Source organism: Scyliorhinus torazame, chromosome 13 (assembly GCF_047496885.1).
Source record: "Scyliorhinus torazame isolate Kashiwa2021f chromosome 13, sScyTor2.1, whole genome shotgun sequence".
NCBI lineage: Eukaryota > Metazoa > Chordata > Chondrichthyes > Carcharhiniformes > Scyliorhinidae > Scyliorhinus > Scyliorhinus torazame.
The window spans coordinates 66990190-67472534 of NC_092719.1; the positions used below are offsets into that span (position 1 = coordinate 66990190).

The window sequence follows — 482345 nt, forward strand, 5'->3', positions numbered from 1 at the left end:
TATCAACTACAAACATAAATACCTCACACAGCTACAGTACTCTATATATATATAACCCTTAATGACTGCCCTTTCAACTGTTTCAATTTGATAACATCATCCACTAAACCTTTTACCCAAAACAGTAGATTTGAATTCGTTCCAGAAAACAGTTATCACTTTTAAATTATCAAGTGATCTGGACACCTTTTAACATGCAGAGAGAGAGAGACCAAAGAAACCTTCTTTGTCTGAATCCAGCTTCCAACAGTGTAAACCGAAAGTAAAACTCAGAGCCACAGCCAGCTCCCAGCTCAAAACGAAAGTAAAAACCAGAGCCACATCCCAGCTCCACCCACACAATGACATCACTACAACCATTTGAGAAGACAAAATATTTCTTAAAGGGACACTCCCATAACACTTTTCTACTCTTGCTTTTGATTGGCTGCAACAAAAAGAAACAATCTAAAGAAGTTAGTTTTCAGCAAATGGTAGCCACAGTTTACAAAAGTTGTTAACTTGCAAAATGGATTCTGGGGGCTAGGTTACGTTTTACAGTCTGATTTTCTTAAGAAACCGATTGAAAAATTGGATTGAAGGAAAAAATATCAAACTAAGACTTTAAAATGGAGCAAATGGAGACTATGTGGAAGGCAGAAAACGGGGCAAGCACAATTAAAGCCTTTGAGAATACATGAACACAAGAAATAAGAGCAGGGGCAGACCATACGGGCTGTTGAGTATGCTCCTCGATTCAATGCAATCATGGCTGACCTTCAGTTGAACTCTGCTTTCCTGCTAGCCCTCTGCCTCCCCCCCCCCCGCAATATCCTCTGATTCCCTGAGATGCCAAAATGGTAACACGGTGGTAATCACTATTGCTTCACAGCGCCAGGGTCCCAGGTTCGATACCCGTCTTGGGTCTCTGTCTGTGCGGAGTCTTCACGTTCTCCCTGTGTCTGCGTGGGTTTCCTCCGGGTGCTCCAGTTTCCTCCCACAAATCCTAAAAGACGTGTTGTTAGGTAATTTGGACATTCTGAATTCTCCCTCTGTGTACCCATGGGCGCCGGAATGTGGAAACTAGGGACTTTTCACAGTAACTTCATTGCAGTGTTAATGTAAGCCTACTTATGACAATAACGATTATTATTACAAAAATCTATCTATCCGCCTTAAATATATTCACTGGTGGAGCATCCAAAATCCCTGGGGTAGAGAAATCTAAAGACTCACAATTGTGTAAGAGAAGAATTTTCTCCTCATCTTAGACCTAAATGATCGATCTTTCATTCTGAGACTGTACCCCATATTCTATGTTCCCCAGCCAGGAAAACCAATGGCCGGGATTTTCCGTTCTGGAGCCTAAGCTCTCCCACCAGCAGAGAATCGTTACTGGTCTCCGCTGCCACTAGGAGCAGGGCCTGGTACTCAAGCCTTGCTCCTTTATCATACTAAATTATGCATGGGGGAAGAGCTCACCGGATTCCATCGGAATTCTGATATCATCAGACCATAAGACATAGGAGCAGAATTAGGCCATTTGGCCCATCGAGTCTTCTCCGCCATTTAATCATGGCTGATATGTTTCTCATCCCCATTCTCCTGCCTTCTCCCCATAACCCCTGATCCCCTTATTAATCAAGAATCTATCTTTTTATGTCTTAAAGACACTCGGTGATTTGGCCTCCACAGCCTTCTATGGCAAAGAGTTCCTCAGATTCATCACCCTCTGGCTGAAGAAATTCCTCCTCCTCTCAATTTTAAAGGATTGTCCCTTCAGTCTGTTGATGTTCCCTTGGGTTCTGGTTTTCCTATCAGTGGAAACATCCTCTCCACGTCCACTCTATCCAGGCCTCTCAGTAGCCTGTAAATTTCAATAAGATCCCCCACATTCTTCTAAACTCTACCGAGTACAGACCCCGAGACCTCAACCATTCTCAGACGACAAGCTTCTCATTCCAGGGATCATTCTTGTGAACCTCCTCTGGACCCCTTCCAAGGACCCTACAGAATGTGGGTCATATCAACCAACTCGTTGCTGAATGCTGGTGGTAAGTTGTTGGCTAAAATGTTGGCAATGCAGTTGGAGTCCTGCCTTCCAGGGGTGATTTTGGAAGAACAGATGTGTTTTGCCAAGGGTTGGCCAATATATGTGATTATTAAACATCGTACAGTCCCCCTCTCCAACGCCTGAACCAGAGGTGATTGGAGGTGGCAAATGGAGTTTAATGCAGAAAAGTGTGAGGTGATTCATTTTGGAAGGAATAACAGGAAGACAGAGCACTGGGCTAATGGTAAGATTCTTGGTAGTGTGGATGAGCAGAGATCTCGGTGCCCATGTACATAGATCCCTGAAGGTTGCCACCCAGGTTGAGAGGGTTGTTGAGAAGGCGTACGGTGTGTTAGCTTTTATTGGTAGAGGGATTGAGTTTCGGAGCCATGAGGTCATGTTGCAGCTGTACAAAACTCTGTTGCGGCTGCATTTGGAGTATTGCGTGCAATTCTGGTCACCGCATTATAGGAAGGATGTGGAAGCATTGGAAAGAGTGCAGAGGAGATTTACCAGAATGTTGCCTGGTATGGAGGGAAGATCTTGTGAGGGATGGCTGAGGGACGTGAGGCTGTTTTTGTTAGAGAGAAGGATGTTAAGAGGTGACTTAATAGAGGCATACAAGATGATCAGAGGATTAGATAGGGTGGACAGTGAGAGCCTTTTTCCTCGGATGGTGATGGCTAGCATGAGCGGATATAGCTTTAAAATGATGCGAGATAGATATAGGACAGATGTCAGAGGTAGGTTCTTTACTCAGAGAGTAGTAAAGGCGTGGAATGCCCTGCCTGCAACAGTAGTGGACTCGCCAACACTAAGGGCATTCAAATGGTCATTGGATAGACATATGGACGATAAGGGAATAGTATAGATGGGCTTTAGAGTGGTTTCACAGGTCGGCGCAACATCGAGGGCCGAAAGGCCTGGACTGCGCTGTTATGTTCTATGTTCTATGATTGTTTCAATGGATGCAGAAAAAAACGTTTGAAAGGGTCGAGGGGGGAATTTGTTCGAGATTTTAGGAAACTTAGTTTTGGGCCGAAGTTTATATCTTGGATTCGCTTGTTGTATAGGGCTCCCACTGCTAATGTTTGTACAAATGACTTGGGCTTGGATTATTTTCAGCTGGGTAGGGGGACGAAGCAGTGTTGTCCATTGTCTTCTGTTCGCCTTGATATTGAACCACTGCCCATAGCATTGAGATCTTCCACTGGGTGAAGGGGGATAGAGCAGGGAGGCAGAGAGCATAGGGTGTCCCTGTAAGCCGATGATCTGTTTCTTTACATCACAGACCCAGCTTCCACCATGGACGGGATAATGAAGCTACTTAGCTGTTCCGGCTCCTTCTCGGGGTATAAGTTAAATTTGATAAGAGTCAAATTATTTCCAGTAAACTCCATAGGGAGCTAACCTGGGGTCTTTGCCTTTATGTCTTGCCAGATCTATCATTTGTTATCTGGGAATCCGGATCGACCACGATTGGACTCCGCGTTAAAAACTAAATAATGCTAGCCTGGTGAGTGGAGTTAGAACTGATTTGCAGAGATGGGATAACCTCACCCTGTCCTTGGCGGGCAGGGTTCAGACATTAAGATGAATGTTCTTCTGAGATTTTTATTTATTTTTCAGTGTATCCCCAAGTCATTTATGCTAGAGTCAGTAAGATAATGGCTTCCTTCATTTGGGCGGGCAGGACCCCAAGGATAGGGAATTGTTTCATCAAAGTGGGAGCCGGGTGGCTTAGCCTTACCTAATTTGTCATTTTATTACTGGGCAGCTAATACTGAAAAGATACTGGGGTAGCTCAAGGATCCAAATTTCATATGGGGTCAGATAGAGGCGGGCTCTTGTCATGGTGCTAATTTAAGGGCCTTGGTAACTGCCTCGCTTCCGTTCTCTCCAACAAGGTTTACCTCAAGTCTGATAGTGGAGGTCACCTGGAGGATTTGGAGGCAGCTTAGACAGCATTTTAAACTTGGCACCATGTCATTGTGAGTCCCTATCTGTAGGAATCATCTTTTTCCACCAGCGAGCTTGGCCCCGAAGTTCAAGTCGTGGGGAGGGACAGGCTGGAGAGGTTTCAGTCCTCTTTGTGGAAGGTATGTTTGTCAGATTTGAGGAGCTAATGGATAAATCCCAACTCCCGAGGTCTAATTTAATTAGGTATTTTCAAGTGCGTGATTTCCTGCATAAGGAGATCTTTCTGTTTTCTATGGGGCCTTCGCCAGCCCTCCTGAATAGGATTTTGTCTCTAGTCGTGGGTGGGTGAGGGAAAGATTTCGGAAATTTATGGCCAGAACCTGTTGGCAGAGCAGGCTCCATTGGTTGAGGTGAAGAGGAAGTGGGAAGGAGAGCTAAGTCTGGTTTCTGAGGGAGAAGTATGGAGTGAGGCTCTTCGCAGGGTCAACTCATAATCCTCCTGTGCTAAGCTCAGCTTGACACAGTTCAACATGTTGCACAGGGCACATCTGACCAGGATGAAGATGAGCGCTTTTTTTCCCGGGGATGGGAAAGAGGTGTGAGCATTGTTCTCGGGGACCGGCAAATCATACTTACATGTTCTGGTCATGTCCTAAACTTGTAAACTTTTGGGTCTCCTTCTTTAATACCATGTCAGGGATTCTTGAAATCGAGCTGCTACCTTGTCATTTGGTGGCCATTTTCGGGGTTTGGGACTCACTGGTACTGCAGACGGTGGTGAAGGCAGATGTCCTCGCCTTTGCCTTGTTGATAGCCCGGAGACAAGTTCTGCTGGGGGCACGTTTTTCGACTCCACCCAGTGCTTCGGCTTGGTTGGGAGATCTAACGGAGTTCCTGAACCATGGCGGAGGAGGAAGTGACTCTCCCCACTGCGCATGCGCGGGAAACTGTCAGCGGCCGCTGACGCTCCCGCGCATGCGCCGCAATTCCGCGCCAGCTGGCGGGGCAACAAACACCATTTCCGCCAGCTGGTGGGGCAACAAACGCCATTTCCGCCAGCTGGCGGGGCGGAAATCCCTCCGGCGCCAGCCTAGCCCCTCAATGTTGGGGCTCGGCCCCCAAAGATGCGGAGCATTCCGCACCTTTGGGCCGGCGCGATGCCCGCCTGATTGGCACCGTTTTTGGCGCCAGTCGGCGGACATCGCGCCATTGGGGGAGAATTTCGCCCCTGGTGTGGACGGCGCAAGGGAACCCGCCATTTTGGCCTGGCTGCTCGGCCCATCCGGGCCTCAGAATAGCGGGGGTGCCGGAGAATCGCCATTTTGGGTGTCTCCGGCAATTCTCCGGCCTGCGGCCCGCGAAACCCAACCGGGCCATTCCCGCCGCTTGGGAGAATCGCGGGAGGGCGTCGGACCGGCGGCCCCGGAAATTTTGGCGGCCCAGACGATTCTCCCAACCGGCGTGGGAGTGGAGAATCGCGCCCCATATATTGCTAAATCAAACCTGACCCTTCTGCATGTTTAAAGAGTGATTGAAGTGAAAGATGGCTAGCACAAGTCACATGGCACAAAGTTGTCTACAGTTATTCGAAATTTCTAACAGCAAATACAGGTAAGAACTCATTCCTTATCCTTATGGAATCTTACACCACTCATTGTGATCACACATTACAACCAACAAAACCAGGGAGTAGCAGATGATCTGTCTCCACAACATGGTCCTATCAAAAAAGGAAGCCATCAAAACTTGTTATACCTGCAGATATGTTAAGACCAATTACTTATCTCCTAAGGTGAATAATGGATTTTGATCAGAGGCATGGAAAGCTCATGTAAGCCTGCAACTGATTAATTAATGGGCAACATTACACAATCTAAGCTTCGTGGTCTTTGGAAAATTGTCATGTTACATTTCTAGACATGCAGCTCAGGCTGCAAACACCAAAGCAGTATCCCAAACTGACTAATGGACTGCATCAAGTTTGAACCTCCTTGAACCCGGTTTCTCTGGAAGATTTCTGATATCCCCAGCAAAGCAGACCAAGGACTGGATTCTCCATTCGGGAGATGATGTTCTTCCACCAGAGCTGAATCACTTCTGTTTCACGCTGGGAGCGGTGCCCAGAAGCAATGTAATGTCCCTTGCTCTGCAAATTTATTAATGGCGGGGATTGCAAGGGTTCCATCGACCGATAGCGAATTCGAACGGCTAGCCCCAACCCCCACAATGCTAATCCTGTCTCCTAACAAGAAGGGGCATCCTCCCCCACCTCCCCCCACCACGGGAACTTCTGAGTCACCTACCCCCCACAGAGCACGTGCATGAGGGTGATCCAAGCCCCCCACCCCACCAGAGACCCCCACCAGACCCCCCCACCAGTGACCTTCATCAGACTCCCCAAACAGAGACCTCCCCCAGAGACCCCCATCAGAGACCACCATCCAAGGGTCCATCTGAGGCCACCACCAGAGACCCCCATCAGACATAGAAACATAGAAAATAGGAGCAGGAGGAGGCCAATAAGCCATTCAGCCGCTCCGCCATTCATTATGATCATGACTGATCATCCAACTCAATAGCCTATAGAAACATAGGAAAGAGGAGCAGAGACCCCACAACAGAGACCCCCCCACTCGTGATCTGCACCAGAGACCCCCATCAGACCCCCCCCCCCCCCCCAGTGACCCCCCCATGACAGGGAACCTCCCCTAGCAGAGAACCCCTTCTAACAGGGCGGCCCACAGATCAGAAAATTCCCAATAACAGGGAACTCCACCCCCCCCACCCCCCCAGTAACAGGGAACCCCTTCATAACAGAGAACCCCTATTGCGGTTAGTATCACAGAAAGTTACTTGAGATCTAATCAAGCATGAAGGGAAATTAGATAAAATAATCCAGTCATCTAGCTGTCTGGAAGCTGTGGATTACAGGCTACTAAAATCTATTTCTCCTTTGTTGCCTTTAAATTATCAACCACTTCGGCTAGTTAATTAGAAAAATATTTTACCCAGGTGCTCTTATTTGCGAGATGAACAAAGGACAAACACAGGTTCACCATTCAACCAAAATGTAATCACAAACACAATAAAACAATTATTCTCCCAAATTATCCCCAACCTTATCAGCCCAAGTTCCTTTTTTAAAATAAATTTAGAGTATCTAATTTCTTTTTTCCAATTAAGGGGCAATTTAGCGTGGCCAATTCACCTACCGTGCACATCTTTGGGTTGTGGGGGTGAGACCCACACAGATACGGGGAGAATGTACAAATTCCCCCCGTCCATGACCCGGGGCAGGCATCGAACCCGGGTCCTCGGAGCCGTGAGCCACAGTGCTAAGCAGTTCGCCACCGTGCCGCCCTATCAGCCCAAGCTTCTAATACTACCCTTGCCGATGAACTTGATCGAGCTGCAGGTCCAATCCTCTGTGCCTCAGACATCTCAGGGCCCTCATCTGCGAAGGTGGGTCCTGCACGCCTCTTTTTTCCGTCTCTGTTCCGTCGTCTAGTCTTCTCCATGGTCTCTGTGTCGAGTCTTCACTGGGATGGGGTTTCTAGGTGTCCCTTCTTATCGTCCTCTTTGCGTCCTTCCAGAATTTTCTCTCGCCCATAGCCAATGAGGTAATTGGGCGGGTGTTGCAACACCCAATGGGGTTTCCGAGTCCAACTCTGCAGGACACCAAGGACTCCCCTCAGGGGCCCATTCTCAGGTGCATTGTCCACACGTAATCTTATCCCATATAAGGTACTCGCAGGAAATCGAGGTGCCAGAAAGATTGGCTGCATGTGGGCAATCTTCAACAACTGATCGATCTGAATAGGGCTGATAATCTCCGTTCTCCTGTTTACAGGACAAGTCTTGGCTTGCCTGTCTCTGACCAGTGTATTCGAACTAGGATGTTTGAATTCCCATCAGGAAACCCTGGGCAGGATTCTCCGGTCGCCGACACCGAAATCGCGTACGACGATCGGCCGGAGAATACCCGTTCTCGTTCTCACTGGAACGTCGGAGGTTGAGGAGCGACTTGATAGAAGTCTACACAATTATGAGGGGCATGGACAGAGTGGATAGTCAGAGGCTTGTTCCCAGGGTAGAGGGGTCAATTACTAGGGGGCATAGGTTTAAGGTGCGAGGGGCAAGGTTCAGAGGAGATGTACGAGGCAGGATTTTTACACAGAGGGTAGTGGGTGCTTGGAACTCGCTGCCAGAGCAGGTGGTGGAAGCAGGGACGATAGTGACGTTTAAGGGGCGTCTTGACAAATATATGAATAGGATGGGAATAGAGGGATACGGACCCTGGAAGTGTAGAAGATTTTAGTTTAGACGGGCAGCATGGTCGGTGCAGGCTTGGAGGGCCGAAGGGCCTGTTCCTGTGCTCTACTTTTCTTTGTTCTTTGAAATCGGAGGCGGTGCCGCTTTGACGATGCTCCACCCCTTCCAAAGGGGCGTACTCGCAGAGTACGGAGGGCACTGTATCAACGGCCTCAGGACGTTGCCTGAGGCCCCGATGCTCCGCCCTCGATCGTCCGAGTTCCTGATGGCGTCGGTCGCATGTGGTCTCATCTGTTGGGAACTCGGCATGATGGCTGCGGACTTAGTCCAGCTCCGCCAGAGTCTGGGGAGGGCCAATCCCCTGACAGGGGGTCTTTGTCAGGGGCTGTGGCCACTGTTGGGGGGTGGTCCGGTGCTCACGAGCCGGCCAAAGGGGGGCACTATTTTGCAGGCCGGGTCTGCGCACAGCTGGCGCCATATTGCACGGCACAGCCACTGCAGGCCACCAGCATGCGCATGTGCGGCCACTGACCTGGCAATTCTCCAGGCCGTATCGGCAGCTAGAGCCTTGTGCTCTACACTGCCGGCATCCTACCCACCGCCAAACAGAGGATCGGTGGCTGTTTTGTGCTGGACTTCCAGTCGTAAAACGCCACAGTTCCCACACCAGCGTGAGGACATAACCTCAGGATCAGAGAATCCAGCCCCCTGTCTGTGATTCTGACTGTGGTCTAATTTAAAGTGTTGAATTCTGTGTCGGGCCTAAGATTAAGGCCATTGGCCATTTTACCACACTTTGAAGTGAATAGAAGCCTTGCAGATCAAAAGAATGGAGGAGGTTTTGGCTTTCAATTAAATTATAGCTGCTGCTTTCTGGACATCTGTCTGAGGTTGTCAGAGAAACATATGACAGGTTTAATGCACAGGTGAGTGAAAAAAACAGTGATTTTATTCACTGTTTCTGCCTAGACTGCTCTTTAGCTTTCAGGTAGGGGTGACTGAAGGGGGAGGGGCATCAGATACTCTGCCGCATCGGGAACTCCGCTACCAGTGGCAGGAGATGGAGAATCCAGCCCGAAGTCTCTGTATACAAACTTCAGGCAGAATTCACCGGTCGCCGACGCCAAAATCTTGTTCGCCGATCGGCCGGAGAATCAAAGCTCCCTACCAAATCGAGGGCAGCGGCACTTTTGCGATGCTCCACCCCCTCCAAAGCGGCATACTCTCAGAGTACGGCGCGTCATGTATTGACGGCCTCAGGACATTCATTGGCTGAGGCCCACCCCTCGATTCTCCGACCCCGATCGGCCAAGTTCCCAACGGCGGTGGTCGCATGTGGTCTCTTCCGTCAGGAACTCGGGCGTGGCGGCTGCGGACTCAGTCCAGCACCGCCACAGTCCATGGAGGGCCGATCTGCGGGCAGGGGGGAACTTCACCAGGGGCTGGGAGAAATGCGGGGGGGGGGGTGATCCGGGGCATGCAAACCAGCCAAAGGGGGGCACTATTCCGCAGGCCGGGTCTGTAAGCGGCCGCTGCCATGTAGCATGGCGCAGCCACTGCAGGCTGCCGCTGTGCTCATGCGCACCCTCGGACCCAGCCATTCTCCGGGCCGTATCGGCAGCTAGAGCCGGGTGCTCTACGCTGCCGGAATGCTAGCCCCCAGCAAAACGGGGAATCGGTGGCCGTTTTACGTCATTTCTTCTGGCATAAAACGCCACCGTTCCCATGCCGGCGTGGGGACATAGCCCCAGAATCGGATAATCCAGACCCTCATCTCACAGCATCCCCATAGGATAGCATCTTCCGTTAGCTGATTCCGAAATAGGGGCATGCGATCGGGTGGAGAATAGCACCCACCGCCTGAAAAAACAACGTTAATGCGGCGTACAGCGCGCGTAGTTGCAACGCTGTTCGCATATCATTAGCCAGCCCACCCGCAATTCTCTGCCTCCAATGGTCTGAGTTCCCAACGCCGTGGTCCATGTGTGCTCTTCCAAATGGTGAACCTATCGTGGTGGCTGCTGAAAGAGAGAGAGGGCATACAGACAGTGTTCAGCAATGCCATACTTTGCCGACAGCTGTGCCACTGGCCAGGGGGAGTAGTGGGGGAGGCCAGGAGGTGGGCTGTGTGGCTCGGGTGGACGGGCACCATTACCGAAGCTGGCAAGGTGGCCATGCAGCTGCGCATGCCGCTGACAGCCCGCTTTAAACCTGGTATCCTGGGTCATATAGGTGACCCCCCCCCCCTCCTCTGGGGTGCCCCCCAGGGTACCCTCTGGCCCCAGCTGACACATCAGCTGTACGGGCGCTCCAGCACAACCTGTCCCATCCTTTCGGCCTCAATCAGTGTGTGGGGGGTGCATTGTTTAAGCGCGACTGCAGATTGTCAGCCCTGTGAGTGCCCATCACGGACCCGCCGATTCCCACACTGTTTTCCGTGGGTTTTGTTGGTGTTCCATGTGGTGCCGATGCTAGCCCCTCACCGGTAGCAGAATCGGTGCGGGTGGGGGCAGCACGATGGCACAGTGGTTAGCACTACTGTTTCACGGTGCCGAGGTCCCAGGTTCGATCCCGGCTCTGGGTCACTGGCCGTGTGGAGTTTGCACATTCTTCCCGGGTTTGCGTGGGTTTCGCCCCCACAACACAAAGACGTCCACGCTAAATTTCCCCTTAATTGGATAAAATGAATTGGGTACTCTAAATTAATTTTTTTACAAAAAAGAATCGTGCAGGTTTGCCGCCGATTTTTCTGATGTGGAAGTCCATGGATTCACGTTGGCATCAACACTTTGTCTCAGAAACGGAGAATCCGGCCCATAATCTTTAAGGAAATCCAGCAAAATCCTGCTTCAGCTAGATAACTGTAGCTCCTCCGTGAGGAAACCCTCACTAGTCTCTGACTATCTAGACTTTGGCAATCACAGCAACTGATATCCAGATCTGTGGTACTTTTTCTGTTACGTCATTCATTGTTGTAAAAATAACTCTTTGCTATCTTTTATTGTATGCTTTGGTGTGTGCATGAAGCTGCAACTTCTTCCAGTTTGAATGTATGAATAAATTTTCCTTCTAATTGAATCATAAATAGTGTTTGCTGCAAACAGAGGGCTTGGGGAAACATGGCACGGCTTTTCTCAAAATTGAAAACACCTGTGTTTATGGGGAGATGGCAAGAAAAATAAAGGAGTTCAGTTTTGCCTCTGTCCCCCTGACCGTAACATCTAGCAGCACATAATGAATTTCTATTTGTTGAAGGAATGCCAGAAGCATTTGGATAAACTGGGCCTTTGGCCTACTAGTGGGAGGGAGTTCAAAAAGATGTGTGCACTAATGCCCTGGAACTAAGGTGTACCAGGTGGTGCTGTGGGCTCAGCAGAAAATGCGCCCCATCCACATCTTCCCTCTTATTATTTTGCATCTGGTGTCAATGTAACAACATTGTACTTCAGTTTCCACTTTCAGAAGTCGACAGCTGAACCAATGAACTGCACATCCAGCCACTCGGGTCGATTTTGTTACCATACTGTGGTGAGCAGTGGACAGTTATAAGCCTAGGTTGCTAACATATGAAAATGATTGTTAGGAAAAGAACATCTGGCCTATCCCACAGAGCCGTGGTGCATGAAGCATCATTATTAAACATCACTTACCAACTGCCACATAATCTCCTGGGAGGTTCATTAAAAATGGCAAAGACAAGGGCCGGGATTCTCCCTTCCACCAGCCCCATTTTCTCTCCCTCGCCAGCGGCTGGATTCTCCGTTCCCGCAGCCGGCCAATGGAGTTTCCCATTGTGGGCCACCCCGCGCCGTCGAGAAACGCGCGAGCGTGGGTGCACTGCCGGCGGGACAGAGGATCCCGCTGATTGGGAATTGCACAGAAGGTCAATGTGGGGGAAAACAGCTAGAGAATTCCAAATTGACCATCTGTAGACTCTTGCACTTAGCTTTATAAGATGGCTTGCTCATTTAAGTCGGAGATGAGAGACATTTTTTTCTCCCCGGAGTTTGTGAGTCTATTGAACAATTTTCCTCAAAAGGCAGTGGAAGCAGAACCTTTGAATATTTTTAAGGCAGAGCTGGATAGATTCTTGATAAGCACAGTGGTTACAATCAGATCAGATCTTATTCAATGGCGGAGCAGGCTTGAGGGACCTACTCCTACTCCTAATTTGTATGTTCATATATTCCTGTGATCTCTGCCAGACGTAGCAACTCATTCAGCTTTCTACTGACCATTTGCAGAGTCAGCATTCATTACATAAACCAGAAATACATCCAACGGTCTTTGATCCTCTGGGAAAGGAAGAACTACTTAACATTTATCAGCTTGTGTAGCTTTAATGAATGATCCCTGGTCTGCCCCAATCTGTCAAATCGAAATAATCTATCACTGGGAACACAATCTAGGTTTTAGCAATTTGAAATGTCTTTATCAAGTCTTCCATAGGTATAGCCATCTCTAAGTGAAATAGTCCAGTAAGATTGAGTAAGTACTTTTTTTGATAGACTTATTCTTACGGCCATCTTTTGAATCTTTTCAAAAGCTTCCATAACATCCATCATAGCATGGCCCAAAACCTGAGGATCAATCTATTCTAAGAAAGGGTGGATGTAATTTTCAACCCTTGCAGGGTTTCCCTGGCAGTGGGACAGGTGAGACACGCAAAACGCTGTAGGCACCGGCTGGACCGGAAGATCCTGCTGACAGGAAGTTCCGGAAAATCCCACCCAGTGTGTACAAGGACAAGATGTGGTGAATAAAAACAGAGAATGCTGGAAATACTCACGTCAGTCAGGCAGCATCTTCATAACCTCAGAAGATATAAGAGCAGAATTAGGCCATTCAACCCATGGTAGAGGGATCTGGGAGTCTGCTCCACCATTCAATCATGGCTGATCTCATCCTGGTCTCAACTCCACCATCCTGCCCGTTCTCCATAACCCTTCAACCCATTACCAATTAAAAACCTGTCTAACTCCTCCTTAAATTTACTCACTGTCCCAGCATCCACTGCACTCTGGGGTAGCGAATTCCACAGATTCACAACACTTTGGGAGAAGTAGTTTCTCCTCAACTCTGTTTTAAAGGGCTGCACAGTGGTTAGCACCTTTGCTTCACGGCACCAGGATCCCCGGTTTGATTCCTGAGTTTGGTCACTGGCTGTGTGGAGTCTGCAGTGTCTCCCTGTGTCTCCATAGGTTTCCTCCAGGTGCTCCGGTTTTCTCCCACTAGTCCAAATAAATGTGCTTGTTAGGTGAATTGGACATTCTGAATTCTCCCTTAGTGTGCCCGAACAGGCGCCGGAGTGTGGCAACTAGGGGATTTTCACAGTAACTTATACTAAGATTATGACCTTTTGTTCTAGAATGTCCACAAGAAGAAGCATCTGCTCCACGTCTACTTTATCCATATCTTTTATCATCCAGCGTGCTCAATTTGATCTTCCCTCATTCTTCTAAACTCTAGAGAGGAGAGGCCTAAATTGTTCAATCTCTTTTTATATGACAAACCCCTCATCTCTGGAATCAGCCTAGTGAACCTCCTCTGAACTGCCTCCAATGCCACTACATCTTTCCTCAAATAAGGGGACCAAAACTGTGCACAATACTCCAGGTGCAGTTTCGCCAATGCCTTGTTTAGTTGCAACAACACTTCCTTACCTTTATACTCTATTCCTTTCAATATAAATGCCAGCATTCCATTTTCTTTCTTTATTATCTGCTGTACGTGCATACTAGTTTTCTGTGACTCAAGAATGAGGACCCCCAGATCCCTCTATACTGAGCACCCTGAAGTCTCTCCCCATTTAGATAATAAATTGCCATCACATTTTTCTGATCAAAGTGCATGACCTCACACTTATCCATGTTAAACTCCATTTTGGCTCACTCTCCTAACCTATCGTGAGGCAGCACGGTAGCACAGTGGGTAGCACAGTTGCTTCACAGTTCCAGGGTCCCAGGTTCGATTCCCAGCTTGGGTCACTGTCTGTGCGGAGCCTGCACGTTCTCCCAGTGTCTGCGTGGGTTACCTCCGGGTGCTCCGGTTTCTTCCCACGGTCCAAAGATGTGCAGGTTAGGTGGATTGGCCATGCTAAATTGCCCTTAGTGTCCAAAGGGGTTGGGTGGGGTTACTGGATTACGGGTGTGGGCGTAAGTGGGGTGCTGTTTCCAGGAGCCGGTGCAGACTCGATGTGCCGAATAGCCTCCTTCTGCACTGTAAATTCTATGATATTATTGTATCTCTATCCATTTGTAAGGTTCTTATTTCCTCCTTGCAACTTACTGTCCCACCTAGTTCTGTGTTGTCTGCAAATTTGGCTATAGAACCTTCCATCCCTGTATCCAAGTTATTAATATAGATTGTAAATAGTTTGGGTTCAAGGACCAAACCCTGTGACACCCCACTAGTTACATGTTGCCATCCAGAAAAACACCCATTTATCCCGATTCTCTGTCTTCTGTCCATCAGCCAGTCTTCTATCCAAGCTAATAAATTACTCCTAATCCCACGTGACCTAACCTTGTGAATTAACCTTCCGTGCGGCACTTTATCAAATGCCTTCCTGAAGTCCAGATATACTACATCTACAGGATCCCCATTATCCACTTTCCTTGTTACATCTTCTGAGAACTCTAGAAAATTAGTCAAAGATGATTTGCCCTTCATGAAACCATGCTGACTCTGATGGATAGTGTTTTAACTTTCCAAATGTCCTGCTTTTACTTCCTTGATAATTCACTCTAACAATTTCCCAACAACATATATTAAACTAACTGGTCTGTAATTTCCCACATTCAGCCTCCCTCCCTTTTTGAATAAGGATGTTAGCATTTTCCCAACCCACTGGAACCTTTTCCATGTCCAGGGAATTTTGGATATTATAACCAATAGATCCATGATACCCACAGCCAATTCCTTTAACACCCTAGTATGTAAGCAATCAGGCCCGGGGGACATATCTGCCCTCAACCCCAACAGTTTGTTGAGTAACGTTTCACTGTTGATAATCTGTGGAGAAAGAGGTAGAATTCATGTTTTGGGATGATGACTTTTCAGATTACTAATTGAGTCAGCCACTGACCTGAAATGTTTACTCTGTTTCTCTCTCCACATATACTATCTGGCCTGCTGAGTATTTATAGCATTTGTTTGCATTTCAGATTTCTAACATCCACTGTATTTTGCATTTGAAAAAGATGGTGTGAAGTGGTTTATGTTGAACTGCCCTCTTAATGTAACCTAATATTCTATTATCTCTGGCTATATCTTCTCGATATTTGTCATGAACTCAAGAGTGAATAATGACGCAAAACCCTTTTCTCTCTCAACAGATTGCGATTCTCTTCCATATGGAGTATACTTAGAATTGCTTCTACCAAATGCATAACACTGGGCTTAGCTAGATTAAATACAATTTGGCAGTTCACCCATTCCATCAATGCATTAAAATCTGCCTGGAGAGAGTTATTGTCCACCACTGTCCTAACATGCGACCATATTATATCATCTGTGAACTTGGAAACCGTTCCCCCGATATCAATATTTACGATATTCATGAAAATGCTAAAAAGACATGAGTCAAATCCTGATCTGTACGAGCCAATAAGAGACAATTAAGGGGAATTATTCCCAGTGTCCCTGCCAATATCCATCCTTCAATAAACAGATTATCTGTTCATTATCATACTGTCATTTGTGAGAGTTTGCTGTGTGCAAATTGGTGGCTGTTTTCCCTACATTTCAATAGAGTTTTATTTCCAGTGAGAGTTGGAAAACAATTATCAAACTTTTCACTACTTCCTCCCTTGCTTCTTTTAGCGGCCTGGGTACATTTCATCCATTCCATATATCCATTTGCAAGGATGCTAATCTCGTTAATACTTCCTTTCTCCCTGTGTTTATCATGTCCACCACTTTATACTCCTCAAGTACAATGTCTGCATTGTCCCTCTCTTTTGTGAAGACAGACACAAAGTACTCATGAAGAACCATACTCACATCTTCCGCCCCACACATAGGTTACCTTTCTGGGTCTGGATTCTCCGATCCCACAGCCATGTCCGCAGGTGCCATCTGGTGTTACGACCAGAATGTTGGCGCCGCCCCCGCACCAATCCTCCGCCTGGTGGGGGTCTAGCAGCTGCGCAGCGTAAAGCCCTGGCTTTACCTTGCGGATAGGGCCGCAGAATGGTCAGGTCCGTGGCTGCTCATGCGCATGGCGGCCGTGCCGTGCAACATGGCGCTGGCCGTGCGGGGACCGGGCAACCAAAAACTGACCCCCTATAATCCCCCCTCACCAACTAGTGACCACCCCCCACCAGTCCCCCCAGCCCCTGCCGAAGACTCCCCTGCCAGCGGAATGGCTCCCCCCCAAATGGCGGCGCTGGACACAGCCCGCAGCCACTATGCGAGGTCCCCGAATGGTGTGAGCACACGGGCGCAACGCCATCGGAGACTCGGCCCATCGGGGTTGGAGCAACTGGGGAGGGCCTCAGGTGACGTCCTCAGAGTGTACGCCATTTTTGAGGGGGCGGAGCATTACAAAAACGGCACGCCCCTGATTCCGGCGTAAACGTGGATTCTCCAGCCGAATGCGATTTCGGCATCAGCAATCGGAGAATCCCGCCCCTGGTGTTTCATGGGCCCTATTCTTTCCTTGTTAGTCTCCTTCCCCTCTTCACCAAACTCCAGACTCACCAAACTCCCAAATTTGTACTCTGTGCCCAAACCGCACTCTGTCTACCTGTGATAACTAGTGTTACCCTGCTACCGTTAGAAAGCAAAAAGATCATGGCCGGGATTCTCCAATCCTGCGACCAAGTTCTGATGCCGGCATGAACGGGCCTCACCTGGCAGCTATCCACCCTTCCTAGGGGGCTAGTACGGCGCCAGAGTGGTCCCCGCAGCTCCGGTGCCCGAAAGCCGGTGCGCCATGGCCGGCACAAGTTCGCGCATGCGCGTGGGTTCCCGTTTCTGCGCCAGCCCCCGGGCAATATGGTGGAGCCCTACATGGACCCGGCGCGGAAGAACATAGGCCCCCACGGAATAGCCCGATCGCGGGCCTGCCACTGTGGATGCCCTCCCTGGGGTCGGATCCCCCGCCCTGCACCAGGATGGCCCCCGCAGACAGAACTCCGAGGTCCCGCCAGGTGGGACCATATGTAATCCATGCTGGCGGGACTCGGCCGAACACAGAGGCACTCGGCCCGTCGAGTCCCAGAGAATCGCTGGGGGCCACTTTCAATGGCCCCCGACTGGCGCGGCGACGATCCTGCAGGCTCCCGAAAATCGGCAGCATCAGGGCGGCACGGCGCGATTCTCGTGCCCCCCCCCCCCCCCTCCCGGCGATTCTCCGACCCGGCGCGGGGTCAGAGAATCCCGGACCATGTGATCAAACCTGTCGCTGAAAACTCAATTGGGATAATTTCTTGTCTCTGGGAATTATACCAATTTGTCCAGGTATCTGGGCAAGCAAAAACATTCACTGAGACGTAGAGAACCAAGAATCGCCTTTGAAAGTAGTCTGAAACATGAAAACCAAGAATAGTTGGAGCACAAGCAAAGAAACCCCACAAACATCGTAACCAACACCCGACATTAAATGACCCACTACCTAGAGTTAAATTTCAATCAAAACAGAAGGTAGGCTACTAACCCACTACATCACCAAGTTCATAATTCATCAATCTGTAACCTGGTTATATCTTCTGGGGAGCTTATATCACGGTGATAGTCTAATAGTAAGACCATAAGATATAGGAACAGAATTAGGCTATTCGGCCTATCGAGTCTGCTCCGCCATTTAATCATGGCTGATATGTTTCTCATCCCCATTTCCTTGCCTTCTCCCAAGTAATAATGGATACTGCTCACAGTAATTTCATTGCAGTGTTAATGTAAACCTAATTGTGATACTAATAAAGATTATTATCCATTTGTGTCTTTTTTGTAAAACCACAGACGTGGCCACTTGGCCCATCCTTCCTTTGACAGCCCTTTGTAAGTGCTTTCCAATCAGTTCCATTCCCTAGCACCTCCCCCATAATCCTGACATGTTTCCCCCTTCAAAGAATTCCACTGTTCCCTTTTGAAAAGGACCATTGAATCTACGTCTACCATCCTGTCAGGCAGTGCATTCCAGATCATAACAACAGCGGTGTTTTAAAAAAATGTCCCATCTAGCTTCCAGTTATCAATGAAGATCTTATCCTGACATCGACAACCTCATTCGTAGACAGTCTCGAAACAGTTTTATTGTAGGTCAGTGGTAGTTTTGGCAGTTAGCAAGTGAATTCTGTGGTATGAAACAGATTGCAGAGACTGGACTGAGATCATGTTGTAAATGTATGGCAAATGTTATCCGACACACCTACTAAAAGTTCCACTCTTCAAAATACAGCAGAGTCGGACTTCCGGGTGCGGCGATGACCAGCTGAGTCGCACGTTTCGGCAGCTCCCGGTGAAACGGACTTTTGGGCTCTTGATAGGAGCCCCGACGGCAATTTTGACGGCTAAAAACACTGTGCGGTAAACCAGAAGGGAATCCCCCCTGGATACGGATGAAAAAAGGAGGAGAAAGTGGCCGGATTGCAGTGGATCCTTTAGAACAGCGGCAAGGAAGGCAAGCAAAAACCAAGATGGCGTCGGAAGGTGGCAGTTTAACATGGGGCCCTGAACAACAAGAGTTCTTGAAATGCTGTGTGGAAGAGCTCAAAAAGGAAATGAAGAAAGAGCTGTTGGCCCCGATACTACAGGCGATCGAAGGGCTAAAGGAGGAACAAAAGACCCAGGAGCGGGAGCTTCGGGTCGTGAAGGCAAAGGCAGCCGAGAATGAGGACGACATAATGGGCCTGGTGGTGAAGACGGAGACGCATGAGGCACATCAGAAACGATGTGTGGAAAGGTTGGAGGCACTGGAGAACAACGGAAGGAGGAACAACCTGAGGATTCTTGGTCTTCCTGAAGGTGTGGAGGGAGCGGACGTCGGGGCATATGTGAGCACGATGCTGCACTCGTTAATGGGAGCGGAGGCCCCGGCGGGTCCGTTGGAGGTGGAGGGAGCATACCGAGTGATGGCGCGAGGGCCGAGAGCAGGAGAAATTCCCAGAGCCATAGTGGTGAGATTCCTCCGTTTTAAGGATAGAGAAATGGTCCTTAGATGGGCAAAGAAAACTCGGAGCAGTAAATGGGAGAACACGGTGATCCGCGTTTATCAAGACTGGAGTGCGGAGGTGGCGAGAAGGAGGGCGAGCTTTAATCGTGCCAAGGCGGTGCTTCATAAAAAGAAGATAAAATTTGGAATGCTGCAACCGGCAAGATTGTGGGTCACATATCGTGGGCGGCACCACTACTTTGAGACGGCGGATGAAGCGTGGACTTTTATTGTGGAAGAAAAACTGGAATGAGCGGGTTATTAAAAAGAACGTTTGAACAAAGTGGTGGGGCGAATGTGGGGGGCAAAGAGGGGGGTTAAAAAGGGGGGAAAGAGGAGTTTTATGTACTAATCCTGCGATGTGGTAACTTTTCTCTCTTCCACAGGTGGTGATGGGGGAGGAGGGGAGGTCGAGGAGATGGGGCGTTGGCCATTGGGGGCGGGGTCAAGGGAGAAGCGCGGGCTTGGTTCCCGTGCTATGATAATCATGGCGGGAATAGAGAAGCAGGAAGGAGGGGGCGTCGCACGGTGCGAGCCGAGGTCACGGGGGGAAGCCGAGGTCGGCCAGAGTTTGCTGACTTCTGGGAGCAACATGGGGGGAGTAATTACGCTAGCGGGGGATCTAGCGGGGGGGGGTGGGAGGGGGGAATTACTGGGTTGCTGCTGCTGGGGAGAGGGGGGAGCTGGTATGGGAGGGGATGGGCGGGGGGGCACCGCCTGGGGGAGATACAGCTGCGTGGGAACCGGGTGAGGAGCTGGAAAAAGGTGATGGCTAATCGACAAGGGGGGGGGGGGGGTAGGAAGCCCCCCAACCCGGCTGATCACGTGGAACGTGAGAGGGCTGAACGGGCCGATAAAGAGGGCACGGGTACTCGCACACCTTAAGAAACTTAAGGCAGATGTGGTTATGTTACAGGAAACGCACCTGAAACTGATAGACCAGGTTAGGCTGCGCAAAGGATGGGTGGGGCAGGTGTTCCATTCGGGTCTAGATGCGAAAAACAGGGGGGTGGCTATATTAGTGGGGAAGCGGGTAATGTTCGAGGCAAAGACTATAGTGGCGGATAACGGGGGCAGATACGTGATGGTGAGTGGCAAACTACAGGGGGAGACGGTGGTTTTGGTAAACGTATATGCCCCGAACTGGGATGATGCCAATTTTATGAGGCGGATGCTAGGACGCATTCCGGACCTAGAGATGGGAAAGCTGATAATGGGGGGAGATTTTAATGCGGTGTTGGAACCAGGGCTGGATAGGTCGAAGTCCAGGACTGGAAGGAGGCCGGCAGCAGCCAAGGTACTTAAAGATTTTATGGAGCAGATGGGAGGTGTAGACCCGTGGAGATTTAGCAGACCTAGGAGTAAGGAGTTCTCGTTTTTCTCCTATGTCCATAAAGTCTACTCGTGAATAGACTTTTTTTGTGCTGGGAAGGGCGTTGATCCCGAAGGTGAGGGGAACGGGGTATACGGCTATAGCCATTTCGGATCACGCTCCACACTGGGTAGACTTGGAGATAGGGGAGGAAACAGGAGGGCGCCCACCCTGGAGAATGGACATGGGACTAATGGCAGATGAGGGGGTGTGTCTAAGGGTGAGGGGGTGCATTGAAAAGTACTTGGAACTCAATGATAATGGGGAGGTCCAGGTGGGAGTGGTCTGGGAGGCGTTGAAGGCGGTGGTTAGAGGGGAGCTGATATCAATAAGGGTACATAAAGGGAAGGAGGAGAGTAAGGAACGGGAGCGGTTGCTGCAAGAACCTTTGAGGGTGGACAGACAATATGCGGAAGCACCGGAGGAGGGACTGTACAGGGAAAGGCAAAGGCTACATGTAGAATTTGACTTGCTGACTACGGGCACTGCAGAGGCACAATGGAGGAAGGCACAGGGTGTACAGTACGAATATGGGGAGAAGGCGAGCAGGTTGCTGGCACACCAATTGAGGAAAAGGGGAGCAGCGAGGGAAATAGGGGGAGTGAGGGATGAGGAAGGAGAGATGGGGCGGGGAGCGGAGAGAGTGAATGGAGTGTTCAAGACATTTTATAAAAAATTATATGAAGCTCAACCCCCGGATGGGAGGGAGAGAATGATGGGCTTCTTGGATCGGCTGGAATTTCCCAAGGTGGAAGAGCAGGAAAGGGTGGGACTGGGAGCACAGATCGAGGTAGAAGAAGTGGTGAAAGGAATTAGGAGCATGCAGGCAGGAAAGGCCCCGGGACCGGATGGATTCCCAGTCGAATTCTATAGAAAATATGTGGACTTGCTCGCCCCGGTATTGACGAGGACCTTTAATGAGGCAAAGGAAAGGGGACAACTGCCCCCGACTATGTCTGAAGCAACGATATCGCTTCTCTTAAAGAAGGAAAAGGACCCGCTACAATGCGGGTCCTATAGACCTATTTCCCTCCTAAATGTAGATGCCAAGATCCTGGCCAAGGTAATGGCAATGAGGAATGTGTCCCGGGGGTGGTCCACGAGGACCAAACTGGGTTTGTGAAGGGGAGACAGCTGAACACGAATATACGGAGGCTATTAGGGGTAATGATGATGGCCCCACCAGAGGGGGAAACGGAGATAGTAGTGGCGATGGATGCCGAGAAAGCATTTGATAGAGTGGAGTGGGATTATTTGTGGGAGGTGTTGAGGAGATTTGGTTTTGGAGAGGGGTATGTTAGATGGGTGCAGCTGTTATATAGGGCCCCGATGGCGAGCGTGGTCACGAATGGACGGGGATCTGCATATTTTTGGCTCCATAGAGGGACAAGGCAGGGATGCCCTCTGTCCCCATTATTGTTTGCACTGGCGATTGAGCCCCTGGCGATAGCATTGAGGGGTTCCAAGAAGTGGAGGGGAGTACTTAGAGGAGGAGAAGAACACCGGGTATCTTTGTATGCGGACGATTTGCTACTATACGTGGCAGACCCGGCGGAGGGGATGCCAGAAATAATGCGGATACTTGGGGAGTTTGGGGATTTTTCAGGGTATAAATTGAACATGGGGAAAAGTGAGTTGTTTGTGGTATATCCAGGGGAGCAGAGTAGAGAAATAGAGGACCTACCGTTGAGGAAGGTAACAGGGGACTTTCGTTACCTGGGGATCCAGATAGCCAAGAATTGGGGCACATTGCATAGGTTAAATTTAACGCGGTTGGTGGAACAAATGGAGGAGGATTTTAAGAGATGGGATATGGTATCCCTGTCACTGGCAGGGAGGGTGCAGGCGGTTAAGATGGTGGTCCTCCCGAGATTCCTCTTTGTGTTTCAGTGCCTCCCGGTGGTGATCACGAAGGTTTTTTTTTTTTAAAAAGCGTTGAAAAGAGCATCATGGGTTTTGTGTGGGCCGGGAAGACCCCGAGAGTGAGGAAGGGATTCTTATAGCGTAGCAGGGATAGGGGGGGGGGGGCTGGCACTACCGAGCCTAAGTGAGTATTATTGGGCCGGTAATATTTCAATGGTGAGTAAGTGGATGGGAGAGGAGGAGGGAGCGGCGTGGAAGAGATTAGAGAGGGCGTCCTGTAGGGGGACTAGCCTACAGGCTATGGTGACAGCCCCATTGCCGTTCTCACCGAGGAACTACACCACAAGCCCGGTGGTGGTGGCTACACTTAAGATTTGGGGACAGTGGAGACGGCATAGAGGAAAGACTGGAGTCTTGGGGGGGTCCCCGATAAGAAACAACCATAGGTTTGCCCCGGGGGGAATGGATGGGGGATATGGAATGTGGCAAAGAGCAGGAATAACGCAACTGAAAGATCTGTTTGTGGATGGGAAGTTCGCGAGTCTGGGAGCGCTGACCGAGAAATATGGGTTGCCCCAAGGGAATGCATTCAGGTATATGCAACTGAGGGCTTTTGCGAGGCAACAGGTGAGGGAATTCCCGCAGCTCCCGACACAAGAGGTGCAGGACAGAGTGATCTCAAAGACATGGGTGAGGGATGGTAAGGTGTCAGATATATATAGGGAAATGAGGGACGAAGGGGAGACTATGGTAGATGAACTAAAAGGGAAATGGGAAGAAGAGCTGGGGGAGGAGATCAAGGAGGGGCTGTGGGCAGATGCCCTAAGCAGGGTAAACTCGTCGTCCTCGTGTGCCAGGCTAAGCCTGATTCAGTTTAAGGTATTACACAGGGCGCATATGACTGGAGCACGGCTCAGTAAATTTTTTGGGGTGGAGGATAGGTGTGCGAGGTGCTCGAGAAGCCCAGCGAATCATACCCATATGTTTTGGTCATGCCCGGCACTACAGGGGTTTTGGATGGGGGTGACAAAGGTGCTTTCAAAAGTAGTGGGGGTCCGGGTCGAACCAAGCTGGGGGTTGGCTATATTTGGGGTTGCACAAGAGCCGGGAGTGCAGGAGGCGAGAGAGGCCGATGTTTTGGCCTTTGCGTCCCTAGTAGCCCGGCACAGGATATTGTTAATGTGGAAAGAAGCCAAGCCCCCGGGGGTGGAGACCTGGATAAATGACATGGCAGGGTTTATAAAGCTAGAGCGGATTAAGTTCGTTCTAAGGGGGTCGGCTCAAGGGTTCACCAGGCGGTGGCAACCGTTCGTCGAATACCTCGCAGAAAGATAGATGGAATGGAAAAAAGGCAGCAGCAGCAGCCCAGGATCGGGGGGGGTGTGGGGGGGTGGGAGGAGGAACCAGAAGTACTCTCAGGGTTGTTAATATATACTGTATAATATGTATAGGTCGTTGCGACAGATAATTATATATTGGACTGTTAAATTATATTTTTGGAGAGTTTTACTTCTGATAAGGCAGTTGCCAATTAGGGTTAGTTTTCATTTTTGTTATTTATTATTTATTCATTTTTTTTTTTGTTTATAAAATAGGTCATTGTTATTTGTGTTGTTATAATATTGTGTAAAGGATGCACAATGTACTGTGATGGTTGACCAAAAATTTTCAATAAAATATTTATTTAAAAAAAATACAGCAGAGTCTGCATTGTGCACTATCCTGAAGTCCAGCACTTCACTAAAATTTCCATTAAGTTGTATTTTGTTTTAAGAGGATATAAAACTTTACATTACAAAGTAAGTATGCACCAGATTTCCCAGTAAACTAAGTGAAAACAAAATGAGGGAGTTATTGCCAGGACCCAGGTCTATTTCTGACAAATGTGCAATCTTAAGGATGAAATACCTTTCAGCAGAAAAAAGCAATCTGCCTACAGAAATGCGAATGTTCAAATCAACACATCTGCCTTGTCTGCACATTGATGCCAAATACCTGGTGGGTTGTGGACAGAAACTAGCTTCACTGGTAGCAGGGGCGGAACTCGGCTATCAATATTTCCGACGTGATGAATCAAAAGGCTCATCCACAGCCGAAACAATTAGCATGGCTGTGATAGGTAGAGATGTGAAAAGTATAAATACATGCCCTCAGCTTGCTCTATGCATATCAACCTTGCAAAATACCGACACCTCCTCTCCTACCAGCTCCAGCACATACTTGTCAAGTTGGGGCAGATCAGGATGCAGAAATGTGTGTACACGGGTGCAGTTAATCAAATATTTCAAAGAATAACAAATATTTCAGGATTTATTTTTACATGGAAAAGCAAGTTACAACAGCAAAGTGACAGCAATTATATGAGACCTCTTTAGTATTTTTGCTCAGTTTTTCAACACTTAGCAGACTATGGAGTGATTGGGTAGTTGTACAGTTTAAGGAGTGACCTACAGGAAGATAAATCAATCTCATAACAAAATATCTCAAACATTTCAGGGTATAACACAAATATCACTAATTTATAATGTATTGATTTTGCAAATTGTAGCATCTAACAAGTGAATTATCCTACTGCTACATTAATTTAGTTGGATCTTTTTTTAAACAGCTTACAAGAGAAATTGTAAGAGCGTCTATTTTTTAAAAAAGCAACATATTTACTTCCCATGAGGAAAAAAAACAAAAATGGGAAGCTTGTACAGAATATAGAAACTGTTCTAAATTTTTGACACTTTAATAACTGATTGACAGATCTAATTAATTTCATTAATAGCTTGACAACCCACAACATCAATTAACAATTTACAGTCCCAGGAATGACAAGCTGTTGTAGATTGCACAAGATGCTGTGTAAACAACCAACAGGAGCCGGCCAACCTTGGATTTAATATTAGAAACACAGCCTAAATGAAAGGGACCTACAGCTTTTCCAAGCAAAGCATCGATTGCATTTATCGGCAATCTCTATGATAAATGGTCAGAAGTACAATGGGATCCAATTAAATTGCATAGTATTCAAATAGATCCAATTTTATTTGGATATTTTAAAACAGCATATATATATATATATATATATATATATATGTATATATATATATTTACAATTCAGAACTACATCATCACTTCAAACATATAGCGATGCTATAACTATGTATACTGACATTTTCTTTTCACTTCTTCCCCTGTTATTATGGTGTTATCTCATGCAGGGTGGGGGGCAGCACAGTGGCAAGCATTGCTGCCTCATGGCGCCGAGGTCCCAGGTTCGATCCCGGCTCTGGGTCATTGTCCGTGTGGAGTTTGCACATTCTCCCCGTGTTTGCGTGGGTTTCGCCCCATAATCCAAAGATGTGCAGGTTAGGTGGATTGGCCCCGCAAAATTGTCCCATAATTGGAAAAAATGAATTGGGTACTCTCAATTTATATTTAAAAAATATCTGTGCAAGGGGGAAGGAAGGTATTGATCCATTGGAGACAGTATTCCTCCAGTACTTTGCCCAACTGGCAATATTCATATCCAGAACATTGGAAGCCATTTTGACCATGGAGGGGGGGGGGGGGGGGGCTTCACAGGCAAACTCAAGCCAGTCCTCATCATATGCACTTCCAGAAGGGATCCTGGATAGCAATTGGGAGTGGGAATTAAAGTTTATTTTTTCTCCACCCTAACCTTAAGGGGTGCTGAGGACAACTACAGCAAGCCTACTGTCACAAGGGCTGAGATCAACTAATTCAGCATAAACCATTCTGGGATCAATGTGATCCCCGGGGTATTCACCACCTCAACCAGCTGAGCCACTCTGGTAAAACTCTGAAGATCTTAGTCTGTTGATAAGTCAGGTCATTATCTGCAGGCCAATATCTTGTGTTTTGTACCTGCTCAAACACTTCAAAATGGAACTGGTCTTTTTATTAAACATAAAAAGGAGTATACCCGTCAGAAGAGTTAAAAACCTGAAGTCATTTTATTTTTTCCTCACACTTTTAAACTATTTCAACTTCAAATTAGTTTGTATTTGGGTGTGGAAGGGAATTAAAAATAAATCCTGTTGACCTTTACGCAAGTGAGAGTTATCAGCCAGATGTGCACACAAGTGTGGTACGTAATGCTACATGTACACCATTCATATCGATCAGAAGACTGCTGGGTTTTGTCCATTTGACTGATTTGAAGCTATTTGAAGTTGGAAAGCTGTCACCCTTAGCTGCTTACTTCCTATTTTGTGTAATTGTTATAACCCCAATGGAGGTCCCGGGAAGAGGACCATAAGGTTTCCAATGGCCTCCCCAGAATATGAACATCTCATTTAAGGGGGCGGGACATCCCCTTAACAAGGAGAGCCCCAGCTGTACAAAAGACCCTGGCCTGGGTGCAGGTCAGGGAAGGAGTCCCTTGGGGGAGTGGAGGAGTATTGGAATAGCATTGTAATAAATCTTGTTCGTTAATTTCTACTATCGTCTATGCGTTCTGCTTACCGCGGATTCAACAGTAATGTAATACTACTTTTTATTTGAGTTTTGAAAAATCTTTTCCTCTCCACATGTTTAGCTACTTATTTTGGTCAACATTTTGTTGATGGCCTGCTTGACATGGGTCGTCGAGCTTCGCCGTCTTGTCTTGCCTTGGATCATCTTACGCCGCCTCACCTCCCTGCACAGTTCATAGAATGCTTCATTTATGTTGCCTTCTCCAGTGCAAGCTGAACACTCGTAAAAAGCACAGGCCATTTCAGTAGCCACCTTCTCGCCTTCTTCCGTGGTGACTTGCCTGGAGTGGTCCAGATCGGCCTTGTTACCCACAAGAATCAGGGTCACGTTTTTTGGCTTTTTGATTTCGTCCAGGAAGTTCTTCAGTGAAATCACTTCCTCGAAGCTAATCCTGTCAGTAATGTCATAAACTAAGACAAAACCCTCTGCCCAACGCATGTGACTTTCCCTCTGAATGGCATCCTCCTGAAAAACAATATTGCAAGTGAGGACATCTACAAGATTGCAAATTTACTTCCAGGAATACACAGTTAATAATCACAGCCTAAAGAACATAAAATGCATTTCGCCAGTTAATTCTTTAGCTGCCTTGCCAGCTTTTCCTGCCAAAAATGTTCAAACACGTAGAGAAAATAAATGGAAGGGGTGGGATCCACGATGTCATGCTGGTGAACTTGACCTGCAAGCAACCTCGGCCCCATGGTAGATTGAGGCATCGTTTTTAAACGTTCTGTAAAAAATGTTCAAATGCATCCCCTGCCCCCCACCCATGGATACAGGACCCGTTGTCCCAGAGAACACCCTCTCCCACCCAGAACCTTCCCAACAGAAGACCCCCACAGTCACACACACCCCACCCACTCAAGGGAAACCGCCCTCCTCACACACACCGAACCTCACCAGCTGAAAATGGGAGCGGAGAGACAGCCGCCACTGCCCTAGACCCAAGTTAAATCAGGTCGAGTAAACCTTTGTTAAACAACAGATGCAATCACCTGGGCACCTTGGCAGTGCCAGGCTGGCACCCAGGTGGCATTGTCTGGGCACCAGGCTGGCTGTGTCAAGGTATCCAGGTGGCACCAGCAGTGATAGGTTGTCACCTTGCCCAGGGCGCAAGCACCTGGGGTCCTCCAATCCAGTGGGCGACTCCAACGAGTGCCGTTCCGTTTGTGGAGAGCAGCAATGAACGTGCTTGACCGGTCTGTGATGCGAAGGGGATAGATTCCCAACCCCACGTGTAGATCGTGGGAGAGCTTATTATAGTGAGACTAGCTGTCTCACTCTAACATGCAAATTTGTAAAATTGTGATTCCATCCACAATGGGCAGGATTCAGATTACTACGTCTCACGGGATTAGGTTAGATCTCGGGAGGAATGGCGAACTGGGTAGATCCCCAAAGAGGAATCTCCCGGCCGCATTACCATTCGGGCGGAAAGTGGCCAGTAGATTGCACCCCTGATCTCTGGAACATTAATTGGTAACAACAGTATACTCTTGCTAGCCAAGTTATTACAGACTGCTTTATCGAATTATCAGAAAACTTATTTCCAGGTGTACATACAATAGCTCGGATTTCCATAAAGGCCAAACTTTGTGAATACTGCAACCTGCAAACCTCACTCAATTATAAGGGACGTGAATGAAGACTGAGAGCCATTCTACTTGATCCCATCTCAGCTCAATTTAGTTGCCTTTCTCCCATAACCCTTCCTACCGAACAAAAATTGACCAATCTCAGTCTTGGAAATTAACAACGGTGCAGTCAGGTGACATTACAGAAATGGAATTGTCAGTCTTCTGATGGCGCTGATATCTAGCCAGAAGCTTATCTCAGGGTCAGATGTAATACCGAGGTTGTGGAGCAGTGTGACCCAGCATTGTAGATGTTCTGACGCAGCGGGTTCCAGGTTTCCACTTGGCATTTCTCTCTGATTTCAGTCCCAAATTAATCTCTAATTTTCAGATTACCTATCTAGGTTCTACCATGTACTCAAAGAGAGCTGTGATTTAGACCTGCTCAAACTATTATATAATCCCTACAGTGCAGAAGGAGGCCATTCAGCCCATCGCGTCTTCACCGGCCCTTGGAAAGAGCACCCTACTTAAGCCCACACCTCCACCCTATCCCCGTAACCCAGTAACTCTACCTAACCTTTCGGACACTAAGGGGCAATGTATCATGGCCAACCCACCTAACCTTCACATCATTAGACTGTGGAAGGAAACCGGAGCACTGGGAGGAAATCCACACAGTCATGGAGAGAAAGTGCAAACTCCACAAGGTCACCCGAGGCCTGAATTGAACCCGGATCCCTGGAGTTGTGAGGCAGCAGTGCTAACCACTGTACCGCCCTGTACATAATTTGGGGATGTGGGCGGGAGGACTGTTTCCAACCCTCCTTTAAGAAAAACTACATTGTGAAGATGGCACAAGTGCCAGAAGACTGTTCCACCTCAAGAGTCCCCGGTATCTTATTGTATTGTAGACTAGGCCTGCTTAACAAAGGAATATTATTCTAACAGAGATTTGGAGAAGGGTGGATTTCACACTCAAAACAGGCAATGTTGCTGGATTAATCATAAAGCCTTGTGTCCTACAATTACAGCAAGAAGAACAGGAGAATTCTTCCCAGGGCCCTGGCCAATAGTTAACCTTCAACAACATCGATGAACAAATTATCTCGATGTTATCTCATTACTCTTTGTCGGACATTGCTGTGAGCAAACTGGCCGCCTCGATTACAACTACTTAATCGACTGCCAAGCATTTTCGAGTGTCTTAAAGGATTTGAAAGATGCACTGTGAGCGCAAGCTTTCTTTCCCCTTGCTTTCAAGGGGCAACCAAATCTCACAAAGTTGGAATAAACGAGAGAACAGGGAAAACAATTACCCCACACTTGAAAAGAGAATGCATCTCTTGAAATTCGCCACAAAACTGCAGCATCCATCTCTGGCATCCAAACAAAAGTGACCGTGGGAGCTTAGAAAACCTTCCCAATACTCAGGGAAATCTACTGTTCAGGTCACATTGGGTGTGGGCCAATGGCACCAGAATGAAGGAACAAAGCGATAACAAAGATTGGTTGCGTTCCTGTGGTGTGTCAGGCATTTCTTATTGGAGAAGAATCCTCTTTAACCCATCTACTTCGCTGGTTACCCTTTTAGGACAATCATTAAAAATGATATTTATGCTGTAGTAAGACAGAATTTGAATATTTTCCAAGCTGAAAGTCTCTCAGTGCATGAGGGTTTGAAGAATGCGCAATTATTATTTTTCAACCAAAAACACAAATCATAGCAAGATTGAGGCATTCTGTTCCATTCATCAAAGCACTAGTCCACAGGGTGGGTGTGTTTTTTTTACAGTTTTAAGGTGGTGCAAGCTTCATGAATTTCAAAAGATGCAAAGGAAATTAAATAGCCAGCTTCATTTTATATTTTTGAGGATGCAGTAATTCGCACAATATGGCACAGATCACGCGTGCCTGCAGCCAGTGATCTAAATGTAGATGCCTTGCCCAGTAAACCGAGACCTCTCCTGCAATTGGTGATGAGACTAATTAAATGTAGCACGGTTTTCTCATTACAATGCAATTGCTATAGTATACGGCTGAAAATGGTTCAAGCATGTCCTGTATGTGAAATTAACATGGTTAACATCGCTTCAGAGATTTCTGCACGACTCTGTGCTCGCTTTCCCCCGAGAGAAAGCTACCCATATCAACCCAAGGATTTGAACAGAAATTCTCAGCTGACTCTAAAGTGCAGCACTGAGGCTGTACGGAGTGGTCAGACAGGACCCTATCTACCTGCTGGCAGGTGGATGCAAAAGATCCTAAGTCACCGTTCAAAGAATAGAGAGTTCTTCAAAATGCCTGGTTAACATTTCTCCCTTAAACAACACTGCCAAGATCACATTAGATTTGTTGGATGCAAAATGGCTGCTCTGTTTGCCTACATGTCGATTGACATTGGGTGAGGACAGAGACAATTGTAGCTGTGATGGTACTCCTAGGGAAGGCAGTGGCGTAGTGATATTGTCACTGGGCTAGTAATCCAGAGACCCAGAGTAACGCTCTTGGGTTCGAATTCCACCAGGGCAGATGGTGGAACTTGAATTCAATAAAAAATTTGGAATTAAAAGTCTAATGCTGACCAGGAAACCATTGTCATAAAAAAACATCTGGTCATTGTCCTTTAGAAAAGGAAATCGACTTCCAATTGCGGCGATGCGGAGCTAAGCCGCGCGTTTCGGCAGCTCCCGCGACTACGGACTTTTGGGCTCTCCAAAGGAGCCCCAACGGAGCTGTTTTGATTTATTCCCATGTGGGAAGGTGCAGTGAGGTCCCCCCTCACAATATATGGCAGAGATCAGCGGTGGAGCGACGAGGAAAGAGGCCCTGGAGCAGAGGCCAAAACGAGGGGAAAAAGACAAGATGGTGGAGGGTGGAGAGTGAGCAGCGTGGGGGCCAGACCAGCAGGAGTTCCTCAAGCAATGTGTGGAGGAGCTGAAAAAGGAGGTGCTGGCGCCGATGCTGTTGGCGATCGAGGGGCTGAAGGAGACCCAGAAGACCCAGGCGGTGGAGCTTCGTGTGGTGAATGAGAAAGTGAATGCCAACGAGGACGAGATCCTGGGCCTGGCGGTAAAAATGGAGGCGCATGAGGCGGTGCACAGGAGGTGAGCCGAGAGAACTAAGGTCCTGGAGAACAGGTCGAGAAGGAATAACCTCCAGATTCTGGGTCTTCCCGAAGGAGTGGAGGGAGCGGATGCCGGGGCGTACGCGAGTACGATGCTCCATTCGCTGATGGGTGCAGAGGCCTCTCCGACCCCCCTGGAGCTGGAAGGAGCTCATCGGGTCCAGGCGAGGAGACCCAAGGCAGATGAGCCGCCAAGGGCGATAGTGGCAAGGTTCCACCGCTTTGCGGACAAAGAAAGTGTGCTGAGATGGGCCAAGAAGGTGCTGGCTTCAACCGGGCCAAGGCGGTGCTGCATAAAAAAAGAGTCAGGTTCGGCATGCTGCAGCCTGCACGACTGTGGGTTACTTATCAGGACCGACACCATTATTTTGAAACGCCAGAAGAGGCTTGGACCTTTATTCAGATAGGAAAACTGGACTCGAACTGAGGAGATGTGGTTGTACAGGGGGTTGTAAATATAGGTAAAGAATATTGCATGGGTGGGATGATGGATGGGGATGTGGGTAGAGTCCTGGTTAAAATTCCAAAAATTTCCTTTTTTCTTTTTTGTAGACAAGATGATGATGATGGGGAATGTGGGTGTCGGTGCTGGAGGGAGGCGAGACTCGGGGATGAGGGAACTGGGACAATGGCCGCAATAGGAGCTGCGCCATACGGGGCGGGGCTGGCTCAGGAAAACGTGGGCTTTTTCCCGCGCCAAAAGGGGGGGGATGGAGGTAGGAGAGACTCCCACACAGGGAGATCAACGGGAAGGCGGGGGAAGCCGGTGTCAGCAGAAGTCAGCTGACTCACGGAAGTAATATGGGGGGAGCAAAAGAGCTAGATGTGGATCTAGCAGGGGCGGGGGGTTTAGGGTTGCTGCTGCACTGTCCGAGGGGGAACTGAAAATGGAAGAGGTGGTCGGGGCAGGGGTCCCCCGCCTGGGGGACTGGAGGGTGCGGGAGGCGCGAGCATGGGACTGGCCTAAGAGATTAGATGGCTAGTCGGGGGGAGGGGGGGTAGGTAACCGCCTAAACCGACTGATCACGTGGAACGTGAGAGGCCTAAACGGGCCGGTTAAGAGGGCCCGAGTGTTCGCGCACCTAAAGGGACTGAAGGCAGACGTAGTCATGCTTCAGGAGACACATCCGAAGGTGGCAGATCAGGTCAGTTTAAGGAAGGGATGGGTGGGACAGGTGTTCCATTCGGGGCTGGATGCGAAGAATAGAGAGGTGGCAATACTGGTGGGAAAGGGGGTGTAGTTTGTGGCCAAGAGCATAGTAGCGGATAAGAGAGGTCGATACATGATGGTGAGTGGTAGGTTGCAGGAGACGGAGGTGGTACTGGTGAATGTATATGCCCCAAACTGGGATGATGTTGGATTCATGAAACGGATGTTGAGGCGTATTCCGGACCTAGAGGTAGGGAGTTTGATAATGGGTGGGGATTTTAACACCCAGCATTAGATCGTTCCAGATCTAGGAGAGGGAAGAGGCCGGCTGCGGCCAAGGTGCTTAGGGGGTTTATGGGTCAGGTGGGGGGGGGGGGGGGGGGGGGGGGGGGGGGTGGTAGATCCGTGGAGATTTGCCAGGCCTTTGACCAGAGAATTTTCTTTTTTCTCCCAAGTTCATAAGGCCTACTCCCAGATAGATTTTTTTTGTTCTGGGCAGGGCATTGATCACGAAAGTGGAGGGAACGGAGTATTCGGCCATAGCCATTTCAGACCACGCCCCGCACTGGGTGGAGCTGGAGTTGGGGGAGGGGAGGGACCAACGCCCATTGTGGAGGTTGGATGTGGGACTGCTGGCAGACGAGCAAGTGTGCGGGAGTGTATTGAAAGGTATCTGGAGGCTAACGACAACGGGGAGGTGCAGGTGGGAGTAGTATGGGAGGCGCTGAAGGCGGTGGTCAGGGGAGAGTTAATCTCCATCAGGGCTCACAGGGTGAAGAGAGAAGGCAGGGAAAGGGAGAGGTTAGTGGGGGAGATTCTTAGGGTGGACAGGAGCTATGCAGAGGCTCCGGATGAGGGACTACTTTGGGAGAGACAAAGTCTCCAGACGGAGTTCGACCTGTTGACCACAGGGAAGGCAGAGGCACAGTGGAGGAAGGCACAGGGGGCTACATACAAATATGGGGAGAAGGCGAGCCGGATGCTGACACACCAGCTCCGTAAGAGGATGGCAGCGAGGGAAATAGATGGAGTCCAAGATGGCAGGGGAACTACGGTACGGAGGGCAGGGAAAGTGAATGAGGCTTTTAAGGCCTTTTATGAGGAACTATATAGGTCCCAGCCCCCAGGGGGAAAAAGAGGGGATGCGGCGATTCTTAGATCAGTTGAGGTTCCCAAGGGTGGAGGTGCAGGAGGTGGCTGGTTTGGGGGAGCCAACTGGGGTGGAGGAGCTGGTTAAAGGATTGGGGAGCATGCAGGCAGGGAAAGCCCCGGGGCCGGATGGGTTCCCGGTGGAGTTCTAGAGGAAATATGCAGACCTGTTAGCCCCGGTGCCGGTAAGGACCTTCAATGAATCAAGGGAGGGGGGGGGAACCCTGCCCCCGACAATGTCGGAGGCGACGATCTCTTTGATCTTGGAAGCGGGATAAGGACCCACTGCAATGTGGGTCGAATAGACCGATCTCGCTCCTTAATGTAGACGCTAAGTTGCTGGCAAAAATGTTGGCCATGAGGATTGAGGACTGTGTCCCGGGGGTGATTAATGAGACCAGACGGGATTCGTAAAGGGTAGGCAGTTAAATACTAATGTGCGAAGGCTCCTATATGTGATAATGATGCCATCGGTGGAGGGAGAAGCGGAGATAGTGACAGCCATGGACGCGGAGAAGGCCTTCGATCGGGTAGAGTGGGAGTATCTCTGGGAAGTGTTGAGCAGGTTTGGGTTCGGGGGAGGGTTTTTCAGTTGGGTTAAGCTCCTGTATAAAGCCCCGGTGGAGAGTGTGGTCACGAACCGGCGGAGGTCGGAGTATTTCCAGCTGTATCGAGGGCCAAGGCAGGGGTGCCCCCTGTTCCCTCTGCTATTCGCATTAGCAATTGAACCTTTGGCCATGGCATTAAGGGAGTCGGGGAAATGGAAGGGGGTGGTTCGAGGGGGAGAGGAACATCGAGTGTCGCTGTACGCAGACGACCTGTTGCTGTCTGTGACGGATCCAGTGGAGGGGATGGTTGAGGTAATGCAGATCCTACGGGAGTTTGGAGACTTTTCGGGCTACAAGCTCAATGTGGGAAAGAGTGAGCTCTTTGTGATCCATCCGGTGAACCAGGGAAGAGGGATAGATGACCTACCGTTGAGGAGGGCGGAAAGGAGCTTTCAATACTTGGGGATTCAGGTAGTTAGGAGCTGGGGGGGCACTGCACAAACTTAATTTGTCGCGGTTGGTGGAACAGATTGAGGAGGATTTTAAAAGGTGGGACATGTTGCCACTCTCGTTGGCGGGTAGGGTACAGTCGGTTAAAATGGTGGTCCTCCCGAGATTTCTTTTTGTATTCCAATGCCTCCCAATTGTGATCACTAAGGCCTTTTTTAAGAGGGTAAGCAGGAGCATTACGGGATTTATGTGGGCGAGCAAGACCCCGTGGGTAAGGAGGGGGTTCTTGGAGCGTAGCAGGGATAGAGGAGGGTTGGCATTGCTGAATTTGGGTGGTTATTATTGGGCAGCCAACGTGGCAATGATCCGTAAGTGGGTGATGGAGAGAGAGGGGGTGGCGTGGAAGAGGTTGGAGATGGCGTCCTGCAAAGGAACGAGCCTGGGAGCGCTGGTGACGGCACCGCTGCCGCTCTCGCCGACAAGGTATACCACGAGCCCGGTGATGGCGGCAACGCTAAAGATCTGGGGGCAGTGGAGACGGCACAGTGGTGCGACGGGAGCCTCGGTGTGGTCCCCGATCAGAGACAACCATCGGTTTGTCCCAGGAAGGATGGACGGGGGATTTCAGAGCTGGCATCGGGTAGGGATTAGAAGAATGGGGGAACCTGTTCATTGACGGGACATTTGCGAGCTTAGGGGCGCTGGAGGAGAAGTTTGGGCTACCCCCGGGAAACGCTTTCAGGTACATGCAAGTGAGGGTGTTTGTGAGGCGATAGGTGAGGGAATTTCCGCTACTCCCGGCACAGGGGATTCAAGATAGGGTGATTTCCGGCGTATGGGTCGGGAAGGGCAAGGTGTTGGCGATATACCAGGAGATGAAAGAAGAGGGGGAGGCTTTGGTAGAGGGGTTGAAGGGTAAATGGGAGGAGGAGTTGGGGGAGGAGATTGAGGAGGGACTATGGGCTGATGCCCTAAGTAGGGTTAATTCCTCTTCCTTGTGTGCCAGGCTTAGCCTGATACAATTTAAGGTGGTTCATAGAGCGCATATGACGGGGGCGAGGCGGAGCAGGTTCTTTGGGGTGGAGGACAGATGTGGGAGCTGCTCAGGGAGTCCGGCGAACCATGTCCATATGTTTTGGTCTTGTTCGGCACTGGAGGGGTTCTGGAGGGGAGTGGCGGGAACAATATCTAAGGTGGTGAAAGTCCGGGTCAAGTCAAGCTGGGGGCTAGCAATATTTGGAGTAGTGGACGAGCCGGGAGTGCAGGAGGCGAAGAGGCCGGCATTCTGGCCTTTGCGTCCCTAGTAGCCCGACGAAGGATCTTGCTAATGTGGAAGGAGGCAAAGCGACCAGCGTGGAGGCCTGGATAAATGATATGGCCGGGTTTATCAAGTTGGAAAGGATAAAGTTTGCCTTGAGAGGGTCTGCGCAGGGGTTCTACAGGCGGTGGCAACCGTTAGATGAAGGTCGGACAGCAGCAACAGCAACCCGGGGGGGTGGGCGGCATCGGAGCAAGAAAACACATGAATGATCCGGAAAGTGACATGTACGGGGAGAATCCAATGTACAAAGTTTTGTATCTTATTGACGTGCCATGTTCATGTCTTGCCACGCAAGTTTTTTTTTCATTTTTTTTGTTACGGTGGGTGGGGGGGGTGGGGGTTTGTTTGTAAGGTAGAAAATATTGTTATTGAAAAATTCTTAATAAAAACATATTTTTAAAAAAAGGAAAGGAAATCTGTCACCTTTACCTGGTCTGACCTATGTGTGACTCCAGATCCACAGCAATGTGGTTGATTCTCAAATGCCCCCAGGAATGGGCAATAAATGCTGCTCCACATCTCATGGAAGAATACATTTTTTAAAAATCAAATATTCTACTAAGCTGCAGGGTTAATAGGGTGCCCCTGGTGATGAAGCCGAAAATTGATTCCAATGAACAGATCCTGGCAAGCAGTATGCCTACTACTTCATTACACAAGCTGGTAGGACACAAGGTTCCATACAGCCAGTGTGTACTTGTTTAGTTTAGACTGCACTAGCTCGGGAGTGAAATTTGGCTTCTTGGGCAAGGTACCAGGGCTAGCTGATGGCCATAGATCCTTGCCCAGTGGGAGTCATAGAATCCCTACAATGCAGGAAGCTATTCGGCCCATGGAGTCTGCACCGACCCTCCGAAGGAGTACTCCACTCAGGCCCACTCCCCCGGCCCATCCCTGTAACCTAACCTACACATCTTTGGACACTAAGGGGCGATTTTAGCATGGCTAACCCAACTATATTTGGACTGTGGGAGGATACCAGAGCACATGGAGGAAACCCACACAGACACGGGAAGAAAGTGCAAACTCCACACAATCACCCAAGGTTGGAATCGAATGCAAGTCCCTGGTGCTGTGAAGCAGAGTGCTAACCACTGTGCCAACGTGCCAGCATCTTCGGAATTGCGGAAGAGAAAAATCATTCTTTCCATGTTAATGGAAGGAAGTGATTGCACTAGAGAGGATGCAGAGGAGATTCTCCAGGATGTTGCCTGGCCTGAAGGGTTTTAGCTATGAAGTGAGGCTGGTTAGGTTGGGGTTGTTTTCCATAGAGCAGAGAAGGCTGAGGGGGCACCTAATCTACGCGTATAAAACAATGAGGGACATAGATAGAGTAGAGAGGAAGGAACCTTTCCCCTTAGTTGAGGGTTAATAACCAAGGGAAATAGATTTAAGGCAAGGAGCAGGAGATGTAGAGGGGATTTGGGGAAAACTTTTTCACCCAAACAATGGTGGGAATCTGGAACTCGTTGTCTGAAAGGGTGATAAAGGTGGGAACGCTCACAACATTTAAGAAGCATTTAGATGAGCACTTAAAATGTCATTGTTGACAAATTTGAGGTTATCCATTTTGGTAGGAATAACAGCAAAAGGGATTATTATTTAAATGATAAAATATTAAAACATGCTGCTGTGCAGAGAGACCTGGGTGTGCTAGTGCATGAGTCGCAGAAAGTTGGTTTTGAGGTGCAACAGGTGATTAAGAAGGCAAATGGAATTTTGTCCTTCATTGTTAGAGGGATGGAGTTTAAGACTAGGGAGGTTATGCTGCAATTGTATAAGGTGTTAGTGAGGCCACACCTGGAGTATTGTGTTCAGTTTTGGTCTCCTTACCTGAGAAAGGACGTACTGGCACTGGAGGGTGTGCAGAGGAGATTCACTAGGTTAATCCCAGAGCTGAAGGGGTTGGATTACGAGGAGAGGTTGAGTAGACTGGGACTGTACTCGTTGGAATTTAGAAGGATGAGGGGGGGGATCTTATAGAAACATCTAAGATTATGAAGGGAATAGATAGGATAGATGCGGGCAGGTTGTTTCCACTGGCGGGTAAAAGCAGAACTAGGGGGCATAGCCTCAAAATAAGGGGAAGTAGATTTAGGACTGAGTTTAGGAGGAACTTCTTCGCCCAAAGGGTTGTGAATCTATGGAATTCCTTGCCCAGTGAAGCAGTAGAGGCTCCTTCATTAAATGTTTTTAAGATAAAGATAGATAGTTTTTTGAAGAATAAAGGGATTAAGGGTTATGGTGTTCGGGCCGGAAAGTGGAGCTGAGTCCACAAAAGATCAGCCATGATCTCATTGAATGGTGGAGCAGGCTCGAGGGGCCAGATAGCCTACTCCTGCTCCTAGTTCTCATGTTCTTATGTTCTTATGTATACAAGGCTACAGACCAAGTGTTGGAAAATGGGATTAGAATAGATAGGTGCTTGATGGCCGGCAGAGGCAAGATAGGCTGAAGGGCCTTTTTCTGTGCTGTAAAAATTGTGACTTAATTGAAAAGAAAATCACTGCTGCGTTTGAGTCCAAACCCAAACAAGAATCTCTAAGAATACTTTGGATGTGAAATTCCATTGTGACAGACCTGTAAACATTCCTCGTGTATCAAAGCAAGTAATCTCCCCTCAAGTGATTTAAGACAACCAGGTTCCAGATTGAAATGAAGTGCCACACACAAGAATTTAAAACCTATGACAATGGTTGTTTTTACATCCGGTAAATCACTTGAGAATGGTTGCATTAATTTAACAGCATTTGAGAGGGAATATTTCAGTGAATGTCTAGCCCTGCTCTGCACTCCTCATCTTTCGGTTGCGCATGCTCCTGTTTCTGCCTATCCACCCACACAAAATGACACTCCTTCGAGGACACTCTTAACGTTAAGGAAGATAAATTTCAGACTCTTAACTGAAAGAAACATCTCCGCATGATTTAAAATGGCCTTGAAGTTATTGAGTGCAAAAATGTGACTGGGTTTGTGCGTCAGGATTACAGAATATTGCAGTAAATAAATAATGTGTACTTGATAAGGACTGATAAAGTTCCCATTCTTTATAGGAAACTCATCAGTCTTCACGCATGACAATAATGAATTCTGGTGATTCGTTTTGATGAGAGAGAGAGAGCGCGATTAGATAATTAAACAAGATGCGTGTAATCCCCGTTAACCCAATGTTCTCATGAATAATTAATAAAATGCATCTCCTGAGCCTCACTGTACTTCCTAAAAGGAATATTTCTCTTATGGAACATGTATATCAAACTCTGCACTAGCAGGAGTCACAAAGCCCACTTACTTCCAGCTCCATAATACTGACCACCTCATCCTTGCTTTTGTTAGACTCTTCTAATTCCAGTCTTGAGCTAGAGGCTGTTTAGCACAGGGCTAAATCACTGGCTTTGAAAGAGACTAAGGCAGGCCAGCAGCACGGTTCAATTCCCCTAACAGCCTCCCCGAACAGGCGCCGGAATGTGGCGACTAGGGGCTTTTCACAGTAACTTCATTTGAAGCCTACTTGTGACAATAAGCGATTTATTTTCATTTTCATTTCATTTCATTTTCATTTCATGCAATTGCCCATATCTCACGACAAGTCCTGGTTCCCTATCTCCATCATCTCTGCACTCACTGGACGACTTTGGTTCCTGGTCCATCGATGTCTTCAATTTAACATTCTTATCCTGATGTTCGAATCCCTGCATGGCTTCCACCTTTCCATCTCTGTAGCCTCCTCCAGCCCTACAACCCACTGAGAAGACAACATTCCTCCAATTCTGGCCTCTTACTCGTTCTCCACCACTGGGTGCCAGGGTCGTCCTTGCAAATCTTGAGCTCTGGGACACCCTCCCCAAACCATTCTGACTCAGCCTCTTTGACTATTTTTAAAAATCAATCTCTTAAAATGACCTTCATTGGCTATCACGGTTGGCTGATATCGAATTGTGAAGTGCGTCTGGAACATCTTCCTACGAAATAAGCTCTACATAAAAACAAGTTGTTGTTGCAGTGTAGTAGACATCTCAAATTTGGCTACAAACACCATTTGCAAGCACGTAACTTTGCACTCAATACCATGGATCCACCATGCAGGGAGACCCTGAAGAGAATGAAGCTCATAAATTCTTCAGATGAGTGAATTTGGTCGGGTAGTTCTCCGCATCCTAAAAGGGCCACGTCTTCGAACCTGGGTGCATACTTCAAATCCCATCCCTATTTATACAGACCTGCTCTGCTTTGTGTGTACCTGACTGCATACTAGTGCACATGCATGTGTGAATACTTATGCATGTGCGCATACATGTGCCTCTGAGTATAACTAGCAGCTATGCATGATAGTATCCCATACCTTCTTCTGACGAGTTTTCAAGCGTGCATGCAGAAAATAGATTAAAAGAGAAAATCGTCAAGGAAGTAAATAAATAGGGTACAGTGACAAGTCTAATGAAGACATCAGAGAGTGGTCTGTGTTACTAACTTACCTGGCCAGCTGTGTCTAAGATTTCCATAGAAACTGCTTCATCATCAATGGTTGCTTGGTGGCGATAGGTCGACTCTGGTGGTTTATATCAAAAAGAAGTCTTTAATTAGTGTTGATATCGACAGTTCTGGTGAATTTTAGATTTAACAACAGTACATACATTGCATGAGAAATTAGGGAAAGTAAGAGAACAAAACCTTGACCTCTTAATGAGGCAATGCCCCAGTACGAAACACTTCAGAGATTGCCCAAGTTCCCCAAACACACAGTTTTGACAACCTTTGCTTATAAAGTAATGTTGAGGCTGCAGAAAGCTTTAACATTTAATTGCAAAAGGAATTAAGATTCTGAAACCCTTATTTAGCTTGGCGCCAAAAGTGCTATTTATGAAAACAAAACTACTTTTTTATGATTAAATCACAGGAATTAAGTGGCTACAAAAAGGATATTTTGTCTATTGTGCTCTCTTCAACTCTGCACTGAGCACCAGTGTGAGTTACTCAAATAAGCCAGAGAGACACTTAACAGTAATTATAACCCAACTTACCCTGTGAGAAACCTACAGGCTGAGGTAGAGCACCAGTGACTTCAATGCAGAGTAAATTGGATGGGGTGCAAAACCCAGCATTACGTCAATCCAGGAAGTTTCCCGGAATTGCCATCAATATGGAATCAGTGCTGACATACACATTAAAAACTGAAGTCTATGCGGATGTATAATCCCTGAAGTCCAGCCAGTGTGACACTCTTTCCACTCACTCACGAAGCTGTCATCTGGACAATGTGCGTTTGGCCCTAGCCCCATGGTGCCATATGCTCATGTTACTGAACAGAATATTGGTAATAAAATTGTTTCTGGAGATATTTCCTTCTTGCTTTTGGACAATCCAGGACGGTTTCACTGTATTCAGAATCCTTCCAACTTCTCTCGCACTTTGCTCCATATGCACAGTGTTCTCACTGGTCTGTCTATATGGTGTGACTGAAGGAATCATTAGGCTGAAGGACAAGAACCCAGCTTGCCTCTCTTCACAACCAGTTATAATGGTAACAGAACTTCACTTTTCTGAAAACACTATTTTTTCATACCGATTGCCCTTATTGATGCCTTGTCCTTTCCACCCGTTAGCTCAGCTGGTTGTAGTTTAGTTAGATTTTCTTTCTCTGGATTGGGAGTTCAGCGAGGCTGCACTCTAGCGTAGAAACTCAAGAGCAGGAGGCAGGGAGGTCAGTGGATTTCAATTGTTGGAAAACCCTCAACAAACATGCTGCACTGACCTCCTTGCCCCCTCTTCAACCTGCATTTCCATCGAGCGAGGCTCCACATCAGGGAGAACTGCCTCAATGAGTTCACCCTTATGACCTTATAACTGAATGATAAGCAGTAACTTTCAGAGGTTCCCAATGGCTGCTTTATAAATACAGCACTACAATGTTGCAGTACCTATTTGGTGCATCAGTGTGAAGGATTTAGATTCTCTCTGAGGACAACGCCACAAACATTCTATGCTGCTCTTTCTGATGATCACTTAATTGTTGCGACCCGTGTCAAGGCTAGTAACACTTCCCCACAAAGTTTCTTCAACTATTTCCCTTTACAAGTCACAGGAACAAGGTTATCCTTTTATTGGCCTCCTCGCTGCATATTTAATAGCAAGCGTGGAAGTAATGAGCCGCTAAAGTTTGAAGGTTTGTGTTACATTGCGTTTAAATTCATTTCATGCTCATTTACATAATTTCTCCAGAAGATAATTGGTGAAAACCAACAGGTACTAAAACGCGAACAAAATTCTCTAGCCTCCCCGCGTTTCTCGGCGGTCATTGGCCGGCAGCGGGAGCTTACGATCCCACCACTGTCAATGGATATTCCCACTGAATCCACCACCCTGCCGCCAGGAAACCTGCGGCTGGGGTGCGCTGTTGGTGGGACTGAACATCCCGTCGTCTAGAAGACAGTGCCCTAAAATGCCAATGAATGAGGCTGTATATCAAGGGAGGTGTACACCAGAAAGTAAAATAACTTTTACTATACAACAGTACTTTAAGAAAATTTATGGCACAACTTCAACTTGCTTTCAAGTTGGCAAAACATAACAAGGATCAATGCCAACTCAAAGAAAAAAATCTCGATTATATGTTTCCTACAAAGTTTTTCTTGCAAAAGTAGTAACATTGTTTAGAGAAGTTATGCTTTAGTTCTTAGCAATATTTGCAACTCACATTTGCCTAATGCCTTTAATACTTAAAAACCCTGATACACATCACAAATAAATCTATGGAAAACGGACACTGAACTCTGAAAGAAAAGATTAAAATGGGGAAGGGGGTGAACTAAAAAGCTTGGGGACATTTTTAAAGGAGAGAGTACGGGAGGGGAGGAAATTTAGAGGTGGACTTCCAGAGAATAGGCCCCAAACATAATTGGACAACAACCAGGATTTGTCTCTCCATAATATGTCAAAACTTCAGCGGAAACTATAGTATAAGGGACTGTCACATGAAGGTCCAACATAGGACTGAGTACAGTACCATCCACACACTAATGTAAGAGAACACATGACTCACATCTAGGGGTCAGCCTAGTGTTGAACAGAACCATGTGTAGAAGCAAGCAGGACGACAGCTCTTAGCCTGGACCTTTACTGTACTTGTGTATACAGTCTCTAGCAGTTAATATAATAATTTTTATTGTCACAAGTAGGGTTACATTAACACTGCAATAAAGTTACTGTTAAAATCCCCTAGTTGGAATTTCCGGAAATGGGAAGAGAAGCGGATTAAGACGCTAAAAGATTTGTTTCTCAGAGATCGGTTTGCAGGATTGAAGGAGCTGGAAGCGAAGTATGGGCTGGAGGAGGGAGAAATGTTTAGATGCATGCAGGTTTGAGATTTTGCCAGAAAGGAGATGCAGAGCTTCCCAGAGGAACCGGCCTCCACATTGCTGGAGGAGGTGCTGACGACAAAAAAGGACTGGAGAAGGGGGTAGTGTCAGCAGTGTACGGAGCTATTTTGGAAGAGGATAGGCACCACCGGAAGGGATCAAAGCAAAGTGGGAGGAAGAGTTGGGAGAGGTTATAGAGGAGGGGGTCTGGTGTGAGGTGTTCCAGAGAGTAAACGCCTCCACCTCATGTGAGAGGTTGGGGCTGATACAGCTGAAGGTGGTATACAGAGTGCACCTCACGAGAGCGAGGATGAGCCGATTCTTTGAAGGAGTAGAGGATGTGTGTGAGCATTGCGGGAGAGGGGGGGGGGGGGTAATTTCCAAGGTGGTGCATGTGAAACTGGACCCGGGTCCCCGGGAGGCCATATTCAGGGTGTCGGACCAGCCAGGGTTGGAAACGGGTGCAGAGGTAGATATCGTAGCCTTCGCCTCGTTGATCGCCCGAACGCAGATCCTGTTGGGATAGAGAACAGCCTCTCCACCCTGTGCCCTAGCGTGGCGAGGGGACCTGTTGGAATTCTTGGTTCTTGAGAAGGTTAAGTTTGAACTGAGGAGAAGGATGGAGGGGTTCGATAAGTCATGGGTATTATTCATTATGCACTTTCAAGAACTGGATAACATCGAACATTAGTTGGGGGGAATGGGAGGCTGTGTGTATTAAGGGTGACTATGGGTAATCCCCGTGTGGTACCCTCAATAACGACGCTTAGAGTGTAAACAGTAAAGAAGGCTTTAATAAACTAAGAACTAGACTAGTGCCGAGATGTGTGCGAACTGCTGCACTGCCCACAAGGCGGCCCCTTATATACGGCTCCCAGATGGGTGGTGCCGGAGGCGGAGTTCCCCAGGGTTTCAAGCCCAGTCTTAAAGGGGACATCACCTTACACGATGACAAGGATACAGTGTTACAGTAACCATTCATCACACCCTGATTCCTTTTTGTCATTTGTTTATGTAAATATGTGGGCTAATGTTTGGGGGTTGGTGGGAGGATGGGATCGTTGGGGATTGACATATTTGTTGCTGATTATTGTTTATTGTTGGTGGGTGTAAATTTTGAAGAAAATGTGAAAAAGGAGAATAAAAATATTTTAAAAAAATAATAAATCCCCTACTTGCCACATTCTGGCGCCTGTTCGGGTACATGGAGGGACAATTCAGAATTATCTAAACTACCTAAGACAACAAATACTTTAATAATACTGAACTATGACCATCAACGTACAACAGGGACCACCACCGTCATCTGTTAGTTCTGTTTATTATTGGGTGAGCTCCATGTTTGTCCTCAGCTATTAAAACAGGTTCGCAAAACAGCACAAAAGTAATGTAAAAAACCTGGCTGGGGTCCAATCTGCCTTCATTCCCAAATTGACGCACGCTGAAGTATGTGCAAAGATAAATTTATGGTGTCCGAGAAACATTTTCTCATAAAGGGTGAACTGAATAAATTCATACTCCTGGCACATAGATGAGTGCTGGGGTCACATATCCAGAAAGTGAGGCACAGAGGTCAGCAGACTCCACTGGGATCCTCGTCCATCAATTTTAATTGATCAAAAATACTTCAGGGGTCACTAACCTTGGTGCCCAGTTCACACAGCGCTTTGCTAGGATCATAAACATGCAGATTCATCTTTACACTACAGAATCATAGAAATGACAAACAAGAATATGCTGGTGTCAGCTTTTCATCTCCACATATCTATCGGGTAAAGCCACCTTTAGGGCGGTTTAATAGTGTCAAATTAATAAGAGATATCTCACCCAGTGAGCATAAAAAACAAGGTCAAGGCGTTTGCAACCATCTTCAGTTCAAAGTGCTGAGTGCCTGATGCATCAGGTCTCTGCTTGAGGTCCCTACCATCGCAGAAACCAGTCTTCAGCCAATTCGATTCACTCCATGTGACAGCAAGGAACAGCTGAGCGCACTGGATACAACAAAGGCTGTAGGTCCGACAAATATCATGACTGGATTGCTTGTGATTCTGAACTAGCCGCACTCTTGACTAAGCCCTTCTAGAATCGCTGCAATATTGACTTCTGCCTGACAAAAAGTGCGATCCACAAAAACACGGCAAATTCTATTTGACCAATAAACATTCCATCAATTTACTGACAACGATCAGCAAACTGATGGAAGTACATAGGAGCAGGAGTGGGCCATTTAGTCCATCGAACCCACTCCGCATTCAATGAAGTCAAGGTAGATCTTCTACTTTTACACCATTTTCCTGCACTATTCCCATATCCCTTGTTATTTTTATTATGCAGAAATCTATCAATCACAGTGCTGAACATACTGAATGACAGAGCCTCCACAGCCCTCTGGAACAGAGAATTCCAAAGATTCACCACCCTCTGAGTGAAGAAGTTCCTCTTCGTCTCAATTTCTAAATGGCCTACCCCTTATTCTGAGACTGGTCCCCTGGTTCTCGACTACCCAGCCAAGGGAAGCATGCTTCCTGCATCTGTTGAGCCCTGTAAGAATTTTGTATGTTTTAATAAGGTCAACTCTCATTCTTCTAAACTCCAGATAATAAAGACCCAGTCTATTTAATCCTTCCACATAAGACAATACTTCCATCCCAGGAATTAAGTTTCATTGCACTCTCCAAGTATATCTTTCCTTAGGTAAGGTGACCAAAAGTGCCCACAATACTCCAAGTGTGCTCTTACCAAGGCTCTATGTAATTGTAGCAAGACATCTTTACTCCTACACGCAAATCCTCTTGTAATAAATGCCAACATACCATCTGCCTTCTTACTTGCACGTTAGCTTTCAGTGACACATGAACAAGTCACTAAGTCCCTTTGAAGTTTAACACTTACCAGCCTCTCACTATTTAAGATACATACTCTGTATTTCTGTTTCCTACCAAGGTGGATAACCTCAAACTTCTCCACATTGCATTCTATCTGCCATTTTTATCCAAATCCCCTTGAGGCACCTTTGCATCCTCCTCACAACTCACAGTTCCACCTCATTCTGTGTTGTCTGAAAGCCCCTGAATATGACATTGAATCCCCCACATCCAAATTATTGGTATAGTTTGGGAATAGCTTTGGTTCAAGCACTGAACCTTGCGGCACCCCACTTGTCATAGCCTGCCACCTGAAGATTTTTTCTAATAGAACCTACTCTCCATTAACCTGCTCACCAATGCTCAGTCAGGGTTCTGTCAGGGCCACAACTCCAAACTTCATTACACCCTTAGTCCACACATGGTCAAAAGAGCTGAATTCCAGAGATGAGGGGAGAGTGACGCTGCCCTTGACATCAAAGCAACATTCAACAGATTGTGCCATCAAGGAATCCTAGTAAAGTTGAACTTATTTGGAATCAAGGGGAAAACTCTCCACTGGTTGGAGCCATACCTAACACAAAGGAACATGGTTGCATTTGTTGGAGGTCAATCATTTCTTCCCCAGAACATTACTCAAGGGATTCCTCAGGGGAACGTTCTAGGCCTAACCATCTTCAACCCCTTCATCAATGACCTTTCCTGCACATAAGATCAGAAGTGGGGATGCTCACTGATAATGTTAAAGTGCTCAGTACCTTTTGCAACTCCATTTTGATGAAGTAGCTTGTGCCTGTAAGCAGCAAGACCTGGATCATATTCATGCTTGGACTTGTAAGTGACAAATAACATTTATGTCATACAAGTGCCAGGCAATGACCAGTTCCAGCAAGGGATAATCTTAGCACCCCCCCCCTTGGCATTCAGCAGCATTACCATTGTTGAATGCCCCACCATCAACATCCACCACCAAATGAGCACAAAGTTTCTCCAATTAAACTTTGGGAAGGCCAAAGCCATTTGCCTCACTACAAATTCCACACCCAAGCCACCGACTCCATCCCTCCTCATGGCAACTACTTGAAGCCAAAACAAACAGTTAGTAACATTGGTATCATATCTGAACCCAGAATATGCTTCCAATCACATTTCTGCATCTCACTAAGACCACCTATTGCCACATCTGTAACATCGCCTCACTCCAGCCCTGCATCTGCTTATCTGCTGCTGAAACCCTCCTTCATACCTTTGTTACCTCTGAGCTTGACTATTCAATGCACTCGTTTGGCCTCCCACATTTTACCCTCCATGAGCTTGAGGTCATCCAAAAATTTGCCTCTTGCTTTCCAACTCGTGCAAGTCCCATTCATCCAACAACCCTGTCCTTGCTGATCTACATTGCCTCCTAAATAATCAAACCTTTGACTTTAAAATTCTCAGCCTTGTTTTTTAGCCTTTCCATGGCCTTGCCCCTCCACATCTCCGTAATCTCCTTCAGCCGCACAACCCTCTGTGACAATCGTGCTCGGAGATAACCATGCTGCACTAATTATAATTGAGCCTAGATTCAACCTCCTCTCATTCTTATAAACTTTAATAACACCACAACATAGATGTTCACATGCTTCATAAACCAACAAATAATTAACGTATCAGCAAGACAAACCAAGTGTAAACAAATTTAATAAAGTTCTTCCTCTCTTGCCTCAATCTTCCAATGTTTAAATATAAAATTAGTTTCAAGTATCATGGTATTCACTGAAATGATTCCCCCATTGACAGATGCTAATGATAACTGCATTTAAGCCAAAACTGAATCAAACATTTTCCATTCACATCTCTCACAGTGATTTAATGGACTGAAAGTCTCCTCATTGGGAATTTAAAAAAAAAAATCTTTCCTGGGATGTATGCATCAATGACAAGGCCAAATATGGTCTTGAGAATGTGGTAATGAGCCACCTTCTTGAACTGCTGAAGTCTATCTGGTATACCACCAGTACTAGCAATTCTATACTACTGGGTTTTTGCCCCGATTTCCTTCAATTCCAGTTTTGCTAGGGCCCCTTGATGTCACACTCGATCAAAGGCTGCTCTGATGTCATACCAATCGCTCTCACCTCACCTCTTTAACCACAGAATTCCTACAGCGCAGAAGGGTCCATTCGGCCCGTCAAGTCTGCTCCGACCCTCTGAAGGTGCACCCTACCTAGGCCTGCTCCCCCGCCCGATGCCCATAACTCCACCTAACCTACCCATCCTTGGATACCAAGGGGCAATTTAGTTGAAACCACCTAACCTGCACATCTTTGGACTGTGGAAGGAAACTGGAGCACCCGGACGAAACCCAGGCAAGCACAGGGAGAAAGTGCAAATTCCACAGAGTCACCCAAGGCCAAAATTCAACCCGGGTCCCTGGCGCTGTGAGGCAGCAGTGCTAACCACGGTGCCACCCTGCCACCCAGAATTGAGCTCTTTTCTCTATGTTTGGATGAAGGTAGTAATGAGGCTGATACGGTACCATATTGCATAGAATTAAAGTGAAACAAACCATTCGTTTTAATTGGACCATGTTACCCGAGTCTCCATTCATTCTTCCCTCTCTGACCCTGCCAGCATAACTCTCTGATCCCTTCTGCCTCGTGCGCTTATTCAGTTTCCCTCAAGTGCGTCAATACCATTTGCCTCAACCATTCCCCGTTGTATTGCAAGTTCCTCATTGCAATTCTGGCACCATCCTTCAAAATCCATTTTGCACCCTCTCCAGTGCCTCTATATACTTTTTATAACAAAGCGAGCCAAACAGCACGAAGTACTCCAAGTGCGGTCTAACCAAGGTTCGATACAAGTTCAACATGACTTTTTTACTTCTCAGTTCTATCCCTCTAGAAATAAACTCAAACGTTTGGTGTGCCTTTCGTTTGGCCTCATTGACCTGCATCGTTACTTTTTGTGATTTGTGTATTTGTACTGCAAGATTTCTCTATCCCATTTAGATTCGTATCTTCCAAGTTATATGTGGCCTCCTTATTTTTCTCATCAAAACGTAATATCTTGCACTTGTCTGTGTTGAAATTTAATTACTAATTATATGTCCATTCTGAAAGTTTATTTTTGCCTTCTGGCAACTTGTTGCAGTTATCCTTAGAATTGACTCCCCACCCTTCACCAATTTGATGATATTTGAGAACATAGAAATGTTGGTTTTGATTCGAAAGTCTAAATCATTAATATAAATTGCGAACTGATCCTTGTGGAATCCCAGTTTCTATCTTCTGTCACTGAGTAGCTGCCCTGTACCTCGAATCTCGGTTTTCTGTCTGTAGCGAATTAACTGTACATTCTGCTACATGTTCTCTGATACTACATGTTTTCACCTTAATCATTAATCTAGATGTGCCGCCTTACTGAAACCTAGATAAATTGCATTTAATTCAGCTTTGACTTCTCTCTCTGCTCGTTTCAAATAATTCAATAAGGTTGGTCAAGCAAGACTTTCCCCTTGAAATACAATCCCATTACTCGTTATTAGTATTCAGTTTCTAGATGTTTCTCTATTTTCTCTTTTAGCAGGGATTCGATTATTTTTCCTCTCACCAATGTTAAGCTGACTGGCCTATTGCTCCCGGGACACGTTCTGCCTCCCTTCATAGATTTTCATTCACTATTCATCAAGCCATCATCCCAAAAGGACCATAGGCATCACTCTCCATCAGAGGGACATAAGCGGTGGTGCAAGGTGAGGAAGCAAGGCTTCCTTAAACTGCCACAGCCAGTATGGGGATTGAACCTACGCTGTTAATGTCATTCTGCTTCACGTTCCAGCTATCAAACCAACTGGGCTACTCAACCCCCATCTTCTTAAGCGTAGGCACTAGACAGGATTCTCCGGTCCCCCAGCTGTGTGTTTCGCGACAGGGGGATTCTCTCTTCCTGCCGCTTGTCAATGCGATTTTCCATTGACGTCACCCCATGCCGCTGGGAAACCAGTAGGAAAAGAGAATTCCCAGGGCCAACAAATTCTGACCATTGTGTTAGCTATTCACCAGTCACACACTTTTTTCTAACAAATTGCATAATATGTGAAACAATGTCTCAGCTATCTCGTCTCTAGATTAGTTTAAGATGTACAGATGGAATCTTTCTGGACTAGGAGTTTTACCCTCTTGGATCGACAAGGTTGTCAAGGGTTATGGGACAGCCAGGAAAGTAGAGCTGAAGCAACAATCAGATCAGCCATGATCTTATCGAATGGTGAAGCAGGCTTGAGGGGTTGAGTGGCCTATTCCCGCTCCTAACTCTTGTATTCTTGTGCTTTTGCATTCTCTTTGGGCTTGACAAGTTTATTTCATTTTTTAATTTTTTAAATTTCAAATATGATTACATCTTTTTTCATTCAACCTTCTGAAGTTATGTCCACCAGATCTGACTCCGAGTAAATAATGAAGCATTATTTTATATTTCTGCCATTTCATTATTGCTGCCTATGATTTTATCCTATCCATCCCGAGTTGCCTTATTTCTCATCCCAACTCCTGTTTTATTACTGATGTGCCAGTCAAATATTTTACTATTTTGCTTCATGTCCCTTAATAATTTAGTTTCATAGCTCCTGATTGTTTTTCTCGACATCTCTCCTAGTTTCTTCATATTCTCCCTTCTCATGCTTTAACCTGCTGTCCATGTGACTTAGATTATGTCTAAGTACTTTCCCTCAATTATTCCCTTAAGCCTTTATATACCCTTGGTATCGCATCAGTGTTCATTTGTGTTTGTTAAGTGGAAAATATTTTTCCTACATTCTGTTGAACATCTTTTCAAAAGTTTCCTATTGCTGTTCTACATCATGGTTGCCAAAATATCAATCCATTTTATTGTTACAAGTTTCAGTCTCAAACCCTCAAAAACATATTTTCTCTAATCTATTTCCCTGGTTTTCATCATGCTCATGTCATAGAAATGACAGTGCAGAAGGAGGCCATTCAGCCCATCGAGTCTGCAACAGCCCTTGGAAAGAGCACCCCACTTAAGCCCACGACTCCACCCTATCCCTGTAACCCAGTAACCCCAGCCAACCTTTTTGGACACCAAGGGAAATTTAGCATGGTCAATCAACCTAACCTGCACATCTTTGGACTGTGGGAGGAAACCCACGCAGACATGGGGAGAACGTGCAAACTCCACACAGACAGTGACCCAAGCCGGGAATCGAACCTGGGGCCCTGGAGCTGTGAAGCAACTGTTCTAACCACTCTGCTACCGTGCTGTCCTTCTGAACTACTATTTTAAATTGTATTGTATTATGGTCACTATTGCCTAAGTATTACCCACATTTACTTCTTTCATCTACCCTCATTCGTTCTCTTACACACTGGGTTAGAATGTAGTCCTCTACCGATGGTCGAAATGCCATTCCCTTATCTACTTCTTCTGGCAACTCAACTTTGTTATAATGGAAAACCCCTAGGATTATTATTCTATGATTTTTATTAATTTCTCTAATTTGGCTATTTTTTCCTTTACCTTTCTGTAGACCACTGCTATTAGTCTGGCTGATCCTTTATTATCTCTTATCACTACCCACATGGATTCTATTTCTGTCTTACTGATGGCTATGACATGTCTTTCTATTGCCATTATGGTACCTTTAATAAGTACAGCTACTCCACCTCCACATTTTCACTCTCTGCACTTACTAAATATGTTGTATGCTGCACTGATAAATTCCCATTCCTCATTTTTTCCCCTGAAGTTATGTCTCAGTAATCCCTGCTATATCTATCTAGTTCATCCTGATATACTATCCAGTTCCCCCACTTTGTTATGGACATTGTGTGCACTATTGTACAGACAGGTTAATTCATTTTCCATAATGGTTCCTCACACTTTATTTTTACACTCCTGTTCTATTTGTTCCCTGACCATTTACTTCTTCCCTCAAGTTAGTCTGTCCTTTGCTCTCCTCTCCTGCATAAATGCATGTCCTTTCTTTGCTCATTGGAGTGGGTGTGTATGTATCAAACATCTCAAATCCTGGGGAGAAAACCAAAACAACCTGCTTACACTTCAAAATCATGATAGCACATGTTGTGTAACATTTAATTTCACAAACAAATGGCTCTCATAAACCTTATAAGGACGAAAAACAGAATGTTTGTAATGAAAAAAAGCACTGCTCACAACTAGCAACAAAGGATAAGGAATTCTGTCTTGTGCCTTCTTTGGAGTGGGTTAACCTTGTCCAATCAATCTCACTAGAGATTCTTCATTGTGAATCCACCTCGCTGCCATTGCCAGCGAGAATGGAGAATATGGCGCTCAGCCAAATCTCCATTCAGTGCAGTGGGAACACAGAGTCCCGCCGGCATAAAGGAACGGAGAATCCCGTCAGCATGAGGGAACGGAGAATCCTGCCGGCATAATGGAACAGAAAATCCCGCCGGGGGTTGGCTTTCTAGGTTTCCCATGTGGTAATTGTCAGATTCGTTGCTAGTTGAATACCAATGTTGCCTCAACTTAAATACCCTACATAAGCCTTCCCAACTTGGACTTAATCAGGTAAAGGCAGGAAGTCACCAGAGTCCCAAGCTGCTACCCTCCTGCTCAGTTAAATACTTTTCCGCTAGATTAAATATCCCCTCAATTCCAAACTAACTGCCAAGGGGGCATAAAATTTTACGGGGGGGATTATAATTTCAAACATCTGAAACTCAACCCCAATCCCCCTCAGAAGCACCAAAACCAGTTTTAATGGAGTGAATTTGGGGTGGGGTGACTAACCTGCTCATAAGAGGCAAGTATTTAAATATGTTCATGACCAGCAGGTCTCAAATTTCAGATTTAACAATTTCAGACTAGGATTCCCAGAGCTTAGGAAATCCAGAAGGCAATGGGTGGCATGAAAAGCCAGGTCTTGTAGATATGCACCTTTCCAGCACTACTTGTGGGCTAGGAAGAGCGAGAGTACGTTTCCACAACATCGCCTCTTTCACCCCCACCACCAGACCTGAAATCAAACTAGTGTTTGTGTAAGTTCAAAATAACCTCCTTGCTCTTGGACTCTATGCTCCTATTAATAAAGCCCAGAATAATATGCTTTATTAACTACTCTCCACCTGTCCTTTGACTTTCAAATGATATTTTTAGATACACGCCTAGGTCCCTCTGCTCCTTTAAGAATTTTATCACTTATTTTATATTGTATCCCTATGTTCTTCCTACCAAAGTGCGCATTGTCTCACACTTCTCCGCATTGAACTTCATCTGCCACCTATCTGCCCACTCCATCAACTTGTCTATTTCCTTTCGAAGACCCAAGATCACTCCCTCATTCCCTTTTATCTGCTTCAGTTCGAAGGCCTTGTGGCATCCTTACCTGTCAGTTTGACTGCCTGTGACAGGGAAACGGAGACTAACGTTTGAAATATGCACCGGTCATTAAATTTGGCAAGACGTCCAGGTTAGCAGCGTTTTCAGGTTTCCTAGTTGCTGCAGTCCCCCACTAATATCAGGGTCATTCACTCCTGTGTAAAACTGCATGGACGGGATTCTCCATCAGCAGGATCCTCCGTTTTGTCGGCAACGCACTCACTCCCGCGAATTTCCTGACAGTGTGAGGGTGGCCACAATGGGAAACCCCATCGCCCGGCTGCCGGGACGGAGGATCCCACTGCTGGCAGGGGGGGCGCGCCGCGCCAGAAAATGGGTCTGGCAGGACGGAGAATCCGCCCCATGTTTATCTGAAACATTTCAGCACATGTTTTGCCTGCAGCCACTTCAGTCAACTTAACCAAGTGGCTATCTGTTGGTGTGGACAGAACATTAATATTAACATAGTTGTCACTCACCCAGTGTTGGGTCATATTCCCAGATGAACCGCTTGGTCAGAAAGCGGACTACGATAGCTATAAAGCAAAAAAGAGATTAATTAATACCTATTAAACGCAGATCATGTTACAAATTGGAAATAGTGCAACCATTCGCACAATCACAAAATAAATGTGAATGAATAAGATTCGCATGGCCTACAGTCTCCACAACACAACTTCCAATTTCCCTTTAAATAATTACAGAGTTTATGCTCCACTATCCTAAATGTATATTCATTTCATGTGTTGATTACGCTTTCTGTGAAGACTTCATTCATATTTAGGGTGAAGTACTTCTCACTTGCACCACTAACCAGGCCTGCTCCCTGTAAAGCAGTTTGAGTGACAGATTGAATCTCAACAGTCTGGGAAATGGGATTGAGGCAGAAATACACAATTTTGGTCATCTCATACCAGCCGGAATGAAATTACTTGCCTCAGTGGAGTAGCAAAAAAAAAAAAACCACACCGATATGCTGGATCTTATTTAGATTTGCAGGTTCTCAGTGACAGAATGTCAAGGCACACAACCTCAATTATGGGTTACTGAGAATGAAATTCATCCTTTAAAATAACAAGTGTCTGCTTATCTCTTTATCAATGACCAATTACCAATGATTGCAGAGATATGCAGATTTAAAGCAGGTATTTCCAGTGCTGCCATTTCATTAGCAGGTCATCCTATACTGAGAAACACAGGCATTGTCCAGCCCCGCCATCCAAGGTTCCGAGAGAGGGGGCATGTGTGTTGATAAGAGTACTCAAGCCCCATTTACGAATGGGATTTTACAAAGGAACACGAGTCGGTCATTGGGCCTCTCAAATCTGTCCTGCCATTCAATAGGATCCGGCCGATCTGTACCTCAATTTCATTTACCAATCTTTGCTCCACATCCCTTGGTACCCTTACCCAAGAAAAATCTACCGATTAAACCCGGGAAACTTTAAATTGACCCAGAATCCATAAGCCCTTTGTGTTTCCAAATCAGAGTTCCACATTTTCACTACCCGTTGTTGGAAAATGTGCCTCCTGATTTAAACAGAATGGCTCTAATTTTAATATTATCCCTGTTCTGGATTCCCCCACCAGAGGAAATGTACCGGTCATTGAATCTCTTTATTATTTTAAATACTTCGATTGGATCGCACATCAATACTGAGGGCAGCACGGTAGCATTGTGGATAGCACAATTGCTTCACAGCTCCAGGGTCCCAGGTTTGATTCCGGCTTGGGTCACTGTCTGTGCGGAGTCTGCACATCCTCCCAGTGTGTGCGTGGGTTTCCTCCGGGTGCTCCGGTTTCCTCCCACAGTCCAAAGATGTGCAGGTTAGGTGGATTGACCATGATAAATTGCCCTGTGTGTCCAAAATTGCCGTTGGTGTTGGGTGGGGTTACTGGGTTGTGGGGATAGGGTGGAGGTGTTGACCTTGGGTAGGGTGCTCTTTCCAAGAGCCGGTGCAGTCTCGATGGGCCGAATGGCCTCCTTCTGCACTGTGAATTCTATGATAAATTCTATGAAAATGCAAACCAAGACCTCAAAATTTAACACTGTAACCCTGGCATAGTGCTGGCTCCCTCACAGGTATTCCTTTCCTGAAGGTTAGTGTCCATATTTGAACAAATGTATCCAGGGGGTTCCTGGCGAATACTCTGTATGGCTGAAGCATCACCTTTTGATTTGTGAATCCAACTGCCTAAAGATAAAGTCTCACATTATCTTTCTTTTTCTTCTTCAGTTCTCTGCTCAAAGGCAGGTCCACCCCCACAGCACTGCAATATCCACCATGAGTAGGGCAAGGGTGCAGGTGCCCAGTCCACCCCAGCCAGAACGAGGATTTGTTGGCACCAATCTGATCCACATCAGCCGCACTACAAACTGAGCCAACTAGGCTCCCAAGGATTGAGTTCCCGTTTTACACACACCTTTACTCGCATGTTGGAGTCTGGAGCTATAAATAGTGAGGTAGTGAGGGTAGAGGCTCCAATATTCTTTCCATCACATGGCAGACCAAGAATCTCACCTCCTCTTACCACCTGCCAATGGAGTAAGTGAGAAAGATTTACAAGTTGATCCTCAATCTGTTTGGCCACATTATGAACACACCTTCCTTGGCCATCGAGTCCTGGAGTGGGACATGAACCCAGAGCTTCCGGCTCAGAGGCAAGGATGCTATAACAACTATAATTTATCATCTTTTCAATTCATTTTTGTATAATTGCTGCTTCAAAGCTATCACCATTAAGAAAATATTCCTGTATGTCTTTTTCAGATCCTGAAGTGGATGATCTCAGACTGCCCCCGCATTGAACCGGCCTGTATTAGTCTCAGTGACTCATTTTGTCAATCCATACCCCATGGTAACTTTCTGCTCTTATCCACTCAACTTACCGTGCTCCTCACTTAGTGGCTTCTGCAAATTTAGACATATAAATCTCTATTCCTTTATCCTCCACAGTTTACGTCACTACAGAGCAGCAGAGATGCATACAGCAGAGATAGGTTAATGAGCAGTAATTAGAGGGGGTGCCCAGCATGTAACGAATCAAACATTATAGAAGATGGTTGTACGGGGTGGGAATGCTTGGCTTCACCCTGCTCCTTGCGGAATACAAGCTCCCCAGCTAGGGGTGGGATATCTCAATTAACACATGTATACAAGGTTGGCCAGAAAGGCACCAACCTCAGAAGAGAAGATAGTGTACATATCGTTTGTGTAAATAAAACTTTGTTTCTTATTTTACTCCCCATGTCCTTATTAAATGGCCTGAACCAGAAACAATGTTTTAACAGACGTTCCAGGGAAGGTGGCTAATTCACCGCAAGTTTACTTCCAATTCAGCATACTCTTGTTTTAGCTTATGATCTCTAGTGTAGGGTAAGGAAGCAGGTCCCAGGTCCACCCCAGCCAGAACGAGGATCTGTTGGCATCACTCTAATCCACACCAACCAACTGAGCCAAATGGATCCCAAAGCGTTGCTGGGGTAACACAAGACATTTACATACACAATATCGTCTAGAGCTATGAATATTGATGGTAGAGGCTCCAATTTCTTTCCGCCACAGGGCTGACCAGGAACTTGACCTTTTCTTACCAACTGCCAGTGCCAGAACCTCCTCAAATGTCAACTGAAAGTCCGTGTGGACAAGATACCACCTCCATTACCACCTCAAAAATGTTGATTTGGTTAATTGACACATACCCTTCACAAATCCACGCTAACTCTTTTTGTTCAGCCCATACAAGTCTATGTCCTCAGTCACTCTGGGTCTCTAATCATAGATTCCAGTAACATGCCCATAATTGATGTTAAAGTGACAGGTCTATCACTATTTGATTTCTCACTCTCTCTTCCTTCTTAATTAACAAGTGACATTTGTAATTTTCCAAGCCAAAGGCACAATTCCTGAATTTAGGGAGCTTTGAAAATGTATGACTAATGCATCAGCAATTCCTTCATCCATTTTGTTTTAATACCTTGGGGTGGAAACAATTAGTTTCGCTTAAATCTCTGTTATGCTTTTCTAATCCACCTCTCCTGCTAATAATCCGCTGAACATTTCTAGACCTTGAACTAAAAATGGTTTGCTGACATTCCTTTTTTTTTTTTAGTTCTTAACTTTAAAACGCTTTTGCTTATTCCTTACATCCCATGCGAGAAAGGAAAACTTTCCTGGGTTTAATTTCTCCATGTTTTTCGTCTCACGGCAGCAAAGTCCCAGGATAAACTATCCATCCTCTTCAGTTAGTTAATCTTTGTCACAAAGACTAAACCAAACACAGCGTTCCAGTTGAAGCATGGGAGCACAACAGTTAGAAGACACCAAGTTTTGAACCATGGCTTTAAGTTTAAAAATTTATTTGCGACTGATTTTCTGTACAAGGTGGCATCTGTCACCAGTTTTGATGTTTTAAAAGCTGGTTCACAAGCCCAATGTGATTCCATAGAGTTGTTTCTTTTAACCATGGTATTGTCAATAAAGCTAGCACTTGGTGACAACTTTAGAACTGATTTGAAACATTTCTGGCGCAAGTTATTGCATGACTTTACTTGGTATCAACAATTCACGGAAACAAGCAACCTACTGTGCAAATTTTGCTTGGAGCAGACACTTGTTGATAAGTTGTGTGCGCTCTAGTGTAAGCCAGATGTTAGGAAGTTCCATTCAAAAAAGGCTACATGTAACCTGTCTCAACTGAGTTTCAATCTTCCTAATCCAACAATTAAATTTATCTATTCAGTAAATAAATCACTATTATTGGCTTTGCATAAACCATGACCCATTGAGCTGGTTTTAATAACGACAATCAAAAGGTTTCTCAGTTGTTTTCCTTGATTCAGAGTACTGTAGGCCCGTGTAACTAACACTGGCCACTTTCAAGCATAAACCTATAGGCCTGTGTATAACCATATTTCAACATTTCCAAAGGCTAGTCAATGCGCCCAGTGAACATAATTCCTCAAAAGGTGCAAATTCAGGTGGTTGAGACCACATTCAAGCCAAGGGGCGGCCCCATAGCAGGGTGTCACTCACCTGGAGGAGGGATGCTGGTATGGGCGATTGTGGGGGGAAAGGGTGATCCTGGTGAGAAGGGGGAGGTCTGAAGGGAGACCGATTGGAGGGGTCCTGATGCCAGCGAGTGGGAAAGGGGGGGGGGGGGGGGGGGGGAAAGAGGGGGTTGATGCCGGTGAGAATGGTGGAGGGACCCTGAAGACCCAACGTCTGCGATATTGGCAGGAGGAGGGCCTTGACGGTCTCTTAAGAGATCAGGGTGCCCTGATCTCTGTCAAGCCGGGCTTGCCAACGGGTTTAGGCGCCGCCCCTCTCAGTGCCGGTGCAAAGCCCACCCCCGATAGATATTTGACTTGAAGCAAAGTAAGATACAAGGCTATTAGAAAAAAGCAAGGGAAGGCTGGTTTAGCACACTGGGCTAAATCGCTGGCTTTTAAAGACGACCAAGGCAGGCCAGCAACACGGTTCAATTCCCGTACCAGCCTTCCCGAACAGGCGCCGGAATGTGGCGACCAGGGGCTTTTCACAGTAACTTCATTGAAGCCGACTTGAAATGAAATGAAAATGAATGAAAATCGCTTATTGTCACAAGGAGGCTTCAATGAAGTTACTGTGAAAAGCCCCTAGTCGCCACATTCCGGCGCCTGTTCGGGGAGGCTGTTACGGGAATTGACCCATGCTGCTGGCCTGCCTTGGTCCGCTTTCAAAGCCAGCGATTTAGCCCTGTGCTAAACAGCCCCTGTGACAATAAACAATCTTCATTTCATTTCAAAAGCAGTGGGGAATGCTCATTCCTCGAGTAGATTCAAGGCTGAGATGTATTGATTTTTGGAGCTAAGGGAAGCAAGGGATATGGGGAGCAGCTGGAAAATGGAGCTGAGGTGGATCGCTCATTACTTATAAAATGGCGGAGCAGGCTCACTTCTTATGATATACAAATTTTGAAATAGATTTCCTTTCTTATCTCCTCTGTTAAAATCACCCTGTGTAAGATCAGCACTGATTGTCAACATATTCATATGAAACCTTTCCATTTCATGATGGCACTAACCATTTACAATACCTTCATACAATAGCAGAAAAGGAAATGCATATCAATATTTTAATATGCTTGTTATTAGTGTCGCACAGATTCTAGAGACAGCTCTCCAACTACAAGAAACTTCACAGGCAGTTTCTACCTCGAAACCACCTGTGAAATATCTTCCATATTAAGTGGGAGCGCAGAGGCACCAACATCAGTGTCCTCTCACAAACAGGACCCATAAGCCTCGAGGCTATGATCGACGACCATCACCTTTGGTGGGTCGGTCATATAGTTCATGTCAGATACCAGGGTCCTAAAGCAGGTCGTCTCCTCCCACCTCAATCAGGACTCCAAAGGAGAACATAAGAAAAATGCCTCAAGGGTGTGCTGAAAGCCAACATGAAGAAATGCAACATTGACATCAGCTCCTGGGATACTACCGGCGTGGGTCAAACCAGCTGGCGACAGCGTCTGTCGGAAGCATTTTGAGACCCAAAAACGACAAATGAAGAGAAAAAGCAAATGGGGCAAAACAGAACACAATATGTCCTAAACTAATAACACACGGCCAGACATCCCACATGACAACAAATATGCTACATGCCATAATGTCTGCAGATCCCGAATCATAGAAGATCATCATCATCGCTAGCGAGGGATGGTCAACGATAAGTCTTTCACGAATAAGTCAAAATAAACAAAGAACTTCTGATTCTGAAGCTGCAAGATTCTAAGAATATACTCTGGGGTTTTTGGCATCAAGGTGGACAGATTTCCAGAACATAATATTTGGAAAATACTAAGGAAAATATGACAGTTATCATCATATTTATTATCTTTCAGTAACTACTGTCAGTTCCAAATGCGGCATAGCCAGAGTTTTGATAGACTTTTTTGTTTTGTTACATAGCTGTCTGACCAACTGCCAACATAAGGAAATATTTGGCTTATATCTCGTGTACGCCCACATAAACACAGATCTTCCATCAAACTGAGGCTCTTGCCATATAAATGCGGACCGATGTTCTGAATATTTTCTTGGTCTGTGGGGGATTCTTACTGGAAGCATAACTTCTTAAAAATAAAGGACCATGATAAAAGATTTATGGTTGCAGTCATCAGGATCATTGTTCAAAACCAGACTGACTCCAGCGTATTTGGCCTCAAGTAACAGAGTAACTCAAGATGTCCCTTCACTTACTGGTGCTTGGGTTAGCAACATGGAAAGCAAGTGATCTGACTTCAATGCGGAATTACTGTCCCACAAGAAAAATCAAGCCGTCTCTGCCAACATGATTGCCATGCAAATATGGAAAAGCATAGATCCGAGACAATCAGCAGGAAGAAAGAAAACGTAATAGAACATGAATAATCATATGAATAAATGGAACATGACCATGTTAATTGTTCAAACGGTGCTCTTCATCTTGTGACTATTCTAATTGTCTAAATTCAAGGCTTAAAAAGGCCATTCAGCTTATCAAAGTCTGTTCTAGCTCAAGCAATCCTTGCATCCAACAACATTATTATTGTGCCTATTAATACTATTACCATAAAGGCAGATTGTTCGAAACACAGATCACCGTTTGAGCGATTTACTTTTCTCTAGCTAAACTTTATATCCTCGACTGCTACTGACCTGATTTATTTTTAAGTAACATTTTGGGCTCACTTGCCTATCCCATTTAACACTTACCTCACAGCAATGCTTCCCCTCCCCTCCACACACACCCTTTAGCATTCTTTCAAGACTGAAGAGCTGAAGCTTCAACAATCTTTCCTTAGATCTTATCCCTTTTACAAATGGGGTCATTCTTGTTGCTTTATCCTCATCCCCTCTAACTCAGAGACTCCTTTTGAACTGTGCTCAGCAACCATGGGCCAGCGACATGGTGTTATAAAGCTTCACTATAGCTTCTTTACACACTGGCTATGTAATCCAACACATGCTGCACTTTTCAAATGCTTCGCGAAACTGTTTTGCCAGATAAAAGATTCTTCAAGTCATCAAAATGTTAATTTAGGAGGAAGCCATGCTGTACATTTGGCCAGACAAACTGAAACAGGCTACAGAGATACATCTGGAATACCAACTAATGTATCAGGAATTCCCAAATTAATTCTACAGGTGTTTTTGACAATGTGGCTGGATCATCACAGTGGGAAAAATCCTCACCTCGCTCAAAAGGCTGACCGCAATTCTGAAGAGATGCAACATTCTCACTATCTGGAAAGGATAATTCCACAATCTAGCCCTGGAAACAAGGAGCGGCACTCACAGTGAGTGCACCTCAGGAAGTCACAGATGCTCGATGCGTAGCTTTTCCCCCATTAAATTTTAACTGGTCGGAAAACCACAGGCTGTAATCCCACAGGATCTCAAGATGGGTGGCTACTCTTCACCCGGAGGAATAGATCAGCCAATCACCCTTGACAGGACAAGACTCGGGTCATCCTGTGACAAATGCCATGCAAGGAGCCAGATGGTTTCCTGCCCCTATTTTGAGATTCTCATGATTAACTCCTTGCAGCAAGTCACCAACTTGGCACTCTGAAGAGTTTTAGATAACTGAGCTAGTCAACGGCCTAGACTAAGGGCTCTTCTAATTTTCCAACCTGTGAATAGCACAGCCATTAGAGGTCAGTTCTGTCTCAGGTTCAGTCACCAAGTTGCACTGGTTTTCACAAAGAAAGCAGCAGGAGTATTTCAATTAACCTCAAATGCTGAGGTTAAAAAGGTCCAGGTTTCTTCCAATTCTTCAACCAGAAACATTTGCTGGATGCGAGAATACAATGGTGGAGCCAGGTGAGGTTTAGGCTCCACCACTGTCAAATAGTTAAGACAGAGATGAGGAGGAATTTCTTCTTTCAGAAAGTAGTGAATCTGTGGAATTCTTTAGCAGAGAGCTGTAGAGGCTGGGTCGTTAAGTGTGTTCAAGGCTGAGATAGATAGATTTTGAATCAGTAAACAAATCAAGGGTTATGGGGATAAGGTGGGAAAGTGGAGTTGAGGATTATCAGATCAGATCAGTCATGATCTCATTGGATGGTGGAGCAGGCTCGATGGGCTGCTACTCCTGTTCCTATGTCTTTCGGTCCTATTCAATCTGAAGGCTTAATCATGAATATTAATACTTCGGCAAGGTACCACAAAAATTTCATTCCCACAGAACTGTTCCCCAACAGTCAGTGCTTTATGAAGTGTGACTGCACAATTCAGGACTCCACAGATAATGAAGCAGTCCATGTCCAAATGCAGCAAGACCTGGACAATATCCAGGCTTGAGATGACAAATGCAAGTTACATTCACGATATACAAGTACATGGCAATGACCATCTCCTACAAGAGAGAATGTAATCACCGCCCCTTGACATTCAATGGCATTGCCATCGCTGAATCCCCCACAATCAACATACTGGAGGTTACCATTGATCAGAAACTGAACTAGCCATATTAATACTGTGGCTACCAGGGCAGATCAAAGGCTAGAAATCCTATGGCGAGAAACTCACCTCCTGACCCCCCAAAGCCTGTCCACCATCTACAAGTCACAAGTCAGGAGCGTAATGGAATACTCTCCACTTGCCTGGATGAGCGCAGCTCCAATAACACTCAAGAAGCTCAACACCATCCAGGACAAAGCAGCCCACTTGATTGTTCCCCCTTCCACAAATGTTCAAACCCTCCACCCCATCACACAGTGGCAGCCGTGTGTACCAGCTATAAGATGCAGTAATTCACCAAGATTCCTTAGGCAGCAGCTTCCAAACCCACCACCACTACCATCTAGATGGACAAGAGCAGCAGATACCTGGGAACCCCACCACCTGGAGGTTGCCCTCCAATTGACTCACCACCCTGACTTGGAAACATATCGTCCTTCCTTTATTGTTGCTGGGTCAACATCCTGGAACTCCCTCCTTAACAGCACCTAGGGTGTACCTAACACCTCAGGGACTGCCGCGGTTCAAGAAGGCAACTCACCACCACCACCATCTGAAGGACAGCTAGCTATGGGCAATAAATGCTGATCTAGCCAGTGATGCCTATATCCCGTAAATGAATTTAAAAAAAGAGAAGGCAAGGTAAAAAATGGTGAGAAAAAGGGAAAAAGAATACAATTTGCGATGTTATCAAGAAGAGGCTCACACTGGACGATCCATTAGCATCGGTATAATATAGGGGTCGCTGTGACTGTATAAAGTTCAACTAGCATAGATCATTTCAGCATCACTGGGATGATGGTTCTTTATTGAAAGAGGAGTTCCAAACCCGAGTCACATATGCTCAGGGATGAAGAACTGAATCTAGGACTGGACTACAAGTCAGCAAGAGCTAGTGAAACATTTCAAATATAAGGCTGTTATCTTTCAATAGAGCCAAAAGGTACAGCCTCATTTGTTACTTGGAACTAACCTTCAATAGAAGAAGATAGTTAACATTTATTAGTGTTACCTTTAATATATCAAAAGACGACCGCAAGAGATTATCATTAATGTAGCAAAGAAGGAACATGCAAAAGCTACTGTACTGACAGCACGGCACAGGAAAGATTAGCCATTAAATTGTTGATTGTATGTTACCCAAAGAAAGACTGCCAAAAAGATTCCTACAACAGAACTAAAGCACATCAAAATACAAAAGCACAAGGCTATGAAGTAGAGTGACACACTTTCAAAAAGGATACAAGCTTCAGCTAAGAACTGTTTGCAACCTCTATGTGCTACGGCTATATACCATGGAGGGAACAAAGGACTCAATATAATTGATGACAATAATATTGATGTGAGTCAGAAACGCCAGGACAGCGGTTTAGTTGGACTCTTTGTCTCTTGTTAAAATATAATTAATCACCCATTTTCTGCAATGACTGTCTTCCTTTGTAATTAGTTTCATTACAATAATTGTGGCTCCTGATTACATTCATTAACGCTCATGTACAGCCACATGCAATTACTGGGGAAGCATGTAGATTTGTAACAACCAACGGCAACCAAATGATAGCCAGGATGTTGAAACCATCAAATTATTGACTTTCGACCACTCATTCATCCATTTGGCTCATCACATTGATCGCTGTTTGCTTTAATTCACAAAGGAGCTGCTTAATTAAAGACAATTGGAACAGTAGCATTCACAGCAGGATCTTAATGAAGCTTGAGATAAGCACAGCATTCCAAATACGTCACAGGAGAAGTGACATTTTGATACCTTATTGCGCATCATTGGAACAGAGACCGCTGCTCTCAGGCACAAAAACGTGCTCATCTTGCATGTCACGGTGTGGAACACTGCAACCATCAATACCCGAGTCACAAAATCTATATAAAGACAGTTTCGTTCAAAAAGAGAAGATACCTTGTGGCAGCCAAAACAGAAACCTCTCAAAAGATTGATGTCTTCAGTCAGTTTAGCATTCTTCACTCAGCCACAATGCAACAAAGCAGCAGCGTGTACACTTGTAGGAGGCAAAAGCTTGTTAACCTTTAAATACAAACATATTCCACGCCGTGGAGTTTCTTCTCAGACAGCTTGCTCATTGTTAACCAGGTTGAGGAAAGGGAAGATGAGTCACTGCTTTATTCATGTACAATACAGTCGGATCTTATTTGAGTTTCCAGGTACACAGTATGCAGCTTTTGGTTCAAGATTTGGATTATCTGTGAATTTTTCTCTTCGTTTTTGTTCAGTTAACTTTTTTTTTTGCTGTTCAAGTGGAAGACTTTCTTTTGCCAATTGACTCCGTGTTAAAAATAAGTACAGCTTGGTGAGTCATCACAGAACCGTTAAGGCCCTTCAGCTTTGCCAGGAGCGATGAGCGTTAGAGGCTAATGTTCTGAATGCACGCATCACCAAATTATTTTGGGACATTGTGGACATGTGGACACATTGCCAACATGAACTGCCATGAGGCGCAGTCGTCCAACTTTAACCCCCTCAGCTCAAGTTCAGAACAGCATCTTACTGTTCCATGAGAAAATTGAAACATTGCAGATGGTAGAAAGCTGAAATAAAAGACAAATGGAACAACTGTCATCCACGGCAGTGACTTGATGGATTTTGAGACTTTCTCATTTACATATCCAGGAAACTGGAACGGCTGCTCTTAGCTATGAAAACATATCTCCTGAAACAGATTTTCGATCAAAGAAGTGAAGTGTGCTTCGCGAATTTATTTTACTCTTTCATTTATTGTCCTAACCCAAATGCCTTTGAATTGAGTGGCTTGCTAAGTCATAGGAGTCAAATGTAGGCCAGCCAATGTAACAACTGCAGATTTCCTTCCTTAAGGGACATTAGTGAGTTCAATATGGGTTCTTGCGACAATTGTTTCCTGGTCACCATTACTGAGACTAACTTTATATTCCAGCTATATTAACTGAACTTAAGTTCCACCAGCTGCCGTGATGGGATTTGGACTTATGTCCCCAGAGCATTAGCCTGGGCCTCTGGATTACTAGTCCAGCAACATTACCACGATGTTACCATCTCTCCCAGCACCACCAGCAGTTTTGATTATATTCGAGAAATCTATCCCAGTGATGTCTCTGAATTTAATGGCCACTTAGTATCCAAATACAAACGTAAACTCAAATCAGACAAAAAAAAACATTGCAGAAAAAATATGGGACGTCACTGGAATTTGAGCTTTTCTTAAATCTTGAGATCTTCAGGATTTTTCACCTCACTGCCTTGGGTATGTAAACACTGGGGAGGCGGTGGCATAGTGGTATTGCCACTGGACTGGTGACCAAGAGACCCAGGGTAACGCTCTGGGGACTCGGGTTCAAATGTCACCGTGGCACATGGTGAAACTTTGAATTCAGTAGAATTCTGGAATTAAAATGATGGTCATCATCCATTGTCAATTGTTGTAAAAACCCATCTGGTTCACTAATATCCTTTAGGGAAGGAAATCTGGCATCATTACCCGGTCTGGCCTACATGTGACTCCAGATCCATAGCAATGTGGCTGACCCTTAAATGCCCACTGAAATGGCCTCACAAGCCACTCAGTTTAAACGGCAATTAGGGATGGACAATAAATGCCGGCCGAGCCAGCGTCACCCACATCCCATGAATGAATCATAAAAAAACAAGTTGTAAGGCTGAAATAAATTGTTTGAATAGATTGTCTCTTAATGACATGTAAAACAGGAAGTATTAGAGTTACCAAAAAAGCACATTTGTAGCAGGTCTGAGCCTGGTACAGATCTCTAGGCTCCTCCGACTTCAAGGCCTTGCTTAAAACCCAGCCTTCACATATTTTGCAGGTGTGATTTTTGCAACACAATTTTAAAATGCAGTTGATTTTCCGGAGTTCAGAAGGGGTGACTCATGAAAAAGTCCATACTGTGCATGGACAAAAAATAAGTCAGTTTCTCCTGTTGTGTATCTAAATAGAGCTTCAGCTGAATTTCCTCTGTGCTTTTCAGGTTTGGCATGAAGTTGAAACATTGTAGGTTGCTTACAAATCAATTGTTTCTGCATTGGAGTTAGGTACAATGCAGGGGCAAATTGTTCCCACAAAAATACAACACTGTTGGCCAAAATTCCAGCAAGAAAAGGGTGTTAAGTCTCTGTATGGTGTAGGAATGTGTCTACCTGTGATGTCCCCCGGGGTGTCTGGCTGAATATTACCAGATCGGCGATGTATACCACACAATTGGGTAATCCTGAAACAACTTTGTTAGTTAACCGTTGAAATGTGGCTGGGATGTTTTTTATGCCAAATGGCATAACTTTGAATTGGTATATACCATCTGGAGTCACAAAAGCTGAAATCTCCTTCGCCGTTTCGGATCATGGTACCTGCCAGTAACCTTTAAGTAAATCCAGTTTGGAAATAAAAGATGATTGTCCCACTTTCTCAATGCAACCTTCCAAACGTGGGATAGGATAAGAGTCCGTTCCTGTAACTTCATTAACCTTTCTATAGTCTACACACAACAGTTGGGTACTGTCTGGTTTAGGTACCATCACTATGGATGAGCTCCATTGGCTGCAACCCACTTCAATTATGCCATTTTTAAGCATACTCTCAATCTCTTTGTTTTACGTCTCTATCTCTTTCGTATTCAAGCTGCTTTAATTCTTTCTCATGTTCCATTTGTAACTGAAGTTTTGCCATTTCCAATGAGTCAGACTGTATCTCAGGCAATTTTAAATGCTTAGCCACCGCCATAATTACCTCATATTTTTGCATTTTGTCAGGTAATGTTAACTGCAATGTTTTTGCCAAATCTAACAGTCTGTTTTTAGTCTCTGTCCGTAAGGTACTGCGTGTGACCGTCTCCACCCCCAAAAATTTCAGAGCCTCTGAAAGAACCATTGTCCACAACACACTCCCAATTTAAACTGGAATACCACACCTGAAAAGCAACCACAATATTCTCACCCTCACTGTCTTTAAGTTCACTAAGCCAATCCAATAGATAGACTTTTATCCCCCTCGAGCCCCCAATTTGTTGTGGGCCAGGGTTTAGAGAACCCCAAAGTGTATCATGGAGTTCACCTGACCCACAACTTTTAATAGATTGTGGTATGGGGAGAACACGGCCCACTCTACAGTTGTGGTGCAGCAGAAATCGAAAAGTATTTTTTAAAGCAAAACGATGTTTATTCTATGAACTCAAGTTAACCTTTTTAAAACATACAGTGAACATCTTAGCAACCATTAATTCAAATACAACCCCCAAAGAATACAACACTAAGTAATCCTTAAGCTTTCCTTTTAACATCCATAAGACTTTTAAAAAAACTTATAAAGAAGCACATCAGGTTTAAATTCATTACTGAGAACAGTTATCACTCCGAATTCATCAAATGATCAAGAGATAGTCTTTACATGTCAGAGAGAACAACCTTACACCTTCTGTGGCTGACTGCAGCTCCAACACTGAAACAAAACCACACAAAAAACACAGACACACCCAAGCTTTTCTCAAAGTGAAACTAAAAAGCAGAGCCAGAGCTCAGCTCCACCTACACTCTGACATCACTGCAGTAATTTTAGCAGACTACCATGTCTTAAAGTGACTTTCTCGTGACACTATTAAAAACAAAAACAAACGTTTCTTTTTGGTTTAAACTGCCTGCCCAGATTCAATTTCCTGCCCATGCCGTTTGTGAATTTAACCAGTTTCCATTGAGCTTCATAATCCAAGTCACAAACATAAATTTGCAACAAAGGAATTGTCGCAATTCCAGTCACCCAATACTCCAAGGTTGCCCAAAACAGCTAGAAGTAGAGGAGGTGGGATCGATCATCTGGAGAGGACAGCAGTCAGAGATTGAATGGTGGAGATTGTTTAGTTTCATTACCTTGGGTATCACTGGGGTAAAATTATAATAAATTACATTGTCTATGAGCAGGAGGAGGTTTGATGGACTAAATGGTCACAAATATTTTCTTTAACCCTACTTGAAGAGAACATTTCAACTGAAGCTGCGAGTTGGAGGTTGGGTTCCAACCAATCACTGCCATGTTTACATATCTTGGCTCCAGTCTGCCTACAATGGCCCATGTCGGAGAGAGGTCGAAGGAGCCATGAAGGAGCAGACTTTTCCAACTGTGAGAAATGCAAATAGTTAGAGCATGACACTGAAAATTTCTCGTCTGAACATTTAAATTGAACTTGAGTTGAGTTTTAAAATGCCCAGAGGTCCAGTATACTCCTGAATCCCTCCTACACGAGAGTTAACTGGAATTCAGCATCATGGCAGATCAAACAAAAGCGATGTGCGACTACTAGGCCTCAGCCTGGGCAAGCAAAAACTAAATACAGTAGTGGGTCTCCAGTGAGATAGGCATGGATCATAAAAGTGAGTGAGCTTGGTTAAACTAAGTTTCACGTTTGCAGAAGAGGGCGGTGCGAGCACGGATCATAAAGAGTTTGGTCAGTTCAGAAGATGTCAGGTGACAGGTTCAGGTCAGGCTGGGCAGGACAGTCAGCGTTAAATTGAAAATCAACCAAGGAAACAAGTGTGAACTTTAGCTCTAAGTTTGACAAGCAGATCATTCATTGGAGACAATACAAAAATCAGCAAATAGGACAAGGTGAAGACACGACCAAAAATTGTACTTTCTCTTCTTTGGCAGTGGGATCTGATTACCAAGCACATGATTGAAAATAACAAGTGGCTAGCAGGGAGTAATCTTACCAAAATCAGAAGCATTACATTCCTACAGAGGGCCAACATGCTATTAGTATCTATAAGTAGCGCACAGTCGCAGTCTCAACACATTCTGTTGTTTTCAGCAATCCCTGCACTGTCAAAGGGGTGTCTTGCTGAACCTGTTGGAGAATTGATATTAGTGTTGCAGCTATTTCTCGGATCCAAGTTCCTAGTCAGTATTGTCCTTAATGAGAGCATGGGATTGGTGAATTTGGCCGAGATTTCAAAATGCAAATCAACTCATACTTTTTATTTATTCTTTTTAGGAATGTGGGCGTCGCTGGATAGGCCAGCATTTATTGCCCATTCCTAATTGCCCTTGAGAAACCACTTCAGTCCATGTGGTGTAGGTACACCCACTGTCCTGTTAGGAAGTTCCAGGATGTTCACCCAGCGACAGTGTAGGAACAGCAATATATTTCCAAATCAGGACAGTGTGTGGCTTGGAGGGGAACTTGGAGGTCGTGGTGTTCCCCATGCATCTGTTGCCCTTGTTCTGCTAGGTGGTGGAGGAGGTGGGTTTAGAATTTGAGATATGGCATGACATTAGGACATTCTGAGGAACAAAGGAATCTTGGCGTGTTTGTCCATAGTTCTTTGAAGGCAGAAGGGCAGGTTATAAGGGTGGTGAGAAGGCAGAAGGGCAGGTTATAAGGGTGGTGAGAAAGGAAAATGGGACATTTGGTTTTATCAATCAAGGCACAGATTACAAAAGCAGGGAGGTCATGTTGGAGTTGTATAGAACTTTGGTGAGGCCACAGCTGGAGTACTGTGCAATTCTCATCGCCACAGTATAGGAAGGATGTGATTGCACTGGAGAGGGCACAGAGGAGATTCACCAGGATGTTGCCTGGCATGGAACATTTAAGTTAAGAGAAGTTCGATAGGCTTGGGTTGTTTTCATTGAAGCAGAAAAGACGGAGGGGTAACCTGATCGAGATATACAAGATTATGAGGGGCGTGGACAAGGTGGATAGGGAGCAGCTGTTTCCCTTAGATGGAGGATCAGGTACAAGGGGACACAAGCTCAAGGTGAGGGACAGGAAATTTAGGGGGGGGGGGGGGAATGTGAGGAAAAACTTTTTTTACCCAGACGGTGCTGATGGTCTGGAATGCACTACCTGCGAGAGTGGTAGAGGTGGGTTGCCTCACATCCTTTGAAAGGTACCTGGATGAGCACTTGGCACATCATAACATTCAAGGCTATTGGCCAAGTGCTGTCAAATGGGATTAGGTCAATAGGTCAGGTTTTTTTCACAGTCAGTTTAGCCTCAATTGGCAGAAGGACCCCTCTTGCACTTTGTTAATCTGTGAGATTGCGATGTAAAGCTGCGGTTTTAACTGCAGCAATTCACTTGACCTCAGTAACAGGGCACCCCATCCCTGGTTTGTAATCCCCACTGCAGCTCAATCTCACCATTCCAATAGCAGGTGCTGGATGACAGACAGAACAGGTTTATGAAAATCCATCAATTATTGTTCAAATCAGCTTAAAGTAAGTAGGATGATGTTATTAAATTCTGAAAATGCTTGATTTTTTAAGTCACACCTCGTAAAACACAGCAATCAGCACAGTAAAGAAGATTAAATGAATACGAATCCGTCCCACTTTCATCCTTATGCTGCTCAATGATTTGACAGTTAGTATCGGAGTAGAAATGCTGTCCCCAGCGAAAATAAATATTCAGTTTCAATAATTATTGTTTGCATCTCTCCTTAAAAACTAACGATAGAATCCTCTGTTAAAATAAGAGGATCATGTTGCCATAATTTTATAAATATCCCACACCCATTGACCAAACATGTAAATCCTCACAGTAATGTTTAAATGAGCCACATAGATTTTCTATTTTTGTTTTTAAACAGTGGGGAAGAGCAGGAAAACCTGGGATTGCGAGATTGGTGGTTTGCTTTAATTAAATGTTATTTTCCTGCAGACAGCTGGTATGATTACAGCTCGGGTTCCTCGTGCTCTCTCTCTCCTGCCTTTAGAAATTTGTCATTTAAACATTGCGTCAGCGTTTGAGAGGCAGACTCAAAGGTTCTCAGTCCAATTGCCCAAATGTCATTTTCTTTTCAGATTCCAGGGTAGCAGACTGCTCCATGGTGGAGGGCCGCAGATTCCCAACTGCAATTCCCATCAAGGGAATTCCTAATCCCAATCATGCAGGGGAAGAAAATAATCAATAATCAGACTGACCAGGGTTAGATCTGGAACGTATCCTCCAGACTGGTGAAGAGATAATGATGTGAGCAGATTAAAGAGACAGCAGTGATCAGGCGTTGCAGTGAAGACAAAACCCTAGAATAATAATGTACATGGATGCGATTGTACTAGAGTGTGCAGAGGAGTTTCATCAGGATGTTGTCTGGGCTGGAGCGTTTCAGCTATGAAGAGAGGCTGATTGGGCTGGGGTTGTTTTTCTTAGAGCACTGAAGGCCTGAGGTGTGCAAAATTATAAGAGACATAGATCAGGAAGAGAGGAAGAAACATTTCCTCTTAGTCGAGGGGGTCAATAACCAGAGGCATAGATTTAAAGTAAGGGGCAGGAGATTTAGAGTGAATTTGAGGAAAACCTTTTTTTACCCAGAGGGTGGTGAGAATCTGGAACTCAGCCTGAAAAGGTGGGAGATACAGAAACCCTCACAACATTTAAGCAGCATTTAGGTGAGCACTTGAAACGCCACAGAATACAAGGTTATGGACCAAGTCTAATGGCGCCAAGAATCCGGATTTGATCCTGGCCCCGGGTCACTGTCCCTGTGCAGTTTGCACATTCTCTCCGTTTCTGCATGGGTTTCACCTCCACAACCCAAAGATGTGCAGAGTAGGTGAATTGGCCACCCTAAATTGCCCCTTAATTGGAAAAAGAAAAGAATTGGGTACTCTAAATTTATTTTTTATAAAAGGTTATGGACCAAATACTGGAAATGGGATTCAAATACATAGGTGCTTGATGGCCAGCACAGGGGAGATGAGCTAAAGGACTCTTGTGCTGTAAAGCTCTATGATTTATATAACAGCTACCATGCAATGAAACAAGGTGCTTCATAGCAGTCTTATCAAACAAAATTGACACTGCACCACAAAGGGAAATTCTATGACAGGGGAGAAAATGCTTAGTCAAAGAGGTAGGTTTGGAGTCATTTAAAGGTGGAATGAGGTGCAGATGTGGAGAACTATGTGGAGGGAATTCCCGAACTTGGATCCTAGGCCACCGGAGGCATGGTTGCCAGCGTCGCAGTGCCGATAATCAGGAATGCAGAAGATGTGATTTATTCCCCATCCATAAACAATTATCATCAGAATTTTATTTGATTACTACTGTTTCTTTTAATACTTACTGTATCAATCTGGAGCACGCACAATGAAAACAGCTGAACTTTGGACTACTTCTGGATTACTTTTCATTCCTTCATGTGACAACCAGTGTCAAGAGAAAACACACAAGCGCTCTACTTCAGTAAAATCAGCTTGACGCCTGGCAAAGTGCCAGCCAGGGGAAAAATATTTGAACACACTGGTGCCAGGTCCAAGTGCGGACTGGGAGATGCCACTATGGCCTCCCACTCCGTGGGCATTGATGCGGTTTAACACTTCAGGTGCTGAGTGGTAAGGATTTAGTGCATAGTCACCAGTATAAAAGGGAGCAACCACATTTCTCAAACTCTTAAACTAGCCAGTGCAGATTTTAAACATGTGGGAGGTAGAACTCAGCAACTTACATTTATGTGACACCTATAATGTACTAAAGCATTCCAAGGCACTTTACTGTTGTACAATTAGGCATATGCTGCTACCGTGCCAAAGGAGGAGGTATTACAGCAGGGGCCCAAATGCTTGGTCAGAGAATTGGATACTTGAATGGTCGCATGCTCCTTATTATTCAAATATGAATGTCCACAGAACGCGCAGCTCATGTTGCTATAGTTGGTGCTTGGGGGTGCTTCTGCATCTGCGCCACCTCTGGCCTTGTTGGATGTTGTAAATTTGGCATAGAGAGCCCTCGCTGCATACTGAAACAAACTGCAGTACTTGCTTCTATATGGGCCGGTCAGCTACAGCCTTTTCCCCAAAACAATTTTTAAAATTTATTTATGGGATGTGGGCACCTTGGGCTAGGCCGGCATTTATCGGCCATCACTTGTGCCCTCGAGAAGGTGGTAATGTGCTGCCTTCTAGAACCGCTGCAGTCCCCGAGGTGTAACTACACCCACAGTGCTGTTGGGAAGGGAGTTCCTGGATTTTGACCCAGCGACAGTGAAGGAACAGCCGATATATTTCCAAATCAGGATGGTGAGTGAATTGGAGGAGAGTCTCCAGATGGTGGTGTTCCTCCGCATCCTTGTCCTTCCGGATGGTAGCAGAAGTTTGTACGGCTCTTGTTGTTAGGATGTCCATTAATAATTTGTACTGGCCATCTTGATATGCTTTGCCATGAAACTGTTCCCCACAGAAGATCTGCTTGGAGATTTTGTGATCATCCTTGTGGGAGACATGGAGCTGGATTCTCCAATTCTAGGGCTATGTCCACACGCCGGCGTGGGAATGACCAGGAAAACTGGTGCAAAACGGCCACCGATTCCCCGTTTTGCTGGGGTCTCGCAGAGAGGCAGCGTAGAGCACCCGGCTCTCGCTGCCGATACAGCCTGGAGAATTGCTGGGTCTGTGGCCACACCTCAGGCGCGCCGTGCTTCATGGAGGAGGTCGCTCGCGGCCCCGGCCCGTGAAATTAGCCTCCTCCTCAGCTGTCTCACGTGCCCCGAACCACCCCACCACGGTGCCACAGCCCCGAATATGTCCCACCCTGCCCGCGGATCGGCCCTCCCCCGACTGTGGCAGCGCTGTGCTGAGTCCGCAGCCGCCACGCCGAGTTCCCAACAGATGAGACCACACGCGTCCTGCGCCGTCCCGCTTTGGAGGGGCGGAGAATCGCAAAAGCAGCGCCGCCCCCGATTTCCTCAGGAATTTGGATTCTCCAGCCATTCGCCGAACACGTGTTCGGCGCCAGCGACTGGAGAATCCATCCCATGACCTGTACATCTATGTTGAATATTTTGGAGGTTCCTCCCCAAACTATGAGTCCAGTATGATGGAGGACCTCGCTGTTCGTGATTTTATTCCTGTCATCAAATTCTCTTGATGGACCTCAGGTGTCCTTGCTGGAAATATTCCAGAGCTATGATGTGGCGTCGGACACAGACCCAGGCTTCTTTGCAGGATGGGAAGGACATCGGCCTGGTCAAGTTTGATGTCTGTCTTTAGCTTAATGTCGAAAGCTAAAATCAGACTATATCAGGCCAAGGGCTTTCAAGCAGTTTTAAAGAGAGAGAGACACAGACAGGTTTATAGGGAGGGAATTCTGCAGCTTCGGAGCTGGATGGCTAAAAGCACCACTGCCAATGATGGGGGTGAAGGAAATGGGGTTTATACACAAGGTCAGAGTTTTGAGTGGTTTGTAGGGTTTGAGGAGGTTACAGAGGTAGAGAAGCATGCATGGTTTTGAACACGAGGAAATGTACAGAGGTCACTGTTTTTTGCTCTAGCTAATGCTCTCAGATTGAATTTACAGGTCTCTATGCTCTCATGAACTGGCCTTATGTGAACATGGAATTAATCATGCAGAAATATTCACCACATCTGTTGCCAACAAGCTGTGGAGCTGTTGTGATATATGGCAGTATTTCTACAGAACTGAATTCATTATTTTGTGTGTGTTGCAAGGACAAATAAACTTTAACACATTGCCTTGTAGATGTACAACTGCGTGGAGGTATATTTACTCTCCATTTTGCTTTGTGGCGGATTTTAAGTTCTCAGTGACAATGAGGAAAGGATTAGCAGTTGATCAATGGCAATTCAATGTCAGGTTTTAATTACGATTGTATAGGTTTTGTGGGTTAGCGCTGCAAATACACAGACCATGAAGCTTGATAAAGCTCGAAAATAGTCGTGGGGATTGCAATGCATGATTAACTGTGCCCCTAATTTCCGATGCAGACAGCACACAAACGTGCTGCTGCCTGTTCATTCCAATGATTTCAGCATACAGCCACCTCGAAGCTGCACGCCTCAGCAGGGCGGGAAACCACTTAAAGCTAACCTGGACTACTTAAAGCCTGCCTGCACCTCTTAAAGGGCAGGTGCGATCTGGCTGGAGCAGGTACCACCGCCCCACCTCCATCCAGCCTCACACATCCCTCGATGCACCACATCCCAACACTCACCTCGCAATAATCTCCATCTGACCAAACATTCATACACCTCACCATGCATGGACTGCAAGCCTCACACCCATACCTCACAGTCTGCACGCACTGCCAGTAATTCAACCGTGACTGACACATCGCAAAAACACACAGTGTGGGATTTTCCGGCCATTCCCACCGGCAGGCTCTTCTGGTTCCCCCTGCTGCCCCTCCCAAGAGGGTGGAAATTCCCACCCATCATATTCACTGACTCACTTGCATCTCATTTGCAGGATAAAGTGGCGCACAGTTGGAGACAGCCGTTCCAAAATGTTGGGATTACGTCCCAAAGTGGAGACGGTGTTCACCGTCATTGGGAGCAGTAATGACTGAGGTAGTGGCCAGTGGCGAAGCAGAAATTAACGAGGTTGATGGTCTCCTCATTGCTAATCCTACATCCCACTTCCCTTTAATCCCACAGTTTCCTGTAATTTGCAAGCTGCAAACGGTGCAAGTTTGCCCCTCTTCCCTTCTATCCCTCCCCTCACCACAATCTTCATTTTGGGCTTTTCTCCTTCCAGATACACAAGAGTTGCAATCTGACCGGGCAGCGGTGGAAGAACAGGAAGAGAGGAAAACACTGTCACTCGCTCATACTCACAGCCACCAGCTCAGGTACTGACACTGCACAGGCACGATTTAACAAGAAAAAAAAAGTCCCATTTTTAAATGCCGCCCCGATCTCTCAACCGCCCATCGCGGCCACCCCCAACGCCCCGATTGGGGGATCCTCGAGCCACCCCCTCACCCCTTCTCGAATGGCAGGGTCCAAGCCCTGGCACAGACAAACTAATACCCGAGCACCTTGGGACTGCCAGCTTGGCACCCTGGCAGTGCCACCCAGTTGGCCATGCAAATGTTCCCAGGTTGCATCAGGGGTACCAGGGTACCACACAACAGACTCCGATCGCCTGGAAATGGCACCACAGGAGCCAGATCAGCATTAACTGGAGTACATAGAGGGTTAGGAGCTGACTCCGGGCATGACATGTGGACAGTCATGTTTCTGATTGCTAATTTCCATGCCTAATCATCCAATCTGCTTGACCATCTGCACCAGAAGTGCAATGTTCAAAAACATACCCCTGGGGAACAGCGGGCTCTTTCAGCTCAGGGTTCCTTCAGCACTGACCATGCCTAGGAGCACTGGATTAGCAGCCTGGTAAATACACAAGTGCTGTGCTAAATGAAGTGACCATCGCTATCATTGATAATCAATAGTTAATTATTGGAAACTTTGGTACCCGAGGCATATTCTATATCAATACGTATTGCACAATTTCACAAGTTTCCAGGTTTCGCTGAATAAGAGAATCCAAAAACAGAGATCAAACAGGCAAATTTCAATAAGATGCCACAGTAGCTGATTGATGTTATAATCTGACTGGCTAACACACACAACTCTGCCATAGATTCAATATCAAATTAATCCCGATTAATATTAGACAGAGTCTATGTCAGGCACAAACTATAGCAAATTTTAATTTCTGAAGACACTAGGGCAGCACGGTAGCATTGTGGATAGCACAATTGCTTCACAGCTCCAGGGTCCCAGGTTCGATTCCGGCTTGGGTCACTGTCTGTGCGGAGTCTGCACATCCTCCCCGTGTGTGCGTGGGTTTCCTCCGGGTGCTCCGGTTTCCTCCCACAGTCCAAAGATGTGCAGGTTAGGTGGATTGGCCATGATAAATTGCCCTTAGTGTCCAAAATTGCCATTAGTGTTGGGTGGGGTTACTGGGTTATGGGGATAGGGTAGAGGTGTGGACCTCGGATAGGGTGCTCTTTCCAAGAGCCGGCGCAGACTCGATGGGCCGAATGGCCTCCTTCTGCACTGTAAATTCTATGAAATCTACACATGCATGGACATTGTTTTAATGTATTTGGTGTCCAGGGGGTTTAGCACAGTGGGCTAAATAGCTGGCTTGCAATGCAGAACAATACCAGCAGCACGGGTTCAACTCCCATACTGGCCTCCCCGAACAGGCGCTAGAATGTGGTGACTAGGGGCTTTTCACAGTAACTTCCTTAAAGCCTACTTGTGAAAATATGCGATTATTACAGGGGCATAGACAAAGTGGATAGTCAGAGGCTTTTCCCCAGGGTAGAGGGGTCAATTACTAGGGGGCATAGGTTTAAGGTGCAAGGGGCAAGGTTTAGAGTAGATGTACGAGGCAAGTTTTTTTTTTTTTTTTTAAACACAGAGGGTAGTGGGTGCCTGGAACTCGCTGCCGGAGGAGGTGGTGGAAGCAGAGACGATAGTGAAATTTAAGGGGCATCTTGACAAATACATGAATAGGATGGGAATAGAGGGATACGGACCCAGGAAGTGTGGAAGATTGTAGTTTAGTCGGGCAGCATGGTCGGCACGGCTTGGAGGGCCGAAGGGCCTGTTCCTGTGCTGTACTTCTTTGTTCTTTGATTTGCCAGGATATGGATGTGATGTATTCATAACATTAGTGAGCCTCCTGCAACCAACACTATTTATCAAATATGCTACTTTAAACAGGTCACTCTTAAACTCATCCTCAACACCAATAAATTAAATTCTTGACAGATGTTTTGATTATTGAGCTTTAACACTATTCTTGGCAAATTCCCAAATAACAATTCTACTTCAGATCTTGCACATAGTCCTGTCAGGTATCTGAATGCTCAAGGCACAGGGGGATTTCTGACCCAGATCTCGCGGTTTTCAGATCATCGGAGACCAGATGTATGAGGCAAGATGTTCCAGAGGGTCTCGCAGAGTCCTGATGCAATAACCATCATGGGGCGTTGAATAGGAAGTTTGAAGTTCGGACAGGTCATTTCTTCGGCTCCCGAGATGCTCTGCAGATGTCGCCAACTCAGAGTTAGAGTTGGAGACTTCAGACACTTCCTACTCAGTTACCTGGATAGTTACCCAGGAAATGTTAGACATAAAAAACCTAGTCTAACATCTGGATGACTACAGAACAGAGTCCCATTAATTTACACTGATCCTCCACAACCACCCCTGACCTCAGGACTATTCCCTGACCACACCTCACTACCACCTGACTACCCCTTGACTCCCCCCACCAACTACCCATGACCATCCCTCCCGACTACAGATCCCCAGACCATCCTCCGACCATCTAACGAACCACCTGATCCCCTCAGGCTACCTCTTGACCCTCCGACTAACCCCCTGACCACCCCGGCCTTACCGACCAGAGGACCTTCCCAACCAGACTTGACAAGTCCAGCTACTCTCAGCAACTTACCCCAGCTACCTCTTCCCCAAACCACCTACCCACATGCCACCATCCTCACCTGCCACCCTACTAACCTCCCAACTCATCTAACTTTCACCTTACCCATCAACCTCATCCACTTGTCACCTTACCAACTACCTCGTCCAACCAACTCACTTACCCCATCCTGTCACCTTCTCCATTCACTCATTCATCCACTCAACCATTCATTAACATTCATACTGAACCTTTAAACTTACAATACAGCAGCTGGTGCCATGAAAAAGGAGCACATCCCGTCTTGCCCACACTCTACTACAGGGGCATAGGATGGGGATGTGGGCCTAGATAGGGTGCTCCTTCAGAGATCGGCGCATGCTCTATGGGCTGAATGGCCTCCTTCAGGGAAGGATTCTATAAATTTTATTACTTCTACTGTGATCCGATGGCGTTCCAAGGTACACTAGGGGCTGGTTTAGCACAGTGGGCTATGACAGCTGGCTTGTAATGCAGAAGGCAGCAGCGCTGGTTCAATTCCCTTCATTTCCTCCCCAAAAAGGCGCCGGAATGTGGCGACTAGGGGCTTTTCACAGTAACTTCATTGAAGCCTACTTGTGGCAATATGCGATTATTATTATTATTACATTCCCAATCTCTGGAAAAGCTGGGCTCAGAAGACATGGCATGAAATGCCTGACAGCATCGAGGCGGGAGAGAGTTCAAGATTAGCGATCGAACCATGATTGCTGCTCCTCGAAAGGTCTCTATGCATGATTTAACGGAAATGAAACAGAGTCCCGTGCCGGAAGCGTTTAGCCAGGTGTTTCCCGGCTCTGGCAATGCAGAGAACGACTCTGTTATTAAATGGACTCTGCTTCATTTCTGGTCGTCAGATCTCTGAACCCGTCACTATGGCCTCTGAACCCGCCAACACCCAACTTACCAATGAAGGTGACCTCGAGGCCCCTGCACCGCACCCCATAAGGACAGGGTGCCCTGGGCTCGATCCCTGGCGGGGGCAAGATGCCATCTGAGCACCTTGGCACTGCCTGCCTGGCACGAATGCCTCTGCCAACCTGACAGTACTACAATGCCTGGGTGGCACTGAGGGTACCCTGGCACTCCAATTGCCATGGACCCTCCCTCTACTGCAAGTGCCGGTATGCCTAATCTACGTTGGTGGAGACCAGTACTAAATGCCGCTCGCTTGGGGTCTCTGAGGCGCGGGCGTTAGATCCCAGCCTTGGGTAACTCCATACGCCTCACTGCACACTTGAATATGCAAATCTGGATCTTACCCATTGTGAGCAAGATCCAGATCGCGACGTCTCATGAGATCTTGTTAGATCTCGCGAGACGTAACGCGGCTGTTAAATCCCGCAAGAGGCACGGCCTCGTTCGGACACAAGTCAGGCACAACAAGGCCAGTAGATCATGGCCTCTTTATTTATTTTGAGACAGATAGTGTTTAAGACATGAGCAAGGGCATTGAGAAAGAGCTGCACGACAGGAAGTCCAGCATAATGGAGCATGTGATGGACATAATCCTTTACTATGAGAGCACACTGTCTTTTCATCAATGTAGAACATATAAAAGCTTTGTCAAGCAGTAGAGCAATGTATGATATAAAGAATGGGAAAAAAAGGAAACTTTGCATTTATGAGCATGCTTCTCAGCCTAAGGATATTTCAAATCGCTTTACAGCTAATAGAGTACTTTTGAAACTCAATCATTGTTGTAATGTTGGAAATGCAGCAGCCAATTTGCACAGAGCAAGGTTCCACAAACAGCAATGTGATAATGTAGAGATAACTTGTTTTTGTGATGTTGGTCCAGGGATAGATATCTGCATGGATAACAGAGAGAGCTCACCTACTCTTATCATCCACAGTCCAAATGTGCAGGTTAGGTGGATTGGCCATGCCAAATTGTTCCTTAGTGTCCAATGATGTGCAGATTAGGTGGATTGGACATGTCAAATTGTCCCTTAGTGTCCAAAGATGTGCAGGTTAGGTGGATTGGCCATGCCAAATTATCACGTAGTGTCCAAAAATGTGCAGGTTAGGTGGAGTCACGGGGATAGGGCAGGGGAGTGGGCCTAAGTAGGGTGCTCTTTCAGAGGGTCGGTGCAGACTTGATGGGCTGAATGGCCTCCTAATGCACTGTAGGGATTCTAAGGATTCTGTTCTTCTTCATAACTGTGCTCTCAAACCCAATGCCCACCCAAGAGGGCCAACAGAGCGTTGGTTTAATATCTCATCCGAAAGAAGAAGCTTCCAACAATGCAGTGCTCCCTCAGTAGTGACACAATTTTAAACTGATATCGGAAGTTCCAGATTCAGGATTCAGAAAAACCACATTGTTCTAGGTGTAATCATTTGTAGCCCGATGGGCTCTTGCAGTAACTGTTTAATCGCCACAGGCATCCAGCACTCAATTAGCAGCGTGCAGCTTCCGACGTAGAATAATTGGGAGCATATAATGTTTTTCTACTGGAATGAGATGTCTTTGAGCAAGACTTCCATTGTAACTGGTTATTTTGGAGGAATAAACATGGCCAGGTGAGTGGCACCGATTCCAAGTCTGCCATGCTTGACAGGCTTAATGACGACAGAGAGCCCTCCATCATGGTGATCAGCTAGTTCAGGCTTGGTTTCTACTTGGTCAAAGGCTTTGCGATTGTGCTCCAACCATCTCTAGGACTCTATTGCAATGAAATCCGGCTGCCAACTTGTGCACAGCAAGGTACAATAAACAGCAAGGTACAAAAAACAGCAATGTTACAATTACCAGATAATCTGCTTTACTGGCAAACAGAAGAGTGCACATCAGACAGTGCAGCATTCTCTTGGTACTGCACCATACGCTAGCCTATAGCCTAGATTCTCTGGGGTAGGACATGATCTCAAAACATCTGCGGAGTGTGCTCAACCTGAGTCAAGTCTCATAAAAGGTAAGTCTTTACAAGCTCTTGTTTTTCTCCACACTTGAGAGAAGGTCAAAACTTCCTTTTTTGTAAAAAAGCTCCCCAAAGTAATTACTTAGCATGAGAAACAGAGAAATGAGATGACACCGTATACTATTCCAGCGCAGTCACTGACTTCACAGCATTTGTTCCTGACAACAGTATGGTGCCGAACCTCATTAAAACAAGGAAATATGATCCATTCTGGGCTCTGTGCTGGCCCAATAATTCACCAAGGGCACCTTTTTCCAACTGTTTATTTTTAATATTGGCAAATTGTGAGCTTCTAATCCTCAAAACTGTTTTTAAGCCTCTTTATATCCTGTTTCAGCGATGTAAATGCCAAGCCTTTGTATCATTTGCACCATTAACACTCAAATGAATGCCAGTTTGCTCAAAATCCAGACTGGAGAAAACCACAGCTTTATCAAAACAAAATGGTGGCACATTTTCCATTTTGTACGTGAAAAAAAAAAATCAGGGAGTGTGCAAGACTTTAAAGTTACATTTTAGCAGGCTATGCAAATAAATTTGTTTTCCAAATTTATCTTATTCAAAATAAACATCTTTAATTGTACAGACGTCATCTCAGTCAGGAAACTGCGAGCGGAGAAACCAAAGGAAAATCTGGCAAAGTGAGGGGAGTCCAAGAAAATAAGGTGGGAGGTGGACTGATAAGGAGCTACAGCAAGCAAAGTGGTAATATTACGGGTGACAAAGCTCTTGATGGGGTAATGGAGAGTACAAATATTACGAACCATACCGAACACCAGTTTTGCTCACATGCCTTTGAAATAGACACACCAAGATACATTTTCATTAAGTGCACACTTTCATCACACATCTTTCCTCTACAATTTGTAGATGAAAACGCATTAAGTGCAAGGACACGCAAGATTCCCGAATGTACACTCCTAAGGGGTAAAGTCTCCTAAGGGGTAGAGTTCAGAATCCTAACAATTTCACCAACAGAGCAAAATGCCTTAAGTATTGCGGAAATAGTAGGATTCATATACCTCACCAGGTGACATCGGTGTCAAGGTAGAAGTGAAAAATCGATAAAAACTAACTTAGGGATCATTTTAACATCTAGATATTTATTGTGTAAATAAATTAATAATAACTGATCTAGATATTTATTGGTAAAATACATAATAACTCAAACCAAGCTTGGCTTATCCTGTATCAGCTTGCGTTGGGTATACTTGGGCTGCTTCGGATGTGCACTTACTGGATTCCTACTCCTGACTGAATAAAGTTTTGCTTCCCCTCTACCCTAGTTCCTGATTTCCACACCGCATTCTTCAGGGCAACACTCAGAACCAGCAAAGCTTCTGTACTCAAACTCCCTTCATGCAGCCCACGCTAAAAATCACTTTTTCAAAAACACCCCTTAAAATAAACAAGGCGCTTCTCACTGACAAAATCTAGCACAAATGTTGCACCCCGTGCACTTAAGTGCATAATCCAATCAGAGGGATCCCGCCTGCCGTTCTGAAACACACAGTAAGATCATAAACAAGTAACACAGTTTGGGGATTTGTGTCGTACATTTTGACAGACTATTTTGTTAAATTTCCAACCCCTTTCCTGTCTCCACTTGGCAAGCTCTTCACATATTTAAAGAATCAGTTTCCTCCCTTTTGCACACATGCACAGACACACAAGATTGTTGCTCGCAATACAGCTCTTTAGAGATATGTGCCTTTGCTTCTGAAGACTTTCCTCCTTCGTTATATAAAATCTACAGTTTATTCTGCATCCTCCTTGATGGTATATTGAAGAATTCAGAATTCAATGTTCACGGCACATTGTATGATTCCAGCTGGCACTCTAGCATACTATGATTCTCGACACAGAATAGAGCAAATAAGTCTGAGGCCAACGCAAGGTTATAGGTTCCTCACCTGTGTCAATATAATTCTCAAAGAGACTGATCAGAGGTTAATTATTTTGTTACCATCCTGGCATTTTTGCATCATCTTTATTGAATAAATACTTACTGCAATTACTCATTTCATGAACAAAAGTGGCTGATAAAAAAAGGCATATTCAAGGTTCAAAGTGACCTCTGCCTAGTTAGGTCCAAGAAATAAAAAGACAATGAAGAGAAAAAGATAAAGGCACTGGAGTAGAAAAAAAGGCAACATTCAGAGAGAAAACGAAGGATTTGGCTGAATGAACAAACTGGGAAAAATAATTAGTATATCATTAAATATGAGGTGGCAGGGCAGGGAAGTAAAGATGGTCCCAGAAATAAAGATGTTCCCATAGGACACAGAAAGGGGATGTTTCTAGAAGATCCCCCCTCATCCTTCTAAATTCCAACGAGTACAGTCCCAGTCTACTCAACCTCTCTTCAAAATCCAAGCCCTTCAGCTCTGGGATTAACCTAGTGAATCTACTCTGCACACCCTCCAGTACCAGTATGTCCTTTCTCAGGTAAGACCAAAACTGAACACAATACTCCAGGTGTGGCCTCACTAACACCGTATACAATTGCAGCATAACCTCCCTAGTCTTAAACTCCATCCCTCTAGCAATGAAGGACAAAATTCCATTTGCCTTCTTAATCACCTGTTGCACCTGTAAACCAACTTTTTGCGACTCATGCACTAACACACCCAGGTCTCTCTGCACAGCAGCATGTTTTAATATTTTATCATTTAAATAATAATCCCTTTTGCTGTTATTCCTACCAAAATGGATAACCTCACATTTGTCAATATTGTATTCCATCTGCCAGACCCTAGCCCATTCATTTAACCTATCCAAATCCCTCTTCAAACTTCCAGTATCCTCTGCACATTTTGCTTTTCCACTCATCTTAGTGTCGTCTGCAAACTTGGACACATTGCCTTTGGTCCCCAACTGCAAATCATCTATGTGAGTGATCCCTCTACCCTGGGAAAAAGTACTTGAATGCGTCTCAAGTACTAATTGATGCCAACCATACTGTCATAAACACTCTTGCTATGATTGACAACTCCTCACCACATTAAAGGGAGCTAAGTGCTTTCACTTCCACTTTTTCACAGCAAGAAGCTTGTGATTTGAATGCAATTGGCTGACAACATAAAGTTAGTAGGTTGGGCAAACTCTGAAGAGGATTTTAACCAACTTCAGGAAGAGGCATACAAGTTAACAGAGTGGGTAGACAAAGTCAGGCACAATTGTATTACTCCATACAGCCTTAACAGAAAGGCACTGAAGAGAGCACAAGAAGATTTGTCACATAATTCTCAGAAAAGGTAGATAAAGCAATATAAAAGGTCAAATAATATTGAAATGTATATCAATAAGAAAGTAAAGGACAGTAAAGCCATTGACAGCTTACAGCATAGACACAAGTTAGATATTCCAGGAATGAGAAACTATAGTTATGAGAAGAGGATTGAGATACTGGGAAGTATCCAGGGCTTAGGATCTTGATAGCTGAATGGTATCAAGGCGTATGATTAAGAAAATTGAAGAAGCACATATCTCTGAGGATGGAGGGGGTTTTATTTTTATTTTTTTTATTCATTTATGGGATGTGGGCATTGCTGGTTAGGCCAGCATTTATTGCCCATACCTAGTTGCCCTTAAGAAGGTGGCGATGAATTACCTTCTTGAACCGCTGCAGTCCTTGAGGTGTAGATATACCCACTATGCTATTAGGGAGGGAGTTCCAGGATTTTGTCCCAGCTACAGCGAAGGAATGGCGATATATTTCCAAGTCAGGGTGGTGAGCGACTTGGATGGCAACCTCCAGGTGATGCGGTTCCCAGGTATCTGCTGCTCTTGTCCTTCTAGATGGTAGTGTTCGTGGGTTTGGAAGGTGCTGACGAAGGAACCTTGGTGAGTTACTGCAGTGCATCTTGTACATAGTACACAAGGCTGCCACTGTTCATCGGTGATGGAGGGTTTGAATGTTTGTGGAAGGAGAATCAATCAAGCGGGCTGCTTTGTCCTGGATGGTGTCGAACTGCTTGAATTTTGTTCGAACGGCACTCATCCAGGCAAGTATTCCATTACACTCCTGACTTGTGCCTTGTAGATGGTGGACAGGCTTTGCGGGGTCAGGAGGCGAATTACTTGCCATAGGATTCCTAGCCTTTAACCTGCCCTGGTAGCCACAGTATTAATATGGCTAGTCCAGTTCAGATTATAGAGGTGGCAAGGAAATAGGGCACACAAGCAGCAATAAGATAAAGGATCAGGCAATATGTTTTAGTGATGCTGAATGAATAGCAAGTGTCGGTCAGGACATTGTGAAAGCTCAAGGAGTGTCGTAGAATTTATTTTCCGGCCATCGGAGAAGGCTGAAGGGGGCAACATTTAACTGGCCATTGGAGAGAGTTGAAGGGGGCAACATTTAACAGATCATCTGATGGCTGAAACCTTAAGCAATGTACTGATGTGTCAGCCCAAATTATTTGCTCAGGTCTCTGGTGTGGGCCTTAAATGCATGACCTTCTTCTGACTGAGAGGCAAGTGTGCCATCATTGTGCCAAGGCTGACATAAAACAACAGAGGTTTTCTTTAAAATTTATGAAGCATTTCTATGTAAGCGAATAGGGAAAGGCTACTTCTTCTGATGAAGGGTAATCAATTTAAAATTCTGGCTGAGTGTGAGGGGAAAGTTTAAGGGTGTTTTCTTTACACAGAGCGGTGTTGGGATATGGAATATATCACCTCAGGGGATGGCTCTGACATAAGAGATTTTGCACATTTTAAAGGAAAACTGTATGCATTAGAAAGTGATAAAGATATGAGGCAATGGGGAGAGAACAGGGCAGAAGGGTTAGCTTTGAATTGCTCAGGCAAAGAGTATCACAGCCAAGTGATATGAATCTTTATAGTTCTTTGGTTTGCACATAAAAATATACAGGTGAGAATAGCCAACATAGGAGGGGGAGAGGAAAAGCTTTAAGAAAACGTTCTTTCAACAGTTAAACTAATAGCAACGGTGACACTTCAGTTGTCTGTAATTATCACAATTACCTAAATTTAGCAAGTTTTAATTTGTAAGAGTTACAAAATGTGAGTGGTTGATACAAAAATGTGTAGATCGTGCAGAGTTTCTACGCAGGAGAATTAACGTACAAATGTACAAACTGGAAAGTCTTGGGCGAGATTTTCTGTCCCACCACATTCGTTTCTGGTGGTGGGGCGCCCCCGCCAGCAGCGGGATCCTCCGTTTCGCCAGCCGGCCAATTTTCCACTTTGGGCACCTCCTCGCTGTCAGGAAATCCGTGGGCGTGAGTGCGCTGCCGGCGAAATGGAGGATCCTGCCGCATAACATTAAACCTCTCTGACAAAAGATACAGGAGGGAACACATGCTCAACACAACAAATCTGTAAAAATATCATTTGCATTGCTACGTGGGGAGATGGTGGTGGTAATATCACTAGTCCAGCACTCCGGAGGATGAGGCTAATGCTCTGGGGACATGGGTTCAAATCACACCACAGTAGCTTGTGAATTAATAAAATCTGGAATTGAAAACGAGTCTCATTATTATGAAAACCCATCTGGTTCACTAACGTCCTTTAGGGAAGGAAATCTGTCATCCTCACCCAGTCTGGCCTACATGTGACTCCAGAGCCACAGTAATGTGGTTGGTTCTTAACTGCTCTCTGAAATTAGGTTTGGACAACAAATGCTGATCTTGCCAGTGAGACATCCCATGAAAGGATTAAGAAAGACAAAACAAAATCACAAGTTATTCTCAGCTTGACGTTTAGTCATGGTAACTACCCCTAAATGAAACAAATTGATTTACTTTGTATAATCACTTACAATGTATTTCCCTTAATTGTAGAACTCCCATTTTGTATAGCAAACAATGAAGTGGGCACTCTGGCCTACCACATTCCAAAGTGCTGAACAGCATATTCATTTTGAATTGTAATTACTACTGCAATGCAGGGCAGCCAATATGCATATAGCAAAATCCCACAAACAGCAATGGCTTGATGATCTGCTGTAATGGCATTGGCTATGGGGCAAGAACTGACCAAAACTGCCTTGCTATTCTTTCAATTACGCCAATCCCATCCACCTCAGAGAGCAGATGGAGATGCAGTTTAATATCGCATTCATAAGATAGAACCTCCTTCCCTGGTGCACTGAAGTGTCAGCCAAGGTTATAGCCACATGTCTCGAGTGGGATCTGAAGCCATGACTTTTTGACTCAGAGGCAGGAGTGCAATCTCTCAGCCAAGGCTGACATCAATTACCACAATAGGTCAATAATAAACCTCACTAATATAAACATAAGTTTAGATATAGGACTACAACACTATGGAATGACTTTCACAGCCTACTTTTTCCACAATACAAATCTACTCAACTAATGATCATATTTTGGCTTTGGCAATTATAAAAGCTCAGGTGTCCCGAGAAGGTGAATTCAAATGCCGATGTATTTTCAGCTAAACAAAAGGCTGCACGCGGCACACAACACATAAGTCCCAACCAGGGCAACCGATCATTCCAGTCCCAATTCAGGCAGGCTTTTACGGTTGATTCTATGAGCCCTAGTTGATAGGCCGCCACCCGTTAACAGGGAAGCTTATATTCCATGAGGCCCGTCGGGAGATCAATCGGGTCGTCCCCGTGGGTCACGTGAGGATTATCACACCAATTATAGTGGTTAGTTTAATAAGTTCTAACGGTGTTCATATAATGCTTTATTTTCTAATTGATTCTTCTGACAATCTTTGTGGTAGCAGTGTATTTTCCTTACCGAACACAATTCATCCTTTTTTTTTTTTAAAGTGTGCGGCTGGGTATAAAGTTCAGAATGCTCCAAAGCTGGGATGGAGTGAGGGAGAAGGTCAGGATCCCGCAAGAATCCCGGAGGTCAACGCAGTACAACTGCCAGAAGTGTTTTAACCCAGCAGTCATGATTACTCAATACTTAACATAGGAGCATAAGAAATAGGAGCAGGAGTAAGGCACACAGCACCTTGAGCTTGCCACACCATTCAATAAAATGATGGATGTTCTAGCCTTGGCTTCAGTTCCACTTTCCTACCTGTCGTCCATACCATTGATGCTCCTCTAGTTCAAGAAGCTGTCTAATTCAGCCTTGAACATACACAATCTCGGAGGTAGTGAATTCAAAAGATTTATGACCCTTTGAGAAAAGAAATTGCTCCGCACTGTCAACTTAAGTAAGAGACTCCTTATTTTGATACAGTGCCCTCAGATCTAGATTCCCCATGAGGCGAAGCATCCTCAGTGTCTACCCTGTTAACCCCAACAGAATCATTTATTTTTCACCTCTCAATCTTGGAAACTGCAATGAGTAAGCGCCCAACCTGCTCAAGATATCCTCCTGGAACAACTTCTTCATCCCAGGAAACAATCCAGTGAACCTTCTCCAAACTGCCTCCAATGCCATATTTCCCCATCATGGCTTCAGCCCTCTCAATTGGCACTTTTCTTTTTGCACCTTGCCTCTTAGGGCCTCAGATCCATGAGTGGAAGTGGAAGCCCCCTGTCGTATAGGTATTTATTTGAGTCATTAGGAGAGAAGTCTGTTTGGCATGCAGTTTTTCCCATTGGGGATCGGTTCAGCAAATTAGATGTTGGATTTCCTCAGAAAATTAATGCATGGAAAATCATGGAGAGCAACTGTAATTTCCCTACCACACCAGGATCTCGGGTGTGTCAAATTTGCCTTGGTGTATCCTTAGTCATCCTGAAAGTAAAACACTGAAGTAAACCCTATGAAGTCAACGTTACGAGGGACACCATCAAAATAAAGCCGGGAGCTTTCACAATTTATTATTCTCCTTTTAGAATTTCACATTGTTTCAACTGATGGTTATGTTTTAATTTTAAAAGTTTTGGTAAATAAGGTCACTTTTAACAGTTGACGGAGTTACATTCCAAAATTGTGATATTATTGGCCTGCAATAGTGTCAGCATGTTCAATCTCAATGCTTTAAAATAATGTCATCAGGACAAATTTAAGGAAAAAAGAGTGGGAACATGATGTGAGATCATTTCCAATACTCCCTGTATAACAAGCTCCTAAAATAGGGAAGATGGGAAATAAAGGTTTGTATCTACCATATATTTAGGACCAAAAGTCTTGACTAAGTGGCCAATGATTATCGCCTTTACCTTTGTTCCTTTAGTGATGTGCCCACAAAATAAAAATGCACTGAAGGAAACTAAAGGCGGGCCAGCCAATGGGATTTCCCGTGTTGTGGCCATCGCATGCCGTTGGGAAACCCACTGCCAGCAAAGCGGAGGATCCTGCCGATGCAGAACCTGCAGTAAATCTTTCACAAGATCTGAACAAGCAACTGGCATGTAGCTTCCATCCAAAAGATGTTCATGCCTGACTAGCTTCCTCTCAAAATCTCTGCTGCAGTTGATGGTTCATCCTCTGACACTTTTTACGCATTAACAAAGTGTTTTCCACTCATACCTAATTTGTCCCTTGCATCAATGAGTTACTCCGTCATCCCGCACTAATGTCTTTTGCTGATAATTTCACTGTTCATAAGCTTTCTTCAAAGTTCTCAAAGGCCACACTCCACTTTGAATCCAATGATCAAATCAACTCATCTTTATTTTGTCCTTACTCATTCATGGAGCAGTAATAATCTAGCATATTTCAGTCCTTTAAAGTTGTGATTTCTTCCTTCCCCAAAGGGTTAACCGAATGCTTTTACCTTTGATGGCTCTATCATTGGTCTTGCTTCATTTATTGAGATTCTTGGCCAATCTCCAGTGATTTCAAGTGGAACTCCACAACTAAAGCTACCTCCAAAAACTTTTATTCTTCTATGGCAAAAATACTTATTTTCCCCCACAATGGCACTTACTTTTCTATTAAGTTTCTGCCCAAGATTTAACTCTCACATGCATGTCGAGACTTGTCCATCACCTCATTGTGCACAGAGAACAAGTAAGCACAGAGAACAAGTAAAAGTTGGTTATCTGAAGAGTAATTCCTCTCTCTCACCTCTAACTTCACAATTCCTCTCTCTATTTTAATCTTTTGTCTATTTCCATTCTGATCAATGGTACTGAGATCAGTGTCCCTAAATGTTATCCTCATCTTTTTTAAGTCCCAGATTATCTTCACCTCTCCATCTATCCATGCACCTGGTTCCATTCTCCAGGTAACCTCCTGTATCATTTTCCACATGAACAAAGTCCAAAGATGTGCAGGTTAGGTGGACTGGCCATGCTAAATTGCCTCTTAGTGTACAAAGATATCCAGGTTAGGTGGGGTTACAGGATTACAGGGATAGGAAGGGGAGTGGACCTAGGTGTGGTACTCTTTTGGAGGGTTGGTGTAGAATCGATGGGCCGAATGGCCTCCTTCTGCACTCTAGGGATTTTATGGAACTGTTCTTCAACAGGTCCAACTCCTAATGTGAGATCAATAAAAGGAAGTAAAGAAACACTGTTGAGAAAATGGAAATAACCCAGCCTTCATATCACCAGTGATGAGAGACAAGTAGGCTTACATTAACATTGCAATGAAGTGAAAAGCCCCTCGTCGCAACATTCTGGCGCCTGTTCGGGTATATGGAGGGAGAACTCAAAATGTCCAAATTACCTAACAGCACGTCTCTCAGGACTTGCGGGAGGAAACCGGAGTACCCGGAGGAAACCCATGCAGACACGGGGAGAACGCGCAGACTCCGAACAGACAGTGACCCAAGCCAGGAATTGAACCTGGGACCCTGGCACTCCTTATGAATGCATCCTTTGCTTTCCCTTGCTGGTAAAGGGCAGAGAAAGGAGAGCAGCATGGAATTGCTGCACAAGCATGTGAAATTAGCAGCAGAGTTATCAGGAAACCAAAGAATAGACACACATGAGTGGGTAGTGTAAGGTGGGAAATATAGGCAAACCCCCCCAGGCAATTGTTACGGCAGTATGGTATTGTAGGAGTTGGAGGTGAAATAGTCGCCTGTTGTGCAGTGTGGGACATATGATAGGTCTAAAGGAAAGAATATTGGAAGTTGCATGACTGTACATCACCGCAATCAGATACAATCAATGCCTGGGCGTTAATCCCCCAATCCATCCTTTCTATCAGGGAATGGTGAGCGATTCTGAAGTAGAAGGCAAAGGACGTTTTTTTTTTTTAATGACGAAAGGCAACAATTCAATATATTCAGCTTGAAAAATAAATTCCAATCCTAAGACTTACTCCTGCTAACTAACTTTTGAGACCTGCTCCCAGGCATTCATGTAAAACATAACAACATGGTGCTTGTCCGCCATCTGTTATTTTCTCTGGAACATTTGGCTTACTCTGCTGACACTCTACAGGGACTTCTGCGCCAGTATCTCCAATTCTACACTGTGCTGTTGGCCACCAGGATCTGCGGCAGATGTTACTCTGGTATCAGCCCAAAGCCACCTCGCAATTATTTTGGGGCTCTGCTTAAGATTGCTGAAACTATAGTGAAAATAATCAGCGTGAAATGCCCAACATGATGAAAGAGTCCCAATCGTTAATCATACCATTTAACCGTTGCAATCATCTCCTCACTTTTACCATTGACAATAATGATGCCATGAATGCTTATAAAGTTTCAGAAGATTTGATGCTGCAGGTTGTTTAAATGGGGGTTTAATTCACAATAATTATTTTTTATTAACAATACATTCATCTAGGGATACCCCTGAAGTCTGACAGCAGGTATTGCTGGATTCCCCAGGGCTGGACAGTGGAACAAGCTGATGAAAATTTAAAACTTTTTCACATCGCGAGGTCTGGAATGCACTGCCTGGAAGTGTGGTGGGGGCAAGTTCAATCGAGACATTCAAGGGGGGATTAGATGGTTGCTTGAACCGAAACAATGAGCAGGGTAACAGGCGAATGACACAAATCATAATGTTCAGTTGGAGAGCCAGTGCACGCGTGATGGACCGAATGGCTTCCTTCTGCACCGTAACAAATCTGTAATTTGCAGGTCAACCTGATCACAGAATGAGTTTCACTTTCTCGTAACCTGGGGGAGAGTGCAGACCGACTGTGAGGCCAGTTGTGAAGGGGTCTATGATAACTTAATAATAATAATTGCTTATTGTCACAAGTAGGCTTCAATGATGTTACTGTGAAAAGCCCCTAGTCGCCACATTCCAGTACTGTGCTAAACCAGCCCCTAACTTGGCTGGTGAAATCAGAAAGGATGGAAATAATACATTGAAAATCAAGTTGAAAGTGTAACTCCCATCTTTCCGCCATGTATTAAGACAATCATCAGGGCATGTGGATTGTTCGAGGAATTTGACCTCAAGTCATCGCGCCGAAAATATCAAAAGCACTGACAGAAAGGTATGAGTCAATGAGATCTCGAATGGCAGCAGCTTGACATCAGGTAAATTAGGTGGGAGCGAATGTTCCTCCTTTCATCAAATGGAAAGCATTAAATTAAATCAAACTTGATCTCACTGAATGAGAGTGCAGACTGCTGAAAAGGTGGCTATTTGGTAAAACATACATCAGTTTCAAGAACTAACTGGGTCTCTCCACACAGCTTCAGTTTCCACATTAATCTCTTTACTGGTAGCCTTGTGATTAGCACAATTGCTTCACAGCTCCAGGGTCCCAGGTTCGATTCCGGCTTGGGTCGCTGCCTGTGCGGAGTCTGCACATCCTCCCCGTGTGTGCGTGGGTTTGTTCCAGGTGCTCCGGTTTCCTCCCACAGTCCAAAGATGTGCAGGTTAGGTGGATTGGCCATGATAAATTGCCCTTAGTGTTGGGTGGGGTTGCTGGGTTATGGGGATAGGGTGGAGGTGTTGACCTTGGGTGGGGTGCTCTTTCCAAGAGCTGGTGCAGATTCGATGGGCCGAATGGCCTCCTTCTACACTGTAAATTCTATGACATCTATGAAATGCCCTGCGGTTTATTATTTGCACTGCTTTGGATACAACACATTCTTCATTTTATCAAGTTGGTGAACCCTATATGGCAGCAACCATATTCCACCAAATCCCCCCCCCCCCCCAATCCTCCCTCCTCACACACACATACAGATCCCCATCCCAGCAGTGACTATGCATGTTCAGAAAATTCAGTGAAAGCCTAAAAAAAAACCTCTCCTGCATTTTGGGAGCGAGCACTAACTAAAACACTGGTGCCAACTCGCGAGAGTAGGAAGGGGGGGGGGGGGGGCATTCGCCCACAGATGGCACTGACTGAGCTGGCTGCCTGCATTCGGAGCTGGCACTTTGATCATTGTAATGTGGAGCACAGTCTGTACAGCAAGGGCAAATAATACCAGCACACGGTTTCAGACACGGAATTGTTTGTGAAAGGAAATCTCCGGCAAAGAGAAAAGCTGCAGCAACAAACATCAAAACAACTGCCGCCCCCACCACCAATAATGAACTGTTTGCGGTACTTGGCTTTGAATGGACCTTTCATGCATTCAGTGAATTCGGATAAATATTGCCAATTCCACGTTTCAATTCGAACCAGTCACCCGTCCCCAGCCTTTTGAATGGGATGGATCACATTTTTTGCTTTGTACTCAATGACAGCCCCTGGTATGTTTGCAATTTACAGCACAGCTCATATTAAAGGAGCTGAGACCATGGTGGGGAGAGAGAGGGGGGGTATATTTTAAAAATCACACTTGGTGACAGGTCGCTTCAGCCACTTTTCTTTTCTCTCGTCTTACCTGACTTGCCAACGGCAGCTCTCCCGAAGACGGCCAGTTTCACTTCTGCACTCTTCGCCATGGTGCCAGGGTCGAGGAGGGGAGACCGGGCTCAATATTCTACCAGCGAATGGAGGAAAGGAGACAAAAAAAACGACCAGGAAGTAGTAAACCTTTTTGCCAAGGCAAAGTTCACCGTTTCATTCTGGCTGATGAGCGACCCTCTGGCGAGAGAGGGATGGGCGAAAGAGAGATTGGGGAGTGGGTGAGAAAGGGAAAGAGAGGGGGGGAAAAACAGGTTGAAAGTTACTTTCATTCCACAGCATCCAACAGGAAAATCTTGACAATTGCTTTGATTCACGGGGGTGGGGGTGGGGAGAGGCTTCCAAGACTGCACTTCTTATTAAGTTCCACGCTTCTGGGGGCGGCTATACCTGTGCAATGTTGGTGCTTGAAGCAATAGGGAATGCATTGCAATCAATGCTGACTGGTGCAGACATGGTGACTAACGGTATTACTGGCAGGTAGAAGGACGCAGAGGGTTTTCCATCTTCACCTGGCTCAGGTCAATATTCACAAACCTGTTCCCCCCCTCTCCAACTTGGGGGGGGGGGGGGGATATTGAGGAATGCTAGGGAGATCTGCTCCACTCTGCATGCCACCAACTCTGCAGGAAACGAGGAGAAAATGCTGCCTGTCTGGTTTGTTTGTCAGGGACACTCTCAATGAGGAGACCCCACTTGCTACATCCAATCCCACCCCCGGTGATTCGCAGCTCCCAACTCCGTTTCCGCGGTCTTTAACTTTCCCATTTCTACCTTTAAATGCTCTTCCTTCCTAAAACTGCAGGAGGTAAACCAAAAAAGCAGAGAGAGACACACCGGCTGCTGCTGCTGCTGCTCCCATCTGCTGAAACTCCTTTGCCTCTTGCAGGTCTGCAACACTCCAGGTCGGGACAAGACTGAGGCTGCAAAATATATCTTTTTTTAAAAACTGGGTTGTCCTCTTGGGTTGCAAAAAGAAACGGAGAGGATTTGCTGCCAGTCACTCCGCCAGTCGGGAGAGGAGCGTCTGCCGGCTGAGCTTTGGCTGTGCCATTGACAGAGGGCGGCGCCTCCCACTGGAGATCGGCCGCAACATACGGACTGGAGTTCAGGAAAACGTGCACGGGATTGATTGGCATCTCACTTGTGCAAGATCAGTGACAACCAAATAAAGTTTGAGGGTTGGGAGAACATCCTGTCAAATCGTAAGAGCAGTGAAGGAAGCAAAGCCGAAGACTGTGTGTGCCTCCCCGTTTAAAAAAAAAACGTTGTCCTGTGTTTAGAACTGGATTTGAAGTGCGACTTGAAAGTGTCAAACTAGTCCTGATTGTTTTCTTTGTGAATTTCTGATAGGAGCAGCTGTTTTGCGTTGCCGCCTTTGCACTCCTGTCTCTGCATTAGAAAGTGCGCGTTGAAGTCTCACTTGACCACATGCTGTATAGTGACATTTCAGTGCAGCACTGCAGGGAATGCTGTGCTGTTGGAAGTGCCAACTTTCAGACGTGACTGAAAACTAACACCTGTCCTCTTGGGTCAATGTAGAAGATCCCATGGCTTTATTTTGAACAAAAGCAGATGCGTTCTCCCCGACGTCTTGACCTGTATACGTATCTGAACTGACAGTATTACTTTAAAAGGCAGCTTATCTGGGCATTGCTATTTGTGAGAGCTTGCTGTGCTCAAATTGGTTGCTAAGGACCAACCTAAATTTATCAATGATAAAAATTAAGCCTTATTTCAAAAAGTGAAATCTTTACTGTTTGATGAAGGAAATCTTGCAGAATGCATGTCCAACTTAAAAGAGAAAGCAAGTTCATGATGAAAGCAGAATGCTTATTGATATTACTGCATTGTTCTGCCTGGACTCTGTGCCACCACTAAACCACTCTTGGAATATTTCTGTGAGTCCTGTGACCTCAGCAAGAAGCCGCATTCACAGGGAGTGCAGGTCAGCATGTAGCCTATCTCCTACATACACAAGTGGAACTCCCCACTGGAAATATTGAGTTAGCCTTTAAATAAGACTTACCATTTTAGTGCTTGGCTCAGAAATAGTACTTTTGCCACTAATTCAGAGGATTGGGAGTCCAAGTCACACTCTAGACAATTGTGAGACATAGACTGACACTTAAGTGTATTAGTGAGGACAGTGTGGTGGCACAGTGGTTAGCAATGCTGCCTCACAGTGCCAGGGACCCAGGTTCAATTCCAACTTTGGGTGACTGTCTCTGTAGAGTTTGCACGTTTTCCATGTGTCTATGTGGGTTTCCTCCGATGCTCTGGTTTCCTCCCACAGTCCAAAGGTTGTGCAGGTTAGGTGGTTTGGCTATGCCTAAGTTTCCCCTTGGTGTCCAGGAATGTGCAGTTTGGGTGGGGTTACGAGGATAAGGGAGGGGGTGTGAGCCTCGGTTAGGGTGCACCTTCGGAGGGTCGGGCAGATTCGATGGGCCGAACGGTCTCTTCTGCAGTATAGTGATTCTACGGATTCTATCTACATTATTGGCAGTACAGGTGAATTGTTAAAGCAAGGCCTTGAATGCACTATTGGAAGATCAAGGGAGTTGTGCCCCTCAATCAGTACCTCCAAAACAGAATTATTTCTTGCCGTTTTCAATGCTGTCGGTGGAATCTTGCTATTCACAAACCAATTGCTGTGCTTCTCTGAATAACAGCAATCGCACTTGAAAACTATTTCATTAACCAAGCAGTACTTTGGAACATCCTGAGAATGTAAAAGGCTCTGTTTAAATGCAATTTCACTTTCTATCTTACCATTCTTTAATATATTACCAGAGGTTACCTTAGATTGCTTATTTTGCTGGAAGCACACACAGTTACAGTTTATATGCTGGTAGAATATAGAACATAGAACATACAGTGCAGAAGGAGGCCATTCAGCCCATCAAGTCTGCACCAACCCACTTAGGCCTTCACTTCCACCCTATCCCCGTAACCCAATAACCCCTCCTAACCTTTTTGGTCACTAAGGACAATTTATCATGGCCAATCCACCTAACCTGCACGTCTTTGGACTGTGGGAGGAAACCAGAGCACCCGGAGCAAACCCACACAGTCACAGGGAGAACGTGCGGACTCCGCACAGACAGTGACCCAGCGGGGAATCGAACTTGCGACCCTGACGCGGTGAAGCCACAGTGCTACCGTGCTGCCAGAATGTATGCCTTAAAAATAAAAGACTGCTTGAAGCCTGAAAACTTAACATTAAAAAAAGAGTATTATTATAGGGACTCAGATTGCACAAGTTTAGCATGGACATTTTGGTCTGATCTGAGCTCATAACAATTTTTTTTTGAAAAATAATTTTTATTAAAGTTTTCACAAAATATCAACAACATAATGTAAAAGGAACCCAATAAAATTAAATACAAAACAAAACAAAACAACCCAGTGCCCCCTCCCCCTATACATAAATAATATATTAACACCAGCCGAAACACAGAGCAAACATAGCAAATATGTACACCCCCTCAGATCCCCCAGTATAGACAAACAAAAATAAAATAGAACTCACCTCCCCCTTCCCCCCCGGGTTGCTGCTGCTGCTGACCATTGTCTACCGTTCTGCCAGGAAGTCCAAGAATGGTTTCCACCGCCTCAAGAACCCGTGCACGATCCCCTTAAAGCAAATTTCACCCTCTCCAATTTAATAAATCCTGCCATATCATTGATCCAGGATTCCACGCTTCGGGGCCTCGCATCCTTCCACTGAAGAAGAATCCTTCGCCACCAGGGATGCAAAGGCCAGAATACCGGCCTCTTTCGCCTCCTGCATTCCCGGCTCCTCTGCAACCCCAAATATTGCGAGCCCCCAGCCCGGTTTGACCCTGGATCCTACCACCCTCGACACCGTTCATAACATTTTTTAACATACTCACGCATTATTGCCTGGCAAGCAATGGGACAATTTAGTGTTTTATTTCAATCTGCATTTTGAAGCGTGTTGTCTTCTCCTGTTTAATGCAACAGCCATGAACTGGCAGTAAAGTGAGAAAAAAACTGAAACTGTTCAATTTTTCATTTTCTACACTATTTCCTCATCACTTCCACAAAAAAAGAAGAGAGAGAAATCTTCAAGTTTTATTTTTTTTTAAATAAATCTGCCGTTGTCAGTTAGCACCTGTTAATACCTGATTGATGAGCTTTTAGGGAAAGATGCAGCAGTTTTCCACACTGGCGGATATTAAGACTACTATGTGGCAATTAACTCACCCACTCAGCCATAGTTAATTCAATGATAGAGCAAATAAACGCTTTGGCAGAGTGTCTGGTGCAGCATTGTTAGTGAGAGGCAGCTGCCCAGAGATACGGCACTACCCTACCAAATACCAGTGGAGAATAAACATTAACCCCAGCAAATTCCACTGGACAGTACATATGACCCTCCGTCTTTTCCCCAGCTTGTTTCATTTGAAGCCAATCCTGCCATCATCTCTGGCTTAATGTGATCATGCACCTTGGGAGCAGCATTAACAGGGCAGATGAGAACACAAGCCCTCTCCGATCACTGCATTTTTATTTTTTGGTTAGGGGAGGAGAAAACTATAGTGTCCCAGAAGGGCAAATTGAGGCTATGAGATGGATGTGGTGGACGTGAGTGCATAATATAGCTTACATTTCCACTGCTATCCCATGCATTTTTAGGTGGCAGAGTAGAGTGAAATCCACCTCCAAAGCTCTAATGTGTATTATAAATTATCATTCAAATCAAAATCTGCAAATGGCCATATTACTTAATCAGACAGCACAAATTCTCTGCCTTACAGTTGGTCCCTCACAAAAGTTGAGACAACAACCTTCAATCTTATTTGATGTATTTCAATGTAATTAAAACATGGGGGATTAATGGAAGAGAGCTTCAGAAGTGGTTCTATACATTCTGAACAGGCAGATGTTGATTTCATCAAGTCCAAGGGAAAACACACAAAGTAGTTCTCCAGTGGACTGAGTAATCAGAAATTGAGGAAAAGCCCCTTCAAACCAGTGCCAGCTAGAATCATCAAATCCCTACACGGCAGAAGGAGGCCATTTGGCCCATTGAGTCTGCACCGCCCCTTCAAATAAGCACTCTACTCATCCCTACTCACCCGTTCAACATGCCCTATCCCCGTAACCCAACCTTCACATCCCTGGACACCAAGGGGCAATTTAGCATGGCCAATCCATCTAACCTGAACACCTTTGGACTGTGGAAGGAAACCAGAGCACCAGGACGAAACCCACACAGACATGGGGAGAACGTGCAAAATCCACATAGACAGTTGCTATGTAGAATCAAATACACGACCCAAAATTGAAAGTGCTTCAGCAGTTTTATTGTCAGCAACACATAATATTATTCAGTTTATTACGCTGAATCTTTGGGCTTTGTATTTCTAATTTTATATTAAAAAATAATCCCTGCAGTCTTTAAAAATTGGTTAGCGTTTAATATCCAGCATCAGAGCAAGATTGGTCAAGTAGTAAAAGACTACAGGCTAGAAAGCGGATTATAGTAAGTAGAGTATCTTATTAATCCTTGGGATATGCAGTTCTGCATTGGCAAATTATAGAAAAGCTATAGTTTCTTCATCACAGGAGACAAGGTCTGCTTTTGGGAGCTGCAGTTTAACCATTGAGCAACAAGATGATTCTGTAAATTTGTCGCAACATCAAACAGCCACTGTCGGGAGTAGAAAAATAGTTAAATCATTCCAGAAGTGGGGAATGAAATGTAACTGACTGCACAGCCTGTATAAATGAAATAATTTATAGCCATCACCCAAACTAATCCCTGTCATAAATTTACTGTCTTTGAAAGTCTTCAGCAGACATGCTACTGTCTTCACCTTGGAAACAATTTAACTTTTCAAGATGGATTCTGCAGCATACAGAAAGAATATGAGTAGAAGCAGGATTGAAAGACAAATGTTTTCAATCTGAAAATGCAATTGATAATACTTGTCCTTCCAAAGTGAAAGATCTGCCTCCCTTATTTGAGTACTCATGTGAATTCTGAACATGTTATTATCTGCTCTATCGCTTTAATTATTCCCTTTTGAATCTGTTCTGAGGAAAACAAAACATACAAACTGAAGTCATTAGATGATAAAGCAAGCATTTCTCCTCCTCAAATGGGGCATGTATATCTTACCATCTGGTCAATGTGGACTGAGAAACTATGGAAGATAGCTCAGTTCCACAAAGTTGCTTGGCCACTGAAGTTGGACCAGGAGGTGTTTGTTGAAACTTAATCGTCCAACCCATTGAAATTTACTCTACCCCATTGCTGGTCTTCTACTCTCACAGTGACACAGTGGTTAGCACCACTGCCTTACAGCACAAGGGACCCAGGTTCCATTCAGGCCTTGGGTGACTGCCTGCATGGAGTTTGCACCCCCCTGTGTTTCCTCCAGGTGTTCCCACAGTCCAAAGATATGCAGGTTAGGTGGATTGGTCATGCTAAAAATTGACCCTTAGTGTCCAAAGATGTGAAGGTTAGATGGGATTACTGGGATAGGATGTGGGAGTGGGCCTAGGTAGGGTGCTCTTGCAGAGGGTTGGTGCAGATTCGATGGGCTGAATGGCCTCCTTCTGCATTGTAGGAATTCTATGAATCCATAAATAACTCACATAATCCACATGCGTGAAACAAAGAGTTAGGATACCAGTTCCCAGGACCAGCCACAAACCAAGGCCCACATTAAGATTCACTTGTTATAATGTTACCTTGTGTGTACTGCATAATATCATTTAACTGTGTAACTAATATCGGATCATGTAATTACACAATAATTGTAATACAAAAGGTTTATGCACATGAAAATAATTACATTATTATTTCAATATATAGGAAAATAATTACATTATTATTTCAATATATATGATTTAAAAATAACTTCATAAGTTGACACACAATTATCTGAAACCTTTATGCTTTATATTCTGGCCAAGTATTACACTTCATAAACTATCTTTTGTTAACAAAGGTTGTAATGGTTTGTTTGGAAGAGCATCAATACCTAATAAAATTCTAATAATTGATCCAAAAACATGTTTGTCAATATACATAGAGTGGTTCTGAACCGAAAAGGCCTAGAAAATAAATTTTACTGTTCTCCACAAACACCTTCCAAAATGAAAGAAAAGCATTAAATCTGCTTTGTAACAATGCTTTAAGAACTAGGGATGAGCTACAGACTAGGATGCAGAGTTGGCTTCGTTTTCTGTTTCTGTCTATTGGTGCTAATCATTTTCACACTTCCATGTTGTTTAATTTTCAACCGAAGTATCCCCCATTCAGATACCTATCTCTGTCCATCCAAAAGTCTCCAGTTTTACTCAGTATATATTTTGTTTTACTGTATGTCTACACAAAACAAATGTCCCTTAACTCCCGTGTGCCTCACATTTAATTTCATTCAAATGAAGATAATGTAATTAATCCATCCTTCCCAGGCTGTGAAATCCAAGAGCAAGTGTATCAGCATGTTCAATAATAACCAAACATCTAGTGTTGGGAAAACTCTCCCAAAGGCAATATCCTCCTCCAGAAGCAGCAGAAATTTATTTACAAACACAAACCTCAATAGGACAATAAATTCCCAAACTCCCTGCAGTACAAGTCTGCATCAGAGACACAGCTTCCAACATGATGAATATTAAACCATCACAAGCTCTTACGGTAAGATGTTGATTCACACACAGAGGGCTGTCTCCCTGCAACTCCGCACCAACTATAACATATCCAACCAAAACATTGATTTTATATAAGGCAGATGAACAATTTAATTCGATTTGAGTATAACTTGAAACAATTACACTTTGGTCATTGATTACATTTTTGATCCACACACAGGTTGGGCAGATTTAAGCCACTGATCCCTTTCCAGGGCAAAGGCTTTGAAATCTCAGAATAAACCTGTGCTGTAAATCCATTTGACACTTTACAGGAAATCAAATCCTCCTTGCGAAAGGTTAGCAATTTTCTATATTAAATTGACTTTAATCTGTGTCAAAAAAATTGGTCCGTAGTAGTCTAACACGGTCATAAAGCCATTTCCCATTTGGAGAATAATCAGTCCGCACTATTCATGTATTTCTTTCTTGCTCCTGATGTCAGTTGAGTCAACCTGTTGCCACTCTGAGTAACCCTTTGGTTAGTCTGAATTAGTGATATTTCGTTCCACCTCTAACTTCGTCCAATAAAACCTACATTTGAAAATTTGAACTACTTTTCAATCTAGTCTTCTATTTAAAATTTCAGACAATGCCTTGTGTGAACTATTCTTCAAACAATTGACACTCTGGCGAATTTACAACCTCCTAGTTGAGGAATAGCGAGCTATTCACCAACGATCTCTGGCTGAGCTATTGGCAGACTGTCAATATTCTGGTGAACATAAATAAAACTTTTATTGTTTAGCACAATGTGACCAAAGGCATCATGTTGTGCTACACTGCTCCTTTGCACAATCAGTTGGTTTAATGTGTTGGAGTTAACATACTTTAGCACTTGCACAGGTTAATCGAAGAGAGAGCCATGAGAAAATGTCATACTGTTAATTATGATTCTAATTATCATATAAAGATAAAGTAAAGTCGCCATAGTCCCAGATGACCACAGGCTGCTTTCCCCTTTGAGGGGGAGGGCTGACTGGTGGTGATTTAACCTGAGGATCACCACACCTCAGGCAAGGAGTAAGGTTGAGAAGGCGGGGAATAACCTCAGCGCAAACCAGATGTCCAGCCAACTTAGCTAAACTGACCCCCATATACAAGTTCACTGAATACAGCAAGTAGTATCATTGTATACGAGGACAAATTCTTCCCTGAAAATGGCTGTAAAATGGTTCAGTTGTGTGGTGGCTCACTCATCATGTGCCTTTTACTCTGACACTGTACGTTTGATTTGCCGCTGTGCTATGTCCAATAAGTAGCATATCTCCAAGCATATGGCTGAGAGTCAGGTGGAATTTTGTATCCAGTTGCGTGCACCATTCACCAGGGAAATTTAAAGTCCATTGTCCCTTTGAATAGAAAATTCCTCAGTAGCTAATTTTTTTACATCTCATGGATTATTTCAAACTTTGAAGGGATATATAGCTTCATGTTTTAATTAATTGGTAGGGGGTCTTCTGTCAGGAGAAATGGCTGAAAAAATATAATGGAACTGATTTTAATCAAGCATGGATTTTAATGGATTCTACAATAGCTCCTCACAATGGTGAATGCTTTCTGATTTCTTCTGCTTTGACAATCATTTCAGCCATTATGTTTACAGATGGTCGCTGTCGAAATCCACAACCACCACTACATAGGACAACAATCCAGTGCAAGCTCCAATCCAAGTCACAGGCATACATATCGCTGTTCATTCATACTCGCTATGTCAAAATCCTGAAACTCCCCACCTAACAGCACTGTGGGACGACCGCCAACTACATGGACGGCAGCGTTCAAGAAGGTGGTTCAGCACCACCTTTTCAAGGTCAATTAAGGATTTACAACAAATGCTGGCCTGGCTAATGAAGCCTATATCTTAAACGTGAATGCTAAAAAAAGAGGGATCACAAGAATCTCGCCACATTCTTGATGGCAATCTTTCTGACTGCAGCCTCATATTTTAGAACATAGAACAGTACAGCACAGTATAGGCCCTTCAACCCACGATGTTGTGCCGACCATTTATCCTAATCTAAGATCAACCTAACCTACACCCCTTCAATTTACTGCTGTCCATGTGCCTGTCTAAGAGTCGCTTAAATGTCCCTAATGACTCTGACTCCACCACCTCTGCTGGCAGTGCATTCCACACAACCACCACTCTCTGTGTAAAGAACCTACCTCTGACATTTCCCCTATACCTTCCTCCAATCACCTTAAAATTATGTCCCCTCGTGACAGCCATTTCCACACTGGGGAAAAGTCTCTGGCTATCCACTCTATCCATGCCTCTCATCACCTTGTACATCTCTATCAAGTCACCTTTCTGCCTTCTTTGCTCCAGTGAGAAAAGCCCTAGCTCCCTCAAACTTTCTTCATTCGACATACCCTCCAGTCCAGGTAGCATCATGGTAAATCTCCTTTGCACCCTCTCCAAAGCATCCACATCCTTCCTATAATGAGGAGACCAGAACTGGACACAATATTCCAAGTGTGTGTCATGATATTCAGATAAACATCATGGTGCAAACACACATACACACTGATGGACAGATCAACGGACCAATCAATACACATGCAACATCACAGCCAATCACAAGCAAGAGCAGGCACACTCTAAAACGGGGAACACAACACTGCCCATTCATTCCAGCAGGAGACAGCTCAGGGCACAGAGCTCACAGCAAGCCACTCAGACATTCACCATGTGCTGAGTGCCTCTCCAAGATAGTGTTAGGGCTGGGTCCACAGGTTAGAGGGTAATGAACGAACCACAGCAACCAGTTTACAAATGTTAATAATTGTTAGTAATAAAACTAAGTTGTACCTTCCGCAACCGTGTTGGTTCGTCTGTGTAGCAGAGCACCCAACACGACATATTACCAGGAGTGGAACCCAGTACCTGTGAGACCTACCTACGCATCCTCAGGAATCCGCCATCCTGCACCATGGACACCATCAGCCCGCCGCAGCCGCTCCAAATCGCTGGAAACCTCGGCGATAACTGGAAGTTGTTCAAACAGCGCTTCAAGTTCTTCCTAGAAGCCATAGAAAGGGAGAATGCTTCGGACACCTGGAAAATCGCCCCCCTCCTCTCCACGGCAGGGCAACACGCCATCCACATATACAACTCCCTGGTGTTTGTGGAAGGTGAGGACAAGACGAAGTACAAGACGGTCCTTCTTAAACACGAGCAACACTTCAGCGTCGAGGTAAATGAGAGTTTTGAGAGGTACCTATTCCAGCAGCGCCTGCAGGGTAAGGATGAGCCTTTTCAATCTTTCCTTACACACCTCCATATCCTTGCGCAGTCCTGCGGTTACGAGGCCACCTCCGATTCCATGATTCGGGACCAGATAGTTTTTGGGGTCACCTCGGGCACCCTACGCCAGCAGCTCCTCAAGATAAAAAGTCTCACCCTAGCCACCGCCATCGAAGCCTGCGTCCTCCATGAAAACGCGAACAGCCGCTACTCCCAATTTCAAGCGGCCGAATCGGCACGGCAGGGGTCCTACGCGGCCGAGCGGTTCCAGTCCATCGAGTTCCTCCCGGGCCGGGGCCCGGACGAGGGCGGCCATTTTGCGCGCTTTTCGCGGCCTCCCGCGCTTGTACGTGCCAAAAGAGACGTCAACGCAGAGGGACATGACGCGCAGGCGCGCTCTACGCAGGACCGAACTGTGCATGCGCGATGGCGCAACGAACGCCATGACGTCACGGCGTGCGGCAACTGTGGATCCGCACATTTAAAGCGGCAATGTCCAGCAAAGAAACGACAATCCCTCCGCTATGGCAAGATGGGACACTACGCTGCCTGCTACCGAGCAGCTCAACCTGCCAACACTCCCCAATTCTGATAGCCTCGCAGGGACGTGCAGACCATTCAGCCTCCGTACTCCGAGTCATACCTGGATGACATACAGACAGGCGATACAGACGACCGGGAAACCTTCCGCGTTGCGGTCATCGACAGGAACCGGATGTCTCCAAGCAGGACCCACCAGTGATGCCAGTGAACAGTGTCAATCTGGGTGATGAATGGTGTGCCATCCTAACGGTCAACCGATCACCAATCACATTCCGTCTGGACACTGGTGCCTCCGCCAACCTGATAGCATGGTCAGCCTTCTACGCCTTGAAGGACAGACCACCAATTCGGCCATCCCGTTGTAAGATGGTCGACTATAACGGAAACGTTATCCCGGCCATGGGATCCTGCCAGCTCCAGGTGACACACAATGCATACACAGCCACACTGTCCTTCGAGATTGTTGGTTAATCAAAGGACTCCCTGCTAGGCGCACAGGCGTGCAAGGTTCTCCACCTCGTTCAGCGGGTACACGCTCTGTCTCCAGAAGGCACGTCAGACTTCCCGGATGCTGAATTTAGGGCACAGCTCCACTCGCTCCTCGCCCACAACCAGGAGGCATTCGAAGGCATGGGCACACTGTCCTACACTTACAGAATACGGCTCAAACCGGACGCCACACCGGTCATTCACGCACCTCGTAGAGTCCCAGCACCACTCAAAGACCGCCTCAAGCAGCAGCTGCAGGATCTCCAGGACCAAGAATTGCTATCCCGGGTCACGGAGCTCACACCATGGGTCAGCTCCATGGTGTGCGTTAAAAAGCCCTCTGGCGAACTCCGGATCTGCATCGACCCGAAAGACCTAAACAACAACATAATGAGGGAACACTACCCCATACCCAAACGGGAGGAGATCACGAGCGAAATGGCCTGGGCTAAAACCTTCACAAAGCTTGATGCCTCGAAGGGTTTTTGGCAGATCCAACTGGATCAGTCCATTCGAATGCTGTGCACCTTCAACACTCCTTTCGGCAGGTACTGCTACAACAGAATGCCGTTTGGCATCATCTCGGCATCTGAGGTTTTCCACAGAATCATGGAACAGATCATGGAGGGCATCGAAGGGGTGCACGTCTATGTGGATGACGTCATCAGCTGGTCCACCACACCACAGGAGCACATCAGTCGTCTCCAGCGTGTCTTCGCGCGGATACGGGAACACGGCCTGCGCCTCAACCGAGCAAAGTGCTCCTTTGGCCAAACTGAGCTAAAGTTTCAGGGGGACCATATATCCCGGTCGGGAGTGCGTCCGGATGCAGACAAAGGGCGTGGAATGCCTTGCCTGCAACAGTAGTGGACTCGCCAACACTAAGGACATTCAAATGGTCGTTGGATAGACATATGGACAATAAGGGCTTTAGAGTGGTTTCACAGGTCGGCGCAACATCGAGGGCCGAAGGGCCTGTACTGCGCTGTAATGTCCTATGTTCTATGTTCTAAAGTGAGCGCCATTACAGCCATGCTGCAGCCGGCAGACAAGAAAGCAGTGCTACGCTTTCTAGGCATGGTCAACTTCCTGGGGAAGTTCATTCCCAACCTTGCCTCCCACACAACGGCTCATCGTCACCTAGTTAAGAAGTCCACGGAGTTCCAGTGGCTGCCCGCACACCAGAAGGAATGGGAGGAGCTCAAAATTAAGCTCACCACAGCCTCGGTATTGGCGTTCTTCGACACCTCTCGGGATACGAAGATCTCGACTGATGCCAGCCAGTCCGGCATTGGGGCGGTACTCCTGCAATGGGACGACACTGCATCATGGGCCCGGTCGCCTATGCCTCGCAGGCCATGACCCCCACAGAACAGCGCTATGCGCAGATCGAGAAGGAGTGCCTGGGTTTGTTGACCGGAATAGATAAGTTCCACGATTACGTGTATGGTCTCCCCCAGTTTACCGTGAAACCGACCATCGTCCCCTGGTCAGCATCATACATAAAGACCTGAACGAGATGACCCCTCGCCTCCAGCACATTCTGCTCAAGCTCCGGAGGTACGACTTCCAACTGGTCTACACCCCGGGAAAGGACCTTATCATTGCAGATGCCCTGTCCAGAGCAGTGAGCACACCGCCCGACTCGGAGGGGTTCGTCTGTCAGGTCGAAGCGCAGGTGGCCTTCACATCGGCCAATCTGCCAGCTGACGATTCAAGTCTGGCCCGTATTCACCGGGAGACTGCGGCTGACCCCCTTCTACAACGTGTGATGCGCCACATGACGGGAGGGTGGCTCAAAGGACAGTGCTACACAATTCTACAATGTCCGGGACGACTTGGCCGTCATTGACGGTGTCCTCCTAAAGTTGGACCGGATTGTGATTCCACACAGCATGCACAAGCTGGTCCTCGACCAACTGCACGAAGGCCATCTCGGGATTGAGAAGTGCAGATGGAGGGCCAGAGAAGCTGTATACTGGCCGGGCATCAGCGATGACATTGTCAACATGGTGCTCAACTGCCCCACCTGCCAAAGGTTTCAGCCGGCGCAACCCCCTGAGACGCTTCAGCCCCATGAGTTGGTGACATCCCCCTGGGCGAAGGTGGGTGTGGACCTCTTTCATGCGCTTGGCAGGGACTATGTAATCATCATAGATTACTTTTCAAATTATCCAGAGGTCATACGCCTGCACGATTTAACATCGTCTGCTGTCATAAGGGCCTGCAAAGACACCTTCGCTCGACATGGCATTCCGCTTACTGTCATGTCGGACAATGGGCCCTGTTTTGCAAGCCAAGAATGTTCTTCTTTTGCTGCTTCGTATGGCTTCACACACGTGACGTCCAGCCCTCTGCATCCCCAGTCAAACGGCAAGGCGGAAAAAGGTGTTCATATCGTCAAGCGGCTCCTCTGCAAGGCTGCTGATGCCGGATTGGATTTCTGCTTAGCCCTGCTGGCCTATCGCTCGGCCCCACTTGCCACTGGCCTCTCAGCAGCTGTTGATGAGTCACGCCCTCAGGACCACTGTGCCATCCATTCTTGTCCCTACACTCGACCACATTCCAGTACTGCAAAGGATGCGACAGCAGCGTGCTCAGCAGAAGGTGGCACACGACACATTGATCTTCCTGACTTGGCGCCTGGAGACAACGTCCACATCCACCTACCAGAGGGTGGCTGGTCGGCAACTGCCGAAGTTCTCCGACGCGTGGCTCCCCGCTCGTTCCTGGTTCGCATGCCTGATGGCTCCATTCGCCGGCGCAATTGTAGCGCCTGTTTCCGCGCTCGCTATGTGATCATACGCCGGTCCCACACCCTCCTGTTGTTCCTGATGTTGAATTTGTGGAGCTTCCTGCCACCATGCCCATTCCTCTGCTGCCTGTGGCCAGGCCCATTCCTCAGCCGGTGGTTCCTGACCCACCCTTGAGGCGGTCAACCCGAATTCGTCACCCGCCTACTAGGCTGGACTTATGAGCCTGTTTGAACATTGGACTCACTAAAAGTTTTATGCCACTATGTTAATAAGTTTCTCTTTTGTCGTTACAGGAGTTCGTTTTGATGCTTGATGTTTACACTTGTTTTGTTGATGGTACAACCTCGTTGCTATGTTGCACCTGACACCTTCCTATGTATATAGTTTAGCCTCATGTACATGTTGTAGATATTGCACACACACACATTCAGTTGCACTCAGTACACATCTATATTTATTACCACATAGGCACATATTCTTGTAAAAAAGGGGGATGTCATGATATTCAGATAAACATCATGGTGCAAACACACATACACACTGATGGACAGATCAACGGACTAATCAATACACACGCAACATCACAGCCAATCACAAGCAAGGGCAGACACACTATAAAACGGGGAACACAACACTTCCGATTCATTCCAGCAGGAGACAGCTCAGGGCACAGAGCTCACAGCAAGCCACTCAGACATTCACCATGTGCTGAGTGCCTCTCCAAGATAGCGTTAGGGCTGGGTCCACAGGTTAGAGGGTAATGAACGAACCGCAGCAACCAGTTTACAAATGTTAATAATTGTTAGTAATAAAACTGAGTTGTACCTTCCGCAACCGTGTTGGTTTGTCTGTGTAGCAGAGCACCCAACATGACAGTCTGGACTAACTAGAGTTTTATAAAGCTGCAGCAAAACTTTGCGGCTCTTAAATTCAATCCCCCTGTTAATTAAAGCCAACACACCATACGCCTTCTTAATAACCTTATCAACCTGGGTGGCAACTTTGAGGGATCTATGTACATGGACCCCAAGATCCCTCTGTTCCTTCCAAGAACCCTGGCATCAACCCTGTATTCAGCATTCAAATTCGACATTCCAAAATTAATCACTTCACATTTATCAAGGTTGAACTCCAACTGCCACTTCTCAGCCCAGCTCTGCATCCTGTCAATGTCCTGTTGTAACCTGCAACAGCCCTCGACACTATCTACAACTCCACCAACCTTCGTGCCATCGGCAAACTTACTAACCCACCCTTCCACTTCCTCATCAAAGTCATTTATAAAAACCACAAAGAGCAGAGGTCCCAAAGCAGATCCTTACGGGACACCACTGGTCACCGACCTCCAGGCAGAATACTTTCCATCCACTACCACTCGCTGTCTTCTTTCGGACAGCCAAATTTCCCTGTATCCCATGGCCCCTAACTTTCTGAATGAGCCTACCATGGGGAACCTTATCAAATGCCTTACTGAAATACATATACACTACATCCACTGCCCGACGTTCATCAATGTGTCTCATCACATCCTCAAAGAATTCAATGAGGCTTGTGAGGCATGACCTGCCTCTCACAAAGCCATGCTGACTATCTTTAATCAAAAACATTTTAATGACTTATCTCTGTACATGCACAAGTAGTCCTCATTCTTCCTGGAATTGGTGTTTTCAAAAATAGTCATGGATTTGCTTGCTTCCATTTAAAACTGACTTGATCCATCTCAAGAAGAAGTGAGGGGGAAGTGGGAAATAGAGCTGGGCCAAGGGCTAGAGGGAGCAGCATGGAGTGAGATACTGCATAGGGTGAACTTAATCTCCTCCTGCACTAGGTTGGGCCTGATACAATTTAAAGTAGTAGAGTGCACTTAACTAAGACGCGTATTAGTGGGTTCTTCCCTGGGGTGGAGGACAGATGTAAGTGTTGTTAGGGGGGCGTGCGAATCACTCACACATGTTCTGGTCCTGCCCCAAATTCGTTGGGTTCTGGGTCTCATTTATTGAGATCAGGGGTGAAATTCTCCAGAAACGGCGCGATGTCCGCCGACTGGCGCCCAAAACGGCACAAATCAGATGGGCATCGCGCCGCCCCAAAGGTGCATCTTTGGGGGCCGAGCCCCAACATTGAGGGGCTAGGTCGGCGCTGGAGGAATTTCTGCCCCGCCAGCTGGCGGAAAAGGCTTTTGGTGCCCCGCCAGCTGGCGCGGAAATGACATATCCGGGCGGCGCATGCGCGGGAGCGTCAGCGGCCACTGACAGTTTCCCACGCATGCGCAGTGAAGGGAGTCTCTTCCGCCTCCGCCATGGTGGAGACCGTGGCGGAGGCAGAAGGGAAAGAGTGCCCCCACGGCACAGGCCCGCCCGCAGATTGGTGGGCCCCGATCGCGGGCCAGGTCACCGTGGGGGCACCCCCCCGGGGCCAGATCACCCCGCGCCCGCCCCCAGGACCCCGGAGCCCGCCCACGCCACCTTGTCCCGCCGGTAAGGTAGGTGGTTCAATTTACGCCGGCGGGACAGGCAATTTATCGGCGGGACTTCGGCCCATCCGCGATTCCCGCCCCCGCCGAATCTCAGGTGCCGGAGACTTCGGCAACCGGTGGGGGCGGGATTCACGCCAGCCCCCGGCGATTCTCCAACCCGGCGGGGGGTCGGAGAATGTCGCCCCAGATCAGAGATCGTTGGGGAAAACAAGAGCCATGTCTGCTGATGGCGATTTTTGGACTCCCCAGAGCTCCTTGAGGGGGGAAGGCTGACATCTTGGCCGTTGCCTCCTTGGTGGCTCGGAAGCGGGTCCTGCTTGGGTGGAGGTCGGCAGTGCCACCCAGGGCCTCGGCATGGTTGCGTGACCTGGCAGAATTTCTGCGATTGGAAAAGATTAAATATATCCTGAAAGGGTCAGAAGAAAGGTTCTATTCCAGGTGGATGCCGTTCATCATTTCCTTTAAGGACCTGTTTGTGGCTAACAGTTAGGGGGATGAGGCGGGAGGGTTAGGAGGGGAGGGGATAAGGGGGGGAGGATATTGGGGCTGGGGGGTGGGCTAGGGGATTTAGGGTTATTGCAGTTACTTTGTTAAAATAAAAATGACCAACTTTTTGTATAGAAGAATTTGATAATGTTTGGAATGAAATATATTTTTAAAAATGTTTAAACTGACTTGATTTATTGCACATGAGTTATTGAGACGAAAACAGAAAATGCCGGAACTCATTTCGAGTTCGTAATGATTTTTCTTCAGGGTTAAAGAGAGGGAGAAATGTGATGGATTATATGTAACTACGGACTCGAAACATTAACTCTCTTTCTCTCTCCACAGATGCTACCCAACCTACTGAGATTTACCAGAATTTTTTGTTCTTATTTCAAATTTCCAGCATCCTCAGTACTTTGCTTTTATTTTAATGAGTTATTGAAATGGTTGTGGCCATTTCCAATCCACATTTATTTCCTCATTTTCAGTTCTACCAAAGCATTATCAATATGGAGGAGACGATGGTGTCGTGGTAATGTCAGGACTAGTAACCCAGTGGCTCAGTTTAATGCTCTGGGAACATGGGTTCAAAGCCCACCTGGTCGTTGGTAGAATTTGAATGCAGTTAATAAATCTGGAATTGAAAGCTACTCAGTATTGGTGACCATGACAACAATATTTAATTGTTGTTTAAAAACCTATCCTCTGCCCTTTAGGGTAGGATGCCTATTGTTCTTACCTGATCTGCCCTACATGTGACTGCAGACCCACAGCAATGCGTTTGACTCTTAATTGGCCTCTGAAGTGCAAGGGCAATTAGGGATGGGCAACATGAAAGAATAAAGGGGAAAAAGCATGAACTCCAGCAATGTCTTTGGGAGAATCGCGTTCGCGTCAATTTTTCCCGCGACGCCGGTCCGACACAGGCAGGCGATTCTCTGAGGAGCCGGTCGCGGGCCGCTGTCCAGGGCCGGGCTACCGATTCTCCGGCCTTGATGGGCCGAGCAGCCGCGCGGAAACGGCAGAGTCCTCCCGCCGCCGTTCACCCCTGCTCGCAGCTGGCGGGAACTCTGCGCGTAGGGTCGGGGCGGGAAAAGCGCTCCTCCTTGATGAGGTTGGTGCCCAGAAGTTCCCGCCCAAGGTCAGCAGCCCTTTATATGGTCCCCGTCCCATCTGTGGCAATCTTGCGGTGGGTGCGGCTGAAGAATTCAGCCCATGAATTATTATCATGCATTTTATACAAGATTTTTATTTTCATTCCATATAAATGAAAGTATATGGGGGGAAAATGTTGTTTATGCAGCACCACATCGAATGGTACCACACAGACTGCCGCTGGTTACTCGGAGCAGCCACCATGGTTGACCACCACCTGTGCAACAAGTTCAAGTTTTTTTAAAAATTGTACTCCTTTCCCAGAGTTACAAAGCCAATGCACAGAGTAGGCATGGCAAAACCCTTAATCCATCTCCTTGCTTGCCCCAAAAACCAATTCAAATTCAAATCAAATCCAATTCATGGTCCCCAAGAGAGACAGACATGACCCAAGCTGACAAGAGCAGGCATTACATTTGGTCTCTGGCTTCATTCTACGCTTGATCTCAGCCAAAAAGGCCGAGAGGTTCTGGTTTCCTCAATTGGCTAGATGACTGGTTCGTCATGCAGAGCAATGCCAACAAAGTGGGTTCAATTCCCGTACCGACTGAGGTTATTCATGAAGGCCTTCTCAACCTTGCCATTTGTCTGAGGTGTGGTAACCCTCAGGTTAAGTCACCACCTGTCAGCACTCCCCCTCAAAGGGGAAAGCAGCCTACGGTCATCTGGGACAATGGCAACTTTATTTTTGAACAACAGTTAGTAGCCTTGAGCACGGCCTGACCCTGAGGAATTGATGCCAGTCTTTACAGTGGACTTTAAGTTAAGCTACCCAAACAAAATTTCCAGCCCAAGGGTTTCACACCAATTAAATTTTTTTTTTAATTCACAAATTTTATTTGTTTGTTTCTTTTAATTCTGTTTCATTCTTTAGGCATTATTTCCAACTCAGGAGATAGAAAAATAACCAATAGGAAACTATAGGGTCCTGTCCCAGTTGACAGCGTTGAAGTTGTTTTCTGACAGGTTTTTAGCTTTTGACTGGAGCAGTGAAGGATTGCAACATGGAGAAGGTAAGTGATTTGCAGGTAGACTTGACCCATGATCCCCTAAACTTGTTCCAATTGTCTACAGGGGTCAGAAAGGAATTTTTCAGAGTATTTTTTCCCTCACTGGTCCTGGGCTTTCCTCTGTGGCTTTGCCTCTCCCAGGAGACTACGTGACTGCTGGGGAGGTGCAGGGTGAGTATTGCAACTTGTGTGTGGGGTTGGTTTGATGGGCCAGTTGATATGTTCCTGCATGTCAATTCATTTGCTAGCTCCCAATTGCACTGATGCCCTTCTTTTCTACTCCAACATTAATATAATTATCAAATAACTCTCTGCTGAGGTATATCACAATTAAATATAGTCAGTTTTCCTAACCCCACAGTGAAGTGGGGAGTTTGGGGTACAACTGACCTAGCATTCACTGATATTATGAAACAACCTGTTTCAGATCCAGTCCTCATCATGTATGTCACCCTCATTGTCTTTCTCCTTGATGAGGTTGGGGCTGGCAGAGGGAGCGCGCTGTCAACCTTATTCGTACTCAGAAAGAGCTGGAACTGCCATTAAAAGGTCCCAGGAAGGAACCATAAAGAGCGCTTCAATTTACAGACCTTGTTCTATTTAACTAGCATCAGTGTCAAGTGGGAATTGCTATGCACTGATGCTAAGTGTGCAGTTTAAATGCGTCATTGCAGAAAGGTGGCTCTGTGTGCTCAGTCTAAACTGGATTTGAAGTCAAGTCTTGGACCAGCATTCTAAGCCACTGTGTCACTTAATCCCCAAGCATGTATTTGATTTCAGCTCAAACCTTCTTCCGTCTGTTTGATGGACAGGTTTCACAAAGTCCCTTTGAAAGAATGTATAAGCCACGCTGTAAAGCAGAGAGAAGAGAGAAAAGTAATAGAGAGCACTGACAAAATCGCACAAAGCCACATGGCTCTCTGCTGGTAAAGTTGACCCGAAATAGTATCCTGAACTGTAATCTCAGACCTTTCAGCAGTCAAAAACTGTACAAATAACACTTGTTATGCTCTATGTGTCAATGAGCTCAATGAGCTGGCTACATGTTCTCACAAGCTACACATTGAAACGGGTGACAAAGAAAAATCATTATCCAAACCAAAGGAGACATTGGTACATCGGAAACAAAGAGCGGCGTACCTGCATTTACAATACATTAATTCTCAGAGACTTTGTGGGGGTGAAAAAGAGAGCAACTGAACAGTAAAATCAACTTGAGGAGAAAAAACATTAAGAGATGCTGGGAATAACTTTGCATTATCCAAAGCAAACCTTACTCTTTCATCGTTTTTTTTCCCCCTTCATCTCATTTTTCATGTCCTCTTCCACCGTAACCTCTTCCCCTCCCCCTTATTTTTAATAGCCCTCTGGTCTACCCAACTTTGATTTCGGCAATGAAACAAAACCAAAATATCGCGGACGTCGGAATTCTGAAATTTAAAAAAAAAATCTGGAAGTACTCAGCATCTCCTGTGATATCTGTGGTGAGGGAAAGAAGAGTTAACTGCTTGGGCCGAAGAGCTTTTGTCAGGAATGAGAACAGTTAGGTTTTAGTTAGGTCAAATGGGGGTGGAAACAGAACAAAGAGGAAGGTTTGTGATGGGGCAGAAGATATTAAATGACAAAAGGGTTGATGGGGCAGAGCCAAAAGGGTATCAGTGGGACAAGGAAACAAAATGGGTGAGGTTCTCCGGTCCTCCAGCCGTGCGCCATTAGCAGGTGCCAGGATTCTCTCTCCCCTCCGCTTGTCATTTCCCACTGAGCCACCCCACGCCATAGTGGGGGTGTTCATATAGTGTTCAATTCTGGTCGCCACACTACCAGAAGGATGTGGAGGCTTTTAGAGAGGGTGCAGAAGAGATTTACCAGAATGTTGCCTGGTATGGAGGGCATTAGCTATGAGGAGCGGTTGAATAAACTCGGTTTGTTCTCACTGGAACGACGGAGGTTGAGGGGCGACCTGATAGAGGTCTACAAAATTATGAGGGGCATAGACAGAGTGGATAGTCAGAGGCTTTTTCCCAGAGTAGAGGGGTCAATTACTAGGGGATATAGGTTTAAGGTGCGAGAGCAAGGTTTAGAGTAGATGTACGAGGCAAGTTTTTTACACAGAGGGTAGTGGGTGCCTGGAACTCGCTGCCGGAGGAAGTGGGGGAAGCAGGGACGATAGTGACATTTAAGGGGCATCTTGACAAATACATGAATAGGATGGGAATAGAGGATACGGACCCAGGAAGTGTAGAAGATTGTAGTTTAGTCGGGCAGCATGGTCGGCACGGGCTTGGAGGGCCGAAGGGCCTGTTCCTGTGCTGTACTTTTCTTTGTTCTTTGTTCTTTTTTCTTTTGCCATCGGGAAAGGCGTGGACGGTGGGAAAAGAGAATCCCAATGACTGAGAATTCCTGCCAATGTAGAATTCCTACACTGCAGAAGGAGGCCATTCGGCCCATTGAGTCTGCACCGACCCTCTGAAAGAGCACCCTATTCGCTGCCCTATCCCTGTAACCCCACCTAACCTGCACATCTTTCAAGTGTGGCAGGAAACCAGAGCACCTGGAGGAAACCCATGCAGAAAACGTGCAAACTCCACACAGTCACACAAGACCGGAGTTAAACCTGGGCCCCTGGTGCTGTGAGGCAGCAGTGCTAACCATTGTGCTACCGTGCCCCCTAACCTGTTTAGAGGAGATGTGTGTTTAGAGGAGATCTGTGTCGTCCTGCCATGGTATGTCATTGTACTGAGCTGAGCAGTAACAGTGTCCCGCATTTGCAGAGTTGTACCATGTCGTACCAGTTGTAGTCCCATTGTTGTTGTTTTTGTCGTGCTTCTTGTCGATGTTGTTGCCTCTGGTACGCTTCTTGCTATTGTCTTTGATGTTGTTGTTATGTTGCTTGGTTTTGTTGTCTTGTTTGCTGCGCTCAAGGACCACGCTCTGTGGATAATACGAGTCCTTCACACAGTTACTCGTGTTAGCGTGCTTTCTGGCATCTGCTGTTTCCTTGAGCGTGCCGTCACTGAGTTCGCGGCGCTCCCCGTCTGGAGTCATGTCCGGCTTACTGGAATCAGCTTTGGCTTGTCGATGCTCCCTGTCTGGAATCTGGTCTGTTTCACCTGAGTCAGTTTTGACTTGTCGATGCTCCCCGTCTGGAGTCTGGTCTGTTTCACCTGAGTCAGTTTTGGCTTGTCGATGCTCCCCGTCTGGAGCCCTTTCTGGTTCACCTGAATCAGCTTTGGTTTCTTGGTGCTCCCCGTCCGGAGTCACTGCAGGTTCACTTGAGTCAGCTGAGGTTTCTTGATGCCCCCCGTCCGGAGTCATTTCAGATTCACTTGTATCTTCTGAGGTTTCTTGATGCTCCACGTCCGGACTCAAAACATTCAGGAATGCATTTGCTTGCGGAGAGGCTCGAGCGAATGAGGATTGAAGTAACGTGGTGTCACCGGAGTCACCAGAAGTCTCACTGTGATTGTCGAGTGCCTCTGTACATTCTAGCTGAGGTCTGTCACGTTGCACATCTGGTATGGGAAGTGGGATGCCGTCGTCACTTGTCGCACATACAGTGGGTAGAGCCTCCGTGTCTTCTTGTCATTCACTTGAGCTGGGTAGACTGTCAGAGTCTTCTTCTGGTAGCTCAAATAATCTGGGTGGACTGTCATAGTCGCTTTGTTGTTCACGTGAGCATGGTAGACTGTCATAGTCTTCTTGCTGTGCACTTGAGCGTGACAGACTTGCATTGTCTGCTGCTGGTTGCTCAGAGGAGGTTGCTCAACCCTCATGGTCTTGTTCATGCAAGGACTGCGCTCTGGAGTCTTGCGTTCCTTGCATCGTGGAGTCTCTACTCGAGCTCGCTGTAGAGGATTGTGTCACTACCTCTGTGGATTCTTGCAGCGTTCCCTGTGTGGAATCGTGCATTGGTCTCGCTGTGGAGACCATCATCACTTCTTGTTCATGCAAGGACTGCGTAGGGCAGCATGGTGCTGCAGTGGGTTAGCCCTGCTGCCTCACGGCGCCGAGGTCCCAGGTTCGATCCCGGCTCTGGGTCACTGACCGTGTGGAGTTTGCACATTCTTCCCGTGTTTGCGTGGGTTTCGCCCCCACAATCCAAAAATGTGCAGGTTAGGTAGATTTGCCACGCTAAATTGCCCCTTAATTGGAAAAAATGAATTGGGTACTCAAAATTTATTTAAAAATAAATACATTAAAAAAATGCAAGGACTGCGCTCTGGAGTCTTGCGTTGCTTCAATGGTGGAGGCTGCCCACGAGCTCGCTGTGGAGGCTTGTGTCACTTGAGTCACTTGTGTGGAGACGTGCAGTTGTCTCGCTGTGGAGTCTTTCATCGTTTTCTGTGTGGAGGCTGGGACCCTTTGTGGTGCGTGGACTACTCTCTGTGTGGATTCGGGGACTCTTTGCGGTGCATGGACCACTTTTTGTGTGGAGTCGGGCACTATTTGTGGTTCGTGGACCACTCTCTGTGTGGCAGCAGCCCGCTCTCTGTGTGCTTGTGCCACTCTCTGTCTCTTGGCGTCAGGCCGCAGCATAATCCTGCACTCACAAGTCGGGATGTCATATATGCTGGGCTGAAGATCCTCAAATCCGAAGAACACATCCGCGTCTGTGCCGGATTCGTCACTGTGCAACACATCTCGTCGCGGTTCGGAATGGTAGTGGGGTCGCCATCTCCAAAGATGAAATCTTCATCTGAGTCGAAGTCTTCAAGGACCATATCATCTTCTAGGGCGGTGCTAACTGCTTGTTGCAGGGTTCTGCCGAGGCTACTTTCAGCTACTGGTTGAAGATCAGGCATTGTCCTGCCGTTCCAGGTGAAAGAATCTTCTTTTGAGGCTTTAAAATGTTTTTGTTTTGGGACATTTCCCCTTTAAGTGGGCATGGTCCGGGGCCTCTGACGTCATGACATTTGTGACGTAGAGCGTAGGAATGGATTGTACATGCGCAGAACACTGTTCCTTTAACTTTGCGCCTTTCTCTCAACTGCGCATGTGCGGCACCTTTTCCAAGATGGCAGCCAATCAAAATTGTCGTTCGTTGGTTGCCTACCTCGGCCTTGTGGTTGGTATTGGCGCCTCTTTTACCGTTTTCTGTTGGGTTTTTTTTGTGTTTTCCTCGCAGTATTGTTCGAACTTGTCCAGGACTGTCTGGAAGTCTCTCTTTTCTTGCCCTCTGGAGTACTTGAAGGTTTTGATGATTTGTTCTGCATTTACACCCGCAATTGTAAGCAGAAGCTCTGTCTTTTCAGCATCGGCCATGTCTTGTAGGTCGGCTGCTACCAGGAAGATCTCAAACCTTTGCCTGAATGCACGCCAGTTTGCACTGAGATTGCGGTGGCACCTGAGCCACTGTGGAACCGGAATCTCGAACATCATCTTGCCTGGCTGCTGTTGCTGGTTGTCACTGCTTGCTAAGTAGAAACTATATGGATTTTAAACAGTCACTCTCTGGTACCATGTTTTGTTATGCTCTTGACGTCGCATAAGCTGCTTCCTTGATGTACACTCTGACAAAGGAAGGTTCAGACTTGGAGATAGCTTTAACACATTTATTAAACTGTTAACGATTCTCCTACTTGGATTCGACTCTCCTGTCAATCCTGCTATAGCCACTCAGACTAACTAACCAGTCTGCTACAATCCACGTGGTGGGTGTTTCAATCAACCCTGTCTGTACTCACTAAGTATCTCCACTGGAAAGAGACTGAGCATGTGTGCTGTGTCCTTTTATATGGGTTGGTGTAATGCGCCCCTGTGGTAGTGGTACGTCTGGGTGTGTCGTGACTGCCCATTGGTCGTGTCCTATCTTACTGACCTATTGGTTGACTGTCTGTGTGTCATGTCCCTGGTGCTCCCTCTGGTGTCTAGCTAGGTGTAGTGTGTTCACATTAACCCTTGTGTATTTACAGTGATGCATATCACCACAATGTGAATGGCAGAATAATGAAGAGGTGCTATTCAGAAGCAAAAACAAAAAGAAAACAAGATTACAACTGAAATGTGCATAAACAACTGTAGAGTTTTGGCACTTTCCTTGGGAAGTGTAACCCTTCACATTTGAAACGGTCTCAGTTTTTCAACTCCATTTACCTGCCTTGGTACCATATCCTTGAATACATTTGCCTAGTGAAATTGTATCAATCTCAGTTTTGACATTATGAAGTGACCCCCTAGGTTGCAACAGCTTTTTTGTGGGAAACAGTTCCAAATTTCCCTGACCCTATATGTGAATAAGTGCTTCCTGACTTTACTCCTGAATGGCCTAGCTCTAATCCTGGGTGACATCCGCAGGGTAAAATGCAGGCTGGTATAGGGGTTGGAAAGATCCTTACGAGTTGAGTATTATGTCTGAGTTTGACACAGCCTCATTACTCCTGCGATCACACAGGCCCATAAAGCAAAGCTTTGCCGAACACGGAGAGAACAAACATCTATCTCCCCCTTGTGGAATGTGTACAGAATTGCAGGAACCTATGTTGTAAATTCACTGGGTAACAAGAATAGATATTATTCAAACTGTTGTATATTTATTAAATTTGACTTATCCTGCATTGCTGTAAATAATTATCCCGCTGTCTTTTGAAATGGTGTTTACAATGCTGGGTTTTCTGACTTCATTTTTCTTTGTTGTAGATCAAAAGCAAGTTAGTTCCTTTGTCACAGCCAGTAAATCAAATGGCCCTTCATTACTAAAGAAAGCTACTACATGCATAAAAACTATAAAACATCACAGAAACCTTTATCTTTCAAGTGAAACTAATTACATTGCAACAAACACAGAGCTGTGACTGATAAAATATGTTCACAAACTTGCCAAGTAATTATAAAGGACTTTGATGTGCATTTGTGGAGCTTCGCATGTAGTAACATCCAGGTATGGTTTGACCTCCTTACAGTGCATGGTCTCCTTTACCTTCGAGTTTCAGCATTTTCCTTGGGATGTGTAACCTTTCACATTTGAAACTGTCTCACACTGACAGCTGACAGCTGGGGTGGCACTGCTGCCTCAGAGAGCCAGGGACCCATTCAATTCCAGCCTTAGGTGGAGTTTGTACTTTCTCCCAGTGTCTGCGTGGCTTCCTCCCACTGTCCAAAGATGTGCTGGTTAGGTGGATTGGCCATGCTAAATTGCCCCTTCGTGTCCAAAAGATGCATAGGTTAGGTGGGGTTACAGGGATAGGGTGAGTGAGTGAGCCTACGTTGGGTGCTCTTTCAGAGAGTCGTTGCAGACTTGATGGGCTGAATGGCCTCCTTCTGCACTGTAGGAATTCTATGATTCTAATAAAGTAATTCATGACTAGTATAAACATGGTCTCACAGTGTACATGGATGCACATCAGGACATTGTATTGCAGGAACTAGGAGGCCAGCAGGTCTGGAGTTTTATATGTACTGCCTTGAAATCATAAACTAACATTACTTCCCTCCCAATCTTTTAAACTGCTTTTCAAGAAGCAACTCTTTACCTTTTGCTTCTCTAGTTATTTCCCTCCAATATATTGTAACTCCCTCAGCTGATCATCTGATCTCCTGTCGTAACTTTGTAACTTCGTTGTTGCTGAGTTTAGATTTTGTAGATTGTCATTAAATAAAGAAATTTCACATGTAAGTTCTGTAAACTTGTTTGACGTGACTACTTAGCCAGAGAGCAGCCTCTAAGATTAGGATTAAACTCCATTCATTTTCGCAGGCCAAAGCAGGTCTGTTGCTTGTTTCCTAAAATCATTACAAGGAGCTTATAGAATTACTACCGTGCAGAAGGAGGCCACTCGGCCCATCGAGTCTGCGCCGACCCTTTGAAAAAGCACCCACCATAACCCCGGAACCCAGTAACCACATCTAACTTTATGGACACTAAAGGGCAATTTAGTGTGGCCAATCCACCCAACCTGCACATCTCTGGACTGTGGGAGAAAACCGGAGCACCCGGACACAGGGGCGAATATGCAAACTCGACACAGACAGTCACCCAACATCAGAATGGAACCCGGGTTCCCAGCGCTGTGAGGCAGCGGTGCTAACCACTGTGCCACCATGCCGTCACCGTTTACTTCGGCAACTGTTTTCTTCACAGAATAGCTAAGGAACAAAAACTTCACGGAATGCGTTTAAGCAAAAATAAGTCTTCAGCAATTCTTCCCTGTATCATCTTGAATGGTTTTAATTTGCCTGCTCCCAGTTTAGAGTCTTGCGTCAGGGTAGCAAGGGTCGAAGATAAGGCTGTGACAGTAAAGGCTGATTGTCAGCATCAGCTGACCATCTAGCAATGCTCCCATCTGGGAGAGGTACCTCACAAAATACCCTCTTAGCTTATTGTTCTATTCACTGACTGCAGTGAAATCCTCCATTCTGAACACAGATATCACATAAATGGAACATTTGCTTAAAAATGGTTCAAATCTATATTGTCAAGATGTAGACCCAGCAGATCAGGAAAAGGCCAATTAGCCCTTTTGTGAGACTCTGTCAGTCAGTATAGCCTCAGATCATAACAATTTGCTGCATAAAAAATTCTCTTAATGTGCCCTCGTATTATACTACGGATAGTAGAATTCGTTTGCCTACTATTTCAAATCTGTGTCCCCTGGTTACCGAGGTTATGCATGTTGAAATAGTTCCTCCTTATTTACTCGATTAACACCTTTCAAATTTTTGCCCAGGTTTGTATACAATGCTGTAGGATAACTAACCAAATGTTTTTTTTAAGTTTCCACATACTTCTCCAAAAAAACCAATTATATTATATACATATAGTCAAATATTATATTTTAATGCTCCTATGGAACATCTTGAGATTTTTTAAAGGTGCCCTATCAATGCAGGTTGTTGCTATTGTGCAAGGCGTAAAAATCGGACCATTAACCAGGAGGAAGGATAAATGGGATGGGGATTTTCATTGTGTTATGTGTCACAAACTAGTCAACTCGTTAATAATGAAAATGTTTGTGAATTTATCACAATTTCCTCACGGAGGATATTACCCCAAAATGTCATTAAAGGCAAAATCTAATATTGTCAAAATATTGTCCCATTTGTCATAAAGCACTACCCTGCACACAGCTGGGAAGATACAAATATTAAGTAATAATAAAAGTGTAAATGCACTGATCACATGATCCCAGCAGACAGCTTGATTTACTGGGAGACCATTGGTGGGATTCTGTTTCTGAGACTAAGTGTTGACACCAACGCAGAATTTCTGACTTTCGCGACAGCAAAACTGTCCGCTACTGTTAAGGGGCTAGCATCGGTGCCACGTGGAACACAATCGATTCTAATGAGAAACAGCGCGGAATCAACGGTCTCGCGATTGACTCAGGAGGCTAACAAGCTGCAGCCGCACATACACACTGCACTCCCCACACACATCATCCCAGCCAACAAGATGGCAGCAAGGAGAGTGGCCCGGAAATTTACTGATGCTGAACTTTAGACCCTCTTGGACGCCGTGAAGGAGAGGAGGATGACCCTGTACCTGGTTCAGGATGGAGGCTGCCAGCCGCCACCGTGCATGGGTGTGGGTGACAGAGGTGTCCGGACCGGCCAGCAGTGCCGTAAAAAACTGCACAACCTCCTCAGGGTGGCCAGGGTGAGGGGGCAGCACTGTTCCCCTGGCACTAACCCCCAACCCACACACCCGTAACCCTACACACACCCCCACCTGGAGGCGGCCGAACCCCCACCCTGCACCACAGGCCGGTACCCATACCGGCAGCCATGGCCAGGTGTCCTGGCCAGTGAGGCCACCAGCTACCCACCCCCTGGGTTGCATTCACCAGACGGTCTAAAACTGTTGTTTTCTGTTTCCCCCTTCAGGAGAAGGCCGTGCACAACCACCGGGAGGGCGAGAAGACAGGAGGGGGGCTGCTGGACCTGCAGCCCCTCACTATGGCAGAGCAGAAGGCCCTAGACATGGTCAGCTGCCCAGAGGAAAGGTAGTTCGCCGAGGTGGAGTTAGGCCACAGGCAAGGAAGTGAGACCCCACAACATGTGTGTCAACCAGCCCCACCCTCACCCCAGCCCTCACCCCCACACCTGCCCCATGGACTAGTCATGCGTCTTGTCATGTGCCTTGCAGGACCTGTTAGAGATGGGGCGGGTCCATCTGGCGCCCCCCGTCCCCAGCCCGTGCCACAGTTGAAGGCCCCCAATGAGCTGAGCAGTGACCCTGAGAGTAACTCGGCCGCCAGCCCTTAACCCGATACTCAGGAGACCCCGGAGTTCCGGTCGGAGGATGACAGTGATTTTCCATCACGGCTATCTCCAAAACCCTCCACCATCCCAGAGACACTCACCTCGTTTGGGCATGTTAGCGAAGAGGCTCCTGGGACACTCTCTGGTGCAAACCACACTGTTGACCCGGTACAGCAGGTGGAGTAGGAGCGCCCGAAGGGGCGGATGGTCGGAGGACGGGCCGATCCTAGGAACTAGCTGCTGTTCAGACAGGTTTTGGGCTCCTGGAACGGACAGTCCCATCAATCGTGGAGATGCATTCGCAGAGCCAGGGACTGCATGAGGGGTTGTTGGCGAGCATCCAGCACCTGCTGGCGCAGTTGGAAGAGCCCAACCGCGTACAGCAGCAGGAGGTGGTGCTGACCATGCGTGCACCCAGGCCAACACCGCACGGGTGGCGTCCGTGGTGGAGGCATTGGAGGTGACGGTTTTGGCTTTGAATCAGCATGTCCAAGGCCTGGGGCATTCTGTGCAGGTGCTGGCCGAGGCCCAGGGCAGGGTTGCCGACTCACAAGCAACCTGGACATCGCAGCGGTGCTCCTGAGCCTGGCCCAGTCACAGCAGGCCATGGCGGGGAACGTTGGCGGCATTGCCCAGGCACTGGCCAACATGGCGCTGACACAGAGGAACGTGGCCCAGTCCCAGAGGGAGATGGCGCAGTTACTGGCTGATGTGACATGAACCCAGGATATGGTGGCAAAGTCAACGAGTAATGTGACGCAGTCCCAGATGAAGATGGTCCACTCCCTGTGCTCCATGGCTGAGAGCATGGGGACCCTGGCATATACCAGAGCGGGACGCCAGGAGTGACAGCGCCAGGTGATGGGGGAGCCTCAGGGGTTACCTCTGCTCACACCCGCATTCCACGGAGAAGCCCAGGGGTCATCAGGCACCCTGAGGGAGGAGGAGGTGATGGGGCCCATGCCGGGGACTCCCGCAGGGGACATGTTGGAACAGCGCTGCACATCGAACTCCCCATCTCCTGTCCCTGGTGTATCTGGTGGGCAGCGGGCAGAACAGGGTGGCACCATACTACCTGGGATGCCCAAGCAGCAGCCGGGCCCATCCAGGCCCGATCGCCCAGAAGACGCCCGCCAACAGGGACCCAAGTCGCAGAGCAGGAATCGCAGCAGGCTGCCTCCACTCCTGCTGTGCGTCTAGGGAGCCACTTAAACGTAACATTAGGGCCCGTAAGGCCAGGAGGTTAGACACCAGTTAAGTTGGCACGGGTGCAGGGCAGCACGGTGGTGCAGTGGTTAGCACTGCTGCCTTGGCACCGAGGTCCCAGGTTCTGGGTCACTGTCCGTGTGGAGTTTGCACATTCTCCCGGTGTTTGCATGGGTTTCACCTCCACAGCCCAAAAATGTGCAGGGTAGGTAAATTGGCCACGCTAAATTGCCCTTAATTGGAAAAAAATAATTGGGTACTCTAAATTTTTTTTTTTAAGTTGGCATGGGTACAGGGCACAGTTTAGTTATAGGGGCTCGGGCACAGCATTGTAAATATTCGTTCACCTTAAACACATGAAAACACTGTTACAACCTGCCTCAGAGCTCTATCTGATGGGTGTGAGGGGTGGACTGGTCTGAGCGGGCCAGAGAAGGGGGTGGGGGGGGAAATGGGTAGACGTTATGGGTGGTTCGGGCTCCCCAGCCCCCTACCCCATCCTCCCTGACCATCCCCATCACCATGAACTCAGGGGTCTGATGGGACCATGTGATGGAATGGCCAGCTCGCACGCAGGGATCACCCAGGTGGACAGTGGGAAGTGCTACCATGGGCAGGAGTCAGAAGTTGGCATACAATACGGAGCACCAGAGCTCATCACAGAGTGGGTTGTCATCATCCTCCATCCCCTGGACCAGATCTGCTGTTACTGCCAACCAAGGGTGATGCACGATCAATTGAACAAAGACTAGAGTTGGATACAACTGAGGCTTTATTGCTCTAAGATGTGTGGCCTCCCACAGCAGCTGGCGAAATGGCTGCTGAATGGTGGACATGCATATTTATACTCCGCCTACTGGGCGGAGCCACCAGGCAGGGACTACCAGCGAACCTGTAGTACAGGTCCTACCTTACATCACCTAATACAGGTGCAACAGTGGTTTACCACACAGGGCCCACACCCCATAGTGTGACAGGTATGTAAGAAAGTAATGTATGCATTGCAACAGTTATAAATTCCTTTCCAGCACAAAAACACAACAAGAAATTAAGGATAGTATTAGATCCAAAGAGGAGTCATATAAAGTTGCTTGAAAAAGTCGCAAGCTTGAGCATTGGGAGCAGTTTAGAATTCAGCAAAAGAGGGCAAAGAGATTGATTACGAGGGTGGAAATATAGAATGAAATAAGTTTGCAAGTAACATCAAAGTGGACTGTAAAAGCTTCAACTAGTATATAAAAAGAAAAAGTTAGTGAAGACAAATGTAGGTCACTTACAGTCCGAAACAAGATAATTTATAATAGCAAACAAGTTCTGTCTTCATGAAAGAAGACACAAATGACTTTTCAGAAATGTTAAGGAACTGACAGTCTCGTGAGACGGAGGCATTGAAGGAAATTGGTATTACTAGAAACATAATGCTGGAGAAATCAATGGGACTGAAAATTGATAAATCCCCAGGGCTTGATAATTGAAAATCCTAGGGTACTAAAGGTGGTGGCCATGGAAATAGTGGATGCGCTGGTTTTCACCTTCCATAATTCTGCAGACTCGAAAACAGTTCCAGGAGATTGGAGGGTGGCAAATGTAACCCGCTATTTAATAAAGGAGGGAGGGATAAAACAGGGGATTACAGAGTGGTTAGCCTAACATCAGTGGTAGGGAAAATGCTAGTCTATTATAAAGGATGCAATAACAGGATTAGACAAAATCAGCATTGATTTATGAAAGGGAAATCATGTTTGCAAAACTACTTGAGTAACCAGTAGAATAGATAACGGCGAGCCAGTGGACTTAATGTAGGGATCAGTGCTTGGGCCTCAGCTATTCACAATATACATCAATGATTTGGATGAGGTAACCAAAAGTGATATTTCCAAATTTGCTGACAACACAAAACCTGATGGGAGTGTGAGTGGTAAGGAGGATGTAAAGAGTCTTCAAGGTGATTTGGACAAGTTGAGTGAGCGGGTAAATACATGGTAGATGCAGTATAACATGGATAAATGTGAAGTTCTCCACTTCAGACAGAGAAACAAGATGGCAAAGTATTATTTAAATGGTGATGTATTGGGGAACATTAATGTACTAAGGGACCTTTGTGCCCTTGTACACCAGTCACTGAAAGCAAACATGCAGGAACATCAAAAAGTTAGGAAGGCAAGAGTCTGAGGAGATGGGGTGGCCCTAAATGAATATTTTGCTTCAGTATTTACTAGAGAGAGGGACCTTGTTGCTCATGAGAACAGTGTGTACTAGGTGAATAGACTCGAACAGGTTGAAATTAAGAAGGAGGATGTGCTGGAAATTTTGAAAAACATCAGGATAGATAGGTCCCCTGGGCCTAACGGGATATACCCAAGGTGACTATGGGAAGCGAGGGAGGAGATTGCTGCGCCTTTGGAGATTGGAGATTGCTGATCTTTGCGTCCTCACTCTCCACTGGAGTAGTACCGGATGATTGGAGGGAGGCGAATGTTGTTTCCCTGTTGAAGAAAGGGAATAGGGCAATCCCTGGGAATTACAGACCAGTCAGTCTTACGTCTGTGGTGCGCAAAATATAGGAAAGGATTCTGTGAGATAGGATTTATGATTATTTAGAAAAACATAGTTTGATTAAAGATAGCCAGCATGGCTTTGTGAGGGGCAGGTCATGCCTCATAAGCCTCATTGAATTCTTTGATGATGTGACAAGACACATTGATGAAGGTCGGGCAGTGGATGTGGTGTATATGGATTTCAGTAAGGCATCTGATAAGGATCCCCCTGGTAGGCTCATTCAGAAAGTTAGGGGGCATGGGATACAGGGAAATTTGGCTGTCTGGATACATAATTGGCTGGCTGAAAGAAGACAGCGAGTGGTAGTGGATGGAAAGTATACCCCCTGGAGGTCAGTGACCAGTGGTGTACCGCAGGGATCTGTTCTGGGACCTCTGCTCTTTGTGGTTTATATAAATGACTTGGATGAGGACGTGGAAGGGTGGATTAGCAAGTTGGCCGATGACACAAAGGTTGGTGGAGTTGTAGATAGTGTCGAGGGCTGTTGCAGGTTACAACAGCTGGGCTGAGAAGTGGCAGATGGAGTTCAACCTAGATAAATGTGAAGTGATTCATTTTGGAAGGTTGAATTTGAATGCTGAATACAGGGTTAAAGGCAGGATTCTTGGAAGTGTGAAGGAACAGAGGGATCTCGGGGTCCACGTACATAGATCCTTCAAAGTTGCCACCCAGATTGATAGGGTTGTGAAGAAGACGTATAATGTGTTGGCTTTCATTAACAGGGGCATTGAGCTGCGAGGTTTTGCTGCAGCTTTATAAAACCCTGGTTAGACCACACTTGGAATATTGTGTCCAGTTCCGGTCGCCTCATTATAGGCAGGATGTGGTTGCTTTTGAGAGGGTATAGAGGAGATTTACCAGGATGCTGTCTGGACTGGAGGACATGTCTTATGAAGAAAGGTTGAGGGAGCTAGGGCTTTTCTCACTGGAGCAAAGAAGGAAGACTTGATAGAAGTGTACAAGGTGATGAGAGGTATGGGTAGAGTGGATAGCCAGAGACTTTTCCCCAGGGCGGAAATGGCTGTCACGAGGGGACATAATTTTAAGGTGATTGGAAGAAGGTATAGGGGAGATGTCAGAGGTAGGTTCTGTACACAGAGAGTGGTGGGTGTGTGGAATGCACTGCCAGCAGAGGTGGTGGAGTCAGAGTCATTAGGGACATTTGAGCGACTCTCGGGCAGGCACATGGACAGCAATAAATTGAAGGGGTGTAGGTTAGGTTGATCTTAGATTAGGATAAATGGTCAGCACAACATCGTGGGCCGAAGGGCCTGTACTGTGCTGTATTGGTCTATGTTCTATGTTCTATATGTTGGCCTTCACTGCAAGAGGGTTTGAGTATAGGAGCAAAAATGTATTACTGCAGTTGTACAGGAACTTGGTGAGACTATATCTGAAGTATTGTGTACAGTTTCGGTCCCCTTATCCAAAAACTATGTACTTGCCACAGAGGGAGTGCAGCAAAGGTTTACCAGACTGATTCCTGGGATGGCAGGATTGTTGTATGAGGAGAGATTGGGTTGACTGGGACTGTATTTACCACTGGAATTTAGAAGATGGAGAGGGGATCATATTTAAACATATAACATTCTGACAGGGCTGGACAGACTAGATGCAGGGAACGTGGTTTATTCTAGCTGCAGGGTCTTGAGTATGGGGTCAAAGTCTCATGATATGGGGTTAACCATTTAGGACTGAGATGAGGAGAAACTTCTTCACTCAGAGGGTGGTGACCCTGAGGAATTCTTTACCACAGAAGGCTGTGAAGGCCAAGCCACTGAATATATTTAAGAACGCAATAGATACATTTTTAGATCTAAAGTTGCCAAGGGTTATGGGATTTTCTTTCCTGATCTTAGCTTGCCTGCCTAGTTGAATTCCCTTTGTTAAAGTAAAATCATCTTTCACCTTCAAGTGGTCAGACAATGCGTTATCGAAGACTCTTGATAACTCTGTCCCTGATTATGTCATATTTCAAGCTGCCATATTCACAGTTCTCTCTGCAAATCTATACAGACTGTTGATAAGTGTATCCCATGTTGCACCCAGTGACAAAGATTGGCCCAGAAGTGTATGGCATACGAACAAGCCCTCCTATCCCAATGAGTGAAAAGGTAAACCATTGAAAACAATCATCTCACCAAGTTGGAGGGACATATCTGACATATAAGTACATTGTGGCACCGAAGAATTTATTCTCATGTTGAAACTTTGGCACATTCTTGTACAATCCATTAAAAGGCAGATTTGTGTGTGGATTAATAGGTGACAGAATCTAACTGAAGTTCTAAACATACAAGATCTTGCATTTAATATGTGTGTAAGATTGTTTTTACCATGGGAGATGACATCAAAGAATGATTGGGATTTTGATCTTATGCAAATGGTTAATGCAGCTTCTGTCTACAGTCAGAAACCTTCCACCGAGCTGAAATTGGGGAGACTTGGTCAGAAGAATGCTGATGATAGCAGTTTAGTGACTTGTTGGGTTGGACTTTCATTTTCGAGGTCGGTAGTGGCAAAAATCCTGGCACCGCATGTCTGCCTTGGGAAAAAGTGGATCTGGAGGAGCAATTTTCACTCCTAGGTTGGGTGGGGGGAGGTAGGGCATATAGGCAGGTGTGGACTGGAGCCGGGACTGCTGACCCCCATGGCTCAGAGCCAGGGGAGGTTCCAAATGATGAGGTAGACCTTTCAGAACTTGGGTCCTATGTAAATAACTGTCCAGGAAGGTGAATGATTCGCAATGCTGTGTGGGAGGTGATTATTATTTTTATTATTCAGACCGTTGTCATGTGAATAAAAGTTGTAAATGATGGCCAGCTGGTTATTAATGCTGAAGGAGTTGACCATTGCATGGGAAGATTTAGATTTAAATTGTAAAGAATGTCCACACCGCAGTCATTCACTGTCGACAAGCAACCGGCAACACCATGGGGCTCACTTGGACAAAGGGCATGAACCTAATTTGAATAGATTTAAATATTATTTGCGGGCTCCCTGGCATATGATTCACCCTCACTAAATATTCATACCCTTGTCGACGTGACGTCATGTCGGCAGAGTTTACAACAGGTTTGGCCAGACACAGGGCGGTCGAGTGGATCCCTCCAGAGACATAGAGGTAAGTACAGCTCTTTGGGGGTAGGGGACATGCCCAGGCACTGCCAGGTTGGTGGCCAAGTTGTCACAGTGCCAACCTGGGGGTGCCAATCTGTTCCAGGTCTGGGCCTTAGTGGGAACCTTAAGCTGGCGATGAATGTCCGCGGAGGGGGTGTGAAATACCAGTGAAAATTGTTGTGGGGGCGGTAGGAGAGCCCCATAAAGCTCTGAGATGGAGTCAGGGGGCTGTTTGGCCGCAGCGTTGATCGGGGTGCCCTTTAAAGACGGTGCCCCAATCTCTGTGGAGCTGCATGCTGGCTCTATGTGACCCACCCAACAGATGGCGGCGTAAACCACGTCACTCATTTTCTTCTCTCTAAGAGGCTCAATATTTGGAGAGAAAGCTGGTCTGTGCAACTGGATAGTGACACACCAGTTTCAATCTGAGCGTGACACTTTGACAAATTCTGGTAAGATTCCGCCCATAATCTTTACAGTTGCATACTGTCCTCGCAGGCATGTGTGACCCCAATGGAACAATCCAGCAGGGCCCGCTAAGCTCCAGAATACACCATGACATTTTGGGATACACACACCCAAGCACAGTCCACCCACCCATCTCGGGCGCACCCCAACAACCTCAGTCTGTGCACAATTTGAGTTCTCCGAGTGAGCCAGAGAAGACACAGCCAGGTGAGACAGCAAAGAGTGAGTTTGGGAATTTGAATCTAGGTGGGAATTGAAACAAATCAAATCAGTAAGTCAGCTCCTTTTAAATTTCAGGAGTTTAAATTAATTTAAATGAATCTAGAATTGTGCAGTGTAGGTTAACAAGGGCTGCCCCACCCACTCACATAACTGGTTGGCAGTTAAGTGTCAGTCACTTTAATCTACTTTGATCTAAAAGCAGGTGGGGGAGGGGAGTCAACTCAGGACAATTTAAAAAGAGCCACTTGTAACTCACTCCCAGTGAGTTCTCCCAGTGAGCCAGAGAAGAAACAGTCAGAGTGAGACAGCAAAGAGTGAGTTTGGGAATTTGAATCTAGGTGGGAATTGGAAGCTGGGTGGGGAGGAAGTGCTTTTTATCCCTGGTAAGTGACTGGTAAGTAGTTTTTCTGTTTTCTTCTTCTTTTCATTGGTATATTTATTTATTTTTCTTCGTTTTTTTGGGGGGGGGAAGTTGTAGTTGTTGAAGTTAACCGAGGGTTTAAGACATGGCAGGAGATCTCAGACCAGTGTCATGCTCCTCGTGTGCGATGTGGGAGCTCAGGGACACGTCCACTGTCCCTGGCTCCTTCACGTGCAAGAAGTGTGTCCAGTTGCAGCTCCTGTTAGACCACTTGGCGGCTCTGGAGCTGCGGATGGACTCACTTTGGAGCGTCCGCGATGCTGAGGACGTCGTGGATAGCACGTTTAGCGAGTTGGTCACACCGCAGGTGAAAGGTACTGAGGGAGATAGAAAATGGGCGACCAAAAGACAGAGCAAGAGTAGGAAGGCAGTGCAGGTGTCCCCTGCGGTCATCTCCCTGCAAAACAGATATACCGCTTTGGATACGGTTGAGGGAGATGGCTCACCAGGGGAAGGCAGCAGCAGCCCAGTTCATGGCACCGTGTCTGGCTCTGCTGCGCAGCTGGGCAGGAAGAAGAATGACAGGGCTATAGTGATAGGGGACTCAATCGTAAGGGGAATAGACAGGCGGTTCTGCGGACGCAATCGAGACTCCAGGATGGTATGTTGCCTCCCTGGGGGGGGAGGGTGAATAGCCAGCTGTCGTGGTGCACATAGGCACCAACGATATAGGTAAACAAAACAGGACGAGGTCCTACAAGCTGAATTCAGGGAGTTAGGAGTTAAACTAAAAAGTCGGACCTCAAAGGTAGTAATCTCAGGATTGCTACCAGTGCCACGAGCTAGTCAAAGTAGGAATGTCAGGATAGATAGGATGAATGCGTGGCTCGAAAGATGGTGCAAGAGGGAGGGATTCAAATCTGGGGCATTGGAACCAGTTCTGGGGGAGGTGGGACCAGTACAAACCGGACGGTCTGCACCTGGGCAGGACTGGAACCGATGTCCTGAGGGGGGGGGGGGGGGGGGGGGGGGGCGTTGCTAGAGCTGTTGGGGAGAGTTTAAACTAATGTGGCAGGGGGATGGGAACCAATGCAGGAAGTTGAAAGGTAGTAAAACAGGGAGAGAAACAAAAGGCAGTAAGGGGGAAAGTGTAAGGCAGAGAAGCCATAGTCAAAAATCAAAAAGGGTGGCAGTGACTGAGGGGAGCTCAGTGAATAGGACTAGGAATACTAAAAGCAATAAAACGGGAAGTAATAAACATTAATGGTAAGCGACGCGGCAGGTTGTTACATGAAGATATGGGTTCAACGACAAGGAAAATTAGGAGAAAGGTTAAGAGGAAATATAATTTAGGAGAGGTTACTGATCGAGGTGTTAAGATTCTGAACAGAGGTAAAAAAAACCAACATAAGTGTATTTTACCTGCATGCCCATAGTATTCGGAATAAGGTAAATGAGTTGATGGCGCAAATCATCGTGAATGACTATGATTTAATGGCCATGACTGAAACATGGTTAAAGGATGGTCACGACTGGGAGTTAAATATCCGAGGGTATCAAACTATTCGGAAGGACAGAGTGTATGGTAAGGGAGGTGGTGTAGCTCCGTTATTTAAGGATGACATCCGGGCAATAGTAAGGGGTGACATCGGTGCTATGGAGGATAAGGTTAAATCCATTCGGGTGGAAATCAGGAATAGTAAGGCGAAAAAGTCACTGATAGGAGTAGTCTATAGGCCACCAAATAGTAACATTATGGTGGGGCAGGCAATAAACAAAGAAATAACTGATGCATGTAGAAATGGTACAGCAGTTATCATGGGGGATTTTAATCGACATGTCGATTGGTTTAACCAGGTCGGTCAAGGCAGCCTTGAGGAGGGGTTTATAGAATGTATCCGCGATAGTTTCCTAGAACAGTATGTCATGGACCCTACGAGGGAACAAGCGGTCCTAGATCTGGTCCTGTGTAATGAGACAGGATTGATTCAGGATCTGATAGTTAGGGATCCTCTCGGAAGGAGCGATCACAATATGGTGGAATTTAAAATACAGATGGAGGGTGTGAAGGTAAAATCAAACACTAGTGTTTTGGGCTTAAACAAAGGAGATTACAATGGGATGAGAGACGAACTAGCTAAGGTAGACTGGGAGCAAAACCTTTATGGTGAAACAGTTGAGGAACAGTGGAGAACCTTCCAAATGATTTTTCACAGTGCTCAGCAAAGGTTTATACCAACAAAAAGGAAGGACGGTAGAAGGAGGGAAAATCGACCGTGGATATCTAAGGAAATAAGGGAGAGTATCAAATTGAAGGAAAAAGCATAGCATACAAAGTAGCAAAAATTAGTGGGAGACTAGAGGACTGGGAAATCTTTAGGGGGCAACAGAAAGCTACTAAAAAAGCTATAAAGAAGAGTAAGATAGATTATGAGAGTAAACTTACTCAGAATATAAAAACAGATAGTAAAAGTTTCTACAAATATATAAAACAAAAAAGCGTGGCTAAGGTAAATATTGGTCCTTTAGAGGATGAGAAGGGAGATTTAATAATGGGGGATGAGGAAATGGCTGAGGAACTGAACAGGTTTTTTGGGTCGGTCCTCACAGTGGAAGACACAAATAACATGCCAGTGACTGATGGAAATGAGGCTATGACAGGTGAGGACCTTGAGAGGATTGTTATCACTAAGGAGGTAGTGATGGGCAAGCTAATGGGGCTAAAGGTAGACAAGTCTCCTGGCCCTGATGGAATGCATCCCAGAGTGCTAAAAGAGATGGCTAGGGAAATTGCAAATGCACTAGTGATAATTTACCAAAATTCATTAGTCTCTGGGGTGGTCCCGGCGGATTGGAAATTAGCAAACGTGACACCACCGTTTAAAAAAGGAGGTAGGCAGAAAGCGGGTAATTATAGGCCAGTGAGCTTAAATTCGGTAGTAGGGAAGATGCTGGAATCTATCATCAAGGAAGAAATAGCGAGGCATCTGGATGGAAATTGTCCCATTGGGCAGACGCAGCATGGGTTCATAAAGGGCAGGTCGTGCCTAACTAATTTAGTGGACTTTTTTGAGGACATTACCAGTGCGGTAGATAACGGGGAGCCAATGGATGTGGTATATCTGGATTTCCAGAAAGCCTTTGACAAGGTGCCACACAAAAGGTTGCTGCATAAGATAAAGGTGCATGGCATTAAGGGGAAAGTAATAGCATGGATAGAGGATTGGTTAATTAATAGAAAGCAAAGAGTGAGGATTAATGGGTGTTTCTCTGGTTGGCAATCAGTAGCTAGTGGTGTCCCTCAGGGATCAGTGTTGGGCCCACAATTGTTCACAATTTACATAGATGATTTGGAGTTGGGGACCAAGGGCAATGTGTCCACGTTTGCAGATGAGGGGTAAAGCAAAAAGTGCAGAGGATACTGGAAGCCTGCAGAGGGATTTGGATAGGCTAAGTGAATGGGCTAGGGTCTGGCAGATGGAATACAATGTTGACAAATGTGAAGTTATCCATTTTGGTAGGAATAACAGCAAAAGGGATTATTATTTAAATGATAAAATATTAAAACATGCTGCTGTGCGGAGAGACCTGGGTGTGCTAGTGCATGAGTCGCAAAAAGTTGGTTTACAGGTGCAACAGGTGATTAAGAAGGCAAATGGAATTTTGTCCTTCATTGATAGAGGGATGGAGTTTAAGACTAGGGAGGTTATGCTGCAATTGTATAAGGTGTTAGTGAGGCCACACCCGGAGTATTGTGTTCAGTTTTGGTCTCCTTATTTGAGAAAGGACGTACTGGCACTGGAGGGTGTGCAGAGGAGATTCACTAGGTTAATCCCAGAGCTGAAGGGGTTGGATTACGAGGAGAGGTTGAGTAGACTGGGACTGTACTCGTTGGAATTTAGAAGGATGAGGGGGGATCTTATAGAAACATATAAAATTATGAAGGGAATAGATAGGATAGATGCGGGTAGGTTCTTTCCACTGGCGGGTGAAAGCAGAACTAGGGGGCATAGCCTCAAAATAAGGGGAAGTAGATTTAGGACTGAGTTTAGGAGGAACTTCTTCACCCAAAGGGTTGTGAATCTATGGAATTCCTTGCCCAGTGAAGCAGATGAGGCTCCTTCATTAAATGTTTTTAAGATAAAGATAGATAGTTTTTTGAAGAATAAAGGGATTAAGGGTTATGGTGTTCAGGCCGGAATCAGCCATGATCTCATTGAATAGTGGAGCAGGCTCGAGGGGCCAGATGGCCTACTCCTGCTCCTAGTTCTTATGTTCTTATGTTCTTAAGGGTTTGAGTAACTGCAGAAAGTGAGAATCCTTACACATCCATGTGCTTTTTTCTTTGTCGCGGCAGAATAACCCAGAGGAGCAATGTGAATGAACATACAAACATATGAACAAGGAATAGAAATAGGCCACTCAAGCCTGCCCCGCGATTTAATAAGATCATGGATGATCTGATAGTAACCTCAAATCTGCATCCTGCCTACCCCCGATAACCTTTCACCCCCCCTGTTTATCAAGAATCAATCCCCCTCTGCCTTAAAAATACTCAAAGGCGACTTCCACTGCCTTTTTGGGAAGAAAGTTCCAAAGACTCCCGACCCTCTGAGACAAATTTTATTTGTCTCATCTCCACCTTAAATAAGCAATGCCTTATTTTTAAACAGTGACCCCCCTCGTACTAGATTCCTAGAGTAAACATCGTCTCCACATCCACCCTGTCAAGACCCCTCATGTTTCAATCAAGTCATCTCTTGCTTTTCTAAACTCTAGTGGATAAATCAAGTCATCTCTTGCTTTTCTAAACTCTAGTGGATAAATGCTTAATCTGTCCAACATTTCCTCATGAGATTGCCCATCCGTTCCAGGTCTTAATCTGGTAAACAATCTCTGAACTGCTTCCAAGGTATTTATTTGCATCATTCCTTAAATAAAGTGACCAGTACTGCACAAAGTGTTCCAGATGCGGTCTCACTAGTGCTTCCTATAACTGAAGCATAACAACACTACTTTTGTAATCAATTCCCCACAAAATAAACAATAACACTCTATTAGCTTTCCTAATTTCTTGCTGCTCCTACATACTATACAAACATATGAATTAGGAGCAGAAGTCAGGCCATTCGGCCCCTAGAGCCTGTTCCTCCATTTAATAAGATCATGGCTGATTTGATTGTAACTTCAACTCCACATTCCTGCCTACCTCCGAGAACCTTTCACCTCCTTGTTAACCAAGAAACTACCTAGCTCTGCCTTAAAATATTCAAAGATTTTGGGCGGGATTCTCTGACCCCGGGCCGGGTCGGAGATTTGCCGGGGGGGGGGGGGGGGGACGCAATTCACGCGACGCTGCTCCTACGCCGGTCCGCCGATTCTCCGGTGACTGGAGAATCAGCGACATTGGTGCCGGCGCGGCGCTCTACGCGCCCCCCCTGCAACCCCCCGGTGATTCTCCGTGCACGTTGGACCGAGTGGCCGCCGAGATAGGCTGAATCCCGCCAGTGCCTTTCATATGTGGTCCTACTTGGCGGGACCTCGGCGTTCATCCTGCGGGGTGCGGCCTTGGGGGGGGGGGGGTCCGACCCTGGGCGGTGGCCTCCACCGTGGCCTAGCTCGCGATCGGGGCCTACCGATCGGTGGGCCGGCTTCTCCTGGTGGGGGCCTATTTTAATCCGTACCGGGGCCCTGTAGCTGTCCGCCATGTTGTGTCAGGGCCGGCGTGGAGAAGGAAACTGGCACGCATGCGTGAGTTTGCGTTGGTCGTAACGCGCATGCGCGAGTTCGCGCCGGCTGTAGCGCACTCACGGAGACCCGTGGCGCCCGTCTGACGCTGGTATCAGCAGCTGGAGCTGCGTGAGTCACTCCAGTGCTATGCTGGCCCCCTGTAGGGCGCAGGATCGCTGATCCAGGGGGACTGTTGACGCTGTCGTAAAACACGACGGCGTTTACGACGACGTCAACACTTAGCCTCAGGATCAGGGAATCCGGGCCAACATGCTTTTCTTTTATTCTTTCTGCCAAAATGGACAATTTCACATTTTCTCACATTATACTCCATTTGTCAGACCTTTTCCCACTCGATTAACCAACCTATATCTTTTTGTAGCCTCCTGATCTTCTTTTGACAGCTTATTTTCCTCCCTATCTTTCTGACATCAGCAAGTTTTACATTCTAGTCTGGGATACATTTGACTCCAGATCCACTGCAATATAGTTGACTCTTTAAAAATACAGTGCCTTCTGAAATGACCTCACAAACCACTCAGTTCAGGGGCAATTAGGGATGGACAGTAAATGCTGATCCAGCCAGAAACACCCAAATCCAAAGAATAAAAAAAACATTTCTCTATTGATTGCAATTTTGCTGTGCTCCACACGTCCTTCCATTTCTTGATTTATAGCAGTTTCTGGGATGTTACTTGTAGACTCTATATTGAAGACTGATGCAAAATACCTGTTTATTTCATCTGCCATCTCCTTGTCTTCCATTATCACTTCTCCAGACTCACCGGGCGGGATTCTCCCCTAACCGGCGGGGCGGGCCGTATCGGTGCCGAGGAGTGGTGTGAACCACTCCGGCGTCAGGCCGCCCGGAAGGTGCGGAATCCTCCGTACCTTCAGGGGCTAGGCCGGCCCAAGCGGGGTTGGCGCTGCGCCAACTGGCGGGGAAGGGGCTTGGCGCCGCGCCAACCGACGCCGAAGGGCCTCCGCCGGCCGGCGCGAGTTGCCGCATGCGCGGGAGCACCAGCGTGTGCTGGCGTCATCCCAGCGCATGTGCAGGGAGGTTTGTCTCTGCACCGGCCATGGCAGAGGTCCATCGCAGCCGGTGCGGAGGGAAAGCGTGCCCCCATGGCACAGGCCCGCCCGTGGATCGGTGGGCCCCGATTGCGGGCCAGGCCACCGTGGGGGCACCCCCCGGGGCCAGATCCCCCCCTGACCCCCCGAGGACCCCGGAGGCCGCCCGCACAGCCAGGTCCCGCCGGCAAGCATCAGGTCTAATTTACACCGGCGGGACCGGCCAAAAACTGCGGGCTCGGCTCATCGCGGGCCGGAGAATCGCCAGGGGGTGCCACTGCCAGCGGTCGCCGACCGGCGGGGCGCGATTCCCGGCCCCACCAAAACCCCGGCGCCGGAGAATTCGGCAGCCGGCGGGGGCGGGATTCTCGCCGTCCCCCTGGCAATTCTCCGGCCGGGCGAGGGGTCGGAGAATCCTGCCCACCGTTACAATAGGTGCAAATGCTCACTTTTATAGCAAATGAAAGCAAATTACTGCAGATGCTGAAAATCCGAAATAAAAACAGAAAATGCAGGATAATCCCAGCAGGTCTGGCAGTATCTGTGGAGAGAGAAACAAAATTAACATTTTGAGTCCCTATGACCCTTCCATAGAACAGGGTTAGAAATGTAATGAATTATAGAGTAGGAGAGTGGGGTGGGGCAGAAAATGGAAGGTCAGGGATAGGCTGGAGCTGAAGAGGGATTGACAAAGGTGTCATGGACATATGACGAAGGGATGTTAAAGGTGTCATTAAGGACTCAAGAAATGGTAATAGTGGCGTAAAGGTAAGATAGCAGAATTTATCAATAGGAGAATGAAGGCCAGTGCTCAGTGGGAGCAAAACAGAACAAGGGACAGATGGCCATGTAGGGGAGGGGCATGTCCCGGTCACAGATGGTCATTGTTAGGGCGCACCAGGGCATGTCCCAGTTATTGAGGGCGTCAACACCATAGTGCAGACATTGGGGAGCCGCCAGGGCTGGCAGAGCCAGATGACGCAGGGACAGCTGAGGCTCAATCCCACTGCCCCTCTGTCCTGTGGTGACACCTAGGGCCCTTTAGGCACTGACCGGAAGGAGAAGCCGTTGGGTGCCAACCCGGAGCCGTCCTATGGAGTGGCGGCGGCGGTCACCAGCTTCCCCGAGATCCACACCTCCCCGAACAACAACGCATCTCAGAATCAGCACCCGGAACAGGGTAGCACAGCGAGGCATGGGCCGCCGGCAAGTGGGCCGGGTCCTCTGGCCCCAGGGTACAGAGGACGGCAACCAGGGGCATCGAAGGCCACAGAACGCAGTGCGCAGCAGGCTGCCTCCACCTCTGATGTGCAGCCTGGGGGCAAACCTAGATGCAGCAGAAGAGCGCGGAAGGCTAAGCAGGTTGAGGATCATTGAGAGGGCACTTAGGGAGAACAGGGGTAGGGTGGTGAGGGGGTGGAGGGGATGGTGGGCGGCACCATCAGGGGCTAGGGATACATATGTACAGCACTAAAAAACATTGCACCCAATAAATATGATGCCTCTGCCACTTGTGCAGTGTGGGCCAAACCCCAATCCCCTGCTCCAGCCCCCCCAGGTATAGTGGGTCTAGATTTCTCCCCCTCTGTGGTAACCACGTACAGGTGATGGGTGAGAGCAAGCACTTAGCAGACAGGCAGAAGTCACACTATGGTATAGGTTGAGGAGGGCCAGCGCTCAGCTCTCAGCGGGTTACCATCACCCCCCTGCCTTCGACAGTGACCCACTAACAGTGCCGACACAGTCCCGTCACCCTGGAGTGATGTTACACAGACCCTGGGAGGGTGGAGCAGGGTGATTGGATGGGAGGAGATGACGGATGAAGCCACGTCCTATGTGAAGCGGGCGAGGATGAGGGCCCCCTGGCCCTGCGGATTTGCCAGACCCTCACCGCTGCTGCCTGCCCTCCATCATCCAGCTGGTGTTGCGGGTCCTCCCTGGGCTCGTCCACCAGCCCCTCCTGGCCTGGTGCCTCTGCATTCGCCTCTAGCACATCTCCCTGTTGCTGTGCCAGGTTGTGGAGGGCACAGCAGACCATCATGAAGTAGGCGACACTCTGGAGGTTGCACCACCAGAGCGGTCGAGGCATCAAAACTGCATTTTGAGGAGTGCGATGAACTGCTCAATGACAGCCCAGGTGGCAGTATGGACCTCATTGTATCGGGTCTCTGCATCGGTCACAGACCTCTAACTGGCTTCATTAGCCTGGTCCACAGCGGGTATCCCTTATCCCCCAACAGCCAACTGGCCATCCTGGGGTGGTCCTCAAAAAGGTCGGGGATGTTCGACTGTCCCAGGATATAGCTGTCGTGCACACTCCCTGGTAAGTGTACACACACATGCATGATCTTCGTGTGGTGGCCGCACATTAATTGGCCGTTCAGGAAATGGAACCCCTTCCTGTTGATGTAGGGCACTCCCTGACAGCCACCGCATGCAAGGTGACATGCGTGCCATCTATTACCCCCTGGACCTGGGACATCCCGTTGAAGTTTAAATAGTTAGCTGCCCGGACAAACAGGGCATTGTGACTTCACGGATGGACTTGTGGGCTGTAACTTGTGAAATGCCACACAAGTCCCCATTCGAACCCTGGAATGACTCTGAGGCATGAAGGTTCAGGGCTCCGATGACCTTGACAGCCACCGGGAGTGGGTAGCCTCCTCCTCCTCCACATGGTGCCAAGTCCTCGAGGACATGGCACTGGGGCGCATGGTCCCTTTGCTGAAGGCGGAGCCTCCTGTGGCACACACTGTCCATCATCTGTTCAAAAGACCAATGGCGCCTGTGCACCTAGGGCTGTCGCCGGCCTCCCCCCGATGGACTCCTCCCTGGCCTGATGGGCAACTGGGTCCTCAGTGTGTGGGGCACCCACCACCCCTGCAGCCCAAGGGGTGCCCCCCCCCACCACCACCGATGGTGGTCCACCCACCCCCTCCCTCCCGACTGAGGCCGCCACCCAATGGGGACTCCCCCACCTACCTCCCCCTCCACCCCCCGAGCACTGGGGCAGCAACAATGGTGCCTCCAGGCACTTTGTCCAGTGTTATATTCCTTGCCTTGTTCTCCAAGATAGCCAGATATGTAGTGTTGACAAAGAATATAAAACTAAGAAGTTTAAACCAAAACAAATTTATTTTACACTACTAAACTTGATTAGGTTTGCACACTTTACTGAGCAACAGATAACAAAATAGTAGTACTGAATCTGTGATACAGTAATCAATAATCTCTCTAACTTCTAAACTACACTATAACTAGACCTCGTGCTATTATTATTATATCTCTACAATTAATTCTCACTCTTCTCTCATCAGCTTCTCATCATGTTCTTCCAGAATTCCTCGAGATGCTGGCTTATATACAATGAATTAGTAACGCCATCTAGCGTTTAATTTACACATAGTTTCAGATGTTAACTGTTTACTACACTGGCACTATACATCATTACACCCAGGACGAAGATGGCTACGCACCTCCTCAAATCCCACCGCAGCCATTTGCCAGCTTCGCATTTTAATACCTCAATAGTGGCGGAATCCAGGTGTGGCACCAGTTTTTCTGTCGTGAAATTCTATGAATTCTGCGTTGTTGTCAACGTCTCAGAAAAGGAGAATCCCGCCCCAGAAGTCTTCACCTACACTGCCTTTCACTCATCTTGAAGAAGCTGAACCTGTTCCAGTAGACCCTTCACTTCTCTGAGATCGGACAGCAGCCTCCATCTCAGAGGCAAGTACAGCTTTAAACTGCTATTTGTATGACTCTATATACGGCTTGCAAACCTTTAACTGAGGCCTTCAGAGCTGCTCACATCTCCAAAACCAAGTCATCAACCACACTCAGCGAATCGAGGATGTTTTGGGAGTGAAAATCGCGGCGTTCCATTCTCTGCAATGTGTTTAAATGGCCCGGTTAGTTTGTGACTGCCACGTGTGTGCTCCACCCATTGCCCACTTTCTCTCGTTTGCGAAAATCGTAATGCCGAAGAATGGGGGCAGACTCCTCTTCCAGGTCCTTCCCATCATTTTTTCACTTCCAGAGTCTGCCTAGCTCCATGCCTGTTCTCACTGAAATAGCAACTTGACAGGCTACGGAAATGACAGGGGCCGGATTCTCCGATTTCCAGACTAGGTGCTGACCCCCAGCGTGGGAACAGTTGCGTTTTACACCAGAAAAAATGGCACAACTGTTGCACCGATCCTCCGTCCAGTGGGGGGCTGGCAGCTGCACAGCTTAAAGCCCCCGGCTTTACCTGAGGATATGGCTGGAGATGGCCAGGTCCGTGGCCGCGTATTCGCACGGAGGCGGCCAGCGGTGGCTGGGCCGTGCAACATTGGGCCGGCCGCATGCGGACCCAGCCTGCCAAATAATGTCCTCCAGTAACCCCCCTCGCCACCCCTGGACCACCCCCCACCAGTCCCCCCAGCCCTCGCCGAATCCCCCCCTGGCCATCGACATGGCTCCCCCCCCCCCAACTGTGGCGGCGCTGGACACAGTCTGCAGCCACCACGTGGGGTCCACGAAGAGTTCCACGCCGTCGGGAACATGGCCCATTGGGGGCGGAGCATCTGGGGAGGGCCTCAAGTGACATCCTGAGGCTGTCCCAAGGGCGTGCAACGTTTTTGAGGGGGCGGCACATCGCAAAAGCGCCGCCACCCCCAATTTCGGCGCAAACGGGGATTCTCCAGCCGATCGCCGAACGCGATTTCGGCGTCGCAACCGAAGAATCCTGCCCCAGATGTGTTAATTGCCAATAGCTAATGTAGTATATTGCAAGAACTGAGCATTTTGTTACATTTCTTTCTCTGCTGCTCTGTTAGGGAGGCGTGAAATAAACTTAGTCCAATAATAGCTGCTTGCCGGTGAACATGTATTAGTCTTACATACACAACAGAAAGATAGTGATGAGGCTGGGATGGAAAGATTGCTCCATGTGGTTATTGTATTTGTGTAATAATAATAATAACCTTTTATTGTCACAAGTACAAAGTTACTGTTAAAAACCCCTAGTCGCCACATTACCTGCTTGTTCGGGTAAGCTGGTACTGGAATTAAACCCGTGCTGTTGGCCTTGTTCTGCATCACAAACCAGCTGAGCTAAACACAGTTAAATCAGCACGGTATGTGATTGAAAAATGACACTGAAGGCATATGTTGGGGGTTTCAATGGAGGAATTCAACCTGAACAAAGAGTACTTATGAACAAAGATTATACATTTGGCTGAAAGTGTGTAAGATGGGAGATAAGGATAAAGTAAATGTTTTCTCACCATAATGGGACCAGATGTTTTTGGCATGGTGTCTAACCAATGTTGCCTGTGATACCCTCATACTATGGACCATTCTACAACTAATGGGAACCTGGGCTCCTCTTATGACATGACTAAGAATGAGATTTCACTGAAAATTGCATTCTGTGGAAGGAAGCAGTTGCCATGTGAGACTGTCGCAGATTACATCCTCGACTTAAAAAAACTCTCTTGTCTCTGGGGACTGTGGCCCAAGCTTACAACCCGACCTCAGAGACAAGCTTGTAGGTGGTCCAAAGAAAAATAAAGTCCAGACCAAGCTTTTGAAGGAAGACAATAAGCTGATGGTAAAAAAAATCTGTGATGAAAATTATCGAAAAAGCTGGCTGCAAATTGCACAGCAGTTATTTTTCCAAGACAGCAGGAGCGATCTACTTGATTTCAGCAGACAAGTTCACATTCTCAGAATCAGAAATTGAGATGATAACGTTACCATGATAACCACCAGCTATATAAATGCCCCTGTTTGCAGCCAAAGTGCTATGCCAATAGGAAAGTTGGCCATACTCAGAAGGCATGCAGACGTGAAGGAAACAGTAATGCTCCATGGCATGGTAAAGCTCCAAGTCACAGCCGTGCACCAGGTCAAAGTCATGGTAGATATAAAGCTAATTGAAGAGCTTGGAAAATCCCAAATGCTGACATGACAGATATGGAAGCAGAAGTTGACGTTATCGAGTAGGAAGTTGAAGAGAAATTCTTAGTCACAAAGCAAGGAAGGCAGCACATGGAAAATGAAAGTAAAAGGGCTGAAGATATAATTCCAGCACCCACAGTAGAAATGAAGGTCAGAGATTCACAACTAACTTTCATCATTGACACAACTGCAGCAGCATCTGGTATCCCGGAAGGAAAGTACAAGAAATCCCCAAGTCACAATCACTTCATATAAAACTGGTATGAAACTGGTATGAAACTGAATCGTGGACCCCGATACCAGAGTTGGCCAATGTAGCTCCACTTTAATTCTCGTCAGTTTAGTGATCACAGATGAGTCCAAGGCGAGTGGATAAGAGAAACTAGGTTTATTATGAAGTAATGGGAGACATGATACTCTTCAGATCCCAACCTGAGGGTTTGAGGTGTCGGTTTCTAAACCAGGCCGACCTTTATATTACAGGTTAATAGTGTAGTGATATGCATAACTGTATATACACAAGGGGCTAATGTAAATATACTACAACTAAGTAACCACTTGAGGGAGCACCAGAGATGTATATAATAGACAAAACAGGAAGTCAAGGGGCACTCTTCACAGGAACGGCAGCTGATGAGCAGGACACAGACAGACAGCTTAGATGTAACATATAGTATAAGCACTGGAGAGAGAACAAACTCACACAATAAAGCATCTACTTGAACTGTAAGACTACGAGCTTTATTCAGACACAAGGAATAATACATGGTACCAGGAGACTTCAGAACGCTTACTAGTAGATTACACAAGATGCTGGACAAAGAAAGATGGAAAACAGAAGAAAACTCGGACCGTAAATTCGATGTGGGGAGACTTTGCTGAGTCGATGAAATTCATTGGAACTGGTAATTGAAGTCATAGATGGAAAATTTTTAAACAAACTTTAAAACTATATATCGTAGCTAATGATTTGAGCTCGGCCTCAGAAGAAACGAAACTAGCACTGCTACTAACAGGACATGAAGCTAGAGAAATCTATAACTGCTTCAATTACTTGAAAGGTGAAGACAACACCAAATTAGAAGTAATACTCAAAAAATTTGAAGATCACTGTAACACCAGTAACAATGCTGCTTTAAGACATTCAATGCTCGGAGACCAAATTGCACAGGGGATGAGTGATGCGAAACTCAAACAATCATTATCAGAACAGAAACGTTTAATGCTGGAAATAGCGATTGAAAAGTGCAGAACGTAAGAAAAAAATAACATTAAGTCTTTACCAAGAAAGAACACTGAAAAAGTTCTTCTTCATGGGTCTAAAGCAATTAAAATGGCGTCTGAGCACATTTTAAATTGCCCAGGGAACAAAAGATGCAAATCTGCTTCCGTGCATGCGCAGGAAACCGCAGCCACGCATGCACAGTTGAACAAGAAGAGCGCACAGTTCGAAGATGGATCTGTGCATGCGCAAGCCGCGCATGCGCAGTTTGCGAAAAAGCGCGCAGTAAAGGAAAATCAATTTGCGCAGGTGCAATCGATTCCTATGCTTCACATCACAAGCATTATGATGTCAGAAGACTCAGACCATGCCCACTTAAGGGGGAATTGCTGGAAAATCACAAACAAGACTCTTAAAGGCACAAAAACAAAAAATTAAACCTCAAAAGGCACAACATTGCCTGAACTTCTACCAGCAGTTGAAAATAACTTTTGAGCACCCTGGAACAAGCAGTTTGCACCACCCAAAGTGAAGAGCACAATGACAAATCCGAAACCAAAGACGATGATTTGTCCATTGAACATGAAGAGCACAATAACACATCCGAAACAATAAATGATGATTTGTTTATCGAAAAATACTACTCAGACATGGCTGAGTTATTCGGATATGCTAATCATAGCATCAGCGACACGGTTGAAAAGTTCAACACGACTCTACTCAAGGTAGATGAATCCAATACCATGATGCAATAGCAGGTCATCGATACATTGGATGACAGAAACCTGTCAAATGCCCAAGAAGAAAATGATGCCACATAGCGAGTTCTGACCGACTCCGTTGAGAGAACACTGCACGACTCCACACAGAGAGTGATGAAAGATTCCACAGAGAGAGCAACACAAGCCTCCCCGAAACATCATCTACTCTGAACTACCCACAAGAAAATTAAATCTTGAAGACTTTGACTTCAGAAGAGGAGCACCAAGAAACCAAAGATGATTCAAATGAACCAGAAATGACTCCAGAAGAGGAGCACCAAGAGATCACAGATGTAGTAGATCAACCAGAAATGACTCCAGAAGAGGAGCACCAAGGAAGCAGAGGAATCAAATCAACCACAAATGACTGATGTCACCAAGATCAGTGCAACATCATATTCTCACAATCCTCAAGAAGAAACGCTCAATGAAACATCAGATACCACAAAGGACACTGACACCAATAACTTTGAGAATGACTCAAATTATCCACATGGAACAGTCATTGAGCACAACAAGAACAACAACAAAAACAACAACAAGAAGCATAATAAAGAAAACAACAGCAACAACAAGCACGACAAAAACAACAAGACCAACATGAAAACAACAAAAACAGAAACAACAAGCATGACAAAAACAACAAGAACAACAACGAAAACAATAAATACAGATATGACAGAAACAACAACAATGAAACAACGACCTGTACAACATGGTACAACTCTGCACATGAAGGACAATGCAACAGCACACTCCAAAACATTGACAAGAGTGCAAACATACCATGCATGACAAGGAATCTCACAAATTCATACTTTCTCCAGAACAAACAAGCACACCAGCTTTCAAGGCAGATGACACACTAAATCGATACCACAAACACAGAAAAAAATCCACATCAGTCAACATCAGTGGTTCGACCATTCAAACACCTCTTGATGACTTGTTAGTTACTCAAACACAAGAACACTGACGGCATTCACAAATAAACTACAATATCAACATCACCATGTCACCAACAGAAGAAAAGAAACTCAACCGAATAAATTCATAAAGTTGGACTCATAAATGTTTTTATTAAGATTGGACTCATAAATGTTAATTGGCTTTGTATAATCATCAATATCATCACAACTTGTACATATCAACATTTATCTACCTGTCTTGTACAATTTTCTTTAACAAAGTACAAAAAATATGTAAAAAGAAAAAAGGGGGATGTAGTGATATGCATCTTTGTATATACATAAGGAGTTCATGTAAATACACTACAACTAAGTAACCACTAGAGGGAGCACCAAAGATGTATATAAATAGACAAACAGGAAGTGAAGGGGCATTCTTCACAGGAATGACAGCTGGCGAGCAGGACACAGACAGACAGCTCAGATGTAACATATAGTATAAGCGCTGGAGAGAGAACAAACCCACACAATAAAGCGTCTATTTCAACTGTAAGAATACAAGCTTTATTCAGACACAAGGAATAATACAAATAGAGTCCCATGGGCTTGTGTGCGAGCGGGGGAGCTCGTACACAATGAGGTTCACAGGGAGGTTAATTGCCCCCACCCCATAGGTCTCGTGGGGGTTATAGCAAACTCCATGCTAAACAAACCGGAATAGTCCATATAAACTCTATACTGTTTGGGTTTCGAAATGCGATCCTATTCTGCTGAACTATCTGACTTGCTACAGTCATGCGACTCTGCCATGAGGCACTCTGCCTCTGGAAGCAGATATCTTAAGATCAGTTCAATAAAATCCTCTCACAAAAGAACACTAATGAAGACTGCTGTCCTTATATTTGCAACATATAGCAAGAGGATGAGTTTATTAGCCTGGCCTAGACAGTGATCTCGAATCAATGGTAACAAATGTACTATCTGCCGATATCATCTGCTTTGAAGGATTTGACATCGGAAGAGGAGCCACACTCACATTGGTGCAATAGGAAGATGAAACAAATTCTGTAGCCGACATAATGGCACCTGTATCAGACAGTACAAGGACAGAAATACAAGACAAGGTTGCTCATACAATTGCAATGAGATTCCCAAAAGCTGCATTAGGTACACTGATTGGATCAAGGGAATAGTGGTATTTTCAGGATGAAATGATACTGTGCTCAAAGATGAAAATACATCAGAGTGTTGAAGACATAGAAAATATATTGTTCCTAGAAAATGCATGTAGAGTCATCAATCTGATCCTACATGAGTCAAAAGATAGAGATCTATTCTACCGGCCTGACATGGCAAAGGCATTGAGGAGCTGCACAATATGCCAAGATAACCATAAATCATAAATAACATTTTTTAAATTGCAGAGGTTGCAGGAAATGCAAGTCCAAAGCAATGCGTTGAGGAACCCTGGAGTTTAACACAGAATATAGATGCACAGAAATTTCACCAGCTAGGGAGCAAGAGCTTAGAGTTAAACAGTGCTTTTCTCTGGATGTTCCGAGGTGTTTTACAAGCAATGGATTAACTTTTGATATTTGGTCCCTATTGTCATTGTAATTATTAACCATGTGTTTGCTTACAAAGTTAGAAATGTAACATGAAACATACGGGACTACTTTGATCTCTGTCAACCTTGAAAAGCGAAGTTCAGGTTCAAATTTTGTTAAAATGAGCCACTGCGATATTGTTCATTCTCATTCATACTGTGATCATTAATGCTGAACCTTTGAATGGTGGTGATTTTAGTGTTTGAATACAGTTAAATGAACCTATAGGTATACATCGGGTTTACAATCACATTCCTGAGATCCTCCGTGTGTGTTAAGAGTCAAGGACAAATTGCTGTGGCATTGCTTTATATCCCAATTAAGCATCTGTTGTGAGAGTTATTGTGTGAATTAGTTTATGTATAATGACATCTGATAGCATCACATATAAACCTCCAAAGCATAACTGATAAATTCCAAGCCAGTCCTTTCAATTAATTCTTTTAATTCTGCAGACAAAATATTGAATAAATTTCCACACTGTTCAAACTCTCATCCCATCCTCAAATTGATTTCAATCTCCACGATACCACAGGTGAGCCCTGTCACGATGCAGATAAAAATACATTTTTAGCAGAAATGGGCACAAGTAAAACCGTTCAGCACAGAGAGAGGCCATTCAATCCATCTGGTCTATAATAAATTGCCGCCTCACGATGCCGAGGACTCGGGTTCAATCCTGGCCCAGGGTTACTGTCCATGTAGAGTTTGCACATTCTCCCGTGTCTGCATGGGTCTCACCGTCACAATCCAAAGATGTGCAGGAATTGACGACGCTAAATTGCCCTTAATTGGAAAAAATTATATTAAACAAACATATATAATAAGTTGCCATAGTCCCAGATGACGATAGGCTGCTTTCCCCTTTGAAGGGGATCACCATACCTCAGATGAGGGGTATTGTTGAGAAGGCAGGGCCTTCATGAATAACCTTAGCTGGTATGGGAATTGAACGCTGCCTGCATCATGAACCAGCTGTCCAGCACTGGTCTATGCTCCCTGTGCACCTCCTCGTCCGCAAGAACCGCCTCCCACTTCAACTAGCTATACTAGCACAATCCTTTATTTCTTTCCCCCCTCATGGTTTTGGAAGTGAGTTCCATGTTCCATCCAATTCCTGAGTAAATATGAATTCAACCAAAGTCTCCAAATCCAGTCACTGCTTCTGATAAATTTCATGGCAGTTGTAAATTTGAAACAATACAGGGATTGAATTGCATCCAAGCCCCGTGTACAGTCTGAGGTGCTGGAGGGCAATTTGATCAGACCTATGTCAAAAAGAGAACCAGAGAAATGATTTGGACCTCGGATTTGTTCGCTTTTTACTTTTCATTCCATTTGATTTGTTTTGTACATTGGCAGGAATGAATGGACGTGAACTATTTATTCTCTCTCATTCCTTAGCCATCTTAAAAAGAAAGCAATTTTCTTTGACTCTGCCCTCTCCTATGAGCTTGTGGAAGAAATATTTTGCAGGCACCATCACTGCATTTTGAAAACAGACCATTTTTGAAAGATGAAGCTTTATATTGTATGACACATGAATGAATTTTTAATATGTTTGGAGGATGGCCATAAATAGGAGTGCTGCCACTGCTGTCTCATAAAGATAGAGACATTAATAGACAGTATTTTAGCCACTGTGATTCTTTCATCGGAGTTACAGACAAAGATGTGAATTGAAAAGATATATTCTCTGACAACACAATGACAGAAAAAGTAAATAGCACAGAAGAGACTATTGGTGTGATGAATTTCTCCACGAATGCAAGCTGTATGTTTTTAAGCATGAGTCATTCATCCTGCATGGATGGAACTGGCAGATATGTTCAAGCAGTGCTCAGTGGCATCCAGCAGAACAGCACTGATGGAGTGTAAAAGCCTACATTGCATGCAGAGTTGCTGTGAAGCAGTGAAAGCATTGCACACTTGAGATTCAAGGGAATTGTGAATCGAGCAGCGACATTTTTAGAGTAGTCTATAAGGACTTACTAGGAGGCTATCCTTCATATCAGTATGTGCATCGTGCCGGTGATAGACATTGACAGCCACTCTCGTACCCCACTTATTGTAAACAGATGAAATTTGGGACTATTTGACATGTTTTTGTACAAATATTTAGTTTGCTTATTGCTTTACGACAATTCTTCATCAGGTCTGTGTGGAGTTTGCACTTTCTCCCTGTGTCTGCATGGGTTTCCTCCGGGTGCTCTGGTTTCCTCCCACAGTCCAAAGATGTGGAAGTTAGGTGGATTGGCCATGCGAAATTGCCCCTTAGTGTCCAGAAGGTTAGGTGGGGTTACGGGGTTAGGGTGGATGTGTTGGTCTAGGCAGGGTACTATTCCCTAGGGTCTGTGTAGACACGATGGGCTGAATGGCCTCCTCCTGCTCTGTAGGGACACCATATTCTATTCAATGTTCTGTAGGACTGATAAAAATTCACCTATAAAGATGCAATGCAATACTTGTATGGGGTTGCACTAATGGCACAGAAAATCCTTCTCCATCAAAATGATAGCAATGCAAGTGACAAAATAAGGAGAGAAACCAGATGATTTGTCTGGCTGCCAAAAACAATCATTTGTGTTTTTAGTTTCAACTTATTCCAAGCAGTGCAACTAGCATGCAACACGGTTTGCTTTGATTTTTGGAGTGTGCAATGGTGACCTAAGTTAACCTTTTGTTGCTTATCTCTGTTTAAGGAAATCTTTAACATAGGATAAAACCAATGATTCTGTGCTCTAAGTGGGAGCTGTGTTCAAAGAACATGAGGGTGGGAAACGATGCCACAACATTTTGACGATCCTTACTACCACGAGTACAGATCGACTGAACGTCCTCTCATGTACAGTGACTGGTCACGTGGTGTCCCATGTTAGTCCATTACCATGATAATGATTGCCTCATAATACCATGAGTTCAGCAGTCAAAACATTCAGAATAGACACTTGGATGGCAGTGCCAGTTTACTTGACAATTATCCCATTTACTTGGCACAAAATGACCTTGTATAAAAGTTCAGTTTAGCAGCATTGAATAATCTATTTTGATTAACTTAGCTAGCCTGTATGGTTCATGAAAAACTGTTAGTCAGACTGTCTGTGGACACAAAGCAAGTAGTGTTCCAGCTTAAGAGGTTCTATCTTCAGTGGTGTCATTGTTCAGAGTATGTAAAATTGTAGTTAAAGTGAAATTTGGCAAGGCAAACACCGCAACATGCCCCTTCATCCCTTCATGAGTTAATCATCAACCTTATCCTTATAGGTTTTGCCCATCCCATAATATTTAATATGTTAAACTGCATGTTTATGAGGTGATGTAAGATGGTACCAAATTTTTAATAAGCGAGCAGTGATGGAGTGATAGAAAATAGTACAGAGCATAGGAAGCCAAAATTAGGACCTTGAAAAGTTACTACATCCGACCAATTCCCCACTTTGGAACAAACTGTGCAGATCAACACAGAGGACAGACAAAACAGCAGCATCAAACCAAAACCAGCCACAGGCAGCAAAGAAGGGCAGCAGCAGTATTTAAATTGCCCTGCATTTAATCAAGATTCTTATTTTAGCAATTTAGCTCCCGGAATATGGGTATATTTGTACCTTCTTCATATATTGTACGTTTTTTCTGGCAGAACTTATAAGTCTTGTTCAAAGGTCTTGGCTTAATTGTCTGCTCACTGGCACTTGATGCCAATTTTTCCAAAACATAATAAAGGGTGGCATGGTGGCACATTAGTTAGCACAGCTGCCTCACAGTGCCAGGAACCCAGGTTTATAGATCATAGAAATTACAGTGCAGAAGGAGGTCACTCAGCCCATAGAGTGATACCAGCTCTTGGAAAGAGCACCCCACTTAAGCCCACATCTCCACCCTATCCCCTTAACCCCACCTAACCTAAGGGCAATTTAGCATGGCCAATCCACCTAATATGCACATCTTTGGACTGTGGGAGGAATCCGGAGCACCCGGAGGAAACCCACGCACACACGGGGAGAGCATGCAGACTCTGCACAGACAGTGACCCAAGCTGGCAATCAAACCTGGGATCCTGGAGTTGTGAAGCACATCTGCTAACCACTGTGCTACTGTGCTTCCCTTCCGTTCCAACCTTTGGTAACTGTCTGTGTGGAGCTTGTACTGTCTCCCCGTGTCTGAGTGGGATTCCTCCGGATGCTCGGATTCCTCCCACAGTACAAAGATGTGAAGGTTCGGTGGATTGGCCATGCTAAATTGCCCCTTCGTGTCCAAAGGGTTAGATGGGGTTACAGGGATAGGGTAGGTGGGTGGGCCTAGATAGGGTGCTCTTTCAGAGGGTGTGTGCAGACTCAATGGGCCGAGTGGCCTCCTTCTGTACTATAGGGATGCTATGATTCTATGATATCGTAAAGCAGAACTAATTTAGTCACAGAATGGTAGAATTTGCAGAGGGAGGCCATTGTGCCAGTCTCAATGTTAGCTCTTTGATTTAGTCTACGATTGTTATTCTTTTTATTATTTCCCTTCCATATAATTATCCAGTGATGGATATTAAACATTAAAATAAACAAGATTTTTAAATGATTGATTTCATACCAGTGCTGGCAATAAGCAAACTGTTGGTAAAATGAGGTTGTAAACACTTCAGGTGAATGAAATAGCTCATCTTTATGTTATTCTCTAAGTCTGAATAAAGATTGTAGACTTCCAGTTAACACAAATACTTTATTCAATGGGTTTGTTCTGTTTCCAGAGCTTAACTAGATATAATATAGTCAAGAGGTATGACCAGTGAAGCTAAGGTAAGCTGCCTATGCTGAGCTGTCTCTGTCTGCTGCTGCTCACTAGCCCTGAGCTTCTGAAAGAGGCGGATCCTCCCTTGGGCTGGACCCTTTATACCTGTCTCTAATGCTGCCCTCTCGTGATGCTGTGGCTGTTATATCTGTCTGCAGTCCCTAGTGTATGTGCAGATGTATGTACAGATGTACAGATCACTACATCGCCCCCCCCCTTTTATTCAACATGTTTTCTAGACTGGCCTCAAGAAAATGTACATAACAAGTGGTGAGACTATGCAAATCTGCACACTGTGAAAATGATAAAGTAATACAGAAACAATTAACTGTGTTGTGAGTCCATCATGAGAAATGTCCATCTTTGTCTTGTGTGCGTGTTGAAGTGTTGTTACAAATCTAGCCGGTCGGGTGGCTTAAGGCTTCTGCTGGAGCGTCTTAACGGTGGTAGTAGGGATGATGGTTTGATGTCATCAAGAGTACTGTCTGGCGTTGTGTGGCGAGGAACGTCCTGTGGACAAATGGACTCGGTCAAGTCCAGTGTGGGAAATACTGGCGTTGAAGGTCGAATCTCTAATAGATCCCGGCGGTTACGGTGAAAAAGTACTCCCGCAGACGATTTGACAATGTAGGACCGTGGTGCCTCCTGCCTGATCACCGTGGCTGACTCAGACCATCCATCTTCTGGGTCCCTGATTCTGATGGTGCCACCTATTGTCAGTGATTTGAGTGGGATCGCATGTTGATCGTAATATAGTTTTTGTTTGGAGCATAGTGCCCGCATGTTGTCGAGAACCAGTGCGTTGCCGGGGTCTCGGAATTGCTTTGCCGGTAAGGGTTGTCCGAATGTCTCTGCCGAAGAGCATTTGCGCTGGCGACAGACCTAAGCTCAATGGGGTTGCTCGGTAAGATAACAGAGCTAGGTTGATGTCGGAACGTGACTCGGCTGCTTTGCTGATGAGTCGTTTAATGATGTGGACACATTTTCCCCTGTTCCATTTGATTGTGGGTAGCGATTCTGTGTCGCACCGTTGTCTGACCTCGACTTTTTCCTGTGTTTGTGGTATTGATTCTGTATGTCATCATTCGTGAAAGCAGTTTTGCTTGTTTGTTCTGGAGCAGATAGGAATTTGTGAGATTCTTTATCATGCCATGGCATGTTTGTAGTCTTGTCATTGTTTCGCAGTGTGCTGTGGCATTGTCTTTCACGTGCAGAGTTGTACCATGTTGTACAGGTCGTTGTTTCATTGTTGTTGTTTTTGGCGTTTCTGTCTTGGTTGTTTTCGTTGGTGTTCTTGTTGTTGTCGTTCTTGTTGTTCTTTTTGTCGCGCTTGTTGATTCTGTTTTCGTTGTTTTTGCTTTCATTCTTGTTCTTTTTCTTGTCGTGCTTGTTGTTTCTGGGATGCTTCTTGTTGCTTTTGTCGTTCTTGTTGCGCTACATGTTGTTTTTGTTGTTGCTATTGTTGTTCTTATTTCTGCTGTGCTTCTTGTGGTTTTTATTGTTCTTGTTGCGCTCAATGAGTGTGCCATGTGGATGATTTGAGTCATTGTCACAGTTATTGGTGTCCGTGTCCTTTGTGGTCTCTGCTACATTGAGCATTTCTTCTTGAGAATTGTGAGAATGATCTGATGTTGCATTGATGTCGGTGACATCAGTCATTTGTGGTGGATTCGATTCCTCTTCTTTGCTTATTTGGTACTCCTCTTCTGGAGTCATTTCTGGTTCACTTGAACCATAATTGATTCCTTGGTGCTCCTCTTTTGGAGTCATTTCAGGTTCATTTGAATCATCTGTGATCTCTTTGTGCACCTTTTCTGGAGTCAAAATCTTCACGATTTCATTTTGTTGTGGGTTGTGGTGCTTCTCTTCTGGAGTCAAAATCTTCAAGATTTCTATTGACGTGGTCTCTCTGGACTCTTGGTACTCCTCTTCTGGAGTCAAAATCTTCAGGATTTCAATTGACGTGGTCCCTCTGGACTCATGGGTGGCCGTCCTCTGCTTATTGTGTGCTTCTGTGCAGACGAGCTGAGATATGTCAGTCTCGCTGTGATCCTGCACACCCTGTATGGGAATTGTGATTTCTTCGTCACTTGTCTCGCATACAGTGGGTCGACATTCAGTGTCTTCTTCTGGTGGCTCAAATAAGCTGGGTAGATCATCGTGGTCTTGTACATGCATGGCGTTTGCTTTGGAGTATTTGCTTGCTTCCATTTTTGAGTCTGTCACCGAGCTGTCTGTGGAGGCTTGCATCACTCTCTTTGTGGAGGCTTGCGTCACTCTCTTTTTGGAGTCCATCATCGCTATCTCTGTGGAGTCCATCATCGCTCTCTCTGTGGAATTTGTCATCGCTCTCTGGGTGGAGTTTGTCATCGCTCTCTCTGTGGAGTCCTTCATTGCTCTCTCTGTAGAGTCTGTCATCGCTCTCTCTGTGGAGTCTGTCATCGCTCTCTTTGTGGAGTCGTGCAGCGTTCTCGCTGTAGAGTCGATCTGTGCTCTATCAACGGAGTCGTTCTGTGCTCTCTGTGTGGCGTCGTCTTCGTCTTGGGTATTGCTGTCATCCAATGTACTGACGATCTGCCATGGCACCATGGTATTGGATTCATCTACCATGAGAAGTGTCGTATTGAGCTTTTCAACCGTGTTGCTGATGCTGTGATCAGGATCTCCGAATAACTCAGCCATGTCTGAGCAGTATTGTGTGCATTGTTCGTTGGACAAATCGTTGCTTTTTGTTTCGGAGTTGTGATCGTTCTCTTCATGTTCAATGAACAAATCATCTTCTTGTGTGGAGGCTAGGACCCTTCGTGGTGCGTGGACCACTCTCTGTTTCTTGGCGTCAGGCCGCAGCATAATCCTGCACTCACGAGTCGGGATGTCATATATGCTGGGCTGCAGATTCCCCATTCCGAAGAACTCATCGTCGGGGTCTTCATGGTGCAACACCTCTAGTTTAGGTTCGGATTTGGTACTGGGGTAGCCATCTCCCAAGATGAAATCTTCGTCTGAGTCGTAGTCTACAAGGACCATATCATCTTCTAGGGCGGTGCTAACTGCTTGTTCCAGGGTCTTGCGAAAGTTATTTTCAACTGCTGGTGTAAGTTCGGGCATTATTCTGTCTTTTGTGGCAAGAAAATTGGGTTTTGCAGCTTTAAATTTATTTTTCTTCATTTTCGTGCATTTCCCTTTTAAGTGGGCGTGGTCCTGGTCCTCTGATGTCATGATGCTCGTGATGTCATGCACAGGACTAGATTGCCCATGCGCACACTGCATTTCCTGTACTGTGCCCTCTTTTCGCAACTGAGCATGTGCAGCTCCTTTCTCAAGATGGCTGCCGCTCAGAACCTCCGTCTTTCTCCGCTTCAACCCTGCCTCTGCCTCATGGTGAGTATTCATGCCATTTTTACTGATTTTGTTTTCTAAATGATAATTCTGTGTTTGCAGAGACTCAAAGTACTGATTTTGTTTTTGTTCATAAGCAAGACATTTTTGTATAATGATTTATAGAGTTAGATGCTTATTTTGTGAATGTTCTTCCCTCAGATTTTTATCAAATAGTCCAGAAATTAATTGATTCATTATCACAGTGTCTCTGAAATCAGCATAATCACAGCCTTGTGGTATTAACTTGAGATTTGTAATAAAATCAGAGATGGGCCCTCCATTTCTCTGACAAGAGTTAAATCTTTTCAGCATCTCACCGGACTGACTGTTACAGCGTTCAACAAATTTTTTGAGTAAAACGTCTACTTTGGTGTTGTCCTCACCTTCTAAGTAATTAAAGCAATTATAGATTTCTCTAGCTTCATGCCCTCCTGTTGAGAGTAGTAGGGCTATTTTTGTTACGTCAGAGGCAGTGCTTAAATCATTAGCTGTGATAAATATTTGGAACAGCTGGTCAAACATTTTCCAGTTATAACTTAAATTACCGGTTGTTTCCAGCTGCCATAGAGTTCCAACAATTTCCATCGAATCAGTTAGTCGTCAAGGATCCATTTGCTGCGAAGTCTTCCACAGTCGAATATCCGGTTTAAGTTTTTCTTCTCTTGCTGGTGTCTAGCTAGCTTTCTGAAATCACTCCTGGTATCATATGTTATTCTCTAAGTCTGAATACAGATTGTAGACTTCCAGTTAACAAAAATACTTTATTCAATGGGTTTGTTCTGTTTCCAGAGCTTAACTAGATATAATACAGTCAAGAGGTATGACCAGTGAAGCTAAGGTAAACTGCCTATGCTGAGCTGTCTCTGTCTGCTGCTGCTCACTAGCCCTGTGCTTCTGAAAGAGGCAGATCCTCGCTTGGGCTGGACCCTTTATACTCATCTCTGATGCTGCCCTCTAGTGATGCTGTGGCTGTTACATCTGTCTGTAGTCCCTGGTGTATGTGTGCAGATGTATGTACAGATGTACAGAACACTAAAATCTTACTTCAAGCAGCTCTTTTTTGAACATTTGAAGGACTGCAGCCTCCTGCAATGACACAGCAGGAGGCCATCACCCAGTGAGACATTAACATAATCATTAGCACATTTAACATTTCAGGAATTCATTTGCAGAAATCATTTGATGCCAATTTATAGAAGAACATAATAGATTAGACAGACATTTTACAAAACACATTGTTTCCATTAATGTAATAAGTTTTCACTGGGACTCTCTTGACAGTGAAAATTGCAGTGAATTTCAGCTTATTTATATATTGCAGACGAGTAGAATAAACGATTTGTAGTTGTCATGATATGCAAACATGCAGCTAATGAACACATAGAATAGGGCACGACCAATGAGCAGTCAGGACACTCAGGGGTGGTATCTCACTATGAAAGGGATGAGGCACTCACACCCCGGCTCTTTCCACAGACCAACATCTACAGAGTGAGACAGGGTGTATCCTCAGCATCACACCCCAGCACGTGGCTTGGAGCCAGGCTGGTTCAGTTAGACTGAGTTACTACATTTAGATTAGCAGAGAGTCGAACTCATTGAGAACTGTGCTAATAGTTCAATAAAACACATTGAACTCACTTCAATGTCTGGAGCACCTTTTATTCAAAACTGCATCAAGTGGCAGCTTGTGTTATTCCAAATTGCATAACACAACAGTAGTAACAAATAACTGTTTTGCGTACGTGATGGTTTCTAATGATAAAAGTGAAATCCAACAACAAAGGCACAGCAAATGCCGGCCATTGAACACATTCAGGTCTCCTTGATAATACACCCCATGTAAATGGCGAACAACTTTCCTCAATGTAGATAGTCATATAAATACAGCAGCTAATTGCTAAATGCTGACACCAGCATGTTAAGTGCTGTCAACATTGCTAAGTAGCTCTGCTTGCATGTATTTAAATGAACTGAGGTATCATGTTCCGATGAAGATCACAAAACAACGAGGCAGGTCAAGGGTTAGGAAATAAAATCTCTTGTAATTAAGTCACGGTAAAATCCACGCAGTGCTCAAGTCAATAAATATTTTGGAAGAGAGGGCTTTAGCAGTGTTAAGAAAAGAGAGCATTTCACACGGTACACTTACTTAACTCATAATACTGCCCAAATAATTTTGTAACTGATTAAACTTTGGCAGATTTTGTACTACTGCACAAACACAAAATAAATGAGGGGTCCTGAGATTGTTGAGGCAAAGGTTGTAGACGCCTGATAGATTCCAGCAATCTTGGTCGCTGTCCAGGATCCCCCCCCCCCCCCCCGACCGTCCCCCCTTACCCCACCTCCCGACCTCCCACCCCACCTCCCGACCTCCTCCCCCCCCCCCCCCCCCAGCTCCCTCCCGGAACATCCTGCCTGTGGAGAATCCAGACTCATCTTTTTCTGAAATCTGTTTTTAAAAAATTATCATATCGGTGAAATTTGACATACCACAGATACAAAATTAGTTTTTCATAGTCAGAACGATTACTCAGCAGTAATTATGTATTTTGTGTACCAGTTACACCTTATTCTACAAAATGTGACTTTTTGCATGCGTTTTTACTGTGAAGCCGATAGCCTAAAAGGATGAGTTTTCCTCCATTCAGTTATTTCGATTTGATCACCATCTGCGGGGACAACATATCATTTGGAGAAGAATAGAATTACTGACACAAGCTTCTGGATTTCTTCATTTAATCGCATTTGTGCAAACTTCAGGTTCTGGTGTTAGTTTCAGAGGCACTGATTACTGCTACAAAATCCAGGTCATTAACATTTGGTTAGGAAGGCAAGAATGAACATGAACTAAAGTGGAAAAATGCTGCTAAATTAGAGAATGCGATCTTTTCGATGAGACCGCTACCCTCTCAAGGGCAACTAAGGATGTGCAGTAAATGCTGGCACATCCCTTAAAAGGATTTCTTTAAATGTACAGCTGAGGTCCTGTCTTTTCTCTCAAGTTGATGTAAAAGATCCCATGGTACCACTTCGAAGAACAGCAACGGAGTTATCCCAAGTCTCCTGGCCAATATTTATCCCTCAATCAACGTCACACACACGGAATATCTGGCCACTACCACATTGCTGTTTGCGGGGGCTTGCTGTGCCCACAATGACTGACGAATTTCCTACATTACAATAGTGATTGCACTTCAAAGCACTTCATTAGTTGTAAAGCACTCTGAGAAGTGCTGAGGTCATGAAAGGCGCTATATAAATACATGCCTGTCAGGATCAAAAGGAGAAACGATATGGGTTGGAATTCTGCAGCCCGCCAGCAGCACACCATCAACCGCACCCCCACCCCCACCCCCCCCCCCCCACCCCCCGCGGGTTTCCCGGCAGCGTGGGGTGGCTTCAATGGGAAACCCCATTAACAAGCGGTGGGAGTAGAGAATCCCAACGCCAGCGAATGTCGTGCTGCCATGAAACACGCAACTGGGGGACAGGAGAAACCCGGCCATTGGAATGGAAACCATTAATCATATTTCCAGCATCCACGTGCAGACTCCGCACAGACAGTGACCCAAGCGGGAATCAAACCCGGACCCCTGGCAGCATGAAGCAACAGTGCTAACCACTGTGCTACCATGCCACCCATCTAGCAACCTGTCCCAGGTAAGACCTGCTATGGGATCAGATGAAAATCTGCCTTGTGCACCACTAGTTATGGGAAGAAAAACAGTTGTGTGTTTGGGAAGGGACACCTGAAGTGGCTTTTGTCAAAATAGAACAGCAGAACATGAAGTAAAATAATTACAAGGAACATTTCTACAGTTCAATTTGCAGCATTCAGCTCAGAAAGGGGAACCATAATTAATGTGAAGAAATTAAAGTCCATTTTATTTTCCTGACTAATGAATTAACATGATGGGGTTATTGGAGTTTCCATGGGAAGAGTGGGGATGTCACTGGTGAAGAAAGAAAGGAATTGTGTAGAAAGAGGGACTTGGGAGTATTTGGAACTTTTTTTAGTTAGTAAATGTTTCGAGTGGGAATGAGCAGACAGCCAACAAACCCGGCTGGAAGTACCAACAACCTGCATTGACTTTGATTTATTGATTACATTTTCAAAGAGACATTCAGGAGAGAATGAAGATAGATGAGCCTCTGTTTTGAAAAGCACAGTGGCTCCATATCCTGTGCAAGGAAACTAAGGCTGAAGAGTATTTTGTTAATGTCCCAGTCAAGGAATATCTGGAAGATGCGGTGATAAGAAGGGTCCAGTATCTTCTGAATGAAGCTTGAAAATATTTGCCACGACAACCCTGGAACACGCAGCAGCTATTATCCAGAGTTTTAAAGTTTGGAATACCTGTCAGGGAAAACTGGACATATTTGTTTTGGATATTTCATCGTACTGATTTTGAGGTACCTGAGGCATTTGCTTGGCAATGGCTGACACACAAACAAAACTGAGGTTGGACAATCCACTGGATAAATTCTGTACAGGAATTGCGTTACAAATTCCATTGGTGTAGAAAATGTCAAGAGAAGATTTAGTAGACTTTTAAAAATTGTGAGATATTGATAGAGTTACCAGAGGAACACTATTTCCTTTGCTTGGAGAGTCTGTGATGAAGACTCAGAAATTTAAAACCGTCACAAACAGAGTGAGAAGCAGTGAGGGATACATCTTTACACAATGTTGTTTCGGATTCGATGTCAGAAGTCATATTCGAGGCAGAATGTTGCAGTTCCAAGAATCAAATGAATAAGTATTCAAAAAAATGGAAGATATAGGTTAGGTGAATTGACCATGCTAAAATTGCCCCTTAGTGTCCAAAAGGTTAGGTTGGGTTACTGGATTACGGGGATAGGGTGGTGGTGTGAGTTTATGTGGGATGCTCTTTCCAAAGGCCAGTGCAGACACGATGGGCCGAATGGCCTCCTTCTGCACTGTAAACTCTATTCTATTCTATAGGGAGAGGTGGGGCAACAGCAATTGTTCTGCGTGGCTCTAGTACAGACATTATGGGCTGAATAGTTTCCCTATAATCTGTAAACTAGAGTTTCAGTAGCCAGTGGCTGCATACATTCCTGCAATATCCAACCTGGTCCCAAGAGATTAAAATCACTAAGTAACTAGCTGGGTCCAATTAATGGTCTCCCTCAGCAGTCAGCCCTCCTCATTCTGGCATCACTATTTGCCACAGTTTGTGATGTGGCTCATTCGATGTTTACATTATCATATCACTGAACCCTCCAGTGCGTAAATCTTTGTGATACTCCATGGCGATACTGAGTGCTGCGGTGAGAATTGTCACTGGGAAAGTTCGTTTCATGGTCCTGGGGTTCTGGCAAACCTGTAACAGGAAGAAAAGAGCAGACGATATGTCAGGCTGTACAAGTTGGCATGCTGATGCTGTGCAGACAGCACATGGCACATTACACAGCGTTACAATCAGTGCTTCACAAAGAGAATATTTCCAACTGTAGGGATATATATTCCTCCCCTCCAGTGTGCTCTGCCTGTGCTGTGTCCAACCAACGAGCTCCAAGATAGTATCTCCAAACAAAATTTGGAGCTTTATTCAGCTGAGCTTTTGCACCTGCCTCCACATCTCTCCTTCCACTGAAAGCAATCTTTTCCTGTATGTAAATGAGGTAGCATTCTTTAAGCGAATATTTCATGCTGCGTATTTCAGACAACAGCAATTTTCTGCCCTTGAGCATGACATTTCAGAATATAAATTACCTAGTTTACAGGAAGTTCGTGAAACTGTTTGAGGGCTGGCTGAGTGTCTGGTAGTTGTTAGACTTGTGTGAATAATTGTCAGCACTTTGGTCTTTCAAGCTGTATCATTGCTGATTCTTCCTTGCTAGACTACACGACTATGCCTTCCTTGCATGAATGTCGCATTTACAGCAGATGACTGTGCCAACTTAAATAACTAGCTGGGAGCAATTGTGTGCTGACGGTGCTGATTTAAAGTAAGTATCCTGACTCCCTAGCATCCTGTGTGTCATTCCTCCCTTTTCTTTCACTACTAGTAGCAGAGAATTCATCCACCTGAGTCCGACTGTCTAACACCGCCTTGAAAATATCTCTGCTGTAGTGATCTGTACATCTGTGCATATATCTGGACAAACACCAGGGACTGCAGACAGATGTAACAGCCACTAGAGGGCATCAGAGATGGGTATAAAGGGTCCAGCCCAAGGTAGGATCCGCCTCTTTCAGAAGCACAGGGCTAGGGAGCAGCAGCAGCAGACAGAGACAGCTCAGCATAGGCAGCTTACCTTATCTAGTTGAGCTCTGGAAACAGAACAAACCTACTGAATAAAGTATTTGTATTAACTGGAAGTCTACAATCTTTATTCAGACTTAGAGAATAATATATGATACCAGGAGGGATTTCAGAAAGCTAGCTAGACATCAGCAAGAGAAGAAAAACTTAAACCGGATATTCGACTGTGGAAGACTTCGCAGCCAATGGATCCTCGACGACTAACTGATTCGATGGAGCTTGTTGGAACTCCATGGCGGCTGGAAACAACCAGTATTTTAAGTTATAACTGGAAAATGTTTGAACAGATGTTCCAAATATATATCACAACTAATGATTTAAGCCATGCCCTTGATGCAACGAAAATAGCCCTACTTCTCTCAACAGGAGGGCATGGAGCTAGAGAAATCTATAATTTCTTTAATTACATAGAAGATAAAGACAAATCCAAAGTAGAAATCATACTCAAAAAATTTGCCAAATGCTGCAACAGTCAGGCTGGTGAGATGCTGGAAAGACTTAACTCTTATCAGAGAAACGGAGGGCCCATCTCTGATTTTATTACAAATCTCAAGCTAATTCCACAAGGCTGTGATTATGCTGGTTTCAGAGACATTGTGATAGTGCATCAATTAATTTCTGGACTACCTGATAAAAATTTGAGGGAAGAACTATTACAAAATAAGCTTCTCTCGAAATCGCTATACAAAAATACAAAAACAAAATCAATACTGTCAGTTGTTACAAACACAGAATCAGTGTCTAGAAAATAAAAACGGCGCCAAAACTTACCACGAGGCAGAGACAGGATTGAAGGAAGTTCTGAGCGGCAGCCATCTTGAGGAAGGAGCCGCATATGCGCAGTTGTGCCAATAGCGCACAGTAAAGGAAACTCGAATTGCGCATGGGCAATCGAGTCCGGCACATGACGTCACTAGTATCATGTCTCAGCTGACCTGACCACGCCCACTTAAAAGGGAAATGCACGAAAATGAACAAAAATAAATTTAAAGCTGCGACACCCAATTTTCCAGCCTCAATAGACAGAACAATGCATGAACTTACACCAGCAGTTAAAAATAACTTTCACAACACCCTGGAGCAAGCAGTTAGCACCGCCCTAGAAGATGATATGGTCCTTGTAGACTATGACTCAGACGAAGATTTCACCTTGGGAGATGGCTACCCCAGTACCAAATCCGAACCGCAACTCGAGGTGTTGTACCGTGAAGACCCCGACGATGAGTTCTTCGGAATGGGGAATCTGCAGCCCAGCATATATGACATCCCGACTCGTGAGTGCAGGATTATGCTGCGGCCTGATGCCAAGAAAGAGAGAGTAGTCCATGCACCATGAAGGGTCCCAGCCTCCACACAAGAAGATGATTTGTTCATTGAACATGAAGAGAACGATCACAACTCCGAACAAAAAGCGATGATTTGTCCAATGAACAATACACACAATACTGCTCAGACATGGCTGAGTTATTCAGAGATCCTGATCACAGCATCAGCAACACAGTTGAAAAGCTCAATACGACTCTTCTCATGGTAGATGAATCCAACACCATGATGCCATGGCAGATCGTCGATACATTGGATGACAGCAATACCCAAGATGAAGTCAACGCCACATGGAGAGCACAGAACGACTCCGTTGAGAGAGCACAGATCGACTCTACAGCAAGAACACTGCACAACTCCACAAAGAGAGCGATGACAGACTCCACAGAGCGAGCGATGACAAACTCCACAGAGAGCGTGATGAAGGGTTCCACAGAGAGAGCGATGAAGGACTCCACAAGGAGAGCGACACAAGCCTCCACAAAGAGAGCGATGCAAGCCTCCACAAAGAGAGTGACGCAAGCCTCCACAGACAGCTCGGTGATAGACTCATAAATGGAAGCAAGCAAACACTCCATAGCGAACGCCATGCATGTACAAGACCATTAAGATCTATCAAGCTACTACGCTAGTGGGGGATCTAGCAGGGGGGGTGGGGGGGGGAGTTATTGGGCTGCTGCTGCTGGGGAGAGGGGGGAGCTGGTATGGGGTGGGATGGGCGGGGGGGCACCGCCTGGGGGGGACACAGCTGCGTGGGAACCGGGTGAGGAGCTGGAAAAAGGGGATGGCTAATCGACGAGGGGGGGGGTAAAAAAAACCCCAACCCGGCTGATCACGTGGAATGTGAGAGGGCTGAACGGGCCGATAAAGAGGGCACGGGTACTCGCACACCTTAAGAAACTTAAGGCAGACATGGTTATGTTACAGGAGACGCACTTGAAACTGATAGACCAGGTTAGACTACGCAAAGGATGGGTGGGGCAGGTGTTTCATTCGGGGCTAGACGCGAAAAACAGGGGAGTGGCTATACTAGTGGGGAAGCGGGTAATGTTTGAGGCAAAGACCATAGTGGCGGATAGCGGGGGCAGATACGTGATGGTGAGTGGCAAATTACAGGGGGAGACGGTGGTTTTGGTAAACGTATATGCCCCGAACTGGGATGATGCCCATTTTATGAGGCGTATGCTAGGACGCATCCCGGACCTAGAGGTGGGAAAGTTGGTAATGGGGGGAGATTTCAATACGGTGCTGGAACCAGGGCTGGACAGGTCGAGGTCCAGGACTGGAAGGAGGTCGGCAGCAGCTAAGGTGCTTAAAGATTTTATGGAGCAGATGGGAGGAGTAGACCCGTGGAGATTTAGCAGACCTAGGAGTAAGGAGTTTTCGTTTTTCTCCTATGTCCACAAAGTCTATTCGCGAATAGACTTTTTTGTTTTGGGAAGGGCGTTGATCCCGAAGGTGAGGGGAACGGAGTATACGGCTATAGCCATTTCGGATCACGCTCCACATTGGGTGGACTTGGAGATAGGGGAGGAAACAGAAGGGCGCCCACCCTGGAGAATGGACATGGGACTAATGGCAGATGAGGGGGTGTGTCTAAGGGTGAGGGGGTGCATTGAAAAGTACTTGGAACTCAATGATAATGGGGAGGTCCAGGTGGGAGTGGTTTGGGAGGCGCTGAAGGCAGTGGTTAGAGGGGAGCTGATATCAATAAGGGCACATAAAGGAAAGCAGGAGAGTAGAGAACGGGAGCGGTTGCTGCATGAACTTCTGAGGGTGGACAGGCAATATGCGGAGGCACCGGAGGAGGGACTGTACAGGGAAAGGCAAAGGCTACACGTAGAATTTGACTTGCTGACAACGGGTACTGCAGAGGCACAGTGGAGGAAGGCACAGGGTGTACAGTACGAATATGGGGAGAAGGCGAGCAGGTTGCTGGCCCACCAATTGAGGAAAAGGGGAGCAGCGAGGGAAATAGGGGGAGTGAGGGATGAGGAAGGAGAGATGGAGCAGGGAGCGGAGAGAGTGAATGGAGTGTTCAAGGCATTCTATAAAAGATTATACGAAGCTCAACCCCCGGATGGGAGGGAGAGAATGATGGGCTTTCTGGACCGGCTGGAATTTCCTAAGGTGGAGGAGCAGGAGAGGGTGGGACTGGGAGCACAGATCGAAATAGAGGAAGTAGTGAAAGGAATTAGGAGCATGCAGGCGGGGAAGGCTCCGGGACCGGATGGATTTCCAGTTGATTTTTATAGGAAATATGTGGACTTGCTTGCCCCGCTACTGATGAGGACCTTTAATGAGGCAAAGGAAAGGGGACAGCTGCCCCCGACTATGTCTGAGGCAACAATATCGCTTCTCCTAAAGAAGGAAAAAGACCCGCTGCAATGCGGGTCCTATAGACCTATTTCCCTCCTAAATGTAGACGCTAAGATTCTGGCCAAGGTAATGGCAATGAGGATAGAGGATTGTGTCCCGGGGGTGGTCCACGAGGACCAAACTGGGTTTGTGAAGGGGAGACAGCTGAATATGAATATACGGAGGCTGCTAGTGGTAATGATGATGCCCCCACCAGAGGGGGAAGCGGAGATAGTGGTGGCGATGGATGCCGAGAAAGCATTTGATAGAGTGGAGTGGGATTATTTGTGGGAGGTGCTGAGGAGATTTGGTTTTGGAAATGAGTATGTTAGATGGGTACAGCTGTTGTATAGGGCCCCGATGGCGAGTGTGGTCACGAATGGACGGGGATCTGCATACTTTCGGCTCCATAGAGGGACAAGGCAGGGATGCCCTCTGTCCCCATTATTGTTTGCGTTGGAGATTGAGCCTCTGGCAATAGCATTGAGGGGTTCCAGGAAATGGAGGGGAGTACTCAGAGGACGAGAAGAACACCGGGTATCTCTGTATGCGGACGATTTGCTGCTATATGTAGCGGACCCGGCGGAGGGGATGCCAGAGATAATGCGGACACTTCGGGAGTTTGGAGAATTCTCAGGATATAAACTGAACATGGGGAAAAGTGAGTTGTTTGTGGTGCATCCAGGGGAGCAGAGCAGAGAAATAGAAGACTTACTGCTGAGGAAGGTAACAAGGGACTTTCGTTATTTGGGGATCCAGATAGCCAAGAATTGGGGCACATTGCATAGGTTAAATTTAACGCGGTTGGTGGAACAGATGGAGGAGGACTTCAAGAGATGGGACATGGTATCCCTGTCATTGGCAGGGAGGGTGCAGGCGGTTAAAATGGTAGTCCTCCCGAGATTCCTTTTTGTGTTTCAGTGCCTCCCGGTGGTGATCACGAAGGCTTTTTTCAAAAAGGATTGAAAAGAGTATCATGAGTTCTGTGTGGGCCGGGGAGACCCCGAGAGTGAGGAAGGGATTCTTACAGCGTAGTAGGGATAGGGGGTGGGGGCTGGCACTACCGAGCCTAAGTGAGTACTACTGGGCCGCCAATATCTCAATGGTGAGTAAGTGGATGGGAGAAGAGGAGGGAGCAGCGTGGAAGAGATTGGAGAGGGCGTCCTGTAGGGGGACTAGCCTACAAGCTATGGTGACAGCCCCATTGCCGCTCTCACCGAAGAAATACACCACAAGCCTGGTGGTGGTGGCTACTTTGAAAATTTGGGGGCAGTGGAGACGGCATAGGGGAAAGACGGGAGCCTTGGTGGGGTCCCCGATAAGAAATAATCATAGGTTTGCTCCGGGGAGAATGGATGGGGGATTTGGAATATGGCAAAGAGCAGGAGTAACACAATTGAAAGATCTGTTTGTGGATGGGAAGTTTGCAAGTCTGGGAGCGCTGACCGAGAAATATGGGTTGCCCCAAGGGAATGCATTCCGGTATATGCAACTGAGGGCTTTTGCGAGGCAACAGGTGAGGGAATTCCTGCAGCTCCCGACGCAGGAGGTGCAGGACAGAGTGAACTCAAAGACATGGGTGGGGGATGGTAAGGTGTCGGACATATACAGGGAAATGAGGGACGAGGGGGAGATCATGGTAGATGAGCTGAAAGGGAAATGGGAAGAAGAGCTGGGGGAGGAGATTGAGGAGGGGCTGTGGGATGATGCCCTACGTAGGGTAAACTCATCGTCCTCGTGTGCCAGGCTACGATACAATATAAGGTGTTACACAGGGCGCATATGACTGGAGCACGGCTCAGTAAATTTTTTGGGGTAGAAGATAGGTGTGCGAGATGCTCGAGAAGCCCAGCGAATCACACCCACATGTTCTGGTCATGTCCGGCACTACAGGGGTTTTGGGTGGGGGTGACAAAGGTGCTTTCGAAAGTAGTTGGGGTCCGGGTCGAACCAAGCTGGGGGTTGGCTATATTTGGGGTTGCAGAAGAGCCGGGAGTGCAGGAGGCGAGAGAGGCTGATGTTTTGGCCTTTGCGTCCCTAGTAGCCCGGCGCAGGATACTGTTGATGTGGAAGGAAGCCAAGCCCCCGGGGGTGGAGACCTGGATAAATGACATGGCAGGGTTTATAAAGCTGGAAAGGATTAAGTTCGTCCTAAGGGGATCGGCTCAAGGGTTCACCAGGCGGTGGCCACCATTCGTCGAATACCTCACAGAAAGATAGAGGGAGTGGAAAAGATGAAGACAGCAGCAGCAGCCCAGGGGGGCGGGGGGGGGGGGGGGGGATGGGGTGGGGGGGGGGAGGAACCAGAAGGACTCTCAGGGTTGTTAATATATATGTATAATATGTATAGGTTGTTGTTATAGATAATTGTATATTGGACTGTTAAATCATATTTTTGGAGAGTGTATATCTGAGGCAAGGCAGTTGCCATTTAGTTTTAGTTTTCGTTTTTGTTATATATTATTTATTTTTTGTTTATAAAAACAGTTATTTGTACTGCTATATTACTGTGTGAAGGATACACAATGTACGGTGATGGTTGGCCAAAAATTTTCAATTAAATATATATATATTTTAAAATCCATCAAGCTTATTTGAGCCACCAGAAGAAGACACTGAATGTCTACCCACTGTATGTGAGACAATTGATGAAGAAATCACAATTCCCATGCAGGATGTGCAGGATCACAGCGAGACTGACAGATCTCAGCTCGTCTGCACAGAAGCCCTCAATAATCAGAGGACAGCTACTCATGAGTCCAGAGAGACCACGTCAATAGAAATCTTGAAGATTCTGACTCCAGAAGAGAAGCACCACAACCCACAACAAAATGAAAGCGTGAAGATTTTGACTCCAGAAAAGGCGCACAAAGAGATCACAGATGATTCAAATGAACCTGAAATGACTCCAAAAGAGGAGCACCTAGAAATCAATGATGATTCAAGTGAACCAGAAATGACTCTAGAAGAGGAGTACCAAGTAAGCAAAGAAGAGGAATCGAATCCGCCACAAATGACTGATGTCACCAACATCAATGCAACATCAGATCATTCTCACAATTCTCAAGAAGATACGCTCAATGTAGCAGAGACCACAAAGGACACTGACACCAATAACTGTGACAATGACTCAAATCATCCACATGGCACAGTCATTGAGCGCAACAAGAACAACAAAAACCGCACAAAGCACATCAGAAACAAGAACAACAACAGCAACAACAAAAGCAACATGCAGCGCAACAAGAACGACAAAAGCAACAAGAAGCATCCCAGAAACAACAAGCACGACAAGAAAAAGAGCAAGAATAAAAGCAAAAATAACAAAAACAGAATCAACAAGTGTGACAAAAAGAACAACAAGAACGACAACAATGAAACAACGACCTGTACAACATGGTACAACTCTGCACGTGAAGGACAATGCCACAGCACACTGCAAAACAATGACAAGACTACAAACATGCCATGGCATGATAAAGAATCTCACAAATTCACATCTGCTCTAGAACAAACAAGCAAAACAGCTTTCACGAACGATGACATACAGAATCAATATGACAAACACAAGCCAAAGTTGAGGTCAGACAATGGTGCGACACAGAATCGCTACCCGCAATCAAATGGAACAGGGGAAAAAGGTGTCCACATCATTAAACGGCTCATCCGCAAAGCAGCCGAGTCACGTTCCGACATCAACCTTGCTCTGTTATTGTACCGAGCAATCCCATTGAGTTCAGGACTGCCAGCAGCGCAAATGCTCTTCGGCAGAGACATCCGGACAACCCTACCGGCAAAGCAATTCCGAGACCCCAGCAATGCACCAGTTCTCGACGACATGCGGGCACTATGCTCCAAACAAAAACTATACAACGATCAACATGCGATCCCACTCAAATCACTGACAATAGGTGACACCATCAGAATCAGGGACCCAGGAGGCGGATGGTCTGAGTCAGCCATGGTGATCAGGCAGGAGGCACCTCGGTCCTACATTGTCAAATCGTCTGCGGGAGTACTTTTTCACCGTAACCGCCGGGATCTATTAGAGATTCGACCTACAACGCCAGTATTTCCCACACTGGACTTGACCGAGTCCATTTGTCCACAGGACGTTCCTCGCCACACAACGCCAAACAGTACTCTTGATGACATCAAACCATCATCCCTACTACCACCGTTAAGACGCTCCAGCAGAAGCCATAAGGCACCCGACCGGTTAGATTTGTGACGCCACTTCAACACACACACAAGACAAATATGGACATTTCTCACGATGGACTCACAACACAGTTAATTGTTTCTGTATTACTTTTATCATTTTCACAGTGTGCAGATTTGCATAGTCTCACCACTTGTTATGTACAGTTTTCTTGAGGCCAGTCTAGAAAACATGTCCAATAAAAGGGGGGGGGGGTGTAGTGATCTGTACATCAGTACATTCATCTGCACATACACCAGGGACTGCAGGCAGATGTAACAGCCACTAGAGGGCATCAGAGACGGGTATAAAGGGTCCAGCCCAAGGGAGGATCCGCCTCTTTCAGAAGCACAGGGCTAGTGAGCAGCACACAGAGACAGCTCAGCATAGGCAGCTTACCTTAGCTTCACTGGTCATACCTCTTGACTGTATTATATCTAGTTAAGCTCTGAAAACAGAACAACCCCACTGAATAAAGTATTTGTATTAACTGGAAGTCTACAATCCTTATTCAGACTTAGAGAATAATATATCTGCCTCTCTCTTTCTGTCTTCACTTTGAAATAACCTCCTCAAAGCCCTTCACTGCAACTGAGTTTCAGGTAACTCCTCTTAATCTCTCCCAACCCATCTCAGTATTGAATATATTCAATAGGCGGCTGGATATAGCACTTGGGAAGAATGGGATCAAAGGCTATGGGGAGAAAGCAGGATTAGGCTATTGAATTGGATGATCAGCCATGATTGTGATGAATGGTGGAGCAAGCTCGAAGGGCCAAAAGACCTCCTCCTGCTCCTATCTTCTATGTATCTATGTTTCTATGTATCCTCTCCCTCTTCTGAACTGTGACATGCTTTGGAACCTTTATGTTAATGGTATTATGATGCGAATACAGGTTCTTCTTACTACTTTGTTGGGTGATGGCTGTATTCAAGTAAACTTGAGTTCCAGTGAAGCCCAGCGCAAACTGAGAGAACAGCACCTCATCTTCTGATTAGGCACGTTACAGCCTTCCGGACTTAACATTGAGCTCAACAATTCCAGACTGTGAACTCTCTCCTCCACCTTCACCCCATTTTATTTTCATCTATTTATTTTCATTTCTTCCATTGATCTATTTATTCCCCTCATCATTGTTCCCCCTCCCCTCACCCCACTTGGGCCAACTGCTCCTAGTTGCCCTTTGACACACAGCTCACCTTCACTATCAGCATCCTTCTTAGCTTTAATCACCCACATTTACATTCCTTTTGTCTTTCTGTCCTCGACATCTTTGTCAATCCCCACCTATCGCTGGCCCTCTATCCAGCCCCACCGCTCCACACCTCCCCAATACAGTATAAATCTGACCCCAGTTCTCTCTGGCTTTGACAAAGAGTAATTGTTTGAATATTATCAACAGCTATCACCATATATGACAAACTTCATTTGTTTACTTCAATTTTCATTTTTTACATTGACACCTGGTATCCCCCCAGTGGTGTCTCCTGCTACATGATCCCAGATCAACGTCCTGCATGATGGTCTGTTTAGACCTCCAGATGTTGAGTTGATGCCTTTCCACTCCGTAAGAGAGCACTACTTTCTTGCTCCTCGATGTGGTCGTCAAATCTGGCCTCACATCTTCTGCTAACTCCCTCCATTTGTCTTGGAAATTCTGGCTGTGCTCCTGGCTCATAAGCTATTTATATCTGTCACTATGCCACCTTAGCTGGCTAGTTAGCTGGTTGAACAATATTCTCATTATTGCTTTCCAATTGGCCACTCGACTGGGAGAAACCTTTTAGCACAATTTCACACATGAGCTTTGAAAAGACACCCAGAGCAAGATTGTGCATTCCTGCAACGGTATAATATAAGAGCACAAATTTGAACCCCAAATAACGCTCTGATGAAGTCCTTCTGATAAACTGAATACAACTGAAAGATAAAAAGGGATGGGATGGGTAAATAAGAAACCAATATTGCAGATTTTAAACAAAACAGTAGAAGGTGGCAAGAGTGGGAAAATAAATAATAAATCATGAGCTTATCGTGTGTGAGGTATATTGGCCCAGATTTTGCGGTCAGTGGCTGCTGAGCTCAAAGTAAGTCTGGCTGACAGCGTTGTATCTCTATAGCAAAACTTTAACCATTTCAACGTGCAATTGATTATTGTTATGTTTTCGAGGGATTTTACTCACAGCATAAACAAAGGATAACCAGGTTGCCACACCCTAGGTGACTTGTAACCTGCACATGACACATTCAATCAAGGATCATTGTTTCCCTGTGCTCATTGGGAATGCAAGCTCAGGGGTGGGGTAGCTTATGAGCACTGGAATAAAAGGTCAGCCAGTGTGAGGCTGACTAGAAAGGTAAGCTGTAGCTGGGCCTCATGTATATAAAATGTCTCTACAACTTGCCTTGGACTCCCTGTGCCTTTCAGAGTTTATTGCAGAGGTGCTGTTTGCTCAGTCTAAGATGGAAGTTAGGAAAATCTCCCAAGTGCCTCAGGTGATGTCACCGTGTAATCATGTGACACTCCATACAGTGGGCATTACTTACAATGCTTAACATCCCGGCCCCTTATCTCCCTTCCTTTTTTTTTCTAAGAGGCTGTTTTTCTCTGAGGCCACCGATTGGCACGACAGTCGAAGCTCTGGCTGCAGAAATGTTCTCTTTTTCAGCCTCCGACTCTCGTGAGTGTTCCCGTGTCGCAGTCATGTAGAAAAAGTTTAAGAACGGTCTTGAGTGGTCTCTATCATTTCTAAATGAATGTGCACTCTTAGCAAGACTAAATGCCCCATTCCCGATGGCCAGTTTTATCGCACATTTATAGATGGAGGAGTAGTCTCCAGAAAATCAATGTGTGCCTCGAGGTCCAGGTCTGGCTGTTTTTTGTTTCTGACTATTTCATTGGAAAAACATCCTCGTCGTTAGTTTTGTTATTAATACTGTTATGTTTTCGGGGGGGTTACTTTTACTCACAGTATAAACAGGTTGCCACACTGTAGGCTACTTACCCAGTTGTGAGAAGACTTTATTTACAGAAGTCTTGCTTGTTCACAGTCTAAGATGGAAGAGAGGGAAAATCTCTCAAATATCTCTGATGATGTTACCATGTAATCATGTGACATACTATAGAGCAGGCATTGGTGACAATACATTACAGCTGTAGTGTTGTTTCAATGGGTGTTCCCAGGCATGAGTTGTAATCCAAGCAGCCAATCATATTAAAGAATTCTCACAAACAGATAAGCAGGAACTGAACAGCACTAATAATCAAAATACGTTCTTTTAACTTACAGAGATAAAATAAAGTAGCTGAAATACCATGGGGGAACTTTTTTTTAAAACTTCTATTTAAAATGTTTGAAATACCCAGGTTGGGATTTTCCCGTCACGCTAGGCTTCCAGCCCGCGATGGGTCCCACCAAGTGTGGGATCAGAAAATCCCAGCCCTGATATCAAAAACCTAGTTCTTAGCTTTTCAATCCACGGTTGTAAATTCAATATCTGGGAGATTCTGGAGTCCTCACTCCCTGTTGCACCTGTGTCACCCAGGAGACACTGTCTTCATGCACAGATGCCCTAATTAGTTCAGCAAAGAGCGTGGTGCTTAATTCATGGGGCTCAGCACCGACATGGGGCGGGAGTTGGCTGCTGAGCACAATCCTCAAAGGCGGACAGCAGCTATGACGGGACCTGCCCCTGCCTTGCAGAATATGGGAAGCAGGACATCAAAGGCCCAGCGGCCTCATTGCACAGAGAAGTGGTCAGTCAACTAAGAGGTGCCACACTCATTCTGAGACAAGTTAACTTAGTGTCCTTAGAAAAACATTCCTTGACAGCTCCCCACATTGCACCTGGAAACCATGCACTAACATGCACCACACTGTTTGAATTGAGTGATGTGTGATTTGAAAATTCTGGTCCTTCCCTGATCATTAGTAAGTTCATCAAGGAGTTTAACCAACAATTTGTTGGAGGCAAATAGGTTCCCTGCTCTCATCCCCTTCCCCCAACCCCCACTTTGAAAATTGCAGTGCTTCCTGGAAGACACACCATCCAGCGGTCCTATTGTCAAAGCTCATCTGCATCTGCCCATGGGTGAGTGGAAATCCCAGCCCTCATAATTAATCATTATTAAGAAACTTCATAACATTCCACATCTTTTTCAGTGCCAGCCTGGTTGTGTGGCGCTAGTTTTTATTCTGCCACCATCAACAACACAGTTGCATCTCACCTATGGTTGCTAGCAGTGTGATAGGGGAGTGGAAAAGAGGATCTTCTTGTCAGATCAATTATCCTCACTGATTGCCAATTCGGGGGCTTCAGTCATGGGGTGGAGTTCCACTGCGCAACCTGAAAAGGAGCAGTGAATGACACACCTCAACTACAGGACTTTCACGATAATCTGTATTGGTGCTTAATCTTGAAATTTGTGGTCAGGTTCAGAGAGCTACGAATGCTGATAGCTTGTCTTCAAACATTCTGTAAATTCTTGACCAATAAGAGACACTTGCAGCTGTTATTGGTTAATCAATGTGGTATTATCAGGTATTGCAGTACTCGAGAGGCTGTAGACCTAGGAGATTACCATTGGCTGTTTGGTATGTATGTATGTATGACAGGCGGGGTATAAGAACCGGTGCCGTCCCAGCAGCCCTCATTCTGTACCGAAGCTGCTGGAGAACAGTTCTAGTCTATTAAAGCCTTCAGTTATGTTACTACCTCGTCTTTAATAGTAATTGATCGTGCATCAATTTAATAGACTACACTTAAGTTGTAAGGATGGATCTCCGAATCAAGCCGGAATGTCTACAACTCAGCCCCCACGCAGAGAACTCAGCAGCGATCTTTAAGCACTGGCTGGCGTGTTTTAAAGGCTACCTCGAGACGGCCGGAGACACCCCCTCAGGAGAACAGAAACTGCATCTCCTGCGCTCAAGGGTAAGCCCTGGGATCTACACCCTCATCGAGGAGGCGGAGGACCTCGATGCTGCGATCGAACTGTTAAAAGGACATTATATCCGCCCTGTAAATCAGGTCTACGCATGTCACCTGCTTGCAACTAGACGGCAAAGCCCCGGGGAATCATTGGAGGAGTTCTACTGTGCGCTACTGGTGCTGGGCAGAAACTGTGGCTGCCCGCAAGTTTCGGGGAGCGAGCACACAGAACTCCTAATCCGGGATGCCTTCGTAGCTGGTGTGAGCTCCTCAGAGATCCACCAAAGACTCCTAGAAAAAGACACCCTGGGACTTAGAGAGGCACGGGCCCTGGCGGGGTCCATGGATGTTGCCTCCAGAAACGCGCAATCCTATGCGCCCGACCGTGCGGTGGCCCCCTGGGCTGCATGGCATCTCGCAGCGGCAACCCCACAGACCTTCTCCGTGTCCCCGCAGGCCTGCCATGTAAGACGGCCCGCGAACTCCGTCGGGCCCCGCTGTTTCTTCTGCGGGCAGGCGAAGCACCCCCGCCAGCGCTGCCCGGCCCGCACCTCCACCTGCAAAGGGTGCAGCAAGAAGGGCCATTTTGTGGGGGTCTGCCAGGCACGAACTGTGGCCGCGGTCTCCAGCGACTCCGGATCGCCGCGGCAACCTTCTCTTCGGGCCCCAGGAGGCTAGCACTCACCGCCACCCCCTATCCTAGGGCCACGTGCGACCCACGGGCACGGCCATCTTGCCCCTTGGACACCACGCTGGACGCCGCCATTTTGTCCATCCCCGCCGCCATCTTGTCCATCCCCGACCACCATGTGCGACCCATGGGAGACGCCATCTTGGATGGGGCCCCAGGACCCCAGCACGGCCGACTACACGCTGCCCGATCAAAACCGGCAACTACTTCATCTGGCCTCGGTGACTGGACCAAAATCGACCTCGGACACTCGCACACCATCAACGGCCACGAGACGTCCTGCCTGATCGACACTGGGAGCACGGAAAGCTTTATAAACCCCGACACGGTAAGGCGCTGTTCACTTGTTACCAACGCTGTAAACCAAAGAATCTCCCTGGCCTCCGGGTCACACTCGGTGGAGATAATGGGGTTCTGCCTAGCAAACCTCACTGTCCAAGGCAGGAAATTCAACAAGTTCCGACTCTATGTCCTGCCGCACCTCTGCGAGGCTACACTCCTGGGTTTGGACTTCCACTGTAACTTGCAAAGCCTGACCTTCAAATTCGGCGGCCCTATACCCCCCCTTACTGTCTGCGGCCTCGCGACCCTTAAGGTCTACCCGCCTTCCCTGTTTGCGAATCTCACCCCGGATTGCAAACCCGTCGCTACCAGGAGCAGACGGTACAGTGCCCAGGACCGGATCTTCATCAGCACGGTAGCCTTGTGGATAGCACAATTGCTTCACAGCGCCAGGGTCCCAGGTTCGATTCTGGCTTGGGTCACTGTCTGTGCGGAGTCTGCACATCTTCCCCGTGTGTGCGTGGGTTTCCTCCGGGTGCTCCGGTTTCCTCCCACAGTCCAAAGATGTGCAGGTTAGGTGGATTGGCCATGATAAATTGCCCTTAGTGTCCAAAATTGCCCTTAGTGGTGGGTGGGGTTACTGGGTTATGGGGATAGGGTGGCGGTGTTGACCTTGGGTAGGGTGCTCTTTCCAAGAGCTGGTGCAGACTCGATGGGCTGAATGGCCTCCTTCTGCACTGTAAATTCTATGTTCTATGTAGGTCAGAGGTCCAAAGGCTACTGAGGGAAGGGGTCACTGAAGCTAGCAACAGTCCCTGGAGAGCTCAAGTAGTGGTGGTAAAGACCGGGGAGAGACATAGGATGGTCATTGACTACAGTCAGACCATCAACAGGTTTACGCAGCTGGATGCGTACCCTCTCCCCCGCATATCTGACCTGGTAAACAGGATTGCGCAATATAAGGTCTTCTCCACGGTGGATCTAAAGTCCGCCTACCATCAGCTACCCCTCCGTACTAGTGAGCGCAAATGCACTGCCTTCGAAGCAGATGGGCGGCTCGATCATTTTTTAAGGGTTCCCTTTGGTGTCACTAACGGGGTCTCGGTCTTCCAACGCGAGATGGACCGAATGGTTGACCGGTACGGCTTACGCGCAACGTTCCCATATCTTGATAACGTCTCCATCTGCGGCCACGACCAGCAGGACCACGACACCAACCTCTCAAAATGCCTCCAGACCGCAAAGATCCTTAACTTAACGTACAATAAGGATAAATGCGTATTTAGCACCGACCGCCTAGCCATCCTCGGCTACGTGGTGCGAAATGGAGTTATAGGCCCCGACCCTGAACGCATGCGCCCCCTTATGGAATTCCCCCTCCCTCACTGCCCCAAGGCCCTGAAGCGCTGCCTTGGGTTTTTCAGCTATTATGCACAGTGGGTCCCTAACTACGCAGACAAAGCCCAACCCCTAATCCAGTCCACAACCTTCCCCCTGTCGACGGAGGCCCGGCAGGCCTTCAGCCGCATCAAAGCAGACATTGCAAAGGCCACGATGCGCGCCATCGAAGAGTCCCTCCCCTTCCAGGTCGAGAGCGATGCGTCCGACGTAGCTCTGGCCACCACCCTCAACTAAGCGGGTATGCCCGTGGCCTTCTTCTCCCGTAACCTCCATGCTTCCGAAATCAGCCATCCCTCGGTCGAAAAAGAGGCCCAGGCCATAGTAGAAGCTGTCCGACATTGGAGGCATTACCTGGCCGGCAGGAGATTCACTCTCCTCACTGACCAACGGTCGGTGGCGTTCATGTTCGATAATGCACAGCGGGGCAAGATAAAAAACGACAAGATCTTGCGGTGGAGGATTGAACTCTCCACCTACAACTACGAGATCTTGTATCGTCCGGGGAAGCTAAACGAGCCTCCTGACGCCCTGTCTCGCGGCACATATGCCACCGCACAAGTGGACCACCTCCGAGCCCTCCACGGGGACCTCTGCCACCGGGGGGTCACTCGTTTTTTTCCATATCATTAAGACCCGCAACCTGCCCTACTCCATCGAGGAGGTCAGGACAGTCACCAGGGACTGCCAAATCTGTGCGGAGTGCAAACCGCACTTCTACCGGCCAGAGAGGGCGCACCTGATAAAGGCTTCCCGTCCCTTTGAACGCCTCAGCATGGACTTCAAAGGCCCCCTCCCCTCCACCGACCGCAACACGTACTTCCTGAACGTGATTGACGAGGTCTCCCGGTTCCCATTCGCCATCCTCTGCCCAGACATGACTGCAACCACCGTCATCAAGGCCCTCCAAGGTATCTTTACACTGTTCGGTTTCCCTGCGTACATACACAGTGATAGGGGGTCCTCCTTTATGAGCGATGAAATGCGTCAATTTCTGCTCAACAGGGGCATTGCCTCAAGCAGGACGACCAGTTACAACCCCCGGGGAAATGGGCAGGTAGAGAGGGAGAACGGAACGGTCTGGAAGACCGTTCTACTGGCCCTACGATCCAGGAATCTCCCAGTCTCCCGCTGGCAAGAAGTCCTCCCGGAGGCGCTCCATGCCATCCGGTCACTGCTCTGTACAACTACCAACCAGACATCTCATGAACGCCTCTTGTCATCCCCAGGAAGTCCTCCTCCGGGACCTCGCTCCCAACCTGGCTAGCAATACCCGGACCCATCCTGCTCCGGAAGCACGTGCGGGCACACAAGTGGGACCCGTTGGTCGAGAGGGTCCACCTGCTGCACGCTAACCCCCAGTACGCCTACGTGGCGTTCCCTGATGGCCGGCAAGATGCAGTTTCCCTTCGGGACCTGGCGCCCGCCGGATCCCTATGCGCACCCAAACCATTACCCCCCCCCCCCCCCCCACAGCACCTCACAGGAGGGTCAGTCCTCCCGCCGCTCCTGCCTAGGCCCTCCCACCCACCGACGCCCCCTACAGGTGCCCCCCTCTCGTGTCAACCATTTGCCCCACCAGCGCCGTCTAGGAGTGACGAAGCTGCCATGGAGGTTGAAGCCACGCTCCCGGAGTCGCAGACGCCCGGACCCCCACCAGAATCACCACCGAAGCTCAGACAATCCAGGAGGATGACCAGGCCACCCGACCGACTGATTGCTTCACTGTAACTGTAACTGTAAATGAACACTGAATGTATATATCTTCCACGCTTGTAAATATTCTCGACAACCCTGTAAGGAGGTATCACGGTACCTCCATATCTGATCATACCATGTTAAATGCAATTGTAACCGCTGGCCACCATCCCCGCCGGACTCTTTTTTAACAGGGGGTGAATGTGGTATTATCAGGTATTGCAGTACCCGAGAGGCTGTAGACCATTGGTTAAACCTAGGAGTTTACCATTGGCTGTTTGGTATGTAGCTCCGCCCTGACAGGCAGGGTATAAGAACCGGTGCTGTCCCAGCAGCCTTCATTCTGTACCGAAGCTGCTGGGGAACAGTTCTAGTCTATTAAAGTCTTCAGTTATGTTACGACCTCGTCTTTAATAGTAATTGATCGTGCATCAATCAATACAACTGAAAGGAACAATTAACAAAAGTACATTTGGTAAATGAACACCAGATCTCTGTTTTAGATTAGTTACAGCAAAGGCAGTACTTCTTCATTAGTCACCTTGATTGTAAATGAGAGGAGTAAGTCGCTAGTTGTGACTTTCTAAGGATTGGTACACAAGAGCCTCAATCTGTGGCTCATATGTATGTAGAGCGGAGAGATTGTAGCTCTTTCATTATTTGGGGCTGCTGCTCCTCAATTCTGGCTGCATTTACCTCCTTTGCTCCTGATCTTAATAAATACCGTAAGACCACAAGATCCAGCACGGTAGCACAGTGGTTAACATTGTTGCTTCACAGCGCCAGAGATCCGGGTTCAATTCCTGGCTTTGGTCACTATCTGTGTGGAGTCTGCATGTTCTCCCCGTGTCTGCGTGGGTTTCCTCTGGGTGCTCCGGTTTCCTCCCACAAGTCCTGAAAGATGTGCTTGTTAGGTGAATTGGAGATTCTGAATTCTCCCTCAGTGCACCCAAACAGGTGCTGGAGTGTGGCGACTAGAGGCTTTTCACAGTAACTTCATTGCAGTGTTAATGTAAGCCTACTTGTGACACTAATGAAGATTATTATTATATAGGAGCAGAAGTAGGCCACTCAGCCCATCAAATCTGCTTCACCATTCGATGAGGACACGGCTGATCTGATATAATTCTCAACTCCACTTTCCTGCCTTAGACCCATAACCCTTGGTTCCCTTACTGATTAAAAATCTGTCTATCTCTGCCTTGAACATACTTAATGACCCAGCCTCTACACCCCTCTGCGGTAAAGACGTCTACAGATTCATTACCCTCTGGGAGAAGAAATTTATCCTCATCTCTGTCTTGGAAGGGCGACCCCTTACTCTGGAATTATAAAGCTACTCAGTAACGCTGACCATGAAACTATCATCGATTGTTGTAAAAACCCATCTGGTTCACGAATGTCCTTTACGGAAGGAAATCTGTCATCCTTACCTGGTCTGGCCTACATGTAACTCCAGACCCTCAGCAATGTGGTTGCCCCTTGACCACTCACTGAAATGTCCTTGCATGCCATTCAGTTCAAGGGCAATTAGGGATGGGCAAAATAAAAGCTGGCCCAGCCAGCGACACCCACATCCCCGGAAAAAAAATAGGAAAAAATATCAGGGATATTTGGAAATATGTCAGTATTTGGTAACCCATATGAATTGGTGATAGATTTAATTAATTATAACAAATATATGAAGGTGTTAATCAATATTTTAAACAGGCAGGCATTTCCCAAGAAAGAATTTGATTAAAATAGTAGAAACATCAATATTGTAAACCATGCAGAGGCCTAATCCTGTGTGATAAAACCGCTCATACCCCCGACACATCCCTTGTGAGTTCATTGAAATATATAATTATTTTTGAATGTTAATTGAGAACTTTTATTATTTAGCTGTCCGAAAACATATATGAAGGGGATGAGATTGCCTAAAGTTGTGTCTTTAGAGACAATTTGTTTATTGTTGGAAAGGCTCTCCCAGCCCACCCACCCACCTCCCAAACTGAAGGATAAGCCCCCCTCAATTCTATGTTAGGAAAATGCACGTTATTGATTGAGCCCCGAATAGAATGCCTCCAGGATTTAGAAACGTGTGGCTTATTTAAAATGGACATTACTGTTCTGACATTCAGTAAGCAGTGGGATATTGTGACAATCTCCTCGCTCCCTTCTATGGTGCAATTTTTTTTCTCTCTCGAGACGATTCTTGCTGCACAAAAGATGATAGAAGGATCAGTTAATGGGAAGGAACTGAAAGCTCTGGGATGCTTTGAAGAGGGTCGCACTGTTTGGTTAGAGGCTGGAGCACACAGTCTCCCTGGAGGACAGGGAGAGGAGAGAGGCGGGGTTAGAGCAAAGAGAATGAGCTTTTTGTGCAGGGATTCTCTCTGCCCATTGATCAAATGCAACACAACACACTGATGGAGGGATCACAGGGAAGGAGATGATCAGCTTGCCAGCTAAACGCGTGTCATAGACCATAGAGGACAACAAGAAAGTCCAGCATCATTGTTTTTGTGTGTGTGTGTTCTGAGGTGGTGTTACCACAAGCGGTAGCCCTGACAGTAAAAGTGAGGGGGGCGGGGGAGGGGGGAGCCACCGAAATGCTGAGACCCAGTCTGCAGCATGCAGAGTGAGCGGAGACAGTGCAAATGATCTGATGCTGCAGCAAAGCGCCATTGTCTGTGTCAGCAGCCCGTCCTCCTCCTGCCACATCTCCCCATCTCTAATAAATGCATTGGGAACTGCAAAGAGGAGCCGTTCGCTCAATGGTGCTTTTTATCGCTTATTTCCTTTTCGCCTTAAAGGTAAGTGGAATGCAGCCTTGCGCTGGCGCGTCCCGGTTGGAAAAGCCATGCCCCATCAATTGAACCGGTGTTTTGTGCAAAAACCAGGCTGAAATCGTTTGCATTCCCTCCATATCCTTAGCGCCTTGTGTGTGTGTGTTGTATATAAAGGACTTGGTGTTTGTTGCTCCCTCAATCTGCTCTCACCGTTAGTAACCAGAACTGACATAAAAGGTCGTCTTGGCATTTCAAGCAAAATGAAGTCACTTTATTTTCCCCGAGATTAATAAATTCCCAGTTTGGTCCTGCACCCCCCCCCCCCACACCCCCACCTTACCCCAATCACGTTCTGCTCCCCTGTCTTGTTTTCTGGATTGGCCATCTGAGGTAAATGTATTAACGGGACAGTTTTGATGATTCTTTGTTCGACAGAGAAGCTGCTTATTCTGAATTTCTTTGACCTTTGCTGTTAAATTTGTGAAAGACTATCGTGGTCGATTGAGAATCAGTTGGTTAGTTTCTTCTCTCTCTCGGCGTTTTGCAAAATTGATGTATTTTCCAATAAATGGGATCGAAGGAGTTTACAGTAATGGTGACCTTTTCATTGCAGGAGTTTAAATAGCTCTGCTCCCCAAGGGGCAACACTTTCACAGTCATTCTATATAGTGCTTTACTTCCGTTGTTGCAGCAACGAATCAGAAATTGTTTGTGACATGTGGCAATGGTATTTTGATAAATTTGACAGCAAGCGATCTGAGATCAGATAGACAAAAGTATCAGCTACATTTCAGCAGAAAGGAATTGTTCATCTGTAATGTTTATTGTAAAAGACGTAATTTTTTAAAAAAGGATTAATGTAGGGTGCTTGAACCACATTTGTTAATATGCATTTGTATGTGTGTGTGGTGTACACATTGCATATACATGTACCGCACACATATTATAACACATATATATCAAACACACATATGCATGTGTGTAGCATGCAGATACATTCCTTCCAGCACCTATCATTGAGTTAGACAACAGTAAGAACCTGTCATGGCTAATTTGTACAAGTCAAGACGTTGCTACTTCAAGGATTGCCCTTATGCCTGTGGTTGCATGGCAATAAATAGAGATGTTGCTTCAAGGAGTTACTTACAATTATTTACAAGCCCTACAGTGCAGAAGGAGTCCATTTGGCCCATCGATTTTGCACCGACCCTCTGAGAGAACACCCCAGCATGCCCAATCCCCGTCCCTATCCCTGTAACTGGGGCAGCACTGTAGCATAAGTGATTAGCACTGTGGCTTCACAGCGCCATGGTCCCAGGTTCGATTCCCTGCTGGGTCACTGTCTGTGCGGAGTCTGCACGTTCTCCCCATGTCTGCGTGGGTTTCCTCTGGGTGCTCCGGTTTCCTCCCACAGTCCAAAGACGTGCAGGTTAGGTGGATTGGCCATGCTAAATTGCCCTTAGTGACCAAAAAGGTTAGGAGGGGTTATTGGGTTACGGGGATAGGGTGGAAGCAAGGGCTTAAGGGGTCGGTGCAGACTCGATGGACCGAATGGCCTCCTTCTGCACTGTATGTTCTATGTTCCAACCCACCTAGCCTTTGGACACTGAGGGGCAATTTATCATGACCAATCCACCGAACTTGCACATCTTTGGAATGTAGGAGGAAACCGGAGCACCCGGAGGAAACCCACGCAGACATGGGGAGAACATGCAAACTCCACATAGACAGTCACCCAAGGTCAGAATCGAACCTCAGTCCCTGGCACTGTGAGGCACCAGTGCTAACCACTGTGCCACCTGCTGCCCGAGTTAGATCCCATTTACAAGCCATGGGTTACTTTCAGGTCAGGTGCAATGAAGCTGCAAAATTTCCAGTGTCAATGTTCTTACTCAGTCGCTAACCTTGGTTAATCAAATTTAGTAATGCACACAGTTGCTGATTGTTGTCTTTAATCAAAATAATAGCAATGCTCCCTTGGGACATAGCTTAGTTGAGATGGAGAGTAATTAATCTGTTCAAACTTGGTTTGTTTCATTTCTTAACAGACACCCCCCTCACTCTCGCACCCTTTTGGGCAATAGTATTGGAAGGATTTGCAGGCTGCATATTAAACTGTTCAACTGTATCATGAACACTCCCTCATGGCCAGCAAGTCCTGGAGTGGGACTTGAACCTAGAGCTTCTGGCTCAGAGGTAGTGCAGGGGTTAGTACAGAGGGGGGCACGGTAGCACAGTGGTTAGCACAGTTGCTTCACAGCTCCAGGGTTCCAGGGTTCGATTACCGGCTTGGGTCACTGTCTGTGCAGAGTTTGCACTTTCTCCCCATGTCTTGGTGGGTTTCTTCCGGGTGCTTCGGTTTCCTCGCACAGTCCAAAAAAGTCCAAAAATGTGCAGGTTAGGTGGATTGGCCATGTTAAATTGCCCTTAGTGTTCAAAAAGGTTGGGTTAGGTTGGGTTACTGGGTTACGGGGATAGGGAGGGGGTGTGGGCTTGGATAGGGTGCTCTTTCCAAGGGCCGGCGCAGACTTGATGGGCCAAATGGCCTCCTTCTGCACTGTAAATTCTATGGTAAAGGTAGAAGCATTATCTATTAAGCCACAAGACCTAGATGGGTCCTAGCTGTAATCCATGATCTCTAATGAGTTCTCAGTTCTCAGCCAAGGTGGCAGAAAGGAACTGGAACCTCATTCTTCTGGGCTAGGGAGGGAGAAGTCTGAGATGATTCCCATATCTGGATTTGTTTTTAGGTTTTTCTTGCTGAAAGTGTGCAAGAATGGACCCCAGATGATAACAGGTTTGGTTTGAATACACTTAGGGGTTGAATAATCTTGTCAATGCACCATGTAAGTTCTCAAATAAATGCCGGTCAGTTGTAGCATGCGGAGTTTAAATATGTTGTAATTTTTTACATAGTTTGTGTGTAAAGTTGATATAAAGCACATCCCTAGATTTCAAGCCCATTTTCCTCAGTAAATTATGTTATGTGCAAGATTCCTTTTCTGGTGTCCCTCTGTCCACTCACTTACATGGGATAGCTGACGAATGTGGGCCCTGTTATCCAGCATGAAATGGTGCCTATTACATTTGGAAGAAATATGATTGTTCTGATAGAAGTTTAAATGTATTTCCTTTTGAATTATGAGTCATTGCTGGCTGTGAGCAAGAGCCACTTTTGCAAACAGCTATTGATGCATAATGTCTTGACCTATCTCCTCAACTGAATGGATTGTGGGTGTGTATCATTTAACTTCATCTACCTTAACCACTTAGGAAATATGTATGGTCTAACAAACTTACACTGGAAACTCAAAAGTAATTTCTGACAGCAGTAAAGCAAAATGATCAAAATTGAACTTCAAAGGAATAATGCACCTGGTGGTTTGGATCAGTGCATATCTGACTAAATATATTCACCATGTTAGAACTGTCCACACTAATGTTCTTCGAACGTTTCTATTCAAATCTACATTTCAGTGCTGTGTTATCTCTTGTTTCAATGAAGACACGTTTGTTTTATTGGGGAGGTGTTGGCTCAGAAGTATTGTCACTGGACCAGTAATCCAGGGACTTGGGTTTCAATGGATGATGACATTTGAATTCAATAAAAAACAGGAATGAAATTCTAATGAGAACATTGCCAATTGGGAAAGCCCACCAGGTTCACTAATATACTCTAGCTCTGACGTCCTTACCTGGCCTGGCCTACATGTGACTCCCGAAACATAGCAATGTGGTCGACTATTTAAATGCCCTCTGAAATGGTCGGCAAGCCGCTGTTCAGTTCAAGGGCAATTAGGGGTGGGCAATAATTGCTGGCTCAGCCACATCCCATGAATGAATAAAAAACAAAGCACTTTGTTTAGTGTGACACTGACTGGAATCTTTCACTATCCTTTCTAACAATGCAATAACAGCAAATTGCATTTGTGTCGTAAGAAGGGAGGACGCGGGGCAAACTCAGCAGGTCTTGCAGCATGTGTAGGAAGAGAAAACAGTTAACGTTTCAAGTCGGTTTGGCTCTTCAACAGGCTAAACTCAAAATCAGCCTAGGAGGAGAAATAAAATCAACACATGGTCTGTTCGTTGGATTTTAAAGGGACAGGTGTAGTGAAATGGCAGAATTTCTGAAAATTCCGCTGAGATATTTTAAAAATAAATTTAGAGGACCCAATTATTATTTTTTCCAATTAAGGGGCAATTTAGCGTGGCCAATCCACCTAATGTGCCCATCTTTGGGTTGTGGGGGTGAAATCCACACAGACATGGGGAGCATGGGCCTGGTTTCGAACCCGGGTTTTCAGCGCCATAGGCAGCAGTACTAACCACTGTGCCACGTGCCGTCCCTTGAAAGTTCCACTGAGATGACTGTTGACTGCATTAGAAGTCTAATTGATCAAACCCTACCACCTTGGTCATGGTGGATCCAGATAGCTGACTTTGAGGTATTTCTCCCTTTTTTTAAAAATCTATTACTTTTGAACTTCTGTTCTAATTCTCAAGGGTACTAGTGCTCATACTTAAACACATTTTTCTGATTGTAATTAAATTGCTACTTAAGGAGTTGCTTCCTAATGTAGCATCACGTAATGTGGCCTTAGTCAGCCCTAGTATATTTTTGCACAATCTTTAGCTGCACCACTTAAATAAAGAGCTGCTTTCGGGTCATAACAAATTTACACCATATCAATCCAGGACTACGATGAAAGTTAATTTTATGTAATTTTCCAATGAGTAATGAGCTTAATTGTATCTCATGAAATGAAGCAACTGCTCTGTTTCATTTTTTATTGCGCCAAATATTGCGTTCAAATCACTTGACCACAGAACCCCTTCCCCACACTGATACCCAGAACACGTAATGTTTAGATTGCCTCATTTCCTTGCTCTGATAGTCTTTTCTAACCTCGCTGTGGAGGTAGTTGATTATAAATTAAAATTATACTGCTGAAGATTAGTAAAGATCCAACACATCATGAGCTGAATGAAATTTTCCTGATGCAATCCACATAGAATTATTTGAGGGGGTGTATGAAAAGCTGCACTCTCGAGGCCAAATACAGTTTTATCCGAAATCCTCGGGGCCGATCGCATTTTGGATTTCAGGTCATTTCGGTTTTCGGACATTGCATGTAGGTCAAGGCCTACTTACATTACAATAACCGAAGCCTATGCTAGCTAGATCTATTATGTTTGATGTACATAAAAACGGCTAGCAAAGTAAGATGTATCACTGAGTAATAAGTGCAGGGCACCTGTAGTAAGTTTCCATCCACGGCGCCATCTGCAATTCTGCTTGTTGATGATGGATCAGAGTGTTGATGTGCAGACAAACAACGAGGCTTCCTGTGCTAAAGGTTGGGCACAGATGACGAAGCTTGTGTCGGCTCGGGTTAGAGACTTCCCACACTAAAGTCCACGCCTTTCCAGACTTTTCAAGCCAAAGGTCAAAGAGGCTGAAACAAAAGTGGTTTTTGGATGGTTTTATGATAAAGGACCTGTTGTAATAAAACCATAACTGCACACATACAATATCAAGGCAAATAATAATAATTATTGTCACAAGTAGGCTTACATTAACACTGCAATTAAGTTACTGTGAAAAGCCCGTAGTTGCCAGATCCCGGCGCCTGTTCGGGTACACAGAGGGAGAATTCAGAATGTCCAATTCACCTAACCGCGTCTTTCGGGACTTGTGGGAGGAAACCGGAGCACCCGGAGGAAACTCACGTAGACACGGGGAGAACGTGCAGACACCGCACAGACAGTGGCCCAAGTCGGGAATCAAATCTGGGACCCTGGCGCTGTGAAGCTTTAGTGCTAACCACTGTGCTACCCTGCTGCCCCAAATATATACCATAAGAGCCATTCAGTTCCACCTTTTAAGATCGTCTAGAACATAACTCTACAGTGAGAAGAGGTCATTTGGCTTATCAAACTGAGTTCATCCTGAGTCCCGCAATACCTGTTTCCAGGGGACGAGGGCTAGTTTTCAAACTTGTGTTAATACCTCTCCAACCCTCAGTTTCTTGCACCGAATCTAAAGATTGGGGGGCTAGCACGTTTAGTAGTCCTGCTTGCTAATAGTCTCTGACTCAGTTACCTTTTCTGGGAATCTGTTCCCAATGTGGGGGGACTAATTTTTGCTATGGGCTTGTGAATTCTGTGTTTGCAACTAAAACAGCTTTTTTTTTTTCAATTTTAAAAGAAGTTAATCGTGGAGAATATTCAAGTTATTTCTCGGAACACATAAATGGAGAAGTATGAAAACATGATGAAAACATTTGACCCATCGAACATGAGTCTGGAAAAACATGCTTTACTTAAAACTGGTTTAATTTGATTGAAAGGAACATTGCACCTTGAGGACTCTCAAACATATCAAAGTTGGGATGGAGAGCAGCCTCTCCACCCAGTGCCCTGGCGTGGCGGGGGGACCTGTTGGAATACTTGACCCTTGAGAAGGTTAAGTTCGAACTGAGGGGAAGCTCGGAGGGGTTCTACAAGTCATGGGCACTATTTATTATGCACTTTCAAGAACTGGATAACATCGAACATTAGTTGGGGGAGGGGGGCTGTGTAGATTAAGGGTGACTATGGGTAATCCCTGATTCCTTTTTGTCGTTTGTTTCTGTAAACATGCGGGCTGATGTTTGGGGGTTGGTGGGCGGATGGGATCGTTGTTATTATGGGAATTGACATATCTTGCTGATTATTGTTTATTGTTGATGGGTGTAAATGCAAGAGAAAATGTGAAAAAGGAAGAGAATAGAAATTTTAAAAAAAACGTATCAAAGTTATTTCTTCTTTCAGTCTCACGTTTGAAGTGAAAATGGATGTCAATTGTATATTCAAGTGTTCTGCCCTCCCCAAAAAGGCTATAACAATTTAACAGTTTAATATATGTCAACTATAATTTAATTCACTATGAAAATTGTAACTGAGAAATAAGGGGCGGAATTCTCCACTTGCCGACACCGAAATCGGATTCGCCGATCGGGCGGAGAATCCTTTTTGATGCCGAAATCAGGGGCGACGCCTGTGGAGGCTCCGACCCCTCTAAAACGGCATCATTGGTGACGTTGGGACGGCCTCAGGACGTCACCTGAAGGCCCTCTCCCGATGCTCCGCTCCCGATGGGCCGACCTCCTGACGACATGGGACACATGTGCTCTGAGTTTCCGTTAACCTCGCGTGGCGGCTGTGGACTGTGTCCAGCGCCACCACAGTCGGGGAGGGAGCCATTCCGCTGGCTGCTGGGGCGTCGGCGGGAGCTGGGGGGACTGGTGGGGGCTGGTCCAGGGCTGGCGAGGTGGGGGTACAAGGGGTTATCTGGCAGGCCGTCTCCGAACACGGCCGGCGCCATGTGTGACGCAACTGCTGCAGGTTATTGCCGTGTGCATGCGCGGCCACGGACCCGACTATTCTCCGGCCGTTTCTGTTGGGAACGTCAGGGGTTTTACGTGGCGCGGCTGCTAGCCCCCCACCAGGCGGAGTACGGTGCGGGGGCACCGCCGACATTTTCATCGTAAAACTAAACACTTCCTCTGGACATCGCCTCAAAATCGGGGTATCCAGCTCATGAAGTGGAAATTATTTGTAGAACGGCTGGTTGCAATGATTTATCAATATTCCATTCAGCTAGTTAGCTGTCAGAGATTAGATTCATACATCAACATTGTGGATTTAGTTTTGGCTTCAGCACTTGAATGGTAATCTAGTTGGATGGATCTAAAATTACCCATCCTCTTGGATTGTCCAGGAATATCAAGAAATTTAAAGATTGTTCTCAGGGACACTGCTGCAAGCAATCCAGGAGCAAAATTACAGTGGCTTTATGTTCGTCCTTCGACGTGAACACTTTAATTTATTAACTGTAACTGGAAGCAGGGCGGATGAAACCCTAGGAATATGTTCGATCAGAGGTGGCAAACCAAAATGGATGGAATCCCCTTTATACAAGCCACCTGATTTGTTTCCATTATTTTCAATGGAAAGAAGATCAGATTGTTTTTGTAAAGGGGGTATCACCCTATTGCCCTTCCCCATGCACCCCCCCCCCCCTCCAAGATTACTGCCCAGTGCAACATTGCTAGTGGGGAAAATGCTTGAAGCCATTATCAAGGACTTTATGGCGGAACATTTAGAAAGCAGTGGCAGGATCAGTCAGAGTCAGCATGGATTTATGAAGGGAAAATCATGCTTGACAAATCTGTTGGAATTCTTTGAAGAGGTAGCCAGTACAGTTGACAAGGGGGAGCCAATCGATGTGGTATATTTGGACTTTCAGAAGGCGTTTGACAAAGTCCCACATAAGAGATTTTTTGCAAACTTAAAGCGCATGGGATTGGGGGAAATGTACTGAGGTGGATAGAAAATTGGTTGGCAGAGAGGAAACAAAGTGTAGGGATTAATGGGTTCTTTTCAAATTGGCAGGCAGTAACTAGTGGGGTACCATAGGGATAGGTGCTGGGATCCCAGCTATTCACAATATCTATTAATGATTTGGATGAGGGAACAAAATGTAACATCTCAAAGTTTGCAGATGATACCAAATTAGGTGGGAGGGGAATTGTGATGAGAATGCAGGGATCCTACAGCAAGATCTGGACAGGTTGGGTGAGTGGGCAAATCAATGGCAGATGCAGTATAATTTGGATAAGTGTGAGGTTACTCACTTTGGAAGCAAAAACAGGAAATAGATTACTACCTGAATTATTGTAAATTCGGAGAGGGGAGTGTGCAGCAGGACCTGGGTGTCCTTGTGCACTAGTTGCTGAAGGTAAGCATGCAGGTGCAGCAGGCGGTAAAGAAGGCTAATGGTATGCTGGCCTTCATTGCGAGAGGTTTCGAGTATTGAAGCAGTGAAGTGTTGCTGCAATTGCACATGGTCTTGGTGAGGCTACACTTGGGGTATTGTGTGCGGTTTTGGTCTCCTTCTCTGAGCAAGGATGTTCTCGAGGGAGTGCAGCGAAGGTTTACCAGACTGATTCCAGGGATGGCGGGACTGTCATATGAGGAGAGATTGACTAGGCTGGGCTTGTTCTCGCTGGAGTTCAGAAGAATGAGGGGGGATCTCATAGAGACATATAAAATTCTAACAGGACTAGACAGGATAGATGCAGAAAAGATGTTACCAATGATGGGTGTGGCCAGAACCAGGGGTCACAGTCTGAGGGCACAAGATAAACCATTTTGGACAGAGATAAGGAGACATGTCTTCACACAAAGAGTGGTGAGACTGTGGAATTCATTACCACAGGAAGTAGTTGATGCTAAAACTTTGAATATATTCAAGAGGCGGCTGGATATAGCACTTGGGGAGAATGGGATCAAAGACTATGGGGAGAAAGCAGGATTAAGCTATTGAATTGGATGATCAGCCATGATCATGATGAATGGCAGAGCAGGCTCGAAGAACCTAGATTCTATGTATCTATGCATGAAGAGAATTTATAGTCAGATTGTATTGATTATCATGGGGGCACGCAGTAGACCGAACTGTTCACAAAGTGGGCGCATGATGGTGTCGGGAGGGCTCATCGCTCCTCATTGCACTGCCTTGTGATATTTGGCTGGCGGGTGAGTATGGAAATCAGGGGCGACATTCTCCGACCCCCCGCTGGGTCGGAGAATCGCCGGGGGCTGGCGTGAATCCCGCCCCCGCCGGTTGCCGAAGTCTCCGGCACCGGAGATTCGGCAGGGGCGGGAATCGCGCCGCGCCGGTTGGCGGGCCCCCCCCCCCCCCACCGCTCGATTCTCCGGCCCGAATGCCTGTCCCGCCGGCGTAAATTAAATCACCTACCTTACCGGCGGGACAAGGCGGCGTGGGCAGGCTCCGGGGTCCTGGGGGGGGCGCGGGGCGATCTGACCCCGGAGGGTGCCCCCACGGTGGCCTGGCCCGCGATCGGGGCCCACCGATCCGCGGGCGGGCCTGTGCCGTGGGGGCACTCTTTCCCTTCCGCCTCTGCCACGGTCTCCACCATGGCGGAGATGGAAGAGACTCCCTCCACTGCGCATGCGTGGGAAACTGTCAGCGGCCGCTGACGCTCCCGCGCATGCGCCGCTGGGGATGTCATTTCCGCGCCAGCTGGCGGGGCAACAAAGGCCATTTCCGCCAGCTGGCGGGGCAGAAATTCCTCCAGCGTCGGCCTAGCCCCTCAATGTTGGGGTTCGGCCCCCAAAGATGCGGAACATTCTGCACCTTTAGGGCGGCGCAATGCCCGTCTGATTGGCACCGTTTTGGGCGTCAGTCGGCGGACATCGCGCCGTTTCCGGAGAATTTCGCCCCATGCGTGCCCGCTGACAGTTAAAAGGCCAATTGAGCTCAGTAAATCCCCAATTAACAGTGATTTTGAGTGGCACATGTGCTTTTACACTCAGCACACTGACCAATTGGCCAGGAGCCCTTCTTGTTTTTCAGCCACTCTACATCCAGGGCAGAATAAAACACTAACAGGATGGTGGTAAGGTGAGGAGTTAGGAGTTTTGGATTAGAGGTTGTTTCTGGCATTTTTGCTTGTATTGGATAATTTTCAGATAGCTAAACATTTGCAGAGGCTTTCTGGAGGAGGGCCCCTTCAGTGCAGAAACTGTGCATCCACCTGGAGTGGGCCAGACGGGAGAGGAGGCCAGTAGCCTGCAGGCACTGTCGCGGGAGAGAATACAGCTACACAGCTACAGTGACATCACTCTCTCATTCACGGGTGACCTGTCAGAGATTGTTGGAGATCTAAAACATGGCCTTTATTACTAGCTATAACAAGGGCTCCAGCACTCAAACTAGTGGCATGCTCGGGAGCCCTGATCCAAGGATTACAAGACAGTTATACTTTTGGGTCTGGTTACAAGAAATTAGCATATACCAATCAAAGATGTCCAAATATTGTAAAGTTATCTATGTCCATTCATAACTAATAATTAAGATTACATAATGTATAACATATGAATATAATTAACCAATCACATTCTGGGCACATATACTTAATTATAATATCACCAAGCATGTATTTGTCTTTACTTATCTAATAGCTGCGAGACAAATGTAGATAATATTATGTCTGATCACACTCCTTTTCCATTTTCCCTTGTGTTAGTGGGCACACATGGCCTGCAGTTGCATAATGATCAACTGAATTTATGCATGCGAGCTGTGTGACTACAGCTTCCATATAATTAATACAGCAATGTTCCTTGAATAATATCTGTCGATGGTCTGAACTGAAGCAATGGGTGTCTGCCTTTGAGAATTTAGCTGCTAGCAGCTTGTGTGATTTTTGCCTTGTATAATTTTGAACCATTTCAGGCACCATCCCAGAGTCTGTACGGTGGACTGAGAGGCACAGACAGAAGGTGTGGAGGGCCAGCAGGATTTGCAAGGGAGAAGGGTCAGGAGGTGTTGCCAATAGCCAGCAAATAGAGTGTACAGGCAGTGGTCATGCCATCTGGATGTGTCAGAGGTTCAGTTCTGAAGTAGGCTCCTCCTCTCCAGGGACATAATCGCCCCGAGATGGCCTCAAACTGTATAGGTGGCCATACTATGCCAGTTGCTTTGAAGGTGACAGTGGCTCTGAACATTTATGCCTCTAGTTCGTTCCTGGGGTCAGTGGGAGATCTCTGCGCAGTCTCACAATCCACTGCCCAAAGATACATCAAGTTGGTTGCAGATTCCCTCTTCCGAAGGGTCAACACCTTTATTCACTTCAGGACAGGTGAAGCCAACCAGGCTCAGAGGATTTACTGCAATTGCAGGGTTTCCCCAAATTCAGAGAGCTATTGACTGTACGAACGTGTCCATAACGGATGAGATTCACCACTCTCTCTCTATGGACGATGCTGTGTGTTCAAAGCTCTGGACCAACAGAGTGCTCATGCCCCACATGAGACCATGTTATCCAACACAAAGACCATGTCATGCAGAACCAGAGGAATCGCTGCCAGATCTCCCTGCACATCCTGCTGGACATCCAGCATATGCTGTCAAATGGACAACTCCAGAGGCTCACCAACTACCTCAGGCTCAGCATGGCCCTGGATCTACAGGAACTCTCAGACTGCCAGCGCCCTGGGGACTCGCTGCCTCCACCGGTCCTTCAGGCCGGTGTGCTGTGCCTTTACTAAGGTGCACTATCATCTGCTCCGATACACATATACCCACCGACGTGCCCGTATCTGCACTGGTGCAAGATGCAGAGGGTGAATGTGACGCAGGTTCACCTGGCTGCCGGTCATCATCGGAGGTCAAGGGAGAGTCCTCAAGGTTCAACGAGGCCACGAGGATATTCCACCTGAGGGAGGTAGAAAAAATGTCCATCTCGAACAGCATTACAAAATCAGAGTTCCCGCAGACTGATTGTTTTTCAGAACAGGCATTTGGCTGGGCAAAGACTTCTGAATGGACGCTCAAGGGGTATTAGTGGATTTAACATGTCAGTCTTACAACCTCTGTCCTACATTTCCCAAACCCTCCGCCAATCTCTTCCCTATCCACTGAGTTCTTACCCTCCTCTGAGGCCCCTGCCTCTTCATGGCCAGGGGACCTGGTTGCATGTTCACATGCCACCTTGAGTACTTGCTACTTGCTCTGCCGCCTGACTGAAAACCAGACAATTAGGGACACTATCACCTGTCCATCCTCCCCCCTGCACATTGTGACTCCTCTTCTCCTGTAAGAACAAAATTGCTTTCATTCGTGCCCCCTCTAACATGCAAGCCTCCCCCCCCCCCCCCCCATAGATGTGGGTTCAGGTGCCCATCACACTGCCGCACCTCACCCATACATACATGCCAGCCATCTGGTCTAATCACATGTAGTCTTTCAAGGCACAGGAATGCGTGCTAATTTACCCTCTGCATTTCACAACCGTGAACACCAACAAGTGCTTCCACCCACAGACACATCTGTCCACGGTTACAATTGAATTCAGTACAGACCCTGGCAGAGTGCAGCTGGTCAGTGAACCTTTTCCTGCACTGGATCAGAGTCCTGCAGACCACATCACGTCTGCTGACCTGACTGTCACCTCTGCCCAGACCTTTTTTGTTAAGTGTAGAGACCTCCCCTTTCCATCTTACGGCAGCAAGATGTCCCTTCGGGCTCTGACTATCTCCAGCAGAACCCATAGGCACTCATCAGCAAAGAGGGAGGGAGTGTGGGGGGTGGGGGTTGCAGACTAGCTCCGGGGAACTTTGTCCTGGCTGGTATGAGCCCCAGGCGACATGTCGCAAATACAATGGACAGCACAAGAATTGAGAGAAGTAGTCAGACCTCTGGAAGTTGAGGCTGAGGTTGTTGAACAACGTTAGTTACACTTCAGGGAGCTCCATTTAAACTCCCTGCCAGCACGTTCATTCCACCCCTCTTCCCATCCCGACTGCGGCACTGAGCCTGTCTAAACAAGTGTTTCACAATGGCCTGCAATAAATTGGCCAGCCAATTGTCTCAGACTCTTCTGTTGCAGGCCTGTAGTTTCTTAGAGGTTGATGCTTTGCTTGAAATGTAGGCCTCGTAAAGCAATACGTTGCCAACCCTCTTGTAGTTGAATTTCCAGGAAGTTGGTTCTCAGGTGAGTTTGAAGGTGGAACATGTAGGATGTCACTGTGGCGCAGTAGTTAGCACTGCTGCATCACGACGCCGAGGACCCGGGTTCAATCCTGGCCCTGGGTCACAGTCCGTGTGGAGCTTACACATTCTCCCCGTATTTGCATGGGTTTCGGCCCCACAACCCAAAGATGTGCAGGGTAGGTGGATTGACCACGCCAAATTGCCTCTTAATTGGAAATTGTTTTTTAAAAAGAGGCAGAAAAGAAAGTTGGGACATGTTGGGGAGAGTCCTTCCATTTTTTATGTTGGCTGCTTGAAGCCTTGCAGTTGAAGGGTTTTGGTGGAATTTGCAGAACAGCTTCTCGCTTGTTTAAAGGCAGGCAACAAACATGGCTGTCTCACCATGTGACATGTTACAAATTCAAAGTCCTTTCCCAAATATGGCGGGTGGCTAGCTTGAATATCCTCTCCAATAACCTTCACACCTGGGAAGTTTGAGACAGCTGGTGGCTTTGTAGCTGAATGACCCATTCAAATTGAAATTACCCTTTTGAATAATTTTGTGGACAAGGCATTGAGTCAAGATCAGTCTGGAAAGTTCCCTTTATTCCCACTTGAGACAGGGAAATGTTCTTACCCACAAGGGAAGCCAGGTGATCCTCGGGCAGCCATCCTTTTGTAACTTACTGTGATTTTAAAAAATATAAATATTGACTTTAAGTTCATAATATACTGGAACATGACAAGTATCTGAGACATTTCGACTAACGTTTGAGAGACGGTTTTGAAAATTGCTGAAATGGTCTGCGGACGGTTACATGGACCCCAATTATAAATTATTTATTTGAATTTCAGAAGAGCAATGAGTGGAAGTGCAGAAAAATAGAATAAAACATTGTTCACAGTCAGATTTGGACATCAAGGGGCAAAAAAGTAGAAAGAAATGCCAATTAGTTAGAGCATGTATTGGATAAGGACACGATAGAGGTGTATAATACAAAGGATAAATAGAATTGGGAAATACAGATAGATAAATTTAAAGGATATTTTAAAGGCCAAGAATATTCTGCACAAAAGACTAGTTAATATTCTGTTTCAAGTTTAGTTTCAGTGATTTGTCCCAGAGATTTCAAGCTTGACAGGATTTGTCAGACCCTAATTACTGGGAGGAAAAATCTTTAAAAGGCAGTAGACCCTGCAGTAATGAGTGAAGCAGAGATGAAGCATACAGTTCAAAAATAAAACCCAGATCCAGTTGGCCAACAATAAATCATGGCTTGTAAATATTGTGGTGAAGCACATGAGTGGAAAAACATCCAGTCAATGGCCAAATGTATTTGATATGTGGGGGGGGAAAAAAAAAACATCTCTCTCAAACAAGACGTTTGACGAGGTCTCACATGGCACACTGGGCAAGTGCCAAGTTCCAAGTCAGATCCAAAATTGGCTCAGTGGCAGGAAGCAATGGGTCATTGCACAACGGGTGTAGTTGTGATTGAAAGACTGTTTTCAGTGGGGTTCTGCAGCGCCCAGTACTAGGCCTCTTGCTTTCTTGATGGCGTAAAATGGAATGCAGGATAACGGTAGGACATGAGAAGTGAAGATGAACCTTGGAGTGAATACCTACGGATACCTGAAAGTAACAGATAAGCAGTTAAGGTGGTTTTTATAAGGCAACGAAGGAGTCCACACCGAGTAGTTCAAAGAAACTTAGTTTATTTACAATAACTATTACACACATCACACAGTAGATCCCAACTGGCTCTGCCTTCCTGGTGCCTAACTGGCCGGTTTTATATACCATCCAATTATATGGGGAAGCTCGTATTGTGCAAGGTTCACGGGGAAGTTAATTGTTCCCACCCCATAAGATACCTGCGTGTTTTACCAGTGGTTCAGAATTAATTAGCCATGGAATAGAATACAGGTTGAGCATCCCTTATCCGAAATTCCGTAAACTGAAAAATTCCGAATCTGCACTTTTTTTCGAGCGGCGACGCAACGTCACGAGTGGGAATTCCCACAAGGTTCCTGAGCAATGTGCTGTTCCCAACGCATGCCGCACATGCGCAGTCCCCAATGCGGGCCACACATGTGCAGTTCCCAGTGTTCTGCACCTGCGCAGTTCCCAATGCGCACCACCCATGCGCAATATATTTTGAAATCTGAAAAATTCCAAAATCTTGGCCCCAGGAATTTCGGATAAGGGATTTTCGACCTGTATAAGAACAGGAATGTTACGTTGGGACTGTATAAAACACCAGGACAGAGCTAGAGTTTGTGGTCACTACACTACAGGGTGGAGGTGAGTGCCGTAGAGAGGGCAGAGAGGAGGGTTACAAAGATGCTGCCAGTAATTGAGAATCTTAGGTACGAGGAAAAATTGAAAAGGCTGAGATTGTTTTTCGTTCAAATGGATGAGGCTGAGGGGAGATTTAATTGATGAGTATAAAATTGTAAGGGGCCTCGATAGTGTGTATAGGAAGGACCGATTTCCCTTACTAGAGAGATCACTAATAGATTTAAAGTAACTGGTAGAAGGGTTAGGTGGCGGTTGAGATTTCTTTTCACCCGCAGGTTATTGGGGGTCTTGAACTCACTGCCTGAAAGAATGGTGTGGACAGAAATCCTCACCACATTTTAAAATATTCTCGGCTGTGCATTTGAAGTGATGTAGCTACTGACTTTGGAGGAGAAGTGGAAAGTGAGATTAGACTGGATAGCTCTTAATCAGTTGACATAGCCACAATGGGCCAAAAGGCCTCCTCCTGTACCATAAATTTTCCATATTTTTCTTGGCCAAGGTTTAACAGCCTTTCCTGCCCAGCGAGATATCACAGTCCTGCCAAGTAAACGACAATTTAAATCGTCAGCCACATCGGTCAGGGGTGGGGGGTCGGATGTAGCTGACGATTGCCAATGTAGCACGGTAGCACAGTGGAGGGCAGCACGGTAGCACAGTGGAGGGCAGCACGGTAGCACAGTGGGAGGGGCAGCACGGTAGCACAGTGGAGGGCAGCACGGTAGCACAGTGGAGGGCAGCACGGCAGTACAGTGGGAGGGGCAGCACGGTAGCACAGTGGAGGGCAGCACGGTAGCACAGTGGGGGTAGCACGGTAGCACAGTGGAGGGCAGCACGGTAGCACAGTGGAGGGCAGCACGGCAGTACAGTGGGAGGGGCAGCACAGTAGCACAGTGGAGGTCAGCACCGTAGCACAGTGGAGGGCAGCACGGTAGCACAGTGGGGGGCAGCGTGGTAGCACAGTAGGGGGCAGCACAGTAGCACAGTGGAGGGCAGCACGGTAGCACAGTGGAGGTCAGCACGGTAGCACAGTGGGGGCAGCGCGGTAGCACAGTGGAGGGCAGCACGGTAGCACAGTGGAGAGCAGCACGGTAGCACAGTGGAGGGCAGCGCGGGAGCACAGTGGAGAGCAGCACGGTAGCACAGTGGAGGGCAGCGCGGGAGCACAGTGGAGGACAGCATGGTAGCACAGTGGAGGGCAGCACGGTAGTACAGTGGGGGGGGCAGCACGGTAGCACAGTGGAGGGCAGCACGGTAGCACAGTGGAGGGAAGCACGGTAGCACAGTGGGGGGAGCACGGTAGCACAGTGGAGGCCAGCACAGTAGCACAGTGGAGGTCAGCACCGTAGCACAGTGGAGGGCAGCACGGTAGCACAGTGGAGGGCAGCGCGGTAGCACAGTGGAGGGCAGCACGGTAGCACAGTGGGGGGCAGCGTGGGAGCACAGTGGGGGGCAGCACAGTAGCACAGTGGAGGGCAGCACGGTAGCACAGTGGAGGTCAGCACGGTAGCACAGTGGGGGTCAGCACGGTAGCACAGTGGGGGTCAGCACGGTAGCACAGTGGGGGCAGCGCGGTAGCACAGTGGAGGGCAGCACGGTAGCACAGTGGAGAGCAGCACGGTAGCACAGTGGAGGGCAGCGCGGGAGCACAGTGGAGAGCAGCACGGTAGCACAGTGGAGGGCAGCGCGGGAGCACAGTGGAGGGCAGCACGGTAGCACAGTGGAGGACAGCATGGTAGCACAGTGGAGGGCAGCGCGGTAGCACAGTGGAGGGCAGCACGATAGGTCAGCGGGGGGCAGCGCGGTAGCACAGTGGGGGCAGCACAGTAGCACAGTGGAGGTCAGCACGGTAGCACAGTGGAGGTCAGCACCGTAGCACAGTGGAGGGCAGCACGGTAGCACAGTGGAGGGCAGCGCGGTAGCACAGTGGGGGGCAGCACAGTAGCACAGTGGAGGGCAGCACAGTAGCACAGTGGGGGGCAGCACGGTAGCACAGTGGGCAGCACGGTAGCACAGTGGAGGTCAGCACGGTAGCACAGTGGGGGGCAGCACAGTAGCACAGTGGAGGGCAGCGCGGTAGCACAGTGGAGGGCAGCGCGGTAGCACAGTGGGGGCAGCACGGTAGCACAGTGGGCACCATGGTAGCACAGTGGGCAGCACGGTAGCACAGTGAGCAGCACGGTCGCACAGTGAGCAGCACGGTAGCACAGTGGGGGCAGCACGGTAGCACAGTGGGGGCAGCACGGTAGCACAGTAGGCACCATGGTAGGACAGTGGGCAGCACGGTAGCACAGTGAGCAGCACGGTCGCACAGTGGGCAGCACGGTAGCACAGTGGAGGTCAGCACGGTAGCACAGTGGGGGGCACGGTAGCACAGTGAGCAGCATGGTAGCACAGTGGAGGTCAGCACGGTAGCACAGTGGGGGGCACGGTAGCACAGTGGGCAGCACGGTAGCACAGTGGAGGGCAGCACGGTAGCACAGTGGGGGGCACGGTAGCACAGTGGGCAGCACGGTAGCACAGTGGGGGGCAGCACGGTAGCACAGTGGGGGCAGCGCGGTAGCACAGTGGGGGGCAGCGCGGTAGCACAGTGGGGGGCAGCACGGTAGCACAGTGGAGGGCAGCACGGTAGCACAGTGGAGGGCAGCGCGGTAGCACACTGAGCAGCACGGTAGCACAGTGGAGGGCAGCGCGGTAGCACAGTGAGCAGCACGGTAGCACAGTGGAGGGCAGCGCGGTAGCACACTGAGCAGCACGGTAGCACAGTGGAGGGCAGCGCGGTAGCACAGTGAGCAGCACGGTAGCACAGTGGAGGGCAGCGCGGTGGCACAGTGGGGGGCTGCGCGGGAGCACAGTGGGGGCAGCACGGTAGCACAGTGGGCACCATGGTAGCACAGTGGGCAGCACGGTAGCACAGTGAGCAGCACGGTAGCACAGTGAGCAGCAAGGTAGCCCAGTGGGCCGCACGGTAGCACAGTGGGCCGCACGGTAGCACAGTGGGCAGCACGGTAGCACAGTGAGCAGCACGGTCGCACAGTGGGCAGCACGGTAGCACAGTGGGCAGCACGGTAGCACAGTGGAGGTCAGCACGGTAGCACAGTGGGGGGCACGGTAGCACAGTGGGGGCAGCGCGGTAGTACAGTGGGGGGGGGTCAGCACGATAGCACAGTGGGGGTCAGCACGATAGCACAGTGGAGGGCAGCGCGGTAGCACAATGGAGGGCAGCACGGTAGCACAGTGGAGGGCAGCGCGGGAGCACAGTAGTGGGCAGCACAGTAGCACAGTGGGGGTCAGCACGATAGCACAGTGGGGGTCAGCACGATAGCACAGTGGAGGGCAGCACGGTAGCACAGTGGGGGTCAGCACGATAGCACAGTGGGGGGCTGCGCGGGAGCACAGTGGGGGCAGCACGGTAGCACAGTGGGCACCATGGTAGCACAGTGGGCAGCACGGTAGCACAGTGAGCAGCACGGTCGCACAGTGGGCAGCACGGTAGCACAGTGGGCAGCATGGTAGCACAGTGGAGGTCAGCACGGTAGCACAGTGGGGGGCACGGTAGCACAGTGGGGGCAGCGCGGTAGCACAGTGAGCAGCACGGTAGCACAGTGGAGGGCAGCGCGGTGGCACAGTGGAGGGCAGCACGGTAGCACAGTGGAGGGCAGCGCGGTAGCACAGTGAGCAGCACGGTAGCACAGTGGGGGGCAGCACAGTAGCACAGTGGGGGCAGCACGGTAGCACAGTAGGGGCAGCACGGTGACACAGTGGAGGGCAGCGCGGTGGCACAGTGGAGGGCAGCGCGGTAGCACAGTGGGGGGCAGCACAGTAGCACAGTGGGCAGCACGGTAGCACAGTGGAGGGCAGCGCGGTAGTACAGTGGGGGGGGGTCAGCACGATAGCACAGTGGGGGTCAGCACGATAGCACAGTGGAGGGCAGCGCGGTAGCACAATGGAGGGTAGCACGGTAGCACAGTGGAGGGCAGCGCGGGAGCACAGTAGGGGGCAGCACAGTAGCACAGTGGGGGTCAGCACGATAGCACAGTGGGGGTCAGCACGATAGCACAGTGGAGGGCAGCACGGTAGCACAGTGGGGGTCAGCACGATAGCACAGTGGGGGGCAGCGCGGGTGCACAGTAGGGGGCAGCACAGTAGCACAGTGGGGGTCAGCACGATAGCACAGTGGGGGTCAGCACGATAGCACAGTGGAGGGCAGCACGGTAGCACAGTGGGGGTCAGCACGATAGCACAGTGGGGGGCAGCACGGTAGCACAGTGGAGGGCAGCACGGTAGCACAGTGGAGGGTCAGCACGATAGCACAGTGGGGGGCAGCACGGTAGCACAGTGGAGGGCAGCACGGTAGCACAGTGGAGGACAGCACGGTAGCACAGTGGAGGGTCAGCACGATAGCACAGTGAGGGTCAGCACGATAGCACAGTGGAGGGCAGCACAGTAGCACAGTGGAGGGCAGCGCGGGAGCACAGTGGGGGCAGCACAGTAGCACAGTGGAGGGCAGCACGGTAGCACAGTGGGGGGCAGCACGGTAGCACAGTGGAGGGCAGCGCGGGAGCACAGTGGAGGGCAGCACGGTAGCACAGTGGAGGGCAGAACAGTAGCACAGTGGAGGGCAGCACAGTAGCACAGTGGGGGCAGCACGGTAGCACAGTGGAGGGCAGCACGGTATCACAGTGGAGGGCAGCACGGTACCACAGTGGAGGGCAGCGCGGTAGCACAGTGGGGGCAGCACGGTAGCACAGTGGAGGGAAGCACGGTAGCACAGTGGAGGTCAGCACGGTAGCACAGTGGGCAGCACGGTAGCACAGTGGAGGGCAGCACGGTAGCACAGTGGTTGGCATCGCGGGAGCACAGTGGAGGGCAGCACAGTAGCACAGTGGAGGGCAGCGCGGGAGCACAGTGGAGGGCAGCACGGTAGCACAGTGGGGAGCAGCACGGTAGCACAGTGGAGGGCAGCACAGTAGCACAGTGGAGGGCAGCACGGGAGCACAGTGGAGGGCAGCACAGTAGCACAGTGGAGGGCAGCACGGTAGCACAGTGGGCAGCACGGTAGCACAGTGGAGGGCAGCACGGTAGCACAGTGGAGGGCAGCGCGGGAGCACAGTGGAGGTCAGCACGGTAGCACAGTGGAGGGCAGCACGGTAGCAGTGGGGAGCAGCACGGTAGCACAGTGGGGGGCAGCACAGTAGCACAGTGGGGGGCAGCACGGTAGCACAGTGGAGGGCAGCACGGTAGCACAGTGGGGGTCAGCACGATAGCACAGTGGGGGCAGCACGGTAGCACAGTGGAGGGCAGCACGGTAGCACAGTGGAGGGCAGCACAGTAGCACAGTGGAGGGCAGCACAGTAGCACAGTGGAGGGCAGCACAGTAGCACAGTGGGGGGCAGCACGGTAGCACAGTGGAGGGCAGCACGGTAGCACAGTGGGGGTCAGCACGATAGCACAGTGGGGGCAGCACGGTAGCACAGTGGAGGGCAGCACGGTAGCACAGTGGAGGGCAGCACAGTAGCACAGTGGAGGGCAGCACAGTAGCACAGTGGAGGGCAGCACAGTAGCACAGTGGAGGGCAGCACGGTAGCACAGTGGAGGGCAGCACAGTAGCACAGTGGAGGGCAGCGCGGTAGCACAGTGGGGGTAGCACGGTAGCACAGTGGAGAGCAGCACGGTAGCACAGTGGAGGGCAGCACAGTAGCACAGTGGAGGGCAGCACGGGAGCACAGTGGAGGGCAGCACAGTAGCACAGTGGAGGGCAGCACAGTAGCACAGTGGGGGGCAGCCCAGTAGCACAGTGGAGGGCAGCGCGGGAGCACAGTGGAGGGCAGCACAGTAGCACAGTGGAGGGCAGCACAGTAGCACAGTGGGGGGCAGCACGGTAGCACAGTGGAGGGCAGCACAGTAGCACAGTGGAGGGCAGCACAGTAGCACAGTGGAGGGCAGCACAGTAGCACAGTGGGGGGCAGCACAGTAGCACAGTGGAGGGCAACACAGTAGCACAGTGGAGGGCAGCACAGTAGCACAGTGGAGGGCAGCGCGGGAGCACAGTGGAGGGCAGCGCGGGAGCACAGTGGAGGGCAGCGCGGGAGCACAGTGGAGGGCAGCGCGGGAGCACAGTGGAGGGCAGCGCGGGAGCACAGTGGAGGGCAGCGCGGGAGCACAGTGGAGGGCAGCGCGGGAGCACAGTGGAGGGCAGCGCGGGAGCACAGTGGAGGGCAGCGCGGGAGCACAGTGGAGGGCAGCGCGGGAGCACAGTGGAGGGCAGCGCGGGAGCACAGTGGAGGGCAGCACGGTAGCACAGTGGAGGGCAGCGCGGGAGCACAGTGGAGGTCAGCACGGTAGCACAGTGGAGGGCAGCACGGTAGCACAGTGGGGAGCAGCACGGCAGCACAGTGGGGGGCAGCACAGTAGCACAGTGGGGGCAGCACGGTAGCACAGTGGGGAGCAGCACGGCAGCACAGTGGAGAGCAGCACGGTAGCACAGTGGGGGCAGCACAGTAGCACAGTGGGGGGCAGCACGGTAGCACAGTGGAGGGCAGCACGGTAGCACAGTGGAGGGCAGCACGGTAGCACAGTGGAGGACAGCGCGGTAGCACAGTGGGGGCAGCACAGTAGCACAGTGGGGGGCAGCACGGTAGCACAGTGGGGGTCAGCACGATAGCACAGTGGGGGCAGCACGGTAGCACAGTGGGGGTCAGCACGGTAGCACAGTGGGGGGCAGCACGGTAGCACAGTGGGGGTCAGCACGGTAGCACAGTGGGGGCAGCACGGTAGACAGTGGAGGTCAGCACGGTAGCACAGTGGAGGGCAGCACGGTAGCACAGTGGGGGTCAGCACGATAGCACAGTGGAGGGCAGCGCGGTAGCACAATGGAGGGTAGCACGGTAGCACAGTGGAGGGCAGCGCGGGAGCACAGTAGGGGGCAGCACAGTAGCACAGTGGGGGTCAGCACGATAGCACAGTGGGGGTCAGCACGATAGCACAGTGGAGGGCAGCACGGTAGCACAGTGGGGGTCAGCACGATAGCACAGTGGGGGGCAGCGCGGGTGCACAGTAGGGGGCAGCACAGTAGCACAGTGGGGGTCAGCACGATAGCACAGTGGGGGTCAGCACGATAGCACAGTGGAGGGCAGCACGGTAGCACAGTGGGGGTCAGCACGATAGCACAGTGGGGGGCAGCACGGTAGCACAGTGGAGGGCAGCACGGTAGCACAGTGGAGGGTCAGCACGATAGCACAGTGGGGGTCAGCACGATAGCACAGTGGAGGGCAGCACAGTAGCACAGTGGAGGGCAGCGCGGGAGCACAGTGGGGGCAGCACAGTAGCACAGTGGAGGGCAGCACGGTAGCACAGTGGGGGGCAGCACGGTAGCACAGTGGAGGGCAGCGCGGGAGCACAGTGGAGGGCAGCACGGTAGCACAGTGGAGGGCAGAACAGTAGCACAGTGGAGGGCAGCACAGTAGCACAGTGTGGGCAGCACGGTAGCACAGTGGAGGGCAGCACGGTATCACAGTGGAGGGCAGCACGGTACCACAGTGGAGGGAAGCGCGGTAGCACAGTGGGGGCAGCACGGTAGCACAGTGGAGGGAAGCACGGTAGCACAGTGGGCAGCACGGTAGCACAGTGGAGGGCAGCACGGTAGCACAGTGGTTGGCATCGCGGGAGCACAGTGGAGGGCAGCACAGTAGCACAGTGGAGGGCAGCGCGGGAGCACAGTGGAGGGCAGCACAGTAGCACAGTGGAGGGCAGCACGGTAGCACAGTGGAGGGCAGCACGGTAGCACAGTGGGGAGCAGCACGGTAGCACAGTGGAGGGCAGCACAGTAGCACAGTGGAGGGCAGCACGGGAGCACAGTGGAGGGCAGCACAGTAGCACAGTGGAGGGCAGCACGGTAGCACAGTGGGCAGCACGGTAGCACAGTGGAGGGCAGCACGGTAGCACAGTGGAGGGCAGCGCGGGAGCACAGTGGAGGTCAGCACGGTAGCACAGTGGAGGGCAGCACGGTAGCACAGTGGGGAGCAGCACGGTAGCACAGTGGAGGGCAGCACAGTAGCACAGTGGAGGGCAGCGCGGGAGCACAGTGGAGGGCAGCGCGGTAGCACAGTGGAGGGCAGCACGGTAGCACAGTGGGGGGCAGCACAGTAGCACAGTGGAGGGCAGCACAGTAGCACAGTGGAGGGCAGCGCGGGAGCACAGTGGAGGTCAGCACGGTAGCACAGTGGAGGGCAGCACGGTAGCAGTGGGGAGCAGCACGGTAGCACAGTGGGGGGCAGCACAGTAGCACAGTGGGGGGCAGCACGGTAGCACAGTGGAGGGCAGCACGGTAGCACAGTGGGGGTCAGCACGATAGCACAGTGGGGGCAGCACGGTAGCACAGTGGAGGGCAGCACGGTAGCACAGTGGAGGGCAGCACAGTAGCACAGTGGAGGGCAGCACAGTAGCACAGTGGAGGGCAGCACAGTAGCACAGTGGAGGGCAGCACGGTAGCACAGTGGAGGGCAGCACAGTAGCACAGTGGAGGGCAGCGCGGTAGCACAGTGGGGGTAGCACGGTAGCACAGTGGAGAGCAGCACGGTAGCACAGTGGAGGGCAGCACAGTAGCACAGTGGAGGGCAGCACGGGAGCACAGTGGAGGGCAGCACAGTAGCACAGTGGAGGGCAGCACAGTAGCACAGTGGGGGGCAGCCCAGTAGCACAGTTGAGGGCAGCGCGGGAGCACAGTGGAGGGCAGCACAGTAGCACAGTGGAGGGCAGCACAGTAGCACAGTGGAGGGCAGCACAGTAGCACAGTGGGGGGCAGCACGGTAGCACAGTGGAGGGCAGCACAGTAGCACAGTGGAGGGCAGCACAGTAGCACAGTGGAGGGCAGCACAGTAGCACAGTGGGGGGCAGCACAGTAGCACAGTGGAGGGCAGCACAGTAGCACAGTGGGGAGCAGCCCAGTAGCACAGTGGAGGGCAGCGCGGGAGCACAGTGGAGGGCAGCGCGGGAGCACAGTGGAGGGCAGCGCGGGAGCACAGTGGAGGGCAGCGCGGGAGCACAGTGGAGGGCAGCACGGTAGCACAGTGGAGGGCAGCGCGGGAGCACAGTGGAGGTCAGCACGGTAGCACAGTGGAGGGCAGCACGGTAGCACAGTGGGGAGCAGCACGGCAGCACAGTGGGGGGCAGCACAGTAGCACAGTGGGGGCAGCACGGTAGCACAGTGGGGAGCAGCACGGCAGCACAGTGGAGAGCAGCACGGTAGCACAGTGGGGGCAGCACAGTAGCACAGTGGGGGGCAGCACGGTAGCACAGTGGAGGGCAGCACGGTAGCACAGTGGAGGGCAGCACGGTAGCACAGTGGAGGGCAGCGCGGTAGCACAGTGGGGGCAGCACAGTAGCACAGTGGGGGGCAGCACGGTAGCACAGTGGGGGTCAGCACGATAGCACAGTGGGGGCAGCACGGTAGCACAGTGGGGGTCAGCACGGTAGCACAGTGGGGGGCAGCACGGTAGCACAGTGGGGGTCAGCACGGTAGCACAGTGGGGGCAGCACGGTAGACAGTGGAGGTCAGCACGGTAGCACAGTGGAGGGCAGCACGGTAGCACAGTGGGGGTCAGCACGATAGCACAGTGGGGGCAGCACTGTAGCACAGTGGAGGCCAGCACAGTAGCACAGTGGGGAGCAGCACGGTAGCACAGTGGAGGGCAGCACAGTAGCACAGTGGGGGGCAGCACAGTAGCACAGTGGAGGGCAGCACAGTAGCACAGTGGAGGGCAGCACAGTAGCACAGTGGAGGGCAGCGCGGGAGCACAGTGGAGGGCAGCACGGTAGGTCAGTGGGGGGCAGCACGGTAGCACAGTGGGGGGCAGCACGGTAGCACAGTGGGGGCAGCACGGTAGGTCAGTGGGGGGCAGCACGGTAGCACAGTGGGGGGCAGCATGGTAGCACAGCGGAGGGCAGCACGGTAACATAATGGTTAGCACATTTGCTTCACAGCTCCAGGGTCGCTGGTTCGATTCCCAGCTTGGGTCACTGTCTGTGCGGAGTCTGCACGTTCTCCCCGTGTGTGCGTGGGTTTCCTCTGGTACTCCGGTTTCCTCCCACAGTCCAAAGATGTGCAGGTTAGGTGGATTGGCCATGCTAAATTGTCCTTAGTGTCCAAAAGCGGTTGGGTGGGGTTACTGGGTTACGGGGATGGGATGGGTTTGGGTAGGGCGCTCTTTCCGGGAGCCGGTGCTGACTCGAAACGCCAGGGGGCCTCCTTCTGCACTGTAAATTCTATGATTCTATGAAGCAAAGCACCATATTGTGTGATATCGTAATGCAAACTCGGGCATGTAGTCTGAGCATGGTGGCATGGTGGCACAGTGGTTTGCACTGCTGTCTCTCCGGACCCGGGTTCAATTCCGGCCTTGGGTGACTGTGTGAGGTTTGCCCATACTACCTGTGTCTCCGTGGGTTTCCACCGGGTGCTCTGGTTTCCTCCCACAGTCCAAAGATGTGCAAGTTAGATGGACTGGCCATGATAAATTGCCCCTTAAATGTACAAAACAATGTGCAGGTTAGTTGGAGTTATTGGGATAGGGCGGGGCAGTGGGCTTGGGTAGGATGCTCTTTCGGAGGGCCGGTGCAGACTCGATGAGCGGAATGGCCTCCTTCTGCACTGTAGGGATTCTATGATTCTATAAAGCTAAGAAATATGAGAATAGAAATTTTTAAAATGTGGAATTCTAATGTGGAATGCAGCAGCCGGTCTTGGATTTTAAATTCGACCATACTTAGGCTTGTCAAAATCATTCACACAGTCACTGGTAGTAATTGACCAAAAATGACAGAAGGTGTGCTGAAACGTTTAGAAGCTGAGGTAGCATATTTTTTTTAATGGAGTATATGTCGAAAGCCACACATTCAACCAACAGCTATGCCTCAAGGGAAGTAATAGCCAGTGAAGGCTGTGATCAGCTGGAACGCAAATAGCGTGGAGAAAATAGATGTTGTGAAATCAAAGAACTAACCCAAGGGTTCGGGATGATAATCGTAGCAAAGCCAAACAGTAAAGGACTGGGAATATGTCTTGACCCTAAATATTTAAATAATACCAGAGAACGGGAACATTTTCCAATGTAGGCCATGGGGGAATTAGTGTCAATGTTAACAAATGCCAAAATCTATGGGGGAAGGGGGGGAAGGGGGGATGGGGGGGGGGGGGTTGCTGCTGCACTGGCCGAAAGGGAATGGGACACAGAAGAGGTGGTCGGGACGGAGGTCTCCCGGCTGGGGAACTGGAGGGTGAGGGAGACGCGGACACGGGATTGGCCCAGAAAAGGAGATGGCTAGTCGGCAGGGGGGTTGGGGGGGGTGCCTCCAATCCGGCTGATAACGTGGAATGTGAGGGGCCTGAATGGGCCGGTGAAGAGGGCTTGAGTGTTCGCGCACTTGAAGGGACTGAAGGCAGACGTGGCATTGCTCCAAGAGACACACCTGAGGTGGCGGACCAGGTTAGGTTAAGAAGGGGATGGGTAGGACAGGTATTTCACTTGGGACTGGACGCGAAAAATAGAGAGGTGACAATTCTGGTGGGAAAGCATGTGTTATTTGAGGCCAAGACTATCATAGTGGATAATGGAGGGAGATATGTGATGGTGAGTGGCAGGTTGCAAGGGACGTGGGTGGTGTTGGTAAATGTATACGCCCCGAACTGGGATGATGCTGGATTCATGAAGCGCATGTCGGGGTGCATTCCGGACCTGGAGGTAGGAGGACTGATAATGGGAGGGGACTTCAATACAGTGTTGGATCCAGCACTGGACCGCTCCAGATCAAGGATGGGAAAGAGGCCGGCGGCGGCCAAGGTGCTCAGGGGGTTTATGGATCAGATGGGGGAGGTTTGCAAGACCGCAGGCCAGGGAATTTTCTTTCTTTTCCCACGTGCACAAGGCTTACTCCCGGATAGATTTCTTTGTTCTGGGCAGGGCGCTCATCCCGAGGGTGGAGGGGACGGAGTATTGGGCCATAGCCGTTTCGGACCATGCCCCGCACTGGGTGGAAATGGGGCTGGGAGAGGAGAGGGACCAAAGCCCGCTGTGGCGGCTGGACGTGGGACTGCTGACAGATGAGGTGGTGTGTGGGAAGATGAGGGGGTGTATCGAAAGGTACTTGGAGGCCAACGACAACGGGGAGGTGCGAGTGGGGGTGGTATGGGAGGAGTTGAAGGCGGTGATCAGGGGAGAGCTAATCTCCATCAGGGCTCATAGGGAGTAAGACAGAGGGCATGGAAAGGGAGAGGTTAGTGGGGGAGATTTTGCGAGTGGACAGGAGATACGCAGAGGTCCCGGAGGAAAGATTACTTGGGGAAAGGCGACGGCTCCAGACGGAGTTTGACCTGTTGACCACAGGGAAGGCGGAGGCACAGTGGAGGGAGGCACAGGGGGCGACCTACGAGTATGGGGAAAAGGCTAGTCGGATGCTGGCACACCAGCTCCGTAAGAGGATGGCAGCGAGGGAAATAGGGGGAATCAAAGATGGAAGGGGAGCCACGGTTCGGAGTGCAACGAAAATAAACAAGGTATTCAAGGCCTTCTATGAAGAGCTGTACAGATCCCAGCCCCCAGGGGGGGAAGAGGGGATGAAACGATTCCTAGACTAACTGAGGTTCCCGAGGGTGGAGGAGCAAGAGGCGGCTGGTTTGGGGGCACCAATCGGGTTGGAGGAGCTGAGTAAGGGTTTGGGGTGTATGCAGGCGGGGAAGACCCCGGGGCCGGACGGGTTCCCGGTGGAGCTCTATAGAAAAAGTATGTGGACCTGTTGGCCCCGCTACGAGTGAGGACCTTTAACGAGGCAAGAGAGGAGGGGACCCTGCCCCCGACAATGTCGGAGGCGACAATTTCCTTGATTCTAAAGCGAGACAAAGACCCACTGCAATGTGGATCGTACAGGCTGATTTCGCTCCTCAATGTGGACACTAAGTTATTGGCAAAAGTGCTGGCCACGAGGATTGAGGACTGTGTCCCGGGGGTGATTCATGAGGACCAGACGGTATTCGTAAAGGGCAGGCAATTAAATACTAATGTGTGGTGGCTCTTAAACGTGATAATGATGACATCGGAGGAGGGAGAGGCAGAGATAATGGCAGCTATGGACGCGGAAAAGGCCTTTGACCGAGTAGAGTGGGAGTACCTCTGGGAGGTGTTGCGTAGGTTTGGGTTCGGGGAGGGTTTATCAGCTGGGTCAAGCTCCTTTACAGCGCCCCGGTGGCGAGTGCAGTGACGAACCGGCGGAGGTCGGAGTACTTTCGGCTGTACCGAGGAACGAGGCAGGGGTGCCCTCTGTCCCCCCTATTGTTTGCATTGGCGATAGAACCCTTGGCCATATCACTGAGGGAGTCTAACAAATGGAGGGGGGTGGTCCGCATGGGGAGAGCATCGGGTGTCGCTATACGCGGATGACCTGCTGTTGTACGTGGCGGACCCAATGGAGGGGATGGTGGAGGTCATGCAGACTCTGAGGGAGTTTGGGGAATTCTCGGGCTATAAGCTCAATGTAGGGAAGAGTGAGCTTTTTGTATTACAGGAAGGGGACCAAGAAAGAGGGATAGGGGACCAACCGCTGAGGAGGGCGGTGGGGAGTTTTCGGTATCTGGGGATCCAGATAGCCAGGAGTTGGGGGGCCCTACACAAATTGAATCTGACGAAGTTGGTGGACCAAATGGAGGTGGACTTCAAAAGATGGGACATGTTGCTGCTCTCGTTGGCGGGTTGAGTGCAGTCGGTCAAAATGGTGGTCCTTCCGAGGTTTTTGTTTGTGTTTCAGTGCCTTCCCATCGTGATCACCAAGGGCTTTTTCAAGAGAGTAGGTAGGAGTATAATGGGCTTTGTGTGGGCAAATAAGACCCCGAGGGTAAGGAGAGGGTTCCTGGAACGCAATAGGGACCGAGGAGGGTTGGCTCTGCCAAACCTAGGGAGCTACTACTGGGCAGCAAATGTGGCGATGATCCGCAAGTGGCTTATGGAGGGAGAGGGGGCGGCATGGAAGAGGATGGAGATGGCGTCCTGTAAAGGAACGAGCCTGGGGGCGTTGGTGACGGCACCGCTGCCGCTCTCCCGGCGAACCATGTCCATATGTTTTGGTCATGCCCGGCACTGGAGGGGTTCTGGAGAGGAGTGGCGGGAGCAATATCTCAGGTGGTGAAAGTCCGGGTCAAGCCAAGCTGGGGGCTAGCAATATTCAGAGTAGTGGATGAGCCGGGAGTGCAGGAGGCGAAAGAGGCCGGAATTCTGGCCTTTGCGTCCCTAGTAGCAAATAGAAAATCCTTCAATAGAAGGATCTTGCTAATGTGGAAGGAGACGAAGCCCCCTAGCCTGGAGGCCTGGATAAACAACATGGCTGGGTTCATAAAGCTGGAGAGGATTAAGTTTGCCTTGAGAGGGTCTGCGCAGGGGTTCTACAGGCGGTGGCAACCGTTCCTAGACTATCTCGCGGAGCGTTAGAGGAAGGTCAGTCAGCAGCAACAGCAACCCTGGAGGGGGGGGGGGGGGGGGGGGGGGGTGGCTTGTTCGATTCCCAGCTTGGGTCACTGTCTGTGCGGAGTCTGCACGTTCTCCCCGTGTGTGTGGGTTTCCTCTGGTTCTCCGATTTCCTCCCACAGTCCAAAGATGTGCCGGTTAGGTGGATTGGCCATGCTAAATTGTCCTTAGTGTCCAAAAGTGGTTGGGTGGGGTTACTGGGTTACGGGGATGGGATGGGCTTGGGTAGGGCGCTCTTTCCGGGAGCCGGTGCTGACTCGAAGGGCCAGGGGGCCTCCTTCTGCACTGTAAATTCTATGATTCTATGAAGCAAAGCACCATATTGTGTGATATTGTAATGCAAACTCGGGCATGTAGTCTGAGCATGGCGCCAAGTGGCATGGTGGCACAGTGGTTTGCACTGCTGTCTCTCCGGACCCGGGTTCAATTCCGGCCTTGGGTGACTGTGTGAGGTTTGCCCATACTACCTGTGTCTGCGTGGGTTTCCACCGGGTGCTCTGGTTTCCTCCCACAGTCCAAAGATGTGCAAGTTAGATGGACTGGCCATGATAAATTGCCCCTTAAATGTACAAAACCATGTGCAGGTTAGTTGGAGTTATTGGGATAGGGCGGGGCGGTGGGCTTGGGTAGGATGCTCTTTCGGAGGGCCGGTGCAGACTCGATGAGCGGAATGGCCTCCTTCTGCACTGTCGGGATTCTATGATTCTATAAAGCTAAGAAATATGAGAATAGAAATTTTTAAAATATGGAATTCTAATGTGGAATGCAGCAGCCGGTCTTGGATTTTAAATTCAACAATACTTAGGCTTGTCAAAATCATTCACACAGTCACTGGTAGTAATTGACCAAAAATGACAGAAGGTGTGCTGAAACGTTTAGAAGCTGAGGTAGCATATTTTTTTTAATGGAGTATATGTCGAAAGCCACACATTCAACCAACAGCTATGCCTCAAGGGAAGTAATAGCCAGTGAAGGCTGTGATCAGCTGGAACGCAAATAGTGTGGAGAAAATAGATGTTGTGAAATCAAAGAACTAACCCAAGGGTTAGGGATGATAATCGTAGCAAAGCCAAACAGTAAAGGACTGGGAATATGCCTTGACCCTAAATATTTAAATAATACCAGAGAACGGGAACATTTTCCAATGTAGGCCATGGGGAAATTAGTGTCAATGTTAACAAATGCCAAAATCTATGGGGGAAGGGGGTGGGGGGGGGGGGTTGCTGCTGCACTGGCCGAAAGGGAATGGGACACAGAAGAGGTGGTCGGGACGGAGGTCTCCCGGCTGGGGGACTGGAGGGTGAGGGAGACGCGGACACGGGATTGGCCCAGAAAAGGAGATGGCTAGTCGGCGGTGGGGGGTGGGGGTGGGGGGGGGGGGGGGGGGGGGGGGGGGGGGGAAATAGAGGGGTGACAATTCTGGTGGGAAAGCATGTGTCATTTGAGGCCAAGACTATCATAGTGGATAATGGAGGGAGATATGTGATGGTGAGTGGTAGGTTGCAAGGGACGTGGGTGGTGTTGGTAAATGTATACGCCCCGAACTGGGATAATGCTGGATTCATGAAGCGCATGTCGGGGTGCATTCCGGACCTGGAGGTAGGAGAACTGATAATGGGAGGGGACTTCAATACAGTGCTGGACCCAGCACTGGACCGCTCCAGATCAAGGATGGGAAAGAGGCCGGCGGCAGCCAAGGTGCTCAGGGGGTTTATGGATCAGATGGGGGGAGGTTTGCAAGACCGCAGGCCAGGGAATTTTCTTTCTTTTCCCACGTGCACAAGGCTTACTCCCGGATAGATTTCTTTGTTCTGGGCAGGGCGCTCATCCCGAGGGTGGAGGGGACGGAGTATTCGGCCATAGCCGTTTCGGACCATGCCCCGCACTGGGTGGAAATGGGGCTGGGAGAGGAGAGGGACCAAAGCCCGCTGTGGCGGCTGGACGTGGGACTGCTGACAGATGAGGTGGTGTGTGGGAAGGTGAGGGGGTGTATCGAAAGGTACTTGGAGGCCAACGACAACGGGGAGGTGCGAGTGGGGGTGGTATGGGAGGAGTTGAAGGCGGTGATCAGGGGAGAGCTAATCTCCATCAGGGCTCATAGGGAGAAGACAGAGGGCATGGAAAGGGAGAGGTTAGTGGGGGAGATTTTGCGAGTGGACAGGAGATACGCAGAGGTCCCGGAGGAAAGATTACTTGGGGAAAGGCGACGGCTCCAGACGGAGTTTGACCTGTTGACCACAGGGAAGGCGGAGGCACAGTGGAGGAAGGCACAGGGGGCGACCTACGAGTATGGGGAAAAGGCTAGTCGGATGCTGGCACACCAGCTCCGTAAGAGGACGGCAGCGAGGGAAATAGGGGGAATCAAAGATGGAAGGGGAGCCACGGTTCGGAGTGCAACGAAAATAAACAAGGTATTCAAGGCCTTCTATGAAGAGCTGTACAGATTCCAGCCCCCAGGGGGGGAAGAGGGGATGAAACGATTCCTAGACTAACTGAGATTCCCGAGGGTGGAGGAGCAAGAGGCGGCTGGTTTGGGGGCACCAATCGGGTTGGAGAAGCTGAGTAAGGGTTTGGGGTGTATGCAGGCGGGGAAGACCCCGGGGCCGGACGGGTTCCCGGTGGAGCTCTATAGAAAAAGTATGTGGACCTGTTGGCCCCGACAATGTCGGAGGCGACAATTTCCTTGATTCTAAAGCGAGACAAAGACCCACTGCAATGTGGATCGTACAGGCTGATTTCGCTCCTCAATGTGGACGCTAAGTTATTGGCAAAAGTGCTGGCCACGAGGATTGAGGACTGTGTCCCGGGGGTGATTCATGAGGACCAGACGGTATTCGTAAAGGGCAGGCAATTAAATACTAATGTGCGGCGGCTCTTAAACGTGATAATGATGACATCGGAGGAGGGAGAGGCGGAGATAATGGCAGCTATGGACGCGGAAAAGGCCTTTGACCGAGTAGAGTGGGAGTACCTCTGGGAGGTGTTGCGTAGGTTTGGGTTCGGGGAGGGTTTATCAGCTGGGTCAAGCTCCTTTACAGCGGCCCGGTGGCGAGTGCAGTGACGAACCGGCGGAGGTCGGAGTACTTTCGGCTGTACCGAGGAACGAGGCAGGGGTGCCCCCTGTCCCCCCTATTGTTTGCATTGGCGATAGAACCCTTGGCCATATCACTGAGGGAGTCTAACAAATGGAGGGGGGTGGTCCGCATGGGGAGAGCATCGGGTGTCGCTATACGCGGATGACCTGCTGTTGTACGTGGCGGACCCAATGGAGGGGATGGTGGAGGTCATGCAGACTCTGAGGGAGTTTGGGGAGTTCTCGGGCTATAAGCTCAATGTAGGGAAGAGTGAGCTTTTTGTATTACAGGCAGGGGACCAAGAAAGAGGGATAGGGGACCAACCGCTGAGGAGGGCGGTGGGGAGTTTTCGGTATCTGGGGATCCAGATAGCCAGGAGTTGGGGGGCCCTACACAAATTGAATCTGACGAAGTTGGTGGACCAAATGGAGGTTGACTTCAAAAGATGGGACATGTTGCCGCTCTCGTTGGCGGGTTGAGTGCAGTCGGTCAAAATGGTGGTCCTTCCGAGGTTTTTGTTTGTGTTTCAGTGCCTTCCCATCGTGATCACCAAGGGCTTTTTCAAGAGAGTAGGTAGGAGTATAATGGGCTTTGTGTGGGCAAATAAGACCCCGAGGGTAAGGAGAGGGTTCCTGGAACGCAATAGGGACCGAGGAGGGTTGGCTCTGCCAAACCTAGGGAGCTACTACTGGGCAGCAAATGTGGCGATGATCCGCAAGTGGGTTATGGAGGGAGAGGGGGCGGCATGGCAGAGGATGGAGATGGCGTCCTGTAAAGGAACGAGCCTGGGGGCGTTGGTGACGGCACCGCTGCCGCTCTCCCGCGAACCATGTCCATATGTTATGGTCATGCCCGGCACTGGAGGGGTTCTGGAGAGGAGTGGCGGGAGCAATATCTCAGGTGGTGAAAGTCCGGGTCAAGCCAAGCTGGGGGCTAGCAATATTCAGAGTAGTGGATGAGCCGGGAGTGCAGGAGGCGAAAGAGGCCAGAATTCTGGCCTTTGCGTCCCTAGTAGAAAATCCTTCAATAGAAGGATCTTGCTATTGTGGAAGGAGACGAAGCCCCCTAGCCTGGAGGCCTGGATAAACAACATGGCTGGGTTCATAAAGCTGGAGAGGATTAAGTTTGCCTTGAGAGGGTCTGCGCAGGGGTTCTACAGGCGGTGGCAACCGTTCCTAGACTATCTCGCGGAGCGTTAGAGGAAGGTCGGTCAGCAGCAGCAGCAACCCTGGAAGTGGGGGGGGGGTGCGGGGTGGGGGGGGGGGGGGGGGAACGAGAGATTGTTTGAGGGGATGGATGAGCAGGAGATAACATGGAGGGTGGGGGAAACTGGCACGCGCGGGCGAGAGCCAGTGTATAAAGGTATGTAAATATACCATTTTGCCGTGTATATATCTTGCTCAGTGCGATGTTGTGTTATTTTGTTACGGGGGGGGGGGGGGGGGGGGGGGTTATTGTTTGTAAGGGGAAAAATTGTGTTGTTAAAAAACTTTAATAAATATATTTTTTTTTAAAAACCAAATGCCAAAATCTTTTGCACTCTTGCTACAATTTGTAGCTCCAGGCAGTGCAACAACATGAAGACTTGTCATCATTGTGCACATTTTTAATCGTCCCACTGGCCAAACTGACTATACCAGAATGTCCTCGGGATCACCTCAGCTCCAGAAGTTCTCTAATGCACCACGTCACAAACTTTAGATCACATTAAAGAAACTGCTGTTATCATGCACAGTTTACAGATTCATGACCTAAGGGTGACAAAGTGCTACAGTGAGTGTGGGAGGGGGTATCTGGAGTGAGTAAACGATAAAGTTAGATTAGCAATGTGATGGAATTAATCTACAAACCACCATTGTGGTAAAATGGGACATGGCCAGGGGCACAAAATAATCTGTAATGCATCAGTAATCTGCTATACGCTCTATCCCATTTTCACTTTGTCTTCAGTAATGCCTGTTTTACATTTCCCATCCATGTCCAATTTCACACCCCACCACCACTGCATTCAACAGGAAGCAAACATTTTGAATAAATGTTGCAGACAATTTCATGTGGTGAGCAGATTATTGCTAAGCAAGTGCTGCTTGATAGTCCTGTTGATCACCCCCTCCACCAATTTACTATGATCGACAGTAGACAAATGGCATGGTAATTGGCCGGGTTGGATTTATCCTGCTTTTTGTGTACAGGACATATCTAGGCAATTTTCCACATTGCCAGGTAAATGCCAGTGTTGTAGCTGTACTGGAACAACTTAGATAAGGGCACAACAGGTTGGGGCACGAGTCTTCAGCCCTATTGCCGGAATATTGCGAGGACCCATAGACTTTGTAGTATCAAGTACCTTACCTGTTTCTTGAGTGAGTCAAATTGACTGAAGACTGACTTTCTGTGATGCTGGAGGTATCCGGAGGAGGCCGAGATGGATTGTCCACTCAGCACGTCTGGCTGATGATTGTTGCAATCACTTCAGCCGTATCTTTTGCACTGATGTGTTGGATTCCATTGGTAGTGCCACACAACACGATGGAGGGTATCCTCAATGTGAAGTTGGGGCTTCATCTCTACAAGGACTGTACAATAGTCACTCCTAGTGATACTGTCATGGACAGATGCATCTGTAGCAGGCATGCTAATGAGGATGATGGCTAGTATGTTTTTCCCTCTTGTTGGTTCCCTCAACACCTGCCACAAACCTAATCTAGCAGCTTGGTCAATAGTGGTGCTACTGAGCCACTCTTGGTGATAGACATTGAATACATTCTGTGCCCTTGCAATGTTGAACATCAAGTGGTGTTCAAAATGGAGGAGTACTAATTCAACAGCTGGGTGGGTGGAGGGTGCAGTAATCAGCAGGCAGTTTCTTTGCCCATGTTTGACCTGGTGACATGAGATATCATGGGGTCCAGAGTCAATGTTGAGGACTCCCAGGGAGAATCCCTCTTCAGTGTATACCACTGTGCTGCCACCTCTACTGGGTCGATCCTTCCGATGGAACAGGACACACCCAGTGTGTTGGGATGTTCCCTGAAATGTATGATTCCATGAGTATGACAGTGTCAGCCAGTTGCTTGACTAGTCTGTGGGGCAGCACTCACAAATTTGGCACAAGCCAGAGATGTTAGTAAGAAGGTCTTTGCAAGGTCGACAGGGCTGAGCTTGCATTTGCCATTTCCAGTGCTTAAGCCAATGCCGGTAGTCCATCTGGTTTAATTCACTGAATATGTGAACCTTCATGGCTCCTACTATTATTTGCTAATTCTGTTGATTCTTTTGGTTCAGTACGTTTGATTTGAGGTGGCTCTAGTTCTGTAGTGTGTAACAATACAGAGCAATAAAAAATTCCAAGAATGAAATTATGGTGATTAGATATTAGGGACTGTATATGTGGTGTTATCCTTACTCACAATCTAATATACATTAACATTTGAACAAGAGTGATTATACTCATTAATTCACAAAGTCCAATAATGTTTTCAAAGGTTTGCTTTTACTATCACTGGTGTAAATCAAAACATACCCGTCAACTTAATTAAACATATTTTGCATATGTAAGGCGGAAAGCAACCAAACTGATTAAGTAAGCCTTCCTTCAGATCATGGATGAGGAACGTAGCAAAGGGATCCATAGTGAATCACTTCTTAAATAGTTGATGGTCTGAACTGTAGAATGGGAGGGCTCGGGGTACAATTGTTCATTTGCGTATGTAAGAACATATTTGTCTGTCTGTCCCTCTATTCCTCTCCAAGCTTTTGCTTCCGCAGGTACAAATAATGGCAGAAGTGGGGTGATTTTGTGTGCGCCACACATTACAGCCTTTAGTTGAGCCATAGCTGGTGCGATGCCAACAGTTTCAGAACATGTGGAATACTGAAGCTTACTGCATGTCATGATATTCAAACACACACATCATGATGGACACACTAACAGGCAAATCAGAGTACACAACACCACAACCAATCACAGACAAGAACACCAACCACATAAAAAGCACGAGCACGACACCTGGAGGTCAGTAGGTCTGGGGAGAAGGAAGCATGAAAGAGCTGTTGAAACACCACAAGCAGGGAGCCCCCCTCGTGCAGAGTGCAAAGACCAAGTTGTAAATAGCAAGTTTAAATAAACAAGTGTTGTACCATATGCAACTGTGTTGGCTCTTCTGTGTGTTAGAACACCCAACACCACATGGTACAGGAGTGGATCGATACCTGCCTACCAACCTGCCATTCTGGACATGGACCACACCGGCAAACCGCAGCCGATGCAAGTCACGGGGAACCTAGGCACCAACTGGAAGCTCTACAGGCAGCGATTTGACCTGTACATCCGTGCCACCGAAAAACAGAATGTCTCGGATGATTCGAAGATTGCAATGCTCCTCTTCTACGCAGGCCCCCACCCAAATGATGTCTTTAATTCACTGGTGTTCGAGGAAGGCGAAAACCAGGCCAAATATGACACGGTCATCCTCAAAATGGACCAGCACTTTCAAACTGAAGTAAACGAAACTTTCGAAAGATACATCTTTCAGCAACGCCTGCAAGGTAAGGAGGAGCTTTTTCAACCCTTTTTGACGCACCTCCGGATTCTAGCGCAGTCCTGCGGTTACGGCACCACCACAGAGTCCATGATCAGGGACCAGATTGTTTTTGGCGTTGCCTCCAGTGGCCTACGCCAGCAGCTTCTTAAAATAAAGAGCCTCACCTTAGCGTCTGCTGTGGAAGCCTGTGTCCTCCATGAAAATGCGACCTGCCGTTTTGCCCGATTTCAGGCGTCCGAGTTGGCACGGAGGGGGTCCCCAGCCGTCGAATCGGCAAGCCAGACCGCCCACGACGTTGAACGCATCCAGGCCGTCGATTTCTTCCCGCCCCACGGCCCGGACGACAGCGGCCGCTTCCCGCGCTTTTCGCGGTCTCCCGCGCAGGTGCGCGCCAAGAATAACGGCCACAACGAGAGACGCACTGCGCAGGCGCGCCCACCGCAAGATCGCACTGCGCATGCGCAGTGGCGCAACGAACGCCGTGACGTCATGACGTGCAGCAAGTGTGGAGGTCTACACTTAAAAGGGCAATGTCCTGCAAAATACCAACAGTGCAACAGATGTGCCATGATAGGCCACTACGCAGCCCGCTGTCGTGCGGCTCAACCCATGGATCCGGCGCATCCTCGACAACCTCGCACACGAGTCAGGACCGTCCAGCCCACGCATCAAGACTTCCAGTTAAGTGATGCAGATGACCAGGATGACTTCAGAGTTGCCGTCATTGATGTCAATAAGGTCAATGCCATCAATCCAGACGATGAGTGGTGTGCCACCCTGACGGTCAACCGATCGCGCGTCGCCTTCCGTCTGGACACCGGCGCATCCGCCAACCTGATTGCTTACTCGGCAGTCCAGGCCATGAAGGTCAAACCACTCATCACACCATCCCGGCTTAAGATGGTTGACTATAACGGGAACGTTATCCCGTCCGTAGGATCTTGCCAGCTACAGGTGACTCACAAGAGGTACACGGCCACACTCCCCTTCGAAGTTGTGGGCTCATCAAAGGACTCGTTACTGGGCGCACAAGCGTGTAAGGTCCTTCACCTGGTACAGCGCATCATGTCTCTCTCTCCAGATGAGATATCCGACTTCCCGGATGCTGAGTTCCACGCGAATCTCCATTCCCTCCTCGCTCACAACCAGGAGGTTTTTGAAGGCATGGGGACATTGCCACACACGTACAAGATTCGACTCAGACCGGACGCCATCCCTGTCGTTCACGCACCTCGCAGGGTTCCTGCGCCTCTCAAAGACCGCCTCAAGGCACAACTGCAGATTCTTCAGGACCAAGGGGTCCTATCCAAGGTCACGGAGCCCACGCCATGGGTCAGCTCCATGGTCTGTGTAAAGAAGCCCTCTGGCGAGCTCCGTATATGTATAGATCCAAAAGATCTGAACAACAACATCATGCGGGAACACTATCCCATCCCAAAACGAGAAGACCTCACCAGCGAGATGGCGCGAGCCAACATATTCACTAAATTGGATGCGTCCAAAGGATTCTGGCAGATCCAACTGGACCCGGCCAGCCGAAGACTATGCACATTCAACACCCCTTTTGGCAGATTCTGCTACAACCGGATGCCATTCGGCATCATTTCGGCATCTGAAGTATTCCACCGCATTATGGAGCAGATGATGGAAGGCATCGAAGGGGTACGTGTATATGTGGACGATATCATCATTTGGTCCACCACTCCGCAGGAACACATGCATCGTCTTCGACGTGTCTTCACCCGCATACGGCAAAATGGCCTGCGTCTCAACCGTGCGAAGTGTGCTTTCGGCCAGACGGAGCTGAAATTCCTCGGGGACCACATCTCAAGGTCCGGGGTCCGTCCCGATGCAGACAAGGTTAGCGCCATCACAGCCATGCCACGACCGGCTGACAAGAAGGCTGTCTTAAGATTCCTGGGCATGGTCAACTTCCTTGGGAAGTTCATTCCCAACCTGGCTTCTCATACAACAAACATGCGCCATCTCGTAAAAAAATCGACGGAATTCAACTGGCACCAGTCGCATCAGCAGGAATGGGAGGAGCTCAAGCACAAACTGGTCACGGCACCAGTGCTGGCCTTCTTTGACGCGACTCGCCCTACAAAGATCTCAACAGACGCCAGCCAATCTGGTATTGGAGCGGTACTCCTGCAAAAAGACAGCACGTCATCATGGGCCCCGGTTGCGTATGCCTCACGAGCCATGACCCCTACCGAACAGCGCTACGCGCAAATCGAAAAAGAATGCCTGGGCTTGTTAACTGGACTGGACAAGTTCCACGACTATGTGTATGGCCTGCCACGATTCACGGTCGAAACTGACCACCGCCCCCTGGTCAACATCATTAACAAAGACCTGAACGACATGACTCCTCGCCTCCAGCGCATCTTACTCAAACTCAGGAGGTACGATTTTGAACTGATCTACACTCCGGGGAAGGAACTCATAGTGGCGGACACTCTTTCCCGAGCAGTGAGCACACCACCAGATGCGGAGGGGTTCGTGCGTCAAATTGAGGCACACGTGACTCTGACAGCAGCAAATATGCCAGCTGATGATCCTTGTCTGGCCCACATACGCGCAGAGACGGCGACTGACCCTCTGCTGCAGCGAGTGATGCGCCACATGACGGAAGGGTGGCTAAAAGGGCAGTGCCCCCAGTTTTACAATGTGCGAGATGATCTCACCAATATAGACGGGGTCCTTATGAAATCGCATAGGATCGTCATTCCACACAGTGTGCGCCAGATGATTCTTCGTCAACTACACGAAGGCCACTTGGGTGTCGAAAAATGCAGACGAAGGGCCCGGGCGGCGGTATATTGGCCGGGTATTAATGAAGACATAGCCAACATGGTGCTCAACTGCACAACCTGTCAGAGGTTTCAGCCGGCGCAACCTCCGGAAACACTTCTACCACACGAGATGGTGACGTCCCCCTGGGCGAAGGTGGGTGTTGACCTATTTCACGCGCTCGGCAGAGATTACATTGTTATTATAGACTACTTCTCAAACTACCCGGAAGTCATGCCTCTCCATGATCTGACGTCGTCCGCAGTCATTGGGGCCTGCAAGGAAACGTTTGCTCGCCATGGCATTCCAAGGACTGTCATGTCAGACAATGGACCTTGTTTTGCCAGCCGTGAATGGTCGTCCTTTGCCGCAGCATATGGTTTCACTCATGTGACATCCAGCCCTCTGCATCCACAATCGAACGGGAAGGCTGAAAAGGGTGTCCACATCGCAAAGCGGCTCCTGTGCAAGGCGGCTGATGCCGGATCGGACTTTAACCTTGCCTTGCTGGCCTATCGATCGGCCCCGTTATCCACGGGCCTCTCGCCAGCGCAGCTACTAATGGGTCGCTCCCTCAGGACGACGGTACCTTCCGTCCTGGCACCGACAACAGACCATGAGGCGGTTCTTCGGGACATGCAACTGCAGCGTGATCGCCAGAAAGGTCGGTACGACACACGAGCGACGGACCTGCCCCCCCTGTCCTCCGGAGACAAAGTACGCGTCCATCAACCGTATGGTGGCTGGTCAGCACCGGCCGAAGTCCTCCGACAAGTGGCTCCCCGCTCGTTCCTGGTTCGCATGCCGGATGGTTCCGTGCGTCGCCGCAATCGGCGCGCCCTTCGCCGACTTCCACGTTCACAGCCACACAACACGCCAGATCCTCAACAGGCTTCCGAGGATGACTTTGTGGAGCTGCCGCACATCACGCCCTTTCCATCGCCACCCATGGCCATGCCTGCACAGCAGCCGGTGGTTCTTGATCCACCCTTAAGGCGGTCAACCCGAATTCGTCGCAAACCCATTAGAATGGACTTATAATACAGTTCATATGTTTAATAAGTTGGACAATTTTACATGATAACCTGTTGTTGTTTATCGTTCCAGATGTCGTCTGACTGGACAACTGTTCAAAATTTTTTTTCTTCTTCTCTCGTTCGCATTTCTGTTATGTTATGGTACAACTGGATTCATGTGACGCACTCGACATCGCCCCATGTACATAGTTCCGTCATAGACACATGCTGCACACGACACACACACACTCTTAGATGCACTCACGTCACGATCATATTTATTACCATGTAGGCACATATCTTTGTAAAAAGGGGGGATGTCATGATATTCAAACACACACATCATGATGGACACACTAACAGGCAAATCAGAGTACACAACACCACAACCAATCACAGACAAGAACACCAACCACATAAAAAGCACGAGCACGACACCTGGAGGTCAGTAGGTCTGGGGAGAAGGAAGCATGAAAGAGCTGTTGAAACACCACAAGCAGGGAGCCCCCCTCGTGCAGAGTGCAAAGACCAAGTTGTAAATAGCAAGTTTAAATAAACAAGTGTTGTACCATATGCAACTGTGTTGGCTCTTCTGTGTGTTAGAACACCCAACACCACACTGCAAGCAGCCACACAAGTTATCAACAACCAGAAAATCGCTCCTGGTACAAGTGGGAAATTAAAAGCGTTACATAGAATGCTGAATGGTTTTCCACTACAAAACAACTTTGCCAGACCAAGATTAGCTCCACAGGAAAGACAAAGATAAGTCTAATGTGTTTCTTGAGCAGTTTATTAATCACTTCACTGAGCAGGGCTGATGTTTGTGTAGGTGTACAAAGAGATTTTCACGTCTCTTTGTTCCAAAAATTTGATGAGAGAATATCGTATCCCCAAGACATAACTGAATCTCGTGGTGAGCATTGGAAGGGTCATATTACCCCAGCCACATCGAGAAGGTGAACTGAAACTAAGATAATCAACAAATTTAAAAGCCATTCAATTTCATTGCAATAATGAACACAAAGGCAATATTTAACTACTATCGGATCAACATGTGTTTGACCAGCCTTTTTCAATTGTATATAGAAGGAAGCAGGGACTCGCAAAGACCACACAGCCCATTAAACACAGCAGTTTCATCAATGGGATGGGCTAGGCCATGCTCAGTCTTTGGCCCACCAGGTGTTGCCACTCCTCAGTGCACTCTTCAGAAGCCTAACCCCACAGCAGAGGAAGCAGAGGATTCGCAGAGCTCACCCCAAACAAAGGCCACATGCACCATAGCCTCGGGAGCCCTCCCTGGCACCACTGCCCTCTCAGAGTTGAAGCCGCACCAGTGACACTATCAGATAGCCCACCCCTGAGGATCACAAGATGTCTCCAAGCCCTGCCTGTCCACCGCACCCCTGATCACACAACCTTTGTGTAAAACCCAGGCTCCACTGCAGATAAGGTGCCAGCAAATGCATACATTCTTCGCTCACCCCCCTGTGTTGGACATGCCCGCACACCAGGCTCTAGCATGGAGACGAATGGTTGCACAGTATGAACGTCTCCAACATGTTAGGAATGGGTTCAGAGACATTCCAATTACATGTCAAATTGGTGTTAAGTATCCAATAATTGACACTGATATATAAAGGGGTTGCAGGTGGCACTTGGTGTGGTGATATTGTTTTGTATAGAGTGTGTTCAAGGAAAATAAAGGTGCTTGGGGCAGCCAGAGGCTAACACAATGTACTGCCACATACAATCCTGCTGGCGGGAGAAACGAGGCTCACACAGTGAGAAGACCCATAGTAGACTTCACTGGGAGAAACAAGACAGGGGCCACAGAGCCTGTAGCTAATACAAGTTGCGGCAGCCACCGGTACCCTGTTGGCAGGGACGGGTAGTGAGGATAGAGGTTCCTCATGTCACATACCCGATGCCACTCACTGATGGGTCTGAGTGTGAGTGCTGATTACAGCATCTCAAAGGAGCTGAGGGGGTGGTGATGGGGGGCGAGGGGGGGGGGGTGGAGGGGTGGCGGCTCAGTACATGTTAGGATAGGGGGGGTGTGGGGGCCACCATGTGTCACTGACTGGTGCCATGTCTGGTGGCATGCGTACATGCTGGACCCACGGATAGGGCTAGTCGAGGGGGGTGGGCACCTGTTGGGACCATAGCTGTCGTATGCTATTCGTCCTGTGTGCGACGCATGGACTGTGCATGGGGCAGGATGGATGGGAACAGAGGGCAGGCAGGCTTGCTAACAGCTGCTGGTCCTGCGGGGTGGGCCCTGAGAGGGGCAGTATGCCAGGGTGGGGGCCAAAGGCGACGGTGCATGCGTCCGCTGTTCGGGGTGCGCTCTGATCTCTTCCTGCTCCTCCTGGAGTGGGGCAGCGCCCCGGACGGGTGCACTGAGGAGTGTCAAAACCTAGTGGGCCACTGACTGCGCTGGACTATACCCATCCTGTTGATGGCTCGGCTGGGGTCTGAGGGTTCCTAGGGGTGGGGTGCCAAGACGGCCGGTGGTGCTCTGCACATTTACAGGGCACAGTGGGTAGTCAGCGGAATGCGCAGCAAGATGGTTGCCTTGCGGATTGCAGCAACCACCCCGGCCACCCCAGTCCCGGGGGGACACCCTAAACCCACGACCGATCAGCTGGTCACCCCCCACTGCTCCCTCCGGCCCTGGCAGACACTCCCCCAGCCAGCGGCACAACTGTCAGCCTACTGTTGCGCCTTTGGAATCTTTCCTTATCTCCTCTCTCTCCCTCAGCAGGCATGGTGTCCGGTCCCCGCTTTTAAATACCACAAGTGAACCTCGCCGGCGCCACTGCCTCCTGGCAAAGGCGGAGCATCGCGGGAGTCCAGAGACTACTGGGTCCGACCCATTAATGATATGTCAACAAATGCTACTGTATGTTTTCCAAGCCCATGCCGGTGCGAGGCGTGGAATGCGTTCACATCGCCATCGAGGCTACGGAGCATGGTACTCTGTTGGGCGCCCGCGCTTGTTTTGTTACCTGTGTGGCAGGTAAAATGTGCTACTCAATCCTTGGTTAATGATGAGGTCTTCTGAATCTCGATGAAGAAGACTCGACCTCGCCCAGTAGTAACAAAAGGTTTATTGAGTAACTATAACAATAATTGCATGAGTTCTTTACTTTGACTTTGATACTAGTGATAAGGTTAACAAGATCTAACTACAGTAACTATACGTAACTCCACTAGCTATCTGAACTAGTCTGCTATTGCCCTGGTCACAGTGCACCCCCGAGAGAGCCAGAGACCCAATCTGGTTGCCTTTTATAACCCTGTTGGTCTAGTGATCATGTGGTGCTACAGATTACACATTAACCCCTTGTGTACATGCACATATAGAGATCACAACGTCCCCCTTTTTTTCGTGTTACATATTTGTATCTGTATGTCGTAAAGAAAATTGAACAAAGATAATGGATGCAGTTTGCAAATGCATTACATAAAATCAATGAGTTAGTCCATCAAATGTCAATACATTTAGTCTCTAAGGGTTTTTTCGCTTGCGTGAAATAGGTAGACAAATGATGTTATGTACAAATTGTGATGATCCTGATGATTATACAAAGCCAATTAATATTTATGAGTCCAATCTTAATTTAAAAATTTGATAGTCCAAACTTTATGAATTTGGTCGGTTGAGTTGCTTTCGTCTTCTGTTGTTGAAGTGGTGATTTTGATGTTGTTATTTCTTTGTGAACGTCGTCAGTGTTCTTGTGTTTAAGTGACCATCAAGTCATCATGATGTGTTCGAATGGTCGACTCACTTTGTTGTCTGATTTAGACTTTCTTTTTTTTCTATACTTGTGATAGCGATTCTGTGTTACACCATTGTCTGACCTGGACTTTTTTCTGTGCTTGCGGTATTGATTCTGTATGTTATCTTTGTCGTCTGACCTGAACTTTTTCCTGTGCTTGCGGTATTGATCTTGTGTGGCATCTGCCTTGAAAGCTGGCGTGCTTGCTTGTTCTGGAGCAGAAGTGAATTTGTGAGATTCTTTGTCATGCCTTGGCATGTTTGTAGTCTTGTCATTGTTTTGCAGTGTGCTGTGGCATTGTCCTTCATGTGCAAAGTTGTACCATGTTGTACAGGTCGTTGTTTCATTGTAGTTGTTTCTATCGTTTCTGTGTTTGTGGTTTTCGTTGTTGTTCTTGTTGTTGTCGTTCTTGATATTTTTGTTGTGCTTGTTGTTTCTGCTTTTGTTGTTTTCGCTGTTGTTCTTGTTGTTTTCCTTGTCGTGCTTGTTATTTCTGTTTTTGTTGTTTTCGTCGCTGTTGTCGTTTTTCTTGTTATGCTTCTTATTGTTTTTATTGTTCTTGTTGCGCTGCATGTTGTTTTTGTTGGTGCTGTTATTCTTGTTTCTGCTGTGCGTCTGCAGTGTTTGTCGTTCTTGTTGCGCTCAATGAGTGTTCTGTATGGATGATTGGAGTCATTGTCACAGTTATTGGTGTCAGTGTCCGTTGTGGTATCTGTTACATTGAGCGTTTCTTCTTGAGAAATGTGCGGATGATCTGATGTTGCATTGATGTTGGCGACATCAGTCATTTGTGGTGGATTTGATTCCTCTTCATTGCTTCCTTGGTACTCCTCTTCTAGAGTCATTTCTGGTTCACTTGAATTATCATTGATTTCTTTGTGCTCCTCTTCTGGAGTTATTTCTGGTTCCTTTGAATCACCTTTGGTTTCTTGGTGCTCCTCTTCTGGAGTCAAAATCTTCAAGATTTCTATTGATGTGGTCTTCCTGGACTCATGGTGCTCCTCTTCTGGAGTCAAAATCTTCAAGATTTCAATTGACGTGGTCTCTCTGGACTCATGAGTATCCCTCCTCTGATTGTTGAGTGCTTCTGGGCAGACGAGCTGAGATCTGTCAGTCTCGCTGTGATCCAGTACATCCTGTATGGGAATTGTGATTTCTTCATCACTTGTCTCGCATACAGTGGGTAGACATTCAGTGTCTTCTTGTTGGTTAAATGAGCTGGGTTCTGGTGGCTCAAATAAGCTGGGTAGACAGTCATTGTCTTTTTGTTGTTCACGTGAGCTTGGTAGACTTTCATAGTCTGCTGCTGGTTGCACAGATAAGGTGGTTAGCCCTTCATAGTCTTGTTCATGCATGGCGTTCACTATGGAGTGTTTGCTTGCTTCCATTTTTGAGTCTGTCACCGAGCTGTCTGTGGAGGCTTCCGTTGCTCTCTTTGTGGAGGCTTGTGTCGCTCTCTCTGTGGAGTCTTTCATCGCTCTCTCTGTGGAGTCTTTCATCGTTCTCTCTGTGGAGTCTTTCATCGCTCTCTCTGTGGAGTCCTTCATTGCTCTCTCTGTGGAGTCTTTCATCGCTCTCTCTGTGGAGTCTGTCATTGCTCTCTTTGTGGATTCGTGCAGTGTTCTCGCTGTAGAGTCGTTCTGTGCTCTCTGTGTGGCGTTGTCTTCTTCTTGGGTATTGCTGTCATCCAATGTACCGACGATCTGCCATGGCATCATGGTATTGGATTCATCTACCATGAGAAGTGTGGTGTTGAGCGTTTCAACCGTGTTGCTGATGCAATGATCATCAATTCCGAATAACTCATCCATGTCTGAGCAGTAGTGTTCAGTGAACAAATTATCTCTTTTTGTTTCGGATTTGCCATTGTTCTTTCTATGTCCAATGAAGAAATCATCTTCTGAGTAGTATTCTTCAATGAACAAATCACTGTGCTCTCCTCTTTGGGTGGTGCAAACTGCTTGTGCCAGGGTGCTGCGGAGGTTATTTTCAACTGCTGGTGTAAGTTCGGGCATTGTTCTGTCTTTTGATGTAAGATAATTGGGTTTTGCCTCTTTAAATGTCTTTTCGTTCATTTTCGGGCATTTTCCTTTTAAGCGGGCGTGGTCCGGGTCCTCTGACATCATGATGCTCATAGGAATCGATTGCGAAAGCACACATTGAGTTTTCTTTACTGTGCGCTCTTTTCGCAACTGCGCATGCGCGGCTTCTCGAGTGTATTTTGCCGTTTTCCTTCTTTTTGAGAAGTGTGCATGTGCGTACTGGCCGGGACGCTCTCGCTCAAGATGGCTGCCAATCAAAAAATGCTGTTGCATCGAGTGCGATTCTGCCTCTGCCTCGTGGTGAGTGTTCGCGCCATTTTTACCGATTTTGTTTTCTAGATACTGATTCTGTGTTTGTAAAGACTCACAGTATTGATTTTGTTTTTGTTCATAAGCAAGGCCTTTTTGTATAGCAGTTTCTAGAGTTAGATACTTATCTTGTGAAAGTTCTTCCTTCAAATTTTTGTCAGATAGTCCAAAAATTAATTGATCCATTACCATAGTGTCTCTGAAATCAGCATAATCACAGCCTTGTGGTATTAAGTTGAGATTTGTAATAAAATCAATGATGGGCCCTCTGTTTCTCTGGCATTTATGACAAGAGTTAAATCTTTCCAGCATCTCACCAGACTGACTCTTATAGTTTCATAAAATTTTTTGAGTATTACTTCTAATTTGGTGTTGTCTTCACCTTTTAAGTAATTGAAGCAATTATAGATTTCTCTAGCTTCATGCCCTCCTATTGAGAGTAGCAGTGCTATTTTTGTTGCATCAGAGACCGTGCTTAAATCATTTGCTGCGATAAATATTTGTAATATCTGTTCAAATCTTTTCCAGTTATAACTGTAATTACCGGTTATTTCCAGCTGCCCGAGAGGTCCAATGAGTTCCATAGTTAGTCGTCGAGGATCCATTTGCTGCGAAGCCTTCCACAGTCGAATATCCGGTCTGAATTTTCTTCTCTTTTTGTCGAACCTAATCGAACTAGTTCTGTTAAAGCCAACACGCCTGGTACCACGTTTTGTTACCTGTGTGGTAGGTAACATGTGCTACTTGGTTAATGACGAGGTCTTCTGAATTTCGATGAAGGAGACTCGGACTCGTCCAGTAGTAACAAAAGGTTTATTGAGTAACTATAACAATAATAAAGAACAATGAGTTCTTTACTTTAACTTTGATACTAGTGATAAGGTTAACAAGATCTAATTACAGTGACTATACGTAACTTCACTAGCCATCTGAACTAGTCTGCTATTGCCCTGGTCACAGTGCTCCCAAGAGAGAGCCAGAGACCCAATCTTGTTGCCTTTTATAACCCTGGGAGTCTGCATGTCCTCCCCGTGTGTGCGTGGGTTTCCTCCGGATGCTCCGGTTTCCTCCCACAGTCCAAAGATGTGCAGGTTAGGTGGATTGGCCATGATAAATTGCCCTTAGTGTCCAAAATTGCCCTTAGTGTTGGGTGGGGTTACTGGGTTATGGGGATAGGGTGGAGGTGTTGACCTTGGGTAGGGTGCTCTTTCCAAGAGCCGGTGCAGACTCGATGGGCCGAATGGCCTCCTTCTGCACTGTAAATTCTATGGTAATCTATGTTGGTCCGGCCCTCTAGTGATCATGTGGTGCTACTGATTACACATTAACCCCTTGTGTACATGCACATATAGAGATCACTGCAGCGCTAACCTTGATTTTCAGCTGACGCCTGATTCTGCGCCCGATCGCAATTCGTGATTCCGACTCGCTGGATGGAGAATTCAACCCATTATTTTCCTTGTCTGTTTTTATGTTGGTCTCTGTGTGGCAATCTGCGGTTAATATATTATGAAGTTATTTAAACCTCGCCATTTTGACTGTCTTTGTTATCACACCATCTCGGGAAATATGTTCATTGATCTGCGGGGGTTTTAAGGTTACATTTTAGACAGTAGTATGGGGTGTTTACAGATTGAAGCATCTAGTTGAAATGCAGAAAGCTTTGACTTCTAAAGGCAATGAAGGCAGAGTGCATTTAAAATCAATCCAATCACCTCTTGAAAACTAATTACTGTCACTTAATTTAGGAGTTGTACGATACCTCCTTCGCTTTGTTTTCAACTTAAAATATTCAAGATGATGAAAAGATTAGGATTTGTGCAAGATGTTAATTAAATCTGATTTTATATTTCTGTTGATTAATGCCTGGGGAAACTTATTTCAATAATTCATGGCTGAGAGAACGGATCTATGACAGGATGCCTTTTTTTTAAAACACAGTAGAAATTCTAATTTGGGATCAGTTGTGACGCATTGAACAAAACCCAGTGATCACGGGGCTTGTTAAATATTAGATGCATTCTATGAATTCCGGGTGTTCATATATTATTGAACATCATGTATGTGCTGTACTGCATTATTGAATAGCATTTTGCATTTCAGAACTAATTTGAAATGAGTTGCTGTTGGCCAGTGGAAGGCTGCAAATTTATGCAAGAATTTATGCAAGAAGGCTCTGAATTCTCGGTTTTAAATGACTAAAATTGTACAGACCCCTGTGCAAATGGGAGCTCATTGTAATCGTGCCCTTTCGTTAATAAACATCGGGCATTCGGAATTGTGTTGTACAGAATCAAAGTGACTGGCTTGAACAGAGATGAGTTGCCTTCAACATTCTTTGACAATGGGCTGGATGGATCCTCTGGTCCCCCAGCTACGTATTTCTTGGCGGCGTGCCGTTCGCTGGCGGCGGGATCCTATCTTACTGCCGCTTGTCAATGGGATTTCCCATTGTAACCACCCCACGCCGCCGGGAAACCTGTGGGTAGGTGTGCGCTGCATGCGGCAACGACCGGAGAATTCTGGCCAATATCTTTTTTGACGGTGTGTGGACAGGGGGGCGGTGCTTTATTCTCAGTGACCTGCGCTCCAATCTTAGTCATCTATTTGTATCCATTTCCTACTCCCAGTGTTCCCTCTGGACTGTGTTTACTGCTCTGATATTTTCTCATTCCTGACAATCATAATAATATCATAATAATCTTTATTAGTGTCACAAGTAGGCTTACATTAACACCGCAATGAAGTTACTGTGAAAAACCCCGAGTCGCCACACTCCGGCGCTTGTCTGGCTACACTGAGGGAGAATTCAGAATGGCCAAACTACACAACAGCACATCTTTTAGGACCTGTGGGAGGAAGCCGGAGCATCCGGAGGAAACCCACGCAGACATGGGGAGAAAGTGCAGACTCCGCACAGACCTGGGACCCTGGCGTTGTGAAGCACCAGTGCTAACCACTGTTCTTTGTGCCAGCTTGTTTTTTCTTTGTGTCACCGAACCATTTTTTCACTGCCCATCCATTCCTCTTCCTTTTCTTCTCTCATTCTTAGATCAGGAGCATTCTTCCTTCCTTTGGCCTGCCAGTCTATTTGCCTCCCCTCTTCTCCCCCCACCAACCTCAACCGAAATCTGTTTATTGCCCCTGTTACTTTCCTGCTACTCCTCCCCCTTCTCAGTTTGGTATTTGGTTTTGGTTTTTGCTGTACAGGCAGTTCCTTTATTTGTAATTAGGACAATTGCAAAGCAAACAGACACGAACAGCGATATTAATCAGGACAATATGGAATGGAACGTATCTAATGAAATGTGGAGGAGGGAGCTGGGTTCACTTTATTGAATCATTCTCCATACAACACTAAACGTCACCAGTATATCCACCTCCTCGTCCACTAACATGATGAGCCACAGCTCAATAGCGGTTAATAACGAGAGCAACAACTTGTGTGCATGCTTTTAACGCGATAAAAGATCCACAGAGGCATTGTACAAAACTAATCACACGGAGATACATAAGGAGATATGTGGGCAGACAGGTTTTAAGGAGTATCTTAAAGGTAGAAGGAAAGGTAGAGCAGGATTCTCCTGCCGGAGCTGAACTGCCCCCAGCAGGCGCGCAAATCAGGAAGCGATTCCTAATCGTTAGCCATATAAATTTCTGCATGGCGAGGATTGCGAGGGAATCCCGCTATCTGGCCCCCATTTTGAGCAGGTGGCCCGATAGCAAGGACCTGCGCCCCCCCCCCCCCCCCCAGTAAACATCTAAATAAAGAGACCCTCTAAATAAAGAGATCCCCACAGAGACTACCTAAGGAAGGAGACCCCCACCCCAGAGACACCCCTCATCACCCCTCAATCAGGTTTCCATCAAGTCCACGATATTGATACAATTAGCTACAATAAGCCCATGAATTGTGGGGGCCTTCCTCAGGAGCGAATGGACATCCTGGAGGGAGATGCAGAGAGGAGCAGGGGGAGGTGGACTGCTGGCAGACTCCGCAGGGTCACCACTGGGAAGGCTGAGTTGGATCAGACCCCAGCTGGTGCACTGGGCTGGACATTTGACGAGAAAGTATGACGAGGCAGTTGGCATTGTTGTTTGCGAGGCGGCAGTGATGAGTGTCTTCAAGTTGGACTTTTGGAGTGTGTCGAGAGGCAAAGGGAAGCTGCAGAATATTTTTAAAATTCATTTATATGGGATGTGGATGTCGCTGGCTGAGTCAGCATTTATTGCACATCCCTGAGGGCATTTAAGAGTCAACCACATTGCCGTGGGTCTGGAGTCACATGTAGGCCAGACCAGATAAGGATGGCAGATTTCCTTCCCTAAAGGACATTAGTGAACCAGATGGGTTTGTATGACAATTGACAATGATTTCATGGTCATCATTAGACTATTTTTAAATTCCAGATTTTTTTAAAAATTGAATTCAAATTCCACCATCTGCCCTTGTGGGATTCAAACACAGGTCCCCAGGGCATTACCCTTGGTCTCTGGATTACTCGTCCAGCAACAATACCACTACGTCTCTGCCATCAAAGAGGGAGTCAAACCTGGGACGGCAGTGAGGGAGTAGGGAGATCGAGGAGTACCGATGGGTTCAAATAGAGTTTTGGGAAAACCAAAGTATCCAAGAGGCCAAAATCCATCACTCATCCAACACTGAAAACTAATGACCTTGTCATTTATTTCATTGCTTTTGTGGGAGCTTGCTGTGTACAAATTGGCTGCTGCATTTCTTACATCACAACAGTGACTAACTACACTTCAGTAATGCTTCCCTGCACAGAAAACACATTGGTTGGAAAGCATTTTCAGAAGCCCTTAGCTGGTGAAATGCACGACATGGATTATTTATTTCGCTTTCTATCTTTCCTTCTCTGATACTCTATTCTGTAGCCTGGAAACTATCCAGCAGCAACACTAGTTTGTACTAACCGACTTCCTATTAATTCTGTGTCACGTACAGCTGGAGGTTACAAATTGTAGCTGGTGTGGAGGAGAAGCCCAGCATCGTGCTGAAACTGGGAAAATATGTTTTCTACTGGCCTGGCACTAAACAGTTCTTTGTTTACTTTTAATTACTGGCGGCAATTAGGATGAAACACGGAGTTGCAAGTTGCTGCTGTTGCGTTGCCAGTTTTAAAGCAACATCATCTAACGTTACACTTTGCAAGTTGAATTTTTGAACTTTCAATGATACAGCTGTGATTCAGTACTCTTTCTGGAACATGGGAAACTGCGGGGGACATTTAGTGAGGGAAGGCTGTGCTACTGAAGCCCGCTTGCCAGCAGCATGTTCGCGACCAAACCGACTGAAGGACGTCTGCACAGGGGGGCGCGCCACACAGAATTTACCTCAGTGTACTTTGCCCAAAGTGCGATACTCCGTCTCGCGTCACCGGAAGGGCCATTTATAATCGGGCGTAGAATCAAGTGATGGACAAAAAAACGGGATTGGTGCACCTTCCGATGTTCCCCGCTGGCGGCGGGATCGAGATTTGTGTCATTAAGACACATTTGCATCCTATTAACGGGCCAGGTATCAGTCTCCAAGGCTATGTGATTCTCCAGTCTTCTGAGTGAGGAATCACATGGGTGAGAATTGGTGCAGGTTCTAATAAACATTTCCTTGACGCAGTGGACAAAAGGCAGTAACGCTGTAAGTTCCACCAGAGGGCAACCCTTCCCCTCACATTGCAAAACATGCCCATCGTGCCCCCAGCAGATCCCCCTCCCTCCCCCCCCTGAAGTGCTCAGCTGTAAAGGCAATGTTAAGAAACATCTAGCTCTGATTGACAGCTCCTGGACCACATCAAAGACATGTAAGTATTTTCTGCAGAGAAAAAGAGGAAGCAAGAGCACTTGACGCACTTAACTGATTAGTTTCATGACTGGTACCTCAAAGCCCCTCAAGCATGAAGGGAGATGAATGAAACAATGCAGGCAGCTGGGTGTGTGTGGAAGGTATCAGTCACAGCTGAGTGAAAGCAGTTTCACAGTCAGGGGCCTCTCTCTTATGGGGGATCTTCCAGGCAGGGGTCTTACTTATGGAGGGTCTCTGGCAGGGATCTCTAACTGTGGGGTCACTGGTGGGGGCCTCTCTTAATTGGGGGGTTCCTGATGGGGGTCTCTCTAATTTTGGAGTCTCTGGTGGGGGCTCTCTAATTGGGGGGTCTCTGGTGGGGACCTCTCTAATTGGGAGTGTTGAATTGCATTGCGGGGGTTGGAAGAGGGTCCAGCCTCCGAACCGCGTCATTGGGCCGCCCGCTCAAAATGGAGGCCTGATAGCGGGATTCGCTATGTAATCCCTCGCAATCCTCGCCATGCATGGCTAAGGAATATGACTGGCTTCTGGAAGCAAAGTATGGGCTGAAGCAGGGGGAACTGTTTAGATACATGCAGGTTTGAGATTTTGCCGGAAAGGAGATACAGACCTTCCTGGAGGAGCAGGCTTCCACACTGTTGGAGGAGGTGCTGACGACAGGGGGACTGGAGAAGGGGGTAGTGTCAGCGGTTTACGGAGCTATTTTGGAAGAGGAGAGGGCACCACTGGAAGGGATCAAAGCAAAGTGGGAGGAAGAGTTGGGAGAGGATATGGAGGGGGGGTTCTGGTGCGAGGTGCTCCGGAGAGTGAATGTCTCCACCTCGTGTGCGAGGTTGGGGCTGATACAGCTGAAGGTGGTATACAGAGCACACCTCATGAGGGTGAGGATGAGCCGATTCTTTGAAGGAGTAGAAGATGTGTGTGAACGTTGCGGAGGAGGCCCCGCTAATCACGTTCATATGTTTTGGTCCTGTCCAAAGCTAGAGGATTACTGGAAGGAGGTTTTGGGGGTAATTTCTAAAGTGGTGCATGTGAAACTGGACCCGGGCCCCCGGGAGGCCATATTCGGGGTGTCGGACCAGCCAGGGTTGGAAACGGGTGCGGAGGCAGATGTTGTAGCCTTCGCCTCGTTGATCGCCCGAAGGTGGATCCTGAAGGGTTGGAGAGCAACCTCTCCACCCTGTGCCCTGGTGTGGCGGGGGGATCTGATCTGTTGGAATTCTTGACTCTTGAGAAGGTTAAGTTTGAACTGAGGGGAAGGATAGAGGGGTTCTACAATTCATGGGCATTATTCATTTTGCACTTTCAAGAACTGGGTAACATCGAACATTAGTTGGGGGGGTGGGAGGGTTGGGGGGAGGGGGGGCGATGGGTGTTAATGGGGGCTATAGGTGATTCCTGATTCCTTTTTGTCATTTGATTATGTGAACATGTTGGCGAATGTTTTGGGTTTGGTGGGAGGATGGGATCGTTGTTATTGATATGGGGATTGACATATTTGTTACTGATTATTGTTTATTGTTGGTGGGTGTAAATGTGGGAGAAAATGGGAAAAAGGAGGAGAATAAAGAAATATTTTTTTAACAAATGACTGGTTTCTGGATTTGTGTTCCCAGCATGGACGCAAATCAGGTGTGATTCACCTCCGATGGGAGAACGTAGGACTGGATTCTCCGTCGGCGGGATCCTCCGTTTCGCCGGCTGCACACTCACACCCGTGGATTTCCTGATGGCAAGGGGATGCCCACAATGGGAAACAGGTGTGTGGCGGGACGGAGCATCCCGCCCGTAGTCTCTGAAACTGACAATCCCGGCCGTGATCTGTGTTTATGGCCACCATCAAGGCACGGGATACTGCGGATGCTGGGAATCTAAAATTGAAAACAGAGAATGCTGGAAATAGTCAGCAGGTCAGGCAGCACCTGTGGAAGCAGAAACAGAGTCAACATTTCAAGTCAATGACCTTTCCTCAGAAATGACAAACGGTTATCACCCTGATATGTTGCGTTTTCTGCGAGTTCAGTTCTTGGAACAGCCTGGTTTATGAATCAGTTGTACGCGATAACAGAATTCACACTGTACTAACAGTCCATGAACTTTACAAACTTTTTCAGTGTACCTTACTGATTTTGTATTTTGGTTAGCACAGGGCTAAATCGCTGGCTTTTAAAGCAGACCAAGGCAGGCCAGCAGCACGGTTCAATTCCTGTACCAGCCTCCCCGAACAGGCGCCGGAATGTGGCGACTAGGGGCTTTTCACAGTAACTTCATTTGAAGCCTACTTGTGACAATAAGCGATTTTCATTTCATTTCATTAAAACAGTAACAATATGTAAACCCAGACACATTCACCATTCAGAGTTTTGCAGATCTCTGCTTAAGCAAGGAAAATGTGCTTCTGCTTAAGCTACAACTATGTGCATTGCTGCTACCCCTTCTACAAGGGGTAGTGACAAAACCCCTTTGAAGTGGAACCTTTCATAAAACATTTATTGTTATGAAATGAGCTGCGATGGTTTCATGCATCCTCCCGAGCCAATGAAAAGAATAGTGTTTCAGTAAGCATACATCAACTTGGAAGATAAATTTACATTTTAAGCTGCATGATCTCTTTCATGGCTGTGTCCATTTGCAAAACAAATGGGTTCCCAGAAGGAAAAAGCGGCAAGGTTTGGGAAATGACGGGGCAGCACGATGGCGCAGTGGTTAGCACTGCTGCCTCACGTCGCCAAAGTCCCAGGTTCGATCCCGGCCCTGGATCACTGTCCTTGTGGAATTCACACATTCTCCCTGTGTTTGCATGGGTTTCGCCCCCAAAGCTGTGCAGGGTAGGTGGATTGGTCCTTAATTGGAAAAAATGAATTGGGTACTAGAAATTTAAGAAAAATAAAGATTTGGGTAATGACTGGTATGGTCGGAACTGATCTTGTACACCTTAAAGCAGAACTCCAGTTCCGACCCATGCCAACCAGTTCTCAAGTTTCATTGGTTTTGCTTCTGTTTTGGATCTTATGCAAGACACAGACAGAACTTTGTCTGGAATGTATTGTTTGATCTTAGAATCTCTACAGTACAGAAGGCTATTCGGCCCATCAAGTCGGCACCGACCACTCTAAGTAGGCCCACACCTCCACCCTATCCCCAGAACCCAATAACCACACATAACCTGTTGGACACTAAGGGACAATTTAGCATGGCCAATCCACCTAAGCTGCACATCTTTGGACTGTGGGAGGAAACCGAAGCACCCGGAGGAAACCCACGCATACAGGGGGAGAATCCACACAGGTGGTGACCCAAGGCTGGTATTGAACCCGGGTCCCTGGAGCTGTGAGGCAGCAGCGCTATCTACTGTGCTACCATGCTGCCCCTGTAGCTGACAGTAACTGAGAAATTTCAGGATTCACTGGTCCCTGTTTTTGGTCAGGTGAACCTATTTTCAGTAAAATGATTCGCACCAAAAATACCACACCCTGGAAACATCATTAACATCATAGACATATTTGTTTAGTTTCTGTAGTTTCCCTTTGTTAGGTTTCAGAAACGCTCCTCTTTGAAATATATCGACTTCAAGCCTTGCCTGTTGTGACGTTATTCAATATTCTCTGGCAATAAGTTAGTTCATTCAGGAACTCTAACATACTGTGGCAATATGGACTTTAAATGCATATTGTCGCCTGAAGCTATGGGGTATGGGCGAGGCTCCATTTTCTTTCCAACACTTGGCTTTTTAATCGCATTAATTTTGTGGGATGTGGGTGACACTGGCTAGACCAGTATTTATTGCCCATGACTAATTGCCCTTGAAAAGATGACTCTTGAGCTGCTGCAGTCCTGGGACCACCTGTCAGTGGCATGTGTTGGAATAATTAGCAAATTGGTAGTCAACCTGCCTTATGAAGCACCTGTGTTATGAGCACACTTACCATGGTCATCAAGCCCTGGGGTGGGATTTGAACCCAGAAGCTTCTGGTTCAGAGACAATGGGTGGAATTCTGCACTCTGTGCAGAGTGCTCACTGCGGCATAAAAAGTGGAGTGCAGCTCTCCAGTTGCTCAGCCGAGTTTTTTCTCCAGATTCTCTGGCACTCTGTGCACAGAAACTCTGGGGGGGGGGGTTCTCGCTGTCATGCTGCTGGGGCAGGGCCTAATGGGCTGGCAAAGCTGGCTCCACAAACATCAGACCTGATCAGCATTAAAACAAAACAACCCCTCTCCACTCCTACAATCACTGGGGAAACCTGCAGAGCGCACACACGCACAGTCACACACACAAGGGGAACCCTCCAATGAAACTCCCCAGAAGGTCTGCCACCCTGGTTGTCCTGCGCATGTGAGAACCATGATAGGATAGAATGCACAAAATGGAGCTGTCGATGGCTTGTGAAGATCCCCTGTGATCTAGTCTCCTGCAGTTGTAATTGTCTTTGGCTGGCAAAAGAAAATACTTTGCTGCTTTGGAGTTCTGTGGTTTTGTTCCTTCAGGAAATGATAATGATTGCCTTCCTTACTTTAATGCTCCCTCTGCTCCCCAGACTGAAGCAGTGAAGATGGCTTCAGGCTCCAGGCTGGACAGCATAATGTGTTCCTTCAGGCCCCATCTCCAGTTTAATTTCCAGGCGTCTAGAGTCTAGGCTCACGTGTGACTCGATCAACTGTGTAAATGTCCAGTCCCAAAAAAGTCTAGTCTTCAGGCTCACTTACACGTGCGCATCTTAAATAAAACAGACACACGGTGCAAGCAATCACTCTGCTCTCTTATTGGCACAAGGCTAGATTAAGCTTTGACAAAGTGGATTCTGGACAGCATTGATCTGTTGGCTCTGATATATTTACCTCATTTTGGTTCATCAGCCAAGAATATTTCACAAATTGGCACATGGAAATGGGAACACAGACGTCGAGCATTCGATCTGTTGCTAGCTCATCGAACAGATCTGTTGATTCTAATCTCATTTCCCTTCCCCTTTTGGATACTTGTCTGGTGACCTCTCCCAAATTTCTCTTAAATCATGCTGAGAGAGGCTTTAAAATTCTGGAGGCAGTGAAGAGAGGCACAACAAGATGGATCCTTCTTGTCCAAGGACTGCTGAGTGATGTGAAATGGCTGGAAAACCTATGGTTTTTTTTTTGCCAGTTAAGTAAGCATCTGAAAAAAAGGTGAATTTAGAGAGGTATATTAGATAAGGAGCAGGAAATGAAAATGGAAATGCGGAATATTAGCTTGAGATTAAATTCAAATCAGCAAAAAGTAAATCGAGAGGTGACGTAAGGAAGTTCATTTTCACCCTGTGTACTGGGCGGTGAAGGTGACAATTCTGAAACAGTTAGAGGCTGAAATGCAGCTTTAGCCTCTGTCTGAATAGATGAAATTAGATAGGTGAATAGTCTTTCTCATCTCGTCTCTGTTTGAGCGGACACTTTTAGTAAAGCATTAATAATGCTGTGTTTATCTTTTGACCGTGATCATCTTTGAGGGGGGGCCCCTTTGTACGTTCTACAAATAAATTGCGGAAAAACCAATAAGAGCTAATATTGTCATATGAGGAGCGGTTGAGGTCTGTACTCATTGGAGTTTAGAAGGATGAGGATGATCTTATTGAAACTTACAGGATACTGAGAGGCGTAGATAGAGTGGACTTGGAGAGGATGTTTCCATTAGTAGGAGAAACTAGAACCCGAGGACACAGTCTCAGACTAAAGAGATGATTCTTTAAAACAGAGATGAGAAGGAATTTCCTCAGCCAGAGGGTGCTGAATCTGTGGAACTCTTTGCCGCAGAAGGCTGTGGAGGCCAAATCACTGAGTGTCTTTAAGACAGTGATAGATAGGTTCTTGATTAATAAGGAGATCAGGGGTTATGGGGAGAAGGCAGGGGAATGGGGATGAGAAAAATATCATCCATGATTGAATGGTGGAGCAGACTCGATGGGCCAAATGTCCTAATGCTGCTCCTGTGTCTTATGGTCTTAGTGTTTAAAATAAATTTGAAAATTCAGAGCATTTGCAGACCTGGGGGTCCCTGTTACTCTGGCAGATTCATCGTGTCACCAGAGCTGGCCTGGGAAAGGGTTAAGACATTGCCAACTGAATGCAATTCCAAGAATCTGTGTCCTTGATTTAATTAGTTGCATCCACAGAGTGTAAATCAAATGCTCAGTGAGCACCGATGTTAATTTATATCTGTCAGCAGATTGCTGCCATGAAGTGTGCACAGCTTTGGAAAGTCTGAAAGGCTTGTCAGAACAAGGGCATTAAAAAAAACTTTGGCTGAACTGCGGTATACAGGATAAAACCCTATCATCGCTATACATTGATATTCATGAACTATGTTAATTATGTAATGTAATTATTGGGAGACGCGAACACGTACATTCATTTGTAATTTAAAACCGAAGTGTCACTGTTGTACGACCTTCAGGTTCAGTGAGTGAAGAAAGGAAGAATTCTTGTTGACATTGTGGGTATCAGGACTGCGATGCCCTATCCCACAGTTCTATAATAATAATCTTTATTATCACAAGTAGGCTTACATTAACACTTCAATGAAGTTACTGTGAAAAGCCCCTAGTCGCCACATTCTGGCGCCTGTTCGGGTACACAGAGGGAGAATTCAGAATGTCCAATTCACCTAACAGCACGGCTTTCAGGGCTTATGGGAGGACACCGGAGCACCCGGAGGAAACCCACACAGACACAGGGAGAACGTGCAGACTCCGCACAGACAGTAACCTAAGCCAGGAATCGAACCTGGGACCCTGACGCTGTGAAGCTGCAATGCTAACCACTGTGCTACCGCGCTGCCCAGTTCTTGGTCACCTTTGAATTGTCCCAGGGGACCTTTTCATGTTCACTTGAACAGGCAGATGGAAGCTAAGTGAAACACCTCGAGTGAAAGACTACACCTTCCCTCAAAGCAGCGTTCCTCGACACAGCTCTGAACTGTCAACCTAGATTATATGTTCAGTCTTGGAATGGGACTTGAAACCTATGTTCTGACACTGCAGAGGGCGCTGCAATAACTTACATTTATATAGTGTGTTGAATGTAGTAAAATATAAGAAGGTGGGCCGGGATTCTCCCCTGCCCGGCGGGGCGTAATGGAGTGGCGGGAACCACTCCGGCGTCGCGCCGCCCTAAAGGTGCGGAATTCTCCACACCTTTAGGGGCCAAGCCCTCACCTTGAGGGGCTAGGCCCCCGCCGGAGTGGATTTCCGCCCCGCCGGCTGGCGGGAAAGGCCTTTGGCGCCACTCCAGCCGGCGCCGAAAGGACTTCACTGGGCGATGCATGCGCGGGAGCATCAGCGGACGTTCACGGCATCCCCGCGCATGCGCAGTGGAGGGGGTCTCTTCCGCCTCTGCCATAGTGGAGACCATGGCGAAGGCGGAAGAAAAAGAGTGCCCCCACGGCAGAGGCCCACCCACCGATCGGTGGGCTCCGATCGCGGGCCAGGCCACCGTGGGGGCACCCCCCGGGGCCAGATCGCCCTGCGTCCCCCCCAGGACCCCGGAGCCTGCCCGCGCCGTCTGCTCCCGCCTGGCTCATCGCGGGCCGGAGAATCGCCGGGGGGAGCCCGCCGACCGGCGCGGCGCGATTTCCGCCCCCGCCGATTCTCTGGTGGCAGAGAATTCGGGACATGGCGGGGGCGGGATTCACGCCAGCCCCTGGCGATTCTCCAACCCGGCGGGGGGTCGGAGAATCGCGCCCGTGATCTTCACAGGAGTGTTGGCAAACAAAATGTGATACCATAAGGGTATGTACATGGCCAATAGCTTGGTTAACAATCTTAAATGAGGAAAGAGAAGTAGCGAGGTAAAGATGTGTAGGGAGTGAATTCTAGAGCTCAGGGCCGAGGCAACTGAAGGCACGGCTGCCAATGGAAGCGTGATGAAAATTGGGAATGCACAAGAGCCCGGATTTGGAGACGGACAGTGATTTTGGAGGATGGTAGGGCTGGAGAAGACTACAGAGATAGGGAGGGTTAAGGATTTGAAGACGGATAAAAAGTTTAAAATCACCGAGTTAAGCTGTCACTGAGTTGGACTGGTTGGTGCTGGTCAGTGCTGAGTGTTTACTGCCTGATTTGCAATGCAGTAAGTCCTTGTTTAAAGTTGCGATTGCAGTCTCTCTCCCTTCTCACCCGTTCACCCTCCCTCTCTCTCTCTCTCTCTTCTCTTCACACACGTTCCATCTCTCTTCCCATTCTGTCTCTCTCACCTGGGCCTGGAGCATGGACCTCTTGCTGACTGTTTGTAGGGGGCGGGGCCCCTGTACTGGGGCTGGGGGGGGCAGAGGGGGGGGGGCCAAGGAGGCCGTGGCTAGAGCACTCTTTCCCCCCCTGCCCTGCGCTCCTGCTCCCAGATCTCAGGCCTCTTTCTCTCCCTGCAGCCTTAGGGCGGAAATAATCCTATCAAAGGATAACTGTTTTGCCCTCTAGCCCTCACCCTGAATGATCACCCGTCCCCTTCCATGCCCTTCCATATCCTCTCATTCTCCCAATGACCCCTCCATACTCATTCGCCCAGTATTCACTATGGACAGAACTCATGAGTCCGGGAATGAAATTGGGAAGTCTTTGAAATTATCATGAATTAAAGAAATTATCCATTGAAACTCCAGTTAAACAATTGCTCCTTTTAGAAGTTCATGAAACTGCCAATCAAGCACTCAGCCATTGACCTCTCCTTGGAAACACTCTTCTCTGAAATGCTCACTAATCTGTCAAAATGCACAAACAGTCATTCAAAACTTTTTAAAATGTAATCCCATTAGCAATCACAAAACTGTCAATCAAACAAAGCTTACAGCCCCTTCACAGCTGTCTAAACAACCCCTGCTGAACTAAGTCCATTAGTAGGATTTGGAATTCAGATGTGTTAATTCTGCACAGCATTACATAACTAAAGAAACAAACCCGACAAGGAGCTTTTGAAGTTGCCCATCTGTTCCTTTTTTTCATACGCTCATCAGATGGTGTTTTAATCAAAGAAATTTGGCATCTGTTCATTTCTTTTTCAAAGACTCAGCAGAACTTTTAATAAAAGTATGCGGCCCAGATGACCCATTAAAATCAGCGTCTAAATAACGTTGAATGCAGAGGAACACTCTATCAACTGGATAAAGTACTCTCAAGCATGTGAACACTTAAACAATATTGATCAATTTAATGACCACTTACCTTTTAAGGACAGAGCCCTATGATGAATCACAGCATTTTTAAAAATGCTTAACTTATTATACACCTTTCTGTTGTAACATTTGCAGTTGCCAAGAACCTTTAAATTTACCTGTCAAATGCTTCCAGACTCCCCAACAGGGTTCCACCAAGGTTCACAGCCTGACTGACCTGACATGTTTCCCATAGGCTTCACAAACCTACCCACCTCACTGTAAACAGCAATCTCTGGGGAAATTGACAATTCAGGCATGCATTTGAAGTGCTGAACCCGACCTAATTTTGAGTGAGTGCCGGGTAATGACCTGCTATGATTGACACGTTAATCAAAAATATAGGAACTGGGTGGAAAATTTGAATTGATTGCCCCCTCGCTTCCATTTGTGGCTGGCTTTGCCCAATGTTGGTGCAACAAAATCCAGCCCCGTGTTACAATCTCCCTGTAATGTTTTCATTGCTGTCATGGTACTGAACACTAATGAATGGCTCAATAGCTTGAGATTGTCACATATGGTGCAATAATCCTCCATATCATTCTCGACCTCACTTCGGCATGGCTGAGCACACCATTTTCCTCCATTGCCTCTCAACTATCGACTTTCGTTGGCCATTTCGTTTCCTGAATTATCCTTTCTGATGCTGAAAGATACATTTAAAATATTTATATCCTAACTGATTTTTAACCGAATGCAGCCACTTGTCTTTGAAGCCACTGCAACTTTGACTGAAGAACCTTAAAGCCTTCATCTTGCTATGAATAGGTAATTAGGGCAAGCATCAGGAATTGCCACAAGGTTAGCCTTGCAGCATATTGACAAGCGCCAATCTAAATGTACTCATGTGTGCATAATGTATGAAATGGGTTTGCTCCTGCTCTTATGTTCTGATAAAATATTGTTACATTCAGATTGCAGTGTACACTTTTAGTGTGCATGGTTCCTAGGAAAAGATAATAAATATTAAATAGCACCCAGCCTTTTGGGTATGCCTGTACTACTTCACTCTGCTAGTGGTACAGTGGTGAGCACCGCTGCCTCACAGCGCCAGGGACCCGGGTTCAATTCCAGCCTTGGGTGACTGTCGGTGTGTGTTTTGTACGTTCTTCTCATGTCTGCGTGGATTTCCTCCAGGTGCTCCGAGTTTCCTCCCACAATCCAAAGATTTGGAGGTTAGGTAGATTTGCCATGCTATACTGCTCTTAGTGTTCAAAAGATATGTAGGTTATGGGGATAGGATTGGGGTGTGCACCTCATCAGATGATGTTTTACTCAAAGAAATTTGGCATCTGTTCATTTCTTTTTCAAAGACTCAGAGGAACTTTTAATAAAAGTATGCGGCCCAGATGACCGGATGGGTGCTCTTTCAGAGAGTCGGTGCAGACTTGATAGACCGAATGGCCTCCTTCTGCACTGTATGGATTCTCTGGAACTATTCCTTTCTGTCATTTAAGAGTAAAACCCTATTTTTGAATTGAGAATACAGCCATGCGATAGATCTATTGGTTAATTCTGTCTAAATCATTCTATGTTAACAAAGTCTTATTGAATGTTCTTTTTTTAAGAAAAAGATGCAGAGTACACAATTGTGAAATTAAATTTCAAAGCCTAAGTTTCTGGTATGGGGTGCCAGGAAATTGTGGTAATATGAAAAATCGGTATTCGGGTTCTGTGTTCTGCTGGATATGTTTTTTACTATTTAAAAATGGAAACAGTAGAGTGGTAGAGACAGTTTGACTATGGAAGAACTAGTGCTTTTGGTATGTTGATAAGCCGAGAAACCCTGTAAACAGATGTTTATCTAAGGCAAGTTGGTAACAATGGAGAATGGAGTGTCAAGTGGTATGAGCAAGATGCTAGAAGTTCAAAGGAAGAGATGAGGGGCATGATTCTTCAATGGGGAAAAAAAATCTATGTCCGGTTTTAGGCGTGTTTAGCGAGCTGTTTCTTGGTGGCTGCAGCACCGAGAAACACGGCACTACTTTTTTGGCCTCAAGGAAATTCTCTTCACTAAGACTGAGAGTCATTAGGCTCCTCACAGATCGAGGCGCCATTTTGTCTGGCTGCCCCGATCACCTGCCCCACTCAAACCCCCCCCCCGCCCCCATGTTTTTAATCACCCCTCCCCCCTGACTTCGGGGAGGCCCCCGGGAACTCTTCCCCTCCACCTCGTATGGCCCCGCGGGCTCAATCCCTGGCAGTGCCAACCTGGCAGCCGGGCACTCTGGCACTGCCAACTTGGCACCCTGGAAGTGCTCCTGCCAGCCTGGCAGTGCCACCGTGGCAGTTGAGAACATAGCCCTCAGCTGGAAAAAGCTGTGTGTGTAGAAAAGCCTGTTTGAGCAACCAGTCATTCTGCCCTATGTCAGAAGCAACCCCAGAAATATAAGTGCCTGATGTGGTAACTGCTACTGGATTTTGCCTACACATTTAAAGACCTATGGAATGTTGCTTGGGGGAGATTTAGCTCTGAAGTTAGGGAAATAAAGGGACTTGGACATGGATGATTTTAAGGATACTATGTATAGCCATTGAATTAAGTTCATTTCTAGTTGACTTTCATGTTGTGCCTTTTACTGTTTAATGAACCTTTTATCTTATTGAAAATCATCACAAAGGGCAGCATGGTGGCGCAGTGGGTTAGCCCTGTTGCCTCACGGTGCAGAGGTCGCAGGTTCGATCCCGGCTCTGGGTCACTGTCCATGTGGAGTTTGCACATTCTGCCCGTGTTTGTGTGGGTTTCGCCCCCACAACCCAAAGATGTGCAGGGTAGGTGGATTGGCCACACTAAATTGCCCCTTAATTGAAAAAAATGAATTGGGTACTCTAAATTAATATTTTTTAAAAGAAAATCATCACAAAGATGTCTGGGACATCCTTCTCTTGTTTTCGCATTGTCCCTTTATGCCAAATTGCAAAAATACAGTCGAGAACAGATATTTCAAGTTTCCCTGCTGGGATTTGGAATATCCTAGCGTTTGACATAAGCAATATTCTTAATAGAGGCAGAAAATGGAATGGGGTCCCTGTAAGCAGCCATTTCTCCTTCATGTTAGCTCACAACTGATAGCTGAGGTATGAGCTTATGGTGTAAATTCAGGAGGCAAGTGGCCCTGCAAAATGCATGCGAGGAACACATGCAAAATTACAATGCATTCAAGTGCAGAGATCCGTGATGTAAAAAATGTGCTGAGTTACAAATTGAAAACGGGATCTGTCACCTGGAACCCCTTTGTCGGTTTTGTGTTCCCTGCTCTCTTTTCCTCTTGAGATATCTCGCAGATTGTGCCAAGAGTTTTCAGTAACTCAATAAGTCTCCGTTATGCTAAATCATTAATGTCTGTGGGGGTGAGTAAATTACCCAGTGGGAGTTCTGTTTCAGGCTGGACTGGCTGCGAGTGGAATTAGTTTCGGGAAAGGCAGGTTCAACAAAAAAAACTACTAAAGTGATTCATTGTGAATTTGTCCGTCAATACGCAATTAGTGAGGATTACCACAGATATTAAAATGATTACAAAACTTTGGCAATGGTTGCACAATTAATTAAAGAAGATGTGGGGCAGCACGGTGGCGCAGTGGTTAGCATTGCTGCCTCGCGTCGCCGAGGTCCCAGGTACGATCCCGGCTCTGGGTCACTGTCCGTGTGGAGTTTGCACATTCCCCCCCGTGTTTGCGTGAGTTTCGCCCCCCACAACCCAAAAATGTGCAGGGTAGGTGAATTGGCCACACTAAATTGCCCCTTAATTGGAAAAAAAATTAATTGGGTATTCTAAATTTATTTTTTTAAAAGATGTGGATTGCCTGCAATTGATGCTTTCTATGATTAGTCAGGATCCCATGCTGCTTCTACCGTAACCCTGTGCAACACTGTAAATATGTATGGCTGAAGATGCAGTGTGGTGGTTTTCTGTGAAATACAACACTGGGCATATTTGCTTCAGCTCACCAATGTGATGGAAAAGGCTGATGTAAATGCAGAATGGGGAAACCATTCTGTTGCACTGATTACACTTCCATCCCGTTCACATTCGAAGAAAACATATCCATAAATGTCATGACAATATTAAGATATAATGGAAAATATAAAGTTTATTTATTAAGAGAATTGGTGTACGTTCCTTTTTATCAAAAATTAATTTTGGGTACCCAATTCTATTTTTTTTCCAAGTAAGGGGCAATTTAGCGTGGCCAATTCACACCCACACAGACAGTGACCCGGAGCCGGGATCGAACCCAGGTCCTCGGTGCCATGAGGCAGCAGTGCTAACCACTGCACCACTGTGCTGCCCTTTGTGTACATTCCTAATGATTGTTTGGAATGTTACTATCATGTGTTTGACAAGTCCTTTTCAATTGTATATAGAAGGAAGCATGGGACTCGCAAAGACCACACAGCCCATTAAGTACATTCCTGCTGCAGTCTGAATGCTGCCTATTGTATCATTGTCTACCAACTTTTTTCCTCCCTTGGCAAGGGGTCCGGTCGAGTTTCCTCCAACTCAAAAGTTAAATTGAGCAAAGTTCTATACGACTGACCTAATTTCAAAATTATACATCCTAACATTTGCATGATCCCGAGAGGTATAAAGTGTCACATTGCATTTGATTTGCATACTGCATCGGCATAAATTGTATCAAAATGTGGCCTCACATCATTTGGGAAGTGACCTTTTCATAATGAAGTCCCTGCATCTCGGCTTCCTTCCAAAATGAAAATGATTCTCTGAGCGCGTTAACATAAATATGAGCCTAGAGTACAAAAGCTTTCCGGCAATGATGAGCTTATATGAGACCCTCGTCTGCAGCACAAAAATAAATTGAGGGGCGACATTCTGAAGGGTTATGATGAGGTAAATTGTGATGGGTTGTTTCCACTGGTTGACACAATTGGAAATGAAAGAGATGATCACATAAGGAATTAAAAGGGAGGTTGGAAAAAATGATGTTTAGAATGTAATATTCTCTGTCACAAATTGTCATCGACACATAGTCCATCAAAAAGTTGGTTTACAGGTGCAACAGGTGATTAAGAAGGCAAATGGAATTTTGTCCTTCATTGCTAGAGGGATGGAGTTTAAGACTAGGGAGGTTATGCTGCAATTGTATAAGGTGTTAGTGAGGCCACACCTGGAGTATTGTGTTCAGTTTTGGTCTCCTTACTTGAGAAAGGACGTACTGGCACTGGAGGGTGTGCAGAGGAGATTCACTAGGTTAATCCCAGAGCTGAAGGGGTTGGATTACGAGGAGAGGCTGAGTAGACTGGGACTGTACTCGTTGGAATTTAGAAGGATGAGGGGGGATCTTATAGAAACATATAAGATTATGAAGGGAATAGATAGGATAGATGCGGGCAGGTTGTTTCCACTGGCGGGTGAAAGCAGAACTAGGGGGCATAGCCTCAAAAAAGGGGAAGTAGATTTAGGACTGAGTTTAGGAGGAACTTCTTCACCAATAGGGTTGTGAATCTATGGAATTCCTTGCCCAGTGAAGCAATAGAGGCTCCTTCATTAAATGTTTTTAAGATAAAGATAGATAGTTTTTTGAAGAATAAAGGGATTAAGGGTTATCGTGTTCGGGCCGGAAAGTGGAGCTGAGTCCACAAAAGATCAGCCATGATCTCATTGAATGGTGGAGCAGGCTTGAGGGGCCAGATGGCCTACTCCTGCTCCTAGTTCTTATGTTCTTATGTTCTTAATTCTTTTAAAAGACCATTTGCTCAAACAAGAGAAATATTAAAGGGCATGGGGAGGAATTAGGAGAGGTAACACGCGAAGAGAAAAACATTAGCGAAGGTTTAATGGGCTGTAAGACTACTTTTTGTGACATGGTATTCGTTGGAATATGTAATATTCCTTGAGATAGCACTCTCTGGAAGTAATGGTCCTTTAAATGACAGTTGGAAACATGCAGCTAATATTCATAAAGTGTTAAAGCTTCATCTTGATTGGATAAAGTGAGACAGCAAAACACTTTTGCAGGTTGCGGAACTGCTGGACTGGAGGGAGTTTTAAAATAGTGGCCCTATCATCTGAATTGTTGAGCGCAATCTAACAGAAAGATTTTTAAGTGTGGTTTGTGGAGGATTTAGCTGGGAAATTCACCCCAGCTCTGTCGGCGGGTTCCCCACCACTATCTAACACTAGTCACTTTTCTGGGCCCTGGGGAGTTTCTCCCCGGTCAATCCCACACTTGGAGCGATACACACTGATTTTCTCGCCGAAACCAAATTTCTGACACGTTATCAGAAGTTTTCGCTCAATTACTTGCATTTATATAGCACCTTTAATGTAGAAAATTGCTCCAAGGTGCTTCACAGTTGTCTAATCCGACAAAAATCTATATCCAACCAAAGTTATAGACCCTCGGAGGAATAATTAAAAGCTTGGACATAAGGATTGGTTTTAAAGAGGGTCTTCAGTGAGGACAGAGATGTGGACAGAGATGTGGAGAAGCACAAAGATGTACGAAGGAAATTGCAGAGTTTGAGGCTGAGACAGCTTAAGACATGACTGTCAGTGAGGAGGAAAATGGGGGGTGGTACAAGAGGCCACATTCAAAGAAATGAAGAGTTTGCTGCTTGGTGCAGAAAAGCACAAGGAATATACAGAGATAGGAAGGGGCAAGGAGGTGAAGGGATTTAAAGTTGTAGGTTCTGACACAGGTCAGAAGTGGGAATGTTCGCTGTTGATTCTACAATGATCAGTACCATTCACAACTCCTCAGATACTGAAGCTGTCTGCACCAATATGCAGCAAGACTGGAGGATAATGTGGGAAAATGCGAAGCTGTCCACTCTGGCAAAAAAATAAAAAAGTGATGCACTATTTAAATGGAGTGAGATTGGAGAACTCTGAGATACAGAGGAAATGGATGTCCTGGTTCATGAGCCACAAAACATTATTATGCAGGGACAGTAAATGATGAGGAAGGCAAATGGAAAGTTGCCATTATGAGCATGGGAAATAGAATATAAAAGTAGGGAAGCTCTACTGCAGGCTTACAGGGCCTTGGTGAGATCTTTGTATTGCATACAGTTTTAATCTCATTATTTAAAGAAGGATATAATTGCATTGGAAGTAGTTAAGAGAAGGCTCACTCAACTCATTCCTTGGATGAATGGCTTATCTTATGAAGAAACTTTGGACGGGTTAGAACTTTCTCCATTGCAGTTCAGAAGAATGAGAGATGATCCCATTGAAATATGTAAGATCCTGAGAGGAATTAATAGGACAGACACTGAGAAGATGTTCCCGCCTGTGGGGAGACTAGAACCAGGGGACATAGTTTACAAATGTTGCTTAAGACTGCAGTAATCCAGGAGACATGAAGAAAAAAGGTTAAACCAAATTTATTGTAACACAAAAGTAAAGCCACCCACACCCGCAGCATACAACACGAGTGTCCCAGCCCGGGACTGACAGGAACTCCCAGTCCGGGTCTGGGACAGTATTTAAAAGGCACAATAACGAATCCCAGCTAGACAGGCCACTGCCCGTTACCATGAGAACTTGTACTCAGCGAGTCCACAGGCAGATCAGTGAGTGATACCTCATGATCCTCGTGAGGGTTATTACCAAAACGGAGATGAGAATAATTTTATTCCTCTCAGATGGTAATTAGTCTGTGGAAGGCTCTTCCCCAGAAGGCAGTGGAGGCTGGTTCATTAAATTTATTCGAGGCTGAGTCAGATAGATTTTTAATGAAAGCAAAATTCTGTGGATGCTGGAAACTGAAACAAAACAGTAAGTGCTGGAAAAACTCTTCAGGTCTGGCAGCATCTGTGGAGAAAGAAAGTAGAATTAATGCTTCGAGTCCATATGACTTCTTCAGAGCACAAATAGATTTTTGATAGAAAGGGGGATCAAGGGTTAAGGAAGACAGAGAGGAAAGTGGAGATCAGCCACGATCTTACTGAATGGCGGAGCAGGCTCGGAGTCGCGGGGGCGGAGGAGGGGGGGAGGGCGTTGGTGAGGGGAAGATGTGTTCAGTGGTGGCATCGTGCTGCAGTTGGCAGAAATGGCAGAGGATGATCCTTTGAATGTGGAGGCTGGTGGGTGAAATGTGAGGACAAGGTGGACCCTAACATGGTTCTTGGAGGGAGAGGAAGGGGTGAGGGCAAAGGAGTGGGAGATGGATCAGACACGGTTGAGTAACAGAAAGGAATGATCTGCCTGGGCTGTACACAGAACAATACTTTTCACTGTATTTTCGGTATACATGACAATAAATCTAAATCTAAAAACTGGACTGCACATAGCTTTCAATTCCAAATTCCACTTTGAGAATCAAAATGATTTAATTTCACAATACTAATACTTTTTAATCAAACCTTAAAATAAATTGATATTTGTGATAATGCCTAGAGGGGAAACATTATGAGAACCAGCCTGTAACAAATATATAAACTTGGAAGACAAAACTGAAGTGTAGTTTCTTTTTTGTTGGTCACCTTACCCAATACATTGTCCCCATTGTGGTTTATTTGATGGCCTACACTGGTGACCAATACTTCAGTGCTTTCACACAGAACTGTGTGCTTATCTGTGTTAGCTGTACCCACATCACGTGGCAAGAGGGAATTGTACAGCAGCCTGGACAAGAACTCTTGGCAATATAGCCACATGATAAGAAAGGTTTATTGACGAAAAACTACATTGAACGTTACTTGGACGTAAGCGCCATTCATAACATTTTATACTGGCTTCCAGCCGTGTGTTTTTTCAAATCAATGCTTTTCATATTAAATATTATAGTGGATATATTATAGTGGGATCTTGGCTAAAAGCATTGAACTGCATTGTTACAGCAATGCTATGCCACTAGCGCCTTGCTCAGTCATTCAGAACATAAAGGCACACGGTGGCACAGTGTTAACACTGCTGCTGCCTCACAGCGCCAGGGACCCTGGTTCAATTCCGGCCCTGATGACTGCCTGTGTGGAGTTTGCACTTTCTCCCTGTGTCTGCATGGGTTTTTTGCAGGTGCTCCATTTCCTCCCACCTTCAATGGGCAGCTTTACATGGATTGGTCATGTTAAATTCTCCCATAGTATCTAAAGATGTGCAGGTTAGGTGGGGTTATGGGGCTAGGACGGGTGTGTGGGCTCAGGTAGGGTGCTCTTGGTAGGATTGGGGCTGACTCGATGGGCCGAATGGCCTTGTTCTGCACGGTAGTGATTCTATGGAAGTTATGTTATCAAAGGCTCTACAGGACTGGATATCTTTGTCTGATTATGGATTTAAAATATTAAAGTTTAAAACAATAACTGAAAAAGGTTAATTGTGTTTCTCCAAAGAAACTTTCTACATAGAAAAAAAGACAGAACTTTAATTTTTATATCACATATTTCTATCGCATTTAACATTTTTTCTGACTTCAGAATGCCCAGTTATGCCGCCAATAGAGTGCGTTCAATGTGTAATCACTTGGAATGGAAGAAATTGCAGCAGCGAGATTCTTTAAAAAGTAATAAAATTGTGACCAGATAATTTTTTTTTTTTGGCGCGTGGACGCGAGGCTGTGTCTCCCCCTCTCCCTCCGCCAGCCTCACGCTGTCTGACCACTGACCAGATAATTTGTTTTTAATAGTGATGTTGGCTTAGGAGCAAATATTGACCAGGACATGGAGGAGAATTCCTCAGCTCTTCCTTTTCATAGTATCTTGAGACCTTCTACATCCATAATATATTCTCAGTTTAACTTTTCATCCAAGAGATGTTAGAGCAGCACTCCCTCAGTACGGTACTGGTGTGTCAACCTATGTGCTCCGCTATCTGAAGCAGGATTTGAACCGACAATCTGCTATGCTTACAGCGTTGAGCATGCTGTGTAAATCTTGTGAGTTTGCTTATGGCGAGTGATAACGTTTCTACCTCACTGCGAAGTAATAATGTTACTTGATCTGTGTGCAAGACATGTGAACTTTACAACCAAATAACTAATGATAATTATATATCTTTAGCATTTATTGCCATAATTCAAATGGTTATCATACCTGTTGAGATGTATGTATGTGAAAATCCCTGGTACTAGCCTCATTATGTCACACCATTAGACACCATCACACATCACACTACAGATCTAAGCCATCTTAAGCTCGTCTCACTTTTAAAGCATTTGTCCTCCACTTTTATTTCTACAATTACGTGCTGGTGGGCATGTGTAATATTTCACTCGGATTGCTGGGTTTATTTTGGATGTGAGAAGTCTGGAATTGAGAAATTCTTCCTGAACGAACCAACACTGACTGATACAGTAGCTTCTGGATGCTGACTTCATAGAGACAATGCAGTCATAAATATTGGAGAACAAGTTTTGTTAAAAGTTGTATCATTACTTTGTCTTCAGCAATTCTCTGAATACATGATGTGGAATGAAAGCTCTTGATCGAAACCAGTTTAACGCTGTGTCATGACTTTGGTGAACTTATGGGCACTCACAGATGCACCCCCTGATGGTTTTGAGCCTCAATTGTCAGGCAGCAGACCAGGAATTCGTGATAAATATGTGGAAACTGCAACATGCACACCTACCTTTTTTGTGGATGGTAAATGGTCGGGCGGAGGGAAGGATGACAGTTAAGGGAGGTCACAGAAAAGTGTCATAACGGGCAAGATTTGGCACTGAAGGCATGTTTTTGTGAAATCCACCCGTGCACGTGTAGAGTAGAATATATTATTTTTTATTACAATCCCTACAATGCAAAAGGAAGCCATTCAGCCTATTGTGACGATTGGAATATTTTAGGAATTTAGATTATAAATGTAGTGGACAATTTAAGGGTTAAAAGTCTGGGATTCGTGTTGTTTAACTGGGAAGTCCCGAGAGCATCAATGACTTGCAGCCTGCAGAGATATTGTTCTTTTTTCATCCTGAGGAGATGAAGTCCGTGTTGGATGGAGCTCAGAGAGACATAGTCATTTTGAAAGCATTGAAAATTTTAGTGCTTTGGGAGAATATTGAAATGAAGTAGACTGTGATCTGGCAACCCTTGTGTGACCACAAGATCGGCCGTTTTCCTTCCTGGTGAGATAGCTTACAAAGTGATAATATTTAAAAACAGAGCAGCCTTGTCTGGAGACAAGGAAAAGGCTGAAACCACTCGGTTGAAGCAGCCATTTGAAGACATTCAGATAGAGTCCGAAGGGGTTCTCACAAGAGTCAAGATCTGGGGCGACATTCTCCGACCCCCCTGCCAGGTCGGAGAATCGCCGGGGGCTGGCGTGAATCCCGCCCCCGCCGGTTGCCGAAGTCTCCGGCACCGGAGATTCGGCGGGGGCAGGAATCGCGCCGCGCCGGTTGGCGGGCCCCCCCGCTCGATTCTCCGGCCCGGATGGGCCGAAGTCCCGCCGATAAATTGCCTGTCCCGCCGGCGTAAATTGAACCACCTACCTTACTGGCGGGACAAGGTGGCGTGGGCGGGCTCCGGGGTCCTGGGGGGGGGGCGCGGGGCGATCTGGCCCCGGGGGGTGCCCCCACGGTGGCCTGGCCCGCGATCGGGGCCCACCGATCCGCGGGCAGGCCTCTGCCATGGGGGCACTCTTTCCCTTCCGCCTCCGCCACGGTCTCCACCATGGCGGAGGCGGAAGAGACTCCTTCCACTGCGCATGCGTGGGAAACTGTCAGCGGCCGCTGACGCTCCCGCGCATGTGCCGCCCGGATATGTCATTTCCGCGCCAGCTGGCGGGGCACCAAAGGCCTTTTCCGCCAGCTGGCGGGGCGGAAATTCCTCCGGCGTCGGCCTAGCCCCTCAATGTTGGGGCTCCGCCCCCAAAGATGCGGAGCATTCCGCACCTTTGGGGCGGCGCGATGCCCGTCTGATTGGCGCCGTTTTGGGCGCCAGTCGGCGGACATCGCGCCGTTTCCGGAGAATTTCGCCCCTGTTTTGGGATGCAAGTATCACTTTCGGACTTGCTTATTTAAGCTGGATTGAGAGCTGCATGTTTATTTTTTTGTTGTTCAATGGGAAATGGAGTAGTAGTCTTAAGCTGTAATTGAAAGCTATTTGTTTTGGGCTTGAAGTTAAAACCAGTTTAATATGGTGATTCATAATAAAGTTTTGTTTTAAAAATAACCAAGCCCTATTTTTTCATGCTGTTACACCTGAAGTGAATCATTCATTTTGCACAGTCTTACAAAATAAAATAAAGCATTGGGGTTTCGGTCCAGTATTCTAGCCACTTTTGGTGTCTAGTTGGACGCCGTAATACCATGGAGTCTGTACCGACGCTCTGAAAGAGCATTCCACCTAAGCCTACTCCCCCTAATATCTTAATATCCCTGTGCATTGATCATGACGAATCCACCTAGCCTGCACATCTTTGGACTGTGGCAGGAAACCGGGGCACCCGGAGGAAAGCCACACAGACACGGGGAGAAAGTGGAAGCTCCACACAGACAGTCACCCAAGGCCATAATTGAACCTGGGTCCCTAGTGTTGTGAGGCAGCAATTATAACCACCGTGCCGCCCAGTGTTAGCATAAAGTGTACATTGTGTAGCTCACATGTTCACATATCTGACTCTGGCTTGAAGTGGTACAAAACTCGCATGCAAGGAGTCAAAGTACAGTCCAGGTACAGTCCAGATTCAGACAGCAGTTCCTGCAGTGTTGATGTAAAGCTTCTTACCAATACTACAATCGTTCTGCGAGTACACCCTTAATGGATTGCTAATTGAATCTGGAGTTGGTGTTATAAATTTCATTCGGACACAGTTATCCTAGTTAAGTGAGTTTTGAGATTTATCCAGGAGCCAAGGTTGATAAGCTAATATTTCTTTGGATGATACTGCTAAGTGCACCTTTTATTGCTGAACCATGGAGTACCACTAACATCAACCGTTGATGCCCATAATTCAAACTGTCCAATTCGGCTGAAGGCTTTGTGATGAGGCAATTGTGAAGATAATAGAGGGAATTCAAAAGATTTGAAATGAGTTGGGACAAGATAGTTGAGATACCAAGTACCACCCATGTGTGATATAGCTTTGCGCTCAGGAGTCTCCATTTTAGTTCAGGAATTAATAATTGAGATGAATCTGCCTGTGTTTGTCTTTATGAATGTAGTTGGAAAATAAAACTTTTAATTATTTGTGATTTCTAAGTCTGATTCAGCTCTGAGCAGTTTTCAAACATAAATGTGTATTGGGAAAATATGGAAGTCCTGCTGAAACTATACAACTATAGTTAGACCACACTTGGAATACTGTAAACAGTTTTGGTCCCTTTATCTAAGGAAATAAACACTGGCATTGTAGGCAGTCCAGAGAAGATTCACTGGGTTGATCCCTGGTGTGGAGGGATTTTCTTATAAAGAACGGATGAGTAGATGGGGCCGGACTCATTGAGTTTAGAATAAGAGGCAAACCGATTGAGACATATAGGATTCTCAGGAGACTTGGCAGGGTAACTGCTGAGAGGTTGTTTCCCCTTGTGGGAGAGTCTAGGGCCAGAGGGCATAATCTCAGAGTAAGGGGTCATCCATTTAAGACAGAGATGAGGAGGAATTTCTTGTCTTGGAGGGTAGTGATGCTGTACCATTCTTTACCATAGAGGCTGTGTCGTCAAGGCCAAGATAGACAGATTTTTAATCAGTTAGGGAATCAAAGGTTTTATGGATAAGGCGGGTAAGTGGAGTTGAGGATTACACCAGATCAGCCATGATCCGATGGGCCGAGTGGCCTACTTCTGCTCCTATGTAACTCTAGTCTTATGGTCTTAAGGCATGTCAGTAGAGTTCCCTATTCCTCTTTGATCAGTGACATGGGCCTGAATTATCTGCCCGTTGGGCATGTGCACTGGGCAGGCCCTGGAATGTGTGCGAAACATGCTTCTGAGCCATGATGGTCCCGGGAACCCGCTTTCAAGTCGGCTGCCCAATTACCAGGCAGCCAGCATGAAATGCGTGCTGGGAAAGGCTCAGCGCCACCAGGGAGGGCGGGAAGAGGGAGGCCAAGAAAAGGGATCATGCGGGTTGGCGCTTCTAATGGGCCCCTCAAGGGGATAGCCACTGAGGAGATGTCTCAGGAAGCTGCAGATGTGTGAAAAATAAATCCCAGTGGAAAAACACTGCAAACAGTATCTGAGCAGCACATTAGTGGGATGCCGCAGGGGTCCGTTCTCGGACTTCAACTGCTTACAATCTATATAAATAATCTGCAAGCAGGGACAGAGTATAACATAGCTAAATTTGCGAATGATACTAAAATAGGCAGTGAAGCGGAGATAAACATTTTACAGATGGATATAAATAGGCGAGGAGATTGGGCCAAAATTTGGCAGATGGAGTTTAATGTAGATAAGTGTGAGGTTATCGATTTTGACTGAAAAAATAGAAAAGGCAAATTATTATTTATTGCAAAAGGAATAGAGTATAGAAGTAGAGAAGTGTTGTTGCAATTGTTTAGGGTATTGGTGAGACCACATCTGGAGTATTGTGTCCAGTTTTGGTTTCCTTATTTGAGGAAGGATGTGGTGGCATTGGAAGCAGTTCAGAGGAGATTCACCAGATCGATTCTGAGGATGAAAGGGTTGACGTATGAGGAGACATTAAACAGTTTGGCCTTATACTCGCTGGAATTTAAAAGGATGAGAGGGAATATGATTGAAGTATATAAAATACTAAAAGGGATTGATAAAGTAAACGTAGACCAAATGTTCCCCCTTGTGGGGCAATCTAGAACGAGAGGTCGCGGATATAGATTGAGAGGCAGTAGATTTAGAACTAAAATGAGGAGGACCTACTTCTCGCAGAGGGTGGTGAATTTGTGGAACTCGCTGCCCCATAGTGCGGTGGAATCTGAGTCATTAAATGGTTTCAAAACGGAGATAGGTATATTTCTGATGAAAAATGGGTTAAAGGGGTTATGGAGAACAGGTGGGGAGGTGGATTTGAGACCAGGAAGAGATCAGCCATGATCTGCTTGAATGGCGGAGCAGGCTCGAGGGGCCGAATTGCCTATTCCACTCCTATTTCCTATGTTAATGGGCTAAATTGCCTGATTATCAGCGAGCGCACTGGTCAACCAAAATATAGCACAAAATCGATGCTGTTGGGACGGGCGGCCGACATCGTCTCGCACGATTTCAAGTGTTTCTGACTTGGGCGCGTGCCTACCTCAATGACATAAAATTCTGGCCATGATAGCCACCGAAATAAGCAATTTGCATCTGAAAGTTGACAAGTCTAACAATGCAGTAGCTACTTAGTACTGCCCTGAACAGCCACACCAAATCATATGCTCATTTCCTGGAATGGGGTTTGAAACAGACATGTAAATGCCAGCAGAATTCTGAGAGGGAGCTAGCAAAATATTTTGGCAACTGAACTTTGCTTCATTCAGTGTAGTCTACTCAGGTTGAACAAAACATTGATCATAAAAATATAAGAGATCACGGGCTGGATTCTCCGGTCCCCGAGCTGCGTGTTTCTCGGCGCAGCGCCGTTCGCTGGGGGCGGGATTCTCTCTTCCCGCTGCTTGTCAATGGGGGATTGAAGCCACCCCACGTCGCCAGGGAACCCGCGGCAGGGGTGCACTGCCAGCGGGAAAAGAGAATCCTAACGGCCAGAGAACTTCAGTCCACGTTGTCCACAATAACGAGATTAATTTCCCCAGTGATTTTGACTATCTTCGTAACCTTTTTACATGTAGGCCTCAGCTACTCCGAAAATTGGAGTTGATATTGCTACAGGGTCAACCACTCCATCAGCTGGAGAGTTGCCAACTACATCTGCCCCTATAGTGACCAAAATGCCACAGTCTGAACTTGTGCAGTTTGTGGCATGTTCTCAGTGGAACAATGAAAGTGTTTCTTTTGTTACAACGCCCTGGGCTCGTGCGTGGTCAATTCCAGCCCCACAAACAGTAAAAATCGAGATAGTATAATAATTGTTACATTTGTTCAGGAGTTCTGTGTTAGACTACCTAATCCACAAACTTAATCTCTAGATGTAAAATGAAATGGCTGTGCTGGTCATTTTGAAATGGTAAACTTGATGTTCTGACTGCCGATGGTATACTTGCACTGGTAACTGTCAGGACACCACTCGGAGTATAAGCACATGTTCAGACTGCTCTGGCTGTGATTTCCTGTCCTGAGCTCAAAAGGTTGAATCACCCAGTTGCTGTAGAGCTTTGCTGGTTCTGGGATGGCCCAGAGTAAGGCTCCTGCTCGGACCTTTGTCTCCCTAATGAACTGCGTAGCTACAGGTAACACAGCCCTGGAAAGGGTCATTTTTTAGACTGGGATTTTGTTAATGGTTAGGCTGGGGGAGGGGAAGGGAAGGAAGGGGGATTCTTTTATTTCTAATTCATTTGATTCCCAATCAGGCTCTAAATATAAACAAAAGGAACAAGATCAAAATCAACAGCTGAAAACACACATGTCTGCTACTGCCCACAGATCAGCAAATCAGCACTCGGTTTGGGAATTTTTGCATGCAAATTAATAGTTACTCTAATTAGCCTTATTCAAAAGAATGATAAATTCGTGGCTGTGCAAGGAATGCTTCAAGAAGATTCACAAATGAGCTTTCTGTGGAAGTTTAATTGCCTTGGGAGTCTGATGTGAAGATCATCCATTGCCTTCCAACTGAAAACTGACTGGTGCTTTGATACCTCCAATAATTGCTTTGAACAACCTAACTGGCGCTGCCACATCTACCCGGCCGGCCTGATTTTTTATTTAGAGGTCAGATTTTAGAATCATTCCTCAGTTCTTTGGGTGCACGACACAGAGTTAACGTTGGCCCCGTTTCCAGGAATGCATATTGTACGATGGGTGGCACGGTGACACAGTGGTTAGCACGGCTGCCTCAAAGCGCCGGGTTTGATTCAGGCCTTGGGTGACTGTCTGTATGGAGTTTGCACGGTTTTCCCGTGTCTGTGTGGGTTTCCTCCCACAGCCCAAAGATGTGCACGTTAGGTGGATTGGCCATGATCAATGCGTGGGGTGATGAGAATAGGGCGGACGAGGTGGTCTAGTAGAGTGCTCTTTTGGAGGGTTGGTGCAGACCTGATGGGCCAAATGGCCTCTTTCTGCACTGCAGCAGTTGCATGATTTTCAGCTAGGAGGAGTGCACGGCAGCACCAAGCTCAGCAAGTGTTTCCACATTCATTCATCCAGCAGCAACACACCACTTTGCTAGCCATTAAATCATGGAATTTGAACCCTCAATAATAATAATCTTTATTGTCACAAGTAGGCTTACATTAAAACTGCAATGAAGTTACTGTGAAAATCCCCTAGTCGCCACACTCCGGCACCTGTTCGGGTACACTGAGGGAGAATTCAGAATATCTAATTCACCAACAAGCACGTCTTTCGGGACTTGTGGCAGGAAACCGGAGCACCTGGAGGAAACCCATGCAGACACGGAGAGAACGTGCAGACTCCACACAGACAGTGACGCAAGATGGGAATCGAACCCGGGTCCCTGGCGCTGTGAAGCAACAGTACTAACCACTGGGATGCCGTGCCGCCCAGTAGTCTTACTATCATTTTTTTTTCCCCATCTGATTATTTGTTTCATGAACAAACATCGGTTTGTACACCATGTTTTCTTTACATTCCTTTCAAATAGCTGCTGAATCCCAGAAGTAATATGAAATTGATGGTTGTAAAATATACTGTTGACCCAATGTCCTTCTGTTCATACAATAGTCTAGTCTGATTTGTCATGAGCAATGGGCCTTGACACCTTTTAGTATTTGTTATTTAAGGTTGGCTCAGTTGAGAGCAGCATCACCACTGAGTAGGGTTTCCAGTAAATAGGAAATAGAATTAGTGGCAGCAACTACTACAGCACTGAGAGGTGACAGAGCAATAACATGTAGGTGTGGGGCAAGTTCCCCCCAGCAGATTGGCTTGCATGTGAGAGCACCTTAGGAAATAATAGCAGTATCCATTTTAGAAAGGCACTTGGAACTTTTTAATTCCAGTCTGTTCCCTTTTCCATTTGCCCAAGCGCCCCCTTCCCTTTCGCTGCATTCTTGCCTCGATCTACCTGAGAGGAAAATTATTCAATCACGTTAGGGCTGACATGGTTGGGGCCCTCACACGCCTGAAGCAATTTGTTTTCCACGTCATTTTTCAAGGGAAAAGCAACATTTACATTCCCAGCCTTCGGCTCCCGGTGTCTCCTTGTGCGACAAGGATACCAATTCTTACAAAATGGTCCCAACATTTCCTGCTTCTGTTGGAGCTTATAATAGAACCATAGAATTCTTGCAGTGTCATCTGCCATTTCTGCTGCCAGTCTACCAGTTTTAACCCTTTACTCTTCCACATTCTCAGTACTGTGGGAAGTGAATCTTTAAATTCCTCAAAATAACCGCATCTCAAAGAGCTTTGTATCTTTGATCTATCCACCTATCAAACTTGTTCTGCTTGATTCTTTCAAATCCTATATATGTCTGACCTGGTTCTTTCCTTAGATTTCTAAACTTTAGTCTGTAGGCTTCTGGCACTAGTTCATATGCACTTAAGGTGGCTTTTCTCACATCATCATAATCCTTAGGTATCTCCTCAGATTGTGATTCAAACAATTCACTAGCTTGACCTACCAACTTTGTTTGAACCAACAATACCCACAGAGCCTTTGGTCAATTCAAGTGTTTTGCCACTCTTTCATAAGAGATAAAAAATGCTTCCACATCTTTCTCGTCAAACCTTGGCAGTGCTTGAATATATTAAAACATATCCCACTAGACTTTTGACTAGGAGGAGTTACTCCTTCTTCTGGACTTTCCTCACTTTCTGCCTTTAACGCCAATATTTAAAGTGGATATTCTCTTTCCTTTACAATGTTGCTAATTTTCTCCTTGGTTTAATTGCTCTGTTTTATTACCTTTGCTCTTGAGTCACCAGGTATCTTTATGATACCGCCACGTGGTTCAAGTCCGAGTAATGATCAATAGTCCAATACACCAATTAGTAAGATTTAAATCAAAGCACATTTATTATACACAGTAATCACTACTCATGCACAAATTCTACGTCTAAGCTACTTCTACAACTAACAGGCCTATACTTAACTTGGAACTGGCCCACCAGGTCAGGAAACAAATGGCCTTTCGTTCGGGTTCTGAGCCTGCGGGATTCGAAGTTGGTACAGATTGGTAGCTAGGAGCGCCTATCTCGTAGCGAGCGTTGAAGTAAGACTTACAGTTTCGATCAGCTGCTGAAGCATGAAGAGCTGGAGAGGACGTGGAGAAGAGCTGAAGAGCTGAGGAAGAGAGCGACTTGAACTTGGGGCTCAATTCTTATAGTCCCCAGGCGCTTCCCGCCTTTCGGGGCGGTCCCTGTACCTGGTCCCAAGTGATTGGACTTTGTCCCAATCGCTTGGTTCGATTTTCTCCAATACTGGAGCAGTTTCCTGATCGATGGGCGGTCTTGAGCTGCTCGTTCACCTCCTTTTGTGTAGGCTCCTGCTGGCGCCGAAGAGTCTGGTTTGGCTTTGTGTGTCTAAATGTTGCTTATTGTTCCTGGGGATTGCTCATTAGTATGCAGATGGCTGGTGTTTTGTTATGCTGATGGTTGCTGGTATCGATCTTGTCTGGCCTTTCCAGAGGTAAATACACAGCCAACCTGCAGCTGCTCGTTTTTGTCCTGTTGGCTGACTTTCCCATCAGCCTTTGCCGTTCGCCATTTTGAATCGGGAGTTGGCCATTTTAAGTGGCTACACCAATTGCCTCTCCTTCAAATTCTATTTCATTGCTGTTTTTTCTTGCCATTGCCTCTCTTTCTCTTTCTTTTGCTTCTGCCGTTACCTTTTTCTAGTTCTCTCTTTCTTCTGCCAATGCCACACTCTCTTTTTCCTTTTCTATCCTCTCTCCTTTTCTTTTAATTCCAATTCACGTTGTCTCATTTCTTTATCATTTTGCAACTGTTTCATTTGTAACTGGATCCTAGCCAATTCCAATGATTCACTGTGTCTCTGGCAAATTTAAACAATGAGCTATCACATGAATTATCTTCACTGTCCTCACCCCTCCAGGTAAAGTCAACTGCAGCTTGTCCTTCAAATTAAAAAGCTTTGTTTTAACCACCCGTTGTAAACCAACCAGAGTGATTTCTTGCACACACAAGAAACTCATAACCACTGAAAGAGCCATTTCACAAATTACTCCCTATTTAAACTAACCAAATGCAACACCTGAATGAAAGCACCAGTTCGTCACACTCACTGGGATTCTCCGGTCCGTCAGCTGCGTTTTCCTGGGCAGCACGCCCTCACTGGCAACGGGATTCTCCGTTCTTGCAACCTGCCAATGGGATTTCCCATTGTGGCCACCCCACGCCGCCGGGAAACCCACAGGCGTGGGTGCGCTGCCAGCACAACGGACAATCCTGCCGGCGGAGAATCCAGTTTACTGACTATAAATTCAATAATCCCAAGCAAAACTAGGAATTATACTTTTTAATTTTGGCAAGAGCCCCCAATTTTGTTATGGTAATGGACCAGATCTCAAATTTATATTAAGAAACCGGATGAGTAACCCCAACAATTTGTCAAATTGTAAACTATGGAAAGGATATCTCACCACAGGAGTAATTCTACTGATTAATAGGGATTTGTTGCATTAAACAAACCTTATTATCAACATAGTATTAACCCCATTAACATCCATGGAAAAATCAGCTTAATTAACAGTTAAATGGTTCTTAAAAAAATAAAGGAAGGTTTTGAGATTATTTTCCCATCTATTTCTAAAATTTCAATAAGCAAAACCCACATATGGTCAAATGCCACTTATTAAGGTTAACACTTAGTGGTTTACAGATTTATTCACAAAGTCCTTGGGGGGAAGCTTTCAGAAGTCAGTATGAGAAACAACTCCTTTCCTCAGAATCCAGAGCAGAATTCTACAATCAAACTAAAACAGACCTAGCCCCTTCTATGAGTGACATCACAGCCCACGTAGCTGTTAACCTCTTAACCCCAGTTTTCCAGACATATAGGCTGGGATTCTCCGACCCCGCGAGGGCCCCCCACGGTGGCCTGGCCCGCGATCGGGGCCTACCGATTGGCGGGCGGGCTGATTCTGTGGGGGCCTACATTACTCTGCACCGGGCCCCTGTACGGCTCCGCCATATTGCCCGGGGGCCGGTGCAGAGAAGGGAACCCCCGCGCATGCGCGGAAATACGCGGGCCGTTCCGCGCAAGCGTGGGCACACGCGGGCCGTTTCCCGCCAGCTGGAGCTGAGGGTACCACTCCGCCGCCAACCTAGCCCCCTAAAAAGGTGAGAATTCCTCACTTTTGGGGGCCATTGATGCCGGAGTCATTGGTGCCGGTTTTCACGCCGGCGCCGGTGGGGACACAGCCCCATTATTAGAGAATCCCGCCCTTATTCTGGACACTTTAGCCTAAATCATTTTAATAACATTACTGCAACAGACATATAATACAATATATATAAAAATGTCCTACATTCATCACAACAGACTCCCTTCTCCCCTCACTTGGGTGGAAACCAATCATACATATAAGGATAATGCTCTCAACTTTCCCCGATTAGAAAAACTGCTCTCACTTACAACTGGAGCACACACTTTATTGAGACAGGATTGCAACATTAACTGTTAATACACTTCAAAAAGTAATTTCTTGGCTGCGAAGCAGCTTGCGACATCAAGAAAGCATCAAGAAAAGCATGTTTCTGAAGCAAACATTTTTAACGTGGGAATCAGCAACCTCAGCCAATGTAAGTAAATGCAATGAATTCTGATGACAAATGCTGGATGGGATTCTCCGTCTCGCCGTACACGTTTTCTGGTGCGGCGCGCCCCCGCCGGCAGCGGGACTCTCCGTCCCTACAGCCAGCCAATGGGTTTTCCCCATTGTGGGCACCCCCACGCCGTAGGGAAATCCCCGGGCGTGATTGCGCTGCCGGTGAAACGGAGGATCCTGCCGACGGAGAATCCAGCCCGCTGTCTTTTTTTCCGTTTAAATCTACCACGATACAGGGTTAGCCTATCAAATAATCCTACATGTAACCTTTGATCATTTCAAAACAAAGGCCTCGGGTTGTTATGAACTAGTACTACATGCATTGTTGATGCATTTTACTTTATATTAATGAGCACATTTGTATACCTCAATTGGAATTAGCTTCTGTGCAGCATTTTTAAACCTGTGTTCTTCATGAACATAGGCGCATGGTTGCATTTGATAATGACTGTCATACATAGGAAGGATTGTATTTGTCATTTACTGCCAAGCAACACTTGACGCGCCCTGCCCTTGCGAGTGATTAAGGAAGCGGAACCATCATTGATTTATTCTCTTTCAAATATACAAAGAAAAGGGAGAACAAAACAGCACACCATCCATTAAGAGCCACTAAATTGCAAAGCAATTTTCCTGCCAATCGAAGTAGATTATGCTAGTTTTGGCCTCATTATACCAGCTGCTCTAAATCTCTGTCGACAGCTCCATTGCCTCATTATACAGTCACCAGAAATTACCGCTTTTCCTCGATTGTCCCTGACCCCAAGGCATTTATTATTACATTGCAGAAGAGAACCTGAACGAACAATATGTGAAATGTGTGCATCTGGGATTAATCTTGATACGGCCAATTCCTTCAATTCAGCAACCCTTCCTTGTTCTCTGGCATCTAAAATTGGAAAGGATTGGAGACTGGCAGAATTCAACGTTTAAATGCTCTGCTGATCTTCAAGGTTTTAACACTGATATATTTGGCCTGCATCCAATTTTTCAAATTGAGCATTCAATATTTTGTAAGTGTGATGCTGGAAGGGGGGCTAGGTGTGATATCCCCCAAAATGGGCGAGGGCATCGCAATGCCTGATGAACTCGTGCCCGTTGACTGTGATTTTTTTAAATTCATTTACGGGATGTGGGTGCCGCTGGTTAGGCCAGCATTTATTGCCCATCCCTAATCGCCTTTCAGAAGGTGCTGGTGAGTTGCCGTCTTGAACCGCTGCAGTCCTTGAGGTGTAGGTACATCCACTGAGCTGTTAGGGAGGCAGTTCCAGGATGTTGCCCCAACGACAGTGAAGGAACGGTGATATATTTCCAAGTCAAGGTGGTGAGTGACTTGGTGGGGTTCCTGGGTATCTGCGGCTCTTTTCCTTCAAGATGATAAAGGTTGTGGGTTTGGAAGGTGCTGTCTAAGGAACCTTGGTGAGTTACTGCAGTGCATATTATAGATGGGACACATGGCTGCCACTGTTCATCAGTGATGGAGGGAGTGAATGTTTGTGGAGGGGGGAGCAATGAAGCGGGTTGCATTGTCCTGGATGCTGTCGAGCGTCTTGAGTACTGTTGGAGCTGCACTCATCCAGGCAAGTGGGGAATATTACATCACACTCCTGACGTGTGCCTTGTAGATGGTGAACAGGCTTTGGGGAGTCAAGAGGTGAGTTACTCACCGTAAGATTCCTAGTCTTTGACCTGCCCTGGTAGCCACAGTATTAATATGGCTAGTCCAGTTCAGTTTCTGATCAATGGTAACCTCCCACCAGGATGTTGATTGTGAGGGATTCAGCGATGCTAATGCCATTGAATGTCAAGGGGCGGTGGTTAGATCCTCTCTTGTAGGAGATGGTCACTTTCTGGCACTTGTGTGCCGCAAATGTAACTTGCCACTTGTCAGCCCAAGCCTGGATATTGTCCAGCTCTTGCTGTATTTCGACATGAACTGCTTCATTATCTGAAGAGCCGCGAATGGTGCTGAACATTGTGGAGTCTTCTGCAAACATCCCCACTTCTGACCTTATGATGGAAGGGAGGTCATTGATGAAGCAGCTGAAGATTATTGGGCCCAGGACACCACCCTGAGGAACTCCTCTAGTGATGTCTTAGAGCTGAGATGATTGACCTCCAACCACTACACCCATCTTCCTTTGCAAAGCAGCACGCCAACTTTGCGTTGCCTGCTCATTTCAGTGGTTTCATCATCCCGCCAGGGCTAACCGTGTTGGTGATTGGCTGGACGCACAGGAAGGGGAGTTGACATTGTGAGCGGCTAGCAACACTTAAAGTTGGGCTGCATCCCTTAAAGGGGAGGTGTATCGTGGCTGAAATAGTTGCCAGCATTCATGTAGGAAGTGACTGCGACTTGGGAATCATTGAAAAATGGTACCCATATTGGAGAAACCAGGGGTTTTGGATGTTGAACACGAGACCTTGTTGGAGGAGGTGGAAAAGAGGTCAGATGCCCCCTATCCTCGGGGGCCGAAGAGGGTCTTTAGACACACATTCAGAAGATTAGTGGAGCAAACAGTTGCAACCTCATTTGAGGGGTCAAGCCCCAAGTACGTGGATGCAGTGTCACCCAAAGTTCAAGAACTTCACAAAAGTGGTCAAGGTCAGTTAATGCATCTTCAGCTAGGAGAGTTGATCCCGGAGCACCCTGGATAGAGAGAGCCTCCTGCTGAGAATCCATCTTCCTCTCCCTTTTCCAGCAGTTTGTCCTGCTCTGTGGGTATTGGCACATTCACCCAGTCATTCCGTGTCCCAAAGGCTGGTGCATCCATGTCTGCGAGCTCCTGGTTTGTGCAGAAGTAAAACCTGTAGTAAAGGTCACAACTCTTATAGAATTGAAGCAACAGCGGGGAAAAAATCAACCAGCAACAACCCTGTCGGTGGACGATGATTCCTTTAAATAGAGCTGGTGTTGGAGGGGGTTGGGGCACAAATTCCTCCTGCTGCTGAATAAATGTGCAGCTGTGCAAGGTTCAGAGGGCGCATGGCTGGAGAGTTGGCTCCATAATGGCACCGACGATATTGAAACGGCATTGAATGCTGACTGATGTCATGACCTGTCAGCTCTGCAAATTCAAGCGGTCATTCGCTGCACGTGGTAACACCCTCACCAATATAACATCTGTCATGATTCATCCCCAAAGTATCTGCAGTGCCACAGACACCATTTTGGAGCTTGGAAGATCACACGTAATGTATAAATGATCCCAGTATCTAGAGTGTTTTCGTAATTTATTTTCCTTTTGATTTTCCTTTTTAGTATTCAGGTCAGTGTTGCATTTTCTCCCGGCTGGGCGATAAATTAGTATGCCAAGAGGCTGAAAAATTGTATGTTAAGAGTCCTAATCTAGGATTTAAATTGCTAAGGAAGCCAGACCAGTGACTTGAACAATGAGTTGATCATTTCTCAGTCAGACATGTAGTAGACAGCTCTATAAGAGATATATGAACCAACAGAGTAAGTGATTAGGATATCATTCATCCTGCTGGGATTCATTTGGTAGATGATGATGTTAATGACACTTGATTTTAACAAGGTTATTAATAGATTGATTTAAAAAGTAATTTGTTACCTGTGTGTCTGAAATGACTTCCCATTTCTACCTTTTGTTTTGGGACCATTCCACAAATGTATTGGGCACGTTCCACGATCTTGCAGAATCCTTACAGCTGCCCCATTGTGCTCTACACGCACCAGCAAAGAGGGATTGAGACACAATCATTTCATTCCAAAACAACATTGCCTATCCTCATTGTGGCATCTTTAATGTAATTGGGATAACCTGTCGACTTACAACTTCTCATAATTTACTTGCTACACTCTTGCGAAGATTTGTCTGCTTCGGACAACATTTCTTGAGCATATCTTTTTTTGATTCATTCATGGGGTATGGGCAATGCAAGGCCAGCATTTGTTGCCATCCCCAATTGTCCATTGAGTAATTGGTGGGGAATCACCTAATTGGGCATGTGGTGTAGGTCCACCAACCGTGATTAGGCATGTTGATAGCGATTTAATACAACCAAGTGGCTTGCTAGGCCATTCTAGAGCATAGTTAAGAGTCAACCACATTGCTTTGATCTGGAGTCAGGTGTAGGCCAGACTGGGTAAGGGAAGCTGATTTCCCTCCCTAGAGGGCAATCATGAACCAGATGGGTTTCTATGCCAATCCAGTCGTTACATGCCTGATACCACTAGCTTTTTATTCCTGCTTTATTTAACTAGTTTAATTTAAATTCCCCAATTGCCATGGTGGGAATTTAGCTCATGTCGCCAGATCATCAGTCGAGGCATCTGGATTACCAATTCAGCAAAATAACCAATCTGCAATCATTCCCAAAAATGTTTACAACTTCAATTTATATCCATGTATGGCTGGGGCTCCTACTCTACAGTAATATTCATGACATACCTTTCTGCACCCTTCTTTATTACACATCTACCCTGGGTCTTCAGTCATGGCCTCAGTGTGCAGAAAATGTTCAACCTCAAATATTAACCAGAACTCCAGAATTTTCCAGCTGTTCACACTTGGCAGGATCTTCTGGTCCAGTCGACGGCACACCTCCGCCATAGGTTTCCCGGCATCGAGGAGTGCATTAAATGGGAAATCCCTTTGACAACGGTGGGACCAGTAGATCGGTCGTCGGCCAATGGCGGGTTGCCTCCCGCCACGGTGAACCGCACGGCAGGTTGCGCGGTAAATCCCGGCCACTGTCACACTTTAAACCACCATTGCATACCACACCAAAAACATCTTCCACACCAAAAACATTCTTCCATCACTACATTGCTGTGCTGGATAGCAAAGCGGAGTCAGCGGTCAGCACTCTCAGGCTCTATTTTTTGGTACCTCTGGGTTCATAGCTCCGAAAAAATGAATGTTGCAGGGTGAGTGCCTGACTTTAAATCCTTTGGGATGTTTACCAATCTATGTACCACTACACAATTAGTGTTGATGAATAAATAAATTTGATATGTAAATCATAGAATAGTTACTTAACAAAGCACACACCATTAACTTTGTTGTATTCTGATGAATGTAGGAATTTCAGATATATATTGTATTATATGTATCTGGTGTAGTAATCGTTAAAAGCCTGGGTTAATGCAGATCTGACTGCTGCAGTAATGTCTTTAAAATCCAGGTTTAAAAGACAGGCAGACACTGGGGCTACAGAAGGGATAATTAAAGCATCGTAAAAGTAAGATCATAATTCATCCCAGCCGTGTATATTGTTTACCTAATTAGGGCTAATGGAATTTTGTTTTTAGAAAGAAGGTTCCCTGGGGAGTAGATAATTAGAGACATTAGGTTATCCTTAGTACGATGGTTTGTAACCCTATTAATGAGATAGAGATGATGTAGTTAATGGGAGGAGCCAGGGGCTGAGGAGTCAGGTGTTGAGTTTCAGTTTTAGGTTTTGATGTGAAAAGAGCAGGAGCTTTTTGCCAAATGCTGGGATGTTAAACAGTGGTTTGACACAGGCAAGCATCTGCAGGTTGTCTCCTGATGGATCTCTCCCTCTCTCTCAAAGCAGTTTCCCAAGACATCTCTATACAGCAAGTATTCCTGTGTTTGCTAACCATATTTAAAAGCGGATTTTGACCCGAGATGAGTTTTGCTTGACTGGAGATAAAAAGACAGCAATTAGGAGTTAAAGTGTTTCATTTTGTTGTTAAGCATTGTTTAGCTGGTAACTGTAAACTTTTTCTTGTATGATGTTAAAGTTAGTTTAATCCTGTGTTAGTAATAAAGTTTGTTTTAATAGACCATGCACCTATTCGTGTGTGGAATCACTCCTGGAGCGAATTATCCTTTCCTCACAGTCTTACAAATTAAATAAAATATTCAGGTTTTTGTCTGGTATCCTAGAAATTATTGGGGTCTGTCCGTGACCATAATAGTATCTTCAATTTTTGACAGTCCTAATATATTCTTAATTCTCCTCCCTCAAGAAATAAACTATTGCTTCTTCATCATTATGGCCTTGGGTACACTACACTGTACCAAAGAAATGAGGATTCAGACAAAATAAATTGACACAAAGCTATGATATACATTTCAATAGCTGCATTATCAGAATTATTAAGAACACGGCTGTTGGGAAATGCCTGGTTATTCCAAATTGCATGTCATATAATGTGAGAAAAGTTTTGAAATCCAGAGAATGATGTGCCAAACATTTTGTGATGATTTAAAATAAAGGGTGGCATGGTGGCGCTGCTGACAGCGCTGAAGACCCGGGTTCGATCCCGGCTCTGGGTCACTGTCCACGTGGAGTTTGCACATTCACCCGTGTCTGCATGGGTCTCACCCCCACAACCCAAAGATGTTCAGGGCAGGTAGATTGGCCACACTAAATTGCTCCTTAATTGGGGAAAAATAAAATAATTGGGTACTCTAAATTCATTAAAAAATTATTTAAAATAAAATAAGTGTTTATTAAGCAATAAAATAAACAGCAGTAAAATAAACTAGAAGTGTCCTTAACTAAGACAATGGTTATCCACAACATCTCTAACTTTACCTAGTTCCATACACCTTTATTTGACTACCTTCAGAGCTAATTCTCCCTGAGCATTCCACGTCACCGTATGGATTTTTAAAAGCGGAAACAAAAATCCCGTAACAGTTACCAGACCAGGCAGTTATACTTCTTTTGGGTTTGCTTCTGAGGTAAAACAAACAGCTGGCTTCTCAAGATGGGCTTTCTCAACAGACCCAGCCTTCTGAGATTTAACAGCTATTCCTGCCGTGGCTGAGGTTGGAAGCAGCTACCAATGCATAGGTTTAATTATCTCCTGATATACAGCATTTGCCCGTTTGATCTTCCTTCAACTGAACCAACCTCTTCAGAAGTCAAACGTAATTACCTTCATTTCATGACTCTAATTTTCAGGTGTAAACGCAAAGTTCACACCTTGGGCTGAGTTCTCCACTTCGCTGGCAATGAGAATTGCGATCGGCCGGAAAATCAGGTGCAATGGATAAATCATGATTCACACCCGGTGCACATTCTGTAACCATACTCCAGTCCCTCACTGGTGCCATTATTGAAGTTTGCGCACCACGCCGGCAGGTTCATGCAAAACCGTCATTTGCGTGGATTTATATCTCATTAGCAGGTCGGACACTTCATGCCCCACCCCTCCGCGATGCTCTGCCCTTTCTTAGGGGGAGGTCAGCTGGGCATGAATTGGTGGAAGTATTTACAAGCTGGCCTTGGGCATCATGGCTATGGGGTGTCATGAGAATGTCGCTTTAAGAAATGTTTGGCTGCTCATATTATTGCAGTGATGTCAGAGTGTAGGGTGGAGCTGGGCTGTCTGTCAGCTTTTTACTTTTGTTTTAGGCTGTTTGCTGCAGGGTGTGTTTTTGTTTCATTTTCAGAGCTGAGTCGTTGCAGTCACAGCCAGAAGGTGTTTTAGAGTCTCCCTCTGTAATCTAAAGACTGTAAATCGATCCTTTGGTGATTTAAAACTAATAACTGCTCACAGTAATGACTTTAACCTGATGTGCTTCTGTTTAAAGGTTTTTTTTCAGTAAGAATTACTTAGTGTTGTATTCTTTGGGGGATGTATTTGAATTAATTGTTGCTAAGATGTGCACTGTTATGTTTTAAAAAGGTTAACTTGAGTTCATAGAATAAACATTTTTTGCTTTAAAAATTACTTTTCCATTTCTGCTCTACCACACCTGTAGAGTGGGCCGTGTGCTCCCCATACCACAATCTATTAACAGTTGTGGGTCAGGTGAACTCCATGCTACACTTTGGGGTTCTTTAAACCCTGGCCCATAACTAATTGGGGGCTCGAGGGAGATAAAAGTCTATTTATTGGATTGGCTTAGTGAACTTAAAGACAGGGAGGGGTGAGTATATTGTGGTTGCTTTTCAGGTGTGGTATTTCAGTTTAAGTAGGGAGTGTGTTGTGGACAGTGGCTCTTTCAGAGGCTCTGAAGTTTTGGGGGATGGAGACGGTCACACACAGTACCTTACGGACAGAGACTAAAAGCAGACTGTTAGATTTGGCAAAAACATTGCAGTTAATATTACCTGACAAAATGCGAAAAGCTGAGGTAATTATGGCGGTGGTTGCCTGAGATACAGTTTGTCTCATTGGAAATGGCAAAAATTCTGTTACGAATTAAACAAATGGAACATGAGAAAGAATTAAAGCAGCTTGAACATGAAAGAGAGGAAAAAGAAAGAGAAAGAGAGACAGAGGAAAAAGGGAGAGAAGAAAGGAAAACAGAAAGAATAGCCCTAGCATAACAACAAGAAAGAGAAAGGTAGATACACATCATGGAAAAAGATAAAGAGAGAGTTTGAACTTCAGAAAATGGCCATGAAACATGACAGTCAGTTGAAATTGGCAGACGTAAAGGGAAACGTACAGTTGGATGATAGTGATGAGGATAGTGAGAAAGAGCGTCAAAGTCGAAGGCTTGGTGGGAATCTATTTAAATATGTCCAAGCATTGCCAAGGTTTGATGAGGAGGAGGTAGAAGCCTTTTTCAGTTCATTTGAGACGGTGACTAAACAAATGAAATGGCCACAGGATATATTACTGATTCAAACAAAGCTGGTAGGTAGGGCTAGTGAAGTGTTTGCATCACTACCGGAGGAAGTACCTGGGACGTATGAGGAGGTGAAAAAATCCATCGTCGGTGCATATGAACTAGTGCCTGAAGCTTACAGACAAAGGTTTAGAAATGTAAGGAAAGAATTTGGTTAAGTATACATGGCTTTTGAAAGGATCAAACAGAGTAATTTTGATAGGTGGATAAGGGCTTTGAAAATAGACCAAACGTATGAAGCTCTCAGAGAAATTATACTTTTGGAGGAGTTTAAAAATTCAATTCCTGATGTAGTGAGAACTCATGTGGAAGAGCAGAGGGTTAAAACTGCGAAGTTAGCAGTAGAAATGGCAGATGATTATGAATTAGTTCATAAATCAAAGCTTGGTTTCCGACATCAGTTTCAGCCTGTGAGGGATAGAAACTGGGGACATGAGAAATACTCAAGTGGTACAGGTAAAGGTGATCTGATGGGAGATAATAAGGGGAGTGTACCACAGACTAAAGAAGAAATCCAGGAGGGTGGAAGAGACATGAAAGGTTTCAATTGTTTTCACTGTAATAAACTAGGCCATGTAAAGTCACAGTGTTGGTGGTTGAAGAAAAGCACTGGGAAGGCTGATGTGATAAAACAGGATAAGACAGTGGGATTTGTTAGAGTGGTAAAGGAAAGGCCAAGTGAAGCGAAGGAGGTGCAAAAGATTGTACAGCCTGATCGAGAGCTGATTGATAAGAAGGTGCCAGATCTCTTTAAAGAATTTACTTGTGTGGGAAAAGTTTACTCATGTATATCAGGAGGAGCAGGTAAAGAAGTCACAATTTTAAGAGATACAGGGGCTAGTCAGTCTTTAATGATAAGAGATGAGGAATTATGTAGTTTGGGAAGAATGTTGGCAGAAAAGGTGGTGATATGTGGAATTCAGGGTGAGAGGAGTAGCGTTCCATTATATAAGGTAAGGTTGGAAAGTCCAGTGAAGAGTGGTGAAGTGGTAGTAGGAGTAATAGATAAACTATCTTGTCCAGGAATACAGTTTATCTTGGGTAATGATATAGCTGGATCGCAGGTGGGAGTGATGCCTACTGTGGTTGATCAGCCATTGGAAAATCAGTCAACTGAAGTGTTGAAGGACGAATATCCTGGGATTTTTCCGGATTGTGTAGTAACAAGGTCGCAAAGTCACAGGTTAAGACAAGAGGAGAAATCAAAGAGTGAAGGTGAAGTTGAAGTGCAATTATCAGAAACGATTTTTGATCAGATGGTTGAAAAAGAACAAGAGGAGGGTGAGGCGGATATTTTTAGTTCAGGAAAATTGGCGGAGTTACAACAGAAAGATGTAGAAATAAAACGGATATATCAGAAAGCATATACGGAGGAGGAATCTGAGAGTATACCAGAGTGTTATTACCGTAAAAATGATGTCTTGATGAGAAAATGGAGACCTGTATGTGCAGAAGTTCATCAAGTAGTATTGCCGGTAGGGTATAGAAAGGAGGTGTTGCGAGTTGCACATGAGGTACCAGTGGGAGGTCATTTGGGAATAAGGAAAACTCAAGCTAAAATCCAGAAACATTTTTAGTGGCCTGGACTACATAAAGATGTAGTTAAATTTTGGCAATCATATCACACATGTCAAGTGATAGGGAAACCTCAAGCAGTGATAAAACCAGTGCCCTTAACACCCATTCCAGAATTTGAGGAACCTTTTACAAGGGTCTTAATCGATTGTGTAGGACCGCTTCCTAAAACAAAAAGTGGGAATTAATTCTTTTGACTGTAATGGATGTGTCTACTAGGTTTCCAGAGGCCATTCCAGTACGTAATATTACAGCTAAAAGGATTGTGGAGGAGTTCCTTAAATTCTTTACTAGATATGGACTAACCACAGAAATTCAATCGGATCAAGGAATGAATTTTACTTCAAAGTTATTCAAAAAAGTTATGGATAGCGTTGGAATAAAACAATTTAAATAAACTGCGTACCATCCAAAATCGCAGGGAGCGTTAGAAAGGTGGAATCAGACATTAAAGACAATGTTGAGGGCGTATTGTCAAGATTATCCAGAGGATTGGGATAAAGGAATTTGATTCGTATTGTTTGCAATTAGGGATGCACCTCCTGGGCGGGATTCTCCACAATCGGCGCGATGTCCGCCAACCGGCGCCAAAAACGGTGCGAATCAGTCCGGCATCGTGCGCCCCAAAGGTGCGGAATTCTCCGCATCTTGAGGGGCCGAGCCCTCACCTTGAGGGGCTAGATCCCCGCCGGACTGATTTCCGCCTCACCAGCTGGCGGGAAAGGCCTTTGGTGCCCCGCCAGCTTGCGCGGAAATGACTTTGCCATGCGGCGCATGCGCGGGAGCGTCAGCGGCCGCTCACGGCATCCCCGCACATGCGCAATGGAGGGGGTCTCTTCCGCCTCCGCCATAGTGGAGACCATGGCCAAGGCGGAAGGAAAAGAGTGCCCCCACGGCACAGGCCCGCCTGAGGATCAGTGGGCCCCGATCGCGGGCCAGGCCACTGTGGGGGCACCCCCCGGGGCCAGATCGCCCCGTGCCCCGGAGCCCGCCCGCGCCGCCTTGTCCCGCCGGTAAGAGAGGTGGTTTGATTCTCGCCGGCGGGACAGGCATTCCAGCAGCGGGACTTCGGCCCATCGCGGGGGGTCGGAGAATCCCGCCCAATGAGTCTACCAAATTTAGTCCTTTTGAACTAATTTTTGGTCATGAGGTAAGAGGACCACTTAAATTGATGATGGAGAAATTGGTGGGTGAGAAATCGGAAATTACACTATTGGATTACGTGTCAAATTTTAGGGACCGATTAAATAGAGCAGATGAATTGGCTAGACAACATTTAAAAGTTGAACAAAATGGGATGAAACGGGCAGCGGACAAGAAATCCAAAGTCTATAGTTTTGCCAGTGGAGATAAAGTTTTAGTATTGTTACCAGTGGTAGGTGAGCCTTTAAAAGCAAAGTTTTGTGGACCTTATCAGATTGAAAGGAAATTAAGTGAGGTGAATTATGTGGTAAAACACCAGATAGAAGGAAGACTCACCGAGTGTGTCATGTGAATATGCTTAAAAGGTACTTTGAAAGGGAAGGAGAGAAAAAGGAGGTTTTAATGATTCTAACTCAAAGTGACGAACCAAATCCAGATGACTGTGAATTTGACATACCTCAAATTAAATTGGAAAATGAGGATGTTCTTAAAAATTGGGATGAATTGTTAAATTACCTTCCAGAGGAAAAACAAACTGATCTGAAAGAGTTATTGATATCACATGGGCAAGTTTGTAGAGATAAATTGGGAAGTACTAAAATGGCTATACATGATGTAGATGTGGGAAATGCTGTTCCGATCAAACAACATCCATATAGACTTAACCCTTTAAAATTGGCAGAGGTTAACAGAGAGATTGAGAGTATGCTGAAGAATGGCATAATTGAAGTGGGTTGCCGCCAATGGAGCTCACCCATAGTAATGGTATCTAAACCAGATGGTACCCAACAGTTGTGTGTGGACTATCGAAAGGTGAATGCAGTTACAAGAACAGACTCTTATCCTATCCCTGGAGGATTGCATGGAGAAAGTGGGACAATCTGCTTTTATTTCCAACTTCCAGACATGGAAAGAACATTTAAACCATCGAATGGAGTTCTTCGATCGACTTCAGGTGGCGGGTTTGGTGATGAACATAGCCGAAAGTGAATTTGGAGAAGCCCGAATCACTTTCCTTGCGGAGTTTCCGATACCCTCAAGATGAAGGGAAATAATGCAATTTCTTAGCATGAGTGGATTTGATCGAACATTTGTGCAAAGGTTTTGTGGCGTGATTACTCCACTGATGGACTTGCTGAAGAAATGTAAAAAATTTCAATGGACAGCGGACTTTCAACAGGCATTTGACTGCCTGAAAGCTGTGATCACCAATGCTCCTGTGTTGGAGAATTGCAAGGGGCTCTGTTGTCAGATTGAACTAAAGTATCTGAGTCTAAAGAGAAATGCCGAGGAGTAGAGGAATGGATGGATCGTGCAGAGCCTTTCTTCAAAGAGACTGTCAATCGAGAAGGATTTCGGTTGGAGGAAGAAGAACAAAGAAAAATGGACTATATTATTATACCTGTTTGCATGTGTTGTTTTTTTTTTTAAACGAAAAGATATATTTACTGTGTACATTTCTTTGTGGATGGTGCAAAAGTGAAAAATGAAACCATCTTGAAGTTGATGGTTTATTTTTTTTCTTGGGGGGAGGTGTCATGTGAGGGTACCTTTAAGACATGGATGTTTAAGCAATGTACCTTTACGAAAACAGTGATGTCAGAGAGTGGGTGGAGCACAGCTCATTTCAGCCATTTTGCATTCTCTGTTTTGCAGGTTTTTAGTTTCAGTTTAAAAGCAGTGTCTGTGTGTTTCCTGAGAGCTGCAAGTTTTGCAGTTTGGTTTTGCTGAGAGCAACTAAAAAGTGCCTGGCTGGTTTTGCTGAGAGCAGTTTAAAAGTAGAAAGCCAGTTTGCGACAGTCTCTGCCATTCTACAGAAAATATATACATCCTTTAACCTGATGCGATACTGTTCAAAGGTGTTAAGTCTCTTCGAAGTTTGAAGGAACGTTTTAAGGAATTATTTACTGTTGCAATATTTTCCGAGTTATCTTTGAAGTAAGGGGTGTTAAGAGATCCAATGTTTATTTAAGATGTTAAGTTGAGTTCATGGATTAAACAGTGTTTTGCGTTTAAAAACCCACGTGTCCATAATTGTAGTCCCACACCTAGGGAAAAAGCCGTGTGCTCGGAAAAGCAACAAATCCATTAAAGGGAGAGGTTGGTTGAACTCCATGATACATTTTGGGGTTCTGAAAAGCCTCGCCCATAACACAATTCATGCATTGGGGTTTGGTGGAGGGTAGGATGTAAAAGCGATGCAGGCAGATGGGTTTTGATTGGCCTCTCGTGGATTGGAGGGGTGATGGGAGTGTTGCCGGGGCACAGAGGTGGTGACTTGGCCGAGCTGCCCTGAGGAGGGCATTCATTTGTTTTGAGGCACTGAGTTCCGCTCCTTCGAGAGAGACTGCAAACACTAACTGCCTCTGCCACCTCTTCCCAGACTCTGTTGATTACAGCTGGCTTCAGTCTGCAGCCCACCCTGGGGAAAAGGACATTCCTCCTCTGCTGCACTCTGTCCAGCGTTCAATTGAGCTCACTTTCCCGAAAGCAGGGAGCAGGTCTCCTTTGCGGCATCTTCTTGGCTGCAATGAGAGTGAATGGTGAATATAGTGCTTATAAGCAGCTCCAACTAGTCAGGCTCTTCAGTCTCAGCTGAATACTGGCTTGTTCAGCTTTCAAGATTTTCTTCACCTCTGGCTGTATCCGCTTCAAGTGTAAGAGGAGAGAAATGCAGGTTCCCTCCTAAGATTTCAATATTGCACTTTTAAAGGCTGCTCTCTTCTATATATGCTTTTAAAAAGCTAAATGGCAGCTGGTTTATGTTTGTTTTAATAAGAGCAGTATTTTTAAATGTAAAAAGCTAGTTGCTGCTGAAATGGTAGCAAATGGCATATATTTAGGGAAGAAACACTCATTGAAATATAATTCCATTGCGATAATCTGCTCTAGCGTACAAGAATCTTTGACCTTGACCTGAATTTTCCAGCTCTTTGAATCCATCTGACATGTATAAAACTGGGCATTTCACAGCAAATACTATTCTGATCTTCTTTTCCTCTCCTTGCATGCGTGTTAAGTGTGATTACAGCTGAATAAATATTTTCTTTTACCGTGTCCTAATTATTTCTACAGACGGAACGGTATTCCTTTAAATATTTAGTTAGACCGTCCTGTACACATGTGTGAAAAGCACCATTTTAAGAATTTTATTCTGAATGATTATTCTTATGTTCCCCCTCTCCAGAGTGTTGCTGCGATCTCTGCCACAGTTAGTGACGACAACAAAATCATCGTGTCACTCCAGCCATCTGATGTCACCAATGGATCCTCCCTGTACTTTGTGAAAATAACTCAGTCTGTTAACCTGACCAATTATAAGCTCCAGTTCAAAGACTTCAACAATACACTCCCTCCTCCAGTGGTCTTCAATGCTTCTTACCATGGGATCTACTACTTAGTGACCCTTCTGACTGGAAGCTCAAAATCAACTGTTAAGCCGGTACATTTAGTTGCTGTACTAACAAGTAAGCAACTCCTTTTTTGGCATTGTTTATTATGCTTGTCAGTGAGTTTAATGTAGGATAATGGATGCCTAGGAATGAGTCATCTCTTGGGGAGGTTATGATGATCTCCTAGACAACAGGAGTGAAACGTGGGGCTGGATTTTCATCTACGAGGCTAGTACCGGGAGTTGGAAAGTTTCCCGGCTCAGCATTCTCGCCTTGGGAGAAAGTGGCTGCAAAGGCAGAGTTTTCATTCCAGGGGAACGGAAATAGCTGGAGGATGGTATGCCACTATTGGACCAGTATATTCGAGGCGGGCTGCTTAACGAGTCCATCTTGGCATTTTGGGACTTCATCCCAGTTACAATAAAATCAAGAACATTTTTAAAAGCCCTCTGGCCCTCACCCCACACACTCCCCATGTCCATTCATGTCAACCCAGGCCACCTTATGGATCCCACCCACTCCCCCATAGCCTCTCATACCTTCCATGCTAACCTAAGCTCCCCTCACCCATCCGTCATGGCACCTCGATGCTCCATGCCAACCTATGACAGTTCTATGTCCAATTAGCAAGTATACAATCTGTATAGAACGACTGAAACTTATAGTAACAATACCACGTGAAAAGCTTCAAAAGACAGTAATTAATTCGCAAGAAAATTATTTTTAGTGCAGCTCTTTTAAAAGTACCAATCATCCAGGCTGTTTAAGGTATCAGTAGCAAAAGGATTGGCAAACACTTGAAACACTTCAGCAGTAAAGGGCATTCAGCCTCTGATCTCCGGGTAAGCGTTCTCTAAGGCGGCCTTCAGGACGCGCGACAACGCAGAATCGCCGAGCAGAAACTTATAGCCAAGTTCCGCACACGAGTGCGGCCTCAACCGGGACCTGGGATTCATGTCACATTACATTCATCCCCCACCACCTGGCCTGCGAAATCCTACCAACTGTCCTGGCTTGATACAATTCACACCTCTTTAACCTGGGGTTACCCCATCTCTGGATCTGTAAAGATTTAATCACCTGCTAATGGTCGCATTCCAAGCATTGTCTGGCATCTTTGAATTTGTCTATATATATGTTTCTGGAACATACCTCTTCATTCACCTGAGGAAGGAGCAGCGCTCTGAAAGCTAGTGACATCGAAACAAACCTGTTGGACTTTAACCTGGTGTTGTAAGACTTCGTACTGTGCTCACCCCAGTCCAACGCCGGCATCTCCACATCATAAATTAAGGTCGTGCATGCAGTCCCACAGCACCAGGGACCCAGGTTCGATTCCAGCCTGGTGTCTGTCTGTGCGGAGTTTACACTTTCTCCCCGTGTCTGCATGGGTCTTTCCCTCCCACAGTCCAAAGATGTGCAAAAATTGCCCCTTTGTTTGCCTGTGTGTGCGTAGCTATGCTTGATGTGGTGGAATACCCCTCAAGCTATAAGAAGTAAAGTAAAGTCACCATAGCTCCAGATGACCAAAGGCTGCTTTCCCCTTTGAGGAAGTGGGGGGTGATTGGTGGTGATTTAACCTGAGGGTCACCACACCACAGGCGAGGTTGAGAAGGTGGGGCTTTCATGAATAACCTCAGCCAGTGCAGGAATTGAACCTGTGCAGTTGGCCTTGCTCTGCATCACAAACCAGCTGTCCAGCCAACCGAGCTAAACTGGCTCCCTCAAGCTATGAACCCCTGGCAACAGATTCGGGACCTGTTCCAGGAATGATTAGTTACAGAAACAGATGAAAGACTTACCAATACATCGTCAGGGTGTGGAATGGTTGAGGAAGATGAAATGGCTGCTGCTTCCTCCAGGAGACAACAAATTCATTGGATATGTTGTTATCTATTATTTGGGGTGATTTCACAATTGCCAATTCCAGTGGAGAATTCACACCCACAGATAGACCTAGACATTAGAGCACAATTACTGAACTGATTCAAGCACTCTTTGGCAATCCAATCAACTGATATAAAGCAACTAGCTTATTTGTTGCTATCAATAATTTCATATGTAGAATCATAGGAGGAATGACCATCTTTCTTCAGCTGGTCATTACATTATCGCATTAAAACTGTTGCTCACAATTAAAATAACAGCTCTGTCAAAACAGGCCAATTGACTGCCCTATGAGTGGGCTTTGTATTAAGCTGACACAAAGTAATCTCCTGTCTGAAGAGTTTATCAGGCTGTATTGAGTAAGTAATAGTTTTCTACCAAACGCAAAGACAATTATCTGTCTGAAGAAAACGAAATAAAACGCTGGCACTTACTTTTACGGGGTTGCTCATGTGGGTAATTGCTCCAGAAGTTTATAAAGTCGCGTTGTCAATCATCAAGGTCAAAAGAAAAACAAGGATCAGGTTTAGGAATTTATTTAACCAGTGAAAGTTCACAAAATATTACTGCGGTGGATTAATGCTTGAACAGTTTTGATCTGGATCTCTCCTCATTGATGGTAGAAGATTCATCATGTGACACTTGTCACTTATAGGCCAGACCAGGTAAAGACGGCAGATTTCCTTCCCTAAAGGACATCAGTGAACCAGGTAGGTTTTTACAACAATCGATTTTTGTTGTTATCGTAGTTACTTTATTGCTATAATTATTATTATTTAATATGATATAATAAATATAGCAATTTAATGATATAATAATTAGTTATGATAGTAGTCACGGCCACCATTACCTAGACTAGCTTTATATTCCAGATTTATTTATTGAATTTAAATTCCCTCCGCTGCCGTGGTGGGTTTTGAACCCGTGTCTCCAGAGCAATAGCCTGGGCCACTGAGTTACTGCCGATTAACATTAGCTCATCATCTGCCCATGGTACACAGGCAACAAAAATGCTCAAATACACAATTGGAAGGCAGGGCTTTGTCTCAAGAAGTTTGGAATTTGGTCCACGAGGATCAAACTGGGTTCGTTAAGGGGAGACAGCTGAACACGAATATACGGAGGCTGCTAGGGGTGATGATGATGCCCCCGCCGGAGGGGGAGGCGGAGATAGTGGTGGCGATGGACGCTGAGAAAGCATTTGACAGGGTGGAGTGGGACTACTTATGGGAAGTGTTGAGGAGATTTGGTTTTGGAGAGGGGTTTATTGGATGGGTACAGCTGCTATATAGGGCCCCGGTGGCAAGTGTGATCACGAACAGGCAGAGGTCCGACTACTTCCGTCTTTATAGAGGGACAAGACAGGGGTGTCCCCTGTCCCCGTTACTGTTTGCATTGGCAATTGAGCCGCTGGCCATAGCACTGAGGGGCTCTAGGAAGTGGAGGGGAATACTCAGGGGAGGAGAAGAACACCGGGTATCATTATATGCAGATGATCTATTGCTGTATGTTGCGGACCCAGTGGAGGGGATGCCTGAGATAATGCGGTCACTCAGGGAGTTTGGGGAATTTTCGGGGTACAAACTGAATATGGGAAGAGTGAGTTGTTCGTGGTGCATCCGGGGGAGCAGAACAGGGGAATAGATGATTTACCGCTGAGGAGGGTAATAAGAGATTTCCGGTACTTAGGGATCCAGATAGCCAGGAGCTGGGGAACCCTACATAGGCTTAATTTAACACGATTGGTGGAACAGATGGAGAAGGATTTTAAGAGATGGGACATGGTGTCCCTGTCACTGGTGGGTAGGGTGCAGGCGGTCAAAATGGTAGTCCTCCCGAGATTTCTTTTTGTGTTCCAGTGCCTCCCGGTGATGGTTACGAGGGCTTTTTTCAAAAGAATTGAGAAGCGTGTTATGAGCTTTGTGTGGGCTGGGAAGACCCCGAGAGTGAGGAGGGTTTTTTTGCAGCGTAGCAGGGATAGGGGGGGACTGGCACTGCCGAGCTTAAGTGATTATTATTGGGCCGCCAATATCTCAATGGTGTGTAAGTGGATGGGAGAAGGGAAGGGAGCGGCGTGGAAGAGACTGGAAATGGCGTCCTGTAAAGGAACCAGCCTACAAGCATTGGCGCCGGCGCCGTTGCCGTTCTCCCCGAAGAAATACACCACAAGTCCAGTGGTGGTGGCAACACTGAAAATTTGGGGGCAGTGGAGATGGCATAAGGGAATGGCGGGTGCCTCGGTGCGGTCCCCGATAAGGAATAATCATAGGTTTGTCCCGGGAAGAATAGATGGGGGATTTAGAACATGGCAGAGAGCATGGATTGTGCAACTGAGGGATCTGTTCCTAGACGGGACGTTTGCGAGTCTGGGAGCGCTGACGGAAAAATAAGGGTTGCCCCAGGGGAATGCATTTCGGTATATGCAATTGAGGGCTTTTGCGAGGCAACAGGTGAGGGAATATCCGCAGCTCCCGACGCAGGAGATTCAGGATAGAGTGATTTCGGGGACATGGGTGGGGAATGGTAGGGTGTCAGATATATACAGGGAAATGAGAGACGAGGGGGAGATCATGGTGGATGAGCTGAAGGGAAAATGGGAAGAAGAGCTGGGGGAAGAGATTGAATTGTGGCTGTGGGCAGATGCCCTACACAGGGTAAACTCTTCGTCCTCGTGTGCCAGGCTTAGCCTGATACAATTCAAGGTCTTGCACAGGGCGCACATGACCGGAGCAAGGCTCAGTAAATTTTTCGGGGTAGAGGATAGGTGCGGGAGATGCGTGAGAAGCCCAGCGAACCACACCCACATGTTTTGGTCATGCTCGGTACTGCAAGGGTTCTGGGTGGGGGTGGCAAATGTGCTTTCGAAGGTGGTGGGGGTCCGGGTCGAGCCAAGCTGGGGTTTGGCTATATTCGGGGTTGCAGAAGAGCCGGGAGTGCAGGAGGCGAGAGAGGCTGATGTTTTGGCCTTTGCGCCCCTAGTAGCCCGGCGAAGGATATTGTTAATGTGGAAGGAAGCTAAACCCCCGGGCGTGGAGGCCTGGATAAACGACATGGCAGGGTTTATAAAACTGGAACGGATAAAGTTCGCACAAAGAGGTTCGGCTCAAGGGTTCACCAGGCGGTGGCAACCGTTCATTGACTATCTCGCAGAACGATAAAGGAACTGGGAAAGTAGCAGCAGCAACCCAGGGGGGAGGGGGGGAGGGGGGGAGGGCTCGGGTGGGTCCTCAGGGGTGCTTTTGTATGGATATTTTTACTTGGATATGTATATTGGCTTGTTTGACTTTATTATTTGGGAGAGTTAATATTTTGTTACGGCAGTTGCCATTTAGTTTATATATTATTTATTTATTTGTTAAAAAACGGTCACTGTTATTTATATTGTTTTATTGTTGTAAAAAGGGAAAAGTTTTTGTACTGTTTTGTTTGGCCGAAAAAAATTTGAATAAAATATATTTTTTTTTAAAAAGAAGTTTGGAATTTAAAGTGAGGAAAATTGTTGTACAGTTGATAAAGGTTATGGACGCAATCTTCCCAAACGGGAACAAAGTCCCCTAGCGAGCGCGTTTAGCCACGGATTTCCCCGCACTCGCAGTGCCGAGAAACACATGATTATTCAACACAACCCGTGTTGAATAAGGGGCCTGAACGGGGTTTTTTACAATGGGGACTTTCGCTCGCTGGAACTCCCCATTGTAGTGAGAGAATGGGGTGCCATTTTTAAATGGTGTCCTGATCCCCAATTGCATGTGCAAAAAAATGCCTGCTTGGCACCTTTGCAGCACCAACCTAGTAGTGCCCATGCCAGCAGGCAGTGCCACCTGGGCTCTTTGGCAATGCCAGGCTGGCACCCAGGTGGCACTGCCAAGGTACCCAGGTGGCACCAGAAGTGCCAGGGCACCACCCTGCCCAAAGGGCATGCCGCTGGGGATCGCTGATCCCCTTAGAGACCCCCACGAGTGCCGTTCCATCTGACCCCCGTTTGTGGGGACCAGGACCAAACGGCGTTCACCTGAGACCTCTTGAGGCGAAGGGATTCACCTCGCCACGTCTTCGAGATTGCATTGAATATCGCGTGGCTTTGTCAGCCGGGTAGATCCCGGAAGCGGGGAATCCCAGCTGTCAATACCCACTTTGCGCTGTGGCGAGCTGCTTTCCTGGAGCAGCATGGCCGTAGGAGCGCACCCTATAATCCAACAAGGAGTCCCCTTATCTAACCTCAATGTCTTACCACAGTTCCTTGGCAAAGTTCCTTCATATAACTTCTAAACTAAAATGGAAGAAAAGTATAATAAATCATTCAACCCAATATTTGTCCATTAGATTCGCTAGATAAAGACTCCATGCTAATTTAAGCAATTGCCACTTCAGAACATGTGTCTTTATTCTAGCAGCGCCTAAGTCTGAAGCTACCTTACCTGCTTTAATGAACGAAGCATCTCTTGATCAGCATGTGCCAAACCTTGAAGTGCAAACACCTGTGTTAATTAATTTAAGAAGGCGTCCAATATTTAATCTTGCAGGTTTCTTAGTTTACAGAAAAACGAACTACCAACAAAACACCTCTTTGAGTACAGCTGTAGCATCAGATGTAGGCTCCTGCCTCTGATTTCCCCAGTTGCCAGGTACAAGGTACAAGGGAGAGGCCCTTGGATGTGGTTGCTAATTTGAGGCTGCTATTGGAAACCTGAAAAGAGAGCAAGAGATAATCTGAGGAGACGAGAAAACAATAGTGTTGTGAAGTGGTAAAGATCAAATCCCCAGACTGAGGGGTGGGTTAACCTGCTGTCTGTGGAGTGTCTGGTTTAAAGAACCTAAACATTAAGATTGTGATGGACAGGCGGAGAGATCTTGGAGTTTAAACAAGGTATTCAGTTAAGTAATAACAAATATTAGGTAGAGATTTGATAGTTTCTATGTCTGAGACATTTCCAGGAGGAAATACAGCTGTAAGAGAGAGGAATTTATCAAACTAAGTAAATTGGCTGTCTGCACATCAAATCACAGTCAAGAGTCAAAGTCCTTGTTAAATAGAAAACAGAGAGTAGAACAGAAATAGGTGACATTATAAGAAGTAGCAAGAGGCAAATCATTCCTCGGATGCAATCAAAAGATGGACCTCTACAGATACGAGACTAATGAGAACTTCCTTTGAAAGTTATGGCTGGGAGAGATAGCAGGCAGTATTCTCCACCCCCCGCCCCCCCCCCCCCCCCCCCCCCCCCCCCCCACAGCCGTGTTTCTCAGCGGCGCATCATTCACTGGGGAATTTCCCATTGAAACCACCCCATGTCGCTGGGAAATCCATGGGCAAGTGTGTGCTGCCAGCGGGAGCAGAGGGCAGGATTCTCCAATAATGGGGCTATGTCCCCACTCCAGTGTCAAAACGCGGGCGAAGCACTCTGGACTTTCCTGAAGGAAGTCCAGAGTGGTTCTCCTACCTGAAGGGGGCTAGCAGGGCCCCGGAGTGCACCTCGCAGCTCTGGCTGCCAGTATGGGGCCCTGCACGTCCGGTTAGGGGTCCGCCTTGCGCACAGTGGCGGCCTGTGGTGGCGGCCCCGCGCGACATTGCGGACCCACACCGCGGACCGGCACCAAAGCGGTAGGCCCCCCCGAGATCGCGCTCGCCCGCGGATCGGTGGCTGCCGATCGATAGCCTAGCCGTCTGTGAGGACGCCCCAGTGAAGGACCCCCCCACCAGGGCGGCCGCGGACTGAGTCTGCAGCCGCCACGCCGAGTTCCCAGTGGGTGGGATCATGAGAGACCCACGTCGTCGGGAACTCAGCCAGTTACACTTGGAGAATCATTGTGGGGGCCTATGTCAATGGCCCCCTACCCGTGCCGCGTAGACCACGCCCGCGCGATTCGTGGCGATTCTCCGGGGACACCGGAGAATCGCGGGAGTGGCTTCGCGCCACTTCGGCGTCAATGCCCATTCTCTGCCCCCATGCCGATTGAGATTTCGGCACGGAGGCTTGGAGAATTCCGCCCAAAATTTTCAAACCATTCGGAAGGTATGGCACTTGTCAGCTTTGGTTAATTAGCCCAGTATTTAAACTGGGATGCGACTCTCCCAGCTTCACCACCAAGATATTTGGGGGCTTGAGTGACAAAGAGAATGACATAGCATCTAACAGGCCTCTTGCGAGATTAACGACACTCGTTATGCCGCGTGAGATCGAGCGAGATCTGCAGGTTCCATATTTGCATATTTAAATGCAGTTAAACTCAGTTAAACATGTTTGCGCCAGAGTTACCCAAGGCGCGGGACCTAATGGCCTGGCCTGGGAGACCCTGTGCGGGCGTTGTTTAGCATTGGTTTCCACAAACATGGACCAGGCGTACCAGCACTTGGTGAGGTCTCCCAGGCAGCCGAGGGGTCCCAGATGGTCGGGCTCTGGGTAGGGTGGGACCCTGGCACTCCCGATGCCACCCGAGCATATAAAAATAGCACCCCGATCGCTTCCTGCACTGGCAAGCTGAGCTCGTTAGTGCAGGAAATCAGCCTAAGCCTGGCCTCGGCAGTTCGTTCCTCGCCGAGGTCGAAAAATGAAGCAGATTCACATTTAATAGCGGGGTCACTCAGCGCCGGGATACACCCTGATAAACATGCTGAAATGGGATTCTGTTTCATTTCCATTAAATCAGGTCCAAAATTAAAAAGCTGATCCCTCATCTCACCTACAGACATGTACTTATTAATATGCAAGGCATAAAGTATGTTAATTTACCTGCAGTAGGAAAGAAAACTTTCTTGAGTATGTTCTTGCAACCAATTGGAAAATATTTATCTGGTTGATTCTGTTCTTTTTCTGTCTTAATCATCTGTTGAAATATGCACATTCCAGGAAACCTACAGTAATGGAATGTCACCACTCTTGGGTGATCTGCTTATTGGCTCAGATTTAGTATTATACCCGAAATAACCTTGTCTATCATTCAATTTATTCAAACGTGCTTTGTGGGTGAAGGTATTTTCATTTAGATAAAAAGAGTAAAAGAGAAAAGAACAAAGAACAAACAGTACAGCACAGGAACAGGCCCTTCGGCCCTTCAAGCCTGCGTCGGCCATGCTGCCCTTCTAAACTAAAATCTTCTACACTTCCGGGGTTCCTATCCCTCTATTCCCATCCTATTCATGTATTTGTCAAGATGCCCCTTAAATGTCACTATCGTACCTGCTTCCACCACCTCCTCCGGCAGCGAGTTCCAGGCACCCACGACCCTCTGTGTAAAGAACTTGCCTCTAAACCTTGCCCCTCGCATCTTAAACTTATGCCCCCTAGTAATTGACCCCTCTACCCTGGGAAAAAGCCTCTGACTATCCACCCTGTCTATGCCCCTCATAATTTTGTAGACCTCTATCAGCTCGCCCCTCAACCTCCGTCGTTCCAGTGAGAACAAACCGAGTTTATTCAACCTCTCATCGTCGCTAGTGCCCTCCATACCAGGCAACATCCTGGTAAATCTCTTCTGCATCCTCTCTAAAGCTTCCACTTCCTTCTGGTAGTGTGGCGACCAGAATGGAACACTATACCCCAAGTGTGGCCTAACTAAAGTTCTATACAGCTGCAACATGACTTGCCAATTTTTATACTCAATGCCCTAGCCAATGAAGGCAAGCATGCCGTATGCCTTCTTGACTACCTTCTCCACCTGTGTTGTCCCTTTCAGTGACCTGTGGACCTGTACACCTAGATCTCTCTGACTGTCAATACTCTTGAAGGTCCTGCCATTCACTGTATATTCCCTACCTGTATCAGACCTTCCAAAATGCATTACCTCACATTTGTCCGGATTAAACTCCATCTGCCATCTCTTCGCCCAAGTCTCCAGACAATCTAAAAGAGAACACATGCTTTTGGTATTTTGTAACAATTAACAGTTAAAGTAATGTTTGCGATTTTTCTCAACCCCCAATGGCATTGGACATCTGGCAGAAACAAGTTCGGACTGACTGGGCAGGGGTATATGTCCAAACAATATACCTCGACCACATGTCCAAGGAATAGGAGCAGGAGTAGTGATGCACGATCAATTGTACAAAGACTCAGTTTGGATACAACTGTGGCTTTATTCCAAAAGATGTGTGGCCTCCCACGGCGAAATGGCTGCTGAATAGAGGACACGCATAACGGAGCCAGCAGGCAGGGGCTACCGGCGAACCTGTAGTACAGGTCCTTCCTTACATCACCTAATACAGGCGCAACAGTGGTTTACCACATTCACCTCCCATTAAAAATGAGTCCGGTGGGGGTGGTGGAGAACTATATACATTAGTGAATTTATGTACAGTGTTGTATTAGGAGACCAAAAAAGTGTCTTTTGAAAGTCCGGTGCCAGTTAGAGGTTCAACCAGTCTGGTGCCTTGACGTTCCGCTGGGAGCGACGTGGCGGTGGCGGCGATGTCGATGCTGGCGGCGTCGGTGCTGGCCTGATGTCGGGTGACCCAGGGAGCATGCCGAAATCCTCTTCATCCTCTTGTGTGGGCAGGGGAAGGAGGGATGGTCCTGGTGGGGTTAATGGTGGGAGCGCCGGGGGAGGGGAGGGTGGCGCCAACCCGGAGAAGTGTGTATGTGTGGGGAACCTGCTGGTGCCAGGTCCCTGAGGGAGACCGTATCTTGGCGGCCATCGGGGTACGTCACATAGGCACACTGGGGGTTGGCGTGGAGCAAGTGCACCCTATCCACCAATGGGTCCACCTTGTGGAGTCGGATGTGCCTACAGAGCAGGACCGGTCCTGGAGCTGCGAGCCTAGTCAGGAGCGACACCCCGGATGTGGACTTCCTGGGGAAGGCAAAAAGGCGTTCATGAGGTGTGTTATTCGTAGCTGTGCACAGTAGTGACCGAATGGAGTGGAGTGCATCAGGGAGGACCTCCTGCCAGCGAGAGGCTGGGAGGTTCCTGGACCGTAGGGCCAGTTGGACGGCCCTCCAAACCGTCCCGTTCTCCCTCTCTACCTGCCCGTTTCCCAGGGGTTATAGCTGGTCGTCCTGCTGGAGGCGATACCCCTGCTGAGCAGGAACTGACGCAGCTCATTGCTCATAAATGAGGATCCCCTGTCACTGTGGATGTAGGCGGGGAAGCCGAACAGAGCGAAGATTGTGTTGAGGGCCTTGATGACAGTGGCAGACGTCATATCGGGGCAGGGGATGGCGAAGGGGAACCTGGAGTACTCATCGACCACACTGAGAATATAATTGTTATGGTTGGTGGAGGGGAGGGGCCCTTTGAAATCGACGCTGAGGCGTTCAAAGGGGCGGGAGGCTTTCACCAGGCGTGCACGGTCCGGCCGGTAGAAGTGCGGCTTGCACTCCGCACAGACCTGGCAGTCCCTGGTGACTGTCCGTACTTCCTCGACGGAGTAGGGCAAATTGCGAGCCTTGACAAGATGGTACAACCGTGTGACCCCCAGGTGACAAAGGCTGTCGTGTAGGGTCCGGAGTCGGTCTACTTGTGCGCTGGCACATGTACCTCGGGATAGGGCATCTGGGGGCTCGTTGAGTTTGCTGGGCGATACAGAATCTCGTAATTATAGGTGGAGAGCTCGATTCTCCACCGCAAGATTTTGTCATTTTTTATCTTGCCCCACTGCGTGTTGTTGAACATGAAGGCTACCGACCGTTGGTCAGTGAGGAGAGTGAATCTCCTGCCGGCCAGGTAATGCCTCCAATGCCGCACAGCTTCAACGATAGCTTGGGCCTCTTTTACGACGGACGAGTGCCGAATTTCTGAGGCATGATGGGTGCGGGAAAAGAATGCCACGGGTCTGCCTGCCTGATTGAGGGTGGCAGCCAGTGCGACGTCTGATGCGTCACTTTCTACTTGAAAGGGCAGTGTCTCGTCTACTGAGTGCATCCCGGCCTTGTCTATATCAGCTCTGATACGGGTGAAGGCCTGTTGTGCCTCGGCCGGAAGGGGAAAGTGGGTGGACTGAATGAGTGGGCGGGCCTTGTCCGCGTAGTTTGGGACCCACTGGGCGTAGTGGGAGAAGAACCCCAGGCAGCGTTTGAGGGCCTTGGGGCAGTGGGGGAGGGGAAGCTCCATGAGCTTCCCGCATGCTGTCAGGATCGGGCCCCAGAACTCCGTTCTGGACCACATAGACGAGGATGGCTAAGCGGGTTGTGCTGAACACGCACTTCTCCTTGTTGTAGGTGAGGTTGAGGAGAGTGGCGGTGCGGAGGAATTTAGCAAGGTTGGGTCGTGGTCCTGCTGGTCATGGCCGCAGATGGTGACATTGTCCAGGTACGGGAAGGTGGCCCACAAACCGTACCGGTCGACCATTCGGTCCATCTCCCTTTGGAAGACCAAGACCCCGTTAGTGACGCCGAAGGGAACCCTGAGGAAGTGATAGAGCCGACCGTCCGCCTCGAAAGCAGTGTATGGACGGTCTGATTTACGAATGGGGAGCTGGTGGTAGGCGGATTTGAGGTCTACCGTTGAGAAGACCCGGTACTGTGCAATCTGATTGACCATATCAGATATGCGTGTGAGGGGGTACGTGTCGAGCTGCGTGTACTGATTAATGATCTGGCTGTCGTCAACGACCATTCGCTGCTTCTCCCCAGTTTTAACGACTACCACTTGAGCTCTCCAGGGGCTGTTGCTGGCCTCGATGATGCCTTCCCGAAGCAGCCGCTGGACCTCGGACCTGAAGAAGGTCTTGTCCTGGGTGCTGTACCGTGTGCTCCTGGTGGCAACGGGTTTGCAATCCGAAGTTAGATTGGCGAAGAGGGAGGGTGGGTCGACCTTTAGGGTCGCGAGGCCGCACACAGTGAGGGGTGGTAGGGGCCCGCTGAATTTGAGGGTGAGGCTCTGGAGATTGCACTGTAACTCCAGGCCTAATAGTAGTGCAGCGCAGAGATTAGGAAGGATGTAGAGGCGGAAGCCGCTGAATTCTACGCCCTGGACCGTGCAGAACCCCCGGATCGGGACGGAATGGGATCCGGAGGCCAGGGAGATTCTTTGATTGGCGGGGTGGACTGCGAGGGAGCAGCGCCTTACCGTATCCGGGTGGATGAAGCTTTCGGTGCTCCAGGGGTCCAGCAGGCAAGAGGTCACGTGGCCGTTGACTTTCACTGTAGTCGAAGCGTTGGCCAGGTTGTGTGGACGAGACAGGTCGAGCTTCATTGAGGCGAGCTGCGGTTGGTCGTCGCTGGTGTCCGAAGATGGAGAGCGTGGGGGGCCCAGTCGTGGAATGTTGTCGGCGTCCATGCCCCGTGGGGAAGACAAGATGGCGTCGCCTGAAGATCCTGCGGGGGACAAAATGGCGGCGCCCATGGGTCGCACGTTGCGGGGGCTGGACAAGATGGCGGCGCCCGTGGGCCGCACATAGACTGAGGGGGGAAGATGGCGGCGCCCACTGGCCGCTCGCGGCCCCAGGAGGTGCAAATGGCGGCGCCCACTGGCTGCGCGTGGCCCCTGGAGGTGAAGATGGCGGCACCCACTGGCTGGCGTGGTCCGGGTAGGTGAAGATGGCGGCGCCCACTGGCCGTGCGTGGTCCGGGACAAAGATGGCGGCACCCATTGTGTGTGAGTCGGGGGGAGGGGGTGATAGCGGCGACTGCACGGGCCCTTTTTGCTGCAAGCCTTGCAAATGGCAGCGCGGGCCGGGCAGCGTTGGCGAGGGTGCTTCTGCTGGCCGCAGAAGTAACATCGGGGACCCCCGGGGTGCGCGGATTGGCTAGGTAAAGCCCCGGCTGGGGGCCGTTTGTAGGGTCCACGAGGGATAGGAGGGGTGGGCCGCATGGCCGGAGGGGTAGGCCTGAGCATTGCGTGAGGTGACTGTCATGGAGAGTGCTAGCTTCTTAGTCCCCGTTAGGTCGAGCGTGGCCCCTTCAAGATGCCTTTGGTGAATGAGGTCCGACCCAATCCCCGTTACAAAAGCATCGCGCATAAGAAGGTTAGAATGTTCGGTGGCCGTAACAGCCTGACAGTCACAGTCCCGGGCGAGTGGGATTAGGGCCCGACAGAAGTCTTCTATGGATTTACCAGGGAGTTGAGAGCAAGTGGCAAAGAGTGTGTTCGCTTTCTGTGTGAAGTTTTCTTTGAGGAGCGCCATGGCATCTGTGTAGTTCGGTGCGTCCTGTATCAGCGGAAACACGCTGGAGCTCAACCTTGAGTACAGGATCTGTATCTTCTGAGCCTCCGTCAGAGGGGTGGTCGCTGAGTTGATATAGGCCTCGAAGCAGACTAGCCAGTGATTAAAGTCCTTTCTGGCATCGCTCGATTGCGGATCGAGCTGCAGGCGATGTGGTTTGATTCGGAGGTCCATCTTCTAGAAAATCTTACTGCAATAAATTGATGCATGATCAAGTGCACAAAGACTCAGTGTGGATACAACTGTGGCTTTATTGCAGTAAGATGTGTGGCCTCCCACAGCAGCTGGTGAAATGGCGGCTGAATAGAGGACACGCATATTTATACTCCTACTGGGCAGGGGCTTCCGGCGCACCTGTAGTACAGGTCCTACCTTACATCACCTAATATAGGTGCAACAGTGGTTTACCACAAGTAGATTGTGAGATCACCAGCCTCCATGTTCTTGGTGGGCTCCTCATTCCAGTATCAAAGAGGTAAAGGTAAAGTCGCCATAGTCCCAGATGACCATAGGGGGAGAGCTGACTGGTGATGATTTAACTTGAGAATTTCCACACCTCAGGCGAGGGGCAAGGTTGAGAAGGCAGGACCTTCATGAATAATCAGTACGAAAATTGAACCTTCTCTGCTGACCTTGCTCTGCATCACGGACAAGCTGTCCAGGTAAATGAGCTAAACCGGCCCCCGGTATCAAAGAGAGAGACAAAGGTCAGCATATGTCTCACAAAGACCTCGTTAGCTCCAGCTGCGTCTCAAGACCCCATCATGCATTCCCGAGTGTCCTGGCCACCACTTTGATGGCCAGTGTTTAGTTCACTCGATACTTTAACAAAACCCCAGACACCTCTGCTCCACACCACTTGACCAAGTGGCATGCTTCGGCCGCTCGAGTGCATCCTGTGTTCTCAGATCAGGTGCAGGCATTATCCTAATCTGCACTCTTAAGGCTGCGCGGTTAGCTTGGGCCATCAGGGTTACTGCTCAAAGTCTGAATAACTACAATGTAAGGGGTTGTGAGTGCCTCCCTCGGTGAATATTCCATTCCCAACTCTCACAAGGTACTTTCCCAGTCACCCAATTTTTGTGCAACCTCAGCTTAACTTACAGTCTGTACCCGAGGGAGTTAAAAGGTCAGGAGCAATTAATGGTGCTGTCCGAACTTCTGATCTTTGAGTGGGCAGAATTGTTTCAAACACCAGACTCCAAACATGTCAATGGAGCGGAACTGAACAATCTCAGCTGCGGAGGAATACATCCCCCCTCCCCACCCTGTCATGTGCTTCTGTCCTTCAATCTGGGCTGCCTTGTAACCTCCATCCACCCCCAACATTGGAACCCTTACAGAGAGGTTCCCTTGGTGCTGCCTCAGTCCCACAGCCACATCCATCAACATCCCCCACCCCATCGCATTGCGGCTCTTTCTGGAAAGAAGCCAATTTGGGCATTTGCCTGTGATGGTCTGCTCCCCCTCCCCTAAATCGATGGCACCGCTTCTTTGACAGGATCCTCACAAGCACTGCGTTAAATTATGTTCAGTCTCCACCGAATTCCACTCAAGGTTCATATCTCCAGGTGCCCACCCTTTTAAAGGCAGTTGTGAATCACATTGTTCTGAAGTTACGCCAACTTTTGAGGTAATTTTGACGTAGGGGAATGATTCCGGCACGTGGTCACAATAATGAGATGCAAGTTTATTAAAATTATGTTTGCTCCGCTTGATGGTGGGAAACACAGCTCACTATTGATCCGGGCGGGGATAATCGTCTGCTGGATTCGCGCCGTCGGGAAACGCGACTTGGGCCTTCTTGCGAGATTCTCCGATCTTGCCACCAAACTCGCCCGTCACCAACAGCCGCAGTAAGCGCCGGCCTAGAAGTGGCCAGTGGCAAACCGACCCTAAATTGCCACTCCAAGTAGATTCATGGCCATAACACGGATACTTTAGCACAGGGCTGAATCGCTGGCTTTTAAAGCAGACCAAGGCAGGTCAGCAGCACGTTTCAATTCCCGTACCAGGCACCGGAATGTGGCGACTAGGGGCTTTTCACAGTAACTTCATTTGAAGCCTACTTGTGACAATAAGCGATTTTCATTTAATTTCATACTATTTCGAACTTACAAAATCTGGGGGGTGTTTTGATGAATATTTACGTTGCAGGGGCGAAATTCTCCGACCCCCCGCCGGGTCGGAGAATCGCCGGAGGCTGGCGTGAATCCCGCCCCCGCCGGATGCCGGAATCTCGGCACCGGATATTCGGCGGGGGCGGGAATCGCGCCGCGCCGGTTGGCGGGCCCCCCCGCTTGATTCTCCGGCCCGGATGGGCCGAAGTCCCGCTGCTAAAATGCCTGTCCCGCCGGCGTAAATTAAGATACTTACCTTACCGGCGGGACAAGGCGGCGCGGGCGGGCTCCGGGGTCCTGGGGGGGGGGGGCGCAGGGCGATCTGGCCCCGGGGGGTGCCCCCACGGTGGCCTGGCCCGCGATCGGGGCCCACCGATCCGCGGGCGGGCTTGTGCCGTGGGGGCACTCTTTCCCTTCCGTCTCCGCCACGGTCTCCACCATGGCGGAGGCAGAAGAGACTCCCTCCACTGCACATGCGGGGAAAGCTGTCAGCGGCCGCTGACGCTCCCGCGCATGCGCCGCCCGGAGATGTCATTTCCGCGCCAGCTGGCGGGGCACCAAAGGCCTTTTCCGCCAGCTGGCGGGGCGGAAATTCATCCGGCGCCGACCTAGCCCCTCAATGTTGAGGCTCGGCCCCCAAAGATGCGGAGCAATCCGCACCTTTGGGGCGGCGCGATGCCCGTCTGATTTGTGCCGTTTGGGGCGCCAGTCGGCGGACATCGTGCCGTTTCCGGAGAATTTCGCCCCAGATCTTTAAACGGACTCTGCACGTTACTGTCCTCACCAACTCCTAGATTCCATTTACTTTCTTGATCCAGTAGTGCCGGGACAGGAGGTTGCAGTGTGATATTTTGCTTGCATGCAATTAAGATCACATTTGAACATCCCAAATTAGCACCAATTATTATTCAGTAATGCAACTCAACCTGAAATAGTTGATCCTAATCAGTATGCAATGTCTTCCCACTACAGTCCCTGTGCTTGCATTCCTCACACATACAGTATTGATACCTGTGCTGTTTTCTGATAAAGAATTTAATATTCACTACTTCAGATTTTTCCATTTTGAAATATGGAAATCCACAAGTGAATGTTGATGATTCCAGCCAACCATTTATAGGAAATGCCCTATGCAAAATTCCCTACGGAGGTTTAAGCATACTTGCTTGTGTGATTGTTTTTTATATTTCCCACTGGACCTCTTTGCTATTCCAGTCAGCCACCAGTGAAAATCATGATCAGTATCAACAGGCTAGTATATATGATGTCATCACAGAATTGACACAGTGCAGAATGAGGCCAAACGAGCATCATTTTTATGAAAACGTTTTTATTGGGTTTTCACATTTTGTATTTCACAACTCATATATTATATGGTACACTTTACATAATTGTGCCAACCAGAGAAAAAACAAACAGAACAAAAACGAGCAAAAAATAAATGGAGATAAAAAGACAGAGGGCGCGATTTAATGAAAAAGTCTCTAAGTGTGGTAGCAAGCGGAAACTGCCATGAACCTCTCAACACTCAGCCTGGCGTACATTAATTGGTCCACTTGAGGCCCCACGGATTGACACTGCAAATCATGCTTCGCCGTCTGATTCGCCTGGGCTCCCGCTCGCCAGCCCCCTCCAACAAGTGGCAGCAGCGCTAAAACCGCTGCTGCACAACCGACCCCACTCCGCTTGCAACCATGGCACCGAGGACACCAGCACCCCGATTCGGAGAAGGCTGGACGCGGTGAACGCCAGTGGTCAGGCTTCTGAGGCACATTCTGGTGCGCACCACACAGTTGCTGATGCACATGGTGGAGGCAGGAATGCCCAGGCGAGACAGCAATCAGAAATCTGCTGGATCCCGGGACCCAGCTGGGGCCCAATCAGGTGCTGAGGCTCTGGAACAGGTTTATCCGGAGCTGTTGCAGATGATAGGATGCGGCCATGGGACTTAGAGGGGGATGTCAGGGACACTCGAACAGGTCCATAGCCGATTGGAGGAGCCCTAGAAGCAATGCGTGGCTCCAAGGGCAACACGTCTAGGGTGGCGGCAGCAGTGGTGCATGACATCAGCAGAATGAGTGGAGGTGTCCAAGCTATGGCTCAGTCGGTGACTGCCATGGCTGAGCACCTTGACAGCAGGTCTGGGTTGCTAGGGGATGTGACCCAGTACAAGGTGAACCTCCAAGAAGTGCTGCAGAGCATGTCTCAGTCCCAGGCGGGCATAGCGGAGGCCTCCAGGGCATGCCACAGTCTCAGGTGGCCATTGACGAGGCACCCCTGAGCATGTCCCGGTTGCTGGGGAGGTCACCCATCTCAGGTGGGCATTGCCGACACACTGCAGAGCATGTCTCAGTCACTGGGGGACGTGTCCCAGTCACTGAGGAGCATCGCCGAGGGCATTGGCACCATGATGCAGACATTGGGGAGTCGCCAGGGCTGGCAGAGCTAGATGGCGCATGAGCAGCTGGCTCTCGATCCAGCTGTCCCTCTGTCCCGAGGCGAACCCCAGGGCTTATGGGCACTGACCAGGCGGAGAGGGAGCTGGGTGCCAACCGGGAGCCACCCTATGGCGTGGAAACGGCGGCCACCAGCCCCCCCGACACCCACCCCCTAACAACGGCTTATCTTGCAGTCAGCGCCTGGAACAGGGCGGCACGGGTGGGGCATGCGCCGCCGACAATGTGCTGAGACTCTCCGGCCTCAAGAGCCCCCAGAGGACACCCGCCAGGGGCATCGCAGACCATGGGATGTGGTAGACAGCAGGCTGCCTCCACTTCTGATGTGCATTCTAGGGACACACCAAAATGTAGTACTAGAGCACGGAGTGCTAAGCAGGTGGAGGATCACTGAGAGGGCAAGGGTGGGGGGTGGCGTAGACAAAGGGAAATGGGGTGCTGGGGGTGCATGGGGGGTTCGGGGTCGGGTGGAGTGAGCAGAGCGGCACCATCGGGAGAGTGGGGCAGTTGGGGACAAATTTGTACACCATTAAAGTATGTTGGCCTCGCTCAGTATGACGTCTCTGTCACTTTGCTCAGCAATGCGGGCCTATCACCCTTTCCCCACCCACCCTGTTAGGGGGGTCCTGGACCTCTTTCCCCCCCCCCCACCCCGACACATCACATGCAGGTGATGGGTGTGAGCAAGCATTCAGCAGCCGGGCACGCGTCAGACTATGGCCTTGAACGAGGAGCTCCAGCGCTCAACTCTCTGTGGGTTATCATCATACCCCTGCTCTCAACAGTGACCCGCTGACAGCGCTGAAGAGACCCATCACCTTGGAGTAATGTTACACAGACCCTGGGACAGTGTGAATGGGGGCGGAGGAGGATGGGGGGCGGAGGAGGATGGTGAACGGAGGAGGGGAAAGGCAGAGGGATGGGGGAGAGGGGCGGGAAGGGGTATGATGGACAGCACCACGTCCTATGTAACTAGTAGAATTGATGAAGGAGGCCAGTAGATGTGTATTTGGATGTTCAGAAGGCTTTTGACAAAGTCCCGCGTAAAAGATTAGCGTGTAAAATTAAAGCGCATGGGATTGGGGGTAGTGCATCACGGCGTATTTCTTGGTGGCGGGAGGCGCCTGGATTTCCTGGTCACACCCCTGTCAATGGGGTTTCCCATTGAACCCAACCCACGCCGCTGCGAATCCCATGGCGGGAGTGCGCCGTCAGAGGGACTGGAAGATCCCGCTGCCATGAAGATTTCACCCATTGTCTCTTGTCATGATATGCACTAACTATTTAATTATTTTAGAATTGCCTTTACAGAGAACAGGAGTATGGGGCAGGGCCATTCATATACCACATGAAAAATACACTGTGGGTGGAACGTTTGCAGAATTTGGCAAAGTGTCAGGCTCAGATAGAAAATTGGCGTATCGCTCTCCAGTTGCCCCCCCCCCCCCAGGTCTGCACCCCTGGAGGGATCCTCTTGACAATCCCCTTGACTGTCTCATGCCTGACCAAACCATTTCCGTAGGCGAGGTATGAACATTCACTATTTGTCAGGGAGGGGCGGCTAAAGCATGTAAATGCACTAAAATTTATTAAAATGAGGCATTGTGATGTTGCCAGTGAGGGATGGAGAAATGGAATCTCTTCGGCGAGAATCGTGTTTCTCGATTCTCACGAGATTCTTCACCCGTGCCACTGATCCCGCGGATTGTGAGTGCGGGTTCAAGATCGCCCCCTACTGTTTCAATATTTAAGAGAAAAATCAGACATTTTTTTAAATGACACTGAAATGGTGCAGCAGCACAGGGTTGCAATATATTATCATCGATGGTTAAGTCATAGTTTTGAATATGTAGCTTTCCAACAGCTAATTTCTAAATCTTGGCCATACCATGAGGGGAAGGGAAGTGGAAACCAGGATCTGGTCAATATATATAGAGAGAGGGAAATGTTCTTCAAAAGAGACAGGATAAAGCTGTGTATTCAATTACTTTGGAAGAGTGACATTTACAGAGATCAAAGAAGAGATTGCTTGACACAAGAGAATGGAATTAATTGACCGTTAATGTCAGCCTTTGCAGTAACAACATTTTTGCCTCAGAGACAGAAGCCTATGTATTCCAGCCCTCTCTAGTATTTGAACACAATCGAGGTTGCACTCCAATGAAGAAATGAGGGAGTATCGCATTGGCAGATATCCTGCTTTTCCCATGAAGCATTCGTGGTCACACCCTCCAGTGGACATGAAAGACCCCAGGCTGGATTCTCCGAATATGGGGCTATGCCCCCACGGCGGCATAAAAACGCTGGCGTTGCGCTCCCGAATTTCCTGGAAAAAAACCAACCCGATTCACTTACCCGGTCGGGAGCAGAATATCGCTGGGCGGGCCTCTGGCAATGGCCTCCCAGCCGCGCGGCGTAATTCGCGGAGGCGCAGATAATCGGGACCCAGAGAATCGCCGGAGCGGCGCCGGGCCCGATTCCATCGGGTACTTCGATTCTCCGCCCCCGCGCCAAATGCGATTTTGACACGGGGGCGGAGAATCCAGCTCCCCATGTCACTATTCACAGACAAGCACAGGAGTTGTCCCAGTGACCTGGAAAATATTTATCCCTTAACCAACATAATTAAACAGATTAACTTTACCCCTTCGCTGTTTGTGGAGCCTTGCCTCCAGAACAACAGGGACTACACTTCAAAAGTAATTCATTGGCTGTAAAACGTTTTGGGTTATCTAAGATCCATAGAATCCCCATAGTGCAGAAGGGTGCCATTCAGCCCATCCAATCTGCACAGAGCCTCTGAAAGAGCACTCTACCTAGGCCCACTCCCTGCCCACTCCCCGACCTATCCCGTAACCCTGCCCATTGGTCATGGCTAATCCAACTAATCTGCACGCCTTTGGACTGTGGGAGAAAATCGGAGCACCCGGAGGAAACCCACGCAGACACGGGGAGAAAGTGCAAACTCCACACAGTCACCCAAGGCTGGAACTGAACCCGGGACCTGGCGCTGTGAGGCAGCAGTGCTAACCACTGTGCCACCGTGTACATGAATGATCTTATAGATTGCAAAGTTTAATCATTTACTCTTTCTAAAGAAGATAATTTTATAATCACAGATAAAGCAGTCTCATATTCAGATTTTTTTAAAAAACGTTCCCATGGGATGGGAAGATCACTGGTAAGGCCAGCATTTATTGCCGACACTTAATTGTCTCTGAGAAGATTGCCTTCTTAAACTGCTATGGCCCATGTGGTTTAGAGGCACCAGTAGTCCTGCTAGGGAAGTAATTCCACAATTTTGACCCAGTGACAGTGAAGGAACGGCAATATATTTCCAATTCAGGTTGGCCTATGGCTTGGAGTGGGAACTTTCGGGTGATGGTGCTGCCATGTATCTGCAGATCTTGTTCCACTGGGTAGTAGAGTTTGCAGGTTGGGAAAGTGGTTTATAGCTACAAAATGAGTTCAGTCGTGATTGTTTTATATATAAACCTGTATTATAAACCTGTTCCATTAGGTGTCACTTTTAACAAAAAACCGTTCTGGATTCCCTTATGGCAGCCCTCTCACTTGATGAAATTTGTCTCCATTGGAAATACCTTGCTGCTCATCAACTTATGTATTACAATAGTTTAATTGTAACCCTTCCTCTGTCTTTACTAGAACCACTCCCAGTCAACAGTGTGGCTATATATGACTACAAGCAATCCCCACAAACTGGAGTCTTGTTTGATATTCAATACCCAAAGCAGACCACCAACTTTTTCTCAAGATTAAAATTAAGCTACTTTGAAGGCAATTATTATCGATCATCATTCCACAAAGGTAAAAAAAAATCCCTGATTTCCATCATTGTGTTTGTAATAGATAACCAAATTTTCTTTAGTTAATTGTGGATTTTGATCCAAAGGTATATAGAAAGACATTGTAATTGAATGACTCATTCTTGTTGGACCAATACCTTCCATTGGGTATTTTATGGTGAAAGTATGGCCAAGCACAGCCTTGGAGCAGTGGACACCGAAGGGGGGTGGGGTCAAGGGAGTCATCCCATTGTGAATGTGCCCCTCTGTTGCTGCTCGGCATCAGGGGCAGTGGGGGTGGGGGAGAGGGGGCGTTCTCCAAGGGCCCTGGGAGTTGGGTGGGCTTGGGCTGTGGGTGTTACAAAAGAGGAAGTGAAACCATTTAGCTGCTTTGAAGTGGCCAGCAGCAGTCAAACATAACAAGAGCATTTATAAATATTGTGGTTAGAATCAGTGAGGTGCATTCAAGCGTGAAGGGAAAGATAAATAAACAAGCACATCACAGGCTAGTGAAAGGTTCTGCTCTGTGAAATTAAATAGATGCTTAGCATTTCAAAGGCTGTCAGCGGATTGCAAGCCTTTTCAAGTGTTGAGGGTTTTCTAGGAAGCCTCTGACACTTGTAACAGCTGTTGTTTTAAAGGCTTTTGTCTGAGGGAACAGGTGTTCGTAAAGAGAAAGTATTTCTGCCTGGACTGCTCGTCACAGAACTGCCTGGGTTGCTCATCAGCTGTCAGGCAGAGCAGTTCAGGGTGAGGAGGCCACGTCAGAGTTTAAAAAGTCAAACCAAGATGATGCTGTTGAGCAGAGGGCTCCCTGAGATCACCATGCCAAGGGTGATCTTCAGGTTGCCCAGGGCTGCAAGGGGTAGACCAGACACGGGACCCCCATCCCGGGGGGACGGTCCTCAGGTCAAACCTTCACCTGCAGCCCAAGCCCACCCAAACCCTAGGACCCTTTGGATATCCCCCTCTACAGCCAAGCAGTGACAGAGGGGCACATTAACAATGGGACGACTCCCTTGACACCCTTCAGGGTCCATCTTGCCAGGCTAGAGATCACTGCTCGGTTGTCAGTGCCAGGGAGTGGGGACTGAAGGATTGTGGCTGAGGGGTGTAGCTAAAAGGAGACTGAGGGAGGGGCGCTGAAGGGGGGTGGCTGAAGGGAGAGGACTGAAGGGGGGGCTGAAGGAGATTTGGGGGGTGAGAATGGTTCACTCTCGTGTGCACGGTGGGGAGGGGGTCACCCAGGAGTCGCCTTGATGAGGATTTGTCGGTAGAGAGTGGGGGAGGTTGACATTTGCTCTGCAGGAGGGGGGAGCTTTCAGCTGGACTTTGGGATCAAGGCATCTGTTCCAAATGGGGGTCCATGCCAGAAAGCGATAGAAATCCGATACACTTGCCGTTCTGCAAATAATTTCATGTCAGAGATCTGTGACTCGCACCTGGGTACCGCTCCCACCGCCACCAGTGAGCAGTCCCAATTCTCCACTGGCTGGAGCACATAGACTTCGGAACAGAGAAATCTGTTCACAGTCTTTGTTTTCAGAGAGAAATGCAAATCAGTTATCTTTAACTTTAAGTTTTCCCCGTGATCGGAGAAGGATTATGGATCCTTCAAAACCTTCCCTTATTTACCATATGCCTTCAACCCCTTCTCTGATCTGGAAATAATTTAACTCCCCCCTCCCCGGCCCCTTGGTTTTCAACTTAACTTCTGACCTTTTCGTGAGCATCCCCATTTGGAAAGGAATTTTCCAGGTTATTCCCCTGCTTTTAAGCCCTGAGTTAGTCTAAGGATATTTTTGTCCCTGAAGATTGGGGGCGACGATCAAAGGATCTTCAGCTGCTCCGACGATTCTCCGGAGAGTGGAGAATCGGCGCTGGCGCGGATTCCCGCCGGCGCCGTCCACGTGTGGTCTTACCCGGTGGGACCTCGGCGTGTATCCATCTTGGGGCGGCCTGGTGGGAGGGGGGTGATCCGACCCCGGGGGGGCCTCCACTGTGGCCTGGCCCGCGATCGGGGCCTTCCGATCGGCGGGCCGACCTCTCTGGCTGGGGTCCTCTTTTGCTCCACACCGGCCCCTGTAGCCCTACGCCATGTTGCGTCGGAGTCGGCACAGAGAAGGGAGCCACCATGCATGCGTGCAATCGCACCGGTCGCAGCGCACATTGGCGCCGGTCGCAGCGCGCACGCGCAGACCCGCGACGCCCATTTGAGGCCAGTATCGGCACAGGAGCTGCGTGGGGTGCTCCAGGGCCGTGCTGGCCCCCTGTAGGGGTCAGAATCGCTGCTCCTGCGGCGTTTCCGAGGGCGTCAACACTTAACCTCAGGATCAGAGAATCCCACCCTATGTACCCGCAGAGGGTTAGGATGTGAGTCCTTATGAGGCTTCCAGCATCAAGGGTGTGAGGCAGGGTTGACGGCCCTTATCTTTTACAACATGTTCAATTCTCTCGAATAAAGCTTTCGACTCAATCAAATGCAGGGTGAGGCCTTCCGGCTGTTCAGAAAATCCCACCACCTGCCAATGGCGAGATCGTCCCGCCACCAAGAAACATGCCACAGGGAGGCCAGAGAATCTCGTTCACAATTGTTCCGTAAACGATTAAGGAACCATTTAGAATGATGAGGTGACATTTTAATTGATGTAAGTGTCATCCCCTTGCAAGGAGTTATAATTGGGTCCCATGGAGTTTGACATTGTTTCACTTGAGACTCACAGTGTGTGGTGCAAGATCCTGAATGTTCTTGACAAGGCGAACGTTGAAAGGATGCTCCCCCTTGTGGGTGAGTCCAGAATGAGGAGGCACTGTTTTGAAATTGGGGGTCACTCTTTTAGGACAGAGTTGAAGAGGTTTCTTTTCTCTTTGCGCGTTGTGCAACATTGAAACTCTCTGCCTCAGAAGGAGTTAGGGGAGGGGTCACGGGATATTTTTAAGGCGGAGCTGGATAGATTCTTGTTAGGCAAGCGAATGAATTAAAGGTCATCGGTGTAGATGGGAATGTGGAACTCAACACAAACAGATCGGCCATGATCTTGTCAAGTGGTGGAGCAGGCTCGAGGGGCCGAATGGCCTACTTCTGCTCCTCTTTTGTCTGTACATAGGAATGTATGTATGTAATGCAGCCTGAGATGGAACCTGATCTGACAACTGGAGTGAAGCAGAGTGAGATTCCCAGGAGAAGTAAATTGCTTACAATTAGTTTGGACCTTGGCACCTAATTCACATGCCACAGTTTTAGCTTTGGTGCAAAGTCTCATTGGATCGTTTCTAAACTTGCAGCGCAAATATAATTAACTCAGAACACAAGCATGAAGCAGTTTATTCCCATGCTAATTATTTCTTTGAGATAATGATCTGTAAACAGTTGCTGAGCAACAAACTATTTTCATCTGCTTGCTGTAGCGGGGAATGCATGACAAGAACATAGAAAAACGCCTTTCCAATATGTTCCTAACTAACCTGCCACTTAATAATGGTTATATCATGCTGGAGGACTGGGAACAATTTTCCAAGTGAGCTGAAAATTTCTCACCATCACTGATTTTTGGAAAACCATGGACAACTGACGGATTCTCTGTCACCAGAACAACCTTGCGAAACCGGTCTTTGTCTAAATCTATCTATATATTAACAATGTTTATTCCGTGATACCAGGTTAAAGTCCAACAGGTTTATTTGGAATCACTAGCTTTCGGAGCATAGCTCCTTCATCTAGCTTCGAAACCTTGTAATTCCAAATAAACCTGTTGGACTTTAACCTGGTGTTGTAAGACTTCTTACTGTGCCCACCCCATGTCCAACGCTTGCATCTCCACATCATGTTTATTCAGTGATGTAACTGCACTGTGCTGTTTATTGTCTATAATTTTTTTTGAACAGATTTTCTCAAAGGCAAATTAATTTTCAACACTTGGCTATCTGGAATATGCTACAGTAACATTACATTCCAACTAGTGGCAGAGGCTAATGTCAACCGACTTCCTCTAATGGAGTACAGTGCTGTTGGCCATGAGCCAAAACATCACCGCACAGGTAAAAACTAATTTCATGTACCTTTCCAAGAAGACGCCTCGGTAACATGAAAGCTCAGCTCGGTGGTAGCAACGACACTAGGTATGGCCCGATTCTCCAGAACCGTGACTGAGTGCTCCCGCCGACGGGAAAACCAGAATGATTTCCGCTGGCGCGAGGAGCAACCCCAACGTTCCATGCTATGGCACTCGGGAAAATGTTTATGCTAAATCAGCTTTTCCATGCCCTTCCATGTCACCCTGGAGTCCGTGCTGCAGCTGAGAAGTGTGGGACCTAATCTCTCTGACAGATCACCCCTGAGATCAGAGCATCATTTTTAAAGGGCTCTGCAACCTCAGAAAGCTGTCCCACTCCCACCCCTGGATCTCTGGCCGGGCACCCCGCCCCCCCAACCTAATTGCTGGAAAGCACCCCCCCCTCCATAATCTCTTTTATTCTCCCCCCGCCCCCCATCCCTAGGACCTCTTCAGTCCCCCCATATCACATGGCACCTTGAAGGCCAAGGGGTGGCAAAATGGTAAGTACCCTCCCAACACAACACTTGAGAACAAAGAGGCAGACTCATAAAAAAACTGTGGTTAGGAAAACACCTGCCACCATGGGTGAATGGATCCTGCAGAGCGACATAAATAAATAATCTGAATCTCCCCTTTGAAACTGCCTTGACCTGTCAATCGGAAAGCTTTTAGCTGGCAATGAGACATGAAAATGAAGGTAAATAATGCAGATCAAAGCTTTCAGCCTTCCGGGCATACACACTCTGGGCAGGATTCTCCCATGCTGCGCCGTTTGGGAGAATCGCCGTTCGCGCCGGATTTTCGCGCGACGCCGGTCCGACGCTGTTCCGCCATTCTCCCAACCGGCGAGAACGGTGTCGTCGAGGTCGGCACCATGCCGCCCGGATAATCGCCCGAGGTGCTAAGTTTGGCGATTCTCCGGGCCCCCCCGCTATTCAGCGGCCTGGATGGGCCGAAGTCCCACCTGCACCTTGCAGTTCACACCTGCAAAATAAATTTGTCAACCAGTCGGTGAGCGGCCGGCGTTTTCGGAGGCAGCATGTTGTGGCGTCCATGGCGGGTGCGGGGAGGGGTTTTGGGGAAGGGTGCCACCATGCTCTGGGGGGTGGGGAGGGGGGAACGGTGCAGCCATGTTCAGGGGGGGGAAGAGGGGGGGGAAGGAGGGGGGGGAAGGGGGCTGCCATGCTCGGGGGGGGGAGAGGTGTGGGAGGGAACATGCAGCCATGTTCGGAGGGGGGGGGGAGGAGAGGGGGGAAGGGTGCAGCCATGTTCGGGGGGGGGGAAGGGTGCAGCCATGTTCGGGGGGGAGGGGGGGGGGTTCGGGGCAGGGGGCCTCCATGTTCCGGGGAGGGTGGGGGAGGGTTTTCCGCAGGAGCGACATGCCAGCCGGCCTGCAAGTTGAGGTTGTGCTGATGGGTAAAGGCCACTGGCGCCGCCATCCTGCGCGGCCCCACGCTTTGACCTTGGGTGCGCCCAGCCCCCCCCCCCCCCCCCCCCCCCCCCCCCCCTCCCCATAGGTGCCGCAACATCCAGCTGACGGAGACCATCTCTGGGAACGGTCAAGGTGACACACATGCCAGCCCACGGTGGCACAATGCGGAGGGCCGGGCAAAACTGGGCAGTGGACGGATACTGTGGGCAAGGGTCAGGGTGCCTGCGTGTCTGTAGCGACACCAGCCAACCGGGGCACACATGTATCCCATGGCACCTGGCTGTTGAGGTGTCAATGCGCCATCGTTAAACATGTTGTAACCCCCTCCCTGCTGCAGATCATAATGTTTGGGCACCATCCAGCGATGTTTGCCACCGTGGCGGGAGCCGTTGCCCTGCAGGTGGCCCTTTGGCAGCGTCGACGCAGGCGGCTCAGAGCAGCTGTGGCAGTGGCAGCTGCAGCAGAGGGACTGGCTACAGAGGGCCCCTTGCCACCCACTCAGGCTGCAGGCCCGTCCGCCCGACAGGCGCAGGAGGAGTCAGAGGGGGCACGATGACCACAACAACGAGGGGGATGCACAGGATGAGGATACTGATCTTGATGGGGCGCAGGGGGAGGAGGAGGAGCAGGTGGTAGTGACAAGGTGCCAGAGGCGCCCCATGAGACCTCGAGCGTACCGTCACCACATGTCCTTCGAGGACCTGCCAGACAGGGCATGCAGGAGGAGACTCCGGATGAGTAGGGAGACCGTCGCACATATATGCCACCTCATAGCACACCTGGCACCACGTGGAACGGGGGGAGAACATGCTATCCCCGTGGCCGTCAAGGTGACGGTTGCCCTCAACTTCCTCACGACGGGGTCATTCCAGGCGCCGGGCGGGGACATGTCCGGTATCTCCCAGGCATCGGTGCACCGGTGCATCCGAGCAGTCACCGACGCCCTGTATGCCATCGCCGACCGGTACATCCAGATTCCAAAGGACCGTGCACACCAGGATGCCCGGGCAGTGGGATTCGCCTCCGTGGCCAGGATACCAATGGTCCAGGGGGTGATTGATGGGGTGCACGTCGCCATGCGTCCACCATCGGAGAACAGGGATGTGTTCATAAACAGAAAGGGGACCTACTCCATGAACATTCAGGTGGTCTGCCATGAAGATCATGTGCGCGCGCAGTACTCCGGCAGTGTGCATGATGCCTTTATACTGGCGCAATCTTTCATCCCTGCCATGTTCGAGGGACACCCCACTCGGCTGAGGGGCTGGTTGCTGGGCGACAGGGGTTACCCGTTGCAGTCGTGGCTGATGACGCCTATACGGAGGACACAGACCAACGCGGAAACCCGCTGCAATGAGGCCCATGCAGCAACCAGGGGTGTTGTCGAGAGGTGCTTTGGCCTCTTGAAGATGTGCATCAGGTGCCTGGACCGCTCTGGAGGGGCCCTCCAGTACCATTCAGAGAGGGTCGGCCAAATAGTTGTTGTCTGCTGCGTCCTGCACAACATAGCCCAGCAGAGGGGCGACGTCCTGGAGGAGGAGGCACAGGAGGAGCCCAATGAGGGCGACACATCTGTACATGAGGAGGAGGAGGAGTAGGAGGAGGATGGGGGGGGGGGCTGCACAGTAGCGACATGGGGGCTGGATATGGCTGGGAGGCTGCACAACGCCACTGGCTTGGCAAGCGGGCACACGAGACGTTGATCGCCGCACGTTTCACCAACTAGGGGGAGGGCATCGCTGAGTAAGGCACTTGCACCACCGTTCCGCCCAAACGCACCACCCGAGCTCCCGCACCATCCGACAACCCTAGCTCCCACACCACCACTTTCACAGCAACTTACACCTGCGGCACAACGGGATGGTCTCACACAATTGCCTGTGTAAGCGGGTGTGATCAGTGCCATGTTGAATGATGACAACCCGCTCTGCGATGAGCTGTGAGCTCCGGATCGTTAGACAATGGGCGTCATTCTCCGACCCCCCGCCGGGTCGGAGAATGGCCGTTGGCCGCCGTGAATCCCGCCCCCGCCCCCGCCGAAGTCTCCGCTCCCGGAGATTGGGCGGGGGCGGGAATCCGGCCGCGCCGGTTGGCGGGACCCCCCGCTGGATTCTCCGGCCCGGATGGGCCGAAGTCCCGCCCAGGAATTGCCTGTCCCGCCGGCGTAAATCAAACCTGGTATTTACCGGCGGGACCAGGCGGCGTGGGCGGGCTCCGGGGTCCTGGGGGGGGGCGCGGGGCGATCTGACCCGGGGGGTGCCCCCACGGTGGCCTGGCCCGCGATCGGGGCCCACCGATCCGCGGGCGGGCCTGTGCCGTGGGGGCACTCTTTCCCTTCCGCCTCCGCCACGGCCTCCACCATGGCGGAGGCGGAAGTGACTCTCCCCACTGCGCATGCGCGGGAAACTGACAGCGGCCGCTGACGCTCCCGCGCATGCGCTGGGAAACTGACAGCGGCCGCTGACGCTCCCGTGCATGCGCCGCATTTCCGCGCCAGCTGGCGGGGCAACAAACGCCATTTCCGCCAGCTGGCGGGGCGGAAATCCCTCCGGCGTCGGCCTAGCCCCTCAATGTTGGGGCTAGGCCGCCAAAGATGCGGAGACTTCCGCACCTTTTTGCCGGCGCGATGCCCGTCTGATTTGCGCCGGCTTTGGCGCCAGTCGGCGGGCATCCCGCCGTTGGGGGAGAATTTCGCCCAATGTCTGACTCATGGCCACAGCTAGACCCTCCACCTGGGTGGTCCCTGTATGCCTCACGGACACTCCATCACATTGCCATGTTGGGTAGCTAGCGTTGGTGTTCCGAGGACGACGGGGGGGGGGGGGGAGAACACACACCCGGCCTCACCGTTGTACCGACCTTCGACCCCAGCGCCACTCGGTCCCTTTCACGACCCCTCAGGCACCGGACATAGCACAGAGGCATCTAGGTTTGGTGTAACAGTGACTTTAATCGTCACATTCACATACAAGTGCCCTAGCCCCTATAACTAAGCTGTGCCCTGCACCCGTGCTAACTTACTACGTGTCGAATTTCTTTGCCTTACGGGCCCTACCACTAAGCCTTGGTGTTTCCCCAGACGGTACAGCAGGAGTGGAGGCGGACTGCTGAGATTCCTGCCCTACGACGTGGCTCCCCATCGGCGCACGGTTCCTGGGTCGGCCCGGCTTGGATGGGCCGGGCTGCTCGGCGGGCATGCTGGATGGCGTGGCGCCACCCTGTCCTGCTCGCTGCCCACCAGATGCACCAGGGAAGGAACTGGGGGAGTCCGAGTGTTCCGGGACCTCCCTTGCAGGAGTCACCAGGACGGACCCTAGACCCTCCTCCTCCCTCGGGCAGCCCAGTGGCCCTTGGGCCTCAATATGGGACGGTGGTGCGAGCGGAGACAAGCCCATGGCACCACTGACACCTGGCGCTGCCAGTCCTGGAGACCTGCTGTGGCATCGACCAGGGTCTGAACGTTCGCAGCGATGGAGCTCAGGGAGTGCCCCGTCCCTGTCAGGGACTGTGCCACCTCCCTCTGGGCTTGCGTGATGCCACCCAGCTCATGCGCAAGGCCGCCGATGTTCTCAGCGATGACCTGCTGAGACAGGGCCATGGAATGCTGAGACTGGGCCATGACCTGCTGAGACTGGGCCATGGATTGCTGAGACTGGGCCATGGCCTGCTGAGACTGGGCCATGGCCTGCTGAGACTGGGCCATGGATTGCTGAGACTGGGCCTTGGCCTGCTGAGACTGGGCCATGGCCTGCTGAGACTGGGTCATGGCCTGCTGAGACTGGGCCATGGCCTGCTGAGACTGGGCCATGGCCTGCTGAGACTGGGCCATGGATTGCTGAGACTGGGCGTGGATTGCTGAGACTGGGCCATGGATTGCTGAGACTGGGCCTTGGCCTGCTGAGACTGGGCCATGGCCTGCTGAGACTGGGTCATGGCCTGCTGAGACTGGGCCATGGCCTGCTGAGACTGGGCCATGGATTGCTGAGACTGGGCCATGGCTTGCTGAGACTGGGCCTTGGCCTGCTGAGACTGGGCCATGGATTGCTGAGACTGGGCCATGGCCTGCTGAGACTGGGCCATGGCCTGCTGAGACTCGGCCAGGCCCTGGGGAGCGGCGGCAATGCCCAGCATGCTCTGGGACATGGCTGCCTGTGAGAGGGTAGCCCTGTCCTGGGCCACGGATGACATGTGAACATGAAGTCCCATGCCTTGCAGAACCTGACCCATGGCCAAAACCATTGCCCCCATTGCCTCCACCGCGGACGCCACCCGTGCTGTGTCGGCCTGGCTGGCAGCCATGACCGGCACCACTCCCTGCTCCTGGAAGCGGATGGACTCCTCCAACTGCGTCTGCAGATGCTGGAAGGCGGCCGTCATCCCGTTGTCCACTCCCTGGGTTTCCAAACGCATCAGGTCTGTGGCTGGGTCTGGTAAGTCCAGGAACATGGGAACCGTCTGGGTGGCAGCTGGGTGCAGGGACTGAGCTGCCCTCCGACCGTCCAGCCCCTCGGCTGCTCCTACCTCCACGTGCTGTACCGTCGGCTGTGTGGTGCGCACCAGTCAGTGTCCCAGAAGCCTCATCACTAATGTGCAATCCGATGTGAGGGTATCTGCGATGGTGGAGGGTGTGGGTGAAAGCAGTGACGCAATGTCCGTGTCCTCATCGGACCCCAGGTCTGGGGTCTCCTGGGTCGAGCCTTGGACCGATGGAGGTTGTCTCCGGCCCTGTGAGGGGCCATGTCCGGTCTGTCCAACATCTGTTTGGCCGTCCTCTGTGCGTCACTGTCCAGAGTCCCCGTCCTCTGTGCGTCACTGTCCAGAGTCCCCGTCCTCTGTGCGTCACTGTCTAGTGTCCCCGTCCTCTGTGCGTCACTGCCCTGGCTCTCCGTCCTCTGTGTGTCACTGTCCAGAGTCCCTGTCCTCTGTGTGTCACTGTCCTGGCTCTCCGTCCTCTGTGCGTCACTGTCCAGAGTCCCCGTCCTCTGTGCGTCACTGTCCAGAGTCCCCGTCCTCTGTGCGTCACTGTCCAGAGTCCCCGTCCTCTGTGTGTCACTGTCCTGGCTCTCCGTCCTCTGTGTGTCACTGTCCAGAGCCCCTGTCCTCTGTGCGTCATTGTCCAGAGTCCCCATCCTGTGTGTGTCACTGTCCAGAGTCCCCGTCCTCTGTGTGTCACTGTCCAGAGTCTCCGTCCTCTCTTTGTCCGTTTGATGGCCGTCAGTGTCCTGACTGTCTGTCCTCTATTCGTCACTGTCGTTTGTGTCGGCCCTCTGTGCGTCCGTTTCCTGTGCCCCGGCTTCAGACGAGGGCCCTCCTGTCCGTCTCCCTTCCCCTCCCCGGCGTGCGTCCCTGTGGGTGGATGGACGTGGACCTGGACGGCGGTGGCTTGTCTGAGACATTCCGGGACGATCGCCGACTGGCTCTGGAATACACAATAAACATGTATCGTTAGACATGCGGAGTCGGGTGTGAGGGGGTGGAGGGGGCAGTGTGAGGGGGTGGAATGTGAGGGGGGGGTTAGGAGGTGGAGGGGATAGTGTGAGGGGGTGCAGTGTGAGGGGGGGAGGGGGGAGGTGAGGGGCTGAGGGAGTGTAGCCAGGCCGGGAAGTCTCACTTTGTGCTATGCTCCGATCTGGCAAGGTGCTACCTCCCGGGTGGCGGCTCCCCCAGCGAGGTCCAGAGCCCTCTGCTCATGGACGGTGAGGGCGTGCAGAACAGGTGATCACCCTCCGGTTCCTGCATGCTCACGATGGTTGTGGGCTGTCTTAGCCTGCAGGGGGGGTGGAAAGCATCAGAGTTAGGCGGTCAGCAACAAAACGTGCAGATGTTGGCAACATTATGGCTGGGGGGGAGGGGCACTTGGCACCACGCCACAGCGGCTCGCAAGGTGGTGCCCATGTGGGTCGGGTGGAACGTCGTGGCCCCCCCCCCTCCTGCGTGGGCGGGGGGGGGGGGGTCGTGCGACACGTAGTGGGGTGGAGGGGGGGAGTGGGGGTGTGTGGCCCTGGGGAACTCTCGGGGTACTTACCCTGGCTGCCCTCGTGAGGTCGTGGAGCTTCTTGCGGCACTGCTCTCCAGACCGTGGGGTGTGCCCCGCAGTGCTAACGGCAATGCCCACATCACGCCAGTTGTGCATGGCTGTGCTGGCCGGGTGCAGGTAGCCACGTCTTGGGCACAGGATCGCCCTCCGCTCTTCCACTGTGTCCAGCAGTGTCTCTAGGTCATTGTCCCGGAACCTGGGGGTGGCACGGTGGGGCACAGCCATCTCTCTGTGTTGGGGCCTGTGTGCGGATCGCGCGCATAAAATGACGCGGCGCCGCGTCATCCGGGCGTCGCGTGATGACGGCGCCGCTCTGGCCTGAATTGGTGCTGCCGGCGGCCCGTTCGTGTCATGGTGAAACGCAACGGCGTTCACGACTGCGCGGACACTCTTACTCGCCATCGGAGAATCCCGCCCACAGACTCCTATATTTCAAAAGGGCAATGAAATTGAATGTGTGAAATCCGCTTCAAAGGTTTCCACCACTTTAGAGCGATTACTTTTACCCTCACCTCATAGACCTTTGTACCTGGCATACTGACAGACGTTTAAAAAGGTTCAGGGTTACAGGTGAGAACATCTTAATCTTATTATGAGTAAGCTTTAATTTTAACAAACTGGCTGACTGCTTAAAGGTTTGAAGGCTGCAGATGGGGAGAGCAGCCAAACGACCCCATACCAGGAAGGACCCCAGACCTGAGCCCCTTTAGCACAGCGCATCCCCTCTGACTCCCACCTCTATGAAGGGCCCCCTCGGCACCCTGGTGACAATTGTTGGGAGGGTACTTACCACATTGTCACCCACCCCTCGGACTACAAGCCGCCAGGTCCACGTTGCTCAATACTTGCACCAATTCACGGCAGTGGGACTCTCTGGGCAGGTTGGAGCATCCTAGCTGGATAGTGAGTCAGGAGTCCTCCCAGTCAATGAGATGTAATATAGCTCTAAGGAGCTATTTGCATGGTCCATCTTCTACAGCAGGACATAGATAGGTTGGAGATTGGGCATAGAAATGGCAAATGGAGTTTAATCCAGACAAATGTGAGGTAGTGCATTTTGGTAAGTGTAACATAGAGGGAAGTGTATCATAAATGGCAAAACTCTTAGGAATATAGAAAGTCATAGAGAGCTGGCCGTGCAGGTCCACAGATCGTTGAAAGTGGCAACACAAGTGGACAAGGTAGTCAGGAAAGCATACGGAATGCTTACCTTCATTGGACGGGCATCAAGTATAAAACTGGTAAGGCATGCTCCAGTTCTTTAGAACCTTGGTAAGGCTGCACTTGGAATATTGCACACAGTTCTGGTCGCCACACTACCAGAAGGATGTGGAGGCTTTGGAGATGGTGCAGAGGAGGTTTACCAGGGCGCTGTCTGGTCTGGAGCGTAGTAGCTATGCGGAGAGGCTGAATAGACTCCGACTGTTTTCATTAGAACAACAGAGGTTGGGGGTGACCTGATAGAGGTCTACAAGATTATGAGGGGCATGGATAGAGTAGATGGGCAGGCCCCTGTCTGTGTGGGCTTCCTGTGGGTTCTCCGGCTTCCTCCCACAGTCCAAAGATGTACAGGTTAGGTGCGGTTGCAGGTTCGCTGGGGTTGTGGGAATAGGGTGGGGGGGTTGCCCCTAAGTGGGGTACTCTTTCAGCGGGTGGGTGCAGACTCGATGGGCTGAATGATCTCCTTCTGCACTGTAGGAATTCTACGATGATATGCTTTTTCAGCGGGATTTCAAAGCTCTTTTGTGGCTGGGCAGCATAATTCAATATTTTAGTATAGGACACAACATTCTTTCTAAAGCTTAGAATTTAAAAAAACATACATTTTAAAGCTCAGAATTAAAAAAAATTCACCCTGACTTGATTTACTATTTCATCAATAAGAAAATCCTTTTATTTTCCTTTCACAGTTCCCTACCCTCCCAGCAACGTGTCGATGAAGATTGTGTATAGAAGAAGTAAATCAGTCGGTGAACTTCATGCTGGTCGTGAGCAGTTTCTTCTAAACCCTAATAAAACTGTGGACAAGGGAAGTAACACGATTGATACGGAGGCCAATGAGCTCACAGCAAACCAGTCAGTTGGCTGGGGTGATTATGAGTTGACCAATGAAGGTGGGAAGAGAATGATCGCCAACTGGGCACTGGAGTTCCAACCAGACAGCAAAGAGATTTCAGCAAGTGGATATGATTACTTAGATGTCATGAATGTCACTAAAGATGATCCTCAAAATATTATGTACACAACCACGGAGCCTGCACGCTCTGTTGTCAATCCAGAGATTGTTTGGCTCCTGCTCGAGTGGTTCCCCCCAAAGCCATATACAGCTTACGATGGCTTCAACATTTACATCCAAAGGGAAGGTAAGCTATCGATAACCCCACTGTCAAATACCACATATTCTGGGTTATTATCTTGTTCATCATCATGTCCCCCATGGTCCACTGGGCAGCGCACTCACCTTCAGATCAGAAAGTGATGGGTTTAAGTTGCACTCCAGCACATAACCCAGGCTGATTCACCTGTACAATACCGAATGAGTACAGTGCTGTTGGAACATGCTATCTTTCAGATGAGGCATTAAACATGACTTTTTCTGCCCCTTTAAGACTGGTGTAAAAGATCGCATTGCACTGTTTCAGAGAGCAGCAAGTGAATTCTCTCTCCCCAGTATTCTGATCCACATTCATTCCTCACTCAAGGTAACTAAAATGTCAAGTGAAGCGGTCATTGTCATGGTGCACAAATCGGTAGCTGCATTTCCTACGTTATGGCCGTGACTGCACCTTCAAAAGTACTTGATTGGCTGCAAAATGCTTCCGGATGCCCCGAAAAGCACAATACAAATGCAAATTCCTAATTTTCTTTACGGCAGATTGATTCATCAGATGGGCCGAGAGCAACATAGCCTTTGTCTCTGTCCCACACTCCCTAACCATGGTTTCTTCCCCGAGTAGTGGAATTAACCCTTTAGGACCGAGGTGCTAAACATAGAAAATAGGAGCAGGAGTAGGCTATTCGGCCCTTCGCACCTGCTCCGCCATCAATTATCATCATCGCTAATCATCCAACTCAGAAGCCTGTAGCCGCTTTCTCCCCCATATCCTTTGATTCCTTTAGTTGCATCAAACTCCTTGAAAACATACATGTTTTGTCCTCAACTGCTATCTGTGGTAGAGAATTCCACAGGCTCACTGTTCTCTGGGTGAAGAACTTACTCCTCATCAGTCCTAAATGGTCTACCCTGTAACCTCAAACTGTGACCTCTGGTTCTAGACTCCCCTGATACCGGATACATTCTTCCTGTCTCTTCCCTGTCAAGTCCTGTTAGAATTTTATAGGTTTTTATGGGATCCCCACTCATTCTTCTGAACTCCAGTGAATATAATCCTAACCGACTCAAACTCTCCTCATACGTCAGTCCCGCCTGTTGTGTTATGTACTCTGGGACAACACAGGCTGCAACTCGATGCAGCTTTGACCAAAAGATACTCCAGACTTTGAAGTAAGTTCAATGTGATTTATTGAACCATTAGCACAGTTCCCTATGAGTTCGACTCTCCTGCTAATCTTGCTATAGTAACTCAGTCTAACTAACCAGTCTGCTCTAAGCCACGTGGTGGGTGTGATGCTTCTGATCTGCGCTTATCCTATTCTCTAAGTGTCGCCTGTGGAAAGAGACAGAGCATGTGTGCCCTGTCCTTATATATGGGTTGTATAATGCCCCCTTCTGGTAGAGTCACCTCTGGGTGTCTTGACTGCCCATTGGTCGTGTCCTATTCTATGTGTTCATTAGCTGTATGTCTGCATGTCATGATGTCTCTGGTGCTCCCTCTAGTGTTTACTTAGTCGTAGTATATTTACTTAACCCCTGGTGTATTTCCAGTAATGTATATCACCACACCGCCATCCCAGGAATCAATCTGGTAAACTTTATCTGTATTCCCTCCATAGTAAGAATATCCTTCATCAGGTAAGGAGAGCAAAACTGCACACAATACTCCAAGGTGTCGTCTCACCAAGGCCCTGTATAATTGCAACAAGACATCCCTATTCCTATACTTGAATCCTCTCACTATGAAGGCTAACATCCATTTGCCTTCCTGCATGCTTACTTTCAGCACCTGATGTACAAGGCCATCCCATCCAGATCTCATTGCACATTCCCCTCTCTCAATATTTAACCATTCAGATAATAATCTGCTTTCGTGTTTATTGCTACCAAAGTGCTTAATCTCATATTTATTCACATCACACTGCTTCTGCCATTTATTTTCCCACTCATTCAACTTGTCCAAATCACACTATAGCATCCTTCTCACAGCTTACCCTCCCACCCAACTTTGTGTCGTCTGTAAATTTAGCGATATTACATTTAATTCCCTCAGCTAAATCATTAATATACACTGTGATTTTTTTTTTTTAATTTAGCGTACCCAATTCATTTTTTCCAATTAAGGGGCAATTGAGCGTGACCAATCCACCTAACCTGCACATCTTTGGGTTGTGGGGGTGAAACCCACAGAAACACGGGAGAATGTGCAAACTCCATACGGACAGTGACCCGGGGCCAAATCGAACCTGGGGCCTTGGCGCTGTTCGGCAGCAGTGCTAGCTACTGCGCCACCATGCTGACCAATATACATTGTGAATAGCTGGGGTCCTAGCACCGATCCCTGCAATACCCCACTAGTCACTACCTGCCACTTGGAAAAAAAACATTTATTCCTACTCTTTGTTTGCTGGCTGCAAACCAGTTTGCTATCCATCTGAATACACTACCTCTAAGCCCATGCACTTTCGTTTTAACCACTAATCTCTTATGTGGGAGCTTGTCGAGAGCTTTCTGAAAGTCCAAATAAACCACATCCATTGGCTCTTTCTCATGAACTCTACCAGTTACATCCTTAAAGAATTCCAGTTGATTTGTCAAGCATGATTCCTTTTTTGTGAATCTAAGCTGACTTTGTCCGATCCTATTTTCCAAGTGCTCTGCTATTCAATCTTTTATAATGGACTCTAGTATTTTCCCCACTACCGCTGTCAGGCTGACTGGTCTATATTTCCCTGTTGTCTCTCTATCTCTTTTTAAATAGTGGAGTTACATTAGCTACCCTCCAATCTGTAGGAGCTGTTCCAGAGTCTGTAGAATCTTCGAAGATGACCACCAATGCATCCATTGTTTCTAGGGCCTCTTCCTTAAGTACTCTAGGATGTAAATTATCAGTCCTTGGGATTTATCGGCCTTCAATCCCATCAATTTCCCCGGCACCATTTCCCTACTAATACTGATTTCCTTCAGTTTCTCCCTCTCATTAAACCCTAAGTTCCCCAACATCTCTGGTACATTATTTTTGTCCTCCTTTGTGAAGACAGAACCAAAATATGTATTTAGTACCAAGGCCACAATTGGATTGTATTTTCTTAAAAGCATACAGGAAAAAACAGAGATTTAATAAAATACACATACAGAAAAGTCACTTTCAAGTTTTCAATAAATTAGAATCGTAAATATCAGGCACCCAGCCTGAGAAATAGAAAATGTCGCAACTATAATTATTTATTTTATGGCATTGTTGAGTGTATTTCCTCCTCCACGACCATTGTGAATATAGAAGCCTTACTCTAGGATACTGAAGATCGCCCCCACTCATTAGAGATTGTACAACTTGAGCAGGATAGAACTGGAATGAACACATCACATTCATTTATTCCCTGCAGAGGACTATGCCAAAAATGCACTGTGAATGGTTTCAGAAGATTCAGCACTTTGCACATTGAAATACATGTTAATATTTCTGCTTCTCCTACAGGGAACTCTGCTGAAGTCTTCACAGTACAAAATAACACCTACATGTTTGAGTTTGAACTCCGAGAGGCAGGGAAGTACAACGTAAATGTAACAACGGTTAGCTCCTATGGAATCTGTCAAACTAGGGAGAGCTCATCCAAGAAAGCCTTGACTTTTTACTTAAGTAAGTATGTTGTCGTGTGGGATTAACCAGTCAGTTCCAGCAGGCAAATTCAGTTTCAGGGCTGCTCTCGGGAGTTGAGATTTGGTCAGACTTGCACTGGGCCATTGGCACCTAGGATCCAATGAACAGCTCCAACACAAGACCATGAAGAATTGAAAACATCCCCCTACCCTCATGGCCAATTAGTTTGCCAGAAACAGAGGCATGTCTATTGCATGTTGAGCAACTGCTGTAAAACCACATGGGCACAGTCCTGACCCCTGGCGCATCAGGCAGCATAGACACTCCTTGAAACCATAGCCACATTTGCATCGGGTTAGGAAGAAGAGTCAGTAGCTTCTACAAGGCAGATGGTGCAGACTAAGACCTTTGAACTTTTTTACCGAACTGCAACATTCCTAATGTTCCGTGATGCAATTTTCAGACAGGGTCAAGGCAGACATGAAGATCATTTAGACATCATATTGACCTGTGGCACTGCACAGTCTCTTCCTCTTAGTCTGTGACCATAGGCTATGACTATGAATCCCTGAGTAGAAGGGGAGGTTGCCGTGCAAGGCTAATTTGCATAGTACTGCCCTCTTTCAGTGATGATGTCCTTGAACCTTTGGGTACGATGGATTATGAGAAGTTGCACCAATACAAAGAATCTTTCTTGACAAGAGTGGAATTGCCAAGATCTGCCTGCTCACTGGAACTTCATCAAACCTTCGAGGAACCTGGAGAGAATGTCTCGATAATCAGGAAGAAAATTACCATATCAACCCCCTTCTCCTCCCACATCCCCTGTGCTGAGCAACCGATGTGCCCGACTAGCAGTCTGCAGATGAGTAACTGTAAAGAGTCTCCAGTGTGGAGAACATCTGCCTTATGCCTCATCCCAGTTTCACAGTCTTGTGCAGGTGCATAGCCCAAAGACTTCACACTACCAATCGATGTCTGTGAAACAGGGGTGACTACTCTCGCGCTCTTTTCTGCTTTAATTCCTTAGCACCCCTGATCACTCTTACACATTTAGAAAGATAAGCCAAAATTCTCCGGCCGTTGACGCCGGCGGTATTCTCTGGTCCTGCCGGCAGTGCACCCCTTCCCGCAGGTTTTCTAGCGGTGTGGGGTCGCTTCAACGGGAAATCCCATTAACGGTGGCAGGAGTAGAGAATCCCACCGCCAGTGAATGGCACGCTGCCTCCCGCCACTGAGAAGCAGGTAGCTGTGAGACCAGAGTATCCCGCCCTATTGTAACAAAGACATAGTCATCCTAAAAGGGTCTTATGGTAGTGTTTTACCTCTGAGTTTGAGTCTCACTACAGGGCTTGTTGGCCACGGAAAGTGCATTAATAGCTTAGCCAAACAGACCTGCAAATCCTTCCAATACGCCCGTTGGCAGTGGGAGAGTTTTCTGGTCAGCCATACTGCAGAAGGCCAGGGCAGACCACAGCAGCAGTTTCCAAACATAACCATGGACCAATCTGATGGAAGTCCATGTCGGCCAATGCCCTCTAGAGGATGGTACCCGGAAGAGGAGGAGGAGTCATCCCGAACAACATCAAATTAGTGAGCATGGTGTTTCAAGTGGCAGTAAGCGATGCACGCTGAACTTTGAACTGCATTGTCTAAGGTGTGTCCCACATTAAACATACCATCCTATTTTATTACGAATATTGTGCAAAGGAATAAATTATCTTTGCATGCTATCTTCCTAGGGGTCTACATTGAAGCTGCATCTTCTATGGATGACAAGCAACTATGCCTACAAAGGTTGATACATTTATCCTAACACTTGATAAGCTCCTGCAATCGCACCTCTCTGATGCCAGGACCTCCAGGAAATATCCAGCTTTGCTCATTGAAAGTCAAGGTTTTTAATTACTACTGTCTCATCTGACTCCTACATTTTTCAACACTTTGCCCCCAGCTCTGATGCTGGAGAAGGTGTGGCATTCACCAGAGGCTGATCTCTCTATGTCTTCCCAATGGGAGAAAGAGAGGGTGGAACAGTGGTATGGATTTGGTAGGAGAATAAGGCAGCACTACTTAATAGAGTGGCCCAGCAGACTGGGATCCGACAGGCAGCAGAGGTTTCCCAACGACTCCTCGGAGGAGCTGTACATCGCAAGTGTGCAATTCTCTGAGCTGCCTTTGTGCTTTTGTGCAGCCTCTTAAATGAATATCTGCAGCCTTGCTGCACAGCCAGGATAGGCACTGTGGCTATAGAAATGACCACTGCACTGAACAATTCTTTTGCACCAGATCCACTCATCACCAACCAGGAAGCATTTAGAGTGGACAATGAAGAAGGGAACAATGCACTTTGGACCTTATCCTATCTGCCTCGGTCAAGTTATTGAACACCTTCTGCCACTTTTGTGTAGCCCTTGGTGTGAGGGAGTTGGTAAAGTTTCAGGCCCAACAATGCCCAGGTGGCACAGCCAATCTTCCTGAATGGCTTGCTGCCTGGCATACCCAGGGGTCAATCAGTCAGTGTCTCCTGCAGTATACCTCTTCCAAAAGGGCTTGCAAGTGTTCAGTCCCACCTCCAACACCACCTTCTCCACCCCCCCCCCCCCCCACACACACACAACCCTCACCCACAATCATAATGTCTTGTGGGTTGCACATCGCTCTGGCAGAAGGTTCTGAAGATGAGGTTGAAGATGAGAGATACCGAGTGGATAAAATTCATTGATGTTGAGGGAACGATTTTTGGCCGCAATCCCTTGCAGTCCTCAAGTGCTCTAATGAAGATTGCAGGCTTTAAAGAGGCTGTGCCACCATGGCACAGAGGTGTCCTGAGGCCTAAGCTGTTTATTGCATTTTTAGAATACAATTAAATCAGAACGTGCAGCACACCGGAAGCTAATTAAGTTATCCGAAAAAACTCTCTCGGCTGGTGAACGGATAGGAAACAAATTCAGCATCTGTTGAGTATTTCTGATCCCAGTTACAACACGTCACAGAAATGCCAGTAATGAGCATCTTCTTTAATGGTGAACAGCAGCCCTTTAAGAGCTTCTGGCTCGCCCAGAGACGTGCAGACCTCTCTTACCCTTTGCTCATTTCTGACCAAGTGTACATTGGAAGTGCAAGTGAAGAACATTAAATTCAGCAAGGCCAGACCTCCTCCCCCCAACCTGTAGCATATATGCCCCAGATTCACATTGTGGTATAGCCCCTCTTGTCCAATCTAATTGATATGTATGTACAACCAAAAACTCCTCAAGTCTTAACAAACGTTTGACATTACAATGACCAAGCTTGATTGTACCTAAGAGGGGTACCTCTTCTTCGACATTATCAACCGTGGTCCTTTATCTATGTTTCTTGGAGGCTGCTTCAGTCAATGGGAATCTCATTCCTCTGATTTGCTGATCTAGGCCTGTGGCAGGTTTCCTCCTGTGGCCTAGTGGCCTAGGTCACCGAGCTGGCAATACTCTGAGGTTCCTGGCTCGAATCCCACCGCGGTAGATGGCTTCAATAAAACTTGTAAAAGCAATTCCAAATTTGTATTCCCATGGGAAAATAGGAGCTTATCCTGGTGATAATTCTCCTGGGTGGAAGTGAAAAAGTGGGAGCTGATCCGAAGCCATGTGATGAAGGAATGCTCGCAGTAGTCCAGGTCCAGCTAAAAACTAAGAAAAAGATTTAATTTCTAGAAACAAGAGGCCAACGGGAATACTTTTTAAAAAATGGTTCCAATTAAGGGGCATTTTAACCAATCCACCTACCCTGCACATCTTTGGGTTGTGGGGATGAGACCCACGCAGACATAGGGAGAATGTGCAAACTCCACACAGACAGTGACCCAGGGACGGGATTGAACCCAGGTCCTCAGCGCTGTGAGGCAGCAGTGCTAACCACTGATCCACCGTGACCTCCACCTGCACTTCAGTGACCAATATGAAGCCAATACAGGTTTCCATACCAAAGTCAAGCAGCTTGAAGGATTATTATCTTCAGTGGGAAGATCGCAATGGACCCCAACACGGATTGCCCTGAATTGAATCTAGTGATTGAGATGCCAGTCGCCTGGAATGCAGCCCCCAAGCATTGCTTTTAATTTAAACCCCTCACAGCAGTTCTCAACAATATATTTCACTCAGGAAACAAGAAGCCCAAAAAGCTGAATTATAACCTCTATCCTTATGTCACAGTCGACTCATTTCAGCCCCAAGTGTGGGTGGTAGATGGGGGCGTTTACTCCACTGGAATATAGAAACACAGAAACTGGTGGAAATCTATTAATTATAAGTACAATGCGGATGTTCAAACAGTCTGAATTGTTGATCATCATTAAATGAGTCAGCATGGAATTTGTTGAATTTGGATTGAGGGAGGTAGGAGGGAAGAGATGAATCAGGGAACATTAAGTCACGGAAAGCTCAGTTACTGTAACCTCAGCCATCTGTCGATTCTCGCAAAACTATATCCACTTCCTTTAAGTTTGATTTTGCGAGATGGAAACATCACGTCAAATGAAGATCTGGCACTTGTTTCAATGATGCCACCATAATGTAGGGTAGCCTGATTTTCCATTGGATTCCTGTCTTGCAAAAAAAAAACTCTTCTCACTTGCCGGCACTATTCCTTTGCTCTTTTATTCCACAACTTTGTTATTTTGTCGCCTCTACGCTTTTGCAATTTTCTTTGCTTTTTGTTCTTCCTTTATTTCTCTCTCTCTTTCTTTCATTCATGGGTTGGTATCTTGTGCCCTCCTCTGTGGCGGGTTTTGTGCCGGGTGGGCACCCTGCCGCTTTCCCCTGACAACCATGTTTAAGTCCATACAGGACTTTCCTTGACCCTGGCAAAAGCCCACCACTGGCTTGTTAAGTGCTTGAGTAGCACAAGATGCAGTGGGCCTACTTGAAGAAGATTTGCCCTGCTATCCAGCCAGTGACACAGACCACCCCCGGCCCCCAACCACCATCATCTCCATAAGATTCCACACATACTCTCTTTTTCATGTGGTGACAGGACTTTAGAAGTGAAAAAAATTGGTATGTGGTCATATTCTCTATGTCCACTTGGTGTCAGCAATAGCTTGGGTTGTGAGTCCAAGTCCAGCCAGCACTTGAGCACATATTGGTCTGTAACTCCCTCAGAGTGCCAATCTCCGTCGGATTGCCATTCTCTCCAGACTAGCCCACTCTGGGATCCTGAAGGCCCTGTTTCATCCACCCTTCTTTGCTCAGGCTGGGTGAGCAAGGAGCAGCGAAGCGCACCCCCGGCTGCATTGGCAGAGAGCCGTAAAGGAGGCGTTTAAAAATAGATTAAAAATGGAGAGGAGTGGCGGGAGCAATATCTCAGGTGGTGAAAGTCCGGGTCAAGCCAAGCTGGGGGCTAGCAATATTTGGAGTAGTGGACGAACTGGGAGTGCAGGAGGCGAAAGAGGCCGGCATTCTGGCCTTTGCGTCCCTAGTAGCCGGGCGAAGGATCTTGCTAATGTGGAAGGAGGCGAAGCCCCCCAGCCTGGAGGCCTGGATAAATGATATGGCTGGGTTCATAAAGTTGGAGAGGATTAAGTTTGTCTTGAGAGGGTCTGCGCAGGGGTTCTACAGGCGGTGGCAACCGTTCCTAGACTATCTCGCGGAGCGTTAGAGGAAGGTCGGTCAGCAGCAGCAGCAACCTTGGGTGGGGGGGGGGGGTGGAGGGGATGTCCTGGGAGGTGGGGGGAGGGGTGGGGGGAAAAGGGGGGACTGCCTGGGCGGGTGGATGAGCAAGAGATAACATGAAGGGTTGGGGAAACTGGCACGTACGGGTGAGGGCCAGTGTACAAAGCTGTGTAAATATATCATTTTGCCATGTATATATCTTGCTCTGCGCGATTTCTTGTTTTTTTTTGTTACGAGGGGGGGGGGGGTTATTGTTTGTAAGGGAGAAAAATTGTGTTAAAAAACTTTAATAAATATATTTTTTTAAAAATAGATTAAAAAGTAAGTGCTTATCACTGCGGGTGGGGGGGGGTCTCAGACTGGAGAATATCAGGGGTGGGTCGGACCTGAGGGAGTGGGGGGGAGAGTGGGGGGTGGTGGGGGGTGGTTGGGTCGGAGGTAGGGGTGGTGTGGTGGGCCCCCTGGGCAGGTCGGACCATTTTGCGATTCACCCCAGCCCGCGACCGATGGCGAATTCCGGATCTCACCCAAAGATGGCGAGAATATCATTAGCTCTAATTTGCATGCATTTGAATCTCATTAACGAGATTGAAGTTGAATGCAGCGGCTTCCCGGGAATTACCCGACTATCCAGCGGGAAGACATGCTCTTTTCAAAAACGTGAAGCTGGCGCAATGGCTACATGGAGTGAGGGTGGCTAGCAGCTCAAGTGCACTGAGGTTCCTGTAGGGGATTGGGCTTGGTCGGGGCTGAAGTGTTCCAGGTCAAGTGTTGGCCCTGGGCTGGGTTGGGGGGGGGGGGGGCTTTGCATCAGTGAGATATTCTAGCCATCTTTAAATATTGTGGAGACCCAGAACATTATGGAGACCCAAAACAGGGGCAAAAACAGTGGCAACCACAGCTGGAGCCTGTCTGTCCTACCAAACTCATCCAGGGCAGTGCCCTGCTGCAGCTTCTCTCCTGAAAGTTAGTTTCATTCCCTTTGACTGTGAGCAGCCTCTAGCTTCACAGCTGAAGGCTGTTTCAAAGAAGGGATTAGCCTTGTTAGTTGTGAGAGCACTTCATGCTCCTCACCTCCCAAGTGTATCCTCAAGGACACATGTGCCATACGTCAGAGTATGATTAGTGCACTGTATGTGCAGCAAGCTTTGAAGCCTGAACAGAGTGTCTGAACTCTAGCAGCATCAGCACCATAGAGGCAGCTGCCAACAATCAAACACTAAAGAGCAGGACTTCAACACTGGGGATCTTCTCGCGGCCAACGGTTAAGTGTGTAGATGAGTGGAGGGCAGCTGAGCCCGGCCTCCCTAATATTCCTGGCAGAGGTCTGGGGTCGAGGGGCTCCTGATTTGGTCGAGGGTGAGCGTGCAGAGTGAGGTTTGCCAGCACAACTGGCTCACTAGAGACTCCAATTTCAGGGGGCCGCCGCACCCCTGAAGACCCGGCCACCCATCAGGCCGATGAGGAGCCCAGAAGGGGAGGCCAGCGACGGCCACAGGTGTACGGGCATCGTTGGTCATTTCATGAGCTGACGGACAGCATATGTTACAGAAGTCTCCGTCTTAACAGAGAGACAGTGTGGTACCTGTGCCGTGTCCCTGAGGACATGGCACCCGTGAAGGAGAAAGATACCCACTCCCAGTGACCATGAAGGTCACCACAGCCTTAAACCTCTAAGCCTCTGGGTCATTCCAGGGCGCGAGCGGGGACCTGTGTGGCATATCACAATCTACAGCTCACAGGTGCGTTCAGGAGGTGACCGATGCTCTGTATGCCAGGGCAACAGACTATATCACGTACGACCTGTACCGGGCCCACCAAGATGCCGGGGCCGCAGGATTCGCTGCCATCACCAAGATGCCCTCGATCCAGGGCCACTGATGGCGCGAAGGTCACTCTGCGAGCACTGGGACATCAGGGAGTGCCCTATATTCAGGTGTTCCTTTCCCTGAATGTTCAGATTGTATGCAACCACCGCCTCTGAATCATGCACGTGTGCCCACTATCCTGGGAGGGCGCATGACAGCTACATCCTGGACACTCGGAGATCCCCCAGTGTCTTCAAGGTCCACCCCAGGATAATGGGTTGGCTTGTGGAGGACAAGAGATTCCTGCTGAGGTTATGCCTGATGATGTCGGTGCGGAGGCCTGAGGCCAAGGTGGAGACCCGATACAATAAGGCCCACTCTGCCCCCCGTACTGTCATTGAGTGGTGCATTGGGCTGCTCAAAATGCGGTTCCGATGCCTTGACCTCTCTGGTGGTGCCTTGCAGTATACCCACCAGAGGTCTGCCGCTTTGTGGTGGTCTGCTGTGGCCTCCACAATCTGGCACAGCAGCAGGAAGAAATGCTGAAGGAGGATGAGCAGGAGGAGGCGGAGGGACATGCGGCCTTCTCTGAGGAGGATGATGCCGACCAGGAGGGGCTGGAAGACGAGCCTGAGGAGGAGCCGGAGAATGGAGGACAGGCAGGGGTCCGGCATGCCAGAACGGCCAGGGAGGCCCTCATCGCCTCTAGATTCTCCTTGGACAAGGCTGTGTCCATCAGCTCAGCACCCTCCCATCTCATTTTCCTTCTTGCCCCATTTCCCTCCCCCCATCACACAGTCACCTCCCCGACCACCCTGTTCCCACTCCAAGGGTCTGTGTAACAGCACTCCAGGGTGATGGGGCTGTGTCTGGGTTGGCACTGTCAGCGGGTCACCGAGGCAGCAGAGTGATGATAACTCACTGTGAAGAAAGTTCTGGTCCTCGTCAACTTCCGCTAGGTCTGACTCCTATCTTTCTGCTGACAGCACGCTCCCACCCATCCTCTGAATGGGGTCTGCATCGGGAAGTTTGGATCTTGGACCACTGTGTCCAGGGGGGGAGGGGGGGCAGGGGTTGGTGGGAGTGGAGGGCAACGGGGGTTGGGGGTGCAGGCAGGCCCGCTGTAAAGATTTTTTTTAAATTTAGAGCACCCAATTATTATTTTTTTTAATTCATGGGCAATTTAGCATGGCAAATCTACCTAACCTGCCCATCTTTGGGTTGTAGGGGTGAAACCCACCCAGACATGGGGAGAATGTGGAAACTCCGCACGGACAGTGACCCAGGGCCGGGATTCGAACCCGGATAGCGCTGCAATCCCAGTGCTAACCGCTAAGCCACAAATGCCGCCCAACCCGCTGTGAAGATTAATGTGACAGAGGCTTCACATGTATGAGGTGTGACATGTTATTAAGAGTGAACATTTTACTGTGACAGGTTTCCATTCCCCCTAGCTACAGATAGTGACCCTCACCAGATCTTCTGTGGTCTACTGCTAAATCTAGCTGTGTCCCCAGGATGCACATCAAAGGTGGAGGCAGCCTGCTGCTTTCTGTGCCCTGTAACGTTTGATGCCCTTAGCAAATGTCCTCTGAAGGGCCTGGAGCTGAGCGACTCCGGCCACTTTGTTCTGCCCACTGCCCTTGAGATGTGCCGGTGTGAGAAGGGGAGGATTCAGAAGATTTGGAGACCGCCGTCGTCTCGGTGGCAGGCCCCGCATTGGCCTCCAACACTTCCCCCTCCCTGACAGTGCCCTAGGACCCTGGGGGACTCCATGGGATAGAGGGGCAGCTAGAGTGAGCTCCAGAGGTCTCCGAATCCTCTGGCTCTACCTGTCCTGGAGGCTCCCCACTGTCAGCACCATGGTGTTGACGCCCTCAGCGATGGTTCTCAATGACTGGGCCATGCTCTGCAGTGCCTCGGCAATGTACACCTGTTTCTTGAAAATGTCCCTCAGCAACTGGGCCATGATGTCGAGGCCCTCGGCCATGGTCATCACAGACTGAACCATGCCTTGGGCACCACCACTCAAGATGCAGACACTGTGCTCCAGGCTTGCCACTGCTGTCAGCACCCTAGCAGTGTTGGCCTCAGTGCCACACTTTGTCGACACCATATACTGCGCCTGCAGCCTTTGTGACTCCTCCAGTCAGCCTTGTAGTTCCTGGAATGTCGCTGACACCCCCTATTGGATCTCACGGCTGTGTCCTATCATCTGCACCAGCTCTGGGAGAACTTTGTCCAGAGGCTCAGCATCTGGCTGGGACCCAGCTGTATCCTGGGATCCAACAGACCTCCGACTGCTGTGACCCTTGGATGCTCCTGCCTCCACTTGATGTGCATCAGCAACTGTGTGGTTCTCACCAGATTGTGCCCCAGAACCTGTCCATTAATGTCATCCACCGAGGTGATAGCTGTGACGCCTTTTCGATGGTCTCCTTGGAGCTCTCCTCCAAGGTGTTCTCTTGGGTGGTGGGGGGGGAAACGACTCCGGGTGACCCGGCCTCATTAGATGGTGATCATGCAAGACAAATGACTTGTGGTCAGTGAGAGGAAAGGATCATTTTGTCTGATATGATAACTCACTAGAGACAGCTCATTTGGGTGATGGGGCAGTGGATCCTCACCTCTCTGGCGCAGGTCAACCTCGCTGTCGGTGACCGTGCTCTCCTCGGTCAACCCCTCGATCTCCAGTGTCCATTCCTCATAGCGGGTGAGGACTCGAATCTCTAGGATCCCCCCCCCCTCACTTGGCCCTTTCCCATTTATTATGGGATATCTTCTCCTGCGGGGACAAATAGAGGGCATTGTGAGCTGCACGCTTGACGGGTCAGGGGTATGTTTGGGCACCCCACCAGGGCATAAAGGGGTTGTGCTGGTGGGTGCCAAGGGGTTCTGAGGAACAAACTTGAAGATCAGATGGGGGAGGGTGGGAGGTGTCAGCCAGTGAATTGGCAAGGGGTTGGGAATTTGAGGGGTGGCAGATGGAATTGATACCAGGAGACAGGTGGTAACTTAGCCTTGCAGCTCGTTGGAGGTTGTTGGTTTTCTTCCGACATTGGACGGCGGTCCTCCTGGTCATGCGGCCCGCACTGACAGCTGCTGCCACTGCCTCCCAGGTGGCATTGATCACTCTGCTGCTGGTCCTCCAGCCCCCTCGGGGGAACAGGGTGCACCGATTCGCATCCACAACATTGAGAAGCCTGTCCAGGTCGGCAGCCCCCAAGCGAGGAGCAGGCCCGTGCGCTGCCATGCTTGTGTTTTGACTGGGAGTGAGTGGTGAGGGAGTGTTCAAAAGCAGCTCCCCTTTGTTATTGGCGAGCAGCTGAGGCATGAGTCTAGCGAATCAGACAACGAGGGAGTTAGTACTGTAAAAAGCTCATGGGGGCTCATTCAATGGCACTAAATGCCATTGAATATGGGCCGCGATCTCCTCAATGCGGCCATCGTGAAACTCTCCGCCAAACGCACCCAAAACCCGGACTTGAACTTTGGTCTGCTGAAGCACACCCCTTGTCTTTTGATTGCTTTGTTAAAACAACGCCTTATGTGCAGGCTGGGGTGGATGGATAAAGAGAATTTTTGTGTTTTGGCCAACATTTTCTGAAGCACAATATCATCAAAAATTGATCATCTGGTTGGTGATCACCATATGAAAATTGTCTTCCATGTTTGCTCACATATCACTGACAGTGGTTCAACAAATAATTCATTGGTTGGAACATGCTTTGAAATTTTCTGATCCATTAAGGCGCAAAATAAATAGAACGTCATTTGCTTCTTGTTCGACACTTGTCCTTGTGATGCCTCGAACTGGTTCAAATTCTGCCCAAGCATTTGAATCGTCATTATAGAAAGAAAGAAAGGTTACGATGCACCAGGAGGCAAGTCATTGTCCTCAAGTCAGAATTGTTTTTCTTGAAGAGTGTTTGACTTTATTTTCTTTTTGAAGGTCCTTCTGGGAAGTGGTTTAAGGAGGTCACTGAAAGACCTCAGAATGTTGCCGTGAAGGTGCTGAACTCTATCACAGCCCTCGTCTCCTGGACCCACTCACAAGAAAACAACTATGATAGTATTGTATCGATCGTCTCTCTCTCTTGCCAACAGCAATTAGAGGGCCGAAGAATTGAATCCTTTTATTGCTCCAAGGTATTGATTTGCGTTAACTAAACATCATTGAATAAATTCAGATTGTATGCTTCGAAAATGAGTGTGACCCAAAGCGTTTAAGTATTAAAGATCACCCCCCCCCCCCCCCCACCCCCAACCAAATGTTCCACTGCCCACACCACCATGTTATCAATGCAAGTAGGCAAGATATTCTCAAGCAGCTGCCAATATCACTCTGGACAAAGAAATGTGTGTGTGTGTGTAGTTTTCCTCTAATTTGTTCTTTTCTTCCTCTATTCCCTGTGATGAGGTGCCAAATTTATATTCTGCCTATTTTCCGCTGAGATTCAGGACTCTGAACAAGGGGCTATACCCTACACTGAATACTGGAATAGGTTTTTATTGCAAAGAATTAGATGCTGCCAAAGTCACAGTGAAAGAAGGGTTTGAGATACTTTGGCCTGAATTTTCGCAAAGATGCTTGTTTTTATAATGGAGTAAAAGAAGTTAAATGTCGTGAATGGGTTTTTATCAGTGAGTGTTTTCACGCTCAGTTATTTTATTTTATCCCATCGCAGCATGGGCCAAGAGGTCTGCCTATGGTGGATACTGGATGAGATGACATTGTTAGATGTAAGGGCAAAGGGAGGTGGGTGGGGAGCATGGGTTAGCACTAAATTGGCATAAGGGCTAAATAGGTCCAGGGTGGGTGGGTGAGGTGCATAAGTTGCCAGAGGATATAAAGGGTCATGAGGGGCTAAGATTGGACTGACATTTTAATTTTCCCCGAGAAAGTCGACGAACAGCTGCCACCTCTGGGTGAATCCAACCATTGACCCTCTTAAGGAGAACTTTATTTTCTCGGACTGAGAAACCCAGCCATGTCACTAACCCAGGTCTCTACACTCGGGGGCTTCGAGTCCCTCCACATTAATAAGATCCATCTCCGGGCTACCAGGGAGGCAAAGGCCAAGGTGTTGGCCTCTTTTGCCCCCTGAACTCCCGGCTCTTTCAACACTCCAAAGATCGCCACTTCTGGACTCAGCACCGCCCGTGTTTTGAGTACCGTGGACATTGCCTTTGCGAAACCCTGCCAAAATCCTCTAAGCTTCGGGCATGCCCGAAACATGTGGACATGATTTGCTGGGCTTCCCGCGCACCTCGCACACCTGTCCTCTACCCCCAAAAACTTGCTCATCCGGACCACTGTCACGTGTGCCCGGTGGACTACCTTGAATTGTATCAGGCTAAGCCTGGCACATGATGAGGATGTATTAACCCTGCTTAGAGCATTCGCCCACAGACACTCTATCTTTCCTCCTAGCCCGTCTTCCCACTTGCCCTTAAGCTCCTCCACCTGAGTTCCCTCCGATTCCAAAAGTTCCTGGAAAATATCTGATACCTTCCCCTCTCCCACCCAGGTACTGGAGACTACTCTGTCCTGTATTCCCCCATGGCGGCAGCAGCAGGAAGGCCGGAACCGTCCTTCTCAAAAAGTCTCGCACCTGCAGATACCTAAACCCATTCCCTGCTGGCAATTCAAATTTATCCTCCAAGGCTTTCAAGCTGGGGAAGCTCCTGTTTATAAATAGATGCCCCATCCTCCCAATTCCAGCCCTTTGCCATCTCCGGAACACATCATCCAGCCTACCTGGTACAAACCGATGATTATTATAAATCGGGGTCCAAACCGATGCTCCCTCCACTCTCTTATATCACCTCCACTGTCCCCAGATTCTCAGAGCCGCCACCGCCACCGGACTTGTGGAGTATCGGGCCGGCGAGAACGGAAGAGGTGCCGATATCAGTGCTCCCAAACTAGTCTTTACATGACGCTGCCTCCATCCGCTCCCACACTGACCCCATCCCCCCTACCCACTTCCTAATCATGGCAATATTAGCCGCCCAGTAGTAATTGCAAAAGTTCGGCAGCGCCAACCCACCTTCCCCCCGACTGCGCTCCAGCAACACTTTCTTCACTCGCGGGGTTTTACTCGCCCACATAAAGCCCAAAATAATCTTATTCACCCGCTTGGAAAAGGCGCTCGGGATGAAGATGGGGAGACACTGAAAGACAAACAAACATCTGGGGCGGACGGTCATTTTCACAGTCTGTACCCTCCCCGCCAGTGATAGAGGGAGCATGTCCCATCTCTTAAAGTGCTCTTTCATTTGTTCTACGAGCCAGGATAGGTTTAACTTGTGCACTGCCTCCCATTCCCAGGCCATCTGGATTCAAAGCTCCTTCCTACCATTCGAAACGGCAGCTCTCCCAGTCTCTTCTTCTGCCCTCTTGCCGGGATCGTGAACATCTCGCTTTTCCACATGTTCAATTTATACCCCGAAAAATTAGCAAATTCCCTGAGGATCTGCATAACTTCCCCCAACCCCTCCAACGGTTCTGAAATATACAAGAGCAGGTCATCTGCGTAAAGCGAGACCCCCCCCCCCCCGAACCAGCCCTTTCCAGTTCCTAGAGGCTCTTAACGCCATGACCAATGGCTCTATGGCCAGAGCAAACAGTAGCGGGGAGAGGGGGCACCCTTGCCTCGTCCCTCGGTGTAGCTTAAAATACCCCAACCTCAGCAGGTTCGTATGCACACTCGCCACAGGTGCCTGATAGAGCAACCCAGTCAATGAAGCCCTCACCAAACCCAAGCCTTACCAGCGCCTCCCACAGGTAATCCCACTCCACCCGATCAAAAGCCTTCTCCGCATCCATCGCTACCACAATCTCCATTTCCCTTCCTTCTGAGGATATCATAATAACATTTAAAAGCCTTCGAACATTGGCCGTGAGTTGCCTGCCCTTTACAAATCCCGTCTAGTCTTCCTCTATCACCCCCAGAACACAATCCTCTCTCCTTGTGGCCAGTATCTTAGCCAGCAGTTTGGCAGCCACATTCAGTAGAGAAATTGGCCTGTATGACCTGCATTGCTTGGGATCCTTCTCCCGCTTCAGGATCAATGAAATCGAGGCCTGCGACATTGTTGGCGGGAGGACCCCTTTCTCTCTTGCTTCATTAAATGCCCTCACCAGCAGTGGGCTCAATTTCTCTGAAAACCTCTTATAGAATTCCACGGGGTAGCCGTCCGGCCCCGGGGCCTTGCCCGATTGCATGCCCTCCAGCCCCTCAATTATTTCCACAATTTCAATTGGGGCTCCCAGCCCTTCTACCAGATCCTCATCCACCCTTGGGAACCTCAACTGACCCAAAAACAGCCTCATCACCTCCACCCCAGCCGGGGGTTTCGACTCATATAGTTTGCTGTAGTCATTAAACACCTCATTCACCCCCACTGGGTCTAGGACCATAATCCCACCTATCTCCCTGGCTGCCTCCCTTTTTCTGAGCTGGTGCGCTAACAATTCTGCTTGCCTTTTCCCCATACTCATAACTCGCCCCCCTTGCCTTCCTCAGCTGCTCCACCACTTTCCCTGTAGCCAACAGCCCAAACTCCGCCTGTATCCTCCGCCGCTCCCTCAGTAGCCCCGTGTCCGGGGCCTCCGAGTATCTCCTGTCCACCTGGAGTATCTCCTCAATTTACCTATCCCTCTCAGCCCTCTCAGCCCGTTCCGCCTTTTCTCTGTGGGCCCGTATCGAGATTAATTCCCCTCTGACCACTGCCTTCAAAGCTTCCCAAACCGTTGCTGCAGAGACCTCACCCGTATCATTTGTTTCCAGGTGGTTTTGGATGGACTTGTTCACCCGCCCACAGATCGCTTCGTCCGCTAACAATCCCACATCCGGTCTCCACAGCAGGCGTTGCCCTCTCTCCAAACTAACCCATAGATCCACCCAATGTGGGCCATGATCCGACACTGCGATTGCCAAATACTCAGTATCCACCACCCCCGGTATTAGAGCCCTGCTCAGAACAAAAAAATTGATGCAAGATTTTACCTTGTGGACATGGGAGAAAAAAGAAAACTCCTTCGCCCTAGGCTGTGTAAACCTCCATGGGTCTACTCCCCCCATCTGTTCCATAAACCCCTTCAATTCCTTTGGCGCGGCTGGCACCCTCCCTGTCCTGGATTTTGACCGGTCCAATTTCGGATCAATGACAGTGTTAAAATCTCCCCCCATGATCAAGTTATGTGACTCTAAGTCTGGGATCTTACCTAACACCCACCTCATAAATTCCACATCGTCCCAATTCGGAGCACATACGCTCACGAGTACCACCTGCACTCACTCCAGCTTCCCACTCACCATTATGTACCTACCCCACTCACCATTATGTACCTACCCCCATTTCTGACACGATTCTACCTGCCTCGAATGCCACTCGTTTATTGATCACGATTGCTACCCGCCTGGTCTTTGAGTGGAATACTTGGTCAACCCACCCCTTTCTCAATCTAGTCTGGTCTATAGCCTTTAGGTGTGTCTCTTGTAATATTGCCACGTCCGCCTTCATCCCCCTTAAATGCACAAACACACAAGCCATCTTGACCGGCTCATTCAACCCTTTAGCGTTCCATGTAATCAGCCTGGTAGGGGGGGGCTTCCCCCCCTGCCGACTAGCTAGCCCGCGCTCCCGGCCTCCTCGAGCCCCCCTTGGGCATTCGCCATCCCCGACCTCCCATTTGTCCCCTAGTAACAGTTCCTCCCCTGTCAGCAAAGCAGCTCCCCCCCCCCCCCCCCCGCTCCCATTCCCCGTGGTAACAGCACCAGAAACCCAACCCCCATATCAAGCTCCAGCTTAACACCTGCTCGCCCCCCACTGTGTTTCTGTGAGTCAGCTAACTTGATAGCTCCCACCCATGGCACCAAACAATCTGTCTCCCCATTGTTCTCTCCCCTCTCCCCCCACTTGGACAAACATATTCAAAGCATCACATTCCCCAGTAAACAAACATCAGAAAAAACAGAGGAAAAACAACCACAGAAACCACCCCCCCTCCAACCAGCTCCCAGTAAGACAAAGTTAACTTTAGCCATCGAAACAGCCCCTTATTGCACATAACACTACTTATTCAAACCAGCATAAAAGTGATTGTCAACAAATCGCCACTACAATAATCTCCAAGGATTCAGTGTCTTTACTTCACATCCAGTCTTTTTTCCTTGATGAAAATCCATACATCGTCTGGTGTTTCAAAGTAAAAATCCCATTCCTCATATATAACCCACAGACGGGCTGGGTACAACATCCCGAACTTCAGCCCCTTCTTAAAGAGGGCCGCTTTTGCCCGATGCAACCCAGCTCGCCTCTTGGCCAAATCCGCGCCTATGTCTTGATAAATGTGCAGCTCACAATTCCCCCACCTGCTGCTCCGTTCTTTCTTGGCCCACCGCAAAACGTGTTCCTTGTCCAGGAATCGGTGCAACCGTACCATCATCATCGCCCTCGGCGGCTCATTCGCTCGGGGCTTCTTCGCGAGGGCTCTGTACACTCTATCCACTTCCAGGGGCCGAGGGAACGCCTCAACCCCCATCAATATTTCCAGCATGTTCGTCACATAGGTCCTCGCATCTGATCCCTCACTGCCTTCAGGTAGGCCGACGATTCTCAGGGTCTGCCTCCTGGACCTGTTCTCCAGGTTCTCCTGCATTCTTTTCTGTTGGTCATTCATCATCTCCATCTTGATCTCCAGCACGGTTAGGTGTTCCTCGTGCTCGCACACCTTTTTCTCCACCTCCTGGATTGCACGTCCGTGGGCTTCTTGATTCTGCACCACCTGATCAATCAAAGCCTTGATCGGGTCCAGCGTGTCCTCCTTAAGCTTGGTGAAGCAATCTTCAAAAAAACTTCACCAGCTGCTCCGTCGACCACTGTGCCGTCTCCCCGCGGCCCTGCTTCTCCGCTATGCTTTCCCGCGTTCCCAGCTCTGCTCGCATCTTCCTTGTAGAACTTTGTCTTCTCACACAGCCACTTCTGGTCCAATTCTCCATACACTGGAGGGGGATTTCTCCTCACTGTCACACTCTTCACCGATCTATCCAATAAAATCCAGAAACAAACGGGAGAAAAAGGTCCTAAAGTCCATCACAAGCGGGAGCTATCAAATGTGTGACCTATTCATCCATAGCCGCCACCGGAAGTCTATGAACTCATTCTCAAGGCCACCTTTGATTAGTTTAATATATATGAAGGTTAAAATTGCCACAATTATAGCCGTCCCAAGCCCCCATTATTTCTTGATGTGCACTCTTCCTACAGTGTTGCTACTGTTAGGGGGCCTATAAACTACTCCCACTAGTGACTTCATTCCTTTGCTATTTACCTCCACCCAATCTGATTCTACAATTTGACCTTCTGAGCCAAGATCATTTCTCACTCTTGTATTGATCCCATTCTTCATTGACAGAGCTTTCCCACCTCCTCTTTCTTTCTTCCTATCCTTCTGAAATGTCAAACACCGTTGAATGTTCAGTTCCCTGGCTTAGCTATCGGGGGCGTGATTCTCTGGTCCTGAGGCTAAGTGTTGTGTTTTACGATGGCGTCAACAGGCCCCCAGGAGCAGTTATTCCGAGCACTTCAGGAGGCTAGCACGGCACTGGAGCGACCCACGCTGCTCCAGCTGCCGATACTTGTGTCAAATGAGCGTTGCGGTATGCGCATGCATGCTGCAGCCGGCACCAATGCGCACATGCGCGCCTGTGCGGTGGCTTCCTTGTCCGCGCCCGCCCCGACACAACATGGCGTAGGGCTACAGGGGCCAGGCCACGCCGATTCTCCGGCCCGGCGTGGGCTGAGAGAATCCCGTCCCAGGTCTCTGTAATGGCTATCATATCATATATCCATTTATACTATCAATTTATCCATCTTGTTATGAATGCTGTGTACATTTTGGATAAAAGTCGTTAATTCTGTCTACCATTTTTCACTACTATGATCCTATTTGCTGCTACAATCTTTTATACGCTCTGACTTTTCTTATCGTGCTCTGGTTATCCCTACCCATATCATGACCCTGCGCTATTGCCTTGTCCTTTCTCATTAACTTTCTCCCTGTGTCTGCGTGAGTTTCCTCCGGATGCTCCAATTTTCTCACGCAGTCCAAAGATGTGCACATTAGGTGGCTTGGCAATGCTAAATTGCCCCTTAGTGTCCAAAGGTGTGTGCAGGTTAGGTGAGGTTATGGGGATGATAGGGCCTAAGTAGAGTGCTCTTTCAGAGGAGCAGTGAGACTCCATGGGCCACTGGCCACCTTCTGCACTGTAGGAATTCCATGACTCTATCTTGTAATGTGTTTCTGGAACATTTTAATCCACCCCAGAGGCTTCCTTCTCTTTGAAGGAATTGTACACAAACATTTTCCTCTTTATTTTGCTTTACATTTGTTGACGGCTCCATTTGTTTCATCTGAGCTTGCAGGTTTGGGGAATGTATACCTCCTGCATGTTCAGCATTGTACCTTTGAAAATGTTCTGTTGATCGATACTGCAGCACAGTTACACCCGACCAGTGCAAACTTCTTGATCGAAACAAGAAAAAGAAATTTGGGGCTGTTTAATAAATACCAAATGAACAATATGACTGAAATGCCGATTTCTACATAATGCTTATATTTTTTTATAAATTTAGTGTGGCCAATTTATTTTTTCCAATTAAGGGGCAATTTAGCGTGGCCAATCCACCTACCCTGCACATCTTTTGGGTTGTGGGGGCGACACCCATGCAAACACGGGGAGACTGTGCAAACTCCACATGGACAGTGACCCAGAGCCGGGATCGAACCAGGGACCTCCGTGCCGTGAGGCAGCAGTGCTAACCACTGTGTCACCATGCTTCCCTTACATTATGTTTATTTTTTTGCTTCCAAATAGTGGTTTAAGCAGAACCAGCACATGTCGGCCACTTATGTCTTGCCAGCTACTGTTTTATAAAGTGTATTTCTGCACAGTCAAATTAATGTTCCACATCATTAGTAACTTCATGCCTTACCTTGCAAAGTAACCCATCCGCCATGCAATATGTGGATCTAGTGTTATGACTAAATGTATGCTCCAGCTTTTCCCACATCACGTCGAGCAGATCAAACAATCGATCTCAGGCTGGAGTCTACTCACTGGTTCACTGACTGTTAGAATAAGAGGTCTTTTCCCTGAGCACCAATGGTGGTACATCATTTCATTACTGACATAATTTATTAGTTTAGCCATGTGTGCAAAGCAAATGTTCATTGTTTCAGTGTGATTTTTACAATTCTAATTTATAATATCCAGACATTTGCCATAACCGTTTTTTTTTTAAATCTTGTTTGAAAATGGACTTGTGTACTTTGAATGATGAGAAAAGAGGCTCTCTGAACTCTAGCGTTAATGATAATTGGCACCGGGCTGGAATATTAATAATGCAGTTCGCAATACATAAATGGGGCCAACAATGAGATTTCCAGTGCTGGATTTACACAAGATTAAATATTAAGGTGCTGTAAAGGAATTGATCCACACCAACAACATAGGCCCAATCTGGTTGTGAAGGATAGAAAGGAATAATGTGAGATACCTGAGCAGTGACTCAACAGCCAATCAGCAGCTGTGCTCTACTGCCTTCCAGCAGAAGGCAGTAGAGCGGAGCTGCTGATTGGCTGTTGTGAGGGACATTTGCATATCTAACTTGAAGGTGGTTTGTGGAGGGGCTGTTGTTAAGTGACACTTGAACCCGAAACACTTCTTGAGTGTTTCCCTCCCTACCCCCTCCTCTAACCAAAAAAGCCCACCGCTGTAAAGATCAAGAGGAAGGCTCGAGGGCAGGTAAAAGTAGAAAGAAGTTGAACCGTGACGTCACAGCCTGCAGGTAAGGGATTGACTGGTAAGTAGTTTTTCTTTTCTTTTTTCTCAGGTGTATCGTGCGGGGTGCAGAGGTTGCTGAGTGAGTGCTTGCTGAGAAGGGGAGTGAATAACAGGTAAGCTCTTTCTTTCTTTTTCTTTTTTTATCTAGAGGGGATGGCAGGGAAGGTAGTGCAATGTTCCTCCTGCAGAATGTTTGAGGTGAGGGACACCGTCAGTGTCCCTGCTGATTTCATCTGTGGGAAGTGCACCCATCTCCAGCTCCTCAGAAACCGCGTTAGGTAACTGGAGCTGGAGCTGGATGAACTTCGGATCATTCGGGAGGCAGAGGTAGTCATAGATAGAAGCTTCAGGGATGTAGTTACTCTGAAGAATAAAGATAGATGGGTGACGGTGAGAGGGGCTGGGAGGAAGCAGTCAGTACAGGGATCCCCTGTGGTCGTTCCCCTTAGTAACAAGTATACCGCTTTGGATACTGTTGGGGGGGGGGGACTTACCAGGGGTAAGGCATGGGGTATACAGGTCTCTGGCACAGAGTCTGTCCCTGTTGCTCAGAAGGGAAGGGGGGAGAGGAGTAGAGCATTAGTCATTGGAGACTCCATAGTTAGGGGGATAGATAGGAGATTCTGTGGGAACGAGAGAGACTCGCGGTTGGTGTGTTGCCTCCCAGGTGCCAGGGTGCGTGATGTCTCGGATCGTGTTTTTAGGATCCTTAAGGGGGAGGGGGAGCAGCCCCAAGTCGTGGTCCACATAGGTACCAACGACATAGGTAGGAAAAGGGATAGGGATGTAAGGCAGGAATTCAGGGAGCTAGGGTGGAAACTTAGATCTAGGACAAACAGAGTTATTATCTCTGGGTTGTTAACTGTTCCACGTGCTAGCGAGACGAGGAATAGGGAGAGAGAGGAGTTGAACGCGTGGCTACAGGGATGGTGCAGGAGGGAGGGTTTCAGATTTCTGGATAATTGGGGCTCATTCTGGGGTCGGTGGGACCTCTACAAATGGGATGGTCTACACCTGGACTAGAGGGGTACCAATATCCTGGGGGGGGGGGGGGGGGGAGAAATTTGCTAATGCTCTTCAGGAGGGTTTAAACTAGTTCAGTAGGGGCTTGGGGACCTGAATTGTAGCTCCAGTATACAGGAGGTTGAGAGTAGTGAGGTCAGGAGTAAGGTTTCAAAGTTGCAGGAGTGTACCGGCAGGCAGGAAGGTGGTTTAAAGTGTGTCTTCTTCAATGGCAGGAGCATCCGGAATAAGGTGGGTGAACTTGCGGCATGGGTTGGAACCTGGGACTTCGATGTTGTGGCCATTTCGGAGACATGGATAGAGCAGGGACAGGAATGGTTGTTGCAGGTGCTGGGGTTTAGATATTTCAGTGAGCTCAGGATAGGTGGTAAAAGAGGGGGAGGGGTTTCATTGTTAGTCAAGGACAGTATTAAGGTGGCAGAAAGGACGTTTGATGAGGACCCGTCTACTGAGGTAGTATGGGCTGAGGTTAGAAACAGAAAAGGCGAGGTCACCCTGTTGGGGTTTTCTATAGTCCTCCGAAAAGTTCCAGAGATGTAGAGGAAAGGATTGCAAAGATGGTTCTGGATAGGAGTGAACGCAACAGGGTACTTGTTATGGGGGACTTTAACTTTCCAAATATTGACTGGAAACGCTACAGTTCGAGTACTTTAGATGGGTCCGTTTTTGTCCAATTGTGCAGGAGGGTTTCCTGACACAGTATGTAGATAGGCCAACGAGAGGCGAGGCCATATTGGATTTGGTACTGGGTAATGAACCAGGATAGGTGTTAGATTTGGAGGTAGGTGAGCACTTTGGTGATAGTGACCACAATTCGATTACGTTAACTTTAGTGATGGAAAGGGATAGGTATATACCGCAGGGCAAGAGTTATATCTGGGGGAAAGGCAATTATGGTGCGATGAGGCAAGACTTAGGATGCATCGGATGGAGAGGAAAACTTCAGTGGATGGGCATAATGAAAATATGGTTCTTATTCAAGGAACAGCTATTGCGTATTCTTGATAAGTATGTACCTGTCAGGCAGGGAGGAAGTGGTCGAGCAAGGGAACCGTGGTTTACTAAAGCAGTCGAAACACTTGTCAAGAGGAAGAAGGAGGCTTATGTAAAGATGAGACATGAAGGTTCAGTTAGGGCGCTCGAGAGTTACAAGTTAGCTAGGAAGGACCTAAAGAGAGAGCTAAGAAGAGTCAGGAGGGGACATGAGAAATCTTTGGCAGGTAGAATCAAGGATAACCCTGAAGCTTTCTATAGATATGTCAGGAATAAAAGAATGACTAGGGTAAGAGTAAGGCCAGTCAAGGACAGTACTCTGTCTTCCTGTTATTCCAGGGAAGTTGTGCGTGGAGTCCGAGGAGATAGGAGAGGTGCTCAATGAATATTTTTCGTCAGTATTCACACAGGAAAAAGACAATGTTGTCGAGGAGAATACTGAGATTCAGGCTACTAGACTAGAAGGGCTTGTGGTTCATAAGGAGGAGGAGTTATCTATTTTCACACTTTCCAGAATTGCTAAGTCCCCTGGGCCGGATAGGATTTATCCTAGGATTCTCTGTGAAGCTAGGGAGGAGATTGCTGAGCCTTTGGCTTTGATCTTTAAGTCATCTTTGTCTACAGGAATAGTGCCAGAAGACTGGAGGATAGCAAATGTTGTCCCCTTGTTCAAGAAGGGGAGTAGAGATAACCCCGGTAACTATAGACCAGTGAGCCTTACTTCTGTTGTGGGCAAAATCTTGGAAAGATTTATAAGAGATAGGGTGTATAATCAAAGATCTGTTTTGGGGCCACTGCTGTTTGTCATTTTTATAAATGACCTGGAGGAGGGCGTAGAAGGATGGGTGAGTAAATTTGCGGATGACACTAAAGTCGGTGGAGTTGTGGACAGTGCGGAAGGATGTTACAAGTTACAGAGGGACATAGATAAGCTGCAGCGCTGGGCTGAGAGATGGTAAATGGAGTTTAATGCAGAAAAGTGTGAGGTGATTCATTTTGGAAGGAATAACAGGAAGACAGAGTACTGGGCTAATGGTAAGATTCTTGGCAGTGTGGGTGAGCAGAGAGATCTCGGTGTCCATGTACATAGATCCCTGAAAGTTGCCACCCAGGTTGAGAGGGTTGTTAAGAAGGCGTACGGAGTGTTCGCTTTTATTGGTAGAGGGATTGAGTTTCGGAGCCATGAGGTCATGTTGTAGCTGTACAAAACTCCGGTGCGGCCGCATTTGGAGTATTGCGTGCAATTCTGGTCGCCGCATTATAGGAAGGATGTGGAAGCATTGGAAAGAGTGCAGAGGAGATTGTTGCTAACTTTTGGTTGGTTCAATTGGCTCTGTTTTATAACCTTTGCTCTCGAGTCGCCAGGAATCTTTATGATACCGCCACGAGGTTCACGTTCAACTAATGATCAATAACTCAACCCACCAGTTAGTAAGATTCAAATCAAAGCACATTTATGATACACAGTAAATCGCTACTCATGCATAAATTCTGCTTCTAAGCTACTTCTACAACTAACAGGCCTATACTTAGCTTCGGACTGGCCCACCAGGTCAGGGGAACAAATGGCCTTTCGTTCGGATTCTGAAACTGCGGGATTCAAAGCCGGTATGGACTGGTAGCACGGAGCGCCTATCTCGTAGCGAGTGTCGACTTGAGACTTACTTCAGTGATGCGGCAGCTTGGACAGTTCACTCTCAAGGGTTGGTTCGCGTTGCTGAGTGACCCTGTCAAGAAGGACGATTTGAACTTGGGGGCTTAACTTTATAGTCCCCAGGGGCTTCCCGCCTTTCGGGGCGGACCCTGTACCTGGTTCCAAATGATTGGACTTCATTCCAATCGCTTGGTTCGATTTCTCCAATACTGGAGCGGTTCCCTGATCGATGGCCGGTCTTGAGGTGTCCGTTAACCTCTCTTGTGTTGGCTCCTGCTGGCGCTGAAGAGTCTGGCTTGGCTTTGTTTATCCCAAATGTTTCGATTGGTTTAGAAGGTTGAGGGGAGATCTAATAGAAACTTACAAGATAATGAATGGCTTAGATAGGGTGGATGTAGGGAAGTTGTTTCCATTAGCAGGGGAGACTAGGACCCGGGGGCACAGCCTTAGAATAAAAGAGAGTCACTTTAGAACAGAGATAAGGAGAAATTTCTTCAGCCAGAGAGTGGTGGGTCTGTGGAATTCATTGCCACAGAGGGCGGTGGAGGCCGGGACGTTGAGTGTCTTTAAGACAGAAGTTGAAAAATTCTTGATTTCTCGAGGAATTAAGGGCTATGGAGAGAGAGCGGGTAAATGGAGTTGAAATCAGCCATGATTGAATGGTGGAGTGGACTCGATGGGCCGAATGGCCTTACTTCCGCTCCTATGTCTTATGGTCTATGATTGTACCTGGGGATCGCTCATTAGTATGTAGATAGCTGCTACATTATTATGCAGATGGCTGATTGTATCGATGCTGTCTGGGCTTTTGCAGAGTTTAATACACAGTAACTTGCACCTGCTGTGTTTCTGCCTGTGTTGGCTGAATTTCCCTGCAGCCTTTGCTGTTCTCCATTTTACATCGGGAGTTGGCCAACCCAGTTGGCTACAAGATTTACCAGAATGTTGCCTGGTATGGAGGGAAGATCTTATGAGGAAAGGCTGAGGGACTTGAGGCTGTTTTCGCTAGAGAGAAGAAGGTTAAGAGGTGACTTAATTGAGGCATACAAGATGATCAGAGGATTGGATAGGGTGGACAGTGAGAGCCTTTTTCCTCGGATGGTGATGTCTAGCATGAGGGGACATACCTTTAAATTGAGGGGAGATAGATATAGGACAGATGTCAGAGGTAGGTTCTTTACTCAGAGATTAGTAAGGGCGTGGAATGCCCTGCCTGCAAAAGTAGTGGACTCACCAACACTAAGGGCATTCAAATGGTCATTGGATAGACATATGGACGATAAGGGAATAGTGTAGATGGGCTTTAGAGTGGTTTCACAGGTCGGCGCAACATCGAGGGCCGTAGGGCCTGTAATGAAATGAAATGAAAATTGCTTATTGTCACAAGTAGGCTTCAATGAAGTTACTGTGAAAAGCCCATAGTTGCCACATTCCGGCGCCTGTTCGGGGAGGCTGGTAAGAGAATCGAACCGTGCTGCTGGCCTGCCTTGGTCTGCTTTCAAAGCCAGCGATTTCGCCCTGTGCACTGTAATGTTCTATGTTCTATCTATTTTAGAGGTGTTAGGAGTGAGTGAATTATCAGATGCATTTCTGTATATCTCAAAATAGAAAAATATGCATTACTTACATTAATCTTTTTGTTTTATTAGGTTAATCTGAGCAGTAGTATCATTGGAAATCTAATGCCTGGGGCATATTACCAGGTTGTGGTCTACTTGAAAAATGGTCCGGCTATCGGTCCTCCTTCTCTCCCACTTACATTTGGTTTGAGTAAGTATTTAGGAATCTGTAAATACCCACCGAAATCCTCACTCGTGGCTGGGATTCTCCAGCGTTGCGGAAAGTGAATGGAGTCTTGGCTGGGGCACCAAATTCTCCATTCTCACTCACAGAGGAGCAACCACAGACGAGGTCGGAGAATCCCACCCCCATGTCATAACGTATTTCAGTGGGACCCCAGCTATACCCTCACCTTCTTTCCATGTAGCACCCTTCATGGCCTCAGGGCATTCTGAAGAGTCTCAGAGCTGATGAGGTATGGTCACTGATGTACCTAGTAAACCAAACAATGAAGGGTGCAATGTTCTGCTCAATCCCTCATCTCCTAAATTCCGGGGACCCAGGCGGGTATTGTGTCATGCACTAATGCATAGGAAGGTTCGACAGCTGAAGATCCCCGCGTCCAAGTTCTGTTTTGTGTCCCACACTACAAACATGGCTCACTTGAAGGGAACATTAGTCACAGAATCGGAGAATTGTTACAGTGCAGAAGGAGGCCATTTGGCCCATCATGTCTGCACTGGCTCTCCAAGCTAGCACTATGACTTAATTCCATTTGCCTGCCTTTCCCCCATACTTCTGCACATTGTTTCCATTCAAATAATCTCTAATGCCCTCTTCAGTGCCTCACTTGAGCGTGCCTCGACCATGCTTCCAGGCAGTGCATTCCAGACCCGAACCGCTCGCTGTGTGAAGAAGTTTCTTCTCACGTCGCATTTGCTTCTTTTGAAAATCACTTTAAATCTGTGCCCTCTTGTTCTTGATCCTTAAATGAGTGGGAACAGTTTCTCCCTAGCAACTCTGTCCCGCCCCCCTCATGATTTCCAACATCTCTGTCAAATTGGAGAATTCATGCTACAGATCTGTGGCCCCATCCTTAGACCAGGAAACCACTGTTTAGATGCTGACGAAGTTGCGTGTTTCCATGGTTCCTTGGTTTTTATCCAACTCAGTTACCCTTGGGCCTGGATTCTTTGCCACCCGCTGTCAGTAGCGGGGTCCACGATGCGGCATTGAATCCAAAAATTGGTATCAGCGCAGGGCATTGACGGGTGCAGATCCGATCACAATGCTTCAGCCACCCGCTGGCAGCGGGATCGGGGTTCACACCTGAGCATCAACGGGAGGTAAATGAATGCAAATGGTTCTTGGTGCATCCACTTAGCGGGCCGGGCACTCTATCCTTCGGCCCTCCGTGATTCTCCGGTCCTTTGGGCGGGAATCAGAACAGATCTCACCAAACGTGAGCCTGACATGGTGGACCTCGCTGTGGGCCAAGGGGATAACTTCTAAAGGGAGTTGCCCCCAAAGAGCCATCTTCCCCCTGACAATGCTCAACCTGCCCATCCCTCCTCTAACAAATCCCCTCCGCCCCCCACAAGACCACCTAAAATGGGAGACTCACCCAAGAGGCCACCTTACTAGAGAGACCCACCTAGGGACCCCCCCCACACACACAGGAACCCCTAACTAGAAGGCCCCCCCACACACACAGGGGCCACCTAAATAGAGGGACTCCCACAGAGACCCCCTAAGGAACTCCCACAGAGACCCCTAAATAGAGGGACCCTCCCCCACAAACCCCTCAGAAAAAAGAACCCTGTCTGGAACCTAGAGAGCAGTACAGACAGGGGCAGTGAACAAACATTTACCTGGAAGCACCACGTGTCCACACCTGGGAACAAGAACATCTGTGACCTGTGCTTAAACCTATCAGATCCAGGAGCTTTAACCCATTCATTCATTTCTAGTAGTGGCCAGTGATTGACAGCTTCCACAAAACAGGTGTAGCCTTGATTCATTCATCTCCCTTCATGGGTGTGTCACTCTTCAGTGCTAAAACTCCAAGCTAATGGACGTGGTGAGGGAGGGACAGGCTGATTTGTGACCCGGGGGAGGGTGCGGGCTGATTTTTGACGGGGGGGGGGGGACTAATCTGTGACCTGGGAGAGTTGCGGGCTGATTTGTGGCATGCGGGTGGAGGGGTGATTTGCGGTGCGAGGGGATTCCCTCAAGAATCCCACCTATTCCTCGCCATGCAGAAATTTGCATGGTGAGGAATACTGAAGGACTTCATGATTTGCGCACCCAGGGGAAATGTAAATCGGCAGCAATTCTCCTCTGGTGGGAGAGTCTCCCAAACGGAGAATCTCACCCGTCTATGCTGTTAATTATGGAAGAGAGGTTAATATTACTTCTCATAAAAGTCCCCTTAACGGTGGACAGACTCCTAATTTCGGAACTATTTTTCCTCCCTCAGGCCCCTCAGGAGTGAAGAACTTGATATTATATCCTTTGGGCCCCACAGCTGTCGTGTTGAGCTGGAGCAGGCCTTACTCTGTGGTGTTTAAGAAGTATGTTGTGGAAATGTACCATCATGATCCAGTGAATCGAAACTCCAAGTGGAAAACCATTCAAGATATCCCATTCACTATTGCCTTAACAACCTCAATGGTAATTCACTTCAGCATAATTAATACGTTTTTGGGGTCTTGGTAAGATTTCAGCCTTCCTCACCTGGACGGTGAAGTGATTGAGCAGACAGTCCACCCTTTGTCGATGTGATCTGGGCTGGGTATACAATGGTCGGATGATTCACTCTATCTGGTCGCCACATAGAAGGTACATTCTTAACCTTATCACATATCACTCCCATAATTGAGGCTTCACTCCTTGGGTGGCATTCTCCAGCCACCCCATGGTGGATTTTCCCATGGGGGAAGTGGCTTGCCAAGGGCCACTGGCGGGATCTTCCAGTCCCGCCAAAGGCAATGGTGATTTAGATTCCTCGCCTGTGCCACCATCGGTGGATGTGTGGCGGGGGTCGGCTACAGCAGGACCGCGAGGGTGGAAAATTCCACTCTGTGTTCCCAAGAGTACACTGACTTACCCAAATGCTCATGGAAGCCTGACCATGGAGTGAACAGTCAATTTTCTTCCCTTTCATTGACCTTACTGGTGTCATCAATTGCTCATAACTATGCCTCTTTCTTTCGGACGATGACAGAATCAATGCTACACTTGACTACAACTTAGACTTTAGATAACAAAGATTTAGATAGCTAAACGTAATTAGAGCAATGGCAGAGTATGGATTTCAAAGTCATTGAAAAGCTCAACTATCTCCTCGAATAAATAAAATAGGTTGCTCTAAATGACTCAATCTCACGTCAGAGTTCCTTTCCATCACTTGCCCTCCACAGGAGCCATTTGGCATGACATTGATTGTAGAATTGCAGATAAACCGAGAAATATTTTCCCACCAAATGTCCAAGAAACAAATTTAAATAATTGTCCACTTTTCACACACCACACACACACAGGTTACATCACACTCCATACACACACATACACACACCATACATACACACAAACACCACACAACATACACCATACACACACCGTGCGCGCACACGCATACACATACCATACATACATACACCACACAACACACACACACCATACATACATACACACACACCGCACACACACATACATACCATACATACATACACACACAACACAACACACCACACACCACACACCGCACACACACACCATACATACATACACATGCACACACCACATACACACACACACCATACATACATACACACGCACACACCACATATACACACACACACACACACACACACACACACACACTCTTCCTTTGAACACTTTACAGATTAAGGCAGGAATTTTCACTTTTTAGACCTACCATAACCTGCCAGGGTGGGGGAGTGGTTAACACAGAGGATTGACCTTTCCCCAGACACTGTGGAATTCTAACTCCCCAACGTTTGTGTGATGATGCCGACAGGTTCTCTTCCCTGGAACTCAGCCTGATCAACAGGCTTGACTTCCCATCAGGCAGTGAAGGCCTGGAGAAGAGGTTGGTAAAGCCAGTAGCCCAAGCTCCTATCCCATGTGGGTGAGGGGGTGGGGTGTCCCAACCCCCCAGGGAGAGGTTCGGAGGCAGGCAGTAAGTTTAAAGGCACTTAACCCCTGGATCATGACAGATCTCGCCTCCTTTCCATTGCTGGATTACCTGAGGCCCAGGCATTTAAGCTTTAAGAGTTACATTTAAAATGGTCCATACAAATTCAGCACTCATTCTTGTTATAATATTTAAATTGACCACCCACCTCCTGGAACAACTGCCCCAGACCTGCACCTTTTAAAACCAGAACTGAGCAGGTTGGAATCGGGGTCTGCCATATTGGAGTACAGCTAACCTTTAACCTCTTGTGTACCTTGACAGATGTAAAGATACATCCTAGGCAAAATCTTCACTCTTCTCACAACAACATTTTGATACAATGCGACAAATTATCTACTACTTCAACAAGAGCAGAATGATGACGTACAATTCCTCTTTATTTAAAGAGTATTTAAATCAAAATACCCGTTCCAATAGTTTTACATGCCCCATCACCAAGAATAAATTTCCAAATATCGCCATTCATAAATGCATAGTTCTCCACATTGAAGACTGAAACTAGATGGGATGTGACCTGTTCTTTTACATATTTCAGCAGTCATAACCAAAAGGTTCCATATCTTACATTAGAACCAGAGAATGAAGAGGAAATGGTTCATGTTAAGAGCTGGGTCGTAGCCAGGGCTGTGCATTCCATCCTACTGCATTCCATCTTATTTATAAGGCCAGATGTCGATAGTGACACCTCAGTCACCATCTAATATACAGTTCTGCACTCATACAATAACCAGGTTAGAGTAAAGAGGAGGGGGGGCTGTCTGTGTGTATGTATAAACAATAGGGGATATGAGACAGATATTCCCTTGCTAATAAACAGGCTATTCAGTCCAATCATTGGGTCTGACATTGTGGACCATTAAAGGAATGGGCCAAATTAAAGAGGAACTCAGTGAAGGAGGTAGGTCATCCTATAACCAAGGAAAGATGAAGTACATTTCATCTAGATTCCAGATGTCTTGCAGCAGAGTTTATGAGTGCTGTTTTATGAATTCACTCCATGTTTAAAACATAAGCATTCAATTTCTCTTTCTACAGAGTATCTCCACTGATACCCTGATATCCAATTGCATTGTGAAAATCTTTACAGAAAGCATTTTAGCCATTGCTAATCTCACTTTTACAGTGTTATGATTTCTTGTTTATATACTAGTCGGCCAACTTTTCACACTGTTAATGCTAACTTTTTACGAAGTCCTTTTGTTGTGATGTTTGCTGTTATCTCCCAATTCTCAGTGACATTTATTGCTGTGTTTCATTGTCAGACTGTGACTGACCTGCAGCCAGCCGCACGCTATGAATTCCGTGTTACCATGGTTTCCTGGGGAGAACCTGAAAACAGTTGCTGTGACAGATCTTTAACAAGCTATATAACAGGTGAACTCAGTGTGGTATTTTTAATTTCATTCAGTGGTTAGCACTTCTGCCTCACAGCACCAGAGACCCGGGTTCAATGCCTTGGGTCACTGTCTGTGTGGAGTTTCCACGTTCTCCCCATGTCTGCATGGGTTTCCTCCGGGTGCTCCGACAGTCCAAAGATCTGCAGGTTAGGTGGATTGGCCATAATAAATTGCCCTTAGTGTCCAAAGGTGTGTGTGCGTTAGATAAAGGAAGTTGAGACAGGGAGGGGGAGTGTACTTGGTGGATTGCCCTTTCAGAGAACCGGTGCAGACCCGATGGGCCGAATGGCTTCATTTTGCATTGTAGGGTTTCTATGGATTCTATGATTCGAAGGTTATGGTGAGCGGCTGCCTTGAATTATTACAGTCTCTGTAGTGTAGGTACACCCACGGTGCTGTTAGGGAGGGAGTTCCAGGATTTCGACCAAGCGACAGTGAACAAACAGTGGTAAAGTGCCAGCTCAGGATGGTATGTGGCGTGGAGGGGAACTTGCAGGTGGTGTCCCCATGCACTTGCTGCCCTTGCCCTTCCAGATGGAAGCTTTGCAGCTTTGTGAAACGGAGCAGGAATGTGCAAGGCCATCGTACACAAAACAAGCCCCTTTAATTTGAATTTCTGCATATCCATTGACTATAAAGTGGAAAATGCATCCCTTGAATTAAATTGGACATGTTTTTCAGCAGCGTACCTGGATTATGTTTACATTTTCCCACAAGTTACACAGTGTTTTGTAACTTCAATTTTGACCGACCCGAGTGGCTTCTTTGGTGACTCTGATTGCAATAACTCACGCTGTACATTATCTTTCACACCTTTGGAACATCTCCAAGCATTTCAAATCCAACTGATCACCTCTGAAGGACAGGCATCTTTTATCTGAGCAAATATGGCAGTTAGATTGTGCACAGCAAGATCCCACAGACACCAGCTGTGAGAGTGACCGGTGCATCGGTATTTGGTGGCACCTGCCGCAAATGAAGAGTAGGCAATGAGCTTATGAAATGGAGTTGCTGCAATATTCTTCCTTGTTTGTAGTTTGTGTGGTAGCTAGAATGTTATGGAATCAATTTTCATCCATTAAGGGCAGCACAGTGGCATAGTGGTTAGCACTGCTGCCTCACGGCGCTGAGGGTCCAGGTTCGATCCCAGCTCTGGGTCAATGTCCGTGTGGAGTTTGCACATTCTCCCCATGTTTGCGCGGATTTAGCCCCCACACCCCAAAAGATGTGCAGGGTAGGTGGATTGGCCACTCTTTTGAGATCCACCAACAAAACAGAAGAAAGGAAAACAAACTGAGGGACAAAGCAAAAAAAGGGCCGCTCCTGTTAGGGGCACTGCCCAAACATAACAAAGATCAACGGAAACTTAAAAAACATCAAATAAGAGTGCAGTTAAAGGGGTCAATAAAGCACCCCAACCCCTGCGGTGCCCACCGGGCAGGGAAGGCCTCGATGGTGCCCGTGGACACCGCATGCTCCCTTTCCAGGGACACCCGGCCACGAATGTAGCCGCAGAAGAGGGGCAGACAGTCTGGCCAGACAACCCCCTCGGTTGCCCGCTGCCTGGACCTATAAATGGCGCGCTTCGCCAGGCTCAGGAGCAGGTTCACAAGGAGGTCCTCTGCCTTCCCCGCCCCTCTCCGCACCGGGTGCCCGTAGATTAGGAGCGTGGGGCTGAAGTGCAAACAAAACTCCAGCAACAGGTTGGTTAGAAAACTAAAAAGGGAATGCAGCCTAAAACATGTAACATAGACATGGTCCATGGACTCCACAAGGCCGCACAAATGGCAGGCTTCTTGGGAGTCCGTGAACCAGTGCAATACCGCGGTGATTGTACGGCACTGCTGCATGCAACAACCTCCACCCCAGTCCCCAAGATTGAGGGGGAGGACTCCCCCATAGAGGGACCTCATGTAGGGACCACCGCTGCTTGACGGCAACAAGACACGCCATGGCGTGTCCGGTCGACGGGCGAGTGTAAGGAGGTGAAGGCAGCAGCCCGTCCAGGAAACCCCTCCACGCAGTGCGAAAAGGCACGGAGGGTATTTCCGTGAAGCGGCTTTGATTGTGGGGCACCGGCCCCTGAGTGAGGATTCGGGGCCTGGGACCAATGTGGAATTCCGTCCGGGCAGGGGTTCGCCCAGACGGGATACCATCACACACCTGCGCGTCCTCCAAACCACGAATGCCATCGGGTCCGAGCATGGCCGTTTTGAGGTCTCGGATGGCATTGGCTGCGAGCTGGACGTCCACCGTTGCACGTTGTGCTAACTCATAGGGTGTCATCCAGCCCACTCCTCCGCCACCCAGCACGTCCCCAGATCCTGGTCACCCCGGCAGCCACAGCTCGCTCCTCTGCCAGTCATTCAAAATAGTATTGGTAGAGGTGCGGATTCCTGAGCAGTGGACGACAGTCATCACTCCTGACGGGGGGGGGGGTGGAGCTGCAGCGCGAGGCGACCATGTTCCAGACTTTGAGCTGGTAAAAGAAGGCAGCGCCTACAGAGGGTAACGAAGACCCTGCAGATCTATGAACAGGAGCTGCATGTCATAATTCAGGCCATGCACCTGGTGGAAGAAATGCGTCGCCAGGGCACACCATCATGGAGGGGGCTCAACGTAAAGGTATCATTGCAGGATCTGAAGGCGGAAGGTTGCCACCTGGGTGTGAAGGCACACCAGCGCCTGGTCGCCCTCCCTAAGCGGGAGACTCAGAACCTCAGCAGTGACCCAGTGCAGTCCCTTGTCCCAGAAGAACTCTACGATCATTCTCTGGATCTTTTTGACACAGTCAGGGGGAGGGGTCAAAGTGGCCAGCCGGTACCACAACATGGAGGCTATCAGCTGGTTTATGACAAGAACTCGACCCCTGTCAGTCAGCACTCGGAGCAGTCCTGTCAAGCGTCTCAAGTGAGCGGCGACCTTGGTCGCCAGCTTCTGCCAGTTAGCCAACCAGGATTCCTCAGCCGGGCAATGATGGACTCCCAAATAGAAGAGGCTGGTCCTGCTCCAGGTGAAAGGCCTGAGCTCCTCTTGGAGGGCATCCGTCTGCCACCGACCGACCAGGAGTCCAGAACATTCGGCCCAGTTGATCCGGGCAGAGGACGCGTCGGAGTACACAGCCTGGCACTCTCGCATCCTCTGCAGGTCAGCAGGGTCAGTGAACATGAGGAGCGTGTCATCAGTATAAGCAGAAAGGACCACCCCAATGCCCGGCCCGCGCAGAGCAATCCTGACAGCCTCCTCCGCAGGAGGCGCAGGAAAGGCTCCACGCAAATAGAATAGAGTTGGCCAGACAAAGGGCAGCCCTGACGCACTCCTCTCTCAAAGCGAAGGGGTGCCGTCAGAGACCCGTTAACCTTAATGAGACACTTCGCGGCATTGTACAGAAGTCGGATCCGGGCGACAAATTGCACCCCGAACCCGAATGCTTGCAGAGTCCCGAATAAATATTTGTAATCCACCCTGTCGAAAGCCTTCTCCTGATCAAGGAACAGGAAGTCGCTCAACGTACCAGCCCTCTGGGAATGATGGACCAGGTCCCGGACCAGATGAATGTTGTCATGGATTGTGCGGCCCGGGACTATGTAGGACTGGTCAGGGTGGATCATGTGGTCCAGCACGGTGCCAAGGCGCAACCCCATTGCCTTGGCGAAAATCTTGTAATCCGTGCTGAGGAGGGAGACCGGACGCCAGTTTTTAAGGTGGCGCAGATCCCCCATCTTTGGCAGCAAGGTAATGGTGGCTCTGCGCCATGAGAGGGGCATCTCTTCGGTTGCGATACTTTCCCCCAGGACCCCCGCATAGTCGCTCCCCAGGACGTCCCATAACGCCCTGAAGAACTCCACGGTCAGCCTGTCCAGCCCTGGGGGTTTGCCCCGGACAGGCTGTTGAGGACGCCGGTCAGCTCCCCCAGGCTTATAGGGGTATCAAGCCTACCGGCACCCTCCGGGCTGACCTGCGGCAGGTCCTTCCACAGAACTCTGCAAGCATCCTCGCTGGATGGATCCGGAGAAAAGAGAGCGCTGTAGAAGCTTTGGATTTGGGCCCGAACCTCCTCTGGATCCAAGACGAGGGACCAGTCATCGGCCAGCAGCGTAAGGAGCTGCTGACGTACCCTGCGCGTTTTTTCCAGTGAGTAGAAGAAGGGGGTGCCGCGGTCCTTGTCCGTAAGGATCTGGATCCGCGACCTCACATACGCGCCCCGGGACCCGACAAGTTGCAGGTCCTGCAGCGCGCCCTTCTTTTCTCTGTACACCAGCCGCAGGGTCGGGTCTTCATCAGGCTGACCCCAGGTCGAGCACCTCCTTTTCCAACTCCTCGACCCTGGATTTCCGCCTCTTTGTCGATCCCCTTGCATACTCCTGATAGAAGGTACGCACGTGAATCTTACCCACGTCCCACCATGGCCTCAAGGAGGGGAAGCCTCCCCGCTTCCTTCTCCAGCCGGTCCAGAAGTGACGAAACGTGCCCAGGAACTGCTCGTCCTCCAGCAGCAGGTTGTTAAAATGCCAAGACGTGGACCGCGACTGAGCGCGAGACAGGGCGAGCCCCGCCCACACGAGACGGTAGTCCGAGCACGGCACCTGCTGCACAGAGGCCGTCGGGACACGGGGCATTGAAATGTAGAGGCGGCCGATTCTGGACGCTCCAACCCCAGGCCTCGCAAAAGTGAAGACGCTGGAGTCAGGATGGAGAGTCCGCCAGACGTCCACCAAGTCAAAGCACCCGACCAGGTTCCTTAACTTCACCACCTCATGAGAGCTGCACTGGGTACCAAGGTGGTCCTTTGTCCCGAGGGTGCAATTAAAATCCCCCCCCCCCCAGGACGATGCACTCGCCAGTAGCGATGGTGCCAAGATGAATGAACACTTGTTCGAAGAAAGTCGTCTGCTGGCCAGCCTTGGGAGCGTAGACATTCACAAAGTGAAGTACCTCGACCCCCTCGCGGACCGTCAAGTGCAGCAACCAGCCTGGCATTGACTCCTTGACCCCCCAAGATCTCCGGCTGAAAATGTGGGGCCAACAAGATAGCCATCCCGCCTTAACGTGAGGTTAGGTGACTCATGTAGACGCACTCTCTCCCCCCCCCCCCCCCCCCCCATCCCCGCCACTCCAGGAGCCATGTGGCTTTGTCTCCCGGAGTGGTGTGGATTTCTTGCAGGAAGCACGCAGCATAATTCCCATCCCAGAGGACTGAGAAGTTCAGGAACCTGCGTAGCGCGTCCCTGCTGCCGCTAATGTTGAAGCTGGCTATGGTCACCTCCATGTCAGTAGTAAAGTGCTAGCTTCACCTTTTCAGTGGTCGGAAGGAGCAGAGGAGCGCAGGCCCCCCTGCTCCCTCAGGAGTCCGGCGAGGTAAGATTTCTGCCAGCGCTGCTCAGAAGCGTCCGCGTCTCCCGCCTCTTTAATGTAGACGCAGGAAGACCGGATGAACAGTGCCAAGTCCGACCACCGGTCGAGGGCTAGCTGCACTCGGTTTCGACGACCGCAGTTTGCACGCAGAAAATCCCTGAGTTCCCCTCGGGGAATGAGGGGCGACATGGTGTCAGCCATGAGGGAGTCCACCATCTCGCTGCTGATGGACCCAAAATCATCCTCCGTGCCCCCCCACTGAGCAACCGTCCTCCGGGCAGTCGCCGTCTGGGACCGAGTCCCACCAACCAGTCCTGGGTCTGCCTCGATCCCACCCCCCGGATAGTCACCAGACGGGTTCCTCGCAGACTCCTCTAATTGTATCAGGCCAGAGGAAGGCGGCGGCTCAGATCTCCCCCCTCCTCTTGCGACGTCGGGTCACCGGATAGACCCGGGAACAGTTCCAGAATAAGCTCCGGGGTGGAGATGGGGACTGCCGGCTTCGGAGGCTGGGATGGAGAGGGGAGGCGCTCCTCGCCACCACCATCCAATGACCCCGAGGTCAGGAGCCGTCACAGCCCTCCGGCGTTGTAAAAAGCAACGCCTTTGGGGTGCAAAATGGCACCGGGCGGAAAGAGCCCTCGGGGGTCTCGCTCGCACTCGGCCCCGAGGCGTCCTGCTCGGGGGGCTGCGATAGCTCAGGGGTCGACAGATGATGGACTTTGTCTAATCTCTTCCGGGGGCGCGGTGGAATGTCGAGGGGCAGCGGGCGGGGCGCTACCTGCTCTTTTCCAGGGGGGGGGGGGTGTCACAACGTTTCTCTCCCCCCCCCCCCCCCTCCAAGGAGTGGCGCCGCTTGTGGGGGGTGCCCTGTGCCGAAGAAATCTCCATTCAACACTTTGCTCCCAGGTTCGAGATGTTGCCGTCTTCTGCGCCGGCCTGGGAGCACGCACATCACCCCACCCCCCCTCCCCCCTTGCTGACCCGCGCCAAAATGACGACGGGCCCAGTACCCGACGCTGAGGCGTCAATGGGCCCGGGATGAGCTTGAGTGCCCGCAGTGGCCCCCAGGCCGGAGTTCTGGGGCGCAGGGGTCTCAGCTGACGGGGTTGGGGGTATTTGCAGCCGATCCCCCGCCTTGCCTTCTTTCGGCCCTTGCGGCCTGGTGGATGCCCTCCCTATTCCACTCCGGCAGTCTGCGCCAGCACGGTGTCCCTCTGTAGGGTCGGGGTGATGATGCCAATGGAGGGGGAGGGGCCGGCGGTGCCACTCGCAGCCACCTTGGTGTCAGTGGTGGCTTTGGAAGCGGGGCAGTTCTTTTGCACGTGCCCCACCTTCTTGCAGGCGTGGCACCGCACGCCATCGCAGACCAGAAGATGCGGAAGGTCTTCCCTAGATGGGAGACCTCGAATCCCCCCTCTAATACATCCTCCCAGGCCAAGCGGATGAAAACCTGGCGCCGGAAGGAGTAGATATGCCTGAGGGGGGCGTCCTTCAGGCATAGAGGGAGCGGCGCTGCCTCAGAACGAACCTCCCCCAGTAGTTGGAGGTGGGGGAGGAGGAGCTCGGTAGGGAGGTCAGGCAGGACATTGGACAATATGACCCGTCGGCAGTGGCCTCAAGAGGGTCCACTGCCACGTAGGTCCTGCCCACCGTGAGCCCCTTTTCAAGGACGAGGTGAACCGCCCTCTTGGCCCTCAGGAGGAACACGACTTTCCCGTATATTCGAGGAGGCGGCCACAATGGCCGAGGGGCTGAGGACCCCGGCCATCGCGCAAACGCACGCCTCTGTGGTGACGGTGGGTTGAACATAGCACTTTACGCCCAGCTTTCGGGTCAGCAACCAGAAAGGTGGCGGGGCTGCGGGAGCAGTGGAGGCCGAGGAGGCTACCACCCCCGCATAGGTGGCTCTGGTCGGCGCCGCCACCGGCGTAAGTGGAGTGACCATCAGGGCAAGTGCCAGCCCACCCCAATGTGGGCTTTGTCGCGTTGGAATTTAATTGACAAAATAGAAAGTGGGGAGTGGGTTGCCAGGGAAAGAGCGAGGTGGAATGACATACTCCCCCCTTGGAAGGTATACAGGGGAGCAAAGCAGGGAAGGGAAGAGAAGAGAAGAGAGAACAAGGAGCACTGTTGGAGGAGGTCAGCAACACAGGAGGGTGGGGCACGGTAGATGGAATGGTGCCCGAGGTGAGAGACTCCGGGTGAAGCTGGAGGGTGGGTGGATTGGGGATCTTCAGCCCAGGAGGAGGCCCAGAAAAAAAAAAAACACAGTCCGTGCTCCCACCCTAGGTCACCACACTGAGGTAAGTGACGCTGGTTCAAAGAAGTCTTCGGCCCAAGTAGGGCTCAGCAAAATACAGTCTGTGCTCCATCCTAGAACGACCACCCAATGGAACCGATCTCCTCCCTGCTGCTGTAAGGGATCTTCAGCCCGGGAGGGGCCCAGCAACCACTCAATGTCCCCATCCGGGAACAAGCTCACCAGATGGAATGAGGAAGGCCTGACAGTTGGGAGGGCTGGGCAGGGCCCGGCCCTCAGCCCGGCAGGGGCCCAGCAAACAAACAGTACAAAGGGGCCTTACTCCCACCTTGTTTTGCAGCCACCTTCCTATTGTTGTTGTTGCTCCTTCTCTCCATCCGCTCTCCTCCCTCTCTCTCTCCTTCCTGCAGGCAAGTCAGCAACAGCCAGCACTCAGCAACAGAGACAGAGAGCAGCTGCAGCCACCCAAGGTGGATTGGCCATGCTAAATTGCCCCTTAATTGGATAAAATGAATTGGGTACTCTAAATTTATATATTTTTTTAAATGTCATTCATTAAGAGCTGCCATAACACCCAGTACTTTGCTGCTAAGTCTTTGATTAACCCATACCTTGATATAGGCTGCATATCTCTCATTATAGCAAGATGTTATATCAACAGTATAGTGTTTGTCAGCAAGGACAGTGGAAGATGCACTACCCTTTTGTATACTCTCTTACACACTTACCCACAGTAATATGTATCTAATAGAAATACTGATGCTACTACAAGGGAAGTTACAGTTAGAGATTCACCCAATGTCCTTCTTTCTATTATTCCCATTGCCTTTTCTGGTGGACGATTTTGCCTGTAACTTTGAGGTTCATTTCATGAGTGACTGTTCACCTGGGGGAATTAACATTGGCCGGGGATCTCCCTCCGGGATTCTCCTGTCCCGCTGCAATTAATGGGAGAGTTTACTGAGCGCCAAATTCTCCATTCTCGCTTGCAGCGTTAGCGGGGCGGACTCGCAATGGAGAATCCCGGACATTGTTTTTCAGTTTTGCTGCTGCATTTTGCCTCCGTGTTCCTATGACCCACCTGTGATTACACCCCTTTCCTAGACAGGTGTGGCATAACACTGTGCCAACATTCCATGAGCACAGTAGTCACCCCCTCCTTTTGACCTGACCTCTGATTAGAAATAATGATCATTTAATGATGATTCTGTAACACTCAATACGTTCTGAGGGCAGGTTGAGGTAAATCAATTATCTTCCCTTCATCTATTTTTTTGAAGGGAGGTCTTGTGATGCAGTGGGTAGCGTCCCTGCCTCTGAGCCAGAAGCTCCGGGTTCAAGTCCCACTCCAGGACTTGATGGCCAAGGAAGGCGTGTTCGTAACGTGGTCAAACAGGTTGTGCGTGTCAACCTGTAAATCCTTCCAACACACACCAAGGGCAAGCAGTGAGAATGAGGGAGATTTCTGGTTTTGGAAAGAAATTGGAGCTTCTACCATTACTATCCATGGCACCAGCATACAACATGCATGTAAAAGTGTGTGCTGCCACAGCAACTTAGATTCCTTAGGGATCCGGTTGGCTGGACTGCCAGAATGAATCAGACTGGTGCCAACAACACTGGGTTTGAATCCCCCTTCCAGCTCAGGGCCTGCCTCCATGCCCAACCCATGGTGGAGATCAAAGCACTGCGGGGTAGACCTGCCTTTGGGCAGGGAACTCAGGAAGGAGAAGAATCTGCTTTTGCAGGGGTGTTTCTCAGACCTGTGGAGCACTAAATAGATGAAACGGTTGACAGAGAAGAATATGGCGCTGAATGTTACTGTGTCCAAACCAGCAGTAAATGGGCACAATGGACCTATATTTGAGCTCGGCAGCAAGGTGAGAGTACTTAGAGCTGACCTCAAAAAAAGCAGCCCACAGAGATCCAGCCATCTCTGCTGTGTGTTTCCCCTTTCCAAATTTTATTTTCATTCCAGCGTTGGCTATAGGGTGCCTCCAACAGCAGTGATGCCACCAAGGAAGATAAGCATGCTAACCACAATTAAGTATTCTCACAGACAGCAAGCCGGGAAGTAAAATGCACTGGTTATCCATTTCACCAGGAAGCATTTTACAGGGAAAAGTGACAAAGATTGGGACATACATGTGGCACAAAGGTAGAAGCTGAAATATAAACTTTAAAAATTAAAAATCTGAAGAATTTTTTTCTCATAATGGATAAATTTGGCATTCCAAAAATATAAAAAGCCATGGCCAGAGAGGTTGTACACCATTAAAACCCAGTTACATCTCAAGCAACAAGATGTAACTTTTTCGAGAGTTTTACAGCAGGACTAATGGTATAAAACGTGGAGGTTCATGTCAGTTCAAGTGATCTTTTTTCTTCATTCTTTTATGGGATGAGGATTCCGCTGGCAAGGCCAACAAGTGTTGTCCATCCCTAATTGCCCATGAACTCAGTGACTTGTTAGGACATTTCAGAGGGCAACTCAGGATCAACCACATTGCTGTGGGCCTGGAGTCACATGTAGGTCAGACCAGGTAAGGACGACAGGTTTTGTTCCCTAAGGGACATTAGCGAACCATCACTGAGACAAGCTTTCAATTCCAGATTTTATTAATTGAATTTAAATTGAACCAGCTGCCTATGGTGGGACTTGAACTCATGTCCCGTGGGCGTTAACCTGGGTCTCTCAATACACCATCTCCCCATAATAGGCATCAACAGCGCATCCTATGGAGGGGTGGGAAATTATAGAGAACAGCTTCTGGATTTCCATCCTTAGCCTCTCATGTGCCAAAGGATGCAAAGTATGAAAGTGAACCCTGGCAGTTCCATTAAAACCGCAAATTCTGAGCCTTAGTGCTTTACATTTCTCTCAGATAATGAACATGAGAACATGAAGACCTATGTATTAGACAGCATACTATCTTTGGTATTATAACAAAAGGATTAATACAACAATAACAAACACTTATAATGGAGCAAAACTTCCAAAGTTGTTTCACAGGAGCATCATCAATCAAACTTTAGCACCAAAACATGTACAGGTGACCACAAAATTGTTAAGGAGCATTCTAAAGGTGGAAAGGACAGTGCGAGTGAAACAGTGGTGTGGGGAAGAATTCCAAAGCTTAATGCCTCAACAGCTGGGGGCACAGACAATGATGGAGCAATTAAAATTGGTGTTTCGCAAGAGGTGCAGAGATATTATTATTAATAATAATAATAATAATCTTTATCAATGTCACAAGTCGGCTTACAGTAACACTGCAATGAAGTTACTGTGAAAATCCCCTAGTCGCCACACTCCGGCGCCTGTTCGGGTACACTGAGGGAGAATTCAGAATGTCCAAATCAGCTAACAAGCACATCTTTCGGGACTTGTGGGAGGAAACCGGAGCACGCGGAGGAAACCCATGCAGACACGGGGAGAACGTGCAGACTCCGCACAGACAGTGATTCAAGCCAGGAATCGAACCTGGGACTCTGGCGCTGTGAAGAAACAGTGCTAACCTCTGTTTTCCGAGCGTTGTCAGGCTGGAGGAGACTACGGAGATCAGGAGGAACAAGCGATCATTTGAGAACAAGTTTCAACATTTATAAATCAAGGTGTTGCTTACTGGAGTATCCTGTATAGGTCAGTAAACACAGAAGTGAAGGGTAAAAGAGACTTGAGGCCGGATTTCCCAATCCACAGCTGCGTGTTTCTTGGCAGCACTGCGAGCGGGCAGTGGGATTCTCCATTCGTGCCACTTGACAATGGAATTTCCCATTGAAGCCACACTCGCCACCAGGAAATCTGTGGGTGGCAGTGCACTGCCAGCAGGAACAGAGGGCGGGATTCTCTCAGCCCGGGGCCGGGCCGGAGAACCCCCACGACCGACGCAAATCGCGCCACGCCGCCCGACCCCGGCACACGATTCACCACAGAGAGGAGAATCAGCGCCATTGCCGCCGGCGTGGTTGGCGCGGTCCCGGTCGGGGCCGCTCTACACGGCCCCCCCCCCCCGCCGATCTCAGCCGGGGATGGGCCGAGCGGCCGTCGTAAAAAAGCAGAGTCCCGCCGCCGCCGTCCACACCTGCTCCCAACCAGCGGGAACTCGGCGTGGAAGGGTCAGGGGGTGGACTGTGGGTGGGGAAGGTGGGTGTCTGACCTCAGGGGGGCGTCCGATATGGCCTGGCCCGCGTTCAGGGCCCACTGATCAGCGGGCTGGTCTCTCTGGCTGGGGGCCTCCTTTCTTCCACGCCGGCCCCTGTAGCCCTGCGTCGGGGCCGGCGTGTTGAAGGGAGCCACTGCGCATGCGCGCTTTGGCACCGGTGCCACTGCGCATGCGCGGATCTCGCGGCACCCAGTTGACGCCGGGATCAGCAGCTGGAGTGGCCTGAACCGCTCCAGTGCCGTGCTGGCCCCCTGTAGGGGCCAGAATTGCTGATCCTGAGGCCATGTTGACGCCGTCGAGAAATGCGATGGCGTTTCCGACGGCGTCAACACTTAGCCTCAGGATCACAGAATCCCGCCCAGAGAATCCCAACAGCCGGAAAATTCCATCCAAGGTGTGAGTTGGGACCCAGAGAGCAGGGGCGGGATTCTCCGACCCTCCGCGACGGAATTGCACCCGGCGCGGGGGCGGAGGATAGCCGTTCACGCCAGAAATCCAGCGAGACAGCGCTTCGGCGATTCTCCGTGGACCCGTCAGTCGCGCGCGCGCAGTTGACGCGGCCCGACGCGTCTCCTTGCTCGATGGGCCGAGTGCCCGCCGAGTGGTTCACATGTGGTCCCACCTGACTGGACCCCGGCGTTCTGGCTGCGGGGGCTGTCTTGGTGGGGTCCGGGAGGATCCGACTACGATCATGGGCTACCGATCGGCAGGCGTGCTCTTTCCGGGGGGGGGCCTATGTTCCTCCTCGCCGGGCCCCTGTAGGGCTCCGCCATGTTTCGCGGGAGCAGCGCACAGCTCTCCGGCGGTGTACTAGCCCCCTGAACAGCGGTGAATTGCTGGTCCAGGAGGCCCGTTGATGCCGGTGTACACCACTCCAGTGTTTATGCCGGCGTCAACACTTGGCCGGGATTTCGGAGAATCTCGGCCCACAGATTTGGATGTCCTCAAGGTTAAAAAGAGTAGAAGATATGAAGCTAGCATTGGAACAGTCTATAGGTAACAGTTTCATGGATGGTAATTCATTAATCTCTTCACATTAACCTTTCTAAAGTATTCTTTCTACTGTCTTTCTTATAGCACCATTAGCTCCAGAGATTACTTGGCTGGAATATTCTAAGAACATACTCTCTGTTAGCTGGACCTATGGTGATGCTACAACTAGAGCATCCAACTCAACCCTTCCTTACTGGCTGGTTGTCGCTGTTGGACGAAGAATCATTAAAAAAAGTGCAAGTATACATTGTTGTGTGTTTGACATTATGCTAGGCTAAAGCAAATTGAATTTGATCATTCTAGCCGGCTCCTGTAAAAGCCAGTTGGGATGTCATTGCTGCTCTTTGTTCCACAGTGGATCAGATAATTGGTACAGTCCTGAGATTTCCTACCAGTTGGAACAATTTGAAGAAAGGCTGTCTCAGTTTATATCTGTGGGTTAGTTAGGAACATAACAAAGGATAAGCACAGATAGGCCAACAAACATTCGCTGGGACATCATTGTCCTGGATTCTTTGGATTGTGCAAAGTTATGTCTGGGGTGGCACGGTGGCACAGTGGTTAGCACTGCTGCCTCACAGCGCCAGGGACTCAGGTTCGATTCCAACCTCAGGTGGCTGTCTCTGTGGAGTTTGTACATTCTCCCCGTGTCAGCATAGGTTTCCTCTGAGTGCTGCGGTTTCCTCCCACAGTCCAAAGATGTGCAGGCTAGGTGAATTGGCCATGCTAAATTGTCCTTTAGGGTAGGGTTGTAGGAATAGGGCGGGGGATTGGGCCTAGGTAGATTGCTCTTTCGAAGGGTCAGTGTAGAATTAATCGGCTGAATGGCCTCCTTCTGCACTGTAGGGATTCTATGAAAGGAAAATGGCCAAAGTGTATCGGATGTGTATTATGATGTTTCCTTTGACAAAGGACACAGTGGGATAGAGTGATCACTTCTTGGCCTTTTGGCTACGATCAAGCATCAGATCAAGTGGTGCAATATCTATTCTTGTTAGCTTGGATCTTGTATGTCTCTCTTGTGGAGACCATGAATTGGCTTCAATTTGAATTGTTTTTTGGAGCATGCAAGAAGATGGGATTAAGCGTTTGCCCTGTTCACTCTGTTCATTGGCTTTGTAACTTTAAGGATGGGATCGAAAATTTATAAAACATAATGGGATAGAGTGCCCATGTTCTGTAAATAAGACAGATTCACTGGGCTGAATGGAATTTTTTATTCCCTGGGATGGAGTTTTGAAGGATCTCCTGCCAGGCCCATCAAAGTCAATGGACTTTTGAATAGCTCACCGTATTTTCAGCTACCGCTTCCAGCGCGACAGGGCCATAAAGTTTCGCTCACAGTCCCAGTCTGCTTCTTTTTTCTTCATAAATTTAGAGTACCCAATTATTTTTTTTCCCAATTAAGGGGCAATTTAGCCCAGCCAATCCACCTAACCTGCACATCTTTGGTTTGTCGGGGTGAAACCCACGTAGACACGGGGAGAACGTTCAAACTCCACACGGACAGTGACCCAGGGCCGGGATTCAAACTCGGGTCCTCAGCGCCGCAGTCCCAGTGCTAACCACTGCGCCGGGTGCTGCCCCTCAGTCTGCTTCTTGACTAATTATTTTTCTTTGATACAATTTATATACAAAATTCTAAAAATCAAACACCTCAAAGTAAAAGCAAAAACGTTTTTCAAAAGTTGAGAGACTGGTAAATGTTGGCATTCGGAGAGATTGGAATGTTTTTGTGCTGTACGTGAATTGTAGAAAATTGACGTGTAGGCCTGACAAGCAATTGTCAAGCAATTAGGAAGACAAACAGAATGTTATTCTTTCTTGCATGGGGTTTAGAGTGGAGTTAGGAAGTCTTGTTGAAATTTTGCTGGGCCCTGCAACATGCACAGCTGTTCACAATATCCCTCACTTTACCCAAGGAAGGCGTACTTACCTTAAAGGGGGTGCAATAAGTTCACTAGATTGATTCTTGTGATGAGAGGGCTGTTCTAGGGGGAGAGATTGGGCTATAATCTCTGAATCTTAGATGGATCTAACTTCATTGAAAATGTATGAATCCTGCAATGGCCTCACAGGGTAGATGGTGAGGGTGTGTGTCTCCTGGCTGGAGAGTCCAGAACCAGTGATCATAGTCTTAGGGTAAAGGGTTAGCCATTTCAAACTGAGTTGAGGGGATTTTTTTTCACTCAGAGCCTTGTGAATCTTTGCAATTGTCTACTCCAGAGGTCTATGGGTGCTCAGTTGTTGAGTTTATTCAAGACTGAGATTGATAGATTTTTGGGCGTGAGTTGAATTGAGGATAGGATAGGACAATGGAATTGGTGTAGAAGATCCAAAAGTTAACTACAATCTGTGTGAGCGACGAGCAGGCTCAAGGGGTCATAGGTCTCCTCCTGCTCCTATTTCTCATGCTACCTTCTTTTCCAGGTGATGTGAGTCTGTGACTGATGTGACACTATATTAGCACAAGCACACTCTAATCATCCCTGTCGAACAGTTTCTGTGCCTTAAAATTGAAACTATTTTTGGATTGATAAATGAAAGATCAATTTCCAAGTCGCACTGAGGAAGAAAACCTTACCCTTCGTCCTGCCTGAGAAACAGTGGGTTGGATTTTGCCACGGGTGCGTTGGGTGGGTAAGCTGACAGATTTTCACTGGGCCAGATACCCAATGGGGAGCTGCCTTTGTGCGATTTATCCCAAGACGGCTTCTCGAGGAGGACTGCCTCCCATCTGGTAGCACTAGACAGGCATTAAGGCTGCTTAATTAATCAGTCAAGAGGTATATTGAGCAAGGATAGCAATTTCCTCAGAGGTGCAAAGGACACACTGTGTCAGCACGTCATCCAAGCAGAGGTGGAGGTTACACCACGGGACACCCTCGACAAAAGAGGCAGTCATTGAAAATTAAGTGGAAAAGGAGAAATCAGCAACCAGGAGCTCAAGCACAGCTATTGGCTTTCCATTCTTTAAGCAGAGTTCTAGGATTGAGCGTGTTGACTGAGGAGAGCAGTGGGTGACTTGGAGAATGGCTCGTTCATTGAAGTGCAAGGAAAATCTGGCAGCTGCAGCTCTACCCCATGCTGTATATGATAATAGGAATTGACCGTTGCTGCCTCGGAGCTTACGACTCCAAAATCTCGTCTTGCGACCCACCGTTTGGGAAGCCATCCTTCGAGACTGGCCATAGAAGATGGATGTTGGAGGAGGACAGGAAATTCAGCGAAGTTAAAGGATCAGGTTCAAGATGTCCCTTGTAACTTTCACCATGGTGGACCACATGGCATCATTAGGGAAGAAAGCAGGTTAATAGAATTGAACAGGGAGTGACCAGTCTGTAGTTCAGTAGGGAACACATGTTGGAGGGTATTGAAGGAAAATTTAAATTGAAGAGACAATGGAGTTTGCTGAGAGAGAGGAGAACGAATGTTCTTCCCAAAGTGGGTGATGATGGCGGTTTTGAAGGAGATGGCATGGCTGCCAGAAAATGGGCGGGAAAAAAATTCTTAGCAGGGAACAAGTATGGAGGGGACGTGGGGGAGGGGTTATCTTTGAAAGAGCTAGGATAAAAAGAGATTTGAAGGGAGCAGGTGCCCAGGGATGTAGTGCGCTTGAAGATGACTGGGAACAGGCCAATCGAATGCGGGATTGAGAAAAGTCGGTTAAGCAGAGAGACAATGGAAAAGTCCGGGAATGCTCACATACAAAGGTGTTGAAGTTACAGAGATCTGCAGCCTATAAACTATTTCTTAATAATCATCTGCAGGATTGCATGAAAGAATTTAAGATATGAAACAGGAGTGATATTTGAAATTCAATCTTGAAGAACTACAAATTGTGCTTGCTTTGACTGTCTCCCATGTCCCTACTGTCTCCGAGTTGTCTACCTTCCTACAATAGGTCAAGTTATTTAAACATATTTGATTTGTTATGTTCTAGGTGTAGCATAAGCGGCTTCCTTGTGCACTTGACAAAGGAAGGTTAAGACGTGGAGATAACTCAACACGTTTATTAAACTATTTACACTTCTATTACTCGGGTTCGACACGACTGATAATCCTACTATAGCTACCCAGACTGACTAACCAGTTGCTGCAATCCACGTGGTGGGAGTGATATTGAATCAACCCTGTGTCTGTACTCACTGACCGTCTCCACTGGAAAGAGCTAGATCATGTGTGTGGTGTCCTTTATATATGGGTTGGTGTAATGCCCTCCTGTGGTCGTGTCACCTCTGTGTGTATCGTGAATGTCCATTGGTCGTGTCCTATCTAATTGATCTATTGGTGGAGTGTGTGTGTGTGATGTCTCTGGTGCTCCCTCTAGTATCTAGCTAGCCTACATGTATTTACATTAACCCCCCGTGTACCCACAGTGATGCACATCATCACAGTATTCTTCCTGCCAAGTGACTCATCCTTGCAGCCTCATCATTCTCCCACTAGCCTGGAGCATTCAGTGTCCAGGATGTTTTGAGGCATTCACAAGTTATCTTGATTGCTATGAGATTCAGTGAAGACGCAAAGACATGGGCTTGCTGCTTCGTAATTAGGAAGTTCTGTTAACAAGGATCTATTATTTAATACAGGTTCCGCATCGCATAATGACAACACTACTTCAACTGCCTCCTGGGGACACATACAACATAACTGTGGTAGCCTACACGGAAGGGAGCAGCAATGCCTCGGCTCCACAAATTATTCAACTCCGTGAGTAGATCGTGTCCTTTTAATTAGTTACTATCATTTGTCTTGCAGGAACTTTTGGTACTTCTGTTAATTCCGATGTGATGTTTCACCGCATTGATGTTGATGTGTTATTCATTGAGCATAAAATGTTTGAAAACCATAAAGGCTTAACCCAGCCATATCATAGAGCAACTGGAATAAGGAATGTATGTGGGCCCCACAGGATCAAGATCTGAAGCCTTTCTTGATCTAGATTATCAGTCCAATGCTGGAAATATATAATGATTTTAATGAGGGAGTCCAAATTAAGCTCTGTAAAACTAAGGATAAATTAGACACAAGTTAGTGTGGAACTGCAAAGAAAACAGGATTACCCATATGGCATATGAATCAACAGGTAATGAGTTTGCAGTTTTGATTTTGACGTATGGAGGAATTCCTATTAGTCAGACTTGAAAAATACTCTGCAGATCGAGAGTTGGCAAAGACTCCCAGTGACTTGGACCAACTTTGCTTATTTCAAGTAAACCTTACTGAGATTTGGAAGATTGGCATAGAAACCAACCATTGGTAAATCACCCCAATAGCATGTTGGGGTCAGGTCAGTAAGTCTGTTTACTCAAATAAAGAACAGTGCAGCGGGGTCCACTCTCCCGAGTCTGATACTGAACCGATGGATCGGAACCACTTTCCTTCCTGCCTGCTCGCCTCACCACCTCCAGAACTGACAGGCAGGATTGGTTACTCTGTACGAAAAGAGTAGTCCCGCTTACGAATGCAGAGGCCATAATCCTGGGAACAAGCAGATAGGGGCCTGGCCCACTGCGTTTGCCACTGGACCTGCACTTGGGGTAGGCTGTAAAGGGAAAAGAGAGGATAGATGGCTGTGGAAGAGGAGGCAGTGTAAAGGGATAAGAACAAATAATGCCTGGAATAGCTTTCTGGGGGCAAGAAAGTGAGAACACGAACATGAACCCGGGGGTGAAGCATGCCTCTGAGTTTGAAGGAAGGGGGGGGGGTCTCTGAATTTGAAGGGAGTGGGGGGGGGGGGGGAGTGGAAGACAAGTACCAGCTTAATTTGGTCAATGGGTTTGGGGAAGAAGAGTTCAGACTGCATTGAGGAGAGCTGGAGAACAGAGTGGCTGTATGCTAGGTGAAGAATTGAGGGGCTTCAGCATCTTTGTGAACTGGGTCCCGAGTAATTAGATTTCATTCATAAACTGAGCCGTGGAGATTAGATGTGGCAGAGTGAAACTTGAGGTAACCTTGGAGTAAGATGGGCTGTTTCTGTTTTCCTCAGTTATCTCAGTTTTCCTCCTTCATTTTCCCCCCTTTGTTTTTACTAAAAGATCTGTTAACTGTTGACTCGTGCTTAATTAAAGCAGAATGCATTGTTTTAATCATAGAATCCCTCCCGTGCAGAAAGAGACCATGCGGCCCATCGAGTCTCCATCGAACCTCTGAAAGAGCACCCTACCCCAGGCCCACTCTCCCCGCCCCATCCCCATAACCCAAAGCCGTAATTCAGAATTACTTCCCAGAGAGCCAATCCTCTCCCCCATCCCCTCGCCGACCAGTAATGACCCACTTGTGCGCTTTCCGCCGTTTATGGATTCCTGTTTCTTTCTCTGCAGTAGCAGAGAAGGAACCTCAGCCTCAGGTACAAGGCCTCGCTAACTATGTCTTCTCCTATGTCTGGGCTATTCCTCCCTGCACATTGGCTTTGTAACTCTGAGAAAGGAATCATTTTATTTTAAATTCCTCCCACTCACTCATGCCATTTTAGAGGGTCGATCGGTATTTATTCAGCTGGCCTCTGGAATCCAGGGGACCGGCATAGCCGGTGCGGGGAAAGGCTTTTCCAACTTTGTGGCAAATACCAGGATCAGATTTTACAAGCTGGTGGTGTCGGCTTGCCGAAGAGCACACTAATGCATTTCAGTCGTATGATTCGCTCTTTGTTCACAGAGCCAGCTTCTCCCAAGTCGCTCTTCGCCGTCAACAAGACTCAGACGTCTGTGACACTCCTGTGGGTAGAGGAGGGGGTCATCGATCACTACCAGGTCACGTGCAAACAGGTTGGAACAAGAGATGATGGAAAGGTGGGTTGGCTGCTCGTCACTTTCACCGCCATGAGCTCAAAGTCTGCTTCCAGCACTTGGGTCACAGGGTTAAATGTAGGCAGACATGGTGGGAATCATGGGATTATTTAAATGAGCTCCATTCGAGGTCAACTGTCGCTCCTCTGCATGCAGGAAGATTCCTGTGCTGACTGTGAACTCACATACTTTGTTCTTTATGGAGACAGTTGACAATTATGCCATGTGATGAGGTTGTTATCAAAAAAGGAAGTGAGCATGCATATGCAGCAGGCGGTAAGGAAGGTAAATGGTGGTCTTCATAGCGAGAGGATTCGAGTGCAGGAGCAGGGATGTCCTGCTGCAAGTATACAGGGCCTTTGTGAGACCACACCTGGTATATTGTGTGCATTTTTGGTCTCCTTATCCGAGGAAGGATGTTCTTGTTACAGAGGGAGTGCAGCGATAGGTTTACCAGACTAATTCCTAGCAAGGTGGGTCTGACATATGGGGCGGGATTCTCCCTTTTGGGGACTAAGACTGGGGGCGTTGGAACTGCGCCTCTGCCGCTCCCGCGGCACGGTACTCCACCAGCCCCGTGGTGGTGGCGGCCCTGAGAGTTTGGGGCCAGTGGAGGCGGCATGTGGGAGCAGTGGGAGCATCGGTCTGGGCCCCAATTTGTGATAACCACCGGTTTGCCCCGGAGAGGATGGATGGGGGATTCCGGGTATGGCGTAGAGCGGGGACTGAGAGGATGGGGGGTATGTTTATAGAGGGGAGCTTTCCGAGTATGGGGGCGATGGAGGAAATGTTTGGGCTGGCGAGGGGAAACAAATTCAGATATCTGCAGGTGCGGGACTTCCTTCGTAAACAGGTGTCAACCTTCCCGCTCCTACCGCTGAGGGGGATTCAGGACAGGGTAATTTCCAGAGGGTGGGTAGGGGAGGGGAACGTCTCGGACATCTATAAGGAGCTTATAGGGTTGGAGGAGACGCAGACCGAGGAGCTGAGCGCAAGTGGGAGGAGGAGCTGGGAGGTGAGATAGAGGAGTGTCTATGGGCACATACGTTGAGTAGAGTCAACGCGTCCGCAACATGTGCCAGGCTCAGCCTGCTACAATTTAAGGTTGTTCACCGGGCTCACATGACAGTGGCCCGGATGAGCTGATTCTTTGGGGTGGAAGACAGGTGCACAAAATGCGCGGGAGGGCCAGCGAACCATGTCCACGTGTTTTGGACATGACCAAAGCTTAGGGGATTTTGGCAGGGGTTTGCGGATGCCATGTCCAAGGTTTTAAAAACAAGGGTGGCGCTGAGTCCAGAGGTGGCGATTTTCAGGGTGTCGGAAGATCCGGGAATCCAGGAGGAGACAGAGGCAGACGTTCTGGCCTTTGCTTCCCTGGTAGCCCGGAGACGGGTACTGTTAGCATGGAGGGACCCAAAGCCCCCGAAGTCAGAGACCTGGTTACCGGACATGGCTAGCTTTCTCTGCATGGAGAAAATTAAGTTCACCTTGAGAGTTTCTCTGTTCGGGTTCACCCGGAGGTGGCAACCGCTCGTCGACTTCCTTGCGGAAAATTAATCGTCAGCGGACGGACGGACGGGGGGGGGGGGGGTAGTTTAGGTTAGAGTAGAGGGGGGTAATAAGGGTGGGACCTGTACGAAAGGTAAACGTTTTTTGCGCTATGTTTATGGTTTCATATATAGGGTGTCATTCTCCGACCCCCCCGCCGGGTCGGAGAATCGCCGGGGGCTGCCGTGAATCCCGCCCCCGCCGGTTGCCAAAGTCTCCGGCACTGGAGATTCGGCGGGGGCGGGAATCGCGCCACGCCGGTTGGCGGGCCCACCCGCGCGATTCTCCGGCCCAGATGGGCCGATAAATTGCCTGTCCCGCCGGCGTAAATTAAAGCACCTACCTTACCGGCGGGACAAGGCGGCGTGGGCGGGCTCCGGTGTCCTGGGGGGGGCGCGGGGCGATCTGGCCCCAGGGGGTGCCCCCACGGTGGCCTGGCCCGCGATCGGGGCCCACCGATCCGCGGGTGGGCCTGTGCCGTGGGGGCACTCTTTCCCTTCCGCCTCCGCCACGGTCTCCACCATGGTGGAGGCGGAAGAGACTCCCTCCACTGCGCATGCGCGGGAAACTGTCAGCGGCCGCTGATGCTCCCGCGCATGCGCCGCCCCGACATGTCATTTCCGCGCCAGCTGGCGGGGCAACAAAGGCCGTTTCCGCCAGCTGGCGGGGCGGAAATTCCTCCGGCGCCGGCCTAGCCCCTCAATGTTGGGGCTCGGCCCCCAAAGATGCGGAGCATTCCGCACCTTTGGGGCGGCGCGATGCCTGACTGATTTGCGCCGTTTTGGGCGCCAGTCGGCGGACATCGCGCTGTTTCGGGAGAATTTTGCCCCGATTGTCTATTCTATACCAAAAATATCTCAATAAAATGTTTATTAAAAAAAAGAATCACTCTGGACATTTTCCTCGAAAGTCTGGGGTGATTCCCCGTTTTCCAGGGGGCTAGCAGGGCCCCGCCGGCACCCAGAGCTGTTTAGACCGTGCGGCCGCGCGCACGGCGGCCACAAGCGGGTCTGTGCATGTACACGGCGGCCCACTTCGGTGTGGGCGCCGCCGACATGGTGGATCCACACAGCGGGCCTGCGCAGAGGAAGTTAGGTCCCCCCAGATCGCGATCGCCCACCGATCGGTGGCCCCCGATCGCGCGCTTGCCACCACTGAGGCCCCCCCCCCCCGGAGCCTGATTCCCCCCACCAGGACCGCAGCTGCAGGTCCGAGCTCCTGCCGGGTGGTACCAGATGTGAACCACGCCGACGGGAACTCGGCCAGTCGACTGCGGAGAATCGCCACGGGGGCCTCTTCTAACGGCTCCCGACCGGCGCCGCATCAAACAGCGATTGTCCGCTCCCGCGCGATTCCGGGGCGGAGGGTCGGAGAATCCTGCCCCTGAGGAGGGGTTGAATTGTTTAGCATTATATTCGCTGGAGTTTAGAAAAATGAGGAGGGATGCCATAGATACCTATAAAATTCTAATCGGAATAAATAGGATAGAAGGAACGATGTTCCCAATGACGGGTTTGTCTAGAACCAGGGGTCACAGTCTGAGGATACTGGGTAAACCATTTAGGACCGAGATGAAGAGAAACCTCTTCGCCCAGAGAGTGGTGAGCCTTTGGAATTTGCTACCAACAGGAAGCAGTTGAGACCAAAACATTGTATACCTTCAAGAAGCAGTTCGATACATCACTTGGGTAAAAGGGGGATCAAAGGATGTGGGGGGGGAAGGCGGGATCAGGCTGTTGAACTGGATGATCAGTCATGATCACAATGAATAAGGAGTGGCACGATAGCACAGTGGTTAGCACTGCTGCCTCACAGCGCCAGAGACCCGGGTTCAATTGCGACCTTGAGTCACTGTCTGTGTGGAGTTTGCACATTCGACCCGTGATTGCATGGGGTACCTCCAGGTGCTCCAGTTTCCTTCCACAGTCCAACGATGTGCGGGTTAGGTGGATCGGCCATGCTAAATTGCCCCTTAGTGTCCAGTGATGTGCAGTTATGGGGATAGAGCGGGGTGGACGTGGGAGTGGTCACGACTAGCGTGCTCTTTTGAAGGGTCGGTGTAGGCTCGATGGGTCGAATGGCCTCCTTCTGCACTGTAGGGATTCCATGATTGAATGAATGGCAGAGCAGGCTCGAGGGGCCGAATGGCCTCCAGCTCCTATTTTCCATGTTTCTATCTCAGAATTAAAGCTTATCTTAATTTAGGTCAATGTAATTGTTGACCATGAAGACATTCAGTTGGAATTACTGGTGTAAGCTCATGTGGTCGGATTTTCCTTTGCCCTGAAGGCGGATTTTGTGTTGCACTATGACAGGTATCAGCAGAAACCGGGTTCATTAATTACTGCAGTAATTATATCAGCGCGCATCGCAATCTCTGACGTCACTATCATTGTACAGTCGTGGATATTAAAAGGAGGTGTTAATGAAGGAGTGATATTTTGTGTCACATTTTCTGTCTTGACAATACTAGACATTAAGATCTCAACATTTTAGTGTTTCTATTCAAGGAGCCTCTCTTTGTGTGCCTGGAGGCTCATTGAATAGAAACACTGAAATGCCCACAGCAGGGGCAGGCAAATAATACCATGGCAATCGATTCACCGATCCACAGTGGCAGAGTTCTCCCGCCTAACCAGAGGCTCCAACGCCTTTCGGTCCTTCAACCCTTTAAATTGCTGCATGTGTCACGATGCTGCAACCATCGTGCACCCCCATTCGCCTGTCCTACTTGCGCCAAGCATTGATGGAAACCCTGCCAGAAGCGCACTGGGAAATACTTAAAAGAAACTCATGGCAAGTCCATAGAACCATGGAATCCCTACAGTGCTGAAGGAGGCTACTCGGCCCGTCGAGTCTGCACCGACCCAGTGAAAGAGCACCCTACTCCCCTGTACTATCCCCATAACCCCACCTAACCTTCCCATCCCTGAACACTAAGGGCCTGATTTTAGCATGGACAATCCACCTAACCTGCACATCTTTGGACTGTGGGAGGAAACTGGAGCACCCGGAGGAAACCCACGCACACACGGGGAGAAAGTGCAGACTCCGCACAGTCACCCCCACTCGGGCAATTTCTCGACACTTACCTCCCCACCCCCCAACACTCATCATTACCCAGCACCTTCATGGAAAAGTGAGATTTCTCTTCACTCCACCTGTTTCTTTTCCATTTAGATATTCTTCCCTGTTCATAGTTGACTTTTAAATAGTCTCCTTCGTAGTACTGTCAAAATTAGAGCACAAAGAGAAGCCATTGAACCCGTGGCCCCAATACTGTTCACATGCTTCAACCAGATTTACCTGCTCCAATCATATCTCCATACCTTTCCATCTATGTTCTCCTGTTCCTTTTCAAATACTTATGCATATCCATTTTAAATGTTGCCCTGATAGCCATTTGCAGTCAAGTGTTCCCCATTCTAATAACCCTCTGCTTGTAACTTAACCCTTTCTTTGCTCCAGTGGTAGTCCTGGAGTCTGTGATCCATTGCCATCAGGATGCCATCCAGTGGAAAGGATCTTCCACTGTTTACCCCTCTCAAAACCTTCTGTAATTCTGAGAAACTCTGGGTGGGATTCTCCCATGCCGCGCCGTTTGGGAGAATCGGCGTTCACGTCGGATTTTCGTGCGACGCCGGTCCTGCGCCGTTCCGCCATTCTCCCAACCGGCGAGAACGGCGTCATCGAGGTCGGCGCCTCGCCGCCTGGAGAATCGCCCGAGGTGCTAAGATTGGCAACTCTCCGGGCGACCAGCTATTCAGCGGCCCAGATGGGCCGAAGTGCCGACGCGTGACCCCAGGTCACGCCGTCGCGGTTCACACCTGCAAAATAAATTTGTCAGCCAGACCTACTCCATGAACATTCAGGTGGTCTGCCATGAAGATCATGCACGTGTGCGCCCAGTACCCTGGCAGTGTGCATGATGCCTTTATACTGGCGCCATCTTTCATCCCTGCCATGTTCGAGGGACACCCCCCTCGGCTGAGGGGCTGGTTGCTGGGCAACAGGGTTTACGTTGCGGTCGTGGCTGATGACACCTGTACGGAGGCCACAGACCAATGCAGTGACCCGCTACAATGAGGCCCATGCAGCAACCAGGGGTGTTGTCGAGAGGTGCTTTGGCCTCTTGAAGATGCGTTTCAGGTGCCTGGACCGCTCTGGAGGGGCCCTCCAGTACCATTCAGAGAGGGTCGGCAAAATAGCTGGTGTCTGCTGCGTCCTGCACAACATAGCCCAGCAGAGGGGCGATGTCCTGGAGGAGGAGGCACAGTAGGAGCCCGATGAGGGCGACGCATTTGTACTTGAGGAGGAGGAGGATGGGGAGGGGGGGTCACAGACGCGACATGGGGGCTGGATATGGCCGGGAGGCTGCACAACGCCACTGGCTTGGCGAGCGAGCACGCGAGTCATTGATCGCAGCACGTTTCACCAACTAGGGGGAGGGCATCGCTGAGCAAGGCACTTGCATCACCGTTCCGCCCAAACGCACCCCCCCAGCTCCCGCACCATCCGACAACCCTAGCTCCCACACCACCACTTTCACAGCATGTTACACCTGCGGCACAACGGGATGGTCTCACACAATTGCCTGTGTAAGCGGGTGTGATCAGTGCCATGTTGAATGATGACAACTCGCTCTGCGATGAGCTGTGAGCTCCGGATCGTTAGACAATGTCTGACTCATGACCACAGCTAGACCCTCCACCTGGGTGGTCCCTGTATGCCTCACGGACACTCCATCACATGGCCATGTGGGGTAGCTAGCGTCGGTGTTCCGAGGACGACGGGGGGGGGTGGGGGGGGGAACGGGACACACACACACACACACCCGGCCTCACCGTTGTACTGACCCTCGACCTCAGTGCCACCCGGTCCCCTTCACGACCCCTCAGGCACCGGACATAGCACAGAGGCATCTAGGTTTGGTGTAACAGTGACTTTAATCGTCACATTCACATACAAGTGCCCTAGCCCCAATAACTAAGCTGTGCCCTGCATCCGTGCCAACTTACTACGTGTCAAACCTATTTGCCTTACAGGCCCTACCACTACTCTTATAGATAGAGCATATCTTATAGAATTTACAGTGCAGAAGGAGGCCATTCGGCCCATCGAGTCTGCACCGGCTCTTGGAAAGAGCACCCTACCCAAGGTCAACACCGCCACCCTATCCCCATAACCCAGTAACCCCACCCAACACTAAGGGCAATTTTGGACACTAAGGGCAATTTATCATGGCCAATCCACCTAACCTGCACATCTTTGGACTGTGGGAGGAAACCGGAGCACCCGGAGGAAACCAAGCACACACGGGGAGGATGTGCAGACTCCGCACAGACAGTGACCCAAGCTGGAAGCGAACCTGGGACCCTGGAGCTGTGAAGCAATTGTGCTATCCACAAGGCTACCGTGCTGGCCATGGATTACTCCTTGGTGTTTCCCCAGACGGTACAGCAGGAGTGGAGGCGGACTGCTGAGACTCCTGCCCTGCGATTTGGCTGCCCGTCGGCGCGCGTTTCCTGGGGCGGCCTGGCTTGAATGGGCCAGGCTGCTCGGCGGGCGTGCTGGAAGGCATGGTGTCACCCTGTCCTGCCTGCTGCCCACCAGATGCACCAGGGACGGAACAGGGGGAGTCCGCGTTTTCCGGGACCTCCCTTGCAGGAGTCACCGGGATGGGCCCATGAACCTCCTCCTCCCTCGGGGAGCCCGGTGTCCCCCGGGCCTCATTATGGGATGCTGGTGCGAGCGGAGACAAGCCCATGGCACCACTGACACCTGGCGCTGCCAGTCCTGGAGACCTGCTGTGGCATCGCCCACGGTCTGAACGTTCGCAGCGATGAAGCTCAGGGAATGCGCCATCCCTGTCAGGGTCTATGCAACCTCCCTCTGGGCTTGCGCGACGCCATCCAGCACGTGCGCAAGGCCGCCAATGCTCTCAGCGATGGCCTGCTGAGACTGGGCCATGGCCTGCTGAGACTGGGCCATGGCCTGCTGAGACTGGGCCATGGCCTGCTGAGACTGGGCGTGGATTGCTGAGACTGGGCGTGGATTGCTGAGACTGGGCCTTGACCTGCTGAGACTGGGTCATGGCCTGCTGAGACTGGGCCATGGATTGCTGAGACTGGGCCATGGCCTGCTGAGACTGGGCCATGGCCTGCTGAGATTCGGCCAGACCCCAGAGCGCGGTGGCAATGCCCAGCTGGCTCTGGGACTTGGCTGCCTGTGAGAGGGTAGCCCTGTCCTGGGCCACGGAATACGTGTGAACATGAAGCCCCACGCCTTGCATAACCAGACCCATGGCCGAAACCATTGCCCCCATTGCCTCCACCGCGGACGTCACCCGTGCTTAGTCGGCCTGGGTGGCAGCCATGACCGACACCACTCCCTGCTCCTGGACGCGGATGGACTCCTCCAGCTGCGTCTGCAGATGCTGGAAGGCGGCCGTCATCCCGTTGTCCACTCCCTGGGTTTCCAAACGCATCAGGTCTGTGGGTGGGTCTGGTAAGTCCAAAGACCCGGGAACCATCTGGGTGGCAGCTGGGTGCAGGGACTGGGCTGCCCTCTGACCGTCAAGCCCTTCGGCCGCTCCTACCTCCACCTGCTGTACTGGTTCGGCTGTGTGGTGCGCACCAGTCAGTGTCCCAGAAGCCTCATCACTAATATGCCCAACCGATGTGAGGGTATCTGCGATGGTGGAGGGTATGGGTGACAGCAGTGACGCAAAGTCCATGTCCTCATCGGACCCCAGGCCTGGGGTCTCCTGGGTCGAGCCTTGGACCGATGGAGGTTGTCTCCGGCCCATGTGAGGGGCCATGTCCGGTCTGTCCAACATCTGTTTGGCCGTCCTCTGTGCGTCACTGTCCAGAGTCCCCGTCCTCTGTGTGTCACTGTCCAGAGTCTCTGTCCTCTCTTCGTCCATTTCATGGTCGTCAGTGTCCTGACTGTCCGTCCTCTATTCGTCACTGTCGTTTGTGTCGGCCCTCTGTGCGTCCGTTTCCTGTGCCCCGGCTTCGGACGAGGGCCCTCCTGTCCGTCTTCCTTCCCCTCCCCGGCGTGCATCCCTGTGGGTGGATGGACGTGGACCTGGACGGCGGTGGCTTGGCTGAGACGTCCCGGGACGATCATCGGCTGGCCCTGGAATACACAATAAACATGTATCGTTAGACACGCGGAGTCGGGTGTGAGGGGGTGGAGGGGGCAGTGTGAGGGGGCGGAGTGTGAGGGGGGAGGTGAGGGGCTGAGGGAGTGTAGCCAGGCTGGGGAGGCTCATTTGGTGCTGCGCCTCCGATCTGGCATGGCGCTACCTCCCGGGTGGCGACTCCCCCAGCGAGGTCCAGAAAAGGTGCAGAGGTCCAGCGAGGGGGGGAAAGCATCAGAGTTAGGCGGTCAGCAGCAAGACACGCAGATGTTGGCAACATTATGACTGGAGGGGGGGGGGGGGGGGGGGGGGGGATGGGCACCACGCCACAGCGGCTCGCAAGGAGTGGAACGTGGTGCCCCCCCCTCCTGCGTGGGCGGGGGGTCGCGACACGTAGTGGTGGGGGGGGCGGAGTGGGGGGGGTGGCCCGGGGGAACTCCCGGGGTACTTACCCAGGCTGCCCTTGTGAGGTCGTGGAGCTTCTTGCGGCACTGCTCTCCAGACCGTGGGGTGTGCCCCACAGCGCTAACAGCGATGCCCACATCACGCCAGTTGCACCTGACTGTGCTGGCCGGGTGCAGGTGGCCACATCTTGGGCACAGGATCGCCCTCCGCTCTTCCACTGTGTCCAGCAGTGTCTCTAGGTCATTGTCCCGGAACCTGGAAGCGGCACGGTGGGGGGCAGCCATCTCTCTGTGCTGGGGCCTGTGCGCGGATCGCGCACATAAAATGATGCGGCGTCGCGCAATGACGGCGCTGCTCTGGGGCTACGACCACCGCGTTACCCGCGGCCCCGCTGCTGGCCCTTTTTCGGGGCCTGAATCGATGCTGCCGGCGGCCTGTTCGCGCTGTCGTGAAACGCGACGGCATTCACGACGGCGCGGGCACTGTGACTCGCCATCGGAGAATCCCGCCCCAAATTTGCACCTCCCCGACTGCTCCGTGTTTGGTTTTGAGGAACCTTCTTACACGTTATTGGTAATCTCCACATCGGGAAGAGTGAAATTTTATTTTTAGTGAGCCCCTTCTGATCAACTCAGTATCTGTCCTCTGAACCGGAATGACCTTTCGCAGGATCCAGGACACTAATCTGAAAAGAGCATTGATCTCAGTGCGCTGGTCATTGATCTTTTGTCTTTGATCAGTCGAGTAACATCGCAAGTACGCCTGGAGAGTTGGAATTGCAACATAGCCTCAGCTCTGCAGAAGCCCCCCACAAGTCATCAGGACCCTTGGCTGGGAATTAAAATCTCAGAACTCTGAAAGTCTGAAGCATCATGAGCATCATTTATTCCCTCCCCCCCACTAAGATCCAACCCCAATGCTTCCCTTTTCATTGGTTCCTAGTCTCCCTCCAGCTGAAATGGAGTTCTTTCACTCCTGTCAGTACTCCTCTGAAGCAATTGCTGGGCGCTGTGGTGAGACTGCAGCATTGACAGTTTTTCGGACTTCCTTTCCTCTCTGGGAGCACACAGCCAATTTCTGGAGTCGGCAGTCCGGAGAATAACGAGCTGGAAAAGAAAATAATTTTGCAGAACTGCACTGTGCCTTCCTGGTATGATTTCTTTTTCAAAAATATTCTTTTTTAAAACCAACGCTGTTTCATAGCTTTCAGGATTTTAGCCCTGCTCGTTCTTGCGTTGAAATCTATTTTAAATGTTGTGTAAATGGTTCTCTCTTCTCCTTTCATATCTTTATTGAACTTTCTGCAATGCTGCAGTTTTGACATCCAGATTGATGATGGCAGCACAGTCAGCTTCACCAGTGCAGTTAGAAAGAGGGTTCTTTGTTTAATATCCTAACATGGTTAAGCCACCATGAATAGCCAGTTAGGGTGCCTGCCTGCGTCATCTACAAGGAGCTGTGGTAACAAGTAATAATTATCTCTTTGTCCTATACTATAATGAAAAAGTAGATGGCTCAAGGTATGAAGGGAACATTACTAAGTCAAATGTTACCAGCATAAACAGCAACTTGCTGATGGGTAATGACTGCAGTTTGATTGAGTGAGCAGATATAACGTACCACAGGCCACACCTGCATGGGAGTGTATTTTAACAGCAGTCATTGGCAGCCCACAGATAATATTATAGGCTTGGATTCCGTGCTTCACACACTGCAGCTGCTTCTGGTGGCTCAGTGGTTGAGACTGGGCTATCAACTCAGCGGTTAAGTTTAAATCACTCCTTGGCAAATTCGGAGATTAGAATTGAATGAGCATGGTCGTTCATGGGCTGACACTAAAATTAATTGTTGGAAAAACCCTGGGCTGAATTCTCCACTTTGCCACGGCGGCAGCGAGAATCGTGATCGGGCGGAGAATTGCGCGAAATGTAAGACACGCGTTTTGCTCTCGGCTCGGATTCCATCGCCATGCTCCGCGGAGGCCCTCGCTGGCAGAGCCCCGCAACGGTGGGCTCATGCAAAACCGTCTTTTGCATTGATTTAAATATCATTTGCGGCTTGGACTCTTCATGCACCACCCCCATGCCCCCCCGCAATGCCCCTATTAGACAAAGGTCTCACGGGTGCAGATTGATGCAAATATATACAAGTGGGGACTGGACGCAATGGATGCCGAGAGGGAGCGTGAGGCAAAAAAACACTCTCAAAAAGCCTCAGAAATTGGCGGGTTTGCTGGTGGGGGGGAGGGGGGGTGGGGGGCTGCCTCGGCCAGGGGCAATAGCGGGGAATGATTTGGTACCAAGTCCCCGGACCTGGTGTGTCCTCCCGAGAGGCCTCAGGATGACCTGGCTCAGACCTCCTTTGCTGCAGTTTGTGATTTAAACATACCCCTTTGGTGCTAGCCACAGGCTCTTGGCTGTTCACACTACAGAGAGCTGCCTGCACTCTTTGAATGCTCAGAGAGCCTCTGGTCATCTGCGAGCTCACCCAAGCCTCCCACCTGGACACCCTTAAACCGCAGTTGTATCATCAAGGGGATGGGCATGGCCAAGATCAATCAGTGGCCCACCAGGTGTTGGCACTCCTCAGAAGTGCTGCCCCATTGCAGAGCTCCCAAACAGAGAATTCAGCCCTCATCTAATCTCCACGCATGTGACTGCAGTCCCACACTTTGATTCCGACCTTGGGCGACTGTGTGGAGTTTGCACTTTCCTCTTGTGTCTGCGTGGGTTTCCTCCGGGCGCTCTGGTTTCCTGCCACAGTCCAAAGATTTGTAGGTTAGATGGATTGGCTATGCTAAATTGCCCCTAGGTGGGGTTACGACGATAGGGTGGGGAATCGGACCTAGGTAGGGTGCTCTTTCAGAGGGTTGGTGCAGACTCGATGGGTCGAATGGCCTCCTTCTGCACTGTAGAGATTCTGTGGTTCGATGTTTCTAAAGTCCATTATCAAAGATGTCATAGCACAGCATTTGGAAAGCAGTAGTATAATCAGACAAAGTCAGCATGGATGTAGGAAAGGGAATGGGTGTAAATTGAGAGAGGTGGATACTCATTCAAACCTTGGTATCCTCATGTATCAGTTACTGAATTAAGGGCGCAGGTACAGCAGGCAGTAACAAAGACAAATGGTATGTTGGCCTTCATAGCGAGAGGATTTTAGTATAGGATTCGGGATGTTTTACTGCAGTTGTGTAGGGCATTGGTGAGGCCTCACCTGGAGTATTGTGGGCAGTTTTGGTGCCCTTATATGAGGAAGGATGTTCTTTCTATGGAGAGAGTGCAGCGAAGGTTTACCAGGCTGATTCCTGGGATGGCGGCACTTTCACATGAGAAGAGACTGAGTCAGTTAGGATTATATTAATTGGAGTTCAGAAGAATGAGAGGGAATCTCATAGAAACGTGTAAAATTCTAACAGGATGAGACAGGGTAGATTCAGGAAGAATGTTCCAATGGTGGGGGGTTCCAGAACTAGGGGTCATAGTTTGAGGATAAGGGGGTAAACCTTTCAGGACTGAGGTGAGGAGAAATTACTTCACCCGGAGAGTGGTAAGTCTATGGGCTGGGATTCTCCGAGCCTGCACGCCTTAATTGCGTTCGGCGCGGGGGCGGAGAATGGGGCATCAGACCCGCGATCGGGTCCGACGCCTTCCCGCGATTTCATAGAATTTACAGTGCAGAAGGAGGCCATTCGGCCCATCGAGCCTGCACCGGCTCTTGGAAAGAGCACCCTACCCAAGGTCAACGCCCCCACCCTATCCCAGTAACCCCACCCAACACTAAGGGCAATTTTGGACACTCAGAGCAGTTTATCATGGCCTATCCACCTAACCTGCACATCTTTGGACTGTGGGAGGAAACCGGAGCACCCGGAGGAAACCCACACAGACGCAGGGAGAACGTGCAAACTCCGCACAGACAGTGACCCAAGCCGGAATCGAACCTGGGACCCTGGAGCTGTGAAGCAATTGTGCTATCCACAATGCTCCCGTGCTGCCCAGGATTTTCCGGGGACCGGAGAATCACCGGCAGTTGCGCACGCACAGTCGACACAGCGCAAGTCGGGGCCACTGAAAGAGCCCCCGTGGCGATTCTCCGCCGACAACTGGCCGAGTTCCCGCCGACGTGGTTCACTGGTTTAGCACAGGGCTAAGTCGCTGGCTTTGAAAGCAGACCAAGGCAGGCCAGCAGCACGGTTCAATTCCCGTACCAGCCTCCCCGAGCAGGCGCCGGAATGCGGCGACTAGGGGTTTATCACAGTAACTTCATTTGAAGCCTACTTGTGACAATAAGCGATTTTCATTTCATTTCATTCATGGTTCCACCCAGCGGGAGCTTGGAGGGGGGGCGGGGGATCCGTCACCGGGGGGGGGGGTGCTTCCAGGACGGCCAGGCTCGCGATCGGGGCCATATATTGTCGGGGCCGGCCCGCGGTGTGGGTCCGCCATGTTGTGCAGGGCCACGTATCGGCAGCCGGAGCTGCGAGGATTACTCCGGGGCCCTGCTAGCCTCCTTCAGGTAGGAGAATCACTCTGGACTTTCTCCAGGAATTAGATGGGGCAAGGAGGATCAAGGGATATGGGAGTAAGGTGGGATTAGGGTATTAAACTTGATGATCAGCCATTTTCTATGTATGTTTCTATGAATGATGTTTGCGTCATGCACGCTCCTGGGTATCGGGCGCAGATGTGCATGATGCACAGTTGGTGGTCACAAACCAACTGCACATTCAAGGAGTGGAAGCCTTTCCGATTGATGAAGGGCACCCCCTGATGAGCCAGTGCTGTCAGGGGGACATGTGTGCCATCGATCACACTCTGGACCTGGGCGTGCCAGCAATAGCCGCAAATCCTGCTGCCAGGGCCTCCTGGTGTGCCTGGTCCAGATTGAAGTTTATGTAGCTTGCTGCCCAGGCACAAAGGGCATCTGTCACAGTGCAAATGCACCTGGGTATGGATGTCTGCGAGATCCCAGACAGGTTCCTGCTCAGTCCCAAGGGAAGATCCAGAGGCTTAAATGTTCACCTTGCCTGCCATCGGGAGCGTGTATCCTCTACTCCCACGATGCTAAGTGTGTCATCATCTGACACTGGTGGCACACAGTCTCCCTGCTTTGCTGAAGTCTTTGTGGCAAAGGCGGGTCCGACAGCTGACACGTGTTCTCATGCGGCGCATATTTCGCATCTCCTCCTCGGCCTGTTGGACGGTGTTGCTAACTTTTAGTTGGTTCACTTGGCTCTGTTTTATAACCTTTGCTCTCGAGTCACCAGGTATCTTTATGATACCGCCACGAGGTTCAAGTTCGAGTAATGACGAATAACTCAATACACCGATTAGTAAGATTTAAATCAAAGCACATTTACTATACACAGTAATCGCTACTCATGCACAAATTCTACGTCTAAGCTACTTCTACGACTAACAGGCCTGTACTAAACTTCGGACTGGCCCACCAGGTCAGGGGAACAAATGGCCTTTCGTTCGGGTTCTGAGTCTGCGGGATTCGAAGTTGGTATGGATTGATAGCTAGGAGCACCTATCTCGTAGCGAGTGTTGACTTAAGACTTACGATCTCTCGGCGGCCGTTGAACCGGTCACGGTCAATGTTGGTTTGCGTTGCTGGGTGACCCGGTCAAGAAGAACGATTTGAACTTGGGGGCTTAACTTTATAGTCCCCAGGGGCTTCCCGCCTGGACCTGTCGGGTCGGACCCTGTACCTAGTTCTAGATGATTGGACTTCGTTCCAATCGCTTGGTTCGATTTCTCCAATGCTGGAGCGGTTCCCTGATCGATGGGCAGTCTTGAGGTGTCCGCTAACCTCTTTTGTGTTGGCTCCTGCTGGCGCCGGGGAGTCTGGCTTAGTTTTGTTTGTCCCAAATGTTGCTATTGTTCCCGGGGGTTGCTTATTAGTATGTAGATGGTTGCTACATTATTATGCAGATGGCTGCTAGTATCGATGCTGTCTGGGCCTTTGCAGAGTTAAATACACAGCAAACTTGCACCTGCTGGTTTCTGCCTATGTTGGCTGAATTTCCCTTCAGCCTTTGCCGTTCGCCATTTTAAATCGGGACTTGGCCAACTCAGGTGGCTACAACGGCCGGCACTTGAGCCTCACCAGCTGGCCCCTGCTCTTCTGGGGCACGCTCCTCTTGTGCAGTGTCCTCCCCGAGCAGGCCTTGTGCCTCCAGCCTCCATGCGTCTGCAACAGCAGTCGTGACCAGGTAGATAACGTTTCTATTTCCTGCGGAAGCTAAAGAAATTTGGCATGTCTGCATCGACTCTCTCAAACTTCTCCAGATGTGCGATAGAGAGCATCCTATCCAGCTGCATCACAGCTGGTATGGCAGCTGCTCAGTCCAAGGTCCCAAGAAACTGCAGACTGTGGTGAACTCAGCCCAATGCATCACACAGACTTGCCACCCCCACATTGATTCTGTATGCACCTCCTGCTGCCTCAGGAAGGCAGACAGCATTATCCGAGACCCCTCCCACCCAGGCATTGCCTTCTTCCAGACCCTTCCATCAGGCAGAAGGTACAGAAGTCTGAAGACTCGCACATCCAGACATAGGAACAGCTTCTTCCCCACAGCTACAAGACTCCTCAACGACTCCCCCTCGGACTGATCTGTTCCCTGTAAGAACACTATTCACGACGGCGTCGGGCACGGACCGCGATTTTGGCAGGGTGCTCAATTTACCTCCGCCTGATCACGGTTCGCATTTGCGACGTCACAAGGAGAATTTCATCCATTATTCCATTGGAGACGGTTCAGAGAAGGTTCCTTAGGATGATACCCGGTATGGAGGGATTGTCTTATGAGCAAAGGCTAAACAGGTTGGGACTCTACCAATTGGAATTTAGAAGAATGAGGGGTCACCTCATTGAAACATATGGGATTCTTAAGGGGCTTGACAGGGTAAATGCTGAGAGGATGTTTCCCCTCATGGGAGAGTCTAGGACCAAAGGGCATAGTGTCAGAATAAAGGGGGGGGGGGGGGCAAGTTAACACTGAGGTTAGGAGGATTTTTCTCTCTCAGAGGGTTGCGAGTTTGGAACGACTGGCCACAGAGAGTTGTGGGGGCAGAATCCTTGTGTACATTTAAGGCTGCGATAGATAGATTCTTAATCAATAAGTGAATCGAGGGTTATGGGGAAAGGGCAGCAAAGTGAAGGTGTGGACCGTCGGATCAACCATGATCCTATTGAATGACAGAAAAGACTCGAGGGGCCGAACGGCCTACTCCTGTCCCTATTTCTTATGGTCTAATTATGGATAGATGGAAAGGTGGGAAATTAACAATCAGTAAAATGTAACATGTGACACCAAAAGGAAATCACTGACTAGTCACTGGTGTATGTACAGTGCCACCATTTTAATCACATGCACAAATTCTAGTATAGAACTTGCACTTCACAGGTAAGTGAAATTCACATGTATAATGTACTTTAAAAAACTGCCACAAAGGAAGTGAAGCAATGACCAAAATAAAATATAGTTGCACGTTCTGCTTTACATAGCATTAGTTCATCACAAATGCACACGGTTAAAATACACATGCATATGTTGTTCAAACGAGTTTTAAATTCTCCAGATATGCGTGTTTCGTACTGACTGAATGAGATTCTCTCGCAGCCGCCTGTTTCTCAGCGGCGGGCCATTCACTGGCAGCGGGATCCTATCTTCCCGCCACTTGTCAATGGGATTTCCCATTGTAACCACCCAACGCCGCTGGAAAACCCGCTGGCGGGGATGCGCTGTCAGCGGGAATCGCAATAACCAGGGAATTCCGGCCAAGTTTATTTACTAGCCAGAAATGAATTAGCCACATCTGGATTCCTAGTTAGTTACATATGGCTCATGTACTGTACAATGCTCATTTATATGTGCAATATACCGTGTGTGTTATAGAAGATGAGGCCAAAAGATTTTAATTTGATAGATGGACAAATGATCAGGTTTATGCTGATGTACTTGTGTAGCTTCTTGTACATATGCACTGCTGTAAATCTTCCATAGTATCTATGTTTAAATTCCCCTCTCTATCTTTCAGAAAGAAGAGGCTACAGTTTACTCACCCATTGTTACACTCACCAATCTAGTGCCGTCGACTGCCTATAACTGCAGCGTGACCAGTGTCAGCTATGAACGTTACAGTGCTCCAGTTTTCATTACCATCTCAACAACAGGTACTCTGAGGATAAAGTTTTGTTTAGGAACAGCTTCAGTTACAAATCTGGAAATTATTGTGCAACAGTAACCCGGGCAATTGGGATCGAGACTCCTAATTTGAAGCAGGTTCTTTGTTACTCAAACCCGCCAGTATCAGTTGGGGTATTGCGATTTTTAAGACTTCATCAAAGTTGACAGAATCTTCAAGACAAGTGTTTACACCACCGAGTTGATGCATATATAAACTGCAACATAGGCTAGCCTTCAGATTTGTATTTGAGGTGAATTCCACACTGCAGTTTTGCAAGGACTGTAGCACAATTTGGGACATTTCATGCAGTGTTTTGTAACAATTGCTAGTATTTCATTAGCTTTTAGTTAATTCCATTTCATGGTTTGAGGCTGACTTGTGACACAATAAGGGTCCAGGTGTGGGTGCTAACTGGAAGGCTCCTTCTGTCTACCTGTGGACGATGACCCATACCTCTGCAAAGAGATGTAGACAGAGTGACTTAATAGAGATATACAAATTAGGAGTAGGCCATTCAGCCCCTCTAGCCTGGCTCCACCATTCAATAAGACCATGACTGACCTGATTGTGGCCTTACCCCCACTTCCCTGCATACTCCTCGATAACCCTTGGCCTCCTTATAATGAAGAATCTATCTAATTTGCCTTGCTGCTCTTATAGTGAAGAATCTATCTAATTTGCCTCAAAGATATTAACTGATCCTGCCTGTAGCACTCTGAGGAAGAGAGTTCCTCAGAGTCATGACCCTCAGAGAAAAAAGTTATCTTCATCTCCAATTAAATGGGAGATCCGTTTATTATTAAACTGGGTCCCCTTGTTCTAGTCTCTCCCACAAGCAGAAACACCCTTTCAACATCCACAGTTATATTCCCTCTTGATCTTATGAGGACAGATCTGGGGCATCATTCTCCAACCCCCCAGTGGGTCGGAGAATGGCCGTTGGCCGCCGTGAATCCCGCCCCCGCTGGTTGCCGAAGTCTCCGAAGGGAGAAAAGTCGGCGGGGCGTTAATGGCGCCGCTGACGTCGGAGAATGTCACGGGTCTGCGCAAGGCAGCCGATTTTCAGCCTGCCGATATTCTCCCTTCCGGATGGGCCGAAGTCCCGTCGACCCCCCCATTACGTTGATTCACGTCAACGTAAATCAGACCTCCTTTTCATCGGCGTGAACCTGTGCTCCAGGTTCACGCCGACCAGCGTGGAGGTGAGTGACGGCCTGGGGGGTTGGCCGCTGGGCAGGCGATGGCGTGGCCGCAGTCTGAATGTGTGAGGAGAGGTGTGTCTCGGGTTGTGTGTGTGCGGCGGGGGGGGGGGGGGTTAGAGTGGACTGGGCTCCGGGGGAGTGCCGGGAGGGGGGTCCGTGCCGGGGAGGAGGATGGGGGGGTCCGTGCCGGGGAGGAGGTTGGGGTCCGTGCCGGGGAGGAAGATGGGGGGTGTCCGTGCCGGGGAGGAGGATGGGGGGGTCCGTGCCGGGGAGGAGGTTGGGGTCCGTGCCGGGGAGGGGGATGGGGGGGGTCCTTACCGGGGAGGGGGAGGGGGGGGGGTTCCGTGCCGGGGAGGAGGATGGGGGTGGGGATCCATGCCGGGGCGGGGGGCCCGTGCCGGGGAGGGCGATGGGGGGGGGTCCGTGCCGGGGAGGGCGATGGGGGGTCCGTGCCGGGGAGGAGGTTGGGGTCCGTGCCGGGGAGGGGGATGGGGGGGGTCCGTGCCGGGGAGGGGGATGGGGGGGGGGTCCGTGCCGGGGAGGGGGATGAGGGGCCCGTGCCGGGTAGGAGGTTGGGGTCCGTGCCGGGGAGGGGGATGGGGGGGGTCCGTGCCGGGGAGGGGGATGGGGGGGGGGGTCCGTGCCGGGCAGGGGGATGGGGGTCCGTGCCGGGGATGAGGTTGGGGTCCGTGCGGGGGAGGAGGATGGGGGGTCCGTGCCGGGGAGGAGGTTGGGGTCCGTGCCGGGGAGGGGGATGGGGGGGGGCGGTCCGTGCCGGGGAGGGGGATGGGGGGGGGCAAGTGAGTTGGTCCACCTGGCCAGGTGCCAGCCTCCAACAGTTGGACCCATGCGGTCCATGCCACCTGGCTGGGGGGAAGGAGGAGATATGGGCAATGGTGACATGTTCCCCCCCCCCCCCCCCCCCCCCCCCCCACCAGGCCGTCATGTTTTCCGATCATCCAGCGATGCTGGCCGCCGTGGCGGCAGCCGCGAATGTCCATGTTGCCCTGGATGAGGAGGAGGAGGAGCGTGCCGCAGAGGGGCAGGCGGCAGCCGCCCAGGCTGGAGGGACACCTGACCGACAAGACGAGGAGGGGGAGGAGGACGTCGCGGCACCATGGCAACGGAGGCACCCGAGAGCGCCCCGTGTGTACCGGCCCAGGCAGTCATACCAGGACCTCACGGACCGGGAATGCAGGAGGAGACTCCGGATGAAGCGGGAAACCGTGGCACACATCTGCCACCTGCTGGCACACCTGTCACCGCGTGGCACTGGCGGGGGACACCCTCTCCCCGTGTCCGTCAAGGTTACGGTTGCCCTGAAGTTTTATGCAACGGGGTCATTCCAGGCACCGAGTGGGGACCTGTCCGGCATATCGCAGACATCGGTGCACCGGTGCATCCGGGCAGTGACAGATGCCCTATATGCCATGGCGCACCGCTACATCCGATTCCCTGTGGACTGGGCCAGCCAAGATGCCCGGGCCGTGGGCTTCTCTGCCGTTGCCGGGTTCCCCATGGTCCAGGGCGCGATCGATGGGTGCACGTCGCCGTGCGGCCACCTGCAGAGAACAGGGCCGTGTTCACTAATAGGAAGGGGACCTATTCGATGAACATACAGGTGGTCTGCGACCACCGCATGATGATCCTGCATGTCTGCGCCCGTTACCCAGGCAGTGTACACGACTCATACGTGTTGTCGCGGTCATCCATCCCCGGCATGTACGAGGGACGCCATCCCCGGCTGAGGGGATGGTTGCTGGGCGACAGGGGCTACCCATTGCGATCGTGGCTGATGACGCATGTACAGAGGCCACGCAATGAGGTGGAGAACCGCTACAATGATGCCCATGTAGCGACAAGGGGAGTGATAGAGAGGTGCTTTGGCGTGCTGAAGATGCATTTCAGGTGCCTGGACCTCTCTGGGGGCGCCCTCCAGTATCGGTCAGATAGGGTCGGCCGCATCATTGTGGTGTGCTGCGTCCTGCACAACATAGCCCAACAGAGGGGCGATGAGCCGCAGGCAGAGGAGGGCGGAGTGGAGGAGCAGCAGGAAGAGGCGCAGTCCTCCCCAGATGAGGGGGATGGGGGCAATGGTCAGGGCAGACGGGCTAGACACAGGCGGGTGGCTGTCCACCGTTACCGGCTGGCCCAGCGGGCACGGGACAGACTGATAGCCGCCCGCTTCACTGACTAGATGGGCGTGGGAATCGGGTAGTATGGCCACAGACCGCACACCATGGCAACAGCCGACCACCCACACCCCCCACCCATCCACCCACCCAGCACCCTCACCCCCCTCCCCAACCCACCCATCCCACCCGCAATCACACCACCCCCCCATTGCTGATCCACCTGCGGCACAACGGCCGGGCTCACACAGTTGCCGGTGGACGCGTGTCTATTGCAGGCCATGGAGGATGATGACAACCCGTCCTGCGGTGAGCTCCTGGCTCCACATCGTTGGACTATGTCTGACCCATGGCCACAGTACCACCATCCACCCGGACCATCCCTGCATGCGACTGTGACACTGCAGCGCACGGTCCCGTCCTCTGCCCGGGGGGATGTTGATGGCGGCCCAGGGGGAAGGGGGCAGACTCACCTGGGGCTGAGGTATGACCACCCCTCACACACACACTTGCGCTCAACATACATGACACCCCCGCACGCTTTGGACAGAGCACAAAGGCAGCTTCTGTAGGTGTAACATTGACTTTAATAACCAAAGGAGTTCATGCACGTGCCCTAGCCCCTAAAACTCATCTGTGCCCTGCACCCGTGCCAACTTACTCAGTGTCTAATTGTTTGGCCTTACGGGCCCTTTGACTACGTCTACGTGGTTCCCCAGACGGTACAGCAGAACTGGAGGTGGACTCCTGTGATTCCTGCCCTCTGACACTGGATCCCTTTGGCGGCCGTTTCCTGGGGCGTCCTGGCCTAGTTGGGCCAGGCTGTGGCCCGGGCAACTGGGATGGCGAGCTGCCAGCCTGTCCTGCCCGTTGCCCACCCGATGCACCTGGGACGGAAGGGGGGGAGTCCGAGGTGTCGCGGTGTTCCAGGACCTCCCCTACAGGGGGAGCCGGGACGGACCACACCACCTCCTCTTCCCTCGGGGTGCCCGATGGCCCCCAGGCCTCTACATGGGTGGGGGATGCGAACGGACTGGCCATCCAACGCCCCCCCGACATCTGGTGCTGCCAGTCCTGGAGGCCCGTGCTGGTATCAACAGGGGTCTGCAGGTTTGCAGCCATGGAGCCCAGGGAGTTGGCAAACCCTGCCTGTGACAGTGTGACGCCGGCTCGCACATGGCCACTGGCGCCGATGCCCTCAGCGATGGCCTGCAGAGACTGGGCCATGGCCTGCTGAGACTGGGCCATGGCGTTGAGCGCCTCTGCCATCTGGCGCTGGCACTGGCTCATGGCCTCCTGTGAGAGGGCAACCATGTCCTGGGCCACAGATGCCACCTGCACGGAAAGCCCCAGGCCTCGCAAACCGTTCCCCATGTCTGACACCGTCGCACCCATTGCCTCCACCGCGGACGCCACCCGTGCGGTGTCGGCCTGGGTGGCATGCATGACCGGCACCACTCCCAGCTCCTGGACACGGGTGGACTCCTCCACCTGCGACTGCAGCCGCCACAAGCCGGCCGTCACCCTCTTCGCTCGTCTCCGGGTCGGTGGTTGCATCAGATCTATGCGTGGGTGTGGTAACTCCAGGAACCCGGGATCCATCTGGGCGGCAGATGTTCGCTTGGGCTGGGCTGCCCTCCGACCGCCCGGCCCCTCTGCTGCTCCTACCTCCACCTGCTGTACCGGGACAGCTGTGTTGTGCGCACCAGTGAGTGTACCAGACGCCTCATCACTAAAGTGCCCAACCGAGGTGAGTGTTTCTGCGATGGTGGAGGGTGTTGGTGACAGCAGTGGCGTTGGGTCGTGCTCTTCGTCCCACTCTGAGTCCATGGCACTTTGGGGTGGGGGTTCGTCTCCACCTATCCACTCTGAGTCACTGTCCGGTATTTCGTCTTACTGGGTAGTGCTGTCCCGGGTAGTGCTGTCCTGGGTAGTGGTGTCCTGGGTAGTGGTGTCCTGGGTAGTGGTGTCCTGGCTCGGATGTGACGGGGGCCTGTGGCTGCCCCCCTCGTCGCTGGGTGGCACACGCCTGCCTCGTCGCTCCCGCACGTGACGGGGGCGTCGGCTCCCTGTTGCTCCAGGTCTCTCCGTCTCCCGTGGTGTGCGAGGGGCATCCTGCGGGCGTCGCTTGCCGGAGGGTCCGGGTCTCCAGTGGCCTCCAAGGTGCATCCTGCGGGCATCGCATGCCGGAGGGTCCGGGTCTCTCCGTCTCCACTGGCCTCCGAGGGGCATCCTGCGGGCGTCGCATGCCGGAGGGTCCGGGTCTCTCCGTCTCCCGTGGCCTCCGAGGGGCATCCTGCGGGCGGTCTGCATCTGCGGGGATGGGTGCCTGGACGTTTGGTCCTGCGATACACAATAAAGCATGCATGGTTAGACATCAGGCAGTGATCAGGTGATATGGGGGAGGCGGGATATGGGGGAGGGGGGATATGGGGACGGGCTGTCGGTGGCTCACTTGCTAATACGCCCCCGACCTCTGCATCAGCAACCTCCCGGTCCTCAGGTCCGCCAGCCAGTTCCAGGGCCCTTTCCTGGTGTTCGGTCAGTGGCCTCTCATCAGCGGGGCCTCCTCCAGTCCTCACATGCTCCCTATTGTTGTGTGCGCGCTTCTCCTGTGGCGGGGGGGTGGGTGGGGGTGGTGGCAGGGGTAAAAGGCAACAGTGTTAGGCAGGTATATGAATGCACGCCATCAGTTGCGCGTGTATTGCAGTGGTTAAGGTTAGGGCTGGATTCACTTGGGGATATGGGGGAGGGGGGATGTGGGGGAGGGGGGATATGGGGGAGGGGGGATATGGGGGAGGGGGGATATGCGGGATATGGGGGAGGGGGGATATGGGGAATATGGGGGGGTTATGGGGAGGGGGATATGGGGGAGGGGGGATATGGGGGAGGGGGGATATGGGGAGGGGGGATATGGGGGAGGGGGGATATGGGGGGGGTATGGGGATATGGGGAGGGGGGATATGGGGGAGGGGGGATATGGGGAGGGGGGATATGGGGGAGGGGGGATATGGGGGAGGGGGGATATGGGGGAGGGGGGATATGGGGGAGGGGGGGATATGGGGAGGCTCACCCTGCCTGCTCTGACAAGGTCGTTCACCTTCTTGTGGCACTGGGCACCTGTCCGTGGTGTCAGGGCCACAGCGGTGACGGCCTCTGCCACCTCCCTCCACAGACGCCGGCTGTGGCGTGGGGCAACTCTGCGGCCGTGCCCGGGATACAGGGCGTCCCTCCTCTGCTCCACTGCGCCCAGGAGCGCCTCCACATCCCGTGACTCGAACCTCGGGGCTGAGTGGCGGCCAGCCATCCAGTCGGGTGTTCCGGTCGGGTGGGGGGGAGCAGCGCGGCCTTATGAGCCGTCACGCCGTGCGGCATGTATGACGCTGCACGGCGTGAACCACGTGCGCAAGTGCGGATCCCGTCACGTTGCTGCTAGCCCATTTCGGGCCGGAGACTTTTGACCCATTTTTCCAACGTGACGCAAGTCGGATTTGCGCCGTTTTTGCGCCGATCGGCGGACTTTGCGCCGATAACGGAGAATTACGCCCCGGGTCTGTATCCATTGGAGTTTAGAAGAATGAGGTATGATCTTACTGAAACATAAGACAAACCCCCATCCTACAAATCAGTCAAGTGAACCTTCTCTGAACTGCTTCTAATGCTTGTATTCTTTCATATACAAGGAGATTAAAACTGTATGAAGTACTCTAGACATGGGGTTGAATTCTCCACAACCCCGCACTGAAATCGCGATTGGTGCGGTGGCGGAGAATACACTTTAGCGCCGTAATCGGGCCCAACGCCGGTCCGACAATTCTCCGGCCCCGAAAATCACCGTGTGTACATAGTACTCCGCGCGGCTGGAGGGGCTATTGGCAGATGCCCACCCAGCGTTCCTCCGCTCTCTACCGGCCAAGTTTCCGATGGCGTGGAACTAACAAGCTATGGCCAGTCAGGACTCTCGCGTGGCAGCTGCGGACTCAGTCCGCGGCTGCCCTGGTGGGGGGGGTGGGGGGATCGGGCACCAGGGGGGTGCCTTATGGGCGGCCGGGGGAGAGAGCGGGCCGGACGGATCTTCCAGCGTGCGGCAGATCGGGGGGGCCTACATCTTGCAACTGCCTCCGCGGTCCAAGTCCGTCATGGTGCTCGGCGCAGCCGCTGGAGGCCACCACCGTGCGCATGCACGGACTCCAGACCGGAAGTGCAGGGGCCTGTATCTGCAGCTAAAACCGCGTGAATCACTCTGGGTCCCTGCTAGCCCCCTGCAGGTAAGTGAATCGACTGTTCTTTTTTTATTGGAAACCTGGGAGTGAAACCTCAGTGTTGTTATGCCAGCGTGGGGACAGAGCCCCATTTTGGGAGAATCCAGTCCGTGATCTCACCAGCAAACTGTAACAAAACATCCCTAACTTTTGTATTCCATTCCTCTTGCAATAAACAGCAACCTTCCTAATCACTGTACCTGCTACCAATCTTTTGTGATTCATGTGCCAGGACACCCAGATCCCTCTGTACCTCTGAGTTCTGCAATCTCTCGCTATTTAAGTAATTTGCTGCTTTTCTATTCTTCCTGCCAAAGTGGACAAGTTCACATTTTCCCACAATGAACTCCATCTGCCAAATTGTCGCCCCCTCACTTAACCTATCTATGTCCCTTTTCAAACTCACCAATCTAGCTGTCCTCTTCCAGCTTACTTTCCTACCTATCTTTGTGTCATCAGCAAATTTAACAACCATACATTTAGACCTGTCATTCAAGTTATTGGTATAGATTGTAAATAGGTGAGGCCCCAGCACTGGTCTCTGTGGCACTCCACTCATTACATCTTGCCAACCTGAAAATGATCCATTTGTCCCTGTTTCTTGTTGGCAATTCTCTTTCCACGCTAATATGCTACCCCCGACACAATGAGCCTTTATTTTGTAATGTGATGGAGCATCTTGTCAGATGATCATAGAAGATCATAGAATTCCTACAGTGCAGAAGGAGGCCATTCAGCCATCGAGTCTGCACCGACCCTCTGAAAGAGCCCTCTAACTAGCCCCACTCCCCCATTCTATCCCCGTAGCCCCATCTAACTTGCACATCTTTGGACTGTGGAAGGAAACCGGAGCACCCGGAGGAAAACGACGGAGACACGGGGAGAACATACAAACTCCACACAGACAGGGAACCAAGGCTAAAATTGAACCCGGGTCCCTGGCGCAGTGAGGCAGCAGTGCTAACCACTCTACCACCTTGCCACCCAAAGATGCTTTCTGGAAATCCAAGTACGCCATATCCAGTGGTTTCCCCTTTATCCATATTGCTGGTTACTTCCTGAACTGTAATTAATGAGTTAAACACGATTTCTCTTTTACAAACCCATGTTAACTCTTTTTGATTGCACTGGGACTTTCTAAGTGCCTTGCTATAACCTCCTTAGTAACATATTCCCGCAATTTCCCTACATGATAAGCTAACTGGCCTGTAGTTCTCTGCATTCTGCCTCCCTCCTTTCTTGCATAGAGAAGTTACATCTGCTATCATCTAATCTGATGGGCCTGGGGCTGGTTTAGCACAGGGCTAAATCGTTGGCTTTGAAAGCAGACCAAGGCAGGCCAGCAGCACGGTTCAATTCCCGTACCAGCCTCCCCGAACAGGCGCCGGAATGTGGCGACTAGGGGCTTTTCACAGTAACTTCATTTGAAGCCTACTTGTGACAATAAGTGATTTTCATTTCATTTTCATTCATTTCCAGAATCTAGGGAATTTTGAAACATTACAGCCCCTGCAGCTACTATCCCAGCAGCCACTTTCAAGATGCTAGTGAAGTCCATCAGGACCTGGGGACGTGTCAGCTTGTAGTTCCAATGATTTTCTCAGCACCCTGTCCTTGGTGATTGAATTGTTTTAAGTTCCTCCCTCCCTTTCACCTGCTGATTCATTCTGGGATGTTATTTGTATCCTCTACAGTGAAGACTTATACACAATCTTCATTCAATTCATCCCCTATTTCCTTGTTTTCCATTATAATTCTCCAGACTGTCTCCCTAGAGGACCAATGCTCACTTCAGTTATTCATTTCCTTTTTATATACCCTGAGAAACTCTTCTAATCTGCTTTGATTTTTCTAACTAGCCTTCCCTTGTCCTCTAATTTCGTCCTCATTATTTTTCCGTTATTCTTTTGCTGTATTTTATATTCCGTCCACTCTTCCTGCCACTAATCTTTGTGGAATTGTACACATTTCGTTTCAATTAGATGCTATCCTTAACTTCTTTATTTAGCCGGAAATGGTGTGTCCTACTCCTGGAGTTTTTCTTTGTCAATGGAATGTGTCTTTCAGTGTTATGTTATGAAGTATCTCCTTAAATGTCTGCCACTGTATCTCTACTAACCTATCCCTTAATTTAATTTCTCAGTTCATTTTAACAAGTTGTCTTCATACCTTAATTATTGCCCTTATTTAAGTTTAAACCATTAGTCTTAGAACCACTCCTCTCTTCCTCAATTTAAATGCAAAATTCAAATTCATTGGGCAACACAGTGCTCGATGGAGTATAATGTGGGGAAGAGTGAGGATGTTTACTTTGGTTGTAAGAACAGTACAGCACAACATCGTTCAGAATGGGTGGACCTTCTAAATATTGACGTCCCGGGAAATTTGGCTGTACTAATGCAAGAAAAATATTGAAAGTTAGCAACAAGTAATACAACATATTACAAGTAATTAGTAAGACAAATGGTATGTTGGCCTTTATTGCAAGTGGATTATTAGAGTACAAGAATGATGAGGTCTTGCTACAATTATACTGGCTTTGGTGAGACCACACCTGGAATACTGTGTGCACTTTTGGTCTCCATATTCATGGAACGATATACTTAAATTGGAGATGGCACAGCGAAGGTTCACCAGATTGGTTTCGGAGGTGAGAGGGTTGTCCTTTGATGAGAAGCTGAGTAAACTGGGTCTTCCTCTCTGGAGTTTGGGAGAATAAGAGGTGACCTCATTGAAACACCGGGCTGGATTCTTCAGCTACGCCTGCCGCAAGGTCGCCATGGACGGGACACAGACCATGTAACGGTCCATTGACCTCGGACAGGCGAGGGGGAAGAATCCTGCCCATACAAAATTCTAAAGGGGTTTGACAAGGTAGACACAGAAATGTTCTCCCGTGGCTGGGGATCAGTAACACAGAGACACAGTTTCAAAATTAGGGGTCAATCATTTAGGACTGAGTGGAGGAGAAATATCTTCACTCAAAGGGCTGTGAATCTTTGGAATTGTCTACCCCAAGGGGTTGTGGATGTGCCATCACGGAATATATTTAAGTCTGTGATAGATGGATTTTTGGTCTCCGAGAATCAAGAGATGTGCAGAGCAAGCAGTAAAGTGGAGTTGCGGCAGCCATGATCATATTGAATGGTGGAGCAATCTTGATCCTATGGTCTCGTCCTGCTCATGTTCCATATGTTCTTACGAATAGGGGGAGATGGTGGTGTAGAACATAGAACATACAGTGCAGAAGGAGGCCATTCGGCCCATCGAGTCTGCACCGACCCACTTAAGCCCTCACTTCCCCCCTATCCCCGTAACCCAATAACCCCTCCTAACCTTTTTGGACACTAAGGCCAATTTAGCATGGCCAATCTACCTAACCTGCGGGTCTTTGGACTGTGGGAGGAAACCGGAGCACTCGGAGGAAACCCACGCAGACACGGGGAGAATGAAGGGGTGATGTCACTGGATTAGTTATCCTGAGGTCCAGGCTAACGCCCTGGGGACATGGGTTACAATTGTGGTGGAACTTAATTTCAATTACTAAATCTGGATTCAAAGCTAGACTCGGTAAAGGTGACCATTCAATCATAATAGATTGGAAAAACCATCTGATTCACTTATGTCCTTTAGGGGTGGACATCCTGGGCATCATTCTCCGACCCCCCGCCGGGTCGGAGAATGGCCATTGGCCGCCGTGAATCCCGCCCCCGCCCCAGCCGAAGTCTCCGCTCCCGGAGATTGGGCGGGGCGGGAATCCGGCCGCGCCGGTTGGCGGGACCCTCCGCTGGATTCTCTGGCCCGGATGGGCCGAAGTCCCACCCAGAAATTGCCTGTCCCGCCGGCGTAAATCAAACCTGGTATTTACCGGCGGGACCAGGCGGCGTGGGCGGGCTCCGGGGTCCTGGGGGGGGCGCGGGGCGATCTGACCCCGGGGGGTGCCCCCACAGTGGCCTGGCCCGCGATCGGGGCCCACCGATCCGCGGGCGGGCCTGTGCCGTGGGTGCACTCTTTCCCTTCCGTCTCCGCCACGGCCTCCACCATGGCGGAGGCGGAAGAGACTCTCTCCACTGCGCATGCGCGGGAAACTGACAGCGGCCGCTGACGCTCCCGCGCATGCGCCGGGAAACTGACAGCGGCCGCTGACGCTCCCGCGCATGCGCCGCATTTCCGCGCCAGCTGGCGGGGAAACAAACGCCATTTCCGCCAGCTGGCGGGGCGGAAATCCCTCCGGCGTCGGCCTAGCCCCTCAATGTTGGGACTAGGCCGCCAAAGATGCCGCACCTTTGGGCCGGCGCGATGCCCGTCTGATTGGCGCCGTCTTTGGCGCCAGTCGGCGGACATCGCGCCGTTGGGGGAGAATTTCGCCCCTTCTGTTCTTTACTGGTCTAGCCTACATGTGATGCCAGATGATTGGCCCTGAAATTGCCTCGCAAGCCACTCAGTCCAGAGGCATTGAGGGATAGGCAACACCTGTTGGTCGTGCCAGTGATACCCAAGTTCCATGAAAGAATAAATTTTAACAAACAGCATAGTTGAGTTTCCTTCATTCCCCTGAACTCACTACATTGCCTTTTCTCAAACAGAGCAAGGGAAAATCAAGAGGTTCATTAACCAGCCCTTGTGTCATTTGCTGGCCGTTGCTTTGTTCAGGGAATGACCGGTTATCCAGCCACATTGGTTTTGTTCCTCAAAGCAAGAGACCAGACAGGATTCATTTTCCACCAGTTTAGTGAAGCATGCGGGGGAACCGTTTCCACAAAATGGAGTACGGACTCCCTGAGGGAATCATTGCAGCAGTAATTATACCTTTTGTAATTAGCATGTACCAATCAAAGTATACCTTTGTTCTGAAGTTATTGATATCCAATTACAGCTAATGGGCAGGAGTCTCCAGTTTCCCAGCTGCGTGTTTCTCAGCGGTGCACCATTTGCTGGTGGCGGGATTCTCTGTGCGCGATTCTCCACTCCCGCGCCAGTTGGGAGAATCGCCTGGGCCGCCAAAATTTCAGGGGACGCCGGTCTGACGCCCTCCCGCGATTCTCCCAAGCGGCGGGAACGGCCGGTCGCGTTTCGCAGGCCAGAGACACCCAAAATGGCGATTCTCCGGCACCCCCGCTATTCTGAGGCCTGGATGGGCCGAGCGGCCAGGCCAAAATGGCGGGTTCCCCCCGGCGCCGTCCACACCTGGTCTCTGCATTCGTGGGCGGTGCGTGAATGCTGGGGGGGCGGCCTGTGGGGGGGCGAGGGGGGATCCTGCACCGGGCTTCACCTGGAATGTGGGGTGGCACGCGATCGGTGCCCACCAAGCGTCGGGCCATCCTCTCTGAAGGAGGACCTCCTTCCTTCCGTGGCACCGCAAGATCCGTCCCCCATCTTCTTGCGGGGCGGATTTAGAGAGGACGGCAACCACGCATGCGCGGGTTGGCGCCAGCCAACCCACGCATGCGCGGGTGACGCCCGTTATGTGGCGCCAGCCGCGTCATCTATGCGGCGCCGCTTTTACGCAGGCGACAAGGCCTGGCGCATGTAGATGACGCGGCCACGATCCTGGCCCATTGTCAGGGCCTGAATCGGTCGGGACCGGGGCCGTTCCGCGGAGTCGTGAACCTTGACGGCGTTCACGACGGCGCGGCCACTTTGGCGTGGGAGTGGAGAATCCCGCCCTCTACTCCTGCCACTCACCAATGGGATTTCCCACTGAAGCCACCCCACACCGCCGGAAACCTCCGCGCAGGGCTGCATTCCCGGCGGGAACAGAAAATCCCTACGGCCAGAGAATTCCAGCAAACTAAATCAGTTGAATATAGTTAACCAGTTAGAGCCTCTAAACACTTGTTTACTTATGATGTTCTGCTCCTAAAAAAGCACGCCTCCATGGTTGCACCATCCAAACATCCACAACTGCAGACTTTGGCTGTTATGGCTACCATCTTGTGGCTTATCAATGTCCCCGCTGTCCTGTCCCTTGTTTGTTTGGTTTGTGCAGCCCATCTGTAGCTTTCAAAATTTTACAGCAGCTTCCCAGGGGAACTCTGCTGTACTCAATTCACAGGGGACTGCTGCTCTCAATTCACAGGGAACTCTGCTGTACTCAATTCACAGGGGACTGCTGCTCTCAATTCACAGGGAACTCTGCTGTACTCAATTCACAGGGAACTCTGCTGTACTCAATTCACAGGGGACTCTGCTGTACTCAATTCACAGGGGACTCTGCTGTACTCAATTCACAGGGGACTCTGCTGTACTCAATTCACAGGGGACTGCTGTACTCAATTCACAGGGGACTCTGCTGTACTCAATTCACAGGGAACTCTGCTGTATTCAATTCACAGGGGACTCTGCTGTACTCATTTCACAGGGGACTCTGCTGTACTCAATTCACAGGGGATTCTGCTGTACTCAATTCACAGGGGACTCTGCTGTACTCAATTCACAGGGGACTCTGCTGTACTGAATTCACAGGAAACTCTGCTGAACTCAATTCACAGGGGACTCTGCTGTACTCAATTCACAGGGGACTCTGCTGTACTCAATTCACAGGGGACTCTGCTGTACTCAATTCACAGGGGACTCTGCTGTACTCAATTCACAGGGGACTCTGCTGTACTCAATTCACAGGGGACTCTGCTGTACTGAATTCACAGGGAACTCTGCTGATCTCAATTCACAGGGGACTCTGCTGTACTCAATTCACAGGGGACTCTGCTGCACTCAGTTCACAGGGGACTCTGCTGTTCTCAATTCACAGGGGCCTCTGCTGTACTCAATTCTCAGGGAAATCTGCTGTACTCAATTCACAGGGAACTCTGCTGTACTCAATTCACAGGGGACTCTGCTGTACTCAATTCACAGGGAACTCTGCTGTACTCAATTCACAGGGGACTCTGCTGTACTCAATTCACAGGGAACTCTGCTGTACTCAATTCATAGGGGACTCTGCTGTACTCAATTCACAGGGGACTCTGCTGTACTCAATTCACAGGGGACTGCTGCACTCAATTCACAGGGGACTGCGGCACTCAATTCACAGGGAACTCTGCTGCATTCAATTCACAGGGAATTCTGCTATACTTAATTCACAGGGAACTCTGCTGTACTCAATTCACAGGGAACTCTGCTGCATTCAATTCACAGGGAATTCTGCTATACTCAATTCACAGGGAACTCTGCTGCACTCAATTCACAGGGAACTCTGCTGCATTCAATTCACAGGGAATTCTGCTATACTCAATTCACAGGGAACTCTGCTGTACTCAATTCACAAGGGACTCTGCTGTACTCAATTCACAAGGAACTCTGCTGTACTCAATTCACAGGGAACTCTGCTGTACTCAATTCACAGGGGACTCTGCTGTACTCAATTCACAGGGGACTCTGCTGTATTCAATTCACAGGGAATTCTGCTATACTTAATTCACAGGGAACTCTGCTGTACTCAATTCACAGGGAACTCTGCTGCATTCAATTGACAGAGAACTCTGCTGTACTCAATTCACAGGGAACTCTGCTGCATTCAATTCACAGGGAATTCTGCTATACTCAATTCACAGGGAACTCTGCTGTACTCAATTCACAGGGGACTCTGCCGTACTCAATTCACAGGGAACTCTGCTGTACTCAATTCACAGAGAACTTTGCTGTACTCAATTCACAGGGAACTCTGCTGTACTAAATTCACTGGGAACTCTGCTGTACTCAATTCAGAGGGAACTCTGCTGTACTCAATTCACAGAGGACTCTGCAGCATTCAATTATCAGGTGACTGCTGGACTCAATTCACAGGGAACTCTGCTGTACTCAATTCACAGGGGACTCTGCTGTACTCAATTCACAGGGAACTCTGCTGTACTCAATTCACAGGGAACTCTGCTGTACTCAATTCACAGGGAACTCTGCTGTATTCAATTCACAGGGAATTCTGCTATACTTAATTCACAGGGAACTCTGCTGTACTCAATTCACAGGGAACTCTGCTGCATTCAATTGACAGAGAACTCTCCTGTACTCAATTCACAGGGAACTCTGCTGCATTCAATTCACAGGGAATTCTGCTATACTCAATTCACAGGGAACTCTGCTGTACTCAAATCACAGGGAACTCTGCCGTACTCAATTCACAGGGAACTCTGCTGTACTCAATTCACAGAGAACTTTGCTGTACTCAATTCACAGGGTACTGTGCTGTACTAAATTCACAGGGAACTCTGCTGTACTCAATTCAGAGGGAACTCTGCTGTACTCAATTCACAGGGGACTCTGCAGCATTCAATTATCAGGGGACTGCTGGACTCAATTCACAGGGACCTCTGCTGTACTCAATTCACAGGGGACTCTGCTGTACTCAATTCAGAGGGAACTCTGCTGTACTCAATTCACAGGGGACTCTGCAGCATTCAATTATCAGGGGACTGCTGGACTCAATTCACAGGGGACTCTGCTGTACTCAATTCACAGGGAACTCTGCTGTACTCAATTCACAGGGGACTCTGCTGTACTCAATTCACAGGGAACTCTGCTGTATTCAATTCACAGGGAATTCTGCTATACTTAATTCACAGGGAACTCTGCTGTACTCAATTCACAGGGAACTCTGCTGCATTCAATTGACAGAGAACTCTGCTGTACTCAATTCACAGACAGGGAACTCTGCTGCATTCAATTCACAGGGAATTCTGCTATACTCAATTCACAGGGAACTCTGCTGTACTCAATTCACAGGGAACTCTGCCGTACTCAATTCACAGGGAACTCTGCTGTACTCAATTCACAGAGAACTTTGCTGTACTCAATTCACAAGGAACTCTGCTGTACTCGATTCAGAGGGAACTCTGCTGTACTCGATTCAGAGGGAACTCTGCTGTACTCAATTCACAGGGAACTCCGCTGTACTAAATTCAGAGGGAAATCTGCTGTACACAATTCAGAGGGAACTCTGTTGTACTCAATTCACAGGGTACTCTGCTGTACTAAATTCACAGGGAACTCTGCTGTACTCAATTCAGAGGGAACTCTGCTGTACTCAATTCACAGGGGACTCTGCAGCATTCAATTATCAGGGGACTGCTGGACTCAATTCACAGGGAACTCTGCTGAACTCAATTCACAGGGGACTCTGCCATACTCAATTCACAGGAAACTGCTGTACTCAATTCACAGAGAACTCTGCTGTACTCAAATCACAGGGAACTTTGCTGTACTCAATTCACAGGGGAGTCTGCTGTACTCAATTCACAGGGGACTCTGCTGCACTCAATTCACGGGGAACTCCGCTGAACTCATTTCACAGGGAACTTTGCTGTACTCAATTCACAGGGAACTCTGCTGTACTTAAATCACAGGGATCTCTGCTGTACTTAATTCACAGGTAACTCTGCTGTACTCAATTCACAGGGAACTCTGCCGTACTCAATTCACAGGGACCTCTGCTGTACTCAATTCACAGGGGACTCTGCTGTACTCAATTCAGAGGGAACTCTGCTGTACTCAATTCACAGGGGACTCTGCAGCATTCAATTATCAGGGGACTGCTGGACTCAATTCACAGGGGACTCTGCTGTACTCAATTCACAGGGAACTCTGCTGTACTCAATTCACAGGGGACTCTGCTGTACTCAATTCACAGGGAACTCTGCTGTATTCAATTCACAGGGAATTCTGCTATACTTAATTCACAGGGAACTCTGCTGTACTCAATTCACAGGGAACTCTGCTGCATTCAATTGACAGAGAACTCTGCTGTACTCAATTCACAGACAGGGAACTCTGCTGCATTCAATTCACAGGGAATTCTGCTATACTCAATTCACAGGGAACTCTGCTGTACTCAATTCACAGGGAACTCTGCCGTACTCAATTCACAGGGAACTCTGCTGTACTCAATTCACAGAGAACTTTGCTGTACTCAATTCACAAGGAACTCTGCTGTACTCGATTCAGAGGGAACTCTGCTGTACTCGATTCAGAGGGAACTCTGCTGTACTCAATTCACAGGGAACTCCGCTGTACTAAATTCAGAGGGAAATCTGCTGTACACAATTCAGAGGGAACTCTGTTGTACTCAATTCACAGGGTACTCTGCTGTACTAAATTCACAGGGAACTCTGCTGTACTCAATTCAGAGGGAACTCTGCTGTACTCAATTCACAGGGGACTCTGCAGCATTCAATTATCAGGGGACTGCTGGACTCAATTCACAGGGAACTCTGCTGAACTCAATTCACAGGGGACTCTGCCATACTCAATTCACAGGAAACTGCTGTACTCAATTCACAGAGAACTCTGCTGTACTCAAATCACAGGGAACTTTGCTGTACTCAATTCACAGGGGAGTCTGCTGTACTCAATTCACAGGGGACTCTGCTGCACTCAATTCACGGGGAACTCCGCTGAACTCATTTCACAGGGAACTTTGCTGTACTCAATTCACAGGGAACTCTGCTGTACTTAAATCACAGGGATCTCTGCTGTACTTAATTCACAGGTAACTCTGCTGTACTCAATTCACAGGGAACTCTGCCGTACTCAATTCACAGGGAACTCTGCTGTACTCAATTCACAGAGAACTATGCTGTACTCAATTCACAGGGAACTCTGCTGTACTCGATTCAGAGGGAACTCTGCTGTACTCGATTCAGAGGGAACTCTGCTGTACTAAATTCAGAGGGAAATCTGCTGTACACAATTCAGAGGGAACTCTGTTGTACTCAATTCACAGGGAACTCTGCTGTACTAAATTCACAGGGATCTCTGCTGTACTCAATTCAGAGGGAACTCTGCTGTACTCAATTCACAGGGGACTCTGCAGCATTCAATTATCAGGGGACTGCTGGACTCAATTCACAGGGAACTCTGCTGAACTCAATTCACAGGGGACTCTGCCGTACACAAATCACAGGAAACTGCTGTACTCAATTCACAGAGAACTCTGCTGTACTCAAATCACAGGGAACTTTGCTGTACTCAATTCACAGGGAACTTTGCTGTACTCAATTCACAGAGAACTCTGCTGTACTCAAATCACAGGGAACTTTGCTGTACTCAATTCACAGGGGACCCTGCTGTACTCAATTCACAGGGGACTCTGCTGCACTCAATTCACAGGGAACTCCGCTGAACTCAATTCACAGGGAACTTTGCTGTACTCAATTCACAGGGAACTCTGCTGTACTTAAATCACAGGGATCTCTGCTGTACTTAATTCACAGGGAACTCTGCTGTACTCAATTCACAGGGAACTCTGCTGTACTCAATTCACAGGGGACTCTGCAGCATTCAATTATCAGCTGACTGCTGGACTCAATTCACAGGGAACTCTGCTGAACTCAATTCACAGGGGACTCTGCCATACTAAATTCACAGGAAACTGCTGTACACAATTCACAGAGAACTCTGCTGTACTCAAATCACAGGGAACTCTGCTGCACTCAATTCACAGGGAACTCCGCTGAACTCAATTCACAGGGAACTTTGCTGTACTCATTTCACAGGGAACTCTGCTGTACTTAAATCACAGGGGTCTCTGCTGTACTTAATTCACAGGGAACTCTGCTGTACTCAATTCACAGGGAACTCTGCTGTACTTAAATCACAGGGAACTCTGCTGTACTTAAATCACAGGGATCTCTGCTGTACTTAATTCACAGGGAACTCTGCTGTACTCAATTCACAGAGAACTCTGCTGAACTCAATTCACAGGGAACTTTGCTGTACTCAAATCACAGGGAACTCTGCTGTACTCATTTCACAGGGAACTCTGCTGTACTTAAATCACAGGGAACTCTGCTGTACTCAATTCACAGGGAACTCCGCTGAACTCAATTCACAGGGAACTTTGCTGTACTCATTTCACAGGGAACTCTGCTGTACTTAAATCACAGGGATCTCTGCTGTACTCAATTCACAGGGAACTCTGTTGTACTCAATTCACAGGGGAGGCAGAATTCTCTCACCCCATGCTGGGCTGGTGAATCGCCGGGCTGGGCGCAAAACTCTACGCGCCCCCCCCGCCCGCCAATTCTCCGTCCGGGATGGGCCGAGCGGCCGCACACAAAATCCGAGTCCCGCCGGCGCCGTGCATGTGTGGTCTTACCCGGCAGGACCTCAGCGTGCATGCATCCGGGGGCGGCTTGGTGTGGGAGGAGGGGGGTCGGACCCGGGGGGGGGGGGGGGGGGGCTCGGGGGCCTCCGCTGTGGCCTGGCCCACGATTGGGGCCTAACGATCTGCGGGCCGGCCTCTCAGGCTGGGGCCTCTCTTGTTCTGCGCCGGCCCCTGTAGCCCTATGCCATGTTGCATCATGGGCCAGCGCGGTGAAGGGAGCCACTGCGCATGCGCGCACTTGCGCCGATCCCACTGCGCATGCGCAGACCCGCGGCGCCCATCTGATGCCGGCATCAGCAGCTGGAGCGGCGTGGGCCACTCCAGTGCCCAATGGTCCCCTGTAGGGGTCAGAATTGCTGCTCCTGAGGGCATGTTGATGCCGTCGTGAAACGCGACGGCCTTTACGACGGCGTCAACACTTAGCCTCAGGATCAGAGAATCCCGCCCGGGACTCTGTTGTACTCAGTTTACAGGGGACTCTGTTGTACTCAATTCACAGGGAACCCTGAGTGTGAAAGGGATGTAGAAATCCCATGAAGGGAACTCAGAAGGTGGCCTGCCAAAGGTTAGGTACGGTTATGAGGATAGGCCTGGGGTGCAGGCCTATGTAGGGTGCTCATTCGGAGGGTGGAATGGCCTTCTGCACTGTCGGGATTCTATGATTCGCAGGGAAACTACTGCTGGGACATAAATGCTAGCCTTGGGAGGGAGGAATGTCTACCTTGAGAGCATAACACCAAACACAATTGAAGGGTTTTGATATAATTCATATCACTGCATTGTGTATAGAGCCAATAAAGCTGAAAGCAGTTTCCAAACATTACTTTCACCAACTTGTGCTCCATCAAGGAGTGGATTGTCCAGTTTTCACAAAGATCCATGGTATTTTCGTAGCTACCGTTACTGAGGCTAGCTTTCAATTCCACCAGGATTTGAACCATATCACAGAGCATTGTGCCTGGGCCTCTGCATTACTAGCCCAATGACATTACCACTACAGCACCAGCTCCCCCTATTCATAAGAACACAGGGACTAGGGGCAGGAACAAACCTTAGGAGCAAGACTGCTCCACGTTTCAATGTGATCTTTGCTGATATTCTGCCTCAGCTGCATTTTTACTGCCTACTCTTTGTATCCCTCGATTCTCAGAGACCACAAAATCCATCCATCTCACACTTCAGGTGTTCAGTGCTGGAAAGCCATCCTGATTTATTCTTTTAAATGTTTAGTTACAGAAGTGAATTCGAACATGGTGGTGATCTCTGCCCTTGCCATCCTGAGTATCCTCCTTATCGGACTACTACTGATTACACTCTTTGTCCTGCGACGGAAACACTTGCAGCACGCCAGGTACAGGGTAACTTGCTCTGCCGCACGCTCGCGTACGTAGATTTGGAGATATTGAGTTATTCAAAACGGAGGTCAAGTATGAATAACCATATTAATATCTTACAGGAATTGTGGAGCAGGAATATTTGTCAATTTTGCCACTTTGGAGAGGGATGGAAAGTTGCCATTTAACTGGTACGTGCCAAGTAGAATGGAGTGCGAAAAGACTGGGTTGGCCAAGCAAAGGCCCTTTTGAAGTACTGCAAATCAGTTTTAATTTCTGTGCAAGTTTTTCATCCGAGATTGTGCTTGAGAGGCAAAGTCAGAGATATGCAGGTTCAGGTGGATTGGCCATGGTAAATTGCCCTTTGCGACCAATGGTTAGGTGGGGTTACGAGCTTGCGGGGATAGGGCAGACGAGTGGGCCTAGGTAGGGTCCTCTTTTGGAGGGTCGGCGCAGACTCGATGGGCAAAGTGGCCTCCTTTGTTGTACAAATTCTATGAACAGAGCACTCATTATCAAATATTCAGGCACAGACAGGAATCCAAGTAGGAAGTAAACTCACAAAATGTACTGAGGTCTGCGGGCATTTCAATGGGCAGGTTGCAGTTTCAGTGGAAGGTTTCTCGCGCTCCAAATCATCACACTCGGAATCTTGCTTGGCATTCCAACTTTACATTTAGTCATCTCCATTCCATTTTCCATCAACACTTTTGCAACAGCATAATAGATACACAGTTGAATGTTCTATAATTGCTGTGTGGTACCCGTGAATATTTTACTTCCTAAATATGATTTTGCATTCAGATGAACCAATGCAAAACCATGTATCTGTTTTAACAGCTGTCCAAACCATTCAGTCCCCCCATGGTATCTGTGCAGATTCTAAGACGGTTCAGGCAATATTGATGAAATCTGGGCTTTGATGAAAGGATGGAGAATTCTGCATTTGATTTCATTTTATTTTTGCGCAGTAGCAATAAGCAAATTAAGAACTGGAGGAAGAACAAAAGGGGATGTCTAACCAACTTCTTTCACCTGCACCAACTAGATTTAAATTCTATACCTGGGCTAGCTAATCCCATATATGCGCAATAATTCCTGAGTACATCTCATTTACTTCCTGTTACACTCTAATTATCACACTCCATGTTTATTATGTACTCCTGCTTGCCGCATGGATTCCAGCTGGGATGTGTTAGAATTTTTTCATTTGCGTGTTCTCTCCGGATGGCTGCACTGAGTGAATCAAAAGAACCTGCTTCTTATTGATTGGTCATTTGACCTTCATGTGTATTGTGGTCTTTTTGCAGTAAGAATACCGAGGCCTTAAATTCAATTGTCTTTTCAAAGAGCATACCTCCATTTTGATATGAATGGAGTTCAGTCAGCCAAGCTAGAACTCAGCAGGCAAAATTCTCCATGTGGGAGGCTCCCGCCGGAGCAAAATTGCTACTGATTTACGTTCCCCTTGGGAGGGCAAATCATGAAGCAATTTAGTAGCCCGTGCCATGCAAATAGGAGGGATTCACAAGGGAATCCTGCTATCGGGCCGCACGCTCAAAATGGCGGAGTCCTGTGGTCAGCCACCCACCCCCCTCTGCAAATCATCCCCCCCCCCCGCAACACAAATCAGCCCCCACCCCTTCATCCCCGCACCACAAAGCAGCAACCCACATCTGGATTATCTGGGTGCCCCCCACTTCCCGAAGTATGAGGGTGACCCAACCCATCCCCCCATCCCTCCCCCTGGACTCCCGAACTAGAGAGACTCCCCCCCTCCCCCCTTCCCCAGAGACCCCCTAACTAAAGGAACCGCCCACAGGAACTCCCTAACTAGAGGGACACACCACAGGAACCGCCTAACTAGACAGACCCCCCACAAGGACCCCCTAAATAGAGGGATCCACCCCCAGTGAACAATAATAGAGAAACACACCCAGGGACTCCTTTAACAGGGAGACCCCGCAGTGACACCGTAACTAAGGAACCCCCCATAGAGACCTCCTAACTAAAGGTACCTCCCACAGACACCTCCTACCCAAAGGCACCCCCAAAAGGGCTCCCTAAATAGAGGCACATTCCCCCTCCCACCCCCCCACCCCCACCCCCTCCCCCCACAGACCCCACCCCCCAGAAAAAAGATCCCTGTCTGGAAGCTAGAAAGCAGTCCAGACAGGGCAGTGACAGAAATTACAGTTGTAACACTTACTTGGAAGCACCATGTGTCCATTCCTGGAAAGAGTAAAGCTGTGACCTGTGTTTGAATCCCTCAGCTCCTGTAGCTGCAAGCCATTCATTCATTTTTTGTAGTGGGCAGTGATTGAAAGTTTCCACAAAACAGTTGCAGCCTTGATTCATTCATCTCCCTTCATGAGTGAGTGACTCTTAAGTGCTGAAACCCCAGTGGTTTCAAACATCAACCGCATCAAAGAGAGGTAAGTGCATTCCAATCACGTGAGCGTGAGTTCCCGGCGCAAACCTCGATTTTGACCCAAAATGGTCTGTACATTGAAAAGCTGAAAGCAGGCACACCCCCCCCCTCCCCCCCACCCCACCCCCCCCCCCCCCCCAACTACAATGGTTAGAAAATTCTATTTAGGGAGCTGACCCAGAGGAAAGCCCGGCTCCAGGTCTCAGAGGGGAAAATAATCGGCACAAAGTAGGGATTGAGAATGAGAGGACACCAATTTCAGGTGATTTGCAGAAGGAGCAGCAGGAGGGGAACTTTTTCATACAGCGAATAGCTAGGATCTGGTGTTACCGAAGGAAAAAAAAAAGAAAACAAGAATATTGGTCCGAACTGTTCTTGTGTACCTTAAAGTAAAACACAAGTAAAAACTAGGAAATAAGAATACTGGTCTGAACTGTTTTTACCTATTGGGATGCACTGAGAGTGAGGTGAATGGAGGCAGATTTAATCATGGCTTTCAACAGCGAATTGGGTTTTGGGGTTTCCCCTGGCAGCTTCTGGTAGTGCCAGCTGAACAGAAATAGAGCTGGATGACCTTTCAGCCTCTTTCGAGGTCAGAGTTGAATGTGAGGTGCATGGGGGAGGAGCAGGGGAGTGGCCAAAAATATCAGCACCGGCCATGGTATTAGTTTTGGTGCCAATCATGTTGGGGATGGTGAGTTTGGGGCCCAGGAAGGCCGCCCACCTAGATGAGGTGGGGCAAGAAATTAGGCTTATTTGGAGCCTTGTCAATGGTAAGTTTGGAGGCCAACTGGGATTTTTCAATTGGCCTTCTGTTTTCTGGTACACCAGGGTCAGATCTGCAGCCTGGGGACAGGCATCCATCAGTAGGATGGGGCTTAGAACCTGCCTGCCAGCCTAAATTGACAGGACACCGATCTTCATACCGGTTAAGGGCGAAAACAAATTTTAAAATCTTATTTTAAAATCAGACTAGAGGCAGAAACAAAGGCAACTCCTGTTTCCTGCCTCCTAAGTGAAAATTCACCCAAAATGAGTGTAACGATAAGTCTTCAGCACATTCAAAAATCAGTGGCTGAGATCTTGCCTGCAGTAACTCCGTAGTGGTGGATGTGATGTTTAATAGGGAGCAGGTCAAATGTTGCAGCAAGAAATGAAAAGAATAATATAGCAGGTAATGATTTTACTTTTGTGTTTGCACGTGTGAATGGATCTATTAATCACATTAACCTTGTGCATTACTCTATCCCTGTATTTCTCATTGTAACGCTATCTGAGCTGTGCAGCATGTCTGTGTTACTGCAGATCTCTATATAACGTACCTAACTAAGTCTTGCTTCGTGTGTATATTAATCACGGGCAACTTTCTCTTTTATTAATCAAACAGACTCTTTGTCTATATGTGTCTGTGTTACATTTTCTCAGGCGTAGGAGTATTTTTGCTGTTCTTGCACTGCTCCCATCATGCCTTTGGACTGACTATCTTTTGGCCTTTGGTATTAACCCTTGGTAAGTTCATTTTAATGGCCTTCTTGCCTAATATCTCCTGCAAAATGTTAAAACTGAAAGCATCTCACTCAGATATTCTCGCACGTCTGTACAGCAAGAAACTACTGGCTACAAAATGTAGTATAGTTCAAAAAGGTATTTGTGTTACATTGCACAAGATGTGCGCATGTCTGTCCCTTCAGTGTGTGAGGGGCATAAGATTAGTTTCAAAATTCCTTCAGAAAGAAAATTTACTTGCAACAACTTGCATTTTACCATGGCTTTAATGTAAAAGAAAAAGATCAAAGGAAAATGAATGTTAAGCCAAAGAAGGAGAAGCGACCCAAAGCTTGCTCAAAAGAGGTTAGCTTTAAGGAGGGTATAATATCTTGAGGTGTCCCGAGAAGGTTAAACAACAAACACTTATTTAAGTAAACAAAAGTAAAGGCCACAGCACAGGTATAGCACATAAGTCCCAGCCGGGTCTACCAGTCATGTCTGACCCAATCCAGGCTGGCCTTTAAGTGCCTGGTTCACCCCTCAGCTGGGAGCTCGTATTCCACGAGCCCCACAGGGAGATCGATTGGGTCATTCACGTGAATCTTGTGAGGGTTATTATAGAGGGTCTTAAAGTAGGAGAGGGTCGTGGAGAGATTAAGAGAGGGAATTCCACAGTGTAAGGTCAAGATGGCTGAAGACACAGCTGCCAACAGTGGGGTGATGAACAAGAGTCTGAGGCAAAAATTGACGAATACAGAGCTTGGGTAGGGTGTCAGACTTGTGTATATATATATATATTTTTTTAATTTAGAGTACCCAATTCATTTTTTCCAATTAAGGGGCAATTTAGCGTGGTCAATCCACCTACCTTGCACATCTTTGGGTTGTGGGGGCGAGACCCACGCATACACGGGGAGAATGTGCAAACTCCACACGGACAGTGACCCAGAGCCGGGATCAAACCTGGGACCTCGGCGGCGTGAGGCAGCAATGCTAACCACTGCGCCACCGTGCTGCCCCAGACCTGTATATTTGACGGTATTGGGCAGGGTGAGGGCATAATTACAGGGATGCAAACTTTAAATGAATTCAGTGGGGAACCAAGGAGCCATTAATGTAAGTCAACAAGGGTAGGGCGATGTATGAACAGGAAAGGGTGCGGGCAATAGAGGTAGGATCCGATTTAGTATTTTAAAGCTATAATTAGCAATGTGGGTAAGAGCAGCTTATCAGAGGTAGTAAAATTCCAGTGACTTTGTATGTGATTAATTCATAAACTTAAACTCTTTGAAATTAGCTGCTGTGTTTGTGCCTGGGAAGTGAGAAAAAGGCAACTGCACTTACATTATTGGTACAATGAGCTTTGATGATATGACAACACATTGATATTGCTGTATGTTTAAAAAATTAGCAAAAGAGTTTGACATATTTTATATCTGACCATGCCATTTAATTATCCTATTAAGATTGGAGCACAATAACCAATAACCCTCTTCCAAAATATTATATTCACTGCATTATTTCATTATGACACATTATGAAGGCAGTCTACTGCACTTTACTACCAGCAATAGAATCATAGAATTTAGAATCATAGAATTTACAGTGCAGAAGGAGGCCATTCAGCCCATCGCGTCTGCACCGGCCCTTGGAAAGAGCACCTACTTAAGCCCCATGCCTCCACCCTATCCCCGTAACCCCACCTAACCTTTTTGGACACTAATGCCAATTTAGAATGGCCAATCCACCTAACCTGCACATCTTTGGACTATGGGAGGAAACCGAAGCACCCGGAGGAAACCCACGCATACACGGGGAGAACATGCAGACTCCACACAGACAGTGACCCAAGCCGGAAATCGAACCTGGGACCCTGGAGCTGTGAAGCAACAGTGCAAATCACTGTGCTACCATGTTGCTCAATTAGTAGGGACTCGCAACATTAACCCTGTTTCTCTCCCCACAAATGCTGCTGGACACCACTGAGGTTATCCAGCATTTTCTGTTTTTATTTCAGGTTTCCAGCATCCGCAGTATTTTGCTTTTGATCATGGGCGATTAATAGACATGCCAGTGACCTCACGGCCTGAAGATTGAGCAAATGATATCTGGAGCGAAATTCTCCGGTATCGGCGCGATGTCCGCCGACTGGCGCCCAAAATGGCGCAAATGAGTCGGGCATCGCGCCGCCCCAAAGGTGCGGAATGCTCCGCATCTTGGGGGGCCGAGCCCCAACCTTAAGGGGCTAGACACGCGACGGACGAATTTCTGCCCCGCCAGCTGGCGGAAAAGGCCTTTGGTGCCCCGCCAGCTGGCGCGGAAATGACGTCTCCGGGCGGCGCATGCGCGGGAGCGTTAGCGGCCGCTGACGGCATTCCCGCGCATGCGCAGTGGAGGGAGTCTCTTCCGCCTCTGCCATGGTGGAGACAGTGGCGAAGGCGGAAGGGAAAGAGTGCCCCCACGGCACAGGCCCGCCCGTGGATCGGTGGGCCCCGATTGCGGGCCAGGCCACCGTGGGGGCACCCCCCGGGGCCAGATCGCCCTGCGCCCCCCCCCCCCCAGTACCCCGGAGCCCGCCCGCGCCGCCTTGTCCCGCTGGTAAGGTAGGTGGTTTAATCTACGCCGGCGGGACAGGCATTTTAGCGGCGGGACTTCGGCCCATCCGGGCCGGAGAATCACGGGGGGGTGGGGGGGTGGGACCAACCGGCGCGGCACGATTCCCGCCCCAGCCGAATATCCGGTGCCGGAGAATTCGGCAACCGGCGGGGGCGGAATTCACGCCAGCCCCCGGCGATTCTCCGACCCGGCGGGGGGTCGGAGAATCACGCCCCTGATTCTCATCGTCAATTTTGTACCCTGGCCCTTAAAATACAATTTAAAACCCTATCTGCTTTCCCTGGAACCACTTTCACCTTTAATGGGTGATCAACAATTATCCCAAGGTCTCTGATTAGCTCATTAGTAACTGATTTGCACACAGGGCATACATTATTAATCAGTGCACCTATATTATGAGATATATTAATAACTAGTGTCACTGCGTTAAAAGATGCCCAACCTATACAACTATATTGAATGAATGAATAATCGGCCTACATCGCAAATTTTATTAATGCTGCCGCATTAGTATTTAATGCTACCTTGTAAGGACATTTGGAGATTTCATTAAGATGTATTAAATTATGAGGGTGCAAGTTAGAGTGGATAGGAACAACCCATAGCAGAGAGCTCAATAACCAAAGGGCGTAGAGTTAAAGTAATTAATGGAAGGATTAAAGGGAGTTGAAGAGAAAATGTTTCACCCAGAGTGTGATGGGGGTCTGGAACACGCAGCCTGAAAAAAATAGTAGAGGTAGGAACCCTCATCATATTCAAAAGCTTACATAGAAAATAGGAGCAGGAGGGGGCCATTCAGCCCTTCGAGCCTGCTCCACCATTCATTCTGATCATGGCTGATCATTCAACTCAATAGCCTGATCCCGCCTTCCTCCCATATCCTTTGATCCCCTTTGCCCAAGTGCTATCTCTAACTTGGGTATGTACTTGAAGTGCCGTGACCTACAAGGCTATGGGCCAAGAGATGGAAAGTGGGATTGGGCTGGATGGCTTATTTCAGCCGGCACAGACTTGACGGGCTGAATGGCCTGTGTTGTAAATTTGCTATGATTCTGCATTTATTGTTAACTATTATATCTACATTATAAGTTATATTGACATTTAATGCTGCTGTATTCTAAGGTAGCCTGATAATTAATTATAAAGTGATACACAAGAACCATTATGGTATATCAGTAAATAATCTATCTACATATGTATTTTAATAATATACTTATGCTGTGTAATACATTAACTACATTTAAGATGCACTGGTACCGAATGTAGCCACATCCTAAAATGTACTCGCAGGTAATGTACCTATATTATAAAATGTAACAATAATTAATACTGTTAACATTAAAATATAGATTATAGATGCATGAGTAATGATGTGCTGATATTTTCAGATGGAATAACTAAAGTAGGTATAGTTTGTTAGATATAATACCACTACATTTTAAGATGCACTGTTTACATATGCATTTAGATACATCTGTGTTCTTACACCATGAGCAAGACTCCCTTCTGTGAATGGTGTATTTACCCTTGTGTTTGCCTACATGTCCAACCATTCTGTAAGCGTACCCTTTTCATTGTCTAATCACATTTACTCCATTTTATTGCAAGTTTATCAATATTTTGTGTCATTTACTACTGACTTGCATGGATTCTGTCCAAGACTCTGTAAAACCTTTGAGACTCTCCCTATACTGGAGTGGGCCATCCGCTTATCAAATACCAGGTTAGTAACATGGAAGTGACTTAGGAAAAAAGGGGTTAAGATGTCTCATTATTGCAGCAAGTTATTTCAGAGTGTGGATGGTTACTTGCAGTCTTTTGGCACAGTGGCATCCCAAATTAAATTCAAACATGCTGTGTGTTGCATTGAGGAAGTTTCATCAGTTTCTATCTTTACTGATGAAATTTATGTAATCTTTTTAATCACATGTTCTTCTTTACTTACAGGAATAAATATGCACTGAAGAAGAGGAAACTAGCAAAGTATGTTTCGTACTCTTAGAATAGATCCTTTTCCCATCAGATTAAAGCTCATTGCAACTGTTGTACATTAAAATGTCTGTCCTATTAACATGAAGTCACTGAATATGTTTAAGAAGGATTTTGGTAGTTTTCTTGACTCTAAAGGTGTCAAGGGGTATGGGGAGAGCGTGAGAGTATGCTGTTGAGATAGAGGATCAGCTGTGATCATATTGAATAATGGAGCAGGCTTAAAGGGCTGAATCGCCTTCTCCTGCTCCTATTTTCCATGTTTCGATGAAGTATACATGTCCCATAGGTTTCAATGAATCAGGCTTGTTTCTTTGCACAACTCCAACATTGGAATGGGAGAGTGGAGCCTTTGAACATAGAACATTACAGCGCAGTACAGGCCCTTCGGCCCTCGATGTTGCGTCGACCTGTGAAACCACTCTAAAGCCCATCTACACTATTCCCTTATCGTACATATGTCTATCCAATGACCATTTGAATGCCCTTAGTGTTGGCGAGTCCACTACTGTTGCAGGCAGGGCATTCCACGCCCTTACTACTCTCTGAGTAAAGAACCTACCTCTGACATCTGTCCTATATCTATCTCCACTCAATTTAAAGCTATGTCCCCTCGTGCTAGACATCTGAGGAAAAGGGCTCTCACTGTCCACCCTATCTAATCTTCTGATCATCAAGCTCATTGCAACTGTTGTACATTAAAATGTCTGTCCTATTAACATGAAGTCACTGAATATGTTTAAGAAGGATTTTGGTAGTTTTCTTGACTCTAAAGGTGTCAAGGGGTATGGGGAGAGCGTGAGAGTATGCTGTTGAGATAGAGGATCAGCTGTGATCATATTGAATAATGGAGCAGGCTTAAAGGGCTGAATCGCCTTCTCCTGCTCCTATTTTCCATGTTTCGATGAAGTATACATGTCCCATAGGTTTCAATGAATCAGGCTTGTTTTTTTGCACAACTCCAACATTGGAATGGGAGAGTGGAGCCTTTGAACATAGAACATTACAGCGCAGTACAGGCCCTTCGGCCCTCGATGTTGCGTCGACCTGTGAAACCACTCTAAAGCCCATCTACACTATTCCCTTATCGTACATATGTCTATCCAATGACCATTTGAATGCCCTTAGTGTTGGCGAGTCCACTACTGTTGCAGGCAGGGCATTCCACGCCCTTACTACTCTCTGAGTAAAGAACCTACCTCTGACATCTGTCCTATATCTATCTCCACTCAATTTAAAGCTATGTCCCCTCGTGCTAGACATCTGAGGAAAAGGGCTCTCACTGTCCACCCTATCTAATCTTCTGATCATCTTGTATGCTTCAATTAAGTCACCTCTTAACTTTCTTCTCGCTAACAAAAACAGCCTCAAGTCCCTCAGCCTTCCCTCATAAGATCTTCCCTCCATACCAGGCAACATTCTGGTAAATCTCCTCTGCACCCTTTCCAATGCTTCCACATCCTTCCTATAATGCGGCGACCAGAATTGCACGCAATACTCCAAATCCGGCTGCACCAGAGTTTTGTACAGCTGCAACATGACCTCATGGCTCCGAAACTCAATCCCTCTACCAATAAAAGCTAACACACCATACACCTTCTTAACAACCTTCTCAACCTGGGCGGCAACTTTCAGGGATCTATGTACATGGATACCGAGATCTCTCTGCAGTCATTGTGTGTAAGAGAGAGGTGGTGAAGGGATCATCCCTTCCAAAAAGCATTGTGGTGAGGGGTGTCCCTGCAACACATGAACTGCAGCGGTTCAAAGCAGCGGGTTCACCATCACATTCCGGATGGCAATTAAGAATGGGCAATAAATGCTGGTCTGGACAACAATGCCCACATCCCATGAATTAATACATTTTTAAAAAGAGATGCTTTCATCACTGTCATGATGTTCAAATACACACATCATGATAGATAGACCAACAGACCAATTAGCACACATAACACGACAGCCAATCACAGACAAGAACAGACACAGTATAAGACAAGAAATGCGACACCTGGTGGCCAGTCCATCTGGAGTCAGGACAAGGCCAGGACCTCATTAACAAGACACTCACACAGTCACCACGTGCTGAGTACCAAGACAGATCTGTAAATAACAAGTTGGAATAAAACTGTGTTGTACCAATCGCAACCGTGTTGGTTCATCTGTACCTCAGAGCACCCAACACCACAATCACATCCCTAAAACCGGGAAAAACATTGGATCTGATCGCCTGGTAGCAAAGCACAGATTTCTCCATACAAACTTTCTCCAACGTAGTTATGGAAAGGCACAGATCCTCCACAGAATGCACCAGTGTCCCTTAGAGTTTCCGGTTCAAATCAAGACCAATCTCTGTATGAACTGAGTTTATGACCAGCACCCTGGTTAGAGATTTCCCTCGCGACCACAAAGAGCAATGATCATTCCCGTTAATCTTACAGGATTCAAGACAAATTTCTTCCAAGCTTGTCCTCAATATCAATACACTTCAGAAATTCTCATTGGATAGTTGCGCAATAGCACAACGTTGATTCGGCAGCTTTAGATTGTGATCTTTCTCCTCCACCTTAAACCCTGTTTTTTTAAATATTCCGTACAAATATTTCCTCAACACCCCGCTCCCCACACCAGGCCATCTGTCTATTGTTCTTAAAGTTGGTACTTTTTGCTGCAATCTCTCACAGCTCTAACACATTCTCCCACTCCCAGTTCTGACAAAGTCACAGGACTCGAAACACACGATTTAACCAGTAAAAAAAAAAATCAACGTCCAGTTTTGCAACGGCGAGAAACACCCCGCTATTCACCGGCACTTTGTCATTTTTGTTTTGACCACGGGGAGTTTCTCTCCGCCGAGGCCGCACTTAGAGTCAGGGTGGCACTGCCAGGGTGCCCGGTGGCATTGCCAGGTTGGCAGTGACAAGGTGCCCGCAGGCCAGAGAGAGTGCCAGAGTGCCATCCTGCCCTGTCCCTGACCACCCAGGGGTCACTATGGCCTGTGAGACCACCCAGGTGCCATTACGACTGAGTCTAACGGCTCATTTAAATATGAAGATCTCGATCACGCCCAGTGATCACAATGTCTCACGAGACTCCCATTAAATCCCGCGAGATTCAATGGCCTCCTATCGACATCAAGTCAGGCACGACGAGGCCATTAAATCGCACCCATTAACTCTGCTTTCTCTCCTTACAGATCCTGCCAGACCTGTTGAGTTTTCCAGCCTCTTCGGTTTTTGTTGTTGGAAGCTTTTTGTTTTGTTCGTTTATCCCTATTTTCAGGTCCATCTCTAACCACACACCCGTTTTGTAAGCATGGGCTCAGTTAGCAGCCATGTGCTGCAAGGCCTCTCGTAACGTACGACACAGAGGATGTGGGTGCCACTGTGCAGATACGAGTCACACAAATGACTTATCCTTGGGGTCCCTCCCCCCCGGCTCCACCACCACCGCACCAACTCATGAGAAACCTCTTTTAATTAGTGCCAGAAGTGAGCCTGGAAAGTCATTGTGAGCCAACTGCCAGCCACAAGTCTTTCCTCATATCTGATGGCTGTGCTACCAACCTGAAGAGTGTAATAGCTTTAAATGTTCTTGAGCTTATTGCGCTATTTTCAGTGTAACGGCTTCCCCTAAGTCGGCATTGAGTCGTAACATTGAGCGTAACTGATGAGTTAGTGAAATATTCATTGGGAGGCCACAGACAGCTGTGGTTACTTTCATCTGGTTTGAAGGCAAAAATCCAGTCCAAGCAATAATTTTTGCATAAACTGCTCCTTGCTCAGCACTGTAGATTATTGATTCAATTTTTCCACTCATTGAACCTTACCCTTTCAAGGCCATAAGAATGAATTGTGAAGCCGTCCTTAGGTTTTGCTGATGTGATTCCAGCAGGTACGAGTTCACTAGCAAAGCCGATAACTTGGCCCCAGAAGCCTGTCCACTAATGACGCCCACCGAGGTGTGTGACTCTGTGCTGGTGTGTGCCTCTGTGCTAGTGGAAGGTGGGGGTAAAAGCTGTGACGCCTCAGTAGCAGTCTCTTGGATGGCAGGGGGATGACTCCAGATGACCCGACCTCATCAGATGGAGACGTATTGAGACAATGGACCTGTTGTCATTGAGAGGGGAGGATCATTTTGTCTCACTTGAACTACTCACTTGAAACAGGTCACCTGGGCGAAGGGACAGTGGATCCTCAGCTCTGTGGTGCAGGCCAACCTCTCTGTTGGTCACTTCTCTCTCTTCAGACAACCCTGCGTTTTCCAGGGCCCGTTCCTCATAGGGGGTGAGGACCCGGATCTCTGGGACTCCACCACTTATCTTGGCCCTTTCCCGCTTATTGTGGGCTATATTCTCCTGTCGGCAAAAAGAGCCGCACGCCTGATTGTCCAGGGGGTCTGTAGCAGGTGTCATGTGTGGGCACTGCAAATGGACATGAAGGGGTTGTGCTGGTGGGTGCCAAGGGGTTTTGAGGAACAAGCTTAAAGATTGAATGCGGGGAGGGTGTGAGGTGTCGGGCAGTGATCTGTGGGTGGCAGTTTGGGAATTTGAGGGGTGTCAGGTAGAACTGATGCCAGGAGAGAGGTGGTAACTTACCCTTGCAGTGCAGTGGAGGTCATTGATCTTCTTCCTACATTATACAGCAGTCTTCCTAGTCATGCTGCCCGCACTGACAGCTGCTGCCACTGCCTCCCAGACAGCATTGTTGACTCTGCTGCTGCTTCTCTGACCCCCTCAGGGGAAGTCCGCCTCACATCCACAGCATCGAGAAGCCTGGTCGGCATCCCCAAAGCGAGGAGCAGATCTCCGCGTTGCCATGCTTGTGTGTTGACTGGGAATGTGTGCTGAGGGAGCATTTAAAAGCAGCTCCCCCTTGTTAGCGGCGAGACTTTAAGGGGCGAGTCCAGCAAATCAGACGGCGAGACAGCCAGTAATCTCGTGGGGGTTCATTTTTGGCACTAAATGCCGTTAAATACGAGCTGCGATCTCGGAACGCAGCATCAATAAACATCCCGCCAAATGCACCCAAAATGACATTTTGATCTTTTTCTGTTGAATCATGTCCAGAGTCTGCATATTTTTAAGGTAGAAGCAGATAGGTTCTTGATAAGTAAGTAGGAGAAAGGTTATCGGGGTAGGTGGGAATGTGGAGTTGAGGTTACAATGAGATCAGCAAGATCTTGTTGAATGGCAGAGCAGGATTCATATGTATGTATCCAATTTCAAATCACCCTGTGAATTAGTTTCAGGAAAAGGGAATTGAGTCGACATCAGTCTGGAAAGTTCATTTTGTTCCCTCTTGAGTCAGGGGACTCGGGCAGCCATCTTTTTGTTGCTTTGTGTTGTCAGTTTTTCTGATGTCAAAATTAATTTTAAGTTCAAAACATACTAGGACACGACCAGGTCAATTATTTAAGTTAAATGAATGGAATATGTTTGTTCACTTTCCGTAGCCCTGTTCAGCTAGACGATTTTGAATTATATCTAAAGGACATGGGTCGAGACTCTGATTACAAATTCTCTTTGCAGTTTGAGGTAAGATACTCCTTCATCTAATAAAAAACTATATATTGAAATGCTTCCTCCTCCGTAGACCCCTTTCTCTGCCTGCAAATGTATATTCTACAGCTCATAGAGCTAGCAGATAACCAATTGAAGGTCGGATGCCTGCACCACTCATTATCTGGTTAGATCTGAGGTACATAAGAGGAGACTTGAGATTCAGCCTCACTGATTCATGTTGAGTTTGTCCTTCACCCATCCCCCCTTCAACAAAGACCACCCCCCATCCCGTCCTTCAATCCCCCATTCCATCCCTCAGTACCTCAATCCACCCATCCCATCCCTCAACCCCCCCCATCCCATCCCTCAACTCCACCCATCCCATCCCTCAATTCCACCCATCCCCATACCTCAACTCCCTCCATCCCATCCCTCAACTCCCCCATCCCATCCCTCAATCCCCCATCCCAACCCTCAACCTTCCATCCCATCCCTCAATCCCCACATGGGAAAGTCTCCTGTTTCTGCTCTGCACCCACTCCTCAGCAGTTCAACTATGATAGGAAACTGAACAGCTTGAAGGCATCAAATTGGTATTCATTACACTACTCGCTAAATCCACCTCCAGAATTAACGAGCCACTTCAACATTTGGATTGCAAGTTTTTTTAATTACACATTTGGATCATTTAGTGTGTACGGCCCTGGTGTTTTTGCTTTCTCATCATTGTGAAGATCTAAACTTCCCATTAACTGATTATCATTCTGGTTTTATTGGTCAGGATCTAAAGCTGGTTGGTCAGGATATATCCCATGATGCAGCTGAACTGCCTGTAAATCGATGTAAAAATCGTTACACTAACATCCTACCATGTGAGTATTTATATAGTCATACAATGTGTCATTCATTAAGTAATCCTCATGCACCATCATTTCCTGCTGACTGTAATTGAAAATGCCAAGAAATTCCTGTAAAACATGGATATTTTTAGATCGAATGCACTAGTTTTCAAACCACATTGTTTTTATGTTAAACTTCCCATGGTCTTTTTCTGTTCCGAAGGTTCTTGTTTCATTACTTTAGTAAATGATCTGAGTGATGAATGTTGAAGGTTCCTAGCTTTTCGACCACATGGATTTCTGAAATAGCACGTACTTCACATAACTTACAGGAAAATGCTGAGCACTGTATAAGATTCAAGTTATCTTGGGCGAACACATCTGCAGTAATTTTATGCGGAACTGAAAGCATCAAAGATAGCCACAAAACAATTTATTTACACATAGTTCACTGTAGTATGCCACAGCCAGTTCCACAGTAATAGCCGTGGCTGGTCCCACAATACTGATTTGTGGGCAGTTCTCCTGTACAAACTAATGGAAAGTCCTGCTGTGTCAATCCATGGATTCTCACATCAGGTCTGCACTCCTGATTCACAGGCTGGTCCTGACCCATGGACAGTCTGATTTTACCAGCTCAAGGAATGGTATTGTTGCATGGCAGTGACACCAAATCTACATGGAATTTGAAGACAGATAGAAAATAATGATGAAAACAACCAGCGTTAGTTTATGGAGGACCTGTCAGAGAGGTGTGAAGCACAGAAAAGGCCCTTCGGTCCATCAAATCTGCGCCAGTCAGAACCAACCACCTAACTATTCGAATCTAATTTTCCAGCACTTGGTCTATTGCCAGGTATACCTTGGCATTGCAAGTGCACAGCTAAATATTAGTTAATGGGAGGAACCAGGTCTGTCTGAAAATTAGTAGGTCCTAGAACTTTAATCTGAAAAGAAGTGTTTCAGTTTGGTCCTGAAAGGTTCTCTCTCCAAAGATTCTACACCGAGAAAAGAAGATAAAACCCTGTTTGTTAACTTTATTCATGAAAGGTATTTAATATATATTAGTTTGCTTAATTGGAATATAGTGGTAGGTTTAGGAAGTACAAAGAAGAAAAGTACAGCACAGGAACAGGTCCTTTGGCCCTCCAAGCCTACGCAGACCATGCTGCCTGTCTAAACTAAAATCTTCTACACTTCCGGGGTCCATATCCCTATTCATGTAATTGTCAAGATGCCCCTTAAATGTCACTATCGTCCCTGCTTCCATCACCTCCTCCGGCAGCGAGTTCCAGGCACCCACTACCCTCTGTGTAAAAAACCTTGCCTCGTACATCTCCTCTAAACCTTGCCCCTCGCACCTTAAACCTATGCCCCCTAGTAATTGACCCCTCTACCCTGGGAAAAAGTCTCTGACTATCCACTCTGTCTATGCCCCTCATAATTTTGTAGACCTCTATCAGGTCGCCCCTCAACCTCCTTTATTCCAGTGAGAACAAACCAAGTTTATTCAACCTCTCCTCATAGCTAATGCCGTTAATACCAGGCAACATCCTGGTAAATCTCTTCTGCACCCTCTTTAAAGCCTCCACATACTTCTGGTAGTGTGGCGACCAGAATTGAACACTAAAAAACTCCAAGTGTGGCCTAACTAAGGATCTATACAGCTGCAACATGACTTGCCAATTTTTATACTCAATGCCCCGTCCAATGAAGGCAAGCATGCCATATGCCTTCTTGACTACCTTCTCCACCTGTGTTGCCCCTTTCAGTGACCTGTGGAGCTGTACTCCTAGATCTCTCTGACTGTCAATATTCTTGAGGGTTCTACCATTCACTGTATATTCCCCATCTGTATAAGACCTTCCAAAATGCATTACCTCACATTTGTCCGGATTAAACTCCATCTGCCATCTCACTGCCCAAGTCTCCAAACAATCTAAATCCTGCTGTATCCTCTGATAGTCCTCATCTCTACCCGCAATTCCACCAACCTTTGTGTCGTCCACAAACTTACTAATCAGACCAGTTAAGTTAAGTAAGTTCAGGTTTCTTCTTTCACTTGAGAACTATTGTAAATGTTGACTGCAATGCTGTTTCTTTGTTGCCAATGTGATTAATTCTGTGGTTAAATTAAAGTTTGGTTTAACATAAAATATACCTATTGGTCAGTGTTATCACTCTTGTGGTGCAGTAACATTTCCTCACCGTTTACAACTGAAAATAGTTGAGTTCTCATTCGGGATCCAAACAAAATTGGGGGCTCTTTGGAAGATTTTAAAAGTGTAATTCCTTGTTTGGCTTGGAATTGTTGAAATTAAAGACAACAAGCATGAGTAGCTGCTGTTTTCAGGTGTTAATAGGAAGTGATCTGTAAAATATTCTTTCAGAGGTTGAGTTGCCAGTGTGTTGGATATAACCCTGGGTGGTTTACAAAGGTGCTTAAAACAAAACATTTGGAATTGGCAGACAAATTTCAGTTGAATTTACCTGAAGGGGTGAAGAAGGCAGAGGAAATTAAAGCAATAGCTCAGCATTTAAATTTGGAAAAGGTGTCAGAGACACAGCTTGAGTTGTGACAAGAATCATTGGAATTAGATAAGGTCCAGTTACAAATTAAACAATTACAGCACAGTGGTTAGCACTGCTGCCTCACAGCGCCAGGGACCCGGGTTCAATTCAGGCCATCTTCTCCACGTGTCTGCGTGGGTTTCCTCCGGGTGCTCCGGTTTCCTCCCACACTCCATGATAAATTGCCCCTTTGGGTGGGGTTGCAGGAATAGGATGGGGGATTGGGCCTAGGTAGGGTGGTCCTTTGGAGGGTCAATGCAAACTCATAGGCAAAATGGCCTCCTTCTGCACTGTAGGGATTTTGTGGATTCTATGGAACATGCTAAAGAAATAGGAAAGCTGGGATTAGAAAGTGAAAGAAAGCTTTCCTGCCCCGCCGTGCCACATTTCTGTCCCGACCCGCCGGCCCATTACTCCAGCCGGTCAATGGGTTTTCCCATTGTGGGGCAGCCCCACGCCGTCGGGAAACCTCCGGGCACCGGCAAAACGGAGAATCCCGCCAAGGAGAATCCCGCCTGTGGTAGTACCAGGTATTGCGGTACCTAAGAGGTGGATGACCATTGGTTAGACCCAGGAGTCTACCATTGGCTGTTGTACATAGCTCCGCCCTGAGAGGTGGAGTACAAGAACCGGTGCCGTCCCAGCAGCCTTCACTTTCTGTATCGAAGCTGCTGGGGAAGAGTTCTAGCAGATTAAAGCCTTCAGTTATGAATCACTTCGTCTTGAGAGTAATTGATTGCGCTTCACCGCCCAAGTAGAGAGAGGGGCAATGGCAAAAGCAAAGGAAAAAGAGAGGGCAGACAAAGAAAGGAGAAAGATGGGGAAGCATTTTTATCTCATTTGAGGAAGTAGCTAAACAATTGAAGTGACTGAAAACAATGTGGATATTGTTGGTTCAGTCAAAATTAGTAGGTTGAGCTAGTGAACCGTTTGCATCACTATCAGAGGAGGTATCTAGAGATTATGATGGGGTGAGAAGAAACATAAGTGCATATGAACCAATGCCAGAAACCTATAAACAGAAGTTTAGAAATCTAGGAAGGAACCAGGTCGGACATGTATAGAATTTGAAAGAATCAAACAAAATAATTTTGATCCGTGGATAAGAGCATTAAAAATAGATCTAAATTATGAAGCTGTTGGGGAAATGATTATTCTGGAGGACTTTAAAGATTCACTTCCTGCAGTAGTGAGAGCTCATGTGAAAGAGCAACGGGTTAGAACATGGGTGAGGGGTGATGACATCTTCTCCTTAAATGAAACCTTTCAACCTGGCTGTATTTTCAATCATTTACCCTTCCAAGACCACCATGGTGGTGGTGTGGTTCCTCTTAGCAAATATCACACCTTGTTCTGTTCCTTTTTTCCTTCGGCACCTTCTCCTTGGGGCGTCTCACCTCTTTCCAACCCCTCACCTCGTGCTTAAAATCCTCTCTCTGCGTTCTCAAGCTAAGTAGCTTGCCAATTTTCTCACAAAATTTTTTAAAAATTCATTTATGGGATGCGGGCGTCGCTGGTTAGGCCAGATTTTATTGCTTATGCCTAGTTGCCCTTCAGAAGGTAGTGGTGAGTTGCCTCATGTAACCGCTGCAGTCTTGGAGGTGTAGGTACACCCACTGTGCTTTTAGGGAGAGAGTGCCAGGATGTTGGTCAGCGACAGTGAAGGAACGGCGATATATTTCCAAGTCAGGGTGGTGAGTGTCTTGGAGGGGAACCTCCAGGTAGTGGGGTTCCCAGGTATCTGCTGCTCTTGCCCTTCTAGATGGTTGTGGTCGTGAGTTTGGACAGCGCTGTAGTGTATCTTGTAGATGGTACACATGGCTGGCCCTGTTCGTCGGTGGTGGAGGGTTTGAATGCTTGTGGAAGGCGGAGCGATCAAGCGAGCTGCTTTGTCCTGATGGGGTTGAACTTCTTGAATGCTGTTAGAGCTGCACTCATCCAGGCAAGTGGAGTTGTGCCTTATAGAGAGTGGCCAGGCTTTGGGGGTCAGGAAGTCAGTTACTTGCCGTAGGATTCCTAGCCTTTGACTGCTTTCACTTCCTCACTGCATTCCTCCCTCAGCGATTTCTAACCTCCAATTCAATTCAGAATGTTCTCTGAGTTCACTGCCCTCTTATTTACCCATAATTTCTCCCTTTGTGTAAACTCCCCAACCCATATCCTTAGCCACCGTATTGATCTTGCCATCTCATGTGACCTCTTTACTTCTATACAATCAATCACAGTTATGGTCTATCTCTGGTCTCTTGTATTGACCTCCGCCCATATTAGAATGATACTTCCCCCTCCAAACCCTCCTGCCTTCAGTGGCTGCTCCGCGGAAGAAAAAACATTCTTAATTCAGCTACAACTGCACTTTTCAACTGTCTGTCCTTTTGTATAATGTCTTTAAGGGATAGCAGCATGCCATCACTAGGAGAGAGTGTGTCATGTGATTCAGTCTCCGTTTCACTTTGGCCTGTGAGCAGAACACAAGACACACAGTTCTGCTGACGATGCCCTCAAGCTTTCTACCTTTGTATATGGGCTCTGTGTCGAGTCCCAGTAAATGACGCCTTTACCCTATCTGTTATAAGTGATTGGTGCCAAAATATTATAAAAACTCAATGGCACGGTGCCTCACAGAGCCAGGCACCCGAGTTCAATTCCGTGTCTGTGTGGGGTTTGCATGTTCTCCCCGTGTCTACGCGGGTTTCCTCCGGGTGCTCAGGTTTCCTCCCACAGTCCAAAGAGACGCAGGTTAGGTGGATTGGCCATGCTAAATTGCCCATTAGCGTCCAAAGATGTGCAGGTTCGGTGGAGTTACACGGTTGTGGGGATAGAGCAGGGACAGTGGGCCTGGGCGGGGTGCACTTTTGGAGGGTTAGCGTTGACCCGATGGGCCAAATGGCCTCCTTCTGCACTGTAGAGATTCTATGGTTCTTACATCTCTGTTTGCCTTGACATTTTTGCAGCTATCGCTCTGCTCAACCACATCAGCTCCAACTCTAATGCCATCATTACCATTAAAAGCATTAGCACTGCTACCTCACAGTGCCGAGGTTCCAGATTCGATCCCGGCTCTGGTTCACTGTCTGTGTGGAGTTTGCACATTCTCTCCGTGTTTGTGTGGGTTTCGCCCCCACAACCCAAAGATGTGCAGGGTAGGTGGATTGGCTGCTCTAAATTGCATCTTAATTGGAAAAAATTAATTGGGTACCTTAAAAAATGTTTTTAAAGCATTACTCTCTGGTACCCTGGCTGTTCCCCTGGTAAAGCCTCACTCTTTAAGTCCAAGGGGTGCACACTTGAACAGATAGATATATTTGACAACTGGTTTATCAATTCCAGATCTGGCTGAACCACAAAACACTCATGGATCCGGCTCTCATGTGCCAAAACTGCTCACTATTCCAGAATGATCATGAAATGTAATAGTAACCCCTGAACCATCTTGTCAAGCCCATCTCCCTCGCGTTCTCCTTCACCATTACCTCTAACAATAAATGCAAGGACTCATGGCCTTCTTTGGTACTAAGATTTAAACCATCCAATCTGCTGCCTCTGCCAATTCCCTCCCTTTCACTAACCCACTGGCACCAAACCTGCTCTGAAGCTCCCTCCTGCCCTAGCCCTGAACTCACATCATTCTCTAGTGTCTTTCTATCTTCCCCAATGCCCTCTCTGAGCTTATTTCGTCCCCGAGACCCACTTCTTTTGCTCCTTCTATCTTTGATCCCTGCTCTGTTCCCCAGCCACTGTCTCCATCCCCTGTCCTGGCAACTGTTTATGGCGTTGGCTCGCAGTATGTTCAGTCTTGGTGTTACATCTGATCTTGACATGGGCTTCGTACATTAACATTGTCACTAAAACTGTCCATTCCCATATTCATAGATACATAGAAACGTAGAAGATAGGAGCAGGAGGCGGCCTTTTGTCTCTTCGAGCCTGCTCCGCCATTTATCACGATCATGACTGATCATCCAACTCAATAGCCTAATCCTGCTTTCTCCTCATAACCTTTGATCCCATTCTCCCCAATTGCTATATCTAGCCACTTCTTGAATATAATCAATGTTTTAGCATCAACTACTTCCTGTGGTAATAAATTTCACAGGCTCACCACTCTTCGGGTGAAGAAATGTTTCCTCATCTCTATCCGAAATGGTTTAACCTGAATCCTCAGACTGTGACCGCTGGTTCTGGACACACCCACCATCGGGAACATCTTCCCTGCATCTACCGTGTCTAGTCCTGTTAGGATGTTATAAGTCTCTATGAGATCCCCCCTTATTCTTCTGAACTCCAGCGAGAACAATCCTAACCTAGTCAGTCTCCCCACACACACACACACAACCACACCCCCTCCCCAATATGTTCTTACATCAATGGAGGTCAGATTTGGCTTTATAGCGCTGCTGTAAAGCACCATGGGATATTTCATTACATTTACGCAATGCCATGACTGCAAGTTATTGGGTTGGATTGTGGATGGACATCACATACAACTGAGGACGGTGAATTCAGGTATAAGGGGCAGTGACAGGAAAGATCACAGGCAACAAGAACAGCGAGTGAACAGGTCCAAAATAGAGGAGCAGCGAATGGACAGGTCTGTAACAGGACAGGTGATATGTATTCTGTTACTCGGACTAACCAGGACCAAAATTCTGTTTTCCATTCCTCTTTATATTCTTATGTTCTAAAGGGTAATGTATCCAAAGACCCTCTAGATTTACTCGGTAGTGAAGCCAACAGAGCAGTACACTCAGAATGCTGTGTTTTACTTGATCTGAGAGTGACGCCAGTTACCAAAAACGGTTGTTCCTTTGTATCCGTAAAACAATTATCAAGAAAAGTTGACAATTACTTATAGAAACGAGGCCCAATTTCTATGATCTTAATCTGCACATTTGCACCTCAAATGTATAGCTGTTGGCATTCAGATTATTGATTAACATTCCACCAACAGTAACCCAAGTGGTGCAGAAGAAATTCTTGTCAACTTATTGCATATCTCAGTCACATAAACGCCAGAGTACATTTAAAGCGTTACCTTTCCTTTTAACTAAATCGAGACTGGAGGTGTATTGTCCCCCAACGTATCAAAGGCGTGCAATGTCTTTATGTTGATGCCATTATCTCCACAGATGACTTCAGCCGAGTGAAACTAACTTCAATGCACAGTGAAGAGGGCTTGGACTACATCAATGCTAACTATGTCCCTGTGAGTAATTGGCATGGCACAGAAAGCTTTTAATGACGCTCTTCGTTCAGGTTCAGTGGATTTCTAGGTGGAATGGAATTGGTTCAGTAAGGAGTTACTGACATGACAACTGGTGCCCCCGATCCCACTGGGAAATAGTGTGACCCTGTTGGTTTTGTAAAGCGAGAAGGATCATACGGAAGCCCTGGCGCCGTCTCATCATTCTTTGAGCAGCTACAAACAAGCGGATCTCCAATCGATTAACTCCCACTCGTGCAGCAGATGGTATTTAACTCAAATGCTAAACCTGTCCAACAACATGCTTTGTATACAGTATATAAATTGTTCAATTGTTCTTGATATCAGGTTCAGTGTACTAAAACAGTGGAATTAATGTGCAAACACTTATTCAAATCATTCATTTATCTGAATAGGGGCCGCTGTCAAAACGTTCACATAAGCGACTGCATGCTCCTTACTTCTTCAATTTGACCTGCAGGCTGATGAATGCTATGATATAGATTTGCTAGATCTAGTGTTCCTGTCAAGTCACGTGCCTTGGGGAAATGGAGGCAGGTTTCAGAATTCAATTGTAATTTTCAAAATGTCCACTTGCCTCTTGAGCACAAGTGTTTACATCGTAAAGATTATTTGTTGATTTTTTCCTTTCTTTTTAAATTCCTCCTCCTAACATGTAGGTGTAGTCTCTTGGCTGGGATATAGTCCCATCGCTGTCAAGTCCAATCCAGTAGCCATTTTCCATGCCTGATGAACCTTCACAAGGTGTCATCAGGCTCATCGACTGTGTGCACAACACCCCAGAGGTGATCCAATCCTTCCACAAAAAGCACACGTTCATGTCCAACAGGGCGGCACGGTGGTTAGCACTGCTGCCTCACAGCGCCAGGGACCCGGGTTCAATTCCAGCCTTGGGTGACTGTCATGGTGGAGTTTGCACGTTCTCCCCGTGTCTGCGTGGGTTTCCTCCGGGTGCTCCGGTTTCCTCCCACCGTCCAAAAATGTGCAGGTTAGATGGATTGGCCACGCTAAATTGTCCCTGAGTGTCCAAAAAGGTTACTGGGATGGGGTGGGGGTGGACCAAGATAGGGTGCTCTTTCGGAGGGTTGGCGCAGACTCGATGGGCTGAATGGCGTCCGTCTGCACTGTAGGGAATCTATGATTCTATGATGGTCAGGATTGGGGATGCTGACTGATTTTTTTTTTCCCCCTTGGACAACCCTGTACAGCCTTGGCTGCCTTCAACTAACTGGAACAAGAGGCCCGATCTTCTTGTTTGGCCAGTGTGACTCAGCTGTTTGGATGAATGAACTTGCTAAGCCAACAGGATTCTCAGAATCTGAGGAGGTCCATTTTAAAATCGGGGAGCAAGTATTCCAAAGGGTTTGTGGTAAGGGGTCACTTATCACCTAGCAAGGCCAAGTGGAAAAGACAGTTGAAGAATAACTAGGAGAAGATGGCCAACAAAAGGGCTGAGTTAAAGTACAGGAGAATGGAAAGTTCAGTTGAACTCGTGGAATTGTGGAGGATGGCGAGGATAAGTTTATTTTTTAACCCAGCCTTCCTGTGCACTGCAAACATTCTGTGATTCTGGTTAACATCACAGAGTATTCCAGGATCCCCATAACCGGTATTGTTTGCTGCATCAACCTTTAACAATGTCACCCATTGCTCCTGAAACAGAGGATAAATGTGATTTCCTTTCCACAGGGGTTTAACTCAGCACGTGAGTACATTGCTACGCAAGGGCCCTTGGCAGAGACAAGAAATGATTTTTGGAAGATGATAATGCAGCAGAAATCGTGCATAATCGTTATGCTTACCCAGTGTACTGAGAGGAGACGGGTAGGTTAAATACACTAACAAAAAGCAAAGCTTCAATGGCCTGGACTACTCACAGTTATGATCACTGTAGCTATCGTAATTTCTGTTTTCATTATAAAAATTGTATGTTACCCTGTCTTTATAATAGTGCATACGTATACCCCAGGCAGCAGATGCATAACATAGCCCACTTGTTGTGGAAGATTAATTTCCTAGTTCCCCTGCACAGGGAGTTACTGAGTAGAGGCTCTGTTCTCTGTACCCTATTGCGCACTAATTTTTGCTCACCCATCACTCTAGTCTTTGTTTGTTGATCCCCCAATGCTGTAAATTTAAAATTTTCATCTTTAAATCCCCCACAGAGGGATTGAAGGAAATTGTGTGTTTGTAAGAATATACCTGATAGACATATGACAATACACAAACCAGCAATCGTAAGGAACACACATAAGAAGCGGGAGTAAGTCACATGGCCCCTCGAGCCTGCTCCACCATTCAACAGCAGAACTTATATATCATCTGCACTTTCCTGCCTTATCCCCATATCCCTCAATTCCCTTAATGGCCAACATTCTATTAAAACCAACCTTATAAACACTCATTGACTGAGCTCCCACAGTCACTGGGATAGAGAATTCTAAAGATTCACAATCCACTCAATGGAGAATTTTCCCCTTATCGGAGTCCCCAATAGTTCCTAGTTTTAGAACCTTCAGACACGGTAAACAGTTTCCAGCATTCACCGTGCCTGCTAAGAATTTTACATGAGAGAAATAACCTCTCATTCTTCTAAACCCCCTAGAGTGGAGGGCCATTCTGCACAGTGTCTCCTCACAGGACAGCTCTCTCATCCTAGTGAACTTTGTTGCATGTCCTGTCAGGTAAGTATATCCTTCCTTAGCTAAGGGGACCAAAACTGTACAGGGTATGCAAGATGTGGCCAAACAAAAACCCCATATCATCCAGACACATGTCCTTACTCCAACCTCTTTGCAATTTTGACAAATATGTTAACTGCACTAATAAAAAAGTGACATCAATAACTTGAGTTTTTTTTTGGGCAGGTAAAATGTGACCATTATTGGCCTTTTAACGAACAGCCTATTGGTTATGGAGACATCACTGTTGAAATGGTTTTTGAATCTGAGCAGCCTAATCAGTCAGAGGAGTCACGTCAGTCTGAATGGATCATCAGGGAATTCAATGTCAGCTATGTAAGCCATTCAGTACCTGCTTTCCTGTAAATCCATTCCTCTGTCAGTGTGAAAGAGATGGTGATGTGTTACTTGTCCAGATCAGCAGTTATTTCTGTAGTACAAGGGTCTGGTATAACATAGCATCACAGAATCTGTACAGTGCTGAAGGAGGCCATTTGGCCCATCGAGTCTGCACCAACCCTCTGAAAGAGCACACCACCCAGACCCACTCACCCGCTCTACTCCCGTAAACACACCCAACCTCTGGACACTAAGGGGCAATTTATCATGGCCAATCCACCTAACCTGCACATCTTTGCACTGTGGGAGGAAACCGGAGCACTGGGAGGAAACCCACACAGACAAGGGGAGAACGTGCAGACTCCGCACAGACAGTCACCTGAGGTCGGAATCGAATCTGGGTCCCTGGCTATGTGAGGCAGCAATGCTAACCACTGTGTCACTGTGCCGCCCCTATATATTGGATTCATTTGGGATTGTGTACAGTGTGGACACAGAATGATGTAAGAAGGCACATGACCTAGACCTAGGGTCAGTGTGGTGTTGGCCAGACACGTGATAAGATCTAGGATGGCGATAGTTCCATGCCTGTACCCTTTACTGTACATATGCATATAGTATATAAGTCGCTACTAAAGACTTACAGTTAACATACAGAAGACTACAAAGCCATCTTTAACAGAGTCTGCAACCAACACCATCCCAATTTCCCCCTTCAAGGGAGCTTATTGGCAATTTTATTGAGGCAGGTGCGGAGCCTTAGACCAGGTTCCACTCTGGTCTGAGCCATTTTAGCTCAGGTCAGAGAGGACAGTAGCAGGGGGCATTTAAATGGCCTCCTTTCCTGTGGATCTGAGAGACAATGGGCTGGATTCTTCGTTCCTGAGACGAAGGGCTGGATTCTCGGATTTCCAGACTAAGCGTTGATGCCAGCTTGAGAAGAGTGGTGTTATACGCCAGAAAAAATGGCGCAACAGCTGCACCGATCCTCTGACCAGTGGGGGGCTAGCAGCCGTGCAGCATAAAGCTCCTGGCTTTATCTGAGGTTAGGGCCGGGTCCATGGCAGCGCATGCATACGGCGGTGGCATGTGGCCACCATGCCGTGAAACAAAGCGCCGGCCGCATGCCTGCCAAATAATGTCCCCCAGTAACCCCCTTTGCCACCCCCCAAAGCCCCCCTGGCCAGTGGCACATCTCCGCCCATCCCCCCCCCCCCAACTGTGGCGGCATGACGCAGTCCGCAGCCGCCACGAGGGGACCACGGAAATAAATACCATAAGTGGTCCGCGCCGTCGGGAACTCGGCCCATTGAGGGCGGAGTATCAGGGGAGGGCCTCAGGTGACATCCTGAGACGGTTTGCAGCATATTCCACCCATTTTGAGAGGGCGGAGCATCGCAAAAGCTGTTTTCCCCCTGATTTCAGCGCAATGGGGATTCTCCGGCTGATGGCCGAACACGATTTCGGCGATCGGAGAATCCCGGCCATCGTGTTGACGCCGGAGCAGGATTCGTTGACTTTCAAGACAGCAAAACTGGGGCCGAAGCTGGACTGATCAGCGACTGTGGAGGGGCTAGTACAGTGCCGCGTGGAACACAATCAATTCCAATGAAGAACAATGCGGGATTCTCCAGATCTGTGATCGACACTCGGGCTGACAAGCTGCAGCCGTGTATACACATTACACTCCCCACACACACTTATCCCAGCTAACAAGATGGCACTGGTTGCACTGGAGCGTGCCCATTCAGCTGATGGGTGGGCTGGGGCCAGATGGCACCTAGGGGAGTGCTCTGGAGGGACACCCATACAACCCGTGGCCCTAAGTTCACAGTGGGCAGTCAGCGGCATGCGCAGTTGCATGCCTGCCTGGCAGGCCGTGGCAAAGGTGCTCCATTCGGTGGAGTGGACTCGATGGGCCGAATGGCCTTACTTCCACTCCTATGTCTTATGCCAATCCATCCCGACCCCACAGCCCACCTCCTGGCCACTCCCCACTACTCCCCCGGCCATCGGCACAACTTTCAGCAAACTATGGCGATGTTGGACACTTTCCGTACACCCTCTCTCTCCCTCAGCAGCCATAACTCTGGTTTCATGATTTTTAAAAGCACAAGTGAAACTCGCTGTCGGTAATTTGGCCCATCGGTTGCGGAGAATCGCAGAGGCCTGGAGAATACCAGGTCGGGCCCGCTAATGATATGCAAATGGTGTTTACTGCACGTGCGTTCTGGAACGCATTGATGCCGCTGTGATGGAGAATTGCGATTTGGCGTGAAATCAGCACCCACCACGATTTCGGCGTCGGAACCGATTCTCCACCCAATCACGTTTCGCGAGTCCGGCGTGAGCCGACGGAGAATCCTGCCCAATTAGTACCAAACCCCAGCAAGTGCAGCCTCCTCAATGAAGACGAGGGAGATGACTGATAGATGGTTGTTGGTATCAATTCTAAAACCTTTTGAATACTGTCTTCCTATACTATTGAGGCACAAAGCTTTGTGTTGGAACAAGATTTATATCTGGATCAGCACTCCTTCGTGCTTGCAACTCTGAATAGCACTGAACGAGAATGAACCTTGTGTAACTCTTAGATCAGGTCCCAGAGGTTTTTACACTTATTATTGCTTTTTATAGCAAGACCAGTGCTAATCATACATCAAAGTCATGGGTCTGAAATTACTCTGAAGGATTAATTTCACTCCCTTGTCTACATTCCGTTTTAATAGAATTTATCTGCTCAGAGTAGTCCCAAACCACTTTCCTCTTTGGGAAGATCTCACTGATACTCCAATGACAGACTGTGATGGGACTGTATTCAGCTATAAAGGAGTCAGCTCTTTTGGCGGAATTGGTTAATTATGTCTGTGGTAGTAGGTATTCGGGGTATTACAGTACCCAGGTTGATGCTGTAAGACCATTGGTGTGGGAGGTACCTGAGACAGCCTGCCTGCTGGTTCCACCCAGTAAGGCGGAGTATAAGAGCCTGTGTCTCTCTAGCAGCTGCATTCTGTACCTGCGCTGCTGGGGGAAACATCTAGTCCAATAAAGCCTTCAATTGTCTTCCAATCTCGCTTCTGGAGTTATTGATCGAGCATCAATTTATTGGACTAGATTTTAAAGAATGGAGCTCCGAATCAAGACGGGGTGTCTGCAACTCAGCCCCCACGCGGCAAATTCAGCGGCAACCTTCAAACACTGGCTGGCGTGCTTCATAGGGTACCTCAGGACGGCCACGACTACACCTACGGAGGACCAGAAACTGCAAGTTCTCCACTTGAGGGTGAGCCCAGAGATCTACACCCTCATCGAGGATGCGGACGATTTCGAGGCCACAATGACCCTGCTGAAAGGACACTATATTCACCCAGTAAACCAGGTCTACGCCAGACATCTGCTAGCGATGAGGCGACAAATCCCCGGGGAATCGCTGGAGGAATTCTACCGTGCGCTCCTGGTATTAGGTAGGAACTGTGACTGCCCAAAAGTTTCAGCCAACGACCACACAGAACCTTTGATCTGGGACGCATTCGTTGCTGGTATGCTGTCCTCCCAAATCCGCCAGCGGCTACTAGAAAAAGAGACACTAGGCCTCAAGGAGGCACGGGCCCTTGCTCGCTCCCTGGATGTGGCCTCCTGAAACGCCCGCGCGTACGTTCCCGACCCTTGGGCAGCCCCTTGGGCAGCGTGGAACCCACCCCCGCGGCCGACTCCGATGCATCCCCCCACAAGCTTGTGCTGCGCGACTACCAGGCAACCCCGGGGGCCCCGCTGCTATTTTTGTGGGCAAGCCAAGCACCCTCGGCAGCGCTGCACGACCCGCTCCTCCACCTGCAAAGGGTGCGGCAAAAAGGGCCGTTTCGTAGCGGTATGCCAGGCCCGGGCGGTCTCCGGGGGCGAACCGGGACCGGCACCCCAACTCTCTCCATGAGCCACATGCGGACCCCGGGCGCCGCCATCTTGTTCCCCAGGGACCACGTGCGACGGATGTGCGTCGCCATCTTGCACACTCCCTGCCATGTGCTACCATTGGCGCCGCTATCTTGGCTGGAGTCTCAGGACCCCGATTCGGATGACCACACACCGCCCGAGGAAAACCTCCAACTTTTGCCACAACTTGCCTTGGTGACCCTGGACCAGTCTTGGCCCCGAACACTCTCGACCGCGACGACGACTGTGCTCATCAATGGGCACAAAACATCCTGCCTGATCGACTCCGGGAGCACAGAGAGCTTCACACACCCCAACACGGTAAGGCGCTGTTCTCTTCCCATCCACCCAGTTAACCAAAAAATCTCACTGGCCTCCGGGTCTCACTCTGTAGAGATCAAAGGGTTCTGCGTAGCGAACCTCACGGTCCAGGGAAGGGAATTAAAAAATTTCCGCCTCTACTTCCTCCCTCACCTGAGCTGCCACGCTCCTCGGGTTAGACTTCCAATGTAACCTCCAGGGTTTAACTTTTAAATTCGGCGGCCCTATACCCCCCCTCACTGTCTGCAGCCTCGCAACCCTCAAGGTCGATCCGCCTTCCCTTTTTGCGAACCTCACCCCGGATTGCAAACCCATCGCCACCAGGAGCAGACGGTACAGTGCCCAGGACCGGACCTTCATTAGGTCGGAAGTCCAGCGGTTACTGAAGGAAGTTATTATTGAGGCTAGCAACAGTCCCTGGAGAGCTCAAGTTGTAGTTGTAAAGAGCGGGGAGAAGCATAGGATGGTCATCGATTATAGCCAGACCATCAACAGGTATACGCAGCTCGACGTGTACTCTCTCCCCCGCATATCTGATTTGGTCAATCAGATTGCACAATACAAGGTTTTTTCCACGGTGGATCTAAAATCCGTCTACCACCAGCTCCCCATCCGCCCTAGCGATCGCAAATACACTGCATTCGAAGCAGATGGGCGGCTCTACCACTTCCTAAGGGTTCCCTTAGGTGTCACAAATGGAGTCTCGGTCTTCCAACGGGAGATGGCCCGAATGGTTGACCGGTACGGTTTGCGGGCCACGTTTCCGTACCTCGATAACGTCACCATCTGCGGCCACGACCAGCAGGACCACGCGACCAACCTCCGAAAATTCCTCCATACCGTAAAAATCCTTAATCTAACCTACAACAAGGACAAATGCGTGTTCAGCACCGACCGTCCAGCCATCCTCGGTTCCATAGTGCATGATGGAGTTATAGGCCCAGATCCCGAACGCATGCGCGCCCCCTCATGGAGTTTCCCCTCCCCCACTGCTCCAAGGCCCTGAAACGCCGCCTGGGATTTTTTTCATATTACGGCCAGTGGGTCCCCAACTATGCAGACAAGGCCCGCCCACTAATTCAATCCACGGTTTTTCCCCTGTCGGCAGAGGCCCGGCAGGCCTTCAGCCACATCAAAGCGGACATTGCAAAGGCCACGATGCACGCAATCGATGAATCCCTTCCCTTCCAAGTCGAGAGCGACACGTCCGACGTAGCTCTGGCGGCCACCCTCAACCAAGCGGGCAGACCCGTGGCCTTCTTCTCACGCACCCTACACGCTTCAGAAATCCGCCATTCCTCCGTTGAAAAGGAGGCCCAGGCCATAATAGAAGCTGTGCAGCACTGGAGGCATTACCTGACCGGCAGGAGATTCACTCTCCTCACTGACCAATGGTCGGTTGCTTTCATGTTCGATAATGCACAGCGGGGCAAGATAAAGAACGATAAGGTCTTAAGGTGGAGGATCGAGCTTTCCACCTACAACTATGAGATCTTGTATCGTCCCAGGAAGCTAAACGAGCCTCCTGATGCCCTATTCCGCGGCACATGTGCCAACGCACAAGTAGACCGACTCCGGGCCCTCCACGAGGACCTCTGCCACCGGGGGGTCACTCGATTCTTCCATTTCATCAAGACCCGCAACCCGCCCTACTCCATCGAGGAGGTCAGGAACGCCACCAGGAACTGCCAAATCTGCGCGGAGTGCAAGCCGCACTTCTACAGGCCAGAGAAAGCTCACCTGATAAAGGCTTCCCGTCCCTTTGAACGCCTCAGTATGGACTTCAAAGGGCCCCTCCCTTCCACCAACCGCAACACGTACGTTCTGAGCGTGATTGACGAGTACTCCCGGTTCCCATTCGCCATCCCCTGCCCCGCCATGACCGCAGCCACCGTCACAAAAGCCCTCCACAGTATCTTTACACTGTTGTGTTTCCCCGCCTACATACACAGCGATAGGGGGTCCTTCGTTATGAGCGACGAATTGCGTCAATTCTTGCACAGCAAGGGCATCGCCTCGAGCAGGACGACCAATTACAACCCCCGGGGTAACGGACAGGTAGAGAGGGAGAATGGAATGGTCTGGAAGCCCGTCCTACTGGCCCTACGGTCCAGGAATCTCCCAGTCTCCCGCTGGCAGGAGGTCCTTCCGGATGCTCTCCACTCCATCCGATCACTGCTGTGTAGCACGACCAACCAAACACCTCACAAACGTCTCCCTGTCTTCCCTAGGAAGTCCTCCTCCAGGACCTCGCTCCCAACCTGGCTGGCAGCTCCTGCTCCGCAAACACGTGCGGGCGCACAATTCGGACCCATTGGTCGAGAGGGTCCACCTCCTTCACGCTAACCCTCAATACGCCTACGTGGCGTACCCCGACGGCCGACAGGCTACATTCTCCCTACGGGACCTGGCGCCCGCTGGATCCCCACCCACACCCCCACCACCAAGCCCACCCTCCCTCCACCGGCGCACCCCACAGTCGCCCCCTTCCCAGGTGGATCGGTCCTCCCACTGGTCCCATCTGGGGGTGATGAAGCTGCCGAAGAAGCCAAAGCCACGCTCCCAGAGCCTCGGATGCCCGAGCCGGCGCCTGCATCACCGCCGAAACTGCGACGATCGCAGAGGACGACCAGGGCCCCCGACCAACTAATTGCTTCATTTTGAATGTAAATAAATACTGTAAATAGTTGCGACGTGACGAGGCAAAACACTGTACTAATATATACCGGGTACCACCATAACCTCAACCTCTACCACTGTATAACGCGAGACCACCACCCCCGCCGACTCTTTTTGTAACGGGGTGAAAGTGGCAGTCGGTATTAGGGGTATTACAGTACCCAGATTGATGCTGTAAGACCATTGGTGTGGGAGGTTCCTGAGACAGCAATATCATTGGTGAAGCCTGCCTGCTGGTTCCGCCCATTAAGGCGGAGTATAAGAGCCCATGTCTTCCTAGCAGCTGCATTCTGTACCTGCGCTGCTGGGGGAAATATCTAGTCCAATAAAGCCTTCAATTGTCTTCCAGTCTCGCTTCTAGAGTTATTGATCGAGCATCAATGTCCAACCTAAAGATTAGGTGAAAAGGTGACCTGGAAATAGGTGCTTAAACCATTGGTATCTGTTGCGAGGTCGGAGGTGACTTTTCACTTACACAGATTATAAAGTGCTCACCAGGGTTTCTTTCTCTTTCATCTGAAAGTCTCACATGAGAATGTAACCACCTTTGCAAACTCCACTTTGCAAAAAGTTACTGTCCTTGTCCCATTGATTCAGTTACTTCAAAGAATTCCAGTGCTTCCCTCAGACATTCTGAGGGTGGGGTTCTCCATCCAGCAACCCGGAATTGAGAAGCACGATTAGACAGAGAGCACGTCAGTCGAAAATCGAGGCCGGAGCGAGGCACCGCATCGAATGTCACGCTCATGAGTCTTGATTGTGGCGTGACTGCATTCTACACTGCACGTACAGTAAACGCCATTGGCCTATCACTGACGGGCCCACCCCGGTATTCTCCGGGCTCCCACGATGCTCTGCCTCCGCCAGGAGGAATTACCAACGGCAAAGTTCACTTGTGGTATTTAAAATCAGGAATCAGGCGCTGTGGCCACTGAGGGGGAGAGTGGGCGGAGGACATGTTCCCAAAGGCGCAGCCATGGATTGCCAGTCCTGTCACTGGCAGGGATGACTGTCAGGGAGGAGGGTGTCTGCCAGATCTGGGGGGGGGGGGGGAGGGGGGGGGGGAGGGGAGTAGCATGGTGTGAATAGGGGGTGGGCCATGGGGTTTGGGTGTCCAGAGTGACAGGCACGAGCAACCATTTCCACAGCCGGCAAGGCAGCTATCTTGCTGCACACCCCATTGACTGCCCACCAAGGCCCATGGTTGCGCAGAGCGACACCGACCATATGGGTGCCCCAACCCACCCACCTGCAGCCGGGCACCACCCTGCCAGTGGAGTATCCCGCGGTCCACCCACAGTAGATCCTACAGGAGGGCGCCGGACAGGGGCCGCAGAGCATACCACTGGCATGGGTAGTGCCAGCCACTGGTACTCCTGCTGGCAGGGACGGGTGCCAGACCACAGGCCCCCGTTGTGCTCGAGAGGACAGAGTGCCAGGGGGAAAGGCCAGGAGTGGATGTGGGGGTGGCAGAGGGGGGAGGGGGACATGCGTGGGCAGGGGCTGCAATGCAGGCCGGGGCCATCGTGTAGCTGGTTGGACCTGGTTTGACATGGGGGTACGCTCCATGCTAACATGTCTGCTTTTCACCCACTGCAGACGATGGATTTTGGAATCCAGCTAGGAATGGTTGGCATCTGCCTTGCCGTTGCAGGCCTGGGGGATGTACTGAGGGTGTAGGAGCAGGATCTGCTTAGGAAGGGCCCTGCAGCAGCAGAGCTTGCCCCAGCAGAACAGGAGCCAGCTGTTGAGGATGGAGAGCCAGCTGCCCAACAGGCCGAGGAGGAGAAGGAAAGGGAGTGCCACATTAGGCCTTGTGTGTACTGCCAGCACCTGTGTTTTGAGAGCCTGCCAGACTGGGCATGTTATCGAAGACTCCGGCTGAGCACGGGGCCGTATGACATAACTATCGGGTTATGGTCTGACATTTGGTGCCATCCTCTGGAGCGACAAGGCCTGGTCGGGCCCGGCAGTCTCTCGGGTGTCCCAGGTGGCGTGATGCTACCCTGTTCTGCCTGCTGCCCACTGGATGCCGCAGGGACAGGAGAGGGGGTGGAGTTTGAGGCACTGTGATGTTCTAGCACCTCCCCTGCCAGAAGTCACCAGCACAGGCCCCATCACATCCTCCTCTCCTGAAGTGCCCGATGGCCCCTAGGCTACTACTTGGGATGGGGATGTGGCCGGAGTGAGTTCCTGGGGCTCCCCCGCCACCTGGCGCTGCCAATCCTGGAGTCTCGCTCTCTTCTCGACCAGGGTTTCAATGCTCGCAGCCATGGGGCACATTGACAGTGCCATGTCGTTCTGGGACTGGCTCAGGTCAGCCAATGTTCAGGCAATGCCGTCGAGACCCGCAACCATGCCCCGTTGTGACTGGGCCAAGCTCTGCAGTGTCCAGGTGGCCCTGGTACATAGCTGTCTGTGACAGGGCCGCCCTGTCCTGTGCCTTGGCCACTCCCGCACAAAGTGCCCCTGGCCTTGGACATCTTGAACCATGGCCAATACGGTTTCCCCCAAAGCCTCCACTGCAGATGCCACCTGTTCAGTATTGGCCTGGTGGCATGCATTGTCAGCACCACCTCTTGCCTCTGCAGATGGTTGGACTCCTCCAGCTGCACCTACGGGTGCTGGATGGTTGTTGACACCCATCCATGCAGTCCCTGTCTCTGTGTCTGCATCTCCAGCATCGATGGGACCGCCCTTTCCAGAAGCCTGAGACCCGTCTGGACGGCAACAAGTCCCTGGGGTCGGGCCGCCTTCTGACCGTCCGCCCCCTCGGAGCTTCCTACCTCCATCATGCTGCAATTGTGTGGTTCGCACCAGAAAGTGCCCAACTGATGCTGGGTGGTGGGGGAAGAACAGAAGGACCCGCCCCATCGCCAAGTGATCCTGCAAGAGACAGGACATGATGCATGGTTGGATCACGGGTGAGGTGGTGGGGGGTGGTGGAGTGGCGGTATGGAGGTGGTGGGGTTCTGGGGTGGGAGTAGTCTGGGGTGGTGTGGGTGTTGTGGGGTGGTATAGGGGTGGTGCCACGCGTGCCATAGGGACACCGCACTTCAGCCGGGGCTCACTTGGTTCCCTAACGCCTGCTCTCTGGGACCCCCAGGCCCCCACCCCCCACCAGTTCCCCCAGCCGTTGCCGAAGCCCCCCCCCCGGCCAGCAGCACGACACCCGCCCCCTGACTGTGGCGGCGCTGGACACAGTCCGCAACCGCCACACTGTGTTCACGAAAACTGAGAGCAGTCGGGAACTCAGCCCATCGGGGGCAGAGCATCGGGGGAGGCCCTTCAGGTAAGGGCCTGAGGCCGTCCCAGTGGCGTGCGCCGTAATCCTCAATGATGCCGTTTTGGAGGGGCGGAACATCCGAAAACAGGCGCCGCTCCCGATTCGGTCGTAGAATCGCAGCCCTTGGGCTGGATTCTCCGTTTTGGAGACTAAGTCCCCACTCTGGCGTGAAACCCCTGGTCTTTTACGCCAGGAAAATTGGCGTAAAACAGCCACCGATTCCCCGTTTTGCTGGGGGCTAGTAGGGAGGCAGCGTAGAGCTCGCAGCTCTAGCTGCCGATACGGCCCTGAGCACTTCCGGTTCCGAGGCCGCGCATGTGCACGGCGGCGGCCTGCAGCGGTCACGCCATGCTCCATGGCGGACTCAGCCCGCGGACCCGGACCGCAGATGTAGTGTCCCCATCGGTCGCTCACGCGTCCGAACCGCCCGTCCACAGTGCCCCCAGCTCCGAATGAAACACCCCCCCCGCCCGCGGATCGGCCCTCCCCCAACTGTGGTGGCCCCGGACTGAGTCCGCAGCCGCCACGCGAGGTTCCCGGTCGGGTGAGACCGTGAGAGTCCCACGCCGCCGGGAACTCGGCCGGTCGGGGACGGAGCATCGCGGGGAGGGCCTCAGGCAATAGCCTGAGGCGGTGGATAATTGGCGCGGTGTACTCCTAGCTTTTCACGGGGCAGAGAATACAAAAACTGGCGCTGCTCCCGATATTGCGCCATAACGGACTCTCCGCCCCGTCACCAAACACGATTTTGCCGTTGTTTAGCGGTGAATCCAGCCCCTTGTCTGTACACTGGTTGCTTATTTTACCCATTTCTTGGCAGCATGCATTGAATTGCTTATTGCACATTTTACATGATAATATTGTTAAATGAACTGAATCCCCTAATTTCACTCTCTCTCCTTTGCTGGGTCCCAGCTGTGATTTCATTCTCAGTAAGGAGCTCTGGTCCAGGGGAGTACATGAGCGAAGGTCGCAGACAAAATTTCATCTGTTCACATCATAGAATCCCTACAGTGCAGAAGGTGGCCATTCGGCCCATCTAGTCTGCACCGACCCTCTGAAAGAGCACCCCACTCAGGCCCACATCCCGCCCTACCTCTGTAACTCCAGCTAACCTGCACAATTTGGGGCACTGAGGGGCAATTTAGAAAGGCCAAGCCACCTAACCTGCATATCCTTGGACTGTGGGAGGAAACCAGAGCGCCCGGAGGAAACCCACGCAGCCACGGGGAGAGGCACAGGGAGAACATCTGAAATGTTATATTAAAATTGAAACGGGAAGTGATTACAGGGTGGTGGGAGTTTATTTTGAGCACAACACGGCCTTGCTTAGATTTAATTCATGCAGTTCACTGTAATAAATTCTCCACAAATGTGTCTTTTGCACAGGCTGATGAAGTTCAGAGGGTGATTCACTATAATTATGTGGCATGGCCCGATCATGGTGTCCCTACTGGTACCACAGCAGAGAACATCCTCCAGTTTGTACAGTTGGTCCGTCAGGAGACGATGGAGAGACCCGGGCCGATAGTGGTGCACTGCAGGCGAGTCTGTTTGAATGATTTGATTATTTTAATAAAATTGAATTGTGCTCAAGTAAGTCTTCACTGCAGGTTGAAGAGAAGAAATAAAGGAGAATCTATGTTTTCCTGCATGTGCTGGGAATGAGAGGGGCCAGTTAATCAAATATGGCGGTTAACGCGAGTTGTGAGGCACATTTGCATCCAATGGGAAAACTCCAGGATGATGCGTTGAGGTCTCAGGAGGTGCGGGAGTGGGCAAACGGAGTGAGTGAAGCGGCGGGTAGGGGGTGCTGCAGATCAGGAGGAGGCCGAGACTGGAGCGAAGGCAGGCCACCGTCAGCTATTAACAGTGACTCTGACAAGCCCAATCAGAAAGGAAAACAGGCCTAACCCCAGAATTCCGGTTGATAGGGAATTCCGGTTGGTAAAATGCTGGATAACAGAAATGCTACTCTATATTTCAAAATTCAGAACTCTTGCACTACTTCTGGTCTTTTTTCAAAAATGTTTTTATTGTGTTTTCAGATTTTGTATCCAACAATTTATAAATTACAAAACCGCGCCAAAAACCACCACACGTATTCACAAGCAGGTATCTTCACTACAACTGTGGCTGTGACCCCCCTTCAGTCAGCATACATATTTTACATTCCCCAATATGGTCAAAACTCGTATTTACCAGAATTTATTTACAGTTTGCTTTGGGCCTTAGCTTGCCCGTGGATCTGTCCCGTGCGGCTTTGTCCATCCTGCTTGTCCCTCGTGTTCTTTTTGCGTGCCTTCACCCTTCCTCCCTCCCTTCCCTTTACCTCTCTATCCTGTGGCCCACCCATGTCTTCCACCCTACCCCTCCTTACTCTCCTGGTTGCTGGCTGTGAACAGGTCTTGGAACAAATTGGTGAATGGCTTCCACGTCCTGTAGAAGTCCTCTTCTGACAATTCTGGTCTAACCTGCTGCGTTTTCTTTCTTTAAAATCCAACGAGGAGAAACTTTTTGTTTTTACTAGCCTACAATTCCATTGTTTGCTTATTCAAGTGAACTCAGACATGCAGGATAGTTTTTTTTCCCCCAAATACAGCTCAGCTGCGTTGTAGGAGGTGAGTCGAAATGTATTAAGCTACTCGACATTCATCCCTCAGTCAATATCACAAAAGCAGATTAATTGGCCATTCATTAATTTGAACTCTCTAGGACCTTTGTTGCATGTAATTCAGCCACCGGTTTATAAATGAACGTATGAATTAGGAGAAGTAGGCCACTCGGCCCCTCGAGCCTACTTCACCATTTATTATGGTTACGGTGATCTGATTGTAACCTCAAGTCCGCGTTGCCACTTACCCCCGATAACCTTTCATCCCTCTGCTAATCGGGAATCTATCTAGCTCTGCCTTTTGAGAAAGAAAGTTCCAAAGACTCGCGACCCTCAGAGAAAATAATTTCTCCTCATCTCTGTACTAACTGATGTAAAAGATACAAAAGTGCAAGTTTCCTTCCTTTCCTCCATGAATGTCAGAATTTTGAATCACAGGAGGCGGTAATTCAGCTCATTGTGTCAGCGTTAGCTTTTTGAAAGAATTATGCAGTTAATCCTAGTACCCTGCTTGTTCACCATATCCTTTTAAATTGCCCTTTTACATGCGAGTTTACATTTCCCTTTTACAAATTATTCTGGATTTTGCTTCTAGTAGGAATTCCATTTTCTAACAACTCCGGTGTTTAAAAAAAACTTTCCTGGGCAGCACGGTGGCGGTGGTTAGCATTGCTGCCTCACAGCGCCGAGGCCCCAGGTTCGATCTCGGCTCTGGGTCGCTGTCCGTGTGGAATTTGCACATTCTCCCCGTGTTTGCGTGTGTTTCGCCACCACAACCCAAAGATGTGCAGGGTAGGTGGATTGACCATGCTAAATTGCCCCTTAATTGGAAAAAATGAATTGGGGACTCTAAATTTATTTTTTAAAAAGCTTTCCTAATCTATCCCTTCATTATATAAAAAAAGACGGGTGGTAGTATTAGGAAAGATGGGCTTGAATATTACTTACCAATATTTGCTCCTCAAATAGAGCGAAATAAGCTATACTAGCTAAAAAGCTATTCCCAGCAATGCTGAATGAAAAATCATTGTCAATTGTCAAGGAAATCTTCCATCTTTACCTGGTCTGGCCTACATGTGACTCCAGATCCACAGCAATGTGGTTGACTCTTAACTGTCTTCTGAACTTTCCGAGCACATCACACAATAAAGGCCAATTAGGCCTTGCCAGTGACACACGCGCCTAGGAAAGAATTCTGCCCTGCATGTACTTAAATTATGAAAAGGTAAAAGGTTAAATAAGTGCATTCTTTAAATGGTTTATGACTTTAGTGTGAAAAAACTCACTTTCTGAAGTCCTTTATAGTTCAATAGTGAAAGTTAATTTTTATTTTCTCAACACATGCAATCTCTGGTCGTATTCCCAGGGCCTGACTATTGCTAAACTGATGCTGGATTAGAAGAGCAGCTAAGGTGACTTGCTCCGGGTATCATCTCTCCTACCCCTCCGCCATGGTGGTGCAGGATTGAGAAAATATTTGAGTGCTTGGAATTATTGAATCCATTTTGAATATTCCCCTTACAACCACTTAAATGGAGACCTAGATTAGAGTTCCGGAGCAGATCACAATCACATTTCTGTACTGCATCATAAAATGAAGGTCCCCAGGTTTGAAAGGAAAAGGTTGACTCAAAATCTACTCAAATTATGAAATGCCCATCGCCTACAGAAAAACGTGAAAATTTAATTTAGGTTTTTCAAGCATTTCAAAATTTATAAAATTATTATCCTGCTCCCGTGGGAGTCAGGTTGTATGCAAATCAAGTTGGGAAAGATTTCTTTAAGTTTTTTGGGAAAATGTTTTACTTTAATTCAGTGCTTGTAGGTAGGGTCAGACAATTATTTTAACAGGTTTAATGTTACAATAGTGACGATCTTCACTTAAAGATCAATAAGTAGAGAGCACAGTCTCCTTAGATTAAGTTTATTGCAGTGTGTACCAGCTACAGGATATACTGCAGCAACTCGCCAAGGTAAATTGGGGTATAGAGGAATTTTGATAATAGCTTTTCTTCCCCATATTTACCATGTGGAATCATGCAAATCCAAAGGAGGCCATTGTGTCTATGCCAGTCCTTTGAAAGAGCAATTAGTCCCACTCCCCTGCTGTGTCCATACCCAATACATTTCTCCGTTTTTAAGCGGGCGGCACAGTAGCACTGTGGTTAGCACTGTTGCTTCACAGCACCAGGGTCCCAGGTTCAATTCCCACTTGGGTCAATGTCTGTACAGAGTCTGCACGTTCTCCCCGTGTCTGCGAGGGCTTCCTCCGGGCACTCCGGTTTCCTCCCGCAAGTCTCGAAAGACGTCCTTATTAGGTGAATTGGACATTCTGAATTCCCTCTCTGTGCACCCAAAAAAGGTGCCGGAATGTGGCGACTAGGGGCTTTTCACAGGAACTTCATTGCAGTGTTAATGTAAGCCTGCTTGTGACACTAATAAAGATAATTATTATATTCAATTCCTTTTGAAGGTTACTATTGAATATTTTTCCACTACTCTTCCAGGCAGTGCATTCCAACTCACGGTGTAAACAAATCTAATTTTTACCCCTGAATCCCTTTCATCAGAGTTGGTGAGTCCCCTGCGATGGGAAACAGTTTCTCCACATCCACTCTTATCAAAATCTCAAACAGTTTTGAACACCTCCTATCAAATCACTGTTAACCTTCTCTGCTCAGAGTAGAACAATCCCACATCCCCAATCGCTCTACACTCTACCAATCTGATAAATCTTCTCTGCTGCCCCCCCCAAAGCCTTGAAATCTTTCCTAAGCGTACAAAGCAAATTAGGAAATGTTCCACCCTGGACAAGTATAAATTCAAGGATTCCTGGGAATTTCATTACATATCCATTTGCGGTAATGAGAATAGATTTCTTTAATAGTCTTAGTGCAGCAACTAATCGATCAGTCAATGCTCAATCAATATCTGCATCAAGGTTAAAGCTCTTTGTTTAGAATAATATGATTTAACTCAATTATTTCTGACATGTCTAGCGCTGGTGTGGGAAGGACAGGAACCTTTATAGCTCTTGATCGCCTCATGCAGCACATCGTTGAGCACGAGTATGTAGACATCCTGGGCCTGGTGGCCGAAATGCGTAATTACCGGACATCAATGGTTCAGACAGAGGTAGGTCCTGGATGGAGTTTTACAGGAGAAAACAGACTGCAGCCATTCTGCTCTAGTAAGTGTAACTATTAGTCTAGCCAGGCAAACTAGTTCATGAGTTTAATTGAAATTAGTGTAATTCTAAGTTTACTTTCTTTGAATTTGTAGATAAAGTAGAAAGCTTCATGAGCATGGCTGAACATTTGTGTGCTGCCTATTTTGTTTCACTGCTTTCTGGAGTATTTTTAAATGCTCCGCTAGTGATCAGTGTGTAATTGACTTTGAAACATCCTCAATGACATGCACGTTTAACATCACATTTGTGAAACAAATCTATTAAGAATCATAAACACAGATTATGAGACACTTTGATGGAGAAAGCTACAGAGCAGACAGCGACAATACAACAGACTGTAGCAAGGACAACTGTAATAAGCACAGAGGAGGTATAAAATTCCCCCAAAAAGTACTGTTGAATAGTTATACTGCATTATAGAAAAAACCTCAGATAAATATTTAACTTGTGGTTTTCCTTCTAACTGAATTGATATGATTCACTTCTTAACTAATTATGAACCCCAAAAGGGAGTAGCTCACGATAGATAGTTATGATGATCTTACTCTTTCACTCAGGAGCAATACATCTTCATTCATCGGTGTGTGCAGCTGATGTGGAAAAAGAGAAGGCAACAGTACAGCAACAGTGATGTGATATATGAGAATTCTCGACCATCACAGCTATGAGGCCTGCAGGGTACGAATGGTTTGTTATATAACGGTATACTGCTTGGTATATTAACATCAGACTATAGATGTCCAACCCAGCCGAGCTCCGGCTCCAGTAACCCAATGCCTTTAACTCCTACTCTCAAGATTGTCCTGTTTGAATGTTGTGATGTTGTTGGGATGTTTGCAAAGGCCTATCTTTAGTGCCTTGCTGGAGGACAAATCTTCAATCTTAACATCAGCATTTGTTTAAATAAGTAACCTGAGATCCTTCGCAAGTTGATGGAATCGTTGATTTAATCTTTCTTCATGGTTCCCAGGTATACAGCTAAGCACCATGAAAGGCTCAGCTTAACTTGCCTGCAGCATATGATAAACGTAATTCCTGTAAGTTCCTTCAATAATGCACTTGAAAATCAGGTAGCTAGCTCACTGCTATTCAACAAGGAAATGGGATGCAATTCTCCATGATGTTCCTGCTGAAATAAAATGTGATTGCTTACGATTAAAGATTGCACTAGTTACAACTGCATCATTTCCACCCTCCAGTACTGTGTAATGTTCTCTTGTCTTTCAGATTCCAAACTTTGCAGCACACTTCTTTAGCCCAAGCTTCAGGTATCCTGTGCTTGGCTCTGACCACAGAGGATCAGTACGAGCAACGGAGAGACAAAAAGAAAATACAAAGAAACAAATGCTCTGGAGCGATGCCTTAAAGTACCTGTAGTGTCTTTGAACTGTTTCCAGCAGTGAAAAGTTCAGTGTGGGACCAAATTCATTTGAAACGTTTTAAAGTGGGTACAAGCAACAACTGCATAGGGAAGAAAGAATGAAGTGTGTTGCATTCCATTGCTCTTGTTCAGTTAATGCACCATTTTACAAAGATAACCTTTCACTAAAAGTCTGCTTTCCTGGAATCTTCTAGCCTTTTTTTTATACAAACCAAAAAAATACATACTTTAATGTAAATGGTGAAAAACTGTGAAATGACTGAGGAAGTTCTGGAGGTAACATTAAAAAAATTATTGTATTTATGCAATAATAAATTACATTTGCATCGGACGTAGTTGAATAAGAGGATTTATCTGGCACTGCAGATCTGAGAAATATTCCTCAATAATGCACATACTGTTAATTATTATTGATGTTGTGTAATGCATTGATGTGTCTTGACAGTTATTGTTGTGCTGCAAATGAGGTAACATTCACTGTTTCATATTGCGTTATGATCATTTTTTCCAACATCCACCCACTTTGCCCTTTTGACTGCTGAATTCTCCTGGCTCCGAAAAGAGCTTTAAAAAAAAAAATCACATGACTGATGCACATAAAAGTGGGGCTCTGAATATAAATGGAGCAACAGCAAAAGATCACTTGAATACTTGAGTAGATTTAAATCATGTAAAACATTTTGTATTTTTCAAAAGGTGCAAAAAATGCTGGAAGTGATGAGCACTGCTGCCTCACAGCTCCATGGACACGGGTTCAATTCCGGCCTTGGGTCACTTTCTGTGTGGAGTTTGCACGTTCTCCCGTGTCTGCATGGGTTTCCTCCGGCTGCTCCAGTTTCCTCCCACAGTCCAAAGAACTGCAGGTTAGGGGGGATTGGCCATGCTAAATTGCCCCTTAGTGTCCAAAGGTGTGCAGGTTAGGTGGAAGGGCTATGATCAATGCATGGGGCCATGAGGATAGGGTGGGCCTAGGTACAGTGTTCTTTTGGAAGGGTCGGTGCAGATTCGATGGGCCAAATGGCTTCCTTATGCACTGTAGGGATTCTGTGATCTATGATTTGTCACAGGAAATTTACCCCCCCAAAAATAAAAGCTACACGGGACAGTCAGTGCATGATTCAGCACCAGCTGCTGATTGCTGTTGAACTGTAATCCGACAGTGGTAAGAAAACCGGTTACCTCAAAGCAGACCTGTAAAAACAATTACAAGTTTAGGGTTGGGATCATCTGTAAAGCACCAATAATTAGCGGGATATCAGCTGATCGTGGGATTTGGGTTTGCATCATTTTAAAAGGCATATTTAAAAAGCAGCGTAAATTGAACTCAAAATGATGGGCGAAACTCACACTTGTCACATTGCTTAAAAATAGGATGCGAGCCCATGGCAAATCTCTAGCCTTCAGCCATCATGGTTACGAAGCAGGATATCTGCAAACACATTTTAGGAATAGTCTGTAAAGTTCTCCAAATTATTCTTAAGTGTAACAACCAGATATTGCTCAACCTTTGGTTGAATTATTACTATGTTATAATGCTTTGCCAACACAAACTTGCATTTCTGAAGTGTTAAGTTTTCAATGAGGTAGAAGAGAATAATTCATTCCGGTGGTTATACCCGTGACCTCCTGTTGTTCAGGATAAAACCAGAAACGGCCATTACACAAAGATACCAAAAGCATGGTGCAATATTTGATATGCCGGGCTTAAGTGAAGATTCAGAAAAAAAGGTGCAACACTAGTTTTGGCCGTTTGTCGCTCACTTTTGTACCATTCGTAAGAAATCATATTTGTACATGAAATCTTTGTATTATACAGTTTCTCTAATTTATTTTTCGGTGGCTTGCTGTAGTGTAGATTTTTCAGCTTTGAACTGTGCCAGTACTTGGAATGCACCAATATAAGAAAACCTCGCTGACAATAAATCATTAGTTTGCACTGGCTTGTGATTTGTTTTCCACCTGAACTGTGACCAATTCAGGTTATCAAGGATTAATAACATCTTTATGCCTTCGCTAAACAGTCCAAAAACTTGGCCTTTCTCTCCTCCCTTGTGTGTTGACGCTCCATCCCCCCACCCATGTGAAGAGGTTTTTCCCAACTTCTTTCCTTGTCAAAAACTTTAAATTGATGGCCCCTTCATCAGCAGCTCCCAAACTTTCTTTAATCTTAAAAATCTCCTTTATATCTTCTCTGTCTCAGCAGTTTCCTATCCCTGGTGTTATCTAGAGGCATCAATCTTTCTGTATTCCAAGCTTTATTCCTTTCTATAATTGGGAAAGCAGAACTGCACCGCAGTATTATGTGGCCTAACCCATCTTTAGTACAAATTACTATTTTACTTGTGCACTCTATGCTCCTAATTATGAACCCAAAATGCATTTTGCTGTTGTTTTGATTTCATCTGCCTGAATTCACACACTCAGGGAATTATTGACCTGAACTCTCAGGTCTTCCCATTGAGTGTACATTCCCAATCTACTGCTTTCCATCCCAAAATGTATAACCTCACATGTACACTCCAGTGGGCAGGGTGTGATTGGTGGTGGCCTCCAGGGAACTGTCCCTGGGCTCAGCTTTTCACCATATGTGAAGTAAGTAAAGTCACCATAGGCCCAGCTGCATAGGCTGCTTTTCTCCTTTGAGGGGGAGAGCAGACTGGTGGTGAGGATCACCAGTCTTGAGGATCACCTCAACTCAGACGAGAGGCAAGGTTGAGAAGGCGGGGCCTTCTGAATAACCTCAGCCAGTACGGGGATTGAACCCGTGCTGTTGGTCTCGTTCTGCATCACAAACCAGCTGTCCAGCCAACTGAGCTAAACAAATGCCTTAGATGAAGGAACAGAACTCCATACGCCCAAATTTGCTGCCAACATTTAAGGTAGATAGCACTGTAAGTAATGTAGATAGAAGCAGAAAGTTAAAAAAGACATTGATAGAATAAACGAACCAACAAAACGGAAGGAGATGGTGTTCAATGTGGGCAAGTGTGAGGACACCACTCTAGACCCAAGATAGATCAATAAGAGTATTTCCTAAATGGTGAGGTGCTGGGATCTATGTAGGAGCAAGAAAGATTTACAGAAATTTCAAAAACTAGCGGGCAGGTACAAAAAATAAATTTAAAGGTTAATGGGGCATTAACCATCATCTTAAAAGGGCTGGATATAAATGATCCTACAGTTTTATAAAGCTCTGGTTAAACTACATCTGGACCATTGCATTCAGTCAGGGCACTTAACCTAATTCCAATTCTCTCCTTGCACCGAGTGGTGCACTGAGGCAGATTTCCATCTGTTTCCAAGGATTTTGCAGTTTGACACTCAACCAGTTTGGCCGCGTTCTGAGCGCACCTTCCTTGACCATCAACTCCTGGAGTGGGAATCGAACCCGGAGCTTCTGGTACGGAGGTAGGTACTCTGCCCACGATGCTGCAAGGCCTCCTACATCACCAAAGGCTGGGTATATTCATTGGAGTGGGCTGCAATGCAGATTCAGCAGAAATGTCAAGTAGCATAGCCTAGGTTTGTATTCCCTCGGGTATAAACGATGAAAGGGTAATATTTTTAAGATGTTAAAAAGATTTGATAGGAGAGAGGAACCATTTCCGCTGGGGAACTGGAACAAATTGACGTAACCAAAATGAGTTCTGTGTTGCTGTTCAGAAGCACTGCTTCACACAGTAGCGGAAATCTGGAATACTCTTGCCCCCAAAAAGATGGTAAGACCAGTTTAACTGAAAACTTCAGAACTGAAATTGATGGATTTTTGTTGGGCAAGTGATTTAGGGTTATGGATCCAAAGAGGGTAACAGTGTTAAGATACAGATCAGCCATATCTAACTTAATGGTTAAGATGTGTCTACGCAGCAAGGAACATGTACATTTAAAATTTCACAGAACCGCATAATATTTACAGCGCAAGAGGCTGCCATTTGGCCCCTCGGTTCTGCATTGACTCCAAATGAGCAAGAATGCCATTCCCCTACCTTCCCCCCGTAACCCTGCACGTTCTCCCTTTTCAGATAAGAGTTTTTTTTAAAATATTTTTTTATTGTCTTTTTTCACATTTTCTCCCAAATTTACACCTAACAATAAACAATAATCAGTAACGAATGTCAATCCCCATATCAATAACAACGATCCCATCCCCCCACCAAAACTCAGATATTGGCCCGCATGTTAACATACACAAATAACAAAAAGGAATCAGGAATCACCCATAGTCACCATTAACACATACAGTCCCTCTCCTCCCACCAATCCTCCCAGCCCCCAACCCCCCTAATGTTCGATGTGATCCAATTCTCGAAAGTACATAATGAATAACACCCATGAATTGTAGAACCCCTCCATCCTTCCCCTCAGTTAAAATTTGACCTTTTCAAGCGTTAAGAATTCCAGCAGGTCCCCCCGCCACGCCAGGGCACAGGGTGGAGAGGTTGATCTCCACCCTAACAGGATCCACCTTCGGGCGATCAACAAGTCGAAGGCTACAACATCTGCCTCCGCACCCGTTTCCCACCCCGGCTGGTCCGACACCCCGAATATGGCCTCCCGAGGGCCTGGGTCCAGTTTCACGTGCACCACTTTAGAGATTACCCTAAACACCTCCTTCCAGTAATCCTCCAGCTTTGGACAGGAGAAAAACATATGAACGCGGTTTGCGGGCCTCCCGCGCAACGTTCACACACATCTTCTACCCCCTCAAGAAGCCAGCTCATCCTCGCCCTTGTATGGTGTGCTCTATATACCACCTTCAGCTGTATCAGCCCAAACTCGCACACGAGGTGGAGGCGTTCACCCTCTGGAGCACCTCAAACCAGAATCCCTCCTCCATACCCTCTCCCAACTCTTCCGCCCACTTTGCCTTGATCCCTTCTTGTGGTGCCTTCTCCTCCTCCAAAATAGCCCCATAAACCGCTGATACTACCCTCTTCTCCAGCCCCCCCCCCCCCCGTCATCAGCACCTCCTCCAGCAATGTGGAAGCCGGCTCTACTGGGAAGCTCTGTATCTCCTTTCTGGCAAAATCTCGAACCTACATGCATCTAAATATTTCCCTCTGCTCCAGCCCATACTTCACTCCCAGCTCCTTCAATCCCGCAAAACGACCCGCAAGAAATAAATCTTTTAGTGTTTGATGCACGATCAATTACACTCACAGACGAGGTTGGAACATAACTGAAGGCTTTAATCGACTAGAACTGTTCCCCAGCAGCTTCGGTACAGAAAGTTAGGGCTGCTGAGACGGCACCGGTTCTTAGACCCCGCCTGTCAAGGCGGAGCTACATACCAACAGCCAATGGTAAACTCCTCGGTTTAACCAATGGTCTTCGGCCTCTTGGGTACTGTAATACCTGATAATACCATATTCACCCCCTGTTAAAAAAAGGGTCCAGCAGGGTTGGTGGCCAGTGGTTACAATTGCATCTACATGGTATGATCAGATATGGAGGTACCGTGATACCTCTTTACAGAGTTGTTGAGAATATTTTACAATCGTGGAAGATATATACATTCAGTGTACGTTTACGGTTATAGTTACAGTGAAACAATCAGTCGGTCGGGTGGCCTGGTCGTCCTCCTGGATCGTCTGGGCTTCGGTGGTGATTCTGGTGGGGTTCCGGCCATCTGCGACTCCGGGAGCGTGGCTTCAACCTCCATGGCAGCTTCGTCACCCCAAGACGGCACTGGTGGGGCCAACGGTTGGGCCGAGAGGGGGGCGCCTGTAGGGGGCATAAGTGGGTGGGATGGCCTAGGTAGGAGTGGCAGGAGGACTGACCCTCCAGTGAGGTGCTGTGGGTGGGTAGGGGGTGTAATGGTTCGGGTGCGCGTGGGGTTCCGGCGGGCGGCAGGTCCCGGAGGGAGACTGTATCTTGCCGGCCGTCAGGAAACGCCACGTAGGCGTACTGGGGGTTAACGTGCAGCAGGTGGACCCTCTCGACCAACGGGTCTGTCTTGAGCGCCCGCACGTGCTTCCGAAGCAGAATGGGTCCGGGTGTCGCTAGCCAGGTTGGGAGCGAGGTCCCGGAGGAGGACTTCCTGGGGAAGACAAGGAGACGTTCATGAGGTGTCTGATTGGTAGTTGTACAGAGCAGCGACCGGATGGCGTGGAGGGCCTCCGGGAGGACTTCTTGCCAGCGGGAGACTGGGAGATTCCTGGACCGTAGGGCCAGTAGAACCGTCTTCCAGACCGTTCCGTTCTCCCTCTCTACCTGCCCATTTCCCCGGGGGTTGTAACTGGTCGTCCTGCTCGAGGCGATGCCCTTGCTGAGCAGGAATTGACGCAGTTCAGCGCTCATAAAGGAGGACCCCCTATTACTGTGTATGTACGCGGGGAACCCGAACAGTGTAAAAATACCCTGGAGGGCCTTGATGATGGTGTTTGCGGTCATATCGGGGCAGGGGATGGCGAATGGGAACCGGGAGTACTCGTCAATCATGTCCAGGAAATACGTGTTGCGGTTGGTGGAGAGGAGGGGGCCTTTGAAGTCCATGCTGAAGTGTTCAAAGGGACTGGAAGCCTTCGGGCAGCACGGTAGCATTGTGGATAGCACAATTGCTTCACAGCTCCAGGGTCCCAGGTTCGATTCCGGCTTGGGTCACTGTCTGTGCGGAGTCTGCACGTCCTCCCCGTGTGTGCGTGTGTTTCCTCCGGGTGCTCCGGTTTCCTCCCACAGTCCAAAGATGTGTAGGTTAGGTGGATTGGCCATGATAAATTGCCCTTAGTGTCCAAAATTGCCCTTAGTGTTGGGTGGGGTTACTGGGTTATGGGGATAGGGTGGAGGTGTTGAACCTTGGGTAGGGTGCTCTTTCCGGGAGCCGGTGCAGACTCGATGGGCCGAATGGCCTCCTTCTGCACTGTAAATTCTATGATTATTCATCAGGTGCGCCCTCTCTGGCCGGTAGAAGTGCGGTTTGCACTCTGCGCAGATTTGGCAGTCCCCGGTGACTGTCCTGACCTCCTCAATGGAGTAGGGCAGGTTGCGGGTCTTAATGAAGTGGAAAAAACAAGTGACCCCTGGGTGGCAGAGGTCCTCGTGGAGGGCTCGGAGACGGTCCACTTGTGCGGTGGCACACGTGCCGCGGGACAGGACATCGGAAGGCTTGTTTAGCTTCCCAGGACGGTACAAGATCTCGTAGTTGTAGGTGGAGAGTTCTATCCTCCACCGTAAGATCTTGTCGTTCTTTATCTTGCCCCGCTGTGCATTATCAAACATGAACGCCACCGACCGTTGGTCAGTGAGGAGAATGAATCTCCTGCCGGCCAGGTAATGCCTCCAATGTCGCACAGCTTCTACTATGGCTTGCGCCTCTTTTTCGACCGAGGAATGGCGAATTTTGGAAGATTGGAGGGTACGGGAGAAGAAGGCCACGGGTCTGCCCGCTTGGTTGAGGGGCTCTCGACCTGGAAGGGGATGGACTCGTCAATGGCGCGCATCGTGGCCTTTGCAATGTCTGCTTTGATGCGGCAGAAGGCCTGGCGGGCCTCCGTCGACAGGGAAGGTTGTGGACTGGATTAGGGGTTGGGCTTTGTCTGCGTAGTTAGGGACCCACTGTGCGTAATAACTGAAAAACCCAAGGCAGCGCTTCAGGGACTTGGGGCAGTGAGGGAGGGGGAATTCCATAAGGGGGCGCGTGCGTTCAGGGTCGGGGCCTATAACTCCATTTCGCACCATGTAGCCGAGGATGGCTAGGCGGTCGGTGCTAAATACGCATTTATCCTTATTATACGTTAAGGTGAGGATTTTCGCGGAATTTCCAGAGGTTGGTGTCGTGGTCCTGCTGGTCATGGCCACAGATGGTGACGTTATCCATATACAGGAACGTTGCGCGTAAGCTGTACCGGTCAACCATTCGGTCCATCTCGCGTTGGAAGACCGTGACCCCATTAGTGACACCAGAGGGAACCCTTAAAAATTGGTAGAGCCGCCCTTCTGCTTCGAAGGCAGTGTACTTGCGGTCACTAGTGCGGAGGGGTAGCTGATGGTAAGCGGACTTGAGATCCACCGTGGAGAAGACCTTGTATTGCGCGATCCTGTTCACCAGGTTGGATATGCGAGGGAGAGGGTACGCATCCACCTGCGTAAACCTGTTGATGGTCTGACTGTAGTCGATGACCATCCTATGCTTCTCCCTGGTCTTTACCACCACTACTTGAGCTCTCCAGGGACTGTTGCTAGCTTCAATGACCCCTTCCCTCAGTAGCCTTTGGACCTCTGACCTGATGAAGGTCCGGTCCTGGGCACTGTACCGTCTGCTCCAGGGAAGGCGGGTCGACCTCAAGGGTCGCGAGGCCGCAGACAGTAAGGGGTGGTATAGGGCCACCGAATTTGAAGGTCAGGCTTTGCAAGTTACATTGGAAGTCCAACCCCAGGAGTTTAGCCGCGCAGAGGTGCAGCAATTGTTGAATTTCCTGCCTTGGACAGTGAGGTCTGCTAGGCAGAACCCCTTTATCTCCACCGTGTGTGACCCGGAGGCCAGGGAGATTCTTTAGTTTACAGGGTGGGTAACAAGTGAACAGCGCCTTACCGTGTCGGGGTGTATAAAGCTCTCTGTGCTCCCAGAGTCGATCAGGCAAAACGTCTCGTGGCCGTTGATGAACACCGTCGACGTTGTAGTTGCGAGCGTCCGAGGTCGATTTTGGTCCTGCGTCACCGAGGCCAGATGGAGCAGTTGCGGGTTGTGATCGGGTAGCGTGTAGTCGGCCGTGCTGGGGCCCCATACAAGATGGTGTCTCCCATGGATCGCACATGGTGGTCGGGGATGGACAAAATGGCGGCGGGGGTGAACAAAATGGCGGTGCCCATCCGTCCAGCGTGGTGTCCAAGGGGCAAGATGGCCGCGCCCATGGGTCGGACGTGGCCCTAGGAAAGGGGGGTGGCGGTGATTGCTGGCCGCCTGGGGCCCGAGGGGAAGATTGCCGCGGTGGTCCGGAGTCGCTGGAGACCGCGGCCACGGCTCGTGCCTGGCAGACCCCCACAAAATGGCCCTTCTTGCCGCACCCTTTGCAGGTGGAGGTGCGGGCCGGGCAGCGCGTGCGGGGACGCTTCGCCTGCCCGCAGAAGAAACAGCGGGGCCCGAGGGAGTTAGCGGGCCGTCTTACAGCGCAGGCCTGCGGGGACACGGGGAAGGTCAGTGGGGCTGGTGCTGCGGGATGCCACACAGCCCAGGGGGCCGCCACGCCGTCAGGCGCATAGGACTGCGCGTTTCTGGAGGCAACACCCATGGACCCTGCCAGGGCCCGTGCCTCTCTCAGTCCCAGGGTGTCCTTTTTTAAGAGTCTTTGGCGGATCTCTGAGGAGCTCATACCTGCTACGAAGGCATCCAGGATTAGAAGTTCCGTGTGCTCGCTCCCCGAAACTCGCGGGCAGCCACAGTTTCTGCCCAGCACCAGTAGCGCACGGTAGAAGTCCTCCAGCGATTCCCCGTGGCTTTGCGGTCTAGTTGCGAGCAGGTGACGTGCGTAGACGTGGTTTACAGGACAGATATAATGTCCTTTTAACAGTTCGATCGCAGCATCGTAGTACTCCGCCTCCTCGATGAGGGTGAAGATCCCAGGGCTTACTCTCGAGTACAGGAGATGCAGTTTCTGTTCTCCTGAGGGGGGTGCCTCCGGCCGTCTCGAGGTAGCCTTTAAAGCACGCCAGCCAGTGCTTAAATATGGCCGCCGAGTTCTCCGCGTGGGGGCTGAGTTGTAGACACTCCGACTTGATTCGGAGATCCATTCTTCCAGCTTTAGTGTAGTCGATTAAATTAATGGACGATCAATTACACTCAAAGACGAGGTTGTAACATAACTGAAGGTTTTAATCGACTAGAACTGTTCCCCAGCAGCTTCGGTACAGAAAGTGAGGGCTGCTGGGACGGCACCGGTTCTTATACCCTGCCTGTCAAGGCGGAGCTACATACCAACAGCCAATGGTAAACTCCTAGGTTCAACCAATGGTCTTCGGCCTCTTGGGTACTGTAATACCTGATAATACCAGTGTTCTAATTACTTTCTCCTCCCACCTCTGAAAATTTCCATCCCACTTCCCTGGCTCAAAGCTATGGTACCCCCCGAATCGTTCAGATAAGAGTTCAATTGCCTTTTGAATTTTTCTATTGAATCTGCCTCCACCATTCTCTTAGGCAGTGGATTCCAGACGTTAACCACTCACTGCGTGAAAATGTTTTTCCTCACATCGCTGTTGTTTATTTTACAAATTACTTTAAATCTGAGCCCGCTCGTTCTGGATCCTATCAGGAATGCGAACAGTTTCTCCTTGTGTACTCTGTGTGGGCCTCTCATGATTTTGAGCATCTCTATCAAATCTCCTCTCAGCCATCTTTTCTCGAAGGAAAAAAATCCCAACTTCCCCAACCTATCTTCATAACTGAAGTTCCTCATCCCTGGAACCATTCTTGTGAATTATTTCTATACTCTTTAATGCCTTCAACACTTTCTTAACGTGCAACACCCAGGACTGGGCCCGATAATCCAGTTGAGACTGAACTAGTGATGTATTCAGGTTCAACATGACCTCCTCGCTCTTGTACCGTTTGTCCCTATGAATAAAGCCTAGAATATTGCATGCTTTATGAACGGTTCTCTCAACCTTTCAATAATTTACACACAAATACATCCCTCTGTTCCCGCACCCCCTTAAAGTTCCCCCATTTTATTGTAGAGATTCTCTGGCCTCCCTCCGGCATTTCACGGCGACAGTGGGCAGCCCGCAATTGGCCGGCGGCGTGATCTTCTTGTCGTGCTGTTGTCAATCGAATTTCCCATTGAATCCACCCCATGCCCTCGGGAATGGTGGTGCGTTATCAGCAGGACAGGAAGATCCTGCCAGTGTGAACAGCTGGTAGATCTTACCCTATGTCTTTCTATGTTCTTACCTCAGACCATCTCATCTGCATACAAATGTAAACAGAAAATGTATGGAATAGGAGCAGGACTCGACCATAGGTTCAGGACTGCTCCACCATTCAATATGATCGGAGCTGATACTCGGCCTCAGCTCCATTTTACTGATTGCTCTCCACATCCCTCGATTCTCTTTTTTGGAAAATATATCATTTTAACAACACTTTTCGAGAGGAACAATCAACAGAACAAATAGGACATTGGAGCAGAATTAGGCCACTTGGCCCATCGAGTCTGCTCCGCCATTCAATCATGGCTGATATTTTCTCATCCTTATTCTCCTGCCTTCTCCCCATAACCCATGATCCCCTTATTAATCAAGAACCGATCTGTCTCTGTCATAAAGACACTCAGTGAATTGGCCTCCACAGCCCTCTGCGGCAAAGAGTTCCACAGACTCACCTCCCTCTGGCTGAAGAAATTCCTCCTCATCTCAGTTTTAAAGGATCCTCCCTTTAATCTGAGATGGTGTCCTCTGGTTCTAGTTTTTCCTACAAGTGGAAACATCCTCTCCACGCCCACTCTATCCAGGCCTCGCAGTGTCTTGTACGTTTCAATAAGATCCCCTCTCATCCTTCTACACTCCCAACGAGTACAGACCCAGAGTCCTCAAACGTTCCTCATTCGACAAGTTCTTCATTCCAGGAATCATTCTTGTGAACATCCTCTGGACCCTTTCCAAGGCCAGCACATTCTTCCTTAGATATGGGGCCCAAAACTGCTCACTACTCCAAATGGGGTCTGACCAGAGCCTTCTACAGCCTCAGAAGTACATCCCTGGTCCTGTATTCTAGCCCTCTTGACAAGAATGCTAGCATTGCATTTGCCTTCTTAACTGCTGACTGAACCTGCACATTAACATTAAGAGAATCGTGAACAAGGACTCCCAAGTCCCTTTGTGCTTCTGTTTGCCGAAGCATTTCCCCATTTAGAAAATAGTCTATGCCTAGATTCCTCCTTCCAAAGTGCATAACCTCACACTTTTCCACATTGTATTTCATTTGCCACTTCATTGTCCACGCTCCTAGTTTGTCCAAGTCCTTCTGCAGCCTCCTTGCTCCCTCAATACTACCTGTCCCTCGACAGATCTTTGTATCATCTGCAAACTTAGCAACTCAGTGCTTAGCAACTCAGTACCTTCTTCCAGATCATTAATGTATTGAGATACCCTCAATTACAACTCGAGACAGATGATTGGTAATACAAAGGCTTCAATTAGCAGAGAACCAGACAGCTGCTGAGAAGTGTGCTCACTGCACACTGCCCACTGAACATTACCATATATATGGCTCCCTGGGGGGGCGGAGCCGGAGGCGGAGTCGCCCAGGGTTCCAAACCAGGTCTGAAAGGGATCATGACATTAAAGGTACAGTTATCATTCATCACATTCACCCCGTTTTTAAAAAAAACTCACAGTCCGGCGGGGGTGAAGTGGAATTACATGTCCAGTCTTTTGGGTGGTCTGATTGTCCGTGTTGACCTTCTCAGCTCCGGCGGTGGTGCGGCGGACATGGTCGTCTTCAGTGGGGGTATATCCGGGAGCACAGTGGTCTGAGCCTTTGCCCGTGTTGGAGCAGGGGGGGAATCCGGGGTGACTAGGGTGATTGGTGCTGATGCCGGCGGGGGGGGGGGGGGAAAGGAAGCGCTAGGGTGGGGGGCGATGTCGAGGTCGGCAGCAGGTGCGGGGAGGGGAGCATCGGTAGAAGGGGTGGCATCAGGGGGGAGAGCCAGCGGGTGCCAGGTCTCGCAGGGAAACTGTGTCTTGCCTGCCGTCGAGGTTCTCGACGTAGGCGTATTGAGGGTTTGCATGCAGCAGCTGGGCCTTCTCGACTAGACGGTCTGTTTTATGGCTCCTCGCGTGCCTCCGGAGTAGAACTGGTCCAGGAGTCGTCAGAGCTTCCCCAGACAATATGAAATATCATACATATAGGTGGAGCGTTCGATCCTCCACCTCAAAATTTTATCATTTTTTATTTTGCCCCGTTGTGCGCTATCAAACACGAAGGCTACCAACCGTTGGTCGGTGAAGAGGGAGTACCTCCTACCAGCTAGGTAGTGCCTCCAGTGCCGCACGGCCTCCACAATGGCTTGTGCCTCCTTCTCGACTTCAGAGTGCCGAATTTCCGAGGCGGTGAGCGTTCGGGAGAAAAAAAGCTACTGGCCTGCCTGCCTGGTTGAGGGTAGCAGCCAGGGCGACATCTGATGCATCGCTTTCTACCTGGAAGGGGATGGATTCGTCCACCGTGTGCATGGCAGCCTTGATACGACTGAAGGCCGACCGGGCCTCAGCTGTCAGGGGAAAACCGTGGTCTTAATGAGTGGTTGGGCTTTGTCCGCATATCTGGGGACCCACTGGGCGTAATAGCAAAAGAGCCTCAAGCACCGTTTGAGGGCCTTGAGGCTATGGGGAAGGGGAAGTTCCTTTAAGGGGCACATGTGGTCGGGGGTCTGGGCCTAGGACCCCGTTTTCCACAATGTAGCCAAGGATGGCTAATCGGGTTGTGTGGAAAAGGCATTTCTCTTTGTTGTATGTCAGATTTAGGGCCCGGGCGGTCTGGAGGAACTTTCTCAGGTTTGCGTCGTGGTCCTGCTGGTCTTGGCCGCAGATGGTGACATTGTCCAAGTACGGGTATGTAGCCCGTAAGCCGTACTGGTCCACCATTTGATCCATTGCCCTTTGAAAAATGGAGACCCCATTTGTGACGCCAAAAGGGACCCTGAGGAAGTGAAAAAGGCCATGTAGGGTGATGCACGATCAATGACCACGAAAGCGAGGTTGTAGTCCAACTGAAGACTTTAATAAGCTAGGTGTTTCCCCCAGCAGCTCAGGTACAGAATGAAGGCTGCTGGGGCGGCCTGGGCTCTTATACCCCGCCTAGCAAGGCGGAGCTACCATACATCTTAACCAATAGAAAGCATAGTTACCACCAATGGTGCTCCAGCCTATCGGGTACCGTAATACCTAAAATACCACATTCACCCACTGTTTAAAAAAAAAAAAGAGTCCGGCGGGGGTGGTGGCCTGATACTACAAACATGGCAATGTGGTAGAATTAGTAATACCTCCGTACAGTGTTTTGTAACAATTTACAATTCTGATAGCTATGTACATTTGATGATTTAAATTTACAGTTTACAATTTAATATGAAGCAATCAGTCGATCGGGGGCCCTGATCGTCCTCTGTGATCGTCGGAGCTTCGGTGGTGACTCCGGTGGAGGTGCGGGCGTCTGTGACTCCGGGAGCGTGGCTTTGATCTCCATGACAGCTTCCGCACCCCTAGACGGCACTGGTGGGGAAAACGTGTTGACTTGGGAAGGGAGCGCCTGCGGGGAACGTCGGTGGGTGGGGGGGCCTAGATGGGGCCGGCGGAAGGACCGATCCTCCTGTAAGGAGCCCCGGTGGAGGGGACGGTGGGACTGGTGGCTGGGGTGTGCGTAGGGCTCCGGCAGGCACCAGGTCTCGTAGGGAGACCATATGTTGTTGGCCGTCAGGGTACACCACGTAGGCGTACTGGGGGTTAGCATGGAGCAGATGGATCCTCTCGACCAACGGGTCCAACTTGTACGCCCGCACGTGTTTTCGGAGCAGGATGGATCCGGGGGCTGCCAGCCAGGTCGGGAGCGAGGTCCCAGAGGAGGACTTCCTGGGGAAGACAAGGAGACGTTCGTGAGGTGTCTGGTTGGTGGTCGTACAAATCAGTGACCGGATGGAGTGGAGGGCATCCGGGAGGACTTGCTGCCAGCGGGAGACTGGGAGGTTTCTGGACCGGAGGGCCAGTAGGACGGTCTTCCAGGCCGTTCCGTTCTCCCACTCTACCTGTCCGTTACCCCGGGGGTTGTAACTGGTCGTCCTGCTCGAGGCGATGCCCTTGCTGAGCAGGAATTGACGCAGTTCGTCGCTCATAAAAGAGGACCCCCTATCACTATGTATGTAAGCGGGGAACCTGAACAGTGCAAAGATGCTATGGAGGGCCTTGATGACGGTGGTTGCGGTCATGTCGGGGCAGGGGATGGCGAATGGGAACCGGGAGTACTCATCAATCACGTTCAGGAAGTACGTGTTGCGGTCGGTGGAGGGGATGGGGCCTTTGAAGTCCATGCTGAGGCGCTGAAAGGGAAGGGGAGCCTTTATCAGATGCGCTTTCTCTGGTCGGTAGAAGTGCGGTTTGCACTCCGCGCAGATTTGGCAGTCCCTGGTGGCTGTCCTGACCTCCTCGATGGAGTAGGGCAGGTTGCGGGTCTTGACAAAATGGAAAAAGCGAGTGACCCCCGGGTGGCAGAGGTCCTCGTGGAGGGCTCGGAGGCGGTCCACTTGTGGGGTGGCACATGTGCCGCGGGACAGGGCGTCAGGAGGCTCATTTAGCTTCCCGGGACGATACAAGATCTCGTAGTTGTGGGTGGAGAGTTCGATCCTCCACCACAAGATCTTGTCGTTTTTTATCTTGCCCCGCTGTGCATTATCAAACATGAAAGCAACCGACCGTTGGTCAGTGAGGAGAGTGAATCTCCTGCCGGCCACGTAATGCCTCCAATGTCGCACAACTTCTACTCTGGCCTGGGCCTCCTTTTCGACTGAGTGGCGGATTTCGGAAGCATGGAGGGTACGCGGTACGCGAGAAGGCCACCGGTCTGCCCGCTTGGTTGAGGGTGGCCGCCAGAGCTACGTCAGACGCATCGCTCTCGACCTGGAAGGGGAGGGACTCATCGATAGCGTGCTTCGTGGCCTTTGCAATGTCTGCTTTGATGCGGCTGAAGGCCTGGCGGGCCTCTATCGATAGGGGAAAAGCTGTGGATTGGATCAGGGGACATGCCTTGTCCGCATAGTTGGGGACCCACTGGGCGTAGTAGCTGAAAAACCCTAGGCAACGCTTCAGTGCCTTGGAGCAGTGAGGGAGGGGGAACTCCATAAGGGGGCGCATGTGTTCAGGATCGGGGCCTATCACTCTGTTTCGCACTATGTAGCCGAGGGTGGCTAGGTGGTCGGTGCTAAACACGCATTTATCCTTGTTGTATGTAAGGTTAAGGATTTTTGCGGTCTGGACGAATTTTCGGAGGTTGGTGTCGTGGTCCTGCTGGTCGTGGCCACAGGTGGTGACATTATCGAGATACGGGAATGTTGTCCGTAAACCGTACCGATCAACCATTAGGTCCATCTCGCGCTGGAAGACCGAGACGCCGTTGGTGACACCAAAGGGAACGCTTAAGGAGAGGTAGAGCCGCCCATCTGCCTCGAAGGCAGTGTCTTTGCGGTCACTAGTGCGGATGGGGAGCTGGTGGTAGGCGGACTTGATATCCACCGTGGAGAAGACCTTGTAATGCGCGATCCAGTTCACCAGGTCGGATATGCGGGGGAGGGGGTACGCGTCCAGCTGCGTAAACCTGTTAATGGTCTGACTGTAGTCGATGACCATCCTATGCTTCTCCCTGGTCTTTACCACCACTACTTGAGCTCTCCAGGGGCTTCAATGACCCCTTCCCTCAGTAGCCTTTGGACCTCTGACCTGATAAAGATCCGGTCCTGGGCACTGTACCGTCTGCTCCTGGTGACGACGGGTTTGCAAGCCGGGGTGAGGTTCGCAAACAGGGAAGGCGGGTCGACCTTAAGGGTCGCGAGGCCGCAGACAGTAAGGGGGGGTATAGAGCCGCCAAATTTGAAGGTTAGACTTTGGATGTTACACTGGAAGTCTAAACCCAGGAGTGAAGCCGCGCAGAGGTGGGGAAGGACGTAGAGTCGGAAATTTTTGAACTCCCTTCCCTGAACTGTGAGGTTTGCTATACAAAACCCCTTTATCGCCACTGAGTGTGAACCGGAGGCCAGGGAGATTTTTTGATTGACGGGGTGGATGAGGAGAGAACAGCGCCTTACCGTGTCGGGGTGTATGAAGCTCTCCATGCTCCCAGAGTCAATTAGGCACGACGTCTCGTGCCCGTTGATGAATACGGTCGTTGTAGCAGTTGAGAGTGTTCGAGGCCGAGACTGATCCAGAGTCACCGAGGCTAGTCGCAGCAGTTGAGAGTTCTCTTCGGGCAGTGCATGGTCAGCCGATTTGGGGTCCTGGGGGTTCATCCAAGATGGCGGCTCCCATTGGTCGCACAGAGCTGGGGGTGCACAAAATGGCAGTGCCCATCCCTCCAACGTGGCGTCCGTGGAACAAGATGGTGGCGCCCGGGATCCACACGTGGCCCTGGAATAGGAAGATGGCAGCGACCGCTGACCGCACGGGGATCGTGGATAAGTTTGTGGGTGCGGTCTGCATTTGCCGCTGGAGACCGCGGCCACAGCACGGGACTGACATACCCCCACGAAAATGGCCCTTTTTGCCGCATCCCTTGGCCTGCCCGCAAAAGTAGCAGCGGGGCCCCCCGGGGTTGCCAGGCTGCCTTGCAGCGCAGGCCTGTGGGGGGATGGGGGAAGTCTCGGGGTCGGTCGCGGAGTGGTTCCACGCAGCCCAGGGGGCTGCCGTGCGGTCGGGAATGTAAGCGCGGGCGTTCCTGGAGGCCACATCCAAGGAGCCTGCAAGGGCCCGTGCCTCCCTGAGACCCAGAGTGTCTTTTTCTAGCAGTCGCTGGCGGATTTGTGAGGATAGCATACCTGCCACAAAAGCGCCCCAGACTAAGAGTTCAGTGTGTTCGCTCGCCGAAACTTGCGGGCAGCTGCAGTTTCTCCCCAACACCAGCACCTACATCAGCGTTGCCTAGCCCGCACTGCTATCTGCAACGACTGCGGAAAGAAGGGACATTTTGCAAAGGTCTGCCTAGCTGGGCCCAAAGTCCAGAAACAAAAATCTCATCGGGCCCAAAAATCAAGCTCCCAGGCCCACAGGCCCCGCAACGCGGCTGCCCGCCGGCCAGACACGCCCCCTTCTGATGCGTCACCAGCCTCGTGCGAGTCATGGGGACGGCCATCTTGGCGGCGGCCAACTTCAAAATCCAACGCGTGCAACTGGCAGCGGTGGCCATTTTGTCGCTTTGTTGCAAGCAGGTGCCGAGCATAGACCTGGTTTACCGGGCGAATATAGTGTCCTTTTAGCAGTTCTATTGCTGCATCGAAGTCTTCCGCTTCCTCGATGAGGGTGTAAATCTCTGGGCTCCCCCTTGAGTGCAGGACTTGCAGTTTCTGCTCTCCCGTGGGTGTGTTTGCGGCCGTCCCGAGATACCCTTTAAAGCACGCCAGCCAATGCTTGAAGATTGCCGCTGAGTTCGCCGCGTGGGGGCTGAGTTGCAGACACTACGGCTTGATTCGGAGCTCCATCCTTTCTTCTTAAAAAAAAAAAAATGGCTTATTAAATTGATGCACGATCAATGACCACTAAAGCGAGGTTGTAGTCCAACTGAAAGCTTTAATAAGCTAGATGTTTCCCCCAGCAGCTCAGGTACAGAATGAAGGCTGCTAGGGCGGCCCAGGCTCTTATACCTTATACCCCGCCTAGCAGGGCGGAGCTACCATGCATCCTAACCAATAGAAAGCATACAGTTTCCACCAATGGTGCTCCAACCTATCAGGTACCGTAATACCTATAATACCACATAGGGGCGGTCCTCTGGGCGGATAGGGAGCTGATGATAGGCGGATTTTAGATCAACCCTGGAGAATACCCGGTACTGGGCAATCTGGTTAACCATTTCTGCTATGCGGGGAAGGGGGTACGCATCGAGTTGTGTAAAACGGTTTATGGTCTGTCTATAGTCCACCACCATTCGTTGCTTTTCCCCAGACCGGACTATCAATACTTATGCTCTCCAGGGGCTGTTGCTAGCCTCTATGACCCCTTCTTTCAGTAACCGCTGAACCTCTGACTTGATGAAAGTGATATCTTGGGCACTGTACCGCCGACTCCTGGTGGCGACGGGCTTACAGTCGGGAGTGAGGTTCGCGAAGACGGGGGGTGGTGCTACTTTGAGTGTCGCCAGGCTACATACCGTGACTGGGGGCAGGGGTCTGCCAAACTTCAGTGACAGGCTTCGGTGGCTACACTGAAAGTCCAGATCGAGCAGCAGGGAGGGCGCAGAGGTGAGGGAGGATATAAAGTTTGAAACGGGCGTAATCGGCGCCCTGGATCACGAGGTTCGCGACACAATACCCCGTGATTTGGACTGAGTGGGACCCGGAGGTGAGGGCGATAGTTTTGGAGGTGGGATAGGTGCGCAAGGAGTAGCGCCTTACCATTTCTGGGTGAATAAAGCTCTCAGTGCTCCCGGAGTCGAAAAGGTAGGGGGTGTCGCTCCTGCTGATTTGACCAGCATCATGGAGTGCCGCAGGTGCTTTGGCCGTGATTGATCGTGTGGGTAGTCATGAGTCCTCAGTTAAGTCGGACTCACAAAATGGCCGCCCGGAGTCACAAAATGGCCACCGCTGCCGGTTGCACGTGTCGGATTTTGAAGTTGGCCGCCGCCAAGATGGCCGTCCCCATGACTCGCACGAGGCTGGTGACGCGTCAGAAGGGGGCGTGTCCGGCCGGCGGGCAGCCGAGTTGCGGGACTTGAGAGCTCGATTTTTGGGCCCGATGAGATTTTTGTTTCTGGACTTTGGGCCCAGCTAGGCAGACCTTTGCAAAATGTCCCTTCTTTCCGCAGTCGTTGCAAATAGCAGAGCGGGCTAGGCAACGCTGATGTAGGTGCTGGCCTTGCCCACAGAAATAGCACGGTGTGCCCTCGATGTGAGCAGGTCGCCGCGCGGCACAGGCCTGTAGCGTGGCCGAGTCTGGAGGGGATCGAGAGGGGTTCGCAAGGTCCGAGGAGTACGTGTGGAGATTATGGTGGGCCGTTTCCAGAGAAGAGGCGAGTGTTACCGTGCCTTGGAGGTCCTTTGCTCCGTCTTCGAGGAGTCGCTGCCTGATGTATGTGGATCGTATACCGGACACAAAAGCATCTCGAATGTACAAGTTCATATGGACTTCTGCCGTCACCTCCTTGTGGTCGCAGTTCCTAGCGAGCTCGGTGAGTCTCTCCACATACTCGTCCAACGTTTCCCCGGAGCGCTGCCGGCAGGTCGAGAGCAAATGCCGGGCCTGTACCTCGTTTATTGGCTTAACGAAGCGCTACTGAAGGATTTCAACCGCCGTTTCGTATGTGGTGACCTTTTCGATCACGGAGGAGAGTCTGTGGCCCACCCGGGCATGTAGCAAGCTCAGCTTGCGAGGTCCGTCGACTGGAGTGTCTGAGGAATTCAGGTAGGCCTCAAAACACCGGAGCCAGCATTAAAAAATTTCAGCGGCCTCCGGCGACCAAATTGAGCTTCTCCAGCTTTAGACCGCTGTCTATCTTGGAGTAATCTGCTAATTAAATTGAGATATTCTCAATTACAACTTGCGAGAGATGACTGGTAATACAAAGGTTATAATTAGCAGAGAACCAGACAGCTGCCGCGAAGTGTGCTCACTGCCCACTGAACATTACCTTATATGTGGCTCCCCGGGGGGGGGGGGGGGGGGGGGGGGGGCGGCGAGTCCCCCAGGGTTCCAAACCCGGTCTTAAAGGGATCATGACATTCAAGGTAGTTATCATTCATCACATGTATGTTGTGAAAAGTTGTGGTCCTAGCACAGACCCCTGAGCCACACCACTAGTCGCCGGCTGCCATCCTGAAAAAGACCCCTTTATCCCCACTCTTTGCCTTCTGCCAGTCAGCCAATCCTCTATCCATGCCAGGATCTTACCCTTAACACCATGGGCTTTTAACTAATTTAACAGTCTCCTATGCGTCACCTTGTGAAAGGCCTTCTGGAAATCTAAATAAATCATGTCCACTGGTTCTCCTTTGTCTAACTTGCTTGTTACCTCCTCAAAGAACTCTAACAGATTTATCAGACACGACCTCCCTTTGACAAAGCCATGCTGACTCAGTCCTATTTTACCAAGTGCTTCTCGATCTCATCTTTAATAAGACTCTAAAATCTTACCAATGACTGAAGTCAGGCTAACCGGCCTATAATTTCCCGTCTTCTGCTCCCTCCCTTCTTAAACAGTGGTGTTACATTAGCCACCTTCCAGTCCTCACGGACCCTTCCTGCCTCGTGATTCCTGAAAGATGATCACTAATGCCTCCACAATTTCCTCAGCTATCTCTTTTAGGACCCTGGGGTGTAGTCCATTCAGCCCACGTTACTTATCCACCTTCAGACCTTTCAGTTTCCCCAGAATCTTCTCCTTAGTAATGGTCACTGCACTCACCTCTGCCTCCTGGTTTCCTGGAGCTCTGGCATCACACTGGCATCTTCCACCGTGAAGACTGATGCAAAGTGACTATTCAGTTCGTCTGCCATTTCTTTCCCTATTATTACTTCTCCAGCCACATTTTCTAGTGGTCCAATGTCTATTTTTGCCTCTCTTCCCTTTTATATATTGAAAAAATCTCTTCCTATCTTCCTTTATATTACTAGCTAGTTTGCACTCGTACTTCATCTTCTCCCCCTTATTGCTTTTTTAGTTGTCCTCTGCTCGCTTTAAAAGGCTTCCCAATCCTCTGGTTTCCCACTAATTCGCGCCACTTTGTATGCTTTCTCTTTAGCCTTTATTCTGTCCTTGACATCCCTCGTCAGCCATGGATGCCTTGTCCTCCCCTGAGCATGTTTCCTCCTCCTTGGGATGAATTTCTGCTGTGCCTCCCTAATAACCCCCAAAAACTCCTGCTATTGCTGTTCCACTGTCGTCCCTGCTGGGCTCCTGCTCCAATCAACTCTGGCCAGCTCCTCCTTCATGTCTTTGTTACCCTTATTTCATTGTAATACCGTTACATCTGATTGCAGCTTCTCCCTCTCAAACTGCAGGGTAAATTCTATATTGTGGTCACTGCTCCCTGAGGGTTCCTTCACCTTCGGTTCCCTAATCAAGTCTGCCTCATTACACATCACCAAATCCAGAATTGCCTGTTCCCTAGTAGGCTCTGTCACAAGCTGCTCCAAAAAAATATCTCCTAGGCATTCCGCAAATTCCATTTCTTGGGATCGACTACCAACCTGATTTTCCCAGTCCACCTGCATATTGAAGTCCGCCATGATTATTGTAATATTACCTTTTTTACATGCCAATTGTAATATTGACTTTTTTTACATACCTAACCAACAACCAAACCCAGCCAATGTGGCTCACATAGTGGGGAAGGGGGACTGGGCAACTAAGTGCACATCCCTCGATTCTCAGGAGGTCAAAAATCCAGCTGTGGTGGCCTGGTAGTGATAAGACGGAGGCTCTTCAAGTGAACAAATATACGGAAGCCACTGGCCTCACTGCCATGGAGCAGCACGGAGCTGCTGCACCAGCCTTTACATCTTTACTCCATGGCTCCCGATGTATTCTGCCCAGGTGGGGACTCTACCCTCTCTGGCTGATCACCTGCTCTCAATTCACTTTGGTCCCCTGATCCAGGTGACTCCCCTGATCCAGGTGACTCCCCTTTGCTGTGCTGTCTTAAAGAGACAGGCATCTCAATCCACTCCACCATCGATCTCAGAGTTAACTATATTCAGTGATCGCACATCCACAACCCCTTGAGGTCGAGAACTCCAAAGATTCAAAACACTCTGGGTGAAGAAATTTGTCTTAATCTCAGTCCTAAATGTGAAACTGTGCCTCAGTGTTCCTGATCACGACTGAATATAGAGAAAATTAATATTTAAAACTACAAACCCCCATTAGAGGTAGATTTTCAAATTTGAGATTAAGTAGGTACTAGAGATAGAAGTTGGGTGGGGGGGGGGGGGGGGAGAAGACTCTGAATCGAAGAACAGAACAGAGAAAACCCCACTCCTCTCACCCTGTTCTGGGGATGGGGGGGGGGGTGGAAGAGCTGGTCTTGACCTCCGCCTCCCATAGAGAACTATGTAAATGTACATACTTTGACTTTGTCAATGATGACTGAACTATGTACAATAAAATATGAAAATCAATAAAAACATTTAAAAAAAAGAATGCAGTAGGTTGTTCACTTGTAAAGATCCATATACCGACTCCATAGTGATAACCTTGAATAGAATACATTGAGTGAGAAAGCAGGAACATTTGTATCCTGCTGAATGAATAATTTCTACTTTCTCACAAACCACTCTGATGTTATCTCCAAGGGTATCCCAATTTGGAACACTAGTTCGCAGGGGTGGAGAGTTTTGCATTTGGAATGATGTGAAGAGTCAAGTGAAACCCCAGTGAGAATAAGCAGCCCAGTCATCGAGTAACAATTATTTAAGACTATTTATTAATGCAAAGACAATTACACTCGACAGGAAGACTTCTCCTTTCCCCAATCAAAATTAAATAGGCCAGCTTATAGTTATCAAACAATACAGGGGGGTACTCAAGTCTGGGAAACATCTTGTCCTGGTCCAGCGAAGATATTTAGACTGCGGTTATAAAGGTTTTCTGCACTGCCTTAGCTCTAAGGCGGAGAGGCTTTTAGAAGTAAACTGAGCCTCTAGGATGTTAGCTGGAAACTGGTTTGTCTGCTTCTGAGGCTGCTCGATGTCAGCTGGCCTTCCTTGCCTCTGAGTATCCTGACAGTTATATCTTTGTTCCACTTTGATTCTGCCCCTCTCTGTATTTAGCTGTCTGTCCCTATCAAATTCCTTAACTCTACACATTAGCATGTGTGTACCTCATTGATCTTCCAATCATCTAGGTCAGCTGTTTCTACTAATAAGCTATTCACATCTGATTCTATCTAAATGCCTTTTAGATACACATCTCATCTGGCCTTTTGAATACTGGCTACTACTGCTGCCGCTAAGCAGACTCCTACCTGTTTCTGGGCAGGTCACATCCTATTACGTCGTTAAATTTCTGTTACTGCTGTTACGGCAAATCCATGACAACCTTTCTAATTCCAACACTATGCAATAGGGAAACCAAATTACTCGCAGAAGATATTCCTGATCACTGGCAGTGATAAGACTGGGGCATGATTCACTGAACCAGGACCCTCGCCCTAATCCCCACTAGAGCAAAGGAATGAAGGACCTCCATCAGCTGGATCCTCAGCAGGCGCCTCCTCAACACCCTCCTGCACATCCTCCTCATCGGAGGAAAGTGTCGCTCATCGAGGTCGTCTTCAGGAAGGTCATCGTCCCTGAGCCAGGTTGTATAAGGCACAACAGATCAATCAGGAGGGCCCGACCGGGCCCGATGTGCTGCTTGATGACAGATTGGATCGCACTGTGAGCCTCAGTTCACCTGGCCTCCACTGCGGTCTGTGACCTTCGCAATGGCGTCACCAGCCAGGACCCGATGGGATATCCCTTCTCCCCAATCATCCCTGAAGCCTGGGTATTCCCTCGAGGATTCCAGGGATCTGCAACTGGCGAGGATGTCGTTGTTATGCACACTCCTTGGAAAACTGGCATACGCTTGCATGAAGCTCATCTGGTGGTCATACACCCGCTGCACATTGAGTGAGTGGAATCCCTCCTGGTTTATGAAGGGTACTCCCTGGAGCCACAGGGCGCGGAGACTGATGTGGGTGCAGTAACTCGCCCCCTGTACTTGTGGCAGTCCATCTATGTGCCCAAAGCCCGTAGCTTTCTCATCCTGCCGGGCCTGGTCCAGGTCAAAATATACATAGACCAGAGCCCTCCCATAATGTGCGTCCATCGTCTCCTGTATGCACATATGGATGGATGCCTACGTTATTCCACAAAGGTCCCTCCGTGAAGCCCTGGTATACCCCATGGCGTAGACGTTTAGGGCTGCTCTGACCTTCACAGGCAGAGGGAGCGGATGTCTCTACTAATATGCTATTTACATCTGATTCTATGTGGCATCGCCATGTGGTGCAAATCCGCAAAGACATGGTACGGTTGCTGCAGTCTTCCTCATGAGGCGGAGTCTTCGATGGCACATGTTTTCAGACAGCTCCATGAAGGAATAACGAGTCCTGTGGAGCCTTGGTTTCCTTCCTCGCCTATGTGCCCCCTGCACAGCTGATGCAGCCTCCAGCCCCTGAGCCTGCTCTATGGCCCCCTAGTCTCCTTCTGCAGGGTCTTCCCTCGGCGCCACCGCTGCTGGAGTCTGTGCTCCTCTAGCGCAGTTATTAGTAGGTTGGGCAGCTCCACTGGCTCCATTCCAATATCGATCAGATTCCTGCGAGGGATGAGAGTCAGGTTGGTGTCGCCACTGATGACCATCATTACCTCCCCTGACACATTGGCCTTCTAGACCTGGGAACAGTCAGTCCCAGACCTTAGCCGGTGGCAACCATTTACTCACAGCTCAGTTATCCTCCTATCTCCAGAATAGTACCAGCCTCAACCAATGCCCTCATCCATTTAGACTCAGCTTTAGTTTCCCGTCTGGTTCTCCTGTCCCTTGTGCATTCTAATACCGAACTCAGACAGGAGGGTTATACGCTCACTCATCCCTCATGGTCAGGATCATCTAGACGGTGATGTTCGCCTTGGGGGCTAATGGGCTCTTGATCCCATGAAACCAAGCATTGGCCCCTGAACATTCATCAAATTCCTTGACTTTGAGACTGTGAGCAGTGGACATTGCTGATGGCTAACTCTTGACGGCCAATTAGTGGACGAGCACGAGTCTCAGGAATGTTAAAGGTTTCTGTTTCAGGGAGAGGCAGAGGTAATAGGCACTCTTCTTACTCAGGCTGCATAACTAAGAGATCTCATTGCTGTCATGCTTCAACACCAAAGATTCCTGGACAACTACTCCAGAGGTTGAGAAACCAACCCACCAGGATGGCACATGTTGCCTTCTCTTTCGGGGTCGCATCCACCTTGTGCCCCCGACAGCTGCCCTTCTCTTTCTTCAACCCCCCCATCCCCCAAATCGAGCTGGTCATCGGGCTCTATCCTCTTGGACTCCCTGGAGACGGTGGTGCTCAACTCTGTCCTGCCCCTCGGAGGTCATGGCTCCTTGTTTCCATTTAAAAGCAATAGTGACTTGCGCTGGCGTGACGTCCCGCCTCAAGGGTGGGAAGGGTTGATGAGGGCTAAAGATGTGACATTAACCAAGTATTGGGTAATTCATTCAAGTTTATCTTAATTGCTGATAATTGAGAGTAGATTGATTGAGTGATAATTGGCTGGATTGGATTTGATCTGACTTTTGTGGACAGGACATTCCGAGGCAATTTTCCACATTGCCAGGTAGATGTCAGGGTCAGCTGTCCTGGAAGGTGCAATTAGTTCTGGAGTACTATAGCCAGGATTTTGTCAGAACTAAATTGCCCCTTAGTGTCCAAAAGTTAGATGGAGTTGCTGGGTTGCGGGGATGGGATGGAAGTGTGGGCTTAGGTAGGGTGCTCTTTCAAGGGCCGGTATAGACTCGATGGGCCGAATGGCCTACTTCTGCACTGTAAATTCTATGACTTCTATGGCTCGTAACTGTTGTTGTATCTATCTCAATCTAAAATTAATAACCAATCGAGCACCAATTGCAGAAGACCCCCTTTGCATATAGCAGTATTTCCTAATTTCATTACTAAAAGGTCTCTTC

General features: G+C 48.5%; 2 protein-coding genes across 7 annotated transcripts; one reads left to right on the plus strand and one right to left on the minus strand.

Moving 5' to 3' along the window:
- Window positions 1-24914: 24914 nt before the first annotated feature.
- On the minus strand, window positions 24915-96397 carry rerg (RAS-like, estrogen-regulated, growth inhibitor). 4 transcript variants are annotated; one of them, XM_072471707.1, is made up of 5 exons: window positions 96182-96397; window positions 95322-95420; window positions 54491-54547; window positions 40900-40973; window positions 24915-27570 (listed from the first exon to the last, which is right to left on the minus strand). In XM_072471707.1, exons 2-5 carry the CDS (start codon window positions 95380-95382, stop codon window positions 27163-27165), a joined length of 600 nt encoding a protein of 199 aa, XP_072327808.1. In that variant the 5' UTR covers window positions 95383-95420; window positions 96182-96397; the 3' UTR covers window positions 24915-27162. The 4 variants fall into 4 exon arrangements, with proteins under 4 accessions (XP_072327808.1, XP_072327809.1, XP_072327806.1 ...); XM_072471708.1 differs by having other exon boundaries at window positions 96119-96397; XM_072471705.1 differs by having other exon boundaries at window positions 95322-95524; window positions 96182-96396.
- Window positions 96398-184248: 87851 nt separating this feature from the next.
- ptpro (protein tyrosine phosphatase receptor type O) lies at window positions 184249-457928 on the plus strand. 3 transcript variants are annotated; one of them, XM_072471710.1, is made up of 27 exons: window positions 184249-184702; window positions 283819-284098; window positions 306253-306414; window positions 310278-310430; window positions 319827-320279; window positions 323730-323891; window positions 335261-335457; window positions 349485-349605; window positions 351875-352068; window positions 354880-354991; window positions 367876-368027; window positions 372384-372504; window positions 374452-374585; window positions 391734-391869; window positions 412810-412930; window positions 413036-413104; window positions 416770-416853; window positions 421396-421431; window positions 426889-426970; window positions 427719-427809; window positions 435477-435553; window positions 437261-437395; window positions 438439-438588; window positions 450197-450351; window positions 454421-454556; window positions 455169-455289; window positions 455839-457928. In XM_072471710.1, exons 1-26 carry the CDS (start codon window positions 184628-184630, stop codon window positions 455277-455279), a joined length of 3699 nt encoding a protein of 1232 aa, XP_072327811.1. In that variant the 5' UTR covers window positions 184249-184627; the 3' UTR covers window positions 455280-455289; window positions 455839-457928. The 3 variants fall into 3 exon arrangements, with proteins under 3 accessions (XP_072327811.1, XP_072327812.1, XP_072327813.1); XM_072471711.1 differs by lacking the exon at window positions 416770-416853; XM_072471712.1 differs by lacking the exons at window positions 184249-184702; window positions 283819-284098 and adding an exon at window positions 286584-286620.
- The last annotated feature ends 24417 nt before the right edge of the window (window positions 457929-482345 follow it).

Bases quoted from the DNA above. Each gene is read 5' to 3' on its own strand.
- rerg (XM_072471707.1), bottom strand. From the start codon at position 95,382: ATGGCGAAGAGTGCAGAAGTGAAACTGGCCGTCTTCGGGAGAGCTGCC. The intron at 40,974-54,490 runs GTGAGTGACAAC...ATAAACCACCAG, and splicing joins GGAATATGACCCAACACTGG to AGTCGACCTATCGCCACCAA. The intron at 27,571-40,899 runs GTAAGTTAGTAA...ATTGTTTTTCAG, and splicing joins TCTTAGACACAGCTGGCCAG to GAGGATGCCATTCAGAGGGA.
- ptpro (XM_072471710.1), top strand. From the start codon at position 184,628: ATGCATTGGGAACTGCAAAGAGGAGCCGTTCGCTCAATGGTGCTTTTT. The intron at 335,458-349,484 runs GTATTGATTTGC...TTGTTTTATTAG, and splicing joins AATCCTTTTATTGCTCCAAG to GTTAATCTGAGCAGTAGTAT. The intron at 349,606-351,874 runs GTAAGTATTTAG...TTCCTCCCTCAG, and splicing joins CCCACTTACATTTGGTTTGA to GCCCCTCAGGAGTGAAGAAC.